The 454,306-nt window shown below is 34.4% G+C and overlaps 3 protein-coding genes and 1 long non-coding RNA gene across 8 annotated transcripts; 2 read left to right on the forward strand and 2 right to left on the reverse strand.

Moving 5' to 3' along the window:
* Positions 1–98,386: 98,386 nt before the first annotated feature.
* Positions 98,387–143,197, forward strand: LOC118193368 (ubiquitin-conjugating enzyme E2 R2-like). 2 transcript variants are annotated; one of them, XM_085810689.1, is made up of 5 exons: positions 98,387–98,895; positions 110,471–110,557; positions 120,290–120,387; positions 122,427–122,561; positions 132,471–143,197. In XM_085810689.1, the coding sequence occupies exons 1-5, from the start codon at positions 98,719–98,721 to the stop codon at positions 132,694–132,696; spliced, it is 723 nt and encodes a 240-aa protein (XP_085666815.1). In that variant the 5' UTR covers positions 98,387–98,718; the 3' UTR covers positions 132,697–143,197. The 2 variants fall into 2 exon arrangements, with proteins under 2 accessions (XP_085666815.1, XP_085666816.1); XM_085810690.1 differs by lacking the exon at positions 110,471–110,557.
* A 3,293-nt stretch (positions 143,198–146,490) lies between these two features.
* LOC118193369 (band 4.1-like protein 4A) lies at positions 146,491–401,441 on the reverse strand. 3 transcript variants are annotated; one of them, XM_085810687.1, is made up of 26 exons: positions 401,129–401,440; positions 304,321–304,425; positions 287,175–287,217; positions 278,553–278,631; positions 247,745–247,842; positions 239,012–239,132; positions 236,105–236,192; positions 235,883–235,971; positions 229,784–229,847; positions 221,123–221,214; positions 220,449–220,520; positions 217,936–218,057; positions 212,802–212,886; positions 209,326–209,427; positions 204,896–205,024; positions 203,179–203,292; positions 201,550–201,615; positions 201,373–201,465; positions 198,225–198,269; positions 189,490–189,555; positions 189,018–189,089; positions 175,185–175,253; positions 173,960–174,040; positions 170,453–170,602; positions 167,048–167,123; positions 146,491–146,677 (listed from the first exon to the last, which is right to left on the reverse strand). In XM_085810687.1, exons 1-26 carry the CDS (start codon positions 401,210–401,212, stop codon positions 146,573–146,575), a joined length of 2,310 nt encoding a protein of 769 aa, XP_085666813.1. In that variant the 5' UTR covers positions 401,213–401,440; the 3' UTR covers positions 146,491–146,572. The 3 variants fall into 3 exon arrangements, with proteins under 3 accessions (XP_085666813.1, XP_085666812.1, XP_085666814.1); XM_085810686.1 differs by having other exon boundaries at positions 167,039–167,123; XM_085810688.1 differs by lacking the exon at positions 220,449–220,520 and having other exon boundaries at positions 167,039–167,123; positions 401,129–401,441.
* Positions 260,955–265,579, reverse strand: LOC146998454 (uncharacterized). The gene is made up of 2 exons (XR_015039306.1): positions 265,485–265,579; positions 260,955–261,324 (listed from the first exon to the last, which is right to left on the reverse strand). It is a non-coding gene; the product is annotated as an uncharacterized LOC146998454 (long non-coding RNA).
* Positions 336,123–429,289, forward strand: LOC118193365 (uncharacterized). Of its 2 annotated transcripts, none has more exons than XM_035364446.2 (3): positions 336,123–336,254; positions 426,071–426,440; positions 428,943–429,289. In XM_035364446.2, the coding sequence occupies exons 2-3, from the start codon at positions 426,082–426,084 to the stop codon at positions 429,040–429,042; spliced, it is 459 nt and encodes a 152-aa protein (XP_035220337.1). In that variant the 5' UTR covers positions 336,123–336,254; positions 426,071–426,081; the 3' UTR covers positions 429,043–429,289. The 2 variants fall into 2 exon arrangements, with proteins under 2 accessions (XP_035220337.1, XP_035220336.1); XM_035364445.2 differs by lacking the exon at positions 336,123–336,254 and adding an exon at positions 406,268–406,409.
* The last annotated feature ends 25,017 nt before the right edge of the window (positions 429,290–454,306 follow it).

A 454,306-nucleotide genomic window follows, 5' to 3' on the forward strand; every position in this document is an offset into this window, starting at 1 on the left:
GGACATTCGCACCAACAAGCAACAACATATCCACGATGAGTTTGCATCGTAATTGACAGGCATAGTGTAAAGGGGTAAAACCAAAAATATCATGTTTGTTCATGTCGCATCCAAGAAGAATCAGTTGCCGAACGGTATCATCCATTGAGAACAAAATAGCGAAATGTAAAGCATTTCTTTTCGTTAATCTGTGTTCATAAAAAACGGGTGGTTCCGCGTTTATTATTAATTTTGTGAATATCCATTGATGAAAAATGTTAGAAAAACTCATATTGAATTCAACTCTATTAAATTTACGCGTAGCTTCTTTGATAGGTAGGTAGGAGATATCCTTAAATTCTTCTTTGGACGGGGTTCTTGAGAAGAGAGGGTAGAACCATGTTGGAGAGCACACACTCATTCTAAAAGGAAATACGGATTGAACTAAAGTGAAACTCGGAATGCTTAAATAGATGAGCGATAGTCCGTTCTTAAAAAATTGGATGGTTTTGTCCATCGAGTTGGCTGGGAAAAATTTCTGAAAGCCAAGAAAAAAATTTCTAAACCTTGAAAAAAAAAAAAAAACTTTTGGTTAATTTTTATCATGTCTTCTAGACATGATAAAAATTAATTACTCCCTTTTTGTCTGAGAATGATGTCTTATCCTTTCGAATATGTTTCTAAAAATAAATTTCCAAGAAAGAAATGAGTCATGTTCTATTTTTAGAAGCATATCGAGACAACAGGTTAACATCATTTGAAAAAGAGGGTATAGTTAATTTTTATCATGTCTAAAGACATGATAAAAATTAATTTTTTTTTTTTTTTTTAAGGTTAAAAATTTTTCTGAGAGAAATATTTTTCCCAACGACTTATCTTTTTTACTCCTACCTACTTTCATTCCCCCCCTCTCACTCTTTCTCTATATAAACGATTGCGGAAGGAATCGCGGCTCATTTTCTTGAGCAGATAGGTCGAAAACAGATGGCTACGGGAGACTTAATCATGACGTGTGAAGACGATAATGAACCCTGTTTGGACTTGCAACCTTCTTCGCCTTTATATGAATGTGTTTCTTCGTAGAATGAGTATATCACGTCGTGGTCTGATATATCGCAAACTCCTTCTCCTCCACCTGTCCGCCGTAGGATCAAAAAGAAGAAACCTAATCCAATTCGTGGTACTCCTTCTCTGAATTTCAATCCGCCGTTATCACCCATTTCGTCTCCTTCCTCTCATTATTCAGAAATAATGGACCAATCCTCTCCACCACACATGCGTTCTACAATCGAAGAAGATCTTCCCTCCTCATCTCATTCTACTTCTTCTACTAAAAAAAAGAAATATCGAACTGAAATTCATCCGAGTGTCATAGGTGTGCTGGCCATCACGTCTGATGGATACACTCTGACAAACAGTGTCCGGTTTGCCTCTAGAGACATGAAAACGTATCGACCGCATACCAAATGGATTCAGCAATTGAATGAGGATCTGCGAAAACTTCATATTCAAAGACTGTATGTCGCGAATGAACATTGTCGAAAATAAATTTATCAATTGCTCCGTGTTGAATCTGTATGGACAGTAAGCTATAAACCTTCTCGTCGTCCACAGCAATGTGGGTATTGTGGAACGAAATATTGTCATCGATTTATGGCTATGATCGCCCTGCAACAAATAGTGAAATATGGTGTCAATAAATATATTCATTGAAGAACCAAATGAAGTGTCTTTTTTTATAGATGATGATTAGTATTTTGTCCAACCTCCTCTGTGTTCTATGACAGATGCAATTCGTCGAGGCATGGACGCGATTAATGTTTCAAAATAAGTTTCTTCCAAACTATAAATAGCACCGCGGACCAAGTCCCATAATTCCAATCGGTTTCGAGCTACCCGATTCGCTAATCGACGTTCTAATTCCGCCCAAACATTTTCGACGGGATTCAAATCAGCTCCTTTAGGAGGCCAGTCTTCAACCATAGGAATTTCATGTTCTCGAATCCATTGTGTGACGCGTAAACTCGTATGGATCGGAGAGAGATCGTGCATAAACAAGAGACGGTGTTCGGTGATCAAAGGGTTTAAAGAAACATCGGGAGGTTGACTATGATCGAGAAGCACCGGCTCTAAAATGTTAGAGAGGTAATAGTCGGCATTTAAATGCTGGATCCCGATTCGACGGATTTGGTTGGGAAATTTTCCGCTCATGCACATCCAGACACTGAGATTAAAACGACCGGAACGTTGACGGCCTTCTAACGCAGAAGAAAAATAACGTTCGTCTTGATAACGCAGGACCTGTCGAGGCCGCCATACGCGAATAGGACCGTACCCGATCGAACTGAATACTTTCTCGTCGGAAAATATAATCCGGGACCAATCATCGACCGTCCATTCCGCACGCTGAGAAGCAAATTCGTAGCGTCGTTGACGATGAATCTCCCGCAAATAATCTTTTCGGACGGGGATGCGCGACACTAATCCTTTTTCTTTTAATTTCGACGAACCGTTTGAGCGGTGCAAGGCACTTGTAATCGACGACCAATATCCGTCGCGGGTAAAAAGAGATCACCCGTCGACATTTCAAAAATACGTTGATCCATTTCTTGGGTCGTGGCTCGAGGTCGGCCGGATTTGTGTTTGGTTTGATAGTTCTCCTCATTTTCCGAGGAGCGGGAGATCCAATATTGAACTGTGGAAGGAGCGACATTCAAGTGTCGAGCAATTTGACGAACCGTTTGCCCTCGTTCATAATACGAACGACGAATTTCCCATCTTATTTCAATAGGTGTATACGGCATGATAAGAATAAGAATAATACAAGTAGGATCTTGGTTACCATGTTCCTTGATTTCATTTCAACGTGTCACGGTCCCGATAAATTCGTAGCAGGTGTCAATGGTCAATTGCAGTGCACGGAATGTGATCAAATTCAAGATGCGTATGCTTTTATTTTGCAAGCATTCTTTCCTGATGACAGTGATCCGTTCTTATCGGCTCGTCTAGCTCGAGAATATGCGAATTGGACGGGAGATTTGAACGTACCCTGCACATTTCCTCTCATAGGGATTCCTGGTATTTTACCGATCCGTAATGTTTCCGTCACGTTACGTATTTTATTAAACGGGATTCGATTTTTACAATGCGTGAATGCCCCTTTTCGATCCCAGGCCGAACCTTTTGAATCGTATGAATCGCTCGAACGGTTCATGATCGAATACATGGACGAATACGCCCAGCATATTGAAAAAATCGCCAATGAAGAGAATCACTCCCAAGTCGATAAAGCGGCTCTGCACGCTCTTTTCACCAACATGAAATCGCTCATGGAAAATGTCCATCAAGACGAGGACCAACCTTTCAATTTCTTAAGTTATTATCACAAAGTCCTAGCTCCCTACGTAAAAATATGTGACGGCGTCGATGCTTCGTTCCTTCTACCTCCTACTTCCAAGGATGTTGAAAAGGATCCCGCTTATCAATTATGTTTGGAAATGAAAGCCTCGAATCAAATTCGGGCTCGTTATTCTCCTTACACGACCCTATTTGATCTTGTGCACGTCATGATTTATTGCAATTTATGCCGGAACGAACTCAACGTGGTGGCGAATTTCGTGTTTGAGTTTGGAGTTCGCATTTGTCGTCGCCCCTTCTTCTTCAAAGAATCGTTCTTGACCCAGCAATTGCGAAAACTGGTCACTTCTCAAATTACGTACCATCGGAATACAGAATTCTACTACCTCCTTCGAGAGATTCAACAAGGCGGCACGTGCGATGCCTTATCACTAGAATTTATTGAAAAAATGAGTCGAATCGAAACGTTTTTAGCGAAAGTGTTCCTAGGAAAAGCGGATGATCGAATAAAGCAGTTTGCGTTCAAACAAAATTTCCCCTACGTCCTGTTTGTTCCGAAAGAAGACGAAGAGACGACGAAAAAAGCCACCCAAATTGATGTGTACCTCGGATATCTTTTCGGGACCGGGTTTATTATTTCAAAGCTCAAAGGTAAAGGATTAGTGAAAGGTTCGATCGCGACGGGTAAGAAATTTTACCGTCTTGCACAGAAAGTGGCCTTGAAAACACGCGAATTTGAAAAATCCGACGAAGAAATTTTCTGGACGATGGAAATGGTGAAACTGTTCTTATGTTCCGACGGGTATATGGAAAAAGAATTGAGAATGTTACTCAATGTAGCGACGAAGGAATCTGAAGTTCCCTCTCGTCAAGAAATATGTCAAGGAGGAGGAGGAAGAAGAAACGAAGATGGCGAAGAGATGGATATGTCATAATCAAGTAAATCATTGGGAAAAATGGCAGACGCAGAGGAAGAAATCTGTGGAATTTGCCTGAAGGCCTTCAAAGAAACGAAACGCCATAAAGTCTACAATCTCGATTCTGAGCATTCCTTTCATATTAAATGTATAAAGAAATGGATTCGAGAGTATGGTAAAAAGAAATGCCCGACCTGTCGGACTCGTATCAGCCAGGATGATATGCTCTATTTTACCAGCGGAACATTGCAAATGGAACATTTAAGAATAGATTCGGATGAAGAGGAGGAGGAGGAGGAAGAACCAGAGGTGGAAGAACCGCCAAGGCAACGACGAAGACGAAGACCCGAAGAAGAATTAGTCGATCTGGGAGGCCATGGTCTCATTTTTTCAGGTCCTAGTACCAGTCAGACGAGACCCAGAAGACAGAGAAGAGAAAATTTAGTGGGAGATTATGCTTATATGGATACACCTAGACAAAGTTCACCTACCTCAAATGATGAAGAACGGGAAGTCAATCCTTATTTTGGTCGACCGAATGCATTTTGGAGAGAAATGAGACGACAAAGACGAAGTAGAAGGAATTAGATGATTCTTAAAATAAAAATAAATACAGTACGCAAAAATGGAAAAGTAAGACTCACGATTGGTGTATAATATTTCATTATCAACAGATCCATCTCCTATACATCGTTATATCAACAGATCTATTTCCAAATGGAAAAGTAAAACCGACCGACTGTTGAAAAATATTTCTCAAAAAAATTTGATAGTAAAAAAAAAAAAAAAAAAAAAAAAAAAAAAACCACTTTTTGTTAATTTTTATCATGTCTTTTAGACATGATAAAAATTAACTGTACCTTCTTTTTTATTTTGAATGATGTCACCTTTTCTAAAAATAGATTTCTAAGAATGAATCATGCTTTTCTTGGAAATTTATACTTAGAAACATGTCTAGACAACATGTTGACATCATTCCAAACAAAAAGGAGGGTAGAGTTAATTTTTATCATGTCTAAGACATGATAAAAATTAACAAATTTTTTTTTTTTTTTTTTTTTTTTTTTTTTTTTTAATACCACATTAGATTTTTTTGAGAAATATTTTCCACCAGTCGGTCGGTTTTACTTTCTTTTTTTGGAGATGTTGATAACGATATATAAGTCGATATATAAGTTTCACTCACTGGGTTCTGATTCATTCGTTTTCGCCTTTGCTTTCACGAGATATCGAGACCGCTTCAGCATTTCGAAGGAAGCCCCTTTGATGTTATACTGTTTCTTCAATCGTCGCCTTAGATTAAATAAATACTGGTAATGATTTTTTCCAAATAGTTCGGATGGAGGAGCATTGAAAAGAAACTGGAATAACTTTATCTGATTTGGATCCTTATAGACTTCTAAAGATTTAGACGCAAACGCTTTTCGTTTCTCTGGATCATCGTTTAGATAGCCCAAGATGTGAATCATCCTCAATTCCGTTTCTAAAAGTAATAAGACTATCAGCGACAGTTCATCTGTTTCATAATTGGAGAGACAGTGATTACGGATTTGATTCATCTGCTCTGCTGTAAAAAGTTGGTGTTTTCGACGACGAGGTTTCTTGACCACCACCTCATCTGCAGAAGGTAAGAACCATTTTCGTCGAATAGCATTTAAAGCATTTGAAATATATTTCGCGGAACGTTGTTTTTGATCGATAAGATATTGGTGATATTCTTGAAGTGTTTCGGTATGATTTAGATCTTTATGCATTTGTAAACACCAAGTTTCATATTGATTTTCATAAATAGAGTAGACTAATTTACTAGTTTTTGAGGGAGACATGATGCTTCTTTTATTTTTGGTATAATGAAGAACTCTTACTTATTTATAATTTTTTTAATAGGTTTTTGAATCAAAAAAAATATTTATAATAAGAAGAAGAAACAGTAGAAACAAAATGGCCGAATGTTGTCCAATTTGCTTAGACGAACTCATTGCCGAAGATGTAGAAACCATTTCTACTTTAACGTGCCAACATCAGTTCCACACGAAATGTATTGACATTTGGAGAGAAAAAGCATTGACGTATCCTGTCTGCCGAGAACCGTTTGAAGATGCCCTGCAGAAATTAATTTCTATGTTTCTCCCTTTGTGACGTTCTTTTTTATATGATGTAATTTACGATTATGAAAATCGCATCAGGTTTTCAGACGATGAGGCTGATTTAGATGATTTACTCATGTATGAATTATTGGGACCTTGGGAAACTTCTGATGAGGAAGAGGAGGAGGAAACAGAATCAATCGAACCTGATTAAGAAAACCAGAGTGAGGAAACTAATTGAGACTGGAAAAAGGAATCGAGATCATAAATGGGTTTGAGTAAATTAGCCGATGACGGATGTAGGGATCGGACTCGAACCGATGGAATGGATTGGGACTGATATTCATCCCATTTCTTTAGTCCCATCCGAAGATTTAAAGCCAATGACTTTTTCATATATTCGGAAAGAAGGAATCGCCAGGTTTTGGGACGATACTTTCCAACAATCTCGAGAGCGTTTAACATGCTGAGATAGCATCCTTGAGCTGTACGACACAGTTTCAAATGAAAGACAACATCCATTTCATTCTCGACTTGCTTCCACCATCTCCCAGTTTGATATTTCCTTGGGTACAGCACTTCATTGTGTGGATATATTTCAGCCTCATCTTCGATCCACGGTTTCATGGTACTGGAAGGAAGGTCGTAGGGATCGCCTAAATGATAATTCAGTAACTGACAATTAGATAAATTGAGATGAAGATGGCTCGTGAAAACAATGAGACGATCGGCATAGGCTGGTTTGACCACCGAGTCTCCAAAATTCGGTTCGATCCAGATGAGAAGATCGCAATGCGTGCCGTCGCATTCGTAAGACGGATCTAATCCGCTGACGAACCAATCGTTGGAATCGTCGAGAAGAATATGGACCGTTTTATGATGTCGAACAAAAAGGGTTTCCAAATGATAGGATAAGAGGGAAGGATGCCTTCCTAAATTACCTAATACAACGGTTACGGGTGCGTCTTGACATTTCTTGAAAAGATCTTGAATGGAACCCATGCTGGTTGTTCCGCATACTTGATTCCCGAGACGAGTCAGAAAAGATCCCATGCTTCTTATTCTTTATTTTTTTAACGCAGCTCGCATATATTCTTGATCTTTCTGGAATTCCGATTCAGGATAAGGTGGCTTTTGAAGACTGGCATTCACTTCATTATGAAATTGAAACCAGACGTGGGCAAAGTGTTCGCCTAAAAACCGTTCTTTATACGTTTTGAGTTTGGATAAGTAATGATACACACAAATCCCGCATCGGAGAGTTCGATATAAAGATTCTGTCACAAAGTCTCTCCAAAGAGTTTTCGCGAGACGAATATCCTCGTCCTGCTCGTCCTGAACTGAAAACGCTTCGGCCATCCAATGTAAAAGCCGCCAGTAATAAGGACCAAAGACCAACGTGTTGTGGTAATTGATGTGATGAAAATAATCTTCGGCTGAAAAAGGTTGTGGGGATACGGAAATGCCGATCCGGGTCATCAAGTCTCGAATCGCCTGACTTTTCCCCTGGAGTAATTCAATCACCGCTTCGTCTAAAAAGAAAAAATATTCGCTCTTCCATCGAATACGGTACAGGAGCGTTAAGACGCAGTACGTAGTCAATTTAAAGAGTTGAATCCAACTGTATTCGCCTACCCAAGCTCCAGGTCGTAGAAACGTCCGTCCCCATTTATCTTGGTTCATTAAATTGGCCATGAATAATAAATAGGTGACGACGACTTCATCTAATCGTTGTTGGGGCTCTTCTTCTCGGAAAGCGGTCGTAAAGTGGGTGACGTCAATACTCGGAGGAGGAGGTGGAGAATTCCTAAATTAAGTGTAAAAGTTCATGAATTTTATGAGCCACGAACGGTGAAACACGAGCCTGGCTTTCTTGGAGTTCGTTCGAAACGATCGGTTCATCTTCTAAATAAGTTCGTTTTAAACGTTTAAAGGTTTGAGCATCCATTCTCTTTACTTAAACCACCATTGACGAAAACGGCAATACCAATCTCCCACGTCTTTATTTTGCACCAAACTACCGAGCAATTCGCCGAAAGTTGTAAAAATCGTCAGCTTGCGAATGTATCCAAAAGCCAGAAAGAGAAAAATGAGTCTGTTGATGAGGAGGAAAAGGAGAAAGAACCAGCTTTGTGTTAAAATGAGACAAAACAGGATCACGAAGGACGTATACGCTCCAGCGACTAAAAGCGTTCCTAATGTTAAGGAATCCATTTGTTTTTTTTTCTTCTTCTTCTCTATTCTTGACCTAATGTCTCGTAATAAAGGGTCCGATACGTAATATTCTGGTAAGCATTATAAACGGGATGGTGGATAAAGAGAAATAATAAAATCCATAAGAGGATCGATACCATATTTTTGTTTTCTTTGTTCTGAGTCAGAAGAGAAGAGATAATAATAAAGTAACTCATATTAATTAAAAAAAATGGTTCGAAGGGATAAATCCAAATCTGATAAAGCGGAACGAAAATTGCTTCGAATGGAAGCAGCTCCTCCTAATCATGTAGGAGACCCAGTCGTTGACAACCCCCTTAACAATCACCCTCCAAGCAATCCATCTAACCATCCTCCTCCAATCCATGACAATCCTCCTAATAATGATAATGTAGGCAATATTCCCATGGACGTGGATGAGGAAATAATTCGTCGGCATAGGCGAGATCTCCTGAATTACGAAGAATACTACCCCGATCGAATGAAATCAGATAAGCGCTATGCCAAATTGGCTGACGGAAATGAGATTTATGCTAAGAATCGACAAGGAGATGAATTTTATATGCTGGATCCCGATGGAAATGTTGTGTTTGCAAAACAAATCTCTCCCATCACCGGTAAAATAACCCCTGTCTATGCCGTCGATCATCTGAACCGTTCTATTTTACCCGTCGACGCTCAAAACCGTCCCGTGTATGGATTTGATAGTGATGGGGAACCCATGTTTCCCATGGAAAACGGAAAAATGGTGTATCTGTTCTACGGAGGAAAAGAATGGTATCCGGAAAATCCTCAGACCAAAGAACAAATCTATGCTTTAGACGAGCACCATCGACCCTATTTTGCTAAAGACGAGCATCAAAAGCCTTACTATGCTCGAAAACTCGATTTCAATCAATTCCCCATCGAATATGCCCCTCTCGATTCCAACGGTCAACGGATCTATATTCCCTTAGAGAACAATAAATTCCAATACCCGTTTAATCTCGTCACAAAACGACCGCTGTTTGAACTCTCTCCGGATCAGGACGAAATGTATTTCCGAAACAATACGCTAGGCGAATATTATCCCGTCAACGAATTCAACGATGAAATTTACGCTCGAGATCGTTTGCACAATGAAATGCCGGCTAGGAATATCGATGGAAACCCTTATTACGCTAAGAGAGCGAGTGGGGACGAATACTATCCCAAGCAACTCAACGGTCTCGAAACGTATATTCGAATTGGAAATAGGGACGAACCGGCCTTAGATGCTTTAGGAGGAGGCATTTATGCGAAAGATGAAAACTTGGACGAATATTATCCGAGAATTTACCACAACGACAATGACGAATAAAGCAAAACGATTACCAAAGGATCTTCGATGGCAAAAGATGAGTATTATGCAGTCGACAATCTTGGAAATCAGCGATATAGAAAGGATCGAAGGGAATTTGAAACATATATTACCACTGACGATCCCAGTCTACTGTATGCCCTAGACAAATATAAAGTTCCCCGTTATGCTAAAAAACCCGTGTATATCGGTGGAGAAAAAAAATTTGAGGAGTATTATGGAAAAATCAATAACTTGCCCGTCATTCTAAAATACCAGGGTCGAGAAATTTATGCCAAAGAGCATTCCGGGGCCGAGATGTATCCCAAAGATTTGTTTGGGAACGACATGATTGCTCGAGATGCCGACGGGCGGTATTATTATGCTAAAGATGAGACAGGAAATGAAAAATATCCCTTGTTGGCCGACGATACGGAACACAAGCCCGCATACATGTCTTACGCCCTCGATAAAAACGGTATTCCGTTCTATCCTATCAATTCTCAGGGTAAACCCATCTATCCTAAAAATGCTACAGGCGATGAATTTTATCAAATCCTTCACCCTTTCACTCAGCAAGTCATCTTTGGAAGAGATACCGATCAGAACCAAGTGTATGCGCGGAAAGCGGACGGAGGCGAAATTTACCCGGATAGCGGTCAATTCACCATGACGAGGCTGAAAGAATTCTTTTATGCTCATGATAAGAACGGGGTCATTATTTACCCGCTCGATCAACACGGTAACGAACGATATTTAGTGACGGACAAAGGATCGTACGATCAATTGATGAAAGATCCGGCCGTGAAACGATACGCCAAAGATGCAGACAATAATGAAATCTATCCGGAAATTATTCATGCCGATAAGCGCATTACCCAAAAACCTTTAGGAAACCGGTACGCTCAAAATAAATTGGGTGAATATTACTACCCGGTCGATCGATACAATAACGAGTACATTGTCCAGTTCAAGAAAGTGAGTGAGGAACAAATCTTTGCGAGTGGATACCCCATCACGTGTGATCAAATCATCATTGTTCCCAATTTAAATGACAAGCCCTGCACGCCTGCGTTTATACGAGACCCTAGAATTGAACCCGAAAATTTGATAGGCTACTTGTACCGATCGCATTCGAAACCGATGGATTATTTGACCAATTTGAGATCTAAACGCGCTTCTCGACACGGGTTCCAACCCTATAAAGTTATATATAATAACTCGGAGGGTAAAGTGGTCGAGAAAGTGGAAAGTGGTCTTCCAGGACAAGAAGATCCAGTGGAAGAGGAAGAGAAAAAGAAGAAAAGAAAGAAGAAAATATATGCCAACCCGATACAGTCTGACGAAAATAATCATCAATCCACCACCAACTGAACTAAAATCATTTTTTCTATGATAGGTATGTTGGCCATACTTGCGTTCCTAATCTGCATTAATATACTGTTTAAAAACTAAAGTCATGAGAGAAAGAAAAATATCTGAAACAATCCATTCTTAAAAAGATTGGGATGTCTTGTCAATCCAGTCGGTTGGAAAAAATTTTTCAGAGCTGGAAAAAAAAAAAAAACTTTTTGTTAATTTTTATCATGTCTTCTAGACATGATAAAAATTAACTATCTACTCTTTTTGTCTAGGAATGATGTCTCACCCTTTCGAAAATTAGACCATGACTCACCCTTTCTAAAAATAAAATTCCAAGAAATAAATGAGTCATGGTGTATTTTTAGAAATATGGTGAGACATCATTGAAAAGAAAAGGGGATAGTTAATTTTTATCATGTCTAGAAGACATGATAAAAATTAACAAAAAGTTTTTTTTTTTTTTAATAGCTCTGAGAAATTTTTTCCAGCCGACTGGATTAACAAGTCATCACCATTTTTTTTAGGAATGAACTCTTTCTTATCTATTTAAGCATTTCGAGTTTCGCTTCAAATGTGTACGTGCTGTTGAAGAGGGACCCACCTAGATCCTAGTTGACTCATTCATGGGGAAGGAAAAAAAAAGTATTCTATAACGTGTTGGATAATGTTGGAGGTAAGTCTCTTTCTTTTTCATTTTTTTCTAAAGATTTATGGATGACAAACGGAAAGGTTTCTTTCTTGTACTCTTGAAGGCGATGAAAATAAAACAAAGCTTCTTGGAAAGCACAATATTTGGTCCGACCTATATGTTTCGGACAAAACGATGAATATTCATAGTTCATTGGTATGGGCGCGGTATGAAACGCCTCCTTGTTCTTGGAGACGAAATTGAAATAAATAGGACGGGCCAGTATCTGGTACAAAACATTAATTTTCCAATAATGAGGGCAGTAAATGTTTTTATATCCTGCCGTTAGAGCTACGAGAAACGGTTTTAATTGATCGTACGGCAAATGACCCTCATTCCATGAAAAGCCATGCGTTATATCCGCTAACGGTAAATGAACACTCGATACACTTTGTTTGGCGGAATAGGATAATTCAGACCACGGTATGGGTGGTTCCACGTAGATAATGCCTTGGGAACGATCATGGGTGATATAAGCCACTTCTTTAATAATATAGTCGGAAACGTCATCATTATAAGGAAGATTGAGTTCTTTGGCGAGAGGATCACCATTCAATTCGAAACCTTCGAAATTGAGAACGATATAGGATTCCATGTTTTATTTTTATCGGTCATCTTGTTTCAGGAGAACATTGAATCTAAAATCCTCTACGGTTATCACATGAAAATCTCTCAATTTGCCTTTTAGATAGGTGGCTCCAACTAAGTGGATGGATTGAGTTCCATATTTTTTCTTTAATTGTTGGAAACAAATCCGCTCTGATACTTGTACTGCAATAGGTCCTAGACGTATCTTATCCTTGCGAGTGAACAGAGTTATATATTCTATACCCACTCGATGTTGACGAAACTTTTGTAGAAATTGTATTAAGGACCAAGATTGAAGACCCAAGGTCGATTTTAAATCTCTTTCCAAATCAAACCTGGCAGTATGGGAAATAAGAACAATATATCGAAAGGAGGGACCTATTTGTCGATTGAACCGTTCGGTGATTCGCCATGGAAGAAAGGTTGAATGATTCATTTTTTTTTCAATTTAATTTAATTTTTTTTTCTTCTTCTTCGGTTCGAAGGATTAAACAAGCATGGCAGAGTATTACGATATTTCTGTTTTGAAAACTATTCAATTACCGATTGATCGACTCATCCGATTCGTGATTGGGCAAAATCCTCAACTTGAAAACTATCAAGCGACGTACCGGTTTCTGAATTTATTTTTTGAAATTACGCCTCGACTCGTTCGAGATTTTCAATCACAGGCCGTTGCTCATATCCGTCACGTGTTAGATAATATGTCGCAATATGGACACCTATATCTTTTAATCGATCAGCAGCCCCTGTTTAATGCCCTGGAATGGAATGATGAAGAATTTATTTTATCGAATGAAGAAGTCTTAGACCCTATTCGCAAAATGGCCAGTCAGTTTTTTCCTAAAGATTCTACTCATTACCATATCACTTGCATCTATCTCTTATATTTTTACGCACTACTCGCGAATCCGAAATATACTTGGATCACAATGGATTATTTAATGCACGGCAATAAATATCATCAATATTTATTAGCTAAACATGCTCACGAAGAAATGTAAAAATAAAATCATTAGACGAGAAATTTATTTTTGAAAAGATAAAGCAATATAATGGAATTTTATCCGAATCGATATGGTAGTGAATATTACAAATATCGAAAAAAAGATCCAGTCTTTGTGAAAAGTGAATATGGGCATGAAAGGTATGCCATTCACTCCCAAAAGGGGGAAATCTATCCCGACAAAGGTGATCCTTTCGCTAAAACCCGAGACGGCCTTCCATATTATGCCAAAGATCGCAAAGGAAATGAAAAATATCCTCTACAACGTAAAAAATCCCTCGTTATTCAAATTCAAAACGAATTCCTTCTGGCCAAATACGCGGACGGAAAAGAACGATACCCGGTGGATTTTAGAGGGAACGAATATTATTTAGTGAAAAATGAAGAACCTTACGTCCTGAAAGATGCCCAAGGTGAAATCTACTTTGCTAAAACATGTAGTGGAAAAGTCCTCATTCCCTGGAATTATTTTGAACAGTACAAGTATCTTCTCTCAGAACATTATAAACGCACATGCGATGCTGCAGGAAACTCCGTTTATCAATCCACGGTACCCGTTGAAGAAATTCTTAAAAAGTTGTTTCCATGCCTCTGTTTGTGCTTAGCTGAAATACCTACAATGGCTTTTATTCTAGCAGCTACGTTAATGTCAATACCAGGACTGTAAGAACAACATTCTTATATATAGTCAGTGAGAAGAGAAAGAATGACTCGAAGCTGGCAGAGAAAAAATTCTATTAAAAAAAAAATCCCCCTTTTCTTCCGAAATTGATGTCTTCAATTTTCGAAAAATTGAAGACATCAATTTTCAGACTAAAAGGGTTTTTTTTTTTTTTTTTTTTTTTTAGAATTTTTTCTCAGCTGTTAGAAATTTTTCCAACCCGACTCGATCGACCGGACATCACCCTTTTTTAAGAATGGACTCTCATTTATATATTTCAGCATTGCGAGTTTCACTTCACATGATTCTGTGTTTTTGAAGAAGAAACATCTTGAAATCTGGCTTTCTTCAGTCAACTTTTGTTTTTTCCAAGTCATTACACAATGAAATGTTGGGAACCTACCTCATGCATATGTAAAAAGGTTAGTAATTCTTGTCTTTTTCAGATTTTTGATGATAACATTATCGTAATAAATAACTTGTCTTTTATGCTGAGGCAGATCAATGGGTTCATCGTCCACTTTTAAATGTTTCGTGGTTGAGTGTTCTCCCTCTTCGTCGTCATGCTTTCGTTTGAGAGACGAATTCAATTCGGCATTTTCAAACTGAAGGGGTTCTACTATATCCAAAGTAGAGGAAATATTATTTTCGGCTGAAAAGGAACTGAAATCCATTTCGGTCCGTTTCAAATGTCCAAATTCATCATTGAAACGCATAATGAGTTCCGTTTCGTGGATGGAGGTGTCGCGCATCGTTTTCAAAAATTGTCGAATGGCCGATTTCAGTTCGTTAAAGGTTGTAACAGAACCGGGAATGATTTGTACATCGGCATACTGTTTGAATTGTGTAAAAATATCGGTCGAAGATAAAAATTCTTTTTTGAATTCTACTAATATTTCAGGTTCGGAACGGTAACGGATCATGCCGTCCTCCATGTTAATATTGTGGGCCAGATGCAGATAAATCATTAAAAAGAAACCTTTATAGGAATCTTCGACGATAGAATCTTTGGTTTCGAGTAAATATTGATCCTGCATCACTTGTTCTGAGGTGAGGGATGGAGCATTTTTCGTAAACACGGCGTCAAAAGGAATTGCTACCACGCGATCATTAAACGCCTCTGTGGCCGTACACACTGGGAACGTATTGGTAGAAGCCATGAGTTTGGCACTGGGAATCGCTCCTACATTTTGCTCGTACAAATTCCGAAAACTGGTGGTCGAATTACCCGTGATTTCTTTCACGAGGTTTTCGTTTAATTTTCCCGACATTTCTTCAACAGTCACTACCCGACAACAAAATAACGAAGAGGCCAGTTCGGGTTGGGCTGATAGTCCTTGACCACTCGTCGTTTGTAAATTGACGGCTCGAATACCATGACTATAGCCTCCAAAGACCTTCGAGATCATTTGAAAGAATTTACTTTTTCCATTGCGCGTGTTGCCTTTCAAAATAAAAAATTTGCGACCGTAATTGGTCGCAATGAGAAGACTGGCCAGGACATCTAAAAGGTACATGAACAGATCGTATTCGAAACACGTATATTTACACATGTGCACATAAAAATGAAGCATGCTTTGAATGAGCGGGTTGGTTTCTAGTTTGTCATGAAACTCGCGCACTTTTTCCCGCAGCGTATCCAGTAAATCGTCCGTGAGGTCGAGAAAACAGCTTTTCAGGTATTGTAGAAAAAATTTCCGGTCGGTTAATAAACGATAGATGGCTATCAAATCCGGATCGTGACGAAATTGCATCAACTCGTATCGACTAAAATTGATGCCCAGACGTCGATCCGATAGGAAAATTCCGGAACCGTCCCTCCTACATGACCCGTCAAGAGATTCAGAACCCCATCGTGGGTTCGAATATGCCATTTATGTCGATCCATTTGAATGATTTTACGATCAATGTTGGTTCGACTCAGAATGGACGAGACCACATAATTAATGTTGACCTGTTTCATAATGTCTGTGAAAGGACACATGTTTTTAGTTTTATCGGCAAACTGATTCCGAGCATAGGCCTGAATGGAGGACCAGATGGCATTCATCAAGTTTAAAATTTCTATCTGGTGGGGCACTTCTTGCCAGTACTCGTGGATATTATTCCGCATATAGCGTTGAGGTTTCTTACAGGAATTGTGCATGGTAATGACGAGAATCGGAAAATATCGCTCTTGAATTCGATGAATTTGTTCCACGAGCTGATCTCCAGACACCGAATATAAAATAACGCCTTTCATGGTTTTGATAATAGCTTCCGGTTTATCTTTAAATTTGTAAATTTTAGGATTGAGATTCGAACCACAAAAGAGGATCGTGTCGAGAGTAAAATCTTGGGAAATGATATCTATAATTTTACTGTTGATTTTTTCCACAGAATCTATGAGTTCGTGAGATTCTAATATCGTACGCAAATGGGATGCGAGTGTATGGGAGGACATTCGTAAATGTTGACACAAGGCACAAAAGACAGGTAAAAAATAGTAACCTTGATTGTACTGCATAATCGTACGAAGGGGATTGGGATCGGAATGCAAACTAGGATTGTCTAACTTGAGAGCTTGATTCACCGTCTGGAATACATCGTTTTCGATGACGATAGAATTTTGACTTTCCCGGTACCATCGTTTTAGAGCCCGGTTATTCGATTCAAAGTCTGAAATCACAAACCCGTTAAACTTGATAAAGTAAAACGTTTTTAACCAATGATGACCTTCGGTTCCAAAATCCTTCCCTTTGTAAATATACATCGGGGTTTTTAGTTTATACACAAATGTAGCCACTTTTTCATCGTCGGGTCCAGCTTCCTCATCTTTGCTAATAAGCGTGGGATACGATACTCGATACAAAGGATCGTACAGTGTCACCACAGGCATCATATATTCATAAAGTTGTTTCTGAATATCCATTGGCTGGAGGTGGAGCAGTTTACGAAAAAAGGAATTGGTATTATCCTTGCGACGTTTAAATTTTGATTGAATGCCTAACAATCGCATGCTGAAAGCATTAGGATTGGTCAAATCTAAACGCCAGGTGGTTTGTTCGTCTACATAAATAATCAGCATGGGTTCGTATTTATTCGTATAGGGCTTGGACGAATTCACAAGCGTCGCATTCGCTAAAACGTCCAACTGGAAAATAAATTCAGATGTTTCGTGATAGAACCGGGGTTGAAGTTGGCTGCAGAATTGAATATAATCATCATGAGCGATCGAGATTTCCGGCAAATGGACATGAATACCACCTCCTGGACGAACAGCCGCAATAAAAGTAAAATGCTTAAGGGATAAAAAGTAAAATTTTAAGGTTGAGAGAATAACAGAATCTACATAATCGTAGAGCATAGATGAAAGAAGGGATGCATCGCATTCGGTTTTAATATCAATATCTAGGATAAGGGAATGATGGGTCGTCGAGCAAAGATCCATCGTTAAAAAAAGATTTTCGGCAGACGTTCGAGTATAAAATCGAGAAAATTGTGCGTAGTCTTTTCGGTTACAGTAAAAGATTCCTCCCGACATCTGGTAGAAAATGTAAGCATCGTTGGGCGCATCTCCAACCGAATTAATCCTTGTTAAATAATGGAGGCTCTGCGACATGATTATATATCTTTAACTTGATTAATATTTCTTAAAAAAATACAAGCAATGCTTTGTAAGTAAATATCCTATAAAATCTCCACGTGCTCCTCTAAAGAATAAATAAACTGAGCACTTTTACCTTCATAAAGTCTGTTCCTATATACTGTTGAATTCACGGCACAGAATGATTTAAAGTGAAATTCGTTTCGCACGTCTTAAATAGATAAACCAGAGTTCTTTCTAGCCAGAGCTCAGAAAAAATTCTAAAGTAGATATAAAAAAAAAAAAAAAAAAAAAAAAAAAAAAACTTTTTGTTAATTTTTATCATGTCTTTAGACATGATAAAAATTAACTACCTTCCCCTTTTGTCTGGGAATGTTGTCTCACACTTTCGGAAAATAGAACATGACTCATCCTTTCTAAAAATAGAACTCAAATAAAAGAATGGGTCAAGGTATATTTTTTAGAGAGTGAAACATCCTTCCCTGACAAAAAGAGGGGACAGTTAATTTTTTCATGTCTAAAAGACATGATAAAAATTAACAAAAAGTTTTTTTTTTTTTTTTTTTTTTTTTTTTTTTTTTTTTTTTTTAATATACATTTCAGATTATCTGAGAAATTTTTCCCAGCCAGCTTTTACTTTTCTAGACATAAACGTCCTTGTTTATGTCCTTGAATGACGTCATCTCTCCTGTATATATAAAGCGTGTAAGTTGGCTCTGTAGACTTATTCCTTTCGAGGAAGAAGGCGAGATAAAGTAAGCTCTGTCATGGATAATGAAAAGTATTACAATGTTTCGGATTATGTGGAAGCGTATGGAAATGTTTATAGACAATATTATTTTATAGCTGTTCGTTTCAAACTACCCATCTTCCATGTCGATACTTTGAAACATTTTAGCCCGGGTCTCGTTCGAGCACCTTGCATTCTCGTGGTCAGTGAAAATCGACTCATTTTCCAAGGAGAAAATTTAGACAAAGACTATCCGTTTCCTCGTGGGTCTTTAGTCTTTTGCGTGCATGGAACAAAAGAGGATCCTTGTTGGATTAACGTCTCTAGAGATACGACCGATCAGTTTTTACAAAGTTTATTTCCCTCTCGAGATTTTATCAAGGTCTCCTATGAAAATAATACCTTATTTGTTTGTTCGACCATCAGTCCGTTTTCCTTGTTCTGGAAAGTACTTCCTCGCAATATGGCTTTTCGCGCCTTAAGCGATCTGACGATGACCTACATAAAAAGAGAACCTTTCCAGTTAGAGCATTGCATGCGCCTCCGATTTTTCAAACGAAATACGCACGTCTGGGAATCGTGGTCCAACTGGTATCACTATTTACATCCCATGCTCATCCTCCACTTCATACATTTAACGGGACAAGCTGCGAGTGCTCAATTGGCTGCCAAACTTCATAAATTGTGGAAACGCTCCCTTCCACCTTACCTGCATACGGATTCTATTCCATCGGACTTTTATACTTGTGAAATTACTTTTGATGACACGAAATTAACCGGTGTTTGGTTTGTCGTTTTGAATATGTCTTTAGTGATATATGTTTCGCCCATGATTGCGTCATTCCATCATGAAACGTTCCTCGACGTGAATCGTGAACAATGTAATTATTGGCTACCGTTTTACCGAAATAATGAATTATGGACCCGAGAAGGATTTAAAATATACGTTTCCCACTTTAGAAAGAATCGTCGCTACTTGAAAGAAGTCATGATTTGGTTATCGTCCCGCTCCGAAGAAAAATATCAATATATGTTGCTCGATTTGAACAAAGTAGCCTACCTTTTAATGATTTAAAAAAAGCAAAAAGAAAAGAATGTTACGAGAACTGGTTCGATGTCTTATTCAATACCAGTCCGATCCCACTTTTATATCTTTAATTGTTGTCGATGGTCTCAAACAAAATCTTCGAGACGACGTGATCGATGCTTTTCTCCTGAGTCGACCTTTACTCCATCTCTATCCTCAACTGTATAAAAAGAGTTCGAGCATCATCGATTTCTTGTTTCGCATTTCGGGCTTGCATTTGGAAGAGATTGTTCCGATGGAATCGCAGGACCTGGAAAACAAAATCGCTTCTTTGGAAACTCAATTGGAGGCAGATCGGAAAGCTTTTGAGAAACAAATCGAGACGCTCCAACAAGAGCACCGGAACGAAATGCGTTATTTTCTAGCAGAAAAAGAACAATATGTGAATACCGCTCGATTCGGAAAAGAGCATTCAGTCGTGGATTTGCAACGACAATTGGAACGCCTTACATGGGAGAAAGAAACCCTGCAGACTGAGTTGGAGGAGCTGAAACGGAATCACGAAACCTTACAAACTCAGTGGGAGCAATTGAAACGAGATCACGAAACCTTACAGACACAAATTCGAACGCATGAGTCTGAAAAAATACAATGGCAGAGGCAAATAGTAGAACAACAACAACAACAACAACAACAATTGAATAATAATAATAATATCGAGTTTCCAAACCGTTTGATGAACGAATGGCAAATGCTCCACCAACGCTACGAAACAGGACTTGAAGAATGGATGCAACGAACGGAAAGTTTAATCCGCCCTTTGCAAATGGCTTTACAAGAAACGATCGAGCAACTGAAACTTCCTCCTTCTTCTACAACTACGGTCATTGAAACTTTACCGCTCGAATCGCCTCCTTCTCAGCAGCTCATGATCGAGTCGTCGCGATCTAAATTAGAGCAATTACAAGAAATCTTCGACCAGTTTTTAACATCGTATCAATCGGAACAAAAACAGCACGTCCAGCAATTGAACGAGGAACTGAAAGGACAATTGACCCTTTGTCAAAACGAAAAACGGATATTGGAAAAGCAGTTGGAGCAGGGTCAGAAAGAACGAACCGACCTCCTGCAAAAATGGAAAATCGAGTCCGAAACACATTTCCAGGAAGGTATTCAACGCGTTCTTGACACGCTGCAAAAGAAAAATCCTCATATCGAGACGATTCTTCGAGACGAAATGGCTAAACAAATGAAGGAGTTCCACGAAACGCAGTTTATGACGTTTTTACAGACGATCCTTCCCCCCTCATTTTGGAAACCTTTAGGTGCGAACCAAGATTGGAAAACATTTTTCTTCCAGCAAATTCAAACGTATATCCAGTATTTACAAAATTGGCAAACCCAGCTTTTGAACCAATTAACACTTCTCGGGAATGCTTTAAATCAATCGCTAACGCCCGACAATTTAGCTCATACCATTCTTCACAGTCTCCCTTCTTCCTCTAAAAGCATGATGGAAGACACGACCCTCTTGCAACGATTGCACGATCTTCAACAATCGATTGAGAACCAGAACGAAGCGAAGGAGGTCCTACAACAAATCCAAGCTCAACTCCATCGGGATCGTAGCCAAGAACATAAAAAATTACAGCAGAGTCTAGAACATGAAAAACGGCAACGCGTCGCTTTGGAAAAGAAACTGGAGGTCCTGAAAACGAATTTGGTAACTCTGATACGGACTAAATGGAATGTGTATTTTGGGGCCACGGATTACGATCAGATTCTCTCGGAACTCGAAAAAGTATTCCAATTCAAAGAAAATCTAGAGAGGACCCTCGAAACGCAATTGGCGCAACTGAAAGGTCATTTTCCCGAAATACCGGTCGTTCAATTCGATAATTTGGCGTCGAGCATGATCGAATGAGCTCGACAGGTCGAGAATCGCAACGATTGTGAAGTCGAGCTCCGTAAAACCAAAGAACAACTTTTCGAATTGAAACAGAAACTCGATCAAGTCGAAAGTAAGTATACGAAATGTAATGAGTACCTCCTCTACGCCAAAATGAAATTAACCACGTTCCTAAAAACGATCCTTCAGAATGACCCTAGTGATCAGAGAGAAGATTGGCCGCAAGCCGTTGTCCATCAACTTCAAAACGTGATTCACGAGCATCGACAATTTCAAGATCTCGTTTATAAACAAATTGTCACGCTTCGAGCCCAGTTTCCGAACATACCGGATCCCATTGAAGAATTGGCGAATTCGGTGATTTTATATTTCGAGCAGGAACGAGACCTATATCGACGGCAGTTGGAGGAATGTCCTCACATTACCGAAGTGAAAGAACCCACTACTGTACCGGCCATTACGTATCCTACGGATCAAGTGGAGGAATTACAGCGGGAAGTGAAAGATTTACAAAACCAACTGGAAGTGTCTCGGTCTCGAAACCAAACTTTAGAAAACCAACTGGCTAAAGCTCTCGTAGCTCCGCAGGATGTAGAAATGTCCGATACTTCGAAATATAAACGAAAGCACGTATCGACGGTCGACGAAGACTATGTAAGAGGTCTGTCATTGGATTTACAAGATGCCAAACACGCTTTAGATCGATGTCTGGACGAAAAAGCCCACTTGCAAAAGGAATTGGAACACATTAAAACCGAACTAACCCCTTCTCCCTCCGTATCGTCCGATTTCAAAATGCTCAGCGACCTGTTTTATCAATTATACGTGTCCTATTTTCGATTACGATTTGATGTCGTGTACGGAAAAACCGTTTTTTCGTCGGAGGAATATATTAGATCCGTGCTGAATAAATTGGATTTCGTGGATCGAAGCATTCGATCCAATATGACTGTGAAAGAATGGACCGATGTTTTATTGCAATACATCAAATGGAACGTACAAACTCTGACAGGAGGATTAGATTGGCAGGGGTCGCATACAGCCTACATTAAAGATGAATTCTTAACCTATTGCATGAATCAAACGATTGAAATCATTGACCGCTACGCGAAAGAATTGAGGAAACAGACCGAGATGTTTAGAAGTCCATAAAATAATAATAAAGGGGAACTATGGAATATTCAGAGTTAATCGATCGTATTCTTGCGCACCCGATTTTAAAAGCGGGGATTGACGAAATCGTTGAAAATAACCCGAGAACGTTAAACCTCGTGAGGCGGGAATGGAAAAATATATTAGCCAACAATCCTCAGTTTCAAGATTTTCAAGCTAAAGCGATCCCGTTCCAGCATCCCGTAGAAAAAGGTTATATTCAGATTGAAAATATTAAAGATTTCAATCATCATTATAATATTCTCGTAGCGGGGTATTGGGTTCTCTGCGCTACTAATTATAAGAGGAATCTGAATGCCCATTCTTTCATATGTAAACTCTGTCCTCCTCTGGTGGACATTACCAAAGCCGTGGCCGCCGATCATTCCCAAATGCTGATTTCAGAACAATGTCGGTTCTTCATTGAAAAATGTAGACCTTCTCTCTGTAAAGCGTGTCGGCAAATGAGTCAACGAAATGATCTGAATTCTCAGATGTCTCAAAATCAATGGTGTTTACGCAAAACCAAAGTGTTTGATGGAACGACCCTTTTAAACGTGTTTCAAGAAACCCTGGACCAAGAATTTGTGAATAACGATATGTTTATTGGTATTTTAAATATTAAAATTAATTCGCGGTACTTTTACGAAACGGACGCTTTGTATTGTAGAGTAGGAGGCATTTGTAGAGATATGATTCTCTTTCAAGAAGATGCTCTGAATATGATCGAAAAACCCGTGTTTCAGTTAAATATTTCAGAACCTTCTTCGAGAAATATTATTAACGAAACCATTTCCACTACCTTCGATAAAGAGAAAATCAAAACTGAAAAGGTGGATCCAGACCAGGTTCCCATCAAAAGCAAGATCAATCCAGATCTGTGCAAACCATTCAAGAAAGAGAAGCCTAAGAAGGAGGCTGAGGATGTAAAAGGCAATGAGGATCCAGTCTGTTTAGGTGAGGTTTCTGACAGTTCTATGAAGAACAAGTTTAGTAAATTTGCGTATAAACCGTACGCTCTCAGGTCTCGTCGTGATCTGGATGATCTGGATTAAAAGTTTAAAAAAAAAAAAAAAAAAAACTTTTTTTTAATTTTTATCATGTCTTTAGACATGATAAAAATTAACTACCCTCCCCTTTTTGTCTGGGAATGTTGTCTCACTCTTTCGAAAAATAAACCGTGACTCATTCTTGGAATGATTGCCATTAGAAAGGATGAGTTATAGTCTATTTTTAGAAAGTGTGAGACAACATTCCCAGACAAAAAGGGAAGGGGGTTGTTAATTTTTATCATGTCTAAAGACATGATAAAAATTAACAAAAAGTTTTTTTTTTTTTTTTTTTTTTTTTTTTTTTTTTTTTTTAGATTTAAAAAATTTTTTCCAGCCGACTCGATTAAATAGACCATCATTTTTTTTTTCAAGAATGTGTTCTCACTTATCTATTTAAGCCATTCGAGTTTCATTTCAGATCGTTTGATGCTGTGGCCTGTGTATAAGCTTCTACATGATGAAAACAGATTCTGTGTCAAGGTATATTGCCATTTTGTTTTTTTTTTCCTTTTTTACATAATAGAAATTTTTCTGTACTGACTTTTTAACCCCCAACCAAATCAATTTTTTTCTCCAAACCTTTTCGCATTTAGCAAGTTAGGAACCGCGTATCAGAAAACTGCATGGCATTTTTCATAATGAGATTATCGGGCAAATCCTTTCTCGTCAATTGTTTATTTAAAGCCGTTTCTTTGGGATACGTGATGCATTTGGATTGATAGAGATACGAAGATCCTGTTTCTTCTCCCATCACAACAATCGGTTCAGGGTGACAAATATCTTCTAACGTATAAAACCCAACCCCTTTCTTGTACGCGACATTCGAAATGACGGTTTCGGGAACGAGGTCTAAATTGGGTAGTTTATGAAAATCGAATAAACAATGCGCCAGCAGGAAATTGTAAAAAGGAGAGAATTCCGTTTTAGGGTCGACAAAAAGACCTCCATTCGCCATGTCTTTATCTTGTCGAAGAGCGTCGCTACATTTGAATTATTAATATAGTGATATAAACCGCAAAGACGTTGCTGAAGCGTGCTCTTGAAATGCACCATCATTTCTTCTTGCATCTTCGTGGTATTGTTCACGCCTAAACCAATTTCGTTCGTGTTGCCAACACTTAAATTCCGTAGCAGTTCGTAATGGAAACGCCGATCAAACACATCCATGGCGTTATTGCGTTTCAAGTCGGTCGGGTCTTGAGAATACAGGTGGTTGATATAGTGCTCGATGCACGGGTTGAGTTTAAATGTGAGATCGTCCAACTGGACGTCGTGTAAATCGGGTCGGAAATGTTTATCCAGGAACTCGCGCGTCGGTAAAATGACAGTATTTTTCGGAAACGAGAAATTTTCCTTCACAATCAGGAAAGGTCCAACGACCTTGGTATGCGATTCCGATTCCATTCGATGATAATAAATTTGCAATCCATAAGGATTTCGAAGATGGTTCAGGCAGAGAATATTCCGAAACGTCGAAATATTGTCCGACCCACAAGGAATTTTTCGATTACTAAAAATACAATTGGATTCGTTCATTGTCTTGGTTTCTGAAAATCCGGCAAGGGCCAAGAGACATGCGATTTTTTAACAAGTCTGGAGGCAAAGTCGCTAAACAATTTAAACAATTCGACATTCCGGTCAAACGAGCAGGGGAGGTCGCTAAAGTCGTCGCGAAGAATAAACCCCTTCAAAAAGTTTTTGATAAAGTGTTTAGTAAGAAAGCTCTTCTGACCGCAGGAGGGGTGACGGCCGTCGCGCTCGGTTCTCAATATGTCAACCAATACATTCGGGACAATTCGGGCTGTTTTCTCTACAGCGGAGGGGACATGGTTTGTAAACTTAAAGAACTGAGTTGTTGTCAACCCGAACCTGTTCACGGGATCGAATCGTGCACGGGATTTCCTATTCAGCAATGGAATGCGTGTGAAGGGTACGACAACGAGAAAGAGGATACGTGTTGTCGATTATGTGATTGTCAATATCACGATTGTACACCGACGCAAGAATTGAAATGCCGTCGACCCACGATCGGAGAAGCTTTAACGCATTTCAGTCAAGACGTGACGGGTTCCATCACGAGTGGTATTTTGGATGTTTTGGGTAATATACCGTACCTAAAACCAATCTTGTTGGGAATTATTCTTGTCATCATCGGCCTTATTATTTGGAAATTCGTATAAGAAAAGATGGATATCGTTACACTTCAATCCTTAAAGACTCCTATCGATCACCTTCTTCAACATAAATATCGTCCTCGACTGAATACCGTGGTACCTCAATATATCAAATTTCATAAATTTCCGCCCTTCACGAGCCTCGTCACGCTCGAACTGGTGCGCGATCCAGAAGTACGGGAAGCGGTGCGAGACTATATTCAAACGCTGTTTCGAGAAAAAGAGAAATACGGCTATTTGTATTTTTTGAGTGAACAAAACCTCGTACTTCCATTTACAATTCAATGGAATACAGAATTGGTCGTGGATCCATTGAATTTTTTTACTATCATTACGGAAATAGATCAGATAGCCGACCAGTTCGCTCAACGGGGAGATATGACGTACGAAATAACTCGCGTTGAAATACTCTATTTTTTAGTGTTGATTGTGAATATTCAACTCAATTGGATCACGGTCGATTATTTGCTACGATGTAATCAGATGTATGATTACTTGATTGCTGCTCCTAATCGAATCTTGACCAATTCCGAAATGGAAAAGAATACAATATGATCTCCAAGTGACGAAATGCTTCTTCTTCAACCCTCCTGAGCGATCTGAAGTAAAACTTGAAATGTTTAAATAGATAAGCGAGAGTCCATTCTAGAAAGAATTTTGAGATGTCTTGCCAATCGAGTCGGCTAGGAAAAATTTCTGAGAGCCCAGAAAAATTTCTGTAGATGAAAAAAAAAAAAAAAAAAAAAAAAAACTTTTTGTTAATTTTTATCATGTCTTAAGACATGATAAAAATTAACTCTCTCTTCTTTTTGTCTGGGAAGGATGTCTCACCGTTTGAAAAAACAAACCATAACTCATCCTTTCTCATGGCAATTATTGCAAGAATGAGTCACGGTTTGTTTTTCGAAACGGTGAGACATCCTTCCCAGCCAAAAAGAAGAGAGAGTTAATTTTTATCATGTCTTAAAGACATGATAAAAATTAACAAAAAGTTTTTTTTTTTTTTTTAAGCTCTCAGAAATTTTTCCAGCCGACTCAATTCACAAGACATTTCAAGATGACGTCATCGTTTCAAGAATTGTGTATATCAGTGGATAACTTTCGCACTTCTTGTGAGTTGAGTTCCTAGCTGAGCTAAGGAAATCACCATTTCTCAATCTACAGATATTTGTTTCGTTTTTTTTTCTCTTTACAACAGAACACATGGAGAGGAAACTGGTCGTTCCATAAATTCAATTCTTAACCGGACAATATCGAGAAATTTTCGAGCTTCCCGACTTAGGCGAATGACGATCGGGGACGATGAATTTCTTGGTACAATGATACCTTCTTCTTCGGTTTCGACCGTTTCGGCCGAAAAGCATATTTTATGTCGAGCCAAAGTTAGAGCCAATTGAAAGAGTTTCAGATTGCCGTACCTGATTTCTGGATCCGTGGAACGATTCTGATGATAAAACTCCAGCCATGATTGAACCAGGTAAGGTAGATGAGCATAGGGTTTAGCAAGTGGAACTGGTTTTTCTTCTTCGATTTTGGTCAGACACCATAAATCATGAGGAATGGAAGCATATCGAACTCGGTGAAGCGCATGCTGACAATCGTATTCGTAACTCTCGAGAAACGTCAATTCGCTCACATCTGTGACGGGATGGAACAGACACGCTGTGTTTCTATTAGCAGGTTGTTTCGGATGAGATTCGAGCATGACATAACTTAAACATAAGAAAGCCTTTTTGTATTCAAACCCGATGATCGTCGAACAGAGTACGACCGGTTGAAGTGGATACGTGGTTTCTGGTTCGTAAAGAATAGGAATCCATATCACGGTCGTGGGGATGGCTTGATATTCCATGTACCGCTGATACGGTGATCGAACATATAAAATCGTTTCCGGTTCAGAACCGTTGACGACGAGTCCAATGCATTTCCCGTTAGGATTCGATCGAGTAGCATTTTCGAACCCGATTTGAAACGGGTATTCGATCAAGAGTCCGACCTTCTCAAGCGAATTTCTCTGATCGTACGTATTCAAAATATCTTGGACAATATATTGAGGATGGTGCTGATACGTCCATTGTTTTTGAATGAGCGCCGTACTCTTATTGTACTCAATGGGAAACGGGATGGGTTTCTCAGGATTCACGGACGGTAAAAATTCAATAAAGGAAGACGGAAACGCCGTTCGCGTTTTCAGAGGATCGTAATAAACGTCCGGTCGATCTTTCCATTCGTTGATGAAATTATGGACGAGGTCAATCTCGTGATGGACCTGGTTGGACAAAAAACAAAGACGATACCTTTTCCCTCCGTCATCTTCTGGTAAATGTAATCTGGGCCCGTTATCATCATCAAAGTAATGTCCTCCTGGATACGGTATATCTCATTCGTCTAAATATAGAATTGTATGATTATTTTGGGAGCGGTACACGTTTTCGAACACGGGATTTTGTAAATACCGTTCGATCGTTTTAGGATCTTTCACAAAAAAATGGTGTGGCGAAAAGTTTGAAAAGATTGTGGGAGGATTCCGATGAATTCGGGATCGTGGGGAAAATGACCCGTTCGTTTTCTAAAAGAAGGATCCATGATGCATTGCGTTGAAGAAAAACGGTACACGATAAGTCCGACATTTTACAATAGGCGGCTAGGGCGAGAACGAGTGGTTTCTGACTCGGGACGACTTTATCGAAATGAACGAGTTTTCGAATCACAGAAGGTTGAAGCCGCATATGGGCTAAGGGAAAAAAAATCGTATCTTGAATCACATTGAATCCTCCTAAATGCAAGCCATGAAATTGGCTGTAAAGTGTAGCGTATTTATGAATATTCATTATCCTTTGTTTTTGAGAGGTTCGGATTAAAAAAAGAAGAAAATAGACATCTGAGAAAGTATCCGCAAGTGGAAAAGCTTACGATGAGCCGATTTTATAGTTGGCGTAGTATCCGAACTGACATTCGCTAAGGGGTCTAATAAAATCTAAAATCCATGGCTAGAGAATAGATGGGGAAAGTCTTTTATGCTTCTGATAAAAACCGCTCGTTGTAAATCCAGAATCCATTGGTTAGAACAGATGCGGGAAATGTATTTGGAATTCTAATAAACAGACCAAACTGCCTCGAGTATCTGCAAGTAAAAAATCTTACGATGAGTCAATTTTATAGTTGAAGTAGAATCTTGGATCCATTAAGGATATTGATAGAACTTGTATGTAATTAGAGAGAAAGGAATGAACAAGATAAAATGAGTTATGAATCATTTCTGCGATCCGTTTTTGGATCTAATTATAAGACATTTATGCCTTTTATTCATACTATTCAGCTTTACTGTTTATTTGTCATTACATTAGTAATTTGTCTGACCATCTACATGATTTATGAAACACAGCAAGATAAATATTAGGAAAACTATGTTCCCCCTTCATGGTATTTGTTTTTCAGACATATATATTATGGATTAAGTTATTTCTTTATCAATAGCGTCAGATCCTGGCACCCATTCAAAAAATCATTAATAATAATTTAATATCATTAATAAAATTTTGAAACCTTCTAGTATAAACCTTTTTATCAAATTTTTAGTAAAATAAGAAAGATCCTAAAATCCTTACCTTTTAAATCTAGTGTGTCCCATAGGACAAACCGGTTTGTCCTATGGGACACACTATATTTAAAAGGTAAGGATTTTAGGATCTTTGTTATTTTACGGTCAAGGAAAATTTAAAAGTTTTATGGAATCCTTATATTTTTTTAATCAATTTACTTTTTAGGTACCAAAAAAGGATTAGATTAAAAAAATATAAGACGAAGTGAAAAATAATAGATAATAATTAATAATGAAGGGTAGGAATCAAGATGGATACTGAGGAACCTACAACTTTATCTGAAAGGAAAAGAAAAAGAAAAGCATATTTGAAACATTATTGGTCACTGGAACGAGTAAAAGAAGCAAATCGATGGAGAAAACGAGAAAGGCGAAAAGATCCAAACGTTCGATTCAAAGAAAAAGAATACCAACGAATGAGACGATGGAAATGTTGGGATAACGCTCTTCCTAAACATAGACATAAGCCTGACAATACAGTATTCAAACAATGTCCGTCGATGGAGGAATGTCAAAATATTATTAAACGTATGAATATTTCGGAAGGAACACGAGCTAAGTATGAATTTTATTTTAATGAATTCTATGATTGGTATTCGGTTTTTATATGAATTTTTGGCTTGGGTTATTGCCGGCCCACTTTTCCCTCGATCATTAGATGGTTGCTTAAGAAAATTAAAACGATTCTTTCGAAAGTATTTTCCGTATCGACCCTTTAATCCTTCCTATACTATCATTAAACGTTCCATGAAAATTGCAAAATATCGTAAATATATACGAGAAGAAGCTAAAAAAGAGATGAAATCAGTGTAACTAATGGGAATCAAGATGAATATTGAGGCATCTACAATTTTGTCTGAAAGGAAAAGGAAAAGAAAAGCGTATATGAAATGGTATTGGTCACAGGAAAAAGTTAAAGAAGCAAATCGATTGAGATCTCGAGAAAGGCGAAAAGATCCAAATGGTAGAACTCAAAACACTTAGATAGGTTCAAAAAATAGGATAATCATTTCTTTCTAGTAAAACAAAAAATAATATAGAAGGAAAAATCTCTTACCTTTATTGAAGCATTTGTCGTAACGTAAAAGCTGCGTTGAAAGATGTTACCTCTTCAGCAGTACAGACTGATCTGTAGGGAATGTCGGATTGTTTAAATAGATAAGTGAGAGTCTGGATAATTAAAAAACCAGAAGGATCAAGTCGATCGAATTGGTAGGAAAAATTTTCTGTAAACTTAAAAAAAATCCCCCTTTTCGTCTGAAATTGATGTCTTCAATTTTTCGAAATTGTGAGACATCATTTTCGGACAAAAAGGGGGGGGGTAATTTTTAATTACACCCAATGTAAGATAGAGTCACGGTTTGTTTTTTCAAAAAATTTGAGACTTTTTTTTTTTTTTTTTTTTTTTCCAACTTACTCAATTGATTTGGTCCTTACATTTTTTAATGATCCAGTTCATTACGGATCCCGATAAAACCGAGCTATATTCCTATGCACACACTGAGGTTTTCCTTGAATCATAGCCTTTACTTGTGGAAATTGACACATGCATTCATGCTGATTGAACCCCCTATAGATAAATGTACCATTTTGACAAACGTCTTTCGCCAATTCTCCACAATCCGGTCCATTGTAAAAAGCTGGATCCGTACAGTAACACGACCACTGATAGAATCCATTTTTTTCGGTAAGAATAATCATACCCCTTTTTCAGTTTGACACGGGTAAGGATTCAGTTTGGGCATACAGAGTCCTCGAACACATTGCATTTCTTCCCCGTTTGTGCAAAGAAAATCACATGTATCCACACACCAGACTTTTTCTCGTCGACAATCTTTAATCGGTATACATTCGTTCATGGGGATGGAATCCGATTCTATGACAGTAGTAGGAAAGAAAAATAGAAAGAGACCAAACATCATCAAGAATATATACATTTCAGCCATCTTTTTTTTTCTTTGGACAAAAAACAAAGGATAAGGATATGGAAAGACGAGTTGATCAACACGAAGAAAGTCGATCTTGTCGTCAAACGGCTCTTCAGTCTAAAATTAATACTTGGCGAGATGCTTGTACGGCATGCTTTAAAATCATGGATGATTGGGCCACGATCGATTTTAAAAAATTCCATTTCATATTTGAACGATGGGTCTCGATTCTCAATCGTATCTTGGAAAATCCAATTCGTCGATTGGACCGTTACGAAATGTCCATGTATTATTGTGAAGAGCCAGGAGGACCCAAAGAGGTTATTCAGTTATATATTAATGAAACCGAAACCGAGGAAGGAAAAATTCCCGTCTACGTTATTTTTAATCTTTTCGAGTTCATTAAAATTCATCGCAATTACTGCTTAAACTATTCCACTTCGAACAAGATGCTAGTAGATCAAAACAGGGGCACGATCAATATGAACACCTATTATGCTAATCAGGTCAATGTAGATCAAACTCGATTTTATCGTAATGAAACGACATGGCAATTATTATTCATTTTTACTTTACATGCCTTGGCTCATTTAGATGTGTTTGATTTATACGATCACGCTTACTATGATACACACCAGCACGTTCGAGATTCAGTTTTCTTCCGATTATATTTCTATGGACAAGTCATTTGGGGAATATAAAGCAAAAGAAAAATGTCTTATCCTTCCAAAGTTCCTATTGAGTATGTTCAAAAAGTGTTAGAAGAGAAATTAAATCGAAACGTGCGTCGTTCTGAATTGACAGGGACATGTTCGTTGGGGCACGTTTTATCCGACTTGTCTCATTTACAAAAATTTTTTCCCCGCTATAGTCCAGAAGAGTTTATAAAGTTTCGAGACGATAAATTTATAATCATTCCGGGAAATTACTGGTATGACGCTATGAGTGAAGAACCTCGTGTCCAAGACTATGTAAAACGTTTCTTAAACCGTAATAAAGTAGAAATAAATCCAAATATGCGGCGTCGATCTCAACGTCAACGTTCTAGAAGTCGATCGAGAAGTCGATCTCAAAGTCCAACGAGAGTCCGAACACGATCTCAAAGTCCAACAAGAGTCCGAAGTGGATCTCCAAGTCCAACAAGAGTCCGAAATCGATCCCGAAGTCGTTCTTCGAGTACAGATATACCCATTCGGCATTACTTGGCTCCTCTACCCAAAAAAAGAGGGAGAAAGAGAAAGTCCAAACTCAAAGCTCGTGTTGGCTACGATCAAAAGTTTATAAAAGCCCTCGAGACAAACGAATCGGGTCTGATTTTAAAACCGACTCGAGGAATGGATCGAGATTTAAATTTGCCGGGATCTATTTGTCGGGGTATTCGCCAAGTCTGTCGCTACAAGGATCCTCAAACGAAACGTTACATCAATTTTGTTCGTGACGGGAGTGAAGACGATGAGTACGTGCTGCAACTGGAATATTAACAAATGATGGGATTTTCTAACGGATTAAAAGCCAGCGGGACAAGAGCCTTCCAGTGATCCGAATAATATAAATTATAAGGATCGTAATCATATACATAAGACGGTAAAATGGCTTTATCGGTATGATTCTTCCAAGCATAATCATCTCGAAGGGACAATAATACTGATTTAGAAGTGCACGGTGACAATAAACCTTGAATCATGCGTGTTTCCAGTAAAAGAGATGAACGGGGTCCAAAATATTCGGGATCCATAATTTGATGAGTGATCTTGGCCGTTTTATAGTTATACACCCATAGTCGTATGGACTGGGGTAAATATCGAGTACTTTCGTCGTGAGTTAAGTTCAAAAATTCTCGAATGGCAGGAATGTTACTATTCAGATACATTATGAAATTATAAATTTGTTCTTCGAACATCTTGTATTTAAACATATCAAATTCAGCAAGATGGTGACTGGACAGTTTAACACGAAAACATTTTTCCGGATATTGATTTATATTAAAATCTTTAGGATCGATTTGTCGTCGAATAACCAATTTACTACTCTCGTCCGAAGTGATAAATTCCAGTTTATATGGATTGGGTTCTTCTAAATATCTTTGATTCAACTCGAAACATGGGGAGTCAAATCGTTTTACTTTCCCGTCTGATTTATAAACCTCTTTGTAATAAATATCCATGACCACATAACCCAATAAAATGGGATATTTTTTCTGTTTCAATAAATCGAGGACGAGTTGTTTATAATCCATCTTCTTGTTTATCTCGCAGAAAGCCACGTTCGAATGAGTTGACGAATAGGCTCATGGGGCATGAGTTCTTGAAAAGTATCTAAAACCTCGGCCAGACTGCGTTGTCGACTTTTACAAATCAGTTGATGCGTTACATCGTTGAAGACAACTTTCTCGGAGAGAATGCATTGACCACGACATTTCTTCTTAAAATAATCCGGATGCATGAGTTTCACGTACCGAATAATGTCTCGAGTCGTTCGTCGTTTCAAAAACCGATGCCATTTCTTCTCGTTTAAAAATTCTCGATGACCGATGCGTTCTCTCTTTTCCACATTCAGAGCTCCAATATCCACGAGCACGGGATGATGGTCCGTGTACACAAAAGAACATAATTTTAAAACGGGAGCCGTTCCTCCGAGTCGATAACAAATACTACACAAGAAAACAATGAACGTGTAAAACGTTTCTGCTAAATATTCCGGTTGAAGAATGCGAGCACTATAAAGTCCAGGATTCATTTCAAAGAGACCTATTGTATATCCCGAACGTTCTCGGAAATGCGTTGCAAAAGGCAACACATACTCCGAACTCAATTGTCGATGAAGAAGGATCAAATCGAAAAAATGTTCGGGCAAGTCACAAGAGCTGCTGGCACTGTAAGATCTCCACTGCATCGAATGGGAAGTAAACAGGCAGTGGAATCGTCTTTGATTGAAATTATTTAAAATGAGGAAACAGGCATAATCAAAATGCCAAGGACATTTGGAAGGAGCATAATAAACAATTTCTTTCACGTGTTCAATAATAGTATGAGTGGTGGATCGACTCATCTTCTTCTTTCTTTAAAAAAAGAAAGATGGTGGTGGTCTGTGTCTTAGATATGGATGAGACGCTTGGATACTTTGAAGGAGAAACATTTCAAATTCGACCCAAAACCAATTTCCTGATCCAGTTTTTACGTCTTTGCAATATCGATATCATTTTGTGGAGTAAAGGTTCGGATGATTATGTCGAGCGAGTGATCAACAGTTCATTGCACGATATTGCACGATATGCGTATCGGATATTTGGCCGCACGCAATGTGAAAAGTCGTGCCGAAAGTATAATATTTCAAAATGTTCGGAACATATCAGAGTCTTGTACGATTACGACATTCTTTTAATTGGGGTCGATGATAACGTCAATGAAAATATGGACGAGCGCTATGATTTAAGAATTCACGTGAAGCCGTACAAGCAGATAGATCCCCGTGATCAAGAACTGTATAAAGTCGTGGAAAAAATTACCCAATTTTATGTATAGATCATCAACGAGAGTTGTAGATGAAGCGAGATAGGGTTTTTGCTATGTCAGCTGGGAACCCCATTCCGTATAGAGAAGTGAGTACGAGAAAGTTATGTGTATATAGTTCTTGAAGCAATGACGTCATTTTTAAACAAACCAATAGTAAGCCAGTTTTAAAAAATGATGATTGGGAAAAGGTCGGTTGAAAATCTGGCTGGAAAAAATATGTCAGGAAAATTTACAACCATTAAAAAAAAAAAAACTTTTTGTTAATTTTTATCATGTCTTCTAGACATGATAAAAATTAATGACCCCCCTTTTTTGTTTTCAATGATGTCTCAGCACCATGTTTCTAAAATACACCATGACTCACCATTTCTAAAAATAAAATTCCAAGAAAAGAATGAGTCATAGTTTATTTTTAGAAATGGTAAGACATCATTCAGAGACAAAAGGGTGGTAGTGTTAATTTTTATCATGTCTAAAGACATGATAAAAATTAACAAAAAGTTTTTTCTTTTTTTTTTTTTTTTTTTTTTTTTTTTTTAGTCCAAAGGGATTTGAATCCCGAAGGACTATTAGTTTCGTTTTGGCATTTTGCGTCGGACTCATAAATGTCGGTTCACTTTTCAAACTGTTGCCACAAAATGTTAGAGTCCTGCATTATATTTGAAGAAATTAAATAATGAAAAATCTGCATAAATGTATGTATATTTCTCGTATTGTGATAAAACAACGGTACATAGAGTCATCGAATTTTGAATAACGTAATCCTCCAACGAATATGAGCATGTGGAAGACCAAATTTGAAATTTGAAATTTGTTTTATGATCGATTTCCTATTTTTTAAAACTTTGACGAATTTTTGATTAACAAACTCAAGGATTTCAAAGCGAGCAATGGCAACGAAATACGTGAAGAAAAAACATATTTATCTCCAGCGCGTGAGTCTCTGTATCGGAAATTCTAAAGATATGCTCGTTTTAAAACTATTTTGCGATATTGCTGTTGCACTGGATCTTATGGTTTAAGTGCGAGGACTCAATTATCCTATCCTTTCAATTATTACGTGGTCCAATCCAAGAAACACCATCTACAAATCGAAGAAACGTGGCCTTTTGACTACATGCAATATGTTTTTAAGTACCTTCCCTTTACGGTGCATACGCGTCACTGCCACGAAGATCCTATTTTTCATGTTAAAACGTGCTACGAAACCATTATTCGACAAAACCAGCTCACGCGTTGCCAGTTGATCGAGCAAGAACTGGATGGAAAATTAAGTCAACACGCGAACGCCTACACGCTCCTGTATCGATATCCCGTATGTCTTTTTTCAGAGGAGGATCGACGCGTTCCCGAAATTTATCAAGGCCATGTCGTTCTCAATCCTTTCCATTTACTGTTGAAAGCCCTCCCAAACCTTCTTCGATCGAACGGTATTCAGATGAAACCGAATGAGGAAGGCATGTGGCATGTTGCGTTCGCTCGAGCTCCTTATGTAGAAACATATGCGGCGACGTTAGATCCAGCCGTCTTTCCCGATATTAAAGGAGAACCCACGAAAGCGTTGGAAAAAGGTCATTTCTTTTAAAGAGAAAGAGAAAATCAAAATAAAAGAAAGGGAGACATATAATCAAAATAAAAATGAAACGCGCTCATGAAGAATCCGAAAAGGAAATGGACCATGAAGAGGGGGAGAAGGAGGAAGAAGAACCTACCCATAAACGAATTAAAGAGTCGGACGTGTCTCTATTATTAGAGCTTCAAAATAAACACACAGATCCCGGTCAGCAAATGAATCGAGAATTGGAAACGGCTCGCGAAAAATATCTCGTTTCTTATCTACGGAAAGTCATTGAAAAACTGCCCATGAGTAAACACGTTCTAGATTCAACGACCGAAATTCCAGAAGGCTACGAAGGATTTTTAAAAATGTACAGTATCGCTAAAACATGCGTCCATTCAGAAATTCAGTTAAAAAAATTGATGGCGTTTAATTCCATCTTTGACATGTTGAATGGCGTGATCGGGAAAGTCATTCACGATAAATATATTGCTCCATATTTAACGAAACTCGCCACCGATCACGATTTGAATCGGGCTTTTGCCGTATTCCAAGAAACTCTGCAAGCAGACGATACGAACGTATCCACGGAACTCCATTGCGTTTCGTTTTTGATTCAAGACGAATTGTCAAAGAAGGAACCTCTCACAGTCCCCAATCCTTTGTATAATCGTTTCATGCAGCAAATGTATGCCGTCAGTAAATACGTGACAAGTATATTAATGGCGATCGCAGCGAATCATGCAACTGCATCTACGCCTGACTTTGAAATGATCGGAACACCTAGAAAAGGAGAAAAATAACCAATGAAAAAAAAAGCTTAGAAATACGAAAGTCCATTAGTAACAAAACATGACAATGTCAGTTGGAAAATTTTTCTAAGAGCTGGAAAAAAAAAAAAAAAAAAAAAAAAAAAAAAAAAAAAAAAAACTTTTTGTTAATTTTTATCATGTTTTTAGACATGATAAAAATTAACTCTACCCCCTTTTTCCTTTTTGTTGTGAATGATGTCTCACACTTTCTAAAACTAGATTTCTAAGCAAAAGAATGAGTCATATCGTTCTTGGAAATTTATTTTAGAAACATGTTGACACCTGATTCACACCAAAATAAGGGGTGAGGGGTAGTAAAGTTAATTTTTATCATGTCTAAAGACATGATAAAAATTAACAAAAAGTTTTTTTTTTTAATAGTCAATTCGATGTGGACAAGAAGTTACCCTTTTTTAACCAGAATAAACTTTCACTTAACTATTTAAATCGTCAGTCAGTGCTGTGGACTGGATCCAAGCTTATACTCCATCATAGGAAAAAACCTTCTTATTTGGGTCCATATTCTTAAAAGAATTTCTTTTTTTTGAATGTCTATTCTCCATTCGATAAACCACGCAACCAACACCAGAAACACGATCCATCGAAACTGAAATATATAGAAGAGTTTAGGAAAGAAATTAAATCCATGGAATATAGTTTCGGCCGCTTCATGGTATCGTAAACGCCGATCAAGGTTGACGAGCTGTTTAACCGGTTCAGGAGCGATTAATAATTGTCTGTCTTGATTCACCAGAATCACGGAATGAGCCCAATCCACCTCATTTAAAGAATCCACGTTGAATTTTTCTGCCGAGGGGTAATTGGGATAAACATGTTCCGTTACATATCGTAAATGCGCGTCTAAGAGTTGAGCTGTAAAAATAATATTTTTGGGATACGTCAATAACAATTGACTTCTTAGAAATTCTTCCTGATAAGGAATCCAAGCTGATGAACGATCAAGAATAGTTTCCATCATGATATTATTTCATCTACTCTGTTTTTTTCTTCTTTACCTATTCCAATGTTTCATGTACCGAAATTTACTCGTCTATTATTCGGGACAATCGATCCCTTTACATTTCAATCTTCTTCAATGGTATCGACAAGTCCATCAAGAAATCACATAATAAAGGAATCATTAGTGGATAAAACAATGTTTGGTTTTAATCTTCGTTCGACTCTCGCCATAACCATTTTAATATGTCTGGTGACAACACTGGTCATCATGGCCCTCATCGTATATCGTCTCTCTTACGGCAGTGTGGCTTTCGTTTACGATGCTGCCGATCCGAATAAAGTCACGACCAAAGGAACGACAGCGAGCGATTTCTGGGCCAACAATAAAATGTTGCTCATTGCTCCAACCGTTGTCAATGTGATCAATATACTAATGGTCGGTTTATTACTTTACGTGTAACCGAAAAGAGAATAAAGACTAGATTCAAAAATACATCACGATGGATACAAAGGCTGTCATGGTAATTATCTTATTAGGAATTGTATTTGTCTCGTTACTCAATTTCGGCTACCTGGCAACAGCTATTTACAGTGATGCGACACCCAAAACAGGAGCCGAACATTTTAATCAACGCAACTGGATGTTTTACGGAAATATAATGCTACATATTATTGCTCTGATGCTAGGTGGAGGCATTTTTATGAAAAAGTAATGATTTAATTAAAAAAAATATGACAAGACCTACCCAAGATGAATCCAAAATCTTTCAGAGAAATACTTTCATAGATAACGATGAGTCACTCGTATTCATAAACACGTTCAATTGGATGGACGGGCGTAACTTCAATCCAAGAAGAAATATACCAACAACTGCTTTTATTGACATCTTGCCCACTCAAGAAGGAAGAACAAGAATGATCAGAGTCAGCTAGAAAAATTTCCCAAGAGCTTTAAAAAAAAAAAAAAAAAAAAAAAAAAAACTTTTTGTTAATTTTTATCATGTCTTCTAGACATGATAAAAATTCACTCTACCCTCCTTTTCGTTTTGAATGATGTCAACATGTTTCTAAAAATAGATCTCTAAGAATGAATCATACTTTTCTTGGAAATCTATTTTTAGACACATGTTGACATCATTCAAAACGAAAAGGAGGGTAGAGTGAATTTTTATCATGTCTAGAAGACATGATAAAAATTAACAAAAAGTTTTTTTTTTTTTTTTTTTTTTTTTTTTTTTTTTTCACTACTAGAAAACTTTCCCAGCCAACTCGATTGACCAGACATCACCATTTTCTTACAATAATGAACTTTCACTTATTTATTTAAACCATCCCAGTTTCACTTCAAATCAGTTTGTGCTTGAATACAAGCTTCTGTTCAGGTATGTTAATAATATATTTTTTGTTTCTTTGGCTTTTCGCGTTTAGTTTATGTGATTCGTCTTTCGCTATAGAGATCCAATATTTTATAATGGCAATTTTGATTTAAGATGGTCACCATTTTCGCCATTTTCCGTAGCGCTTGATCTGCTCGAGTGTCCATGTTGCGTCTATCTTCATAAGACATATCTAAATACAGCTCATTGGCGTTCGGTTCAATATTTAGGTGATACACTTCATGATTGCGTTCTTTGTCCATGAGAAACTTGAACACATCAAATTCATTTGGTCGGCGATCGGATTTGAACGGTTTCAGGACTCTCGGACTGTAAAGTCGTTTCCCCTTCGGATCAAAGACGAAACCCGGACAAGGTCCACCTTTTTGAGAACGAACTTCCACCTCGTCCGGTTCAACATCTTCTTCGACCTGTCGGCCATTGTCGGAACGATACTGTAATTTAAACCGTCGCCAATTGTCAATAAACGCGTAGAGAGTATCCTCCGATTCTGGAAAATATTGTCGGTAAAGCGTTTCGGCTTGAGTTTGTTCTTCGGGTAATAAATTGGCATACTCCACATATTCAGTGAACAATTTCCGGAAAATAGGATCTTTCTCACTTAAATAAGTGGCCATTTCATCCAACGTCATTTCGTATAACTGTTCGACAAAATTCATGATGGAAGTGCTTTTTTCTTCTTATTATTATTATTGAATTTTCAAAGCGGACATTATATCTTCCATTCTCTCACATTGATAGCGGTATTTTAAATATTTGAAAGATGTGATGGCCATGAGCGCTAGAAAAATGACGAGCGTTAAGACCGTGAAATGAAATTTAAAGTGAGTTTCTTCCTCATGCACAATCAACACGCAAATGGAATAGAGTAATCCGCCCACTAAAGCAAAGATACCGAACGGTTCTAGCTTCGAAATATTCATGGGGATCCTAAAAGCGACTGGGCAACTCTCAAGTTAGTAAATACTTTATTCCAAAATTCTTCGTGAATAGCGAGCGAATTTTCTAAAGAGGCCTGGAACGTTTCGTACTGAGGCAGAGTTTGAGCAAACGATAAAATACAGTCTTTGGGATTCTGCATCGGCGTATGAACTAACCATTCGCGTAACCGGTTCCACGTCTCGGGCCAACATTGAATTTTTTGGTTGAACTGATCGGCAATTGAGGGACCGAACGTTTCATTCAAAAACCAAGAAATGCAAGCTACAGTTTGTTTCATAATCGTTTCTGAATTCATGGTTCCTTATTTTTAAATATTTTTTTTCATTTATTTGAGAAAAAGAAAAAGAAGAGCAAAGAATGAATCATTTAGACGAATTGTTTCAGTACCTTCTCCAACACAAGAAAACAATTGTGTTTGGGAACCTGAGTCGATTACCCTATGTGATCAACGATTACATTTCCAAACATTTATCCCACCTCACCATTTTTGTCATTTGTCCCTTTTATACGTACCCGTCTTCCCCTCATGTGCGTGTGATTAAACCGGAAGAATTGAGCACGAACACGTGCAATTTATTATTCTACATTGAACCTTTTCCGCATGCCGTTTTACATCACGACATTAAAACGGCTCAACACCTCGTCATTTTAACGAGCCACATGATTTTTATCGATCGATACCATACGTGTTCCTATTTATCCAATTTTCATTTCCCGGGAAGTTTAGAAAGGTATATGGAAAAAACCAAACAGCTGATGGATTTGGAACAGACGTTCCTTTACAAAACGGATCTACCCGAAGTTAAAGAGTCCAAGAAAGCTCTTTCGATCGGTCCTAGTCCTACCCTGGATCGATGGATCAGTCCCGAGAATCCCGATCCGACTCCCTTAGAAAACACGTCATGGATTTTAATCGATCTCACGTCCTTCCGGAATACGTCGTCACTGTTATTTCATTTTTGGACAGCTTTTGATTACATGCTGAATCATATCGATCGCATTGAAGGCTGGCAATTGTGTTTTAAAACGTCCGCGGAAGCTCGTGCTTATAAGAAACTCGTTCAGAAATGGATCGATTATCTCTGTTGTAGGGAATTCCAGCACGGGAACGTGTTACAATTGAATGAAATTCTCTCCCTCACGCCTTTTTATCGAGCAGGGACGGTCGATCTTCCCATTATTTTAGAAAAGAAACGATTCGGACCTTTGGAATATATTCTTTGCACATCGGTTCAAGATGCGTATCGAGCTTCTATGCGATATAACTTAGATCCTGTCGTCGGATCCGTGTTTCGATTGAAATAAAGTCAGAATGAATGATCCTAACGAGGATGATGTTTCGAAGGAAATTCCACCTCTTGGAACACCCGAAGTTATTTATTATGACGATATTCTACCTTCACAAATTAAAAACCAAGTCGACCTTCCCGACGATTTCGAACTTCAATTTCCTCTTCACACGTATGCCAAATCCGATGTAACCACTAGCCCTTACATTATTCGACCGTCCGTTTCTCCTTCTTCTCGAAGTTCGAGTCCAAGTTCAAGAAGAAGTCCAAGAAAACGCAGTCCGAGTCCAAGAAGGAGCAGAAGTCCAAGTCCAAGAAGAAGAAAAAGTCAGAGAAATCGTAGTCGTAGTTTAGAAATACGTCATTCTAGAAGAAGAAGTCGTGTAAGAAGAAGTCGTTCGGCTTCCTTTTCATCGTCTGCATCTTCTTCTTCTTCTCCTTCCAATATCAATCGTAGAGGAACACAAAGACCCATTCGTAGAAGACCTATGAGAAAACGTCGAGGATACGTTCTTGGATCTCGAACCGTTCGTGTGGGTCCTAATCGATTGCTTCATAAATATGGTAACCATTCCATTACGTTTGTGACCGAAGGTGGGGCCCACATACGAAATAAGAAAATTCCCAATAAAGCTTGTCGATATCTATTAAGTCATTGCTCACGACGGCATCCAACAGCTCGAGATCGATTGCCACGACAAGCTCGTATTGTTTTGAGAAAGAAAAGAGCTTAAACACAACGAGTTGAAAAAGAAACAATATCCAAGCAATTCAACAAAATAATAAAGTTCACTTACCAAAATGTGTATATAATAGACTTTAACTGAAGCTCTTTCGAGGCTGGTATCCAAAGCACAGACTGATCTGAAACCAAAACTCGAGTAATTTAAATAGTTAAGTGGAAATCCTTTTTCTGGTTTTATCGATCGAACCAACTGGGAAAAATTTCCAAAGCTGTATTAAAAAAAAAAAAAAAAAAAAAAAAAAAAAAAAAAACCTTTTTGTTAATTTTAATCATGTCTTCAGACATGATTAAAATTAACTATCCCCCCTTTTGTTCAAATGATGTTAATCTGTTGTCTCGATATGTTTCTAAAAATAGAACATGACTCATTTCTTTCTTGGAAATTTATTTTTAGAAATATGTTCGAAAAGATGAGACATCATTCCCAGACAAAAAGAAGAGAGAGTTAATTTTTATCATGTCTAAAGACATGATAAAAATTAACAAAAAGTTTTTTTTTTTTTTTTTTTTTTACTACCCAACTTTTGCTTCTCCTTTCTACCTCCCCCCCTTTCGTTTCACAGTATATAATAAACAGCTGGAGCTGAGACGATTTTCTCATTTCATACTGAGGACAAGATGGATCAGGAAAACACTGTAACCCTGGAGCCTTTGACATTAACCTTGAAGGATCGTCTCAAGTACGTGTTGGATGAAGTCGTGCTGGAAGAATTTAATCAATCTAATTTGTTTACGACTAAAACCACCGTTCAGTTGAGAGTTTTAAAAAGAATAGCTAATATGATGAGGCTTCCGTGGACCTTGATTCAAGATTTGAAACCTCTCGTACCCGTCCATCGATACTGTTTAAATACCATTTGGCGTTTATGGATGGATGTGCAACAGCAGTTGGTACAAAATAAAACCATCTCCACGCCAGATGAATGGAATATGATCGAGAAAGTTTTATCTAAAGACTATTCTAGATCGACCGATCTAATAAGACTTTCCAACATCTTATTCAAACGACAGGAAATACCTAAGATAGAAGTGTATAAATTATTTGCCGTAGACGGATTGCTGGGCGAGGATCTGCAAAAGTATGTTTTTAATCTACAGTACGGAGGAGATGAAAAAACACCTTTAAACGAACAAGAAGCTCTAGATTTTAAAGCAGTTCATGCTCGAATCGTCCGTTGTTTATATCACGAAGTTTCCAAACAATCGGAATCTCTTCTCTACGTGGATGTGATTCTACGTACTATAGAAGAAATAATAAACACTACACCTTCTACCAGTGATGAAGTAAGCGAATGGGGTGCATTGTATTTAAAGTATCTTGGAGAGGATCTATTTTCAAATATATTTTACGAAATTAAAGTCTGGAAGACGAAAGAATTGGAACAATACCAGGCGAAAAAGAATCAACAAGAAAATAATTCTCAAAAGAGAAAGAATGTGAGAGAGGATCCTAGAATCAAGAAGAAAAACAGAAATAATATGTCGGACCCTACTTTAGCTTCAAGTGATTATTTCGACCCTTCGATTGTCGATTTGCAACCTGTTCGTTATCCTTCTCCCAAGAGTCCACCTCCATCGGAAAAGGGGGAAGAAGATCCTATTTCTCCCGAGAGTCCACCTCCATCGGAAAGGGGAGGAGAAGATCCTGTAGAAGCTTCCTTCGAAAGACTAGAGTGTGAAGACGAAAATGTAGAAACTACAAGTAGTGAACAAGGCAAAATGAACCCCTAGAGACTCGGAACATTTTTTCCATGGCTCTTTAATGGAATATAAAGAGTAGACAGTCCAATAATACATTGAAGGTATGTGGGAGACTATATATATATATTTTTTGGAATAGATTTAAATACTTTAGATGCACAAATATTAGACGAAATGAACTTGTTTTTGTCCTTTACAAGAAGAACTACTAACCATGATAAAATGTTTTTCGAATAGCATCCTTTCCAAAATATTTTTTCATCAGGTTCCATCCTCAACTGTAAAAACTGATTTTGACAAGATTTTATAGATAAGATAGTTCATTAAAAAAATTTTTGAGAACTGGTTTTTATCGCTATTCCATACGCAACTGTAAAAACTAAAATTTATAGGATTTTATAGTTGAGACAATTTATTTTTTAATTTAAAAAAAAAATTTTTTCGAACTGGTTTTTGTATATGTTCCATACGCAACTGTAAATACTGAATTGAATCTCATTTTATACTTGTTACTATATAAAAAAAGAATCCTTTTATTTTTGTTGTTAAAAAAAGCAACAACATCGAACTTTTTTTCGATATATAGGAACAAAGCCCTCCTCCAAGATGAAATGGGATTCGTTTCAAAATAGAAATGAATATACTGTCACTTCTTACGATCTCGATCACGCTATTCGGTATGCTCAAGAAGCGACTCAACTCTATATTTATGAACAAGCTCTTCAAAGTCGGTACGCTTTTATTTTTAAACATACCACCTTCCAAATAAGAAAAGCCGACTCCAAACGGGATTACTTCATTCCTAAAACCCTCGATCCGGAACAATGTCACGTCGTCGAAAAATTTGTTTTTACGCAAACGGGATGTGACATGATTGCCTGCTTCCCTTTTCAAGAAAATTTAGAATCGTGTTCCCCGGAAGATGAACCGCGATGGATTCGACTCGGAACGGGTTTCAGTTTAGCTTGCCAACCCGCCTGCGATCGTTTATATTCCAACACGCAGCAGAGTATGGACACGGAATATCGAAATGGAAAATGTGTAGCCGTAAATCTCGCCAAGAAATTATTAGCTCTCTTGCCCGAACAAGTTTTCTTTCAATCGAATCATCCTTCTCTTCCTCGTCATCATGCCGGCCTCAATCTCGTCGAGGGTCATTTACGACTCAACCAGCCTTATTGTGAAGCGTACGGTCTTGTTTTCAACGGGTCTGATTGTGTGACGACGACGGGGCAAGATATTGGCGAATTTTTCTTGGGAAGCAGTATCTATCGATCTATTTCCACTCTGCAAAAAAATCATACGTTACCACCATATCCTCCTCATCTTCCCGACTTTGTACAAAATTGGCCCAAGAAACATGTGAAACGGTCCTTGGTTCATGAATTGGCGATTGATGTAGGGATCGATATTGGATTAGAAGCCGCGCAAAAAATCCTTGAAAAACGGATGCCTAAACTCTTAACCAAATTGAGTATGCAGTCTCTTCCCATTCAATCGGCCATCCTTCAAGCCGTCGTTCGGACAAAATTAAGTACGCTCGCAACACTTTCCAGAATCGCCGCGACAGGATTCTCGGTTACTTCCAATGTGCTGACGGGTATAAGTATTCTGTCCGCCGTACTCGATATATTGGATCCGTTTCATTTCAATAAAGTGCTGACCGCTCGAACTCTTTACGATATCGACTGGCGATTAGACGTTCAGTTTTATCAATCGGAAACGGACCATGTTCTAGAAATCACACCCGATCTTCTATGGGACGTGTTAGAAGAAGATGCGAGCGATCGATACCTCTTCTTTGCCGAGAAAGTGCAAGAATATTTAGATGCTATCCATAAAGTGCCCATGACCGATCGACCCCAAACGCGAATGTCATTTCTCCAAAAATCACGAACAGACGAAAGAGCCCCGAAAAATTGGATTTATTTCACGATAATTGTTTATTTGTTAACAGGATTCACCTTCCTATTTCAACGCTACATGCATTACTTATGCGTGACCATCTTTTTCCTATTTGTGTTTTATTTTTATCGTCATTCTAAATGAAAGCTGAAGATTTTTGGAGGGAAAAAAAACGAATGACTTGGAGGGGGAGTAACTAACCAGTGAATAAACTAAAAATCAGTTAGTACTTACAAATTACAAGAAGATGTTTCTTCTTTCACAGCACAGAGTGATCTGAAGTGAAACTTGGAGTTTAAATAGATAAGCAAGAGTCTCTTCCAGAAACAATTTTAACATGTCTGGTTTTCTAGATCAACTCGGCTGGGAAAAAACTGTAAGAGCTGAGAAAAATTTCTAGATGGAAAAAAAAAAAAACTTTTGGTTTATTTTTATCATGTCTTTAGACATGATAAAAATTTATCATGTCTTTAGACATGATAAAAATATATAATAGATAAAAATTTATCATGTCTTTAGACATGATAAAAATTAACTACCTCCCCCTTTTGTCTGGGAATGTTGTCTCACACTTTCTAAAAATAGACCATCACTCCTTTCTAAAGAATAGAATTCCAAGAATGAGTCATGGTTTGTTTTTTCGAATGGGTGAGACATCCTTCCCAGACAAAAAGAGGGGACAGTTAATTTTTATCATGTCTATAAGACATGATAAAAATTAACCAAAAGTTTTTTTTTTTTTTTTTTTTTTTTTTTTTTTCCAGCTGTGAAAAATTTTTTCCAGCCGACTCGATGGACAAGATACCATTTTTTAATAATGGACTCGTTTATCTATTTAAGCTTTCCAAGTTTCGTTTCAGATGAGTCCATGCTTTCAATAATACCACTTTCTCGGATAAAATTCATCACCATTCGCTTTTTTAGCATAACTTAGATAGATATAGAGAAATTCCTCATTTTTATGATCTTTCGGGTAATACTCATTTCCATTTTCGTCTCGTGCATATCGGATGTAATACGTCTCTGGCTTTTCCCGAATTCTATCCTGTATATAATATTCTTTTCCAATGCTGGATTTAGGATAAATCTCTCCTCCCCTCGCATTGACAGCGTTTTCACATTTACATCCAATGAATTTAACGGGTATTCTCCTCCATTGTTTAATTTAGGATAAAATTCGTCTCCGGAATTGGATTTGGCGTACCGACGAGGAAGCGCTTTATATTCATGACCCCGATATTCCACAGCGTAATATTCATTTCCATGCTCGTCTTTGGCAAAAATAGGTCGATTGTCATTATCGAAATAATATAGCTCCTGTTTAGGTTTTTTAGGATCTTTTGGATATCGTTCTTTTCCAAATTCATCTATGGTGTAAACCGAAACCATGTTTTTTTCCTTTACCGATCTTGATATTTACATGAGTCACCTCCGATTATCCAGTTATCTTTTGATACATCTTTCGAATCCAGTCTTCAATCGATTGGCCCGTCGTTTTGAGATGTTCGGAATTATGAACGGTCAAATAAGCCATGTAAGCAGCTAGACCAAACGTGAGGACTAATAAAAATAAAAATATGAGCCGGTTCGTTAAGAGGGTGACTGCGACTAGGATGATGCTGATATAAACCGTAGAGTAAAACAATATGCCTTGACCTAAATAACGATCCATTTTTTTTCTACTTTATTCCATTTGAATCAACGAGTCAGCCGAGACCGGATAGTCATCGGTCGTGACGGGCTTTCCGGTCATTTCACCCGTGTACAACAACGTCATGTCAGGATCGGGGAGGGCTTTTAATTTTCGGTCTTCCCAGTAAGCTGAACGAGGATGCGTGACGAGAATTCTAAAAAACAATTTCATGTCTCGCTCGGTCCAAATTTCATAGACTAAGGTAAGGAGGGGGATACCTTCGGGATGCTGCGTCGCATCAAAAACAGCTTCTTGTCCATCTATTTTATATCGCGCTCCATGTTCCGGTACAATAGGACTCAGCTCTTGAACTTCAAGTCGAAGGGTTAATCCAGCCGGTAAAATCCCTTCATAGGCTTCTTCTTTGGGTACGCATACGTGATACCCGTACAGAGTGGCTCGAATTCCTTCTGTGGAGGAAGAAGGACAAAAGACAAAAGGTTGACGCCAATTACAAGTGGCGTATAATACGGAATCGGGAATAAATCGTCCCGATCGTATGCGATGGCCTTCACGACACGTTTCGGGAACACTATAAGTCGAAGCGTGTTTCACAAATCGCTGCGACCAAAATTTCAAACCTTGCCGTCGAACGTGTTTCTTTCGAATTTTTCCCTTTTCGAAAAGACACATGTGAGGAGAAGTGGGTAAATAAATAGCTGTTTTCAATTGTTTGAGGAATGGGTACGGCGTGCAGTCGGGATGAGAACAAATATTATAGCCGGGAATATAAACTTCTTCGTTGGTTTCGTCACAAGAGGTACGAGGTTCATGATCAAGAGTCGTCCAGGGCCGAATCCAATTCGCAACGATCGATAAATGATCGAATTTAAACACATCGAGATGCCGATACTGAAACGCGCCGGGGATGCGCGGTCGACAATCATTTTCGTCAAAAAATGTTTGAGGAGGACACGTTTGAATTTCCCTCCGAGCGCAATCAAAATATCGATCGCTCGTATCACCTATCGCGAGTTTTGACGATGACGACTTATCCTCACAAGCCCATTCAACTGTATATTGATCCGACACTCGATAGCCTGGTTCTAGAACCGTACGTTTTCGGGTTGGATCACACGTGTAAGCTACAGCTCGATCCAAGGATGTTGAAAATGGATAGGACGGGAGATGTTTCGTATACTCGTGAGCGGGAACGACAATTTCTTTTGAGCTCGGTTGAACATTTTCACAGAAAAGAGGCGGTTGGCATGTTTGGGACGTTTCGTCGTACATCATCGGTAAATGGAATAAGGCATCGCCGGTCCATGTGTCCCAGGAAAGAGGACAGGATATAGTGTCTCGAACCATTCCGTTTTCACAAATCGCGTAACCCGGAGAGTACAGAAAAGATCCTTTTTGGACGATGGGGAGAGGTCGTTGCGTATTATCGGGAAATCCGTCGCAGAGATCAGACACGCATCGCCGATAATGTGTCGAATATGTTTCTCCGGGCGAACATCGAATCATTTTCGGTCGATGGCCACGACACTCGATATACGTCACCTCGTCAATCGGAAAATGTTGACCGTCTTCACAGTAAGATACGAAATGTTTTCGCGAAGTGCAAGCGTCGTAGTAGAAAAATGTCTTGGGTGGACAGGCGATTCGAATCGGTTGTTCGTTCTGGCATTCGTAATAAAAACGTCGATTGGTTGGATCGGGTAAAACCGATCCGTCATGCTGATCGATGCAGGGATTGACAGGAATGCAGTTAGAAGGAGAATGTTCTTCTTGACACATGAGCACGTCTAGAACACGACCGTGCCGACATCGATAATAATAATACATCATGGACTTTTCGCGGGGTACAAAACTCTGCGATCGTAATAAAAACAGGTAGAGGTTTTTCCCCGTTGCGGGGAGCTGAGTATCATCGGGCTGTCCAAAACATTCATCTTTTTCCCAAATCCGTCCTTTCGCGAAATAATATTCGAGTGGGAGAGGAAACGTCCATGTTTTTCCCGTGGAGGTGTGAAACGAAACCTCGTTGTCGTTTGAGGTCTCGATCTGATATTGGAAACGCGTCGTTGTCGTCCGAGGAGAAGAAGGAACTTTCGGGGACGGGACCGAAAAATTATAGAAATACAAGTAGCAGTAGTATAAACCCAAAACGAATAAAAGTATGGCGAGCATCCAGCCTTTATTCATAAACGAGATGTGCCAATTATGGAAAGAGCAAAAAATTCCGAAAAAGGACGCAGCAGCGTGTTGTTCCAAACCGAATTATCGACATTTTTTAAAACAAGATCGCGCGTTGGATGAAATACCGGCTCTGTATCGCGAATGTTTATCCTGTCAACAAAAAAGAAAGATCTTGGCGCGATAAAAAAGTAAGTCAGAATGGATTCGTATCGTCTAACCCGACGTTACTTTCGTCAATTGCAACGGCTTCACTTCCTCTCGCAAATGTGGCAACGCGATTGGTATCATCATATCGTCATCCAATACGTGATGGATCCCCAAAATGGACGCCATTTCACACTTTTTCATCCGGCTATGGATACCCATACAGAAGAGTCGCTGGTCTTCTTTGGAAAACGTCGCTTGTTTCTTACGTTTATGTTGAAACGGATCGTTCACCAAGGTTTGAATGCCGAACAACGGTTACAACCGAACGCGTTATTACCTCTCAAATCGCTCGACGATCCCGTCTATGAAACACAACGCAAGGCTATTCAAAATATTTGGGAGGTCGATGCTCATTGGTATACTACGGAGAATAAAAACGACATTGCCGTGAAGAATACGGCTCCTTTCATCAAAACCGAACCTCAAGCTCTGTAATTTAAAATATCCATCGGATGGGTGAGATGATTCGGATACGACACGATTTCAATCGTATGAGGCCATTTTAGCATGTATTTATAATGTAAAAGATCGTGCCGCTTCAGCGTATCGAGCCGGATAGCTGAAATATAGGTTTTTTCTTCTTTGGTTTTCTCGTACAAATAACAAATACCTTGATCGACGAACACGTAAACGTCTTGAGGAAACAGTTGCAGAAGCGACTTGTCCTTGGAAAAGTGTCGAATCACAGTATAATGAGAACTCGTAGGGATCGGAACCGGTTCTAATTTATAAAGGAGGAAAGAAAGAAAAATGATACACCCGAGCGCGATCATTCTATGCATTGTATTTCTAGTGACTCTCTTGAATCTTTTTTATAAACCCGATCTCCGGATGCCTTCTATTCCTCCCTCATCATCATTAGCCTTACCAGAAATTTCAACCGAGACGTATTGCCCTTTCCAAATCTTTCAGTGTCCCGATAGCCATTGCGATTGTTCTCAGCTCTGTGAAACAAATCCCACGTTTTACGAAAAACTCACTCTTTCTGATAAAACATGGAATCATCTCGAACCGGGTACTTATTGTATTCCCCAAGGAATCCGGACCGCTTGTCTTTCTTCCTCGGAAATTCCTATTTTTTCGGCCTCGGGATGGCTCTGTGCTCCTCATTCCTCTTTCACCCATCCCTGTCAACATCCAGAAGCCCGTGATCCTTCTCTCAATGTTTTAATAGATCGTCGAACCCAACAACCCGCTCAAGAAGTAGCCGATTATTACGAAACGTTAGAAGATGGATCGTTCCGATACCAATGTCAATGCCATTCTTTAGATCGACGAGGTAATCGAATGATTCAAACATCTCCGTGGGTCTGTTCTGTCGATTACTGCGTTCGAGATTTGTGGAACGTGCCCGGACTAGGATGGGACGCCGAACAACACGTCTGTGAATGTGGACCCTACGTGCATCGAGTTCTGGGCGATCTATCTTCCCCCTGTGTTTTGGAATATACACACATAGACGAAAAGCATAGGTTAACGGGAAAACGAGAATGTATGACCGACCAATCTGTTGAATTCCGACCGATTTATTGTCCAGAGAATCAGTCGGTGTTACGGTTCACAAAACGGGTCTTGCGAGGCAACACAGCGTACGATTATGTCATTGTACATGGAACAAGTGTTCCTAAAATTTCGAGAGGTCAAGAATGACATCTCATTTCAAACGAATCGAGAAAAACTTTCAAACGTACCAAGAATTGAGTCGATTTGAAAAGGAAGACGAAAGCCCCAAAGAGGAAGGATGGTCGAAGAGACAAACGTTCGCCATTCATCTACTACTGGTAACGGCGGGTCCTACGATTCTTTTTGCTTTACTGGGAAACGTATTGAAGATTCATTATTATGTCGTCTGTTTAATTCTGTTATTTTACTTTGAAGCTCTGGCCTACTTGATACGATACCGATTTCAGTGGCTATTGCAAGCTTTTAAAGAAAGTCAGAAATATATTCGTTGAATATGGGACTTGAAGAGTGGATTATATAAGAAAAACTTTGAAAAAAAATGAAGAGAGAGAAGAGTAATAAAAAAGGAAGAAGCAATAATTTAACCATGGCGATGGATCCTGTACTTATTCATCTATCTCCCAAAAATTCTGAAGGTAAAGAGTTAGATTTGGAAATATGGATAAACCCCGATGATACGGATGACAAGATTATAGAAATACATCGTCATGATCGCAAAGACAAAACGAAAGAATTTGAACCCTGTTGTCAAAATCCTTTTTTTAACTCCCGCTATCCTCCAACGTAGAGAAAATGAAAAGAATAAAACGATAGATAAAACATTAGAATTGACCAAAGAAGCCATCCACATGTTGAAAGAAGTCTTTTCGGGAAATGGAGAATTCAGTACAATGGAATTTGATGCATCGTCCACTGAGGTAAGAGCTGATTTTAGACAGCCGACCAAAGAACCTGAAGTTGAGAAAGCAACAAGTTGTCAAGGTCGTAAACATAAGAAAAGAGTTAATAAAAAGAAATAATACATTTAAAAAGACCTCCCCATCCTTCTATGAATTTCTTGAACAATGAACTGTTTTCACGAGATTCAATCCACATCTTTGCTGGATCTAAAGAGAATCTTGAGAGAAGACATGGCTTAAACTGTTTCCAGGAGAGTTGAAGTGCAGGCTTTTTCAACAGCACAGAGGGATCTGAATCAAAACTTGAAATGCTGAAATATATAGAAGAGAAATTCCATTCTTAAAAAAAACTGGGATGTCTTGTCAATCGAATCAGGTGGAAAAAATTCTAATAGCTTAAAAAAAAAAAAACTTTTTGTTAATTTTTATCATGTCTTTAGACATGATAAAAATTAACTCTACCCTCCTTTCTGTTTTGAATGATGTCTCACCTTTCCTAAAAATAGATTTCTAAGAATGAATCATACTTTCCTTGAAGTCTATTGTTTACAAACATGTGTAGACAACATATTGACATCATTCAAAACGAAAAGGAGGGTAGAGTTAATTTTTATCATGTCTAAAAGACATGATAAAAATTAACAAAAAGTTTTTTTTTTTTTCTAAGGCTAAAGAATTTTTTCTCCCAGCTATCAAAAATATTTACGTGGTCTCAATACCTCTACCTACTTTTATTTCCCCCCTCTCCCTCTCTTAGCATATAAATGGTTGAAAAAGAAATCGGGGTTCATTCTGTTTCGTAAAAAGATAGCGAACACATGGCAACGGATAACTTAGTCATTTCATGTGAAGAAGATCCCTTTGAGGATATTCCAGATACGGAACCCACTTTTTATGGACCATTTTCACCCGTTTTTAGAGTACCGAAAAAGTCTTCTCCTTCTCCAACTCATTCTTTGGAAATACTGTCTTCTCCTCCCTCGTCATCCACTCATCAGCGCTCTAGAAAGAAGAAGTCCTCACAGACCAAGCTCCACCAAAAAATTGTTGGTGTGTTGGCTGTCACCTCTGATGGATATACTCTTACGAACTGCGTCCGGTTTATAGCCAGAGACCTGAAAACACATACGAAGGAATTTATTCAGCAATTGAATGCGGATCTGGAACGACTTCATATTGAAAAACTGTACGTGGCGAATGAACCCACTCGAGAAAAAATTCATCAAAAGGTACATCTCAAGTTTTTATGGACTGTTATTTACAAACCTCAACATCGTCAGCCACAGCAATGTCCATCTTGTCGATCGAAATCTTGTCATCGATTTATGGCCATGCTAGCGCTCCAACAATTAGTGAAATTTGCTGTTCATAAATGTATTCATTGAGTGGATAGGTAATCAAGGAATTTTTCTCTCTTTTTCCTTTTTTCAGATGATCCAGAGAAACAAATACTCTACTTCATATGGTTTAGTGGTAAAGACCTCATCAGGACAGGTGGTGATGATTCATCGAAAAATGCCATACTGTTTTCAAAATTATTTAATTCAGCTTTTAAAAAATAAACGTATCGAACCACCCTTCGATTTGGAAAAAATATCGGTGCTACAAGATGAATTTGAAAACCATATTTATCGGACTCTCCATCCCAATTTACAAGACGATTATGATCGGTACAAGGCTAAATTAGCTTATGAAGATGAATGGGATTTCCCGCATGGACAAATGGATAAAAGACGTTTCAAGAAAGACGACGACCCTCGATTCAAATGGTTCAGAGTCGCGTATCAGGAATTTGAAGAAGAGTCCGGCTACCGATTCGCCTACCAACCCTCGGACGTGGCTCAGTATCCCTTAATCAAACTAGAATTTAAGGGATTACATCAATGCATTTATACACAATATTTTTTTATAGTCGAACATCCTAAACATTTACGCCGTAATACCTACTTTGATAATTATTCTCCTTTCCAATCTCAAGCTGCTTATAGAATGGCTCTCGAACGCAATATCGGGAGTATTGATGATCGGATGGTCTATCGGGGTTACTTAATTAAAATCGAAGAGGCTCTAAAGTATCTAACACGTCAACAGGAAATGAAAAAGGACGGGAAGAATCAAGTGTTGCTATATTTTTTAGAAGGAGATAAATGGAATCCACCCGATTCTATTTGTTATTTAGAAAAGTAAAAAAAAATGGAATAAGATCCCTTAACCACCCCGCATTTCCCACTTGAAGAATCCATCCTATCTATTCTTTTTTTAAATGTCTCGGGATGTCATCCGACGCATTCTCTCCAAAAAAAAAACGAGTTCCTCCCACCTACCCCAAAAAGAAGAAGAAGACGAAATTTCCCATGAGTCTTTTCGAGAACCCTCCCCCCTCTCTCTTCCTATATATAAAAGAAACCGAGAGAAAAGTTGTCTTTTCTTTTTTTTTCCATCTCGTCCTCAGGAGAAAGAGAGAGAGAGAGAGAAAACCAAATGCCATGGAGTGGTTACGGCGAGAGTCTTTTTCCCTCGCGATTCGTTTCCGTTTCGCCAAGACAATTCCCCTCACGTTTTACTTGGGGTCGGGCACGCTCTATTTTCGAGGATCGGAACTCGCGACTTGCCTTTCCCAGCAAGGGACTTGGATGAGTTCGAAAAGTCAACGGACTATTCAGCAATGGATCTCTCGAGCCCCTTTTCGCCCTTACCGATCCTTAACGACGGATCTCTGGATCGATACGTCGGACCGCCCTAGCCGGATTCTCCGCTATACCCCTTTTATCACCTTCGATTCCCTGGAAAGACTGCTCAACGATTTGAGTCCAGACGGTCTCCTCTTCTCGACCTGGCTTCAGAGTGTGATGAGAGAACCTCTCCAAATCCAAGAAGATTCTCAGACCGGGGAAACTTATTTTAGTCCCGTGGAGAACAAGGTGATGGACTTTCAGTTTCAAAATTTATCGGATCTGTTTCAATGTGCTTTATGTTTTTATTCTTCTTAAAGAGTCGGAAGGAAAACTAAAAATTGTAGAATAATCATAAAAAATCATTTTGTTTTTCTTGAAAAAAAATATTGAGATAGTCCAATCTTGGGGAGGAGGTGGAAAATTCAAAACTATTATCTAAAACAGATATGGCGGTCAGTCCATTTCGATCCACGGAGGAGGATGTGTGTGAGATTCTCTGATCCATAGAGAGTTTCAGAAAAAAAAACTGCGAAAGTTTCCCCCCCCTATCTCCAAAAAATGGGTATCCAGGTTGAATGCACAGTACAGACTGATGGAAAGCCGAAACTCGAGTTTCTTAAATAGAAAAAATAAGAGCTCCTTCTAGAAACAATTTTAGATGTCTTGTTTGGATGAGTGAGTCGACTGGGAAAAATTTCTCAGCGCTCTGAAAAAAAATTTTGAATTAAAAAAAAAAAAAAACTTTTGGTTAATTGGGAATGGTGTCTCACCGTTTCGAAAAATAGAACATATCCCATTCTTGAAATTCTATTATTTTAGAAAGGATGATGAGTGATGGTCTATTTTTCAAAACGGTGAGACATCATTCCCAGACAAAAAGAAGAGAGAGTTAATTTTTATCATGTCTATAAGACATGATAAAAATTAACAAAAAGTTTTTTTTTTTTTTCAATCCAGAAATTTTTCTCTGAGCTTTGCCAATTTTTTTTCCCAGCCAGCTCCATCCATAAAACAACACCTCTCAAAATCTTTTCTCACTTATCTATTTAAACCACTCGAATTTTTTTGCTTCCAATGAGTCCCCGCATCTTGGCCTTTCTTCCACTCTGCTCTGAGAAAGATAAGGTAGATTGTTTTCGGTGGACCGTCCTGTTGACGCTTCCGATTTATATAGAGAGTTATATATAGATAGGGTCCCTCCTAACTCCCTCTATTATGACTATTAGTCTTTTCTTCTTTTTTTTCCAAGAAATATACAAAGAATGATCCACAGTTTTTTTTTCCGTTAATGAAAAAAAAATATGCTTCTACCTTCCGACTTCTTTTTTAGTAGCTCTTTAGGTGTCTCCTCCTTCTGGATCTTTCCCTTCTCCTCTCTTCCTCGCGAGCAGGGAATTGGAAATGCTGTTCAGGATGCAACGCTCGTAAAGGCTCCATTTTATTCCTGGAGAGGGCGTCTACGGCAAACACCGTCTTGTCATGAAATTGGAGTTGGTAGTAAAGAGGTCCGTGAATAATGTACACGGAGCGAGCTCGCAGTCGATAGGGAATCATACGATACCCGTCGGCTTCTGATTCCATTTCCCATCCATAAAGACGGATAGAAGCTTCTCCGGTTTGAAGAATATGAACCCACTCGGGTGAAACGTAAAACAGTTTTAAAAAGGTTCCAGCATCGACGGCGATCACATTTTCCCATCGCAGATAAGCGTGTAAGCGAAAGGTTCCTGCCTCCATCATCGATTGGAAAGCAAAATGCTTGAAAACTTCGATGGACGAAAAATAATGCAGGATTTTTCCATCGTAACAGGATAAATAGCACATGGTTTCTTGGACGATTTGTTCCATACGCTCCGGGTCCCGAAACCATTCTTCGAAACGGGAGAGAGGTTCCCATTGATCAGCTACTTCGAGATGACAGACGGGCGTGATTTCCACCAGGGTAGGTAGAACTGCAACAGCATCGGTCGACATTTTAGTTTTGCTCGGTTGAGAAGGAAGAACGAGAATGAACCCTGTAGGCAGAAAAACTCGGATCTATATAAATACTAGAGGAAAAAAGGCGGGGGGAAGGGAAGTTCTTCCTTCCTCCCAAAGAATAAGAAAAGTGGGTGGAAAGAAAAAAATCATTTCACTCTCAGGAAAAAAAAAGAATTTTTTTTCTTGTCAACATGTTGTCTAGACATGTTTCTAAAAATAGATTTCCAACAAAGGTTCATTCTTTTCTTAGAAATCTATTTTTAGAAAAGAATTGACATATCCTTCACAACAAATTTCTTTTTTTTCACTCCCTCCAGCAGCCAACTGGATGGGCAAGCGTTTCGGGTCAGATCAGTCCGTGCTGACATTATTTTTTTTAAATACAATGGAATTAGTATAGGAATGTACTAGAAACTGACCCAAGGTTGAAAAGAAAATATCAAAATCAATACTCACTTCTTGACGATTTCTTTTTCCAAAAACCTGTCGAAGAATTCTTGATGGGTTATCCAATCTCTAGACCTGTCTGAAGGGAATTCAATCTAAGGTGAGCGCGCATTTACCTGACGCGAAACTCGGAATATCTGCATAAATAACAAAACGTCCATTCTTAAAAACTTATCGTCTAGTCCATTGAGTTGGTTAAAAAAAAAAAAACTTTTTGTTAATTTTTATCATGTCTTATAGACATGATAAAAATTAACTGTCCCCTCTTTTTGTCAAGGAAGGATGTCTCACCGTTTCGAAAACGAAACCAAAACTCATCCTTCTCTTGGCAATTATTCCAAGAATGAGTCACGGTTTGTTTTTCGAAACGGTGAGACATCCTTCCCAGACAAAAAGAAGAGAGTTAATTTTTATCATGTCTAGAAGACATGATAAAAATTAACCAAAAGTTTTTTTTTTTTTTTTTTTTTTTTTTTTTTTTATCACTCAGAAATTTTTTCCAAACTCTGAGAATTTTTTCCCAGCCGACTCGATGATCCAAACAAGACAGATCCAAATTGTTTCTGGAGGAAACTCTCCCTTCTCTATTTAAACCACTCGTGTTTCCAACTTCAGTTCAGTCTGTGCTGTTAATTCGACCTGGATACACACTTCTCCCTCCTGGAAAGAATTTCTGTGAAGGTATGCGAACATTTTTCTCAGCTCTTAGAAAATTTTACCAGCTGACTTGATCGACGACAGACATTTCGAACATTCTGTTATCTGCGGAAGTCGTTTCATTTTCGTGCAGTCCATGCTGTGGACTCACCTGAATATCCATTGCTCCCTCCCCTTCTGGAAAGAGTCGTAGCTTTTTTAGATCCTCGTCGCTCTTTTTACGTTTCGTTGAATATCTAGGACGAACTTTTTTACCTTATTCCTTTCAAACTCTAATATTGAGGTTGGAGAGCCGTCATGGAAAATCAGCCATGATCCTGACGAATCTAAACCGACTCCTTGAAAGCAGAGCTATGTCATGTTTTTTTTTTTTTTTTTTTTTTTTTTTTTGATGACAGATTTCCAAGCTCCGAGTGATGAGAAATTTAGAAATTTTGCAGTGTTAACGGAAAGGAGGAGACAGAAACCTGGAGAATGGAAATGAAGCTGAGAAAAAATGCTAAGAGCTCAGGAAAAAAAAGGCTCTTTCCAGGAGGGAGGAGAAGCGCAATTCTAGGTTGAGTGCACAGCAGACACGGATCTGAAGTTGGAAACGCGAGGGGTTTAAATAGAGAAGCGAGAGTTTCTTCTAGAAACAATTTTGGATGTCTTGTTGTTTGGATCATCGAGTCGACTGGGAAAAAAAAATTCTCAGAGCTCTGGAAAAAATTTTCTGAGTGATGAAAAAAAAAAAAATCTGAAAGGATTCAGATTTTAGATTACGTCCAAAGGGGCATTGTCCCCGAAGGACTTTGATTGTGATTAATGATATGATAATTGTTTTTCAATACAAAAGATTCTTACAATAGTGTTTTTTACAAATGTCTTTACAACTTTTTTTGTTTTATTTTTTTATGTCTACTACAATGGTTTTTTATTGTTGTAGCTGCTTGACTCCCGTTTTATTGACAATGATTACTATTCTATTCTTCCATATAACGGGAAATGGTAACTATATGTACTAATGTATACATCCGTTCTCATGCTTTGATTGGAAAAGATTCCATCGATCGTGGTATATCCTCTGGTAGTAAAGTGTTTGGGATTCGTCCGCAATTCGAGATTCATGGCTTGAAGTTCTTGGGCAAATTGTCTTCCTTCCGAAGAATCTAAATCAATATTAAAATCTCCCGCTAAAACCGTTTTACATTCTTCATTGTATTCCAAAGTCCGAAAAATGGCATCGAGTACATCATCAGTACTGAGGTTTGGTCTTGCGTACAGAACAGCAAATCTAACCTTGTGTTGCAGGTAGGTCACCGCCATTTGTACAATGTTATAATTTGTTTTCATGGATTTCGGGTTTTTATCCATCAGTTTGTTTTTCATATAAATCATAACTCCGGAAGGCTTTCTTGGTTGTTGTTGAGAACTGTCTAATTTTTCTATCAAGGTAAAGTCCGGTATTTGAAAATCGTCGGAAGGTAAGGTCCAAGTTTCCGCCAAGAGAATTAAATCGCTTTGCATGAAGGCCGGGTCCGCCGTCATATCTCCATAGTGAGCTGGAAGCGATTGGATGTTATGATACATTGGAATTGGATGCCTCCATAATCATTTTCGTGCAGGAAACTGAATCTTGGAACCACTGCATTTTCTCTCAATCGAGTCAGTTCTTTAACGACCGGATCATTTTCCGATGGTGGATTGGGCGGTAAGAATTGTTTCATAATGTATAATCCTTCCGCTTTCGTCGCTCTTGAAAAGGCTACATATTGCATTGCTCTCCTGACCGATTTTTCACATAAATGCACAGCACATTCTTTGTAGGTAGCCCCTTGAGATTTATGAATGGTGATCGATTCTGCTACTTGTATAGGAAACTGATATCTGCACACGGACATTTCGTTGTTCTTGTTCGATATGTGTATTAATTTTCGTACCCTTTCTATTGGTGTATAGAGAAGATCGATTTGGTTTTTGACAGCATAAGACATATGCGTTTTACAAGTCAACTTCCCTGTCTCTTCGTCTTCAAATTCTAACCAAATTCTTTTAACAGATAGGGTTTCCGAATTTTTAAATTTGGCGTATTCAATTTTTCTCAGAGTACCCATCGCTCCATTCACCAGTCCGTCGGATGTATTCAAGTTGTAGACGAGCATATATTTTGCTGACAATTTTAGTTGAAGTTGGGAGGCTAAATTTGCAGTATCACTTCGTTTCATGGTATTAACTTTACGCAAAAGGTATTTCTTTGTCGATTCGGATACAGCTCCCGATACTCTATCAATCGCTTTGACCATGGCACTTTCCGTCTCCAATTTTAAAAGTTTTTGTGAGTTAAATTCGTCCACTTCCCTATTCGAATGGAACAGATGAATAGCTGATTGTGGAACTTCTTCCGGATCACTCACGACACGACGTCGCATCAAATTAATATCCTCTTCGGTCATTGTTCCGTTCGCCATGTTGTTCAAGCACCGAGCAAATGCCAAATCATCTTTCTGTCTCAATATTTCGTCGAGTTCGTAAATTCCGAATAGATCCCAAAGAACAGTTCGGCTGAGTTGACTCATGTCTGAACGTTTAGGAGTTTGATAGACTGCCGCATCACCCACTGGCGTTAACTGCCTGAAATCTCCAAAGACCAAAATGCTGAGTCCTCCGAATGATTTATGAACTTGCATGATTTGTTTCAATCGTTGATCCATCATTTGAAAAGCTTTATAATCCACCATAGATATTTCATCAATGATGATGAGTTCTAAATCCTTATATCGGGCTCTGTATTCGTTCACCGTACTACCAGATAAATTGGGTATCGTTGAGAGAAGATTCGTCGGTAAACCGAAAGCGGCGTGTAAAGTGAGTCCCGAAATGTTGTAAGCCGCTTTTCCCGTTGGCGCAAGTTTTAAGATTTTGAGAGACGAGGGGTCTGAACCTCTTTTGCCATCGTAAATTCGTCCCAAATTTTCTGTTATCATATTGATTAAATAGGATTTACCACAGGCTGCAGGACCCGTTATAAAAATGTGAAATGGATCTGTTTCGAACAGCGTTAAATACATTATGTGCTTTAAAATATCATGTTGTCGAATGTTTGCTTTTCGAAGGAGTTGATTAAATTGATCATCCGACATTCTACTTTGAATGCGGAACACGTCAAACTCTTTACCGACATACTCTTCCAGGTCTAGACCGATATCTGCTTTAAAATCGTCTTCTTCAAATTCCAAATCCGCTTCTGGATCCTGCAATTCCTTACTGATCCCATTGAAAGCATCGTCATCTTCCTTTTCAATCGAAATGGTTTCAAGGTCGTCGTCAATACGCGTAAATATTTGTCTGTTCTCCTGGATCATAGAGAGTTTCGTGTTGTAAATCGTTTTGAAATCCTGATCCAAAATTTCCTTACGTTCATCTCTCCAATTTGTATACAGCATGATTTGTTCTCGGTAGTAATTCAGTTCGTCAACCGATTGTTTGTAACCGACCGCTCTCAGAATTTTTCTGCTTTTTCTTTCGTAAACATATAAAGAATGATCCAACAACACCATATCTTCCTGACCCGTCTTTAGGTAATTGAATCTCGTAGCAAAGTCCGCCAGACATATATTTTCCAAAATAGCCGGTCGTTTCACATATTTATCTAAAATAGACAATTCAAATACTTCTTGGCTATCTTTTGGTAAGTCTTTTAACACTTCATTACTTTTCAAAATTCTAGCTCTTTCCCCGGGAGAAAACGTAGGAACGAATATATCGTCTTCTGAAAGTCTACTCATGGGTAATTCTAACAGGCTCCAAGCAGCTTCTTGAGCACTGACTTCCGAAGCATTTATGAACTTATTTGCCACCTGTTTTAAACTTTCCTGCAGAGTATGATTGCCTTTTCGAAGTTCTTCAATACATTGTCTTAACAGTTTCGACATGCCTCTTTGAGATTTATTGATGTAATCAACCATGTAGGCCACACAAGCATATCCATTCAAAATGAATTGAATATCCATGTTGGACTGCATTAAATTGATAATCTTTGGACTATAGTTATTTATCATGATTTCTTTCACATCACGCTTAAGACATACAGTAGCCCGATTAATGCCGGATCGAATGATGTTGATATATTGGTCGAATGATAAATTGATCGATTGTAAAAAGTCATCAAAAGACATGTCGTTGTTTTTGTAGTCTATATTCGATAAGTGATCTTTCAATTCTTTGAATTTTTCTTTCTCTTTACTACGTTTATTGTTGTCTTCTTCGCTGAATGGTTCCAGTATTCTCGTTTTGTCCATGGGAAAGAAGGGCATGTTAAATCGACAAATCTCTTTCCGATCTTTTCTAACTTTTTTACGTGTGAAAGAATGCTTGTGAGTCTGATAATCGATGAAACGGTTTTCTGTACTGCACGTCATCATTTCATCTATAAATGTAACACACTCCTCTAAAGTATCTGGGGAATATTCAGGAGCGTTTTCTAACCAAAGAAGCATATGGGCATGTGGACTACCTCTATGCTGAAATTCGATCCGGTAGTAAGAATGAGCGATTTTGTATTTACCGAATGGACCATACACGGACTTCCAGGTTTTCATCAACTCACGATACTTATGGTCGAAGAATAAAGAGCAAGTCACCGGATCATTTCGAATGAGTCGGCATTTTTCCAAATATTCCATATTTTTAAATTCTTCTTCAGTCAACTCACGATGATCGATATTGTATGACAAAAATTTCATTAATTCGTACCAATGGGTTTCAGCAGCAGAAACCGTTACAAATAAAGTAGGTAACCCAAATTGCCTGATGGCTGCAAATAGTCTCGTCTTCTCCTTCTCCCAATGAGCCGGAGCATTCTTTATGTTCTTCAGAAATTTGTAAGCATCATTATGAGCGATCAATCTCTCGACAAAGTCCTGATTCAACACATTTTCCGCCGTCAGTGATCCTTCTAATAACTTCTTTTTACGAACAGCTATACACAAGGCATTTCTCAAATTAATCCGCAGATATTTACAGTAAGCATAAAGAAGATGATCGGGTCAAGCTGCTCTTCTATCCGATCTTCTTATTTCAGAGTTAGCTATTTGCGTATAAGTTGGCAAGGTCTCAAAATGTCTAGCTTTACCACAATATATAGTAGGAAAGGCAAATTCCTCACCAAACGTATCGTTGAGCAACGATATGGGAACTTGATTTTCTCCTGGGGCCAAGCATAAGCCATGATCTTGCTGGATGAGGGTATGCCCGGCCCCAGGATTTAAATCAAGGTACCTATCGTTCTCTCCCCCCTCCTCTTCTTCTTCTTCGTCAAATTCTGTTATAAGCTTATCCACATCAAACGTCTTTTGCTTAAAGTTTTCATACCACTCCATTGAAAGTGTAATGTTACAATGTTTGTAAAGCTCTTGCTGCAATAGGTAATGAGCCGCTTTAAATACACTATCGGGATTAATGATCTCATACATGTAATCAGATTTAAATGTTAAACGTTTCTTCAATTTTACATAAACGGTATAGCCATCATCTAAATTTCTCGGCAGCTTATTAACCGTCGCTTCTAAATCGATAGGAACATTCACGACATTTCCGACAATACCTAACTGTCGGTCTCTACCGAGCTTGTTAATTTGCATGAATGGTAATCGACATGAAACTAATCGTTCTTCTAAAGGTGTCAAATCTTTTAAACAATCAGGAATTTCGGGAAACTTAAAGCCGTTACATACAGCCAACTTAGGAATATCGAGTGATAAAATTGTTTGATAACAGGCCGCACAAAATTCACCCGTATCGCCTTTATCGATATAGAAAACCGATTTTATAAAATCTTCTTCGGCTCCTTTGGAAAGAAGAAAGGTTTTTGTTAGAGATTTTATCGATTCTTTAAACCACAAACGATCACAACAATAGCAAACGTAAGTAGGTCCTTCGGATATGGCTTTAAAGAATTTTTCAGACAATTTCTCAAACTGAGGAGTTAAGACCGTAGAATTCAAATCAAAATCTCTTTTGAAACGTTTCATCTCGATCTCGTAAGCTTGATATGATTTGCGTTTCCTATATTCTCTCTTAGATGCAGCCTCTTTAGATCGATACTCTTCGCTAGAACGGTATTGATTTTTTAAATCGCGGAATATTATCAATCTTTCTTCACGCCATGGCATATTTTCATCGACTCTGGATATAATGTCTAATTCTTCAGTTTCCGTGTTGTCTGATTTACGTTTCTTACGTTTTTTGTATTCTTTCTGAGATGCGGCTTCTCTAAGCCGATATTCTTCATTCTCTCGTTTTCGTTTGCTGTTTTCCCGCATTTTTTCTAATCGTTTCTCACGAGATCGAAGCTTTTCCTCTTCGGTCAACTTACGTCGTGGCATCTCTTTATTTTGAAAAGTGATACAGCCTTCTTACGGTTTCCGACGCAAAACGCCCAAACGAAACTAATAGTCCTTCGGGGACAATGCCCCTTTGGACTAAAAAAAAAACTTTTGGTTAATTTTTATCATGTCTTCTAGACATGATAAAAATTAACTGTCCCTCCTTTTTGTCTAGGAAGGTTGTCTCACCGTTTCTAATAATAGATCATGACTCATTCTTGGAATAATTGCCTTGAGAAAGGGTGAGTGATGGTCTATTTTTAGAAAGGGTGAGACATCCTTCCTAGACAAAAAAGAAGAGAGAGTTAATTTTTATCATGTCTTACAGACATGATAAAAATTAACCAAAAGTTTTTTTTTTTTTTTTTTTTCAATCTCATCTAGAGAATTTTTTCTAGCCGACTCGATCGACAAGACATGACATGACCATTGTTTCTTTTTTTTTAATAATGGATTTTCAACCCTCCGAATTTGGCTTTGGATCCGTGTCCTTGCTTCCACATTCAGAGCTCTTTTCTTCAACATTTCGATGCAGGGGAAGAATCAATTCTCTCACGACGTTTAGATATTCTTTCAGAATGCTAGAAAACTCATTCAAAGAAGAAGTATCTAAATGTGGAGTTGCCGGTTGAGGAAAATTCACGAGTCTTGGAACCGGATTATGCGAATCCATCTGTATGCATAACTGTAAAGGTGAACCACCCGCTTTAGGAGAGCAGATAATAGTAGGATCCATCTTTTTCCAATTTTTGATTTGAATATACTTGTTTCTTCTTACTCGGAACATTTTCCTTTTTCTTCCTCCTCATCCAGGAACTGAATTCCAGGTGGAACGGAAGCATTTGTAATAAACTGTTGTTTCTTGGTTCCACACGCCTGACATTTTCCCGTGAGCATCGGCCGTCGATTTTTCGACATGCGATAGTGGACGTCGACCGTATCGGTCTTGGTTCGGCATTTCACACACCAAATGGAATACGAAACAGGTTCCGCGTCAGAATGCTCCATTGCAGTAACACACTCTTTATTATTTTCTTCTCTTTCGATAGAGAGAGAGATCTTAACCAGAAGTGTAGATATAAAATTTAGGATACGTTTCGGATCCGTCGGCTCTTTTCGCATACCCCACTTCTTCACAGAGGTATTCCGTTTGCTGATCCGCTCTTCGAGGATAAAACTCGTTTTCCCAAGCATCGCGAGCATAACGAATTCGATCGCCGGCCGTTAAACAATATTCGACTCCATCCGCCTTTTTAGGATACATTTCATGCCCCGATTCGTCTTTGGCATAAGGGAATAAAACAGACGTATAAAGCGAATACTCGTCCCCATTTTGAAATTTCGGGTAGTATTCTCGTCCAAAAGCCGTTCGGGCATACCGTCGAGGAGCTAAAATGTATTGGTTTCCGTTTAAATCTACCGCGTAATACTCATGACCGTTTTTGTCTCGAGCCAAGATAGGATTTCCTTCAGGATCCGTAACGTATAATTCGTAATGAGGATGTTGGGGGTCGGTCGGGTATCGTTCTTTCCCCGATGCGTCTACTCGATAAACAGACATGCTTAGTTCTCGTCGCCTGCTCCTTCCTTCCGCCCACTCGAGACCCGTTGAGATGAGGGTATGAGGTTGATATCTATAAAATGGGTTGACCCTTTCAAACTATTCTATTGTTTAAAGACGGGTAGGTTAGGAAAAAAAAATATTAATAAAAGCAAATATCTGAACGGTTCAACACAACGGGTGAATGGGAAAAAGGAATAGTTCTCTCTATCCAGTCACAGGATAGTTTCTTCTTCTAGAACGGCTCACACTCAACTGAAGCGAAACTCGGAACTCGAAATGTTTAAATAGATCATAGAGTCCATTCCAGAAAGAATCCGGAGATGTCTTGTCCAGCCAAGTCGACTAGAAAAAAAATTCTCAGAGCTCTAAAAAAAATTTCTGAGTTAAAAAAAAAAAAAACTTTTGGTTAATTTTTATCATGTCTTATTAACTGTCCCCTCTTTTTGTCTGGGAAGGATGTCTCACCCATTCGGAAAAAACAAACCATGACTCATTCTTGGAATTGTTGCTATTAGAAAGGGTGAGTGATGGTCTATTTTTAGAAAGAGTGAGACATCCTTCCCAGACAAAAAGGGGGGTTCATTATTTTTTATCATGTCTAGAAGATATGATAAAAATTAACCAAAAGTTTTTTTTTTTTTTTTCAGAGTTACAGAAATTTTTTCCACCCGACTCGATCGACAAGACGTCCCCATTTTTATTTAAGAATGGATTCTTGTTTATTTGTGTAAGCATTCTGAGTTTCGTTTTAGATGAGTCTATGTTGTTGAAGAGGAAACATGGGTACCCTCATTTTTTTTTCCTATCTGATTTCTAAGATGAATTCAGTGAGTTCACCTTGACCTTTTCAAATTTTGTTTGTTTACTTTTAGCCCAGAGGTCGATGGATAAATCATTCTGATTTTTTATATATTTTTTTGTGTCGCTCTCTCTCTCTAAGAAACCTATCTCGTTCCAAGTCTTCTCGAAGTGCTATTGGTTCGTTTCGAGACGAGGTCATTTCACATCCCCCCCTCCTCAAAAAGTATATATATATAAATTAAAGGAAGTGATTTTCATACACACACTTCACCTTTTTGAGTGGTGTCACGATGAGCCTATCCAGTAGAGAACGTCTTAGGGAAAGAATGCGTGAACAGAAACGACGCTGGCGAAGCAATTCAGCTAATCGAGAGCGAGAACGAATACTTCAAAGAGAACGTTATGCTGTTCTTAAAAAGAACTCCCGACCGCGAAAGAAACATCTTCCTCCCAAGCAGTGGGAAAGCTATACGAATTTGCAGTATAAGGATATGTGGTCCGAAGAAGCCTATCAAAAATGTATTCGACAATGTAATAAAGAGCAATACAATTTCCTGATCTACGTTCTCGTCCGTTTGTACACCTATTACGCGTTACCTGAATCAAAACGTCCCCCTCCTCTGGATATTATTGTGCAAGGATCTGCCGGAACGGGTAAATCTTTCCTGATCCAAGTCTTATACCAAACTCTGATTCGAACGCCTCTTTTTAGCGAAGCGTGCTCGGTTCTCAAACTCGCACTTAGTGCTCAAGGAGCGGTTTACATTATGGGAGATACTTTGCATCATGCCCTGCGTCTTCAAATGAACGGGACTTTTGTTCGACCTCTGACCCAAAAGAGTTTAGACTATTACAGACCCCTGTATGCTCCTTTACGGATGGTGATTTTGGATGACGTTTCCACGGTCGGATCCAATTTATTTTCGCGCCTCGACCAGCAACTTCGACAATTGTGTCATGTGCCGGATAAACCGTTTGGGAATGTGCATATGATTAAATTCGGAGATTTGCAGCAGCTCCAACCGATTCGCGACACGCCCATTTTTTATTCTGAAGGGTGGTGGACGCCTCAATCCACGGTCTACTATGAACTAGTCGAATGTATGCGATTCTCTCTGGATTACGAGGAGAGACTCGATCGTTTAACGAGAAATCACTTTTTAGAACCGGACGATGTGGCATTTTTCCAGTCCCGCGTTCGCAGTTTCGACGAAATTCCTCGCGAAGCTATTATTCTCTGTTTTTCGAGCAAGGATGCAGAGAAATATAATATGAAACGTCTCCAATCCCGAGGGACGTACTGTTCGTGTCTGGCTCGAGACGTGATTTATTCCGAGAGCGAAAAATTGCGGAAGAGGATGATGAAACGGAGTCGACATTTACATCGATCTCAGATGGCGAATCTCGAATCCGTCCTCCATTTACAAAGAGGAGCGCGATATCAATTGACTAAAACGCTCGACAGATCCAAAGGATGGATGAATGGAGCGATTGGAACACTACACCAAATAGACCAGGACGAAGACGGAGTTGTGACGCGTGTCTGGCTGCAATTTTCGAATAGTCTAGCTCCTATCGATCGCGTCTCCATTCGTATTGACACCTGTTCGACGAAAACACTCGCATTTTATCGCGAACAGTTTCCTTTGATGTTAGCCGAAGCCATTACGGCTCATAAAGCCCAAGGAGCCAGCTTTCCGTCGATCGCAATTTACATGCACGGACCTTTTAATCGATTTCAGCAATATGTCGCTTTTTCTCGAGTGACTCAACCCCAGGGATTGTATATTCTGGACCAGTTTCGTCCCCGCATGAAATTGGCGAGCAAGCAAAAATACGAGGAGGAACTGGAGCGATTGCAAAACATGTCCTGGATTCCGTATGATATATCGGCTCGAGAAGAGAACCAAGATCCGTACGAGTTTCTCATGAACCTTCTTCAATGTGGGAATCGTCTTTCCTTCCATCTTTCCAATAGAAACATCTCCCAAGAAAAAGAAATCGTCAAACTAGAAGAAAAACCTTCTTTCCATGTAAAACCTGTTATAAAATGTCAATCTTAAATCTTTTTTTAAAAATTCAATAAAAAGAAATATTCTCCATGCCCTCCATTCTTTCAAAGCTTCACAAAAAGCTCAACAATGTCCACACAATGGGAAGAGAAAAATCGATCTCAACGGTCCACACAACATGTTGACTCCTCAAAATATGTCTCTCCCAAGTGACAGGATGCTTTTTCTTCAACGGCTGACATTCATCTAAAGCCAAACTGGGAATGCTTAAATAGATAAACGAGAGTTTATTCTTAAAAAAATGGCGCTGTCTTGTCAATGGAGAATCGAGTCGGCTGGGAAAAAATTTTGAGAGCCGGGAAAAAAAATTCTCTAACTCAAAAAAAAAAAAAAAAAAACTTTTGGTTAATTTTTATCATGTCTTTAGACATGATAAAAATTAACTCTACCCCCCTTTTGTCTGGGAATGTTGTCTCACCGTTTCTAAAAATAGACCATCACTCATCCTTTCCTAAAGAATAGAATTCCAAGAATGGGATCTGGTCTATTTTTAGAAACGGAGAGACAACATTTTCAGACAAAAGGAGGGTAGAGTTAAATTTTATCATGTCTAAAGACATGATAAAAATTAACAAAAAGTTTTTTTTTTTATTATTTCAGAGTTAGAAAATTTTTTTCTTGGCTCTCAAAATATTTTCCGAGCCGACTCGATTCTGCAATTGACGACACAGCACCATTTTTTTTTAAGAATGGACTCTCGTTTATCTATTTAAGCATTTCGAGTGTCACTTCAGATGAATGTCAGCCGTTGAGGAAGAAAAACGCAGATTCCCATTTTCTCATTTCCTTCAGAGAGAGAGAGGCCTAGATTTTCGAGACTCGATAACATTTCAAGCACTTTTTGTTTAAGCTATTCGACTTCATATTTGTCTGACGTTCAAGAGTATGATCTCTCGTGGATGGATCTCTTCCACCTCATTCTCTTTCCAGTAGATTTAGAAGGGGAAGGGGAGATTTTTTTTCCCTCATGGAGGATGTCTCCTGAATACCGTTCAAAGAGTCTATGGAGAAATTATATGGTCAGAGTCACGGATTTCCAGGGCAATCTGCTTCTCAGCTAAAAAAAGGATCTCTCTTTCCCAGTCTGTCTTCGATTGCCTCGTTAACTGTGAAACGCATCGCTTTTCCGATTTTATGGTTCTCCCAGTATAATCAGACAGTCGGTCACAAAAGTATTCGAACACCGGTACCCTATCAGAAAATGACAAGATGGCGTTTTTTTCCCTCTTTCTCTCTGTGTGTCGTGTTATTCCATCCTAGGTTTTCTTCCCCACCCCATCTTGGAAAAAACTGGAAGAAAATTGGTTACGATCTCTTTTTGAATGGGGAGATGCCATTTTGAGAAAAAGCTGACGACCCTATCTTGGAAAATGAACATGACCGCTCTACACACCCTTTCACTCTCTCTCTCTCTCTCTCTCTGAATTGGGAAGCCATTTTGGGAAAAAAGCAGACGACCCTATCTTGGAGAATGGAAATGAACGCCTCTCCCTCTCTCTTTGAAATGGAAAGCCATTTTGGGACCCTCTATTTTTGGGGAGGGAGAAAACTGAAGTCTGCACTTCGCTGTCTCTGAAAAGCGGACCCTCTTCTTCTGATCTTGAAGAACTGGAAATGAACGCTCTACACGATCTCTCTTTGAATTCAGAAGGTATTTTGGGACCTTCTAATGTTGGAAAACTGAAATGAACGCTCTACGCATTTTCTCTCTCTCTCTCTTTGAGATGAGTAGCCATTTTGGAGGATTCTCCACCACCATCCTAACCTTGGAAAACTGAAATGAACGCTCTACACCTTCTCTCTCTCTCTCTTTCTCTGAAATGGGTAGTCATTTGAAAACTCCCTAACTTTGGAAAAAAACAGAAATGAACGCTCTACACCATTTCTCTTTGAAAATGGGGGGTGTCATTTTGAGACCTCCCTCCCCTAAACTTGGAAAAAAAACTGAAATGAAGGCTCTTCACTTTCTCTCTTTGGACATGGGTAGCCCTTTGGGGACCCTCTCCTCTTGGTATATAAAAAAAAGAACTGAAGTGAAGGCTCTACACAATCTCTCTTGGAATGGGATCCATATTTCGGGAAACGTGGATCACCTCATGCTGGAAAACTGAAGTGAACCACCAAGATTGGACTCTATATAATATTTTTTTTAATTGACATCATAACCCTCCTCCAATTTGTTATTAAAAAAGTTTTTTTTTGTTTTGGTTTTTATCCCATTTCCGATGTGATTTCAGAAATGCAATTCCATAACAGTTCAATTTCATTCGAGGTTAAATGATCTAAACAGTCTTTGACCCACCCATCCGTATGATTATTTTCTTCTCCTTCCTGTTGTACCAAATTTTGTAAGTCCATATAATCATTCCATACGGGAAGGGCTGGATCCTCACAAGGCTGTCTTGAAACACTTGGAGTCTCTTTGGGATGAGTGGAGGGATCTAGGATGTCTGGACCCGGCTGCGATTCTACCTCCATGATTTCTGGACCCGTTGGAACTTGTTTACCCGGCTGAAATTCTACCTCTACGATTTCTGGACCCGTTGGAACTTGTGAACCCGGCTGTGATTCTGCCTCCATGATTTCTGGACCTGTTGGAACTTGTGGACCCGGCTGACATTCTACCTCTACGATGTCGGGACTTTTTGAAGCTTGTGGACCCGTCTGACATTCTACCTCTACGATGTCGGGACAGGTTGAAGAAGAAGAAGAAGAAGAGGATACTGGAAGAGGTTCTGTCTGTGAGGAGTCCGAAAGAGGTTGCCTGTTTGAACAAGTCGGGGAAGAAGAAGAAGAAGAAGAAGAAGCTTCTGGATTTTGAAGCGGATCTTGCACGCCAGGTAGGTTCCGGTAAGTCGACCGTTTTTTAAGAGGTAATTTTTTTTCTTCCTCCTCATCTTCAATTGTGATGACTTTAATTTCATTCCGTTGCCGGGTCGTTTTTGTTTCGGGCCATGACGACGGTTTGGTCCAGCTCGTCTTATCATCTAAGGAAGGGATGGGTAAAGGTGGCGGGGGGTTTTCTTCTTCTTTTTCTTGAAACATCATCGGCGATTGGAAAGAAATCTCCTCTTTCAATTGTTTCCAAAGCGAGTACGAGCACCGATCGACGAGAAAGAGACTCTTCTGGGTTGTGACGATGAGATATTGCGTTTTCGGGGGAACGACATAGTTTAGAAAAGGTCTTAGAATATATTTCTTATATTTCATCCGGTCGCTGACTTTAAAACTTCTTTCCTTCAGATTGGGGGACGATGATTCGTAATAGGCGAGAGGAGCGGCTGTAGTTTGAACAATATGAACTTCGTCCTCAGCCGTCGTTCTCACTCCAAACGTAAAATATCGTTTCGTGAGAAAAATATTTTTCCACCGAAAACTCGTGCGCGGATCCGTATATCGCCGGTCTGTTTGAATGGGCCGTCTCAAAGCTCGATCCATCCGATTCCAAGAGAAGGGAGATTCCTCTTTCGTTTGTTGCGATTCGAATAAATTTCTGTATATATTCTGAACGAGCAGGTTGGAGGATTCGACATCTTGGTTGAAAGAAACGATCGCTTGATGAGGTGGTAAATGCGGAATAAATGTCGCACAATGACACGCCAAAAAAATTTTCAAGTTGGAGATTTGCTTTAGCGTCTTCAAATCCTCCCCGTTCGAAATCCGTTGAGTTGGAAAAACGTCTAATAGCGACATGGCTCCCAATGGAAAAGAAATGATCTCGCCCAGTACTCTCGTCTTTTTATATATCTATATAGACACACACAGACACACATAGAGGCTCTATGACGTCCGTTTTATTTGTTTTTTTTTGTTTCTCTCTCTCTCTCTTCTTTCCAAGAAATCTTATCTCCATGACCTCTTTTTCTTTTCTTAAAAAGATGAATGTGTGTGGGAATGAGGAAGTGAAAGTAATAATTTAATAAAAAAAATTATCCAACCATGACCTTCTTTTTTTTTTTTTTTTTTTTTTTTTCAAAGTCACCCTTTCCAATCCAAGGACATCCAGAGATAGAGGAAGCAGGGAGAGAGGAGGAGGAGGGAAGGGAAGGTCACACTCTCTTTCTCTCTATAAATAAAAGGGGAGAGCCCCAAAGTCGTATTTTTGTCCAAGTGGATCATGAGGAGGCATCCCCAGCTCACTACGTGTATTCCTTTCAAATATAAATATGTTGATCTTTCCTGTTATATCATCCAAGGAATCGTTTACCTGAAAGCCTCCGATTTTTCAAAATGTGCGGGTTATTATACCGTGGGGAGTTATCAAAAGATGCGGGACGAATTTTTATCCGACGAAAACGTGTTGATGGCTCGTGACATTCCACCTTTGGATGCACAAATTTTGTTAATGAAACGAGCCAAATATTTATACACGTCCCACTTTCTCACCGTCTCGCAAATGAATAGGATTATGGATCGTCTTGAGAAGACAAAAGGGATTCTCGTTCATTTTAGTGAATGGTTGCACAAATGTTTGCACGAACCTCTCTCGATCGAGAAGACTGGGAAGAATACCTATTATATTCTTCTCGAGGACTCTCCTCCTTCGTCTCATCTTAAAGAGGCCACGACTGTTGAAAAAATCCTCGAGCAAGAAAAAATAGAATGGTGGAACAACTACCCCATCCCTCTCCCCGAGCATCAAGAGGAGCCTGTTCAGAAGAAAAAGAAAAAACCTTTCCAAAAGCCTATCCTCATCCTCCTCGATAATGATGGGGATGAGGAGAAGCCTGTTCAGATTCCTCTCAGTTTGTCAAAACCCGTCGAGGATGAAAAACCTCTCCCTTCCTCAAAACCCCTTGAGAAGAGAGACCCCTCGAGAAGGAGAGATCTCTCCCATTGTCAAACCTCCTCGAAGATGAAAAACCTCTTCCTTTCTCAAGAACCCTCGAAGATGAAAAACCTCTTCCTTTCTCAAGACCCCTCGAAGATGAAAAACCTCTCCATTTATCAAGAGCCCTAGAAAATGAGGGACCTCTCGATTTGTCAAAACCCCTCGAGGATAAGGGAACCAAAACTTCTCTCTCTTTCGAAGAGGAGGGACCTCTCAATTTGTCAAGACCCCTCAAGAATAAGGGAACCGAAAATCCTCTCCCTTTCTCAAGACTTCTCGAGGAGGAGGAGAGACCGCTCCATGTCTCAAGACAGGACCCCCCTCTATCTCTTGAGGATCCGAGGGAAACGATTCCTATTGAAAAACCATCTATCGACGATCCCCAGAAAAGGTCTTCGGAGGAGATTAGACTTCCATGTAGAAAACGAATCTGCCACAATCATCATCATAATAATAATAATATACCCCCTTCTCAACAACAGAATCCTACAATATTTGCAGATAAATGCATTCAAACCAATCCCTTTATAGTAACCCTTTTGATTGGAGAACCCGTGCATTAGCCTCGAAAAATAAAATGAGATTCTAGACTGTTTCTATGACCAGAATGTTAAGCCAATAGATAGGTCTAGCTCAGAATTTTTCTTTTTAAAAGAAAATAAATAAATAATCCAAAGACTATTCGTAAATATAAATGGTAAAGTCTCGAGTCGGCTGGAAAAAAATTTTCAGAGCTGAGAAAAATTTTCCAACTCAAAAAAAAAAAAAAAAAAAAAAAAAAAAAAAAAAAAAAAAACTTTTTGTTAATTTTTATCATGTCTTAGACATGATAAAAATTAACGACCCCCCTTTCCTTTTCTTCTGGGAATGTTGTCTCACTCTTTTGAAAAACAAATCGTGATTCATTCATGGAATGATTGCCATTAGCGAAAGGATGAGTCATGGTCTATTTTTAGAAAGGGTGAGACATCCTTCCCAGACAAAAAGGGAGGGTCATTAATTTTTATCATGTCTAAAACATGATAAAAATTAACCAAAAGTTTTTTTTTTATTAGAGAATTTTATTTCAGCTCTGAGAAAATTTTTTTTCTCCCAGCCGATTCGAGACTTTACCATTTGTTTTTAAGAATGATTTCTCCCTGATCTATTATTTCAAAATTCCAAGTTTCGCTTCAGAACCATCTGTGCTGTTGAAGAAGTAACGTGATAAAAATTTCTCTGGCTGAAAAAAAAAAAAAAATACCCCCTTTTAGTTTCAAAATTGATGTCTTCAATTTTTCAAAAATTGAAGACATCAATTTTCAAATTTTCAGACTAAAAAGGGGGGTAATTTATTTTTCAGAAACTTTTCCCAGCCGACTCGATGTGAATAAAACTTTACTTTTTTTTTTAAGAATGTTATTTAATGGATCGATTTCAACCTATCGAGTTTCGCTTGAGTTCCGGCCGTGCTGTGGGCCCACCTGGATGTAAGTTTTCCCCTTTTGGAATAGAATTTCCGTCAAGGTAGGCTACTTTTCCTCTTTTTGCATTTTTCATGTCATTTCATTTGTATTACGATATACTAAAAACGGGCGTTCGAACTGATTTCTAGGCTATTTCTATACAAATGGAGCTCGATCCAAGAAAGAAATTATGTCTTTTTTTTATTTTGTGGACTGCCAATTTGTATTGGAATATACTGAAAACGGGTGTTTGAGTCGGTTTTCACTATATTTCAATACAAATAGAGATCGATCCAAGAAAGAAATGATGTCTTTTTTTATTTTGTGGACTGCCAATTTGTATTGGAATATACTGAAAACGGGTGTTTGAGTCGGTTTTCAGTATATTTCAATACAAATAGAGCTCGATCCAAGAAAGAAATGATGTCTTTTTTTTATTTTGTGGACTGCCAATTTGTATTGGAATATACTGAAAACGGGTGTTTGAGTCGGTTTTCAGTATATTTCAATACAAATAGAGCTCGATCCAAGAAAGAAATGATGTCTTTTTTTTTATTTTGTGGACTGCCAATTTGTATTGGAATATACTGAAAACGGGTGTTTGAGTCGGTTTTCAGTATATTCCAATACAAGTGGAGCTCGATCCAAGAAAGAAATGATGTCTTTTTTTTTATTTTGTGGACTGCCAATTTGTATTGGAATATACTGAAAACGGGTGTTTGAGTCGGTTTTCAGTATATTCCAATACAAGTGGAGCTCGATCTAAGAAAAAAAATTATGTCTTTTTTTTTTATTTTGTGGACTGCCAATTTTGTATTGGAATATACTGAAAACGGGTGTTCACGTTGGTTTTCAGTATATTTCAATACAAATGGAGCTCGATCCGAGAAAGAAATGATGTCTTTTTTTTTTTATTTTGTGGACTGCCCTATTTGTATTGGAATATACTGAAAACGGGCGTTCACGTCGGTTTTCAGTATATTTCAATACAAATGGAGCTCGATCCAAGAAAGAAATGATGTCTTTTTTTTATTTTGTGGACTGCCCTATTTGTATTGGAATATACTGAAAACGGGTGTTTGAGTCGGTTTTCAGTATATTTCAATACAAATAGAGCTCGATCCAAGAAAGAAATGATGTCTTTTTTTTGTATTTTGTGGACTGCCAATTTGTATTGGAATATACTGAAAACGGGTGTTTGAGTCGGTTTTCAGTATATTCCAATACAAGTGGAGCTCGATCCAAGAAAAAAATGATGTCTTTTTTTTTTATTTTGTGGATTGCCAATTTTGTATTGGAATATACTGAAAACGGGTGTTCACGTTGGTTTTCAGTATATTACAATACAAGTGGAGCTCGATCCAAGAAAAAAATTATGTCTTTTTTTTATGTTGTGGACAGCCAATTTTGTATTGGAATATACTGAAAACGGGCGTTCACGTCGGTTTTCAGTATATTTCAATACAAATGGAGGTCGATCCAAGAAAGAAATGATGTCTTTTTTTTATTTTGTGGACTGCCCTATTTGTATTGGAATATAATGAAAACGAGTGTTCACGTTGGTTTTCAGTATATTTCAATACAAGTGGAGCTCGATCCAAGAAAAAAAATTATGTCTTTTTTTTATTTTGTGGACAGCCAATTTTGTATTGGAATATACTGAAAACGGGCGTTCGAGTCGGTTTGCAGTATATTTCAATACAAATGGAGCTCCATCCAAGAAAAAAATGATGTCTTTTTTTTTATGTTGTGGACTGCCCTATTTTGTATTGGAATATACAGAAAACGGGCGTTCGAGTCCTTTTTCCGACTATTTCTACACACATTCCACTATATTAAAATTACGTTATGGTTGAGTCCAAACAGAGTCGTCCCCGGACAGAGTCGTCTCCGGACAAAGTCGTCCCCTCTTTTCTTTGAATTCTATTCTTTGAAAGGATGAGTCATGGTCTATTTTTAGAAAGTGGGAGACAACATTCCCAGACAAAAGGGGGGGTGAGTTAATTTTTATCATGTCTAGAAGACATGATAAAAATTAACAAAAAGTTTTTTTTTTTTTTTTTTTTTTTTTTTTAACATCTCAGAACTTTTTTCTGAGCTCTGAGAAATTTTTCCTAGCCGATCCCATTTCGTTTTTCGACTTTCACTTTCAACTCTTCACTTTTCCTATCCACTGTCGTTGGAATTGTGTTCACTGGAGGCTATTTCTTTTTTTGCAATCTCGCTTTTAGTTTTCTCTGAGATTCTTTAGAAATGGCTATACAAATTTCACCATCTATATAGAAATGATGTCCAAACAAAGTCGATCCCGGACCATCTTGATGACCGAATATGTATAGAAATAGTCTGAAAATGGGCTTGAGGGCCGGTTTCTGGACGATTCATCTACAAATTCGGCCGCATCCAGAAAAACAAAAATACATAGTTTCTTTTTGGGTGGACAGGAGATGATAAATTTCTTTTCTCTCTCTCCCAATATTGGAGGAGAGAGTGGCCCAAAAAAATGGGTCTCGGAAGGAATCGAATGCATTTTGAAATGCACTCATTCCTTCCAAGACCCATTTTTTTGGTCTCCTGATTCAACTCTCCAGTCTATGGAATAGGGAAAGCGGAGAACGTTTCCCCTTCTTTAAGCGACTGGAGACCATATCGCATCATCATCATCATCACCATCATCCTCTTTCTGATACTTTTCAACGAAGGCTTGATGTCTCTGGATGATTTTGGGGAGATGATGGATCCCGAATTGAGTGATCAAAAGGAGAGGACTCTTTTTCCTTTCTTGTTCGTCTTGCACAGTCTCTCGGAGGGTGATATACGTTTCCCCGTCCTCCTCAATTTTCGTCAGAGGTCTCATGAATATTTTACACATCCAAGGGAAGAGCGACTTGTTATGCAGGGATTTCGAAGCGACGAAGGCCGCTTCATTGGAAGTGAGGACAATCTGGTTCGGTTGACCCCATTCTTTGGAGTATTTGTCCAAATCGCCTAGTCGAAGAAAATGGTGTCGATCAGGAAAAAAGAATTGGAGAACACTCGTCGTATGCGAGACGTTCGTAGGTAAGAGAGTCAAGATATCTTTGGCATTCCAGTACAGGAATCCTAGATCCACATACGCGTGCACGTAATAGTCATCGTTATATTCCAGTGTGAGCAGCATGGCTTTTGTATTTTTTTTTCCGTTCTCAAGGCGAAAAACTCGTCTGATATGAACAAGAGCTCGCTGGCGATGCGTTTATATAGACTCCTCAGAGAGAGAGAGAGAGAGAGGGAGAGGGGAGGAGGAACAAGGTTGATGAATTCTAAAATAAAAAAAATGATAACGAAATGAGATCGGCTGGCAAAATATTTTCAGAGCTCAGAAAAAAATTCTGAGATGGGAAAAAAAAAAAAAATATTTTTTGTTAATTTTTATCATGTCTACTAGACATGATAAAAATTAACTCACCCCCTTTTGTCTGGGTATGTTGTCTCACCGTTTCTAAAAATAGACCAGAACCCAGGCTTTTCTTGGAATTCTATTCTTTAAAAGGATGAGTCATGGTCTATTTTTAGAAAGTGGGAGACAACATTCCCAGACAAAAAGGGGGGTGAGTTAACTCTTATCATGTCTAGAAGACATGATAAAAATTAACAAAAAGTTTTTTTTTTTTTTTTTTTTTTTTTTTTTTTTTTTTTTTACAAAAAAGAGGGGACGACTTTGTCCGGAGACGACTCTGTCCGGTGACGACTCTGTTTGGACTCAACCATAACGTCATTTTAATATAGTGGAATGTGTGTAGAAATATACTGAAAACCGACTCGAACGCCCGTTTTCAGTATATTCCAATACAAAATAGGGCAGTCCACAACATAAAAAAAGACATCATTTTTTTCTTGGATGGAGCTCCATTTGTATTGAAATACACTGAAAACCGACTCGAACGCCCGTTTTCAGTATACTCCAATACAAAATTGGCTGTCCACAACATAAAAAAAAGACATCATTTTTTTCTTGGATGGAGCTCCATTTGTATTGAAATATACTGAAAACCGACTCGAACGCCCGTTTTCAGTATATTCCAATACGAAATTGGCTGTCCACAAAATAAAAAAAAGACATCATTTTTTTCTTGGATGGAGCTCCATTTGTATTGGAATATACTGAAAACCGACGTGAACGCCCGTTTTCAGTATATTCCAATACAAAATTGGCAGTCCACAAAATAAAAAAAAGACATCATTTTTTTCTTGGATCGAGCTCCATTTGTATTGGAATATACTGAAAACCGATGTGAACGCCCGTTTTCAGTATATTCCAATACAAAATTGGCAATCCACAAAATAAAAAAAAAGACATCATTTTTTTCTTGGATCGAGCTCCACTTGTATTGGAATATACTGAAAACCGACGTGAACACCCGTTTTCAGTATATTCCAATACAAATAGGGCAGTCCACAAAATAAAAAAAAGGACATCATTTCTTTCTTGGATCGAGCTCCATTTGTATTGAAATATACTGAAAACCGACGTGAACGCCCGTTTTCAGTATATTCCAATACAAAATTGGCTGTCCACAACATAAAAAAAAGACATCATTTTTTTCTTGGATCGAGCTCCACTTGTATTGAAATATAGTGAAAACCAACGTGAACACCCGTTTTCAGTATATTCCAATACAAATAGGGCAGTCCACAAAATAAAAAAAAGACATCATTTCTTTCTTGGATCGAGCTCCATTTGTATTGAAATATACTGAAAACCGACGTGAACGCCCGTTTTCAGTATATTCCAATACAAATAGGGCAGTCCACAAAATAAAAAAAAAAGACATCATTTCTTTCTCGGATCGAGCTCCATTTGTATTGAAATATACTGAAAACCAACGTGAACACCCGTTTTCAGTATATTCCAATACAAAATTGGCAGTCCACAAAATAAAAAAAAAGACATCATTTTTTTCTTAGATCGAGCTCCACTTGTATTGGAATATACTGAAAACCGACTCAAACACCCGTTTTCAGTATATTCCAATACAAATTGGCAGTCCACAAAATAAAAAAAAAGACATCATTTCTTTCTTGGATCGAGCTCTATTTGTATTGAAATATACTGAAAACCGACTCACACACCCGTTTTCAGTATATTCCAATACAAATTGGCAGTCCACAAAATAAAAAAAAGACATCATTTCTTTCTTGGATCGAGCTCTATTTGTATTGAAATATACTGAAAACCGACTCAAACACCCGTTTTCAGTATATTCCAATACAAATTGGCAGTCCAGAAAATAAAAAAAAGGCACAATTTCTTTCTTGGATCGAGCTCTATTTGTATTGAAATATAGTGAAAACCGACTCAAACACCCGTTTTCAGTATATTCCAATACAAATTGGCAGTCCACAAAATAAAAAAAAGACATCATTTCTTTCTTGGATCGAGCTATATTTGTATTGAAATATACTGAAAACCGACTCAAACACCCGTTTTCAGTATATTCCAATACAAATTGGCAGTCCACAAAATAAAAAAAAGACATCATTTCTTTCTTGGATCGAGCTCCATTTGTATAGAAATAGCCTAGAAATCAGTTCGAACGCCCGTTTTTAGTATATTGTAATACAAATGAAATGACATGAAAAATGCAAAAAGAGGAAAAGTAGCCTACCTTGACGGAAATTCTATTCCAAAAGGGAAAAACTTGTATCCAGATGGGCCCACAGCACGGCCGGAACTCAAGCGAAACTCGATAGGTTGAAATCGATCCATTAAATAACATTCTTAAAAAAAAGTAAAGTTTTATTCACATCGAGTCGGCTGGGAAAAGTTTCTGAAAAATAAATTACCCCCCCTTTTTAGTCTGAAAATTTGAAAATTGATGTCTTCAATTTTTGAAAAATTGATGTCTTCAATTTTTGAAAAATTGAAGACATCAATTTTCAGACTAAAAGATGGTATTTTTTTTTTTTTCTTTTTTTTTTTTTTTTTTTTTTTTCCAGCTAGAGAAATTTTTCTCCGGCTCTCAGAAATTTTTCCGCACTCGACTGGATGAATAAAACATCCCCGTTTCTTTAAGAATGGGCTCACTGTTAACTATTTCAGCATTCGACGTTTCGCGTCCAATAATAACTGCCGGGTGTTCAAGAATGCAGATGCACCTACTAGATTTTCTACACAGTAGCTTGACTGGATGGAGAGAGTGGATAACTTTTTACAAGATTCTCGACTTTGGACCGTCAAGAGGTAATGGATCTTTTTGTTTTTTTTTTCTTTTAAGAAAATTTATGGATAGATTCATTTCTTTTTGAATGGACCTAGAAAAATAGGACAAAGTTCTTTTCCAAGATTGGATGAGAGAGGGACCCAAAAAAAAATGGGTCTCGGAAGGAATCGAATGCATTTGCACTCATTCCTTCCAAGACCCATTTTTTTTGGTCTCCTGATTCGTCTCTCTCTCTTCTCAGTCCATTTCCATAAATATAGGGAAAGCGGAGAACCTTTCCCTACTTATTTCTAAAAAATCTTTTCTTTATTTTTTTTTCTCCTGAGTTTATGTATATATCAATTCAAATACTTTTGAGAACGGTCATCCCAATTCTCTGTCGTCTTTTCGGTTTCATCGTCCCAACATTCAGTGGACATAGTCTCAGTAGATTTTGGAGGATGGGTCGTCCGTTCATTGTCCCAACACTCAGTGGACATAGTCTCAGTAGATTTTGGAGCATGAGTCGTCTGTTCATTGTCCCAACACTCAGTGGACATAGTCTTAGTGGATTTTGGAGCATGAGTCGTCCGTTCATTGTCCCAACACTCAGTGGATTTTGTCTTTGGATCCTCTGAAGATATTTTGGGGGTCTCATGAGATTCTTTGGAAGGTTCGTCCCAACAGGCTGCTGGATCGTAATGGGGAATATTTTCAGGTATGTCTCCCCAACCCTCCGTCTTCCTCGAGTTATTGGAGGAAGTTGACGACAAAGAAGAAGAAGTAGAAGAGCTCATCAAGTTTAAAGGCGTATGCTCATCCGGATGTTCCATCACTTGGAAACAGGACAGATTATCCCATTTCTGGATGAGGTTATCGTACGCTTTTGGGGACGGATCCTTCTCTAACTGATCGTAGGCCTTATCAAAAGCTTGCAGAGGATTGTCTGCTTCCTCCTGAATCCTCTCCTCTTTCTCCGTTCCGTCTGGATAGACGTGATTGATATGAAAATCTCCTTCCGTAATATGCCATCGATAGTTGCGCACTTTGTTTTCGGCACAATGGAAATATTTCCTCCTTTGATGATGTCGGGCACATTTTTCCCGATACTTCCAAATGATTCCATCTGGCACATAAATTTCCGTCACGGGTTTTTGATAATACAAGGCTTTAGCAAAGAATTTAGCTTTCTGACATCCCACCACATAAATCGTGGAGAAGCTGTGAGTGAGCGATTGGAGAATGCGTCCTAAATGTCTATAGGGAATATGACCCTCGTTCCAACGAAGTCCGTGCCGGTTTCTCCTCAGCCAGGCATTCGTCTTTTGGTTTTTTTCATTCAGTTGGTGGAAGGGGTGAGGAGGAGCAATCGTCAACGATCCCACGGTCAAAAAATCTTTTGTCGCATAGCCCAATTCTTTTAAAACGTAGGTAAATTCACCCTTCGTGTGGTTGTAGGACTGGAAACCCTCTAGATCGAGCACGATAAAGTTTTCTGAACACGCCATGGCGATGAATACGGTGATGTCTTCCACAAACAGGAGCAAAAAAAGAATCGAAAAGGTATATATGTATAACAGGGAAGATCTAGAAAGGGAAGAAAAAAAACAATAAAACGTTTTAGAGTCGTCGTCTTGAAAGAGATTTTTCTTTTCAAAGGGTTAAGAAGTTTCAAAGTTTCAAAGGTCTTTTTAAATGAAGTTATGATTAAACCATATTCATAGGACCAAAGGGACATACCAGCTCAGTTCACGTCTTCTTCTGTTCTCTGAAGAAATCTCGCGGCGGATACACACTTTTATACTCGCGCGACATCTGTCGGGATCGCGACCCCATCTAAATGTCAGGGTCATTCCAACCTCTTAAAAGGATCGGAATGAAAGAAACACTTTGATAAAAAATATATTTATGAAAAGATATCTGAGGGTCGTGAGAACATTTTCTCTCCCCACCCCCCGCCTATTTCAAAAAAAAATAAAAAGTCTTTCTTGGATCGCGTCAAGATTACAAAACAACTCACAGGACTTGTTTATCTCGATCTCGTCAAGGTCACCGTTTCACATAAGAAGATGGATGGACCCTGAACTTTAGACATGATAAAAATTAACTCTACCCGCCTTTTGTCTGGGAATAGGGTCTCACCGTTTCTAAAAATAGACCAGATCCCATTCTTGGAATTCTATTCTTTAGGAAAGGAGGAGTGATGGTCTATTTTTAGAAAGTGTGAGACAACATTCCCAGACAAAAGGGCGGTAGAGTTAATTTTTATCATGTCTAAGACATGATAAAAATTAACGAAAAGTTTTTTTTTTTTTTTTTTTTAAGGCTGAAAAATTTTTCTGAGAGAGCTGAGAAAGATTTTTCCTCCCAATCTTTTTCGACGATGAAAAGGGAAAAACTACTGATCCGATCTCCCTACGCTTTAGGGAAAAAAACAAAAAAATACTTATGAAATATTCATGTGTTGAAATTGACTATTCAAATAAGTGACATTTTGTTTCTCATTGGAACTGTTCAACGGCGAGTCCACTCGTCTCATTCTTTGGGGTAGAGGATGAAAGTACAGCGGTTTGTTGAAATCGATGATAGTTTCCTCTTTAGTCGGCGGAACTGTAAATCTATCCCGTCTTAACTCTTCTAATCTCTTTGAAAGTCTTTCCACTTGCTCTGCTAAGGTTTCCTCGGTACTCATGATCTCTCTTAGTTTAGGGAAGTCTTGACGTATTGGCTAGAGAACAGAGGGTCCTTTTTCTCTCTATACATATATCATGTGGGAGCGTGTGATTTATAAATCCTTGTGAAATCTTTCTACGTCTTGTGTAACTTGGAAGATTCGTCTTGTGTAACTTGGAAAATTCTTCTTCTTCTCGTCGATTGGGCTGGAGTTATGGAAAAGAAATGGGATTGGAAAGAAATCAACATATTACAAAAAAAAGGAACTTTTTTTTTCTATTTTTTTTTTCTCTGGGGATTTACATACCATTTCATTCATGAACATTCAAGGGTTCTCTCCAAGACCAAATTTTAGAAGAGGACCACAAAGAGTACACTTGAGGATCCTCTTTCAGGTCTAGGTGAGATAAGGGTTGAGACCAATATTCTTGGGTCTCTAAAGCATCCCAACTTAGACATTTATTATTATTATTAGAAAGTTCCTCCTCCTCCTCCTCCTCATCGTCGCACGAGTTCTCCTGGGGAGATTCTTCCGCCTCCTCTTCGTCTTCGACAGCTTTGCTTTCGGAGGGGTAACAATGTAATGTCCGGAAAACGTAACTACCCTCCATCAAATGGTATCGAAAATTTCTCACCTTGTTCTCGGCACAATGAATCATCTTTTGGAAATATTGGTGTCGCGTGCATTTCGACTTGTTCCGCCACTCGGTTTTCCCTGGGATGTAAAACTCGTAAACGGATCGCTGGCAGAGCTTGCTGAAAAATTCGGCTTTATCGTATCCATTGACGTAGATCACCTCCACATTTTCGGTCAGTATTTTCAGGATTGTAGGAAGATGCTCGTAGGAAAGACGACCCTCGGTCCATTGCAGGCCGTGTCGATTATTTGTAGTCTGGTTGACCACAGCTTGATTGCGGGACGATAAGTCATCGTAATGGACAGGAGGGAGAAAAATCAGGGATCCGCATAAGGTTAAATCGCAAGTGATGTAGCCCAGTTCTTTCAAGATGAAACATATATCTCCCGTCTTTGCATCATAACAGTGAAAGTATTCCATGTCCAGAACAATGTAGGAATCTTTGAAAGGTTTGGCACTCAAAATGTCCATCTTCTTCAATTGAGGAAAAAAAGAAAACAAAATTCTCTCTCTCTCGCTGTGTGTCCTGAAGGAAAAAATGGATAGCGTTCTCTCGCCGTCTCCTCTTTTATAGAGAGAGAGAGAGAGAGAGAGAGAAGGTTGCACGTGACAGGTCGTATGAATTCTGGGAAAGGTCACATTCGTATATATATATTTGTTTTTTGAATAATATCGTGCGTATCTCAATACACATCCATCATAATAATAATAAAGGTCACCTTGGAAAGAAAAAGAAATAAAAAACATGGAACTCGTGCTCGACTTTGAAGGTTTCTACGATTCTCAAGGAGCCTTTATTGTGAAAGAATTGGCTTACGTCACATTGGACGGTACTTCTCGAGGGGTATTTGTTTTTAAACCCCCGTTTCCATGGCAAATGCTCACCGAGAAAGAAAAACGAACCGCTGTGTGGGCGAGTGATTATTATCACGGCTTGTCGTGGTACGAAGGAGAAATTCCGTACAGTTATTTTCCATGGGTGTTAACGATGTTGACGGAACCCTTTTCCATGATTTGGGTGCGAGGAGAAATGAAACGGCGGTTTTTAGAGAAATGGTTGCAAAGATCCATTTATTGCATTTCGGGATCGACGCAAGAGATTCTCAAATACAATGGGATCGAACACATGAATTGTCCTAACCATACAAAAGGTTTTTTCCATTGCGCTCTACAAAAAGCGGTTCGGTATCATTATTATTTAAAGACACAGAGAAGAAATTCGCAAGGTCGATCCTGCACAATTCAATCTTGACAGAATTCATTAAAAAAAATACATATATCACGTTACTTCTTCAACAGCACAGATGGTTCTGAAGCGAAACTTGGAATTTTGAAATAATAGATCAGGGAGAAATCATTCTTAAAAACAAATGGTAAAGTCTCGAATCGGCTGGGAGAAAAAAAATTTTCTCAGAGCTGAAAAAAAAAAAAAAAAAAAAAAAACTTTTGGTTAATTTTTATCATGTCTTTAGACATGATAAAAATTAATGACCCTCCCTTTTTGTCTGGGAAGGATGTCTCACCCTTTCTAAAAATAGACCATGACTCATCCTTTCTCTAATAGCAATCATTCCATGAATGAATCACGATTTGTTTTTCAAAAGAGTGAGACAACATTCCCAGATGAAAAGAGAAGGGGGTCGTTAATTTTTATCATGTCTAAGACATGATAAAAATTAACAAAAAGTTTTTTTTTTTTTTTTTTTTTTTTTTTTGGAGTTGTAGAATTTTTCTCAGCTCTGAAAATTTTTTTCCAGCCGACTCAACACTTTACCATTTATATTTACGAATAGTCTTTGGATTATTTATTTATTTTCTTTTAAAAGAAAAATTCTGAGCTAGACCTATCTATTGGCTTAACATTCTGGTCATAGAAACAGTCTAGAATCTCATTTTATTTTTCGAGGCTAATGCACGGGTTCTCCAATCAAAAGGGTTACTATAAAGGGATTGGTTTGAATGCATTTATCTGCAAATGTTGTAGGATTCTGTTGTTGAGAAGGGGGTATATTATTATTATTATTATTATTATTATTATGATGATGATGATTGTGGCAGATTCGTTTTCTACATGGAAGTCTAATCTCCTCCGAAGACCTTTTCTGGGGATCGTCGATAGATGGTTTTTCAATAGGAATCGTTTCCCTCGGATCCTCAAGAGATAGAGGGGGGTCCTGTCTTGAGACATGAAGCGGTCTCTCCTCCTCCTCCTCCTCGAGAAGTCTTGAGAAAGGGAGAGGATTTTCGGTTCCCTTATTCTTGAGGGGTCTTGACAAATTGAGAGGTCCCTCCTCTTCGAAAGAGAGAGAAGTTTTGGTTCCCTTATCCTCGAGGGGTTTTGACAAATCGAGAGGTCCCTAATTTTCTAGGGGTCTTGATAAATGGAGAGGTTTTTCATCTTCGATGGGTCTTGAGAAAGGGAGAGGTTTTTCATCTTCGAGGAGGTTTGACAATGGGAGAGATCTCTCCTTCTCGAGGGGTCTCTCTTCCTCAAGGGGTTTTGAGGAAGGGAGAGGTTTTTCATCCTCGACGGGTTTTGACAAACAGAGGAATCTGAACAGGCTTCTCCTCATCCCCCTCATTATCGAGGAGGATGAGGATAGGCTTTTGGAAAGGTTTTTTCTTTTTCTTCTGAACAGGCTCCTCTTAATGCTCGGGGAGAGGGATGGGGTAGTTGTTCCACCATTCTATTTTTTCTTGCTCGAGGATTTTTTCAAAAGTCGTGGCCTCTCTATGATGAGACGAAGGAGGAGAGTCCTCGAGAAGAATATAATAGGTATTCTTCCCAGTCTTCTCGATCGAGAGAGGTTCGTGCATACATTTGTGCAACCATTCACTAAAATGAACGAGAATCCCTTTTGTCTTCTCAAGACGATCCATAATCCTATTCATTTGCGAGACGGTTAGAAAGTGGGACGTGTAAAAATATTTGGCTCGTTTCATTAACAAAATTTGTGCATCCAAAGGTGGAATGTCACGAGCCATCAACACGTTTTCGTCGGATAAAAATTCGTCCCGCATCTTTTGATAACTCCCCACGGTATAATAACCCGCACATTTTGAAAAATCGGAGGCTTTCAGGTAAACGACTCCTTGGATGATATAAAAGGAAAGATCAACATATTTATATTTGAAAGGAATACACGTAGTGAGCTGGGGATGCCTCCTCATGATCCACTTGGACAAAAATACGACTTTGGGGCTCTCCCCTTTTATTTATAGAGAGAAAGAGAGTGTGACCTTCCCTTCCCTCCTCCTCCTCTCTCCCTGCTTCCTCTATCTCTGGACGTCCTTGGATTGGAAAGGTTGACTTTGAAAAAAAAAGAAGGTCATGGTTGGATAATTTTTTGTTTATTAAATTATTGCTTTCACTTCCTCATTCCCACACACATTCATCTTTTTAAGAAAAGAAAAAGAGGTCATGGAGATAAGATTTCTTGGAAAGAAGAGAGAGAGAAACAAAAAAAAACAAATAAAACGGACGTCATAGAGCCTCTATGTGTGTCTGTGTGTGTCTATATAGATATATAAAAAGACGAGAGTACTGGGCGAGATCATTTCTTTTCCATTGGGAGCCATGTCGCTATTAGACGTTTTTCCAACTCAACGGATTTCGAACGGGGAGGATTTGAAGACGCTAAAGCAAATCTCCAACTTGAAAATTTTTTTGGCGTGTCATTGTGCGACATTTATTCCGCATTTACCACCTCATCAAGCGATCGTTTCTTTCAACCAAGATGTCGAATCCTCCAACCTGCTCGTTCAGAATATATACAGAAATTTATTCGAATCGCAACAAACGAAAGAGGAATCTCCCTTCTCTTGGAATCGGATGGATCGAGCTTTGAGACGGCCCATTCAAACAGACCGGCGATATACAGATCCGCGCACGAGTTTTCGGTGGAAGAATATTTTTCTCACGAAACGATATTTTACGTTTGGAGTGAGAACGACGGCTGAGGACGAAGTTCATATTGTTCAACCCACAGCCGCTCCTCTCGCCTATTACGAATCATCGTCCCCCAATCTCAAGGAAAGAAGTTTTAAAGTCAGCGACAGGATGAAATATAAGAAATATATTCTAAGACCTTTTCAAAACTATGTCGTTCCCCCGAAAACGCAATATCTCATCGTCACGACCCAGAAGAGTCTCTTTCTTGTCGATCGGTGCTCGTACTCGCTTTGGAAACAATTGAAAGAGGAGATTTCTTTCCAATCGCCGATGATGTTTCAAGAAAAAGAAGAAGAAAACCCTCCGCCACCTTTACCCATCCCTTCCTTAGATGATAAGAGGAGCTGGACCAAACCGTTATTTCCTGAAACAAAATCGACCCGGCAACGGAATGAAATTGAAGTCATCACAATTGAAGATGAGGAGGAAGAAAAAAAATTACCTCTTAAAAAACGGTCGACTTACCGGAACCTACCTGGCGTGCAAGATCCGCTTCAGAATCCAGAAGCTTCTTCTTCTTCTTCTTCTTCCCCGACTTGTTCAAACAGGCAACCTCTTTCGGACTCCTCACAGACAGAACCTCTTCCAGTATCCTCTTCTTCTTCTTCTTCTCCAACCTGTCCCGACATCGTAGAGGTAGAATGTCAGACGGGTCCACAAGCTTCAAAAAGTCCCGACATCGTAGAGGTAGAATGTCAGCCGGGTCCACAAGTTCCAACAGGTCCAGAAATCATGGAGGCAGAATCACAGCCGGGTTCACAAGTTCCAACGGGTCCAGAAATCGTAGAGGTAGAATTTCAGCCGGGTAAACAAGTTCCAACGGGTCCAGAAATCATGGAGGTAGAATCGCAGCCGGGTCCAGACATCCTAGATCCCTCCACTCATCCCAAAGAGACTCCAAGTGTTTCAAGACAGCCTTGTGAGGATCCAGCCCTTCCCGTATGGAATGATTATATGGACTTACAAAATTTGGTACAACAGGAAGGAGAAGAAAATAATCATACGGATGGGTGGGTCAAAGACTGTTTAGATCATTTAACCTCGAATGAAATTGAACTGTTATGGAATTGCATTTCTGAAATCACATCGGAAATGGGATAAAAACCAAAACAAAAAAAACTTTTTTAATAACAAATTGGAGGAGGGTTATGATGTCAATTAAAAAAATATTATATAGAGTCCAATCTTGGTGGTTCACTTCAGTTTTCCAGCATGAGGTGATCCACGTTTCCCGAAATATGGATCCCATTCCAAGAGAGATTGTGTAGAGCCTTCACTTCAGTTCTTTTTTTTATATACCAAGAGGAGAGGGTCCCCAAAGGGCTACCCATGTCCAAAGAGAGAAAGTGAAGAGCGTTCATTTCAGTTTTTTTCCAAGTTTAGGGGAGGGAGGTCTCAAAATGACACCCCCCATTTTCAAAGAGAGATGGTGTAGAGCGTTCATTTCTGTTTTTTTCCAAAGTTAGGGAGTTTTCAAATGACTACCCATTTCAGAGAAAGAGAGAGAGAGAGAAGGTGTAGAGCGTTCATTTCAGTTTTCCAAGGTTAGGATGGTGGTGGAGAATCCTCCAAAATGGCTACTCATCTCAAAGAGAGAGAGAGAGAAAATGCGTAGAGCGTTCATTTCAGTTTTCCAACATTAGAAGGTCCCAAAATACCTTCTGAATTCAAAGAGAGATCGTGTAGAGCGTTCATTTCCAGTTCTTCAAGATCAGAAGAAGAGGGTCCGCTTTTCAGAGACAGCGAAGTGCAGACTTCAGTTTTCTCCCTCCCCAAAAATAGAGGGTCCCAAAATGGCTTTCCATTTCAAAGAGAGAGGGAGAGGCGTTCATTTCCATTCTCCAAGATAGGGTCGTCTGCTTTTTTCCCAAAATGGCTTCCCAATTCAGAGAGAGAGAGAGAGAGTGAAAGGGTGTGTAGAGCGGTCATGTTTATTTTCCAAGATAGGGTCGTCAGCTTTTTCTCAAAATGGCATCTCCCCATTCAAACAGAGATCGTAACCAATTTTTTTCCAGTTTTTTCCAAGATGGGGGGGGAAGAAAACCTAGGATGGAATAACACGACACACAGAGAGAAAGAGGGAAAAAAAACGCCATCTTGTCATTTTCTGATAGGGTACCGGTGTTCGAATACTTTTGTGACCGACTGTACAAAACACAGAAACTTCAGTGTGCACCTGGGTGGCAACTTATTTTTAAAAATGTGATGTAATTTTAACTTCTCATCTTCCTAAATTTAAAAGAAATTTATTACCGCATTATACATTACTCATTAACTCTGTCACCAAACTAATATGTTTTCATCATTTTATTGTCAAACAGTATACTTTCATCCTTTACACTATTGTTTCTTGTTAACTGCATTAATATTCATGGTAAATATTTGTTTCATCAAATGCCAACAAAATATTGAAAGACTTTAGGATGATATATAAAACCATCGGTTCTGGCATAAGTGGTGTATATAAATTCAATAGATAAATACTTACAGTCGCCAAGCGTTTCAAAATAAGATTCAGAAATATACTTCTTTGTTATAGCAGCCACTGCATTTAGCAAACTTATGAATTTTAAGTATAAAAATTAGCAAACTTAATCACTCAATTTTTTAAGTGCATACTTCAAATATTGCCAAAAGTTTTTGTAGTGGCTTCCTTAATTGTAAAGTATCAAACATTTTTAAAAACAGTTTACTGTCTAATTAACAGACAAATTAATTATTTAACAGTAAAAATTATCTAAATACAATTCAACTTTAATAACTGGAAATCTGAACTAAAAATACGAGGGTAAGTTGAAAAATAAGTTTCCTCTGTCGACTGTGGTCAGAGTTGTGTATGAAAGTCAAAAAATAGAATGAGACATTAAAGATATGACATACCTTTATTTTATTATTCTCGTACGAGTACGTTGAGACATTTGTCATATCGCTTGATAAGCTTCAAGAAGTCCTCCAAGAAAAATTCACGCTTTGCATATGGAAGAAGCGTTGAATGGCTGTGGGCGAAAGGCGACACAGCAGGAAAACGCGCAAGTCACCGATACACCATTGGGTAGAGGTCGCTGTAAATCAAGCAGATGGCGCTGTTTCAGTGCCTGCGCAAAGCGGAGACCATCCCTCATTTGAGCCCCGGTAGGTATGGAGAGAATGTGCGTTTTGAATTCGTGGTCAAAGGAGGAAGTGAGAGCGGTTATCCGCTATGAATGGGCACATGGAGTATCAGGAACAGAAATTCATAACCGCCTCAAGGAAGTCTATGGGCCAGGTGTGATGCTGAAGCAAATGGTGCGGAGATGGTGTCGCACATTCAGTGATGGACGTCAGCAAGTGGAGGACATACGGAGAGCTGGACGGACGCGCACGGCCACTACAGATGCAAATGTCAGGAAGGTGGATGACATGATTAGAGCGAACCGGCGTATCACCATCGATGAAGTAGAGGAAGAACTTGGAATCTCACATGAGTGAGCTCAAAACATCATCCACGACATTCTTCGATACAGAAAAGTGTCAGCACGATGGGTGCCCCGACAATTGACCTCGACACACAAGGAACAACGCATTGGGGTCAGCCTGGAAATCTCGTGCGTTACCATGAAGATGGCAATGACTTTCTGTTTCGGATTGTGACGGGGGATGAAACGTGGGTCCACCATTTCACGCCAGAATTGAAGGCCGCATCTATGGAGTGGAAAAATCCGTCATCACCTGTCCGAAAGAAGTTCAAGACAACTCCCTCTGCAGGTAAAGTGCTCCTCATAGTTTTCTGGGACGCCCAAGGAGTTTTGTTGCTGAACGTTTTGGAGGTTGGAACCATCAATGCTACGCGCTACTGTGACACCCTGTCGAAATTGAAAGGGACGATTCGGAAAAAGTGGCCTGGCCTTCTCACATCTGGCGTTCTGCTGTTGGATGACAATGCCAGACCACATTCGGCGACGGCAACGCAAAACCATATTGCAACTCTTGGTTGGGAGCGCCTACACCATCCACCATACAGTCCTGATCTCGCACCAAGCGACTTCCATCTGTTTCCGGCTTTGAAGAAAAATCTCGGGGGAAGGCGCTTTGGAAGCAATACTGAAGTGAAACAAGCCGTTCAACGCTTCTTCCGTATGCAAAGCCCTGATTTTTTCCTGGAGGACTTTTTGAAGCTTATCAAGCGATATGACAAATGTCTCAATGTACTTGATACGTATGTGGAAAAATAAAGGTATGTCATATCTTTAATGTCTCATTCTATTTTTTGACTTTCATACACAACTCTGACCACAGTCGACAGGGGAAACTTATTTTTCAAATTACCCTCGTATTTTAGGAAGCAGTTTCTAGCCAAATCCTATAGTTTTAAGTAAGCAACAAGAATATCTTTTTTTTTTTTTTTTTTTTTTTTTAACACGGTTTCATTTCGTAGGTTTTTGGCCTTTGTTTTTTACTCAACTTCTTGAGTTTATTATATTACACTGCATATATAATATTTGCATAATTACCTTATTTCAAGAAAATGTGAATTTTTACAATAGTGTTATTATTATACAAAATGCATAACATTCATTCAATTTTTATACGTAAAATAAACTTTAAATGTGACAGCAAAATGATCAGATTTATTATATGTTTTTATTTATTTTAACTTTCACAGGCAGAGGTAAGGAAAAATTCCTAGATCAATTTTTGTAAATCCTATTTAAAAGAAAGTATTCAGTTAAGTCGTAGGTGGAGGAAAACTGATGCACATATCACAGAACAAAATTTACATTCCACATGCTTTTTTTTACATGTATAATAATTACATCTACCATTAAATGTGTTATATAACTATATTTCTGTATTTAAATATTTTAAGCAAACGCATTACATGTGAACGTTGTTGTAATAAGTAATTAATTTTAAAAAGTGAACCCGATTATTAACGTATTGCGGTTTAGGAAACTGAAAAACCTTCAAAAAAGTGAAAGTTTACAATTGGGTGCCCCTTGTTTTTTGGCGATTCTTTTTTGACGCCAAGATCGGAGCCAGGAAGGCACAATTTCAAGATGGCCGATACAAAAAACCAAAATAAGAAGTCAAAGAATTGCACAAACTTTGTGTCCATGTACACATCGATCTGTTTTTACTTAAAAAGACATCCTAGAATTGCACAAACTAGGCACTGCGCACTGCCTTAAATTTGTCCATGTACACATCAAACTATTTTCATTTAAATAAAATCAGAAAGCTAAAACAAAGTTAAAACTATCATGGTAACCAGAAGTGAGGTTTCATCGCCAAAATTTTAAAAAAATTGTCGCTAATCGAAGGGACACCCAATTCTACTCTAGAGCCCAAAATTTTGTTATCATAATTTTAAGTTATCACAATTATTGCCCTTTTTCATAAGAAACAAATTCAAAATCAAGCTACTTGTCTTTACTTTGCAGTGTGAAATAATTTTTCAATGATGCATTGCTACTGTTTAAATTTTGCTAAATTAATTATGATTCATTATTTATGCATATAAAAGATATACGAAAAATTATCTCAAATATATATTATGCATAAACAATTCGGGAAAAAAACTGGTCTAGACTTTTATCTGATTTATCTGTATTTCTAATTCATTATTTAGGATATTTCACAATTTGAGAAATTTATTGATTATTTCTAATAAATCTTTAAAAATCTATTGATTATATTCCATACAAAATAATAATAATAATAATAATAACAATGAAAGTAATAAAAAATAATCACTAATACTCATGAAAAAATTCTTTTAACTTTTAGGTAATCACGAATTTTTTATGGAGAAAAATAAAAGTGATTAAAAAATTTATGTAGTTGAATAAAAATTTCGAACTCCTATGTTGAACTGCGGTGCTTAACCACCAGGGTGCCTGGGCGCCATAGCCCTACCCCTCATCGAATAACATGATAAAAGTTTCGAATTATGAGAAATATAACTGAATGTGCTAAATAATTAAATGAGCAAGAGTTTAAATTCATAATTGCTAATAGTTAAATACAAATTTTTTTCCTTAAGTACCTAATTACTAATCCATACATAATTAACTATTTTTTAACAACTATTTCACAGAAGAATACATGTACACACAAGAGAAACAAAATACGAAGTGCGACGCCTTGGTGCCACTAGTAAAAACAAAAAGCAAGAAAAAAGAACAATATACAATAAAGAATCTGAGCAACAATTTGCGTAACACATATACAAAATTACACATTACTAACATTTAGGATCGCCCTTGGGCGTTTACTGAAATTGGGGTCCCTAGTATCATAGCAATAGTTAACAACCACAGGATTGTCCAGAAGTTCCTGTTTATTATAAAATGCCCTAGATAGGCGGCAATAAAAATCAAAAAGATCCTCTATTCTTAACTCTTTAAGAATTTGGCTATTCCGAATGTACCAGGGGGCATTACATATCATACGCAATACCCCGTTTTGGGCAGCTTGTAACTGCCTTCTCAAACTTTTGCACGAGTATGCCCAGACGGGGCATGCATAACTAAGAATCGGACGCAACATGGTTTTGTAAATGAGCAACTTATTATCAATAGATAGAACACTGTTTCGAGCAATTAAGGGGAGGAGTGAAGCTTTACTAGCTCGAAACTTCCTGAGAATATGTGTAACGTGTGGGTTCCATGTAAGAGATTTACTGAGGATCACCCCAAGATAAGGGACCTGCTTGACCCAGGGAATGTCCACACCATACATTTGCAGGTGAGTCGGGAAATTCTTCTTAGTAGTAAACAGTATGGCATGTGTCTTGTCGACATTCACTTTGACTTTCCATTTGGTCAGCCAAGTCTCTAGCGAATGGATGTGGTGTTGCAGCTGTTGTATTGCTGAACTAACAAATGCACTTTGCGTTAGGATCGCTGTGTCGTCTGCATACATGGCTAGTGTTGTGTTGTGTGTAGTGGGGATGTCGTTCACGTAAATATTGAATACGGTAGGGCCCAGAAGGGATCCCTGTGGAACACCAGCCCGTATAGGCCGGTTTGTGGATAATGAACCAGTAACATGAATGACAAAGTGTCTACCGGTTAGGTAGGATTTAATTATGTTTGTGATGTAACCTGGGAGTCCCAGGTTGTGTAATTTGTATATGAGGGCATCCAGCCATACTCTATCGAAGGCTTTGGCGACATCTAAGAAAAGTCCACCAGTGACACGATGTTGTTGCATCCCACTGCTTATTAACTCAACAACTCTGTAGAGTTGATGCGTTGTCGAGTGCTTACGCCTGAACCCAAACTGATAGGGTATGAGGATCTTCTGCTCATCCAGGAAGATGTTTAGTCTATGTAGGATAACTGCTTCCACGATTTTGCTAATTGAGCTTAGCAAACTGATTGGTCGGTAACTCTCAGGAGCAGTCGCAGGCTTGTTGGGCTTAAGCAGAGGGACAATCTTGGCAGTTTTCCAACAAGTTGGGAAGTACTGCCATCGTAGTGTGATATTCACTAACTTGGTGAAGTAGAGTATTATCTTGACAGGGAAGAGCTTGATCATCTCATTTGTGACCCCGTCTACTCCAGGGCTCTTCCTTTTCGCAATTCGCATGATATAGAGACAGACCTCCGATGGCATGGCTGAGATAATGTTGTCTGTGCATGGCTGTGTTGTAAATTTGGAGTGGAAGTCAGCAATAAGCTGTTCAGTGTCTGAGTCTGAAATGTTGTTAATGCAGAACTGAGATTCCAGATGCTGAGCTAAAAGTTCTGCTTTCTCAGTTCCGGTGTAATGGATCCGTTGAGGGCCGTGAAGGGGCGGAATAGCGTTATAGCATTTTTTGTACCTCTTCACTGCTTTCCATAAGGAGTTATCCTCTTCAGAAAGAGATCTGAGGTAGTTAATCCAGCGATCTTGTGAGAGTTTATTTGTAAGAAACTTGACCGCTTCGCACAGGCGATTGAAGTTCCTTTTATCATCACGGTGTCTGGTAGGTTGATACGCTCGTCTTGCAGCATTTCTCTCTTTAATCAATAATCTGAGCTCTTGAGGCTTGTGTTTCATACCAGGTTTAACTTCAACTTGTGCTTTCGCATAAGCATTTTGTATATTTTCAGTGAGGTCCTTGACCAAACTATCAATGTCACTCCCCTTGTGTATCGTGGGTAAAGTGTACTGGGTGTTGGAGAGGGCTTTGGCAAAGACCTGCCAGTCTGTACGAAAGGCCCTGGTGTCTGATGTAGTATATCTGCTGAGGTCCAGAATAATCCTAACAGGATTGTGATCACTTGAAAGTTCGTCCAGTACGTAAATATCCAGTGGAGAACTGGTGTTCCGCAACAGGAAAAAATCAAGAATTGCGGTGGACCCAGCAGCATACCGTGTTGGGGTACTTGGAACTGCCAATTTACACCGTGCCGACGCGGCCAAGGAATAAATCAGTCTGCCTGTTGCATTAGAAGTGTAGCAGTTCCATGCGCGGTGTCTTGCGTTCAAGTCTCCACCAATAATAACATGTGTACCAAGTGTGAGTAGAATTTCAAGGTCTGCCTGAACGACAGCCACAGGTCTCATGGGAGGAATGTAGGTGGAGACAAAAGTGTATGGAGTGTTAGTGTCTGTTGTGATGCAGATAGCTGTGGCCTCTACGGCTGAGAGCTGTGGAATGTTCACGTGATAATGGGGAATGCAGCGTTTGACAAGAAGTGCAGTGCCACCTCCACGTGGGCGAGGAGCGGTAGTACTTCTGTGCGACTTGTAGGTATAGTAATTTGCCACACACAGTGGTATTTTAGGGTCAAGCTTGTGTTCTTGTAGGAAAAATAAGTCGGGACTGTGCTCACTTGCAAAATCCCGCAATCCATTAATCTTACGGAACAAACCATTTGCGTTCCAAGTAATAATGCTTAAGTACCTATTGTTTACACTATACATAATTATTCAACATTGGAAAAAACACTGTCAAAAACATTAAATAATATAAACAACTTATCGATTGAATGCTCCGCAGCCCGCAATTCAGGCATGGCTGCCGAGACTTTTTGAAAAACATTCATAACTGTGGTACCTTTAAAAACATCACACACCTCTTTGATTATTTTGAGAAAGTCCATAAGCATACCCGAACCAACAGTAGCACTAGCAGCACCACCACTGCTGACAGTCTGTTTATGCATATCAACATTAAAATTATTAACAGTATTTACAGATCTTTGAACTTCACCCTTGGCTACACTAGCATAACTGCCCCCGGAGGCAACAGCAGAATAACTCAAATTTGCATTAGAAGTACTAGGCATTCGAACAGAAGTAATATCAACTTCAGGAACAAGGAGGTAGTACTAACTTTGCGCGGCCGCGCGATGACGACGTGTGGATATGCCTATAGAAGCCTTATGCCATATACATATGATTACTGTAAAACACGTTTTTTATTCAACTCAAATTAATTTGAATATATGAATTAAATATTTTTAATGGTATAAGAGATATTTAATATAATACAATCATGTAATTAATGAATTATTTCTTAAAGACAAAATTAATTAAATATTACTTTTCCTAGGATTGGCAGTATCATTTATTACTCTCGCTCCCTTTAAGGGTAATGATCTCGACTGGAACAAAATTTGTTTTGAAGTCATTCTCAGAAATGAAAAATTACGTGCTTTTTATTTAACAGTTTTATTGTAAACGGAATTTTCAGCTATAGAACCATTTGGATTCTTTTATGATTCTTCGATTTCTTCTTCTGACAACCAAGTTTTTCTGTTCGTCAACTTGGGACTGTTTCTGTTTTCCTGTTATTAAATTTAAAAACTGAAAGCTGCTGCTGATGTTTTTAATTAGAGTTACTGTTACTCATGTGAAATTTCGTAACTTTTTATTTTGAATTTGATTTAATAAACATTTTATCATGGCACATCAGCCTACAAGTAGTGCTTTACGGGCTCTGTCACTAGAATTCAAAAGTCTTCAGGAAGAACCAGTTGAAGGCTTCCGTGTTAAATTAGTAAATGAAGATAATCTAATGGAATGGGAAGTTGCACTTTTTGGTCCACCTGATACTTTGTATGAAGGAGGCTACTTTAAAGTAAGTTTTCAGTTAAATATTGAAGTGTGCTTTCAACGATTTATGGTTATCTGCCCTCTTCATACAGAATAGATTTAAAGCAAAAATTTGCTTCCTGCTTATGCATTTCTGATCAAACTCCATACTTAGTATTTATTATAGTATATAAACGGAATTTAAATTCAAGATTAGATAGTGTTTTGATGTTTGAGTAGAGCAGTTATATTGGATAATTATTAACATTATTTACATTGCAATAATTTAGTAATATTTATGACGAGGGTCTATAGTATTACAAAATAATCTGGTTAAATCAAGCAATTTCAAGTTAATGATATTTTAATTTCTTATTTATACCGAGGTATGATTTGAGTGTTTTGAATCATTCTGTTGCTTGTTCACCATTTACTATTCGTTTGTAAACAATAATCATAAAATTAACCCAGAATTCATTACATAATATGTATGTGTTGAAAGAGTTTATAAAATATAGATCTTAAATTCTAAACGGGGAGAAAAGAGTAAAATGCATACTTTAAAAACATATAGATCCTGAAATGTAAAGGGAATCCTAAAATGTTTCAGGACCTACATTTTATAGATCCTGGAATATAAAGAGGGAGAAAAAAGAGAAGAATGCATACTTTTAAAACATAAAGCAGCTTATTAGGATAGGTAACTAACTGATTAGTATAAATAATAAAAATCAGATTGTTAAAATAATTAAATATATAAATTTAATTTTATTTATCATATATTAAGTTTATGACAAAAGTAAAAGGAGAGGGGGGGGAAGCTCCTTCATGACTTTGAAAAAGGCAGTTCATTAGTCCTTTTTTCTGTATTTATATATTCGAGTACTAATATTTTTCAATTACCAGCTCCTCTCTTACTACAATATGTTTGAAAAAAATGGTACTATTCTGTTAAAGCTGTCTCAGTTAAAACTGTGCCACTTTTTTTTTTAATTTCATAAATCTTAAAGTAAATATTTCTTTTTTACTTTTTTAATCTAAAGCAGTAGTCGTCAACCCTTAGAACTTCATGGACCACTACGTATATAATTTTATGATTGACGGACCACTAATATGAATTTAAAAAAAGGAAAATACATTTATACAATAATAATCAGCAAACTACACATATTTTGTTCACATTGAAAAATTACATGAAACGTACAAAAATCTTACCAAATTTCTAAAATCTAAAAAATCTTTCCAAATTTTCTGAGACATCTATTATTTCTTCTTCTTCAGTAATTTGTTCCTCTTAAGAAATGCCTAATCCAGCCTTACGGAAGCAATTGGTAATGCAAGTTGATGCAACGTTTTCCCATGCATCTTCTTGTACAGAAAGCTTCACACATTTCCATAAACCGGCAAAGCCAAAGCAATGTCAATAAACTGACAGTGTTATGACACCAGTTTTTAATTATTGTAAACATAATAATCATCACTTACTCAGCAATGGTGCCATCGATCAACAGTTAGACAAAACGGAAACTTCTACTGATTCAATTATAAACAAGAATGTAGATTGTTCTCATAAAAATCCATGAAGATGCCTATTGACACGGAGAAAAACCATATTATTAACGACCACAATAACGTAATTCAAAAGGAAAGAGTATTCCACTACATGCTATTTTTGATAACAGCAACATATCCATGGATGCCAAATCTTACTTTCAAATGTCGCTAGGTACACCTGCAAAAGTCGCTAAATTCAGAAGTAATTTCTCTAAAAGTAGTACCTAAAATTTAAAAAAAAAAAAATGTATATTCCATAGTAGGTTTTGTTACTCGTCATTTTTCTAACTGAATCTTCATAAAAATATAAATAATGTCCCAATTTTTCTGTGGACCATCAAAATGTTTTCAGGGACCACCGGTTGGTGACCGCTGATCTAGAGTATTCTATACATAAATAATAAAAAAACAAAACAAAACAAAATTTAATGTAAACACATTATTCTTTATGCCACATTAATTTAATAATTAAAGATATACATAAATGAAAAATATAAAACAAAAGGAAATTCAATCTAAACAGGTGGTATAAAATTAAAAATATCATTCAGTATCATAGGAAAAAAAATTCAGTTTTTGAATAAATAATTGCCACTACATATATTCTATCAAATATGACTCTAAATGTTGACAAGCAGTGCTCCACTGAAATTTATTTCTTGAATTAAGCACTGCTCCACAGTTTGTATATGGCATCCGGTTTTGGGGGCTACGAAACTATAACTGTGACTCACAGTGAAATATTGGTTGATCTTTGGATTATGGTAACTTGGCGATTTTTTGGCGAAAATTTGGCAACCAACTCTGCTACAGCAACCCTCTATTTTTTTTTTTTTTTTTTTTTTTTTTTTTTTCCGCCATTTTGTCTTTACGAAGTAAAGACATGTTTCTTTTCTTTTTATTTACTCAAAGACATGTTTCTTTTCTTTTTATTTACTCAACACTTTTTTCAACAATCTACTAGCCGAATTACACTGATGCTAGAAATTTTATGTAACAAAACTGCTTAATCATGACAAATATTAACTGCAAAATTGGGAAAAAGTGCACAATCGCAAACTCCTTGCGTGTTTTTCAGAATAGCACATACACATAAACCATTTACACGTTGACTTATTTTTACTTAAAAAAAACATTCCAGAATTGCACAAAAATGGCATTGCACACACTCTTAACTTTATCCATCTACACTGGTATTTTCTCATAAATTACAAAAATATGCATGAAAATTTTGTGAATCTTTAATCTCGATAAAAAGCACATATATGAAATTACCTGATCGCGAAAAAGTACATACCCTTTCCAAGGATGAACATTTCCAAGTATAAAATAAATAAAATATCCAAAAACTTTTACCTCTAAACTATCTATTATATTATAAACGTCAGAAACGAATTTATACGCAAACATTAAAAATAGTTACAAATACTTAGTGTCAAATATTTAAATTACACGTTTACTTCAACCAAAACGTATACCAAATTCCTACAAACATAAAATTCACAAAATAACTATCATTTAATTAAAATATCACTAAACCATGTACACGTCGACTTATTTTTACTTAAAAAAAATCCCAAAATTGCACAAAAATGGCATTTCGCACACTCCACTATATCCATGAACACTGCTTTTTTGTCATAAATTAGAAAAATTTCACGAAAATGCTTGAAAATTTTGTGAATCTTTAAATCCGGTAAAAAGAACATATATGATGTTACCTGATCGCGAAAAAGTATATACCCTTTCCAAGAATGAACATTTCCAAGTATAAAATAAATAAAATATCCAAAAACTTTTACCTCTAAATTATCTATTATATTATAAACGTCAGCAATGAATTTATACGCAAACATTAAAAATAGTTACAAATACTTAGTGTTAAATATTTAAATTATTTCCATACACGTTTACTTCAACTGAAATGTATACCAAATTCCTACAAACATAAAATTCACAAAATAACTATCATTTAATTAAAATATCACTAAACCATGTACACGTCGACTTATTTTTACTAAAAAAATATCTCAGAATTGCACAAAAATGGCATTTCGCACACTCTTCACTATATCCATGTACACTGCTTTTTTCTCATAAATTAGAAAAATTTCACGAAAATGCATGAAAATACAACGTATACTACTCAAACATATTCCAAAATACTACAAACATATAACTCACAAAATCACAATCATTAAATTAAAATATAATTAAATTAAAAAACACTACTTAAAATATAAATAAGCATATACTTTAAATTAATAAAATTAGATTACAATCCTAATTACTAAACTAAATCATTGCTAATAACAATTTTCAAATAATACCATTTTAATTTATTTACTCCTTACATTTAGAACAATGTATAAAAATAATATCCTTAAATGATTAAAAATAATAACTTACCTAATCTTCTTCAGAATCTTCATTACGTCGCTGCAGTACTACTGCTAATTCCTAAATCCTAAATCCAGTAGTTAACTGGAAGTCTGTTCATCAAGTAATAAGAAATTAATAAAAATTTCACCTATACTCAAACTACTTTCAGCAAACCACGTAACCTTCCTTACACTCCTTTTCACAAAATGTCCATTTTCACCATATTTCTTGCACCGCCATTTAAACTTGTAATATCCTTCCTTTCACATAATCTCAACTTATTATTATTATCAGATAAACGCATTAAAAATTTAGAATTCACTTTACATAGCGCCATGCAATCCGAAAATTAATCAACACTATTTCACACAACACACAATGAAGCTTTTCTAAATTAACCCCCTTTTCCGATTAAAGAACTGTAATTCGTTCATTAATGTCACGTTTCACACAACGCAGAATATAGCTAAATACGAAATTTCCAGATTTCCCCCTTTTTCCGATTAAACAACTGTAATTCGTCCATTAATGTCACATGACATATCTCATGATCTCTCATTTCCCTCACACAAAATAATGCGTAATCGGAACTGAGTGCTTCTCACATTATTACCAAAGTCCTAGGTAGTAACCTTTATCGCCTTCAAAATGTCGCCAAACTACCAGTTACCATATTCCAAAGATCAACCGAAATATTCAGCATTTCTTATATCCATTCGGTAAAAGTATAGTTTAGGGTACCCCTTGGCGATTTTTGGCTTTGCATGGATACCGATTTTGTGCAATTCTTTGACTCGTTATTTTGGCTTGCGAAGCGGCTATTTTTAAAAATCGCCGCTACACAAAGCCAAAATAATAAGACAAACAATTGCACAAACTTGGTATCCATGTACACATCGACTTATTTTCACTTAAAAAAAAAATCCCCGAATTGCACAAAAAGGGCATTGTGCACTCCTTTGACTTTATCCATGTATATGTCGACCTATTTTCACTTAAAAAAACAGTCTCCAAATCGCACAAAAATGGCATTGCGCACTCTTTTAACTTTATCCATGTACACGTCGACCTATATTCACTTTAAAAAAAATCCCAGAATTGCACAAACTTGCATTGCGCACTTCCTTTTACTTTGTCCATGTACACATCGATATATTTTCACTTAAAAAGTCAAAGGAGCACCAAATTCTACAATATAGGCAAACAATAAAATAACATAAAAAAGGAAAAACATGTTATACATTTAAGCACTACCAAAAGCAAATATTCATGTACCATGATTTTCGAGTTCGCTTCATACATCCAGAGCCACGTAAAAATTAAAATATCAATCATACTCAAATGACTTTTTTCAAACCAGGTACTCTTTCTGATCGAACGCTTCGCATAGTGACCATCTGAACCTTCCTTCGTACAAACCCATTCAATTCCATCTAAACGGTTTTTACGTTCGACTAAATGCATATCCTTCCTACATACAGGACACTTATAATGGCTACTAAGTAAACCTTCATTTACACACCAGTCGATTAAAGCTCTTTTCCCCTTTCACTCCAAATCGTACAGAAACTTCAAATTAATCTTACTACATTCGGCCATTCTACCGTCTAAAGAATCAAACCAACACACACCACAAAAACGCTTACAAAACATCCCATGATTCAAAATTTCCCAGAATCATGCACACGATTATGTCACAATAGGGTTTCCATAACATTCAACTACTCAGGCTACCATAAATGAAACAACTACTGTGCAATAAATCAAACAACAACTTCGCCATAATACAAGGGGTACCTTAAAGTCTACGTTACCCATCCATTCTTAGCAGTCTGAAAATATACTGCCATCCACAATGTATTCCTAAATGGCAGTCATCAACGTTATAGCACAACGATCGGGAATGGCGACCAGAAAACATTCTTTGCTTTCCCAGCATAAACTCCGGAATACTTATTGTTCTGGAAGAACATATTCAATGTTTTTTTTTTCTTTTTCTTAAAAAAAGCTCTCTCATCAATTTCTCTGATTTTATTTATCTTATGAGACATCAAATTATTTGCACATACCTCCCTCAAGCAGTTATTCTAATGTACTGTCCTGTTATGGCTGATTTCTAACTAAAGTTGGCAAAATTCAACCGACGTCAATTCCTGACACCACAGATAGTTAAAATTAACAGCACTAAGGAAAGAAAGATGGAAACCTTCAAACCATGTTTTGATTCTCAATCCTTTCTTTTCACAGCATGAATGTATGTAACAACGCCATATAGAAGCATTGTTCGAGTCAAAAGTTAACTTCATCGAATGATTTTGAGAACAAAGTCAATTACAATGAATTATTCCTTTGTCCTGAAAGAATCTTATGGCAGCCTCTTCGTCATTAGGTAATTTCCAAATTGTATTGTCCATCATACTAAAAAAATGGAAAAAAAAAGGTGTGATATTTTAAACCAAAACTGGAAATCTCAAGCCACAATATTTGGCATGTTATTGTAGCATTGCTTTTTTCTTTTTAACTGACGCCGCTCTAATAGAATAGTACCGAAAACATTTATGATGTTTCTGGTCCAAGAGTTCCTCCCTTTCCTTTTGAACTTTTTTATATTTTTGCTATGCCTTAGAAAGTTACATGAAAATATAAACTGTGATAGTTTTTGGTTACAATACATAAAATATGTTTTAAATTCATATCTCAAAATGTTATGTAGAACTTTTAGCTAATCTTTGGAATATGGTAACAGGTAGTTTGGCGACATTTTGGTAAGGCGATAAAGGTTACTAGCTAGGACTTTAGCAGTGTGCATGGATATAGTCAAGAGTGTGCGCAGTGCCATTTTTGTGCAATTCTGGGATGTTTTTTTAAGTGAAAATAGGTTGACCTGTACATGGATGATACCGTGTATGTGCAGTTTGTAAAAACGCGGCAAGCAGTGGGCGATTCTGCACTTTGTTCCAATTTCGCACCTAATCTTCGTCATGATTAAGCACTTTTGTTCCATAAAAGTTCTAGCATAAGCGTAATTCGGCCAGCAGATTGTTGGAAAAAAATGTTGGAAATGTGAGTAAAAAAAAAAAAAAAAAAGCCTTTACTTCGTGAAAACAAAATGGCGTCCAAACAAAAACTAGCAGGTTGCTGTAGCAGGGTTGGTCGCCAAACTTTCGTCAAAAAATCGCCAAGTTACCATAATCCAAAGATTAACCGAACATTTTTCAATAACGTATGACCATAAGTAATGTTGTTTTGCTGACAGAATTTATTAAAACATGTTTTAATCAGGGCTGTGGAGTCGGGCAGATTTTGGGGTAAAAATAGTGTGAGCTGGAGTCACTAGAAACAGGTTGACTCCGACTCCAGCTTTTGTTGGATGGTTTGAATTTGAAATGAAATTAAAATGAATTGAAAAAAATTAATGACAAGCTGAGTTATTATTTTTATTTGTGGACAATATGCATTAATAAATAGTTATTTTCTATTTTATTGACATATTAATAAATAAATATAAGGGAGAAGGATAGATGTGATATTTGCCATTATTGATTAAACTGATTCATTTAGTTACAGATCTCATTGGTAAATTTAGATAAGTAGCAATAGCATCAAAAACTCCTAAAATTGATGCCATTCTTAGGAAGTGAGCAGGGAAAGGATCAATTATTGATCAAGCAACACAATAAGGAAGTACATATTTGATGATAAAGAGGTTTTTTATAATTAATAACTTTTTTAGAAGATGTAGATAACCCTAATGTTTCACTAACAGAAAGACCGTGGAATGATCTTGCAGAATTAGAAACTCATCTTTCTACACTGTTATAAAAAAGCTACAATCTGAAGAATTAATAGAAGGAAGAATGAAATATGATGTTTGTTCTTTCTGAAATGGAGGGCTTATTGCAGAAGGAATCATTTCTCCAATGAAGAGGAAAATAGTTTGCTAGACAGTGAGATCTTGCTGAGTTCAATACAATATGCATATCCAAAAACCAAATTTTGTTGAATGACAAACAAATTAAAAAGGTAAAGAAAGCCATCTATGAACTTTCATTAAAAATGAGTTAAAATGAAATACATTTGGAGTATTCAAATCAAAACAGTCAGAACAGTTTTTCTCTATCTTCTTCTCCAACAGAAAATGAAATATTTCCAATTCCAGTGACCTTTATTCTTTCTGAATTAGCAACTTAACTTCAGATGTGTACTTCTTAAGGTCTGAGAATTTTCTTTTATCAGAGGTCATGTGTTCTGTAACTCCACTGTCTAAAATCCACATATTACTTTTTCTCGATTTTTCTTCATTTGCCAGAAGTGCAATGTGCGTCTTTAGGTCAACTGCAGTTTTGGCACTGTTTTGGTTCTGATATTTGGCCTCTTCACAATTTTTAGAGATGTGCCCCCATTGGCCACAGCTGAAGCATTTAGTATTTCTTCCTCTCTTAGTTTCTTCTTCATTTGGCCTTAGCTGCATACTTCTTCACGGGTTTTCAAAATGCAGGCTTCTTCTGGTTGGTGGTGTGGTCGCTTATGATAGAACACCACATGAAAATTTTATTGAACGCCCCAAAAATGACTACATACTATCAACAAGAGAAAAACCTAAATCTTTTTCTTAAAATCAAATTCTGTACATTTTACGTGCGAGAGCAATATGTGGCTCTCAAGCTCGCGTTTTTAACATTGCCAACAATTTAATTATTTTAATGAGAACTATTTTAACAACTATTGAAAACGTATTCGGAAGTTAAATAATAATGATTTTATCTTATGTTCACGAGACATCCTTGTCCATTTTAATCTTCAGTTTCTTCTTCCTTTACGTGACCTTATCACAGTGGTAAAACTTTTAGTATGAAGAGCTTGTTCTTCATGACACCTTTTGGCTGAACTCTCATTTCTAACTATACGTTTCTCTTCTACAAGTAGCCTTGGTTTCACAATTGTTTTTGTCAGATTCGTCTTTTTCCAAACTTAGGATGAGCCACTTAGGAAAAACTTCTAGGCAGTCTCAATAGCATCACTAGGGCCACTTCTCTATCTGTGAATGCATATCTAACAGTAGCTAATTTTCTTTGTAAGTCCATTAATCTTGCTGGATACGATTGGGCAAGCTCATTTGGCTTCATATTTATGTTAAAGAATTCTCTCGTAAGTTGTAGTACGTGAAGCAAACCAAATCTTGTGTGCATTTCTTTTAAACAGTTCCAGGCATCTCTGGCTCTAACAGAATCTCTGATATCATCTAGAAACGTATCTCTTCAACTATGAGGAATAATAGGGTAAGAACATCGTCATTCTTTTTCCTCTCCGCTTCATTCATTTCACTTCCATATCCGGGTTCCACTGCTTCCCAACATCTCTTTTGCACCAGCACGGCACGCGAATGAATAAATATATCGAGCTAAATTCACCAGAAAAGCTATTTATTTACTTCGTCAAAGGATGGTTATCCAATTCATTTCAGATTCACAATGTGGTTAGGCTTCGGTGATCGATGTGGTTAGTCTTTGGTGCGATCTTCTATCCTGGATCGTTATGGCGTTTCCTTTTGAGCTTCGTGCTGATAACGTGTTAAAATCTAAATTATTCGTGGGTTAAGTAAATGACATAGTCCAGGTTGAACAATCAAATATATTGGGAATATTTTGGTTACATGGAAACGAGCAACCACAGTAATGCACACCAGATACGGACAACACACCTGTTGCCAACTAATATTAAGTGAATATTGTGGTTGGCACGCATATCTTATTTTTTTTAATAGTTTGTTCTTTCTGAAATGGGGGGGGTTATTGCAGAAGGAATCATTTCTTCAATAAAGAAAAGAGAAACTAGTTTGCTAGACAATGAGATCTTGCTGGGTTCAGTATATGTAGATCCAAAACACCAAATTTTCTTGGAGGACGAACAAATAAAAAAGGCAAAGAAAGCCATCTATGAACTTTCGTTAATAACGAAATTATTCTCAGAACAATAGGAGAATTTAAATCAGGACAGTCAAACTGCAGACATTGCAACTGAGTCTCTATCATCCTCTTCCAGTAACGAATTAGATTATGAGAAATATTTTAGATAACAGTGCAAAGGCTAAGGCGAAACAAATAAAAATAAAGAATCAAGAGCCTTTAGATGTAAAAATGAAAAAATACAAATAAGATTTCTACACGGCCTTTGAAGAAATTGAGAAATATGATGGCACTTGCACATGTAGGCAAGATACCTCTTTTAGAACTTATAGAACTCTATCCTGAAAAGTTAAAAGAAGTAGCCCTAACAGTAACAGCTCTTCCTCCTACTCAAGTTAGTGTGGAAACTCTTCTCAGCTCTGAAGTTTATCAAATCAGATCTATGGCACTCCAACAAAGATCTTGCTGAAGCTATAATGTGTCTTAGAAATAACTAATACCAGTTTTTCCATTTTGTAAAAAAGGCTAATTAATATAAATAATTTGCTATGCCATCATTTTTTTTTTTTTTTTTTTTTTTTTTTTTTTTCTGTAGCATCTGTTACTTCTTTTATATTAAAGAAATAAGCTGTAACCCATGTGTATAACTTTACATATGTATATCTTAAATTCATTTAGTGCAAAAACAAGTTATTTTACTACTTGCGCAATTGCTGCAAAGTAAGTTAATAATAATTTATTTACTAAATAATATTGATTATATTATCTCCTAAGTTTAATTATAGTAGAATTATGTTAAAAGAGTGAATCCATACTTAGTAAGTTCTATTTTAAAAGATGTTTTGAAGTAACTTGAATGTAAATTGTTAAAAATGTTTTAACGGGGACTGGAATTAAAGCATTATATATATATGAGGGAGTCGGAGTCTTTAAATTTCCAGGAATGGGTCATTTTCCCTACTGACCCTGGTTTTAATATGACTGAACAATTGGTTTTAATGGATGTATAAATACCACTCAACAAAGACAGTTTCATTCAGATAAATTATAGACTACATGCTTGCAGGTACTAATTTGTTGTTTTAATAGCTCCTCATGAACATAGCAGTGTCAGAAGAGCACGTCAGAAACATCATCTTTACGAGTATAAAAATGAGATGTGGTGGAATAATTTTTGTATAAATTTTAACAAAGCAGCGTTACATTGAAGATGCCAGCCACTGTGAATTTTTTTTTTACTGATATGTTGGAAGCTGCATTTGATTGAAATTCATATGAAATCGATGAAGAATTGACAGAATAGGTTAATTTATCATCAGCTGCTCATCTCCTTGGAAGAAACTAAGAATACTTTCTAAGTTTGTCGGAGGTTCCATATGAACTTACTGATGTGAATCGATAAGAACTCATGAACATTTATGTTGCTGTTCATTCATGTGAAAAAATTCGTCATTTTTTGAACCATTTAGAGACTGGTGATGATATGTGACTGGAGATTTGAAGCTTTCAAAATTTCATTGAGAATATTATTCTCATGAGGCACTTTAAACTGGAATAAGACCTTTTTGTACAATAAAGTAGGTGATATTTTAGGAATGTCATAAAAAAAAATCTGATACAACATTAAAAGAGTGTTATTTCTGTAAATAATTGATTAAATTCGTATATTATTTTTTATTTCTTTAGAAAATTACATTACTTATGGGATGACCTAATAAAATATCTTTTATGTGTTGATGAATGTGAGTAAAAGAATTGAATTATGTTATATTTTCATAGGCTCATGTAAAATTCCCTGTTGATTATCCATATTCACCTCCCTCTATTCGTTTCCTAACAAAAGTTTGGCATCCTAATGTATACGAGGTAAGTTATTAAGAATGTAATTCATTTAAATTCTTTCCTCAAGTTGTTTAAATAGTATAAATTTTTTTAAGATATTGCAGTAACCAATGGTGAGAAACAGAATCATTGTATATAATGTATATAGGAGCATGTAAAAGTTTAGAGACTTTGTATATAATTCCTTACCACAAATGATTTAAAGCAGCTATCTTCAAAATACCCTTCCTCCCAATGTAATAATACATTTTTATCAGAATTCATATAGCCATTTTTTCTGACTACTAGAAATGCACTGCTGCTTTTATCTCATTTGTTGAAATGCAACAGTATTTCTGTAATCTTTGTTACATCAATGAAGAAACATAAAAATCATAGGACCTAAGTCAGGTGGGTAGATATAATATACAAGCATTAAGCAGTTTGGCAAGAAAGATTTACTTTCATGGAGAAGATATTTTCTGCTTTGCTACATCCGAGGCTATTTTAAAGACATAGTGGAGGGATGGTAGGATAGTAGTATCTTGTTGTAACAAATGGTGAATGCTTAGTTGATGTGTGCTATTCGCTATTGATGATTATCATGACTTTTGTTCCACTAAATTTTGTCTTGCTTCCGTGGTGTGCTATAAAAGGTTAAGTCTAAATTATGGTAGTTTAATTATTTGTTATACTAACTTAGTGTGATCATTATGCAGGGTTGCCACGCTACCTGGAAAACCGGAAAAAGTCAGGGAATTCGGAAATTGACCAAAAAATTCAGGGAAAAGCCAGGGAATTTTAAGTGTTTTCGTCAAAATCCTGGAAAAGTCAGGGAATTTCATACAACGATCCCGCAAAAAAAGGCTAGTTTTGTGCCGACGTCGGAAGAGATCACTTTTTTGGCGAATTGTGTATCACGTGAGTGTCATTCGGGCAGCTGGCATAGAGCCAATTTTCGCAGCTCCAATTTGATTGTCTTTTAGAAAGGCAAAGCAAGTTTCCCGCAATTTTTGGTTTCCAGTAACCTCGAGAATCGCATGTGCAGTGCATGAACTAAAGAAAGTACCTGTTCTTGTATGAAACAAAAAGGGTTTAATTCTAGTATACGGTACCATGAAGGTTAGAATAAAAAAAATATATATTGTAAAGAAGAAAAACCTCTCTGCAACAGACGTGGCTCCGTTCCATCACAGAGGGAAACAGCTGTGCATGCGCGATATATCTGTCGCCAAAGCTCAAAACCGGTGTCGAAGTTCGAAGGTCACGTTATCAAGAGTTCATAAAATGAATATCGTTTAAAATTTCTTTAAACTCTAAAGGAAAAGAAAATATTTTTTGGCGCAAGTAAATTAATTCATGGATTAGTTATTTTGAGGGGGGAAAAAAAAACTACGAAAATCCGTCTTTAAAATTATTGTGAAAAATCCAAGAAAAAACGTTTCTTCTTGGATTTTTCGCAATAATTTAAAAACGGATTTTCGTAGTTTTCTTTTTTGTCAAAGAACCAGAGTCGTAGCTAGGGTTTTTAGCGCTAGGGGACAACTGAAGATTTCGCGCCACTTCTGCTTGCCAAGGATGGAAAAGATTTAATTCTAAAATATCGCAACATCAGTTTGGCGCCCCTCGGATTCTGCGCCCGGGGACAGATGCCCCACTCTAGCTACGCCCCTGCAAAGAACGTTTCTTCTTAACACGTGTTTCTCAATTTCCTGCACACATCGCGGAGAGGGAAATTCTGGCCGCCAGGTTCCGTCGCCAAATCCCTTGGCAAATTTTCCCTCCGCTTTCTAGCCGCGTAATAACATTTACGTGTATGGAACCTTTTCTTCTTTACATAGACGTTCTTTGGTTAGAATAATCTCCATGTATGGTACAGCGGGATTTGGCGACATGATGATGAGCAGTAAACGGGTCATTTTGTTCTTGGCGACAATTTTCAAAATCGTGCGAAGGCCGAACCGTATACTAGGATTTTACCGCAAAAATCTTTTTTTTTTTTTTTTCTTTTTAATAAATACCTTGTCATTCTGCAGTAAAATAAAAAAATAGTAATCAGTCATCTAGGCTAACCATGTAATATAACTATATTCACTAAAATATCGTTTATTTTTCTAATTCAATTTTTAAGTAATTATCTTTATTTTTATGTTATTCACATCATTTAACGTTGCTTCTTCCCTCTAAATTTATTTATCATTAGTAAATAATATTTCCAAATTTCAGGAAATTTTCTCTGACATAATCCTAAAATTAATTCTAGCAGTATGATGACATCACAAAATTTAATGCACATATTTTTTCCTTATGTATGCTGTGAAATAAATATAAAATACCTCAATTTAGTAAAAAAATATCATTAAATAGATTTCTTTCTTTCATTTAGCTGCAGAATGTCTGCAAAAAAAGCTTTATTTTATTCCAGATTGGGCAGATTCTAATCTCAATCTTCAGTGGAGAAAAGAACTCCTATTATAATTATATTTGTGTTTTCAAGTGTTAAGGTGCCTTATAAGAAGACACCTCACACAAATTAAATTTACCTAAAATCTAACCTAACTTTTAGCATTGCGTTGTGATTTATAAGAACCAGATTAGCCTCATGTTGAACTGGTGATGATCATGAGTAATAATTAAATAAAACATACAATTGTTATCCAATGTATATATCTTAAATTTTATTAAGTTTCTTAAGTGGAAAAGTAAACAAAGTTATCAAACAAAGTGTACCAAGAATAATTAAGAATAAATGTCCTCTGGGATTTATTGAATAATAAAGTGAATTTGCTACACAATACAAGTAATACCATAATTAATTTACCTCTTAACACAGCCAACGTACATTACGTGGATAGACTGGAATTTTCTCGAAACATACCTGGAAAACCTGGAAAAGTCAGGGAATTTCATTCTCCTGTTTGAGTGGCAACCCTGTTTATGGGTAGTAGCTTATTACGTTTGGAATGTTCGAAGTCCTACTTCCTAGTCATTCTGACAAAATCTACATATGCAGGTGCCTGAAAGAATCAACTCTTGCATTAAGAACTACATGTGATGATTACAAAAGAACGTTTTACACAAAACCTGCGTCCTACACATGAACGTACATAATATGAAACGTACATAATATAAGTTAGATTTGCAATATGAACAGGGTTTGTATGGTCCTTTAAAAAGTCCTTAAGTGTTTTGGAAAAAAATTTTGGACCTTAAAAGTCTTTTAATTTCAGCCAATATCGGCAGAAGGTCTCAAATTTTATTCATCTGACATTTCTTTGTTTTTTTATGACCATCATTTTGAGTGAAAATTAACATTTTGGAGGAATATTTCTTGGCGATTCATTGACATAAATGTATATGATGGGTTATCTTATGAATTCATTCTTACTTCTAAATATAAATAGTGCAATACCTATGTTTCTAGGCACGAGGCCCTACTTTTATTATAATATAAACATTTAATTTTTTTTTTTCGAAAAAAGAGTTGATAAAATATTACATAAAAAGATAACATTTCTCTTCCTGGGATATGAATTCTTTTGTTATATGGGCAAAATGTGGCAACTTAACAGCTTTTGGAAATTTAAGATAAATTTTTATTTAAAATTTTTGATTTGATAATTTGTGGATTTTTTGACGACGCCGCGGCGCGCAATGAATTGGAAGTTGATCTGTCACCACTATCCTTTTCTTCAGGGCAGATGTTTTCATTTTATTTGGCTTAAAATTCCTTACTAAATGTAGTATTTCATCTCGATGTATTCCGTCTTTGATATGATTTAAATCAAATTCCTCGTTGTTATAATTTGCTTCCGATAGTGAAGAAAGTGACACAGAGGTTATTGAAAACGAAAAAATTTCGATTGACAAATTAGTCGGTATTCTCGACACAGCAATTATAGGGAAATTAGTCGGTATTCTCGACACAGCAATTATAGGACTTGAACAGTGGAACTTTGTAACTGAACAAGAAATTATGTCTGTTTATAGAATTAAAGAGAAAGTATTATCACATAAAAAGAAGCAACTTAAACAACTTACATTGAAAGAAATGTTTAATAAAGTAAACAAATAAATATTAAGCTTTTTTTTTTTTTTTTTTTTTTTTTTGTAAATTTTCATATCCTTTAGATCATAATTGTTCTTTATTTCATAAAGTACGGTTTCATATTTTTAATTTTATAATTTCTGCATGCTATCTAACCAAATTTAAACTGATGATCTATAATCTGGTATCGCCGAAGTCCCGACGAGTCCGGATTAACGACTTTTGACTGTATTTATTTGTTTACTTTATTAAACATTTCTTTCAACGCGCGCATACGTAAAGCATACATTATGCATAGTCAAAATTAAAAAATTGCAACCAGAAAACTATTTGATGTGTATTCGGGATATTTATAATGACGAGGTATTTGATTTAAATCATATCAAAGATGGAGTACATCGAGATGAAATACTACATTTAGTAAGGAATTATGAGCCGAATTATCAGAAACTTAAAGAGTATAACATAATCATTATCAAAAAATTACACTTAGTTGATCATTCATTAATCCCAAGGGTTTTTCCTTTAAAGAATATTACACTATTAAAGACACAGCAAATATTTTACCTGATCTTTAAATACTGGCATTCAATACGCAAAACACATATCACTGAACAAAAACTACGCGGTTATTATGAAATTCACTTTACTATCAATAAGTCCATGCTTTGTGGTCAAAAAGGCACCTGAAAAATTAAATTAAATCCTTGAGAGCGCGTAAACCGGCAAAAAGACGCTCACTGTAGTTACACACGAGAAATCACAGCTTGGAAAAACATTGCCGCTGATTCTGGAAAAACACTTATATTGAAGATACTCTATTCATGAAAACAGGATGCCACCCACGGCAGTTACTCACTGGAAATCACAGGTTGGAATCTATTGCCGCCGAACCGTAAAAACAGGATGCCGCCCACGGCTGTTGCTCACATCGTTGCCGCTTTTCAGAATCCAGAAAAAGTTATCTTTCGGAACGGAATCATGGTATTAATCGCTGGCTGGCATGCACCGCAATATCGTCTTCCAATGGGGTCCGGAACGGCACACCACGGAGCAATGAAACAGGAACCAGAAGGGATAAACCAGAGTAATGCGAGATACTTATACCTGAAGTAGACATGACGTCATCTCACGGCAATCAAGCTATCGGCACGACTGAGCTTTCCAGATGACGTAACATCAAGTTTCGTTTTTGCATCTTAATTAGGTTGGAACTGTCCATTCTTAATACAAACAGTGGCAGTGAAAAACGAAGTAATTGCTATGTCTCTTTAAAATAAGAACTAAACCTTATGTAAAAGTTAGAATTATTTCAATGAGGAGAGATGATGCAGAAAAAGGGTTACAATAGGTCATATTTTCCAACAATCTGTCAGCACTATCCTTATCTTCAGGGCAGATGTTTTTATTTTATTCGGCTTATAATTCCTTAACTAAATGTAGTATTTCATCTAGATGTATTCCGTCTTTGATATGATTTAAATCAAATTCCTTGTCATTATAAATATCACGAATACACATCAAATAGTTTTCTGATTGCAATTTTCTAATTTCGACTATGCACAATGTATGCTTTACGCATGTGTGCATTAAAAGAAATGTTTAATAAAGTAAACAAATAAATATAAAGCTTTTTTTTTTTGTAAATTTTGATCCTCTTTAGACCATAATTGCTCTTTATTTCATAAATTACGGTTTCATATTTTTAATTTTATAATTTCTGCATGCAATCTTACCAGATTTAAATTTATGATCTATAATGCGAAAAAACCTATAATCTGGAATCGCCGAAGTCCTGACGAGTCTGGATTAAAGACTTTTGACTGTATACATCCATGCAGATTCTTCAGTATTTAATTTCTTTAAATAAAATACAGGGCTCTAATATTTGAGGAAACAATATGAAAAGGGAAACACCATTTTATAGTGGATGGCACAAAATGCCAAAACGAAATTAATAACCCTTCGGAGCAAACTGCCCACCCTTTTTTTTACTTATTATGTGCTTTACCTTTCGGCACTACATTGAAAGAGAGGAATACCCCGTGGAGGTCTTTTTAAGGGAAACTGGCTTGTCCCTACGATACAAAGGGGAAAAACCATAAAAACGCCCATGCAGCAAGCCCGTTTTCCAAGACTCTAACCCTGGACTGAACTACCATTGTTCAGTGCCATTTACCACTTGAAATCGCACCTTTGGGCTAAAAAAAGATTAAAACACTAAAATTAGAGGATTTGAGAACAGTGTGTGGCTCTTGTAGAAAAAAGTTTTTGAAAATGTTAAATCAAGGGAATATATCATTGATTTTGAGATAATTTAACAAGTCTTAATTTTTACAAGTTTTAGGCTGGATCATTCTTAATAAGCAGTTTAACTTGGTGAGCCTATTTAACAAACGAATAGAATGAAGCTAACAATTTCTATTCATGGGCAATGAAAGTTTTGTGTGCGATATTTTATAATTATTCAAGCCGTAGGAAACATTGAAAGATATCTTGCTTCACCTTTATATTATCCTTAATATATTATATTAGAAAATGTAAAAATCTCAACTGTTGTCCATTTATTAAATTTCTATTATATGAGTCATTTGATAAAATCCGGCTTATTATTTTTTGCAGACTGTTGGAGCAATTTTATAAAAGTAAGCTTGAACTTTCAATTATGTCAAATAGAATTTCTGATATATATTTACTAATATGTAAAGGATCTACAAAGCGAAAGTATGTTTCGAAGTCCATTAAACAAAAAGTGGAATTACTGCGAAAAATGGATAAAGGCATATCCTTTGTTTATCTAACCATTCCGAAATCTGTTTATGAAATCTGTTTATAAATTTCACGCTGCTCTGAGGCGGGGGGGGGGGAGGAAGCATAGGCGCGCGATGAATTCGAAGTTGATCTGTCAGCACTATCCTTATCTTCAGGGCAGATGTTTTTATTTTATTTGGCTTATAATTCCTTACTAATGTAGTATTTCATCTCGATGTACTCCGTCTTTGATATGATTTAAATCAAATTCCTCGTCATTATAATTCGCTTCCGATAGCGAAGAAAGTGACACAGATGTTATTGAAAACGAAAAAATTTTGATTGACAAATTAGTCGGTATTCTCGACACAGCAATTATAGGACTTGAACAGCGGAACGTCGTAACTGAACACAAAATTATATATGTTTATAGAATTAAAGAGAAAGTATTATCACATAAAAAACGAAGCAACTTAAACAACTTACATTGAAAGAAATGTTTAATAAAGTAAACAAATAAATATTAAGCTTTTTTTTGTAAATTTTGATACCCTTTAGATCATAATTGTTCTTTATTTCATAAATTACGGTTTCATATTTTTAATTTTATAATTTCTGCATGCCATCTTACCAGATTTAAACTGATGATCTATAATCCGGAAAAATCGATAATCCGGAATCGCCGAAGTTTCGACGAGTCCGGATTAACGACTTTTGACTGTATAAAAAGTAAGCTGAAATAAGTAAAACAAATATAAAAAAATAGTATCATAATGAATATTATTATAATTCTTGGCCGAACTCTTTAAGAAATGAATTGTCAGCAGATATTTGGAGTCAGAATCGGAGTTATGCAGGTTTGGGAGTAAAAGATGTTGGAGCTGGAGTTGCTAAAAACACATTGATTCCAGTTTATGTTGGGTAATTTGAATTCGATATGAGATTAAAGTGAATTGAAAAAAAAAATTTAGTAACAAACTGAGTTATTATTTTTATTTATGGACTATATACATTAATAAATAGTTATTTTCTATTTTAGTGACATATTAATTAATAAATATATACATATAAGAAAGGAGAATGGATGTGATATTTGTTATTATTGATTAAACTGATTCATTTAGTTACAAATCTCATTGGTAAATTTAGGGAAGCAGCAATAGCATCAAAAACTCTCAAAATCGATTCCATTTTTAGGAAGCGAACTGAAAAAGGGGCAATTATTGATCAAGCAATGCAATGGGGAACTACATGTTTGATGATATAGAGGTTGTTGGAATTAAGAACTTTTTTAGAAGATATAGATAACCCTAATGTTTCACTAACAGAAAGATTGTGGAATGATCTTGCAGAATTAGAAACTCTTCTTTCTACACTGTTATAAAAAAAGCTACAATCTGAAGAATTAATAGGAGGGCAAGAATGAAATGTGATGTTTGTTCTTTCTGAAATGGAGGCCTTATTGCAGAAGGAATCATTTCTTCAATGAAGAAAAGAGGAAAATAGTTTGCTAGACAGTGAGATCTTGCTGAGTTCAGTATATGCATATCGAAAACACCAAATTTTGTTGAACGACAAACAAATTAAAAAGGCAAAGAAAGCCATCTATGAACGTTCATTAAAAATGAATTAAAATAAAATGAAATGCTATTGGAGTATTCAAATCAGAGCAGTCAAACTGAAGACATTACTATTGAGTCTGTCTCTTCCAGCAATGAATTAGCTTTTTAAAAATATTTGGATAATACTAAAAAGGCTAAGGTAAGGCGAATGGAAATAAAGAACCAAGAGCCTTTAGATATAAAAATAAAAAAATACAAACAAGATTTGTACAAAGCCTTTGAAGAAATAGAGAAATATGATTGCTCTTGCTAGACTCTTCTTTTAGAACTTATAAAAATATGTCCTGAAAAGTTAAAAGAAGTAGCCCTAACAGTAACAGCTCTTCCTCCTATTCAGGTCAGTGTGGAAAAACTCTTCTCAGTTCTGAAGTTTATGAAATCGGATATATGGTCTTGCGAACAAAAAGAACAAAGAAGGTCTTGCAAAAGCTATACTGTTTCGTAGAAATTACTTATACCAGTTTTTCCATTTCATAATAAATGCTAATTAATATAAATAATTTGCTATGCCATCATTTTTTTTTCTGTAGCATTTATTATTTTTTTATATTAAAAAAGGAATAAGCTGTAACACATGTGTATATGTTTACAAATACAATGAGGGAGTCAGAGAGTTGGTCATTTTCCCTACTGACTCCACAGCCCTAATTGTCAGTCTTTTACATGTTAAGAAACAGATGATAAAATATTGTGAAAAGATACGATTAAGTAATATCCTGCCAATTAATGGATTTGATTTCTGTCATGTTAGTAAAATTTGTATTTTTTTTTACTGCATGGTGTAAAGTATTCAGTATGTTAAAAATTGTTACAAATTAGTTAAATTTTACAACTATGAAATTGACTGTGGGTCAGGGAAGCTCACATTACGGTATTTCTGTATTATAATGCACTGCATAATAGGAACTGCTCAGTGTACTTTGAAATTTGTATGTTCCATATTGGCAATAAGGTTTGTCAATTTGCGAACTGGGTACGATGGCTATTTTGAAGAGGAAGTACCTTAATTATTTTCTTTTAGATCAAATAAGCAAATTTAAATCTCTCTCATTCTCTATATTCATATAGTATATAACTAATCTATGTGTACATGTGCTAAAGATCTTAACCTAATTTTTCTTTAAGTGTGGAACATTTAAATGTATTTTTCTTGTTGCAAGAATTTTTGAGATTAATGGTTTTAATCTGCTAATGAGATATGCAGCATTGAAACTTGTGTATTTTAAATTAAGGTAAGTTATTTGAATTTGCTACGTTAAATTTAGTTGTAAGTAATCAAATAGCCAATAATGAAGTTTAGTATTCCAAATCCTTCATTTTATGAAAACTTTGCACATGATTTTTCCCCCCTTTTAGAATGGGGATCTCTGTATATCTATTTTACATCCACCTATTGATGACCCTCAGAGTGGAGAACTGCCTTGTGAACGCTGGAATCCAACACAAAATGTTAGGTATGTAAATATGTGTACATACTCTTCATCTAATAATGTATATATTTTTTGTAATGGTTTTCAAAAACAGTTTGCAATTAAAATAAAGGGGAAATATACGATGTATACAGAATAATGTGTAGACAAAAGTAACTAAATTAGTAGCTTAGTCTACTTTATATGCTTTTTCCTGTGTTTGTGTTCATCTAGCATTATATTTTTAAGGTAATGTTCAACTTCTCCCATAATGGAAATTAGATCGTGTAGAACAGTTCAAATGAGTCATACTTTATATTCATTTGTGCTGTTTTCGATAGGCTGACTGTATGTCTTATTTTAATTTTTAATTTTGTCTTATTTTTAGCATTTTAGTTCTCTGCCTTAAAATCCTGTTATATAAAATTTTGAGTTTAACCCTTTGTTATAAGCACTTTAAAAATGTCAATTATAATAAGCAGTAGAGATGTGCTGATCAAGATTGGAAGGAATGGCAAAATATACGTTTACAACACTTGTGCATCTTAATTGTAGTGTTTATTTTTAGTTTTTATTCTTTGATGTTATTGATTTCAGCAATGCATGTCACATTTTTTTTTGTCTTGCATTTTTATCATTTTATTGTGGTAAATTTAGAATATCAAAAAGGAAGAAATGTATTTTTAACAGCAATCTTCAGAACAAATTAAAATTTATGAACTAATTAAATTATTTAGTGATGAGACTAATGAGGTGTTGTTTCTACTGCTTTGCATATCGAAAAATCAAAATTTGTCACATAAAAAATGAATACATATGAATGAAATGAATTCAAATGAAGAATGCATATTTTATGATTAGAAAATGCAGTATTCTTCGGCATCAGCTTAAAGTTTTTGTAAGCATTAAAGTTTGTTTGGCCTTTGAGGAGATTTTAAATCCAATTTTTTTAAAGTAATAATACAGTTTTGATCATCATTCTGTATTATAAAAATTTTGCTGTCTGTTCTAATTTTGTCTAAGTGAAATATAACCATCATATAAAACTGTATGGTATTTTAATCAAAAGTTTACAATTTTTAATAATACAATTATGTATTGAAAATTTGAAAATGTATAATAGTGGTTTAATAAACTATCAATCGCATCATTTATTTCCCTTAATCTTATTGTAAATGACATCATTACAAATGCATTTAGCAGTGACTATAAAAATATATAACAATAACTACTGTTTTGTGTTTATTTAGCAGTCACATTTTTTGGTTTTCTGTAGTATAATATAAGCATGATTTAATATATATATATATATATATATATATATACATATATTTAAAAAAAAAAAACTGGGATTTTCAGTACTTTAATAACTATGAGTGGTCTTTAATTGATGTGATATTTCAAGAATATAATTGGATTACATAAAATGTAAGATTACATTGTGTTTCCATAATTCATGGTTGAGTGCTTTTTTGTTGTTTATAATGAAATATTAATAATATTAGCTTCTTCAAATGTACCTTTGTATAAATGTATATTTGATTCAAATTTTAAAATTAATGTCATATTATTAGACATGATTTAAAACATTTCAGATTCACATTACTTTCATAGCTATTAGTTTTCTTTACTATCACAAACATCAATTTATTTCTGTTCAAATCAGCACAAGAAGTTTATATGCTACCTTAGTAAGTATCCAGATTTATTCCAATATTTTTTCTGAAAGATACTGATAATGTATGATTTGGTCAATTAATGAATAACATTCACAGCACTTTTTAAAAAATCTGAAGTGAAATTCTCTTCCAAATGTATTTTATGTAAATATATCATGCTATGTATAACTAAGACATTATTTGTAAATAGAATAATAATGAGTATTATTTCTAAAAGGGTCTGTTGTGGCATTTGGAATTACTATTTAAGTTTTTTCTTCCTTTTTTTATTGTAGCTTTGCAAAATTTATTTTTTCTTCTGTTTTTGGAATTAAAAATTAAATAGGATTAATTTGTTTTAAAGCATATTTTCTAGTTTCGTAAATATCTTATGTTGAATAATTTTGAAGTTGTATTTGATTTCAGGACAATATTACTAAGTGTAATATCATTGCTAAATGAACCTAACACATTTTCTCCTGCCAATGTTGATGCATCGGTTATGTATCGTCGCTGGAAAGAGTCTAAAGGAAAAGATAAAGAATATGAAAACATCATAAGGTAGGCATATAACTTTTAAATAATTATTAAAGTATCATGATATAATTATGTATTTCCAGACATGTGCCTTTGCTCACAGCAAAGCAAATGTCTTAATTACATATTTTCATCATATATAGCTAATACGGAATTTTGCACATTTATTTCTGGAAGAATTTATTTATGCTTGCATCTAATCCAGTGTTAAAGCTTTTACCATCGTTCTAAATGCACATCAAAAGATATAATAAATGCCAAAACAACATATAGGGAAATAAATAAAAGCTCTGTGTGTATTTTAAAAATAAAACATTAATTACTACTTTCTAAAGAGCTGTTTTGCTTTCTTTTCTGTTATCAAAATCAACGATGTATTCTTGAAGCTTATTTCATTACTTCAGTTGCTGTTACAGTAAGATTTCTTAAATGAAAGGTAGTTACTCATTTTGAGGTCTTAAATGGTTCTCATGTGATTTATATTTAGGACAATACATATCCAATAACTCTGAGAAAAGTTTATATTAGGGTATTATTACATTCAGTCTTTTTTAGAATAAATTGTGGAAGTTTAAAGGGATAATCTTTTTATGTCTCTGTTACATCTATCTATCTACCCCAGCTGTAACAGAAATTTTGACTTCAAATATTTCTGACAGAATCCTTCCTAATTAGTGTTCTAATTAACTGACATTCTTATTTTTCATTTAAATGATTTGACAGACAGAATAAGGGAAAGCTTGGCAAGAGGATGAGTCTGTTGGAATCATATTCAGATTTCTTTGAATAATCTATCCATTGTAAAAATTCTATCCTTAATATTCTATCCAGTGTTCTTTCTTCAATTCAATTTTATATGACAGTTCAACACTTCATGGTTCTTACTTCACTTGTGACTGAAAGAATTAGTTTGATAATTTTTTATTTCTTAAAAGACAGACCATTTCGTATGTAGTGTAACATATTTTGCAGTTTTTATCGAAATAACAGATGAGCATCTCATATAAATTACATAAAATTTATTCTCAATTCATGAAGATAGCTAATTTAAATACAATTCTGTCTGTTACAGCTTCACACTCCAGCTTACTATTATAGTTTCTTTGTCTATAAATTTTTTATTCACCTACTACTGGTAAAACTTTCAGAATCACAATTTGAAACATTTTCTCATGTTGCTGAGCAACTGCTACATGATACAAATATGGCATTGCCACTCCAGTAGCAAGGATAATAAATATAATTATTTGTTAAATAATAAAAAATTACAACCTCTCCTCCCTTCAAGTAAACTTTAATTGATATTTTTTTCCCTTTTAAAACAATACAATATCATATTCATAATTGAAATACAACATATAACATAATAATGTACAGTCAGAAAGAGAGGAAAGAACAATTTTTTTTTTTCATCTAAATAGAGAAACATAAAAATTCTTTAATCAGACCAAGGAGTACGACTTAATGCATCTATATTTTTATGGTTTTTACCACTTCAATGAACAACAGTGTAATTATAAGGTTGCAATACCAGTGCCCATCTCATAAGTCACAGATTTAGACTGGCGCTGTTTTTGAACCAAACTGATTATGATCAGGATCGGTCAACATGAGGAATTTAGTTTGCCATCTAAATAACATTGCAATTTCTTTACAACTGTAAACTTCTTACTGAGGTATAATACGGGATGTTCATTGTCTCGTTTATGTTTCTGAGCTAAAATAACACCCATACTAAAGTTTGAACCATCAGTTTGCAAAATAAACACTTTATTGAAATCAGGTGCATGTAATAGAGGCTTTTGCAGCAGTTTTACTTCTTTAACAACTTGCGTTTGTCTGTTTTCTTTCTTTTCAGATAGTGTTTGCTCCATGTGAGATGAAAAAAATTTTTTTTGTCTGTTACTTGCATTCTCATTGAATGTGGCAGCTTTGAGTATCCTTTTTCATGTTTATGCCTCTTTGCCAAGTTTTTTAGCGCGTGCTTATCTTCTGAACGTACTTTTTATTTCTCAACTTTAGACTTCATGCGTTCTTTTATCAGAAGTTCTTTGGCCTGCTGTTAACAAACTGTCAAACACATCTTTGCTTTTTGGAGGAGAAGGAACTGGGGAACTTATAGGGGAATAATCATACACACTATCAATAGAAGGTGAGTCAACTTCCGTATCAATAGCTCCAGTTTTGTCACCAGGAGGTGAAGGCTTTCTCTCAGATTTCTGTGAAGCACTGACAGAAACTTAACTATTTGAGTATTGGCGAAATTATGCTGAGTTTTAGCACTATTATTTGTTTGATTTTGCATCAGAGATGTGTAGTTCTGCATTTGATCCTTATATTTTTCAGGAATAATAATAATTCCCTTTTCATTTCCATTTTTATCTATTTTCTTTTTCACCAACAACCTTTTTTTTTTTTTTTTTTTTTAAATTTTGAAATCATTTGTCTTGCTGGAATTTTCATTTTTAGCTTCGCTAAGCAATGAGGCTAGATTTCTGCTCTGGTGTTGAGATTCAATTAATTCCTTAACATTAAATACGTTCTTAATTTCCTTATCTTCCTCATCAGCATGCAGTAAAATATCTCCATCAGTCTCAATAAATGATAGTTCTTCTAGTTTCTCCATTTTGGTGTCTCTACTTTGATCTTCTTGAGATCTTTTTACTTAAGATTGTGTCAAGACCGCATTTACCTTTTCTAAATTAAAGAACGGTTTATCTTTGAACACTCGAGCAGTTTTGTTACCCAATACATATCTGCTGGGATTATTTTTAACAACAGCTGCCTTTGTCTTTGTATGAACAAGTTCACAATTCATTTCAACATCTGCTAATGGTAGGCACACTAAGGGGTCATTTAAAGGATATTGTACCCAGATATGTTCTCCAGTTATTTTTGTGTTATCAATGTATTTTCGAGAAATAACGTCTATGGTGCCTCTGTCTCAAAGAATAGGCATTTCATACCCATTACCTAAATTGTTAATAGTATATGTCTCTAACCAAATCATCATTTAAAGATGTGCCATTTACTTTTTCATTTAGTTCTAAGCAAAGGCATTGAGGCTTAAGATGTTCGTATGACCTGCACTTGAAACAATATGGTCGATATCTCTTGTCATATAAATTTTCTTGGTTCTTATTTTGGAACTGATTTCTTTGTTAGACATCTTCTCTTTGTCGGTGATCTATCTGGTATTTTGAATCATGTCATTTATCAGAATGCTTAAAATGAGGCAGATGCTCTGTTTTTTTTTTTTTTTTCACACGATTTTTGTAACGAGGTTTAAATGATCCTTTATTAGTTCTCTCAGTTTGATTGTCAGAAAATTTTGGTTTTATTGTTTTTCTCACACCTTCAAAATCTTCAATTTTCTTAACCATTTCAGCAAATAAAATGATGGGGGTCTACTCATCCATAATATGCTCTTTGAAATCGATGCTTTTTAACTCTTTCGCATCAAGAGCAGCCAAATCTGTTTTACTCAAACATCGAAAACGCCCATGTCTACGAATTTCTTCTGAAATGCTCTTCTTCCCCTCCCCATGGCAAACTGATTACTACAGCGCTAACAATAACCTACTTAAGTAAAGTGAAACCTTCTTTCTTGGACACGTTCACCATGTGTGAAGTTCCTCCTTGGGAGGGGATTGAACCTTCGAACATCAATAGCTAAACATTGACAGTAAACAAAGGAAAAAGAAGGTGCATTAAAATAGCAGAACTATTTTTATTTTCTTCAAAAGAATGATTGACATGTCATTTTACGACTCCTGAAAGCAATGACCAATGCAGTAACATGATGGGGGAAAGCACTAGGTTGGAAATTATTCAGTCATTTCGGGAGACCTTCCGTTATCTGAATGCTCGGGTGTTTGAGGCGACTTTGCTGCGAAAGAGTTAATTTGATCAACCAGCACAAGTTCTTTTAGCTGTTCAAAAACTTTATTGTTTAATCCATTAAGCCATCCTTCTAAATAATTCTTTAATTCATAGTAAAACTCACACCAAGTACTTCCATAAAGCTTTTTGTTGTTTATTAAATAGTTCTTGAAATTTTTCCGCATTCAATTTAAACCAACGTAACAGTAGAGATTTTATATATTTATACTTTTTCGCATCCTCTTCTAGTTCTTTAGTAATAAGCTAAACAATATCAGGAGGCAACAATGAAATAAGTTGAGTCACTTGGTTTTTCAGTAGGTATATTCATAATTTTAGCTTGACTCTCAAATAACACCAGCAATAAATGATTTCATCTTCTTTAGGATTAAAATATGGCATGACATCGGGAATTGTGATTTTCATAGGTTCTATTACAGGAATTTATGTAAAACATTCTGTCCAATTAATTTTCTTTTATCTCGATAGTTATTTCAGTTTGTAGGAAGTTTTCACTTTTCTAGGTGTACAAATAGGAGCCTGAATACTGTGGCCCTTTATACATAAAAAGACCTGTTGTTGGTAATAAATATACCAGCCAGACAAATATGCAAAATCTGTCTTCTTTTGAACCCCAGTTTATTTTCTATTTTATGTCTTGTTGTAATTGTTTATTTTTGAAGTAAGTGTGTTTGATATCTCTGAAAATTTACACCCTTCTCCTATTGAAAAATTCGAAATCATTCAGGATTCTCAGTAAATGTATTTCATTCAATTAGATTCAGAATCATTCAGGATTGTCAAAAGAATGTGTTTCATTGTCCATCAGTAATTGATGGACAATGAAACAATACTGTGAAATAATTGTGCCAAAATAACTCCATGGTTTATTTATATACACATCTTTACACAATATGTAATATCTCTTCATATATTACTATATTCTTACTGCTTAAATTTTGTTATATTCAGTTTAGGGATACTATAATGCCCTCTATGGGAGATTCTGAATGCATGTATTCAACCATTGAAAAAGATAGCATACCTGTTACACAATTAAATTCTTTCTCCGTCTAAAAATAGCTTTAGTAAAAAATGTAGGGTTGTGAATGTCTAAATTTCAGATATGCTACATTTAATTGATTTTCAGAGTTAGATCAGTTTTCTCAATAAGTGAGAAATAAAAAATTTCTAGCTTACGCAAAAAGACCAATGGCCAGATTAAGTCCTGACTGAGGATACCATGAGTCCTAATGTTATGACTTTGGAATGGAAGATTTTTTTTCTTGCTATTTTGTGTGGGTAAATATAATTTGTTAAGTTCATTCATAACAAGTTACAATTCTATTAAGTTTTTGAGTAATTTGCTAGTAGCAAAAAAGACCTCTGCGGTAATATTCTGTATTTTTGCTTATTTGCTTGCTTAATACAGCAACACATGGGAGAAGTATCTACCTAAGGGGAGGAATACTTTCATCACAAACTTTCAAAGGAAGTTGACTTCCACAGAAACATTTACACTGCGAGCATTTTGCTGAGATTTATATTTAGCTCTTTGCTTTTTTAGTGTTCAGCCAGAAGTCTTATCTACTTTGGTGCAGTTGGACCTGAAATATGTCATGTTCTTTGTGTGCTTTTTTTATGACAGTTAAAAACTAAGTGAAATTTTTCACTCAATTATTTACAATTAAAAATGTGGCTTCTTATATTCTAATACATTCATTCCTAATAATTCTTAATCATATATATATTCTAGGAAGGTGCACATTGGCTTATATATGTATATAGATATCTCTACATATAATAAAAGAAAGAGTCTGTCTGGGTGTGTGTCTTTCGTTCGCGCTGCGTGTAAGCTAATAGACCCAAAGCTACGAAATTTGGTACATAGGTGCATCTAGATAAGAGCCAGTGCACTTCGAAGCGATTTTTTCGAAATTCAAATTAGAATTTTTTTAAATTTTATGTTTTGTGATGAAATCGAGTCATTTTGAGACATAATGGGCTACAGAAAGCGAGATTTTACTCTACACACTTCATTTTCACATCGTCATGAAACGTAGGCACTTAGCTATTTCACGAACTTAAAATAAATTTTGTGTTTCAATAAATCGATTAAGTACGAATTTATTTAACAAAGGGAGCTTAACACCTTTTCAACGGGATTTTTTCTAAAAAAGTTTATTTAAAAAAATGTACTGTTTAGTTTTTTTATTTTATTTTTGGACACGTTGAACTTTCATCCTTGCGACTGCTTTTACAAAAAGAATTTTGGAAAAATGAGAATATTTTGTATTTTTAAAAAAAAAATTAAATGAAGCTTCTGAGTACACTTCTCACATCTTTAAAAATGTGATTTTGGCAACAATTTTCATGTCTTATTGTTGTTGATAGATTTTTTGATGAAATCGCACCATTTTGAATAGTTTCATTCTTTTAGAAATATGGAGTTTGGCAACAATTTTTCATCGTATTTCTTATGTCTTTAAGAGATTGGCATACTTCATTGTCATTTTTATATATATATAATACATTTTTATTGATTTTTTTTGATAAAGTTGTTCTGCATAGTAAAATTCTGTGCGGATATTTATGTTTTTTGAGTTGCTTTCATGTTATTTTTTGCTTATTTCACTTTGTAAGATATTGAAAAGCTTTGCATGATTTTTTTTCTTCAACGGAAAGTTGGTTAATTTTTTTATTGGGATAATTAATGTTTCTATTAAGGGATATAGCTTATTTCACTTTAATTTTTTTCTCTTGAAAATATAAGATAAAATATCATTAATTATACTTTGCTTTTCAGAATTTTTTGTTTTTTTGTATTCTTTTATGTTGTTTTTTGCTCATTTCACTGTTTTTAAGATATTGAAAAGTTTTGAGTGATTTTTTTAGGAAACAAAGTTCTTAACCTCCTTTATACCATTTGAGTTCTTAAGATTTTGCAAAGGGAAGTTGGTTTATTTATTAGGATAATTAATATTTGTATTAAGGAATATTGCTTATTTCATTGTAATTTTGTTATAGGTAGTAACTTTTGTTTTTATGAAGTTGTTCTGCAGAGTAAAATTCTACGCAGTTTTTAAATTAAACGTTTGGTATTCCCTTCAGCCACTTTTTCGGTATATTTAAAAGTCAGACGAAGGCTGGCAGCTAAGCTGCTAGTAATATATAAAATAAGAAATTTAAAACTAATGTTTCACAAAGGCAAAAATTTTTAAATTCATAATTAATAAATTTGAAATAATCTAATAAATGCAACAAAGAATTTAATAAATGTAAAAACCAAAACTTTTAAACAATCCATACCCTAATTCAAATATTCAAAGGAATTCAAAGGAATATTGAAATTTTTATGTATACAGTAGTTGCATTCTGTTTTATTTCTACATTATCATGCTTTATTTTTAAATACGCATTAAAATTTTAACATGTATCTGTGACTTGTCAGTTCATAGAACATTTGCTAAAAACTAATAATGTGTTTTATATGCTTATTAATCCCTTGAGTGGCAATGGCATGACTGTCTTTATCTGGTCATGACACTTTTGTCCCTTGGTATAGATTAGTTTATAATTTAAAATATTTTGCTTTCTTACTTTCTTTAATGGTGTAAATATCAGCTTAACGAATGGAAGCTTATGAAAACAGAATCTAAAATAAGTAGTTATACAAATTTAGTTATTAAATGTGGTATCGATATAGAGCTTCACGAGCAGATCCAAAAACGTGCCACTCAGAGGATGAACTACATTCAAACTACATATTTGAATTTCAGCTAATGTTGCTGTAGATTCATAATTTTTGATGGAATTAATATTTTTTTTTAATTTTGTATTTATTTAATTATATGGATGAATGAATTGAATTTGAATGCCCTTTTTTTATATATTGTATTTATGTCTCAGATGACTTAGCTTTTATTTATTATTGCATCTACAGAATGCTTGTCACAATTCTAGCATTTTTCACTTGTATTCATTTTATTTGCTATATGTAATCTTCTTATGCTTTCAGCCTTTTTACTTCATCTTTGTAGGTGATAATTTGATCTCTTATTTTTGATTTTTGAAAATTTTTGCAGGGCAGATTTCTTTATTAAGCGTTTCATTTTATTCTGAAATATTTTTTTTTTTCTTGTGTTTACAATCCAATACCAGTTAAGGCTATTGAAAGTTGTACTTGGTGGAAGATTTACAAAACATATATTGCTTTTTATTCCAAGTGTGTGAATATATGAAGGCAATTTTTATTATGAAAAAATATCACATCATCTACATCAAATTTATTGATATCTTTAGTATAATACATCAATAAATAAGTTGATAAGATGGGAATGTATATACTGTTATAATTCTAGACATTTAAAAAGGCAGATACGACGCGTATTCGGAAACTAAGTACCATTAAAAAAAAAAAAAAAGTAAAACAATTTTTTGAATCCAATTTTATTTTTACATGAAAATACATGTCTTAAACTATTTTTCAACATAGTTTCCGCCAATGATCAAACACTTGTCATATTGGGTCACCAGTTTTTGTATACCATCGTCAAAGAAACTTCCCGCCAGTTTTGATAACCACGACTCCACAGCATTTTTCGTGTCATCGTCAGATTTAAAGCACTTGCCACCAAGCTCATGCTTCATGTGCAGGAACAAGTGATAGTCGGACGGCGCCAAGTCCGGGCTGTACGGTGGGTGATCGAACTGCTCCCAGTGAAACTGTCGAATTAATGATTGAGTGACACCAGCAGTATGGGGCAGAGCATTGTCATGGAGCAACACAATTCCTTTACTGAGCGTTCCTCTTCGTTTGTTTTGAATGGCACGCCTTAGTTTTGTTAAAGTCTCACAATATCGTGCCGCATTAATGGTTTCACCTCTGGGAAGAAATTCAGTGAGCAAAACGCCTTTCCTATCCCAGAAGACAGTGCACATGATTTTTTGTGATGACATTGTCACTTTGAACTTTTGTTTTTTCGGAGAACGAGTGTGTCTCCACTCCATCGATTGTTGTTTCGATTCTGGTGTGAAATGACACACCCAAGTTTCATTACCTGTCACAATTTGGTTTAAAAAGTTTTCTCTCTCATCACTGTACCGTGTGAGAAATGTCAGGGCACTACCAAGTCGCTTTCTTTTGTGAACATCAGTGAGCATTTTTGGAACCCATCAGGAACACAGTTTGCGATAATTCAAGTGGTCAGACACAATTTCGAACAAAACAGTACGTGAAATTTGTGGAAATGCCTCTGAAAGAGTTGTCATTGTGAAGTTTCTGTTCTCATGAATTTCTTCATCAACTTTCCTTACCAAATCATCGGTGACAACAGAAGGCCGACCACTCCGAGCCTCGGCGTGGAGATTTGTTCGACCTGCATTAAACATTCTTACCCACTTTCTCACCATTCCATCACTTATCGCGTATTCACCGTAAACTTCTGTCACTTGACGGTAAATTTCAGCTGGTTTAACATTCCTCGCGTTCAAAAATTTAATCACGGCACGAATCTCATAGTCAGCGGGAGAACTAATTGTCTTAAACATTTTGAATGTGCACAGCAAACTGAAAACACAACATAGAGCAACCAAAATGGCGACAATTGAAAGTCAGTGAACAAGAAAGACTAGTGCGCATGCGCGGGACGCCTACTACAGCGCTGCGATGGCGCTAGAATGAAACGGTACTTAGTTTCCGAATACGCTACGTACCATTGGTTTTGATTCTGTTCCTAAATTTCCTTATTCAAAGTCATACACAGTGCACCGATAACACAATATTGTATGCTGCCCCTCTTTTTTTACTAATGGAGACAGCCATATTCACACAAAGTTAGATTATTGGGAACTTGGTGATAATGTTCAGTCTTGTTAGAATCCAGCCAAGTCCTTTCAGTTATTCTGGCATTGTTATTGAGCAATTCCACATTGTTAGTGAATATTGTTATAGAACAATTCCATGAGTTATGAAAATTTTTAAATCTGCACACATGAAATGAAATTTGAGTCTGTAGTACATATGTATATATCTTATTTATTCTCTTTTAGGAAACAAGTGTTAGCAACTAGAAGTGAAGCTGAAAAGGACAATGTAACAGTTCCAACGACTTTAGAAGAATATTGTATTAAACATAGAGCTAAACCAAAAGAACGGGAAGCAGACATGACAGATTTTTATGATGATGACTATGGTGATGACATGGAAGATGATGATGAAGATGAAGAAGAAGAAATTCATGATGATAATGAAGATTCAGGGAATGGGGAATTGTGATGCTGTGTGTTGAAATATATAAGCATTGTGTGCATGTGCAGGGTGTAATGATACTTTCTTAAAACTTTTGTATCCCTGTGCGTGAAGGGAACTGCATTTCAATTTATGGAAATATTGCTGGAAAGTTATTTAGCTTAAATTAATAGTTTGAGCAGTATGTATTGTGTTGTGTGTAAAAGCATAAATTATTTGAAAAATATCTTGAAGTACAGCTTTTTAAAATCAAAGTACTTTCCCCATAAACAATGTAATAAGTGTTTTTGACTCAAAATCAGCATTGTCATGTGAACCGAAAGAGAATTTTTGTATAGACATATTTATTTTCAGAAATAGTAATTTACATAAGTAATACAATTTATAACTATAGGTTCATCATATACAGATCATAGACAGATTAATTATCATGAACATCATTGTGACATAAAGTGGTGGCTGAGCTATATGTACCTGTGTATATGCGTTTATTCAAGCATTTATTGAGATTTTTCAGTATACAAACTACAGTTTAGCTGAACATTTGTGTTTCTTTAGTATTGAGGACAATTTAATCAATCCTTTCAGAATCATATTGAACAATGAATTGATTACCTATATATATAGATATTTAATAACCTTTCAAATGTAGTTACATTAATATTAAACACATACACACACATAATAGACATAGAAATTCAATGCTGTTAAGGACAAATTATACAATATTGTCTGTTTTCATCTCATGATAAGTTAAAGTATTCTGACTACAATTGGGGGAGGGGGAGACTTCTCTTTTGTTTTCATAGCTCATTTTACTTCAAAACATATTCACTAAATTATATACACATGTTTGTAACATTCTAAATTTAAAATTATGTTTTTTTTCTCCCTGTTTCAGTAGTAGTAAACTAGATTCTTATTATGTTCACATAGTATATTTTTATTATAAATGTTTTTTTAGTAAGCAAATCTGGTATCCAAGTGCTGTTGCTCAGATTTTGGATTCTGGCTTTTATTGTGCTCTTCTATCCAAAAATACATTGGATTAGAAAACATGCGCTGTGTTTTCGCAGTAGCAGGGCACTCTGTATTTATAATAATTCTGCAGTTTTATTAAAATGAAGCTAGTTGTATTCTGCTTATGAATGCATTTACACTGAGAATATTCTAACAGTTCATGAAAACATAAAGAGTGTTCAGCACATTTCTGTTATAAAATTGTAGCTACAGATTTCAGGATAATGTAATTAAATTTGAAACTAAGAGTTCAAAATACACTCCCTGATATTTTGATCTCTTTATTATTTATTTTTGCAAGTCAAACACATGAATTATTAAACCAAGTTTTATATGTTTATGCTAGGATTTTTAGTAATGGGATATTTTTTTGGGGTCCATATTCAGTGCTTATTTTATATTTATAAATTGATTTTATACCACTCAATGCTATTTCAAATAGTCTCCCCAGCTGTTAATAATAAATGTAAATCATAAATTCTCATTTCTAGAAATATTTTTAACTGGACATTCTGTAGAGAGAGATTTTTAAATGAACCCTTTTAAAAGCAGGATAGCGATCTTAACTGTAGACATTAATAATTATGGACACTATCAGCAATTTTTAAAGAAGCAAAATAAATTCCAGTATAATCTTTATTATACATTCCAGTTAATTTCAAAGTAATTAAACAAATATTCTTCAAATATGGCAAGTAATAAAGTTTGTATGTTATCAAATTAAAAAATTTTAATTTTAAAAGATTAAAATTATTTCAACATATCAATATGGTTACAAACTCTACTAATGAGATGTCATAAGCGTGTTATGTCTGATTTGCTTTGCCATAAAGAGTTTTGGTTTTAAGGATTTTTAATTAAAAAATTAATATTCTTTATGATCAGATATGAACTGGTAAATAAATGGAAATTATGAGTTCTGTAATAAAGTAACATGACTGCAATGTTTGCAAAGGGAATTGCAAATTTTGCTTATTGTGTTAATAGTTCTATAGTTACTAAAACCGTCTTATTACAAAGCATTGAAGAAAGCAATTTATATAAAATGAGAAAATCTCCAAATTTCAGCACCAGATGTTCTTTTGCTTTAATGTACTTTAAACCTAGAAATAATTGGAATTTTGCATCAATTGAAACATAATAAATAATACTCTATTCAATAAATTGTAATGCATCATAAATAGTGTTACTGTTATTTTACTACGCTAGTTTTCAAGACCTGTAAAGTGATTATATTATCACAATAGATATTTTAAAGGAAGTTCCAACAAAAATATGCTTTGAATGTAAAACTATTTTAATCTTTCTTTCCCGCTTTTTCATTTTTGGCCAAACTATGTTGTTACTTTTAATGTTTCATACATTTTATGTGTGTAAAAAGTGCGATGGCTAGCTATCCTTTGCAATTTTTTAAAACTTTTTAAATAAATTGTGTAATGAAGTTATTTGTTGTTTTAAATTTGTCTTGCTTTAGTGCAAGAAGTTTTCTGGTGTCCAACTTAAAGGTTGTGTGGGAAAATTTTAAAATATGGATTAAATTCTGTCATAAAATATATCCTGAGTGAGAAGTGTTCAGCATATTGTAACATTCTGCATAGATGAATGCTGGGATAATTTCTTTAGCATATTCTGAAACATATAATTTTTTTGAAGAAATGGCATGGAATTTAAAATTTTTAAACTAATAAATGTGAATTGCAAAACCAACTTCAGTAACTTAAAACAAGTCATCCTAATATTAGAACACTTTGTCAATGTGCAATATCTCTAATTTTTTATGCGTGTTAGCTTTTCTAGCATAATACAATTACTCCTCTATATGATAACTCTCTATAAAGTTCTTTAATTTTTTGTGTAGAATCATTTACAAAGTAATGAAGAGTATTTCTGTAAAATCTGAATTGAAATCTCTGAAAACTATCCATGCAAAAGTTGAATGAATATTTTATAAACTTTATAATAATATATTTTTAGAGAGCAGTATTAAAAGATGTGGTTGTATGTAGAAAAAGGAGTATGAAATATATACTAAAATGAAGAATTAACTAAAAGGAAGTATTTTTGCTTTTATCTGGTTTATCTCTGTGTAGAATCCCTGTAGAATGAAGACAACATTTTTGATAAAAAAAAAAAATGTTCCAGCTTCTTATTTTGCAAAACTTAATATTTCAAAGTACATAATTTAAATCTTTTACGGAAGTTCATTGTACTGTAAGCTGCTCCTCTTTATCTGTATGATCGGCATTAAGTGTGTAAGGAAAACCAAAGTATAATGTTGTAAAAGTAGCCATTAATTATGATAAAATAATCTGTTAGGTAAAAAAAAAAAAAAAGTGAGTTCCTGTTATAAATTTATAAGTTATGTTTTCATCAGAGTGACATACTTATTATAGTTTGTAATTAATAGATATATAAAGAAATTCAAAATATGCCTTATCTCATAATGAAATTTTTATGTTTTTGTGAAAAAATGAAATTTTGACTTTTTTTTCCCTTTTCTCTCCATACTCTAAGTTTGCTATGATTGACTAAGAAAATTTTTAGTAGCATAATGTAACAAAACTGAATTGAAAAGAAACATTTTGTGACATTGCTAAAAATTTCTTATTATTATTTCCTCTTTGGTAATAAAAATTGTTTTTCATTATTTAACTTTAGAATATTTTATATCAATTTTTGCTGGAATTTTTTTTAAAAAAATGGAATACTGAAATATCATTGTGAACTGATTTGAAGATTTATTTTTGTCATTTATTAAAATTGTATTATAAAATTTTTATACTCTCCATGTTCCATGTTTTAATTTATATATTACATTGAAAGATAATGTTAAATAACTGTATTTAATTTGAGCACTATGAAATTATTTTTAAGCTTGCTAAAAAATGTAGATTGGTGAAGAATTAGAAAATTTAGAATGAATATTACTGAAGTTTTTATAGTTAGCAATTTTGTCAAATTGCTTTATGAAATATTTTCTTCTCCTTTAAGATGAATAATTTTCTAAAACTTAGTTAAAAAAAAAAGCAAGTGTTAAATTGTAATATAAAAATTTTACACAATATATATATATATATATATATATATATATATTGAGAGCGGAATACCTGGAATAATCATTTATTTTGTACATGTTGTACCTTTTTTATTGGTACTCTGTTATTTGCAAGTATCATGATCCAAACTTTTTAAATCTTATCATTATTTTGTAAATCTTTTACCATGGTAGTGTTATTAATAGCAGCTGGAATGTAATATATTCAGCTGTATTATGGCAGTTCAGAGACAAAGATCTGTAAATGATGATGCTAATATTAATGCTAATATTATTAAGAAAACATCAAATGTGTATGATTTAAGACCCCCACTAAAATTTGATCTTTTTTTTAACTGAAGCTGAACTTGTTTGAACTAAACTGATTCTTTCTTGTTCCAGATTTTGTAATTAACTTGATAGCACAGCAGTGTGCATATGAAATGAGCTGGGAAAGCCTAGTGATTAGGCATAAACTACGTATTTAGTAGTATATATAAAGAGTTTCACTTATGGGTATATTTCTGTTTTCTGTGATTAGCCAATAGTTTGCCCAAAGGATTTAAGAGGTATAATTTATCATTCTTAAGCTTGATTTTACATTGAATAGCAAGTAAATTTACATAATTCACATATTTTCATTATTTGTGTCTTCTGATACTATATAATAATATATATATTTCTCTATTTTTATCACATTTTGAATCTACATAATGGTGTCCATGTTGAGTTCGTGTCTATATATATTGGCTTAATGAATCCTGAAATCGAGATTTACTGTACAAACACACACAAAATGTGAATGTTGGAGAATCCAGCTTTTATGCCAGCACACTGGATTGAGATCTGATGAATTTGGAGACTAGGACAATATATTGAGCTTTTTTTTTTTTTTTTTTTTTTTTTTTTTGTGTGTGTGTGTGTGTGTTCTCAAATGTTTCTCAAACTCTTTTGTTCTGCAAAAAAGGCATATTGTTCAGCTAAAAAAGACCTTCTCTGTGTTGGAAGTAATGCTGTCACATGCATGAAGAAATGTATATGATATATATTGATGTTTAATTAAGTGGTTATGCATCGTCATTGTTTCCTATGCATGATTAAATCCAAAGATTTACAGCCAAAAAATTCTGAAAGCCTTACTTTTATTCGAAAGAATATTTTGTTAATTCAGGTGAACTACATACACAATCTTGACTCTGTACATGATATTGTAGAGAGTGGAATTAATACTAGATGTCTTTCTCTTAATCCAGTGTTTAATTCTGTTTCTTGCATGCAGTCATCTTTAACTGTAGAGAGAGCTGGCATTGGCACTTTGGCATTAGGACTGTGCAGCAAGGTTCAACATACTTTATATTATGATGCATTGTTTCCATCTTCATTATTAAATTTATTTCTGTTTATGCTCTGGTGGCATGCTAGTGAGTACTTTGTTATTCCAGTACTCTTCCAGCATTTTCTAAATGAAACTAGCATGTATGACAATGAAAATACCTATGCAGCATGCCTTAGAATCGAATCTTGAAATAATGCTTCAACTTATCAATGCTTGTATAAATATAGTTAAAGTATAAAAATGAATTAGTAAAATTGCTTTTCTTCCGATTTGAATTTTTTTTCTGACTTTTGGAGCTGTGTATTTATGTATTCTATTTATCACCTGAAATTTCTGTATATTAAACTCATCAATTTTACTATGTTATTTTAACTCTTATTTTTCATTACGCTAAAATCTTAATTCTGCACCAACTAATGGTATATTTATAGGCTTTAGGTGACATGCAATATTGCATCTGTGTGTTGAGTAACAATTAATTATTTTATGATTATAAAATATAATGAGTTAATTTCTTTTCTTGAATTTTGATAAAAGTGCTGTTTACTAATGTTTAAGTGTACTTTTTTTTTAAATACAAGGTGATCTTTTGATACTTATGTATTAATGTAACCATCTTGGCAGAGTTTAATGATTTTTTACAGATGGAAACTTAAAAGTTACTTATCAGGTACAAGTTGGTGGTTTTTACAACCTTTTTTATAATGATTTCCTAACTGTTGGTAATTTATCATAAGTTAATAAATATTATCATGATAAGAAAAATTAACATAGTTTAGCAATTTAAAATACAAATTTTAATTGTTAACTAAGTATTAGGTGATATATTAAGAAATAAAATACATTGATGTCCAGATCTCCCTGTAAATTTTTTTATTCTTTTCTTTTCCCCAAGTACACAGCAATCTGTTTTCGCTTAAAAAATATCAGAGAACTGAAGAGATTCAGAATTGTGCGGACCTTGGCAACAGTGGATCTCTACAAAGCGAGTCATTGTTTCGTTTAGAGATTTTGCAGCAAAATTCTGTATTCTTGCAGAAATTTTACTGAAGTTTATTCTATTGCTGGAAAATTCCACAAGCGCATATTTTAAAATTAAGTTAAGGCAAAAAACATCACAATGTGTTTATAAAAACTAGTGGAACTTGAAGTACAATGAAAAGAATGCGTATGAAAATGGTGACATTGCTTGATTGAAGGGTTGTCATGAGCATGGTTGTCTAAAGAATAGCTATGCACACGGTTGTCAGAGTTTGGCACATTTTGAAAAATCTGGGTACTTCTAATAAGGTGGTTGCAGTAATCGATCTTTTATATATACATATATTTCAATGTGCTTCGATGTAATATTTAACTGAGATATATGTAATTTGCAAAGCAGGAAAGATCATAGAATCTGAAACATGAAGTATCTAAAACCCTACCACTTGGCTACAGTCCAGGCTAGACGGGACTTTTCTGAGAAACGAGATTCTGGAGGCACTGATTTAACCAGAAGGACTCCTAGAAAAAAGAGCCGTGCCTGAAGCGAAGTCCCGCCTAGCTACGGAAGTGGTGTTGCGGCTACGAGGGATTTTTTCAAACCTGACCGAAAATGTTTCTGGTCCCAGGTAGAGACAACCAATCAGACGAAAGTCTGCTTCTGAAGGATCATGTGATCTCGATTTCAGCGATAATCGATTAGTATTTGGCGTTCAAGTCTTTGTAGTAAGTGAGAATGATAACTTAGCTACGTGTCTTTCCTGGAATTGTGCGGGTTGTAAGAATTGTCCCTTTCGACGTCAAGTCCCACGTAGCCGAAACATAGTGTGATTGGGACCTAAATAGGAGGGATTTAATGTAGAACTCTTGAAATAATGTAAAATTTTGAATTACATATAAGAATTAATATTTGATTTATTATATAATAAATAAGTAATATTAATACTTCCAAACAAATTAAAGTAGTAAAAATTGAATTTAAATGTACTGTGTCACATTCATAAGGTACATTATGCTGTAAGTATACTTATTTATGAGAAACCGACCATTTTTTTATTATTAATAATTTAGTCATTATTTATTATAAGGTATGTGTAAATATAGCTCAAATCATTCATTAAGGATAATTAATTATAACTGCATAATTTACTAGAATTAACATTTATTGATACTAATATTCTCAGTTTTATTTATCTGTACTTTTAATATGTAAAAGTATACTTTGTCAATTAAAATATGTAAGAATATAATGTCTGTATTATTTGTATTAATATGATTTAAATTATTAAAAAATATATAACATTGATTACATATGTATTCAGAACATATATGAAAGTTAAATAATCAAAACTTAATTTATATACAGGTTATTTCGAAACTAATGAAACGAATTTTAAGCAGTGATAAAGCATACTGAAACAAAACTTTTCATTGTAAAAGATATGGCGATACTAGGTGTTATAGGGTGCTTTCCATTTCTTCACACACATTGTTTTTCACAAATGCAAAAATATAGGCCACTTTTGGGACTGCATATAAAAGCAGTGATTTGGATGTTATTCTTTTTGTATTCATTTTGTTTTGATTTTTTTTAAAACAAATTATGTATTTCATTTTTATTTATTATTATTTTTTGTATTTAGGTTTGTACGAGTTCCCTTGCTATTGTATGGCTTTGCTTCTGAGCTGTTTTTTAATAATTGATGCTTTTAATTCATAGTTTTTTTGAACTATCCAAGTATTTTTTGGCTAAGAGACATTGGTCTCAATTCCTTAGCTCCTATTGCTGTCATTCCCTCAGAACAACCCTCAGCTCCAGATTAATTATGTCATGGTCTTTATTTTTATTAAGCTGGATACATCATGATTCTTGTGATATTCATAGCTAAATCTTCAGGTGTATGTTTCATGTACCATTACATTTTTTCCCATTTGCAATGCATATATAACCAGTTTCCCTTAAAAATCCTCCAAGAAGGCATCCCTCTTAGGCAGATAGCCCTAGTATGCTTTGCCATAATCAAACAAACCAAACTTTTTAATGTCCTCTGTCATTTCTTTTTGTTACATTGGTTCTGAAACATCCTGTATTATATGCAGGTAAAGAATAAAGATATATAGCATTAAAAATATTTTTAAAACAATTTTTTTATTTGATGTCATGCATCCTGGTTTCCTAAGAGTGATTTTATTAATTTTCATGTTATTCATATCCTATGTACTGAATTTTTCCTCTAATTTATGTAAAGTATGATTGAAATGGATTTTTAAATTAAATATTAGGACCATCTTTTAAGGATGATATCCATCCTTTAGAATTTTCTAAGGGATACTAGACCATTTTTGCCATACAGATGTGAAACTAAAAACTCGAGAAAATCAGCATATTCAAATGGCCTTGAGTTAGATTTCAGTGTTTTGTAGCTTCAATCATTTGGCCACTGGTGTACTTATATAGCTACCCATTTGGCCACTGGTGTACTTATATAGCTACCCATTTGGCCAATGGTGTACTTGTATATGTTATTTTGTTGCAGATGCTTTCCAGACTTGTTTTCATGACATGTGTTTTGGATGCTGTAAAGATTATGGAAAGAGAAAATTGAGATATATGTTAAGAATATAATGCATAGTATTTTCCCTTTTCTGTTTGTGCACTTAAGTAACTTAAAAAGTAATCAAAATGCTGGTTCCTTTTCCATTGTGAGAACAATACATCCTTATATTTAAATAACCCCCAAAAAATTGTTACTTGGTAATTTTTTTATAATATTTTATTTCTTTTGATACTGGTATTTAATGTAATTTTAAAATAATTTTTATAGCAAAAAGAAATTTTTGCTAAAGAGTTTTAGGGTAAAGCTGTTCTCCATTCTCTTTAACATTTTAATGTATTGTTTTTCTTCAAGTGGAGTGTATTAATTTGAAGCCAGAGAGAGAGAGAGAGAGAAAAAAGAGGACACAATTAAACTATATGAATTCATTTTAAATGCTGATAATAAACTTTTTGAATGAAAAAATATTGAGTTAAAAATAAAGAAAATCTTTTCTCTAATTTTAATTTCATACTTTTAGTTGCCATAATAAATTAATCTTTATTTTTTTAAAATTAATCATGTGATCATCTGTTTACAGCCCCTTTTGATAATATGAAAGTTAGTCCCCCCTTTTTTGAGTAAAAATGTTATTTTTAAAAATTGCAACATATATATGATTTACGAAATTTATTTAAAACAAGTTTTGTACATCTAATGAAAAGTATTTTATTAGTTATTGAGCACTTTTGAGAAATTTTTCTATGAGCTTCTGTCTAAGTATTACATAATGTTACCTATACAGAAAATGTTAAGTGTAATCCACTTTGAAAACACTTGGCATAAATCATAATTAACTAAAACTATGCATATGATTCATTGTTGGAAAGTTGAATTATTTTTAATTGTTTAATTGGTAAATAAAACATCATACTCCCCCCCCCCCGGTAATGGTCTCTGATTTCTTGGTTATGGAAAGGGAGAAGACTATACACAAATAGATTTCATATTGAAGTAAAACAAGTTTTCTGCAGACATTTTATTCTAAGATTTGAATTAGGAATGTATATAAGGCAATTCTGAAAATTTGAAAAAAGATTTTAACTGTAAAAAAATATACTTTACCTTTTCATATAACTATGATGTATTTTTAATGATTTCAACTGTCTGATTATTAACTTTCACTGTTACATCAGTATTCTGTAATCTTTTGAAGTATATTACCCATCAAATCTGCTACAAGAAATTATTTTATAGTATATCTGTACTGATTTGTATGTAAAATACTTTCTCCTTTTTCAAATTGATTTTTTCCTCATTGAATTTTCTGTAGTGAATATGCGATCATTTTGTGTGCGTATGTGTATTTAAACATGCTTTTTTTTTTTTTTTTTTTTTTTTTTTAAGAAATTTTCTTTTGCATTTTTGCAATTTATTTAATGATTTAGTGGATCTTGGACCCAAACAGAGAATGATGGAAGGAGTTGTCCGTGATTTATTAAGTGGAATATTATATTGATAAAATTTGAATTATATTTTTGTACATGTACTTAGTAATTCAAGTAAATTTAATGACTTACCTTCAATGTTTGTGTACATGAATAAAACAAGATATGTTCTAAACTTGTTTAAGAACTTCATAATTTTGCTTTTTTTTTAATGTCTTACATTGCTGTTTTAGTGATAGGTAGGTAGTATATTAGGGAAGTGTAAAGAATTGTAGAAGAATAAGTAAAACAACAATGCATTATGAAAGTCTGGTTTGTTCAGTTTCATTAAATTATCTATCTGTTGTGTCATTTTAATGATATAAGAACTTTAATAGACTATTTAAGTTTGTAACATAGGAAGGTTAGCCATATTTATCTTTAGTCTCTTTGTACAGTACAAAGTCTTTAATCTGGACGTCCATAATCCGGAATGATCTAATCTGGACCTCAAAGCTACAAACTTTTTGTGCATGCGCATATGTGTTTAAGCATGCGCATAATACGTTTTCGCATGCGCATTTAATGTATAACGGACAATATAAGCTAGGCTAAAATTATCTAATTATCTATTTCAGTTAATGTTGCGGATTGCCTTGTTCCTTAATCTTCTAGTTGGATCTGGCTTATTATTTTTTGCAGACTGTTGGAACAATTATATAAAAAGTAAGCTTGAACTTTCGATTATGTCAAAAAGAGTTTTCGATTCTGGAGCTGCCAAAAGATCTACAAAGTGAAAGCATGTTTCGATGCACCGCTTCCGATAGTGAAGAAAGTGACAGGTTATTGAAAACGAAAAAATTTTGATTGAGAAGTTAGTCGGTATTCTCGACACAGCAATTACAGGACTTGAACAGTGGAACTGAACAAGAAATTATGTTTGTTTATAGAATTAAAGAGAAAGTATTAGCACAAAAAACAAAGCAATTTAAACAACTTACATTGAAAGAAATGTTTAATAAAGTAAGCAAATATTAAACTTTTTTATGTAAATTTTGATACCCTTTAGATCATAATTGCTCTTTATTTCATAAATTACGGTTTCATATTTTTAATTTTATAATTTCTGCATGCCATCTTACCAGATTTAAATTGATAAAACCCCTAATACAGAATCACGGAAGTCCTGACGAGTGCGGATTAAAGATTTTGTACTGTATTTATTTTATAGAATAACAAAAGTTAACTATTCTTTTACATTGTTTGTGGTATACTAAATTAATAAAAACATAAACCATTGAAGGTCAATCCTGTTTTGAAGCATTGAGACTTTACTTTAAAAAATTTAACATGTCAAGTGGCATTTGTACCAGATTTAGTTTAATTTTTGTAAATTAACAATTTTAATATGTTAACCAAAATGCTTGTAGTTTCCTTGTTCCAAATAATAACAGTGGCAACATTATATGGGAATTTGATACATGATACATTATTCAAAATACATTATGACATTATGCATTATTCTGAATGAGCTGTATAACAGTCTTAACTGCATTAGAGAAAACCCTTAATAAAGGCCTGTATTCTCTTTCCAACATTCATCTTACCAACAATTATAAATCTAAATATAAATTTGAATTTAACAAACATTCTTTATTCATAAAAAGCAAATTAAAAGTTAATGAAATTTAATTGAAAACAAATAGATGATTAATTAGTGCTGCGAACTAATCTACAATATCATTTAAATTCTGAGGAAATCTTACAATATTGCAAATGCACCAAGATAAATTTAGCCAGCGATACTCAGTACTCAGTTTTTAGACTCAGAAGATGTATATCTAGAAACAAACAGGGAATGAGTTTAGACATAAGTGAAGTTCCAGAACAGGACATTATTTTAAAGTTGAAATGTTTGACATTTTGAGTTCTGTAGCATAAATTTTCAAACGAATAAATTTCAAAGATTCTATATTAAAAAATTAAGTGATGCTGAATTCTGGAATATGCAAATCAGGCTTTTTTACAGTGTAATGCGACATGCTTTAAATTTTTCTAGTTTCTGATGAAAATAATAATGGATCTGTTGAATGGAGATTGCCAACTATTAAGAATCATAGATATTGCTGGGGAGAGATTGGTAATTCTTGGTTTCGGGAACAATGTATAAAAAATATATTACAAAATTGTAAAAATTAATTTTAGTATTTTCTCTTATGAGTGCAGCAGCTATAAAATCCCTTGTAAAAGCTTTGCATAGTCCATTGTAGAGTTAGGCAGTGGTGCAGGTTTGAACTTGTTCATAGCCCCCTTTTAAGGAATTAAGTCCATTCATTGAGAAGAGAGACTAAAAGTAAACAAAAACATATATTTTTGCCAAGACTTGCCATTTTTATTATATGTTCCAACACTGGTAGCCTAATAGTGGTTTGAGTGGTAAAATCACTGAACACTAGTGCTTTGACCTAGGTTTAAATCTTGGCAAATGAGCTGGATGCATGGAAGTTTTCATGATTTTCTCCATGTGTAATACAAGTATTAGCTATGTACCCTTATAAAGACCATCCTTAGGCAGATAGCGCTTGCGAGATTTGCCATCATATAAATTATTTTTGTTCCAAAATCGGGGATTTTATAAAAAAAATCTTATGATTGTGCTTATGGTTTATTTCTCAAAAGAAATTAAACCTATGAAGTTGAATGAACATATGTTCATTCAACCAATCAAATACAGTGAAACCTCGGTTCAAAAATTTAATTCGTTATTATATTTTTCATTTAAAATTATGATTTATAATAATATGAGAATCTATAATTTTTTTTTAATTCAGAAATTAATATTTAAGATGGTCAGGACATTAATGCTATGGAATGACCCATCATGAGAAGTGAAGTATTCAGTGTTTAAAAGAAACTGAATTTGAAAGAAACTTTTGTATTGCAGTCATATACTGAAATATTGAATTGGTAAGCAGTATAATTTTGTTAACTTTATCATATCTATATCAAACTTTGTAGTAAAGTCAGTATGCATTCTGTTGCCCCCTTTCTCTCTTTCAAAAAAAAAAAAAAAAAAAAAAAAAAGATATCCTGATTTAAACTGGACTAAGTTGTTTAGGTTTTGTTTGTCGAACACTTCCTAAGCCAAAATTATGAAAACAAAATGTGAAAAAGGTCAAATGTACTTTTATCTTTAAACAACTCTGAATGGAAAAATGTTGGATTATCAAGTCATTTCATGAAATAGTTTATATAAATATCATTTGCATCAATGTTACTACTTTGATAAAATTAGAGAGAGAATGTCCATGACAGGTTTTGCTCCTTGCCTGCAGTTTATAAATTGGGCCCCGCTTTAAAGAATGTTTGAGGTTAATATTTTGTAGTTGATATTTAGTCTTAATTTGCTGTAATTAGTTATCTTTTGACTAGTGTTAATTTGCTGTAATTAGTTATGATTTACAGTAGTCATATATAATATGTCATGTCTGATAGTTTTATTTACATTATTTATTTGAAAAATAGTCACGTCTTTGTACAAAGTACAATATTTCTAAACATTTTTCGTTATTTAAAGCTCAGTACTGATTTCTTGGCTTTTCTTGGATGATTTCTTTGTGCTGTCGTTCCTTTTCCGCCGTTGATGCTGTTTATTGTGTGCATAGGAATTGGCTTCCTGAAGAAAAGAGTAGAATTATTTTATATTAGTTCTATAAATTTATATAAGTTTTAAGACTGTTGTTGGGAGATATAATGGAAAAATACATTGCATGACAGAGAAAATGCCACACCGTGAATGAATGACTGGAAACATACTCAACTTAGATACACACAACTTGGATAAAACTCAAATTAGACTGAAGCAAGTCTTTCATCTGTGCATCATGTAGGCATATTAGCTATCGCTGAGTCTTGCTAACTGCTAAGCTTCTGCCCTAGATGGAATTCCAAAAGAGACCATGGGATGGACCCTACGCTCTTAGAAACATCCATCCCTTCTTCGAGCCTGGGCCTTTCAATATGTCATTTAACGACACTAACCACTCTTTGATTTGGGCGTCTTGGATAAATAATTAAGCACTTAGTGACTTAATTTTTAAAGATGCACAGGTCAATGATACAAAAGCATCAATAAAATGTTGCAACCTATCTTGGGCAATACAATTTTTAACACATTGTTGCATCGAACCAGTCATGTCTTGTATTATGCACCATGTCTTCCTGATATGATCCCAAAGTTCATCTTCATTTTGTATAAAAGGAGAGGCATTCAATGAATGTATTCTTGTCCCAAAAATGCTCAGTTGCATAGAAATATGAGTGATGGTGTGAGCAAGGAAGCACTTTGTATATCTTGGAATGTATTCAGGATGAGCCTAGCTGCATGTGATCAGGCATTATGTTGTTGAAAAATGGTGTTTTAAATGCCATGGAAGTATAGAGGAAGATTGGGGGGCTAGTTGTCAGCCTAGTGGCATCCTGTTAATATGCTTGTAATGCACTCTGGAGAGGATTTTTAGCAATTATATCGCCCCAAACATTATTTTACTTTGACGGACTTTATACTATCGAAAGTGGTAAAGGCTTAGTCTTGATGGGCTTATTGCTTCCATACCGTCATACGTCTACATCACCTGTGAAGCTGAGAAGCGAGATTCTCCACTGAAGACTACGCTGTCCCACTGTTACTGGAAGCCTATGCAAAAGATGACCTGGACCATTTGTTGCGAAACTGTCCATCCTGATACTGGAGCATTAGACACATTCTGTGCATTTCATAAAATGTTTCATTTGTGTGATAGATATGACACATTTATGTACGGTGAGACCATTGAAAATTTTTTACATTGATTAAAAAAAATCGCTCTAAGGCAGCACAAAAAAAAAAAAAAAAAAAAAATGTGTGGTGGATCATAATTCATCATCACCAGGACAGTGGCGGCTCGTAATAAGCACTGTGGAACTGCAGCACCCCCTATGTCCACTTATTATTATTTTTAATATTTAATATAGTGTCCCTTTAGTCTTTAATTCTTTCTATATACTTTTACAATACATAATCCTTAAGCTTAATGTCAGTAGCCATCCCCCACTTTGTGAAAAAGGTACGAAAGTCTTTGGAACTGCGCTCTTCACAGTTCCAGCAACGTGGTGTTTGGCTGTTCTGCGCATGCGCACACAGAAATCAGCACGCGAGCTGAGTAGACAGAAGAGCACTGTCGCTCTTGCAGTGCCGAAATTCTGGCATGTTGCTGAAAACGTGATTTCTTTTTACTCCGGGCGTGTGGTATTCCTCCACAAGGTGTAACTTTATCATACGGACCATAAACAGAGTTCATGAGAATTTGCAACTTTAAAAAAATTGTCTTACTGAAATTCAGTCAACATCAAATGCAGATCAAACTATTGCAAAAGCAACAGGAATTTTAAAATATCTAAATTATGATAATTTCAAGTTTTGGTTAGAGATTTTTTATCAGATACCTCATGTTGAAATAATATACAACTAAATGCAATCCAGAGAAAAAAGTGTGTTTAAAGTTTTCAAAACTGCTATTTTAGAATTAATAAACTCAAAGTACTGTAAGAATTTTTCAAAGACACTGATGGCAGAAGCTAAGGAAATATGCGACTTTATACTATGTATTGATATAACGCACAGATATTCTTCCACTAAACACTTAGCAGCTGCTAAATTGTTTAACAAGAAATGCTTAGTTTTAGGAATGAACATTCTACAGAAGAAATAGTACTGACCACTGAAGCATATCCAATGATTGGCAAAGGAAAGCTTGAAACTGAACTAAAAGTATTCTATTGTAGGTCTGATATCTATGAATACTGCAAATTAATTGAGCTACTGAAATTTATCTTCGAAAATAATCTAGATGATGTTCTTAGTTAAATTATGAAACTGATAAAAATTCTCTTGAGAGTTCCCATGACTACATCAGAGGCAGAACGCTGCTTTTCAACACTGAAAACAATGAAAATTTTTCTAAGAAGCACTAGGAATTCGAAAAGACTCAATGCGCTTGCATTGCTTTCAATAAAGAAAAATTTCCTCAGTTGTCATCCAGAGATCAAGGAGAAAATTATTGATCTTTTCGCGCAAATTAAAACAAGAGTAATGGATTTCATTTTTAAATGACTAGACAAAGATTGAACTGTAATAATTTTGGTTAAAGTAATTAAGAAATGTTTAATTTTTTCTTGTAAAATTTCAAATAAGTTTCAAAATAAATTTTATTTTTATACATGTTTTTTTCCTTTTACATAATTTTAAAACAAAGGTTAAATTTTTTTGGAACAGCACCCCCACTAATTTTAGCCACGAGCCGCCACTGCACCAGGATTTAGTGACTAGATCTAAAGCCCACATATCTTCGTGGTGTAACTAGAAGCAGTCGGAAGGTTCGGAGTTCAAATTCTGATGAAAACATTACATATTTTTCTTGTTTCTTGTTCCAAAATGGACCTAACGAATTTGAGCCCACCAGTGGTCGAGCAGTAAAATCGCTGAACACTGGTTCGAATCCCGCCAAAGGAGCTGGCTGCATGGGTGTTTTCGTGGTTTTTCCCTTGTGTAAAGTGTATACAAGCCTTAAAAAGTGCTCCACGATTCGATAATGAAACTCAAAATGTGGAAATTTTATTTGCATAATTTAATTTTATTGCTGAAAAACACTTTGTAAGGTTCTTATTTTAAACTAACCATTTATTTATTATGAGTTGGATCTTAACTTCTTTATTATTATTTAGAATATCTTCTTTCCATATTTCTCATCAGATTGCAAATTAATTGGTTTATAAGCTCAGGGTTATGAAACTTGAGAGACAGTGTTTCTGGCTAGATTCCATCAACTCTAGTTAAATGTAACTGTCTTAGCCTTTCATTCTGTCGCCACTGTTACTTAATCTGACACGCTGGTATTTTTTTTAGCCAGCTTAATATTTAAACTGTGTAGTCTTAAACTGCGGACCGGTGTTTAATTTGAACTGACTTCGTATTTAAATTTTAATTTTCAAAAGGTGTGGTTATTTGTAGCATAAAGTCGTACCTTATGTCCCAGATTCTATTTAAATAAAATACAGTCAAAAGTCGTTAATCCGAACTCATCGGGACTTCGGCGATTCCGGATTATAGATCAGCAGTTTAAATGTGGTAAGATGGCATGCAGAAATTATAAAATTAAAAATATGAAACCGTAATTTATGAAATAAAGAACAATTATGATCTAAAGGGTATCAAAATTTACAAAAAAAAAAAAAAAAAAAAAAAAAACTTATTATTTATTTGTTTACTTTAACAGCGGAACTTTGTAACTGAAGAAGAAATTATGTCTGTTTATAGAATTAAAGAGAAAGTATTATCACATAAAACGAAGCAACTTAAACAACATCGGAAGCGAATTTTAATGACGAGGAATTTGATTTAAATCATATCAAAGACGGAGTACATCAAGATGAAATACTACATTTAGTAAGGAATTATAAGCCAAATAAAAAAAAAATCTGCCCTGAAGATAAGGATAGTGCTGACAGATTAACTTCCAATTCATTGCGTGCCGTGGTGTTTTGTCGTCCCCCCCCCCCCCCGCCACAGAGCAGCGTGAAATTGATAAACAGATTTCGGAATGGTTAGGTCATTTTTTGCAGCAATTACACTTTTGTTTAATGGACTTCGAAACATACTTTCGCTTTGTAAATCCTTTACATATTAGTAAGTATATATCGGAAATTCTATTTGACATAATCGAAAGTTCAAGCTTACTTTTATAAAATTGCTCTAACAGTCTGCAAAAAAAAATAATAATAATAATAATAAGCCGGATCCAATTTGAAGATTAAGGAACAATGCAATCTGCAACATTAACTGAATTAGATAATTTTAGCTCAGCTTATACCGTCCGTTATACATTAAACGTGCAAACGTAAACGTATTATGCGCACACACATATTCACAGCCGTAAAGGTCTTACGAGCATGCGTCAGCGTGATGAATGCGTAGAAAGTTTGTAGCTTTGAGGTCCGGATTATAGATCATTTCGGATTATGAGTGTCCGAATTAACGACTTTTGACTGTAGTTGTTTTAAAACCTTTGTAAGACTGTTATACTATGTCAAACATAGCGATAATTCGCTACATATCTGTTAGGGTTATAGGACTAAAGTAGCAGTACGAGACCAAGTACAGTACAAAGTCTGTAATCCGGGCGTCCATTATCCAGAATGATCTATAATCCAGACCTCAAAGCCATAAACTTTTTTTTTTTGGTATGCTTTACGCATGTGCGTTTAATGTTACGCTTGCGCGTTTAATGTTCATGCATGCACGTTTAACACAAAAAAATGAAACAATTTAAACAACTTACATTGAAAGAAATGTTTAATAAAGTAAACAAATAAATATTAAGCTTTTTTTATGTAAATTTTGATACCCTTTAGATCATAATTGCTCTTTATTTCATGAATTACGGTTTCATATTTTTAATTGTATAATTCCTGCATGCCATCTTACCAGATTTAAATTGATGATCTATAATCCAGAATCGCCGAAGTCCTGACGAGTCCGTAATCCGGACTTCGTACTGTATTAGCTTATAACTTTCATTAGATCAGTGGTAAAAACTAAAAACCAGGAGAGTTGGCAGATGTCACATCTGGGTTCATTGACACCAAATCTGACCAACAGCTACGGCCCTCAACCATTGGTATGGAGACCTAACATGAAGCCCCTCGTGAACTCTTTTGTTTGCTGACACAACAATGTTTTAAAGATATTATTGATGGTGTCTTCGTTCACCATACTCGAAAACAGCAGAAAAACTCATGAGTTATAACTTATATACAGTCAAATGTCGTTAATTCGGACACCCATAATCCGGACCTCAAAGCTAAAAACTTTCAGCGCATGCGCCACGTTGGCACATGCGCACAGGCGTTTTACGCGTGCGCGTAAGACCTTGACTACTGCGCATATGCGTGTGCGCAACTGCAGAATACGTTTTCGCCTGCGCATTTAATGTATAACGGACGGTGTAAGCTAAAATTATCTAATAATCTATTTCAGTTAATGTTAATGATTGCATTGTTCCTTAATCTTCGAATTGGATCCCACTTATTATTTTTTGCAGACTGTAAGAGCAATTTTATAAAAGTAAACTTGAACTTTCGATTATGTCAAATAGAATTTCCGATGCTGGAACTTCCAAAGGATCTACAAAACGAAAGTATGTTTCGATGTCCAACAAACAAAATGTGGAATTGCTGCCAAAAATGGATAAAGACATGAAGAATGTGACAGAGAGGTTAGTGAAAACGAAAAAATTTCGATTGACAAGTTAGTCGGTATTCTCGGCACAGCAATTAACGGGACTTGAACAGTGGAATTTTGTAACTGAACAAGAAATTATGTCTTTTTATAGAATTAAAGAGAAAGTATTATCACATAAAATGAAACAACTTACATTGAGAGAAATGTTTAATAAAGTAAACAAATAAATATTAAACTTTTTTTTTTTTTTTTTTTTTTTTTGTAAATTTTGATACCCTTTAGATCATAATTATTCTTTATTTCATAATTTACGGTTTCATATTTTTAATTTTAGAATTTCTGCATGCCATCTTACGAGATTTAAACTGATGATCTATAATCCGGAAAAATCGATAATCCGGAATCGCTGAAGTCCCGACGAGTCCGGATTAACGACTTTTGACTGTATACAGTTTTGACGCTGCTAAAATATCCTGCTTCACACATTATTTGGATGCTTATATTTTCTTTGCAAATGCAATCATTTGTGTAAATGGTACGGGTGTACCCCTACAGAAATTTGTGCGACAAAGTGTTTGCTTCTTCATGGTGTAGCATTTATTATATTAGGCAGTGCATTATTAAACTTCAACAAAAACAGCAAATATAGAAAACCATATTTATATGAACATTTCTATAATACAGGATTAATCAGAACGATTTACCTGAGTTCAAATGACTTAAGAAAGTTTACAAGGCTAAGATGTCAAACAGAATATGAAATAAGTAAATGTCAAACAGAAAGTGTCCAAGTTTTGTTTACAAGTGCACTCCTTTTTATATTTAAGCTGCATGAATAAAGTCTAGAAAAAAGGTTTTCAACCCTTATTGCTCCATGCACCTCTATCACCACTGCTAGATCATTCCTTTCCTATTCCCAAATTCGAGAAATACGTATGTAGTGATTTAGATTATTTTTTTATCGTGATTTATAAATTAAGCCATGAAAAGTATCGAACATGTTGGTAAATACCAAAACTTGAATAAAAGTAGTAGTTTTTAGCCCAAAGGGCGATTAATTTCATTTTGGCATTTTGCATTGAAAACATTAAATGTCAGTTCACTTTTCAAATTGTTGCCACCAAACATTATCGCCCTGTGTTATATTGAAAAAAATTAAATAATGAAGAATCTGCGTAAATGTATGTATGTTTCTCGCATTGTGATAAAACAACGGTACCTAGAGCCATCATATTTTTAATAACGTAATCTTCCACTGAATATGAGCATCTGGAGTATGGAATTTGGAAACTGAAATTTGTTTTATTATCGGTTTCATATCTTATAACACTTCAACGAATTTTTTATTAACAAACTCAACGATTTCAAAGCCAGCAATGGCAAAACTGTACGGAAAAGAAAGAAAAACATTTTTATCTCCGGCGTGCGAGACTGTGTATCGGAAATTCTAAAGATATGCTCATTTTAAAATTATTTTGCGATATTGCTGTTGAATTTAACTGCATTGTTTAAGTGCATAGAACATTTAATAAATAAAGGTAACACACAAAGGTTTAAAAAAAAAAAAAAAAAAAAAAAGTCCCTTTGGGCGTAATGTAAAGTCCGAAAGCTTTCAGATTTTTTTTCTTCTTTAATATTCATAAATTGAATTTAATACTTTATAGCTAAATAAAGGACTGATTGCATTCTTCCCTGAAATTATGAAATTCTTCCCAAGAGGGAATTCTCTCCTGGTTGAGAAGCCCTGTTCTAGACGATAAGCAAATTTGAAATTCCTATCACACTTACTCAAGGAGTATCCTTTTGCTAATATTTCAATAAGAATTATAATGAAGGTTTTAAGATCATTATCAGTTTTAAAATTAAAGAGACAATTATAGACAAATTTGGGCTGAATGCATGGTGGTTTAACTGCAACGGGACTTTTGAACTATCATTTACTTTCCAACTGTTTATTTAATGGTATTATTTCACATACCTAAAAGTGTAACATAAGTTTAAAGGAAACTGTATATATGTAACTGTAGATCAGCTCTAACTCAAATTATTCAGTATTGGTGTTGGTACCTGTATCTCAGTGAGTACTGTAGTCTCACTCGTGCTTGCGTGCAGAGCATGCATTTTGTAATTTTTTTTTTTTTTTTTTTTTTTGCTTGATATAAAAAAAGTTGTTAATGTGAAGATGACTTACTGTTTTATTAAGCGAAATAGTTATCGTCTAGCATAACAACGTGTGCAGTGACCTAGTACACTATCGTGCTATACCCAGTATACTACAGTGGTGACTCATGAGTGAAAAATCGAGTACGCATCGTCCATTATAGGCATCTCCACATGCATCCAGAGGATAATGTAGCTAATTTATTAATTACAAGTGTAAAATTGACAACTGTGATACAGAATAAATAAAAGCCACAGATATTTTCAAATATTTTTGTGATTTCTGTGGCTGCTCACCACATTTGTGCGGGGCTATATATGTGACTTAGTGTTTTAACTGCATTGTGCATGTATTCAACAATGCCATGTTTGAATATATTTTTCACACTTGTTAGAGACGGCAAGAAAAGATTATCTTTCATGTACCATTTTTACTAAAATGTATTTTTAATTTATTTCGAAATGATATATTACAACTTGTTGGTTGCAACGTAACTGTTACGGGTGCTGTGGTTTTGCTCATTGAATATGCGCATTTAGAGTAACGTATTGTTTTTTAATAATTATATTGCATTTTTTGTTTCGTGTATTTACTTTTTCTCTTGTGTATATATATTTCATCATGCCGTTTCTTATTCTTAGCGAAAGCAGTAGTGAAAATCAAACCGCGTATGAGGGTTTCAGCCACCGCCTTTCTAGAAAAACAATCCAGCTCTATGGCTTCTTATATTATAAAAGCAGTTTTTCTTTGCTAAAATTACTTGTGAAACTGCCGCCCAGACGGTAGGCTTCCCTATCTACTAGGTTAGTGGAGCCTAACTGCGATACCGAAGGGCTCAGGTTCGAATCCCGAAGAAGGCATGGATATTTGTAAATATATAGTGTCTGTGCGGCATAGGGACACTCTAAATATGCGGCGAGCCAAAAGTCCTCTCGAGAGGTTGGTGGGAGACCCATCCCTCCTGGGGTGCTCTTCTTAAAAAGTGGGGGCGGAAGTGAGCGAAGTCGTACTGTTCCATAATTGACAGCTTCACACGTCTAGTCCTCTGTGGCTCTTTGCAACGACAGACGCAATCTTGCTCTCCTTGCCGCGAAGAACTTCGCGCATTTGTTCTGAGGTTACTGTCAGACAAGTGAGATAAATCACAATAACAACACAACAGCTTGTGAATCTACTAGATTTAATCATGTTGGTGAAGCAGTTGATGGTGATATCCTCACATCCGTAAGTGATATTACTGTTAATCCCCGTGATATAAGCCATGTGAAAATTTTAAGAAACGTCTTATCGAATCGCATTCACAGAGTGAAGAATCAAGGCGATTCAGAGAGTGAAGCTGCAAGATAGAATTTGGTGACTGATGTCTATTCCATTTACTTGCACATATATGTAATGTGGCGAGCAATAGTGTAGGGGAAAGCACTCATTTAAGTATCTCTGGCTCGCGCGTTTTTCTACTACCACACGCAGAATAATACGGGGAAGTGAGTGACGGACTGTCACAGTTTGCTTTTATGGCAGACAGAATTCATAATCTGGCTGCGTCTCCTCAAATAAATGCAGTGTGCACACCACCACAAAATTCACCTCTGAAAGTATAAATTCCGCAGCTGATTCAGCAGGTGAGTGAATTGGCCGCGTTTGTGTACCATTATAGCTGATTGCGAGACCAATAATTTTAAAAATCATACAGGGCGCAATCGCAGTTGTTCCAGGGTACGCTATAGAAAACTGACAAACAATCAGTGCTTATCATAAAAATTTTTGCTCTAATGCTAAAAAATGTACTTCCTCATGCTCCTTCCTGCACCAGGGAAATTGGTTTTGCAATCGCATTTGGGCTATAATCGCGACCGCCATGCAAATCTCATTCTTTTGGGTGACCCTTCATCTAAATTGAAATTTTTGATTGACACAGGAGCAGATATTCCATCCTTTTGGTTTAATCACACCAAATTGCCTGTTGCGAATGAAGCATTGGTCATCTATGCTGCAAATGGAACAAAAATCACAATCTTTGGTAATCAACGTCTGACTCTTAACTTAAAATTTCAGCGAAACTTTACTTGGTCTTTTGTAATCGCCAAGGTTAGCCAACTTATTATAGGCATTGATTTTCTAATGCGGAGACCATGCTCTCTTTACAGGGAAAGGTTGCTCGTATTCTGCCGGGTACCAATACTATAGCATTTTTCTAGGTCTTTCCAAGTTTGATAAAATTTTGACTGAATGTTCAGAACGTAACTAATCCTTCATATCCTAAGAGCAACTGAATAATACCGTCCATTTAGATCCTGTTAATACAACTGACGTTGAAAAAATTGCTGTAACAACCTCGTTAGATTTATTTAAATTTATATTTACATCATTTGGTCTCCACAGTGTGGGACAGATTTATCTGAGTACGTGCATCAAGTGGTCTAAATTGTCTATTCTATTTGAACAATATATCGTCAAATGAAAAGAAGCATGAGAGCCACCTTAGATCGCCTCAGAAAGCAAGGATTGAAACTAAACCCAGCTAAATGTGTTTTAGGAAAATCCTTTGTGTCCCTTCACAGATGCCTTATAACACCTTCTGCTCCCTGGAAAAACTCAAGCAATAACCAAATTTCCAAAACCTGAAGCTATTACAGTTAGGACATTTTTTCGGCAATGCGCAATTTCTACCGTCATTTTATCCCAAATGCTGCCAGACCCAAACTTCCTTACATGAATAACTTGTAGAGACATTAGGTTATTTTTTTGGAAGCAGGCAAGATGAAAAATGAGCAAACGCCTTCGCTGGGAATCGAACCACGGATCTCTGGAATATTGACCCAGCGTGCAGAACCACTACACCACGAAGAAACGCGAGGAAAGTGGGAGAAATATCTTATATACCCCCCTTTTAAAGGGCGATTGGGGTTTTTAGGGGACCCAATCGCCATCCACCACCCTTTTTAGTTCGGACGCCACTGTAGAGACATTAGGTTATTCTTTTGGAAGCAGGCAAGATGAAAAATGAGCAACCACCTTCGCCGGGAATCGAACCACGGACTTCTGGAATAGCGGCCCAGCGTGCAGAACCACTACACCACGAAGGCACGCTAGAAAAGTGGGAGCAATACCTTATAAACTAAAATGGGGGGAGGAGAAGGCCAGTTCCTTGGATGATACTTTAACGTAAGCATTTGAAGCTTTACTAATTAGATAAATGTCTATCAAACACACCTCTTATCATCTCGTCACCAAATCAGGGTTTTATGCATTCTTTAGAAAGTGGACTGGTTTTTGTGGGACTTTTGCTGCATTTCAAAGAATATAATCTTAGGCCCATACTTGGCAAATCAACATGCATATGCTTAGATAACATTAACATTCATGAGTAACACAACTCATGGCTACATTCAAGATTTGCATGGAATGTTTTCACTTTCGTAAATGCATGGCCGAAGAACTTAATTACCTAGATATAGGATGTCATTTTGGGGAACACAGAGAGAAGATTCAATTTCAGCAATAAAAATTTATTAGGTGATGGAATGAGGTGGCGAATTGTGGGGAGGCTAGAGGTAGGCCAATCGCAAGTCCAGATATGCAGAGAGTTTAATTTAACGCCCAGTGTCGCGTATAACCTTTGGAAACAGTTCCAGAATACTGGGCCCAGCGTCGTGTGTAACCTATGGAAACAGTTCCAGGATTCCATCGAGAGAAAGTCTGGGCAAGGTCACTCAAGAGTCGTGATGGCCAGAGAAGATCGCTATTTGTCCATTTTAGCGAGGCGTAACAGAGGGGTTACAGCTTCTCAGCTCTCTCGGGACCTGTATGCAGCCACAGGAACCCGTGTAACAAGGATGACTGTTTCCAAAAGACAGAATGAGAGAGGGTTGTTTGCTAGAAGACCGGCTGTTTGCGTCTCGCTCACGTCTATGGACACGAGAGTCCGAATAGCATAGTGATTGGAGTACGGACCAATGGGCGATCGTTTTGTTCAACGACGAGTCCTGTTTTAGCCTAAACACCGATTCTTTCCGTACTTTCATATGGAGAGAACCAGGGACCCGCTACCTACCCTCCAATTTCCGAGAAATCAACAATTATGGCGTTGGCCGTGTAATGGTCTGAGCAGGCATCAGCATACCTCTCCACGTCTTTGACAGATGCTCTGTGACTATGTGAGGCATAGGGATGAGGTCTTGGAGCCCTATGTTCGCCTTTTCCGGGCTGCAGTGTGCCCCGAGTTCATCTTGCAGGACAATTACACGAGGCTCCATAGGGCTCTTCTGGTCGACGAATTTCTCGAGAGTGAGGATATTCGCCGGATGGATTGGCCAGCCAGGTCTCCAGACCTCAAGGACACTCTGGGGAGGGCAATTGCAACTCGTAACACCCCTTCGAGAACCATCAAAAACTGAAAACAGCGTTGCTGAATGGGTGGGACTAGTTGCCACAGGCACTGATAAACTGCCTTATTTTTAGTATGACATCATGCTGCGAGGCCTGTATGGTTGTAAGAGGGGACCATAACCCCTATTAACCCATTTCTTTTGTGTCTTCTGCAACCGCTGTTTCAGACCTTCAGATTCCCATGAGTGTTACACACGAACATGTGTGTCTATTATAACTGTTGAATGTTTATTTTGTTTGTATTATATTAACATACGTTCACACCAAATTTTATTAAAATCTGTCCAGTTGTTCTGGAGATCGTAGATCAAATATGAAAATTCTCTTAATTTCTTTCAGTACACAGTTTCAGTAGTTTCTTTCATTGTACATGCCCATATTCGTAGGAGGATTACGTCATTCAAAATTCGATGGCTCTATGTAACCGTTGTTTTATCACAATGCGAAAAACATGCATACATTTATGCAGAATTTTCATTATTTAATTTCTTCAAATATAATGCAGGACTCTAACATTTGGTGGCAACAGTTTGAAAAGTGAAACGAACATTTATAGTGAACCATGGCAAAATAACAAAATGAAAACAATAGTCAATCAGGGACAAAGCATCTTTGGACTAAAAAGTAATATTTTGAAGTGCAGTGTTTTAAATAAAGTTTAATATCTTGAATGCATTTAGATGAAATTTTAAGAACTAATGTATTGCAAAAACAAAATTGCTGATAGTGCGTACTGTATATGAAAATAAAAAGCTAGCATATTGTAAATGAGTTTATTTAAAGTTAGGCATTTCAGCCAACACTTTTGAAATTAGGTGAGATTTAAGGTAGATTTAAGGTTATACATTAGGTATAGATTTTGAAAGATTGAGGTCTGGTGTGCCGAATGATTATAATCACTTCGAAATTCGTTTAGTAGGTAGTTGTTGAATACTGCAGTTTGTTCACACTATTTCACCCAACACAAAGCTGGAGAAAGGGATGACAAAATTTTAAGAGAAGAAAAATGAAATTGTAACAGTTAATCTTGCACGTGCAATATTGCGTATCTCGTACTTCTCTCTTAAACAACTTTTCCCTCTAGATTCCTATACATGGTGATGTGACACAATGTCTGCAATGAATCTGAGAATGCAAATTTAAACGAAATTTTTCAGAATGCGAATTTATAGATGGTGATGTGACACAATGTCTGCAACGAATCTGAGAATGCAAATTTAAAATTAAATTTTTCAGAATGCGAATTTAGCCGTAAAAACTTAAATGAGGTTTTGTAAAAGCTGGCTCATGTAAAAATTTTATCCAAGGCCATTAAGATTTTCATTTGCGATTAGTTTAAATTCTAAAGGAGAGAAACACGGAATTTTTTGTTAATCAATTATGATTAAAGCTTGCTTGTTGTAAAACAAATATCAAAATTTTCTTTGTAATAGAATAATTTGCTAAAAATGTGATAATCAATAACTCGCATAATAATTCGCACATCCCAAATTTTTGTTGAATTGCTTTGGTAGCGCTTGTCATAATTTTTTTTTTATTTTAAATGGAAATACATCAAGAATTATTATCTGCATTTGGAAATTATTACCTGTTAAGCAAAGGAAATTAACACAGTCCCATGTCTGAAGTGAACATGGCAAAACACTACAAATTAACGATAAGTTTTATTCCGCATTTAACTATTTACAATTTTAAAGATAATGAAAGAGTTCAAAATATTAAAAGAAGTATTTGATGTAAAGCGTTTAACTATTTTTACTTCCTTGTACGAACAAAGGTCTAAAATAGCGAAAAATTTCGAGAATCGTATTTCAACGAAAATACAGTGGCTCACAAAAATGATCGAGCACTTTTGATTTTGTGTATTCTTTAACGAACATAAAAACTAAAATAAATTAAAACAAAAGAGAAAGGCTTTTATTTTAATTATATATAAATTCAACAGTTTTTTATAGTAAATAACATTTTCGAAAAGATGAAAATTAAATTAAAAAATCAATATCATTTGTTTAATGAGGAAAAATTTTCTCACAAAAATAATCGGAGACTTTTAGTTACAGCCAAAAAGGACAAAAACTTATTGATTTTGCTTCTTAATATTTTGTAGGATAACCTTCACATTTGTTCACTGCATTTAAACTTTTGGGCATTGACCATACATTCTTCTTCTTTTTCTTTCTTTCTTTCTTTCTTTCTTTCTTTTTTTTTTTTTTTTTTTTTTTTTTTAATTTTTATTACTGGATTTATTTTACGCCATTCCTCTTGAATCACTCCTTTTAGTTGTTAAAACTATAATATTTTGTATATTAAGTTTTTGTGCTGATGATTCAAATTTTGCTTCAAGATGTCAAGGTATTTTATACTGATCCATTATACCATCTATAAACTCGTATGTTACCAACACCGGAATGTGCCATAGATCAAAATACCATTTTTAATTCTTTCTCCGCCACGTTTAATACTTGCTATTAAATTTTGCTTCCGAAACTCCCCTTTTAGTTTTCACCACACCAGCACTCGTCCATATCAGCTGAAAGATGTTAAATTTGCTTTCATCAGCAAACAACACTTTTTTGCAGTAGTCGGGTATCCTTTGTTTCATCGATTTTGCGAAAGCGAGGCAAAGTTTTCATTTTTTTTTTTTTTTTTTTTTTTTTTTTTTCAATGACACAAAATTTTCTGCGTGCTACTCGCCCACGATATCCTGCTAGATCGCATTACTTTTCTTACAGTTTCTGGATTTACACACATTCCATATAATTCACGAAGTTCCGCAGCAAGTTTAGGAGCCTTCAGTATTGGATTCTTTTTAATATTCCTTATAATAAAGCGTTTCATTCCATGAGATAACTTAGATGGTCTTCCAGGTCTTCCTTAGTTTTGAATACGATTCCGTATCTTGTAACGCTTAATAATACACTAAACTGTAGAATCACTTAAATTAAGTTTAAATAGGCAATTTTTTTTAATAGGCTTCTCTTTCTTTTGATGAAAATAAATAACTAATCTCCGGGTTTCTAACGATGTTTCCTTTCGTGAACGAGCCATTGCAAGAAAACATTAAAATAATGAATATTTTCTAAAAAGAAAATTCGAATTATAAAAGCAAACAGTTTTTAGAGTTTTGCCGAACTTCTTTATCCAAACTAATTTCATAAAATTTCGTTATTCATTTATTGCAAATGATTTTAATTAGAAATTATGAAAATGTTCGATTAATTTTGTGGTATCTTTTTCTTCCATTTCAGTCTAAAACGCTATTTTTTTACATTTACATTTCGTTTTTTCGAAATTTATTCAGTACAAAGAGGTAGTTAAGAAAATATGTATCCAAAGGGAAAATATTCTTTATTAGTTGACTGCAAAGCACCTATTACTTAAAAAAGAAAAAAATATTGTTATTGTTATGCCCGATCATTTTTGTAAGACACTGTATCTATTTCAACCGCTATCAAAACCATTCGAACGATGTTTTTGCGTGACATATGTACGTACAGGCAGAATAAAGGACTGTTTTTGCCAAAAAGCATTGTAAATTGGTTTTAAAATGGTGGAAATAATGAAAATGCTCTTAAATTTGAACCATATTTCCAAGCTAATATCAAGGAATCTCAGATTTATTCTATGAAAAACCATACAAGGTACAAAAAATCAGTATTGTAAAACGTTAAGCAAATTTAGAAGAAACTCTTGCAATAAAACTTAATTTTGAATTTTTTAAAAGAATCAATTTGAGTCACATGGATACAATGGGGGATCAGTATAAGAAAGAAATTTTTCATCAAGGGAAAACATGAAATATATCCTTGGCATTAGCAAAATCTGTAGTAAGTAAAATTTTATTACATTGGAACACTGTTATATTTTCAGAAATACATACTAAAATTTATTACACTTGGGTCTGATAGACGATATGTGGCAAAATCTAAATTTATTCTTGAATTCGAAAAACCTTTTGCTTAATGTTACGCACAAGGGTACAGGCATAATGGTTCGGGGAGGTTTCTCTGCCTTTGGAATAAAAAATTTAGTATTTATCGAAAATAATATGGATTAATATAAATATATAAATATTCTTAAGCAAAACCTAAAAGCAACTGCAAGAATCTTTGGAATGCAAAATACATTCAAGTTTCATCAGGATACGATCCTAAACATACAGCCCTAAATGTTTGCTCATAGTTATACGACTGTCCTGAAGTTATCAAAACTTCTCCATATATAAATCCTATGCTGCATGTACGGAGTGAGTTGGAGAAAAGAATAAGGAAGCATGATAATTTTTCGAAATCTGTACTAAAACCAGTTCTCGCATAATAATGGAACATTCTTGCAGGAAAAAATTAGGTGAATCCATGCCAAAGAGCATGAAAAGTGTCATAAAGCTAAAAGATAACCAATGAAGTTGTAGAGACATTAGGTTATTTTGAAGCAGAAGTACAAGAAAAATGAGCAATGCCCTCCCCGGGACTCGAACCTGGACTTCTCGCATACGCGCCGAGTGTGCTACCGTTACACTACGAAGGCATGCGGAAAGCTAATCCATTTTAAAGGGCGACTGGGGATTAGGAGACCCATTCGCCAAACCCTGGTGGTGACGTCCATCACCTTCTTTTAGTTCGGGGTGCGAATGGCGAGACATTAGGTTATTTTGAAGCAGGAGATATGCAAAATGAGCAGTGCTCTAGCCCGGGTTCGAACCTGGACCTCTCGAATACGCGTCGAGTGTGTTACCGTTACACCGTGAAGGCATGCGGAAAGGAGGGAGAAAATTAATAATTAAAAACCTAGCTTTAAAAAAGACACCAGGCCCAGATGGCATCGATAATCACATTATAAAATTAATCAATCAATTCCATCCTGACATAATCTGTAGTTTTCGCAATCGATGTAACAAAGTTCTGGACCTTTCCTGAAAATTGGTAATATAATACTCTTCAATAAGAAGAATAAAAGCTTCGATAACCCTAAATCTTATCGTCCGATAAATCTTCTCCCAGCCCAGAGAAATGTTTTGGAGAGATGTCTCATTGGCCGCTTAAAATTTCATGTTTACAGCAAACACTTAATAAGCAATAACCAGTTCGGATTTCGAAGCCTACTTTCAACAAGCCATGCAATTAATTCAACTGTTCAACAAGTCAGAAACAGTAAAATCAACTAACTTCATTCTGCAATAATATGTCTTGACTTAAAATCAGATTTTGATTCTTTATGATGGTCAACGGTTTTACAATCTCTCTGTTGCTTTAAGTGCCCTCAAAATTTATTTCTAATTATTCAAGATTATTTAAGAAACAGGAAAAGTATGATTCTTTACAACAACACTGAAATTGTGCGTAATCAAGTCAAAGGATGTTCCCAAGGGTCTTTCATGAATGCAGATCTCTAGAATATCAGTTTCAACAACGTCATTGCCTATCCATAGCCAGAACACTCAAACATTGTCGCTTTTGCAGACGATATTGCTCTTATTACAAGCGACCATACCAGAGATATTTTACAGAATAATTGCAACGAAACACTTTTTATTATTTATATATATTTAATCTATTTAATCACCTTTGCCAAACTCAAAAGCTGCAAATCTCACATAGTAAGTCTCAAATCTTAGTTATCCATAAGCCAGGGCAAAATATAACTAAAGGCCTTAGCTCTAAAAATTGATAATCAAAAGATCGAATTTGTGAATACAGTCAAGTACCTTGGGTTAACAATTGACAAGAAATTCTCCTCATCTTCAAAATATTAAACTTCATGCAACATCAATAGCTAACTACCTACGACGTATGCATGGATATAGCTGGGGATTAAATCCCCATATAACACAGGTTCTCCTAAAAACAGTCATATCAAAAATAGTAAATTACGGAGCCGGAATTTCGGCACAACCGATGACAGTGAGAAAGATTAAAAGTTTAAATTCAATTCAAAGGCCTTTTACTCTTTGCATTACTCGGGCATATCACACAACTTCAAATATAGCTCTTGATACTAGTACTCTTCCATTATGAATCAGTGCAGAAATAGAAAGCTAATATATGAAAGTCTTTCAACTTAACCAAGCTGCAGAATTTAATAATCAAACCTTCTTGATATCGAACTATATAAAAAGAAAATTAACCCCAATGTTATCCATCCAGCGCTTCGCCTCAGCAAAATAAAATTCCCCGTGTCTGACGAAAGTTTAAGTAGTTCATCTCCATTTGCTTATACTGATGGATCAAAAACAGAAGGAAAAGCTGGTTCATCAATCTATTTTCAAATTTGCGCCTTCAAATATCATCAAATAGAAAGGCCATTTCCACAATAATAACAGTGTTTTCCAAACAGAATTATCTGCTATAAAAGCAGCGATTGAAATAGCCATTCTCAAAAATCTCAACGAATTTACCATAAAATCTGACTCCCAAGCAGCTATTTTAGCGGTTAAGAATCCCATACCTTCCTCTTCATTGGTTTCTGACATAAATTTTTTTCTTGGCAAAATTCGAAACTACAAAATCAAATTCCGTGGATCAAAGGATATAGAGGCCATTTTGGTAACGATCATGTAGATGAATTAGCCAAAGAAGCAGCTCTTAATTAAGATGGTATTGAAATCGTTATTCTATTGCCTCGCTCATATTTCAAGTTCCAACTAAAACAACTTGTTTTATAGTCTTGGCAAGATTTGTGGAGCAATGCTCCACAGGTAAGACAAACATATAACTTAATCCCCAATGTAAGTTTCGCATCTCTGTACGCCAATCCTTCATTAAATTACTATATAAAAGGACACAGACCCTTCCCTACATATTTCCATGCAAGAAATATGGCGAACTCCGATATCTGCATATGTGAGGAACAAGGAACTCCTGATCATTACACTTTCTCATGCCCCTTATCTGAGGATATTCACATAAAATCCCCACAAACTTATCTGCTGGCATTCAAAAGGTTTCTAAAATGATAAACATCAGTATCCGAAGTTTCAAAAAAAATATGGAACGTCTCTCTTCCTACGGCTTAGATCTCTGTCAAGTTCTCATACTGTATAAATTTAGTAAACTTTTACATGCTGTGAAAAAAAAAAGACACCACTTGTGAACTTTATAAACTGTAATAACCTCTTATATCTGAAATAATAGATGAATACCTACCTCTTTAGTATTATTATTACAGTTCATTATTTCATTGTAACATTTTGTTTCCAGTACTTATTACAGTTATCTCATTATGTTTATCTGTACACTAATTATGTTTATCTCTTATTTTTGTTGCACCCAAAGAGATGTTCAATTTAATTTGTGAATTTCAAATTGTATTGAGACTATATTGTAATCTCTTTATGTCCTAAATCATTATTTTTAATAAATACTGAATGCGGGGCGTACGGTGGGATTGCACGATGTACCATAATAGACACACTCTAGATCATCTGGAAAGCTTCAGTTGCCCAATTCCTCAATCCTTCTTTGTAAATTCTTATAAAACTTGCAATTTTTTTTATGCTTTAGTGTGGGAAGGCACTACCAGTTGACCCATGGTACATCGTTGCTGTCCGCCCTACTTTTACCTGTACATGTACCTGTTTTTGTTAAATGTAAATTGTTTATTCAAAGTGTCCGAATACTTATGTGAGTTCATTTTCAGAAAGTTTTGAATAAATTCTTTTTTTTTTTTTTTTTTTTTAAGCAAAAACGTTTTGAACAACTTTTTTTAAAACAAGCAGGCTTTAAAATATATACTCAATAATTTATATGAAAGAATAATAAAATCATTTTGCTAATAAATGATATTTGCAAATAAAACTGAAAAATACAAGGGTCCGAAAACAAACGTGAGCCGCTCTATAATTTTAGTATTCCGAATTAAACAATAATTTATTTTAACATTTATAGTATGATTTTAATTAATAAAAGATACATCTAACGCCATACAGTCTGTATATGGTAAAGAATTATTTGTATTTAATTCCCCCCCCCCGGGTTCTCATATTAACCAACCCCCTAAAACAACACTTTTCTTATTAAAGTATTATTCAATGAATGATTTATAAACATTTTGCGTATATAGTGCCTTGACATTGGAAAACGTTTCGTAAGTATTTAACTATATCTTGAGAGCTTTGTTATAGAGTTACATTGTTATAGTCACATAGTTAACTATAACTAAAAACATTTCATGATCAGAAATATTATTGATTGGTTAATTTGAAAATGTCTTACAAATCTTACTTGAGAGTCATTTGTACCACGTGAAATTTTATTCTGGCTGTCGTTAAGGTCTTTTTCATTCGCCTTTTTTGTTAACCTATAAAGAGACATTGATTTTTTCTCAGTTATGATGTACAACGTGAATAGATACTTAGTAAAATAGTTTATTATCTTGAATATTAACAAGATTTTAATAGTTATAATATAAGAACACGTATATGTAAAATTGTTATTTCTGTTAAATTAGTAAATAGGAAACATTTAAATCGGAGTATTATAAAATTTAAAACTGAAAAATATTTCTGAAGTATTTTTCTTTTAATACATTACTTTTTAAAACATTGTACTTTAATTATAGCACACGTTGGCGCATACCCGTTAAAAATAATTAAATATAAATTAAAATCATGTATTTGGTCGTTATAAATGAAATGGCTATTGAATGACATCAGGTTGCTTCTAAGAAAGCAAGCGCTGAAATTAATGCAAATTTGAGTTATGTGACAGCGTGGGTGATGCAATTGTAATGTTTGTTTCATTTAACGAGCATAAAATATTGAATACGAAAGATATCAAGTCAATCACGGAGATCATTAAATTAAGATTGCCATATTTTTAGGAGTTCAGTGTGGGAAATACTGAAACAGCTGCAGTTCAAAAAAGCACCAATAATAAGTGGAGGAACAACTAATGAGATCCATTGGATCTTAGCTTTACCCACTGGACTCCTAAGTTTCACTTACTAGTGATGAAGGTATGAAACAAATTCCGTGATCATCGCCCTTCCTCTTTTGATTAGTATACATTGAAAAATTTAATCGAATCAGATCCACGAAAATCTTTAGAAGAGACCAACTAGACACTAAATGTATACTTTTCAACTGTTTCACATCGCTTGGCAATAATAGAAAAAGTAAGGAAGCTCGATAAATGGGTGTTGCACGAATTCCCAGAAAAAAAATAAAGTGTTCGGAAGAAGGCTCTTCTAACTTAATAAAAAAAAAATGAAGCGTTTCCTATAACGAATAATGCTTATGGATAAGAAATGGATAATCTACGATCATCATACGGGAGTGAAAGACGCTCCAGGAAGAACATTGAAGACACAACTGCATCCAAGAAGAATGTTAACGCTGTAGTGGTTTCCTGCTGATATTATTCACATCTAATACCTTCCACGAGGTGAATGGCAACTGCAATTCGATATCGTACAGATATGCGGCGAATGCATAATAATCGTACCTTAAACGAGTGGTCTCAAACTGTCGGTCCCCGAGGGAATTTTATTTAGCTTGCGAAGAATTTCAGTTATTGTTGCAAATACAATGTTACAAAGATTTCAAGATTTTAATTATTCGAAGTCCGAGTATATATTATTTTCCTGACCGCTGAAAACTAATATGAATAACGCATCAGAAAAGCTATAAATGGAAGCTAATTAACTTGGAGCGGGATATAAGTCTTATCAAAGAGTTGGAGCTACAGATTTCATTAACGTTTGGTCATACTTGTCAAAAAAATAAATTAATTAGTTATGAATTTTCGCACTAAGAATTTCTTTGTTCCGGAATGCATTCATATGTGAACAGCCTTTTTTCGGAATTGAAAATTAGTAAGAAAAAAAATCCGATGCTATATATAAACCAAAACGCCATCAAATGTCAAGCTGTAGTAAGAAATAAAAGAAGTTTATAATTATTTAAATACAAACATATGTATTTTTATTTATACGTCGAAGAAAAAATTAACAAATAAAAAGAGACTAAGTTATTATTTATTCTCGAGTTTTGTCCCACTTTGTCAAATGTTCTCTGAAAAGTTAAGAAAGTTTTCACAATTTCTTTCAGTTTAAATTAATGTAAGGTAGTTAATGATTTATTAAGCATGTTAGAACTATTTTAAATAAACGTAAGTCTGAAAATTTAACTTTCTGATCTCAAGGCCTTTTTCGTTCGGGCGAACCAGCAACTCAAGACGAATTTTCGCATATTTGGTGGATTTCTTGCAGCTAACTTAAAATGATTTCACCCACTCTGTCTGAAGATACTTGTGGTTCTGCCACTCTTTCGCTAGATACAAATGGCATTCTTTGCGATATTTCGTCAGATTCTGTGCACGTTATTTATTCTGAATTTGCTGCCTCTTCTGCGGAATCACTGTTGCTTTTACATTCACTATCTATTAGCCTGGTTTTCCCCTTCTTACATCTCTTACTTCTTACACTGCTTTTCTCCGCTCTCTCTCCTTAAGTTTTCTATGCAGAGATGCAGTTTCGCTCTTATTTCAATTCCTATTTGAACTAAGATTAACTAACTTGTAGGACACAGAATATCGTTCACGGGAGAGGGCTTTCGTCAACTGGTATGGGATACGCTGAACGAGATAAAACTTACCATTACTGTTTTAATGCTATCCATAATAAATTAAAGTTCTGGAAGATCCGAAGTCCTTAGAAAAGCAGAGGTGAAGGTTACTGCTCATTATATACACATACCTGTCGTGAAAACGGGTTACCAATCAACTGAGTGTCGGGCAAACATACCAGACTCTTCATTTCTATACCTTTTGTAGAATATACAGAAAATGATACAAATCGTTACAGACTTATATTTCATAACTCTTGTGAGTTCACAGGTTCAGTGTCTAGCAATCAAAATTATACAGGTAAGATAAAAGTCAAATTTTATTTTGTGATTGTCTCTAAAGTCTCTTTTCTTATTTTGATTATTTCCGCTTACTATCTAAAATAATAGTAAAATCCTTATAATAATTCTTTCTAAAGTGGGTCATTACAATTTAGTCTTGTAATTTGATTCTTATATAATGCAACTGACACATGTACTTACATATCCGTAAAAGTAACATTCTTTTATCAAATTACTATCAAACCGAAAATTTTAACTAAACAGTATAAAAGCGATGTTGTTTCTCTGTTGGAAATTAAAATAGATTGCCATTATCCTGCTAGCATACAGACCGCAGGTTTTGTTATCGATTTTAATGCTACAAGATGTGAGGTATACGCTTGTTGTTGTGGAATTCAGGATGCATCTGTCTCTATGCTTGCATTGTTTAGTTTGTGTTTCAGTTTAATGTTTAAATTAAAAGCATGTCCGTATTTTCTTTCAATTAGAAGTGCAAATCTCCACCGTAAACATTATCCTTCTTCTTCACCACTCTAAAAGTTTTACTACATAAAATTGCTGGAATACTAAAGTTAATAATACACATAATTTAATAACAGGTCCATGTGATTTACATTCCAACATTTATTAGCATTTCATTATCATAATAAGAAAAAGACACATTTCTCAAAATGTCCCGATTTCACTAAAATGTATTCCTTAAATTATAAATGAATCTAAAAATATTAGAAAGAGTATCAATGCATTCACGTTACATAATTACAATATTACACTTGTTTACCTCACGATATTTGATTTACAAACGTCCGTTCCATTAGCTATTGTTTTCATGGTATTTTTGCAAATTTCACCATTAGTGAGGCTTGGGGTATATGGTGGCGGAGGATCATCTTCATAACCCGATTTTTTACTTAGCCTGTCCAATGATGTTCTAAAAAAATTAAAATATGGTTTTAAGATATATATAGAAATAAATATTTACATTCTAACAAAAAGTGAAATTTTTTACTACTTATTAAAATATATTGTATAGAAATGAAAGCTGAAATTTGACTCAATTATTTAGATCTCAAAATGGCAAGTTTAATGCTTCACTTTTCCCAACTAATCTGTATACATAAATTTAAGGACTTTGCGAGAACCTTTATAAAAAAATTAAGGATAATTTCATATACTGGTCAAATACAGTGATGTTCAAAATTAAGAAAATGTTCATATTTTTGTGAATTTCTAAAACAATACTTGACCAACTTGGAAAGCGGCCAAATAATAATGCAATAGCGTTGCTGTCAAATAGATAATTATAGTCGTACATATAGGCGGCACTGTGATTACGGTTAGAAGTTTTAAATATGATTCTTTCCTAAACGAAGAATTCAGTTAATTACCCTAGAAAGCGCGAATAGCGGTAATCCAGACAAATAAATCTGTGCCAAAGAATAAAATTATTCGCTCTTGCTTCATTCAAACTCTTCGATGAAAGAGCTCAGTGTAACGCCTAGTGTCATCTGCAATTTGTAAAACTGTATCCAGAAAATCAGATCCATATCCAGAAGTCTTCTGCAAAGGCATCCAAGAGTCGCGATGTTCGATGAAGGTTAGTATTTCACACTTTCAGCAAGGTGCGAGAGGACTGGTATTCTCTCTTGCCACCGAAAAAGCCACTAATTTCTCTGCTGGAACCTTGATTTCAAACGTTTTTCTTTTTAGAAATATTAATAACAGAGAGCCTTTTTATCAGAAGACTCGCTGTTTGCGTCTCGCTCGCTTCCTCACACAAGACATCACATCTGACATAGTGCAGAACTATGCACCCAAATTTAGTAGGCCCAAGTTCTCTTCAATGCCAAGTCTAGATTCAGCCTAGATCTTGATTTTCGGTACTCTTCAACTCAGGAAAACTGAGATACAATATAATTCCTTTAACATCAGGGAAAGGTAACACTATGAGGGCAGAGATGTTTTGGTCTTAGATAGAAACATACTGGATGGCCGTACATCATTCTTTGTGTTTGACAGAGGTTTCCACACTGCTCAGAAATAAAAGAAAGATCTTAAAATACTGTTGCTACATTTTAAGGGCTAAATGCATGATACATGATGCAATAATAGAAATTCTAATTTGGGCTAACCTCGGACTGTTATAAATTCCTGAAAGTAACGCCACAGAAAGCAAATCACCTTGGAAAACTATCTGAAAATGAGCGATCCACTGAAAAATATGGAGATAAAAGGGGATGGCCATGGTTACGTTACTTTGAAAATCCACTAGGAAGTCAGAGAGATAAAAATGTAAACGATCGAACAAGAAAGACCACATGTTGAGAAGAGGTTATGTCATAACCGGTGAGAATGAGAAATCCTATGCGCAACATACAACATGCATTTTAAACAAAGTAGTCCAATGTCAAAATAAATAACAGATTCTCAGCAGAAGAAATCTATTTACAAAAGCAGAACACAGATACTAAATATGAAATAACATGGAAGTAGTAAAATAAGCAAACTATACTAGCGAAATAATAAAATATGTACCAGATATTTAAAAAGAAGTACAAAATACGCAGCAGCCCCGAAGTTATTACGAAAAAGATGCAATGCAAATCGTCTGAATAATTTGCTTTCAAGTAAAATCTAGTAGTTGAGGAAGAAGTTATTCTGCAGTCCAAAGCTTTCCTGAAATATGTTTCGTTACAGCGACGAATATAAAATTGAAGTTATCGCTTCAATTTTGAGATCTTGGTGTATGAGTTAATTTCCCACATGGAAAATAGGCACTTGCCATAACTCTTAGACCTTTATTTTGCACAACCTGCACTGTCAGTTAAAGTTGGAGTCTATAGCTTCGGCCCATGCCGGGAAGATATAATATAAAGGTAGTTTATTAATCAACAGGTAGATTATATACTTTTAAGTTATAAGGTATTTCTCCCGCCTTCTTAGCGTGCCTTTATGGTGCAGTGGTCTGCACGCTGGGCGAGTATTCCGTGGTTCGATTCCCGGCGAAGGCGTTGCTCATTTTTCACTTCTCCTGCTTCCGAAAAAAAAAAAATCCTAATGTATCTACAGTGGTAAAATATTAGCTTTTAAGTAGTAGATGATACGTTGAGTTTGCTCCGAGAAGCGGTAGCAGATGTTTGATAAAGCTGGTGACTTTTTCAGTGACATTGGTCATATGGTTGGACCATGTTAATCATTAATTTATATTGAATTTTAGATAGTTGACATAATTAACAGCAGACAGCAGATGGCTTAATAGAAATAACTGTTATAAACAACAAATTGTTTCTTTTTCGTGGAATGATTATTAGCTGATGTTCTGATGCATTGATTTTTAGTCTACAAGTCCTACACCAATCCTTGATATCGAACACATTACCTTGAAGTTTGGCGATAGCATAATAAGTTGCAGTGACTTAATTACAATAGCCGTATCATTGGCGTAGCAAGTAAGGAGCAAATTATAGATGGGAAAGTCTGTCGTATAAAACAAATAAAGGATCGTTCCGAGGGCACGAATCTTGTAGAACTCCTGCAGTGACTTTGCGAAGAGAAGAAAAATTTCCACCTTGGTAAACACTGAAAGTCTATCACTTAGAAGGAATTTTGTAAGCGGAATATGCTGCCTTCGAAATTAGAGCTTGGTAAGTTTGCAGATTAATCCATTATGCCAGATGCGGGCAAGAGGGATGAAGTTTGCCCTCATTTCCTTTTCTGTGGACTACAATGCTCTTCCACATTCGGCTCAAATGGTGGATTAATTTTTTAGAGTTAGAATATTCGGCAGATAATTGGTCGAGCAGATCACTAGACATAAATCCAACTGAACTGTTATGAAGCAGTTAAAGGACAACTGCAGTTTTCCAAACACCTGCCAGAATCACCCAAGAACTAAGAGCGTTAGTTGGCGTTTAACTTATTTAGAGTGGGTGTAGCTGTAACAGTAACTCAACTGCCTCGTTAAACAATATAACAACTCACTCTATGACTTATATGTCTGTTACAGGTAACTAACTATATCACCTCTTAACCTCATTTTAGGTTCTATATTGCAACGTCAGTTGTTGATATTCTGTATCATGAGTGGGTACATTTTACTGTCTTATATTACTCTGTATCCGTACCAAAACTCTAGTATTTTTTGAGAAACTAATGGGGAAAAATTTTCTCTTTGAACATAAGTGTATATATTATAAGTTAATATGACAATGTGAAAAAATTGAAGTAAAATGATTTTTAAAAATCTACATTCTGCATTAATAGAGGGCCATATACTGTAAATTCTCACCTAGAAGATACTTTTGCTACTTTATACCTTGGTCTTCCGGATGCTGGAGAGTAACGAATTTTGTAAACACTGCTCTCAGATCTGAAATAAATAAAGTACAACAAAATTTCTTTCAATCACATTAGAAGTATTTTATTTGGTAGTAATATATAGCATAATTTCGTTTGGAATGGGTACAGTAAAGTAGAACGATAAATTTCTAATACATGAGTTACACAGCATAACATAATAGGAAAAGTGATAAATTACTAAAAGAGTTAAATTCCATAACTTAATACTCATGCAAATGTAGTTTCCTGGAATGAGTTTCTGCAAAATACAAATTTTAACTATTAAATACGAATTACGTGATAAGTTAATATATAATAATTATTCACCTCTAAATATTTCTGTAATTTCTTTTGCTCTGTCACTCTACAGCGACTTGTTTTTGCTTAAATACTAGAGAACTGCAGGGACTCAACATCGTGCAACCTCGACAACACGAGTCATTTTTCAAACGCTTCGATGTTTCTTTTAGAGATTTTGCAGCAAAATTCCGCATTCCTGCAGAAATTTTTTACCACAGTTTCTTCCAATACTGGCAGATCCCACAAGCATATATTTTAAAATTACATTTAAGGTAAAAAAAAAATATCACGATTTGTTTAAAAACCTTTGGAATGGAACAAAAGGAACGCATAAGATTCTCATGAGCATGGTTACCTGAAGAATGGCTATGCGCATGGATGCCAGAGTTTGGCCCATTCTGGAAATTTAACTACTTCTGATTGCGATAACACTTAAATATTATAAAAATGAATTCTATTGTTTTAATTCAATTGAAATAGGAAACAGTTGTGCATTTAGACGGTTCGAAAATAATTAAATTATTTTCGTCAATGAAAGTGTATTTGATTTTATAATTTTTTTTTAATGTAGTATATCATTTGGTAGAATAAAATATGATGATTGAAAAAAAAATAAAACTTCTTCACTTGCATTATAGTAAATACGTATTTGAACTACAATAAGAAAACTTAATTACTATCTGAGTCTTTTGAATATCTAAGTGAGCTCTGAATGAGCAATGATGCCATTTGATGGTTTATTGCAAAATAGAAAATGTGTAACAAAGTCATAAATATGATTGTTATATATGATTGTTATTTTTATGGAAAAGAAAAGGAATTATTAATTTTACAAGAACAAAATACATTTAGACAAGAATTCTAAACAGACTTACTCGACTTTTGTATACTTAATGTCTCTACGTTCTTCTTCAGTCAAATTTGTTGGATCTATTAAATGATACCTTTAAAAATAAATAAATAAATAAATAAATAAATAAATAAATAAATAAAATAAAAATAAAAAAGACAAAGGGAGAAAAATTAATTTTGCATCAACACTGATATTTATGAAATCTTTATTTTAAAATGAGCAAAAACTGGAGATTAATTTTTAATTTAATTTTAAATTTACTAACCATATTTTAAATATAAATGTTTTTTCTTTCATTCCAATTTTGTCTTTTCTTTCATTTCCTATTTCATTCTATTTTTCGTGTGTTGTTTACATACTTTTATATTCTTTTACATGTTCCATAATGACTTAACAGTGGTCGAGCCGTAACATCGCTTAGTACTGGTACTTAAAACTCGGACTGAAAGCCAGTGAACGAGTTGACTGCATGGGAGTTTTCGCGGTTTGCCTCATATGCAACTTAAGTCTTCTACGAAGTCATAATACCTCTCCTCTGGCAGATAGCCCTCGTGCGCTTTATCATAATCCAAATAACATAACCATATCTCATAACACATAAAGCAATTAAAAAAGAATGAACCTCTTTGCACATTTAGTAGTTTATTTAAAACTACTAAACTATTATTACATTATTTAAAAGAACAAAAACTGTTTATTTTTGCTAGAAGGAAAAAGATTCATTTTAAACAGCGAACTGCATTATCACAATTAAAGTTCCCTGTTATCTTAATTATCTTATTGCTGACTGTCCGCGTTTACAAGTGGCAACCTAAACTATCTGGCAGTACACTTATAAAGTTTTACTTTATTATAACCAGTTATTTTTAGTTGAACATTCCTGTTCCTGATTTCGGTTTCCTGCCGGTATGTAAATTCTATGACTTAAATGTAAATTCTCAATGTGCTTCAGAAGCAGTATTTAAGCTGCGTTTTAAGAGTTCAAAAGAACAGTAGCGGACTTAGTTCCGATGTTTATGCTGCGAGATTAAAATTAGCTCTCTAATTCGGTGTGTGATACCTTTCAAGTTTATACTGATATTCCTAAGTTCAGCTTTACTGTGTGCAGTCGATTTAGCGTTAGTTTAAGCTAAGGAGGCCAGTCGCTAGACTCCTTAATTTACTGGTGATTTGTTATATTCTTATTTTCTGTTACGTGGCCACAAGTGGTGGTGATTTGTGAGCACGCAGTTTGTGCATTTGTTTTAATTTAAATTTAATAAAAAGGTTACTTAAACCTTTTTTCTGCAGTATTTTGTTCTTAAAGGCGTAGCGAGAATTCGCTCTTAGTCATCAACGTAGGGTTTAAGAGTATATGCTTTCAAAAAATACACGCAGACTCTACACACCTCATGACGTTTCTCAGCAGTAGTATGTATTTGCGAGCTTTACTCCAAAGATCTGCTAGAGTTGGCCTCGAGATCCGAAGATATGGTATGGTGTATTTAACTATGGCAAAGCATACGAGAGCTATCTGCTTAAGGGGAAGGATGCTTTCGTGGAAGACGTTATAAGGCAACTTGCTCGTTTACACGTTATACATTGGAAAAACGCTCATGCAGCCAGCCCGTAGGCCGAAATTCGAACCTTGGACTGAACTACAACGACTTTTCCGCTTGGCCGCTGGTCTACTTCGAGATCCGAAATCCGAGCTATACAATCGTAGTTGGCTCGTAGCATTGAACAGGTGGTAGCAACGTAGCAGTGTATTGCTCAGACTCTGAAGAGTCCGAAACACAGAGTGGGAAAGCTGCATAAGCATCTAGTGGTACATTTTTTTATTATTAGGAGAAAATGATAAAAGAAAGTCTTGATTAAACTTAACGCAAATAAGTTATAAATTCTTAAATCTATTTTGCTTAGAATAACAAATTTAGGGGGGGAAATGATATGCTAAATTTTTTGGCATTCTCTGTATTTTTATATTTTTGTATTCTTAGAAAGTATTGATTGAACCCGTCTTAAAACTGCCAGGTTTGGGTTCTAGACTACTTTGAGATTGATCACCTTACAGACTGTAATATTTTCCTGCTAAGTATTGTTATTTAATTACATTCTGGATTACTGATCGTTTTCAAAGATTTTTCAGGTAGTTGCTATGAAACGTTTTCAAATACGTTTTACGTTTCACATTCCCACCGAAGATCGTTTGTTGATAATCATTGATTGTACATATATGGCAGCAAATAAGTTACATGCCCCACATTTTGACTGAATTTAACAGGATTATACACAAAAGACATCAACGACTGTTATAAGTCATTGTGTTGCCGTATGATTTGAACTTTTTCAAAAATGCTTTTTCGAGTAATCTGATCAATCTTTTTCTTGAACTTCTGTCGTATGATACATTCTTCAGTTCATTGCGCATATGTGAATTTTTTATTGGTAAGTGTGAAAATTTTTAATAATATAAATTCACGAATCAGTCACCACTTCAATTTAATTGAAATTTGCATTTGTATTACCAAATTGAGCAGCTATATTTTGCAAGGAAGTAATTTCCATATGTTATATTTAAACGTTCATATGAAACAACTCTCACCTTTTATAAGGTAGGTGTTGTCTAAGGTAATATAAAATAATATTTCTAGAGTTTGAAGCCGATTAAAAAATATTTACATCATATTTGTAAGAGCAAATGTTGTTCATTTTAGCAAAATTAGATACAGACAATAAACTACGGCGAAGGTAACTTCTGATAATTCTGTTAACGTATCAGAAAGTACTTAGAATTATAGGCTTATATGAAACATTACAATTCAAATTCGATGTGTATATCTCTTGTATTACTTGTAGTATCTTTCTCTTTCAGTTATCGTGCAAAGATACGATCTTAGTAATAAGTCCGGCGACTTCTCTCACAAACGTGAAGAAACAGCACACAGAGAAAGGGTTTAAATTGCTCTTTGATTTAATTAAATTCTTTAAAAAAACTGACGTACTTCGTGCTCATAACACCGACTTCTTATGGTAGGAGTGGTGTATCTCCAGGGTTCCTAGGTCAAAGACCTTACCATGGCATAATTCATGGTATATTAACCAAGCAATTTATATGTAAAGATATCACATTTTTTAAATACTTTAAACAAAGTAAAATTAAATTATGCAAGAATCGAAAATGAATTGAGAAAATTTTGGAAGTAGCAATGCATGAGTAGGAGGCAGTTAAAGGTAGCATCTGAGAAGTAAAATACGACTACCTGCGGTGGGAACTTAAGAACAATTGAACAATAACTTTAAATGGAAAGAGTAATACTGGACTACTTAAGACTAACAAGTGACTCAGCAAACTACATCGGCGACAGACTTTAATTAAGCGGCCAGAAAACGTAGCGGCAACTAAGATTTAACAGCAGAAAGACAAAATAGCAACGTGGGCTGTGCTAGCAAAATCACGCTCTAAGAAACTTTCTCTTTTCGCCCGTTTAAATACTCTTCTTCACTTTAACTTAATTTGTATCCTGGCGGGGAAATGCGAGGGGAATTGAGTAGTTCAGAAAAGATAACAAAAGAATAATTGATTATTCAAACTAAGGGAAACACTACATACTTACTCTTCAAATTTAGTTATTAGTTTTGTTGCAGAAAATTATAGCGTTACATTTTAGAATTTTACCTTTTTTGCAAAAGTTGTTTGATTTTTTCTCCTACATTCTCTCAATACTGGCAAATTTTGCATAGAAATTTGGTGAGTTATGAAAAAACTTTAGAAACAAAAGCGATCTTATGCTAGATGGTCACTAAGAGACCACACAAGAATTCAAAATTAGGAAAAAATAAATGTTATCGGAAACCTATGCTTCAAGTTGCAAGAGAGGGAATGACTATAGTGGAAGCTACATTTTTGTTAAAGAAAATGAGCAAATATAAACAGTATTGGTGGCAGTAATTTAGAATTCTGCTTCACAGAAAGATAAACGTCGCTACCAAATTTAGGAAATTAATTGTGTGTACACTATTTAAAGAATACGATTTATTAAAATCATTGAAAAATTTTATTACTTGATTTCATGATGAATTTTTAATGTAGAAATTAAGCAAACAGTGAAACATCTTTAACGCTGGAATAGCAGAATCTATTGCAGGAAACAAAAAAGGAAAGCTTCTTTTGATGAATATAGGAAAGAAATAAAATTGTCTTCATCATGCAAAAATTCTATTTTTAATTTTTTTATTGTTATTTATGAAAATAGAATAGCAGAACTTACTTGTAAAAATGAATTACATAAAAATAATGTTTAAAATTAAAAGTAGACCTAAATTTGTCTAAGATAGGGAAGTGAGTCTGTGGGAAATTTAAAACAGATATATAAAAATTAGGCAGATGAATTGGTACAAATTTTGTATATTTAAAATAAAATAAAGGTGAATGCAATACTGTTCCACAAATGTAAGTTTGCAAGAGAAATTTTGTCACCATTTCCAAATACAGAAATCATTTTACGAATATTTTGACTATTTCAATTTCCTCCAATGAAGTATCATTCATTCATTTTTCTTTATCTTAGTTACTGAACAAAAAAACGATATGAGAAGGAAGATTTTAGATATAACAGCATGGCACTGTGGATATTTAGAGCAATTGTGATAATGTAGATATCTGGATTATATTTGGAGCAACAAATATTAAATAATATGTATATCTTGAAAATAAATGAAGAATTTCTAAATATCCACAGTTCACAGAAAAATCGAGAAGAAAATTATGAAATATTCTAATTATTACTTATTTAACTCAATCAAGTATTCCAATCTATAAATATTTCATGCAATGTATATTTTAATTGTTTTTTATGAAATATTTAACTTTTTAATATCTTTTTTATTTCTACGTACCTTAGGCTAGGTATTACTAAAAAGTAGTAGAACAGTATTTAGAAATAAAAATATTAAACCATTATTTTATTAAATTACTAAAGTTAAGTAATTATATTTGATAAAATTTTTATTATACTTCTGCAGTATATAAGTATGAGAACACTTTCTTTGAGGCCCAGCAGATTTAACCGCCAATGGCTCCCGGTCCCTCTCTTGTTGACCACATGATGTAAAGAATAGATAGAATGTAATCCAAACACTAGCGATCTCTAATGTTTTAATCAGTATCACGTATATTATAACAGCATACTCGCGGGCGACCTACTATGGCAAGCATGTTTCCATGGTAGGTAGACAAATATGTTGAGGTCCGCCGAGGGGTCAGGAGAAGTAGCAAGCGTTTTTTATCGCTCCGCCTTAAAGCCGTGTATATGCAGGTATAGTGTGTGACAATAGTCAAAAATAGTATCATCGCAAAGAGCAAGCTCTATAGTACATGTTGATTAACGATTTTGACCGTGTGACGCTTATGAAAATTATTAAGGAATATTAAAGTATCTCCATTTACGTGCATTGTGTAAAGCAAGGAGTTACAACTTCCCTAGAAGCGGCACTGCCGTTCGATAGGTCCGAGCTACCACCCGTGAACTTTGACCTTCGCAGAGCAGCAGTGCAACCTTCCCCGCCTCCCCTCTGCAAAGGGAACTTATGGAGCTGCAATAAGGAGAGATAACAAATGGAAGTGTGTGTTTATTTTCAAAGTCATATCTCCGCTGCTAATTACTTTAGCGCTTCCAAGCTAATTTTCCCATAAACAGCATATCGAGTGGAACCAAAGTTTCTAAAATTGAAGAAATTCGGACTGTTAGTTCGAAAACTCCAAGTCTAGCTTTTTATACAGTTTCGTTCGAACTTTTTACACAGCGAAGGACACCACCAACTCAAAATTCAAATTTGACGAAATAGTAAGTTAATTGGTTTTAGTGATTTAAGCAAATTTTTCAATGACAAGCAATTATTTTTCAACGCTTCTAAATTTACGTTTACATCTGAGCGGAAAGAGTGTTCTAGTCTGAATTTTGCAAGCCGATCTATACATGCAACTAATAAACTTCAGTTAAATTAGTGACTACATCTGTGTGTACAGCGTTATAGAGTGAATTTAGGCCATCCCGTGTTCCGCTACTAGATAATACCCAGTCAATTCGGGTAATTACATTAGTGTCTGTGTTTTCAGTGTTAACATTTGTATCTGCGTGTTTTATCTGTGGATTCTTATGAAGAGAAGAATAGATATTATCATAAGGTAGGATTTTAAAATTGTTTATTGCATTGGAGCATTTTTGAGTTTTCATCTTGCATGCGACAGTTTACTATCTCTCTGCTAAAATCTACAGTGTCGCAAATTTTGCAATAACTCCGCAACGTACGTTCAGTGGTCTCGTCCGTCTTGTATTATTGTACCTTTATTATTCTACATTACATAGTCATTTTAATTCTCAAACATCGTGCTTATCGAATATTATAATTTTAATTATTGTATTCTTTGAATATTCCTAGTATATGTTGCACTTATCATAATTTAAACATATTAATTCTCAAATATTGTGCTTATCGGTCATCGTAATTTTAATTTCAGTGTTATTTGAATATGCCTAGTATACGCTGAAACCATCATAATTTAAACATTTCAATTCTCAAACATTGTGCCTATCGGATATTATAATTTTAATTTCTGTATTATTTGAATATTCCTAGCATATGTTGCCCATCATAATTTTAACATACTCGTGTAAATAACACGAGTTGAGTACGTGTTGAGTGTAAATTGTGTATCTCAGTTCTCCGTAGTTTTCTCTCATTTCATTGTACTTTGTATAATTGAATTAATTCTTTGTTTTGCTATTTTTTTTGGTATTGGGTTATCTTATATGTAGCTGTTTAATAATTTATTAACGCTGTGCATTTCCCCTATGTTTTGTTCTGAGCTATTAGCTCATAATTATTATGCAATTTTTTTAAATAGTATTTAGTGTGTTCAGTTAAGTTACTTCCAACTGTTTAATTCTTATATTACCTGTATATGCTTATTTAAAGGGGCTGGCGGTCGAGGCTCTGTACCCTACTGAGAGGATCTCTCAGTGCGACGGTGCATATAATTCTACGCAATTACCATCCTAGTGCTGAGTTATACCTACTTGTATTATATTACTTGCTGAGTTAAACCTACTTGTATTGTTTATGCAAGATAATTTCTAGTCACTAGAATGAGCTCGCAAACTCCAAAATCCCAAGGAAACTCAGATGGTGCTATGATTAATGTGAACGCTTCCCCTCCAGCTGAGACGCGTACCACTACTATCAATTCACCAGCTTCCAGAATCGAGACCATCAATCATCTTAGCGACCAGCTACATTCATTTTTAATGCAAACAAGAGACAGCCGCAAATTCAGCGTGAGCGAGAAAAAACTGCTTGGTTCATTAATTACCTCTATCCGCAATACTTTTGCAGAACAAGAAGTGTACTGTGCAAGTCTGCAAGGAAAAATTCAGCTGCTGCAACAGCAACTCAGCGCGAATGATAATCGTTCTTTAACAGTTCTGGCCACACCAGAAGACCTTCCAGAACAGACGGAAACAGAAGAAACCACATTTACCGAAGTCAAAAAGAGAAAAAGAAAAGCACGAACTGCGCAACTTAACAAACAGTTATCAGACCACGTCCTCCTATTAAAAGCAAAAGAAACAGATAGAACTCCAGAACAAGTCAGAACACAACTGACTACTGAACTTAGCGCCAGGGAACTGGGCATTACTGTTGAAGAAGTGCGGCCCACACGCTCTAACGAACTTTTAATTAGGTGCAGCCACAGACAAAATATAGAAACACTCAGGAAAGCGATTGAGGAAAAGCCCTCACTCTCAGCAGCAGTCACGCTCAGAGAGCCCTCTTTCAGAAAGTCCACAATAATCGTCTTTGGTACCCCCACATCCGCAACAGCAGACGACATACGTGAAGCTTTTGCGAGCCTGGTGCCCTCAGCAAGTGAAGAACAAATACATCCAAGAAATCCTATTCGCACAACTATCGGCCTCACCTGGATCGTCGACCTACAGCAGAATCTGTACGAGGATATTAAGGACCTTAGAAGAATTCTTATAGGATTCAGCTCTTGTGCTTTCAGAAAATACTTTCAAGTTGCAAGGTGTTTTAATTGTCAGCGGCTGGGACACTTGAGTCATTCTTGTAAAGCAGCGTTGGCCTGTGTAAACTGTGGACAAGCTCATAGCCAGGATAACTGCAAAGCAAAGACTCCACACTGCGTCAATTGCGCAACTCACAATAAATCCAAAGGCACTAGCTTCACACCACACACCCGTCTAGTGCAAGACAATGTCAAGCCTACAAGGCAGAACTGTTCAGAATGAAATAAACGGTGCAGTGGTAGATGAACAGCAGGCTATTGCATATCCAAGAACAGTACATGGTTTTGCAGTTCTTCAAAGCAACTTGCAACGCAGCCAAGCCGCAACTGTCCATGCAGCCCAGGTTATTCTAGAAAACAATGTAGATCTAGCCGCACTACAAGAGTTTCATTCCATTAACAACAGGATCACAGGATTCAGCAACTTCAAAACTTACCATTCAGTAGGCAATCAAGCAGCCATCGCCTACAATGGTCCACTCACGCCCCTGCTAATGCATAAAGGAGATTACACAGTTACTGTACAACTGGAAGGGCCTTATGGTCAGATTGCCATCACCAGCGTGTATTTTCCTCCTTCGCACGACATTGTCACTGCACTCCAGGAGCTGGAACAAGTCATGATGATTCCGACTAGGAATAAGATAATCTCTGGGGACTTTAACGCTGCTAGCCCTCTATGGGGTGCGCCAGAGGAAAACAGGCGTGCTTGCCCTGTCCTTGACTTCATCACTTCTCATAACCTTGCAGTCGTCAACCCCACCGACAGCCCTCCTACATACTGGACTACCAGGGCTCAGGGGTGGCCTGATATCACTTTAGCCACCACTGGTATTCTTAATAATATTCACAATTGGAAGGTTAGCGAAACTCCCTCGTTCAGTGACCATCGCTACATTGAGTTCAGAATAGATTCGGAGCACCAATTTATAACAAAGAACAGATGGAAAACGAAGTATATAAACCTGAACAAATTTAAAGATGCACTTTCAACCCATATTGAAAGTCTCGTGGCACAATGTAATAATTGCAACAGTAGTAAAGACATCGACGCCATGCAAGAAGATCTTATGCAAACACTGCTCTCAGTGTGCGAAAAAGTCTTGAAAAGGAAACATTACGCAGCCCCGAAATGCACTCCTTGGTGGAGCACCACGCTGACTGCTGAACGCAGCAAAGTCCGTGCCCTAAGGCGCAAAATGCAAGCATGCAAGGATCCCTTAGAAAGAGAGACACACTCGCTAATTTTTCGAAAGCACAGAGCTGCTTACAAAAGACAGATTGCAAAAGCGAAGTTTTCATCCTGGAAAGAGTACTGTATCAACACTGCGAATAAGTTCGGAACTGTCTTCCGTATTGCACATGACAAGATGTTTACACCTACTAATCTTACTGCCACAATAAGCCACGGAGTAGCAACTAGCACAGAAGTAGTTGCGCACATTCTGGACAATATCTTTAGACCTGATAACGCAGACACAGATAATCCCGCACAAAGAAATATCAGAGCCAGCGTTGAGCAATATTACAATACCAAGAAAACAGATTTTGAACCACTGCCTAACGCCAAAGAAATAAGCCACATTGTTAAAGCGTTACACACCAATAAAGCACCAGGTCCTGATGGGATAGATAATGGTATTCTGCAAGCCATTAACAGTATGCATCCGGAGTTACTGCATGCCTACATCACTGCGTGTTGGCGCAACAGATATTTCCCAGCCGGCACGAAACTTGGTGAGGTGGTGCTCTTCCTCAAAGCGAAAAAAGACCCTAATGTACCAACGTCTTACCGTCCTATTTGCCTTCTTCCTGCCTTGGGTAAAGTACTAGAAAGAGTCGTCCTTCAAAGACTTAAACACTATATCCTGTCTGGACAAAGCATAAATGACAAACAATACGGCTTCATTCATTCAGATCGGTGGATCACGCGCTGCAGCACCTACGAAAATTAATAGCAAATAACAGAATAAATAACCAACATAGTCTCATTATCTCTGTGGATATACAGGGCGCTTTCGACTCGTTGTGGTGGCCCGATGTACTGAAGAGATTACAGGACATGGGTAGCCCTAAGATTCTCTTTGACCTTATTTACAGCTACCTAAGTGATCGCCGCTTACAAGCCACTACGGACGCAGGAGTGCACTCACGTTCCATCAATAGAGGCTGTCCTCAAGGATCCTGTCTGGGTCCACTGCTCTGGAATCTTGTAGCGGACACAGCGCTGACTCTCTTTAACACAGATCCTCACACGGAAATACTGGCTTATGCCGATGACTTTTTGCTGGTAACCAAAGGGCACAGCCGCAACGCATATGAGACTAGGGCACAACAAGCAATGGACAAGATGGCCAAATGGACCAATGACCATAAGTTAACTATTGCCAACTTAAAAACCCAAGGTATGCTTATCTGTCCAGGTAAGCGCCATCGAAGAACCCCGTGCATCAACCTTCATGGGGAAAATATTAAAATAGTCAGAAACTTGAGGTACCTTGGAGTTATAATTGACGACACATTGACTTGGATGCCACATTTAAAGGAGGTCAAGGCACGACTTCACAGGATATTTCATTCCATGCTCAGAACAGCAGCACCAACATGGGGAGTTTCTTCGAGGATGCTTAAGACGTGGTACTCTGTAGTTGCTGAACGTATTGCACTATATGGAGCCTCCATGTGGGGTATAACGATCACTACTAAAATGGAGAATCTGCTACGCTCAGCACAAAGACCATTCCTCCTGAGCATTACCCGAGGATATAAAACCTCGCCCACTAATGCTCTAAACGTGATTTCAGGACTACCGCCTCTGCATCTCTTAGCTCAGCGCGAGTGCTCCGACTCAAAGAGACAATAAGTTTATGGGATAGGACTTATGTTTATACTGACTATGAGCAAAGCATTCCCGAGCCACCTTGCCACCCGGCCGAATTCAATATCTCGATTAACTGCAGGTCACCAACGTGGTTCAACGCCGCTGCAATCTACACCGATGGTTCCAAAGGAGAATGTGGCACCGGTAGCGGATACTGTGTTCTACTTGGGAACCAGATCTTAAAGACCTGGGAAAGAAAACTTAAGCACCACATCTCAGTTTTTCAGGCTGAACTGATTGCATTACAAGCTGCACTTGTCTACGCACTGGAAAATAACTATTCCAGTATATATTCAGACTCAGCCTCTAGCCTCCAGGCAATCCAAGGCAAATGTAGTAAAAATCCACTCGTCAGGGCCATACAAAAACTCTTACTAAGAACACCTAAATACTATAGGCCTGAACTCCAGTGGGTACCTGCCCACACTGGAATACTGGGTAATGAAATTGCAGATGCAATAGCCAAAAGAGCAGCAACTGACCCCCACGTTCGCACACTTGACGTGCCTCTCCCGGTTTCGTTCTTAAAAGCTGAGCTCGAGAGAGAATTACTTAAAATGTTGGTAACATCTGTGGGAGACAGAAACCACCGGCAGAAGAGTTTACAGATTTTTTCCAAAAGTCTGCCGGCTTCTAAAATCTGGCTCGTCTCACTTCACTTAGTATCTAACAGGACATGGTCCCTTCATGACTTACCTGCATCGCTTCAGACGACGCGAAAACGAGCATTGCTCATGCGGGATGGTAGGAGATCCGGACCACTCTCTGTTCGCTTGCAGAGAGACCGCTAAATATCATCTTAGGCAACCAGTAGCAAACCACATCCATGCATGGGCCGAAGCTACTTCAAAAAATCGCAATGCATTGAAACGCATATGCGATTGCATAAACATTGCACGCATAATCTCAGACAGGCTGGAGTAATTCTCAGCCACCATCCTCGTCACCAGCACAGCCCCTGTATGCTCTGTACCTGTAGCGAACTAATTTTATCTTAAGTTAGCTTATTCGGCTTTTCTTATTCCCTGTATATATTTATCTTCTTGAACTGTAAACCTTGAATTATGAACCTTGAACTATGTATTTTGCCTTATTTTATGTATTGTTTCCACTGTTTTGCCTTTTTTTATTTTATGCATTGTTTTACTTTCTAGTTTTTTACTTCTTATTACTTTTAGTATTTGTAACTACCTATCCATTACATTGTAAATATGTAACTGGAATTGTTCTTCACGCCCGCAATGCACCCTTCTTCCATCATGCACTATCGTCTTCATCCAGCATTTGTTTGCACTGCCCCAGCAGTCGTCTTGAGCACAATATGTATTTATAAGTGTGTCTTTTGTTCAAGTTATTTCCGTCAGCGGGGCTACCTGGCCGATATGCTAACTACCCAGTGGACCGGCTGCCTCGCTGTCGGTGGAAAGAAAGAAAGGTAGACAATATGGAGGCAAGCTCCGTGTAGACAATATGTAGATAATCTTTCAAGACAATGCGAAGGTCTTTATGAGAGAAAGTAGCTAATATTTAGGTTATGCATGCGGAAAACTACGAATACCTTCACATAATAGTATAAGCTAGAGAAGTAGCTATTAATGTTAAATGGTTTAATTAGTATTAATATCGCTGTTCTGTCTTTACACGAATATCGCAATGTAATAAATTACAGTACTTATTATTTACAGCACTGATTTTATAAGGCATTTCTTTTCCGATGTTTGGCGGCCATATCAAGAGACATAATTAATGCGGGATTTAAATCTGGTTATATTTAGTAACTAACGTATTATCCACTTAAAATTATGAACAATTTCAGCAAGAATAATTTCTTATAGCATCTAAGCTGTAGGGGCTATTAGGCTCTTGTCCCATAAAAGCAGGAAACATGAAAAATCAACCGAGCTCCCGCTGGATTTGAACAACGGATCTTACAGTACTAACGTATGCCACAACATACTAACTACTTACATCACAAGAGCACGCCAGGGAAAATACAGCAATTCTTTACATTCTTCCGGAGTTAAAGAGCGGTTAGAAAGAGACATAAGACCCAGTCGATAAATCCAGGTGGTGATGATTTATCGGCCACCAGATTATTAGATCGAGCGACATAATACAGACTGTTAAATTCTTCGAAGCAGAAAACATGAACAAACAAATAAACGGAAAAAAAAATGTATCCTCATAGGTATTCAAACTATGGCTTTTACAATGCTATCTGAGCTTACTAACCACTTACACTGTGAGATTACACACGGAGAAATGCTTTACTTCCTTACAAGGTTAACCAGACATGATTTCGGTTGCAAAATTTAAGAATAGATAACTGTGTAATGATACTCAAAAATGAGAAAGATATATAAAAATAAATAAAGAAGATACAATGGCTACATTCAACAGTAACATCCTCGACTTCCTGCGTATTCCATCAAAGCGTCAAGGAATTAAGAGTCTGAGAAAGTGAGGTCAAGATCTATGTTTTGAGCAACTTGTCTGCGAGCTTCGAGTCTTTTTGTTCCCCTATTATTATTACGGCATCGGACATAGAAACTCATTTAAAACTCCTGTTTTGTTTATACCTCGTGATATTCTCGATCGTTAAAATATTCTTCATATATGGATTATTCGTCTGCAGTGCTTCAAGCTCCTAGGTTTTTGTGACCTTCGAGATTCTTTCAAAAGGAATCCAGAACTAATATGTATGACTGTTGCAAAGTTCACTGTTCGACTGTTTAGTTCTTATTTTCAGCCGTTATTTAAAACGCGTTGTCACATTTTTAGGATATATTAGGTACATGAGCACTTAATTGTTTTTTTCTTTTTTAATCCTTATTTTATGTTATAAGCTTTAGAAAATCATTCACGCAACTAAGCAAGTTGTAATATTTTCTGAAAGCGGTACTCACTCTATATGCTTCTTTATTTCCTGTGATAAGGCAGGAGTGACTTCAGGCGATCGGGATCTTGATCGGCTGTGTCTGAAAAAAATACTACGATGTAATTTTTAAATTTAATGCTATTAATAACATTTCAGAATCTGTGATTAGCCTTTTTGCAGATCAATTAATATATATTAAATCGAAATCTAGACCATTATTTCATTGTTGAACTATAATTATCAAAAGCTGGGAAAAGTTGAGGGTTTTCAGAGATTTATTACCGAGAAATAAATTAAACTTCACTTTAAACAAGAGATTCATATAATGAACTAACCCTATTATTTTCCTTTAAACGAATTGTTTACTATGATAAATGAAAATAAATAACTTTATACAGTGCAGCTTATCATATAGAAGAGATAAACGTATTTTACAAAATTTTTGGATTATTTCTTTTTACAGAAGCTTGGAACGAATAAGGTATAATTTATTTGCTTACCTCCTATGCTTCTTCCGATGATGTAATGGAGCCTCTGATTCTGTATCTATTCCTGAGTTCATGTACCTAAAACAAAGATTTCCATATTCATTGCTGGAATCAACTGAGTTATTTGCATATCTCTTACTACTATGCTGGTGCCATTATACCTAACGTTTCACACTAAAAATAAACAAAAGTTGATAATACTTTATAGTAATGGTTTGAATTTTTTTTATATTTAAGGACATTTTTTAATGTTTAGAATGCTTTGCTGACAACTGAAATCTTTCAGTACAGTTATGCATCTAAATTATCTTAAAACTTTCATTAAAAGTAACCAAAGTCAAATTGAGTTTTTTCCTCCACAAACTCTTTGATATTGTGAACTGAATGTTTAAACAGCTCCAATGCTAAAATCACAAAATTCAGTGTGGAAGGAAGTAAAAGTTTTACTAAAATGCAATTTAAAATGGCAGTTATTTTGGACTCCTTTGTTAAATGTTTCAAGCATTAGGTTATTGACTGCGATATATGACTGAAAGCCTAATTATGGATGGTAATGCCAGATACTTTTGCAATCACCACCACGCAATAACATGACAAATATTAGCTCTAAGCTATAGCGTTTACAACAGCTGGAACTTTTTAAGCCATTTCTTGAAGTGCAAGTTTGTTATCATATTATATTCGAAACCTGCTGTGGCTCCATCCCTCCTAGGAAACCTGCTGTACCCCAATTACATGAACCATTTCAGAAAACTTTCATCACTTGATTCATAAGATAGTACTCTTTTTCTATCCCATTTTGATGAACATTTTGATGTTCTTGGTTTAAGTATAATGGTAGACTTTAAGTTTAATGGTAGATGGTTCCATCAGTTAAGCAATAAAGCTGAAAAGTCGTAACGGTAGTACCAGCTGCTTAACTGATAATCTCCAGTCCAATGAGTTATTTAGCTAACGCCACTAAGCATTAGCTAGTCCTTGTGCGGTTGAATTTCCTTCTGTAAACTGTTATCAACTTACAGGTAATATATTTTCTTCCCCTGAAGTCACACGTTTCTTCTAGCAGATGCTTAAATGTCGTCTAAGATCTTAGTGAATAATTCTGATTAAAGCCGAATACTATCTTATTTTAATATGCTTAATAAATATCTCTGGATCGGAGCACTCTTAGCAGAGACATCTGAGGATTTTTTTTTTTTTTTTTTGGCTTTGTTTGATATTGTTACGTTATTTTCTTAATTCACTTCCGTACGGGGTTCGTAGATTTGGAGTGAATAATGATAACACTTCTTGATGAAGTATCGAAAGACACTTTATGTAGCCAATATTAATCAGGATAGCTCCAAAACACTTTTACAGTCATCGAAGATCTACTATAAACACGCTGGATCAATCAGCGACACAGCCTTCACACTGCAGACAATAACGGTGGAGAGAGCTTCATTGCATAGCACCAGAGTACAGCTCCCGACTCTGCTCGGTCGTTATCGGACCTCCACGTACTTTCGAGACTCTCCACGCTACAACTCGTGAGGCACTCGACGACACACAGAGCACAGCTCCCGACTCTTCGGTTCAGTCGTTCCCGGAGCTCAACATGCTCTCTCGACGATGCACTAACTGCGATACACTAAGAGACTCCTTCGGTGCACTCGATGACCCACTCGGCACTCGCTGCCCGGCTGTCATCTCGATCGACTCCGCACGAACTGACTTAACTCGAGACTAACTATCTCGCACTCTATGCGAGATACTCTCTAACTGACTGCGGACTAGCCGGGTTTATATAGCTTTCGGCTTGTGTTCGAAAACATTCTGGGCTAAACCGTTAAGAATTCGTTCCAGAAGGTTCTCCATCCGTCCATGGCATATCACCAATTTTGTCGCCAAATGGGCGATTTCTCTTCAAATGTGGCAACTCCTGCCTTCACTTGCCATTTTATGACAACCCTAAAACTGCTTTGCGGGGAAGCTATCTTACCGCACCTGTACCTTTCGTAACATTTTTTTTTGACAAGTTATTTTATTCACTATTTTCTTTAACGATAGTATATTAATACATGTCTTCGGTTTTGTTGATGTTTGGTTATGTAACGAACTCCAAACTTTGGTAGAGCAACTTATAAGGTATTTCTCCCGCTTTCCTAGCGTGCCTTCGTGGTTGTAGTGGTTCTCCACACTGGGCCGGTATTCCAGAGGTCCGTTGTTCGATTCCCGGCGAAGGCGGTTGCTAATTTTTCATCTTTCTTGCTTCCAAAAAACCCTAATGTTTCTACAGTGGCGTCCGAACTGAAAGGGTGTTGGATTTTCCCACCCAGAATTTAGCAACTGGGTTCCCCCTAAAAAAAAAAAAAAAAAAAAAAAGCCGCCAATTAAAAAGGGGAGTATATAAGGTATTTCTCCTGCTTTCCTAGCGTGCCTTCGTGGTGTAGTGGTTCTGCACACTGGGCCGGTATTCCAGAGGTCCGTGGTTCGATTCCCGGCGAATTTGTCCTAATTGCTAATTTTTCCTCTTTCCTGCTCCCAAAAAATATTTAATGTCCCTACAAACTTTAAAAAAAAATTTATCTATCTTAGTGGTATATTATTTGGATAAACCTTTTGCTTAGAACAACGCAGAATGATTGGGTGAAGGTAAAAGAACAGTACAGTAAAGGTTTTTGTTTTTGTTATTTTAATGTCCTTAACAGTATAAAATTAAGGGTTAGTAATTTTTAAGTTAAAAAGTGAAGAAATACTGCTTTTGAAAAACACAAAAAACGTTTCGTCCAAGGTATCCATAAAAGTCATTATATTTTTTTATCGATATCGAATATTATACATTTGGAAGCTCACTACAGCCGTATAAAATTACATTAAGTCTGCAGGAAGTTGAATGGGACTAAAAATTTCGTTCGTTATACTTGGCGTCTATAAATATTATAATTTGTGTGTTTATTATAGAGGGGCTGACTGTATTGCAGAAACAGTAAATCACACTAGCACTTTAAGTATAATGGTAGATGTTCTTGATAGACTTGGTAGATGTTCTTGGTTTAAGTATAATGGTAGACTTTAAGTTTAATGGTAGATGGTTTTAAGCAATAAAGCTGAAAAGTAACGGTAGTACCAGCTGCTTAACTGATAATCTCCAGTCCAATGAGTTATTTAGCTAACGCCACTAAGCATTAGCTAGTCCTTGTGCGGTTGAATTTCCTTCTGTAAACTGTTATCAACTTACAGGTAATATATTGTATCACTACATAACAAGAGATTTGAGAAGTAAAAAGGAATCATAATTATCTAGCATTTTAGTGCTCTTGATCAACTGATATGAATTTCAATGAAAAGTTCAATTTATGTGCGAAAACATGTCTTGAAATCCTTGTCGTAGACTCACGCTTCTAATTTAAAGAATGAAAGATGAGAATTTCGAAGATGACAATTTCAGTCATGAAGCAAATTTCAATGCATTTAGAATCTGAAATTCATATTTTTATATGTCTTCTAGAAAATGTTCATCTTGCATTGTACTAGATATGATGGGCTTTGAGTTAAATTCGTTTCTCTGATTGCTAAAGAGTCGATTTTTATAGGCTTCTTTAGACACTGAATTAAATCTAATAAAATATTCAATTTTTTTAGCATTTTTAGAAATGGAGCTTAAAACTCTATTTTCATATTCATGTCTGTTTGTCATAAAAGGGATCTTTCAAACATTTGATTTTTAAAACCTATTCGCATAGGTGCGCTTACCATATGATCTCACTAATTTTTAATTAATAAAATTTCGCATAATTATGATCGTATGAAGATTTTTTTCCGACAAATTTGTCAATAAAAATCATTAATTTCATCAAGTTAAAAAAATCGCTCTACCAAAGTTCGGAGTCCATTACATAATCAAATATCAGTCAAACCCATGAGATCTATTAATATACTATCATTAAAGAAAACAGTGAATAAAATACCTTGGCTGGAAATCATTAGTTAGAATGTTCGGGCGCAGAGCGAGCATAAAAATTTGAATTCTGTGCTTTTTTCACTACAGTATATCACGTGATCAATTTCGTCATTATGTGAAAGCCTAACACATTTAGTTCATTATTAATATACATATATATGTCCAGCAGCATATAAACCCTATTACATTCCATTACTGAGTACATTTACAGTTCCGACCTTCGTTTCAAATTTTGCAAAAAAAGTTAACTTTAATTTCCCTTTTTGGCATTGTATCTTAATTAGTATATAAGCCACAACTTTTAATTTAATATAAAATAATGTATGTATTAAATTTGATTTTACTTTTAATTTAGCATTTGAATCTAATATAATGTATTAATTCGCACATATTTCTATTAATATCGTCTTCTCTATACTATATTAATTTGAACAGATTTCAATGGATTTTTAAAAATTTGTACTGATTTCAATAGTTTTTTTTTTATTGTTTTTACAATAGTATGAGTGTGTTGGCGAATCTTATTTCTCCAAAGTGGGGATCTCGTTTAATTTAGTTCTTAACGTATACTTTAACTTAAGAAGAATATATTACTCATTTTTATTTTAGAATTTGTTCGTGATAAATATTATGGCTTAAACAGACTAATTTCTTTCTAATAATAGAGTTTTGTTCATAGCTTATATTCTCTAGCAAAATAATTAATTTGATCCTTACTTGGAAAAAAGACGAAGCACTCTCATTTAATTAGGTTATTGTTATTTGATAGTGGATTGGTTTGTTCTCCTTGACAAGTCAATTAATCTATGATCAATAACAATAGCTACCTCTACAGTACTTTAAATTTTACTTTTTATTTTTACTATTTAAAGTTTTTACGGTTCAAAATACCATTTCTATATAGCTTTTAAATAATTTTTACAACAATAGAAATCTAAATAACTTTAAATGATGACTTAAAATGCTCCTTAAATTACTGTATTCTAATAATTTTTGGCTTTAAAATACTGACTCAAATTTATTCCAATAATTCATCGTTTTAATTAAATTTATGTTCCTTCGAGATGATATATGAAAAAACTTTTCTAATAATAATATATATATATATACTACTGGCCGTTAGCATTACTCCACTAAGAAGAAAAGCGATTAGCAGAATCTTATTTATTGTACACATACAGTATAATGGCAGGAAAACACGATCAATTTTGTAGGTAGTTTTGGATACAAAGCATGTAAAATTATCATGCAAAGCTGCCACTTCTGACAGCAACAGTGGCTGTAATATCGAGTCGAAATGAACTTGGCTTGCAGATATGGGTACTCCAATATATGCAGCTTCTGTCAGAGATTTTCAGTCGTAGTAGTTTGTCAGTTTCTCCGCAATAAATCACCAGTTATTCTCAGTGGTGAGTGATCTGGAGAAAGTGCCGGATAGGTCAACAGTCGAACACCCATGACGAATGAAAGCTGGCAATATTCATTCTCCTTGGCGCTTCTAGATTCATATGAGAAGACAACGTGATCTTAGGTTCGTCGTACTACTGTCTCTGCTGCAGCGTCATAAATGGTCGCCGCGCTGAGAGTCCATGATGCTACACATATCATTGCACTGTCCATACCGACACTTGTTCTGCCCACAAGCCAAGTTCCTAACTCAGGTTAAGTGACATGACTGTGTAGTCCCTCAAGAGAACAACATGCCTGTCCTCTCTGGCATTAGACGCCCCAAGGCCTGAGATCTTCTGCAGCGTTCAGTATAGCCCCGTGTTTCCCAACGTGGGGCCCACGTCCCACAAGGGGACAATTCGAAAATGGACTCGTCCAGAGTTTAAGGGGACAAAAGACGTTCAAAAGGGACAAGGGACGTTCTAAATATGTTTCATGAAGTCAAAATTTTTCAAAATTTCATTTTTTATTCCCCAAAATAAAGAAAAATGTGAAAAATGTAAGTGATGTATGCGTAAAAAAGTTTTTAAATTGCGGTGCATTTTAAAAATTTTATAAAAAATTCTCGCTGTAGACATGGACATTTAAATGCTTTTAAAGGCATTTAAATAACTGACACATTATGCTTTCCAAACGTTTCTCGCACATTTCAGTCAAGGAATTTATTTTATTTTTTACTGTAGGAATGGCAACCGGTATATTATTCTTTCCTTGAATGGCAACAGTAGCTGCTTTCAGCTTTGTTTCTATTGATCTTATATTTATTTTTTGCAGCCATTAGTGAATGAGGGGTGCAAGCAAGAAAAAACTTTCGTCAGTATTCGGAGGCATATTTAAAATTTGGTTTCATACCCGGTCCATAAACAGTCAACTTTTGTCCTTTTATGCCAATAATGCCTGATCAACAAATCAATGAAACTAGATCGTCTTGAGGCACATTTGAAGGCGAAACATAATGCTGATATTAATTCAAATTTGAATTATTTTCACACTTTAAGGAAAATTTTTGAAAAAAGAGTAATATTAAAGTGTTTATTTACTGCTCATAATGCAACTGTTAATCGTGCTTTTAAGGCTATTCATCAAATTTCATTACTCATCGCTTAATCTGGGAAAAGACGTACTATAGGGGAGAATTTAATCAAACCATCAATATCAGCATTTAAAACTGTTCTAGAAAAAGAGGACAAAGACGTTAAAGCTATGCCACTAAATAACAATACTGTTTGCAGAAGAAAGATTAAATGAGTGAGGATATTGAAATACAACTTCTTGAAAAGCTGAAAACAAGGAAATTTTCGGTGCAAATGGATGAACCAACTTTGAGAGACAGTGAGGCCGTACTTGTAACTTGTGTAAGATATATTCATAAAGGGGATTTTGCCGAAGAAATGTTCTGTAAATCATTAGAAAGCACCACTACCTCCAAAGATATTTATAGTAAGCTAAAACATTACTTAGATATAAAAAATATACCAATAAAAATATAATACATCTTATACTGCAGATGGTGCTCCTAATATGATAGTTGAAAAATAAAATAAAGCACGGAATAAGAAAAAGGGTTGCTTAAAACTGATAAAAGATGAGAATCCAGAAATGCTTCTTGTGCATTGTGTTATTCACAGAGAAAACCTGGTAGCTAAAAACAATTCGCCTGTTCTAAATGAAGTACTAAATTCAGTTATAAAATGCATAAATGCTATTAAAGCTAGGGCCAAATGTGAACGTCTTTTCAAGTTATTTTATAAAGAACAAAATGAAGACTATATGAGACTTGTACTTCCCACTGAAGTAAGAAGGCTGTTGAAAGGGAACTGGCTTGGAAAGATTTATGGAACTATTTAATACTTTTAATTATTTTTTTAAACGACAAGCCTGAAATGAAAAATCCGTTAACGGATGATTACAAGGCTATTGTGAGTTATTTAGCCTATATCTTTGAAAAATTAAATATATTAAATAAACAACTTCAAGGAGAAAATAAAACTTACGAAGCAAAAGGAAGATATTTGGTTTCATTATCTTTGTTGAATTATGTCAGACATATACTATTTACCACAAAAAGTTTGAAAAGTCTCATTGGCTCCAAAAATGTGACGTGACTACTGTTATACTTGTTATTGATACCGCTATACTTGTTATTGTCGATCATCTGAAAATTTTATCGGCTGATTTAAAAGATTTTGTAACTTAAAACAAGTTGATTTTCCAACTTGGATGATGCAGCCAATGCTAGTGGATTTGGCTGATATTTCAAATATGCAGTAAAAAGAAGAATTCGCAGATATGCAAAATGATGAGTCAATTAAAACTTTATTTAATATAAAAGGAGTGATGACATAGCTTTGTGAGGAAACCAGAATCAGATATCCAAATGCAACAAAATTTGCAAGAGAACTATTGTTACCGTTTCCATCTTCATATTTTGCTGAATGCGGATTTAGTGTCATAAATGATATGCTGCTTTAAAAAAAAAAAAAAAAGAAAGAAAGAAAGACAGCGGTTGGATATAAGGAAACCGGGAGACTTGAGACTCAAGTTATCTAAATTGGAATCTGACATAAAATTTCTTTGCAGCAAGTATCAAGCGTAAGGAACTCTCTAAATTTATTACTAATACTTAAAATAAAAAACTTTCACTAAAATGAGTTTTTTCTTGAATTTCAGTTCTTCATGTTTTGAAAGTTCACTTACTGTGTTTGCTCACAAAATTTCGTAGTCATTTCTGCCTAAAAGCTATCATTCAAGTTTCTTTCGTGAAAATTTCAGTTATTAAATATTGAAAATTATGTATATGCTAGGGAGAGCTTAAAACTTTTAGAGAGGATTAGGTGGGGCATAGCACAAAAAAGGTTGGGAAACACTGGTATAGCCCTCCTGAACTCATAGATTCCATATTCGCCTGACAGTCATGGGATCCCGAACAATACGAGGAGCAATGTTGCGGAATGATTAACCGCAGTATCGATAGGCCATGATCCTGCAGCAGTCTAATTCCGACACATGCTTAAGAATTTTGATAATTTAAGAATACTTTTAAGTCATTAATTCTGTCAAACATGGTTATAACGATCAGAAATGGAAAATTATGATTGCTTTAAGGGGGACGTTCTTATAATCCACTTACACATGCCAGCTATCTTCGTACAGATTTAAAAACCATCACTTACTAGGCGTAAGAAAGTAATAACAATCGTAATGAAAAAATTTTGTCAATCTCTTCCTACTTTAATGTATGTAAAACTGTACTATAGAGTATTAATGTATATTTATATACATTACTAAACATTACATTACATTGTGTTTATAAAAGTTTTAGCAAAAGGATAAAAGAACAAGATATTCAACATACCCACTCTTTCTGTTAGACAGGTCTCTTACAACAGCATTCTGAAGTCTGAAATATATAAAGATATAAAACAAATATTTTCGGAAATTTTGCTATAATTTACGATATCGGCATAGGTGAATTCCATCACAAACAAAGTTGTGAAACTAAATATCACTAAAATGCTATTTTATATTGATTCTTTCTGTACCTACTATTTCCTTCCTCTGACCATTACTAGAAATCAGATGAAGTTTAAATAGCAAGTAAAAGCGTTGAATTATAAAGTATACCCCCAGTTAGCTATTTCTTCTCAGAGCCGTGCCACTGCTAGCTATTGTACGCCAGACAGGTTGAGCAATTTTTACTATGGTTTGCTTAAAGCTAATATATTTGTAAAGCCGACTTTTTGGGAGGAAATCATAATTGCGTTCTTATCGTTTTAAATACCTGTATTACTTTCAGACTCCTTAAACAGTGGTGTACAAATTATTGTTAAAGTTTATTACAAGTCGTGGCAAATAAATCTTATTTGAGTTCAATTAGACATTAGCTAGTTACGAAGGCAATAGGTTGAGGAGAAAATAAGGTAAAAAATAGATTACGATATAAGATCTTACACTTTATAAAGTTAATAAGTATAAATGAGGGAATATAATATTTGAGCTTTTTATTCTGTTAGAATTTATTGTTCCAGCAATGGCCCAACGGAAAGACAAGTAGACCTTGTTAATCCAAGGTACACTGCGGGGAGGGGAACAAGGACAGTTCTATATCTACCGTTCTACTAGGCCGATTGACAAAATTCAACTTGCGTTTTTCATGTTTCGAAAGCATGACTTATAATATGTATTAGATTTATATATAGCATTGTTCTAATATAAGTATTTTGACATGAAATCCGACTTTTTCTGAAATGACATGCCAATTTTTTTCCATATTTTAATTCTACGACTCAAATTACTATAAACTGCCAAGTTTTGTAAGAATCGCATGAGTAGTTTTTAAAATATAAGCTCTCAAAATTTTAGCTCCTCCATGTTAATTGAGTTTGGTATATACTATTTATTAATATCACTTTTTTATTAAACTTATTTGACTCTTCCTTTCGCATTTCGAAATTTAGATTCATTCCAAATAAATTTCTCTCATTTTTATGATTTATTTTTAAAATTTCTGTTTTTATATAATATTTATAAATTTTTCGAAAAAAAATTTTGAATTATATTCTATAAAATTTTTAACCTCATCTTAAAGTAGATGCATTTCTAAGCATACCTGCAAAAAATTACAGTTTTTTCTTCAAAATTTCGGAAGATATACGTGAATATACGAGTATATATTGGCGCATTTTGAAATTCGGTATATTTGAAATCGATAACATCAAATGTAGTTTAGGCACTTTCTTAAAATTAAAATTCTTAAAGTAGGAAATTTCTTAAAGTAGGAATGGTGTGACTTTTTTCCGCTCATGCACAATGTAAAATGGTAGGAATGATGTGAATTTTTTCCCGCTCCTGCACAATGAAAGGGAAAGGAAACTAGGTTGCCACATATTAAGAAGTTCGCCAAGTGAATTATTCTTGGCGCAAACTGAAAAAAATGCGCCAAGATAAATTTTTTAATTTCTCCCTAAATATCGCACCGAATTTTACAAAATTTAATATTTATGCACAATTTGAGTCGTAGAGTCGAAATATCGAAAAAAAATTGATATGTTACTTCAGAAAAAGGTCCGAATTTTGTGTCAAACTCCCTATGTTAGAACAATGCTGTATATAAATCTAATATACATCTTAAGTCACGCTTTCGAGACATGAAAAACGCAATTTGAATTTCGTCAATCGGCCCATTAAAATGGGAGATATAGAAGTTTCCCATCCCCCCTTTTTTTCTGCGCAGTGTACTTATTGTCTTTCATCATTAGGAAATGAGATCGTTAACTCATGCATTTGTAAGGTTTTCGCAAAATTTTGACAGAAACAAAATTATACACGCAATGAGCGATAGGCTCAGAACTAGCGTCTTACTTGAAACAGAGAAAGCTACTAGGGTAAATGTACAAGCAGTGGGCTACTTAACATTGAATCAATCTATTATCATCGAAACTTCAATTTAAATTTTTTATCGTCATCTAAACCCTTATATCTATATATAAATATCACATGAAATCGCATACAAGATGCTTAAAGTTACGTCCATAATTTAACAAATATTTTAATTTCTTTGCGTTCCAGTAGTGGGAATATTAAATTTCTGACGCACCTATAGTGATACTGGCTATAGTGGGCCCATTTGATATGGGTTATACAACATAACTCAAATATATAACATTTGAAATATTGAAAATTATATTTGCCATAAATATTGTAGTTAACATAACTGCTGAAAAGTATGAAAAATAATAAAAAACTAAATTGACTACACAACAAAGTAATGTTGAATAATAATGAAATTTAAGAACTATTTTCAGACTTGAATAAAGCACGTTCTTTATCAATAATTTTTCTTTTGGAAAGAGTTTTTTTACAAAAATATACACCAGTAGCTGTTTTTTTAATTTGAATTGTGATTCCAGTACAACTGCAATATATAGTAGTAGTTAAACAAGAAGCCCCTTTTTATATGATAACAAGCACTCGTTTGAATTAGTTACCGGGTTAAGAATTCCGTTGTATGAGGTTATCTGTGTAGTCTCATATTCGTGAAAAATATTATTAAATCAAACTATTTTGACTGAGATATTTAAAAAGATAGCATCATAAATTGCTTTCATTAGTTATATCGATGTTGCAAATGTTTAAAATCTTATTGGTTGGAAATATTGCAAAATAAGTATATTAAAAATTTTATTGATTGCTTGTATTTAAAATTATTAGCAAAATTTATTACTTTTAAATTGCACGTTTTATTACATAATTATATACAACACATGCACATATATATGTTAACTGAAAGGTAAAAATCTTATGGAACATATAATGGCTTTGAGAATTGGGTATTCGATGAGCACATTAAAGATGACGGTAATGCTTCCTAGGTTTCTTCAAAGATAAAATATCTCATAGTATGACATACTGTAATGGTTCAAAATTTTAAAAAGAGAACGATGTAGGCATTTTTAATATTGATAATTATACCAAACTGTAAAATAATGTAAACGGAACGGTACCTTGCATGATCTTTCTCGCGCTGTTGTTTTTGAACCATTTTCCATTGAGTTTCCGAGTCGACGAGATTATAATTGCTACCAGATCTACGGCTGCTGCAAATAAAACAATTATCTAAAATTAGGATAACATATGGCGCGAACAAAAAATCTCTACTTTAAAAAAGAATTTACATTTACCTGTGCTTTCTCCGTCTGCTTCTGTGATGACAGTCTGAATCACTTCCACTTTCACGACTGTGGCTTCTAAATGTCCAAATAAAAATTTTTAATACGATTATTTTTAAAAGATTCTTACGATATTTCAAGGAACTTAAATATAAACAATGTAAATTAAACATCAAACGTTCGAAGCTTATCACACAACAACCGATCTTACATCGACACTTTCTTTGCGTCTGTAAGCTTAACAGAAAGCGAGCGTGGCATCTGGTAAGATGATCGTGATCAATGAGATTTTTTTCAACAGATTAAAATTTCATGATGGTTTTAGGAAAGTAACAAAAGGATTTTAATAAAGTTCAACATAAATAAAAATGTGATTTCTTTTCATTATTATAGTTAGAAGATGTTTTATGAGGGTATGCTGAAGCTTACTGCCTGTAATAGAAAACGAGTAATACCATACTCATTTGCACCATACTCGCTCATTTTCAGCATATGACTTCTAAATCTACGATGCAAACATCACAGCTATGAAGGGTAACGAATCAAACATGAAAATTAAAAAAATGGTATTAAAAGGTGGACTGCATGTGACATACCTACGTCAATAGATAGTTGGAATCACAGCAATTAGTATACCATAGACCAGGGGTCCTCACCCTTTTCATCCCTAAGAGCACATTCTAGAATATCGCGCAACTGGTATACTGGTTAGCGTCTCTGACTCCCGTGCCGAAGGGCTTGGGTTCGAGTCCCGGAGAAAGCATGGATGTTTGTAAATGCATAGTGTAGGTGTAGCAGGGCGGCACTCTAAATATGTAGTGAGCCGAAAGTGCTTTCGTGTGGTTTCATGGAAGAGGAGAGAAGTGGGAGACCCTCGGACCCGTCTTCCCCGGGGCGTTCTTCATTAAAACAGGGGGCGGAGCTGAGCAAAATCTCATTGTCACCCGTAAAGTGCTCAAGGCTGTTGCCAACGGCATATCTTATCTTGAGCGCTCTTTGCCATATTTTGAGCGCTCCTTGCCACGAGGATTTTCGTGGGCTTGGGCTGATGTTCCTGCCAGATAAGTGAGCATAAGTAACAACAACTTTATACACAATAACTAGAATCTGTTGGACGGGGGGCGGGGCACCATTTACGTTTTCAAGGGGAATTTATAGTTGAAAAAGAAATCGGTCGCATTTCACTTTATGCTATCTGACGCAATTTCTATTTCATTAAAAGTGAGAAAACTTTATTGGAAAAAAAAAAATATTGTGATCACACAGCGGCGGGCGCTGTGTTAAACGATCGCGGGCGCTTTGGTACCTGAGGGCATAGGGTTGGAATCACCTGCCATAGACCATTGGCCAGTACAGTTGTGTACTGTGGTAATAGAAGTTATCAATCAAACGTGCTGTATTACACACGCTCAGCAAGTATTGCGGCGGGATAATGAAGATCTCCAGAACTATGGGCAAGGAAGTTGGTGGATACAATTTGGTTTCAACAGAACGGCGCAACGGCAAGCACAAATAATACTGTATTCCAGTAAGCATTTCCAAATCATCAGGTGTAATTTAGGGGAATGGATGTACAAAAATTAGTACAGTTCATTTCACGATTTATAACCCTGAAACCATTAAATTAAGAAACAAACCTACCTAGTTTTCCTGTGAGAACTACCGTTTCTCGAAGATCTTGAACCTCTAGAGCCCCTTGATGATTTGGAGATATCGCTTTCATTGTCAGAACTTCTTTTGCAACGATGATGCTTACTGAAAAGTGAAAGAAATACAATAAATAAGCTTTTGAATAAATAAGGTTTATTTAGTTTTAAAGTTATTGCTAATCACTTATGTTATCTCGGAATCATAGAAAGTGCCTAAAAAGTTTTATCTTAGTTTAACATATTTAATTCAAGCGTTAACCAGAGCTGGGAGTTTAAAATATTAAATTTGGCCAATGAGTTTCAATTCCAATTAAGCTGTTCCTTGTGCAGAAGAGAACAGTCCACAGGGCATAGTTATAAAAAAGATAAAGAAGAACATGTTAAGACATACATGTTGATTGCTTAATTCTAGCTTTATCATTACCTTCATTAAAAACCTGTTTTTCAGACCACATCTGTCCACACTGGCTAATCAGCAAAGTAAGGGGCCTTTCCACATGACATTTCGGGTGTCTCTTGTCTTAAAAGTGTGTGTTTGCCATTTCCTTTAAACGGGTAGCCTTTCGCGATTGCAAATGGGATGACTTCATAAATCCCCCCTCTATCTATCCACCATATTTGGCAAATACAACTTTTTTAATAGTCAGGTGTGCTTTCGTTGATGCTTGCTTTTGTCACGGAGAATAGTACTGGAGTTCCGAGGCTTAACTGTGAAGAGGCCACCGCCTGATCTTAAAATATAAGTTCTGTGTAATTATTATAACAAGCTAGCATTAATGCGTTTACTGTGAAAAGACAGTATTGCTATTTCACATTATCTTCCAGCAACTGCTATTTATATGTAAAATTTAGAGAGTAAAGTAGTTTAACAGAAGCTTGGCGATTTGCCTGATGAGACTTGATTTATTCTTATTTAAATGTGAGATTCAGATAAAAATCTGTTCAGCTTAAAGACATACATGCTAGATTTCTGAATAGGACCAATTGTGATTGTAAATAATTAATGTTCATCAGTTGTTGTGTTTAAATTGGAATTATTATAAGGTTGTTGTCATGACGTGATGACCACGCATGCGCAGTTTAGCCGAACGGCCTGCAACGCCTCTCTCTCATGAGACTGACTAGAGAAAAGTAGTTAGTAGGTAGTAGAGAAGTAACGAATGTAACGTGCTGTACTTCAGCTTGGATGCAAAATACGCAGTTATACTTGTGTGTTAATCGTTTGTACTTATTATTTTATTTGTGTGTTAATAAAGTTTTGTGCCGTTAAAATGGCTGGTTTATGCAATGCCCACATTACAATACGTCTACGGTAGGAATTAAATACATATCCAGAATCTACATGCCCAAGAAGAAGGATATGACAGTTGTGTAATCAGAGATTTCAGGTACTAGCATTGCCTCCTGTTAAATTTAGCCTCTCTTTTGTCTTTCTGAGGCAAAAATTTGTTAGCGAAAAAATATTCCCGAGCATAGAGAACCTAAGCAGGAGTTGGTTATTAGCTATCCAGGTACATGAGAAATATTAGATAAACTTAAGTAACAAATTGAAGTGTATCATGGGATTAATAAAAATTCAAATGCATATAGTAATTTTAGCCTTTTCCTACAGGTTTATGCATTTTTAAAAGGAGGATAATATGAAATAATTATAAATATTAAAGTTCATAATTGAAATTACAAATAATTCATAGCAATGGGATTATTACCTCCTCCTTCGTGAATCATTGCTTGTATGACTGTCTATGGAACTAGATCTTTTGTGATGGCATCGATGACTGGATTTTCTTTCTGAGCCTCTGGATGATGCTAAGGACTGCCGACTTGAAAATAATCCCCTACACAGAAATAACAGTTATGCACGATTTTGGACCAGTAACTATGGAGAAAAAGTGAATACTTCAAAGATGAAAAGACTTAAAAAATTTAGTTGTCTTCGTAAAGCAGAAAGAAAGTGTACAAATAGTTTCAGATCAAAATAAACAAAGTAGGAGAAAAAAAAAACTATAACATACAGCCCTAGCAACACTATTTCTGTCTTTTCTTCATTGTTTTTTGTTACTGAAAATAGAATTTAAAATAGACTTAACATTTTTCTTTAAAAATATATTTTAAAATTATAATGCTAGCATATTTTTCTTTCATTTTTGTTTCCTTGACATGCCTTTCTATTTTAATCATACTTTTGAAGATTTCATAGAATATTCACCATTTATCCCGTCATATATACCATATTTACACTTTTTTTAACTAATTTTATCCTCCGAAAATCGAGAGGAGAAAATTATCCGAATAATTTAATTTCCGGAGGCGGTTACCGTGAGAACATAAAAAATAAAACGTAGTCATGGACAAACTTCAGATAACTATCATAGTATTATGTATTTTAAAAAATCCACATTACATTAAGACTACATAGTAATATTAATATTTTAATATTTAATAAGACATCTTCATTTCTACTTCCCAGTAACTTGAAGAATCTCGCGCGTTCTTATTGTTGTCTCTGTTGTCCTTAGACTATCATCCATAAATAATTATAGAAGGTGAATGTGTAGCTGAGTGGAATCCCAGAATAATTTGCTTCGTTGTGACTGATCAGTTGTTGTGTTAGGCTGTCATAAAGTTCAATAATTAGAAGGAAAAGGTTCAGCATGACTTTTGAAGGTAGTTTGCGAGGGTTTATACCAGTAAAACGAAAACAATCACTATGTGGACAAACCCAATCTAAAATTCAGGGGAACGCGTTCTCTGATCGCAATGAGAAAGGAGAAAATTATGAGAATATTTAAAAAATTTTCTGAACCTAGCGCTAAAAGGCTAGGGAGAAAATCCGCGAGAGGAGGAAATGTGGGAGGAAACACGGTAATTAACTAACTAATGAGAATTAGAAACAGTGTGTTTCTGCCATGTCGAAATCAAATATAATGAAATTCTTGAGGAATTAACCGAAATGGAAAAGCATCAAATAATGACAGTAAAGTTTTGCTTATCATTCCGCAATTAATAAGTCTAAGTTCCTTTTTTACTTCCTTGTACGAAGTAAAAAGGAAGTATTGTAATCGCGAAAAGTTTCAGGCAGCATATTTCAACGAAAAGATCCATGTTGACCGCTATCGAATGCAATTTAACGATGTTTTTGAGTGATATCTGTACGTAAGGACAGAATAAAATACTCTTTTCCTTCAAAAAAATTATAAAACTGCTTTAAAATTAATTCTGAAGAGAATTTTTGTGGCGTCTGTACGAACGTATGTACGTACGTGCGTATGTACGTATCTCGCATAACTCAAAAACGAGTAGCCTCAGAACGTTGAAATTTTGTATATAGGACTGCTATAACATGTAGATGTGCACCTCGTATTTTGGTTGCAATCGGCCGCACCGAACGTATATAAATATATTTATATATATATATCGACTCTATTACCCGGCTCAGTGATCTCACTTTCTTTACTCTTATATGTTTGTAAATTGCACATTTTTTCCTTTAAAAAATGATTGAATTAAATTGTTTTTATCTTCCGGTTAAGGATTTTATGCCTTTAGTAAATCTGTGTGAAATATTTTTAGAATTATCAGCAATTTTAAAGTTGTTTAATTGCCGCTAAGCCTGTTTTTAATGGCGGCCATTGATGTGTACATTTGAAACAGGAGACTAGTGGATTTGTTCCCAATCTAGAGAAACTTAGCTTTGCAACAACAAAGATAACGCATTCATTTGTTATTGCCAATTAAATCATGCTTAATTCTTTCTGGAATTTTTTCGAGGAAATAAGCGTTTGAGATTTACTTCGTAATTTTTAATATAGACATTTTGAGTTTTTATGTATTTTTGCCTTCTCGCGAGGTAAGAACTGAATTAATTAAATGAGAAATACTCAATCGTCTGTGAAAAACTGTTTCTTTCTTTCTTTTTTTTTTTTTTTTTTTATTTGCTTAATTTCTTTTACACATAGTTCTAGTTTTATTATAGTATTTGAATAGAATATGTGGCAACGATTAGATAATTCTTTAAATGATATACATTTTGTGCATTCTGAGTTATAATACGAGTATGAATGAAATATAATACTGTTAAGTAAACCTAGCGCCAGAGTGTCGCTATGGTAAACAAAGTGAAATTTAAAGAATGCATTTATTCTATTGTGGTTTATGCGCTGTCGGCGAAGTAGGTTTAATTCAATCTAATAAGTTTAAATAAAATGCAAGAAAAAATGCGTATAATTTAATATTCCGTACAAGGAAGTCATGTGGTGTACACATCAGATTTTTTTTTATTTTAAACTAGGACCTGATTAATCGGTATTTGAATGTGTAAAGTCTCTATATATTTCCGATTTGTAAATGCGTTTTTATACGAGTATAAACGTGGTAATTGTGATTTCTGAAAGGTGTAATGCACACTTTATACATCTCACTCAGAATGGCTAAAAATATACTAGAACTGAAAGGGAAAGGACATTCTGGATTTTTCCCCCCTGTTTCTCTCTCTCTCTCTCTCTTTTTTTTTTTTCAGTGGATACTTGGACATTCCACGGGTAGCCTATAGTTGACTATGGCTCAAAAAATGTCCTTTTTCTTAATGATGCCAGTGGCGTAGCTTGGTTCCGATTTGAAGGACATTCAGATAAAAGACTGTATAATTATAGCTATAAAAATTAATCCCATTAGATCACTCATTGCAATACGAGATGAAGAGAGATGACAGAGAACATATTCTAGCAACAGAAATTGTACACTTACTGAGCAGAAGAAATTGACGATAGATTTCTAACATAGAGACAAATCACAAAACTGTATCTCCTAAATATTATTTTGTCCTTTTATGTCAATATATATATATCATTTCCACAACAGTCCTTACCCGCCCTTTATTTTCCCAGCCGTTTCTTATGTTAAGAGATTTCGTGACAAGCATATCTATGCAGATTACTGTAAAAATATTGATCAATATAATTTTCTTTCAAAATAAACATATCATTCACAGTATCTTATAGAATTCGTGTTCTAAAAAACACTGGCAAGGTTCAATACTGGCATGTAGCAAAATCGTAATATTACTTGCATTAATTAAAAATGAAAAAGATTTGTACTTTAATGAATATTTTGTACGGTTACGAGATTATTATTTTAAAGTAATAAAATTTTATGAGACTACTGAAAATGCATTTTTAGATTGTGAAAATTTATAAATTATTCGGGTGAAAATTTTTTCCGCATATAAATAAATAATGAATTCATATAAATAAATAATGAATTCATATAAATAATGAAATTATAAAATAAAGTTAATCTTAAAACAGTATCAATGGATGGCATTTAAGGGAGAAGAAAAAATCAGCATCGATTTGTCCTAATTTATTTACTAAACTAAATATCAGTGCAAACTGAATACGAAGCCAAAAATCGCAGACTTGAAATTAAATATCTGGTTAATTTTTGTCGTACAGGAAGTCAAACCTTTTGTGTTTTATTTTTTATAGCTAGTACAAAATTTTTCGAAACATGAGTACATGTACCGGAGGAAAGTAAAAAAGTTAGATTTCGTAACATTTACAGAAATGATGTCTAAAAACGCCCAAACATGAATCTTTGCATCATTAAAACATTTTTGTAACTGGAACTCTACATCTACGACCAACGGCGGCGAAAATAAAGGCCAGGTAAGGACTTTTATGGAGACGGTGTATATACTTGTTTTCTGTCCTATTTCTTGTATTTACATGAGCTATGCACCGCAGCATTTAAATATTTACGGGAAAATGTTACTTTTTGAAAATTCTTCGTTGCTGAAGCTATCATAACCGTTCGTGGATTAACTTTTTGCCCCTTTAACAGACACCAAACCACCGGTCGCTAATGTAGAAAGTATGTCCTTGAACTGTTTTTTCTTTTTGATAAATAAATGGTAATTCTTATGCTTACAAATGACCAATTCATAATAGAACATACTCAAAACAATGTGGTAAAAAAACACCGAATGTTTATCGCCATCACTTACTTCATACCATTAGAGAAAATACATTACAAGGGATAAAATTACATATAAGGGCTATTCCTTCTAGACAACAAAATACAGTTCGTTTAATGTCTTTTAACTCTTGTGATTTCATAAAATTGTTAATGAAATCTTTACCTTTGATTTGGGTTCTCCCATGGCGGTATATCATCAGAGTTATTTTGCTGCTCCAGTGCTGACAGAACAGCAGGTGTTGATACCGATCTATACAAAGGTGTCCTATATAACAACAATACATAGAAAATTCTAATTAATTTTAATGCAGGTTTGAAATATTCTCATTCGAATTGCCTACCATTTTATTCCCGAATATGTTCGTAAAATATTGTCGTAAAATGTGTACTACGTAAATATGTATTCGCTCCTAACGAAACTCGTGAGATACGAGTTCATAAATTCTAACAAATAAATAATTAAAAATACTAAAGCAAAAAAGTAATATATTTTAAATTTTAAATACAGTACACAATGAATACAAAAATTACGAATAAATAAAGAACTATTTTAGTACTTTAAAGTACACCTTAGATTTGAGACATGTATGGAAGGGGCGAGGATGAGGCTGGCAGATCATTACATGGTTTGGGGGAGGGAACTTCAGCTGTATGAGAGGTGGAGGAGTTGGCATGTTAGATGTGCCAGCAACATCAGTTTTTGAAGTGTTATTCTTAAGAAAGTAAGTGTCTAAATTTGTAGGAACAGATTTTGTTTTCGTCGTAAATAAAATAATAGCCTTGCATAGCATTATGCACAGACTTTTTTTTTTTTTTTTTGCTGACTGATTATTTTTATTTAAGTTTCACTTATTGGTAGTTTAATTTATACCTAGAAAAACGAGCTCTTAACCCGTTAAACTGTAGGCTGGTATTTTGCCCGTATATTTTAAGAATTATTTAAGTTTAATTTTCTAGCTGCAGCGCATTGCTTGTTTCTATCGTTTAATTCATGTTATATGTATGATAAATTCAGTTCTTTTTGTTTACAACTTGTGTCTTCATTTAAACACTACCTTTTTTTGGGAGGGGGGTCTTTCTCTCTTTTTCCTAATCATTTTTACCCTTTGTAATATTAGAATCAAACTTAAAAGAAGAGGGGGAGTTTTACCTCCCCCTCTTTTAAAATAAGAAGAAACTTTTAAAATAAGAAAAATAAATTCTCAGGATACATTTGTACAAACAAAATTAACGGGCAAAGCTTAAAATGCTAATTATAGTTAATAGTAAGCGATTATTTAAACTATAAATGCAAGATGTTTAGTAAACATTTTATTGATAAACAGCTGAAAACGTTTTTTGACTGAATCTGCATTTTTTTCTTCACAGATTAATATTTCACGTCGAAGTAATCACAGCAAAATTAACTGGAATACAGAAGACAAGGTTGAAGCGTATATATCCTTCCATTAACATATATTCCGTAAAGATAATTTAGCAGAAATTGTTTCTAGCAGTATTAGTAGATGAAAGTAATGAATGAAATTTTCATGAATTTGTATTTGTGCAGTAATATATAATGTCTTACTGAATGCAACTCGGGAAAATGAACACAGTACCAATGACATTCTTTGCTTTATTTTAACTGACTAATTTGATGAGTAATTTATCAAAATAAATCATCTTTTAAAAATTAGTTTCCTTGTTATTTATAGATGTCAGTTCGATACCTAATTGTGAGAAATTTTAATCATAGATATGTGCCCAATTTTATTTTATAATAACGGTCAAGTCCCCCAGATAAGCGGACTGCAGTCAAAGCAAAATTTACAAGTTCTATGTACACATGAAAAGAAAATGTATAAAAATATTTCAATATGAATGAAATCAGTTCTGTATGCGCCTGAATTTTTTTAAATCTGAATGAATAATGTTCTTATATTTCCAAACTACATCAACTTCATCTTGACTTGACATTTTTTTTTTTTTTTTTTTTTTTTTTTTTTTTTTTTTTAAGTCCAAAGAGGCTTTGTCCCTGAAGGACAATTATCTTCGTTTTGCGATTTTGTGTTGAATCACTATAAACGTCCGTTCCACTTTTTAAACTGTTGCCACCAAATGTTAGAGTCTTGTAATATATTTGAAGAAATTAAATAATGAAAAATCTGCATAAATGTATGTATATTTCTCCCATTGTGATAAAACAACGGTACATAGAGCCATCGAATTTTGAATGACGTTATCCTCCTACGAATATGGGCATGTAGAAGATCAAATTTGAAATTTGGAATTTGTTTTATGATCGATTTCATATTTTGTAAAACTTTACGAATTTTTGATTAACAAACTCAACAATTTAAAAGCGAGCAATGACAACGTTGTACAGAAAACATTTTTTTATCTCCAGAGAGCGAGACTGTGTATCTGAAATTCTAAAGATATGCTCATTTTAAAATTATTTTGCGACATTGCTACACTGAACTGAATTTTACGGTTTAAGTGCAAAGAACGTGGTATTTAATAAATAAAGGTAACAAAACGTTAAAAAAATCGCCGCTTTGAACGTAATTTAAGATCTGAAATCTTTCAGATTTTTTTAAAAATTTATTTATTATTTATTTTATATATATATATATATATATTTTTTTTTATTTAGTTTGGTCCTAGTCTTGCAAAAATCTGAAGCTGTTTCAGTTTTATGTTGGCTTGATTCACTTCGTCTTGCCAAAATCTCAGTGTTTCAGCTTTATGTTGGCTTGACTAACCTCAGTTAAGCAAATTTCCTAAAAAACATCACTGTCAAAAAACAGAGAAAAAGTGACACGCGGAATAAATGCGCTGCCTGCTTCTATAAAAAATTTTTACTTTACTTCGTTTGGTAAAAACAGATGGCAATTTTAAATTTCCAACTCGTACATGCTTCGACGCAGTACGCCGAACAGCAAATAAAGTTCAGGGAATAAAGCAACTTGCAGGGTGAAAAATTAGCTTTGCGAGAGTTTTTAATTAATACCTCGGCTGATTAAAGTTGTGCGAATTTGAGACTGGTCGAAATTGCTTCCCACGAATTCTTGGAATCCGGCGTTGTCTCTTTCGAAGCCCAACTCCCCGCCTTTCCAGAGAAGACGATGGCTACTAACAAACATACAGACGCGCGCAGATTTTTAATAGTATTAATATGTTCGAATCTGAAGCAGTGTGAAAACACTATGAAAAAAATAAAAATAACAGGCGATTAAAGATAAAATACTGACTATGATCATCCATCCGAACATGCCTCAATTATGTGTAATCACATATTAACTTATTCCTGTTTAACAAGTATTAAAATGATTCCATTTTACTCTGCTTCATTTATCAGTCGTTTTCATTTAAAATTTTTCCAGGAGTACATTCTGAATTTAAATCGGAATACTGCTCTAGCTTGTGAAAGATCAGCTGTCTGACTGGAAAAGAAACACGCTAATGTAAAATTAAACAAAAAAAGCAACCTTACAATGGATTTATTTACTTAAAATCTTCGTCAATAAATGGTTCCTCTTTCGCCTCATTTTAAAAGAACAAATGATTATGCTGATATTAATTAACCAGAACAAAATTAAATCATTCAGCAGCATTGCTAATATTTATAAGATACATAAGATCTAATTTTATACTTACGGGCAAGCCAACTGAGATAATGCCAAGTCATCTTTAGTGTCATATAAAATACTCTTTTTAAAGACTTCTTTCTCCTCGACATCCGCTGAAAAAAAAATTATTCTTTGTTTTTCAGATGAATTTTATTTAAAAGCGATCTTTATATTTAATGAAATAAATTAACAATAAAATAATTTAATTTATTTGATTGGCTGCTTCTTATAAAACAAAACTTTAATCGTCTGAAGTAAGATACTAATTCGGATAACGAAACTCAGACAAACTGAAAGCCGCAGACGTTTCAGATAAAAAAACTGCAGATGGAGGGTGTGCCAGTTTAATGGTACAGTATCACATTTAAGCCATTTTTATAATTTATGAGTTCGGTCTTAAATAACAGAGAAAAAACGGATTCGCGCTTCATTTTGTAGTATCTCATTTATTATGCAGCCGATGCGTATATTAGTTTTAAGATTAAAAACAGTCGCATTTCTCTGTGTTAAAATAATGACACGCAACAGAAGCACTACGTTTGTTTCTTTTCTACTGACTTGAATTACGTTAAAGTGTCCTGTACAGAATTTTATCTTAGAAAGATTTCTGTTTCCTTTTTTACAATCCTCGTGCAACCTCAAAATGTCGGAAAGGGCAATATTTTCATGCTAATCATTATAAAATATAGCTGTTTTAATAGCATCACAAAACTATTTAAATCATCTGCATGAGAGGGATCATTGAGCTAGGTACAATACTGCAGGTAAAGCAGTTATAAATAAAAGGAGAATACAGCATTACACGAAAGGGTTTTTCATTGGACACTGTGCAATCTCTTTTAATTTATACCATGCATTCTTTAAAGTGTAATTTCTTTAATTTCCCACTTGGTATTACCTATAGATCTACCAAAATTCGATTATCCCTCTAAGCACTTTCATTTAAGCCAGTCCCAAAGGAAAGCAGAAGAAGCCTACTAGCCGAAAAAAGCCCAAAGAAAATGTTGAGAAACATGCAGTCCCTTTCAAATGATGAATCTGCCGATTTTTATAATCTTCAGCTAACTTGCCTTCACTAATAGTATCAATACTAGTATGTGTATTATGCATTCGGATCTGAGCATAAAAGATTTATGAACTGGCAGAATTTAGACTATGGCTTACGACTACTCAGCCATCACAAAGCTTGCACAGAAATTCCCTTTTCAATTCAGAAGAAAAAAAGTCTTGAGGAATTCATTTTCATCAGTGCTCTCAAATAGCATAAAACAGGTGAATATATGCAGAGTTGGAAATCTCTTACAAGGATAAAAATTATTGTTATCTCTCCGTATTGTATTGGATGAAAACTTATTTAATTACAAAAAACAAATTTCAATCGTTCCCCTATATTCCGATATATAAGTATAGAAATACTCATTATCTTTTAAAACATTACTAAATTACTCATATTGGTAAAACAGATGATGTATTAGAACTCTTAAAGTCCCTGGGTTTGAGAACAACAGATGATGCACAATAAGATACTGCTTTAAAAATTTAACAGATGACAGTCTTTTGGAAGGCAGGGTGCTAGAAAGTAACGACTATAAAGGCCTGTCCCCACCTCCTCGTTTTCAAAGCTGCACTAATAGCTATCTATGCAGCTCCTAAAAGAATTTACTAGAACGGAAACTTGAAAATATTTTTTTATTTGATTCTCAGGCAACAGAAAGATGTTTCAATAGCTATGATCTACTCTTGAATAACATCGTCAGTCGCTTTACTGACTGCCAAAAAATATCACCTTAATTGGCAACGTCTTTCATAGGATTCTTTAGGCATTCTAGGCAACTAAAAAGCTGACTACTTTGCAAAATAAAAGAAAAGTTGTCGCTACATGGCGCTAGAAAAAGTACCTCGTCTTCTCTTTGCATGCTAAGAGCCAAAATTAAAAGCAATATTACCCTTTTTCAGCAGGGGTGCGAGAGGAAATCGCCATATAAACTTACAGGTTTAGACTTACTAAGAAACACTTAAACTATTCTAATATGATTCTATAGTAAACATTTGAAACAAATGCCTTACAAAGATGATATTTAGTCCTTACTATTTTACTAAATAAGAAAATTCACCTGATTCTTCACAGTCTTCTGGACTAGTAATACTAACATCCAAAGTATCATTTCTATTCCTACCCCGCTCTTCTCAAAGCTGACAATTCTTCCATGAAAGATTCCATTATATGCCACTTACACTATGGTACTACCACAACGGCCACTGCTTTTACCGTTATGCCACTTACACTATGGTACTAACACAACGGTCACTGCTTTTACCGTTGAGTAAACATTTTTAAGCTATTCACTCAGTTTGAAAAATGTTCGATTTCTACATATTGTATATAATGGTATTTGCATACTGCTGAAATGGGAACGACAATTGCAGAAGCCCTATTATCACTTAACAGAAACCTTGTAAGGGTTATGTTAATTTTATTAACAGTTAAATTTTGAGTTGAACTTCCTTTCCTATCGCTTCTTAATTTCAACTTACCACTTCCGGCCAGAACGTAGTTTTAGAATCCCGTTTGGATGCAAATCGAGGAAGAGCGCTATTTAACCGCGAAGTTCTACTGTCTTAGTCAGAGAGAACCAGAGATTCTGGTTAGCATGCGTCCGCCTTTTTAGACTGCTCTCTCTTAAGCTCGGCGGTACTTTAGGCCCTTGACAGCTTCACGGTCAATTAGCGTTAGGGGGCCAACTCCGTTAGAAGTTTTATAGCTTCGGATATATCTCTTTAGTTAAGATTAGTTTAGTTAGTTCTTAGTCTTTTAAGTTCAAGCCCGAGTGTCGGCTTTATTGTACAACTCCAAGACGGAGTTCTGTTAAACTTTAGTTGGAATTTCACCCTTCTCACTTGTTGTTTTCTATCGCACGAACTCAAGCGATTATTCGCTTACTAGTTCTTAAGATTTTTCCCATTCAACTGTAACTTAGAATTATATAGTGGGTAATCCTACAACCTTGCTGCCTATTTGCAAAGAATTTCCTTTAAAATCAATGTTAAACTACACGACAGAGAAGTCTACAAACGGCCGAGCGTTAAAAATCACTGAACACTGGTAGTTTCGACCTGCGTTCGATTAAAGGCGAACGAAGTATCTGCACAGGCGTTTTCGTGGTTTTCCGCATGAGTAACGTGTAAACGAGCCAGTTTCCCTCAGAACGTTCTCCACGAAGATATCCCCCTTAGTGTGCTTTGCCATAATCTACCAAACCAAACTTGACACAGAAAATGCAACACCATGAAGATTTTGTAGTAGCATTATGTGAATTGCAAAGACTGCGTAATTACATAATCTATGCAAATGATTTAAAATTCAAACTGGTCACTTCATTAATAAGCGAGATAAAAGGAAGAAAATATATGATGAGCATAGATTTAAAATTTTCTCCTGCTAATGGGAACCCCTTTTTCACAGCATTTTTACTACCAGAATACACATTAAGTTACAAACATGTTTGGGTTACAAAACGGTCCTGCATTCTTTTACTGTTGTACCTTTCGCGGGGGGTACGTGAAGAGCTTTAGATGCTCTGTTATCTGCATGAACATTTTCCCGATGATTGGCCGAAAGTAGCTCGTAGTCAGGCTGTGCTTTGTTGTTTTCGACACCAGTCACAAGAGCGAATCTAATTGTATTTGTTGAAAGCCACGTTACTAGTCAACCAGGTATTATGGTTTTGTGTGTCATCGGTATCAAATAGTCTATGAACTAAGAGGAAAATGATGTTGTTCGCATAAGAGGGAAATGACGGCGCACCGATACCTGGATGTGCTAAAGCTGGTTGCACTACCTTATCTTCAAAAGTCGCAAAATTCTATTTTCCAGCAGGACAATGTGCGGCCATACGTAGCGAACACAGTATGCAAATTTCGCAAGGTAACCAGACGCTTCTTTGGTTATCATGGTCTCCACCGAATATTGCGGGACATAATTGCTCATTGATTATCTTTTTCCGAACCTCAAACGTAAGGTTAACTGTAGATAACGGTGGAAAACGTACAGCCATCCTTAACCCAGAAAAATATCCGAATGTTCATTTAATCTCTATTACGAAAAGTTGCTCCTCGTATCACTTAAAGATGTGGTTGCTATTGATTATCTGTTGATAGTTTCAGGTATGTAGGGACTTGTAGGCAGTTGGTGGTCCAAATTCGAAAGCGTAAAGAAAGGAAAAACACACAAAGTACTTCGCCTCGCATGAGATTGAGGACTGATTATAAATGCATCAATCATACGCTTGTGTACTCAGCGGGCTTTTATGTTAAAATTACACATATACATATATATATATATATATATTTACTTTTATTTGTTTATTTATCGAACTAATTTTTTATAATGGCGTGGCTTTCACTAGCGGCAGAGAAAACTTAAAATATCTGAACATCCCCATATAGGCTGACTATCATTTCTGAGTTTAAGCCAAATGGCATTTAATTTTGCAACACACTGGGCAAGCAGAGCTATTTTTTAGCCGTATTCTCTATTTAAATTCTAAAGTTATGCATCCTTGTTAAGAAGATAGTAAGTAAGATATTTTAGAAAATCTTAAGTAAAGATTGTATGAAATTCAGAATTCTGATGAAAGATGTGAATAAGTCTTCCAAAATAAGTATTTATTGAAAAAGACAAACATCTATCATGAAATATAAAATTTTGCAATATGAAAATAAAGATGAATACATCCAATCATAAAGAACACTTTTCGTCAAACGAGTACTAGAAGAAGTGTTACATAACCATTTGAAGGCTGAATACATTTGACAGGATTCTCTTAATATTATTGCCTTAAGTACATGTTAGCAGCAGCATTTATTACTATAAATGATGGCTTTTTTAAAGACGAAAGTACTTTCTCTTTTAACATACTCGTCAACAACCCCATGTGCGTGACAGAACACATTTAGGAGCAAGGCCAGCAGCAAAATATGCGTACGTGCTTCTTATTCATTGCGTTCTCCTTAAAAAAAAGTTTCGAACGACCATTGATGCGTTAATTGGTTCATCTGGAAATGGGTATCACTTCGGTTCTTTCGTGAAGGAATGCAGGTATACTTGCGATGAAATTTTGACATAAAGAGGGGAAAAAAAAAAAAAAAAAAGATAAAGTTACCATCAGCGCCATCTGGTTCACCAACTCGTTTTTGAAATCTTCGGCTTGGTACCCGTACTATAGGAGGCGGCGGCCTTCGTATTTGCTTCATTTCATTTCTTATTTGTTGCTCAGTTCGTCCACTATAAATTCACAAAGATAAATTAATATAATCTTTTGTAGGTACTCCAAAGTATAAATATCTGCTATAAAGATTCAAAGAAATAACAGCACATACTATAATGTAGTTTAGTAATTGACTATGCCGAGGAAGTTGAGAAATAAACAGAATTTGGAGGGGAGGAAAGACGTATGCTCTTTGTGCATAACAGGAAGAATACGCTGACACCCAAAAGCTTGAAGGATTTATATTCGCATTTTACATCTTCCTATGTCCGTAAGTGAATTAAATAATAAAAAATTTGAGAATAGAAAGTGAATTTCAGCATTTTTACCTGAAGCGGGGGAGAAAGTTCTTTCAACCAGTTACTGATATAACAATGAGTTTTTATGCTTGCTTGTAATATATTTGCATAATTTTTGTAAGCAAACATATTTGCATAGCCCTACTCTTTGTTTTCCCAGCCATTCTTTTGTTTTCATTCCTTGGGGGAAAAAAATAAATAACGTGATAATGTATATTAAGTCACAGCAAATCTCATCTGGATAAAGGCACCCATACTACTTAGAAAGTTAGAAAGGAGGAGGAACCTTCTCACACGCTATAAAAATAATCGTATCTTATAGCAACAAAATAGTTCTGCCTCGATAGGAACTTTCCAATCCTACACGTAACAGCGTCAAACTGCACATGAAGACTTCTAATGTCGCCAAAGCCAAAGCTATCTCTTAACAATTTGTGTTTGCAACAAATAAATGACTCTAACGAATGATACCACCCTGGAAGATTTTAAAACTTTACTAAAAGTAGAAATGCATAGCAGAAACAAAAGCCCGCTGACCAATCTTATTACTAGAAATCAGCGACCAAATGTGTAGGACAAAGATGCTCAGTGTATAAAATCTATTGATTAGTGTATAAGGTATTTCTCCCGCCTTCTTGGCATGCCTTCGTGGTGTGGTGGTCTGCACGCTAGGCGCGTATTCCAAAGGTGCGTGGTTCGATTCCCGGCGAAGGCGTTGCTAATTTTTCATCTTTCAGGCTTCAAAAAAAAAAAAAAAAAAAACTTAATGTCTCTACACTGGCGCCCGAACTAAAAGGGTGGTGGATAGCGATTCTCCATATCCAGGATTTGGCGACTGGGTCCTCTAAAAACCCCAGTCGCCCTTTAAAAGGGGGAATATATAAGGTATTTTCCCGCCTTCTTAGCATGCTTTCGTGGTATGGTGGTCTGTACGCTGGGCGCGTATTCCAGAGGTCGCTGGTTCGGTTCCCGGCGAAGGCGTTAATATCTTGCCTATTTCCAAAAAATACCTAATGTCTTTACAAGTTTTCTGTAAAATATGAATAGTCTGCATGAACTTCTATTCTTGGTCTATATTTATTATCCTATTTTGAATTTAACAGTTCTAAGTTGAACTGTGCTTCCATTAAGAAAGCTACGTTCGGAATTCAAAAATTTCTCTGAGGTATCATTCTTTATAAAATGCTGTTGCATCCGCAAAAAAACTATAGATTCTTCATTATTTTTTCCACACAAATTCTGTTGATTTACATAACCATCAAGACCACTTCTAGTCTGCAAAAAATAATAAGTACAGTAAATGAATGCCTTCATACAAAAACGACAGAACACACGGTAATTTGTTCCATTGCATTTAGTTTATCGGGCCCAAGGAACTGATATTCCGTTTGAATAAGATAAAATCTAACTTTAATAATTTTAGGGCATGTTACATAGTAGATATTGTCATACTGGCATGTCAATTGCAGCGGATGAATGCCTTGTCGATTTCTGTGGCGATGATGTCCTTGATATCGATTTAATATCTTAGCAGTCAGCTCTATCACAAATCTTCTGTGTGTCTTTGCTGTTTAAGTGTTAATGGAATTTGTGTGTTTTAAATCTCAGTATTCAAATTTTACTGGAAAATAGTTTCTGTGCAGACACTTAAAGTGCAATAAACATTGGACTACAATCACGAATTCGAGTTTTGAAGCGGGCACAAGGATAAAAATGCTTTCTTCTGATGGGGAGAAGGGTTCAAAGAGTTAATCACATTGCAGAAGCAGATGACATAGGCGAATGTTCTTATATTATGGCCAGATGCTGGAACCAGTCAATTCCAGGGAAAAAACAGGAGTTTTTATATAGGTAATTCATATTTTACATAACTCAGAAGGATGGGTTACGATTTAAAATATCCTGTATGATAAAAATTAAACAGCAGAGGCTACTAAAAATTTTTAGATCTGAAAAAAGTGTGCAATGTAAGGGAAGGAAAAATTATCTCAACTTAACATATTAAACATAAGCATATTAACTTAATTTATATATTTTTCTCTTTTGTTAATAATAAAATTGTCTGAAAACTTAAGCAAGAATTTTTAAATTATTAACATTTAAACATACCTGTATCTATATTTTGATCCTAACCGAAATATTTGCATAGGATTTCCGGATACATCTTTTACTTGTGTTAGTCTAAATGGAAGGAAAATTGTTAAATTGATACGTTTTTGCAAATATTGTAACACATATCAAGGTTTCATTCAATATAAGCTGAAATGTTCTTTAAAAATGGGGCAAAATAAATAGTATGTTTGAATGCAAACAAAATTAATATAACATTATGCATGTAAAATATTTAATTTCCCTCATAATTTTTAAGTAACGCTACTAAGAAGAAAAGGCAATTTAATATAAAATGATAAAATTATTATCGAATTAAAAATAAAACTGCTTTTGCATTAAGACGGAATGGGACCCGAAAAGGCGAAATTAATATATACTAATTCGTTTTCCTTTCAATCTTTGTCATCTCTCTTTTTACATTAAATGTCAAGTCAAAGAAGTAATGTAGTGCAGAAAGGAATTTTGATCCGTTATTTAGACGATTTAAGAAGCAAATCTACTGTTAAGATAATAATTGTTAAAAAAAAATCCTCCACTCCATTGAATTAATTTTCTTTTCTTTTGAATATTATATTAACAATACATAATTTATATAAAAGCAAAAAGTAAATGTCATTCTCAGATGTATTCTGCAAATTGCATTGTAATTAAGGAAAAAAACTAGTACTCACCTAAAAAATGCGTGATGTTCCACGCAACACTTCCAGAGGTATTCGCAAGCTTCTTTGGAATTCAGCAAGAACCCGTAAGTCATTTCATCGTTCTTTGAAAAGAAAAGGAAGAAGTAGAAGCCAAACCACGTAAAAAAAAAATAGGCAATATCAAACATTATACAAGCATAATGTTACGTAATAGCATAATGTTACAGGCTCGTAATAGCATAATGTTACAGGCTTGTAATGGATTGAATGCAAACAGTACGATAATAGCTTGATTAAATGTATTTAAAAAAATCTGATGTGTACACCACATGACTTCCTTGTACGGAATATTAAATTATACGCATTTTTTCTTGCATTTTATTTAAACTTATTAGACTGAATTAAACCTACTTCGCCGACAGCGCATAAACCACAATAGAATAAATGCATTCTTTAAATTTCACTTTGTTTACCATAGCGACACTCTGGCGCTAGGTTTACTTAACAGTATTATATTTCATTCATATTATAACTCAGAATGCACAAAATGTATATCATTTAAAGAATTATCTAATCGTTGCCACATATTCTATTCAAATACTATAATAAAACTAGAACTATGTGTAAAAGAAATTAAGCAAATAAAACAAAAAAAAAAAAAAAAAAAAAGAAAGAAAGAAAGAAACAGTTTTTCACAGACGATTGAGTATTTCTCATTTAATTAATTCAGTTCTTACCTCGTGAAAAGGCAAAAATACATAAAAACTCAAAATATCTATATTAAAAATTACGAAGTAAATCTCAAACGCTTATTTCCTCGAAAAAATTCCAGAAAGAATTAAGCATGATTTAATTGGCAATAATAAATGAATGCGTTATCTTTGTTGACGCGAAGCTAAGTTTCTCTAGATTGGCAACAAATCCACTAGTCTCCTGTTTCAAATGTAAACATCAATGGCCGCCATTAAAAACAGGCTTAGCGGCAATTAAACAACTTTAAAATTGCTGATAATTCTAAAAATATTGCACACAGATTTACTAAAGCATAAAATCCTTAACCGGAAGATAAAAACAATATAATTCAATCATTTTTAAAGAAAAAAATGTACAATTTACAAACATATAAGAGTAAAGAAACCGAGATTACTAAGCCGGGTAATAGAATGGATATATACGTAGTGCCGATCGCTTGGAGCTGTGATGAAAACCAGATGCCGTGACGTCATTCTCTCTACGAGCTGCGAAGGCGCCAAGCAAAAATTAGGGAAATTACCGTTTTGAGATGATAGACGATTGACGTGAAAGCAGAGACGCTGCTTCTGTTCAAAAAGAACTTTGACGAATCATTACTTGTTTAATTCTCTTAAATGTTAAATTTATGTAATAATCGTTTGTCTAATTAAAATGTCTTTCGTTAATTAATTTGTTCATCGTTTAAAATCCCCACAAAAATTTTCTCAGAAGTGGGATAGCAATTAAGCACTCGAATGAACTGTAGTTTTACCTGCTTTCCTGGATTACTACCGGTTTTGAAGAATAACTGTTGCTGTGCTGGACTGTTTTACGATGTATAATCAACTATGTTTCGAACAAAAACCTCATCAAGCTCCTAGGAATGTATGCTGATTTACCTGAACTGAAACTGCGTAATAGTGAGTAAATAGTGTGCGGCTCTATTAAGGACTGGAATTAATTTTAATAATACTGGATGTCAAGTGTCAAGACGTGAATTGTGGCCAAAAATCCATCGGACATAATCTGTTTGTACTCGCCTCTTGTCGACAGCATTTGTGATCCATTGGATGGTATGGAAGTAATTTGTTTCGTTTCTGTTTCCGGATTATAGAGCCAGGAACATCGTGGATTACCATTATATGAAGTGAGTGATTTTCTCAATTTTATTAACTATGTTTCTAATTGATGTGCCGGGAATGGAAGATGTCCTGAAAAGTGAAAAAGCGCATAATATAAAATTATTACACAAAATAATATTTAACGATGTGGGCGACAGAAATAATCGAAAAAGGTTAAGACAATTTAGTGGTTTCTCTTTAGAAGAGAATAGTAAAGAACTTAATGAAAAACTCGAAAAAATCAAACAAGATTTTCAGGCTTATGAATTAATTTCCATTGCCAATGTTTTATGCATTGATAGCTCTGGCACACAAGATGACTTAGCAACCCGAATTGTTTCTTATCTGAATAATTTAGAATTGCTTAAAAATAATGTAATTTTAGAAGAAAGTGAAAACGAAAGTGATTTAGAGGGTGTGGATGGTGGGGATAAAAATGAAGTAGATGATAATGTTCGAGATGAAACGAAACTAAGAAACAATTCTGGTGCCACAGTGAGACAACTTCCTTCCCAATGTGCTAATGATAATATTCTTAGTCCAATTGAAAACAAGTCGAATGTATTTCATAACTGTAGTATAAATGTTACTATTGAAGACATCAAATCTTTTGTTGCTCAATTTGATGGCCAAAACCACGAAAATGTCATAGTTGGGTCGAAAGTTTTGAAGATGCAGCTACCATTCTTCAGTTAAATGATTTACAAAAACTGATTTTTGCTAAACGCCTAATGACAGGCAAAGCAAAACTATTTGTTCTTAGTGAACCAAAGTTGAACTCATGGCAAATTTTTAAGAATGCTATTCTTGATGAATTCCGGTCCAGCTGCAATTCGGCCGAACTGCATGAGTTATTATCAAAACAAAAAATGAAGAGCAATGAAACATTTGATGAGTATTTTTTAAATATGAAAAGAATTGCTAAAAATGGTCAAATTGAAGATGTTGCTTTAATACGATATGTTATAGATGGTATACCAGGCTCCGCGTTTAAAAAATCTTGCTTGTATGGGTCACAAACATTAACCGATTTTAAGAACAAATTGAAGCTTTATCAACAGATATGTGATGATGAAGAAAAGTCGCGAACGTCTAAAACAAAATTTGAAAGTAAACAAAAAATTGAATCTAGGCATAAATATGACTCAAAAAATTCTGTTAACCAAACAAAGCGTAACGTAACCGATAGTCGAGGAACAATTCCTGAAATTAAACGCAATACAACCTGTTTCAACTGCGGTGAAAGCGGTCATATTTCCAAACAATGTGTTCATAAAGATAAGGGAGTCAAGTGTTTTAAATGTAAAGAATTTGGGCACCGAAGTTTCGAATGCTCAAATACGAATTCGAAACCAGAAGTATCAACCGTGAATAATATTGATGTAGTCTCGAAGTTGACCAAAGAAGTAAAAATTAATGATGTATATGTAACCGCGTTAATAGACACAGGAAGTCAAACTACTTTGTTATGTAGATCGACTTTTGATAAACTGAATATCGAAGGCCTCGTGCCCGTAAGTTCAACGCTGAGTGGGTTCGGTAAATGTCAAGTAAAACCTCTAGGTTTCTTTAAAGGTAATATTAAAATTAATGATTTCCAGTGTACTGCAGATATTTGTGTTGTAGACAACAATGTAATGACACATGAAGCCATTTTAGGCTTAAACGTAATATTAAAAGGTGAAATATTAATAAATGAAAATGGGGTTACCATAAAAAGTAAGTCACAGAGTGTAGATAAAGTAAATATTGTATCTGTTTTACCTGTTGACCTAGCTAGTAACGAAGAAGAAATAAACATTGCACCTAGTGTTCCAAACTACTTTAAAGAGACTGTTCAACAGTTAGTTTCGAACTATATGCCATGTAAGACCAAATCTACGGACATACAGTTAAAAATTTTCGTTAAAAATAACGAACCAGTATCGCATCAACCGCGTAGATTACCGTTTGCGGAAAAGAAAATTGTTGAAACCCAAATATCCGAATGGCTAAAGTCAGGAATTATAGAACAGAGTTTTTCGGAATATTCCAGCCCATTGGTCATCGTTAAAAAGAAAGACGGGACACCAAGAGTTTGCGTTGATTATCGTCGTTTAAACAAAGTTGTCGTAAAGGATAGATTTCCCCTTCCCCTGATTGAGGATATCCTAGACCGCCTTCAAGAAACACGTATTTTCAGCACTATTGATCTCAAAAATGGCTTTTTTCACGTGGACGTCGAAAAGGAAAGTCGGAAGTACACATCATTTGTTACGCATGAAGGACAGTACCAGTTTTTGAAAGTGCCGTTTGGACTCTGTAACTCACCAGCTGTATTCCAGAGATTCATAAATACCATTTTCCGACCGTTAGTTAACGATGGCATCGTTTTGCCGTACATGGACGATATCATCATTTTGTCCGCCTCATACGAAGAGGGAATCGAGAGGCTGAGTCAAGTTTTAAATCTAGCGAGTGAATACGGATTGGAAATAAATTTTAAAAAATCGCAATTCTTAAAGAAACGAATTGACGTTTTAGGTCATGTCATAGAAGAGGGTAAAATTTTCCCATCCACTTTGAAGACGCAAGCTATTATAAATTTCCCTGAACCATCTAATTTAAAACAGATCCAAAGTTTTCTTGGGCTGACAGGGTATTTCAGAAAATTTATTAGTAAATACTCTATAATTGCCAAGCCACTTAGCGACCTGCTAAAAAAGGGTATTAAGTTCGAATTCGGTGAAGAACAAAAGATCGCATTCAATCGTTTGAAATCAGCGCTAGCTGAGAAGCCTGTACTTGCAATTTATAACCCTAATTATGAAACCGAACTACACACAGACGCCAGTATAGAAGGATATGGGGCGATTCTAATGCAGAAACCCCCAGGTGATAGCAGTTTTCACCCCACTTATTTTATGAGTAGGAAAACCTCTGATGCAGAGAAAAAGTACTCAAGTTACGAGTTGGAGGTCCTCGCGATCGTAGAAGCACTGAAAAGGTTCCGTGTTTACCTTTTGGGAATTTCATTTAAGATAGTGACGGACTGTTCAGCATTTCAACGGACGATGGAAAAAAGAGATTTAGCGACGCGTGTTGCTCGTTGGGCTCTGTTGTTACAAGAATTCGATTATGTTATAGAGCATCGTAAAGGTGTTAGAATGCCACATGTAGATGCTCTAAGTAGAGCTCCTGTAAACGTCTTATGCATTTCTATTGAAAATATCTTACCTAAATTAAAACTTGCACAAGAAAATGACACTGAAATAAAAACCATTAAGGAATTATTGAAAACCTCAAGTTATGAAAATTATTGTAATAGAAATGGCGTACTATACAAGTTTATTGACGGTAAAGAATTGATAGTCGTACCGGAAAGTATGCAGACTGAAATCATAAAAGATGCTCACGAGAAAGGGCACACCGGTATCAAACATACAGAGAAACACCTGGATGAATACTATTTCATTCCCAAACTTCGGCAGAAGATAGAAAACGTTATCGCGAATTGCGTTCATTGCATCTTAATAAATCGCAAAGCAGGGAAAAAGGAAGGATTTTTACATCCGCGATTCAAGGAGGACATTCCGTTGCATACTTATCATATAGATCACTTGGGTCCTCTGGAAAGTACCCATAAAAACTACAAGCACCTATTAGTAGTGGTCGACGCCTTTACTAAATTTACTTGGATTTATCCAACAAAATCTACGACCTCAGCCGAGGTTATAGCGAAGTTAGAGAATCAGAAGGTCATTTTTGGAAGCCCTTGTCAGATCATTTCTGATAGAGGAACGGCTTTCACATCCAGTGAGTTTTCTGACTACTGTGCTAAAGAAGATATTAAACATCATCTAATCACCACAGGCCTGCCGAGAGCAAATGGACAAGTCGAACGAATCAACCAAGTCATTATATCAGTATTAGCGAAACTGTCCTTAAAAAAACCAACCGAATGGTATAAACACACACACGAAGTTCAGAGGACGCTTAACTCAACATATCAAAGAAGCATTAACACCACTCCGTTCGAATTACTCTTCGGTACTAAAATGAACAGTAAGGGCACCGATCAGCTTAAAGAACTGATAGAAAGTGAGTTTCAATCTCAATTCGAGTCTCAAAGAGAAGAATTACGAAAGCAAGCCAAGAGGCAAATTTTCCAAGTCCAACAGGAAAATAAAAAGACATATAATGCCAAAAGAAAACAAGCACAGCCGTACAAAGTTGGTGACTTAGTGGCAATCAAAAGGACTCAATTCGGACCACACTTAAAATTAAGAGCGAAGTATTTCGGACCTTATAAGATCAAGAAAGTTAAGGGTGGTAACACCTATGACGTAATAAAGGAAGGATGCCATGAGGGGCCCATATGCACTACCACATGTGCCGAATTCCTCAAGAAATGGACGGCGCCTTAAAATTTTTCACGAACACTTATTTCTGTTATTGTATATTCTTGCTTGTTGCTTTGTTTGTTTGTTTTTGTTTGTATTTTGCAGTGTCCTGGAGGGCCAGTCCACCCTCGGATGGCCGAAATGTAGTGCCGATCGCTTGGAGCTGTGATGAAAACCAGATGCCGTGACGTCATTCTCTCTACGAGCTGCGAAGGCGCCAAGCAAAAATTAGGGAAATTACCGTTTTGAGATGATAGACGATTGACGTGAAAGCAGAGACGCTGCTTCTGTTCAAAAAGAACTTTGACGAATCATTACTTGTTTAATTCTCTTAAATGTTAAATTTATGTAATAATCGTTTGTCTAATTAAAATGTCTTTCGTTAATTAATTTGTTCATCGTTTAAAATTCCCACATATATATAAATATATTTATATACGTTTGGTGCGGCCGATTGCGACCAAAATACGAAGTGCACATCTACATGTTATAGCAATCCTATATACAAAATTTCAACGTTCTGAGGCTACTCGTTTTTGAGTTATGCGAGATACGTACATACGCACGTACGTACATACGTTCGTACAGACGCCACAAAAATTCTCTTCAGAATTAATTTTAAAGCAGTTTTATAATTTTTTTGAAGGAAAAGAGTATTTTATTCTGTCCTTACGTACAGATATCACGCAAAAACATCGTTAAGTTGCATTCGATAGCGGTCAAAATGGATATTTTCGTTGAAATATGCTGCCTGAAACTTTTCGCGATTGCAATACTTCCTTTTTACTTCATACAAGGAAGTAAAAACATGTTTACAGTTCTGGAAATTTTCACATAAAAGTACTCGTACAGTTACCACTTCAAACTACTTAAGCACACAAGGCTTAGTAGTTGAATATAAGGCAATGCAAAGGGCATCTAAAACCGAAGGTCGCACGAAGGTCACTCAAAAGTCTAAACTCAACCGAAAACTGATGCTTTCTATATCACATATACCCCCCTCCGTCTGCCAAGAAATTTCCAGTACTTTTGATTTCTCGAAAGTGTGAGAAAGCATACCCACTTACCGTTACATAGGAATACAGTTGCAGTTACACAAGGACAGGCCAAAGTGTTGCCAAACGGTTACTAAACTGGCGATGTTTGGCGATTTGTCGCCAAATTCTGATCATTTACCTCGGTAACCGTACTTTTCCAGCAATGCTTCACCGTCTGACGCTTTTTATGTTACATTATACAAGAGATACTACAATTTACACATAATTTCAGCAAAATTATTTACATATACATAAAATTCGTAGCAATATTATTATCTATTTTAATACATTTCTATCAAATCTTTGCAATGCTTCGGGGGTGACACAGATGTTATCATGCCATTTTATCATCGAGATTTTTTTCGCTAGCACAGAAATATATAAAGATACAAAAATTCTTATATATTACATTTTTGGTAAAAAGTATATATGAAAAAAGTAGTTATAATATTTGTTTCAACTATATAAAAACTAACGAACGAAAGAAAATCACATTTTAATGAGACGAGTGTGCTTGTCTTTTGCTGCAAAACAAGTTAAATCTTGGTGCAGTATTTGACACTTTCGTATTTTTTTTGCTGCGAGGATCTCTCGATGATCAAGCAGTATGCAAAGTTTACATGATCATTACAGACGGCGTTAACAAATGATTTAAAACCAATATGACATTTCACCTCATCGCTATATGCATTGAACAGCTGAAACATATTATGACGTCTATCGAAGATTTCAGTCGTATGTTTCGGTCGAAATACTGAGCTAATTTTTAGTAGGGAGTCGAAATACTGGAGTAATACATGAACATACGAAAAAAATATCTAGAAGAATAATTTTTATATCATATATATAATTTTATGTTACATTCTGTGCCATACGATAACGGAGAAATTGAATTCGTGTTATAGTAAAAGTGAAAAACTAGGTTGTAAAACTGATATCTTGCTTCACGATGCTGTGAGAACATACAAATCTGTTTAACGGTGCGATTTCCTTAATCAACCTTTATCAAGCTGATGGTAAAATCAAAAGCTCATATTTTAATAAAACCGTGTTTCTGGGTATCTTACATTTAACTAATTATTTCCTAATGCAGAAGATTTTAACAGGTGTTATATCAGGTTCCACTCGAACAAAATTATATTCAGTTATTTAAAAAATATTTATCATTCTAATCTATAGTAAGTGAATTAAGCGTTAAGAATACAATCCGTAATTTCGTACAACCTATAAATAGTTCAGAATTCGCAGTAAATATAAAAGGATTTAAAAAAAATCCACACTATACAGAACAGGTATGTAATTAATAACGCAAAACGTACACAATATTACAAGACAAGCAAAAGCAAATACATTCATAAATTTACTGCAATTTATCTTTCTTAAAACTTAACTTGCTCAAGATTTAATTCAGCAACTTACCGCTTTATCTCTGACTCGGATCATGAAGTATTTTCCTTTAAAGAAGACCTTACTAATCCGAGGCCTAGAAAAAATCAGTAATAAAAGATACGGATTACAATACGGGCATTTAAAAAACTTGCATATATAACATGCGAAAAAAATACTGTGCTATTCTGCAAGACTATTCTGAATAATAATAATAATAATAATAATAATAATAATAAAAATTTTGATGGAATACAGTTAATGATTTAGTATTTACAGCGGATATCAGGTGAAACACGGAGATACGATGTCCTGCTGGTTTTTAAGGAACTAAAATTGAGTGTGAAAACGGCTCGTCTCCTGAATTACCAATATTTAATTTAAGGTCTTGTAGAATAAAACTGTCGAGCCGCCCAGATGGTATAGTGGTTAGGGAAGCCTGCTGCGGTACCGAAAGGCCCGTTTCGACAAGACAAGTGAGATAAGTCATAACACAACAACAACAAAACTGACGAGAATTAGGAAGCAGATTATCCTTTTTCAATAAACAACCGAAAGAACTTTGTACACATACAGTGGCTAATGCTAAATATGCGTATAGAAGTGTTTGTACTCACAAGTTGCGGAAGTTTAAGCTATAATTGTAATATATACCTCAAAATGTTGATGAACCAGAAAACAGCCTTTAGGATGCTTAAAAAATGTAGATCATTAAAATGATTTTCTTCTATAGCCTAATTAAATATTTAATGTATTACAAGCACGGGAGTTTATTTTATTCTAATTAAAATTGTACAATGAAAAGCATAAAATATTTTATTTCCTAGTAAGACCGAATTAAAAATTTTTTTTTTTTTTTTTTACTTGAACCTATTATTATCTAAGCATATCTAAACATGCACTGACTGCATGGGAAATTTCATGGTTTTCTCCATGCGTAATGTGAATGTGAATCAGTTTTTTTTAATAAAGTTTCCCACAAGACTACCCTTTCCTCAACCAGATAACCCTCATGTGCATTGCTGTAGTCTGATAAAACCAATCAAATTTGAACATAACATACCTAAATTTTTCTTTTCAACATAAATCTCACTTAACATTTACAATGATATAGAGTCATTATGTTGTTTCAAAATTTTAGTAGAAACGGAACTGCTCTTGAGATTAAGTAATGACTCATGAAATAAACAAAGAACAGTAGACCGATATAAAGTCCATATTTGCTTTTCGATTTATATTTCAATTTATATTTATATATGTCAAACCTTGTAGGCAAACAACATACATGTTGTATCATTCATGTAAATTAATTAAATAGCTTCTTAAAAAGTAGGTTTCATACTATACTACCCTTAAGTTTGTTTAGATATAAAAAATTAAAACCATTTACACAAATTGACAATAAATTTAATTTACGTGACCTAGGAAGAAGGCAAACTATGCAAATAATTAGAATTACAAATACTTTGAGTCCGAATAACTGGAATTCGCGTTGTACTGCATTTTGAATGACATAAAGAAATTGGATACAGATAATTTAATGTATTTAAACTTTATGCAAGCTTTAAGACAACAATGACTCTTTCTTGCCCATGCCGCGCTAGGGTGTTCGGCGCCAGCCTGCGAATAAACTGCTGTTAGGGATAAGCCTTTTTAATTTCATATCGATGATCGAAGAAAATTTAGGAGAAGAAATGAAATAACAAAACCGTATCTGAAGCAGTTAAATTGCATTTTAATCAAAAATGTATAATTTAAAAATTAATTAAACATTTATGTATAAGAATTTAATTAATTAAGCAATGAATGAATTTTGTTTTCACATCTGAGGTTTTATCTTTTTCACATATTAGATGAATGAGAGTAGCAATTATTTCTTTTATGTCTAATTCAGCACATATATAATTTAAGTTTAATAAATCATTTTGTGTCATTCACATACGTCGATAAGGCTTAATTAATTTTAGTTCGGAAATGATCTTTCCCTGTTTGCAACGCCAACAGGTAAAGTTAGTAATATTCTTAATGAAACGGAGAAGTTAGAACCGATAAATCACTAGATGTAAAATGCAGAATGTTTAAAGGATTCTGAGTTTTAAATTAATTTTTGTAAATATCTTTGAAAACACATATTTTCAGTAATTTTTTTCCAAATTGCTTCAGTTCTTCCCTAGAATTTTTTTTTATCAGTTTCCGATAAATTATATAGAAATTACCATTGTGCAATTTTAGTAGTTCTAAGCGTTCGTTTTAGGATGTGCATGCAATATCATAACGTATAAAATACGTAATTCTAAATTTATCTTCAGGTGTTTGCAGTGATTCATCTTGATGTTCATACTGAAACTTACGTGTCTTTTATATTCATCGGATTTTAACTGCAGATTTAAGTTCAAATTCGTTTTTGGCAGGTTTAAACATGTTGCTATGATTAGAATTCATTCTGTACTGCAGGAAAGATGTTTATTTCCCTTCAACGCATTCTAATGCAAGTTCAGTATTTGTAGTTCTTATCTTGAAACTATTGGCTAATAGGATTTATTCTGTTAAGAATATTGCGATAAATTATCATATAGGAAATAAATTTCAAAATCTTTAACACATAAATTTTGTGCATCATGTTGCACTGCTTTATTAAAAGCTTTATCGTTCCTTATCTCATAAAATGCGTTGTGAATTTCTCACAGCTTACATCTTCGAATTTGCTTTCCTATTATCTGACGACTCTTTCAATGTTATATTGAGTATTAAAATTAGATTAAAAGAATTGCTTAATTCTTTGGTGAAGAACTAAGAATGAATATTTGATTAAAGATATGAATGAAAGTTCTTAAATTGGAAACAGCAGAGCGAAATAAAATGTGGGCTTTGTGAAATTCAGGAATTAAAATAAGCCCAGCACAGAAGGTGCTCTTAAACTATATGATTCAAACAGATGTTTTCACAAAGGAATAATGAAAATTTACGTAGTGCCGGCTTTGCGCTTTCTGCTATCCGGGATCTATAGATCTTCCTCGCCCCTAAATTTTGCCGCCCGCTGCCATCGCATTGGCTCTGACGCTGCCCTAAATATACACACATTTTATTATTTAATTTCATTCTAAAGACATTTTATATTCTATATTTGTATTAAATGCAATTTGTAACATTAAATATTTTTCTATTTTAATTATTTTCCGAATATTCGTTTACAAACACATAATTATTAATAAATATTTACATGATTGATTGCTATCAGTGAAGCGTCTGTTGACAAAAATTGGTCAGCAATAACTGGAGAACATTATGTCGTTTAGCTTTTTTAAGTTGTAAGTCTTGATTTATTATTTTATTTATTAATGCTATAAATATTGTAGAGACATTAGGATTTTTTGGAAGCTGGAGAGATGAAAAATTAGAAACCGCCTTCGCTGGGAATCGAACCACGGACCTCTGGAATACCGGACCAGCGTGCAGAACCACTACACCACGGAGGCACGCTAGGAAAGTGGGAGAAATACCTTATAATATATTTATATAAATACTAATTCAGAAGTCAAACAACAAAAATCAGCGTTATATTTTCAAAATTTTCACAGGACTAGTTTCGATGGTTTTATCGAGCCACCTTCCTCAGCTGGAAAACCGCAAATGAACAAGATAGGAAATAATGATTAGATAAGATAAGAAAGCCTGGACAAGAATAAGCAAGTGGCCCCATCTGTTGGTTAAACCAGAACTAAAACATAATTTCTTTAAAGGCCGAAGGCAAAGATGGATTGGAATTAGGATCGTTAACTAGAACAGAAAGATTTTTTTCAATGTGAAATGCCTCTAGAAAATCCAGTTCTCCAATGGAAGATGTTTCTTGAATAATTTTGGCAGCAGAAAAATTGAAAGTGTGATTTTCGGACCAACAATGTTGAGCAACAGAAGACTTCTGTGTTTCCTTTTTTTCTAACATATGCCTCATGTTCCTTGACGCGAAATTTTAAGGCTCTCCTAGTTTGGCCAATGTAAATCAAACCACACTGGCAAGAAATCCTATAAATACCCCAAGAATTCATATCCGGAATGGGGTCCTTGAGTATGGAACTCGGAATTTTATTGATGGGAGAATAAACAACACGAAAGTTGAATTTCTGCAAAATATGTGCAACTTTATAGCTAGTTGATGGAAAGAAGGGAATAACAACAGAATTTTTATAATCTCCTAAAACAAGAGTGTGCCTTTTAGTGTGTTGAGATGAGAATTTTTTAACTGCTTGATTAATAATGTTGGGTGAAAAGCCCCTGTCAATAGCTATTGCTTTTAAATAATTTAGTTCTTCATCAAGGGCTAGTTTGGAAGAGCAAACTTGAAGAGCACCGAAAACATAGGAATAAAATGAAGCTAACTTTTGTTTAGTCGGATGACATAATTTAAAGTGTGGTGGAAGGCAAACCGATGTAGGTGTTGCTAAATTATTTAAAAGCAATAGCTATTGACATGGGCTTTTCACCCAACATTATTAATCAAGCAGTTAAAAAATTCTCATCTCAACACACTAAAAGGCACACTCTTGTTTTAGGAGATTATAAAAATTCTGTTGTCATTCCCTTCTTTCCATCAATTAGCTATGCACATATTTTGCAGAAATTCAACTTTCGGGTTGTTTATTCTCCCATCAATAAAATTCCGAGTTCCATACTCAAAGACCCCATTCCGGATATGAATTCTTGGGGTATTTATAGGATTCCTTGCCAGTGTGGTTTGATTTACATTGGCCAAACTAGGAGAGCCTTAAAATTTCGCGTCAAGGAACATGAGGCATATGTTAGAAAAAAGGAAACACAGAAGTCTTCTGTTGCTCAACATTGTTGGTCCGAAAATCACACTTTCAATTTTTCTGCTGCCAAAATTATTCAAAAAAACATCTTCCATTGGAGAACTGGATTTTCTAGAGGCATTTCACATTGAAAAAAATCTTTCTGTTCTACTTAACGATCGTAATTCCAATCCATCTTTGCCTTCTGCCTTTAAAGAAATAATGTTTTAGTTCTGGTTTAACCAACAGATGGCACCACTTGCTTATTCTTGTCCATGCTTTCTTATCTTATCTAATCATTATTTCCTATCTTGTTCATTTGCGGTTTTCCAGCTGAGGAAGGTGGTTCGATAAAACCATCGAAACTAGTCCTGTGAAAATTTTGAAAATATAATGCTGATTTTTGTTGTTTGACTTCTGAATTAATATTTATAGGGTTTGCAACTGACTTCTTCGTCGACGTATTTTCTCTTACTACCAATGATTTAACTTAAGAAGCATTAAAAACATTATGTACCTTTTTAAAGTATTTGTTTAGAGTCTTCTTTCCACGTAGAAGTAACGACTGACGTTTTTACCCTTTCCAATTAATAATATTGTTTACTTAGAAATTTTAATGCTATGCATTTCACAATGTTTTTTATTATGGAATAGGAATGCTTCTCTTCGAAAAGCGGAAAAACTTGGCTTTCATTCTACAGCATGTTTACACGAGACATTTTAAAATATAAATAAGTTAAAAAGTTGCCGACGATATTTCTCATTTCAACTTCGAATAATAAACTGTTTCCAGAAATTTTTGTTCCAGAAGATTGTCTTTTTTTTTTTTTTTTTTTTTTTTTTTAATTCTTTATCAAAACTGTTCTAAAAATGTGTAAAGGCCCTCTGTATTAGCTAGCTAATGTTGACTCTCTCCCTAAACTCGAAGAGGAAATTTTGGAGTATACTTGACAGTTTGAACACCTCTGACTAGTTCCATCCAACGCTCTTTTTTAAACAATCGATCAATTTCCATAATAGTTTAAGCTTTTCCTTTTTGAAAATTTCAAGAATTATTTACTATCACTACATGAAACCATATTTACAAGGATAGTTATCCTATGTTTTAATCCTATTGCTCTGCTGCGCGCTCAGCTAACGCATTTCTAGTTTTCACACTTTTGTGCATACAAGAATGTTTTACAAAGCAATTGAATTCTACTGCTTTAACCAATTTTTAGAGAATCGCTCAGAACCACTCACTCACACAAATTGCAAATCTTTACGTTTTCATAGATTATCATTTAATTCCTATTCCCAGTGTAATAATGACAATTTGGAAAAGCCCATAAGCAGCAAATCTCACCAGAAATAGTTGCTAATTTTATTTTTTTTCTTCATCACGACTACCCCACTCGGTGTTAATCCCAAAAAATATTCGACATGGTCTTCTCCCTGTAAAAAGAAAAGATAAAATGCTAATAAAACAGACAAAAGGAAATTTTAAAAGTGAAAAAAAAAAATGATACGATTTGAAATCATAAAATCTCAAACTTTGTAACTGCACTTATTTTACTTTCAAACGTACCATAACTGGATGCAAATCAACACCATACATGTCCAACCACTTAACTTTCTCTAAAAAAGTCATTTCTACAGTTGAAGGTACTTGCCCACTAGAAATAGAAAAAAATATGGGAATAAATTACATGGCTCATAAAAAGTATTGAAAACATTTTAGGTAAAACCTGATAGTTGCTCTCGGAAATAAACTAGCAGTTATAATGTCTGGGATATACGAGTATTATAAGAGGAAATGAAATTCTTTCACTCTAAAGAAATATTTGCAACATAAACGGCAGCTGTCAAATATTCCCAAATGCTGGTTTTAATCCCAAATATTGGCAATGAATAATAATGATTACGAATATTGACGGAGTAAACATTGGATTCGTGATATAAAATCCACATACTTTGCGAACATTCCTACAGTTATTCAAAATATTAGAACAGTTTGTTGACAATATACACTAAAATATTCTGCATTATTTTAACAACATTTTATGTCACGGAAACATTTACACTTTAATGCTGCTTGCAAATTTAGGGAATACAAAATTTGAAAGTTCTGCAATCTGTTTAAATAAAGGTGTTTTCGGCACAGATGCTTCGATTTCCAAAACATGAACAGTTCGCCAAAGCATTGTCGTGCCCAATCCTTAGCTGTTTAATGTTATTTGGATGCCTTAAGAGAATAGCATCTCTAATGGAATACTTCAGATCACTTTCCTTACTGACGTCTTGGAGAATGAATTCTCAATGAAAGATATATTTCCAGTAGAAAAATTTTTCCACCATTACCATGAGCATCCAATGATCTATTCAGAATATTTTCACTCTCGTAGATAATATTTGCATGGAAGGTTGATCTTGGGTTTTAGATTATAAAGGCAACACAACGTTTCATTTTCCATGATAACTTTGCGCACATGCGTTATGTCCTTGTCAGCTGAGTCAGTAACGTCATCGCAGACATTCCATTTGTTCCTGACAGTAGATGAAGACCTTAAAGAATTTCTGAGAACATGATGCTGTGAAAGCAGTTTAAAAGCTCTATTAAGTTATTTTGTCAGAACACACAACGTTGATGCACATGGTTGACAAAAATACGGGAATTTATACGTTACGCCAAACTTTTCAACTGAAAATACAAGTGAAAACCTTTGGCTGCAGTAAATTTTTTTGAACATATAAATGGTGACCGACCTCATTCCACAACCGCTAAACAAACTGTTAGTGAAAGAAAGATTACTTGTCTTTCAATTCTTATCTTACACTGTGGTAAGCATATATTTTTTAAAACATTTTTCGAAAACAAAAATGGAAACATTGTTCCGAAATTTCTTATTTTCAAACAAACATTTTGCATATATTAAACTATTATTTTAATCAAGATATCATCATTCATTAAAAATATTAAATTCAATATATTATTGCTTTCAAACGAATTAGGAATTTTTAATTTATTTAGTTATTTGCGCTTCATTAGAGCTATTGTTTTGATGACATAATAAATGACATAATGACATAATTAAAAGACACAATAAATGGCATAATAAATGACACATATTACTATCTGTCAATGCCATTAATTGAACTTTAGGTCAATGATAAAGGTTATAAAATTAAGAAAACACAATAAAATATTAAATAACACACATCTCTATAGTAATGTTGCAAAGTATATTGAAAAATAAAATCCTCAACTTTTAAAACCGCCTTTTCAGGATATAGCTCAAAGTAGAAAACTCGTCTGTGTCTTTTAGAATGATGCATTCTTCACTGAAAAAATTAACTTCAAGGAAAATTATACTTCCAGAGAGAAGTCCTATAAAAGTGTTTCCAACAGTAGAAACTGAAAGGCTTACTAAATTAAGTCAATCTTGTTGATTAATTTAACATTCCTTTGTTCCAATGTTGAAGATGGTAACAATATTAAACTCCTACTCGCGATACACGGAAAATGAAAGTTTCCCTATGTTAATAAAAGTAGAATATTCAGACATAATGGAAAAAGGTGTTCTGAAAGCAGCTTAAAAAATAGGAAAGGGCAAAATACAACAAACAGTAAAAAGTAAATGCAAAACAATCGTACATATGGATGTTTTGCGAAATGACTTTTTAAAAGAAATTTTCCAAAACTTCCAACTAAGTCTAAACAATGCAATTTTTTGCATTGTTTTGACTTAGTTTTTTGCAAATTTTTAAACTAGTTTTTGAATGATTATCACACGATTTTAACGAAAATCATACTGTACGCAATGTCCCGATGCATTCACAATTTCTAGCATTTGCTCATTTGTAGGTGTTGTTTTTCTTCAGTTTCATTATCCTCTTCGCCTTCGTTTTCAATTCCGTTATTGCAAAATGGTTTTGACAGCAATTTGATTTTCTTTATTACTAAAAGCTTTATTTCACAATGATGCAAGATAATGCACATGTACTTTAAACAACCCTTGCGGATATTATAATATCCGAAACCACGATATACCGACCAGTAGGGGGAGTTTATTGTGCTTTTTTGTTTCATGATTATTATACGTAATTTGAATATGATTAACCACTGAATTAAAATTGCTGTGTTAGGATTATCTAATTTTTCAGTTGAGTTGCTTGTCCGCGAAAAATGCTGTGATATTAATGTAGGAACTTCCAAAAGAAAATCATTTGCAACTTTGGTTTGGGAAAACTTCGTCTATTTTGAGACTAAGACAAATGGTAATTATTAACATTCTTTGTTACAGTATTATGCGTAGCTAAACATTTAGACAGATTAAAAAGCTAAAATTTATTTTAAGAGAGAGAACATAGTCAAAAGAGAATAAGTTACATTTTTTAAAAATTAAAACAAAATCCTTATTAATTTTTTTTAAGTTTCAAAAAGTTCCGAATTAATTGAATTTTAAATAAGAGAAATCAAGCAAAGCATATTTACACCAGAGTTTTGTGTATCTGTTCAACTCTGTCTTCCAGTTCCGGACTTTGATCGGGTAAGAATCGAAATTCGGAAACATAGAGTTTATGGTGCTTCCTTGGATCATAGTCACCAAGTTCCGCTGAAAAATTTTTAAATTTTTTATACATCAAAACAATATGCCTTAAGTAATAAAACTGATTATACAGCCATATCTGAATTAGCACTTAAGTTATGTTCCAAGAAAACGAAGCATTAGTACCAGTACATCTCATATCACCAATATATACCGATATCAATCATCAACATATGAAGATAAATTTAATATTTCATAACGTTCAAGTTCTTTTATTGCTATATTTTTTAATATGATACTTTGTCGTAGTTGTTAAGACTAGAGAAAATCTCATATGGTAAAATCATCATGTGCATGATTTTGAAATGATTCACAAATATCATTTTGGAATCATAGAAATTTTAAATAGTTACGATCCCTCTGCACCGACATTTATTATGAGAAATTTCTTTCCCATATCACGGCGAAACGGTGTTGTATTTTCAAAATTTAGACGATATCTATGATATGATGTCAAAAGAATGATATCTAATATGTTATGATTTAAATTAGATACCTCTTCTGACAAATTATTTAATGATTTCGAATTTTCTTCTTTAAATGAAGCATTAAAGACAATTCGATACTTTTCTATTATCGGGGCGCTGCTTAACGCCAAATATAAGATTTGGCGCGAAATCTGGATGGCGGGAACACTAACAAGACGTAAAGCTTAATGAAAAATAAAAAAAAAAAAAAAAAAAAAAATTGAACTTGAAATAATAGAAGTGTAACATATAATGTAATATATATATATATATATATATATATTACATTATATATAATATATATATATATATATAATATTTAATATGTGCGGTGCCGAAGCTGTGCGTAATGCCGAATTTGTGCAATTATCTTATGTACCTTAAACGAAAACAGAGCACTGTGTATATGGGGAGCGGGAGCATTAGACAGCTTTATTATGATTCTGCTTTAATTTAAAATGTTTTGGATAAACATTTATATATATATATATATATATATATATATATATATATATATATAATTCATTTACTAAAGAAATATTGATTATATTATCTCCTAATATAAATTTAGTAGAATGTATCAAAAAGAGGGAACCCATATGCAGGAAGTTTAATTCCGAAAATTGTGTTTTAAAAGAACTTGAATGTAAATCATGAAAAAACTTTTTAAGGGTACTTGATTTTAAATCGTGAATAAAAAAATTTCAAACTTTGAAAAGAAATGAAAAAACAAGTAATTATCTCTATTGATCGGAAATTAGTTTACTTTTCAAGAAGAACGAACCAACTCCCGTTCAATGAACAATAATTAATAGATGCGAAGGTGTTTCGCCTTTTACTCAAGTAAGAATGATGATGCCAATTAAGTTAGGTCAAAATTGTAGTTCCGTGAAGTGATGGGATTATAGCCAAAGTAGAGTATCAAAGAACTCTGTAGTATAAGTAGAGTATTCTGAATGAAGTATTTTCGCTAGTACAAGATTCTTTAGAAATTTTGAGTGAAAAGCCAATTTATGTAGTAAAATTTAGAAGATACTTGAGTAAATGTCCCTCGACACCTTCGCTTTTATGCATGTTAATTCAAGACTATTTTTGTAAAAATAAACATAATAAACAGTAGTAATCTTAACTAAAATTATGAAATAGAGCTCAAAGTAATTGAAACGAAATCGTATGCTAATGCTGTGGCGCCATCTGTTGGGACAAATCAGACTGATTCAGATTGCTGTGTTTTTGTGAGTGCCCAAAACTGTACATCTGATGAAGTTAAAAAGCTCCTTAAAGCTGAAATCAACCCTCGGAAACATAAAATTGGAATTAGCAATATTAGAACAGTTCATAACAATAAAGTAATGGTGAAATGTGCTTCGGGATATGATAAAGAAAAACTGTTTACTGCTTTGCAGGAAGACTCATCTATTTTGAATCCCTCTATTCCAAGACGAAAATATCCTACAGTTTTACTTAAAAATGTGCCAAACAGCATTAGTAATGATGAACTGTTAAAAATTATTGAAGAACAAAATCCTGAAATTACCGTGAGTGATGAGACTTGGAAAGACGTTAAAGTTCGCTTTACTTTAAAAAAGTTTCAACGTGAGAGAAGCGTGGTTATTGAGGTTCATCCTTCTGTGCGCAAGCGTATTTTAAATTCTGGGCGTATTAAAGTGATGTGGAATATGTGTAAAGCTGAAGATTTTGTTGTTTTAAATAGATGTTTTAAATGTTTAGGCTACCACAGAAGTCTTGATTGCAGAAATCCCTTGGCTTGTTATTGCTGCTCTGGTGAGCATAAGAGTTCAGAATGTGATAAAAAAGAAGTGCAAGTGTGTATTAATTGCATAAGATTTAATAAAAAGACGAAAAATGCAACTAAGAAAGTTGATGTAAATCATAAGCCATTTTCTGGAACTTGCCCCAGCCATACATTTATGATGAATCTTGCAGCTTCAAAAATTTATTATGGGTAAGTCCGACAATTTGTCTGTTTCTTTTGTACAAATAAATTTGCACAAATCAAAACTTGCTACTCAGCAACTTATTTTATATATGGAGGCAAATGACACTGATGTCGCACTGATTTAGGAGCCGCACTTTTATAAAGGTGTTCTTCCTGGCTTTCCAATAAAATATAAAGTTTACTATGATTCCGAAGCAGAAGTTGTCAAGTCTGCTGTTATTGTTCGCAACCAGAATCTTTCTCCTTTTTTGGACTTAAATCATACAGTTTATAATACTGTTGTTCTAGATATAAAAATCAATGGATCTGACTTGACTATTTGTTCCGCTTATTTCGAGCCCCAAACTAATATTGACATAGAACTATTAAAAATTTCACAAATTTTAACGATGAAGAAACCATGCAATTTTTTATGTGGTATGGATTCGAATAGCAAATCAGCGATTTGGCATAGTCCTATTACTGATACTAGGGGAGCGAAACTTAGTGATTTTATTAGTGCGAATCATTTGTTTCTACTTAATGAAAATCGCGGACCTACTTTCTGTTCCACGCAAGGCTCGAGTTATATTGACCTTACGCTTTGTAGCTTAGGACTGCTGCCATACGTTCAAGGTTGGGATATCTCTGAGGAAGATTCTCTTTCTGACCATAAAATGATTATCTTTGAACTTGTTTTATGCCGTCCGATTATATCTTCTAATTTGTGTACTTTTAATTTAAAAAGAGCGAACTGGTTTTTATTTACTGAACTTTGTAAGAGAGAATTGTGTAACTTGAATATCCTTCTTAACAGTTGCTCTGATTGTATTGCATTAGAAAATGTTGTAAACAGACTTTCTACCGTTGTTTTTAATTGTGCTTTACTTTCAATTCCGATGAAGAAAGGTAAGAAGAATGGGGTCCCTTGGTGGTCTAAGGAAATTGATAGTTATAGAAAGCATGTAAATGCTGCTAGGCGTAGATTCCAGAGAGAAAGAAACTGTCTTCTTAAAAATATTTATAAAATTAAATATTTCGAATTGCGGCATAAGTACAAGGCTAAATTAGCTAATGCTAAGCTTGAGTCGTGGAGAAATTTTCTATCAACTATTACTGTTCACAATGTCTGGAAATCTATATATAAGTATGGGGTCAAGACCAATTTTGCGAAAAGGATTGAGATTTCGGGAATTAAACTCCCGGATGGCAGTGTTACTTCGAGTTTGAGTGATACAATTGTTGCTATAATGACAAAGAATTTCCCAAGAGATAATGCGTGTGATGATAGAAATTCTTATAGAACTATGCGCACTGAGTCCGATGGACCTTATATTTCTTTTATGGACTGTCTGTTCTCTACTTCAGAAGTTAACAGTGTTATTAAAAATCTCAAGAAGAACAAATCACCTGGGCTTGACTCTCTTTCTAATGAAATGATACAGCACTTTCATGCGGTGGATAGCACATTTCTACACAAACTTTTCAACCTTTGTTTACAATTAGCAGTTTTTCCAGCACAATGGAAGAGAGCTCGGGTTGTTTTGATTCCTAAAACGTTAGATACAAGAACCCCTTATCTTGATAATATTAGATGCATTAGTCTTTTGCCTACTTTGGGAAAATGTCTTGAAACTCTCTTCATTAACAGAATAAATTGGTATCTGAGACAAAAATGCTTTTATAATGATTCTCAGTTCGGATTTACTCCTCGGAAGTCCGCTGAAGACGCCATTATTCGCCTTTGTAATATCTTGCAGTGTGCAAAGAAAATGAAGTATACTACACTTCTTATTTTCCTGGATTTCAAAGGAGCTTTTGATAATGCTTGGTGGCCATCTATCTTAAAAATTTTAAAAGATGCTGGTATACCACATAATATCTATAACCTTCTTAAAAGCTTCTTGAACGAGAGGACTGCTGAGCTTCAGCTTGGGAACGAAGCTAAGATTTATTCTCTAGAAAAAGGCTGTCCTCAAGGCTCTGTATCCGGACCTACTCTTTGGAACATAATCATAAATGATCTTTTAAGTCATCTCGACGGTTGTTTAAAAATTGCGTTTGCAGACGACTTACTATTAATTTTCCAAGGAAGGATTTTGAATAACATTCTTTTGAGAGCACAAGAAGTTCTAGATTTTGTCTCCAGTTGGGCGATTTCTCATAAACTCACTTTCAATCCTTCAAAAAGTCAAGTTATGCTTGTTCCCAGTACGTTTGATGAACAAAATATTGCTTCTTTGATGCTCGATAATTCTCCGTTGGAATTTGTAGAAAATGTTAAATATCTTGGTGTCATTCTTGACCAAAAATTAACATGGAAAAAGCACATTGAATTCCTTTCTGCTAAATGTGAAAAAATTATTAATGGCTTTCACCGAATTGCCAAAAATACTTTTGGAGTAAGCTACGATGTTAAGAAACTCATGTATAAGCAGTGTATTGTACCTTTCATTTCGTACGGCTGTCGTGCTTGGGGACATGTTCTTGCCAAGAAGGTTAACAAAAGAAATTTAAGAAAGATTCAACGGAGAATTCTTCTTCGTATTATTAGTGGTTATAGAACCTTAAGCTATGAGGCTACTTTTGTTCTTGCAGGAGTTCCGCCTATTGATTTTGAAATTGCATATAAGAATAATATTTTTGAGTCATTGGCAACTCATGCTTCGGAAGACTGTATTAATGGAATTGTCCCCTTCACTGATCTTCCTCATCCCGCTTCTTTAGAACCCATAAATTTCTGCGATTACAAAGAGACTGCTGAAATAAATTTTCATATGGTTTTCTTTACAGATGGCAGCAAGATGAACAACAAGGTTGGCCTTGCATTTGTTCTTTTTGAAGGCCATTCCGAGATTTGTTTTCTTAGACACCGTATACGGAATGAATGTACAGTTTTTCAAGCAGAACTTCTGTGCATTTATCTTGCCGTCAAATGGATCCAGGATCATGGGACAACATCCTCAAAGTACCTTATTTGTTCTGATTCTCTTTCTTCTCTTCAACTTTTGAACAGTATTACCAGCTGCGATAAATTAGTTATCGAAACCCTAGTAACTGTTAGTTCACTTAGAATTAGAGGTATTGATATCTGCTTTGCGTGCTCATCATGGTTTCTACGGAAATGAAAGAGCTGATTTCTTAGCTAAAGATGCCTTAAATTTACCCATTGATATCAACATTAGCATTCCAAAGAGTTATTGGAAGTCCTTTCATTATAAAAAGCTTTTAGCTGTGTGGAATGAGGAATACATTTCATCTTGTAATGCGGAAGTCACCAAAAAGTTCCTTCCTTCTATTTACCATAGACTGAATTCCGAGTCTTTCCTCTCGTTAAATTTTAAAGTGTCTCAGTTTTTATCTGGTCACGGTAAATTTGCAAGTTATCTGTTTCGTTTTAATCTACGATCAAACAATTTATGTGAATGTTCAAAAAGAGTTCCTCAGGATGTGGAACATTTGATTTTCTCGTGCCCTACATTTGATGGCCCTAGATTATGCTTACAGAACGATTTGAAAATGTTCGGAGTGACTTGGCCAGTGAACTTATCTGTTTTCGTGAAGTCCAGACTGCTGTTCTCTGCTTTTGTTCGCTTTATTTATGCATGTAATTTTTAATATTTATTTATACATGTAACCTTTAATGTTCTAGTTAACTTACTTCTGTAAGCCCCGTGTTGTACATATGTGGTGCACGGGGAGTCTGTATGTTCTCAAAGGAAAAAAAAAAAAAAAAAAAAAAAGAACCATGAGAAACATAAGAAACATAACTATGTTATGTTTGCAAAAACAAATCAAATAAAAAATTGAAAACTTGAATTATATAGAATAAGAAAGTAAAATGTGAAATGTACATGAAAGTATAAAAGGCCAGAAAATGCATTAATTAACTTACGTTCTTTCTAGTGGGATGTTGGTAAAGTGTTCTCTTCTGTGTCTTACTCAGAACGGTTGTGTGTGTCCGAAATTCCGTTATAGGCAGTGGGGATACTTTGAATTATTACATTATAGAAACTTTTAAGAAGCTATTTTTGGGACGTGGGAGGGAATAGGAATGTTGGAGGGAGGTTTGTTGCGAAGTTCTTATGTGAGTGAAAACGTCTGTTAAAATTTTGATACTAACTAGTAAAATAGTAAGAAATCTAGAACCAATTTTTTCACAAAGACCAAAAATTGAAATTCATAAGTAATAAATTTTAATAAATCCTATAAATTCAATAAAGAATTTAATAAATGTTAAAATCAAAACTCTTCAAACAAGCAATACCCCAATTAAAAAAATCAAAGAAGTTTAAAGAAAAAGAAAATACACCTCAGAACATATATCTTACATTTTTGTAGTCAAAAGTTCTCGATCTTCTGGATTCCTTGATTTTATTAATGATGATTGATTTCACTTTCGTTCATGAAGCAACCATTAGTAACCGGATACATCTATAACGCCTGATCTTACGTTCCAACTGCTGTCAGAATGTGGGTCACCTCCCAGGTTTTGAGCTATTATCTCCATTTGGAAACTTTTACTGAAGAGTTTTTGTTAATAAGTTCTTAATATTTGTGATGGAAATAACATATCTTAAAATTCAGCCTGATCAGTTATAAATTTAGTGCTTTTTAATAATTAGCGCAAAGGGAAATATGCATTACATTAAATTAACTTTAATCAGGGCAACATTAAGTGGACCTTATATTTTGTTTTGGACTCTGCTTTGGATGAACAAACATTATATTAAAAAGTTTATCTGTAAGAAAATATGATAAAAACTCTCTGTAACCTAATTTTATTTATATGCATATATTTCTCAATGCGTGGTTAATGACTTTAAACTAAAGTTAAATTATATGCATTAAAATGATGTCATAAACTTAATTAAAATTAAGATTGCATTGCATATTCCAACCAATTAAGTTTAGGACTAGTTGCAGAAAGTTAATTTATAAAAACACAAATTTAAACTAGAGTCTTCTCTTGAAAAATATTAGCTCATTAACGGTGTAAAAATGATTATAAACTAATACTTATGATGTTAAATTTGCACAGAGTTAGATTTTTAGCTTGACGGTGTAGAGACTTATAGCCTAAAATGTATTCTGCACCTTTCCAAACTCGTTCAAAATGGTGATATATGTCGAATACACAAACAAGATAAAATGAAGATTAATAATCTTACAAAATTTAACTGGTATAGATCAAAGACGGTGAAATAATACTAGATAAAATATATGAAATAACAATGAATAAAATATGAAAGAATCGTTATTTATATTTCATTACACAGATGGCTTTATTTCCTTAAATTCTAATCTTAAATAATCCAGTTGCAATCATGAAATAAGATTGACTGTGGATTGGAAACTTCTGAAAAAGTAAAATCTGTTTCTATAAGGGTTTCTGAATGAATTTAAACAAATAATATATACACATTTTAATGAATTAAAAACATAAGGAATATTTTTATGCACAATGTTAGAAAGATGTACTTAATAAATATTTTCAAATGGAGAGCTGCATACTGCATATTTAATAGCAGATGCTGTTTTCCTCAAGAGCCATCATTGGAAAATGAACAATCTTTGTTTTGTAGCTGACTCCTGTATATGTTCTCAGAAGTCATTAATTACGTTAGTATCAATGGAAAAGAAACCAATAACTAAATTTTCGTTCTTGAATATTTCAGTGAAATTTTCCATATAAGGTTGACCTTTTGTTTTTATGCATTAAAAAGTAATAAATTCATCGCTAATTAGAATATTTATACAAATGTACTCAAATCTATGTAAATTTAGATTTTATTATAGGATTTTACCGCGCCCACAGTTGAAAAGATTTTCGTAATGCCGCTTGGCTTATTTTAAGAAACTACGCGATTGAGTACATTTTTATGGTCAATTTCAAAGAAATAAATCTAAAAACCATCTTTTTAGAATAGGTTGTATTAATATTTCATCTAAAAATTTATGATCTGATTTCAGATGAAACGCTTGAATCAATAAATGATATTAAATATTTAAAAAAGGGGAGGGAAGATGAAAGAAAATTAATATTGTAAAAGAACTGTAACGTATTACTTAATTCTATAGAAACGTATGATATAATTTTAATAACAGCAAGGATTATCATTGCTTTTATTAAATAACCTTAATATTATTACATATAAAATGATAAAGTTCCACAACAAAACTAGAATATTGCTTAGTAAGTCGAGCCTTACCTTGCAAAGACAGTGCAAAAAGCTCAGCAGCCAGTTCTTCCGAAACGGGTAACCTGCCTTGCAAAATGTCTTGCTTCAACTGGAGAACAAATTGATACCTATAAGAATTTAAGCCCAAAATGCGTTATGCATACAAATATTATGTAAAAGGTATAAAATCATTTTACGGTGGTTGACAAGTTTGTTTCTGCTTTCCTCGTATTTGCAAGTTTCGATTCATCGCAAGATTTTGTACATAAAATCTTTTAAATTTATATCAGTTACATTAACTAATAGTAAGAGAAACACAAGGGACTTGAAGACCCAATTTTGCTTAGTTAGCATTGCTTTATATTACAAAGCCACATGATATCCCTACTTTGCGAATGACTAAATGAATACTTCCTCTTCCTATTATAGTTCGACCGTCTCAAGCGCAACCCTGGTTGGCATTCTGCCAAAACACATAGACTCGTCCAAAAGGGGCGTCCTTGCTGCGAGGTGAAAGGTCTTTTCTTCTCCGGAAAGAGCTATGCTGGAGGGAAAGAAAGTCCTCGTCCTTCCACCCTATTTTGAGAATAATTCGGTCCGAATGGCGCATGCGTGTTTGCGCTCATGGTCGCGGATGAGGCGGTCAGACTATAGTAAAGGTACTCTAATTTATATCATTTTATCAGATATAGCCTTTTCCCCTCCACCAGATCTAATTTATGTATTCCTGCATCCAATCAGTAGATAGGTGACATTTTGCCAGTAATATTGATTCGCTTCGTGTCTCTGTGTCAAAATCTGACAATTTTTCCCAGTTATGAATACTTTTGTAACAGTACATCAAAACTAGACAAAATAATAGTCATAAAGGGCTTCTACGTGATAAGTGTATTTAAAGCTTTAAAAACTTGTAGGATTCTCCACTGTGTAATTCTCAGTTGGATGTGAAGAATCTTAAGAACTAGTAAGCGAATGTTCGCTTGAGTTCGTGAGACCGTAAATAAACTTTTAAAGTGTTAAAAGACCCTTTATTATTCAAATAAGATTTAACAGAACTCCGTCTTGGAGTTGTACAATAAAGCCAACACTCGGGCTTCGACTTAAGAGACTAAGAAGTAAAGTAAATTCATCTTAACTAAAAAGATATAGCTGAAGCTATCGAAATTCTAACAGAGTTGGCCCCTTAACGCTAATTGACTGCAAAGCTATCAAGGACCTAAAGTACGGCCTAGGGTAATAATAGCTTACGAGAGAGCAGCCTAAAAAAGCGGGCGCGTGTTAGCCAGAATATCTTTTATCTCTCTCACTAAGACAGTAGAACTGCGCGGTTAAATACCGCTCTCCCTCATTAGCATTCAGACGTGATTCTAAAACTACGTTCTGGCCGGAAGTGGTAAGTTGAAATTAAGAAGAGATAGGAAAGGAAGTTTAACTCAAAATTTAACTGTTAATAAAATTAACATAATCCTTACAAACTTATTCAATTTTGTTTGTTGTTATAACCATTCATCCCATGAATTTAACTTTGTTGTTATAACCATTCATCCCATGAATTTAACTTTGTTCAGCGTTTTGAAACATTTCTTAAAAACAATGTTAACATTGCTATTTTTCTCATACTTCAAAGTGCCCCACCAACACCCGCCAAAAAAAAAAGTACTAAAATTTGGACTATGAATAATTTTACATTTGTTGCAAATGAAAGGTAGAATTGCCAGACTTTTATTTTGGATCAATAGTTCGAAATAAAACTCTTCAGTGCAAGTCTTAGTCTCAAAAGGTGGTGTGGTGGTGTATTTAATTATGGCAAATCACACGAGGGCTATCTGCCTAAAGGGAGGGATGCCTTTCGTGGAGGACTTTCTAAGGGAAACTGGCTCGTATACACGTTACACATGGGGAAAACCACGAAAACGCCCATGCAGCCAGCCCGTTCGCGGGATTCGAACCTCAGACCGAACTACCAGTGTTCAGCGTCTTTACCGCTCGGCCGCTGGTGGGCCCTTAGTCTCAAAAGTGTACCATTTTGTGGAATGCCTTTGAGCGAAATTAAATTATTGAATAATTACTAAATTATAAAATTACTTGTATGATGTCTTCTAATACGCTTAAAGATTTTTCTACAGAGAAAAAAAATCTACCCTTCTCAAACCAATCCGTAAATGCTTTACTCCTTAAGCCGTTATCACATTAGCTGTTTGTTGCCGGGACAAAACGTTTGTAGCAACAGTTCTGAGAAACGGCCTTTGGCGAAATAGGGTTACCATCTTCACTTGGCAAACAAGCTGAAAGCCAAACAAGAATCAGTTATCGCTCAGATTGGCGAAAGTGACGTTTCCTTTCAAGTGACATTCGCTTCTTCGTGTTGTTTTGTATCGCTCACACGCTTTTCGTTTTAAACTTTATTGTTAGTAATAGAAGATAATAGAAAGGTGATTGCTATCAAGTTAATCACTTTGATCTCCACTCTGGCACTTCATGTAACAGATAAACACACTTCTGGTTATAGCAATCAATTACATCAGTAATAGCCAAATTCTGTATATACCTAAGAATAGTTTAAAAACATGTGCTGGATAAGTCTATTTATCACACATCGCTTATGTGTATTTTCTGTTGTCTGCATTTCAATGAAAATTTGATGGCTCACTGGAAAATTTGTGACCTGGTGAAAGCATTTTCTGACTAACTTCATGGCTCATAATTACTGTTCTGTCCATTCAAATGACAAAAATCTATATGGCTGATATTTACTTCCTCACAGCCAGCAGATACTATTCAGCAAAATGAAGATCAAATAAAGCATATGAATACATGAGCAATCAAACATGTGCGAGTTGTTTACTGTCCAATAGAACACTCGGTAATATACCTAAAACACATTAATTATACCAACTCTAGAAATTAGGTGTTCACATCATGAGTTTGTTTTATGGTTTGGTTTATTGAGATTACAGCAAAGCACACTAGGGCTATCTGCCTAAGGGAAGGGATGCCTTCGGGGAGGACTTTCTAAGGGAAACTGGCTCGTATACATGTTACACATGGGGAAAACCACGAAAGCGTCCATGCAGCCAGCCCGTTCGCGGGATTCGAACCTCGGACCGAACTACCAGTGTTCAGCGACTTTACCGCTCGGCCGCTGGTGGGCTCAGTTGGTTTTATGTGATTACCGCAAAGCCTCTAGGGATAACAACAGGAGGGATCCCTTTGTAGAAGATTTTTTAAAACTGGCTCGTATACCAGTTACAAATGGGGCGAACCAAGGAAACGTCATGTAGCCAGCCCGTTCGCGGCATTCTAACCTGAGACAGAACTACCAGTGTTCAACGACGCTTCGGCCACTAGTAGGCCCGTGCACTTCATTGGAAAGTGCAATTCATTATGTAAACAGACATGAAGGTGATAATCAGTTGGGCGCTGTTTTAAGTAATCAAATGTTATAAATGCACAGCTGTTACAGTTCTTATTATTTATTAGTGATGTTTTTATTACGTAGATCATACGTATGATATAATTATGAATTAACCCAATAACAAAATGTGTACACTCTTTAGTACTCAAATACTCATCAATTATTTTTCAACTGATTATTACATACCCATAATAATTTGCAAAGAACTGATAACTATAGTTGCTGCCAATTACATAATCGTTATCTGAATTAAAAGTAACTTCAAATAAACTTCTTGGCAATGTTCATTTTTGTATTCATACATACATATATATACATATACACATCTAATAAGTCATATATTTACATACAGATAGAGAGATGCAATGTTTTAGAAGTTGTTAATATATATTTATTAGTATTAATGTAATGAATAAGATTTATATTAATGAATGTATATACAAATGTTTTTCATCATGCATAATAATAAATCCATAAATTTTCAATGTTTCAATATGTAGCATTTACAATAAAAGTATAGTTTCTAATGTATTTATAATTCAAAAAGTATTTCATTAATAACATGAAAATAATAGACAAATTTAATGAGTATTCTCATTATTACATAAGCTATGCTTTTCTTTTTTATGCATCTTTTATGCTGTTTAAAATGTGTCACTGATTATGCAGTTCCGCGCATATACAAACGGATTTTAAAAAATTATTCAAATTTAAGAAATAAAATTCTATTATATAACAGTGTTATAATACACGATCAGCACGAAATACGGCAAATTTGGCGAACTTTTGGCTACGAACAATTTGTAAACAAATCCGAAATGCAAGAACGTCGTAAAATACTGTCAACTCTGAAATTTCCACGATTATATATTTAATGAATATATACACATTTAAAAAATGACTCAGGCAGTTATATTACAACAAAACAGCAATAATTAAATCGGCCTCTATTTCCACCGTCCATCACTTCACAGTGAGAGCCATCGCCATATTGAAAGTTACCCGTGATCCTTCAGAAGCTGACCTTTCGTCTGATTGGTTGAACGTTCGAGGAACACGTCTCCAGCCGGAACATTTTGGGAAAAGTTTTAAAATGTTGCTCGTAGCCGGGACACGTTCCTCCTAGCTAGACGAAACATTTCTCGTAAGCCTGCCGCTTAAAGCCGTACTACTAGAATCTCGTTTCTCGGAATTGTCCCGGGTAAGCGCGCGCGTCTATAGATGTGATAACAGCATTAGGAAGAATCTTTTCTGCTGTTTCCTGAGTACTTTTTTTCATGGAAAGTGAGAAACAAAATTTCTTCTCCATATTTATATTCTGTGTCATAATAAAAACTAACTTTGGAACATAGGATCTCTACTGTAATCACAAATAGACTTCTTGCTTAGCAGATGCTGAAGAGGTTCGTGTGATTGTGGACAACAACCTGTAGACTTGAACGTGGGAGTTATTAGGGCCTTCATACGTCAACGAGATAATAAGAATTTCAATGTAGGTGAGGGATCTCGGGGAAAAAATAAAGCTGCTTACTGGAGAATTATTTCAAGCATTTCTGTTTCTGCAGCCATTTGTAATTTATTTGTTGACTACCCTATATATATATATATATAAACCTTAAAATATTGTTTTTGTTACAATGGTTAGGGTAATATTTTCTCTTAATATTTTTGCTGTTGAAATTAAAAATAAAGTTCATTGATACCATGTAAAATGTAAAAATAAAGTGCATTCCAAATTAGCAATCTGATTGTTTTTGCTATTTTCACATACTGAGCAAACCAGATGTGTATATATACATATATATACTTAAGTATATATACATATATATACTTAATATATATACTTAAGTATATACATTAAGTGTTCCAAAAAAAAAAAAAGATGCCTAGATAATAAATATCTGAAACAGATAGAAAGGGCATTAAGATGTTTTAGAATGATTTTACATCGTGCTTTAAATCACAGAAGGAATTTTCGTAAAATTTCGAGAGGTATTGTTTCATGTTTTTCTTTAGTTACTTTCAAGAGTCCATCAATCATCTTAGGTTTACGCTTAGAAAAATCGTTTTTCAGCTGGCCAGAGGCATAATAGGTGAAATGTAAAGAGATCTCGCAGGATTAAGTTATAAAAGTATACTTGTGTATATGCTGGTATCAGCGTACATTTTATCGTGCTATTAAAATAACCTCAATTGGGGAAAACTTTGCATAACTTACCTCAATACCATTAGAACTCTTCATCGCCCCCAGAAGAATGCAGCGGTGCTTTCAGAAATATAAAGAGCGATTTTGTCTTAATTCAATTTTTGTGCTCTGAAAGTCACCGGCATTGGCATGAAGAAATGGACCCGAAAGAAAAATATTTTTTTGGCAATATGGTGAGTTAGTTGATATTAACTTTTATTTTACAGTTTCTTATTTTTAATTTTCCATCGTAACACAAACCTGCGACAATCATATTCTCTTTCTTGAAACATTTTTTTTTTTTTTTTTTTTTTTTTTTTGCACTGCGAGGAAGGGTTGTGCATAATTTTCCTTTCATTTTCAATAATAATAGACACCATTTAGCTAAACTCATGTTTTATAAAAGATCACAATTTATTTCCATTTATCTCCTAAATAGTGTTCATACAGAATTGCACAAGAATTTCTAAGTCGAGAGACATGCCTCAAAAAAATGCCGGTGAGCATTCTATTCTTTTGTGTAAAAAAACACAAAAAATATATACCGCTTCAAAAAGGCGGTATATCCTTTTTTAGTATGGGTTATTTATTATTGTTACAGATGTATTTAAAATAAACTGCAATTCCTTTCTACGCCGATTGCTTTTCTGTTGTTACGACTACAGTTTAGAACGTCATAGAAAGAGTTACGTACCTTTTTTTGGATATTTATTTGGAGTCTTTCTTCTATGTAACATTACTAATTGACAATTTTTCCTTTCATAATTAATAATTTTGCTTATTTTGCATTTAGAAATATTTATGCCAAGCGTTTCTCAATGTTTCTGAACTGCAGATTAAGAATATTCCTTTTTGTGAATCACGAAAGCATTATACTTCCATTTACAGATTGTTTACATGCGGCATTTTGAAGGAAATGTAAAGTTAGTTCTCAGTAATGTTGCTAAAAATTTTTTTTATTTAAACAATTTTTTTTTTGTATCCTTTATCGAAATTGTTCCAAAATTGTATTAACATGCCCTTTACAACTGAAAATGTTAATGCTGAAATGTATTGTTACGAAATGTACAGGCGCGGTAAGATGGCTTCCCCGCAAAGCAGTTTTAGGGTTGCCATAAAATGGCAAAGGAGGGTGCCCATATTTGGCGAGAAATCGCCCATTTCGCGGCATTTGGCTACAAAACTGGCGATATACCATGGACGGTTGGAGAACCTTCTGGAACGAATTCTTACCGGTTTAGCCCAGAATGTTCCCAAACACAAGCCGAAAGCTATATAAACACCGCTCGTCCGTAGTCAGTTAGTGTGTGTTGCCTTGTCTAGCGAGCTGATAGTCATTGAGCGAGTGTCTCGAAGTCTAGTGCCGAGTTGGTCGTCGAGTGCATCGAGAGAGTCTTTTAGTGCATCCCGAATTAGTGCATCGTCGAGTTTTGTCTTAGACTGTGCTGAGTCGAGAGCTGTACTCTTGTGTATCGTCGAGTGCATCACGTGGAGAGTCTCGAGAGTACGTGGAGTTCAGAGAACGACCAAACAGAGTCGGAAGCTGTACTCTGGTGCTTTGCGGTGAAGCTCTCTCCACCGTTATTGCCTGATAGTGTGAAGGCTGTGTCGCTGAACGTGTCAGCGTGTTTATAACAGTTCGACGACTGAAAAAGTGATTTTGGAGCTGTCCTGAGAATATTGGTAAATAAATTGTGTTTCGATACTTCATCAAGTGTCGTCGTTATTCACTTCAAATCCACACGAACCCCGTACGAACGTGAAGGAAGAAAATAACGTAACAGTATTAAATATTAAAATTATTTATATCATTTTATGGTATCGCTATTTTTTATTAAAAGTCTATACACAATCTATTTCAATATTAAATGCAATAATATGAGGTATCTTTTAGAATTTTTCATTTAGCTTTCTGTTATGAAAAATTAATGACTAGTAGTGTAGAAATTTATTGCGGCATTCTTTTTCCATATTATCTCAATTCCGCAAAACATTAATCGACAGCCTTAATGTATTTCAGCGTAGTTTTTAACTCATAATGACCTTTGAGTTAAAATTTTACAAATGGGCAAAATTTTATACTGAACAGTTAACTCTTGAAGAGCGTTGAAAGAACAACTAACTATTAGCAAATGAGAACGCGTGTCCTATGCTCTATTACTCTAAATCACTCATAGCCAATCACGCATTATTTCGACCTCTGTGTGTTTTTCGGTGAGTAAAAGTTCCAGTTCTCCTGCTAACCTTCTCCCTTTAACCGCCGACGTTCTTAATGCTTTAACAGAGTGCAGTTTTCAGTGCGAATAGAACACATGTTTGTCTGAGGAAAAAAATATTTTCTCAGAGGTTACATCTCGAAGTTTAGACACGTAACCTCAACCTGCTTCCCTCCTTTGCTGCCATTTTATATTAAGTTTATAACCGTATGTTATTGTGTTTGTTACTTCCGTGAGTTTTAATATGCATAAAATACCTTGGGTTGATATTTCTTGTATATGCGTGAGCATTTGGTTAATATTAAGCCCTATAACACAGAGATATTTAAGAAACAAACGACTTTGTTCGGCGCGTATTTATTTACTTATTTATACCCCTTTGAAAACATTTCTGGTTTTTACAGTGCTCAAGTCATGTACATAAAATAACAAGATATTTTATTCTGGATTGAGGGGCATGTTCATGTCTAAATTGAAAGAGGGGGAGAATACATTTGAAAAGATCTTCTATTTATGAAGTATGTGAAGACATATGTTAAGTTTACTGAATTGCGAATCATTGAAATGCCTCAGTGTATCCTTTATGCTGTTATTGATTTGAAAGTTTCACACTTCTGATAAATTAATAAAAATATTATGAACGCTGACATTTTTATAATAACAAATTAACTACATAGGGAAAAAAAATCTCAGTCCCAATACAAAATATCTGATGTGAACAACACCACAGGACTTCCTCGTACGGTCTATTAAATTTACACACATTTCTTGCTGCACTTCATTTTTACTTATTTCCTCGAATTTCATTAGAGATATATTACGCATTCAAACAGTTCGGTTCTCACTTCGCGGCAATGCAGAAATATATAAAAGCTCATAAAACTTGTAAAATATAGAAAATTTAAATCCCCAAATATAGTTAAAAAACAATCTTTATAGTTAAAATTAGAGTTCCTACGAAAAAAAAAAAAAAAAAAAAAGCAATTCGGTCAGCGCGCAAGCGGAAAAATTTTCGGAGCACAAAATTGAAAGTAAACTTTTAGTCCCACTAGGCAAAACGACGCTGAAGTTAGTGTACCAACTGACTTAATTCACTATTCTATTGAGAGTTTCAAATATAAACAAATGGTGCCTCGTTAGGTCTTGCGTCACTTAAACTTTTAAATTCTTGATAACTGTATAACTATTGCATGCAAATAAACTAAAGGCATAAAAACCTTACCCGGAACATAAGAACAGCATAATTCAATCACTTTTAAAGCAAAAAAGTGCAACAATGTACCAAAATATAAGAATAAAAACACTGAGTTCACCCAGCCGGGTAACAGAGTAGGAATATATTATATTTGTATACGTTTGGTTCAATCAATTGCAGCCAGATAGGGAGGTGTACAACTACATGTTACTACGGCTACTCATGTTTGAGTTATGCAAGATACATACGCAAACATCACGGAAAAAAAATCTTTCTACTTCCCGATTAAATCGAAAAGTTGCTATTACAAATATTCCAACGACTTAATTTTAATACGGCATGCACGCAAAGGATATCTGACTATAATATCACAGAGAACATTACATTTAATAAGGATTTCTTTCATGAAAGCAATTTTTTATTCACCTGGAAATGCATAGAAACCGTCTCTAAATGGCTGTCTGAGATTAATTTCATTTCTTATTCATAATCTATATCCTAATTAATACAAAAATTAAGTATATACTTTCCATTAAAAATACTAAAGATACTTAAAAAGACAGGTTAACGCTTCAATAATCACTGAATTTTGAAATGAAAAAATGCACGTAAGAAAAAAATTTCTTTTCACGCTAGTAGTAGGTAATCTGCGTATTTTAGATTTCTTGACATTCAAATTTCTTTCAATAGATTCATGACAAACGACGAATATAATTTAATGCTAAATAAAGGAAACAGCAACTCTGTACCACTGCTAAAATATTTTTAAAAACTGCATACCTAATCCGGTGCATTTTTCATTGCGGTATATATAATTCAAATCTAGCTTTCCCGTCTTCCGCTTCAAGGATCTCACCGTTTCATTGTTTTCAAGAAATTGTGTAAATTTTAAAATATTATATCCATAAAATTTTACCAACCATGTACGTATTTTTATTTATTTTAAGTAATTGTGTTAATTAAAAGCAGGTTGGGGGAGAAATACCTGACGGTTTTTGAAATAAAATAACACGGTAAATGCAAAGAACATATCATTGTTCAGGTTGCAGCTTTGCAGTTCTTGGTGAGCCAGTATTTGGAACGAAAATTACGCCGGTATTAAATTCTGAAAATTCTTGCAAATGTCATGCTCCTCGGTCCACGCATTGCTGGAGTTGATCAGCTATACTTCGTACAATTTCATATTCGTTCATTATACTCACAATAGATTACAGTGTAGTGTGGAATGTCAAAGTTTGGAATTGACTGATCCGTATTTCTTTGACTAAGATGATCAGACAGAGAAACAGCGAATGCAGAATGATGCACTGCAATACTACAAAATTTCGTAAAGGGCGTACGTATTTAACAAACCTAAATGAAGTTTACCCCATTTTCACTGTAAAAAAAATCTGTAAAGTTACTAAGAAAAGTTGTGGAAACTGGGATGCCATGGATTATTTGAGTAATCAAAACAGGAATTTTCTTAGTAACTTTACAGAGATTATACCTGTAATGGTTACAGATGTTTGACATGTAATGTTACAGGAAGTTATTCTGTAGGCATAACAAAGTTTTTGTATGTTGATTACCGAAGCATATGCCTGTAAAGGTTACAGATCAAAGATCTGTAATGTTACAGGAAATTATCGTGTAAGTATAACATGTTTTTCATATGTGATTTACCAATGTAAACATCTGTAAAGATTACAGGAAATAATAGTGTAAGTAGATCGTAATTTTTGAATGTGAATTACTAAAGGGAATATTTGTAGATTAATAGTGTTCTGCTTGTAAGGTTATTGCAAGTGATTATGTAAGAACATGTATTTTCATGTGAAATTTTAAAGGATATATATGTAAAAGTTGCAGATAATTTACTTAAAAGTTCTTCCAAATAATTATGCATATAGAACATATTTGTCTTATACAAAATAGATGTATTCTCAAATATTAAATATTTTGATTGTAATATTACTATAAATAATTACACATGTAGAACATATGTTTTATGTGAAATGTCTACAGCTACTGCTTGTAACAAAATATGCTGCATATATTTATTTGTGGGGAAAGGGAAGTTATGTAACTTTAAATATTAAGTTTTTTTTAAGGAAAAATACCTTAGATTTTCTAAAAGATATACAACATTTTCTTTCAAAATATTCCCAATGTTAAAAAGAAGCTCAAATTTTATGTTTTTCTTACATCTGCATTACTTTCCTTTATTGAATTTTAAGACATCTCAAAGTTACATATGCATCACGAAATAGCTGGAAAAAAAACTTGTGTATTAGACTTAATGGTTTTTTGCCAATAAATTAGTAATGTTCTAGAATTCCCCAGCTGAACACTGGTAGTTCGGTCCGATGTTCAAATCCCGCGAATGGGCTGGTTGTATGGGTATTTTCATGGTTTTCTCCATGTGTAACATGTATATAAGTCAGTTTCCCTTCGAAAGTCCTCCACAAAGGCAGATAGTCCTAGTGTGCTTTGCCATACTTAAGTAAACTAAACCAAATCATTCTCCTTATACCCAACAGTGTAATCTAAAGAGACTGCAATTGGATATGATTACAGTAAAAAATATTTTAATGAAATTGTTTCAATAAACAATTCTAAATATTTTTTCAAATTCTAAAAAAAATTACTTATGTAACTCAACAATGAACTTAAATTCAGTTATCACAAGCTATCCAAAATTATTTTCATGCTTAATTGCATTATTCATTTTAATTACAACATATAATTCTTTTAGGCATAAATGCTTTTTAATCTCTTCTGCTACTGACCATTAATTGAAATAATAGATTAATTAATCGGACAGTTGTACAGGTATTTTCCCAGATTTAAAACTTTATTAATAAATTACATTCTTCTCATTGAATACAAAATTGAAGAATTAGTTAGTCCTAAATTTAATTTTTCAAGTATTCCTTCTACTAAAACATTTATTGCCTACAGGCAGCCAGACAGTAAGCTGAACACTAGCATTTGGCTCTAGATTTAAATCCTAGAGAATGGGCTGCCTGTGTAAATGTTTGTGTAACATGAAGTTTTCCTTAAAATATTCCTTTCCTTGGACAGATGGCCCTCTCTTGCTTTGTCATATTTCAAATAAGCAATTCAAGCATTTAATGTAGGTATGACTTCACAACTTCGTCCCAAATTCTAACTGAAAAATTGAACAGAATCCCCTGATACTGTGTCTATAATACATGATGAATATAGAATGATCTTAAAAATTTAAGGAAGAAAATATAATGTATTTGGAAATGCCTTGATCCTATAATTATATTTTTCTCTGCTATGCCTAGAAAATTAAGAAAAGAATGTAAAAACTGAAGATAAAGAATTCAGCATTAATAATTGATATGATAGTAGTAATAAACTAAAAATTTTTTAATGAAAAATTGATAATGCATAATGGCTCCTTAAAATTTTAATTTTCTATCCTACTATTAATGGAACTAATTTATCACTATAATCAAAATGACTCAGATTTTCTTTCTTTAACTGATGTCAAAAATACGATGATTATTTCAAAATTCCTGTGGATGATTTAATTGTTCTCAAAATTTTCTATTCATTTATCAAATGGTTAAGATTAATGTTTTTGTTATCATTATTTCAAACGACTTTTTAAATCTTCGGGAAAAATGTTTAAATCTTCATTCAACAAAATTATATTTTTAGATAGATTTTTATGGAATAAAAAATTCTGTAAGATAATATTCATTCACACAAGATATTAACTTAGTATTTGCTCATTACTTTACAAGTATTCGATGAAGCCTTTTAGTGTAACATACAGGTTACATAAGGAACCATTTCATTGTAACGTAATATTCCATAATCATATATTTTATTTCAAAAAATATCATATTTTGAAAATATTGGATATTGCAATGCATTTCACTCCTAACATATACAGCTAGCGTTAAGATCTATAATTAACAGTCAATATAATTCATAATAATGAATTTCGTTATGCATAACTACATCTTGCAAGATTAGATTTAGTTGACAAAAACTATTAAAGATAATATAAAAGATCTATTTGGTTAAAGCAATTTAATGCAGAAATGAAAATACTTTTAATACCATATATTAGTGGTTCTCAATTATTTTACCTTTGCTAGATCATGCCTCTCCTCCTTACCCAACTTGAAAAATAGATATACACTTATTTTGATTTCATAATATTTTAACGTTTTTATAAATTAAATAAGAAAAAGGTATGGAAAATGTTGATATATACAAAAACAGATCTTTTATTTAAAATACACAGAAAAAAAAATGACTTATCCAAATGCTACAATGTATCTTCTATTGTAGATCTTGAAAATTGTACATACTGTGAAAAATGAATGTGACAAACAAAAATTGATTTAATTTTGCACACAATTCTTTTACATGCATATCAGTGAACACTGGGGGGGGGAACTCTTTATTCCAATACACAGAATATAGAAACAAAAATAGGTTTATTTTTATTTGAAAACTATCCAAAAGGAAAATAAAATAAAAAAATAGGTAAAATTTATATTATAGTTATTTTTAATTATTCATAGTTGTGAAGGTGCAGTCCTCTTCTTCTTAGGATTCAAAGCATGGCTCCTAAATAAAGAAAAAATCACATTCGTTAGAAGTACATAACATATTCTAAATTTGTTATGTGACATTTTAATTTAGAATCTCTTCATAATAATTGCATGCACTTGCACATATTCCAAATGATATAAATCTTTTTTTAAATTAAATAATTAAATTGCAAACAAGATTCCTTTTGGTCCTTTCATGAAATCATAAATTGCATGTATCATCCATTTTTGAAGCAAAAACAGTACAAATTTAAATAATTCATTTTGCAGAAAATAATTTGAGGTTTATTAGATATTTACTATATTTATTTGTAATATAAAATAAATCTGTAAAGTAGTTTTAATAATGATCAGATTTTTTTTAAGATTAATTTCTCTAGAAATTGAAATGTATTAAGGTAGCACTTCTCAATCTGTGGATCATACAGCTTGCCCTCATGGTCCTCCGAAGTTTCCAAAGGAGACAAAAAAATTTAGTTGAAAAATCTCAGAGTTTAAAAAGTTACATATGACAATCATCTATCACCTTTTCTCGTAAGATAGACATTTTATGAAATTTATTATTGGTTACCCTACTTACAGACTTCCCACTGTCTTAGCAGTAAAAGATGGATTTAAAGCACTATAACTGTGGTACTTACCACCATATATCCAAATATACTATCATATATCCACTAAGACTGTGGTCTTACCATCATATATCCAAATATAGAAGAGCCATGCAAGAATTACAAATCATCCTTCTCATTAATAATCTTGAAATATTAGAAATATAACTTTTCTTCAATGAACTTAATTATGAAATATAACGGATTTTAATTATATATTAAAAATATAAGTGTACTAGTAGTAATATATGCTAAAAAATTGCTTTCGAAGGGAACAGCAGCAAGGTGATTCACAAATTATGATAATTCACATAATCTCTATTCGAAAAAAGTTTGAGAAACGCTGAAACAGGAGAATAATTAAATTATAGTTAATACTGGTAATTTCAGCCGTATGCTTTAAGCTTGATGATCAACATTAAAAAATTCTCAGAAAGTGTTAGATCAAAAACTACTTTTCCACATAATATGAACTTATACGTAACAGCATTTAATACTTAGCTCACTGGCAAAATATACAAAATTTTGAAATGCAAGTATATATATATAAGGCCAATAATATAGTTATCAACAATTAATGCACGAACTTCAATACTTACACAATTAACAAACACATGAACAATGATGTTACATGCATTCATCCTCTGAATTAACTAGTCAGTTTGGGTATTTTCTATCTTAGATGTCGCAAAAATTGATCGTGGATTTAATATTTTAAATGTTCCTCTCATAGACATTTTAATACTTGTATTTTTTACATAGAGTGTCATCTTTAGTTTTACAGATATTCATTTGTTCACTTATTACGATTAAGTTTTACAGACAGAACAGATGATACCTGATTACATTAAGTGGTATTTAAGACAGAAACTTACTTACTGGTACTAAACACAGTTGCTAGAAAAATATTACATAGTGAAAGACAGGGTACAAAGTCAGAATCTGAAAACTTATTGACTTACACTAAGCTATTTAATGCTTAAAATATTTATGATTAGATAATATCTTTTACATCATCAATATCTAACAGTGATATGATATACTTTAAGTATACAGTAAAACCACTCTATAACCTTCCATAATTTTGTACAATTTTGATATTTAATGGAGGTGGTTACTTCACAAAGCATGATTCTCAGTGATAATTAATATCAATGTTTGTATCACCAGAATACTTGACATAGACACTTAAAGAGGTATAGTTGCTAAGGAAGGTTTTTCTGTACTTCAAACAATGGTTTACATATTTTAAAAAGTATATTTTTCTGACACTGTTATTTAAAAAGTGTATAACTCCTTCTACTCTTAAGCATAAAAATTTGAAATTTTTATGCTTAAGAGTCATTCATTTAGTTGTAACTTACAGGAAGATATCTTAAATGCCTAAAATGTTTTAATTTATGAAAAACAGCAGTTAGAGTATATTGAAGGGTGCTCCCTGTATTATCAAGGGAGCGCAAGTTTGTGCAATTCTCTGATGTTTTCTTAAGTGAAAATAGGTCGATGTGTACATGGATAAAGTCAAGGGAGTGCGCGATGCCAAGTTTGTACAATTCACAGATTTTTTTTAAGTGAAAATAGGTCGATGTGTACATGGATACCGAGTATGTGCAATCTCTTGTCTTCGTGTAGCGGCGGTTTTTGGCACACAAATCGTCGCTACACAAGCCAAAATAACATGGTCAAAGAATTGCACAAACTCGGTATCCATGTACTGCCAAAAATCGCCAAATTTTGCCAAGGGGCACCCATAAATATGCTTTTACCAAAACAAGCTTTAAGGCATACTGTCAATTACATTTTAAATTCCAGTGATTTTTCAACACTAGTTCAAATACTCTAAGCATATGTTTGCATAAGTTACATAACTTTTGCATCAGCAAAATTTATAACTTAGCAAATATGAACTATGAAAAAAAATATTTGAGCTTACCTTGACCCTTGGATTTACTAAATCTATGACACTTTTAACGCCAAAGAAATTCGATGACCGAAAATACGCGATGATTTATTTAATCTGGTTTTAAAATGGGTCATTTTAAGTTTGACTATATCAACAACATATTACTCAGTATTGTTGGATAGTGAATTTGTAATTCTTTTTCATTCTTGAAATATATACACATGACAGAATTGGAATAAAAATTTTAGGTTTTTCAGATGAACTCATAGATTGAACTAATTTGTTGAATTTTATCAAGTAGTTCTTAAAAATACAACTAACGATTAATTAAAAACAACTGCAATTCAAATGGATACTCTTTGTCAAAAAGGAGCAGTAGAACTTATTTTAAACATTCAGCAATAAATAGTTTTCTGAATATATTTTTTAGCGTAACGGCAGTTTCAAACATAATAAAGAGAACAACATTCATTCTAATGAGGATAATTTTGAAAATAATTCACATTAAAATATATCTCAAAGAGATTTTTAAATGAAAAGATGACACAAAAGAATTATTCTCAAAAAATACATGTTATCTCAGATATAGAAGAAATTTGGCATTGAGCTGAGTATTGAAATTAATATATGCAACTGACGTATCATTACTAATATTTCCATGATTTGATATTGAATACTATAACTATTAAATATTAGCAAATGCATTTTATAATGAACTTTGCACCAAAATTTATAGTAAATTTATATGTAAATTTACATTGTAAGTACTAGAATGACTGTTGTACCATTTTATTAATATTTTACTTTTCAACAAGCATAAAGGAAAAAATAGAATTTTTTTTCTTTAATGTTCCTAATATGTTACATCATAGTTAAAAATATGTCAAAGTCACGGCATTTCGATTGCCTTTTGTAAATGTTGGTTATAATGTAACTTAATAGATGCTTTATAAGTTGGTAAAGACTGTCCTGTATTAAAACTATCTTTAACACAAAAAATAATATACATTGAATACTTTTACAAATATGTAATTACTATCCGACTATATAATCTTTTAAGGCGAACTTATCGCATGTATTAATGAAATGATATTCCATTTTTAATATATGTTAAGTTATTTTGCCTAATTTTTTAAATATATTACATTTATTTTTTCTTTTTCGTTGAGATTAATAATAACATACATAGTGTAATAATGCTCTGAAAAATATTCTAAAGCAGTTCACGCTGGGTTTAATGATAACATGTATGGAATAATAATGTTACATCTGTCAACAAAATGAAAAATATGAATATTCTAACGCGATATGTTTTAAAAGATACATAAATATTTAACATGAGAAATTATTAGACTATAGATAGAACATTAATATTAAGCTTATTTGTTTTTAAACTAACATATTAACAAATTTGTTTCTGTTTATAAATATGAGCAGTTTAACTGCAGACACCTGCAGATGTAACGAATAAAAGTTGTTATTTTACTAAATGGAACACAAGCTCTGTGATTTGAACTCTAACAATAATTCAATACAGGTTTATTTAGGAGCATTAGAATTATAAGCTAAACATTAAAAGAATTTAATTATAGATAGTGTAAAGAACATAACAAATACATTACATAAAATTAATAAAGTACACGTCAAACACTATTTCGAACTTACCTCGACCATAGCAAAAATAATGGCTAACATGGCGACTATCGTTGAACTCTCCCGCTAAGACGCTGTTTTTCCACCTTCTTCCTGATTGGTTCTTCTCTCTCAGCCGTTTTAAGCCACGTGATCACACGCTACGGACAAAATCCAAGCAAAACTTCTTGAAAACTTCCTGTAGAGTTTACAGTTTCGTTTGGTTCTGTGTTCGTTACAGGTATTTCCTTCGTAATTGTTCGCATTTCTGTAACTATACAAGACTTTTGTCTGTAAACTTCGAGGTTTTTTTTACAGTGTTGTTGAAATCCCCTGCCAATGCTAAGGATTAAAGTGTTAAGGAGGATATTCCCGGGATGTTTAATTTCCGTTAAAGATATCGTTTAAGTTGCCCGGTCACTTGAGGTTTGTGATTCCTTCTTATGGGCTTACTTAAAATTAATAGTTTACGTTGACAAAACACATTCCTTTTCGAAACCTGAACCATCAGTCAATGTAAGGTAGGTATCATACCGAGAGAAATGCTGCGAAATGTTATGCGAAGTTTCGTGAATTGATTCCATCATGTGCGCATCAAGGAGGAAGACATTTGAAACATGGCGTTTTCAGAATATTTAAAGTTGGCAAAAGTTTTTCCCAACAACGGTCTACATTAAATTGTAAATAAAAAATGAGTTCTTTGTATTTATCGTGTTGCCATTTAAAAAATAGTGAGTTTTCTTTTTGTCCCACTCTATATTATTTGAGTTATTACACGTGTCAATTTTGAATAGAATTTTAAAATTTTAACTTAATGGTCACACCAAGCTTAAATTCCACCGTGAAGATTTTAGTAATCACTGTAATCTTGGTAATATCTACGAGAACAAGGGAACTGATTTTTATTACTGAGCCTAGCAAATGCTTCCCAAAATATTAGGTTAATAAAAAAGGAATCTATGAATCAAAATCAGTCAAATTTTGGAAATTTATCTCAATAAAGTCAGGTTTTCTGTCTTTTCAAATTAGTCCCATTCTTCATTTATGTGCCGATGGCAAGGTTTGTTCTATAATACCAAGCGAACAGAAGTATTGTGAATCACGGCAACTTTGGTTACTAGTAAAAATCTTTGCTTTTTCGGGTGACTTGATTTCTGATCGTTATGAAGCGACCAAATATCTCATCATTGCATTGGTAAGTCTCATTCAATAAACACAGTCTATTAATTGTTTCAGATATTTATAAGTCTATCAATCTCACCTGGAGTAAGCGAGTCTTAACGATTCTTGGTGCATAAGCCTCTTAATATTGAAAACATTATCAACTATTTTCTTTTGCACTTCTAGCTTTTCTTGGCCTTTTTTGGTTTGATGAACTTAAGACTTTTTTATTTTGAGATTCCTTGTCTCATCGCAAACTCACAGCTATGAATTAAAGCACATTTCTATGACGTCAGACAATAACTCCCTAGAGAATATTTAAATCAAATCGTAGAGATGCTAGACATATTTCAGTTTAAGGGATTGTAGAGAAATTTTCTCTGCTTGTGCAAACGCTGGCAATGGAATTATAAATTTAAAATTGGCACTGCTTTAAATGGGATGGATTAGGATTAGGATTAGGATTATATAAATTAAGGCAATGCACTTGAAGGCCATTTGCTAAGGGAATGAATGCCTTCTTAAAGGACTTTATAAGGAAAACTGGCTTGTTCTAGGAAAATCACGAAAACTTTCAGGCAACTCGTTCGACGGAATTTAAACCAGAATCAAACTACAGCATTCAGCGATTTGTTCCTAGGTTAATGATGGGGCTGATAGAAATCAGAAATATTTCATAGAAATTTTCAAATTTTTGGATGCTCTTTACCAGTTTCCTTTCGATCAAAAACATTTTATCATATTATAAGGTATTTCTCCCACTTCCCTAGCGTGCCTTCGTGGTGTAACGGTAGCACGCTAGGCCGGTATTCCAGAGGCCCGTGGTTCGATTCCTGGCGAAGGCGATTGCTAATTTTTCATCTTTTCTGCTTCCAAATTAACCTAATGACTCTACAAGTGGTACCCGAACTAAAAGGGTTGTGGATGATGATTCTCCGCACCCAGAATTTGGCGACTAGGTCCCCTAAAACCCTAGTCGCCCTTTAAAAAGGGGAGTATATAAGGTATTTCTCCCACTTTCGTAGCGTGCCTTCGTGGTGTAACGGTAGCACCATGGGCCGGTATTTCAGAGGTCCATGGTTCGATTCCCGGCAAAGGCGATTGCTAAATTTTCATCTTTTCTGCTTCCAAAAATCCTAATGTCTTTACAGTATGAGCAAGGACTTAGCTATATGATAGCCAGGTTTGAATAGTAGCGTAGTTGGAAGTAATCAAAATAGTTGTGAATGCAAACGAAACTATAAGTTTGTCTCCAAGACTGAGAATATCGTTAAAGAAAATACTTGCAATAATAAACATGCTTATTCAGATATGCTCAAAAGAAACACGCTTAGCTAGATAAACCCAAGTTTATTTCTGTTAAATTTAATAATAAAAATAAAAGTAATAATTTTGTATGGTGTTTCAAGCAGATCATAAGAGTTTTTTTTTTTTATCATACTCAATGTATTTCATGTTAATATTCTTTTCACCTGAGAAAATAGGCTTCTATACTATATTTTAACAAAAGCTGTCTCAGCACATCTAAAAGAATAGTTTATGCGGTTTGATCACTACTGCAGACTTCTCTAAGGGTTGAAATAATAATTTAATTAAAAGGTTAGATATGATAAGACTGACTTTTTTTTTATCTTCCTTTTAAATGTTCATTAAGGAAACGTATTTCTACGTTTTTTTTTAAATAAATAAAAAAGCGTAGTACATAATTCTCTAGAAGTCTCTAAATAATGCAGTCACGCCAATTAGCACCATGAGGGGAAAAAATATAGGAAAATGACCATAATTAAGCGGAACATGGTTAAAAGTAAGACGGATGGAATAAAAAATTTCTTGGCAAAGTAAAAAGTGATGGAAGAATAAAAGATGCATTAAAATATTTCGTTTCAGCACTTCAGGAGATAATAACTCATTTTATTCCACTAGAAAAGGAGAGGAAGAAGCCATTCTGTCAAATCATGCATTGCTTGTAGTTAGAATTTTGATAAATTAATGATATCTGATACACATATCTGATTAATAATGAAATATCACCTAATGACAATTGGTCACCGAAGTTAACACATCCAACATACTTATAGTACTATAACCACTGCTGTCAGCATAACAGTCAGTATATATATATGTGTGTGTAATAAATTCTACTTTTGGGGGAAGGTGAAAAAAATTCACTTTTAGCCATGGCCGGAAAAACTGTTGCGTAGATGGTTGGACATTATGGCGCAATGGATGATCGGATGAAATTTTAGAAGTACAACCAGCTTGATAGGTCATCATTATTTCATTCATTTCATCATTTATTTCTGATGACGAATTCTTAATAATCTGTAGGAGATTAGGAGGGGGGAGCTAAACGCGCCGTATAATTTTAGATATGCAATTACATTTTAAATTAATGGCGAATAGTTAGCAGAGGCTGACGAAGGCGAACAGGCGACAGAGAGAGAAACTTTGACTTACTTTTTTCTGGTCACTAACTACTAAAGAGTTTTCGCCAGTAGATCGCATTAAAGTGCACTATGCAAAGATATTTCCAAATAAACGGTACTAGGGAAGTACCAACACCCGTGGGCGAAAAAACGTCAGCTGCGTGAGCAGACATATCTTAATACTTACAAAAGTAGGCGTGCATCGTAAAAATTGTGCAGTGATAAGCAATGGCATGAAACTGAAGCATGCAGGCAGATGCAGTGAATTATATGGCAAATGCAGATGGTGAGTGCAATATACCTAGTAAGAGTGCAGGATAAGCAGTAGTGAGACATCATGAAAATGGCGCGAAGACAGTTCGAAGCTGTGAATGGCATAAGAGTTCAAAGTCCTTCAGAAGTATGCAGTAGCTAGATTGGCCGTAAAAAGTTCAAAAGTTCGTAGAATCATACGATAGAGTAGAAATTCATAAAAGTAATTAAAAAAATGAAAAAGTAACATAAAAATCCTGAATAAAAAAGGTTCTTGATTAATATAAGATGCAACACAAATAATGGGACAGAGTCCAATTTCTCTATCAGAGAAAATTAAGCAAAGTTCATGACCTGTGGTCGGTGCGAAAAACATTCAGAGTTCAAGTAAATTTTAAAATTAAAATATTTACATTATTTACAAGTTACTACCATGACTAATTGTGATGAATTGTCCTTGGGCGGTTGACAGTGTATTCAGTGGTTGGATCATATTCCAACATTTGTTTAACTGCGTTATACTGACTATGCCTCATCTTCTCGAAGAAGCTGTGAGCTGTCATGAATATAAAGTTATGCACAGATGGAATATCCAAGTCGTTATGAATTAGAGAGTTTCTCACGTACCAAGGTGCATTCATATAATGCCACGTAGAATTTTATTTTGAAGTATTTCCAGTTTTTTGCGCTCAGTTTTATTGGCGATTGCACAGGCCTGACATTGCATATAGCATGATCGGTCGAATTAGATATATGTAAAGCATTTTCTTTATTTTTAGACTGAGCTTTTATTTTTTTGCCGATAATAGGATAAATTGTCATGTAGGTTGCATTTGCTTTGTTTAAGATATAAGAAATATGATCTTTGAAGTTGAGAGACTTATCTATGTAAACACCTAAATATTTATAGGAATTAGCTACAGGGATTAGAGTTCTATCTAAATAGATAACAGTGTTGACTCTTAATCTTGTTTTGTATCTCCGAGAGAGTACAATACAACATTTAGAGACGTTGAGCTTAATTTTTTAAGTCTTGCACCAGTGATTGATCATATTGAGATGCATTTGTAAATTACTTAGAAGAGAGAAACTACGAAGTTATTAGCTATTTATACAAGATAGGTGCACAAAGTACAGCTAATCTGCGATTGGTTAAATTTTGAGTTTCAGTTCCATTTACATCATCAGAATTAGATTTTTCTGGAAATGACTCAGTGAAAATAGAGATTACCATTTTTAGAATACAGAAGGGAAATTCACTTTTAAGCTGCTAATTTACATATGAGAGAAATTTAAAGACAGTGTAAGCTGAAGATATAGATATAAAAACATTAAACACCTTAAAAATATCACCAAATGTAAAAGAACCTTTCAAATGAACAGCAATTATAAGTAACTCCAAAGAATATTCCAAAAAAACGATTTTTCCGGTGAAAAATATGCAAAATAAACTTCAGTAGAAATGGAAAAAAAGAAAGACTAGTTTAGACGTATCATGATGGATAATATCTTTCTCAAGAAGGTACTACACATATAATGAAGTAATTCAAGAAACAGCTTCATTTTAAAATGATCCACCTGGTACAATGAGCCAATAGATGATGACCTCTGGCGCTGAACAACTTACAAGACAAAAGAACCAGCAGCGAAACAAGAATAAATTTCAATTGACGAATATCTGTCTATTAAGTTACAAATAAACAATACACCGTACAGAGAACGAAACTCTTCAGTACAATAAAAGATAAAAGCCCCAAGATGAAATCTTTCTTATTTGAGTGGGAAGCACAAAAGTGATTCATTTTAGATCAATAGCAAAGTTGCTTGTAGAGTTGTGAGAAAGCAAGAGAAAAGGAATGATTAACAAAACCACATATAATATTCTCAACTATAGAAGAAACCGCCAAGGGAGATGATGCTATCAATAAAATAGCAGTTCATAATCTTCTGATAACAAACCTTTTTATCTTGGGAAAAGAGCAAGAATGTTTTTATTTTTCTCCTAATGACTTGAAAGGTTGAGCTGACAAGATCTGAAGACTATGCGTATTGGACCATCAATAGTTTAAATCTGGTTTTGATATTATTTTAGAACTAGCTCGATCAAGAATAAGAAACGATACGTACTTTCGGAATGACACCATTTCACATGTTATTCTTGTATGCAATAAAAGCCAAATAAGAATTTCCCGCAAAAGATATTTTCTCCTCTAACTTGGTTCTTACGTTCTGAAAAGAAACTCAACATGGTCCTAGATTCCCGCTAAAAAAGGTTTAATTTCATGATATCCAGCGTGCGTATTTTTATGAAATTTTACAAGTTAAATATATTTTTTAAAGACAAGTAAGGAAAAATTTCATTAAGAAAAACGAAAAATATTTGAAGAGTGAATCGATTGACTAATTTCTTGTCATTTGACTAACCAGATATCGAGATACGCCTTAGGGAAAACAGTCTATGCTCTCGTAGCCGGAAGACGACTTTTTCGAAGGTTTTAAGAGCTGAATAATACTGTGACGGTTGCATCATTTAATTAACCGATAAAAACCACTCAATATATACGCGTTAATGTTTACTACAATCTTCATACATTTATTAGCTATTATATTCTATACTTCGACAACTGATGGAACTAAGCTGAGTAAAATGTGCAATATTAATGAAGCTTTTCCTACGACGAGCTAAGTTTTTAAAGAAACCGAAAATGTAGACTGATAGTTCATTAAATATAGGTAAATGCACATTGTGGCGTTCTACGGGTTCGAGGATTTGGAATGATTGATGACAATACTTGATGAAGAATCAAAACACAATTTATTCGTCAGTATTACACAGGACAGTTCCAAAGACGCGTTACAGTCGTCGAAAAAGTACGGCAAACACGCTTAAACAATTAACAACATAAGCCTTCAGACTATCAGGTTTCAACGGTGAAGACAGCTTCACGGCAAAGCACTAAAGTACAGCTTCCAACTCGGCAGATCCCTCTCGAGCTAATCTCTGAACTCAACATACTCTCAGAATACCTTCTAGATACACTGCTACTCCGCGTACGGGCAGGGTATTTATAGCTTTAGACTTTTTTTCGAGAACCTTCTCGGGAAATCCAGTAAAAATTCGCTACGGAATGTTCTCGTTCCGTCTATAGCTTATCGCCAATTTTGTCGCCCAGCAACCCTGCCTTTCCGTACCAGTTTCTGGCAACCCTAACCCCACCTTGTGGGGAAGCTATCTTACCGCAGCTGGGCCATTTCTTAAAAATATTTTAAACTAATTGTATTCTAACACAAGGCACTTGCAAATATCATCTGATACTTCAATCGGCACGTGACGTGAAAGGTACCCAAATATATCGGTCTTCAAAATTAAGGGAATTTTCATATTTGATCCACTATCTTGAAAACTGATGGATAGACTTTAATGAAATTTGGTATGGACCTAGGCTGATATAATACAAAATAAATAACAATAGTAATATCATACAATAGTCATGGTACACACGCATAATGGTGTGTAAGGTCCATCAGCACAGAGTAAGTATCAAAAACAGACACAGAGGCTGTGGATTTTGCTGCGTCTAAAAGGGGTTATAATCTCCACTACCAGGCATACAGCTCTCACAAAAACTTGACATTTGGAAATGAAGAAGTTCATGTGTCTCTGTGGCAATCGGTTGCCCTCCAGCTGCTGACTGCAGTGCTGTTTTCAGTCCTGGCGGAATCTTGGAAGAAGAAGGCAGGTTGCAACTGCTCTCCCAAGAACGTACTAAATATGTCCTGTAGTAGAGTTTCTTAAATTCCCCAATTGGGGTCGCGAAATCTGCATTAGGGGGTTGCCAAATATTTTAGCAATTTTGATATTTCTTTAACTTATTATAATAATTTTACAATTATCAAATATTTTTACATAATGTATCTAAAAATAGGTAAAGATAAGACAACACAGACAAAGAAAAAACGAAAACGTTTCAATGCAATTTTTTTTATAACAGAAACGTTCATTTTACTTTAAAAATTAAAGTTGATGACATAAAACTGCAATAATATATTACATTATCAGTGTAGAAACTCACAGTTTCACTCACGCGTGTGTCGGATTTGCCCAATGCTTATGGGGTCCCATAAAATTTTCATAAATATTATGGATTCCCCACTCCAAAAAGTTTAAGAAACCATATCATATAGGACTGAGGTATAGATAGCTAGCCGGCCAATCATAGGGTTAATATCCTTAAATTCTAAGAAAAATCAAGATTAGTCCTACATGGATGAACATTCTCGTCCATTAAAATGAATAACGAGTTAACTGCAAAACTGAAAATGGGTACACAATGCTCTAAGATTTCATCTGTTTGGGGGAAAAAACCTGTTGTTTGCACCCCGCTCATTTTTTCGTACCAAACAGCCCGTTAAGCATGGTGCAGACTGTATCGATTTTGGACCAAGAATCAGTGAGGAACCGTTCTTTCCACATATGAGTCCTGAATTTAGTCTAACCACTGATTCTTGACGTATCTTCATCCAACATCTGAAACTTACTGTTCTCTAATATCTAAGAAACGGACTAAAATGGCAGTGGATATTGGATAGTCGAGGAAGACATCATTTTGCACGGGGCTCAGATTTCGTGTTTTTGACACAGACTCCGTGACTGCTGTGAGTGAAGTGTAATGTTATTTTTGCCTTTTAAATGATTCAATTGACCTTTAGCACAATGCTAAACGGGCTGAATGGGGCGCAAACAACACTTCTTTTTCCCAAACAGACGAGATCTTAGAGCCCTATGTTCACCTTTTCAGGAGTGCAGTCGACCATCAATTCATTTTATGGACAAAGACTCTCGTCTACATAGGGCTAGTCACGTAGTAAAGTAGAGATATTAACCGATGACCTGGCCAGCCGGATTTCTAGACTTAAACCCTGTAGAGCATGGCTAGGACCCTTTTGACAAGGCAAACAGAACCACACTTCTTCCTGCGCCTGTGAAAATTCTCCATAACCTGAAACTAGCTTTGCTGCAGGCGTGGGCCAACCTGCTGCGGGAACTCATAACTGCCTTATTTCTAGTCTGAAGTACAGTATGAAGCTACGTTAATTGTTAGAGAAAACTACACCTCCGATTACTTTCCATGTTTGGTCAATCTTGCAACTTCTGTTCTAAACTTTCCTGCGCCGTTGAGTCTTACGAGCGATCATGAGTGTTTACCATATCTCTTGTATGAAATAAGTTTTGTGTTATATCAGCCTATGTCTATACCATATTTCATTAAAATGTGTATGTTCGGGAGATAATCGACCAAATGTGAAAATTCTTTTAACTTTCGAATATGAGTTTAATTCCTCAAACAGAGAAGAATGGAATAAAAAAGCCTTAGTCGCTTGGGCCTCGGCGAGAGTTCCATTTCAAGAGATAAATGTAAGAATTTATGAAAGAACAGCAGAGTCAATAGCAAACATAAAATATGTCAACTATGCATTAAAACATTCAGAAATATGTAAATAAGAATTGAGAACTGTTTACGTTCAGTGTGTTTCAAAGATAAAATTGTTGTCATTAAGGAGATGGAATACCTATGGCCGAAGCTGTTATACATCACTGTAAAAATTCGCAAGTAATTTTTAGAGATGCTCTTGATTGCTTTTACGAGGCTTGTTAGTTATCCTAAAACTTTTCATAAGATTTACTACGTCTTAATGAGATATTTCTACGAAGAAGTTCTTGGAAAATTTCGTAATAAGGTTCAGTTTATTCCATAAAAACATTCCGCTAATTTAATATTACCATCGCACAGCAATTCTAAGGGAAAATATTGCTTTCTAAAAAAAAAAAAAAAAAAAAAAAAAAAGAGTACTAAACGGTATTTTGAAAAGTGGGAATTAAACAACAAATACCTACGCTTTTACATTGCAAATAATGTCTTTACGTAGCAGATAGCTTTTAGCTTTTAAATAATATGCATTTAATGCAGCAAAGGTAAGCTTAGTTTATTCTGGAAAGAAAGAAAACAATCGAGATAATTAAGGAAGAAAGAAACAATGTTTATCCATGATGTCAGCGAGCACAACAATTACAGTTTTTTTGCACCGTTCCTGCTTTCAAGAGAGTTTCATAATAGTCGGTGAAAACATTTCAGCCTACAATGCCGTCCTTGAAGGAATCTTGTACGACAAGGGACTCTTCAACACGCAAGCAGCAATGCATGTCGCTGAGGGCATAATCGGCACCAATTAACAAGCTCGTTCGTTAGTTTGTATGCTGAAAGTGATGCCTGGGTAACGGTTATATAAAGGCCAGCTACTTTCTCATGTCAAATGTCTGGTATTTCGATTGTTCTGCAGCTGCCTTATATGCTGTGGGAACGACCATGTTTAATTCAAGCAGAAAATGACAACTGCTGAATGAGACTTGACAAAAGTGGGAGATAACCGATGAGATTTGATATAAGAAAATAGTTACTAATCAAATGAAAAACTAAACTGTTTCTTAGATTTGAAATAAAACAGGTTAATAAAACAGAAAATAAAACAGGTTATACAGCTATGAGGTATGCAGAAATTAAACTGTGTGAGTGAAAAGCAATGCATTATATACCTTTAGTTAAAAGTCGGGCTACATTCAAACTGGGAACATAAAATTCTTTATATAAATTTTTATACACTGCACTAACTTCAAACATCCAAAAAAATCCGGATATCCTAAAAGTCCAAATAATTGGAATGACCCTTTTTTTAAATTGCGAATAGTTATTTACTATTATATTTTATTTCCACTTAACAAAACACATTTTTATCGACAAAATTAATAACTACAATTACTCTTTTTTTACTTGTTTAGTCTTAAACTCATTTCCAATTCCCACCATTGGCCGAGTGACTAAAGCCGTTGTACACCGGTAATTCACCTGGCAGAAATATAAACGAACGGAGCATTTGCAAGGGAATTTTCGCCTTTCCCCCCCTTCTAGTTCATGACTGGAATACGAGACAGTTTCCTGTTCCTCTACGAAGATGTCCTACTGTTGCATTCATTGACCTCAAGTGCTTTGTTTTCCAGTTCAATTAGAGTAGCGAAATTAATTGTTTACGTTGTCGTTAAATCATAAAATACAACCTTGTTTTTATTTTTACTAGATAAAAAATTAGACAATTTATTAAAACTTCGCTTTTATTTGCCTATTAAAAAGCGCAATACATGTTTCTGCTTAATTAAAATTAAACCATATTTTTTATTAGAGTAAAATAAATTTGACAATACATTTTAGAAAAAAAGATTTTTCTTTTGGGGGGATAAGCAGTGAATGATGTAGGAAAAAAAATAAGCTATAGGCTGTATAGGAAAAAATAGACAATAGGCTGTATACGGTGCATAACTACTTTTCCATTAATATTTCTCTGGCTTACATATTTGCAGAGTATTGCAAATCATTCTACATAATATATATATATATATATATATATATATATATATATATATATCAAATATATAAAATCAAAATGAATTTAATTGAATTTTAAAATATGTACTTTATTCTGTTATTTTTTTAATATGAATAACGAACTTTGGATTTGAAGAATTTTTAAAAATTGTAGTAAAGTTTATGAGTAATAATACTAACAAAAAACAAAAACAAAAACAAAAAACTTCATACTTTTTAGAACCAAGGATTAAGTTCCACAAATATGGATCCACTGCATTTAACTATTGAATAAATTTAAAACACATAAATAAATTAACAGAAAAAATCAGTTTACTTTTCTAGACAAGAGAGCAAGTGATCCAGGTAACTGGAGCTCTCTTGGATACTAACAAAATCATTGCAATTTTTTTTTCGAGTAAGAAACAAAAGACGAAAAAGCACTTATAAGCATAATTTATTACACAATTTGGAACATGATAATAATGACTGATTTACGAAAGTTTTGAAAAAAAAAATTTCTTTCTCAAATATTAAAGTTCTTATTTTGTGTGCTTCCCTCAAAAATATTTTTTTCAGTGATGACTGGATTATTTAGGTTATGGCAATCACGTAAGGTCTAGCTGCCCCAGGTAAGAGATGCCTTCGTAGAAGACTTTCAACTGAAATTGGCTTTTATTGACGTCACGCACAAGAAAACTAAATTTTATGCGGATAAGAATATTCGCTGCGATAAGAATCTGAGTTGAAGAAAGAGTACTCATCAAATTTGCACTCAGTCGCTTTGAGTTGCGATGTTTTATTCTTCTAGGCATGCTATATACTCCAGTAAAAAATTTTTAGAATTAAAAAAAAAAAACTACTGAAGTTTATGATGTAATTTTTTATGGAATTTTAAATTAATTTAAAAATTCTATACTTTCGAGATGCAGGCATGAAACATTTTGAAAAAGAAATATTTGTTTTAGCTTTAACTTCCAATTGCTTCTGTAAGCGTGAAATTGTATGAATATGCATATAGGTATTAGGAAAATGTGTCTGTAGCTTACTAATTTTATACATGTTCTTTCAATCAAAAAATAAATAAATAAAATAGATAGAGCGCTCTACAAAATGTTTTGACAATTGTGTGTGGAAGGGTTGAGTATAAGTATATCTAAATTTTTATACAACCTCCGCAGACAAATGTTCTAATTATTAAAATATAATCACGCTTTAATTAATTAAATACAAAATGTTCTACATTTACGTTTGTCATTCGGATAGATATGAGTGCTTGATATTTTCATGAGGTAAGCCACAAGTTTAATAACGCGTGCTGAACGTCGCCAGAAATATTAATAATCATAAACTAGCAATATTTATTTCGGAACTCCTTAATCTTGAATTTCAGTTAGAAATAGACACTCAAATGGCTATATAATAAGGCAATTTATTCGTTTCCTAATATGTCCAAAATCTTTCCACGTACCGGCATGGAGCTCTAAAAGCTAACTTTTTAAAGCATAAGGAAATTTGTGACTGGAAATTTTGTTCTCTAGAAGTCATATGAAATGCTACATTTTACATTTGTAGAACATTCCCACTGCTGAAGTTATTTTCATAAAATTCCCTACCCTGTTTTGAAAAATTTTTTAATTGGAGATATATGTCTAGTAACGATATTCAAAGAAGTAATGCCAGCCTGTATCTATTTTGTTCAAACATCAAATGCAACTGAAGGGCGTATGAAATAATACTTTTTATTTTGAGTCGAACATTACATTTTCATTTGGTATAAACGATTAATCAGGAAAACAAGAGAAAAAATTCAGAATGATAAATAAATAATATAAATATAAACGTACCTTGTTATTTCTTCCAAAAGCTTACATGGATCTGAAGCATAAAATTTTACTCCGAAGTAGAGAGTGAAGGGAGCTAAGCCTGAAATAACATAGAAAAAAAACTTTAACTTTATTCCTTCTAAAATTAAAAATAATCAAAAAAAATTGTAAAAATAGGGAGGACCAGTTTAACTATTTACAATATGGAAGGAAAAAATTAGTTGTTTATAAAATTAAATCATACTATTCGAATTTACTCGTAGTATTACATTGTTATAAATTTATCGAGGTAGGCGGCGAGGAACTGCCTTAAGAATAATTTTGGAGCTAATTTCCCAGTAGTTTCTGCTGGTTTCATTGCTCTCTCTTTGGTCTTGTGATTACTTGTGGCATTCAAGAAGCCACACGAAGAAACAAAAGTCTCTGAAATTCAGTAAATCAGTTTTTTTCTCATTTCATGATTTTATCCAAGGGCCGACAAAGTTTCGTAATTCTACTGCAGATAATTTAGCGAAGAGGTTTTGGAGATATTCGAAGATCGGCGACTTATTTTCTAGCGATTATATTAACTGCTTCATTAAACCAGATCTAACGCACAGAGGTGGCATCAATAACTGTGGGGATACAGCTAAGATACCAACACAAATTTATGAATTCTTACATAAACTCAGATGCAACGGCAAACTTTTGTTGTCCTAAGAGAACCTATCTGTAGACAGGTGTAACCTAAGACCCCGGATAAATTTTTCAGATTCAAAATAATGACATTTTAGAGAGAGACTCATTCAGAAGTCTCCAGGGATTTCTGTATTCATTAAAAGACACAGCATGGTATTTTGCTCTACTCTGGGATACATACAGGAAACCAAAAGCAAGGTTAGATTCTTGTTTCTATCATGAAACAAGATAGCTTTTGGATTAGTGGCGAATTGTCAATGAAGAAGTGGCATTCATTCTAGGTACTGTCGGTTTCGATTATAAGATACTTTCTCCCTCCTTTCTTCCTGCTTTCGTGGTGTAAGGGTAGCACACTCGCCGCGTATTCGAGAGGTCCAGGTTCGAGTCTCGGGGACGGAAAAAAAGCTTAATGAATCTACAGTGGCACACGAACTAAAAATGTCGTGGATGATAATTCTTCACCACCAGGATTTGGTGATTGGGTCCCCTAATACCAAGTTGCGCTTTAAAAGGGGGATTTTCTCCCTCCTTTCCTCATTCCTTCATTGTGTATCTGGAAGCACACTCAGCGCGTATTCGGGAGGTCAGGTTCAAGTCCCGGTGAGGAACCTCTCCCGTTCCAGCGTCAAAAGACCCTAATAACTCTACAGTGGCACCCGAACTAAAAGATGGTGGATAATGATTTTTTTGCCACACTAGGATTTGGCGATTGGGTCCACTAATCCCCAACCGCCCTTTAGAAGAGGGAGTATTTGTCTCCTTCCAGTATGCCTTCGTGGTGTGACGGTAGCACATTCGGCGCGTATTCGAGAGGTCCAGGTACGAGTCTTGGCAAGGAGATTGCCCATTTTTCACATCTGCCTTCTTTTCCCTTCTAAATTTACATAACAATGATTAATACAAAAAAATCACTTTTTTTAGTTATATATATAAGATTTTTTGTCTCTAGATCAGAGGTTCTCAACCAGGGAGTATTTCTTCCTGGGTGGAATTTCATAGCTTCAAGTCAACTCTTTATTTACTTGTTAATTATTTAGTTTTAGTTTGTGACTGTAAAAGCTACTTTTATTCATGTTTTGGTATTTATCAACATTTTCAATTTTTTCTTTAATTTATAAAACGCATTAAAAATAATCGAAATTAGAATAAATGTACACGTATTTTTCGAGTTCTGGAAAGAAGATTAGGGCAATGATGTCTATAATGGCAAAAGAAGTGCATAAAGCAAAAAAAGTTCAGAACCACACTTTGAGACAAAATGACGGGGTAGGAAGTTAATAGTGAAGAGAGCAGAATTTACTAGACCTTAAAAATGTACTACAAGAAGAAAGAACCAAAGATCCTTGTTCTCTGATGTGCGAAATTTGTGTAAAATGGAGTAAGATGTAAAGTTTTCACAAAAGTATATCACTCTGGCAAAACAGTAAAAAGCTACATCATTAATAGTTTCAGTAGCAATGATATGTTTCACTTTACAGGTATTTTTGAAAAGTAGACAACATCAAATCGCATTGGACAAATTTTGAGTGAAATAGAGAATTTCGCATCGAAACGATAACATTTTAATCCACTTCGCCGTCTATTCCGCTTACGTGTATAATAAAATTATACTTATAAAATAAGTGTTAAATTACAAAATACGTTTATAGTCTATTATACTTGCTTAATCATGGACGTAGCCAGCCTTGAATTTTGGGAGGGTATCTGTTTATTGAAACGAAATTTCTCTAAAACAGGCTAATTTTTTACGTAACAGATTCAAATTCAAACTGAATTATTTTAATTTAATTCATTGTAAGATATTAGATTTTATCTTTTTTATATGTTTTCGTTATATTTTCTTACTTCAGTTTAACATCCCGATATTCGTATTCTGAAAGCAGGTTATAAGCATATTGCACATGTAAACACATTTCATTATTTTACTTAATGCTATTAAATTTAATTTATGTGCATTGATTATAGTGACATGTACAATAAATAAAACGCTCACAGCTAGCTCTCTTTGATTTCAAGCTCACGTTTGAACAGAAATTCATAATTTCGTCTTCCAAGACAAGAAATCAAGAACAAGAGAAATAAATTCATCACTTGACTACTATGCACTTAAATGTTACGCGTCAGAATATGCAAACAAAATATTTTCTTGCTTTTAGTACAATTAAAGCAATAATTGATATATGTCTGGTTAATACTTACTCTAAAAAAGTAGAACGAAACACACGTGAATCTTAGTGAATTTATAAATTTATAACCTTTCCCTGTGGGATATTTTTAAGACATATAAACACAAACGATGATAGTTATGAGGGAAAAAAATTAGGGGATATTTTAAACTCAAAATAAAATTTAGGGTTCTAAAATAATTTAAACTTACATTGTTTAATTAATCGAAAAGCAACCTTTCATAGAGTTGTTATGTTTATTGATGATTAAATGCAGCAAAAAGTTATTAACCAGAATTTATGCCAAATATAATTCCCCTCTCACTTCTAAAATATTTTTTTTAACTGGAGAATTGTCAAACTTAATTTACTAAAGCCAAATTTTTAAAATAATAGGCAGAAAGAGAGAGAGTCATGGGAGGCCTAGAAATTACAAAAACGACTGTATGTTGTAAGACTCATGGGTATCCTTCCTTTCTCCAAATATCAGGTTTTCTGGCCGCATAGGATTTATGTCTGGTTTGCTCGTAGTTCTCATTTCAGATTTTACAATTAATTAAGAACAAAGACTTTGAACTTTACTTGAAATCCTTGCTAATCAGTCGAATTTGTGCCAAAACTGAAATAACGTTTTCTCTGATTTATGCCAAAATTTAAAAGCTGTTTCTGATATATATATATATATGTGTGTGTGTGTGTGTGTGTGTCGTTATAATTATCCATTAAACGTTTTCAAAATTGCTATATTTTATATATATATATATAATGGCTACATGCCTAATATTGTGCTTATACACACAATGACCAATGAATTAGAAATCTTTGATATTTTCATTTGAATGTGCGCTAGGAATAAAATATGCAAACATTTTTTATGACGTGGGTTACTCGTGGTTAGAATGCTAGTATAAGTAAGGTGTAAGAGTGCTTTTCACGATGAATAAAGTAAAATGGGAAAAACGACAGATCTTTCACCATTTGAAAAAGGGCTTATTTTTGGTGTCAGTTGAGCAGGGGCCTCGATTTCGAAGACAGCAAATCTCACTGGGCATATCAAAGAATTTTCCAAAAGATGGAATCAGAACCCACAGTCCTTCTCTAGAAGACGAAACTGCGGTTCGAGCACAGTTTTCCAAGAGAGTTATCGGCGCCGTCTTCGACGAACTGTACGGCAGAACAAGGACTCTACTGTGCTTCAACTGACACGGATCATCAACCAAGGCTCCTATTAACAGATTTCAGTTCGAACCATGCGCAGAGAACTGCAGAGAATAGGAATGCATAGTCGGGTGACCGGGAGAATAACCACTCATTTCTGCCCGATATCTAGGAATTCGTTTACAGTGGTGTCGAGAAAAAAGACACTGGACATCTGAGAATTAGAAAAATGGTCGGATGAATCATGTTACACCCTATTTGCACTGATGGAAGACGTCGAATTTGGCGAGAACCGCACGAAGCCGTGAATCCATCTTGGGTTACTCACACTTGCATGAGTCTGGTAAAAGTATCATGATATGAGGCATGTTCTGCTGGCATGGAAGTGATGCCCTGGTGTTCTTCGAGGGTAAACAAACAGCCATAAAATACCTAGATATACTGGCAGATCCAGTGTACCTTGCAATGTTGCATTTTTACCCTGGTGGCGACGGATACTTCATAGACGTTAATGCAACTATACATGGTGCCAGAAGTGTTCAAAATTGGTTCCCTGAACAACAGTCTGAATTCCAACACCTTCCCTGGCCACCACATGGCTCGGATCTTAACCCCATAGAAAATGTATGAGATCTGGTGGAAAGACACATCCGACAGCACTCTCCTCTTCCATCTAATTTACAAGATCTGCATAGCCAAACGCGTGGTATTCCGCAGCCAAACGCGTGGTATTTTCTGGACGTAAATGCACTCCAGAAGTATGTATACTCGATGTCCAAACGAATCAGAGCAGTTATCCGTGCAAACGGTGGTCCAATATAATATTGATTGGGTTTCTAATTCATTGGCCAGTGTGTGTATCTTTTGTTTTATAGTATAATACTGATCTCCATAGGTTTTTTGGTTATGAGCTTGCGCACAAAGTACTGTTGTATCCAGAAACGAATGGGATCCCATGGGGAAAATCGTTTCGATTTATGAACATTTCAGTTGGTGAACAACTCTCAAGAACGAGTTAAATTCGTGAACAGAGGTTGAATTGCACAAGAATTTACAAAATTCACCGATGTTCACAAAAGCAAAATATGAAAGCCGAAATGCCTTTTCCTGTACTTTTTAAGAATAATCTAAAGTAACATGACACTGAATATTTAATAACAAAAATTATTTTACACAACGTAATGTTGTAAGACACAACGTAAGACGATGAGAAACTTTCAAAGGTATACATCTAACCTTTCTGTTTGCACATAAATATATACACATATTTATTTTATTTATGTGAGATCTCTAAAGTATCAAAAGTTTAGTACACAAATTTACAAATTTTAATTTGAAAAATTATATGTTTGCAATCATAATTTAGCAAACCTCATACGATTTTCTGTTAAATGGGAGTAATCGAATTTAAAAACATTTCTGTATCTCATTGGAAGGGAACTATTTTTAAAATAGTTAAGTGAAACTTAATATGTATTTAAAAAAGGTATCTGTAAACAAGCCTATTCTAAAATACGTACTTGATGATGGGCGTGAAGGAAACCAAATTTATTTTTACTTTTATAGACAAGTATTTTTAGTAATAAATAAAATCAGAATACTTTTATTTATTTAAAAAAAATAATGACTTAAAATATAATTAGAAGATTTAAGTAGTGAATATTTAATGCCATTTACCTTTAAAAAAGTGTTCAAAACTTTTTCCAGTTTAATTAATAATAATTACTAATTTAGGTTCAGCACATTGTCTTTATTTCTATTAAACTCACAGTAGATAAAATTTTTAAAGGCTGCTAGCATTTAGTAAAAATACGTATTCTTTAATATTAATAACTCATTCTTTCAATGTAAACAGAATGGTTTTGAGTCTATTTGAAAGATGTGGTCGATAATCACATTCGGACTAAACCTATGTTTACTCGGCGTTACTCGGCCGAAGAAAGGATTATTCCGAAAAAATAAAAGCAGGTGTTTCACTTGGTGGCAGGTGAGGTACTCGTCGGACGAGATTTCGCAGAATTTTTTACTTCCGATATTGCAATAGCAGGCCAAGGACCTACATAGATCGAAAAAAGTGACGTAAACACGTCCATCCATCCATTTGGACAATTAAAGTGAGGAAGGTGGAGCTTCGAGCCACTTCTAGTTTTTGTCTCCTGCTTTCCTTCTTCCGCTGAAATTACAGTAATTTTGCTATCGGAAAGAACTGTGCCAGTTCTGATTTTGGAATAGGGGAAGAAAAAAAGCAGTTGAGAATTTTCAAACCATAGTCGCTGTTTGTTTTCAGACTAGAAAATTCTAGAGTAAAAACACTTTTTCTGCTACTACTACTGCTATCACTATTTTACTATAACTCTTACTGGTATCACTATTTTATTTCGAAATTTAGTTTTATTTTATTTTTTTAAATTAGAAATATCCTTATTAGCTTTTTATAGACATAACATAAATTGCTCTAAAGACACTTTAAAATATGACAGAGCAAATATCAAAAACTTTCAGCGTTTCTGCCACAGTGTACTGCTTTTATTGCAAAATAAAGCAAAGTTTTTTAAAAATAATGTATTTTAACTTTACAAACATCTACAATTTTTCTATTTCTCCTTTTACATAACATTACGTTACTACAAAATTATTTTACCATTAAGCATTTACAAAATTAGTTTAAGACAAATCCAGGGTGATCATAAAAAACTTTCCCGATATGTAAACCCCTAGCAACCTATCGAATAAATCGAAGTGACGTTTCAAAGAATCGAAGTAATTATTATTTGAAGGTATGCGCTCGAGATTGCGATACTTTAAAACTATAGAACTCATGGTTCGGATTACAATGAATAAAATTTCGAAATTTTTGAATGGCAACCACCACTTTTTTTTCCTGCGCAATTTGATCAGCGGATTGAAAAACCATAAATAGCGTTGGAATGATACATAACTGAAAAAAATTGCTGGGGTAAAACATTTTTAAAGACCATCGTAAAGGAGCAATGACAATAGAGAGGACAGGAGGAAAAAAACCTGTATTGGAACTTTAAGTTTTCAACGTGGCCTCCTTCGCAGATGATAACGCATTGCATGTGGGAGATTGTTAATAACAATTTCTCGAAATTACTGGAAGACATATGAGGGCCGAATACGGTTACAAAGCATCAATTACAGTTATTCAATTACAATATCCATTACAGTTATACAGAGACCAGACAAAAATATCGACAAATATTCTCCAAGTTTGGCGACTTTTGGCGAGTTCTAGCTATATTTGGCGATAAAAATAGTCCTAAAAACCGCTGTCAGTTTGGGGATATCGCGCCAAATTAGCGAGATAGCCTTCTACTCTGTTAAAAAGACTTGCTCCTGTATTCTTATTTATCCGGCAGAACATCGTTTCTCTCAAGCTTTATATGTTACATTATACAAAAAAATACATCAGTTTCGCATATGATTTCACTAAAACTATCTATCTACAAAATATGTAACAATATTACTACTTCAATGTTACGTTTGTCAGTTTTTTTTTTCCAAATATTTTACGCTAGCAATGTTCGTCATACGTGTATCATTCTAACGCCATTAATGGTTTTTCAATGCGCTGATCAATTTGTGCAGGGAAAAGAGCGGGTGCTGCCGTTCCAAAGTTTCGAAATTTTTTCATTGTAATTGTAAACATGAAAGCTCTATTGTTTTGAATCATGACTATCTAGAGTGCATTTCTTCAAGTAGCAGTATCTGAAATTTCACTTTGACTTATTGAGCGGATAGGCCGCTAGGGGTTCACACATAGGGAAAGTTTTTTATGACCACACTCTGTGTTACTTCGCCTAATAGTTAATTTTTATTTTTTCCTCTTCCCTGTTCTATTCTTTCTTCGTGCTAGTTTGTCCCGCCTAGAAGTTCAATGCACATTTTAGTTACGCGGGTCTAAGTTAAATAACTATCACTTAGATTGACGGAGATGGTTTTCTGCTTCAGAGAATTGTTCGCTGCCTTGAGTATTCCATCTGTATTGTTTTTTTGTCCCGAATTGTTTGCCATTTGGTAAACGAACATTAAATATGAATTTCTATAGTTAGAACTATTTTATTTACAGAGATTTTTGTTCAGTTTCTCAATTAAATTTTAACTCTTAGCTGCTTTAGACAAACTGTTGTAATCTCACACCCTTTAATATCGAGACTTAACTTAATTTATGTACTAAAACACAAGTAGTGAGAGATAAAAAATTTTACTGTTACCAATTAAGTTACTTTGTAACTTTTTCTTCTTCTCTTCTTACTATACTAATGACTGCCTTAACATTAAATACAGTTCCAGTCATACTGTTAAATTTAAATCAGACTCATAAGGTTTCAAATCAAAGCTACACTATGGGTTAAAAAAGAATTCTTCTAGCATCTTATAATATATTCAGTTACAAAGCAATGCACATTGCCTAACAACGACTTATATATATATATATATTTTAAAGGAAATTCGATGCCTCTTCAAAATGCATTGTTATGTTTATTATGAGCTACTACTAAAAACCAATCAGTTATTCTAATTCGTCGCTGTTATTAAACAGCGATACTGCTTAGAAAAAGCTTTCTATATTTTTTCCTATTGAGCTTATATAGTACATATTTAAATTCTTAAAAAATACCTTTTAGTTGCTTTGATATCTTTGCCAAAGGATCCAGCCATCTCTGAAAAATAATAATAATATTAATAACACCATGAATGAAAGTATTTCATATATGAAAAATAATTAGACTAAACATATTAAGTCTAACTCACAAACAAACATTGCATAATTGCTTCAACAAATGAGTAAATAAAAGGAGTTAAAGAAACATTATCGATAATTGAGATATTTAAGAATATATTTTTTAGATATCAAGCTTGAATTCATTTTCATTTTTGAAAATACAGCATTAGACACTCAATCAGGTGAAATAATAAGTTATTTAAATCAACGTCAATGAACATAGAATGAAATTTAAGCTATTTTACGAAAACGTTACGATATCGCCGCCAAAAAAGTATGAGATATTCAGTCTTAGATTGATGTTGCTCTTACATTGGGTCATTCAGAACTCATGGGACAAACACTTCGCAGTTCAAGAACTTTGTTATGGTATCATCAGACGAGTTTAGAGGAAGTAACAGTCATTATAATAGTACCGTAGTAGTATTGTTTCTAGCAGCGATGAGTGATTGAAATGGGCAATTCAGAGGATTCAGTGCAATGATAAGAGCTGATCAGAAGTTGACAACGCCGATACAGTTACTGGCGAATAGTTTCAAAGATGCCAGGTACTTTTTGCAAATGGGCATTCTCAAATGATATTTGAGTTCAAATATCATTCATATGATATTTCAGCAACGAAATCCTTAATAAAGTAAAGTGGATTTTTTATAAACAAAGGTTTCAGATATCCCCATAAGAAATAATCGAAGATAAATAAACGGTGGGATCTGAGTGGCCGACGGACTAGTCCTATTATGGCCAATGCATCGCTGCCAAGCGCTCCGTCATGCTAAGACCACAATTATTTATGAAACGACATTAAGAAAATCTTTGAATCGTTTCTGTTAAAACTTTTTCTAGAAATATATGTTAACACTTGCGAATAAGCGGCACTGGTAAAAAATATAGAACATTCAGGGAGTACTACCAACCCACACATTCACAAAAAATTGTTATATTTCGCTTCCCAGTATTTAGAAAACTGCTGTACTTACAGAAATTATCTGTTTTAACTTGACACATAATATGATATTACTGACATATAAATTTAATTGTATAGTATAATAGTTTGTCTCATTTGGTAATGTAATTCAATAAATATAGCAATAAATACAACGCATTGGAAGAATAAGCATATGGTTTGATATTAATTTAGGGTGTAATAAATGTTATGATCTGTAATAATTTCATTACTGTTTACAGCTAAAATAAATTCTGGAGAGTTGTATAACGTTTCTGTGCATTCATTAATAGCATCGGCACTCAATGAACGAAGTTCGTCACCATTCTTCCTTGAACGAAAAATATCTGCATGAAAAATGTCTTACTACTTGTAATTCTGCAGGAATCCTTTATTACAAATAGACAATATTTTGAATATTTTCAGAGAATATCTGCTTTTTCCTATTATTGCCCAAAAGAAAATATTCAATGATGGCTTCAAAAAGGTCAAAGAAGAACCCTACTGTATCGTCCTAAGAATCATCATCCGTCCAACATCAGCGAAGATGTTTAAGATATTCTGCAGAATCATTGTAAAATATAAGGCTACTCCATCGTATGAAATACAATGGGATTGATGCTTCCATTTCCTGCATTTAGGAATCAAACATGCTGCCGTTAGCAACAGCAAAAGACAATTATCTTCCAAGCACTTCATGCAAAAGCAATAAAAGTATTTTCCCACGGTGATATCAAAAGTCACAACTTTTATGGTAGTATCACAAGTGTTTGTTCACTTTATACGAATTTAGAGGAAGTATCAATTATTATAATAGTATCGCAGTAGTGTTGTTTTTAGCAATGATGAGCGGTTGAAATGGCCAGTACAGAGGATTCGGTGCAATGACAAGACCTGATCCGTAGTTATAGTGTCAAGACGGAGATCTTATGAGAACAAATACAAAATACGATAACAATGTTTGAGGTTTGTGATGATTATTCTGTAGACTACAGTTCCCATAAAAATTGCACAAATTTTCATCCTTTGAAAGCATACCTCATATCAAATGGATTTGAGAGGGTTTGCTTTGTAGACTTCCAAAACGCTACGAAAGTGCTATTCATAAGCCCAAAACTACACAGAATGAATGCAAAGAAGTTCGCTTAAAGCACTTCAAGAGTTTTTAATAAGAATTAGTATGAACGACTTTTGAAATTACCTGTATTTCAGACTATTATAGTACTTTCCCCACAATTATTTTACATTCTCCTAAAAGTTAAAAATTTAACAGGAAATTACTTTAGTTCTAATAACATGAAACATGATTTTTAGGTAATACCACAAAGACGTGACTTCTTCCTTTGCGAGATTCAAATCTCAATTTCATGCTCAAATAAATTTAAGAATACAAAGGCTTTGTCTTCCCTCTTGTTACATTTTCCAACCTCATACTTGCTTGCATAATTCAAACAAAACCCTAAATTACTTTCTTCTTTCTGGAAAACAATTACAGTAACTACAAAAAAGGTAGTCTTTTGAAGAATACAATTTAAAAGTGTAATTTTGTGCTGACTTCGCATACTACGACAAAAATAATACAAATCAACTTTTCTTATCGGTATGAAGTGACATTTACGACTGCCCAAGAAACCGGTCTTACAGATCCCCGAGTAGCCACTGTAACAAGAAAAGTTTTAGATTATTATCGTTTTCTGTGAAGTCTTTTAAGTCTTTCAATTCAACTCATGATTTATGAATAATAAAATTTTCAGTCGACAACTTGAGTAATTTAAAGCCAAAAACTCTGACCTAAGAGTAGGAATATTTTAGTAAAAGCATTGTTCTTTAACATAACCGTTTTGGCTTATTCGTAGTTCTTTTAGGAATAGATGAAGTTATGCAGATAGGAATTATCAGCCAGGGAAAAACTTTTACCTCGTAAATAATTTATTTTCACGTTTGAAATATTCTGTGACTTTTTCTTCTATAGAAACTGCTTATGACTTTAATTGCCAGTATATTTCAAAGAAGAACTTAATTGCAGTTAATTATTGTTATTATAACTTTTGGAAAGTTGTTCTCGAAGTTGTGCGTCTATGCTCCTCAAAAGCCATTTCTTTCTTATCGGTATGAAGTGCATCTATACATGAAACTGTAAGACTTTTACAACTACAGAATAGATTCAAACATTTTATAAACTGCAAGATAATCTGAGGGAAAATATGACTTCAGAATCAGAATTTTTGCATCTGCAACTGAAATTCAACGAAGACAAAAGATGCCATAGTTTGAATGTGAACATTAGAACGGATCATAGAAATCCATGAAAATAAATTTGAAGCTGACCTGTTTTATTTCTTTTGGGATATTGTGGAGCATCGTTAAATGAAAATTGTTTCGAAAAATTAAAAGTGTATAGTGATGATTTTAGTTTTTTTTTGCATAGTTTATCAGAAGCTAACAATGAAGATTTTCGGAAAACATTATTACTTTTTGCGAAATCTATTAATAAAGATGATGTACAGGCAGTCATTTTCTTGTTAATGATTTCTATAACATGCTGTGTCCTCAATCGCTCTATGTACTTAAGATAGTATATATTATCCGTTAGGATTACATTCTTTCATGATAGTCAAAATTTATCCACATGCATGAAGGCTTCATTCATATTTTTAATTCTCATAGTCTGGGCGTTTTTATCAGCTTTTGTTTTCTCACTTTCATTGTGTATTTCATTCTTGCTGAATTAAATAGTCATTTGACAGAGGTACTGAGTGAGATTCAATCAACTCATGAATATCTTCTTTGTTGACATCCAATTTTAGTTCATTCATTAAGCTAACTATTTCATGTATTATAGTTTCCAGTATTTCGTCAAAATTTATAAAATTACTCATAATTTGCGGGCATAATTGTTTCCAGGAACCTTTCATTGTCGACTCTTTTATTTCAACCCATGGAGTCTCCTGTATTATTTATTACGTTCCATGTGTTATAGCCCTTCCGAAAATCTGTTAATGTTGGTCCATCTTCCCTGTTAGTTACCTTGATCGCCTCAGTCGCAGGGGCGTAGCTAGAGTTTCCAGCGCCAGGGGTCAACTGAAGAATTTGCGCCCCTTTCTGTGTACCAAGAATGGAAAACATTTCCTTAAAAGATTTCGTAGCATTAATTTGGCGCCCCCTGGATGCTGCGCCCGGGGAGCGTAATGGCAAACCGCACATTGAGTTGATCAATGTTAAACGAATTTCGCTTACTGCGCGTGCCCAAAAGAGAATTTGGCGCAGTTACGACTTTGGCGCAATTTAAAAAGAAGATAAATACAGTATATGGTTTATACTGTGTTATCTTGGGCGTAAACAGTTCGAGGTTTTAAAACGTGTCAGACTGTAAGCTGCTTCATTACTTGGAGTGTAAATGTCGATTGTAAACTACCCAAAGTTTCTTTTAAAAAGGATTACAAAACAAGAAACATTACAAGATATATTAGCTGATTATACTTCTGAGGAATAAAAACAATTGAGTATTTACCACACGTTCCATTCATATATACTTTAACAAATTAAGGATTAAATCTAGTTTAAATTACTGAATTAAAGGTCAAATAAATTACTGTAAGTAAATGAAATAGACTGTTGCAATTGTAAACGGTTGATAAGACCTACATGACAAACAGGCTTGTGTAGGGTTTCTTATGCTTAGTCGCCAGTATTTTCTCCCACGCCAGCGGTACACCATTGAGCATGCGCAGTAAGCGAAATTCGTTAACATTGATCAACTCAATGTGCGGTTTGCCATTAAGCGCCCGGGGACAGATGTCCCCCCTTGCCCCACCCTAGCTACGCCACAGCTCAGTCGTTATTGTCTTCATATAATACCATTTAAACGTAGCTATAACTGGTTGTTCTATGGGCTGTAAGAGGCAGGTAGTACTGTGAGGAAGAAACACAGCATTAATTTTCGGGTATAAATTCTGCAGAGATTTTGGGTATCCTGGAGCAGTGTCTAAGAATAATAATGCTTTAAGATGTAAATTATTATTTTTACAATATTGCTTAACTGCCGATATGAAATAAAAAGTGAATCAGTCTTTAAATATTAACACAATAACCCAGGCATTTTTATTTGATTTTCAAATGACTGGAAGCAATCCTTTATCTTTCCCTTTTAATGGTCTGGTACTATATGCTTGATAAACTAACAATGGTTTCAATTTTATATGCCCAGTATTTTGAAGTTTTATGTCTGATTCTTCCTTCCATAAAAATGTACGATTGGGCATTTTTTCAAAAATAAACCTATCTCATCGACATTAAATATTTGACTAGAAGAGTATTCTCCATTGACAACTACTCTAGGCAAAGAGGAACTATATTCATTCGCAACATCTTTATCTACATCAGCCGATTCTCCACTGAATTTAAGAGTATGCAAAGAATATCTCCCTTTAAATTTGTTGAACCAACCATTCTTTGCTCTAAACACAGTGTTTGAATCTGCATTTAATCTAGTCTTCGCCAGCAATCTTTTCATTATCGACAAAAAACGTTCAAAAATTGAATTTTATTTAAAAATATGCAAAAGTAGAATATACGAATGTCGAGGGTCGCCTGTAAAAGCACATTGAACTTTATGACAAGTTAAGAAGTTATAAAGATATTTAGAGCAAAAATAAAAAATAAATTATCCTAAAATCTAACTGAAATTTCCACTTAATTATGTCAAACAATTTATCTTTCTAATTTATCAAATGTGGTAAGAATCAATAAATTCACCTGTTGGTAAATTATGAACGATTCTGTTTGGAAATTCAGATAAATTAAAGACTTACTAGTATACAAGAATGTAAGAAGAAAGTCTTGTAATATTGAATCAGTAGTGATTAAAACTGAGATATGTGCTACGTAACATATAAAACGAGTTATTTATATTCTCTACACCTGATATAGACTATTTGAAGGAATAGAAAACGTAAAAAAATAAACTGCTTCTTCACTGGAAATTAAACTATGAATATTCTCGTTGCCAGCTAGATGTTGTAGGGTCATTATTATTTTAATTAACTAGTAGATAGTTATTATGATTAGACCTTTACTATAACTTCTTTTTTACGTTTTTTTCAGAGATGCAAATCAGTTAGAAAGTATTCAATTCGAAGGCTTAGGATTGTAAGACAGCGTGATTCTGCCTCTCGAAGTCACGTTACTAGGTTTCGTTAGCTCTGTTGCAATTCTTTGGTTTTACGTTATTGCTGCTGACATTTAATTGTTGCGCCGATAAAAAGCGTTAAACCAACTTAGAATTTAAAATCAATTGTGTAAATTTAAAATCAATTGTGTAAATTTAAAATCAATTGTGTAGTGTTTGACTGTTAGGCTTAGATTTAAATCCGAATTTGACTGTTACTTTAAATTACATCGGCCACATGTGCTCACTTATATTAAGCACAAGAATTGGGTTTATGTTCAAGATCTGTCTTAATAAAATGTTGTTTTGAAACCTTTTTAAGATTCTACTGTTATTTCAGGCACGGCGATAATTCGCTCCAAGTCTGTTAGGAATTTGATACGCGTTTATGCTATCAAAAAGGTCAAACTCTATAATGTCTTAACAACTAAACACTGAACACTAAACCACAACAGTGCGTACAGGAGAAATGCCATAATCCCTTTCAATCTTACCTGTTTAAGAAGAAGAAAAGAGAAATTTATTCGAAACAGTTCTTTCCTAAAAATATTAATTTATTTCTATTAAAAAATCTTAGATTAATTAATCAGGAACAGTTTCAATTCTAAAAATGATAATTCAAGCGGTTTGGTGGACAAGATTTTAATAGAATTTAAGGCAATAAATGGAATATTCACAAAACTGGAGACGAGTGGCAAAACGCCTTTCATCTCCATCAATTATCGTAGTGTCTAAAATCACGAACTCCTCTGACCTTCAGAAATTAGATCTTACTTTCAAATTAATTTAAGTGGGGGGAAAAATAGCATGGTGGTGTCATGATAAGCCCGTCCGCTAGAGATTTTATCTTTCGCAGGAAAAAAAAGGGAGTAGCGAGTCACGGAGAAGAAATGTAAAAAGATGGAGGGAGGAACTAGATATGGAAACCAGGTTTGAATGATAATGAAAATGACCTAATTCCGTTTCTTTCTTTCTTTTTTTTTTTTTTTTTTTTTTTTTTTTTTTTTTTTAATGCACCGTAAGAAAATAGCAGAACGCAAGCTGAAGAAAGATACCTTCTCAGCCCATAGTCTTTTCTGCTAGTATTTTAAGACATACTACTACAGCACGTTGTGGAAGACCTCGACCGTAAATTCTCTTTATACTGGTCGCGGGCTACAAGTTCGTGAATGTCTCTTCAACAACTATACCATATGATTAAGAAATTGACAGTTTACTGCAATAAATAACAGTACATAGCGAAATAAACAGCTGTAAATAGTTCAAGGGGAACACAGATATAAGATAAATTCTTCTTAACGCACCAGAAATATCACATATAAAGGTATTAAACAGCTCTGAATTCACGATTCATCCAGTTAATTCTTTAAATCAAGTCTAAGTTTCTGAAACAGCTTGACTCCCACGACTCAAAGCAGCCTGTTATATAAGGTTGCCCTGTCTTCTAGAAGCTTCAGGGAAAATCGTTCCCAGAGCTTCGAAAATGTATTTCTGGAAAATTTCTAGAAAGCCACAGTAGACAAGAAATCGCCTACTTGGCAAAAAAAGGTTTCGTCAAGACAGTTTCTGACAGTTCTGACTGTCCTTCGGCTTTAAAAATTCAGAATTAAAAGATCTAAAACATTATACAAGAAATAAACACATAAAACAGAAATATGCATCCCCAAATTTTATTAAAATAAATAGACTTCAACATTATGAGATAAAAATGCAACAAATAACAAATAAATAAATAAAAACAATACTTAACACTATAAAAGTACCCAAAACGGAAATATTAAAGTTCTGAAGTTCAGTTTTCTCCTCTAAAAAAAAAAAGCATGAAAGTACAAACTTAGTCGAACAGCCTACTTTGAGCTTCAGAATTTTTCTGGAAAATTAAAGGAAAATATAGAAAGGTGTAAACTTGGTCAAATGAGCTGTTTTTTAAATACAGACTTTTTCACTGAGAGACGTCTACACAAAAGACGTTTTATAAACGCTTAACTTGATGCTACAAAATTTATTACCACGTATCAAAGCGAAGTATCCACAGTATTGCAGAAAACTGTTTCGTTTAAACGCTCTTAGTAGAATAAAGAGCGACTTACCAAATGGAACTTTATCTGTTAAAGAGTTTCTTATATGTTTTCAATGAAGAGGTATCATGTGACCAAAATTGCAATGATCGGCTGCAGGTCTATCCTATTTGATTCATTCCTTAAACCATGGTGGTACAACGCGGGTTCAAATTCCAACAAACGGGATTGTTACATGGGCGTTTTCGTGGTTTTCTCAAGTTTAACAACACGAGGCAGTTTTCCGTATAAAATCCTCTATAAATTTCTACCCTTAGCCAGATAGTTTTAGGGTGGTTTGCCATAGGAAAAAAAAAATAATAATAATCCTTTAAAATGGAGCCATATGTCTCGAAGACAAAATCCTTCAAGCAATACGCGTTCAGTAGTGTAATCTTTTTGAAGCGGCCTTTGATCAATAATTAATGTTTGTATTTTTAATAAACACATCTGTAATTGTAAAAATGAAAGTAATGTAGAAAACCAACCTCTTTGAAGTTCTTTGAAGAACCTCTGGCAACCATTCTTCCATGAAATACATAGACCAGATAACAACAACAACCAATAATAATAATAATAATAATGTGGTATTGCTATTTTTTTGGTTGTTAATTAAAAGATAAGTTTAGAGGAGTTCTCCTTTCAACTAGTTTACGTTATATAACAGGAATTCGCATAATACGAAACTAAGAATCTAACAACTATGTTTTCGGCGATTACTTGCCCATGCTCCTGTCAGATTTATTTTTTCAAGTACAGTTTTTTGTTAACCATAAAATGTAATAAACTTAGCTGCACTGACAGTATAAATGGAGGAAGTTTTGATTAAATTTTATTTGATACGTTTCGGACCAGGAAGCACATGAAGTGATTAATTGACAGCTGCTCAAAAGAAAATTCGAATCACTTCAAGTCAAGCATTAAATCGTAACAGTTAACTTTTTATTCTTTAAGAAGTTAAAAGTTGCTAAGACTGTAAATCTTTTGATGAAATAAAAATAATTTCAGAAAAGCCAAGGATTTCAGTGATAGCAAAGTTCACATCTTCGAAATGGTAGTATGTCTTTTAGCGTATTTTATTACAGAATAATTATATTTTAATGGCATAAGCGTTTGTAGAACATGATTGAAGCTCAAAACTAAATTTAAGAGAGAACTAAAAGTGTTTTTATTTACTTAATCACAAAGGATTTCCAGTCAGTGCATGCTAAATGTAAATAAAATATTGCAACAGTAAAATTTAATTAAGCTTTCTAAAGTGTTCAAAGCTCAGATGACGCTGGAGGACAAAAACGAAGCTGCTGCCAATTTATATTACTTAATTATCACTTATTTTCGTTGTTATAAGAAACGATTGCTTATCACAGCAACGAAATATGGCTTTTTAAAGACAATCTCTATTTTTGCATATTGCATTTTTATTACTGAAGCTTTATTTCGTTTAATATGATATATCATATACACTTTTACAAAATTTGCATCTAAATCTCCTACCGTACGTTATCATCAACTTAAAATATAAAAATTAACGATAATTATAAAACTGTGTTGCAATATATGGATTGTAATCAAATGTAATCTCTCTCTTTATTCCCATTTTCCATTAATGTTCATGAATGGCAGTTTCTAAATGATTCTAACTACTAATTGTTAAAAAATTTCGTCTATTATTGAAATAGTGCATAAAGGTCTTTCAAACGAAAATGTACTGCGCTGCACAATTTTCATATTTATCAACGCAGAAACCTAAAATATTATATTGTGTCACTGTTCAGTTTGGATATTATATGGTTATGATTTCAGGTGAAGCTATCAGTTTGGTTGTGACACTACCATCGTAGGTTGAAAAAAGCAAAAGAAGTTTTACATTTAGCATAGAAAAAAAAAAAAAAAAAAAAAAAAAAAAAAAAAAAAAAATTAGTGCTCACCATTCCTTCCAAAGATTTTTAAGGGAACGTGATTCTAACATTAGTTGTTCGGTGGATAATTTGCACTGGTAACAGCAGCGAATATTTTTAGTAAATTTTTAGTAAAACACCGTTTATATGCCTTTCAATGATCTCTCAAAAAGGACGTATAACGGAAATTTCAATTTATGAATGCAATACGTATATTTTAGATTTGCAGAATTTCAGTACTGCTACTAATATACAGCATTGTTGCTATACAAATTTAACTTTATAAACTCGATTCTAGTTTGTCTAAAATAGTATTCATATTGTTAAAAAACTAAATATTTCCTTCTTTTATAAATCGCAAAAATTCAAATTTTATAAAATGCAATATAAAAATGAGAAAAAAACACTTTTATTTTAATTGTTCAACTTGAGTAAATAACACATTTTTCGAAGAATATTTTAAACAGGCTTTGAATTTTAATTTTTCCTAAAGAGAAAAAAAATCTTCAAGTGTCATTTGATTTGCTGTTTGATCCTGAAGCTTCAGCGAAACGCCGAGAGCTTAAAAGAGCAAATAGGTGGTTCAGTTAAAATATGCTTATCATTGTTTATTATACAAACTACCTTCCTTCTATCCTCAGTCGGACTTCAATCCCTGTTTAGTATTAGATACCTCGTCTTCTTTCCCTTATCTACGTTACCGGGGAAGGGGTAACTCAGAAAAATTGTTTAATTTCTGAAACGTCATGAAGTTAGAAAAAAACGACGTGAGGATGTATAATTGAAATATTTTGCCATGTCTTGAATAGGAATGAATCAGATTAAAGATGAAAAGACGTGTAAAGAGAAACATATAAACGGTGCTTCGCTGCACTTTAATATTGCTACAAATTTTGTATACATGTAAATAATTTTAGTGAAATCACATGTGAAACTGCAGTATTTTTTTGTACAATGTAACATGAAGCGCTTGAAAAGAACGAAGCTCTTCCGGAAAAGTAAGATTACAGGGACAAGTCTATTTAACATTGAGGTAAATGGCTATCTCGCTAAACTGGCGAGATATCGCCAAGCTAGAGATGGTTTGGGCGACTAATTTTTGTCCCAAAATTTGGCAAGAAATCGCCAAAAGTCGCCGAATTTGGCTACCATTTGGTGACATCTTGGGCCGGTCTCTGTATAACTGCACTTGGTACTGTAATTGATCCCTATACACAACTGCAACCGTATCCGGCCTTCGCGTGACTTCCAGTAATTTATAGAAGGGGAAGATATAAGAGATTTCTCGGCAGCCGGGGAACATCTAATATATAAGATCACAGAGAGTATCAGTTTCTCAATTGCCTAGTTCAGCGTGAGTTCGGAATATTGAGAGATCTACGTAGAAGCTTCGCCTTTTTAGATGAGCTCTGCATTGCGCTGTGTTTAACGTTCTTTGCAGTTTGAAGTGTAACTACTGATTGTACTCTGTGATAGTGAGGAGAGCTGTAGGAGTATTTTTGAGGAAATTCCTAAACTGTAAAGCTTTTCTTTTGGTAAAATAAATTTTATCGCTTTCGGTTCTACGTGCATTTATTCCATTACGTTTATCTGTTCTGTGTGCATTCAATCCATTACAAACCCATACACGCGTGACAATATTATTAAAGATTTGTGCGAATCGGGTACCTTTTTTAAGTTTAATTAAACAATTCCATTCATAATTAATTTTTAATATTAATTTCATAATTTAAAATATTTAATTAAAGATATAATTTAATGCATTACATTTCATGTGAAATATACAGGTAGTATCTTCCTACATTGTTCTTCAAACGTGATTTTCTTTTCAAAACTCAATCAAGAAATTACATTCTTCTAAGCATTAAAATTAAATATTTAAAGCATATCTAATTCTTTAGTAATTGCCATGATCACATACGCATCTTCTCTAAAAGACTTTGTCTCATAATATGCATAACTAAAAGAGAAGTTCAGTCTGCAGACGCCTTCGCATATTTCGAAAAGTAGATTCGCATTTGTGGATATGGAGTGACCTTGACGCCAGTTTCCTGATGTTATAGTACTTTGCATGCGCTACGAAACTTAATTCCTGTAAATCAAGTAAATATTCGAAAAGAGAAGAGAAAATCGGACGAAGTTCACCGGAATAAGACTTTGAACTCACAAGAAGAGTAATTCATTAAAATGTTGCATATAAAAAATAACCTCAAAATACTGTTTTATTGAATTTATGTTTTTATTGATTTTGTTTTAAGCGCTTGATAGTCACATCTCGGGGAAAATAGCTTTTTATTTTTAATGTCCTGTTATATTTATTTTTGAAGTTATTTATATATATATTAAGTATAATTTTTTATATTTAGTATAATAATTATATATACATATTAATCAGTAAACAAAATTATTAATGAAATAAGAAAAATATAAATGTGATATTTAACTAATTAATGACTTTAACAAATTAATAGGTTATAAGGCCTTTCTCTCGCCTTCTTAGCGTGCCTTCGTGTTGTAATGGTCAGCACGCTCGACGCGTATTCGAGAAGTCCGTGGTTCGAGTTTCGGCGAGGGCATTGCTCATTTTTCATCTCTCCTGCTTCCGAAATAACCTAATATCTCTACAGTGGCCCCGAACTAAAAGGTGGTAGATGATAATTCTCACACCACCAGGATTTGGCAATTGGGTCCCCTAATCTCCAGTCACCCTTTAAAAGGGGAAGTAAATAAGGTACTTCTCCCGCCTTTTTAGCATGCCTTCATGGTATAGTGGTCAGCTCGACGTATATTTGAGAGGTCCGTGTTTCGAGTCCCGACGGGCGCATTGTTTATTTTTCATCTCTCCTTCCGAAATAACCTAATGTCTCTACAAGGTGAAATACAAAAAATAAATAAATAAATAACTTAATTGTTTAATCCATTAGTCAATAATCAGATACTTGCAAAACTAAATATGATTGTTTGTAATTAATTACGCAAAGTGCACGAGGGGAGTGATGCCTTCGTGAAGGACTTTCCAAAAAATATCGCCTCATATTCCTTGACGCTTCGAAAATATCATAAAAATGCGTCTGAAGACAGCCCATCCGTAGATAGTAAATTCGTAGTAGTAAAATACGTAGTAGTAAAAAAATATTTATCTAATAAAATTTATAAAATTTAAATGTCTTTCACTTATTGTAACTTGTGACTAACCTTTTCATAGACATTAAGCAATTTATCGCTAAGTCTAGAAGTACCACAGAGACTTGAGAAGAGTTTGAAGACACTTTTGAACAGAAGCCAATCCTGGATGCTGACAAATCCGCAAGCATTTATGACGAGAACTCAAGGTAGAAATTCAAATGTAAATCTAAATTTAAATAACTAATAACCAAAAGCTACACAGAGTAATTTAACGCGATGGTGGCTCGGATTTCACTAGCGTGGCTTTAACTACCAGCAAGTAAAATGCAAAGCCGAAGACTGAAATTGTTATCTTAGAATAGCAACTTAGTAACGCCGGCTTTGAGAGATAGAACACGCTCTGTCTTAACAATCTCAAACCCTCAATTAAATGCACGCGAACTAATTTGAATTCTGGCGGTAAAACGGAAAGAAGTCATAGTAAAGCTTTAAAATATAAAATACCTGGTTATTTAAATTAAAAGAAACCACAAAATTAATTTATATTTTTTGAGGAAAACATTTAACGTTTCATGTGATCTTCCTTGTAAAGCAGTTACGATAGGTTTAAGAAATAGTGTTTTAGATATTATGAGTGAAAAATATAAAATGTTATAATTAATACGAGTTGTTTAAAATGGCAGGGGAAAGTTACTATGACATTATTTTCTTCTAAATTAATGCCACGTGGAGGCTTATTGGGTTATTTGATAAAGAATGTTGTTGTTTATGTTGCTACGTAGTCAGCCCGAGCCCACGAAATTCCTCGTGGTAAGGAGCAAAAGATTACGCCTGCCGTTGGCAACAGGCTTGAGCACCTAACAGGTGACAGTGCGATTTGGCTCAATTCCGCCCCCAATTTTGATGGAGACCATCCCGGGTGGACGGGTCTGAGAATCTTCCTCTCATCTCCCCTTCCACCAAACCATACGCGAGGACTTTCGGCTCGCCGCATATTTAGAGTGCCGCCATGCAGCACCGACACTATACATTTACAAACATGCATGTCTTCGGGGTTCGAACCCGGGCATTTCGCCACGGCAGTCAACGACGCTAACCACTATACCGGTTGTGCGGCTTGATAAAGAATAAGCTTAATAATCCAAGCTACAGCTGTGCATTTCAGTAGTACGCTTGTGCATAAAGCCTGCAGCAAATATCTCACTATTATAACAATATTTTTTATTTTACCAAGATCTGCGAATTTAAAATAATTCGAAGAAGCTTCCTCTGAGACGCTTAAAAATGACGTGTTTTGACAAGGATTAAAACAAAATAAGGAATAAAACGTTTGCGTTAACGTCAGTTATATGCAAAATACTGCATTTCTCAGTATTTCCAAATTCCGTAGACATGCGTAATATATTTCTGCTACAAATCTTCCTTTAACTGTAAAATTTGTATATTGCCATCTACACCAGAATCAAAACCAGATGGCCATAATAAAACCTTGCAACAATACACGAACTGTGGCATCAATAGATATACTATGATAATATCGCATTCGGTTACTGCTTGTAATAAAATTTCTGCATTTCACAAAGCAATTACGATCATATTTTATGTTACTACACGCTTTGGATGTCGGTCAAACACTTTCTGTCAAAAGTATTGAGCTGAAATACCGTTTTTTGAGATTCCATTTCCAAATCTTTCGGTATTCCACCAGCGGCTGAGAGGAAAAGTCATTGAGCACTGGCAGCTCGGTCCTGGGTTTGAATCCCGGCGAATAGGCTGGCTGCATGGACGTTTTCGTGGCTTTCCTCATGCGTAACGTGTATACAAGCCAGTTTCAATTAGAATAAACCTTCAAGAAGGCATCCCTCCCCTTAAGCAGATAGCCCTTGAGTGCTTTGCCATAATCAAATAAACCAAACCAAACCTTTGGTATTCTGATATGTTTTCTTTTAAGAATCGATTTAGTCCCATATAAAAAAGTTGTAGTACATTTCGTGAGAAAATCAGTTTTCAGATTTCAGAAATCATAATTCATCTGATAGGAAAGTATTATTTCGTTTTCTAAAAAAATTTCCCGATAATCAGAATTTCTACATACAAAGAACAATGATTCTTGAGAATTAAGATTTCAGATAGTCTTGCAAACCTCGAAATTTCCGGAGGTGAAGTTCTCCGGAATTATTGCCAACTAAAACTGCTAACTTTAGATCTTCTGAGTTTCTTATGCTTATTTAATTTAAATATTTCTACATTATCGTGAATCCGGAAAAATTAGAAGCAAAAGAACAAAATTAGAAGGACTATAAATTTTAATTAATCATTTAAGGATATCAATTTATTTTTTATAATGACTAAATTTTTTCTGTTGTAGCATGAGGTCCCATTCCCTGTAGTAGAGAATTAATGATATATACATATTTAAATACTTAAGAGTAGCTTCCCAGAGATAGAGGGACAAAGGATTTTCAAATAATATATATATATATTTTAATGGGATATACATTTTCTCAGCCGTCCATGAATTTACTGCGACATATATGACTCTTTTCTAGTGAAACGTTTCACAAAATGATATCTTGCAGATTTGTATTGTTGTAACTTACCTCAGTTGTCTTACAGCAACATCAGATAAATCCACGAATTTTATTATAGTAGGCTTTGGGAACCTTATAGGGGTACAGTACGAATTTACCCAGCTTTCGTCTCAGTTTTTAACAGAAATCTCCAGAGAACGGATCTTAGGATCTCCCAACCCTCATCCTAGCGTCTCTCTCGAGTACTTTCAGTTCTACGGCATTTTAGGTGTCCTTATATCGCAAAAACATTATGCACTTACAAGCATCTATGCCTTCTCCGGTATTCGAATTAAGGCCCAAAGATAAGGCAGACGTCTCCATTGTCGCAATGCTAACAGGTCGGCTGCCCTACAGATTTCATTTTTAGTCCAAAGGGGCTTTGTTTCTGAATGACGATTGTTTCCGTTTTGTGATTTTCAGTTGAATCACTCTGAATGTCCGTTTCACTTTTCAAACTGTTGCCACCAAATATTATCGCCCTGTATTATAGTTGAAGAAATTAAATAATAAAAAATCTGCATAAATGTATATTTCTCGCATTGTGATAAAACAACGGTACGTACAGCCATCGAATTTTAAATGACGTAATTAATCCTAATACGAATATGGGCATGTGGAAGACCAAATTTGAAATTCGTTTTATTATCGATTTCATATTTTATAAAACTTTAACGAAATTTGAGTAACAAACTCAACGATTTAAAAGCGAGCAATGGTAACACTCTACGGGGGGGGGATTTTTTATCTCAGGGCGCGAAACTGTGTATCGGAAATTCTAAAGATATGCTCATTTTAAAATTATTTTGCGACATTACTATTGAACTGACTTTTATGGTTTAAATGCAAAGAACATAATATTTAATAAAAAGGTAACACACAAAACGTTAAAAAAACGCCCCTTTGGACGTAATTTAAAATCTGAAACCTTTCAGATTAATTAATTAATGGCGGATATCCGATTAAATCGGTTAATTAGTTATTAGTTATTAATTTGCCAGTAGTTTAAATCTCGGGGAAAAGTATGGGTGCATGGACGTTTTCGTGCTTTTACTACCAGTGGTATGATTGGTATTCGAATCTCAACGGACGAACTGGCAGCATGCGCGTTTTCATAATTCCCATCCCCGTATTTGGTAAACACAATTTCTCTTAAAAAGACCGTCACGAAGTCATCCCTTCCCTTAGGGTAACTATCTCTATTCTGCTTTACCATAATCTAAATAATCGAAGTAATAAAATTCTAAAAATAAAGAGAGTTCTACATATATTTGACTTACCGACTCTCCTGATTTGTTGAGGTAGCGCAGGCCAAAATAAGCTGTCTCCAAGAGATTTAAATGTTTGTACACTTTGTCTAGTATGACTTCGCCACGTGTTTTGTGCTGGAAATGAAAATAAATAAGTAAAATACAGAAAAATCCTTTAAATTGTATGACAGAAAAATATATAATGATGGAATGTTTGAATTAATAATACAGTGAAGGATCATAATTAATTAAATACGAGTTGATTGTACAGTGAATTTACTAATTAGCAGACACGAAAACAATGTGTTCCTCACCTCTCTAACTATGGTCCCAATCTGGAAAATCAAAACGCTAAACGGAGCATCGATGGATAAATTTGCATATATGAGAACTTTTACGTTTAATATAGTTGCCAAGAGCCATCTGTTGCCACTGGTAAATCGTAATTAAAAGAATTATCTATGATCACAAAATTAAATATGGTGTAAAAACAAAAAGTAATTAAAAGAATTATCTATGATCACAAAATTAAATATGGTGTAAAAACAAAAAGTAATTAAAAGAATTATCTATGATCACAAAATTAAATATGTTGTAAAAACAAATACGGTTTAAAATAACTCTACATTTTGTTTAAAATAACTTAATAATTTTGACTTTAAACTGTGACTCAGTTGTTATTAAGAAACACAATAATGATTGCAAATGCAATAGTTACGTAGAAAATAAATTTTCTGTCATATACTTCCAATTATAGAAGAGTTTTTAAATGACGAAAATATTCAGGTTTTGGCAATGTCAAATTTTTAAAAAAATTTAATGTTTGACAAATAACGAATTCTAACTTTTAATGCCATTTCCCAGTTATTATGCTTATATTTCGGAAAGTTTTATACTCCTTATTTAAAAAAAAAAAAAAAAAAAAAAAAAAAAGAAAGAAAGTAGTTTGACTCACTTTATTGCTAAAATTGAAAGGGATATTTAATATTAAAATTTCCAACTTTGATGTAATTTTTAACTTCCCTCGATCGATTAATTAAGTTCGAATAATTCGAGGAAATAAGTTTAAATGAAGTACAGAAAACATGTGCATAATTTAACAAGCCGGCACGAGGAAGTAATGTTGTGTCCGTACCAGATTTTTTCTTATAATAGAGCTTCAAAATTGCAGGGCCATCTTATATGCTTGATAATTGAAACCTTTTACATTAGGATTGTACTGTACATATGTATATGTATATGGAAATAAATTAATGCATGTTAATCATACTATTCTAAATAAACAAATTTTTAGGTATTAATAGGAACTGAACATGGTATTGGAAAACTTTCAGAATTTATTCTGAATTCTGTATTAATCTTGCAGTTTTTAGAGCAAATTCTTGAAACGCATATTTACAGAAGTTGAATAAAGAATAGGAAGACAAAAAGTTTCGCCAATTCCATAAATATATCAAACTTGTTAGTTCAAAACAATAATACACATACACAAAAATAAATAAATACATAATTTAATAAAAACAAAGATAAGCTATGATAAAAGTAATGAAAATTTAGTAAAAATAAATAAATGTAATAAATAATAAACAGCTAAAAAATTGAAAATAAAATTTAAAAAAAGGTGAATAAAAAACATTGGCTCAATGAATTTTTAATGACCATGAGGCACCTTTCAAACTGTAACAGTTTATCGTCTTTAAGCATGAAAAAGTAAATCAGAAAGCTTCATAATAATAGTTTAATATTTCTCAGCAAAAGCAAGATTGTTGATAAAATAGCTAATTTTTATTTAAATGCACTCACTTTTTATGTAAGCAGATGATTATTCAGTAACCAAGATAACACAATACATAGGATAAGAACCTCCTTTCACTAAATTCACTAATTATGCAAATAAATTACTAAAGTTATCAATTACCTACATAACACAAACACTATGAGCAATATTTATAAATGCCTCATTATTTACATTTATGAAAATAAAATTGCTTTTAAATAACTCCTTTTTTAAGCAATATACAACAATTTCAAAAATAAAATTATTAAGAAGTATATACATCATTTTTCCATAAAATGTAATTTGAACGATAAATTAAAGATCTTATGATTAGAGAGTGGCAATAACTCTCAGAATTTACAATTTGCCAGACTGAGTATTTAATTAATGCGTTATAACATATTCAGCTTTAATGCTCATAAATTCAAAGACTGACGTTAATAAAAAGAGAATCTCTTCATAATATTCAAACAGGAAATATTATTTAATTATTCATATCTTGTAGTGAAAAGTATATACTCACTCTCGTGTTTCTTTCACTTATAATGCGAGTCTTAAATTAAAACGTAAGCAGCATGATATCTTTCTTAACTTCACTGATGTTTCGAAGTATTTCGTGATTCGAATGTTTACCGTGGTAACCCCGGGGCACTTTCCTCTGTATCTTACACAGTTTAGAAAAACGTGAGGTCAGAGGAAAAGCTATTAATCAAGACAAACTACAGTGCTTTCGCTTCTGGTTGTTTCTATCAGATAGCGAACCGAGTTAAGCAATCAACAAAAATTTTGAAATTAAGGTTTTTAGCGAAAAGTGCATTTTTGACCTTTTCTGAATTTCATTCGAGAACTTCGCAAAGAAATAACCGTGTTACCCGCCTCCGCCCAGGTAGATATACTAATACCGGAAAAGATAAAATGGCAATCAAATTAAAAGGCATCTACTGTCATATATAAGAGTCCTAAATTAGCAGTAAAATTTTTCGAATTACAGCAACTTTTATCGCCTGAGTCTTGAAAAATCTTCTGCACAAACTGATTTTACGTATTATAGATAATTTGTATTTCGTGCCCATACTTCGAATTCGTATGGAAACGGTTTAATTACGTCAGATTTTTGGATGCCACAAAAACAATTGTACAGTTTTATTAACAGTAATAACTTGCTAGAGCATTTTAATGCTACTACAATCGCATATATTTCTATATATGCATATGTTTTACATATGTTTCTACATTCACATATGTTCTTATATATTTACATATGTTCCTACCTTCACATATGTTCCTATATATTTACATGTTTCTACGTTCACATATGTTCCTATATATTTACATATATGTTCCTATATTCACATATGTTCCTATTCATCCACATGTTAACTTCCTTTTGTAGTTAAATTAATCACTCGTAAAATGGTTGTAAAAGACAAACATTTATTTAAAGATAAATCTTAATAACCTATACGTAACGTATTCGTAAACGTACATAACATAACAAACGTACTTACTGCATCGTACAGTTAAACATTTGAAGCGTACATCATCTGAAAGTATATCTATTTTTTTAATTATAAATAGAACGACATCCAGAAATTAGCTGTTGCCATTTTCTCAATAGATATTTTGTCTAATAACAATTAAATAATTTACAATCGTTCTTACATTCGACCATCCTGACTTTTCAATTGTCCTCAATTGAACCAAATATTGTCGTACATTAAAACAACAAATAAACAACAAAATACAATAAGTAGGTAGGAAAAAATAAAATCAAATATAATTTTTTAAAAAAAATTCTATAAGTCCTACACAAAGTCTCTATAGCGCAATGGTTTGCGCACTATTCGCTTGGGCCTTTTAAGTTCGTCGTCAACCTCGTCATTATCATCATCTTCTGTAGTTCTGGAAATGATGGCCTCTGAAGATCTGTTTTTAGCATGTGAATCAGCTTGGTGGGGCTTTCGACAACCCATTTTTGATTTTTAAAGTGGACAAGATCTATATCCTTGACCGCGTGGCTGCTGTTCGTCATTTCCTTTAGTATCTTTACTAGTTGCTTCTCCTTCCATTCTACTTTGACTGCATTGAGTGTCATTCCTATGATAGTGGGTTTTGCTATTAAAGCACCTTTGATAAAATCGTCTGGGATTCCAGTGATTGTCTCTTCCACCTCCTGAAACTCTTTGTTCGTTTTTTCTTTCATTTTGTTCATCTTCGCTTCCATCACGTTCAACGTTTCGTGGAAGTCCTATGAATATATAACTACAATATTGCCTGAAGTAAGGATGACGTAATTGCCTTCGTACGGGCCTTTGAGGTTGTAGTTGCTGCTTATTATCTACATTCTTTTGGCTCTGACTACCATCACTTTCGTCATTCTGTTTTTGCCTTGGCATGAAGTGGTGTTTAGAGAACGGTTGGCCACAGTGTCGATTTCTATTTGCAGCATAAGGACTATTTTTCACCGAAGTGCGATTCAGTCCAATCAGATTTGCAGCTTCATCCCTCTTCTCTGGAACAACTTCAAATGCACCTAATTCACCATATCCTACACTTCGAACGGCACTTTTTGTATTGTTTTTCTTTACTGCAGTTTGGTAAACGAATATATCTTCTTTAGTGTCCATTTTTATCAGATCAGTGCACCCGAGTTCTGAAATACTTAGTCCGAAGCAATCTCTGTATTCATTCGATGGACGCAATAACTCTTGCTGGTGATCAATGTCGAGATCCGAGCCAATTTTAACTTGGCTTAAACTTATAGGAACTTTTATGTTGTTAATATTTTTCGTTTTTGCTAAGTTCGAGCTCAATTCAGAAATTTCAGTATTTAAACATAGTTCAACTTCTGCTCTCCCAACGCATTGATCTTTTTGGAGCTTAACACTTCTATCGCCAACGTTAATCACTGGTATACAAGTTTCGCCATTTTTAATTTCTAATAAACAGCCTATACCTTCGGAAGGATTTTCTATCATAATTAATCCATTATCTACAGATTCTGTTTGAGAACTGACAAGACTGATCATATTTTTCTCTAATTCATTTTCCTCAAGAGCTTTAAGGCAGACTCGATTTATTTTTTCATCAATTTGGAGGTTACTAAACAGTTCATCTTCCCTATACCCGAAGTGAAATCTTTTTCCTATTCTGACATAAGCGATGTGAGGTAGATCAAGCCATGTCCGTCCGATGATTAGATCAACTGGCTGTGCATTATCAGGTACAAGGTATATATTTATGCTTTGGCCTTTTACATTATCAACTTCAATATCGGCTTTAATCATTCCTATGGAGGTCACTGCAGGCACCCTTTGATTTCCAAAACCGTACAATTCATTCATAGCAGGTTCTGGTTTTACTTTAAGTTTCTGAGCAACTGAAGTCCTTAAGAGACAACAAGAACTCCCCGTATCAATTAAAGCCTGTACTTCTTCAGAATTATTCAGTTTTGCTTTCTTCAAATATGAATTGCTCTCTTCTATATTTTCGCCAACTTGCTCAACAGAATAATTTTTATCATTTGAATGATTATTTTCAGCTTTAGTAACACAATTTTTAGCTTTATGACCTGTTTTATTACATTTTCGCCATGTTACTACTGGTTTGGGCAGTGGACAGTCCCTCGAGATGTGTCCAAAATTATTACAGCTGAAGCATTTTGGTTCACCTTTTTCATTATGTGTGATAGCGTAGAGTTTTTCCTTTTCGTTCATTGTAGCAACTGGACCATCTTTAAAAGAGTTTCGTTTGTCGTAAGACCCTTCTTTACGCGGTTGTTTATTGTTGAAAGTTGACTTCAAGGTATCATAATCATCTAGTTTTTCAACTAAATCAATTGGTGAAATCAACTCAGACCATATGTCAATAAAAGGTTCTTTTACTTCTGGAGACACTTTACGTTTTATCTGATCCGCTACAATAAGGTCGCTAAGTTTCTCAAAAGTATCTACTTTAATTCTGCTTATCCATTCATTAAAAAAATTTCTTAACTCATACGCAAAATTCTTCCATGTGTTTCCTACACTCTTATTGTGCGTAAAACATTTTTGGCGAAATTTTTCAGGTGTCATCTTGTACCGTTTTAATAAGATCCTTTTAACTTCTTTATAATCGTTTGCAATTTCATCGGTTTCTCTGGCGATTAACTGAGCAATATCATACGGCAATAAGCCAAACAAATGAGTAACCCATGTATTTTCTGGTATTTCAACTTGTTTAGCCAAACGTTCAAACATGATTAAATATAAATTGATATCATTCTCGTCAGGTTTAAATTTTTGCATCAAACGATGAAGCTCTAACTTTGGATTCATGTGCGTACCACTAGCATTTTCATTGGTGCCAGAATTTGTAGATCTACTTTCTGCTTCAATACGTAGTTTTTGTAGTTCAAATTCCATTTCATACTTTCGTTTTCGTTCCTCATATTCTTCTTTTCGTCTACGTTCTTCAATTTCTTCTTGACGTTTTCGTTCTTCAATTTCTTCTTTTTCTTTTCTTTCATTTATTATAATGTTTAACCATTCTTTGGCGCATTCTTCATCGTACTCTTTGCTAGCCAAAATTATCTTTTTCAAATCGCTCATTTTATGACTCTCATTTACATCTTCTCCCAATTCTTCAGCTAATATTCTTAAATCGCATTTCTTTGCCTTACCGAAAATAGACATTTTCGTACTTATTAAAATGCAAATATATATATATATATATATATATATATATATATGCTATTATTATTAACTTCCAATTAGACAACTTAGTAGAACACAGTTCTACTAAGTTGTCTAATTGTTATTATTATTTTATAAGTTTGTTTGACGTTCTAAATATATTTCAAAATTTAAAGAAATGAAAAAAAAAATAAACTCTCTTTCCAAAATGATAAACAAAATAACAAAATTAAATTCTATAATAATTATGTTATATCAATCAATGCACATACCTTGAAATTCAAATTATTTTCAATTTATTTACGTATAGCAAATTCTTGTAGCTTTAGGCTTTTAGGTTTCAGAATAATCCCGCTTCTGATTTATGTTAACTTCCTCTTGTAGTTAAATTAATCACTCGTAAAATGGTTGTAAAAGACAAACATTTATTTAAAGATAAATCTTAATAACCTATACGTAACGTATTCGTAAACGTACATAACATAACAAACGTACTTACTGCATCGTACAGTTAAACATTTGAAGCGTACATCATCTGAAAGCATATCTATTTTTTTAATTATAAATAGAATGACATCCAGAAATTAGCTGTTGCCATTTTCGCAATAGATATTTTGTCTAATAACAATTAAATAATTTACAATCGTTCTTACACGCAGATCTTCTTAAAATGCAAACAAAATCGAAATACCTAGCGAATTCTTTTAGTTATATGAATTAAATTTTAGTAAGTAAATTTTAGTACCATTAATTAATTACTTTATTAATCTTTTATTAATCTTTAGTACCATTAATTAGAGTAAATTATTCTTTGAATTTTATTTTCATTTCTTTCAAATTCTCTTTGCCTAAAAAATAATAAAGTCATGCGATCCAACTTAAAAAAATTATGGAAGTTTCAAATTGTTCCAATAGATAACACCCTTATATTGTTACTATAGGTAATTAAAAAGTTTGAAATTTCAGTTGCACATTATACTGTTAGCTTTAAAAAAACTGTGTATTGGATGCAAGATGGAGATGATGTTTTTCCAAGCAGAATGAATTTTTATAACTGAGCCTTAATTCTCAAAGCATTCTTCTGGAAAAGTTGTTAAAGCGTTTAAAGGGATATTCCCAAGGTTCGTGAATCTAATAACATAATGAATTTCTACTTGGTAACGGGATTTTTAGAAAGATGAAGCTTTCTAGAGCCCGTCTGTTTTGATTTCAGACAAAATGGACTAAGTCAAGAATAAAATGCTGTAATCGTGGAACAAAATATATATATATATATATATATATATATATATATATATATATATAAGAAAGATGGCATCAGAATCAAATTTAAGCATTCCCAAATAAAGTTCAATCATAAAAGATTATTCTGCTTGGGAAAAACCGTCTCCATCAAACAAGCAGTTTTTTAAAGCTAACAGCGTAAGCTGCAACTGACATTTCAAATTATATATTACTCGTACTTATAACAATATAGGGATTTCATCTATTGCAGAAATTTGCCATTAATATTTATTTCGTAATTTCCACAGTTTTAGAAAGTTTGACATGCATGACTTTTAGACCACCGCAGTAATCTGTTTTTCATTTATGTTACCAATATTTGAGTTTGTAAGTTGACCGCTAAATACTAGTAGTTCAATGAATGGGCTGGCTTGTATGTATGTTTTCATGGATTTCCCAATATGTAACATGAATACCAGCTGGAAAGTCCTCTACGAAGCAGGTGACCTTTAAGCAGATAGTTTTGCACGTTTTATCATACTTAATTAAACCATATTTATTTGTTTCCATCGATAAAAATTATGGCAGGACGTCATTTCACCGTATTGCACAGCCAAAACCGTGTTGAAGCTCATTTCATGCGAGAAGCTATAAATGTGAAACAGGTAAGACATTTGCTTTTGTTATTAAATATTCCCTCAATATTTGAAATATTCGTAGTTCCAGTTCTGTTTCTGGCCTAGGGCTGAAATTTTGGAATGCCTGGATGATTTATGCCTTAGTGCATAGTACGTAGTATATCTGCAAGCTAAATTTTAGGTCGATCTCCCAAATAGTTTTGTTTGGTTTATTTTGATTATTGCAAAGTACTTGAAAGTTATCTGCCAAAGAGGAGAGATGCTTTGGTAGAGGACTTTCTAATGGAAACTGGCTCGTGTATACGTTGAACATGGGAAAATCACAAAACCCCCCATACAGCCAGCCCGTTTGCCGGGATTCGAGCTCTGGCCCGAACTACGAGTGTTTAGCGACCTTACCGCTCCGTCATTGGTGGGCTTCTTTCGAATGGTGTTTATACATCTAAATAACAATCATACAGGCAACACTTTACTTTTACATTTTAGTAGATAAATGTCAGGAAGCTTTAAAATAATTTTATACATCCGAGTGTGCATATTTTACTATGTCTATAAAAGCCTTTATTTTCGCAAACTAAACAAAACTCGATGATTCATTTATTGTAACTCACGGATTCGAATTATAAAAGTTGTTTTTATAATGCATAATATATAAGTAAAAAAAAATTAAAGGAACAAAAATATTAGAACGTTAAATTGAATGCCGAAATGAATAACACAGAAAAGATTTGTTAAATGACACTCATAGATATGTCATGTTTGTAAAGACTTTTGACTATTCCAGGGTTTTCTTTAGCTTACTTTACCTAAAATTATTATAAATAAATAAAGAAAATCTGAAAGCTTTCGGATTTTATATTACGCCCACACTTTTTTTTTTTTTTTCTTTTTTTTTGTTTCATTTACAGACACATACACTTTCGAGAGCATTTGGGCTAACAATATTTAAAAACAGCACATCTTTAGAATTTCCGACAGACAATCTCGCGCACTGGAGATAAAAATATTTTATTTTTTACAGTGTTGCTTCGCTTTGAAATTGTTGAGTTGTTTTAATCAAAAATTCGTTAAAGTTTTACAAAATATAAAATAGACAATAAAACAAATTCCAAATTCAGGCTTCCAGGTGCCCATGTTCTGGTGGAGGACTATTTTACTCAGAATTTGATGACTCTAAGTACCACTGCTTTCTCACAAAGCGAGAAACATACATACATTCATGCAGTTTCTTCATTATTTATTTCTTTAAATATAATACAGAGAAATAATATTTGGTGGCAACAATTTGAAAAGTGATGCATCGCATTTAAGTGATTCAACATAAAATGCTGTTTTGAGACTAATAGCCCTTCTCGGACTAACGCCCTTTTGGGCTAAAAAGAAAGGCTAAAGACAACGTTAGGAGTTTTGTATTTAAAAAATTATACACGTTATATATATTTATAGCAGTCTAGAGCATTTTTATTTTAAAAAAATTGTGTAAGTTTTGTATTTAAAGTGTAAAATGCTCAATAAAAGTAAGGAGTTCATATAATTGTTTACTGCAACTTCTTTTTTCTTATTAATACTTGGTGTTGTAGTTTTCTCAGCGGAAACTTTGTATCTTAGCAAAACTGAAACCGTTCCCATTTCATTTACGGGCGATATTTGTTGCAAACCTTATTCCAAAACATTTTTTTTAATAAAAACTACATCTTGATTAATTAATTAAAACTACTACTCTGACACAAATACTGTTTCAAGATTCTTCAACAGATGATACAGTGAGAAAATGTCACAGCTGCGCCTTGTGTAATTAAGTTTTTTTTTTTTTTTTGGGGGGGGGGGTAAATTAATTAGAAAATTATCCATGTAGTGTTAGTTTACGACTGAATAATATCTTAACAAGCTTTCCCTACGCATGGTTTTATTGTTTTGAAAAATGCCTCTTAAATACCTAATTTTATGTTTTATACTTTTAATTTCTGATAATTGTAATCCTTAAATAGTAGGACTAGCATAACGCTTTAGTTTAAAACAGTTTCAAGTGTTAAATTGAAATCTGAATACGAAGAACAGATAACAATTTTTTTTTAACTCTTCATGATTTTTACGTTTTTAAACAGTATTTATTTATTTAAATGTTTACTGTTAACTCTTTTTCGAGGTGTTAGATTATACCAGATATATAACTATTTTTGCACTATTCTAAATTGTTACTGAAAATTTAATGTTCTAATGAATGTAATTTTGAACACTACTTTCCATGCATATAAAAAATAAAACTGAAGCATTATAGAAGCGAGAAAGAACCCTTCATTACTGAAACTGCTAGGTAATTTGACTTGACTTTCGTGTTTATAAATCCTTTCAGAAGCTGAAAAATGTACATTAGTTACTTTTCAAACAATAACTTCTTGACAAGTCGTGTAGACACACAAAGGCCCACTGTCTTTAAAGGGTTTCGAAAAACCTGCTGTTTCAGGCATGCCATACAACAAAGTGGCTGAGTGGCAACATAATTTCCTCGAGATGATTTCCAGCCAACCAAGTAGTCTTACAGTGCTGTGAAAGTCTGACAATAATTTCCTAAAGTAATGGCAATCAATCTTATGACAAAAAAAAAAAAAAAAAAAAAAAGAAAAGAAACACAAAGTGTAAAAAAAATTACCAAATTCAGAAACTTTTCAGTTAATGGAAGATGTAATTTTGTAGACGAAGTACAAAAAGCCACGATATGTGATATAATTATTTCAGTAAACAGATTTGAAAAATTATAATTTAAAAAAAATCTGAAAGGTTTCAGATTTTAACGGTCGCCCGAAGGGTCATTTAAGGTTTTTATGCTCTCGCTGAAATTGCATTCTATGAGTCTGCTCTCTCACTCGCTCTTGCCAGACCCCTATTTAGCTTTATCAATTAAGCATCGCTTTCTTCGCACTCACGCCGCATGCAATTGAACAACAAAATCACAAAATTTTTAAAAGTTGCATAGCATGATATGTTTAGAATTCCGAATGCTGTGTTAAATGTATAAGGTATTTCTCCAGCCTTCTTAGCGAGCCTTCATGGTGTAGTGGTCTGCATGCTCAGGGTGTAATTGAGAGGTCCGCGATTCGATTCCCGGCGAAGACGTTGCATATTTTGCATATTGCCTGCTTCCAAAAAATACCTAATGTCTCTACAAATGTTGAGGTACGATTTATATATTTTCACTATTCTCTCAGTTCATCAAATCAATATTCAGTTTTCTTCGTAAGATAGCTAAAAAAATTTGCTTTGCGTTTTTATTATTAACTTTTTATGTGTTAATTTTATTTATTACATTTCACGTTCTTTGCATTTACGCCACATAAAATTCAATTCAAGAGCAAAATCCCAATATATTTAAACGCAGCACATCCTTAGAATTCCCAATAGAGTGTTAGAGGTTGCCATACATATTTTTATATTCGTTATGTTATTTCTTTAAAAACTAGCCGCTGAAGTATGGAATGATTTTAATGAGTCCAGTTTAGTGTCATTTCATAAAAATATTGAATATTTCTGATTAGACATCTCATGATTTTAATATATGTTTATTTAAATCAATCAAATTTAAAAAATAGACAAAAAATCTGAAAGGTTTCAGATTTTTAATTACGTCCAAAGGGACTTTTTTTTATCATTTTGTGTGTTATCTGTATTTATTAAATTTTATGATCTTCGCACTTAAAGCATAAAATTCAGTTCAAGAGTAATTTCGAAAAATAGTTTTAAAATGAGCATTTCATTAGAATTTCCGATACATAATCCCGTGCGTTGGAGATAAAAATGCTTTTTCTGCACAACGTTGCCATTGCTCGCTTTGAAATCCTTGAGTTTGTTACTCAAAAATTCGTTAAAGTTTTACAAAATGTGAAATCAATAATAAAAAAAGAAATTCCAAATTTCAAATTTGGGCTTCCACATGCCCATATTCGCAGAAGAATTAAATCATTTAAAATTGGATGGCTCTATGCACCATTGTTTTATCACAAAGCGAGAAATATACATACATTTATGCAGATTTTTCATTATTTAATTTCTTCAAATATGCAGGACTCTAACATTTGGTGGCAACAGTTTGAAAAGTGAAACGGACATTTATAGTGAACCAACGCAAAATCGCAAAACGAAAACAATAGTCCTTCAGGGACAAAGCCCCTTTAGACTAAAAATATTCTTAATTGTATTTATTGATTTTAAATTGGCTGTATGGAATGGAAATACGCTGGTATGTGGAAGATAAAAGTATTTTATTTCTGGCAGCGGCAAAACATTGCTTTCATAGAACCGAGTTTTTGAATTAAAATTGAAATATAATTATCTTACATTTCTCCGAATGGCAACAGTCTCACTTGCTAGAGATAAAATTGTTTTATTTTGAACAGTGTTGCTAATACTTCAAATCATTGTGTTTTTTAATTAAAAATTCATTAAATTTTTACAAAATATAAAATAAATAATAAAACAAATTCAAAATTCGGGTTTCTAGATGCACGTATCAGGTGGAGAACTACGTTATTCAAAATTTGATGGCTCTAGGAACCGTCGTCTTTTCGAAACGCAAGGAACATGCAAACATACATGATTCTTCATTATTTAATTTCTTTAAAAATTATATAGGGCGATAATACTTGGTGGTAACAATTTGGAAAATGATACGCCGTTTATAGTGAACCAACGCAAAATCTCATTTCGAGACTAATAGGATTATGGATTTTATTTAATTTCGATTTTTTGACCACATAATGTGTTTTATGTGCTTATTTGATGTGTTATATTGTAGATCGTTCAATTCTGAGTTGACTTGGCTAGTCGATTTCTGTTGTAAATATATCTCAAATAGAATAATCTCAAGTACTAAAATATATCTCAAGTATTAAATATATCTCAAGTATTAAAATATATAAAAAAGCACTCTTCTAAAGAAAGATTTAACGATAATTTTGGTTACCAAGGCAACCACAGTTTTATTGCCAAAGTTGCGATATTTACTGGCTTTTGCCAACTTCATGACATTCTGGAAATTTCCGTTAAACGGTTTTTTTTTTTTTTTTTTTTTTTTTTTTTGTGGAAGTCCTAGGAGCGGTGTTTTTCAAAGATTGCTTCCAGAAGTGCTTATTTTCTCCTTTGAGCAACCTTACAAATAGGAAGTACCTTACAATATTGAGCCTTTTACTCGATGATTACATATTTAGATATTGTTTAGTGATGTTCCTCTCGTATTAAGAAGTTCGTCTTTGCCTTTCTTTTTAGGTTATTTACAGCTGCTCATTTTCCTGTAATAGTTGTTAATAATAAATCTTCTTGATCATCAGGCTTAGTTACTTAAAAAAATCTTCTACGAACACGTATATTAAATACACACGTTATATTAAATATAACAGTCATATTTAATACTAATTAATAATTCTTAAATAAGTATAGAAAAGCTTCAGCGCAGAATATTGTGATTGTTTGAAGCATTTTTTTAATTTTTTTTTTTTTTTTTTTTTTTCTTTTTTTTCTGAAAACGACGACGAAAATTCCTTTATAACTAGCCGCATTATCTCCTAACCATTTCGGTAAATCTCAGGAAAGTCTCTGAAAAACTGTTCGAAACACAAAGAAAATAACAATTCTTTAGTAAATACACTTTCAAGATACGCTATTTCACAGAATAAAACAGAAGTAAATGTAGCATATCGTGACTGTTTTAAGTTAAACAATCACGATAAGAGTATAGATTTAATAAATAATCGCCATAATTCAAGCTACAAAACATAAAATCGTAAATTTAAAACCAGCCTGTTCAGATGAGTGGTGCCAAAGATTAACAAAAAATTCTGTAAAAATTAAGCTCTTGCGGTGGCACTTAAACTATGTGATTGAAATTTTTAAAATAAATTGTTCGGCTCCGAAACGTAATTCACAGTTAATGAGAAATCGGACAACACTGAACTGTAGGTTTTATACATTGTTACGAATTTTGTACACATGCAAATAATTTTGGTCAAATTATATGTAAAATTGTAGTATCTTTTGCATAATTTGACATGAAATGCCTCAAAAAACGAAGCTCTACCGGAAAAATAAGATTACAGGGGAAGTCTATTTAACTTTGATGTAAATGGCTATCTCGCTAAATTGCCCATAATATTGGTGCCTAGTTTTTTCACCAAATTTGGTAATACACCGTAAAAACTTGCCAAACTTCGCGAATATTTGGCGACATTTTGGTTCGTTCCTTGTTTGTATCTAACTGGTGCTGTAATTGAGAAATGTAATTGATCCCTATATGTAACTGCAACTGTACCCCGCCTTTATATGTAACTTTAACCGTACATGTCTTTTAGTAATTTTGAGAAATGGAAGGTACTAGAGATTTCTCGGCCGCCTGGAGGAACTATATAAGAGCGAAGACAGCATCAGTTATGAGTTTTTCAGTTTACAGTAGACTTCGGAGTACTGAGAGATCTCTGAGCGAGCTGCTTCGTTTTTTAGATGCGGTTTCCATTGCGCTGTGTTTAGCATTCTTAATAGTTTCAAGGGAACTACTAATTGCGCTCTCTTTTACCGAGAAGAGTACTTTCGTGGAAAGTTCCAGAATCGTAAAGTGTTTGTTTTGGAAAAATAAATTCTATCAAACTATCATCGGTTCTACGTGCATTCAATCCATTAACCCTTATGCAAGCAACAATATATTAAATCCTTGATCAAAAAACATCGTTTATGAAAGTTGTTATGCTTCAAGTTAATGGGTGGTTAACTGATGAAAACAAAGCATGCAAAGGTTGTCCGCCTAACAGAAGGAAGGAATTCGCGAAGGAATTTTTAAAAGCAACAGTGTCATATTTATGTTTCACGTTGGGAACATTACAAAAACACCCATGAAGACACCCCGTTTGTCAAGAGTTGAATCCGGGTAGAATTACCATTATTCAGCGTTCTTATTCTCTCTTCCACTGCTGGCTGTGGCGCTTCAGATAAAAATGATACTGAAATTAGAAAATTATAAAATTTTTCAAGATTATTAAATATAAACCTCAAAAGCTCAGTTCCAGGAATCTAATTATTAAGTGATCGCTAGATATGTTCAGAGAATATCTAACTATTATTTTGACACTCTGAAAAATATTGCTTATAAAATAGCATGATCTGTAAGACAGAATATGAAGTATGTAGGTGGATCCCCCTCTCAAAAAAAGTTATAAGCATCAGAACTAAAAAGTAATTATTGTGGAGGGAATATTTCATCCCCAGAGTGTAGACAGATGGCACTAGTTGTCTAGCAGCGCTTGTGCGGGTACGTAAAGTAAAGGGGTTATCGCATCTAGTAACAGCCCCGGCTTGACGGGACTTTTCTGAGAAATTAGATTCTGGTAGCACTGATTTAAATGAGAGAATTCCTAGAAAAAACAGCTCCGGTGGAAGCGAAGTTCCGCCTAGCTACGGAAATGATATACCAGCTACGCGGGACTTTTTGAAACCTCGCCGAAAATGTTTCGGCTGCAGCTCTGTCCCGGGTAGAAATCAACCAATCAGTAGAAAGTTCTGCTTCTGAAGGATTACGTGATCCCAATCTGAGCGGTAATCGATTGCTGTTTGGCGTTCAAGTCTGTTTAGTAAGAAAAAATTGTAACCTAGCTACGGAGGTTTCGTGGAAATGTGCGAGTTCTGAGAATTGTCCCTTTCGACGTTCAAGGCCTCGTAGCGGAAACATATGTGACTGGGACTTAAGTTCACAAACGCGTCACAGCGATTGAAATGGCAAGACGTTTAGAAAAGTGGTCTCGCTTGGAAGTGCGAGCCGTGATTCGTTATCCTGTTCGAGTATCTGGAGCGTAGACACACCGTTACTGCCGATCGTTATTGTGCCACTTTGACAGGGTTGCGTGAAGCCATCCGGCTCAAGTGTCCTGGCATGTTGAGTGATGGAGTCTTTCTCCGGCCCCATACTGCTCGCCAAACTCAAGAAAGGCTGCAAAAGTTTACATGGGAGGTCTGGAGTTACTCCGTATATAATCCAAATATGGCATTCACTGACTATTTCCTTTTTCCGAAATTGAAGGAACATTTATCTGGGATGGAGTTCTCTTCAGACAGTCACGTGAAAACAGCTACCAAGACGTGAGTTAAACAAGTTGGTTCTGTGTTCAGATAAAGGCTTAAATAGATTTAATGATTATGAAGGAAAATGATAGGCAAGTATGCTTCTTAATTCCCTCTTGTATTTTTTGTCTATTGTTAATAAATAATTTTTATTACCCTTGTAACCTTCTTTTTTTTATCCACCTTCTATTTTTACTTTTTTTGCAAGGTAAATTACAATAGACTTATTCTCAAAATAAAGGTAAACCAATCCAGTTCCATTTTCGGTTAAGAACACTTCCATAGATCTTCAAAAATTTAACTAATAAATCATTTTTAACGCTTATTTTTGTAATATTCGTATTCATCATACAAAAATTAGTTTAAACAATTGGTTGTTTTTGTTTAAATACTATTTTGCTATTCTACAGCGTAATCCGCACTCTAGCCTACAAGTAACTAATATTTCATTTCTCAGTTGTAAAAGTTAAAATATTTTATCGCATTCTTTAGCCTTTTCTCCACCTTTATTTAATAAAAAGGCAATTTAAACGTTTTCCTTCCCTTTTCTCGCAACCTATATCAATGAAACAGTTTGGATTAAATTTAGTGTGTGTGGGGGGGGGGGGAACTCAGAAGCATATCAGGAGCTTTAAAAAGGTAAACGCCTTCCTTTCACGAGCTATGCCGAACTAATGCCCCACGGAAACCTTCAAGTCACGAATAGTAGCTATTTCAAAAGATTCAGACAAGTTCCTCTTAGTTGAATTTGAATTAAATAAGGTTGCGGGAACAAAAATGGCTTAAAAAGTATGCTTAACCTGTAACCGCATAAACAGGTTTACTTCGGTTATTTATTAAGAGATTTGAAGTTGAAGATTAGTGAGGTAATTGAACAGGTTTTTGAACTAAGAACCTGAGATTTGAGATCTTGATTTATGAAAGCTGTGAATCCTCTATCTGTGAACTTGAGAGTTACAAAATTTCGTTAATTTAAGCTTTACAGAATTTTATTTTAAAACTTTTTTTTTTTTTTTTTTTTTTTTACTGAGAGAATTTTGAGATAGGAGACGTGCTGTTATGATTAAAACCACGCGTAAGGAATGAATAAATAAAAATTTATAATAATAGTTATGACAAAATCCGAAGACTCTGCAGCTAACCAAGTGTGGTGGGCTTGCGAAATCAGCCTAATAAACAAACAAGAAAAGTTGATTTTTTTAAATTTAAAGTAGAATTACATTTTTATGAAACTATCGTAAGTTTAAAATGCCGTTAAATCGGAAATGCATGTGATATAATAACAACGTCAGCTAACAGACAAGCCAGCCGAATCATAAATGCTAATAAAATACTAAAATAATCTTAAAGAAAAACCATATCTTAATACGAAGCAATTCCATAAAGGTATATTTCCTTACGTGATTAAAAAAAATTTAAGATTTATTTACAACCCCCACCCAGAGGTTGAATGGAAAATAGCATCACAGACGTATTAATTTTGTTTCGGAGCGTTCAAACGCAAATGCACATAGATACGTTAGATAACCAAATAATCAAAAGAATTCTGAATGGTTTGTTGGTTGATTTTAAACAAGGTGAGACGAAATTCTAGATCAAATTCGAGACATTCATAATCAAAAAATGAGATGCGTGGCCTCGAGCGTTTTACATAATTTTAATTAAACTTAATATTTACATATATACAATGTAGGCTAAAATGCCTGAATGGAATATTAAGGCTCAAAAAGCAAGAACTGATTAGTTCCATCTATCGAATTCTACCTTCAAGAAAAATAAAATTTGAAGTCACGTGTTCAGAAGGGGAAGTGTTAAGTCAGCCAATAGATGGTCTTCTAACACCATTTCTTGGCGATGTGAAAGAATATTCCTCAACACAAGGAAAAACACGCGAATCCTCTCTGCCAAAGAAAGGTGTGTGTGTATTGTTGGTGTATTTAATTACGGCAAAACACACTAGGGCTATCTGCCTAAGGGGAGACATGCCTTCGTGGAGGACTTTCTAATGGTAACTGGCTCGTATACACGTTACACATGGGGAAAACCACGAAAACGCCCATGCAAAAAGCCCGTTCGCGAGATTCGAACCTCGGGTCGAACTGCCAGTGTTCAACGGTTTTACCGCTCGGCCGCTGGTGGGCCTACGCCAAAGAAAGGATGCCTTTATGAAGAACTTTTGAAGCGATCAGGCTCCCATTCATGTTACATATGAAAAAAACCACGAAAATGCCCATGCCACCAGCCCTGTTTCGGCCACCAGAGCTCTCTGCCTGTCTGTGAGATATTATTTCGCAATGCGCAGATTGTATGCGTAGCTCGCATTTTGTTCTTGCATTCTTAAAACCGCTCATTGTAACTCTGTCGTTTTACTTTGTGCTGTGTGTTGTGTTCGAAAGTTCAAACTGCCGAATAAAGGTTAATTTACAGTCCACTCGCATTGATGTATTCTTAGGTTTATTAATTTAAAGTTAAGATACCGCTTCGCTACATTATTTGGTCGTCCTAGGCCGGAGCTTCGAGAAAAACCCGCGCTTGTGAATAAGAATTCTACGTGTCCGTAATGGTGGTGATAATGCAATTTTGGCTTAGAATTCTCCAGAGTTACGCAATGGATACAGTGTTCGAGGTGATTGAAATAGTTAACGCATTTTAATTGCATTTGAGATTTCCTTATTGCTACTATTTTTGTGTTTAAAGTATTAGTAAAATCATGAATTTAGAATATTTTCAAAATGTCAGATATAGAAAAAAAAAAAAAAAAAAAAAAACGAAAGAAAATTTTGAAAACGCAGTTAACGAAATTTATCGAGAGAATAGATTATGATAACTTAGATAATGCTGAAGCTGAATTAATCTTAGAAAAATGTAAAATCTTTAAGGAAGATTTTAAATCTTTATTTAGAGACATTTATACAAATTGTGATGATGATAAAATAGACACTTTCGTTGAGGAAGAACAGTCGATTTTAGAGAAAATTGAGGAGGTTCACTTAAAAATTATTCGTAATTTAAAGATTTACAAGGTCGTAAATGCAAATGGCGATAAACCTGTCGTACCTGAATCAATCTCTCAAAGTTTAAAGTTACCGAAATTATCTTTACCCACATTTAGCGGAAATTTAACTGAATGGATAACATTTAAAGATTTATTTAACGCTAGTGTTCGCAACAATCCAAATCTTTCTGGAGCTCAAAAATTACAATATTTAAAAAGTTCTTTGAAAAATGATGCTTATCGCATTATTCAGTCAATTCCCATAGCTGATGTATTCTTAGGTTTATTAATTTAAAGTTAAGATACCGCTTCGCTACATTATTTGGTCGTCCTAGGCCGGAGCTTCGAGAAAAACCCGCGCTTGTGAATAAGAATTCTACGTGTCCGTAATGGTGGTGATAATGCAATTTTGGCTTAGAATTCTCCAGAGTTACGCAATGGATACAGTGTTCGAGGTGATTGAAATAGTTAACGCATTTTAATTGCATTTGAGATTTCCTTATTGCTACTATTTTTGTGTTTAAAGTATTAGTAAAATCATGAATTTAGAATATTTTCAAAATGTCAGATATAGAAAAAAAAAAAAAAAAAAAAAAACGAAAGAAAATTTTGAAAACGCAGTTAACGAAATTTATCGAGAGAATAGATTATGATAACTTAGATAATGCTGAAGCTGAATTAATCTTAGAAAAATGTAAAATCTTTAAGGAAGATTTTAAATCTTTATTTAGAGACATTTATACAAATTGTGATGATGATAAAATAGACACTTTCGTTGAGGAAGAACAGTCGATTTTAGAGAAAATTGAGGAGGTTCACTTAAAAATTATTCGTAATTTAATGATTTACAAGGTCGTAAATGCAAATGGCGATAAACCTGTCGTACCTGAATCAATCTCTCAAAGTTTAAAGTTACCGAAATTATCTTTACCCACATTTAGCGGAAATTTAACTGAATGGATAACATTTAAAGATTTATTTAACGCTAGTGTTCGCAACAATCCAAATCTTTCTGGAGCTCAAAAATTACAATATTTAAAAAGTTCTTTGAAAAATGATGCTTATCGCATTATTCAGTCAATTCCCATAGCTGATCAAAATTTCAGTATTGCTTGGAATTTACTAGAAGAGAGATTTTCTAATAAGAGAGAACGGATATTTGCTTTTATTAGAAGAATTCTTAACGTTTCTCAAATACAAACGGAATCTGCATCATCGATATAAGTTTAGTAGACAACGTAAACGAAATAACTCGCTCATTGGAAATATTAAATCAAAGGATAGATAATTTTAGTGATACTTTGTTGTTGTATATTATTTTGCAAAAACTGGACGTTTCGACAAAGTTGTGGTGGGAGCGTCAATTAAAAAAAGACGAAATACTAAAGTTGAATGACTTGATAGAATTTTTGAAGAATTACGCTAGAACATTACAGAACAGTAAACCTTTAATTAGTAAAACGCATAAATCAGCTAAACCAGTGTATAATAGGGTTACTTCTCTGATTACTAATTCTACTTGCTTATTTTGTAAAGAAGATCATTTTTAATACAGGTGTTCTAATTTTTTTAATTTACCAGTGCAAAAACGAATAGAGTTTGTTAAGACTAATAAACTTTGTTTTAATTGCTTGTCTAATGTCCATAAAGTTAAAATGTGTAAGAGAGCAAACACCTGCAAGCATTGTTTTAAGCATCATCATAGCATTTTGCATTTAGAAAATAATTTCAAACCAAAAAATGCATCTAGATTCCCTTCACCGGAAGCACAAGTGTTTGTTCCGAAATCGCAAATTAAACCAGAAAACAAGTTGAGTGAGGTTTCTCCAACTGTTTGTGCAAACAACTATGAAAATAAACATTTTGGAGCTCTTGCTAATGGTAAACGTAGTCATGAACTTTTGTGTACTGCTTTAATTAAGGTTCAAAACTCAAAAAATGAATTCATAAATTGTAAATGTTTACTAGATTCAGGTAGTGAAAAATCATTCATTCGTCGGAAAACATCTATCAATTTAGGATTGAGCATAAAAGATTCGAAGATATTAGTGTCATGCTTAGGTACTTTCAATACAACTACTACTGGAGAAGTTGAGTTATTGTTTACACTTCATTTTAATACTAATTACAGAATTTCAACGTCCGCTTACATAATAGACAAAATTACAGGAAACATTACAAGTGTAACATTACCTTTGAATTTATATGAAAGTTTCGAAGATTTAACTTTAGCAGATCCTACATTTCATGAATCGGGAGAAATTGATATTTTACTTGAAGTTAATGTATTCCTTACTTTAATAAATGGCGAGGTAATTAAAAGGGGCAAAAATCTTCCATTTGCATGTTGTTCTAAGTTAGGATGGGTAATTGCTGGAACTAAACATTTTGAATTCCCAAACCGTAAGCAAGTTTCAGTCAATACGCTAAGCGTAAACACGGAGGAATTAGTTAAATCATTTTGGGATTTGGAACAAATTCCTACATCGAAACCTTTAACTAAAGAGGAAAGATTGTGTGAAAATCATTTTGGGATTTGGAACAAATTCCTACATCGAAACCTTTAACTAAAGAGGAAAGATTGTGTGAAAATCATTTCGTGGAAAATCACGTGCGTAGTGAAAAGGGTCGTTACTCAGTAAAACTGCCATTCAAGCCTAAAAGAAATGAGTTAGGTAATTCCAGACCATCAGCCTTTCGCAACTTTCTTAGTCTGGAACAAAAATTAATAAAAACTCCTAAAGTATATCAACAGTATAAAGACTTCATGTCCGAATATTTATCACTTGGACACATGGAAGAATTATCCGATGATAATCCAGATAAAGTAAATTTTCATTATTATATACCTCATCATCACGTGCTAAAAGAATCCAGTCTTACCACAAAACTACGCGTCGTTTTCAATGCTAGTGCCAAAACTACATCAGCGATATCGCTTAATGACACGCTAATGAATGGTCCCAAGGTACAAGACGACTTATTTACTATTCTTTTGAGCTTTAGATGCTATCCCATAGCCATTACTAGCGACTTATTGAAAATGTATCGACAAGTTCAAATTCATGATGAAGATCGCGATTTCCAAAAAATATTTTGGAGAGATGATCCATCGAAGCCGATTAAAACTTACAGGTTGTGCACAGTTACGTACGGCACTGTTTCCGCTTCATACCTGGCTACTCGCATACTCAAACAACTAACAATTGACGAAGGAGCTAAATTCCCAAAGGCAGCTGAAATAATATTACACAATTGCTATATTGATGATGTCCTATTTGGTTCAGACACAGTAGAAGACGCAGTAGAGTTAATTTCACAACTGAGTGAACTTTTACAAAAAGGTGGCTTTCAATTGCATAAATGGTGTACAAATGATCGCTCAATTTTGGAAACTGCTTTAAGTGCTCGGAACTCAAATTCTTCATGTATAGTAGTTGATATTAAATCAATAAAATTATTGGGTTTGGAGTGGTATCCAACGCAAGACGAGTTTACTTGTCACTTTGGAAATCTCGAAAACAGAGAGTGTTCTACTAAAAGAATAATTTGATCTTCTATTTCGAAAATCTTTGATCCACTTGGTTGGTTAGCACCTTTTATAGTTGCAGCAAAAATCTTGCTTCAAGATATATGGAAATTACAAATCTTGTGGGATGATCCCTTGCCAGATGAAATCAATCAAAGATGGAAAATCTATTGTGAAGATATCGCAAATCTTGAATGCATTCATATTCCTAGGAGAGTATTATTGCCCAAATCTACAAATGTAGAACTTCATTGTTTCTGTGACGCATCAGAAAAAGCTTACGCCGCAGTGATTTATTTAAAGTCTTCAAATAATTCTTCAATTTCGGTGCAGCTACTAACATCAAAAACTCGCGTAGCTCCCCTGAAAGTAATCTCTATTCCCCGTTTAGAACTCTGCTCTGCAGTTCTATTAGTGCATTTGGTTCAAGCTGTGCAGAATTCATTACAAATTCATGTTGACGATATTTACGCATGGTGTGATTCAATGATAGTTTTGTCCTGGATACAATCAGAACCAACACGCTGGCAAACCTTCGTAGCCAACCGCGTTTCAGAAATTCAATCAGTCTTACCTTCATCGCATTGGAATCATATAAAAGGAAAGGAGAGGTTCGAGGGGTGGACGCCATAGGAGAAGGTTCGTCGTTGATATTGTGCCTGCCTCCGATCCTGTATCACGTGTACGCCCTGTCCGATCTACGTGTGTAGCGGTGTGCAACCACGTGCAAACTCTTATCTGCATGCATCAGCATTTTTAAATGCTAATCTTCGGTTTGTATTTATTTTTAAAAGCCTGGATGCTTTTATAAATTTATTATTTTGTATTATTTTAGGAATTTTCATGTTAGTTTGCCTTTTCTTGCGAATTATGTTTAATTGCTGGTACGAGTGATACCGCGCTATTGTTTCTGATTTTTCTGCGCTTATTTTTGCGTATTAATTTTGAAAATTAAATTATTTTTCAGATTTTAAATTAATTGCGTGCGCGTAATTAAATTTTTCGGATTTTGGTTGTTGTGCCTGCTTAGTTACCCCCAGGCTCACGCTGTCAGGTGTGAGATAGGGGCCTAGTAGACTTTCGCCCGCTCATCCGTCTACCGGAACACCTTCGAGTGGGTCCGGTTCCGGGGCGTGGGACTCTGGACTGCTGATTGGGCGCAGGATTTTTTTTAATTCTGTATTGCGATTATGGATACGATTTTGGATGCCGTGAGGGTACAGATTAGTGAACTTGATACCATCCGCCAGCAGAATGGTACACTCACTGATACTGAAAATAAGATGTACAATTTCTTACAAAGTATGATTGAAATGCTAGTTGCTGTTAACACACAGTTAACACAATAGGATAAAACTCAGGATAAATCCTCACATGGTAAAAATCCAGATAATGATAGGGACAGAAGTCCTATTAAATTACACAACAATTTTGATACTCTGAATGAAATACCATTGGATCAGCCCACGAGCTCAGATGATGATTTACCAAAGACTAAAGGTGATCAAACAGTCAGAATTAGATCTCAGAGACAAAATTTTAAGAAAATTAAGCTTAGTAGTTCCCCTAAAAGTACTACACAAAAACAACAAAGTCAGGACAGTATCCCAAATACAACAGCTACTGAGGTAGCAGTTAATCAAAATACTCATACGCAAATTAATGAGACAATGGATACCACTTCACCAGATAACGAAAACCACACCGACATGACCACAAATAAGCAAAAACAAAATAATAGGAATTCAAAAATTCCGCCAATTACTCTTAAAGAAAATAAACTGAAATGGAGTGAAATTCGATCTATCTTCCTACAGCGAAAAATCAAATTTCACGGGGAGCATATTCCTTCGGGAAGTATCAAAGTCATTACCGAAACACCTGACGATTACCGGACTGTAGTCCAAATACTTAAGGAAAAACAGGTTGAACACCATTCGTACATCCTCCCGGAAGACCGATATTTAAAAGTTGTCCTTCGTGGACTTACTGAACATACTCTGATCGATGACATCAAATCTGAACTTGAACAACTTGATTATCAAATCAAAGATGTTAAACAGATGACAAGACGGCGTAACGGAGAGGTTACCAAACTTCCTCTGTTTTTAATTTCGCTACCTAAAAGTGACAAGTCCAAGGTATTATACAATGAGAGATTTCTGTGTCACATGAAAATTAAGATCAAAGAGTATTTAGGTCGACAAGGACCCCTGCAATGTTTTCGTTGCCAGGGGTTTAATCATACACAAGCGGGCTGCAATTATGCACCCAAATGTGTCAGATGTGGCAAAGGACATTTTGTTAATGAATGCCCTGATAACAATGACAAGCCTCCAGTCTGTGCCAATTGCGGGGGTTCCCACACCTCCAGTTTCAGGGGGTGTGAGAAGTTCCCCAAAAGAAAATCTGAGAAACCAATCAATTTCCCCAGTAGGGTGATTGAAAATAAATCCTATTCACAGGCGCTCTCCACAGGCCTATACTCTGATATATTGAGTGAAGCTAAACAAGTTTTCACGGACCTTGCGGAACTAGTTTCCGTAATAAAAAATGCGGGATTTCAGATCTCGCAACAAGTCAAAGAAATAAAAGAAAATAACCAAGAGAAAAATACTTCTACTACTATAAATAATGGGTCAAACTAGACCAACGAAAGTTCCCATTTCTATCATGACTTGGAATGCCCGTAGCATTCATTATAAGCTCACTGAACTGTCAAACTTCATCACGTGTCATAATATTGACGTGGCGCTCATTACTGAAACCTTCGCTACGCCAAGCAGCCCGATGAAGATTCCTAATTATTCATGTTATCGATGCGACCGTCTAAGTCACCGAGGTGGGGGGGTCGCGATTTTTGTACGCAACTCTCTCCAATCTTGTCTGATCTGCGAAGAGCGACATAATGGGCATGAAATTGTGACTGTGTCTGTATTTCTGCCGCATTATGGTAACGTTTACTTCACTTCTATGTACAATCCTCCTCAGAATATGCTTGATATAAATTATCTCGCAAAAATACTTGACATTAATAAACAAATCATCCTTGCAGGGGATTTAAATGCTAAAAGTCAGGAATGGAATTGCAGGAGAACAAATAAAAACGGAATCAAGCTTTCCGAATTCATTAATAATCACCCTATTTATTTTCATGTACCAAGCGAGTACACGTATTTGCCGAATAATCCCAATACAGGGGACATTTTGGATATTTTCATTTCAACCATCTCCCTCTCTTTCAATCTAGAGGTTATTCAAGACTTAGACTCAGACCACTGCCCGGTCACATTGAGACCCTAGGTACAAACAAAGATATTATGGATGAACAAATTAATTCTACTAACTGGAAAATTTTCAATGAAATTCTCTCAGAATGTAATACTAACGGTATTTTACGCACTCCGGAGGATATTGAGATTGCGACCAAGCATCTTACAAATGACATACAAAGTGCCTACCATGCGGCCACTAGAAAAATTCCTAGAAGACAAGTTACTAATAAATTACCACAAAGGATTAAAAGGCTCATCAGAGATCGAAATAAGCTCAGGAAAAGGTATCATCTCACGTGCAATCCTGATACCAAAAAAGAGATGAATAGACTTGGTAAGGAAATTAAAAAACAGATAAACTCCCACCGTAAAGAGCTCTGGGATGAGAAAATTGAGAGTTTTAACGAGCCTAGTAGCTCATTCTGGTCGTTTGTAAAACGTCTGAAAAATAAACCCACAGTTAATAGGCCGATTTACCATGAGCATGGCATTGCGCTCACAAATATTGAAAAATGCAATACGCTCGCTGAGCACTTTGAAAAACAATTCATTACAAACACTTATCCATGCAATCAGGATTTTACAACTCATGTAAACTTCACTGTGTCAGAATGGCTTTGCAAAAATAACCTGCAAAATCACTTAGAACTTACCTCACCACAAGAAATCATGAATATAATTAAAAAGCTCAGGAATAGAAAAGCCCCCGGGCAGGATAATGTTAATAATGTAGCACTGAAATGGCTGCCAATAAATATGATTAATCGACTTACAGGTATTCTGAATGCCTGCCTGTACAATAGTTATTTTCCGAATATATGGAAGTCTGCCAAAATGATTGTGATCCCAAAGCCGGGAAAGAATCTGACGAAAACGGATGGGTACAGACCCATTAGCCTTCTGCCCAGTATGGGAAAAATACTTGAAAGAATTGTCCTCAGCAGAATACAACCACACCTGGATAAACTACCACTTGAACAGTTTGGATTCAGGAAAGCCCTATCCACGACAAAGCAACTGGTTAGACTTAATGAGTTCATAGGTAGTGCACTGCACAACAAAAGATACGTTGCCTTACTCATGCTAGACGTGGCGAAGGCGTTCGACTGCGTCTGGCATGAGGGGTTAATTTATAAATTAATCAGTTTGCAGTTCAGCACCGAGTTAATCAAAATTATTCACTCGTTCCTTTCAAACAGAACATTCAGTATTCACATTGATGATAGCACCTCAGATAAAAAGCAAGTACAGGCCGGGGTCCCTCAAGGATCTATTTTAGGGCCCGTGCTCTATTTATTCTACGTGGCAGATCTACCTGCAGAACATCTAGATCCAAATTTCTTCATGGGCTGCTACGCAGACGACACAGCTTTTGCCGTCAAGTCTGGGTCACCAAATTTTGCGATTAAGAAACTTCAAAAATTTATACCGAAACTTGAAACCTGGTGTGCCAATTGGAAAATTGCAATTAATGCAGATAAATCTAAACTTATGATTTTTAAAAAGAACAAAATGAATCACCCATTAACTGCACAACTGTTGTTATTTGATACTGTTGTACCAGTTGTTAAAACTGCTGCTTACTTAGGTTTAAAATATAGTGCTAATTTCCTTTGGAAAGAGCATGTAAAATGTGTCAGAGGTAAGACTATTGGAGTAATTCAAAGTCTCAAGCCGCTCCTGTCTGCGACCTCCAAATTAGACATCAAGAGAAAGAGACATATTTATAACTCCATTATACGTCCTATTTTTGCGTACGCTTCTCCGGCCTGGGCAACAGTTCAGAAAAAGGAGTTGAACACGCTACAAATTGTTCAAAATAAGGTACTTAGAATGATAACAAATGCTCACTACTATGTCTCGAATCAAACCCTGCACAATGATCTGAAAATGGAATCTGTAGAAACATATCTACACAAAGCAAATAATAAATTCTTCAATAAAGCACAAGAATGCAACCATATGACTGATTTAAATGTATTAGATTATGTTATTCTAGAAGAAGATGCTGCACTTAGACCGCTCGCGGCCCACCTCGCCCGTGACTTAAATTTTCCCACATAAAATTATCATGATGGGAATGCACAGTGCCTGTACATATTGTATTTAGTGTATAGTGTATTTTATTTTATTTTATTTCCCATTTATTATATTGTATGCTTTGTTGTATGTTCTTTTCACTAGTTTTTATATAATAATGTATGATTATGTTTAATTGTTATGATATATATTAATTCAGATATCATGATTGAATCTACTGGATTATGTCTGTGATCTCTTTTATGATACAACGCAAACATTTCATACGGACCCTCACGGCTCCTGCTTTGCATTTTCCTGATGCGCGTGCCACTCTTTGGCCTTGCGACTCATGGTCGCCCCCTGTAGCCACCTTTGATCCTCCTTGAAAACTTGTCATGAAAATTTCAAAGTCTTGCGCCCTCCGGGCTTAATTTTCAAGAGCCGGATAAGTTGCGCAGCTGCGCGACACTTCGGCAATAACCGTGCAGACTAGACTAGACTGATTGCGCATCAAGAGGTCTTTTGCCTTCAGAGCTTTCTACTCATGACTTGTGGTGGACAGGTCCTCAGTGGCTTAATTCAAATAATATTCTGCTCTCTATCAACTTACCATTTTCAGAAGAGTCTTTAAGGGAACAACGGAAAATATTTCTTGTTCAATTGGAACAGTCGCTTCGCAAATTCCAGTCCTTAATGAAGTTTCATCATTTTTGAAACTTAAAAGAATCATCGCATGGTGTTTTCAGTTTGCGAATAATTCAGCTAAATCTACCGCAACAAGGATTAAGAGTTACCTTAAAACCGAAGAATTGCAATACGCTAGAAATGCAATTGTTAGAGTAGTTCAAAGGGATGAGTTTTTTAATGAATATAATCTTCTGAAAAAGAATCAACCGTTAAACTCAAATAGTAAGATCCTTTCTTTGAACCCCTTTATCGATAAGAATGGACTTCTACGCGTTGGAGGAAGATTAAGACAATCCAACATCGCGCAGGACAGAAAATATCCTATTTTGTTGCCCAAGAAACATCACATAACACAGATTATAGTGAATCATTTTCATATATCCCATCTTCATGCTGGCCCCCTGCTATTGCTATCAGTAATTAGAAGAGAATATTGGATAATCCACGCTAGGTCAGTTGAAAGACAACAGATTTGGAAATGTGTGAAATGTCATCGTGTACGAGCTAAAACATCTACTCAGATAATGTCTGATTTACCATCGTCTAGAGTCGTTCCAAAGGTTTTCTCCAAAGTTGGAATTGACTACGCCGGGCCATTTCAAGTGAAGCCCAGGCAAGGTCGAGGAGTAAAACCAATGAAATGCTACATTTGTGTATTCGTGTGTTTTACTACAAGAGCTATACATATTGAATTAGTAGGTAATCTAACATCAGAATCATTTATTGCCGCTTTGAAGAGCTTTGTATCTCGAAGAGGAAAACCAATGGAAGTTTTTCCTAGCTCAGATAATATTGTGCGTATCGTGAAGATCAAAACTGCTAACGGAGTTTTCAAAAGGCCAATTCACAAACTTAGTGTTTTGCCTATCAATGATTAAATTTTTTTCCCTAAAGCATTATAACATTGTATTTTACTTTAACTATAAGTTCCTGAATTGTATCAAGGCTTCCGTGCATCTGTTTTGAGAACAATTTAGTTTCATTGCATAATTTCATATTATGTTTTCTTGATACATTTTTACATAATTTAATATTGTTATGATAATTTCATTTTGTAAAAGCTATTTAGTTTGAAACGATGTTTCAACGCCGGGCGGAATGTTTCGGCCACCAGAGCTCTCTGCCTGTCTGTGAGATATTATTTCGCAATGCGCAGATTGTATGCGTAGCTCGCATTTTGTTCTTGCATTCTTAAAACCGCTCATTGTAACTCTGTCGTTTTACTTTGTGCTGTGTATTGTGTTCGAAAGTTCAAACTGCCGAATAAAGGTTAATTTACAGTCCACTCGCATTGATGTATTCTTAGGTTTATTAATTTAAAGTTAAGATACCGCTTCGCTACAAGCCCATTAGCCAGATTTGAGCTCAGGTAAAAATTCAGCAGACTTATTATTTCGGCTACTGGTCGGCAGAAACCTTATATTAGCAAAATTGTAAATTGTGACTTCCGATTACCTAATAGATAAATGTAACAACATCCTTAATCAACCAATAGAATCCTACAGAAGTTTGGTAAGCCACTATATAATGGCACCAACATGTAAAATAGCCGAAAGAATCATAAATATCAGCATAATACCAAAAGAATCATAAAAATATTCCGTACTTCCATACAGAGCAATTTTTAAGGGTACGTTTACCCAAGTGACTGGGAAAATATCGAAATTGTTTACTGTTCCCACAGAGGTCGGCTAAAATAATAACAATTGAAGATTGCAAGTGATTAAGTTTTGTGTTTCAGACTAACTAGCATTTAAAGGAATGTGCTTAAGTATGGGAGATAGCAAGAGAATCCTAAATACAAACAAAATTCTACAGACTTTTAATAAACCAGCATTTGTGAGGTATATTATTTTTTCCAATGGTTATTTTAATTTGTTAGCCTTTCCTGTCCCTTCTGATTTCTCTCGCATATCCTCGCCCGGATATAAATGAGTTAGGGTGAACGAAAGTGTATTTAAACTGCTAAAGCGAAAAGTTTAGCCAGAGCGTGATTTCGGTATTGTGAGCGCACTCTGATATTTCTTCTAGCTGTTAACCTTAAAAATCGACTACGAATTCCTGGCCCGAATTATTATCCTGCCGGTGTAGGTCTGAGGCAACCTGTTAAATTAAATTTGAATTGTGTAGTCTTGTACTACTAGTCTATTTAAATTTAGTATTATGTATCTTTTATGTTCTCACCACAAGTGCTCGGTTTTTGTAAGCACGTAAGTTCGCGCAGTCTTTAAATTACGTTGCTTTCAATAAAAGGGCCTTTTACACCCTTCCTTTGGTTGTGTTCCTCTTCAAGCCTGTACGAGAATTCGCAAGGATTAACATTTAGGTAGATCTAGTCACATTTTATGATAGCGAAAAGAAGTAGATCCCACACATTTCAAAATGGTCAGAGGAATCTTACTGAATTTCAGCGAGTTGAAAAACAACCTTAATAACATTTTTAAATGGGTAAAAGGTTAGGTAAGTATAGGTTAATTGATTAAAGCAAAGTAACTCGACGGCTATTAGCCTACGGGACGGGACGCCTTCGTGAAGGACTTTTTAAGGTTTAACTGACTCGTATTCACGTTACACATGGGGAAAACCACAAAAAAGAACTATGCAGAGAGCCCATTCGCCGGGATTCGATCCTAGGTGGAACTGTCAGTGTTCAGTGATGTTACCGCTCGCCTGGTGGTGGGCCCAAAACATGTAAAAGAATACTAAACACGAGCAGAAACTGCAGGTAAACCAACGAAAAACGATAACAACATCATAAGTCAGCCAACATAATTCTACAGATTTTGTGGTAAACAGCATAGCAAATCCACGATATCTTCTAGCTAGCGCCCACCCACTGCCAGAAGACATTCAGGCGGCGTCGCGCAAATGAGTAAAGACGTACTTCCCGGCAGAGAATTTTGAGGAAGAAGTTCTATTCTCGTGTTCGAGAAGAAAGTTTTGTGCAAAGATGATCTAAGTCCGTTGGAGACGTCTAGCGGACACAGTGCTGTGAGTCTGGTAGTGTAGTAACTAATTCCGGTTACTATCAGAAAGCATTAATTCCAGAGGTAAGTGATCATTCCTTCTCCTTATTAATACACACATTTTATTTACAATATAATACAATGGTTACAAGCATTATTGTTAGGCAAACGCCTTCATCATTATTAGGCTTAACACCTTCGATCTTCCATCAAAACTAGATTAAGTTATAGAATATCAACACAGGCAAGACGTTCGAAGCGCCACCTAACGGCGCAAACTATCAATTTATAACAGCTAGTCCACATCCGGAAATAGTTTCGTGAATTTACAAAAAGATTTTGTTGGGAAAACTCTGAGTTTATTTATAATCACTTCAAAAATATGTTTAAAGTAATAAAATGATAGAATAGGATAGTCTCTATGTTTCGAATTAACCAGCCTCTAAAGTCAAGTTCATAAATAAACACATCTGTAGAACGCAATTCTGATTTGTAGTAGGGTTTGTGGAACTTTGGCTGAAGTTTTTGTTTGTTTCTTTTTGTGTCCCGGGTTTCTTCTTGCTCTTACTTCCTTTCTTTTCCACTTTCTTTGGAATTTGGCTTCTTACACATCCCGTCAAGCAAGTCAGATTCAAGGAGAGGACGAAAGACAGCCCAAAGGGCATTCGGAAAACCAATTAACGAAAAGCCGCTTATTTGTCGCGTACATGTAGAACTGTAAGAAAAGAGATAAGTTTAGAAGTAAATTTTCGAGGTGATAAAATCTGAAGTTTTGCTGATCCGTATTTCTCCAGACCCATTTCTTTCTAACTTGCGCAGCTGATGTCTCTTCTCCGTCAGTGCAAATTAAAAATTTTTGTTTGCCTTTGAATAAGAAGATCAGTAGAGTAGAAAAGTTTGAAAAGGATTAATAAGCACAAAAGTCCATTCAAAGTCAGGCTTCTTCGTTTTTTGTTTGAACAAATTTATCGTTAGCTTTCTAAACTTCAGTATTTCTAAGGTGAATGTGAAAAGCCTATTGATGGAAGACAATTAATGGATTTAATAAGCTTAAATGACAGAACAGAAATGAAACCATTTAAGCGTAATAATACGTTGTCATGCTGAAAAATGATTTAGCTGCCCCCTCTCCGGATGATAAATTTCTAAAGCTAAATTGCGCTCCTTGCACTAAAGTGGTTGCTAAACTTCCATCAAATGAAAACTACCAATATCTCGCAGAAAATCTGAACAGTAAAATTTGTGAGATTTTTACCGTTATAGCACAATATGTGACAAAACGTTTCTGTAAAAAGATATATTATTCGCCAACTTAATATTTCCAACGAGGAAACATATTTTCGCCATCATTTTATTTCAGTTCTGTAAAAGTTATCTAGACATAACGAAATATCTTTCTTTAGTTGGTTATTTCAATCAGACAAAAAAGAAATAGAATGACTCATTCTAAAATCATTTAATAACAATACCTAATTTAAAAATAGCTCTTTTATAACGCATGTATATCTACTTTAAATTATTTAAATATGTCAAAGCACACTACGTACGGGGAGGGATGCATTCGTGAAGGACTTTCTAAGGAAAAAAAAACTTGCGTGTATTTATGATAATGCATATAAGTTTGGTTTGATTTGGTGGTAGCAAAGCACGTGAAGGCTATCCGCCTAACAGGAGTCATGCCATCACAGAGGGCTTTCGGAGGGACCTGCCTCTTACCTACGTTACATGTGGGGAAAGTCACGAAAACGGCCATGCAGCCACACAATTCGCCGGGATTTGAACCTTGATCAAACTAACAGAGTTCAGCTGCTCGACCGCTGGCGAGCCGAAAATACATTTAAGAATAAGACATTTAATTTAATGGTAGACAAAAGGGAAATATGCAGACGGTTTTGAATTCTTAAACATGTTCGAGCTTATCTAAGATATAGAAGTAAGGGGAGAAGGCGATTCACAAAGCCTTCGTAAACTTTTAGCGGAATGCAGATATTTCTGAATAAAAGCAAGTATTTTCAGTTTCTTTTGGTGAGTAAAATTTCGCTAACATATCTTCATCGACTACATCTTTCCTACAAACTTACATCAAAGTATATGCAATCTCGTTTTTAACATTTTGTTGATGGAGCTTTTGTATTTTAATTTCATTTCTTCATACCAGCCATACTTTTGCTTTTCATGCAGGGAGTAGGTTATGTGGTTACGCAGAGCCGGTGCCAGATTCGGTCCAGTCAGGGTGGTCGCACTGAGCAGTAGAAACAAGAAGCCGCAAGAGTTAAAAAAATTTAGCTAAGCGGGGGCTGAAATCAAAAGTCGTAAAACTTGCACTGAGAAGAAAAGAAGTCTAGCCCCAACCCTGCGCTTACATTATGGTAGTGAAAATAAATTATTTCCTACCTCCGTGGATTACACTGTTACTAATTCACTTCTAAGTAAACATAAAACAGCGCTGTTGACGTTCAGTAAAAGAGCACAAATGAAAGGAAGTTTAAAATAAAGCTATTTATTAACACATCAGTTTAACGCGCGTTCAAACTATATCAAATGCAGAGCACAAATTTAATACACATTACTAAATCCTGGCTCACTCTTAAATAAGCGCGAAGAAATGGTAATTATCTGGAACCCACAAGATAAATTTCGACAAAAGGAAAAATAACAAAAAGCGACCAGCCTGCTATATTGCAAAGTCCTCTTCCTCTCTAGCTCAAAAACTAGAAGCTCATCAATACTGTTGCTTGCGTACGGGTTCGTTTGAATTGAATGCGCAAGTCCGATGAAAAATGAATAAACTTTATTATTATCACAACAAATAAATCAAAATTCTTAAATTTCCTCAGATATTCGTACAGTATTACAATATCTCACAGTAGATATCTTTTAACTACTCAAACGTTCAACAGAACTTAATTCAAAACAGCTAAAGAAAGCTAATAAGCGAATTCGCTACAGTCAACAAAAGCAGTTTTCTAAACAAACTCTTAAAACAACAGCTAACTAACTAACTGATTTGAGAGGTTTTTCTCCTTTTTATAAGATTTTAAATCGCGCCCGAGAACTTTCTGGAACTTTCTCGAAATCAAAAAGAGATATTTATTTATTTATTAAATGTTAAATGCACGTGCTCTTGTATTTTTAATTTTCCGGCTTAGCTTTCCTTTAATATTCGTCACGTGCTACACTGCACCGGAAATAAAACAATTTAATTTATAATTCAACTAACATTAGCTATTTAAATACCAAATCCGTAACAATACTAACTTACATTCTGGTGGAAGTCGACAAATGTTACAGTAAAATCAACACATTAAGATAGCTGGGTTAATTAACATAAAACCTTCACAAGTTGTAGATTATTTTTCTCAAAATAGGGTAGACCTATCTGTAACTAAAAAGCTCTAATTTTTGTGGTTTTAGCCTCAAAGGAAAAGAATCCAAGTTGAATGTTACATATTACAGGTAAACTATATTTTATTTTAGTTCGAACTGTGCTCTTCTGTGAGAAAATGGTATTGCTTCGCCTATTGCTGCGTCTTTGATTTGCAGTATAAAACTGATTAATAATAAATATCGAATCGTACATGCAGATTAACATTTTGGTAGCGCCACTCTATTGAGATTGAAAAAAAATCTCAATACAGATTGAAAAAAAAATATGTGGAAGAAAATAAATGAAAGCTCTCCATGTACTTAAAGCACTAAAGTTAAATGTATACCAGTTTAAAAATTGCACAACGTTATTTGGAGTGTTACGGACGGAAAATTCCGTATAGAAGGCTGACGTTTGTATACATTACAAGTGAAAAATATCTGCCAATATTTAATTTATCCGATTTGGGTTTGGTTGTGTATTGAAAAGGAAAAGAATCAAAATACAAAGCAAGAGAGAGTTTTTTCTTAAAATTATAATCAAGAAAATAGAATTTATTCATGACGTTTTGAGGATCTTTAAAATTTTGAGGGCTAAAACCGTAACGCTTGGAGGGTTAATAAATAATTTAATGAAGTATATATTTTTTATTTTACCGTAGATCTAATTTTTTAACTTATTTCGGGTAACACACTACTCCTGTTTACATGCTGCATAACGTTTATGAACGTTGTTCTGTGGCACATGCAATGAATGTTCTAAGACTGTGAGCTTCGATTTATGATACTTCGTTTTTTTTTTTTTTTTTTTTTTTTTTTTTTTCCCTGTTTGTTGTATACACAACTCTTATATGACTATCACTTCGAGGCACAGTGGTTTTTGTTGGCTTTAAGTCATTATTGTTTCATTATAAAGGTAATTACGTATACAAAGCAGAAAGAGTAGTCTAATTCATCCAGTGGTGTGGGGGTTCCGCTGAAGCTACAGACGTTTAATGTCAACCCTTCTAGAATTAGTTTCTTTTTAGAATATTTGACGATTCAATTTCAAGAAAGGTTTTCGTGGGGTTTTGAGCTTGGGGTTCCTAATTTTCACCGAGTGTTTGCGGAAGATTAACAAGGTTTTGTGTCTATTTTGAAAGGATTATGAGTGACTTTTTTCACAAAAATAATAATTATCTCTGAAAAAAAAAAAAAAACACTATTTACTGATTATTCTTATCCAGTGTATTAATGAGATTTAATTAAAGAAGCTGGCAGAATTTTTTTTTTTTTTTTTTTTGCTTTTAAACAGAAATAATAGAAATTATAATTACAGAAATAATAATTTATAAAAACAGAAATAATAATTTTTAATAGAAATTCATCTCATTATTCAGTAGATTATTTTCGAACTGCTTCTAATGACAACAAAATGATCAGTCTTATTTATATAAAAACACCAGAACTGATAAAGCAAAAGGTATTAGGTAAATTAAGAACATAAAAAACGCAAGATTAGTTTAAGTAAGTTTGGATATGGTAATCAGGCAAAGGCTATCTGTCTAAGATGAGGGATGCGTTCTTGGAGCATTTCTTAAGGTAGACTGGTTCGTATTCATGTTACACGTAGAAAACTTCCCTCCCCCCCCCGAAAAAAAAAAACCACTGAAGAAGCCAACCTATTCGTCTGAGTTGTCGAATTATCAGTATTCGGTGGTCTTAACCACTCAATCGCTAGTTGGGGGAGGGGCCTTACAGCATATAATGCATTCCAAATTTTATTCGTTAGGCCATCTTCAATTGAAATACCACCAGAATTGGGAAATCAAAAATTCCTCAAATATATTCAGTACTTCTGATGTGCACTACTCCTTAATCATAGTGCACCTCGATGTGTCATAGTTTCAGATACTACCCGAGTTTTGCCTAAAACCGCATATAATTAATACGCCTGGCATTATTATCTGTGAGGTTAATACTATAGCAGAGCTGTTAATTGTATTGCTTTATAACCCATTCGATTCACGTCTCCTTCCACATGCACTGCGATGCGAATGCTTAGTTAATCATTTCTAGCAAGTCAAGGCTGACAGTTCGGAACGTCTCCAAACATGCACACTTGATTTTTTCTGATCTTATCGTCTATGCATGTTAATGCGAGTGAGTACATTTGATCGATGAAAGAGACCTCCCATTCTTCTGCCAGCCCTAGTCCATAAAAGAAACTAATGACTGAAACGGAATCGAGGAGATAAAGCCTAAATAAATTCTGCCTCTAACAAATAGCTACTGGTAATGCCCGTCAATGGGCGACCGCGCGTTGAAAAGGAGGCTCTCGGACCGCCTGGGTTGAGGGACAGGGACTTAGCAGAAATCCCGACCTGTTTGAAGCTCCAGAGTTCAACGACTGCACTAGTGAACATTTCTTGCGCATTCATTAGCGCTGTGGTTGAGTGGTCTCCCCTCTTCAAACGGGAACCGGTCCACCCAAGAAAGGTGGAAACCTCTTACTGAGCCAAGGACAGTTTCAATCTAGAAATCACTGCAAACTCTTAATGGAATAATTACCGTATTCCACAACATAATCTTAATAATCAAGCGGATATTTAAAAGGATAGCCGATAGGTTCCTGGACCTCCCCGAAAAGGAGAAATGCGGCATTTTAGATAAAAGTTTAAAAGGAGTGGAAGAAAGCGCGCTATCAGAACCGTTCTTTTCATTTATTTAAAAATGCTAGTTCGTATTTCATTTCTTATCGCCAACACAGAAATTTTTCCTGCCTAATGTAAATTAGTCTCATTTAAGAAATAAATCTGAATTTCTATTAAATTGATTAGCTTCAAATCAGTTCTTGGGTCTACCCATGTAATTTATGAAAATATCCTTGGTACATTTGCTAGTGTATTATTATATCTTACAAGGAAAAATTACGTAAATATATATAATATATCATATTATGATATATTATATAAATGATATATTATATATATTATTTATAAATATAATATATCATGATATATAAATATATACATAATGATGATAAAATAGTAAATTAAATTCATGATCCATTGAATTAGCAATCAAAAAATAATAAAAACAAACATGATTGTTAAACTGAAAATTTGCGAAAAAACGTGAAATAAGTGAAATACAAAAGTTTTTTTTTTTTTTTTTTTTTCAAAAAATGTCAGAAGATCATAAAAAACAATAAAGAGGTCTTACATTTCTCGAGACATCTTAAGCAGGGGGATGGTATTCCCAGTCCTTATTATAGATAACGGAAAGAAGTAAAATGTATAGAATTAATATCAATCAATGCTAGCAAACTATTCAACTCGAAAGCACAAATTCAAAACAATTGGATAAAATATTTTTGAAAACAAAAGTGAAATAAAAGTAAATTAATACAAAAATAAAAAGAAAATCATTAACTATTAAAATTATAATTACTACATAACAGTTGATAATTCCTTAAATAATACTACTTAATAATGCTATTATTTAAAAAAAAAAAAAAAAAACTGCGCTGAAATTGGAAACGTTCATAAAGAAACGCATATTCGTAGTAAAGTTCCTCTAAATTTTTTTAATCTGCTATCTCAAAACTGCACATTAGGTCGTTCTAATTTTTCTTAATATTAATAATAAGAAATACTTAAAGCTCAAGAAGAAATATTTACTAGCTGCGTAAAACTGCAAATATATAAATATTCCCTCTGTTACTTACAGAAGGTCATTTCTATTTCAGTACTATTATATTCCAAAAAGAAGAAGACATTTTGCTGTTAACTCACTGTCTTTCGTTTCCTGACTTTCTTCCACTTCCTCTATTTGCCACCCAGGTAGAATAGTTGTTGCGAAGCTATTTGCCGTACCGATAAGCTATTTGCCGTACGGCTTGATACGCGGGAAGTCGTGAATATTTGTAAGCATATAGTGTCTATGTAACAAAGGGACACTTAAATACAAAGCCAGGCGAAATCCTCTCGAGAGACAAGTGATAGGTAGAAGACTCTTGAACCGACACTCGGAGTGCTCTCTCTTAGAATTACAAATTAGTGCGGAAGCATATTAGTTAGGTATAGCAATACCTCAGTCACATCTAATTTAAAACATTTTCTTCTATTAATTGAAAAATTAGTATTATTTTCCCCCCGTTTTTTACTGAAGCAGCACTTCCGTTACTCAATCTGTATTTTTCCAACATTGTAATCAATCATCTTTTGTTTTATCACTTAGTACTCTTTTTCAACTGTTACTGATTGATATAAGTACTTGCTACAATTTAGAACATTAAGAGGTAAGTGTTATTTCAGTTTCACTGTTTTTTAGGGGTTTTTTTTTTAATAATTGTTTTGATTGTCTATTTTAATTTTTGCCTGTTTTCTGAAAATTGTATTTCCATTATCCCTTTTTTAAAATAACAAGATGCTGTACTGGAAAAATTTTTTCTTTCCAGTTGGTTCCGTTTATTTTGAAATTTTAATTTTAATTTGAAACTAATTTTATTGATTGCACTTTAAATTTTATCTTTTACTTTGGATTTCTTTTATTTATTTATTTATTTATTTATTTATTTTCATCTTTCTTTCTGGCTTTATTCGCCTATTCTTGTTTCGCCTTCTTAGATATTTTCTTTCTTAAATTTAGACTGAAATTCACTTTTTGGATGGAAATTTAAGTTTATTTTTACATTTCACTTTTTTTTTATATTATTTGATTATAATATTTTTTGATTTTTACTTTACAAAGGCAACTTTGCCTTTGGTATTCCAAGTAACTAATTTTAAAAATATTTTTTCTTCTTTTTCTAAATCTTGACTTATTGCCTATTTTTTTTATATTATACACATATTTTCACTCAATTCGCGTCTGAGCAGGTTATATCTTGATGATTGCTTTTGAAAATTTCTTTAAAAATTTTAAAATATTAATTTTTTAATTAATATATTCTCATTGAATTATTTTTAATTTAAATTTAAAGAGATTCTTTGATTATTTTTTTATGTTACAGTTCATCCAGGTATAATTCAGAAACGTTACTCAATTCATATTTACTTATGCTCCTCCTTGGAAAAGGCCAAAGAATTACCAACTATTATGTTTCTAATCATTATTTTATATTTAATGACTATTATTTTATTTTTGAATTTATTTATCATATTGTTTCGTGCTCACAGATTCGTAATAGCACACAGAATAGATGAGAGCTTGATCAAATTTGTTTCACCAAAAGAAACACTTCACAGTTCTGGAACTTTCTATAAAAATAGTCGTACAACTCTTCACAGTATCACAGAATACAATCAGTAGTTACACTTCAAACTACTAAACTACTAAACTATCGTTATAACACTACGCAATGTAAGTGCATCTAAAGAGTAATCTACGTAGTTGATTATCTGTAAGCGCATCTACAGAGAGAAGCTACCCCGGATATATTTCAGTATTCTGAACTCGCGCTGAACTAACAATTAATAATAACTGAAACATTGATGTTCTCTCCGGTCTTATAGTATAGTTTTCACCCGATCGCCGAGATATTTCTAGTACTTTCTGCTTCTCGAAATACCTGGAAGTCATATGAAGGTCGAATACTGTTACAGCTGCCTATGAAATCAATTACAATATCCATTACAGTTATATGGGGACCGGACCAAAATATCACCAAATAATGGCCAAGTTTGGCGACTTCTAACCACATTTGACGACAAAAATTAGTCACCATTTTTCGGCAAAGTATTGTTTCTCTGAAGCTTTTCATCTTACATTATACAGAAAAATACAACAACAAAAATACAACAACAGAAATATACAACATACAGAAACACGAAACAAGTACAGAAAAAAAATGTGGATGAGAGAGTTGGAAGAGGGTCGATTTCCGAGAACGTACGTTGATCAAATCAAAGACATTCTTAGTAAAAGCCAGCGTAAGAGTACCCGAATTAAGTGAATAACAATATACCTACCTATATAATTTAAGTTTAAAAAATGTGGCTCTCAAATGAGGGTTCAGTTATTGAACTGTTGATAATTGGCTTTGTCGACTAATGAGTTTGCCGACCACCGCTCTATAAGAGTATATAAATACGAAAACTGTCACATTACCAAAGTGCGATAAATATACAATGCGCATAATGATAAAAGAAAAATATACAATAATCTACATAACTTTCTTAAAATATTTTACAAAGGAAACTACTTATTTAAGCGGAAACTCAATGGATGTAGAATGCCTTTTAAAAATAGTGATTAATAAAGTTAAGAAAGGCTGCATAGTTGAAACTATTTTGTAATGTTATTTCGTTTAGGGAAAATATTGATCAATGAAACTGTGCACGAGGTTAAGGCAGTCTCATGGAACATTTCATTTACTAAATGCGTTTGAAGGGAATGGGGAGATGAAAGAAAAGTTTTGCATTCGACTATAAAGATTGCACATCGCATAAAATAAATGAAAAATTGATTTTTCTTTGAGTTATGATTGATATGATCTCAACTTAAATTTGAATGCCGACGAGGAACTCTTTTTAACAGACAAAAGACAGCATTTTAATTGCCTCATTTCAATGGCGAATAGCACACATAATAGTGTATGTAGAGTTTAATTTCTGCCTTGACAGGAGTATCCACGTGCAATGATGAATTGCTTTTCCAATAAACATTATTTTGCAGCTATTTCTCAGATCTTGAAGATACATTCAATGAAGACTTTCCATTGTTTCCATTACAGAGTGAAGAAGTAATATTTGATAATAGAACTCCTGATTACTATAGATCCTTATTATTATGGTTTCTCCATGTATCGTGTCGAAAAAATTCATTTGAGACACTGGTATTTTTTTAAAAAATGGAAAACTTGCAAACACTGAGAAAAAATTTTAAAAAAATTAAATAAAGCAAAAGCTTAACGGTAAACATATCTGAAAAAATAATTTCCGATAACATGCTAGAAGAAAATTGTTGGAGGTGAAATAGCAGCTTTGTTTATCATTTCTGACGCTCATGGCTTTCATACTCTTAAGTAAAGAAAACACGGAAAAATGTTTGCAAAAAGACGAGAATGATGGATATTCTAAATGCTCAGATTTATGAAAAGTATGTAGCAGAAAACGGGGGAATAAAGAAATTGAAAATAAATCTGAAATAGCGAAGATAAACGTCTGGAATGTGTAGACAAACTTAAGTTATGGAATGGCCAGTTTATTTGTGATTGATTGGAATTAACGTTTCAAATAAAAAATTAGTTGCTTATAATTAAAAATTTACTTATATTTTTATTTCAATTAAAATAAATTATTAACAACACTTTGCTTAGATTGAAGTTACCTTCAAGAATTATAGCTGATTTTCATTTTATGCGCGTTAAAAATCCACCCATTATCATGTCAGTGTGAATTGATTGGTTGCAATCAACTCGAACCGTCTTGAGAAATAGATTATGAGATTAAGATTTCAGAGTTCAATAATTTTGGCGACAAGATATTCGGTAAGAAATTTTAGTTCAGGAAAGAGCTCTTTAAAAATGTAGTTTTGTCACTAAATGCTACGTATTACTTTAGAATAACCGAAATTATATATCATTCATCAGATTTATGCAGCAGATTAAAGAATAATCCTCATGAAGTGCTACTAGATAAACTTAAGAAATTAAAAGGCAGTTTTAAGAACGATTAGCTTGTGTATAATACGGAATAACTCCGGTATGTGTCACAAAAACCAGTCAAAAGGTCATTGTATGGAAAAATAATAAATGAAGTTTCTTATCAGTGCTACGACGATTGCAATCATATCGATTACACACATGTTAAAAAAATTTGAAAGCTTTCAGATTTTTATATTAACCCCCAAAGAGGCGTTTTTTCCCCTTTACACACGCATGCACATTTCGAAAGCATTTGGGTTAAAAATATTTAAAAACAACATATCTAGAATTCCCGATAGACATTCTTTAGCGCTGAAGATAAAAATGTTTTATTCCGTACAGTGTTGCCACTGTTCGCTTTGAAATCGTTAAGTTTTTTAATCAAAAATCATTAAAGTTTTACAGAATATCAAATAGATGATAAAACAAATTCAAAATTCAAAATTCGGGCTCCTGGGTCTCATATTCGGGTGGAGGACTACGTTATTGAAAATTTGATGACTCAAGGTATTGTTTTTCCACAATGCAAAAAACATGCAAACATTCATGCAGCTTCTTCATTATTCAATTTCTTTAAATGTAATACAGAGCAACATTTTGAAAAGTAATTCAACGCTTTTAGTGATTCGACGCAAAATGTCGTTTCGAGACTAAAAGCCCTTCTGTTCTTCTGCCCTTCTGTTGGAATAAAAATTGACAGAAGCAGCGAAGATAATGGAGTAAAAATAAAAAAGAGCATTCGTGTTTTGCAGGAGTAGAGTTCTGCATGAAATTAAGGTGTCTAAATCTACAAAAATCTAATTCTGGCAATTAAATTCAATTACATTGAAGAATATCATGTACCACTCAGTAAAGAAGCAACTAACTCCATCAATAAATAATTTGTTGGTTTATAAATGAAATAGTATAATTGGAAGATTGATTAGAGAGCTGTGGCAAACGAATCTCTTTGGCAGTTAATGAATTGCTAATCGCTATGAAGCAGAACTTGATTAACAGCCTGAACTTGATTTCTACTACACACAAAGGTTTTCCACAGAAATGACTACTCCGCTTATCTGAAAAAAATCCCAGAGAAGCTTCTAAAATTAAAAATTAAAAATAGCTCAGACACATGCTTTATGCTTGCAAGATACTGAAAGTGGATTCACGTTCAAATTAAGATGTCTAAATTAACAAAAAAATCCAATTTTGGAAACTCAATTCAATTCATTGAAGAATATTATGTACCACTCAGTAAAGAAGCACATAATTCCATCAATACATAATTTAAGGAGTATATACTCCATCAATAAATAATTTACGTGATTAATTAATTAAAAATTATAAAAATATAAATCAATAAATAATTTACGTGTACATCAATAAATAATTTACTCCATGACTAAATAATTTATGTGATTATTCCATCAATAAATAATTTACTTAAGTAAGCAATGCTGAAGCATTCCTTACTCACGTAAAGGTAAATTGTTAAGTGAAAATGTTGTAGGAAGTTTATTCGTTTGTTTCACTAAATATGACAAAGCCCATTCTCCTAAGCGACGAGCCAGTTCCCTTAGAAAGTCCTCCACGAAGGCATCCCTCCCTTTAGCCCTCGTGTGCTTTGCCATAACTGAATAATCCAATAAAATCTCCTAAGGGCTATCTACGTTAGACGAGGAATTTCTAAGGGAAATTGAATTATAGTTAAATTCCTGTAACTCTTTTCACTTGAAGATATTTATCAATTGAATTTTGTACGTTGCTGAATTGTGGTTATAAAGTATTTCCAGTACCCGAAGCACAAACTATTACTCCCTTGTACGTTTTATTAAGCTTTTAGTGAATATTATTAGTCTTAAGCGATTTCCTTCTCCAGTTTTATATAATCTTTGTTAAATTCAACTGTGTTCTGTAAAAAACAAAGGTATTTATGGCCAGGTTAACTATCGATCGATGTAACGCAAGGTCCATTGACATACTATCAGTTTTTTAAATCGTACAGGGGTATAGAGCTTTCTGAAGCGAAGCAAAATAACACCCGCCATTGAAAGAAAACTTCTTTCGTGTCTGGCGTGCCTAATTATCTTCCATTCACAACCCCCAAATACGGATGGAGGATTTCGCTTTCGCTTTTTTGTTGTCCTTTTATTTCCGACGGGCATTGTGAATCTGCCATTGATCATCATCATTAAAAAACTTTCTGCTGTGGGCATTAAGTTTCATAAACGCGATGGAATGAATTCTAAGAGGGTTTTGTTTGACTTCTATGTAGTGTTGCAATGATGAAAATCTTTTGCGATCTAATAAACTTAATAATGATAAAATACAAATTATACAATAAAATTAAAGTCACAGCTTCCGATTATCTGAAATTTATAAATAACTATAAATACAAATTATAGACACTTACACTCAAATCTCTTCTTTCCACATATTAGAATGAACCCTTTTTGGGTGACAACTTCCCTCAAACGACCAATTTTAAAAATGATCGGTACTTCTGACAACATAAATAACTACTGGTATTGAATATTCAGTAGGATGACCATTTCCTCGGAAAATTGAAAGCACATAAAGTTGTGGATAGTCATCTAAAAGGAATGGTCACAGTAACTGTGATTAAGTTGCACCTGCTCTACCTTTCCTGTTCCATTTCTTACCACGTTACATCTTGCAGCACACATGTGAAAACTGTATTTAAAGTGAAAAGATTTAAAATTTGTCCATTTGTGAGAATGGTTTTTGCTTTATTTGATTATCATAAAGCATGTGACTACTATCTGCCTAAATGGGGGAATGCCTTCGTGGAAGCCTTTCAAAGGGAAACTAGCTCGTATCCATGCACAGCATGGGAAAACCACGAAAATGCCCATGCATCTAGCTCATTCGCTCGCAATCTTCTAGGACGAACTACCAGTGTTCAATGACTTTATTACTCGGTAGCGAAAGGACGACTCCATTTGTGGGAAAGAATTTATGCATCAACTGCCAAGTTATTAACCCGTTGAAATAAGAAGGATTCAGAGCACATTGCGTAAGATTTGTTATCACATAAACTAACTGGAAACATCAGCATTATTTTACGGACACAGTATACGTGGTAGAATTTCACGTCACTGCAAATATAAAATTCAAGCCAATGATTAAATAAATCAATTTTTAAAAAAGAGTTAAGCGTAGGATTGATTCCAAAGGTGGCTGACATCTCTCTAAAAAAAATTGCAATAGAGGCAGAGCAAAAAGTCAAATAAGTAGCAGTGACCAAAATGCGCAGAATCCAAGCAATTTTGTAGCTGATAAAAGGAAAAAAAATGGAATGACAGCTAGATTAGGATGCTTATCCCTAGTAGCAGGATAGTTTATGGTGACGAGAAGCGAATTTTACGATAACCAATCCCAATTTAAGGAGTTGTTTTCCCCTATTCCCAATCTATTTAGTACTTTAAACTTCTGTTTGATGCACCGCCAAAAAAACAACTCGCTCGAAAGAACTTGAGGTAAAATACGAAAAACCACAAGAATTCAAAGAAATGTCTCACCGCCGACCATGATTTACCCATTTTTTTACAGGGTAATGATGTTCTTATCATTTTCAATGGGTGGAGATAGGGAAAAAATTGACAATGACGAAGTGGATGATGGTTAATCGACAGTGACGCATAAAAAACGGAATATCTGCCACTGGACTGTAAATTGACAGCAATTATATGTCTGCTTTTCGAAAAAAAGCAAGAGTAAAAGAGCTTTGGAAAGTTACGAACAATTTCATAAACCATTAAGTACTGCAGAAAAATCTTACACAGGAATTACAAATAATGTTTAATATTTTGCTGATTTCTTTTTTTTTTTTTTTTTTTTCCCTAAAAGTAGTGTGTATCACAATCATTGAAAATGTTATTATACACTTATCTATAGTACATGTGAAGCGTGTCCTGATAAGAATGTAAAACTGTATATTTCTAATGTTTTGTGGTAAACTCGTAGGTCTAAATAAAGAAATGAATCAAAGGAGGTAGACTTAGTAAAATCTTATAATATAAAATTTTTATGCGAGCTTGGCATAAGAACTGTATATGGGGGGGGGGGAGCTTCATAGCCAAGTTACGAAAATATTCTTCCTCATATGATTAAAATTTTCCCGTACGTAATACATTAAATTTTGTAGACCATACGCAATATCACGCCCAAATGGGCGTGTTTTTTTTTTTTTTTTTTTTTTTTCATTCACTTACATAAACAGGTTTCGAGAACATTTGGGCTAATGTTCCTTTGGGCTAAAAATATTTAATATCAAACAGTCTATCTTTAGAATTTCCGATAGACAGTCTCTTACGCTGGGGATAAAAAAGTTTTTTTCCCGGACAGTTTTGGCATTACTAGCTTTGAAATCATTGAGTTTATTAAGCAAAAATTCGTTAAAGTTTACAAAAGGTGAAATACACAATAAAATAAATTCGAAATCGAAATTCGGGCTTCCAGGTTCGGGTGGAGGACAACATTGTTCTAAATTTGATGTCTCTAGGTACCGTTGTTTTAGCACAATGGAAAAAACTTGCATACATTCATGAGAATTCTACATTATTTAATTTCTTTAAATATAATGCAGGGCGATAATATTTGGGGGCAACATTCAGACTTTTATAGCGGTTCAGCGCAAAATCCCGTTCAGAGGTAATAGCCCTTCTGGGCTAACGCTCCCTTGGGCTAATAACTTTCGCGGTCGATAAATAAAGATATGTGAAAGTATGGGTTTCGAATTCGAATTTGTGGAAATGCTTAAACATCGAAAATTTGTATCTCCCTTAATTCTATTTTTTAAATTCGATATTTTTTGCTATTTGTTTCCGTCAAGAAAAATAACTGGTCATGTAATTCTGACCATTTTTCCAAGGGCAACTTCGTATATTACATTTTTAAAAATCTTATAAAACCAAGAACACTTCTGATTGAAACTCCCTCTGTCAAGGACATGGGTATAAATTTTACTTTTGTTTTCTGAAAGAACCTGAACAAAGTGATCATAGGTTGAAAGTTACTCAATATCAAATAATGTTACAAACACCCGTTAGTCGTGCATCATTTAAAACTCCATTTATAACTGAATTTCAGACGATTTAAATATATGTGTGTGTGTGTGTGATGTTGTAGTTTTTGTAAAAGATGAAACCAATTCTCTTGTCAGTCATGGCCGAGAAGACTGTTGCTTAGATGACGACTGGTACGAAAATCACAATTGGCTTGATGATGAAAACATCATTTTCATTTTGCACAGGAAAAATTATTCAGAAATACATTTTTGCGTTAAACTGGTACAACACTAGGGCTGCTAAATGTGATCCACAATTTCCATATACGCAGTCTACATTTCAGACAATAAAGAAAGAAGGCGAAGCGAGTGACGTGGTTTACTGAAGCAGCAGCAAGTGTAAAAAGGAAAGCGTACAGTAGATTGTAGATCTTCATTCATGTGAGAGATCTTCGACCCTTGTGAGTCTTTGCCAATTTATACTACATTTCTTTTTGGGCCTGATAGTGAAAAAAGTTTAATTCCAGACAAGTGGAAAGTCTCTCTCGCCTTTAGATTAGTATCATAATAATTAAAATAATTCGTAAACAAATCATAACAGACACTCTAGGCAATTACAAGCAATGAATAGCAATTATAAGCATATCTTGGATAAATAAACACAATATCTTGAGCATACAGTTTGAAGATGATAATGACCTTAGAATACAAAGGAAAGCGTACTAGCTTCGGTGGTATTTATAGCCGGAAAATCTTTGTGTTAATCCTGAGCAGTGACTCTGCAAAAGATGTCGCAGTACAAAGAAAATGCAGGAAAAGAATGACGTAAATGCGGAAAAATGATATTAAATGATGCAACGCGAATCTTTGAAGCGGGTTATGTGTTCAATTAATATTTGTTTGCAGGTCTATTGCCAATTGATTACAATAAGTGTAATAATTTCGTTTCATATTTTATATTTTGCATATATATATATATATATATACATATACATATATATATATATATATATATATATATATATATATATATATGATTTGAAACACCTTGTTTAATCTTCTCTGTTATTAAATAACGAAAAATATATTTGTATGTCCTGACCATTGTAAAGAAACGGTAGCACCTAGAGCCACCAAATTTTGAACACAAATAGTCCTCCACATGAACATGCGCATCTCGAAGCCCGAATTTTAAATTTCGAGTCTGTTATTTATTATTTCATATTTTATGTGAAATTACTGAACTTTTGATAAAAAAATTCCGCGATTTAAAAGCTTTGTGTTGCCATTCTGCAAAGCGTAAGATATTTGTTTGCGTTATAGAAGAAGTGTCTTACCTCATGGCAAAACGCAGTATATTTCTTTCGAATTTAATCACATTGTGGAAAAACGGCGCCGACTTTGAACGTTTTATTTGCATAGATACAAACACGTGCGCCTTGAAGCCGAAATTAAAAATTTTTCATTTACTTTATGCAAATTTAAGGAACTTTTGATTAAAACCTCAGCGATATAAAAGCTTATGTTACGTGTTGCCCCTGGGTAAAGCCTAAAAACAGTGACTCACATTTGTTTTCGGGCACCTGTATTTGTGAAATTTATTTGAATAGATCTTGTGATAAATATTGAAACAACGACTTCAAATTCCTTTCTAATATATTGTTACGAATTTGGTATTTAAAAAGCTAATGTTAGTTCAATTATAAATTAAATGGTTTTATTTCTCGCGCAGTGCAGCGCGTGACGAATATTAAAAGAAAGCTAAGCCGGAAAAATTAAAAATACAAGAGCGTGTGCATTAAATAAATAAATATCTCTTTTTGATTTCGAGAAAGTACTGGAAAATTCTAGCGCGTGATTTTAAAATCTTATAAAAGGAGGAAAACATCTCAGTTTGTAGTAGTTGCTTAGTTTGTTGTTGTTTAGAAAACTGCCGTTGTTGATTATAGCGAATTCGCGGATTAGCGTTCTTTAGCTGTTTTGAATTACGCTCTATTGTACATTTAAGTAGTTAAAAGATAACTACTGTGAGATATTGTGATACTGCATGATAATTTGAGAAAATGTAAGCATTTCTGTTGTGATAACAATAAATTTTTGTTCATTTTTCATCGGACTTGTGCATTCATTTCATAACGAACCCGTACGCACGCAACAATTTTTGGTGTCAGAAGTGGGATTTGAATGCCAATAACAAGAGGGATGGAAGAACAATTGAGACAGCTCATTACTGCTTTTGCTGCTTTCCAAGAAAAGATGGAAGCTGGCCAAACATCTTTTAAAGAAGAAATGAAATTGGGCCAGGAATCCCTCAAGGAAGAAATGAAAACGGCACAGGAACAAATGAAGTTGGGCCAGGAATCCGTTAAGGAAGAGATGAAATCTCTTAAAAATGAGATGAAAGCAGGTCAGGACGAAATGAAAAGAGAAATTACCTGCGTAATAGAAAATAAATTTGAGGCTATGGAAGGCAGAATAGACGCGGTTGAAACTAAAGTTGGACAAATAGAAGAAAGAGTTTCTTCGGTAAAAGAACAAGTAGAAGAAAGAATTTCTTCTGTAAAAGAACATATAGAAGAGAGAGTTTCTGCCGTCGAACAACAAATTGATGATAGGGTTTCTGCTGCCGTCGCCAAAGAAGTTGACAGCCTAAAGAAGTGCATAGCGACGGTAGGAAACAATTCTGAAGGTTTCAAATTTTTATCGATGCCTGCTCTACATATGATGGGAAGACCTCCTGGCAGGTGTATAGGACACAATTTTCTATCGTTGCGGATGCGAATGGATGGGATTCCCAAGCTAAGGCCTGTCATCTCGCCGCTTCTCTGAGAGCAGACGCAGCGGATATCCTGCAGACGCTTCCCGAAAATCAAAGGCTAGATTTCGAAGCTCTATCCGGCGCTTTGGAGCTGCGCTTCGGCGAGAAATGTTTAAAAGACTACAGCAGGCTCCAATTAAAATCTCGTCAACAGAAGCTCACCGAAACGCTTCAGGAGCTCGCCACGGATGTTGAAAGGCTGTCACATCACGCCTTTTCGGAGTGCCTGACAGAAACAAGGGAAATCCTGTCCCAGCAATATTTCATCGATGGCATCCGGGACCCTGAAATACAGAAAGCACTGCGAATGGCGGATGTTAAAGATCTGAAAAGCGCTTTAGTGTATGCCATGAAATTTGAGGCAGCCCAGCAAGCCACCCGTCGAGACCGCCATCCAGTCAGAGCTGCTCAAGTCCAGGAGCCAACGTTGCCATCATCCGAAAAGATTTGGCTCAACAACTGGAAAGCAAACTTATCTGGACGCCGCCCTGCGTTACCCTACAGACTGTGTCCGGTGAGAAGATCAAAATCGATGGAAAAGTAAATGCTAACATCACGTTTGGAAGTGCCGCTTACCATCACACGGCACATGTAGCAGAGATCACTGATTCTTGCATACTCGGATTGGACTTTCTAAGGAAATACAATTTTTCCTTGGACTTTAAAAATAACGAATTGCATTCTACATCTGAGGACATAGCGTTATTTGGAGTCAATGATGAAGTTAAATCTGTCCATAAAATCATAGCACAAGACAATATCACAATACCGGCAAGAACAGAAATTTTACTTCCTGGATCCATAGCCGAAAACAGAAATTTCCGCTACGGCATCATAGAATATCCCAATAACTGTAATAGCCCAAAAGGAGTACTAGTAGCCTCAACACTCGTCGACCTATCCAGAACGGTTATCCCGGTGAGAGTCGCCAATGTAACTGAGAAGGGGAGAATTATTAAGAAAGGTGAAGTGGTTGCAGCATGTACTCCAGTAACCACCGTTGAAAGAAAGAGTAACATCCAAGAATCCGTGTCCTTAGAGAGAATTACATCGGAGTTATTGCAGAATGCGCAATTAAACGATAAAGAGAGGAATGCTGCCGATCGCGTCATTAAAGATCTTTAAGTTGTTTTCTCCCGCTCGTCTTCTGACGTGGGTCGAACTAGTTTGACACAACATAGAATAGATACCGGCGATCATTCCCCGATCAAGCAACATCCAAGACGTCTACCGTTTGCTAAACAGGAAGATGTGCGAACACTGTTAAAAGATATGAAAGAAAGCGATGTCATCGAGCCTTCAGTAAGTCCATGGGCATCTCCCATCGTCCTAGTCAGAAAGAAAGACAGCTCAACAAGATTTTGCGTCGACTATCGCCGGTTGAATGAGGTTACGAAGAAAGACAGTTACCCTCTTCCTAGAATTGACGACATTCTAGACACTCTTTCTGGCAGCAAGTGGTTCTCAACACTTGATTTAAAGAGTGGGTATTGGCAGGTAGAAATACAGCCTGAAGACCGAGAAAAGACGGCATTTACTACGGGACAAGGGCTTTGGCAATTCAAGGTGATGCCGTTTGGACTGTGTAATGCGCCGGCAACATTCGAACGTCTTATGGAAACTGTTTTGAAAGGCCTTTCCTACGAAGCCTGCCTCATATACCTGGACGACATCATCATCGTCGGAAAGAGTTTTGAAGAACATTTAGAAAATCTTAGGAAGGTGCTTCAGAAACTGAAAGAAGCCAATCTGAAGCTGAGTCCCGCTAAATGCAAATTGTTCCGAAAGGAAGTGACTTACCTGGGACATGTCATCTCTGCAGAAGGTGTGCGCACGGATCCTGAAAAGGTATCAGCCGTTAAATTCTGGAAACGTCCCGAAAATGTCCATCAGCTGAGAAGCTTCCTAGGGCTTTGCACCTACTATAGGAAATTCGTGAGGGACTTTTCTTCCATCGCAAGACCCCTACACAAGCTGACAGAGAGCAACCGAAAGTTCTTGTGGACAAAAGAATGCGAGGATGCATTTAACAACTTAAAGGAGGCTTTAACATCTGCTCCAATCCTGACGTATCCTCAGCTTGACCGACCATTTATTCTCGACACCGACGCGAGTAATGAAACTGTTGGTGCTGTTTTGTCCCAAAAATAGACGGCGAAGAACGTGTAGTGGCATACTGGAGCAAGTGCCTGTCTAAACCGGAGAGGAATTATTGTGTCACCAGGAAAGAGTTGCTCGCCATAGTCAAAGCTGTAGAACAGTTCCATCACTATCTATACGGCATAAAATTCCTGCTCCGCACCGATCATGCATCATTGACCTGGCTTTTAAATTTCAAGAATCCTGAGGGTCAAATATCCAGGTGGATACAGAGACTCCAAGAATATGACATCACTATCCGTCATCGTAAGGGATCATCACACGGAAACGCCGACGCCCTGTCTAGAAGACCTTGCCAAGAAAGCTGCCGATATTGTTCCAGGGTGGAAGCGAAATACGAGCTGCTGACTCCGGTCGCAAGACAAATTACAACATCAACATCGGCTGATCGAGAACCGTGGAGTGATGATGAAGTCAGGAAAGACCAGCTGGAAGACCGCGACATTAAACCCATAATTGATTTAATGGAGTCATCAAACAGAAAACCTACCTGGCAGGACATTTCTATCTGTAGTCCTACAACCAAACAATATTGGGCACTCTGGGATTCACTTCACATTCGAAACGGCGTCTTATACTGGAAATTCGAATCGGATGATGGGAAGATGTTCCGATGGCAACTTATACTTCCAAGATCCCGCATTCCTGATGTCCTTAAAGAATTACATAGCACCCCTACTGGAGGTCACTTTGGAATAATGAAGACCTTGCAGAGAGTTCGTGAGCGCTTTTACTGGAATAATGCAAAGGATGACGTGCAAAAGTGGTGCCGATCTTGCGATGCCTGTGCAGGTCAGAAAGGACCGAGGAGACGCAGCCGAGGCAAGCTGCAACGTTACAACGTAGGGGCGCCTTTTGAACGTATCGCCTTTGACATCCTGGGACCTCTGCCACGAACTGCTGATGGCAACAAATACATACTCGTTGTCATTGATTACTTCACCAAGTGGCCTGAAGCTTATCCTATTCCTGATCAAGAGGCTGTCACAGTAACTGAGGTAATGATACAGCACTGGATTTCCAGGTTCGGAGTGCCTCTTCAGTTACATTCCGATCAGGGAAGGAATTTTGCCTCGGCAGTAATCAAAGAACTATGCAAACTACTCGGCATTGACAAAACTCAAACGACGCCATTGCATCCCCAGTCGGACGGCATGGTAGAGAGGTTCAATCGAACCATCCTTAATAACCTCTCATTAGTGGTTTCCAGAAACCAACAGGACTGGGACAAGAAATTACCACTCTTTTTACTGGCTTACCGCAGTGCTGTCCACGAGACTACCGGCTATTCTCCATCACAGATGCTCTTCGGTCGTGACCTTCGTCTGCCTTGTGATCTATTGTTTGGCCGCCCTCCGGATGCTCCTTCATCGTCTGAGGAATATATTCAAGATCTCCAGGCCCGGTTGGAAGTGATACAAAACTTTGCACGAGAGCGAGTCAACCTGGCGACGGAGAAGATGAAGACCCGCTACGACACAAGAGCTACTGAACATCAGTTCCACGAAGGAGACAAGTTGTGGTTGTGGAATCCGACTCGACGGAAAGGACTTTGTCCGAAATTACAGTCACCTTGGGATGGCCCGTATACAGTCCTAAAAAGGCTGAATGACGTCGTGGTTCGGATTCGTAAGTCTTCGAACTCTAAACCTAAAGTCGTTCATTACGACAGGTTAGCTCATTACTATGGCCATAGTACGTAATGTAAATAATTGTAAATAGTATCAGACCATGGTTCTTTTTGTTTATTAATGTGTATTTGATTTGATTTGTATTTAGTATTTGATTTGCATTTAGTATTTGATTTGTATTTAGTATTTGATTTGCATTTAGTATTTGATTTGTATTTAGTATTTGATTTGTATTTAGTATTTGTTTTGTATTTAGTATTTGATAGCATTTGATTTAAGTTAGTTATTGCATTTATTGTTTATATTGTTTGATATTGTAATGTAACGTTTATGCCTCAGTTGCATTTATGCCACAGTTGTAAGTTTAGCTTCCTGTCCAGGGATTGTACTGCCCGGGACGTGCAGTCCTTGGGAAGGGGGCAGTGTTACGAATTTGGTATTTAAAAAGCTAATGTTAGTTCAATTATAAATTAAATGGTTTTATTTCTCGCGCAGTGCAGCGCGTGACGAATATTAAAAGAAAGCTAAGCCGGAAAAATTAAAAATACAAGAGCGCGTGCATTAAATAAATAAATATCTCTTTTTGATTTCGAGAAAGTACTGGAAAATTCTAGCGCGTGATTTTAAAATCTTATAAAAGGAGGAAAACATCTCAGTTTGTAGTAGTTGCTTAGTTTGTTGTTGTTTAGAAAACTGCCGTTGTTGATTATAGCGAATTCGCGGATTAGCGTTCTTTAGCTGTTTTGAATTACGCTCTATTGTACATTTAAGTAGTTAAAAGATAACTACTGTGAGATATTGTGATACTGCATGATAATTTGAGAAAATTTAAGCATTTCTGTTGTGATAATAATAAATTTTTGTTCATTTTTCATCGGACTTGTGCATTCATTTCATAACGAACCCGTACGCACGCAACAATATTATTTTTTCTCTTTTTTAAGAGTTGTTTGTTGTAAAATAAAACTTATCAAAATATTCCTAGAAGTGAAATAATTTGATCTAAAAGTGAAATCAGTGTTTTTTTTTTTTCCTCTCTCTCTTTCTCTCTCTTTTTTTTTAAATGAAAGCACATCACAAGAATAATGATCTACATCTAGAAATGTCTACTTGTTTAGCAAAATATATTAACAGTTCCATATCTACAATGAACATGGCTGATTTGGTTTGGCTTATCACGGCAAAGTACACTAGCGGTATCTGCTTAAGGGAAAGGATGCTTTCGTTCAGCTTTCTATAGGAAAGATGCACGTAATCCACGTTACACATGAAGGAAAGCACGAAAACACCCATGCAACTAGCACCTTTTCTAAAAAGTTTACTAAAAAGAAATCTAAAAATTTTAAAAAAATCCAGTTTACTAAAAAGAAATCTGGACCGTCAACTGATCTGCTGATTTAGGACACATGGATACAATGAGCGATCAGCAAGAAGGAAATTCTTCGTGAACAAGAAAACCAGAAAAATACACTTGGCATTCGAAAAATCCACTAAACTAATATTACGCATCTAGGTAGAGGCATGCTGGTTTGGAAATATTTCCGCTGGCTCTCGAAAATAAGAAATTGAGCGTTTAAAGTAATATGTATTAGTATAGATATAGAAATATTCTTTAACTGCAAGAATTCTATAAGTACCTGCAAGAAAACTTGGAAAGCAAAATATATTCAAGTTCTATCAGGATAACAATCCTAAACATACAGTCCTAAATACTCGCTTGTGGTTACTATACAACTGTCCTGAAGTATCAAAAAAGTTATCGAAACTTCCTCATATTCTCCGTATCCTATGGAACACGTATGCAGTTAGTTGGAGAAATTAATAAGGGATCTTGATACTTCTTCAAAAGCTCTATTGAAAGCTATTCAAACCTAGATGTTTATTTCCATGCCTCTCGAATTAATTTGCACTTTTTTGTTGCCGTGAGTTGGCAAGACACTATGGATTTGTCGTCGATAGAATTTGTTCGTTAGAATGTAGCTGCCCTATAACTGTTCAATTCTTTATTTTTAAACTCAACTGTGTTATTGGATTATTAGTAGACGTTTACGTATGGATAGTTCATTATTATGTGTTTATGGTTTGAATAAACTGAAAGTAGTTGAAGCGAAATTAATCTTTCGATTTTTGCGCCATTCGAATATAGGAACATAAACACTAGGAATGGAGCAAATAGAACATTCTTGTTCGAAAATATTAGCTGAACCCATGCCATTGTCATGCATAAGAAGTATAATTTTAGCTAAAAGATTATCCAACGAAATTTTGAATGTACCGTTATTTTCATGTTTTTATTAAATATAAACTGTTTATTCAAAGTGTCCGAACACAATTACTGAGTTCAGACCGAGTAATTTTTTTTTTTTTTTTTTTTTACGAAAAGTGTTTTAAATAACTTCCTTAAAACCAGCAGCTTTTAAAATTAATAATCAATAGTATATTTTAAAGAAAAATAAAGTTATGTTGCTAATATGTAGTAATTGGTATTTGCAAAGAAAACTGAAAAACGCAAGTATTCGGAAACAAATGCAGGCAACTGTATTTCAAATTTAATCAAAAAACTCAACAGTATAAAAGAAGCGTGTTGCTGCTCGGCAAAACGCAATATATTTGTCTTTCGAATTCAATCAACAACAAGCTCAACGGTTTAAAAAGAAATATGCCGCCACTGCCCGAGTTAATTTATCTTCCCTGCGGCAATGTGTTATCATTCTGCAAAGCATAAGATAATATTTAACTTTCCTTTCACATTTATTATGTTATTTTTAATTAACAAACTAAGCGATTTAAAAGCAATTAAATTTTTCATTTCAATTGTTAATTACTAGCTGGACTCTTGAAATTACATTCCCTGTATTAATTAAAGTCACTATATATATTTTTCTTTTTTTTTTAAATATATTAATCATTTTTGGCGGCTGGTATCTGGCCATGGCCTAGTATTACGAAAAAAAGTAACTGATATGAACTTCTCGAAACTTACGGACAAAGGTACAAAGCCTATATCTGTCATTAAAAATGGATATCGTTTTCCACCATTTCCAGTGAGTTTAAGTAAGCTAGAAATAGACTTCTTTTCCTTAAAATATTTTCTTCAAATTTCTAGTGAGCTTGTTGAGGTAAAAAGGAAGCTCGAAGCAAGAAATTTTGTAAAATCCACTGTACCTCTAGAATGAGTTGAATATGCGCTCCGAATAATAAGTTGGATGTGTTAACCGTTGAACATGAATATTTGTACAAAATTCTTTTAATTTCTTGCAGTCTCTCTACACAATATTTAGCGAACCCGAAGTCAATGGCAAGTCTATATACCGGATATAATACGTTTTCAGTCTCAGCAAATTTACGGCCATTATCTATTATAATGATGGGGCAGATCTGATCCGTACTAATGATTTGCTTTGATGCACACAATTCTATAAAAGATCATTGAGATGACCAGTGATTCAACTTCACCACTGATCTCAGACTCTATTTACAACAAGTGCATTTTGATACAATGCTTCAATAAACAAATGTACATTGATTCAGTCTGATTCTAGAAACAAAAGCATGTCTGTCCTAATCATAGGTTTCGAACGGATACAAGTGATGTGGCAGGTAGTTATTGAAATGCATATGGACATTAAAGAAGTTCTACCGATGAGCATAAGATAAAATTGAAAGCAATGTGGGTGGTTTAGTGCTTCCTTTCATTGTTTTGTTCCATTGTTTATTTAATAATCATTTTGGTTCACTAACCAATATAATCATTAGATTTCAATCACGGATAAGCCTCAAAAATTAAATCAAGGCAACTAATTTTAAAGTAGTAAACTTTCTAAATTTAATGCTAAAATGCAAAGTTATCATTCTGAAAAATATATAAATGAATTGAAAAGAGATCTGGAAATAAACCGTGTGGCACTGTATTTTTGGCAAAGATATTCATGTGCAAATATCAGTCTTAATATTTACAACGAACATTTTTGGTACCAATCATAACATTATCTTTGATTTCTCACCATCAGTTACGATAATGTGGCGATAATATTAATATACTGACAGATTTTTATGATTACTGATAACATTAGGATCAGAACATCATACGCATTGTTCACAATCATAATATTGCTCCCGTTTTTACTTTCAAATTGTAGAGTCATTAGGTTTTCTTGAAGCAGGCGACTTGAAAAATGTGCAATGCTCCCTCCAGGATTCGAACCCTGGATCTCTCGAATACGCATCGAGTATGCTTCCAATTACACCACGAAGCCATACCGAACGGAAGGAGAAAATAAAGTGTAATACTACCATAGCCTTCCAATATATGAAAAAGTGAGAGGTTCTCGCTCAAAAACCTGAAATTTCCACAGATTATATAGTACATCTCTTGTATCCACCATACATTTACCTGTACCTTGAGATACATTGCCGCTCTCATCGGTATAATACTTAGTGATGCTGACTGCCATTACGTTAGGTTTAGGGTCGAATTCCAAAGAACATTTGCACGTTTGTATGTGCGTAGTGTCTGTGCGGCTTGCAGACACTTAAAAGTGGTGAACCACTGGTGAGCCAGTCCTGTCGAGTAGTGTGATGATAGGAAAAGAGGAGTAGGAGACCCTCAGATCCATTTTCGGTACGTGTTTCATCAAAACTGGAAAGGAACTGCACCGTTAGCGAGATGAGACTCTACCTGTACGACCAATGATGAAATACTGGTAAACTTTCCACTTCCACCTACATTTGTAACATATATTAATACTTAATTCGATAAGAGAACTATTCTGGATAATAAACAACGATAGTAACTGTAGGTAAAGCATGGCTTCACTTCTGTGACTGAAAAACGAACCAAGAGAGCTGTTTCCATATCATGCTTTCCTGTATGCGGAACTAAGTGCATTATTACTTGAAACTGAATGCACTGAAGGTCAAGAGGAACTATGTAGAAAGCCAAGAAGGTATTTTTAGACATTTATCAAGTAATTTTAGGCTTAAAACGTACCGGACACTCCAAGTATTTGCTCCTTCAGTTCAAAATTCAGGAAGATGATCTGAGGGCGATAATTCTTGAGTTTTTAAGAATGTCTCATATGAAACAATATTTTTAAGAATGTCTCATATGAGCTTTCAGACCTGTACATATTTTAATAGAAAACGATGATGAAGCGTACATAAGCTAAAATAATTAGAGAAATATGAATAAGTACGATTACAGTCACTTTTACTGTCACTTTTGCAGTCATCATCTTCGATGAGGCTCACACCCTTTTCAGAGATTCTCATTATTTTTTTCAAATATGTTTCATAGTCTCTTCAAGTGACTTCCAATTTTACCAGTGTTCATATTTCATATTATAATGATGTTCATGTCTGCTGCTGTAAATGAAATTATGTTTCATTTGTTTAAAAAAGAGGGGGGAAAGAAGAAATTCAGAACATGAATGCATTTACATGCAAAACCTAATTTACCTTCATAGTACAGTAATCCCATCGCTTTTTCGTATGGTGGATGAGTCAACTTTAGCAATATATAAGGAGTGTTCATACAAGTATTTCATATTTTACAGAACAGGAATGACTAGATTATATTTTGCATATCTGCAAATATTGGAAATTCCTACAAGTATAGACTTCTCGTACTATTTCTAGAAATTTAATGTGATTATTTTAAATTGCATTTTGTACATTTCCTTAGGAATAGAAAATGAAGTTTAATACATAAAATTAGATTAACATGTTTGAAATTTTGATTAACATAATGTGATGTGATTCTTATTAAGATGCATAATTATAATAGTTCAATAATAAATCAATAATTGAGTGCTTATTTTTTTAGATGTTGAGGTAGCCAAAATTTGTCAATAGCTTTCTTATTGCTCACTCCTCAAATGCTTCCTAAAGCCCTTAGACCAGTAGTTCTCCTATTTCTTGCCTGGCTTTCTACACTCTCAACAAAATGCCAGATCGACCGTTTTAACTAACAAAAGTGTTTCGTTTTATTTAAGAATCTTTATATAAAGTCACATTACATGAAGCAGTTCTCTTTTATTCAACTAAATTTATTTCATATATTGGAGTCATCTTCCTTTTCCATTATATGGAATATTTATTGCATGTAAATTTGAGCTATAAAATACAAGCTACGCTAAAAAAATGCTAAAATTTTTCTTTTCAGCAGAAGTTCGAACAAATGGGAGGAAGCGTTTTTAACAGAATAAAGATCAGTCTATTTTCGTTGCGCGTTTTGCTCCATCACGCGCATATCCTGACTACTAACAAGTTCTTTGCTGCTAACCATGCTCGGTCAATGGAGTAACAATGACAAATTCTAAATTATTTGCTTCCTACAGGCACCTAAGTACTTCCTCATACAAGAAAGAACAATGCCATGTAACAATTACATAACGCTTTCCAACAACGTAGCGATTGTGTTAGCAATATAACCCTTTAAAAAGCGATTTGGACACGTTCTTAAGCAAGTAATTATTATTTAATGAATGCAAGTACTTGAATGCTGTTTCTAGTTTTCCGGGTGGACATTGGATTGTCATTGGATGATAGGTAGTCATTAAGATTTGAGTGACGTTATTTTTAACTGTGCAGTGGGATGTTCATGTTTTATTTTATTTTTATTCTTCAGACAGTTACACCTTCTATTATAGCATTACAGCCTTCTAAATTTTCACGCAATTCATCGCTTACATCAATATGATTAGCTTGTATAAGAAAACTGTTTATTTGTACAGTTATTAGTCTGAGTTCAATTAATATTTGGAAGCTTTAAATAATATTTGGATTATTTTAATTAATATTTGGATAAAATAAAATTACGAATTAGTGAAGATGCTACCAGATAGACTAGAAGAGAAACACGCTAATGTGACAATCAAAATCGTAAAAAAACAACCTTATATTTAGCGTAGTTAACTACGCTAAATATAAGGTTGTTTTTTTACGATTTTGAATGCTACCAGATATTATAGATGAAGATACAAAACCTTGATTTTAATCTAATAAATTATGTTATAACTTCTTTGTTTTTAATAACCAACGAATTTTATTGACTTGGTTAACCATATATATGGGGAAATTTTTCATTGAAATTTTTTGTATTATAGTGAATTTTCTACGAACAGTCATGCAGTCAGCAAAAATATGCGTAAAATTAGTTTTCTTTGTGACGATTATTTTAATAATTTTTAAGAGTTAGAATTATGTTAAACACTGCCCTGTCTTCTCTTTGGTTCACATTGCACCTGTTCGTTTAGATAATGTTATGCAAACTAAGGGCACTGAAAGAAGTCTAAAAGATAGATGGGTTAACCAATGCTGCTTCGAAGAAGCTCACCGCTTGTTGTATTTGCCAGAGCATTCCCGTTTTCATGCGATTTGTTTTAAAGTGCTCAATTAGAAAACAGCATGTTCGATATATAAGAGAAAGAGTTCTTGTAGACTTGTAATCCTTAAAAAAAGCCATATTCCTTCAATTTCATCAGATATCTTCGATTATTAGTTAGTTTATATTGCACAAATGTTTAGCTTTAGTTGTAACCCCCTAGGAGTGGCTAAATAAAAAGTTATAGTTTTTATCTTTCTGTGTGTGAAGCTGAAAATTAGTTCAGGGCAATAACTTATACACGCCCAAAAGAAGCACCGTTAGGCATGCAAATATCTAAGAACAGTCAAATAGTAGCATTATATCTTTCACTGGAAAATTTCATTATGTGAAATTTTAATTATAGTTGTCCATCAGATGGACGTTGTACCTTTGAACGCTGAATATAAGGCTTTGCTTCTTAACTGTAAGTATCCTAATTAACCAATATGGTAATTTATTATAAAACAGTATTATAAATAACCTAGAAGAAATGCAAGTACTGGTCTCGTAATATTCGCTCAGGTTGAAGTATCGTTTCGAATATTGCGCCGCCTGTAAATGATTTTACTTTCAGCTAAATTTCCTTAAGAAAATTAAAGGTACGACATTTAGAACTACCACGAAGTGATAATCTTTTTCAAAGTATTGAGTTAAAATAGTTATGGATTTCGAATTAATAGATAGGTTTAGAAAGGTTTGAATGGCAGAAAAAATACCAAGATTCCAATGTTTGAATTTTTTTAGTTATAATAATAATAATTAATTTCATGAGATTTGAGGATTCTAATGTGGCACTCCTAAAGGATACCTATAACCTGAGCCTTACTGTGTTAGTACATTTTGACTGAAAATCAGTACTAAATGCATAAGCTCACTTCTTCCTCTATAAAAGTTTTTGCTATTACTTTGCGTAACAATGCATTATTAAAAAATGTTTGCTATGCAGGAATTATTACCGTTTGAGTTCGCACTTCCTGCTTCAAATATGAACTCACTTTCCACCATTTCTTTTCTCCTCATTCCAAAGAAGTTCATGAAGCGAAAAAGCTTTATATTTGGAAAAAGCTTATTTAAAAAACATGTGTACACTATACACAATAAATGCTTCTAATGCTTAGAAGAATCAGGAAAAAAAAAAAATAGTGAATGAAATAAGATGACTGCCTCTCGTTAAACTGTAGGTTTACGTCCTTCCGAACACTTTCATTGTAAAACTAGTCGCTAATTCTATTCAACGTTTAATACACAATACAACAAAGATTCAATCCAAACGGAACTAAACAGATAAATATTTATTTAAAGTTTCACCGCTTTCTCTTTGTAGAGGTGCAGTCGGACGAATAGTAATATCCACTTCACGCCCTAAAACGAGATGAAGTTAGCCTTGAAGTCAACGTTTTAGTTATTCTCGTGTTTACGCTAAGTGATACTTGTTAATTTCTATTTTTATTACTTCACTCTGAAATAGTAATAGATAAATTACTTTTGCTAACGACTTTTGACAAGATTACCGTTTATTAGTTAAAAACTGGTCCTTCATCAGCTTTTATGTAAATTCCGAGAAAATTCTTGCAATAAATTATTTTTTTTAGTAAAAATAACCTCAATACATCTATATCTCCCCTTCTCTCTCTTTTATTTTGTTATTATTATTATTAATAGCTTATAATTTAGAATGCATTTCATTAAACTATATTTTATACAGCCATATTAGGGTTGTATAAACAACAGGATTAACTGAAACAAATAATGTCTTTAAGAGAACTTAACTCCACTGTAAATTTAGAAATGCTTCTACTCTCTTCTACTGTTATTCATAAAGAAATAGTTTTCAAATGCACTCACAAAATCCCTTGACTCAGGTAAAGCAATAATCCACTAAAACGAAAGTGTGTGTGTATATATTTATGTACACTCTTAGACAAAAAAAAAAAAAAAAAAAAAAAAGACGCACCGAGAAGATATAAAGCAAATTGGACACAAATTGATATGCATACAGGTTTCTATGGAAAAGGCAAAATTTTACATTTTGGCTGCCAATGAATGAACGGTTGTCGCTACAGCGCATCTGATCTGCGCAACTGGCAGTATATTTAAAAAGAGAAATTACGATTCCAGGTCATAAATTCTTTACGAATTTCCTTCCGTGTACTCTGGGAGACAGTAACTATGCCTCGCATACAGGTGTGCGAACGATATGCGCAGATGTCAGAATTTGAGAGAGGTCGTGTAGTTGGGCTCAAAGAAGCCGGTAGGTCTTATCGGCGAATAGCTCGACATTTGAGCAGGAGCGATGCCACTATTAGACGATGTTGGCAGGAATGGGTGAACTATGGTCGTACATAGCGTCAAGAAGAAAGCGGTAGGCCTAGAGAAACGACAGAACGTGAAGACCGAGCAATCGTCAGAGCGGCACTCACAGCCCCAGATGCATCATTATCATCGATTGTACGTGCAACTAATGCTTCAGTGACCCCAAAGACCATTCATAGACGGCTCACAGAAAGGGGCCTGAGGTCATGGCGCTCCTTGCGCCGACTACCATTGACATCTGTACAACGTTAAGCCCGTTTGCAGTGGTGTCGGGCTCATTCGCATTGGAATGTCATTGACGGGAGTAGAATGGTCTTCAACGATGAGTCCCGCTTTGAACTGAGCCCCGATGAACAGCGAAGGCGAGTCTGGAGACGCCCCGGACAGCGGTGTTATACCAACCTGACTGTCTTCCGGCAGACAGGCCGACAACCAGGAGTGATGGTCTGGGGTACCATTTCATTTCATAGTAGGACACCTTTGGTTGTCATTTGTCACAACATTACAGCACAGCGGTACGCCGACAAAGTTCTAAGGCCTGTTGTGTTGCCCTTCATGTCACGCAAACCTGGGCTTACATTTCAGCAAGATAATGCCCGTCTTCACACTACACATGTTTCTACTGCTTGCCGATCATTACCTTGGCCAGCAAGGTCGCCGGATCTCTGTTCTATTGAGCACGTTTGGAGCATTATAGGCAGGGCCCTCCAACCAGCTCGGGATATTGATGATCTAACGCGCTCCAGTTGGACAGAATTTGGCACGATATCCCTTAGGAGGACATTAGATCTCTATCACTCGATGCCAAGCCGAATAACTGCTCGCATAAGGCCCAGAGGTGGACAAACGCGTTACTGGCTTTTCACTTTATGAAGCTCTATCACCAATAAATCAATCATTCAATTTTTCTCAAACTGTAATCATTTGTTTTTCTGTATATGTACATCATTTCTACCGATTTTCGTCCCATTCGGATAACTCCTTCTTGGTGCATCTTTTTTTTTTTTTTTTTTTTTTTTTTTTTTTTTTGTCTAAGAGTGTATAGTACAGAGGTGGGGAACCTTTTTACCATTAGAGGCCACATTTAAATTAGGCAGCAATAAGAGAGGCCGCATAAGCTGATTGACCTAAGAAAGTGACTTTTGTGAAATTATTATAGTTTTTCTATAGATTTAACAATTTGTTGCATTATATAGAAAAAATAAAATATAATACTACAAAATTTTAAATATAATACACATATAAAATAACATAAAAATATTATAAAAAATACAATAAAAAATATTTTTTTATTCACTTAGTGACTTATTTGGCTTTGTTTTTTGTTTGACAGTAATTGTATATTTGGATCAAGCTTCGTAACACACAGCTTTAATTGATCCTCTAAATGTGCATCTGTAATTTGCGTTCTTAAATTTGTTTTTATTTTTGACATGAGAGAAAATGTTGTCTCGCAACAGTAGGTACTTCCGAAGCAGGAAAGTAAACGGTGAGCATGTTCTCGAAGGCATGGATATTCAACAGAATTTTTCCAGATTTCTATGGGATCCTTTTTAGCGTTAAAAAGGGATTTGATGATACTATCTTCCCCTAAATCAATTAACTCCATTTGTAGTTCTGCAGGAGCCTCGGATATATCTATTAAATGTGGTTCAAATGCCAGTTTCATAGCAGGAATGTGCTCGTCAAAATCAGAAAATCTATTAGTATACTCTTCTATTAAACAATCCAAGACACCTACATATTCATCGAATATTTTATTTTCACAGTTCTGCTCATTTAACATTTTAGCTAGCTCCGGGAAGTGTTGTGCAGATATTTCCGATCGACAAAGCAATGTTTTGAAAAATGATAATTTTTCCCTAATTCAGTTCTCTAATTCCCTATCACTGAAGTGCCACTGAATTAGGGATAGATATGGCTATGCAAATTTTGTAACGCTGCATCGCTTTTATGCTGACGTGAGGGCGTTGTGGTAACTACATATATAGCTACTACTATGATTGCTGTTAATCAGTAATCAGCCGTTTCATTTGACAGTATGGGTAAAGCTTATGATTTAGAGACCTTCGATCATGAACAGATAATAGGCGCTCGACGCATGGGCATTTAGTTTCCGAAATCGTCAGATGGCTAGGATTTTCAAGGTCGACAATGTCAAGAGTATACGGAGAATACACGGATGGTTGGGGGGGGGGAACTAGCGACCGGGCAAATTGTGAAGTGCAATTAGTATGGAACCAGCGTGGAGTAAGACAATTCAGCCGTACTGTACATAACCAGAGAACCAAAAACATTAGGTCAAATTACAGTCCAGCCGAATCAGGAAGGTATAGACATTAAACGGATCGTGCAATGCTCGCTTCATCATATAGGCTTCGGGAGTCGTAGACCCACGAGTGTAACATTGCTCAATGTATGCCATAGACTATTACAAATTAAATTTGGAATTTTGATTTACATATTTTTATCTTAAATACATTTTTTTTAAATTTTAAACATAAAAAATTTACATATATATTTGTAATTTACTTATATAAGGTCACAAATATAAATTAAAAACATTTTTCTTTAGTTCTTTCCTATTTATTTTCCCAAAATTAAGGGTATTGGGCATTGTAATTCTTATGAAGTTTTCAAGGCAACGATCTTAGATAAGTTGAACCTAATACCTAACAAGAACTTAATACACATCACATCGAATATATACTCTCTCAACCGAAAATGGCTACCTAGCCTAGTCACAAAAGTGGAATGGAAAAAGGTTTGTACAAATATGCTTGATATTTGCATCAATCTGAACATTTCAGTTGATCGAATTGTAAACAAGGTTTAAGATGAATTTTAAATCAGATTAATTGGTATTTGAGTAGTGTGAAATTGAATGAAAGAAACATGTTGTAAAGAATCATTTCTTTTTAAACTAACCAGTTTTTGTTCAGGTAATTATCTTTCCTATCGTCCTTCATTTCCATTTCCTGCCAGAATGATATTACAGTTTCGTGTGTTATGCAAAGTAGGTTAGAAAGATTTCAGACAGAGTGTGTTCTACTGTTTGGCCACGTTGTTTCGCTGATTTAAGCTTGCTATTTTACGGCCGTGCATATTAATTGCCGGTTTGTGAACGTCGATGGTAGGATAAGAGCCTGCTTGTGTTAATTATCTCTGTGCAGCTTCAGCTGATTATTTAACTTGGTTTCAATTTTATAGATCTGTTTTCAGTTCCAGCCAAAAGTACTGTCTCAGTTTGTAAGCACCAGGAGTGCCATCTGTACACTGGTGTGCAAAAATTAAGGACGAAGTCGAAAAATTAGCATATCAGCTGAACGAAGAGGCAGAGTGGACAGAAAGACCAATCAGGAGATTAAGTAAGGTGATGTACGGTAGCACATGCGCAGATATGCAGGTAGACGTAATGAGGGAGTGTCTGAGTAGTATAAAGCATGTTGTCGGTGTAAGATCAGTATTTCTGGTAAAGAGATTGCACGCCGTATAGCAGTTAAAATCACACCGAGTTGCTGCCTCAGCGAGAAATGGCGAATAATCAATCTGTAAGACGACATCTGGATGCTTTTACCCGAGGGCGAATCATTGGGAAGTTGGAGGAAGGCCGCACTGTGACAAGTGTGGCTGCAGAGTTCGGAATTGCTCACAGCATCGTTTCACGACTTTGGAGACAATTTCAAACTACAGGAACAGCTATCCGGGGGTTTAGTAGTGGTCGTCCACGAGGAACCACACCCGCAGATGACCGGTACATTGCCTTACAGGCCAGAAGAAACAGGCGGCAGACAGCGGGAGAAATCGCTAGACACACGACACAGGCGACTGGACGACCGATATCGCGTTTTACCGTGACCAGAAGACTGCAAGGTGGTGGTCTGTTTGGACGACGCCCTGTACGGTGTGTTCCTCTAACGCCTGCCCATCGGAGAAGGCGTTCTTTGTGGTGCCGGGAACACCGGAATTAGAGAGACAATGAATGGGGACGAGTACTCTTTACAGATAAGAGCAGATTCAGTCTGAGTAGCGATTCTCATCGCATACTCATCTGGAGAGAGCGGGGAAGCCGCAATCATCCCTCGAACATCATTGAAAGGGACAGGTATGGAGGTGGTGGTGTTCTCGCTTGGGGAGGCATCATACTTGGTAGTCGTACAGACCTTCACATCTTCGACGCAGGTTCAGTCAACGGGACCCGTTATTGTAACGAGATTCTTCTTCCATATGTGCGTCTTTTTAGAGGCGCTATGGGTCCGCAGTTCCTTTTCATGGACAACAATGCACCATGTCATCGCACAGTAGCTGCCGAACAGCTCTTAGAGAGTGAGGATATTGAACGTATGGATTGGCCGGCACGATCTCCGGATCTCAATCCCATCGAGCATGTATGGGATTTTCTAGGCAGACGCTTGGCAGCTCGTACCACCACCAGTAACGATTCCGGAGCTTCGATTGGCGCTGCAAGACGAATGGGCAGCAATGCCTCAACAACTCATTGACACCCTTATTCTCAGCATGGGCAGACGCTGTGAAACCTGCCTAGCAGTCAGGGGAGATCATATCCCCTATTAAAGACCGGATGTTTCTTGCTGGACACCCATCACAGGGATGTTTCGGCCTTCAGTCGCATTGCGCTCCATGCTACTTTTTCAATAAAGCTTCTTTTTATCCCTCTGATTTCTCTTTTAGTAAGTGTTGCTTACATAACTCATGTCCTTACGTATTGGGGATCTTACGGTATTAAATGTGTTGATTTGGAAAGCTTTTGTACAAAGTTATATTGAAAAAACCGTCTCGTCCTTAATTTTTGGACACCAGTGTAAATTCATTCTTGAGCTGAATAAAAGGGTCTTTTCACCCTTTTATGCCTTGCCATTGATACAGTATAAAACTTGGCGAATAGTCGCTTTACAGTTCAAGTAAAGATCTAGCTAGTACAGTAAAGTTCATTTAGCTACAATCTGCACCTCCAACCCAAAACACTTTCTATTGCCTTTTTCAAACATATATTAGCACAAAAATATCTAAAAGTTCCGTTTCTTAAAAAAAAAAAAAAAAAAAAAAAAAAAAAAAAAAAATCAAAAAATCAAAAAATCAAAAAATCAGGTTTTAAATTACGTCTAAAGGGGCGTTTTTTAAAGTTTCGTGTGTTATCTTTATTTATTAAATATCACGTTCTTTGCACTTAAACCATAAAATTCAGTTCAACAGCAATGGCCCAAAATAATTTTAAAATGAGCATATCTTTAGAATTTCTGATACATAGTTCCTCGCGCTGGAGATAAAAAGATTTCCCCCCCCCGTAGAGTGTTGCCATTGCTCGCTTTTAAATCGTTGAGTTCGTTACTCAAAAATTCGTTAAAGTTTTACAAAATATGAAATCGATAATAAAACAAATTCCAAATTTCAAATTTGGGCTTTCAGATGCCCATATAGTAGTAGGATTACGTCATTCAAAATTGGATGGCTCTAGCTACCGTTGTTATACCACAATGCGAGAAACACACATACATTTATGCAGATTCTTCATTATTTAATTTCTTCAAATATAATACAGGGCAATAGTATTTGGTGATACAGCCTTTTAAAGTTTCAACGCAAAATCGCAAAACAAAAACAATGGGACAAAGCTCCTTTGGACTAAAAAAAGGCCTTCCGTTTTTTCATGTAAAATGTAAAAGGGTTCTGTGATTAAAATCAAGTGAGAAATTCGTTCATAAACAAAATTGTCACTCTGAAAAATTCTGAAATTATTATGTTAGGTTTTCAGGGTGTAGGTATTGAAATGACGACGGAATAGAGTTGGCAGGTATGTTAGATGATGCTAACTCAACCTGTCTACCTTTCTCATGTAAAACACTTATTATACAATTTTTGATCTTCTGAGTGTTAAGAGGAAACTATTTCGATATGCATGGGAGGTCATGCGGCTCGGATGCTTCATAAGAATAGCCATGGTTTCGTGACATTTTCAACTTTATCTCCATGTTGCTCAAAAATGTTTTCTTGTAAGAATTTCTTTTTACACCAATTCTGAACATGTTAACTTCTTCAGTGGAATATCCGAATTCGGCAACTGACGAATGAATAGTTCAATACGGTACATTCTAGTTCAGATAAAGACATTAGTCTCTTTACTTCGGGCAATAGCTAGTATAAAAAAAAATTTAAAAAAAAAAAAAGGAATAGATAGAAACATTGTATATACTTCAAATAATGTTTTTGGAATGAGAATCTTAGAAAACTTCGTTGACTGTTAGTCTTTCTATAGACATCGCTTAAAGAATTTTTGATGGAAGAAACTAAGAAATAAATTCATCATTAAACTTTATATTTTTTCAGGGTTATACGATTTCTTCATTAACCCAGATCAGAAATTGAAACATATGCTATTTCAGTTGGCGCATTTTATATAAATTCGAATATTTTGAAAAACGTTTATTAGGACTTATATTCTTTTAAATCTGTTTTGGGAACATGACGTGTCCTGAATGGGAACAGGGAGCTTACTCAAGCTATGTTCAAATAGGTGTGGAATGGAAAACACAAGCAGGAAGGGTTAATGTTACCCTTTATTTCCTACAATATTGCAGGTGCTCCCGCACTTCGGGATACAGAGACCAACCACTTGTGGTCTGAACTTAAAAATATAAAACTACTAACTAAAATTTTAAATAAGGGCTGACTTTGAATAGTTTACACAAATACTTAAGACTAGCCTTTTAAAATATTACGTATGTAGTATGCAAACTGCCGAAAAACTACAATACGTTTTAAATATCAAGAGGACTAAACCTCTGGCCTTAAAAGTGGACAGTACCTGATTGAAAACTCGCATGTAATGCAGTGGCTCACCGGCTCATTTTCTCTCTAACTCTTGGCAAAAAGCCACAACTTAAATACTTGTGCGTTAGCAAGTACAGATTGCATAAACAAGTTTATTCGTCTAATTCTAGCCGGAAGTGGAAGATAAGAGAGGATAGTAAAGTTTTAAAATAAAATAAACGTTAGTACAACTTAAGATCCTTACACGTTTTAGTAATAAAGTCTACCGTTAAACAGTCAGCAGTCAAAAAGTCATCACTCAATAATTTCCATCGTCAATCTAACTGACTGTCAATTTTCTTAATATTTTCGAAACTAGAAATGTAAAAATTATGAACTAGCATAACTTGTAAAAAAATGTATGTATGCTTTCAGCCACACACTCCAAGAAATCTTCTAAACAACTTATCTAACATCGTTGCTTTGAAAATTTCACAGGAATTACAAAGCCCAATACCTCCATCCCTTAGTTTTGGAAAAATAAGTAGGAAAGAACTAAAGAAACTTATTTTTTAAAATTTATGTTTGTGATCTTATATGTGGTTTCTTTCGTATTTCGGTTACCAATGTCAGAACAGAATAAACTGTAATAAATTAAATATACTTTAATTTACTGGTTTGGGGGCTAATTTATCAAAATTAATTTTTTTAATTATTTTTTAAGTGAATTAGAATTTTTGAAATTATTTGCTGATAAACTATATTGTTAACAGTCGCCTATGGAGTTTAAACTTTCAGATCTTTCCAAACTGAAGCAATGTGCAAAAATTACAAATTATAATAATAGCATGAAGATTGCTTACGTTATTTACAATACACATACACCTAAGAACTCTTTTAACATGCTATACATTACTATATATAATCAGGGCAATCATCAAAGATAATTATTCTGTTATGTATGTTGTAACAGTTAGAAAAAGAAAAGATGGAAGAGAAGAAAGAGAAAACTTAATTTTTAAGCAAAATTACGTTTATTTTGCTTAAAAATTACGTTATTAGATTAGATTGTTCAGATTGTGGCAAAGCGTACGGGGCTACTGCTTAAGGGAAAGGATGTCTTCGTGGAGAATCACATATATATAATCACATGTATATATGCCACTAATAACTTAATGATTTTAAGTTAAATTCGACATTCAAGAGAATGATTGCCTGAGAATTCTATCACAGAATTAGCGTTGGCTGTACAAATAAGCTCTATGCATTTCAAGGGAGTAGGTTATGATCCCTTTTTCATATTCTCTTTGATTTTGCTCGAACATGTAAAAGCGCACGTAAATTATGCAATTTTATTTCTGTAGATGACGTTCTAAAGGAAACTGAATCATATTAATATTATAGAGCAGTGATTCTCAGCCTTTTTGCTCCTTGCATACTTTTTACCATTTCTAGACGAGCATTCCATCCCGTCTTTTCCCAAACTCGAAAAAAGTATAGGAAATGTTGATAAATACCAAAACTTGAATAAAAGTAGTTTTTTTATATTTATAAACTAAAACTAAATGCTTAACAAACTGACAGAATTCCCTTCCATAAAATTAGGAAATTCCTCCCTCCAGTAGGTTTTGATTAAGAACTCCTGTTATGGACAGAAGACATAAAAGAACTACATAGTTATCTTGTTACTCCAAGAATATAATTTAGAACTAGCCAGTTATGGATTCAATCCAGGGCAAAAACTATGTAAAAATTTAACATTTTTTTTACCATATACGAGTAAATAGCAACATACAGAAACTTGAAACAAACATATTCCAGTTTTTATTCCAATACAAATTGTCCAATCACTTCTTAAAGGCCTGCTAACAATAAGAGGCTGAAATACTACCGTTGGAAAGATATCACTGAATAATTACTTAACAATCGGTAAAATAAAGCAAAGCAAAATAAAGCGCGATGAAATTTAGACAAAATTATATGTAATTTATTGAATACAACTGATTTGTAAATACAATAAAAATCAAAATATGAAACTGACTCCTGGCAGCTTAATAATAGCTTGTAACAGACTTAATTCTTCTGGTTTTACATTACAACTAATCCTTTAGGATATGACGCCTAGGTAAAGCACCCAGGTAATTCCTCAGTTACAGGATATGAATATGTAACTAAACACTTATCATATTTAGAATTCTATTCATTTTATGCCAAATAGCGTAACTCAAGTAGGAAGAGATACAAAGAAGCACACTCACTAAACCTCAATCAATCAATAGAAGGCAATCAAATTAAATCATCCTAAATCATCACCACCATATGCCTGTTTTACTCTTAGACTGTTCTGCATATGGAAATCAGGTTGTAATCAAGTGAAAACTCCTCATCTAGGTTGTAGAGTCATTAGGATTTTAGATGCAGAAAACATGAAAAATGAGCAATGACCTCGTCGGGACCTCTCGAATACGCGCCGAGTGTGTTACCGTTACACTACGAAGGCATGTAGAAAGAAGGGAGAAAATACCTTACATACTCCCCCTTTTAAAAACGACTGGGGATTACGGAAGCCGATCACCAAATCCTGATGGTGAACAGTCATCATCTACCACCTTTTAGTTCGGGCACCACTATATAGTCATTAAATGGTTTTCTTTTTCTGAATGCTGGAGAATTGAAAAATGAGCAAGGTCCTCTCCGGTACTGGAAACTGGACCTTTCGAATACGCGAAGGCATGCGGGGAAGAGGATCCAATCCAATCCAATCTATCTATTTTATATAACATTCTGGAATAAATGTTTCTGCATTTGAAATCGGAAGGGAACAATAGAGTCAAACTTTAATAGAACTGGTTTAGTAACATATCAACATAATGGTTATTCAAACTGTATTATGTATGTTTCAAACCGTGTTTCAAACAGTATTATGTTTTTATTTAGCTAATAAAAATAAAACAGGCATATGGTGACTAAATCTTATAACCATTAAATTTGGAGATATAAATATAATGTAAAAGTTTCTTACAAGGAAACTTCTCTCCAAATTTAATGGTTTTAATAGCGTTTGATCAAAGGACAGGAGTTTACGTTTTTAAGTTTCAATTCTACATTTGCAATAAGCGGAAGGTAAAAAAATTAGATGACGTAATTAGTAATACATTTGGTGATGATGGAAATTTGTGGCATCATGTTAATCGCAATACTATGGATTCAGGTGAAAATGTGCTTCGAATAAAAACCGGTATTTGTGACACGATAAGATTGAACAAAAGACTACCTACGCATCCAAATCTTGGTTGCTCTAAGGACTGAGTGATGACAAACATTTGTGATCGCAAAGTGTTCAGAGTAACAAATAACCACTGCTGCCAAACAATTAGTAAGCATGTCACTCACTGTAGCATTTTGGAGATAAGGAGATGTTAAATAACTTGCTCGTTGAAGGTGGTCTTTCAGCTGAAAATTCTTGCGAATAGCAGTTGTTTCAGCCATATAATCAGCCTCGTCGCCCGCATTTTCGGCCCCATAGATCAGTATAGTTGACGCCCCATATAAAGTAAATATATTAATGTTTCGAACCGTACTATGTTTCCATTTAGCTAATAAAAATTTAAAATGTAACATTTGCGATCTATTATAATTGCAATAGCGGAGTCATCGATGATGACATCCATTTTTGGAAGGTATAGTCATCAATGATGTCAGTCTAACATAATTCTTGAACAATTTTATATTTATAGATAGAAATGCAGAAATTAAACTTTAACATGATCTCAAATACCTGATCAGTTTGAAATGATCATACATCTGATCAACTGAAACAGCTCAGTTGATGACAACTGAAACAGCTCAGTTGATGACAACTGAAACAGCTCAGTTGCCATCAATTTCAGCTTAGAAAAACTTTTCTCCGCTGCAGCAATGGACACGTAGGAGGTTATCACATCTAGCAACGCTCGACTCTAGAAGAAACTTTGAGAAACGAGCTTCTCTTTCTCTTACCATTGGAAGGTTCCTAGCCGAAGCAATTTCGCTGAAGCCGTTGTCCTGGCTAGCTATGCGGGAAATTTTGCAACTGAATGAAAACGTTTCGCTTGAAGCTTTGTCTCTCAAAAGTTTTCTGAGAAAACTAGAGGAGAAGAAGTTTCTTTCTGATAAGTTTACCACAAAAATAACAAATCAAGAATTCCGAAAACGAACATTCAGAGAAATGCTTCTTTCAACATAACTTGTAGATCTGACACTGTTTTAGGACTGTCAAAATATATTCGTATAGCGACCCATACATCGGGATAAATATCTTATAAACAGTACTTAAGTATACAGAAAGTACTTTTACCTCTCTCAGTTGCAAAATTCTACGGTTATCTCTTGTCAGCATTAATATTAGATTGATGTCTATGTGCTATACCTTAATTGTTATTTGCCTCAAAGCAAATTGCAAATTTTTACAAACTTCCTCTAATTAGCTGTTATTCAAGTTTTCAATATCATAGAGAATGGTAACTCATATCGTTGCATTAGAAGAAGAAATTCAATAGGACGTTTGTGAAATGTATCTCAACAAAAGCAGCGATGCAGATAAAAAGAAATAAAAAAAATGCAATCAAACAAAAGATCAGAGTGCTCCAAATGATTTTCGAATTATATAACAACTAAACTCGCAACGCCTTCAGCATTTTAGTGGGCAGCGTCCAACACAAGTTTGCGTAGGCGCGTTAACAGAACTAGCTGGAATTAAATTTAAACAGGGAGGGGAGTAGCTAAAGTGATCCTTCCTTATTGCAAAACGAGAATAAAAAGAAGCAGGATAAAAGCCTCAGAGACCTGCCCACCCTGCATATAAATGGTTAATCTTAATCGATATGCAAAGAGAGTCACTCGTAAATCAAGTGCTGTCTCCCAGCTTGATAGAGAATGGAGTGTGGTAGCCAGACTTTATTAACGTGGCTTGCACGCTTCGGTTCAACTAATCTTGAAAGATGTTGATAGAACAGATGTCTCTATTTATGCCGACAAAAGCACTCTAATCACTATGTCAGGATTAAAGGTACAACGATGCTTGAACTTCGTCAAACTTTTGCTTTGCCTTTTCTTTATTTAGCTTTAAGATAAACCACATGCCTCAGGCGCAAAAAAATGGTCAGGTTGTGAAATAATGCATAATATGTAAGAATCTTCAGCTGCGGTTCATTTAGAATAGTGGTTCTCGACCCTTTTTGTTCCATGTACCTCTTACACTGTTGTTAGACAATCATCCCCCCTTCCTTTCCAAAACTCGAAAAAGACATATGCATTTTTTTAAATATTAATTATTTTTAATGTGTGGTTTAGAAGTTAGATGAACATATGTCGACATATCTGATGAATTTCTTCCTATTTTTAAATGATTATAATTTTTTAAATTATTACTATTAGCTGATACAGTTGACTCACATTAGTATGATTCTCGACATAATGAAGCATTTCCATATAACGACCTATTAGGAAGTTCCAACCGTTTGCCATTAGTCTATTTTCATTCCATGCTACGACCACTTGAATCAGCCTTCTTTTTCTTCAGTCCCCAGAAATTTGGTATAAAATGAATAGACTGAATGCAAATGCAAACTGAGACTCGTGGTTTTTTTCAGGGATCTCTCCGCATTTCGAGAACGTATGGCATGCGATTCACTTCTTTCAAGGAGTATTTTTGCTTCTTGATTTGCATTACTATTCGTGTTTTTAAATTCGAAATACATTTTACTCTTTCTAAATTTGAAAGCTATTTTTCAAGATTCGACCGCGTTGAAAACAATCCATATATTGTTACTGCAATTAAATTTTGATAAAACTGGAACAGTATCTTTCTAACACCTCAAGGAAGATACATTGTCTTCACTTGATACATAAATTTATATCCTGGTAAAATCCGTAAGCATGATCATACCTTGGAAAATGACGGACGGGAAAGCATCCAGAAATAGATTTTTACCAAGTGTTGCTACTGTGGAGTTTTCTAAGACCTTAATTCAACTTCAATTGATATACGCGCATGTAGGCACGTTAATATGGTGCTACGAATTGAATCCTGTATCATGGCAGATAAAGAATGTTACAAGCTGTAAAAATAACATCTTGTTCTTTAACGTACTGTAGAGACATTAGGTTATTTTTTGAAAGCCGGAAAGGAAAAATGAGCAACGCCTTCACCGGAAATCGAACCACGGACCTCTGGAATACGAGCCCAAACATGACCACTAAATCACGAAGGCACGCTAAGAAGGCGGGAGAAATACCTTATATATACTTTCCCTTTTAAAGGACGACTGGGTTTTAGGGGACCCAATCGCCAAATCCTGGGAGTGGAGAGTCATCATCCACCACCCTTTTAGTTTGGCCGCCACTGTAGAGACATTAGGTTATTTTTTGAAAGCCGTAAAGACGAAAAATGAGCAACGCCTTCGCCGGGAATCGAATATACGAAGAGACAAACTTTAAATATTCTGTAACAAAAACCTTCATTATATAATGTAATAATTGAAGGCATAAACAAACGAAATCTAAAAAAAAATTTTAATGAATGCGCCATTATTCTAAGTATTTGTTTTAGGTTAATGGAGGCAGACATGATCGAAAAAATGGAGAGCTTTTCTTTTACATCTCAAAATACAGAAGGTTAAAATGCGAACAGTATGATTTACCTTTCCACATAATGGACCTTTGTTGTCGCAGTAATAATAGTTTTCCGCGTTATGTTAATGTTCATATTCCTAGCCAATTTTATGAGAAAACAGGGATGATAACATCAGAAGTGGAGGAAAAAATGTTATAGTCAATCGTTCGAATGGCAGAGGTTTCGAATGGCGTCTGAGACCCAGAAATATTTATTCCGAGGGTCGTCGTAATCGAGAGAGCACGCCCAAGACTGGAAAAACGTCTGATGAGAAGGGTTCGGTTGTAATCATGCTTGTCGTCGAAATGAGCTGCACAATTGCAGACGGAGACAATGTATTCAATCCCACGCTGTGTTTCGGACCGTGGTAAAGATCTCGAAATGCTAAGATACGTATGCTCGCCATGTTTGGCCTACTGGTAGCGAATATTTTCATGCTGTTAAATCTATGGCCTTCTATGGTATTATTTGGGTAAAATGGCTTCAGATAACTTTTAAAAAAATTTCGTCGCAGATTCTCTGTAGTCCGATACTTTTGCTATATTGAATCAGGCTCATAAATGACCAGGCTGGCTCACCAAAATAATCTGAAAACTGTACCAGCCAGAATTTTTAATCTAATGTAATAAGGTCTTCCAGAATAATTCCTTTCTACATTTATGCGCCGATGCCAATCCTCGAAATGTTATTAGAATAGATTCCTGAATTTTTTTAATTGAAAAGCTATCCATCACATGGTCAACAGCATAAAATCGCTTAATATTTAGTTGTTCATTTCTTGTATGGTTCTCGGTGTACGGGTTGGCAGCTTGGAGAAGAATCGTTGTTTTACCATGTATGATGTTATTATCAAAGAAATTGGAAATTGGATAAAAATTTCATCCTGTTTTACCATGTGTAAAATTTAAAGTCCTTCCCTGGGACAAATAGGTCTTGCACACTTTAGCATACTTATAACCAGATCAAAATGATACCTACGAGTCTGCGATTTCGTCTTATTTATTATTCTTTATAGAGTCAATCTAGAGACTTCATTTTGAGAGTTTCATTTTAAAAAAACTATTACTTCTTCAAGGCACTGTGGCTTGGTGCGTTGTCACGATAAAGCAGAGATAATATAGTACTTTGACAGGTAAGGTGTTTTTGCAACGGATGTCCTTCCTGCGTTATCTTAAAAGATTAAAGTAATATACCTTCTGATCTACAGCAGTTAGTGGCGCAGCCAGAATATTTGCCATCTAGTTTGTCGTACCTCCTACTGCCCCAAAGCCTATAAAATGTCCGAAAAAATTGGGGAAAATAAATAAAAACTAAATGATTAATTCTAGCATTCTAAAGTGCTATTTTACTTCTCTTTCTTATTAGAAAAATGGTTGCTGACGTTCTAGAAGTTTGTTTCATTATCCCATTTACTCTTCTGCAGACGGTACAATAAGATTTCTTAAATGCAAAATACTCATTTATCATTTTTATGTGTTAGGAGCTTCTTAAATGATTTGCATTTAGAAAAGTAACACTATCACAACAAGTTATAATTATAGTAGTTGTGAGGAAAATTAGCTATAGCTTTATACAATATATAGGATTGCATTCTGGGAAATGTATTTTGGATTAAATTGCAAAAATTCGAAACGATTACCTATCCATCTTTCTGTTTTATCTTTCTGAGAAATAACATAAAAAAAATTCTAAGAAGTTTCTTTCTCAAACAGTAATTCTTCTCTAATTACATCATTGTGATCATAATTTAATTAACATTCATATTTTTCTTTTAAAAATCTCGACACATTAAGGAAAACGTAGCAAGAACATAAAGTGTTGATATTTCATTGTAATTTTATTAAATATTGTATCCAGTGTAAGAATAATTATCTCCACAATTCAGTTTCGTATTACAATTCAATTTTGGTATTTCTTCACTTCACCATTGACCAACAACAGACAAAATCACTGAGGTTCGCCCTGAAGTCAAATCCCAAAGAAACGGCTGGCTGTACGAGCGTTTTCATATATTACCTCATGCGTAATGTAGGATATGTAATGCTGAGAAAAAAACCAGTACATTTTTAAAACATGAATATGAGGCAGATCCAAGTTTTTAAGTCTTTCGTAGAAAGCTTTAATCCTCTACGAAGACATATATCCTCTTTAACAGACAGAGCCAGATTTAGACTTGATGAGGCCCTTTAAGCTATTTGAGATATGGGGTCTCTTATAAGTCTGTTATACGATATTTTAATACTATATTTATACTATACACCAAGTTATAGCTTGTATAGTTTACACTTAAATCCTACACTGTTAAAAGATAATTTTTATAATCTAATAAAATGCTAATCCTTCTTACTGCCCGGAAGATCCATATAACTAATCCCTATAATATGTTTCACATGAAAAATGCCGCCTTTGGCCGACCGCCTCATCTCTGGCTACATTATCAACAGCAGTAATCTTCAAACTGTTGCCATGGAACCCTGGAATTCCATGCAGTTCCTATAGAGGTTCCATGTTTATCTAGGGGTTCGTCAGGTCAAAATCAAAATTCAAAAGAATTTTTGATTATCATGAGAAGTGCAAAGATAAACAGCTAAGAAAATTCATTAAGTAATACTTTCTTTCTTGCCAAATATACTTAAAAAATTGTTATTTTTTTTATTAATAATATAGTAACTACATGTACAAAATTCGTGTTTTCCTTTCTCACTTGAAGGTTATGCAACACTGATACACTTTCAAAGCCTTTTTTAACATTTTACAAAAGCTTCATATCAAGAATCTGGAGATGGTTCAGACACGCTGGTGTTCAGGATTGTTATTTAGCAGCGATTGCTGAAAGATAGACAACTGGCGTCAGTCTAGATTGCAATGTTCGCTGCAGCTACAGGAACTTGACTATTCCGATACACCGTGGACGAGAGACTGACTGCATAAAAGAGGGCTGTATGAAACACATGTTTTGTTTACTACTAATTCAGGCTGCGAAGTACATAGGATGCCATCGTGATTTACACTGCAATGGACTGGAACTGAGTTCTGTTTAATGATACGTTTCGTTTTTGTTTGGAAAGTGATTCCAGACATGTTATATTCTGGAGTGTTTGGTTTCGTTGATTACGATAAAGTACCCAAGGGCTGTCTGTCTAAGAGAAGGGATGCCTTTGTGGAGGACTTTCTAAGGAAAACTAACCAGTGAACATTACGCAAGGGGAAAAAACCCACGAAAACGCCCACGTAGCCTCTCCATTCGCTGGGTTTTGAAGCCGGATCGAATGACCAGTGCTCAAAAACTTCACCGCTCACCTGCTGATGATCTGACACATTCCGAAGGGAGAAAAACATATGCAACAAGACTGAAAACATCCGTGGAAGGCATTAGTGTAAAGGTTGTAGAATACTGGCATGGCAGGCATCTTTTTCAAACGTCGCAACTGATCTAAATTCTCTTGCCGGCGCAACTATAAATGCTAAAATATATAAAGATGGAGTTTTGAGCCTTTCAAGTAATTTAGATGTGCAATCTAGTAATAATTTCTTCTTTTACAGGCGATAATGCTCGTCCGCATCGCGCTCCACTTGTGATTATCTTGAAGGCGAAGGAATCCAATGAATGGAGTAGCTGACATATTCTCCGGGTTTAAATCCAATAAAGATGTATAGGACGTACTAGGATGCCGACCTGCACTTTCGAGGCGCTGTTCATAGTGAATGCAATTTGCTTTCGCGGGAACTCCTAGATGCTCTTATACACAGCATAGAAAATCGCTGTAAAGCTTGCATTTCGATCACCACACGCCTTATTAATTTTTTCTATGTCTCCAAAACATTGTATAAACAACTTTTCCCTTTCTTACTTTATATCACATTCCCTATGTTCTTATTTAAATTTATTTTCACAAAAATTTATAATTTTCCATTTTGAATATGTGTTAGGCATTGCAAAATAAAGACGTTACACAAGTTCCATGTTCTTAGTTGCAAAATCATTCAAGTGAATTTTTATTAGATGCTCCTTTAATTTTTCCCGCCAGTGTACTACGACTTCCGACATTTCCAGTAATGCATTAAATTTTTGCTTTACAAATTTTTAGGGGTTAATATAATAGCATCTTTTCATTTTGAAAAGTGAAACGTTTCCAGTACACGTTTTGCTTCAGTTAAAATATATATATTTACATGAACAATTATTTTAGAATATTACAAATATGCTTAAATATCGTTCACTTATCAAAAATTATGAAAAGCTGAGAAAAAGTTAAATCAGTAACGAACCAAATATGGAGGACCCAAGTGTTAGGAATGTTTTGGATAATGACTACAACACAGATTTTTATGCGCTTACGACGTCTCGGAAGACTGGGTTTGGTCCTAACCACCGAAAAGAAAAACTGATGCTTCTTAATGCTTTTGTTCATGAAATCTTAGGCCGCCATTTTTGTGGTCATGCTTGAAGCACTTCCATGGGCCGGAAGAATGAGATGACCGACCGAATTCGATGAGTCGGCCGGCTATGAGGAGGATGTCTAATGGTGGGTGGATGCTCTAATGCTTTTCAGTGCGGAAAATTGCTGTCCTGAAAGAATTCCTAATGATAGAAATCATGGGGGGAAATAATATTCGGGGACTTTATAGTCGCTCCATAATTCGCGAATACAATGAATGTTTGGAACTACTGATGAAGTTTCATGCAGACTCTTCAGTGCATATGATCAGAAATATGAAATTTTTAATAATCGAAATACCTTAACTCTAAACTATGCAATGTAATGCAAATAGTAGTTGATTGTTATAATGCTATTTACTGGGTATACTAGTATTTCGAATACTACAATGGTGTTATCTAAAGCCATATACGTTTATAAGTAATGTGATCTCGGGATGCTATTCATTACAAGACAGGGATACTTCAAGTATTAATGTCTCTATACAGAAATAAGTAGATTCCTTACAAAACTGACGCTGTTACCCGCGTTTAAAATTAAACTTTAGCAGTAAAATGTAAAGCCCAAATGACATCTAAAAATTTCAGAAATATTTTTGGAAAAATAGCATAGTACAGAAAGTACACATTACACGCGTATTAGGTAAATAAATAGATGGTCGAAATAAACATCTAATGATTTTGACTTACGGATGCATAGATATGATCACATGGACTTTTTACTGTTCCCAGTCGCCTTTTTACAAGTATTTTTTTCACAGTATTTTAATCTAAGAGAATTTAAGGAGGGCATTAAAAATAACTTACAATAAAAAAAATACGGTTACAGTAACATACATCGAAAAAGAATTCGCTGTCAAATTTTAAAAAAATTTAAATATTAAAAAAAAAAAACATGCAAACATTATTTCGCTTTCTTAAATCAAAATAACACTCTTGCCAACTACCATTCGCCCTTCGTTTATAGGTTTCTTCTTGGGCAGTAAAATTAAAATATAGAAGTATCAAAATATTAAAAACATTCATTACCGTCCAAATAAAGTTAGGAAATATACAGAGAGAGAACTATAATATATAACGCAACACAATTTCGTTGTCACCATTTGAATTGCAGACAATATTGTACAAAAGTTGATTTAGATATTTTCAATGTATCTAACATATAATATTATAAACGCATTTTATTTATCCCACTTGCGATATAAAGTAACACTTGTTGCAAAATGTTATTGAAAAGTTTAGGCAAAATGATATTTAAAACTGCTTCCTTTCTTACATTGCCCGCCAGCGGCCGAGCGGTAAAATCGCTGTAGTTCGGTCCGAGGTTCGAATGCCGCGAACGGGCTGGCTGCATGGGTGTTTTCGTGGTTTTCCCCATGTGTAACGTGTATACGAGCCAGTTTTCCTTAGAAAGTCCTCCACGAAGGCATCCCTCCCCTTGGCAGATAGCGCTAGTGTGCTTTGCCGTATTCTCAATACATCGCACACCATTCTCAATACATCACACACCTTTCTTACATTAATGAGAAATGCGCACTTGCATCATATTGATGATAAACAAAAAAAGATAAGCAAATACGTATCGGCCATTGGCAATAATTTTCATGGCTTTTATTTTTATTCGTAACGGGCAAACTACGTTTTGCACGACATATTTTAATCTAAATATGTTCAAATGATACTTTTAAAAATTTCCATGTGAATTAAATTTATATAAATCTTCTTCAAAAAATGTTCTCAGTTTTTGTATTCATAATATAAAAACATTTACAATCAAGTTTTTTGAATCAGTTATGACTCGGTTCACCACTGCCGTACCGGTGGTCAGTTACTGGTGGTCAATTTTATAGTCCATCAGCTTTCTGGATGCAGTAAATTTCGATTTTAAATTAAAATTAAATTAAAAGATACCGATGCCTACTTAGTCTGCTACCTACCAGTACGGGGCGGTACAGTAAATTTAGCTAGGTATTTAAATTTAAATTAAATCAAAGGACACCATTGCCCGTCAGGGTTATGAGTTACCCCTGGCCTTTAGAGTGATTGTCTCTTGGAGTCAATCCACAGGCTAGAGAATTTTAAAATTAAATTAGTGCACATATGTGCCCCTCAGGTCAAAAGTGATGGCCACTAGCAGTCGATTTTTAAGTTACCAGTGACAATGCAATAAACTATGATAGCGTTTAAAAATAAAATTAAACTGCAAAAATACCGATGCCTATCAAAGTGATATTGGTCAATGGTGATTATGAATTGATATCCGCTGACGTATGGTGGTCAATTCATATATCACTGGTTTAGAGTAAAATAAATTTAAGTAGATTGATAAAGTAAACCCAAGTACGCCACTCACCATCGAACCACGCCCATTAGTCACAGTCAGGGCTATCGATAGCGGGTAGTATACGGGTTCTTAGTTAACAGAATAGGACAGTGTAATATACTGTTGTAGAGCCAACACTTAGCAAATCAGTGTATGCTAAAAACACATGATAACATAATGTAACGTAACATAATGATACAAAAATTTTGGAAATATTTTAGCTAAGGACGATTCTAATGTCAAAAATAGACTGATACTTGGAGAAGTAAAATTTTGAATAATCTTACCATTTCTTACAAATTGAACGCCATGTCTGTGCACTGGAGAAGTTAAATATTTTAGTTAATTCATGTACAAACCCTGACATCGTAAAGGAAGAAGACTGCGCTAACAAAGAGTTAAAAACTCTGGGTATTGTTGAAATCTTTTTTTCTTTCTTTCTTTTTTTTTTTTTTTTTTTTCTCCGTTTAAGAGTTTAAAGAGATGAGCGAAGGAAACATGGAAAAGCTTTGAGAATATAAGTGAAAATGTACACGTAAAATTTTGAATGACAAAATGATGATGTTTGTAAGATTTAAACCAGATCAAGATTAAACCAGATTAATACAATATCCTTCAGGAAAAAGCAAAAGGACAGGAGAGAAATTGAATGTGACAAAGGAATACTCAGTCACAGTGGGATGTGGGAATGTGTAAACGCTCTGTTGAGCTACACGTTTCAGTAACATTGAATTTGAGCTTAATAACGTTATAACATTTACTCCAAAAGAATTTCAGTATGGCACGCAAAGATATATAAATATATTAGTTTTATTTTTTATATTAACGGTGGTGCCGTGTCAACGGGAAACCAAAATTGATCGCAAAGGACCAGGCGCAGGCAGCTATTTCACCGATCTACCTAGAACAGAGCCACTCAGGGTCAAAAGGCAGGCTTTGTATTATATCGAAAGGCAGGGTTTAAAACCGACCTTATATTAATTAAACCCTATTTTAAGCAGTATAATATACAGGAGTCGGACAAAAATATGGAAACACCTTTAAAAAAGCATGTTTCTTTGCTTAATATGGTGTAGGAAACCAGTTGGCATCCAAAACAGCTTGTAGTCTTCTCGGAATGAATAAATACAGTTCCTGTATGTTTGCCAAGGGAATATTATACCATTCTTCTTGCAAAACGGTGGCAAGTTCAGATAACGATGCTGGCGGTGGATAACGAGAACGCACTTTCCATTCCAATGTAGACCACAAAGGTTCGATAATATTCAGGTCTGGTGACTGTGGTGGCCAGGGGAGATGGGACAACTCATCCTCGTGCTCAGAAAACCAGTCCTGGACAATGTGAGCTGTGGGAACAGGGGCTTTGTCGTCTTGGAAGACACCATCACCATCGGGGAACAAAGTTTGTACCATGGGATGAACTTGATCGGCCAAAATGTTCACATAAGTCTTGGCAGTCATGTGCCCTGACACAGTTATCATGGGGCTAGCAGAGAACCACGATACGGCTGCCCAAACCATAACAGAAACCCCGCCATGTTTCACTCTTGGCAACAAGCAGTCTGTATTATAGGCTCGAGAGGGCGTTCTCCAGACGTAAACTCGGCCAGAAGTGGGAAACAATGTGAAGACCATATTACTCGCTTCCACTGCTCCATAGTCCAGGCTTTATGATTTAAACACCACCTTTTCCTGTTACGGGCATTAGCATCACTGATGAGTGGCTTCTCAATTGCAGCACGGCCAGCAATTCCCTGTTTATGAAGCTCCCTTCTAATTGTTTTGGTACTCACAGGGTTCGGTAACACAACATTCATTTCAGCAGTAACTTTTGCAGCTGTGGTCTTCTTATTTTTCGTCACAATTGCCCTTAATGATCGTCTGTCACGATCACTCAGGACACACTTTCGTCCGCGCTGTGATTTAGCAGATGATGTTTTTCCGCTTTTCAAATATGCGGAATAAATCTTCGATACAGTACCTCTTGAAACACTAAACACCTCGGCTACCTTGCTTACGGAAGCACCTACCATACGTGCTCCAACAATTTGCCCACGTTCGAAGTCTGTTAACTCTGACATAATGCAATGACAACCTCACATAACAGTACTCCGACAACAACTGAACTGTTTAGTACATTTACGAAGTTGTATAGGTGGCGTCAGTAGTCAAAAATGCCAGCGCCACCTACATATTTCATTAAAATCAATCTTTCTTTTCAAACATGCTTTTCACAAGGTGTTTCCATATTTTTGTCCATCCACTGTATGTCGTTCCTTTACTGCTCGTAAAAAAAATTATTATTCTTATTTTTTTATTATCCACGCTTTAAATGCAAAAATAAATAGACGTTTATTGTTCATCTCTCTGTGCAACATACTTTTCAGTGTTTTATTGTTTGTTTGTTTCATTGTTTATAATGTTAAGACAAATTTCATTGTTATTTTCACCGTTTTCTCAAAGCAAAGACAACGGAAATTTTAAGCCAACTTATATTGTTATTTTTACACGTTTTCAAGGTAAGAATAACAAAAATGTTTAAGCAATTTTCTGTTGTTATCTTTGCCACTTTTCCCAAATGAGGTAAAGAAAATATCTTTCAAAGCAAAAGTAATTTAACATTCTTTCCATTTCTTAAGAGCGTTTACCAGCATACTTACTGTTTTGCTAAATTCAAACCAACTTCTCTCCCCCCCCCCAAAAATGAGGATTTGTCCACTATTTTAAAAATGTACACTTACTGAGAACATTTAGACTGTCATTTCGAGAAGTCGGAATTGCAAAGATGAGTTTAGAAACACAGAAGCAATGTCACACAACCACAAAGGTGTGTGGGTTTGAAACTTTTCCTTTTCTTTAAATCCAGTTCTCTTCATGCTTTTTTATTCAAGGTTAACTAACTTCAGAGTATTCAATGCAAGTTTTTTTAAAAGCGACTTTTATTCATATATTCTTTTATACTAGTTCTCGTAGCAACACCTGCAACAGAGACATTGTCTGATAGATCATCAACTCTTGCATAAAAAGAAATTAATTCCCTCGAGGAAAATGGCTACCAGAACTTCTCCTGCTGTCATAAATTAAAGTATTTCTTCAAGCAGTAATCCTGCTTTATTATTACAAAAGAGATTATATGAGTAGTAATTTTGTCGAGGGGGGTGGTGCGGCGTAATTCGCGAAATTTCGTGAGAATTTAGCCGACTAGGATTTATACCACAATTTCAAGGCCAAAAGCTGTACAATTATTTTTAAAAAACATCCACGTCCGCTGTATCTGAAGCAGGAACACAAACAACTTAACTGAGTATTGCATTATATATTTTGTCTTAAATTGATATATTTGTAAAAACTTTAATTATGTAGATGTTATCAATGCCATTATTTGAGAAAATTTTCAGAAATATCTATTGAAGGGAATGACGCACGGCTTTTTGACTCACTGTTTTGCATGTCTATTGTATCATAATGCTGTGCAAGTTTTGGCATTAGATATTGCATTTCCAGAATTCCTGGATCTTTCCGAATTAAAGTCTTTCCAAAATTTTAGATGATTACGTTGCTTTAAAACTATCATTCATATCGCAAGTTTAGCCACTCGATGAAATGTAAGATATTTAATTAATTCCAAAGGTTGTCTCGTAGCCATATCCTAAATCAGATGTATTTATTATAAGACAGTTTCTCATACTCTAATTAAAAATCAAATATAACGTTCGAAACATCTTTTAGTAACTATAACAATATTGAAAATATTTATAAAAATTATTTATTACGAATATCAAATGAAATAAATTTTGAATCATTTCGGTGTATATATATTAAAAAAGATTATCTACTAAATATCTCATGGGTCAAAACAGTTAGGAGGTATTATGATTTAAAATATAAATTACGGATGATGAAAAAATTTGAATTTTGTTAGCTGGTATATGATCCACATTTCTAAAAAGGCTTTGTATATGCAACGTTCAGTAAACAAAGCACACCAAATAGAGATATGCTTTTATAAGCGCAAAACATCATAATACAAGAGGAGCGCAAAATCAAGACTCGCTTTCTTCAGAAATCCAATTTACTATGTTCGACGTCTGAAACAAAATACTATGACCTAAACACCTTTATTATTTATATGTATATACTATATATACACTAAGCGTATCTTGGATCTTAATTTTATTAGAAGATATAACTCAAGACGTCCTTTCTACATTTTACTCACGTCCTCCTGCTGTTGAATTATGATTTTGTAACTGAAAAGAACATATTTTTTGGACCTAAAAGAAAAATCTGCGATATTATCGTCAACATCCTGTCAGCAAATTACAAAGTTCATACTAAAGAGGTAGAAATTCTCCTGCCCCACAAGTGACTTACTTAAGGGTCGCGTTCTACTCGATTTTGTGATAGCAGTTTGAAGGAAATAGTAATTTCCCTGCATGCTGATGTAATAGTTGTGTATACGTGCTGAATATGATTAAGCAAAATAAAATAAAGTACAAATTTGATTTTTTCAAAGAAAAGTAAACTTAAATAGTTGAAAACTCGTATAAAATTGAATATCGCGGTCATTTCGTGTAAAATAGTTTAAATGTATATGATACAGTATCACTTTTTAGGCGCTAATCATACAATTAATTTAAGGTTTCATAAAAAGACAACGGAAGATACACATTTATAAAAATTTTCCCTTAAATGTTCAATTTATAAATACAGCAATTCTACGAATAAGAGTATTACCGTAATAACATTTCAAAATACATGGTTTCTTTTCAAACAGATATTAAAAAAAATAATAAAATGTAATAAAAGAAATAATTTTCTATATGCCTTTTATTATTCTGAACATTCTTATAAACTTCCTTAGGTACATCTATAGATAATCTTCTATTTTTTCACGTCACGCTACGTTAGGCTATGCCCGCATTAATCAAGCATCTTGGCAAATTTCCAATTCTGAGATCTGTTGCCATTTCTGCCACATAAGAATTTGCTTATCAGCCGTAAGCATTACACTGACTATCAGTGTAAAATTTCAGAGATTTAAAAATACAATCTGTACTGAATAAAGCAAAATACGATATTTTCTCTGTAAAAGACATTTCTAAACATCACACTCACCTTATATGCGTAGCCTATAATTTAAACATAAGTAAGTTTATTGCTAATTACAAAATGCATAAGTAAGTTTATTGCTAATTCTTCAGTTTTTAGGTCGAAAAACATATACGCATTCAATTTTATTTCTAGGCAAATATCTAACTAATTTATCTTTTTTTATACAGTGCCTATTAACAAGACTTAATTTCTCTAACTAGAAGGGCCGGAGCACTATGGAAGGTCGTCAAGAAAGATGAACAAAAATGAAATAATGAATAAGATGAAATAAATTTTAAAACAATAATAAAATAATAACATAATTATAAAATAATTAATAATAAAAAGAATAAATTAATTAAAAAAGAGATAAATTAAGGAAAATTAATGACAAATAGTTAAATAATAAAATACCTAACATTATCTTATTTGACACTCCGGTTGGAATTAAAGTTTTACTCAAAAACTAAGTGAAGCAGCACATCAGAGTTCCGAATAATGTGATTCCTGAATATACAATGTAATGTGCTATTTGAAGGAATGGTAAAAAACAAATATCATGCTTTTTCAGCTCGCCATTAAAAAAATATAAAACGCTAAAGCATTGCTAATTAGAAAAAAGAGAAGGCTAAAATAAATATGAGAATATGGGAAAAAATTGTAATGGAGAAAATAGGCACGAAAACACAGATGAAAGAATCAACCATTTTCTAACTGTGAAGCAGAAAGTGTAACAGAGGCAAAATATGCCCCCAAATCAGAAGGTTGATCTGTAAGCTGAGGACAAAACATAAGTATCGGTACAAGTGACCATTTTCATACCCTGTATTTGGCTACATCATTTCGAAAGGTTCGCTGGTGCTCTTTCCTGGAAAGTCACTAGTATTGGTATGTTTGAGCCATTCATAGTAGCCTTTCACTATATTGGGCCCACTGTAATTTGGAGCAGATTTACAAATGTTAACAATGTCTCCCCTTCCTGTTAAGTCGCAGATAACTAAAACTGGCGATACCGAATCAACTGAAACAATAGTCATCACATTAAGTACTTTGGAGAAATAAGTTTCCAAATATTCTGGGAAAGTAAGTTTACTGTCGTAAATATATTATGGTTCCTGGAGGGATTTGGACTTGCATTAGTGGGTAGGTGCTTTTTTAACCTTAATCGTCTCAACTTCCACCAGGAAATAACAAGTATTAGTTAATTTCGATTTCCAAGGTTACATATTATTGAAATAAAATGTCATTAGGTAAAAAAGAATTTTCTGCCGAAAGGATAGTTCAGTTTCGTAAAAAGAAGTGTTGGAACTCATCTCCAATGCGCTGTGGTTAGAATGGAATTTATCTTAAAAACTGAAAAGTGCCGAAATCAGGCTTCGGGGCGGTTTAAGCACTACCTGTTACATGACAAACTCATATGTGTGTTTGCGTACACGTGTTTACAAATTTAATAACACACCGAATTAATATAACTTACAATGCAATTGATTTATACATTTTATGTATGAAGATTTGCCTCAACAATGTAATTAACAGAAGACGTTTCTAATGGAAAATATCATATTATGTTCTTGGGCTGCAGAATAATTTTTTACATGCTATTTAATAGCAGTTTGCTGCATTTTATAACACCTGTTCGCTTATTTGTCGCGAAGTTCCACAATATCCTCAGCCTCAAAAATGTCCATATTGAAATGCAATCTGTTTATTCAGTATGAAGATTGCTGTTTGGATAACATTAACAGAGAATGCTTGAAAAGTCTTGTGTGGATTTTCTGTGTGATCAATGTTATTTCATGACAAAATTGTTATTAATAAAATTAATAAAAAATATAGCTTCTTAGTTAGCAGAGGTTCTGCGGTAGTTCGATGAATAATAAAATTATTTGTTTATTTAATTAAACAACATTTAATCAAAATGACGAAGGTGTATTTCAAAATGTTCCTTAAAAACATTTATAACTAACATGATGAGAAAAATAACAAACAGCCATTTGTAGAAACCCTGATCAAGGTCAAAAGGTCGAGCAATTCATACCAGCGATAAGATACTGGGAACGCGCGTAGGCGAAATCTTCATTAATTTATTTCATATTTAGTTTTTCATTAAAACCGAAATAAACAAAATAAAATCTTGAACGCTTTCTTTCAAGGCAGCTGCCTGCTGTAGACACGCTGTCTACCCACTTTTAATGTTCTACTTGGGATTCAATATTTAGTACGTCTGGATGCTACAGTCTGAGACTGGAATCTCTCAAGCAAGCTTTTCGGCAGCCATTCTGGCATAACTTTTAAAGTATAATTTTGAAGATTTAAAGCTGTACAACGCTTTAATTTTTTTGAGAATTTATCTTAAAAATTATACTTAATTTATTACAAATTAACACTTAATTTATTACGTTTAGAACTGATGTTAATTTTTGTAATGAGTTCAAATTCTTAAAACTCACGTTTGCTGCAGTACTTTTACACCAAGCTTGCCATACTGTATCTCATAAACTGAAGATCAGTTTCAGAGATCTGATGCATTCCCCAGAATAATGTCAGAAGTGTTAAATGCATTAAACTGAAATTATAAAATTGAAATATGCGCTTAGTCAGTGTCCTTACATTAAATACTTTTGTCAAAAATAAAATATTAAATTAGCAAATTTATATTTTGGGGAGGGATGTAAAAGTCGTATCATAAAAATGATCAGATATTTATTGTGCTATCCATGAAAATAATAATAATCTGAAAAAGTTCAGATTTTAACGGTCGCTCAAAAGGGCTCTTTTAAATTTGGTTTTAATTTGGTTTGGTTTAATTTGGTTTCTCGGTAGAGATATCCCATGTAGAATAGCGAAACATTTTATAGATTTAGTTTATTTGATTATGGCAAAGCATGCTAGGGCTTCTGTCTAAAAGTAGGGATGCCTTTGTGATGGACTTTTTTAGGGAAACTGGCTCCTACCCACGTTACAGGGGAAAACCACAAAAACGCCCATGCAGCCAATCCTTTCGCCTGGGATCGAATACAGGTCAAATTACCAGTGTTCAGTGATTTTAACGCTCTCCACAGGTGAGCCCAACCATAGGATACCAGATGGATATGCATTTAGACTAAGCTTGGTAAATTAGTTATATCGTGAATTAAATGCATTTTTTATTTAAATCAAACGCACTAGCAAATAAGAAAATTATTCTCAGAGACAACATCTATTACTTTTAAATAGTTTAGTTTATTAATTCATAAAAAATAGATTAAATATGAAGAATAAAATCTTAAGATTTTCCAAATGACAAGACTTAAACCTCAAAATTGCTATTTAGAGATTAATAGATCTTTTAGGCTAATAAAATTAATAGAAAGGCTATTGCTGAATTTGCACAAAATTCATAATAATTTGGGGAAAGAGCTATGTTTCTAGAGATTAGAGATACAGGTAGGAGATAGGCTAGCACCGCAGCACTGCCATGTGTGATTGAGATATTACTGTACCTAACTAACTTGTTATGCTTCTGCCCTAATTTGGAATTACGAGAGAGAACAAACATTCTGAGGAGGAGGTTCTACAGTCTCTCACCCCTTTTCCCTTACCACCAAACTTTCGAGCGGATTTCGACTTGCGGCGGTATTTGGAAGCTGACGTATCATATCAATATCTCTCACTAACATCAATTTGGCTTTAAAACAGGCTATTCCACGTAATAATCAGACTTACGGAATGCTATCAGTGCTTAGCGACATTGTAAGCACCAACAGACAGTATAAGAAGCATAACACGATCACCGCTCTTGATGCCAAGGGTGCCTTCGACTACTTTTGGTGACTGGACATAATCAAAAGTCCAGATGCCTTGAACTTCCCAAGCTCAATAAGCACATGTTCAGGAGTTACCTGAAGGACCACAATGTGAAAATTACGCTATATAGTGAAACAGTACGGAAAACTCTCACGAGACGATGTACACAGGGCTCGTGATTAGGACCGACTTTGCGGAATCTGGTAGCAGAGGAAAGAGGAAAAGTCAGTCTTTCCTCCGTCTGAGAACACGGCAGGAGTGACTTCAGTGGCATACGCAGACGGTTTTCTGTTAACAGAATCAGGCCGCAGTGATCTGGAGAGTTGTGCACAGGAGTGCTTGAATATGTTTAATGTTATCTATGTGTATATTAGGTATGGGTGCTCTTTACGTGTCTATTATGTTTTTATTTAATGTTACTTATCAGTATACGTAAATATTTATTTGCTTGTACGCGTATTATGCTAGCGGGCGCACCAGCGGCCGAGCGGTAAAGTCGCTGAGCACTGGTAGTTCGGTTCAGAATTCGAATCCTGGCAAACGGGCTGCTGTACGGGCATTTTCGTGGTTTTCCCATGTGTAACGTGTATGCAGGACAGTTGCCCTCAAAACGTCTGCCACGAAGGCAACCTTTCCCTTAGGCAGATAGCCCTCCTGTGCTTTGCCGTAATCAAATAAACAAAAATGTTATCTTAGCAGAGTAGTTAAAGGTAGAATCATAATGATGTATTTTCTGGAATGATCTTCCTTGGCAATGGCTCGGTCGGACGTTGGAATAACATTTGAAGCATTTATTTTTGTATGTAAACATTAATTTTATTAGTTGTGTTTGTAGGTTTGCATCTTGCTGATGTGGTTGCAGAACAGTACCAGCTTCTTATTAATGTACAGGGAGGTCATAAAAAGTTTCCCCGATATATGAGCCCAGAGGCCTATCTGTTCAACCAATCGGAATGAAATTTCACATTTTGTTATTGAGATTGTTATAATTTAAAATGTGAAATTTGCACACATTGTTGCACTAAAGTTGTTTCTTATATTATTAACTATCATCGAACGCATGAACATTTTGTGCTCATACAAGCACATCTAACTGATTTGGTTTGGTTTGGTTTATTAGATTACGGCAAAGCACTCGGGGGCTATCTGCCTTAAGGGAGGGATGCCTTCGTGGAGGACTTTTTAAGGGAAACTGGCTCGTATACACGTTACACATGGGGAAAACCACGAACACACCCATGCAGCCAGCCCGTTTGCGGGATTCGAACCTCGGACCGAACTACGAGTGTTCAGCGACGTTACCGCTAGGCCGCTGGTGAGCCCTCACATCTAACTGAAATTTAATTTCAAGCCATGTACTATTCAAAAGTGGGTGCGGAAAATATTTATTTCTCTGAACTACTGTATTTTGATTTCTGCCATGATGCTAACATGTGATACGTGAAGAAATCAAGGTGTTTAAGAGCCATGAGAATGGAGCATTCTCCAAATTCCTACGTTAGCAAATTTCCTAGTTCAGACAGTATCGGAAAACTTTACACAAATATCAGTGTGCTTTATCATGTTGGGAAAAAATATACATATATATTTAAGATATAAAATACGCAACTCAACGTTATTAACTTTAATTTAGCAACAGTTCTTTTAATTCCTCATTTTAATTTCGCTACATCCCCTTCCTGAAATCTAAACTACACTTGAAACCTAATCCGCATTATGTCATCTGCAATGCGACGGCTCTTGTCCAACAACCGTTCAAAATTTAAAGAAATGACTGAACGTTATAAATATGCTTTGCTGAAATGCGCACTTTTTCTTTTCCTGTCTTCCTTTCACTGTGCAAAAGTGTATTGCTCATTCCTCTACTTCAGCCATTGTCTAATGATTTGATCCATTTTATAAAAGTGTAGAGGGTGTTTATCGCACTCAAAATGATGTCTGAATACGTTGTTTATGGTTATTAAGAATGTTCACGAATTAATTAAGATGATGTTTTTGGTTACATCTGTCTCTGTTATGTCATCTTGTGTGTTTAAGCTAATTTCAAATCCTCAAGTCATCTAAATCAATATTTGAATACAGATCTGAAGGATAGTGAGAAATTTTAGCATATTATTTTATCATCCTCCAAATTTTATCAAAAATTGAAGTCTAATCGATTATAGCAAAGCATGCGAGGGCTATCTTCCTAGTCCTAAATGAAAGGATGCTTTTTGCGCATGATTATCTGATAAAACTGACTCGTATTCACATTACGCATGAGGAAACTACAAAATCACCATATCAGCCGGTCTCATAGTCTCATGATTACAAAATAGATGTGTGTAATCATACAATACGAAAATGAGTACATAAAAATTTTTTGCTATCCGCCATATTTTACATTTTGTCCCGCAGTTTGAGAACTAATACTCTGAGAAATTCACAACCTTTTACAGATTTAAAATATCACCTTCGCATCAAAAATTATGAAAAGAAGGAATCTTGAGGACCACTACCCAGCCCAGCTTCTTTTTTATACTCTTTTAGCAACTAGGAAATAATTATAACTTGTTCACCCAACCCTTTCTTTTTATATGCAGTGTTGATCTCACCCCGTGTAATATTTACACATTTAAGAACCGAATAACTAACACCTAGCCCCTAGTTATTCAAAAGCGCAAACCGATCTTTGCCTTATATCTTCGGAGTGCAGAAACTTCAGACTGAGAATCCTTGCTCTCTGGAAATCCAAGTGTTGCAGAACAAGTATCAAGCTACAACTCTATTCTTCAAATCTACGTTTCACAAAAAAAAAAAAATAAAATAAAATAAAACCGGGCGCTCAAAATAAACTTTAGTATCAACCGAAGGACTTTTAATTACGAAGCACTTAGGTCAGAACGACCTTTATTTGACTGTAATTAACAAAGACTTAATAATTAATTAAGAAAGTTGCATAAGCGTAGGAAAATGGGGCATAACGGAAAGGTCAGAGCGACCTTTTTTGTAAAAACTACAAAATTGTTGTTACGATTTCATAAGCCTTTACGTTGTCTCTGTAATTAGAAACACTTTAAATCCATCAAGAATTTACCAAGTCTTAGCCCATGTTATGATACAGAGATCATTCAATGGATTTTTTTGTTGAATAGCTTCCAATCACTACTTTTCTTAGTTTTCAAGACTTCTTTCCTGAATTTAAGCCATTAGCTCTCAAAAACTGAAACACATTTATAATATTTGCCGCGTCTGTTAAAAATGTAAAGAAAAATATTTCGAAAAACAAACTGTATAGATGGAAACAAAAAGTAATTTTTTTCTTCGTAAGAAGTATCCTTGACAGATTTTGCAGTATACAAGCACATAAAGAAGTATATAATATTTTCTTTGGAAAAATTTTAGTTTTAACTACACAATTTTAAAATTCATCTGCAGCCTTCAAAAACATTTTATGAGACCCTTTTTGGGCGTTACCCGCACTTTGAGAAGGCCCGTTATATTTTGTTAAAAATCAAACATTTGGGCATAAAATATATGTGCTGAAAATTATCAATTGTCATATTTCGTTAGAGCATCAAAGCAAAATATTAAGTGAAAATAAAAATTAATAAACTTTTTACCTCTATTTCTTCAACGATATCCGTTTCATCCAATAAAACAACCGTGCACTGGTATTTTTTCTTTTCCCCACCAAAACAAGGCATTATAATTCGAAAGAAAAAACTCTCTTAAATGACACACATAAATTAATTTGGCATAGATCCCTCCTAGGAATTTAAAATTCACGATTCAAAATGAGTATTCTATAATTCATCCTGATTATATCACAGAGAAGAATACCCAGAAACAAAAGAACTCTCTACTCTTAAACTTTCTTCAGTTACAGCATTTTGCAGGTGATGTTTCTGCGCTTATTGCACCTGGACTAACAAGACCAGTGGAACCGAAAGTTTTCTCGTGAAATCCCCCATTACATCCAAATTCTTTGATTGGAGATAACTGGTGCTGCCATCTATCAGACGTAATGAATGTAATGACATGTAATGAAAACACGGACGTTGTAATTTTTCTTCTTGTTTTCTTAAATGTATATTTGAAGTTGAATACATTCTTTTTATAAAGCATAAAGTCTCTCATCATCTTTTTTATAGCTTTATGCTATCTTGTGCGATGACAAATAGTTTTCGTGATCTTGTGTGATGACAAATAGTTTAAGCTGTTTAAGTTGTATGCATAAATGTTAGATTAAATCGATAAAAAATTAGCAAGTCTTAGGCATGCCTACGGCAGTTTGATAATTGCTGGAGGATAGTAAGATCACGTTCTTTATGTTTCAAAATACGATTCTCTGAAGTTTGGTTATTTCGCAGTTTAGAAGATTTTAAACATTTTTTGCTTCAGTTAAATTTAACGTAGAACGTGCGTTTTGTGATTCTCCTGATATATATTACACATCTCTGTAATTGACCAAAATTTTTTATGTAAATATATGTACTTATTTTTTTTCCAATAAGCGTGATAGTTATGAAAACAATTGCATTTCAAAAGTGCAGTTTCATTAAAAAAAAAAAAAAAAAATAGTCGTGCAAATTATGCAAAGGAAAATCTACCACTCCATTAAATTTTTGAGGAAAAAAAAAAATATTAGTTCGTTAAAATGTATATTTAGATGGACCACCTTTAGCCTTAAAACAGCAAAAAATGCGTTTTGATACAGAAAGATTAACGTTTCGCGTTCATTTGCTGCAATTTTCTACCGTTAATTAAATACAACTATCTTTAATACTCCTATAGTCAAGACTTAAAGTCTTATTTCTTTACCGAGATATTTTAAGATTCTTCACAACTAGGGCCGTTCCTAGGCCATTGGCTGTCCGCGTACTTTCCCAAGATTGCTGCGCCAAAATTAAAAAATGATTAATAAATTTTTATTCCATACTCACTAAGTGCTTACATGACAAGTTGTATAAAAAGTACTTACATACGGCAAGTACTTACAGTGAATTTAATGAATTTAAAATATTTAGGCGTCGGTTCACGAGAATATTTAGGCGTCGGTTCACGCTAGGAACAGTCCTGTTCACAACACTGGGACATAGATTACTTTGCAGGGCATTCAGACACATTATTTTACATTTATCTCAGCCGATTCATAAAATGTAAGATATATCGTAGGAAATAGTGTCAGCCTGAAATACAGTTTAAGAAACCCTGCTCTACAGTATAAAGTGAAAAACACTCCAGCTTATTTTTATAGACATCGTTACTTACATTTCGAGCATATGAACAATTTTTACTAATTGTAAAAAATACATACAATTTCAAACCATACTTCCAACAAGACAGTTACTAACATAGAACAGATGTGGTCTTAAAGAAGTTTTTACTTTAATGTTATATAATCAAGATCTTGCTTTGTCTTTATGACCTTACATGCAATAATAAGATATGCAGCAGTGGAGAATAGGATCAAGAACGCCTCGCCTTATAAACAATTCAATTCACGAACAAATTATCTGAGCAAACAGCACCTCAGATGACGAAAGATTGCTCCACTTACGAGCACTCAAATTGGCAACATGATTTTCAAAGCTGTTTTGAAATATGTTATACCAGGGACTTCTCTGGGAACATCATTTTAATAGTTTTCATTAATTATTCTCATTACTGAAGCCTGGCAGCAAGTGATTTATTGGATCGTGAATTCGGCCTGATGAAGGGAATTATGGACAAATTGGGTTACAAGGCAGAAATTTTGAATGCTTTGATAATTAGGACTTTTCTGTTAATTATGATATGGTTTCTTAAGGCAAAACCATAGGTTAGGAAATAAACAATAAAGACGAGGGCAAATTATTAGGACCATAAAGAATTACAACAACTTCAGAAACAGCAACAATAGGCGATTGGGATGGCATACCTTTAGAAGAAAAGGAAGAAATTTACAAAATTTTCATGCAACGATATCACTTTGATAAAGTAGTTGCAGGCTACATCATACACATATTCAAAGATCTCACTTTTGAAAACATTTTAAGCGCAAATAATAACAAATCACATAGAACAAATTTTGAATGAAACAGAGACACAGGGAATTTCAAGCAGAGTCGAATGACGCTCACAGACAAAGAAAAGATAGTAGGGGATACACCCCAAAAATAGAGTTACCTGAACTTTTTATGGAAGGGGATTTCGCATCCACACTAAAGCATATTCCTCATCATTTTTCTCTTATGTCGTCCACTATTTTTTTGTACAAGTACAGTAAAATTAAATTAACTTTTCATCTATTTTATCTTTTTAGTGTTATATTTTATCTTTTCATTAGTTTACATTTAATAATTTATATTTGTTTCAAGTTATGGACTTGTGCAGAAAATACTGGTGCAAAGTTTAAAGAAACAATATATCAATGGTTCCCAACCTGGAGTGCGAAATGCTACTTTTCTTTATTTGTTTAAAATAAATTAAATAATTTTTTCAAAATGACACAAATGGCATTGGTGAGAGTGTAATATTTTTAAATTTTCATGTTTTATTTTATTTTTATTTATTAGAAAAATTTGATTATATAACTTTTTTTCTGTTGTATTGCTTTTTTTTAGAAATTGATTTAGAGGAGGCGAAAACATATTAAAAATTTTTAGGGGTGAGAGACATGATAAGGTTTGGTAGCCCGTGAAATAGGTCCAGGAAACGAATTGCTCCACTTTACATTAATTTCAATTGGGAAAATTGTTTCGTTTCACAAACATTTCGGTTGACAAATGACCTTCAGGAACGAATTAAGTTCAGAAACAGGTTTCTCTGTATGTGCATTTACATCTGGGAAAAAAAATTACCTTTTTAGTTTATTTTGTTCTAACTATAGAAATTTGGCTCATTTGAAACTCATTTTTATCTGTTTTTAATACCTAAAAGATTATTCCCCTCTCCTCTTCCGTCCTCTCATTTCTCTGCATTGTGGAAGAGTACACATTATCAAATATTTTTACAATTCTTTCATACTTTTGTTATTGATACTCATTGGTATTCTTTCTTTTCAGCCTTTAATATTCTTTCTGCCTTCTTTGAAATTAAAGATACAGTACGTAAATTCTTATATTTAAAATTATCTGTTTAAAATGGGAATAACAAATGATAGAAAAAACAGTACCTATTATTATCCCATAGTAAATTAACGCATGTTTTTAATAATAATAATAATAAAGGCTAAATTATTCAGGACTACTTGCTGGCATCTGTTTCACTTGGTCGCTTGCGCACGAAGCTTGCAACAAGTATTTCCTTCAAGTGGCGGTACTGTCTATTTTCCAAGACTTATCTACCTTGAAGAACCTTCTTTTGAGGGGTTTTTATTTATTTTTTTAATAACTCCCCCCCCCCGCTTAGATTTTACAGATATCTCAGAAATAGACATAAAAGTCTTAATTTTTTCTTGAAGAACAGAACCTGTGCCCGTCATAAAAGAAATGTATACCGTATCACACAAAATCTAGAAAATTCTACCATTATACTTTTGCCAAACTTTACCGTTTATATGCTCTAATTCTATTGCAACGGAAGATTTAAATACAGATGAGAGGATTGTTCCTGATGCGCAATTACGATAAAGATGCGACATCGTGAATATTTATTCACTGCCTATGCCTAATGTAAATTCTAGTTTATTAGAGATTATTCTGAAATTCCATACAAAAATCAAATCGCTAAATGTCGAATGAAGATTCAGGATCATTAGGATCATTAAATGATAATATGTTACCTGGATTCACTCTAAATATTGAACATCACTTTTTTAATTCTTGAATACAATTTTGCGTTTTTAATTGATGTTGAAAATGTTTATTACCAAATCTGTAGATTTATAGCTCAAAAAACTCCTATTTTGATCAATAAATGCGCCATCAACAACATGCGCATTGAACGTATACATCATTTAAAAAGGTGACTGCAGATTTTAAATTTCTTGAATATCGAATCTACATTCAGGGACCCTGTACAAAGGGTCCTTTTAGGAGCTTCCATTGATTATTTTAATATATTTCGCAAAAGAAAAATAAGGTTGTTAATAGTTATAGGATGATTTTGAAATCTCGCTGAAACTACAGGATTTAGGCCTGAGTCTTGCGAGTGCAGGTAGAAATCATCAGACTCTTCTTAGAAGTTTTTTACGAAAATTTTGTTGTCTTCGTTGATCAAGATGATGTGTGTATTTAATTATGGCTAAGCACACTAGGGCTATCTGCCTAAGGGGAGGGATGCCTTCGTGAAGGACTTTCTGAGGGAAACTGGCTCGTATACACGTTACACATGGAGAAAACCACGAAAACACCCATGCAGCCAGCCCGTTCGCGAGATTCGAACCTCTGACCGAACTACCAGTGTTCAGCGACTTTACCGCTCGGCCGCTGGTGGGCCCTGATCAAAATGATGAACTAGGACAATGCGTACTATGCTTTAACAAATATTCCCTTAAATGGGTAATTCAGATTCACTCAATTTTCTTAAAGTTTCTAATTAAAAATACACATTTCGATAAAATATCGTCCGAAAAATGGAACCTGAAACTTCAGTCTCAAAAAATTTCATAAAAGACTTGTTGAAGAAACGAGATCTATTGTAGCTTCTAGTGGGAGTGAAATTACATGACGCACGCGTGATATTTTTCCTGTCACGTCACAAAGCGTATAAATATGCCATTCAGCGCAATAGGACGAAAAACTATCAACACTTACACGCAAATGTTGTCAAAAGGTTTTTTTTTTTTTTTTTTTTTTTCAGATAAGCTACGCAATATCTGTGTGCTGATATCGTCTGTTAATAGATACGGAGTGTTTTGAATCATAGGATGAAGCGATAAAATTCATATTTTTGTATAATATTCAATGGTTATTCGATGTAAGTCATAAAATATTTGTTTTTCATGCATGTTTTATTTTTTAATGCATTTATTCATTAATTTTTATAAAAACTGCATTTGATATCTATATGTGAATATTTGTTATATTAATATAATCCAAAAATTGAAATGTTAATAAGGTTTCAAAAATATCTGGGCTTATTTTTTTTCTCGCTTACAGGGCTTATTTTCTCTCGTTTACCAAATCCAAATAGTAAACTCAGTGTACCTGACTTTTCCGTTATAAGTTTTGCTGTCATTATTGGTTTGCGATGTTTAGAGTTTTGTTAATATACATGTGAAAAACCTTTCAAATTTATGCTTACGAATTAAGTAGTAATCTTGCAAAGTAAATCTGATTCATAACATTCTATAAATATAAACATAACTTTCAATTCAAGATAATGTTGCATCGCTTGTTTTTGAGTTATTTTATTTGATGAAAGAATTACATATGAATTCTTTGCATCAGTATGAAAAACCAAGTATTTAAAGAAAATTATTGTTAGGATAAGATTCATTGTTTGATTACGTTTTATTAGAATACATGATACATGATCCTTGTTTTTTTTTTTTTTTTTTTTCTCCATAGATTACAGCCTTATTTGTTCTGGTTTTGATAGGGTTAAAGACTATGTTAATTAAATTAACAATTTTTATCACCAAAACTGTACGGACTTCTCGAATGAATTAAATCTTGTCGCCAGTTTGTATTCAACTAACATGTAAATTATCACAAGATAGCACTTTGGTTTCACTCACATGCTGATTGTCTATAGTTGATTAGTTGATTATACAAGTTGGCCCATGATAAACCGAACCGAAGGTGGCCAGACGAGAAACTGAAAAGCTTTAGCGTATTCGACTATGACAGGACGGTGCGACAGTATATACGCCTCCTTAGAAGTAATGCATCCAGGTTTCACACCTAGCAGGACTCGAAGGGTTTTTGCAGAGCCTGCTCAAAGAACCGGCAACACGGGCAGTTTCCCGGGGCGCCATCAAGTATTACCCTCTCCCCCCCCAAAAAAAAATATATTTTCCAATCTGATGTTTTTTTTTTTTTTTTTTTTACACACTTTTCTGTCTAAATGCGAGCATCACTGAAGTTCAACTTCTTAACTTCTGACAATCTGAGTTAAAGTACCGCCGTTTTACAAAATATTTTGATATACACAGATCAATATATTCCTGCGATATTCCCATTGTGTCAAACAATGGGAATATCGCAGGCTCAACTTCATACAAATACGTCCAGATATGTCATTTGATGACTGTGAGGACAAATCCGCCAAAAGTGCTGTACTTTTTGAAAAAAATAACAACTGCATGCCTGAAGTAAAAGATCAAGGTCACAACTATAATGCAGTTGAAAGCTTAGTCTTAGGTAGTAATGTCACATGCACAGTCGGGAATCATGGGAATCTTGAAAGTAAATTTGAGAGCTCAACCAAAATAAATGTCAACTTCAGTCGCATACTGGCCAGATAAATTATCAATAGATGAATGGGATCACTTCATTATAAAAATACTTCATCCTATTAATAAACAATACAGTTTTCCAAAAGGTGAAAATAAAAATAGTTTCACTGTGACAATGGTGGATAGGATAATAAACAATGATGAGAGTTTTTTTACGAGTTATTTATTCAGGTAGAACCCCCCCCCCCCGAAAAAAAAAAGAATATTGCTTTGGTTGTTGAATTTTTGGCTTTCCCAATCAGTAAATTTTAGGAAAATCTGGAATTAATCATGCTTATGAATATTTATAGTTACATAAAAATTGAGCAAATCACCTAGAATGTCTGAAGAAATGGTTTGAAATATCACTGCGATGATTACCGACTAAGAAAATTATAAGGAGCTTGATAATGTCACAAATGGATAAAAGAGCAATAGCATTGGTCTAAAGTTTTAGAACGTTTAATAAGTATTACTTAGTTTTTAGAATGTTTAATGAGTATTACTTAGTATTTAGATGACCGTCATTTAGCTTTCAGAGGAACTTGAGATACATTATTTACATCACACAATGAGAATTGTTTAGGTCTTCTTGAATTACTTTGAAAATCTGAATTAACAATGAGTGATCATTTATGACGGGTTGTGTCTAAAGAAACGTACATTCGCTATTGATGTAAAAACGTTCAAAATGAAATAATGATTTATTGTTACTGTAAAGTATACAAAGCTATTTTCTGTACGAGGGGTGCTTCCGTGAAGGAAATTCTCTGTGAAGGAACGGTTTCATATTCAAGTTATACATGGGAAAAGTCCAAAATTTATACGCAGCCAACCCATTCCCTTTGAACCGTTCTATGACCAGCAGTCAGTATTATCCCCTCTATCACTTGACAACAACGAATATTAACAAAGCAAACAAAAAATAAATAAATAAAACTTATTTACTAGTTGTTAAGTAAAATTTCTGGAGCCTGAAATCTTTTAAAATGGATGCTGCAAGTTTTCCTTATCCATACTAAAAGAAATCTAATATTGAGGATTTAGAAAAGGAAAATGAAGAAATTATAAAATTTATTGCATTGGACAGAATTCGAACTAGCAATGGAAATATGTTTAGATAATTTTAAGATAGTGAGACGGTTTCAGTATGAAAATCATGTTCCTTTTTCCATCAGTGTTACGATCTAGAAAGGATTGATTATTTGTGTAAATCAAGAGTTGTTATGTATTTTGGAGCATTAATAAATTAATTGATGCTGTAAATTGTAGCAGCAAACTATTGCAAACATCATGTAATGAAACCATAGCTTATATTAAAGTACAGGATATTTTCCAATATAGAACAACACACGCTAAATAACTTTCTGCAGAAAGATATACGTACCTATTAACCACTCATAAGCTAAATGTGTTATCTCTTATAACAGTGTTGTTTTCAAAATAATAATAATTATTAATAAGTATAATGTATAAATATTGTATTGTTGATAAAATAATAAGTATTGTTGATAAAATAATAAGTATTGTTGATAAAAACTCGTATGTTGACTCGTACCCCCCCCCCCTTATAAAGATCTGTTAGACTCATACTCACCTTTTAAAGACGCCAAAAGACCTCAAAGAGACAATCCAAGGTACTCATTGTGAAGTAACTCTTTATTTTTTTTTTGTAATTTTTATTTATTAAATACTGTATTTAAAATCTTAAATATATCATTCATTTTTTAGTGTTTTTAATTGTTTATTTGATAGAATCTACAACTCTTATCTCAACAAAGCTAGGAGATAATTCGTGTGGCGAACCTAGTAATATTTTAGGAACTGTTCGTACCATGAATTTGATGAGTATGTAAATTTTAAGAGCGTCTGAATTTGACGTTTTATATATTCAATAAACATACCATTTCATCTATCATCTAACAAATGAAAATCAACATCATCTAACAAAATATCTAAACAAATGAAACATTTTTCATCATTATTTTTACTGAACATAAATGATAATACATCACCTAAAAATGTACTACATCTTTACAAGAAATAATTTAATGCTGAAATCAGAGATTCAGATAAACAGTTATTACTAAGAATCTATTCGTTTCCCCAAGATAATACTTTTCACATTATTTTTCTTAGAACAAAATAATCAGAAAGTGATTTCAAACTGATATTAAGAAAATAATGCTTATAATTGGAATCTAATCAAGCGTTTAGTATTTTCTTAAACATTTCCTTAATTTCAGTTCTGAGAATGTTAGTTAATTTTTTTGAATATATATATAATAAAAAAGTAAAAACGTGATGGTAAGGGAGAAGAGGTTCCTCAATAAATCAACCTGGATTTTTTGGAAACAAAAATTATGTTACATTTTATCAAATATGAGAAATAAGGCTATGCCTGATGGAAAATGTTTGTATGAAAAGAGTATTACATCTGGATAGCATATAATGAAAATTCAGAAACACAATATGAAGAAGCTTGCAGTCCGGAAATTCTAGAACACAATCTAATAATTTAAAAAAATTATCAGCAAAATATTAATATAAACAACAAAAAGCGCAACCATTTCGCTTTTGTTCTTACATAATTAAATTAAATTGTCACCAATGGAAAATATTACAATTGAATTCAAAGAGAATTTGAAAATAAGAATATAATAATACGTGTTGCAAAATATTACTAGAAATTCTGATAAAATGATCTTGCAAATGAGTAACTTCACTGTACTGATCAGCAATGAACTTTTACAATACTAATGGTAACTGAAAGATCTTAAAATTATCAGCAAAATATTAATATAAGCAACAAAAAGCGCAACCATTTCGCTTTTGTTCTTACATAATTAAATTAAATTGTCACCAATGGAAAATAATACAATTTGAATTCGAAGAGAATCTGAAAATAAGAATAGAATAATACGTGTTGCAAAATGTTACTAGAAATTCTGATAAAATGATCTTGCAAATGATTAACTTCACTGTACTGATCAGCAATAAACTTTTACAATACTAATGGTAACTGAAATATATTATTCATCACTGAATGACAACATTTGCTTTGTTAGCTCTTTCATATTTTGTAAAAGGTCAACGACTTTTTGATTAACAAACTCAGCGACTTCAAAGCGAGCCAATGGCAACACAGTAAGGGGGGAAAAAAAATATCTCCAGCGCGTGAAGCTGTCTGTGAGAAGTTCTAGAGATATGCTGTTTTTAAATGTTTTGTAATATTACTGTTGAATTGAATTTTATGTGGTTTAAGTGCGAAGAACATGATATTTAATAAATAAAGGTAGCACATGTAACGTTAAAAAAAACTCCCCTTTGGACGTAATATAAAAATCTGAAAGCGTTCAGATTTTATTTTTATTTTTAAACTTTAACGAATTTTTGATTAACAAACTCAACGATTTCAAAACAAACAATGGGAAAACTGTACGGAAAAAAAATTATTTCTGTCATATACTTTCTTCTTGGGCGTGTAGGCTCTGGATATATGTTTGCGTAACGTGGAACGTGAACTAAATATGAGCATCGCTTAAAAGACATTTAACGACACCAACACTTTATTAACAAACAAACAAAACAAGAACAAACAATTAACACAAAAATAGAACCATGTTTATCATTACGCTGGCATACAGCGGGTTACTTTCCTTACTTCGCCTACTAAACAGTCTCTTCTCTGCTTTAGTAAGTCACGTGCGAAAGAGGCGTTGTAGGCCGTCCGACTAAACTGCGCATGCGTGGTCAACACGTCATGACAATTTCTACATAGACCTTATAAGAACAGAAATAGACTAACCCAAACGGGTTTTCTCCCTCGTCTGAGGCGTTGCCGGCTGTCACCTTGATCACATCCGGAGGAGTAGGAACGACTTGCAGAAATTTAACAGTGGTTGCCTATTGCAGCGTGTATAATTGTCAAGAAAAAGCTGGTTGTAGCGCCTCATTTCACAAATTGGAATTTCTACATATTTTTATTTTTTAAATTGAGATTGATTTTTAAAAATTTAACATATTTATCAAGCATAATTAACGTTCCAAATAATTATAAAGCTATTGCATGCTTTCAGGGCTAGATATTTTTTTAGCTTTTCCTATGCTGTAAGGAAATTTGTAATTACTTCTTTTAGAAAATAATATTTTAAATCTGAAGTAATAGAAAATTTCAAACAAGCAGTTTTCTCTTGCAATTTTTATGCTTTTTATTGGTGTAAATAAGTACTAAAATATTTAAAAACGAATTTTTGAAAGTTTTGTTTAAAATTCTAAATTGTGCTGCTTTTTTAAAATTATAGATGAGTATTGTTTACGTTCCGCGTATTAGAATGGCTCCGACATGGATGACGCAGTTTCGATTTTAAATATACTTAATAAATTCAACGACTCTTAGTCTATTTAAATCAAACTGAATACATTTAATAATATAACATTCACACGTAAACATTTAGTAATAATTCAGGAGTACAGATAAGCTTTAAAATAAGTATTACAAATGTTACAGGCCAGCTACGCTTTTAGCGACCGAATTCTACGAACAACAAATCTCAAAAGCGTGTTGCCAACGCAGGGCAACGAAAAGGTGGAAATTAATTCGATAGGCGTGGAAGTGAACAAGTATTATAGCACAATTTCTATAAAGGAATTTTATTTCAATTATATTTCATAATACATCATAATGATAAACACTTTTGACTCCTTAAAAATTTTTATACGAGGGCTATCCAGAAAGTAGATTACGTTTTGGAATAAAAAAATAAACAAAGTATAGGAAACAAATTTTATTATATACAGATGAAAGCCACACTCAAATACTACTTTTCTACATAGTCACCATACAAATTAAGGCATTTATCGTAGCGATGTACGAGCTTGGAAATTCCTTCGTCGAAAAATTCGGCCGCCTGCGCCTTCAACCACTTCGTTACCTCTTCTTGCAGCTGTGCGTCGTCATCAAAACGCTGCATAGCCAGCCACTTCTTCATTGCTGGGAATAGGTGGAAGTCGCTCGGTGCCAGGTCGGGACTGTACGGCGGATGAGGAAACAACTCCCACTTAAAAGATTCAAGAACTTTACGAGTGACATTTGCCGTGTGGGGCCGGGCGTTGTCGTGAATCAACAAGATCTTAGAGCTAAACATTCCTCTGCGCTTGTTTTGAATTGCTCTTCTGAGTTTTTGGAGAGTTTGGCAATACCTTTGAGAGTTTATTGTAGTGCCTCTTTCCAGGAAGTCCACCAAAATTACACCTTTTCTGTCCCAAAAAACAGTCGCCATCATCTTCCTTGCCGACATTGTTTGCATGCATTTCTTGGGTTTTTGGGGAGAACTTGTGTGCCCCCACTGCATTGATTGCAATTTCGTTTCACAGTTCACATGTTTCGTCACCAGTAACGATGCGATCGAGTAAAGAGTCACCATCCTTATGGTAAGCGTCCAAAAAGTTCAACGCTGCAGCCATTCGCTGATTTTTGTGGTCCTCTGTCAAGATTTTTGGAATCCATCTTGCACAAAACTTGTGGTAACCAAGCTTTTCGCTGATGATTTCGTGCAACAAACTTCGCGAAATTTGTGGAAAACTCAAAGAAAGTTCCGTTATTGTGAAATTTCGATTTTCACGGACTTTAGCATCGACTTTTTCGAGAAGTTCGGCGGTCACTATGCTGGGTCTTCCACTTCGATCTTCGTCGTGAACATTGGTTCGGCCATTTTGAAATCTTATGACCCACTGACGCACTCCACCTTCAGTGATAATGTTGTCCCCATACACTTCACGAAGCTGCCGATAGATTTCTATCGGTTTACAGTTTTTTGCAGTCAGAAACCTTATTACTGAGCGCACCTCGCAGCTCGCGGGATTTTCAATTAACGCAGACATTTCAAACCGTCACAGTATCTGAACGGAGCACAGCACGAACCTCTCACTAGCACGGCTAGATGCAGACTGAGCTGCGCAACGCTCTGACCCCAAGATGGCCGCGCTAGCCCCGCCCCTAGCGGACACAGACGGAAACGTAATCTACTTCCTGGATGGCCCTCGTACATTTAATTCTAATATTAAAATTGTATTTAACCGTAATAATTAATTTTGCTTGTATTTTACAGTGATTATTTTTTTAAATTTATTTTTAGTTCTGCATAAGATTTTTTTTTTTTCGGCGGTAAGTCTAGAAAGGCTGTTAGTTTCGAATTGGCATTTTGCGCTGTTTTACTATAAATGTCCCTGTCTCCTTGCAAATTGTTGTTACCAAATATTATCGCCCTGTATTATATGTAAAGAAACTAAATAATGAAGAACTGCATGAATACATATATGTTTCTTGCACTGTGACATAAACGACAGTATCTAGGGCCATCAAATTTTGAATAATATAATCCTCCACTCGAACATGGGCATCTGGACGGCCGAATTTCGAATTTGTTTTAATCTATTTCATATTTTGTAAACCTTTAACGAATTTTTGATTAACAAACTCAACGTTTTCAGAGCGAGCACTGTACGGAAAATAACAGTTTTATCTCAAGTGCGGAAATTCTAAAGATGTGCTGTTTTCAAATGTATGTGGTTTATGGGCGAAGAACATGATATTCAACAAATATAGGTAACACACAAAACTTTAAAAAAAGGTTCCTTTTGGGCGTAATATAAAATCTGAGTGCTTCTAGATTTTATTTTATCTTTTTTTCCCCCCTTCATTACGCTCAGGAAATTTTATGCTCCGAATTTTATGAATTATTAAAATAACTAATCCACTTTAATGTTAATAATTTAATGATCATATAATCAAATAAATATGATCGTTTCGTAATGTTACTATAGTTTGGAAAATCACTGCCTGAAATGTTCATTAAATTAAAAAAAAAATTATCAGATCTTGTTTAATTTTACCTTATTTATTTCAAAGCGTCACGTACTATCAATCTTATTTAATTTTACTTTATTGTTACGCAAAATTAATTTCATAAATTTTGTGCTTAGAATTTTTACCGTTTTACCAAAGTAAAGATGTTTGTACAAGAATTACGCCTGAAAAAAATGCGCGAAATGCAGTAAAAAGTGCTTTAATGTGATATATTAAATCCTATTTGGAAAAAAACTGTGGCTTTCATAATCTCATCACTATACAATGTATCACATTTAATTATTAAAAAGAGTTATGTGGATACAAACGCCATAGGTTTCAGTGTTAAAGTAAACCAGATCGTCTCTACTCTTTCTTGCCGACATGTCGGTGACGCGCGCCCCGCCCACTGGGTTAGTCTATCTCTAACAAGGCATCATGTTATAAGGTCCATGTAGAAATTCATGTTCATTTAAATAACATAATCTTCCACCGAATATGGGTATTTGGAAGCCCTAATTTGGAATTTGAAATCTGTTTTATTACCGATTTCATATTTTGTAACATTTCAACGAATTTTTTATTAACAAACTCAGCGATTTCAGAGCGAGCAATGGCAAAACTATACGAAAAGAAAACATTTTTATCTCCAGCGCGCGAGACTTGTGTATCGAAAATTCTAGAGATATGCTCTTTTAAATATATTGTGATATTGCTGTTGAATTCAATTTTATGGTTTAAGTGCTATTTAATAAATAAAAGTAACACACAAAACGTTAAAAAAACGCCCTTTTGGGCGTAATATAAAATTTGAAAGCTTTAAGATTTTTTTTTTTTTTTAAATATTTCTATTTTGAAAGAGGTGGGGAAGGTGTTAAATTAAGAAATATAGTTAAGTTTTTAATATTCTATAATAAGAACTCAGATTTTAACACAATTTAGAAATTTGGGAAAAATATTAAGTGTCTTTAAATATTAAATTCTAAGGAATAAAAACAAAGTTAGGTAGCTCCTGGACAGGTAAATAGTCAAAAGTATTTGCAATGTGATACGGTTAGAAAATGACCATATGATCATTTTTGAATCATATGTAATACGTTCTGAATTTTCTGTACACTATGGTTTATGCAGATATGTAATAAACATAAATGGATTACAGTTATATAACCTTAATAGGATGAGATACAGCCTTAGTACGATGAGAAAAATTTCAAATGATTATATTGAATATTTTGAATAATTTAAAAATTCTGAATATTACAGAAGTATTTTAATACCTTAAAGAGTATAATTCCTTACTGGATCATTAAAACATTGTTGTAAATACCTGTACGCTAAAACAGGAGTTCCTCACGATAATTATTTAGAAAGTAATCCCGCGTTGAGTGACATCTATTTGCATTTTTAGTGACACATTACATCCATGGCATTTTAGTAGGTTGCATTCATGTCACTCCATTATATTAAAATTGCAATGTATTATTACATGAATGTCGCAGTGTGACTTCACAACAATGTGGCACCGCGGCTACACATCGAAGTCACAGTATGACTTCCCAGCAATGTCACAACGGGACTTCACATCAAAGTCCAACTGAGACTTCACATCAACGTAGCAATGTAACGTCGCAAAAAGCGGACATTTAGCCATACCTACAACGTTACTGCGACATTGAGATCGTTACAGTGTGACACGTTTGCAATATCACAACGACGTCGCCGTACTGCTGGAGGAATCTCAAATTGTTTTTGAATTTGACGTAGTTGGATCTGATCAAATTTGTACTAACGTACAAAAATTTAGTTATAAGAAGCTTTATAAAATAGTTAAAAGTAAAGGCATTGAAATAAGTGATTATTTAAAAGATAATTAATATGTGGAAGACATCCAAGTATTATTAAGCGCTGATGCTTGGGCGAAAATTGTAATATCTGAAGTGGTTTCTGTTAAAATGAACTTAGTGGCAGTCAGGACCACTTTAGGATGAACTCTTTAGGTAGCAGTCACTCAGCTTCTGTTTTTTCCAGTTTCAATATTACAATGAGATGCTCTGCCGAAACATCGAAATTTTAGAAGTAAGAAACACTGGGAACTTTGGAGCCCGTTGAAAGAAAAAATAAAGAAGTCGTCAATTTTTTTTTTAAACACACTACTAAACGGAAGGATGAAGGTACTGTTACGTGGTACATCTTCCATGGATTGATAGTTGCAATTCCTTACAATCTAATTGTAATGCTGCTGAAAAAAGACTTCATAATGCATCGAAGAGATTGAGGAAGTAAACAAATTTCAAATAATTTGCCAAATGTAATTAAAGACTGGTCGAAAATGAGAATCTTTTAAACTGTAACGGAAGCAAATGTTATTGAAAGGGCTCATTACTTACCACACCAAACTCTTTTAAAAGAATGTAGCAGTATGAAAATTAGGCCGGTATTTGATGCATCAAGTTTAGAATGAATTTATACAGTCGCTTTATCTTCTGATAAGGCAAATATTGTTGGATTTAGACACTGGAGAGTAGATTTGGTGTTTGCTGCTCCCCATTTCTTTTTTCAGCATGTACAAATGACTTGTTTAGAAAATCCACCTGACATTTAAGCAAGGCCGCAGTAAAGTTACGAGGCACATTCTACATGGACAATTATTTTACTGTTGTCTCTAAAAGGAAGAAATTGAATCGCACATTAATGAAGCCGCAGAACTAATGTCTTCAACTGGGTTCAACCTTAGATATTGAAAAAGTAGTTTATATTTAGATAAAGGCCCAGAAAATATGTTAAGCCTTTAGTGGTACCGTCCATCTGTGAATTAGGATGACGAGTAGCATCTTGGACTCGTCTTGAACACCTTGAACGGAAAGTAAGATTCGTTCTCAAGACGAATCTTACTTTCATGCATTCAGAAAGTTTTTGATCCTACAGGAGTTTCCTCACCAACCCTTCTTATTCCAAAGATTATTTTGCAGAAGAATTCGAAATTAAAGTCTGACGGGGGGGAATTACCGGAAGGCATTCAGAAAGAATTCAGTAAATGATATATATAAATACATTTCTTGAATGATTGCGAATTCCCAAGAGGCATTTTCATTGATTCTATAAGTCGCTTACCCATCTTCCTGTGATGTAAGCAAATTAGAGTATGGTGCCCGTACATTTCTAACAGAAGAAAATGAAGAAGTTTTTTTTAAGTCTCATCCTAGCAAAATTCCGACTTGCACTTTTGAAGGAGATCATTTTACCGCGGTTTGAATTTATGGCTGCACTTCTGAATGTAAAGTTATATCAGTTGGCTGTTAAAAGTTTGAACAGTATAAATATGAAAAACCCATTTCTGGTTAGATACTTCAGGGGTTTGGGCGTGGCTAAAGAACAAAATTATTGGTCTGTTTGTGTAGGAAACAGAATTAAAGAGATTCAAGATTACAATAAAGCAGGATGCTGGAAACTTACACCTGGCATCTTAAACCGTGCTAATTTATTGTCAAGAGAATGCTATCTATTGCAACTCCTGAAATCTCAGTGGTAGACAGGACCGAATTTCTGAAGAAACCTCCAGAAACTTGGCCTTCAAATGATCCTGATTCTGATAAGAAAGAAATCGACAAAGAATGACTTCGAATTAACATTTCGGAGAAATATGCAACGGTTGAAACCATTCTATCTAAAGTTGCATCTAGATTTTCGAAATATTCCATGACAGTACGAACTATTGCATGGATGTTAAGATTTCAACCCATTTACCTGAAAAGTGAAAATCGGCGAGATAATATATCCTTTGAAGAATTTGAGAAAACAGAAAAAATATTATTTTCCCTTATAAAGATGCTTTTGATGAAAAACGAAAAAAGTCTGGCCTGAAAAATCTTTAGGTTTTCGTTGATGTAGAGGGAATTTTTAAAATGAAATCTCGAGTTTTGGAGTCTCCAGATTTACAGGAATACACAATCCCTATACCGTTACCTTCGAAAAATGGAATCGTGGAAAAAATTATTGCACAGTTACAGTTACAGCATAAACATGCTGGAACACAAACACTTCTAATTATTCTCAGAGAAAGAGTTTGGATTGTCAGATAGAAAAACTGTGCGATTTGTGGTTATCTTAAAGGATATGTCACATGTCAGGAGAAATGCATTTAAGGTCATAAGTACCTCTTCCTCCTTTCCCTGGAGACAGAACACTAAAGTGACAAGAATCGATCTCGCCGGCAGTTTTTTTTTTTTTTTTTTTTTTTTTTAAAGAGGATTTAAAGGCTTAGATAGCAATTTTCACGTGTGCACATTTTAGGTGTATTCACCTTGTATTAATCGCTTCCTATAGCATCAACACATTTATAGATGCGTTTAGACGTTTTATTTCAAGAAGAGAGATCGAGTTGAAATCGTGTACTGGGACAACGGTTCGAAATTCTTAGGTTTAAATAGAACTATTAAAAAAAAAAAAAAAAAAAGGGGGGGGGGACAGTTTTTAAATCTTGTTAATCCAAGGTACACTGCGGGGGGGGGGGACAAGGACAGTTCTATATCTACCGTTCTAATGGGCCGATTGACGAAATTCAAATTACATTTTTCATGTCTCGAAAGCGCTACTTAGAGTATACATTAGATTTATATATAGCATCATTCTAACATAGGTATTTTGACACAAAATCAGACTTTTTCTGAAATGACATGCTATTTTTTCCATATTTCAATTCTATGACTCAAATTATGCCAGACTACCAAGTTTTGTAAAAATCGCGCGAGTAGTTTTTTAAAAATTAGCTCTTAAAATTTTAGCTCCTCAATATTTTAAGTGAATTTGGTATATGTTTTTCAATATCTCATTTTTTAAGACACAATAACACGCCGAATAAATACTAATTCAGAAGTCAAACAACAAAAATCAGCGTTATATTTACAAAATTTTCAATTTTCTGTGAAAATTTTGTAAATATAACGCTGATTTTTGTTGTTTGACTTCTGAATTAGTATCTCATTTTTTATTAAACCTTTTTGATTCTTCCTTTGGCATTTCCAAATTTAGGTTCATTCCAAATAAAATTCACCTATTTTTTTATGATTTATTAAATAACTTTTATAACTTTTTCGAAAAAAATTTTGAATTATAACCTATAGCATTTTTACCATCATCACCAGTAGGTGTATTTCTAAGCATACCTTACCATTTTACCACCAGCAGGTGTATTTCTAAGCATACCTGAAAAAATTAGACTTTTTTATTCAAAATTTTCTAAGATATAACGAATTTGCATATCTGAGCAGTTTGAAATTTGGCATCTTTTTTTTGAGCGATAATAACGCCAAATGCGATTCATGAATTTTGTTAAAGTGAATTGTCACAGCTATTGTTAACCTTAAATTTCAAATAAATTTTTACGGAGAATTAATTATACGATATTTTTTTCTTTCAATGATGCGTAATAATATTTATTAATACTATATGAAAAGCTACTTTTTTAAAATTATAGATAATATTATTCAAATTTTTAATATTTATTTAAAATTCCTTTCTTTCTTCCTTCCTTTCTTTCTTTCTTTCTTTTTTTTTTTTTAAATACTTTGCTTGATATTGAAAATGCAACACCAAGAAGGAGTGGTCAGAAATTTATGCAAATTTTAGAGTAGACGCACGTCACTGAGTTATACGAATGATGTGAAATGCGCGGCTCTCCGACGCACGTGAAGTAAGATATAAGGGAAGGAACGTGCAGAATGGGCAATATTCGTGTCCTTAATTTCTGCCAGACGAATTATCGAAGAAAGTTGGTTTTTGTCCCGGAGGATAGGAGAGAATGCCAGGCCGCCGTCAACGAAGGCACTTCCGGCAGATAGACTATTTTACGAGGGGTATGGTGATCGAACTGAGAAGGACGGGTTGGTCCTTACGTCAAATCGCAGCTAATACCCACATGGATGCGAGCACGGTGCATCGGCTATGGCGAACATGGTTGGAACAAGGAAATGTGGAAAGAAGGAGGGGTGCAGGTGCAGCCAGAGTGACGTCAGCACGCGTGGATCGACGTATCCGCCAACAAGCTGTGACGGTCCCGCAAGTCACTTGTACCTCGATTCTGCAGCATGTGCAAGATACCCTAGATGTTCCCATGTCGACCAGAACCAGTTCCCTTCGATTGGTTGAACGTGGCCTGCACTCACGGCGTCCGTTAAGAAGACTGCCGTTGACCCAACATAGACGCCAACGTTTAGAATGGTGCCGGACTGGAGCGATGTGGATGACAGAATAGCGAAACGTCGTGTTCTCAGATGAGTTACGCTTCTGTATATCCAGTGACAGTCGCCGCATACGTGTGTGGCGTCGACGTGGAGACAGATCTAATCCGGCAGTAACTGTGGAACGTCCCACAGCGCGACAACGTGGCATAATGGTTTGGGGCGCTATTGCCTACGATTCCAGGTCACCTCTAGTTCGTATTCAGGGCACTATGACGGCCCAACGATACTTGGATAATGTACTGCGGCCGGTGGCTATCCCCTACCTTCAGGGGCTGCCTAATGCAATCTTTCAGCAGGATAACGCCCGACCACACAGTGCTCGCATCTGCCAACATGCTCTGCAAAGTATACAGATGCTTCCCTGTCCAGCGTACTCTCCTGACCTGTCACCAATCGAACATGTATGGGATGTGATTGGACGCCGTTTGCAGACTCTGCCCCTGCCTCGTTCAGAAGACGAACTGTGGCAAATGGTTGAAAGGGAATGGAGAGACATCCCTCAGGACACCATCCGCACTCTTATTGACTCTATGCCTAGACGTTTTTCTTCGTGCATCACTTTCATTACTACATCCGACGCCGTTCTCGCTCTGTCCGACGCCGTTCTGAGCCGACGCCGTTCTCGCTCTGTATTTTGGCTATCATTTTGAAATAAAGATCACTTATTGCTGCTTGCTGTCTCTGTCTTTTTTCCAAATTTCATCACTTTCTGACCACTCCTTCTTGGTGTTGCATTTTCAATGTCGAGCAGTGTATCTGTAAGAGTAAATTTTTACCTTTATTTTATAAATTTAAATTATGTCATAGAACATCATATCGTATCATAAACGGAACATCACATCTTTTCTCAGTCAATGTATTTTAAGATTCAGGAATTTATCCAGAGACGTTAAGAGGTATTACTCACGCCTTTTTAGCGTGCCTTCGTGGTATAGTGGACTGCATGCTCGATGCCTATTCGAGAGGTCCGTGGTTCGGTTCTCGGCGAGGGTATTGTTCATTTTTCATTTCCCCTGCTGTCCCCCAAAAATACCTAATGTCTCTACAGTGGCGCCTGAACTAAAAGGTGGTGGAAAATGATTCTTCACCACCAGGATTTGGCGACTAGGTCCCCTAATTTCCAGATCATTTAAAAGTATATAAGGTATTTCTCCCGCCTTCTTAGCGTGCCTTCGTGGTATAGTGGTCTACACGCTCGGCGCGTATTCGAAAGGTCCGTGGTTCGATTCCCGGCGATGCAATTGCTCATTTTTCAAGTTTCCTGCTTCTAAAAAATCCTAATGTCTCTAAAACGTATATGGATATCATCTGAAGACTTTTCCCTCTTGATGAAAACAGTCTTTCCTTTCATCTCATGCATTCAAAATGCTTAGCCTCTAAAGACTGATAAAGACTCTGACTAAATGGCTTGAATTAGAGTATTAAGTTGCGGCAAAGCAGAGCTATATGCCTAAAAGGAAGAATGCTTCCGTGAAGAACTTTCTAAGGGAAACCAGCTGGCATACACGTTACACGTGAGAAAAAACAAGAAAACGCCCATGCAATCAGCCCGTTTGCCGGGTTCTGAACCCCGGAGTGAACTACCAGTATTCAGCGACTTTACCGTTCGGCCGTTTGTGGGCCGTTTTGAAATGGAAGGCGATACATTTATTTAAAATCAATGTCAGAAATACCAATATGTTTCGAAAAGTTGAATGCTTTTTAATATACTTGCAAAGCCTAAAAATAAAAGAGCAAGCCATTGAAAAGAAAAAATAAATTTTTTTTATTTAAATTTTTTAAATTTTATAATATTTGATTCTTGCGATTTCAAAAATAAAATATTTGACTAAAATATTAAAATCATCTAAGAAATGAAATATAGGATGATAAAATTGTGTAAAGCAATGGGAGCAAATTTATATTAAATATATTTAAAATGCGCAATTCGAATGAATGAATAGAAAATTTTAAAAGAATTACCTGAAGAGACAATGCAACACAAAAAATTAAAATAAAAGTTTAAAAATTCAAAATTTACCTAAAATAATAACTATGACTAAAAAAAGTATAGTATAAAGAAAAGTATAGTATAAAGAAAACTAAAAAAAGTATAGTATAAAGAAAACTATTTAAAAAAAAAAATAATAAACGATGCACCTTTTATTTAAACCATGCAATTCGAATGAGTAAATGGAAATTTTTAAAACAGTTGTTTGAAAGAAACTATTCAACTTAAACAATTAAAATGAAATTCGAAAAAGAAAAAATATATTAAAAATAATAACATAGAAATATAATATAAAGAATATTATTTGAAAGAAAGAACGATGTGGCTTTTCCTCTCACGCGCAATGTAAAAAGGAAAAGGAAAATAGGTTGCCCTATATTAAGAAGTTCGCCAAGTGAACTATTCTTGACGCAAACTAGATAAAAAAAAAAGCGCCAATATAAATGTTTGAATTTCCCACCAAATTTTACAAAAGTAAATATCTAGGCATAATTTGAGTCGTAGAATCGAAATATGTAAAAAAATTGGTATGTCATTTCAGAAAAAGTCCGATTTAGTGTCAAAATACCTATGTTAGAAGAGTGCTATATATAAATCTAATACATATCCTAAGTCGCGCTTTTGAGCCATGAAAAACGCAATTTGAATTTTGTCAATCGGCCCTGTAAAACGAGAGATATAGAACTGTCCCCCTTTTTTTTTTCGGAGTGTACCTTAATGAAAGTAAACTGGAAATACAATTCTCCCACAGCATTATGGTGGGAAGGATTTTCGGAAGGTTAATACGAATTTTAAAACTCCTTATCTAAAAAAAATTTGAGACACGCTAGTTTAGGATATGAAGAGTTCCTTACCCTTTTGTGCGACTCGAAAGTTCAATTAACAGAGTATTACACGTACGTGTCCAAAGAATCAGAAGATTTGATGCCTTTAAAACCCTCTGAGTTCTTACACAACTTAAAGGGTAGCAATGTGTATGATCTAGATGAAATTTCTTACGTGAGTAAAATAGAAAGATGAAAATATTTACAACAAGTTAGAGAACTTAGAAACCGTTTTAAGAAGGAATATCTAAGCTTTCTTCGAAACACTGTGAAAAGGAAGAAAGGAATAATTAAAGGGAATGACATTGTTTACATTGGAAATGATAAAAAGAAACGAAAAGATTGGATGTTAGCTCGAGTACTTGAACTGCTCTCAGGTAACGATTACGCGTCTTATGATACGGAAAACCAAGGTCCGTATAGAAAGTTCTTTGTACGGACCTTGCTTTCTACGGACCTTGGCTGAAAACATCCTTTGTAGTTAGGCCAGTTTAACGCCTCTTTCCCCTTGAATTAGACACTAACTCGGAATTCTTCCTTTCAAAACTAGTAATGTAGAAAAGAATCAAATTTCTCAAATAGAAGAAAACGACGTTCTTTTAAAGAACAGGTATTAAGAACTTTTAGAAAAACTCGTCAAGGTAGAGAAGTGCATCCTCCCTCCACAAAAGCTAAACTAATGAATTTTATTGATAATTTAGAACTTTGTGAACTTTATTGATAATTCAAAATTTTGTGAACATTATTTAATGTTTCAAAATTCCCATTTTGCTATGTGAAACGAATGTTGAAAATGAATGCTATTGTATCTCTTTAAATTTATCTTTTGAAAAATGGCAACAAACAGTTTGTTTACCTGGTTAATCATCATGGCAACGAAAAGTTTGTTTACTTGGAATATCATGACAGCTTAATAAAGACGTGAGCCTTTTCGAACTCCGTTTTATATTTAATTTATTGCCTAACATCGCAGTATTTGAAAATCAGCAAAGTGGCATTTTATTATTTTAGGTCCTTTCCCCATAACGCCTAAAAATAAATAGATAACAATTTGCCAATATCCTTGGACAATAACTGGTGGTGCTGTTATGTCAAGGGAAAGTCTGAAAGAAGGGAGGCGGAACCCCAAAATTTTCTGTGGGGAAAAGTGCAGAATCACCCACTGCTTGGCGCGTTTTTAAGAATTGCACATATTCGGCATCCATGTACACATCAACCTATTTTCACTTAAAAAAGCATCCCAGAATTGCACAAAAATCGCATTGCACACTCCTTTGACTTTATCCATGTACACATTGACCTATTTTCAGTTAAAAAGTCAAAGAAAATTGATAAACTCTTCTTACTCTTGTAAAAAGCGCCAAACAAATAAGTGGACGATTCTGCACTTTACCTCTAACTCTTTGTTTATTATTCTTTCTCAATAGTCACCTACATTTTTATTTTCTAAACATTTATTCTAGAATGTAGTGCCTTATATTCAGGGTGGTTTTGTTTACGAGTAAATATGGTATGCTTTTACGCTGTTTATTATGATAGTGATTAGTCATCAGCGAACATTTTTTAGATAAGTTTATTGATGGCGCATTGCATTGCCATCTATCAGTCTAAGTGCTGAATAAACTGTATGCTAAAAATTGATGTGATTTTTAATAAAAATAAGTGGCTGGCAATGTACACACTATTTACACCTTCATATCATGGGTGATTGAATATGCTAAACACAGGAAGTTCTCTTTATGACTAACTTAACTATGGCCAGTTTCTCTTAGGCAGTCCCTATCAAAGCATTCTCATTGGCAAATAGCCCTAGAGTGTTTTTTTTTTTTTTTTTTTTTGTATTCAAATAATCCAATACTATGCATCTTACTCTCTGCGTATAAATTAGCTTTAACCTGATGCTATTAGCAAATGAACAAGTAATTGTGAAAATTATGTGGAAAATAGTCTATCAGATGAAATCATTAAGTAATTCAAACCATTCAACTACTTAAGTATAAGAACAGTATAAAAAGTATAAGAATAGTATAAAAAATTGATTGTAAATTTAGCATATATATATAGAATCAACATTAATTGGGGTAATATTAAGTTATCCGTATGTTTCACAGTAGAAAACTTGGCATTTATTTTAATAGAATCATCTTTTCACAATGAGTTATTAATTCTAAATCAAGAAGCTCTCTTGTGATAACTGATCTGTTTCAAGTATAATTATTGCATCGGTTGAAAGGATTTTAAAATAATAAACTGTAGTGCAAAATGAAAATAAAAGAATTTTTTAATTTGTTATTTTTAGATATTTAAACAATGTCAGATGTTCAGAAAGACACAGAATTAAGCCCAGCATATTCGTCATCATTCTCTAAGAACCACAGCATAGTACGCAATGAGGAACCCAAAAATAATAGGCAGCCATCTCGTCCACCTCCACGTCCGCCACCAAGCCAACCATTTTACCCTGGTACTCGTAGGGTTATTCAAAAACAGCCAAACTCAATAATTCAATCTCAAGAGCCATATTCTAAACCAACATTTCGGGAACATCCTGCAGAATCATCTGTTAACCATTCTGATACAGAACTTTTGTATCACCAAAAGGAAAAACGTGTAAAGAAAAAGACTGAAAATAAAATGAGAAAAAGTACACTGAATAAATCAACATATAAGTAAGTTATTATCTTTACATAGTTGATATTACTTTAATATTAGAATTTATACTTTAATGTTTAAGTGTTGTAATTTATATTAGATAAAATAAATGCAAGAGTGCATGAATATTAGATGAAAATGTTTGTGTAGATTTTTTTGTTACTTGTGTATTATTAAGACTTGAAGATTCAGTCAGCACACGTAATTTAATGATAATCTGAATGCAATTTCCTTTGGTTACCGCATAAATAACTATCGCAGCAATCTGGTTGACTTTTCCTTTTCTTATTTCTGGTAGATATTGGCTAGCTGTTGATCATAATATAGATTTAAAATGGAACAGTAACAATAAATAAACCGTATAGTTTAAGTACTTGGCAAATCCCGGAGACACAAAATAATAATAGAATTATAGAAATGATTATTATTATTATTGTAATTTATATTTCTAATAAAATAAATCTAACAGATATGAGCCTGTTGTTAAATTTATGAAGCACATTTTTGAGAATGAGAATGCTTAATCTTATTATTGATAATTAATTATGATTATTATTTGAGAATGAGAATCTTATTATTGATAGTCACCAGTTTTGATTAAATTTAGTTTATTTGATAGTGATTGATTGTGACTATTTTTGATTTTTTTTAATCAAAATTAGTGATTTTTGATTAAAAAATGTACTTGTAAACATTTTTTGTTTGTAAAATAATGAGAGGTTAAGGAAAATAATTATTTGATGCAAAATGGCACTTCAGTAGATTAATCGGAGAATTTTTAAGGGATTTTACCATCAGTAAATAATTTTGATCATTTTGCTATGATGTGCATGAGAGCAAAACTTGTATGAACTGCTACTTCATTGGATTAAAAAAAAATTATCATTGTAAATCCGATTTCAGAAACTAGTTTCTTCCCTCAGTTTCCCTTCCAATATCTCAAATTCAATGATTCATTCTGTAATGGCAGTGTTAATTTTATTCTTTTAGAACGGATTCAGCTGGAAGGAACCTACTGGGCAGGCTGAGTCTAATACCTTATGTTACTGACATAATTAATAATAATTAATGACATAATTAATATACATATCTATTTTCTGTCACTTCAGTAATGTTGAAAATGGGCGTCTTTTAACTGTACATCGTGGCAATACTCTGCAGAAGACAGTTTGGTGTGATCTTGATGTTCTTGGCATTAGGAAAGATACAATGCTTGATGACATGAAATCAGCAGCTTGTGCCGCTGATAGTATGCAATTGACAGTGGAACAAATAGAATGCAGATTTGTAGTACACAACATACCATTACTTGCTATGCTCTTGGAGGCTCTGGTGTTGATTCAATTCATGCCATTGTTGCTGCTCTCTGATCAGTTTGTGCATCTTGGAGATTCTCCACAAAAGCCTAATTATCAGTGACCAAAAGTAGTCATAGTTTGTTAATATTAGTACATCTTTACAGAGGTAATCAAGTTACACCATAGCTTCTGAATTTATAAAATTGTTTGACATATCTCCTGGCACATTTATACAATTTCCACAGTATTTAACTACTCTCTGGAAAGCTTTGGCATAGAAAGATTTACCACTATGTCTGAACCATCTGGGAGAGCCTTCTTCACTTTATAATCAATGCTGAAATGTTGACTCTTAAAGTAATATTTTTGTAGGGGTCCTGTATATTCATTACATAACTTATCATCAGATTGCACAAAGAAAGAATATTTCAGTGGGAATGCTGGATATAAATTCAAAAAAATTAGATTTTTGATATGCTCTTCGAATAGTAGTTAGTTCATGTAGCATGTTCATGTGTTCAAATGTTCTGCTTTTGACCTGCGCAAAGCAGCTAAAAATTTCATTGAGTTCAGAGGAATGTTCTGCTTCTAAAAATGTTTCCTGGAGATCAGGATCTCAACATTGATGAAGAATTTAAACTTTTGAAAATAAAAAGCACTTGATTTACATAGACTGGCAGTTGAAAATTTTGCTTCATATTGCATTCTAGCAGAACAGGAGTCTGAAATCAAAAATTTTTAATCTATATGGGTATCATGCATTTCATTTTAAAATAACTATTTATATGAATTTTGAGCCAACACATTTGGCTATTAATTTTTCATCGTAACAATTTCTTAAAAAATATTTTTTCATTTTGATTTTGAGAGCCATTTCATAAAATCCAGAAGCAAGCCAGGTGAACATTACAGTCAAGGAATTGTGACCAGTGAAACTAATTATTTTTCACTAGATAATAATAGATAATCAAAATATAGCGCAAGAAATCATTTGTTGATATTGTAACATTAAGATTCTGCGGTATCATATTCTATTCTACCAAACACTAAAGCAGTTTGAATCAGCTTTTAAAGCAAGAAAATTCAGTTACAAATTTAAAATAATATAAAATGAATTTTAAGTCAATCTATTGATAGAATTTCAGGTTATATATTTTATATGTAATAGCTCTATAATCAAAATTTTTGTTTAGAATTATTATTATTATTCTTTCTTTTTAGACCAAAAGAAAGATTAATGAAAAACCCTGAAGAATCCAAGAGAAACTGTTGTTGTATTTGTTGGGTAAATCTTTGTTACGAATTATGTACTCAGGGATAAGTTAACATTTAAGACATATTAAAATGCTTGTTGCTTTCCAAAGCATCTTAGTAAATGTTAGCATAAATCTAAAAGTCTGCACTTTTAACAGTTTTATAATTTTGATATAGAATATTTTTAAGAATAAAATATACAGAATATGAGCAATTTATATATATATTTGTGTACATAAGAGATGCTTCAATAACTGGATATATTATGTAATTCGAATTTGATATTTTTATGTTAAATAAAATTTTTAAACTTCTGTCTTAGATTAAATTAACTAAGGAAGAGAACACATGGTTATTAAAGGTTTGACAATTTATATTCGGATATGCCGATAAACTTTGAATAAGCTTTAACTTATCTATTTTAAACACTGACATAATCTAATAAAATAATAATTATAAATAATAACAATAAAATATAAAATTGGAAAAAAAATAAGCTAAGAATTAATTTCTTAAAAAAGTTAGAAATCTTACTCTTAATCTATTCAATATATATATAGAAATAAAGAAAAAAAATTAGAACCAATTTTCAGAAAGATCAAAATTTGAAATTTTAAAAAATCCTATTTCTTAACAGCATTAAATTCACCATTAAGAAATTTCTAGGCACCTTTTACAATAGTTTTATACTGCAAAAAACTACCATTTGAGTCTCTGGCGATTTTTAAAGTATATTAAATATTTGGAATTTCATATATTAGTTTTAATGTTCTCACTTTTTTCTGCTTTTCTTTGTTCTATTTAATCATTTTAATTGCATTTTTTTCAACATTTTAATTGCAATTTTGTTTTAAATTTAAATTTCCGTTTTACTTCAGAAGTGTTTGATTTTTTTTTACACGTAGGAATAACTCTTTTTTTCTCTGTTTAGTTCACATTTCAAAGTGTCAGAATGTTTTTGAATTAAAAGTTTTTCTTTAAATTCAAAATTCGGTACTTACGGAAAATCCCGTTGACCATTTTTGCCTATTAAAGAAAAGACGCAAAACTACGCGATTTTTCGCCAAAAATCGAAAAGTCTTCTTCAAACACGCTGGGTTTGGTGTAACCTTGATTACAAGTGTTAGTTATTATTCTTGAGTAGACTCCTTTTTTTTACCCCCTTTATCACGCATTTTCGGAGGGGGGGAAGATTAAACTTTAAGACTGCCTACTACAGAAGAGCGAAAAAGAAGTATTTCGCGAGACTTACAGTTAGTCACAAAAGTCTGCGTACAGACTAAATTTTAAATTAAAAAAACACTTAAAGCATAGAAAAATGTATTTTAGTCATTGCAATTTTTTCTTCTATTAGCTAAAATTGTAAGCTTAAATAAAAAGTAAATAATATCAGTGTAATACTTTTTACATTTTTTCAAAAATATATTTTGTCAAAAAAAACTCAATTCCCTTCAATAAGTCTGCGTACACTTTCAAAAAAAAAGCAAAATATAAGTTTTTTACATTACTTCAATACTTTGCAGGATATCCTTTATTCTTCAAAACAGCTTGCAGAGGTCTGGGCATTGACTGAACTAGTTTTTCAGTGTCATCCGACGTAAATTTCGCCCATTTTTCCTGCAATTTACTAATTAGCTTTATTCGCGACGTAATATTGTGTTTTCGAATTCGTTTCTCCAATTTTGCCCACAAATGTTCGATTGGATTGAGGTCTGGTGACTGTGGATGAGTACGCAACTGTCTTGGAGTGTGATAGAGGAGATATTCCTTCACAATTTTAGCTGTATGTTTCGGGTCGTTGTCTTGTTGGAAAATAAAGGTATTAGAAAGGTTTAAATTTCGAGCACTGTCTCGTAGATTTTTCTTCAGAATATCCAGATAAACATACTATTCATGACTTTATCAATAATGTGAAAATTTCCAACACCTTTCGACGACATACACCCCCATACCATCACACCGCTAACTCCATGTTTGACAGTTGGATTTAAATTTCTCAGATTCAGTTCTGTTCCTGGTTTTCTCACTACAATAGGTTGGCCATTAACTTTAAATATTGTAAATTTACTTTCATCGACCAAATTACATTGTTCCAGAAGTCCTGCGAAGAGTTTAAATATGTTTTCGCAAAAGCAATTCTTTTCTTCCTATTTGTCTCGGAAATGTATGGCATAGACCTAGGTTTGCGTCCATGATAATCGGACTTTCGCAGAACTTTTCGTACAGTTTCAGGAGAAATTTCCTTGTTGCTAGTTAAAAAAATGTCTTTTCCAATGCTTGCAGCAGAAAGTTTAGAATTTTGTTTAATTCGTAAAAGAATTTTTCTTTCTTCTCTCTGCGTTAGCTTCTTCGGTCTCCCACATCTTGGTTTTACAGCAAGACTACCAGTGTCAAGGTAGTTTTGAATAACTCTTTGCACACTAAAAAATGTTTTTCCAATGATTTTACCAATATAACGAAGCGTTTTACCTTCATCTCTCAATTTGATAATTAGTTGTCTCGTAAATAAAGGAATTTCTTTATTGGTTGTCATTTTCGTCAAAGAAAATAGAAATAGCAACTTCCAATCAACGTGAAATTTGCTTCGGAGGTCAATGACCTTGAAAGTGTAACCTTCTTTGAATTCTCAAATTTGAAGTTTAAAAGTTAGATAAGAAATCCCCCGCCTCCTTCGCGTTGTACGCAAACTTTATTGGCTTTGATTTCTGGCCACTTATCTTTTAAAAATTAGTGTGCATAAATTATTAAATATGAAAATATTACAGTTAAATAATTTCAAAGTCCCTTATTGAAACTAAATATTTAAAAAATAAAACTTTAAGAAACTACCCTTTTCGCACCTTAAAATTTGGATTTGATATTACTTTTCTTGATGTACGCAGACTTTATTGACTAACTGTACATTTTCTTGCATTTACTCGCGAAAATTAAAACCTAGCGAAAACAATTGCTTTTACAGTATATCTCCTTAATAATAAAAAAAAATAATGGAAATTTTTAATGAATTAATTAAATATAAATAAATGATAATATAATAAATTTGAAAGAAAAATAAGAATAGAACGTTTTTACTCCCTTGTATTTAGTTTTTTTTTTTCGGGGGGGGGGGGGCGCCGTCTCTTGTGGTCGACGGGATTTTCCGTAAGTACTCCAAATTCTTTGCTTTGTAGCATTAAATTCCCCATTTGGGAGATGGCTTTCTCGACTACGGTTTTTAGTTTCCCCAAAGAGGCCAAACTGTCAACCTTAGGCGTCTCAGCTTCTAACGGTTATTTTTATTGTTTCAAACTGGTGTTTTAAAGGAAGTTCTTGCAAATTATGTGTAAAAATGTTTGCTACATTGTAGTTTATTTTCAATTTTAAAGAGCTTTTCACTGAAGGTTTTTTGATATTTTCTAACAATAATGGGTAAGTTTTCAATTTTGGGAATGCTTCATTTTAAAGTATGGAAAATCTTCATTAATGGTTTTACTTTATATTTTTGCCATTTGCTTTGAGGAGGATCAGAGTTTCAGGTGAACTGTTGAGATTAAAAAATATATTGGAATGGTTCATCAGCTAATTCTGCATGTAGAAAAGCAAGGAATTTTTTTATGGAAGAGGAATTGTAATTGAATATAATCAATATTTCTTTAGTAAATAAATTGTTCTAATATAGGTATTTTGACACAAAATCAGACTTGTTCTGAAATGACATGCTAATTTTTTTCCATATTTCGATTCTACGGTTCAAATTAAGGTATCCGACTTTGTTCGATACCCTAATTTTGAAAAAGTGTACAAATAAACTAATTTTTGGTGTTAATTAGCAGAATGCTACCTAAAATGATAAAAACAATTTATAAACATATTATTAAAATGTAATTTTTACTTTTTTGTCCCGTTTTGGATCAAAAATGTATTCAAATTTCAGTATCACGAGATTAATTCCCTCAAAATTATTTATCAATATTTTACTTTTATTTTTTTCACTTATATTTATTAAAGCATCAGGTATAAAATGGACTAAAATATAAGCAAAATGTCTATTAAATGTACACTGCTAAAAAAAAAAAAAAAGGGGGGGGGACAGTTCTATATCTCCCGTTCTACTGGACCGATTGACAAAATTCAAATTGCGTTCTTCATGTCTCGAAAGCGCGATTTAGGATATATATTAGATTTATATATAGCACTATTCTAACATAGGTATTTTGACACAAAATCGGACTTTTTCTAAACTAACATACCATTTTTTTACATATTTCGATTCTACAACTCAAATTACGCCTAAATATGAAATTTTGTAAAATTTGGAGCGAAATTTACGGAGAAATTCACAAATTTATGTTGGCACTTTTATTTTCAGTTTGCGCCAAGAATAGTTCACTTGGCGAACTTCTTAATATATGGCAACCTAGTTTCCTTTCCCGTGAGAGGAAAAAAGCCACCATCGTTCCCTTTTTCCAAATAATATTCTTTATATTATATTTTTAATTATAACTGTTATTATTTTAAGTAATTTTTTCGGTTAATCTTTGGATTATGGTAACTTGGCGATTTTTTGGCGAAAATTTGGCTACCAACTCTGCTACAGCAAACTTTTTTTTTTTTTTTTTTTTTTTCCTGCCACCATTTTGTTTTCACGAAGTAAAGACATGTTTCTTTTCTTTTTATTTACTCAACACTTTTTCCAACAATCTGCTATCCGAATTACACTTATGCTAGAAATTTTATGGAACAAAACTGCTTAATCATGACAAATATTAACTGCCAAATTGGGAAAAAGTGCAGAATCGCAAACTCCTTGCAGAGTTTTACAGAATCGCATATACACATAAACCATGTACACGTCGACTTATTTTTACTTAAAAAAGCATCCCAGAATTGCACAAAAATGGCATTGCACACACTCTTAACTTTATCCATCTACACTGCTATTTTCTCATAAATTACAAAAATTTGCACGAAAATGCAGAAAAATTTTGTGAATCTTTAAACTCGGTAAAAAGCACATATATAAAATTACCTGATTGCGAAAAAGTATATACCCTTTCCAAGGATGAACATTTCCACGTATAAAATAAATAAAATATCCAAAAACTTTTACCTCTAAATTATCTATTATATTATAAACGTCACCAACGAATTTATACCGCAAACATTAAAAATGGTTACAAATACTTAGTGTCAAATATTTAAATTATTTCCATACACGTTTACTTCAACTGAAACGTATACCAAATTGATACAAACATAAAATTCACAAAATAACTATCATTTAATTACAATATAACTAAACCATTTACACGTCGACTTATTTTTACTTAAAAAAAATCCCAGAATTGCACAAAAATGGCATTTCGCACACTCTTCACTATATCCATGAACACTGCTTTTTTGTCATAAATTAGAAAAATTTCACGAAAATGCTTGAAAATTTTGTGAATCTTTAAATCCGGTAAAAAGAACATATATGATGTTACCTGATCGCGAAAAAGTATATACCCTTTCCAAGAATGAACATTTCCAAGTATAAAATAAATAAAATATCCAAAAACTTTTACCTCTAAATTATCTATTATATTATAAACGTCAGCAATGAATTTATACCGCAAACATTAAAAATGGTTACAAATACTTAGTGTCAAATATTTAAATTATTGCCATGCACGTTTACTTCCACTGAAACGTATACCAAATTCCTACAAACATATACTAATTCACAAAATAACTATCATTTAATTAAAATATAATTAAATTAAAAATCACTACTTAAAATATAAATAAGCACATACATTAAATTAATAAAAATTAAGTTACAATCCTAATTACTTTAAACTAAATCATTGCTAATAACAATTTTCCAATAATACCATATTACTTTATTTACTCCTTACATTTAGAACAAATGCATAAAAATAATATCCTCAAATAATTAAAAATACTAACTTACCTAATATTTTTTAACAGTTCAAGAATTGGATAAGGCAAGCAATTTGATTTTTAAAATCATGCAAAATTCCGAATTTAAAGAAGAAATTAGACTTTTGAAAGCAGGGAAGAAATTGAATCTCAGCAGTAAAATCCTGAAATTAAATCCTTTTCTTGATAGAGAAGAAATCCTTAGAGTCGGTGGTAGAATCTGTAACTCGAATCTTTCAGAAAACACAAAGTATCCAATCATTCTTCCCAAAAGTCACCAAGTTACTGAATTGATAGTCAAACACTTTCACGAAGTGAACCTTCACGGAGGAGCCACATTAACATTATCTGCTCTGCGACAGAAATATTGGATCGTTGATGGCCGAGAAATTGTAAGAAAAATAATTTGGAAATGTATAAAATGTTTTAAAAATTGAACAAGCACATCCAGTCAGATAATGGGCGACCTACCTGCTTCTCGCGTATTGCCGAATAGAACATTCTCGAATACAGGACTAGGTTTTGCAGGCCCCTTTTTAATTAAAGCTAGGAAAGGAAGAGGGGGAACGAGATATAAATGTTATGTTTGCCTTTATATATGCTTCACCACAAAGGCCATTCACCTAGAAGTAGTCAGTGATCTAACAACTGAAGCATTCCTATCATCTCTGAAAAGATTTGTGTCGCGCAGAGGAAAACCCAAAAAAAAAAAAAAAAAAAAAAAAAAAAAAATCTTTTCAGATAGAGGAACCAACTTTGTTGGGGCCGATCGAGAATTAAGAAGATACATAGCTACACTTTCCTCTGAGGAAGCATTTCAAAACTACCTGAGCGGTGAAAATATTCAATGGATCTTCAATCCTCCTGCTGCCCCTCACTTTGGAGGCCTTTGGGAGGCTGGAGTGAAATAAATCAAAATTCACTTAAAGCGGACTATTGGGACCCAGGTTCTGACATACGAAGAATTTCACACCTTAATTACACAAATCGAGGCGTGTTTGAATTCCAGGCCAATAGTTTCCATCTCATCTGACCCTGAAGATTTTAATCCTCTAACACCTGGACATTTCCTAATTGGGACTACATTAACAGCAATTCCTGAACCTGATCTTACAAATAATAAACTAACCCCTGCTGAAAGATGGAAATTGACACAGCAAATTTTCCAGAGCTTTTGGAAACGTTGGTCTAGAGATTATCTTTCACAATTACAAGGGCGTACCAAATGGTTGAGGGATAAACCAAATTTAGCCCTCAATGACTTAGTCTTGATAAAGGACGAAAATTTGCTCCATTAAAGTGGCGACTTGGACGAGTAATTGAACTATATCCTGGTGCTGATGGAAAAGTTCGTGTTGTGAAACTAAAACCTTTATTGGGCAAAATGAAGCGTAATATACATAAACTTTCCCGCTTACCATTGAGTGAATAAGACTCTTAAAAAAAAAAAAAAAAAAAAAAAAAAAAAAAAAAAAAAAAAAAACCATTAACTGCATATTCATAATTTGTGTCTTTACTGTTATTAATTCAATTATGTTTCAGATTCAGAGAATGGACCACAATTGTGGATTATGGTAATTTAGCAGTTTCATTATTTTGTTTTCCTTCTAGAGATTGTAAGTATGTTTTATTTGTAAAATTTTGTGCTAAATTTAATGTTGTTATTCAATTTAAATTTGTCATTATGCATTTTTATTTTATATGATATACTGTTGAACTGTTGGAAAACTTGTTTAAATCTAAAATTGAAGATCTTTATAATAATGTTGTAATGAACCAATGATCATCGGGGCGGAGTATGTTCCGTCTTTTCGGTAGATAGGTGGCGTTCTGGTTGCGCGCCGATGAAAAATATTCCACTTGACGCTTGAACTTGAAGAATGACGCAGGTCATACCTTTTTTTGATGCTTGATTATGTTTTCATGGCTGCTATAGGCGGAAGTAATATACTATATCATTAAGTTTATCGTTAATAAATGTTATTTCTATGTTCTGTGAAATCTTGAAGTTTTGATTTGAAATTCTAATGCTCTCCCAACCTGTTTCCTGAAAACAAAAACATTCATGAGTCATAATTTCAAAAGCTTCTTTAAAGAAGCTTTTGAAATTATGACTCATGAAAGACTTGCTTTTTATGTTTTAAAACTTCTTAAATGCATTTAATAAACATCGTATCCTCGTTGTTAATTGAATACAGAATGTTGGGTGTCGTTTATATAATTATTCTTACTTGTCCACAGAACCTGCTGACTTATCCAGCCATTAAGTAGCTGCAGATCATTTCTACATAACCATTGAACTTCCATTAATTCAGTCTCTAGAGGGTTGTATGTTTATATCATAATTTGACTTTTATAAAAATGATTATTCTAAATCTTATATTTCTATAAAAATATACTGTGTTTTAAAAATACGGATGATATGTATCAGCCGTTCTTTCAGCCACTTCAAAAGCAACAGTTTGTTTATAAATAAATTTAATAATTTAAGTTAATGTCATAAAATTCAAATAAACATCAAACGAAAATTTTCAGTTTTAGACAATTCGATTTAAGCGAAGTAAAGTAGCAGACGATAAGACGCCAAAGGTAAAAATTTACTCTTACTTTTTTTTAAAAAAAAAGGAAGAAAGAGAAAAATTAAAAAAAAAATAGTTAAAAATTTGAATAATATAATCTATAATTTAAAAAAAATAGCTTTTCATATAGTATTAAAAAATATTTATTACGCATCATTGGGGGAAAAAATTTCATATAATTAATTCTCCGTAAAATTTTACTTGAAATTTAAGGTTAAAAATAGCTGTGGCAATTCACTGTAACAAAAATCCATAAACCATATTTGGCGTTATTATCGCTCAAAAAAAGATGCCAAATTTGAAAACTCGAAAATATGTAAATTCGTGTATATCTTAGAAAATTTTGAATAAAAAAGTCTAATTTTTTTGCAGATATGCTTAAAAATGCACCTACTTTAAGATGATGGTAAAAATTTTATAGGTTATAATTCAAATTTTTTTTATAAAAAATTTATAAAAATGATTTAAAAATAGAAATTTAAAAACTAAAACACAAAAAATGGGTACATTTTATTTAGAATGAGCCTACATTTTGAAATGCGAAAGAAAAATAATAAAAGTTTAATAAAAAAAAGAGATATTAATAAATATTTACCAATTTCAATTAACATTGAGGAGCTAAAATTTTGAGAGCTAATATTTTAAAAACTACTCGTACGATTTTAACAAAACTTCGTATTTTGGCATAATTTGAGTCGTAGAATCGAAATATGGAAAAATATTGATATGTTATTTCAGAAAAAGTCTGATTTTGTGTCAAAATACCTATGTGAGAATAGTGCTATATATAAATCTAATACATATCCTAAGTCGCGCTTTCGACACATGAAAAACGCAGTTTAAATTTTGTCAATCGGCCCAGTAAAACGGAAGATATAGCACTGTCCCCCCCCCTTTTTTTTTTTTTTTTTTTTTTTTTGAGCAGTGTACCTGTTTGAGTGGATACACTAGCTATTTTTCGAGAAATTTTTCTCTCTTCATTTACAAAATTGTCTGCAAAAATCTTAAATATGTATATAAACCTAAACTTTTAGTCCATTTAATTCCCAATATCCTATAGAATATTTGTGGGAAGTATCATAAAATTGCTAAAGTAATATTTTAAGTTAGGGTGTTTTTCGTATTAGAAATGTTGACGAAATTAAGTTTTTCAAAAAACAAATTTAAAGTTTTATCTTTAGAAAATATATTAGAAACTGATATATTACATTGCTAAAACTGCCCTGTTTTGTATCCGACTACTTTCTGATCGTCTGTTCAGTCTTCTGTTAACTCTATTTTAGAAGATTTTTTCTTTAAAGAAGCTCTTAATTTTTTTCTTGTGATTTTTGCGAAATGTAAAGAATGCCGTTTTGAATTGACAACCCGAGTTTTATCAATACAGTTATATCCCTTGACAATATTGTCCATGTTTCATATTAAATTTTGCCAATATTTTTAACATACCCAAAAATCCATTATTAAACTGTATTACTCCTATATAGGAACCAAGAAACACTTGTTTTGGTATACGTTATTAAAACTCTCATTGTTTAACACACTGGACAGGATAATGCAAAAAATATAGCTTTTAGAATTTCAACATCGAATATTCTATTACCAGCAGCATTATTAGCTTCATTATAATTTTCAGAAAATGCTTTATTGTTTCCTAGTTTCAATTCGCTGGTAGAATCTTTCACAGTATATCTGTTTCCAGCAAATCGTCGTTTTTTAGAACGAAAAGTTCCACGCCGACCCATTACGACGTTTACAATAAATAATAAAGTGAAAATATTTTTATCACAATGTTAAAAGAACAAAGCAGAATGAGATAAAAAAATAATACTGAATAACAACAAGCACACGAAATCAGAGTGTAATCAAATCAGAATGTAAAGACAAACGGAAATTTTGCCAAATATGATACTGAAATTTCGAAAGTAATCTTGCTTCCAAGCACACAATAATAATACATATATTTCAAACTCATCTTTTGAATATCGCCAACAGTATTCAAATAAAATATTCTTGTTTAGAGCAGTCTGTGTCCCTTAAATATCAACTTCCGGCCATTTAAACAGCAACTTCCGGCCTTTTAAACAGCAACTTCCGGTTCATGATGTAGAACAAAAAAAGCAATAACTCTACTTCTAATAATTGGAGAGACAAAACAAAAATAGTTTTTAGAAGCTAACATTATAAGCTTTAAATTAAAGTAATAAAATTTTTTTGAAAATTTTCTTCAAAATTGACGATCAGAACGTAGTCGGACACCTTAAGCCAAACTGCCAAGTTTTGTGAAAATCGCACGAGTAGTTTTTAAAAAATCAGCTCTCTATATTAATTGAATCTTGCATACATTTATTAATCTCTTTTTTTTATTAAATTTATTTGATTCAGTTTGTCTATTTGCGTACACTCCATTATTCCATAGAATCTGCAAATCGTGGCCAGTAGCATTTATCCAAGTATATTTTGACTTTGCATTTTTCTAATATAGCAGTTTAAGGAGGAGCTTAAAGAGTTTTGCAAGGAACTCAAATGAAAAAAATTCTTAAAAGAGAATTTTTAAAAGAAAATTTAAATTATTTACAAAGTAACGTGCTAACAATGTAATATTAATTAACTAATAGTTTTGAAATGATATCCATTTTTTCCCTTTTAAACTCCATTTATGTAACTGAAACTAAATTTTATTTCCAATTGAACCATAACATTGTATATAAACATGCAAAATAGAACGAAATTACCTGCAGTTTTCATCAAATCTTCCATTAATTAAAGCTTTCAACTGTTGAACTGTAAATCGAAAGCATTCACTAATTAATTTTAATAATGAGAACAAGTAGTATATGGTCAGCTGAAAACTCATTGACAACGAAAAAAATTATCATTGAAAAACAACAATGACGATTTCTGTTTTTAGCTTAAATTAGGAAAATAAGAGCATTAAGCTAAGGCGACCAGATGTCCCGATTTAGGCGAGACAGTCCGGATTTCGGACTTCATGTCCCGAGATCCCTCGCTTGTCCCGACGGGACGCCTGTTTATCCCACTTTTCTGAAAAATAGACTCTTAACATCAATTAACTAGAATTGGGCGTGTGGTGACGCCTTGCTGATGCTTGCTTCGATAAAGCTATGATACCATCACAGAAACGCGGGAATTAGCGAGACGGCGACCGCGTTGGTGGCTAAGGCAAAGAATATGTATTGTTGTTCTTTGGATAAGGTGGTTTGTGCGGCCCGATTGTCGTGTTTCGGTGGACTCCATTGCTCAATGGAGCCTCTGATAATGTCACGCACATGAGAAAAAAATAAATAACCTGAGTCATGCCAAAATGAAAGTCGAAATTCAAAGAGGAATTACAAGGCAAGTTTCCATTTACAAAGAAGGCTAGAAGCAACACAGATAGTGACGTGAAGTGCGACAAATGTAGATCACATTTTTCCATTTCACATTTTCACTCACAAGATCTGAGTTAGGGGGAAAGGAAGCTTATTTGGCTGCTACAGAAAGCACCTTTGCGTACCACACGATTTATCACAATCACAGCTTTAGGTCGATGGACTGTACTTCCAAATTAATGAAAAAGTGTTTTAATCCAAAATTTACTTGCGCACGAACAAAATGCGAAGCCATTGCCAGGAATGTTCTGTGTCCATATGTAATGAACCAAGTCAAAGCAGAATTAAATGTCCAAATTTTGTGACAGTGTCTATAGACGCGTAGAACCATAAGGATGTCAAGCTATTTCCTGTAATAGTGAGATATTGTGTGCCATTGCCAGGTGTGAAGGTTAAAATCCTGGACATGCAATCTCTTTCTGAAGAAACAGCACAGACGATTTGTAATTTTCTTGTAAATGCATTACAACGCCATGGTCTGACAAAAAAAGTTGTTGGCTTCTGCGCAGACAACGCCAATACGAATTTCGGGGATTTAAAAAAAGAAGTGGTAGGAACAACGTTTTTGCAATATTACAAGATGGCCTCGTGAGGAAACTGCTAGGTATTGGTTGTGCTGCTCATATCGTTCACAACGCAATCCTAACAGGGGATTACTTGCAAATTTATGTGGAAGCAGTTGTTATGAAAATTTATTATTATTTCTATATCTGCACTGTTCGTCTTGAGTCATTCAAAGAATTTGCGACTTTGCCTGTGTAGAGTACCAGCGCATTTTAGGGTATGGGAAAACTAGATGGTTATCACTGCAATACAGAGAGTTTTAAAATTGTTTCCTGCACTTTCTTGTCGGAAGGGAAGTGCTTAACCCTAATCCGCAACTTTTTTGAGAATCCCTGTGCTGAATTGTGGCTCTATTTCGTACATAATATCGCTGCGGTGTTTCAAGCGGCAATTCTGCACATTGAAGCACAGACTGTAACAGCATTGGAAGTATCTTCTGAACTGGATGATTCAATACACAAATGCACTGAGAGGAACGGAAAAAACTTTTTTGCCCAATGAAGTACGTATGCGGATTACCCAATTAGAAGAGGAAGGATTGGTAAGAAATGACGTTATAAGAACCATTGTAAATTTTTATGACAACTGTGCTGAATATCTGAAAGAGAGGCTAAATGCATTTAGATGGGTTGCGTTAAAGGAGCTACCGTCGTGGGAAAAAGTACAAAAGAGCTTGCAACTTTTCGGGGGGAATATTCCGAAGTTTGACAACGATGATAACGAGTTATTTGACGAAACAAGCTACATTAGGCAATTTACTTCACCACAAAAGATTGCAGATTGGAATTGTCAGAAAACTAGTGTCGACTGTCGATGGACTGAAATTTTTCGTCATTTCAAGGATAAAAACATGCCATGTGCGCAAATCCATAAAACTGTGTGTTTTAATCATATAAATATTTATTGATCTATAATTAAGTTTATTACAACACTCTCACATATTTTATTCCAGACCAACATCAACAGACAATTACTTCACTTCAGTTTGACCAGCAACTAGTGTGTTGCCACATATATGAAAAATCTCCTTTCTTTTGGGAAACTCATAGGAATCAATGCATTACATAATTATCATATTTGGATAGTCGATATACATTACGACCACTTCTTGTTTCATATACACGATTAATATTATTGCTATTATTTTGATGGTGAGGATCATTATGTATTTTTGGATGTTCACTACTTATATTTTCCTCATTCTCATTACATAGATCATAATAGTCTAATGTCACTAAACTCTGATTTTTAGTTTTTCTTAAATGGAATTTATTCCGTTTAATTACCCTAATTATTACCTTTTGCTCTAATCCAATATGATCTAGGAGTTGAATGCTTTTTTAAAACTATAGCAGGCTCCCATTTATTTTCCCATCTCAACATTACCTTTTCCCCAGGAATAAATTCAGGTCTTTCCCTTGCATGCTTATCATAATAGATTTCAACCTGTTTCTGCTTACTCCTCACCTTTTCTCTATATTGATCTTTTACAGTTGGTTTCAATTCTGTTTGTGTAATTGATAATCGTGTTCTTAAATTCCTACTTAATAGCATTTGACTTGGTGATAAATTTATACCTGAAATTGGAGTATTTCTATATTCCAGTAAAGCCTCATTTAATTTCTCTAATCCTGCTTTTCTAAATAAACTCTTAGCTATACCTACCAACTTTTCTGCAAATCCATTAGATTTAGGATATCGAGGACTGCTAGTGATTATTTCAAATCCCCAATCCCTTGCGAAACTTTTCATTTTCCAACTATTAAATGGTACGTTATCACAAATTACAGTTTTGGGTATTCCATGTGTTGCAAATATCGATTTCAATTTACTAGTAACTTCCACTGCACTTTTATTTTTTAGAGGAATTATGTCTACCCATTTAGTTAAGTAACAGCCTATTACTAGATAACTTTTTCCCGCATACTCACAGATATCAGCACCAACCTTTTCATAAAGTAAATTGGGAATTTCATGAGAAACAAGAGGTTCTTTTACTGTTTGAGGCCTGAACCTATCACAAATTAGTCATTTAGAAAACGTATTTTCAATGTCACTGTTGATTCCTGGCCAAAATAGTACTTGTGGAGCCCTAGCTTTTGATTTTTCAATCCTACTGTGAATTTCATGCAATAATGTTAACATACACTTTCTTAATGCAACAGGTACTACAATTCGATTATTAAAAAAAACTAAATCTTGTTCAACACTCAACTCATTTTTAAATTTAAAATAAGATCTTGCTTCTTCAGGAATTTTATCAACACTCAAAGGCCATCCATTTTGCCAATATTCTTTTACTAACATTAACCCTTCATCTTCTAATGTAGCTTTCTGAAATTCCCTTTTGTTACTCTCGGACATTTGCAACTGTTTTGTTAGTGTATGAACAATCTCTGTCATATTCATGTTTTCATTTGTGTGTGTATCAATAAAGGAACGTGACAGTAAATCTGCAATATACATATATTTCCCAGGCAAATATTTAAGTTATATTTTAAGAGCTTAATTTTTATCCTTTGCAATCTATTTGACAACACATTAGCAATATTTTTGTTCATAATTGAAACTAATGGTTTATGATTAGTAAGCACTTCTACCTCTCTAACATAAATCTAATAGTGAAATTTATTAACAGCAAATAAAATACTAAGAAATTCTTTCTCAATCTGAGCATAGTTTTTTCCTGCATTATTTAAACTCCGAGACGAAAAAGCAATTGGTTGCCCATTCTGCAATAAGCTGCAGCCTAACCCATCTTTAGAACTATCTGACTGTATAGTTATAGGTTTACTGCTATCAAATATTCCTAACACAGGTGCATTGGGAATTAATTATTTTAATTCCCTGAATGCTTTAGAATGTAGCTGTAACCACTGCCATTCTACTTTGTTTTTCAAAAGTTCCCTTAACATGGCTGTTTTCTCTGAAAAATGTGGTACAAATTTCCTCAAATAATTACACATTCCGAAAACACGCTGTAATTCATGCTTATTCTGAGGTTCCTGTAACTCAGTAATGCCTTTACTTCGATCAGGACCAGGTCACATGCCTTATGCATTAAATAAATGACCTAAATATTTAACCTCACTAACCCTATATTGAAGTTTTTGCTTGTTGAATTTAATATTGAGCTTTTTAGCTCTGTTGATGACCTCTGTTAAAATTTTATCATGTTCTTGTATAGTGCTAGCAGCAATGACGATGTCATCAAAATAGACCAATACTCCTGGTATATTACCAAAGTTTTCAAGATTGCGTTTCTGAAAAATTTCAGGTGCACAGGAAATACCCATTGGAAGCCTTAAGAATTTATAGCATCCAAATGGTGTGCTAAACGTACAAAGATCACTACTATTTCCATCTAACGCTATTTGAAAAAAACCCATCCTTTAAGTCCAAAACAGAGTAAATTGATTTATTCCAGAGCTTTGGTAAAATCTCCTCAATTGTTGGAATCAACACATGTTCTCTTTTTATAGCTTTGTTAAGATCTTGAGGATCAAGGCATATTCTTAAGGATCCATTAACTTTTTCAATTAATACTAGATTGCTAACCCAGTTCAAAGGTTGATCAAGTTTTGCAATAATGCCCTGTCTCTCTAATTCGCTTAATTTTAATTGAAGTTCAGGTTTTAAACTAAGTGGTACTCTACGTGGTGGTCTCACTACAGGAGCTATCTGATCATCAACCATGATTTTACACAATCCATTAAATTTTCCCACACCTTCAAACACTTCTCAATTAATAATAATAAATTGATCTTTAGATGGTATACTGATCCATCTTACCTTTAATTGATATTCCAACCTTATTACTGAATTAAATTAAGTTTAACACATGGATTAATTCCTAATAATGGACGTATATGCTTGCTAGAAACCATTAAAAACTCTAGAGTATGATCCACACCATCTGAGGAGCATTGTAACATTAACGACCCATCAGGCTTAACTTTAAACCTTCCCCAAAATGCTTCTAATACATTATACTTGTTTAAAATAAGATTAGAGTTCTTAGCACTCAATGTTTCGTAAGTTTTCACAGGCGAAACGTTCAGACCCTGTGTCCAACTTAAAAGTCACAGTTGTCCCTTCAACAATTATAGTTTTAGTCCACTCTTTTGTAGACGATGTTGAGCACACACTTTTAGTTCTTTGAACATTTATGGACTTCACGAAGAATTCATCATCAGATTCCCTATATACATCCTTGCTTCCATGCTGAGAAATATTTTGGACGTGCTTCAGTCTGCACATAGTCGAAAAGGGATTCAGTTTGCCACAATTAAAGCATTTTTTTTCCATATGCCGAACACTGTCCATTAACGTGATGTCTGTCGCATTTTTTACATAAAGATGTCTTAGTATTTGAAGCGTCATCATGCCATCCTCTGTGCTTCCTCACTGCTAAGGCTGCATTGGCTCCTTCTGCCAGATGTTGCTTCACTTTCCTTCTAGTTACGCTGTCAACATTGTGTTCTCTTAACGTTTGAGCACGAGCTTTGCTCAATTCAGCTGCTTTCCCTAATTCAATTGCTTTTTCCAAACTCAGATTATTTTCTCGCAGCATCCTCTCCTGTAAACTGGCATCTGATACTCCAAGGACAATGCGATCACGTATGACAGAGTCACTCTGTTCACCAAATTCGCAAGATTTTACAAGTTTTTTCAGGTCAGTCACGAAACGATCAAAAAGTTCCCCTTCTTCTTGTTTTCTCTTATTGAATAAAAATCTCTCCACCACAACATTTCTTCTAGGCATCGTAAAAGCTTCAAACCTCTCAAGCACTTTTTCATAGTCACCCTGACTCCTGTTGAAAGATTGAGCGTGTTGAACACTTCAACTGCTTCCTCACCAGCGGCATTTAAAAATAAAGCAACTTTCACATCTGAATATTTTCAAGCAATTCCTGAAGCTTTCATATAAATCTGGAACAGCTGCTTGAATCTGCGCCAGTTTTCAGCCACATTGCCGTCGAAACTTAGGCCTTGCGGTGGGCGACAAAATTCTATCTTGCGTCTGCTGAGAGGAAAAACAACCAAAGGGATTGCCTGGCAATTAGTTGTAATACTAATCCTACCGGCTACGACATGTTTTAATCATATTAATATTTATTGATCTATAATTAAGTTCATTACAACACTCTCACATAGCACATTGTTTATTCCAGACCAACATCAACTGACAATTACTTCACTTCAGTTAAGTTCATTACAACACTCTCACATAGCACATTGTTTATTCCAGACCAACATCAACTGACAATTACTTCACTTCAGTTTGACCAAGAACTAGTGTGTTGCCACATATATGTAACATTATGGAGTTTTTGTTGTGTTTTCCAGGGACAAACGCCGCCAGTGAAAGAGTTTTCTCCTGCATGAATAGCAATGAACAATTGAAAAGACACAATTAAAATTGGAAACACTATAAGCAATGTTAATGGTGAAATACAATTTTGAGTTTGACAGTTCCTGTAAATGTCTCTGAGAGACTTCTACAGAAACCAAAACTTCTTAGAATCAATCAATGAAATCAATTTCGTCAATGAAAAAATACGTGTACGGAGCACTTGCCTTCTAGGTCAGCGGCTGATCAGGAAGGCCCATTATCCGCATCGAATTAAAACATTTGCGGCGTCATGTGCTGGATGGACACATTCAAGCAGTAAGGTAGGTAGGAAGTTGCAAATATTTATTTTCCGACTGCTATTTTTTTTTATTTTTTGGCTTCGCTCTTACTGGAAGCGCGTCTGAGTCCAAATACCAAAGTCCGTGATTGTTCATTTAATTGTTTGATTCATATGGATAAATTCTGAGGTATGGATAAATTCTAATTTTTCTCTCAATAACAGAGTCTCTTTAACACACAGGTAATTCGCAAATCATGGGTAATTCTTTACAGGACAACGTGACTTCACTAAAAACTTTGCACTCCGTAATTTCACCTTCGGGGGGGGACTTCCACCCTCTTACACCACACGAATTTGGATCCCTGCGCCCCGCTTTGCCATCCGAAAAATCTGGTCACCTTAATTTAAGCAGGAATTTATTTGGAACAACATGGTTTCTCAAACATATTCAGTCACCCAAGAATGGTGTCCATCTGCATTACACACAAGAACAACAGTTAAACATTGTTTATTGCATGCTACCCCATGCCACTTGTCACCATTTATTCTGAACTTTACTTGGGAAAAGATTGTAAAAGAGTCCAATTTTTTTTATATTACAGACATCAATCAAGGCATACTTTTTTCTCATTTGGTCAAATTCATACAACCAGTTGTACGTTCTTCAATCAAGTGTCTCTTTTGAAAGTGGTACAGCCAACTAACAGAACAAATGAAATCTTGAATGTCTAAAATTTTTTAGTCTTGTTTGCTTTTGACTGAATTATAAGTTCATTTAAAGATACAATGGAAGCATGCATATAATTGAACCATTCTAGAAGTAAAATTTCCCCCTCTTCGTACTTTGCATTGCGAAGTAGCTTAGATTTGTTTCTGAACCCTATGCAGCAACATTAAACATTTTTTTCACGATCTTTTAAGTATTCTGGATAAGGTAGATTTAGCAATTCCATACTTTCCAGCAATTGTACATTTCTTCAATACACCCAATCTTCTACTTTTAGAAATTTAATTTTGCTTGCAGACAAAACCGTGTCTTGAGTATCTCTGAATATCTTCCCAGTATGAGTGTGGTAGTGCCAGCAAAGGTTAAATTGTAAAAATAAAATCGAAATATACTTAAGTTTTTTATGACTACTATTTATCGATCACTTAAATTTATTTCTGTAATTTAAGGTGCTGCAATTCGATTACTTATACCTGTAAATATTCTGTCTTTTAACAGATCGCAGATTTATTAGAAAGTCTTCAAAATACAATTAATAAGTCCCAAAATAATTTTATAAATTGATATCATAAATGATGCCATAATATAAATACTGCTTGTGTTGCTCATATTTCATATTAGCCTCGCTCTGAAAAAACATCCAGTGCACAGATGTAGTATTTGTTACGACTGTCAATAATTCCTAGATGTATATAGTAACACTGTTTGTATAGTTTTTCAGATTCTCTGAGTTTAGCGATGTTTGGAGGGCAGGATCCCTATAGTAAGTTTGCTAGGATGTTTACGAATATCTAAATGCAACATCTGAAAATTAATTCCTGTAATACGATTCTTATGTAAATCAAAACCTTGAATAACCACAAGAAATGCGATTCTGCTAACATTCATATTATAATCTCCATATTCTTCTTTACACTGCTAATAGTATCTGCTTCTCTTTCTTTCTTCATCAAAAATAAAGAAGTGATTAACCAGCCATGATGCAGATATACATTTATGCACCAGTCTCAAGTAGCACAGCAACGTCGTAATGACGTTACAAACTCGTCACAGATGTCGTTGAAATATGCGAAACTCCACTGTTTTGCAACCGTTGCAAAGACGTCTTTGCAGATGAGGTTTTGGTCGCATAGATGTCGTTATTGCGTCTTTCGCGGGTGATATTTTGATTGTGAAAGCATCGTATCATGACGTCTTAAAGACGCCTAAATGTTCGCAAAATTCCACCTTTTTGCAACAGGTGTGAAAATGTCGTTATTATGTCCTTGTGTTGCATATAGATTTATGCAGAAAAATAAGCTTAATAATTAATATATTTTTCTTTTTTAAAATTTTCTATTGCTTGTATTTATCTAAAATTTAAATATTTTATCATTTCCTGAAAACGAGAAGATAATACAATTTTTTCTCTTTAGACTAAATATGCATAGTTAATAATAGCCTTCATTATTCTCAGTACTTTACACTATATTTTTTAAATAACTTGAATTCTAAGTTACGATTATTTAAGATTTCATTATTTTTTCCCTTAAGTGAGAGTAATTATAAAAGTGGTTATTATAAATATATAACATTAATAGTAGGTTTTATGTAAATAAAACTCAATTAGACATAAATAAAAGTAAAGATATATATGTAAGTAAAAAAAAAAAAAAAAAAAAAAGAAGAAGAGCATTTTTGATAACACCATTATCACATTTATTTCTGTTAAATCTCAGAGACATTGAAAATTGCCCCTATCATGATAAATTAGCAAGTGGTTCTTAAGATAACATAATTAGTATTTTACCTGAAATCAAGTATAAATTTTTTGCGTTTCACAGTAAAAAATATATCCATTAGCTTCTATATCTCCAAGATATGCAAATGAAAGACAGTATAAAGTAGTTAATAAATGTGATAAAAAATATATCTAAATCTAATAACTTTCCATATTCATATCTAAAATGAAATAATAACCTAACAAACAACATACATGACAGCACTATTTAAGAAAAAACTTGAGCTAGTAGTGTTTCAAAGTATAAATAGCAGAAGGAAGGTAACAGAACTAAAATTTCCAATTAATAAAAAAATATTTGTGTTTTTTAAATAGTAAGCAATTAAAAGTGCAATAATTATGGACTGCAGTAGTATTTACTAGTACTACCGATGTTTCTTAACACCATTTCTTTCGATCATATGTTAATGTATTTACTTATTTTTAGTTTCTACATTTGAGAATACTGGTGGTAGATTACAATGATTATTTCATGCACTTTTTATAATCAACTTTCCTTTTGATACTGTACAGAAATAATTTAAATTATATGGTATATGATAGCAAGCTAAGTATGTTAAAGTAAGCTCTTTATTAAATAGCACACGATGGTAGTTTTTGTTTCTATTTATTAGGAATTTCTTTGCTATCATAAGTACATAAAAAGTAAGCAAAGAAAATAGAATATACCTAAATTTAATAAAAAATAAAACCTAATTTCCAACATTCATTTATTAAGATAATCTAATAAATATACATAATGGCAATATTAAAAAAAAAAAAAAAAAAAAAAAAAAAAAAAAAAAAAAACCACCAAACGAAAAGTAATAAAACTGTAATTTGCAATCAAAAAAAATTTAGTGTTTTTTAATATTAAAAATTAAATATTGCATAATTATAGATTACAATATTTCATAGAAATGCTAATGTTTAACACTAGTTTTTCGATCATACATTTTGTACACTGTGTAAAATCATTAACTTTTTCTGCATACTGTACAAAAGACAATATACTATAGAATGAGCATTATTATTAGTTTTAATAATTAATTGTTTATATTATACACACATCTAATTCATCTTCAGCAGTCATATTAAGTACTGGTACCAGTCCAATAATTTCTTTGTATTTTGAAAATAATGAACATACCATAACAGCTTGAATTGTTGTTGCTTCTGTATTGATTGCATTTTCAGCAAAACCAGAAAGTGGCTTAAAATTGTATGTTATTTTTGGTTTTATATGAATTAATTCTGAGAGCGAACTTTTCAATATGAACACAATAATCGATTACTATGAATGATATGCGATATAGCACTTAGGGCGTTATAACCGAAGCACAAAGATAATAAGGGTATCTAAATATTGCACCGCTGGAACCACAGTGATATACCTAAATTTAATAAAATATACCTAAATTTACACAGAGATAATATTTCACGAACTACATAAACACTATATTCTACAGAGACACCAGATTCACGATTAGCATTGTAGCATTTTTTGTAGAGCAGATATTCACACACAAAATAAGCACAAATTCAGCATTCTCCCGATGATTTCTTCTCAATTCAGACGCTTCCAAACAGGAACTCGCAGCAATGGAATTTCACTGGCTGAAGGCAGTTGAAGTAAGCAGATACAGAACAATGAGACGATTCACAGTGCGGGTTTTGATTGACAGTGCATTACATTTACCTTTAATATAAGCAATATTATTTATATCAGTCATTGCTTGATTCAATTTAAAACATGAAGTCAGTCTTTTCAAACGCCTTACAGATGGCATCTTTACCAAATTACTTGAAAGAATGCTACAATCTGAATTAATTGTGCAGTTCCTTGTTCGAATTTGGCAGCTAGACAAAGCGCGCAAATCTCGAATGTTCGTTTATATAAGCATCAAGTAAATAATGTACAAATCTGCTTCTCCTGACTGTCAGTGAATTTTCCATCATATACATTGAACAGCCGTGAATTCGTCCTTACTTCAAAAATAAGAAATAAAGTCATATTTCAGTAGTGAAATAATTGGTAACGTGTGATTTGCATCATTTCGGAAATGTGATTTTTTTTAAGTATATAAAATGCATAACTTATTAACTTACTTTATTGATTAGTTTCATTTTTAAATATTTTGCTATAATATTTATAGAAAATATTTTAAATATTAATTATTTTAAACAATTATTTAGCATGTATTTTTAGTACTAATTAAATTTAATAAATCAAAAGTATTTATATTACATTTACATTTCATTAGATGAATCTACCTTAGATTAATATATTTAGATGAAATAAAGTAAGGAAACATTGTAAAGTAAATCTTATGCAGACTTCAGATTTTTGAAAGGGCAGATTTAGTCTCTTTTTATTCTAAAAGTAATGCTGATGAACTAAAAAAAAAAAAAAAAAAAAAAAAATTCTAAAACGACCACGTCTAAAAGTTGTCATATCATGATGTTTCATAGACGTCGACAAATTGCCAAGATGCAACGGCAAATATTTTGCATCTTCGCAACGTTGTAAAAGTTAGCACGACCACTTTGAAACCTCTTGGACCAGTTTGCAACGTCGTGTGCTACTTGGAGTTCCATCATCACGTTCTTTGTCACCTCATCTTAAATATGCATATAAAGATAGAATTTTTAAATCATAATTAACATTTGAAATTTTTAAAATTTTATAGTAAAATAATAAATGTCTGCATTCTCTAATTTTATTCCACCTGTTCTTGAAAATGTTAATGATTAATATCATTTAGTTTTTCATATTAAAAACTTTATTAATAAATACTGCAATTGGTTCAATTTCTGTATACATTTATAAAATTAACGGAAAAAATTATTCAAGCAACGGAAATTAGAAATAAAACTTGTAAGCTACACTGAAAAATGAATTTTAAAAATGCAAACACTTTAGTACATTCTAAAATACTAAATATATAATACAAAATACTGATTACGTGAGCTAATTAAAAGAGTTCTTCAGTTAACTAAAGTTTGGATAGCTAAAACATGTATGAATGTACTCAGTTTATAATCAGAACTAATCCTAAAAGTATGAATATTTCTTACTTTTGATTTGAAATGTGCTGTATTACACAAATAAATTATTTCTGAAACTGTTAATTGTAAATGAAGTGTTTTAATGAATAAGAAGCAGTCAAATGAAAATGAGGCAGAAAAAAGTATGTAAACTGTTTATTATTTCAAAAGTAATAGCCATAATTGTTAATACATTTATCCCATTGTGAGACAAGATGGTCAATGCCATCATGGAAAATTATTTTTGATTGCCCATGGAACTATATGTTTGTATCCAGGCATGCACCTCTTTGTCTGAAACAAATTGATGGCCATGAATGTCTTTCTTTAGGGCTCCAAAAACATGGGAATTGCAAGGGAAGAGATCTGTACCGTATGTGTGGAGATATATGCTTTCCAGTGAAACTTCTGCAGTGCAGTCTTAATAACCCTGGCAACATATGGGTGGGTATTATCCTGCAACAGAATGACACCCTTTGTCAACATTCTTGGGCATTAGGATTTGGTGACACATTTCAGTTTTTGCAAAGTTTCCACACACCGCTGTGCCTTAATTGTAGCACCATGTTCTAAAAAGTCAATAAGCAGTGCACCTTTGCAGTCAAAGAAAAAGATCAGTATGATTTTCCCAGAGCTGTCATGCATGGTTTTGGATTTTTTGGTGGGGATGAACCCATGTGCTTCCATTGTTGGCTCTGACACTTGCTCTCCAGCTCAAAATGATGGCACAATGTTTCATCTCCCATGACAATACAGGACAAGAAATTATATTCTTCATCATGATACCATTTCAAATGCTGCAATAATGTCAACATTCATTTCAACTTCTGCTCTTCTCTCAAGCTGTCAGAAACCCACTGCCTCCAGATTTTCCGGAACTTTAGATGATCAGTCAAGACGGTGTGAGCAGTACTGTGAATAGTGCCCGACATGAGTCAAATGTTTTCCACCATCCACTGTCGGTCTTTTCTGATGGCAGCATCAATTGCAGCTGATTTCAACGACACCCAACCTTATAAGTATCGCTTACTCCATTCAAACACATGTACACATGACATACTGTATTTGCCACATACAACAGACATTTGGACATTAATTTCACATCCTGACACTCCTTCAGCAGTCAAAAATACAATACAGCATGCTGTGTCTTTTTCGTGGCCTCCATAGTGATGGAGAACACACACTCGCTGACTTCATTCTGAGCACGTCTAACAGATAAATGATACAGCAGTGAGCGTTCGCGCTGTTCCTTCCCGATTCTCAACAGATGGCACTTCTATATACAAACATACTTGCGTTACTAGATTCCACACCATGCTCATTATACGGTCTGTCTTGCTTTTATTTGACTGCTCCTTATAAAAATAGTTACTGGTTTTTGATTATACAAGTTTCTTACACATTTTCGATTTACCTGTAGCATTTTTAGACATATATAATGTCTAATAATATTTTCACCTTGATTTACGTTTTGAAGAAACCATAAATAGTAGATAGCAGCTTTTAATTTCTCATAATTAATTTTTTCATAGTAAGAACCATCAGTGCCACCTGGCTTTGAAACAAAATTTTGGAAATACACAAAATCTAATTATAATTTCATCTCTTATGCTTTGAAGAAGCCATAAATAGAGCTTCTAATTTCTCATAATTAATTTTTTTCATAGTTAGAACCATCCCTGCTACCTGGCTTTGAAACAAAATTCAGAATTTTACATTTGT

Source organism: Stegodyphus dumicola, chromosome 2, assembly GCF_044657685.1.
Source record: "Stegodyphus dumicola isolate Sdum_Otavi_A_Nest chromosome 2, ASM4465768v1".
In the NCBI taxonomy this organism is placed as follows: Eukaryota; Metazoa; Arthropoda; class Arachnida; order Araneae; family Eresidae; genus Stegodyphus; species Stegodyphus dumicola.

Coding starts and splice junctions, on each gene's coding strand:
- LOC118193368 (XM_085810689.1), top strand. CDS start 98,719: ATGGCACATCAGCCTACAAGTAGTGCTTTACGGGCTCTGTCACTAGAA. Junction 98,896..110,470: donor ATGAAGGAGGCTACTTTAAA/GTAAGTTTTCAG, acceptor ATATTTTCATAG/GCTCATGTAAAATTCCCTGT. Junction 110,558..120,289: donor GGCATCCTAATGTATACGAG/GTAAGTTATTAA, acceptor CCCCCCTTTTAG/AATGGGGATCTCTGTATATC.
- LOC118193369 (XM_085810686.1), bottom strand. CDS start 401,212: ATGCCTTGTTTTGGTGGGGAAAAGAAAAAATACCAGTGCACGGTTGTT. Junction 239,133..247,744: donor TTTTGCACTGTCTTTGCAAG/GTAAGGCTCGAC, acceptor AAAATTTTTCAG/CGGAACTTGGTGACTATGAT. Junction 203,293..204,895: donor AATGATTCACGAAGGAGGAG/GTAATAATCCCA, acceptor TTCACTTTTCAG/TAAGCATCATCGTTGCAAAA.
- LOC118193365 (XM_035364446.2), top strand. CDS start 426,082: ATGTCAGATGTTCAGAAAGACACAGAATTAAGCCCAGCATATTCGTCA. Junction 426,441..428,942: donor CTGAATAAATCAACATATAA/GTAAGTTATTAT, acceptor CTTTCTTTTTAG/ACCAAAAGAAAGATTAATGA.